Source organism: Scyliorhinus torazame, chromosome 29, assembly GCF_047496885.1.
Source record: "Scyliorhinus torazame isolate Kashiwa2021f chromosome 29, sScyTor2.1, whole genome shotgun sequence".
Taxonomy (NCBI): Eukaryota; Metazoa; Chordata; class Chondrichthyes; order Carcharhiniformes; family Scyliorhinidae; genus Scyliorhinus; species Scyliorhinus torazame.
Genome location: NC_092735.1, coordinates 36,636,158 through 37,101,900, shown reverse-complemented (window position 1 = coordinate 37,101,900; position 465,743 = coordinate 36,636,158). Strand labels below are relative to the sequence as shown.

General features: G+C 52.2%; 1 protein-coding gene and 1 long non-coding RNA gene across 2 annotated transcripts; one reads left to right on the top strand and one right to left on the bottom strand.

The window, feature by feature from the left end:
* Positions 1 to 139,213: 139,213 nt before the first annotated feature.
* On the top strand, positions 139,214 to 399,151 carry cacng2a (calcium channel, voltage-dependent, gamma subunit 2a). Its single transcript, XM_072492427.1, has 4 exons — positions 139,214 to 140,229; positions 356,416 to 356,499; positions 361,054 to 361,194; positions 397,651 to 399,151. Exons 1-4 carry the CDS (start codon positions 140,019 to 140,021, stop codon positions 398,181 to 398,183), a joined length of 969 nt encoding a protein of 322 aa, XP_072348528.1. The 5' UTR covers positions 139,214 to 140,018; the 3' UTR covers positions 398,184 to 399,151.
* A 26,341-nt stretch (positions 399,152 to 425,492) lies between these two features.
* Positions 425,493 to 448,982, bottom strand: LOC140404061 (uncharacterized). The gene is made up of 3 exons (XR_011938450.1): positions 448,888 to 448,982; positions 446,216 to 446,313; positions 425,493 to 425,827 (listed from the first exon to the last, which is right to left on the bottom strand). It is a non-coding gene; the product is annotated as an uncharacterized lncRNA (long non-coding RNA).
* Between the last annotated feature and the right edge of the window lie 16,761 nt (positions 448,983 to 465,743).

The following is a 465,743-nucleotide window of genomic DNA, read 5'->3' as shown; positions in this document are numbered from 1 at the left end:
TGATGGGGTGGGAAGGGGTGATGGGGTGGGAGGGGGTGGTGGGGTGGGAGGGGGTGGGGTGGGGTGATGGGGTGGGAGGGGGTGGGGTGATGGGGTGGGAGGGGGTGGGGTGGGAGGGGTTGTTGGGGTGGGGTGGGGTGGGAGGGGGTGTTGGGGTGGGGTGGGAGGGGGTGTTGGGGTGGGGTGGGAGGGGGTGTTGGGGTGGGGTGGGTGGGGGTGTTGGGGTGGGGTGGGTGGGGGTGTTGGGGTGGGGTGGGTGGGGGTGTTGGGGTGGGGTGGGGTGGGTGTTGGGGTGGGTGTGGGGGTGGGGGTGGGAGGGGGCGGGGCGAGGTGGGAGGGAGCGGGATGTGGTGGGAGGGGGCAGGGTGGTGGGGTGGGTGGGGGTGGGAGGGGGCGGGGTGGGAGGGAGCGGGATGTGGTGGGAGGGGGCAGGGTGGTGGGGTGGGTGGGGGTGGGAGGGGGCGGGGTGGGAGGGAGCGGGATGTGGTGGGAGGGGGCAGGGTGGTGGGGTGGGGTGAGGTGGGTGGGAGGGAGCGGGATGTGGTGGGAGGGGGTGGGGGGTGGGAGGGGGTGGGATGGGAGAGGTTGGGGTGGTTGGGGGGGGTGGGATGGGAGAGGTTGGGGTGGAGGGGGTGGGTGGGGGGGGGTGGGAGGGGGGGGGGGTGGGAGGGGGGGGTGGGAGGGGGTGGGGGGGGGTGGGAGGGGGTGGGGGGGGGGTGGGAGGGGGGGTGGGAGGGGGGGTGGGAGGGGGTGGGTGCGTTGGGGGTGTTTGGGGGCGGAGCGGGGTGGTGGGTGGTCACTGAATATTGTCAAGCCGGAGGTAGATAGATTCTGGTTGGGGATCAGAAGTTATTGGGGTGATCGATGGGAATGTGGAATTCGAAACACAAACAGGTCAGCCACGGACTCATTGAATGGATGGCGGCGCAGGCTCGAGGGGCTGAATGGCCTCCTCCTGCTCCTTTGTTGTACGTTTGTACTTTCAGTGGCAGAGTCTCAGGTCAGCAGTAAGCTGCCTCTGTGCTGAGAAGAACCTCAGTACGCTGAGCAGTGGAATGGTTAACAGATGAATGGAAGATGTCCCAGCCAAACCGATACGGTTCCTGGCCCCCGGCCCAGGAAGGTGAGTTTGGCTCGAAGCATGTCCGGCCATTTGGTAAGACTCCCTGGTTTAGGACGTCCGAAAGTGAGGGATTACAAAAGGGCTTGGCTGTTGGAAATGAGCAAGTTCCTTTTTTAGGAGGAGGTTGCGTTGGATTTTCATACTCCAGTCAATCCTGCCCAAAGATTGCTTTTTCTCTTTGTGTACAAAGGCCTTGTGTAGCACAATCAATCACTCACGAGACGAAGTGAGATGGAGTCAATCGATGGCTTTATTACGCAGACTTGTTCCCCAGCAGCACAGTTACAGAATGCGGCTGCTGGGAGAACCCGGACTCTTATACTCCGCCTGACTGGGTGGAGCCAGTAGGCGGCTGATCCAATCGTGACCCGGCGTCTATCCACCAATAGCCTCTCGGCATCACAGGGTACCGTAATACCCGTAATGTATACCACCACATTCACCTCTTGTTAAAAAAGAACCCGGCGGGGGTAGTGGGCCGTATGGTGGTAGGGGTTTACAGAGTCGATACCTGGGATGCCACTAACACATCGGCTATGCTCCGATATCAAACTACCAGCACTATTTACAATGCCGCTTTTATTGGGCAACTGAATTATTTACAGAGATATTTCTTGCTTTGTTATAAAGATTCGATGAGTCGAATGGGTGCCCTGGTCGTCCTCCCCGATCGTCTCAGCCCCGGCGGTGATGCAGGCGCTGGCTCGGGCACCGTCGTTTCTGGGAGCGTAGCGATGTCTCTTCCTGCTTCCTACCCCAAGGCGGGACCGGGAGAAGGACCGATCCACCCGGGAAAGGGCAGCTGTGGGGTGCGCCGGTGGGAGGGAGGGGGTGATTGGTGTTGGGGGGTGTGTGGAGCTCCGGCGGGCGCCGGGTCCCGCAGGGAGACCGTGTCCTGTCGGCCGTCGGGGTACGCCACGTAGGTGTATTGAGGGTTCGCGTGGAGAAGATGAACCCTCTCGACCAACGGGTCCGATTTGTGCGCCCGCACATGTTTTCGGAGCAGGATGGATCCCGGGGCTGCCAGCCAGGTCGGGAGTGACGTTCCGGAGGAGGACTTCCCAGGGAAGACGAGGAGGCGTTCGTGAGGTGTTTGATTTGTCGTGGTATAAAGCCGTAACCGGATGGAGTGGAGGGCGTCCGGGAGGACTTCCTGCCAACGGGAGACTGGGAGGTTTCTGGACCATAGGGCCAGCAGGGCGGTCTTACAGACCGTTCCATTCTCCCTCTCTACCTGACCGTTTCCCCGGGGGTTGTAACTGGTTGTCCTGCTCGAGGCAATGCCTTTGCTGAGCAAGAATTAATGCAGTTCGTCGCTCATGAAGGAGGACCCCCTATCGCTATGTATGTAGGCGGGGTAACCAAACAGGGTAAAGATGGTGCAGAGGGCTTTAATGACTGTGGCCGCAGTCATGTCGGGGCAGGGGATGGCGAATGGGAACCGGGAGTACCCGTCAACCACGTTCAGGAAGTACGTGTTGCAGTCGGTGGAGGGGAGGGGCCCTTTGAAGCCCAGACTGAGGCGTTCGAAGGGACGGGAAGCCTTTATCAGGTGCGCGTTATCTGGCCTGTAGAAGTGCGGTTTGCACTCCGCGCAGATTTGGCAGTTCCTGGTGGCGGTCCTGACCTCCTCGATGGAGTAGGGCAGGTTGCGGGTCTTTGCGAAGTGATAGAACTGAGTGACCCCCGGGTGGCAGAGGTCCTCGTGGAGGGTTTGGAGACGGTCCACTTGTGCGTTGGCACATGTGCCGCGGGATAGGGCATCGGACGGCTCATTCAGCTTTCCGGGACGATACAAGATCTCATAGTTATAGGTGGAGTGTTCGATCCTCCACCGCAAGATCTTGTCATTCTTGATCTTGCCCCGCTGTGCATTATCGAACATGAAGGCAACCGACCGTTGGTCAGTGAGGAGAGTGAATCTCCTGCTGGCCAGATAATGCCTCCAATGTCGCACAGCTTCCACTATGGCTTGGGCCTCCTTTTCCACTGAGGAGTGGCGGATTTCTGAAGCGTGGAAGGTGCGTGAGAAAAAGGCAACGGGTCTGCCCGCTTGGTTGAGGGTGGCCGCCAGAGCTACGTTGAACGTGTCACTCTCGACTTGGAAGGGGAAGGATTCGTCGATCGCGTGCATCGTGGCCTTTGCGATATCAGCTTTGATGCGGCTGAAGGCCTGGCGGGCCCTGTCGACAGGGGAAAGACAGTGGACTGAATTAGCGGACGGGCCTTGTCCGCGTAGTTAGGGACGCACTGGGCATAATAAGAGAAAATGCCCAGGCAGCGTTTCAGGGCCTTGGAGCAGTGAGGGAGGGGGTATGCGTTCAGGGTCTGCGCCTATAATTCCATTTCGCACTACGTAGCCGAGGATGGCTAGACGGTCTTTGCTAAACACGCATTTCTCCCTGTTGTCTGTGAGATTCAGGGCGTTTGCGGTCTGGAGGAATTTGTGGAGGTTGGCATCGTGGTCCTACTGGTCGTGGCTGCAGATGGTGACGTTATCGAGGTACGGAAACGTGGCCCGCAAACCGTACCGGTCAACCATTCGGTCCATCTCCCGTTGGAAGACCGAGACTCCATTAGTGACGCCGAATGGAACCCTTAAGAAGTGATAGAGCCGCCCATCTGCTTCAAAAGCAGTGTATTTGCGGTCGCTCGGGCGGATGGGGAGCTGGTGATAGGCGGACTTAAGGTCCAACGTGGAAAAGACCTTGTACTGTGCAAACCGATTGACCATGTCGGATATGCGGGGGAGAGGGTACGCATCCAGCTGCGTGTACCTATTGATGGTTTGACTATAGTCTATGACCATCCTCTGCTTCTCCCCGGTATTTACAACTACCACCTGAGCTCTCCAGGGACGATTGCTGGCCTGGATTATGCCTTCCCGCAGCAGCCGCTGGACTTCTGACCGGATAAAGGTTCGGTCCTGGGCGCTGTACCGTCTGCTCCTAGTGGCAACGGGTTTGCAATCCGGGGTGAGGGAAGGCGGGTCGACCTTGAGGGTCGCGAGGCCGCAGATAGTGAGTGGGGGTATAGGGCCGCCGAATTGAAACGTTAAACTCTGGAGGTTGCACTGAAAATCCAACCCCAGGAGTGTGGCAGCGCAGAGGTGGGGGAGGACGTAAAGCCGGTAGTTCTTGAACTCCCTCCGCTGCATCGTGAGGTTCGTGATGCAGAACCCTTTGATCTCTACGGAATGGGATCCTGCTGCCAGGAAAATCTTTTGATTACTCGGGTGGATCGGAACGGAACAGCGTCTTACCGTATCGGGATGTATAAAACTCTCCGTGCTCCCAGAGTCGATCAGGCAGGGCGTCTCGTACCCGTTTATGAATACCGTCGTTGTTGCCGTTTGGAGCGTTCGGGGCCGTGACGTGTCCAGGGTCACCGAAGCCAGTCGCTGTTGCTGCATCGGGCCGTTTTCCTCAGGCCCCGTGGGGCCGTCCATTCCGGGGTCCTTAGCCGTCAGCCAAGATGGCGGCGTCCACGGGTCGCACACGGTCAGGGGTGGACAAGATGGCGCCGCCCATTGATCGCACGTGGCCGGAGGAGCACAAAAATGATGGCGCCCATCCCTCCCGCATGGAGTCCGGGACCCAAGATGGCGGCGCCCGTTGGCTGCACATGGATCGTTGGGGGGGGGCTGAGGTTGGGGTCCTGGTTCTCCCCCGGAGATTGCGGCGACCCCCCGGGCCTGGCATACTGCTACAAAGTGCCCTTTTTTGCCGCGCCCTTTGCAGAGGGCCGAGCGGGCCGGGCAGCGCAGTCGGGGGTGTTTCGCTTGCCCGCAAAAGTAGCAGCGGGGCCCCCCCAGGTGGTCTGGCGCTCTGGCAGCACAGGCCTGCGGGTGGGGTGGGGGGTGCCGGGGGGGTCGGTCGCGGTGGCGGTCCAGGGTGCCCAAGTGGCTGCCGCGCAGTTGGGGGCAAAGGCACGGGCGTTCTATGATGCCACATCGAGCGAGGAGGCGAGGGCCCGTGCCTCCTTGAGGCCTAGTGAGTCTCTCTCCAGCAATCGCTGGCGAATTTGGGACAAAAGCATACCTGCCACGAAAGCATCCCGAATTAGTAGCTCCGTATGTTCATTAGCCGAAACCGGTGGGCAGTTGCAGTTTCTCCCCAGTATTAACAGCGCACTGTAGAATTCGTCCAGCGATTCCCCGGGGATTTGCCATCTCGTCATGGCGTGCGTAGACCTGGTTGACGGGCCGAACGTAGATTCCTCTCAGCGTGGCGAGCGCCGCCTGGAAATCGTCCGCATCCTCTATGAGAGTGTAGATTTCCGGGCTCACCCTGGAATGCAGGACCTGCATTTTCTGGTCTTCTGTAGGAACGCAGGTGGCCGTTCGGAGGTATCCATCAAAACACGCTAATCAGTGTTTAAAAGTGGCCGCTGAGTTTGCCGCGTGGGGGCTGATTCGCACACACTCCGGAGTGATTCGGAGCGCCACGTCCTTTAAAGTTTGCGTAATAAATTGTAGCACAATCAATCACTCACGAGACGAGATGAGATGGAGTCAATCGATGGCTTTATTACGCAGACTTGTTCCCCAGCAGCACAGTTACAGAACGTGGCTGCTGGGAGAACCCGGGCTCTTATACTCCGCCTTATTGGGTGGAGCCAGTAGGCGGCTGATCCAATCGGGGCCCGGCGTCTATCCACCAATAGCCTTTCGGCATCACAGGGTACCGTAATACCCCTAATGCATACCACCACACCTTGCAATCAGTGTGGTTTTTTCACCTGACCCCGCAATTGGTCCACAGGGGAGAATTCCTCTCCTGCTTCTCAGTGTTAAGTGGAGTAACCGACAGCGGCCAATCTTCTGTTTCGCGAGACAACTCCTGACCATTAATTGAAACGAAAAGTCAAGGCGAGTGTGAGAGAGGAGAGTGGTGCAGAGACTATGAATGATTCCTTTCTCCTTGTGTCAGCAGCTCTGTCAGGCTGCAGGCTGTTTGAGGGACAGCTTCTAATTGGGATAGATTGGAATCTTTGAGCTGTGGTGCAGGCGAGCTCATCCCGAAGGAATTGCTATCTTTGATTATGCAGCTGAAGTTTTCCTCGGCTTCAGCTGTTTAAAGGGACCCCCCCTCACTTATATCACCCCCTCACTACCCCACCCCCCACCACCCACCTCCCCTCACCAAACGCTGGGCACACAGCCAGGGGTCTGTGATACGAGGACAATGAGAGGATGTGGACATTACTGGCAGGGCCCACGTTTGCCAGCCAGCCCAGCTGCCCTGCGAGGTGGCCCTCCTGCCAGTTTAACACAAATGAGGGCAGTCAATGTGGGACTGGTCGGCAGGCGGCGGCAGACGTTCCTACTCGAGAATCAACCATCAGAGACCTTCATGGTCACGTTTACAGGTTGCAGGCTTTTATCTCGCCATTATTTAAACTGAATACAAATTCCCAAATTGATGTGGAGGGATTTGGAATACAGGTTCTCTGGATTATTGATCCAGCTAAACTGTCATGGGGAATACACAACAGCCAGATTACACAGCAAGCTCCCACAAACACATCTCATCGTGATCAGATACTTTTGTTTCAGTGATGCTGAATCATTAAATATTGGCCAGGAGACAGGGGGGAGTTGCCCTGATCTTCACAGAGCGCAATGAGAATCGGTACGTCACGCGAGAGCAGTTAGAACCGCAGTTAATCTCCCATCTGAAGGCTGGTAATTCTGACAGGGCAGCACTCCCTCAGTACTGACCCTCTGACAGTGCGGCACTCCCTCAGTGCTGACCCTCTGACAGTGCAGCACTCCCTCAGTACCGACCCTCTGACAGTGCGGCACTCCCTCAGTACTGACCCTCTGACAGTGCAGCACTCCCCCAGTACTGACCCTCTGACAGTGCAGCACTCCCTCAGTACTGACCCTCTGACAGTGCAGCTCTCCCCCAGTACTGACCCTCTGACAGTGCAGCACTCCCCCAGTACTGATCCTCTGACAGTGCAGCACTCCCCCAGTACTGACCCAGTGACAGTGCAGCACTCCCTCAGTACTGACCCTCTGACAGTGCGGCACTCCCTCAGTACTGACCCTCTGACAGTGCGGCACTCCCTCAGTACTGACCCTCTGACAGTGCGGCACTCCCTCAGTACTGACCCTCTGACAGTGCGGCACTCCCTCAGTACTGACCCTCTGACAGTGCGGCACTCCCTCACGACTGATCCTCCGACAGTGCAGCACTCCCCCAGTGCTGACCCACTGACAGTGCGGCACTCCCTCAGTACTGACCCTCTGACAGTGCGGCACTCCCTCAGTACTGACCCTCTGACAGTGCGGCACTCCCTCACGACTGATCCTCCGACAGTGCAGCACTCCCCCAGTGCTGACCCACTGACAGTGCGGCACTCCCTCAGTACTGACCCTCTGACAGTGCGGCACTCCCCCAGTACTGACCCACTGACAGTGCGGCACTCCCCCAGTACTGACCCACTGACAGTGCAGCACTCCCTCAGTACTGACCCTCTGACAGTGCGGCACTCCCTCAGTACTAACCCTCTGACAGTGCGGCACTCCCTCAGTACTGACCCTCTGACAGTGCGGCACTCCCTCAGTACTGACCCTCTGACAGTGCGGCACTCCCTCAGTACTGACCCTCTGACAGTGCAGCACTCCCCCAGTACTGACCCTCTGACAGTGCAGCACACCCCAGTACTGACCTTCTGACAGTGCAGCACTCCCCCAGTACTGACCCTCTGACAGTGCGGCACTCCCTCAGTACTGACCCTCTGACAGTGCAGCACTCCCTCAGTACTGACCCTCTGACAGTGCGGCACTCCCTCAGTACTGACCCTCTGACAGTGCAGCACTCCCCCAGTACTGACCCTCTGACAGTGCAGCACTCCCTCAGTACTGACCCTCTGACAGTGCAGCTCTCCCCCAGTACTGACCCTCTGACAGTGCAGCACTCCCCCAGTACTGACCCTCTGACAGTGCAGCACTCCCCCAGTACTGACCCAGTGACAGTGCAGCACTCCCTCAGTACTGACCCTCTGACAGTGTGGCACTCCCTCAGTACTGACCCTCTGACAGTGCGGCACTCCCTCAGTACTGACCCTCTGACAGTGCGGCACTCCCTCAGTATTGACCCTCTGACAGTGCGGCACGCCCTCACGACTGATCCTCCGACAGTGCAGCACTCCCCCAGTGCTGACCCACTGACAGTGCAGCACTCCCTCAGTACTGACCCTCTGACAGTGCAGCACTCCCTCAGTACTGCACTAACGATTCTGTGCTCCTGAAGCCCGATTAGGAACGTTTAATCTTCTATCACATGCAAGAATGCCTTGGATCTGTTGCACGATCAATTGCGCAAAGACTAATGTTGGGTACAACTGTGGCTTTATTACAGTCAGATGCGAGGCCTCCTGCTGCAGCTGGCGAAATGGCAGGGCACTGGAGGTCATAGAACATAGAACATAGAACGATACAGCGCAGTACAGCCCCTTCGGCCCACGATGTTGCACCAAAACAAAAGCCATCTAACCTACACTATGCCATTATCATCCATATGCTTATCCAATAATCTTTTAAATACCCTCACTGTTGGCGAGTTCACTACTGTAGCAGGTAGGGCATTCCACGGCCTCATCACTCTTTGCGTAAAGAACCTACCTCTGACCTCTGTCCTATATCTATTACCCCTCAGTTTAAGGCTATGTCCCCTCGTGCTAGCCATTTCCATCCGCGGGAGAAGGCTCTCACTGTCCACCCTATCTAACCCCCTGATCATTTTGTATGCCTCTATTAAGTCTCCTCTTAACCTTCTTCTCTCTAACGAAAACAACCTCAAGTCCATCAGCCTTTCCTCATAAGATTTTCCCTCCATACCAGGCAACATCCTGGTAAATCTCCTCTGCACCCGCTCCAAAGCCTCCACGTCCTTCCTATAATGAGGTGACCAGAACTGTACGCAATACTCCAAATGCGGCTGTACCAGAGTTTTGTACAGCTGTAACATGACCTCATGACTCCGGAACTCAATTCCTCTACCAATAAAGGCCAACACTCCATAGGCCTTCTTCACAACCCTATCAACCTGGGTGGCAACTTTCAGGGATCTATGTACATGGACACCGAGATCCCTCTGCTCCTCCACACTTCCAAGAACTTTACCATTAGCCAAATATTCCGCATTCCTGTTATTCCTTCCAAAGTGAATCACCTCACACTTCTCTACATTAAACTCCATTTGCCACCTCTCAGCCCAGCTCTGCAGCTTATCTATGTCCCTCTGTAACCTGCAACATCCTTCCGCACTGTCGACAACACCACCGACTTTAGTGTCGTCTGCAAATTTACTCACCCACCCTTCTGTGCCCTCCTCTAGGTCATTTATAAAAAATGACAAACAGCAACGGCACCAGAACAGATCCTTGTGGTACGCCACTTGTAACTGAACTCCATTCTGAACATTTCCCATCAACCACCACCCTCTGTCTTCTTTCAGCTAGCCAATTTCTGATCCACATCTCTAAATCACCCTCAATCCCCAGCCTCTGTATTTTCTGCAATAGCCTAACGTGGGGAACCTTATCAAACGCTTTACTGAAATCCATATACACCACATCAACTGCTCTACCCTCATCTACCTGTTCAGTCACCTTCTCAAAGAACTCGATAAGGTTTGTGAGGCATGACCTACCCTTCACAAAGCCATGCTGACTATCCCTAATCATATTATTCCCATCTAGATGATTATAAATCTTGTCTCTTATAATCCCCTCCAAGACTTTACCCACAACAGGGGCGTCATTCTCCGACCCCCCGCCGGGTCGGAGAATGGCCGTTGGCCGCCGCAAATCCCGCCCCCGCCCCCGCCGAAGTCTCCGGTACCGGAGATTGGGCGGGGGCGGGAATCGGGCCGCACCGGTTGACGGGACCCCCCGCTCAATTCTCCGGCCCGGATGGGCCGAAGTCCCGCCCAGAAATTGCCTGTCCCGCCGGCGTAAATCAAAGCTGGTATTTACCGGCGGGACCAGGCAGCGTGGGCGGGCTCAGGGGTCTTGGGGGGGGGGAGGGCGCGGGGCGATCTGACCCCGGGGGGTGCCTCCACGGTGGCCTGGCCCGCGATCGGGGCCCACCGATCCGTGGGCGGGCCTGTGCCGTGGGGGCACTCTTTCCCTTCCGCCTCCGCCACGGCCTCCACCATGGCGGAGGAGGAAGAGACTCTCCCCACTGCGCATGCGCGGGAAACTGTCGGCGGCCGCTGACGCTCCCGCGCATGCGCCGCATTTCCGCGCCAGCTGGCGGGGCGGAAATCGCTCCGGCGTCGGCCTAGCCCCTCAATGTTGGGGCTCGGCCCCCAAAGATGCGGAGCATTCCGCACCTTTGGGCCGGCGCGATGCCCATCTGATTTGGGGCAGCACGGTAGCATTGTAGCTAGCACAATTGCTTCACAGCTCCAGGGTCCCAGGTTCGATTCCGGCTTGGGTCACTGTCTGTGCGGAGTCTGCACATTCTCCCTGTGTGTGCGTGGGTTTCCTCCGGGTGCTCCGGTTTCCTCCCACAGTCCAAAGATGTGCTGGTTAGGTGCATTGGCCATGATAAATTGCCCTTAGTGTCCAAAATTGCCCTTAGTGTTGGGTGGGGTTACTGGGTTATGGGGATAGGGTGGCGGTGTTGACCTTGGGTAGGGTGCTCTTTCCAAGAGCCGGTGCAGACTCGATGGGCCGAATGGCCTCCTTCTGCACTGTAAATTCTATGATAATCTATGATTTGGCGCCGTTTTTGGCGCCAGTCGGCGGACATCGCGCCGTTGGGGGAGACTTTCGCCCCTGATGTGAGGCTCACCGGTCTATAGTTGCCGGGGTTGTCTCTACTCCCCTTCTTGAACAAAGGGACCACATTTGCTGTCCCTTCTTTTCTTTTATTCCTGACATACCTATAGAAAGCTTTTGGGTTTTCCTTGATCCAACCTGCCAAATACTTCTCATGTCCCCTCCTTGCTCGTCTTAGCTCTCTCTTTAGATCCTTCCTCGCTACCTTGTAACTATCAAGCGCCCCAACTGAAACTTCACACCTCATCGTCACATAGGCCTCCTTCTTCCTCTTAACAAGAGATTCCACTTCTGTGGTAAACCACGGTTCCCTCGCTCGGCACCTTCCCCCCTGCCTGACCGGTACATACTTATCAAGAACATGCAGTAGCTGTTCCTTGAACAAGCTCCACATATCCTGTGGGGGACAAGATGGCGGTGCCCATGGTGCACACATTGCGGGGTCGGGACAAGACGGCGGCGCCCATGAGGCGCACGTGGCCAAAGGGGGACAAGATGGCGGCACCCATTAGTCGCACATGGACCCGGGAGGACAAGATGGCGGCCCCTATTGTGCTAGCCAGTGAGTAAAGTCTTTCCCGGCGTCGGGCGAGTGCGGATCCAGCTGCAGGCGATCGGGCTTAATTCTGATATCCATTCTGTGGAAAATCTGACTGTAATAAATTGATGCTCGATCAATTGCACAAAGACTAAAGTTGGGTAAAACTGTGGCTTTATTACAGTCAGATGTGTGGCCTCCTGCTGCAGCTGGCGAAATGGCAGCGCACTGGAGGTCATGCATATTTATACCGTTCTCCCTGGGCGGAGCCAGCTGGCAGGAGCTACCGGCGAACCTGTAGTGCAGGTCCTACCTGACATCCCATAATACAGTGGTTCAGCGCAGGATCATCAAGTGCCAATTGGACCTGTGCGAGTCTATGGACTTGTGGTCCCCTTTCTGCTTTACTCTGGGCTCTGATACTCTGAGACCTGTGTGTAAATTTGGGTACGGTTCTGGTGAGGGTATCACCCCTGCTAGCTCCAAGTTTCTTCCATTTAGTGAATTCAAACCGAATTCCTGATCGACAGTTACTGGCCTCAGAGGTATGGAACGTTTAGACTGCACCATTCAACAGAATCCCACGTTTCTCTGTGTCATTGTACCCAGTCCTCGTTATTACCGAGCCAGGAATTCTACCAATAGAGCAGATAAGTACGACACAGACCTTGGGATCAAATCCAGGATTCTTCCTGACTGGCACGATAGTGAAATGGCGGATTTAGGGCAGAGCCAGGGCCCATGGCTACTGAACTCTGGCTAACTTCTCCCGAGCCACTGGATTCTGGTTTGCTGGCGATCGAGTGCTCTGTGCACCCACAGCGTGCTTGGGCAATACTCTGGCACAGAGCTGCGACCTATTCCCTTCCAGCAGAACTAAATACTGGAAGGTGGTCATTCATCTTTTTGCAGAGAAGTGCAAAATAACAGATAATTTATTCTTGTTAACAAATATGTCATAAAAGCGAAAAGCACATAAGCAGAGAACAGAAAGATGCTTTGTTAGGAGAATTGTAATGACACTTTCTACTTATTAACTCTTGATTTGTTTTTTACAGAATTGTTTGCGTGTCACCTGTGTTCTAACTGTTATTCATTACCAGCGTCCCAACCCATCCCTCATATCGCTTCAACTCTCGCCTGCTGATTTCTGAATCTCCTGTGGGGGGAAAGATATTTGTCGCATTTATTCAAAGTATTGACTTGCGATGTTTGGACTTGTCAGCAGACAAGGAGAACCCTCAGTCACAGACGCTTCGCAGAGGCACAACTTTGTTTTGTCCTGGCTTTGGCAAGCCGGGAACAGCCTTGAGCAAAACCCTCAGAATGTCCAAATTACCTAACAAGCACGTCTTTCGGGAGCTTGTGGGAAGAAACCGGAGCACCCGGAGGAAACCCACGCACACACAGGGAGGACGTGCAGACTCCGCACAGACAGGGACCCAAGCCGGGAATCCAACCTGGGACCCTGGAGCTGTGAAGCCACAGTGCTAACCACTGTGCTACCATTTGTAGCCCCTTTCACTACCTCGATACACCCCAAAGTGCCACTAAAGCATTTTCTGAAGTGTAATGTCATCTAGGATGCATGGCAACCCATTCGTACACAGCAAGATCCCACTAACATCTGCTTTTAGGGCTGTTGTTTGCGGGATAAAGTGGGAGCAGAAGATAGCAGGGTTGAACATAGAACATACAGTGCAGAAGGAGGCCCTCACTTCCATCTTTCCCCTGTAACCCAGTAACCCCTCCTAACCTTTTTGGACACTAAGGGCAATTTAGCGTAGCCAATCCACCTAACTCGCACATCTTTGGACTGTGGGAGGAAACCGGAGCGCCTGGAGGAAACCCACGCAGACACGGGGAGAACGTGCAGACTCCGCACAGACAGTGACCCAAGCCGGGAATCGAACGTGGGCCCCTGGAGCTGTGAAGCCACAGTGCTAGCCACTGTGTTACCGTGCTGCCCTACGAGTATTTTCAGGCGCACAGAGACAGATTCTTACTCAGCAAGGGAATCGAGGGTTTACGGGGATAAGGTGAGAACGCGGAGTTGAGGATTATCCCGTCAGATCAGCGATAATCTCATTGAATGGCGGAGTAGGCTTGATGGGCCGAGTGGCCTACTTCTGCTTTTATGGTCTTATAAATGTGTTCCTGGAGACTTCATCACATGACGTAAAAACTCATTACCCGATTGGATGGTGGTTGACTTTCATCCAAACGAACCTTTTTTTCCCGATACTCTTTTATATTTGTCAAAAAGAAATTTTCAAAGAAAATGGACCCCCCCCCCCCCCACCCGGGCCCTCGATCTTTTTACTGTCCCAATGTTCCCCAGGGTCGCTCACAGCACCGTCCTGGAGATTGATCTTTAATTCTTGGAGCCTCCGCCCCAGTCCTGGAAAGGTGGCAACTCTAAAAGAAAGAGTAGCATCAAAAGGCCGCTCGAGCCTGCTCCGTCATTCGATAAGATCACGGATTGTGACCTTAACTCCACTTTTCTGCCTGCCCCCCGCCCCCCCCCCCTCCGTAACTCTTCGATCAAAGCGCTGTCTTGAATATATTCACTCAAGACAGAGTTAAAAAAAAACAAGAACAAAGAACAATACAGCACAAGAACAGGCCCTTCGGCCCTCCAAGCCTGTACCTCCAGCACTTTCTCTGAAAGAAAATTCCAAACACTAACAGCCCTCCAAGAGAGGAAATTCCTCCACATCTCTGTTTCAAATGGGGGACCCCTTATTTTGAGACTACGCCCTTAGTTCCTGATTTCCCCCACTCAGAGAAACTTCCTCCCAGTGTCTACCTTGTCCAGCAATCTTGGAATATTACATGTTTCAATACAATCACCTCAAAAAAGCATTCGGAATGCTTGCCTTCATTGGACGAGGCATGGAGTATAAAAACTGGCAAGTCATGCTGCAGTTGTGTAGAACCTTGGTAAGGCCGCACTTGGAATATTGCGCACAATTCTGGTTGCCACACTATCAGAAGGATGTGGAGGCTTTGGAGAGGGTGCAGAGGAGGTTTACCAGGATGTTTCCTGGCCTGGGGGGGGTTAGCAATGTGGAGAGGCTGAATAGACTCGGACTGTTTTCATTAGAATGACGGAGGTTGAGGAGCGACCTGATAGAGGTCGACAAGATTATGAGAGGCATAGATAGAGTGGATGGGCAGGCACTCTTTCCCAGGGTGGAGGGGCATAGGTTTAAGGTCTGTGGGGCAAAGTTTAGAGGCGATGTGTGAGGCAGGTTTTTTACGCAGAGGATGGCGAGTGCCTGGAATGTGTTACCAGGGGAGGTTGTGGAAACAGATACATTAACGGTGTTCAAAAGGCATCTTGACAAACACATGGATAGGACGGGTATAGAGGGACACGGCACAAGGAAGTGCTGAGGGTTTTGGTCAAGGTTGGTATCATGACCGGTACAGGCTTGGAGGGCCGAAGGGCCTGTTCTTATTCTGTATTGTTCTTTGTTCTTATTTTTTGAACTCTGCCTAGAGTAAAATGTCTCCTGTTCTCTCGTGAAATGGTTCCATAAGACATATGCCATTCAGCCCATCGAGCCTGCTCCACATTCAATCATATAAAAAAAAATTTAGAGCAGGAGGTTTACCCTCGTCACCGACCAACGATCGGTTGCCTTCATGTTTGACAATACGCAGCGGGGCAAGATCACCATGCAGGTTCAGCAAGTAACGAGGAAGACAAAAGGAATGTTGGTCTTTATTGCAAGAGGGACGGAGTGTAAAAGTAGGGAATCTTGCAGCAGCTGTGTCGGGCATTTGTAAAACCAAGGAGTACTGGACAGGTTTACTCTTCGTAAGTAGGGTATTACTTACATTGCCAGCAGTTCAAACAAGGTACACTAAGCTGATTGCTAAGTCTGTCTTGTGAGGAAAGGTTGAAAGGGCCTAATTTAGAGTACCCAATTCATTTTTTTCCAGTTAAGGGGCAATTTAGCGTGACCAATCCACCTACCCTGCACATCTTTGGGTTGTGGGGGCGAAACCCACGCAGACACGGGGAGAATGTGCAAACTCCACACGGACAGTGACCCAGAGCCGGGATCGAACCTGGGACCTTGGCACCATGAGGCAGCAATGCTAACCACTGAGCCATCGTGCTGCCCTACCACATTCAATCATGGCTGATATGTTTCTCATCCCCATTCTCCTGCCTTCTCCCCATAACCCCGATCCTCCTATTACTCAAAAACCTATCTATCTCGGTCTTAAAGACACTCTGATTTGTCCTCAACAGCCTTCTGCGGCAAAGAGTTCCACAGATTCACCACCCTCTGGCTGAAGAAATTCCTCCTCATCTCTGTTTTAAAGGATCGTCCCTTCAGCCTGAGGCTGTGCCCTCGGGTTCTAGTTTTTCTGACTAGTGGAAACATCCTCTCCACGTCCTCTCTATCCAGGCCTCGCAGTATCCTGTAAGTTTCAATAAGATCCCCCCTCATCCTTCCAAACTCTAACGAGTACAGACCCAGAGTCCTCAACCGACAAGCTCTTCATTCCAGGGATCATTCTTGTGAAGCTCCTCGGGACCCTTTCCAAGGCCAGCACATCCTTCCTTAGATACGGGGCCCAAAACTGCTCACAATACTCCAAATGGGGCCTGACCATAGCCTTATACAGCCCCAGCAGTACATCCCTGCGCGTGTATTCTAGTGGGATCTTTTATATCTACCTGGGACTCAGTATAACAACTTTCCTGAAAGACGGCACCTCCAACAGTGTAGCACTCCCTCTAGACTGGCACTGAATTGTTGGCCTGAAGTTTGTGACCCCAATGTCTTCAGGCGATTTTAGTCTCAAAATCCGGTTGACCTCTACATCCACAACCCTTTTGGGAAGAATGTTCTATATTTCTATGAATTCCTCTTGAAAACTTTCACTCATTAGTGGCTGGCTTTTAAAGCTTGAGATTATGACCAGAGGAAATCATTTCTCTCTACCTAGCCCAAAAAATACTTTTCACTTTGTTAAACACCTTGATCAGACTCTTCAAAACTCAATACATGTTTATGCATCGTGTCTTCATAATTTAGCGCCTTTTAGCCCCAGTGTTATTGTGGTGAGGCTGGCCGGTATATGAGGGGCAGTTGCGCAGGGTATGGGAAGTACATTCGCCGAGTGATGATTTGAGTGAGGAGTCGAGAAAGGTAACCTTTAGATCACATTCTCACACGGGATGTGGCCATTTCAGACTCGCCCACATCGCTGTGGGTCTGGAGTCACATGTAGGCCAGACCGGGTAAGGACGGCAGACTTCCTTCCCTAAAGGGACATTAGTGAACCAGATGGGTTTTTAAGACAACCGACAATTTTTATTGAATTCAAATTCCACCAGCCGTGGTGGGACTCGAACCCAACACCCTGGGCCTCTGGATTGCTAGTCCAGTGACAATATCGCTGTCCCGCCAGCCTCCCCGGATTGTTTAAGCATCAGGAGCTACTAGTTGTGTGTGAAGTGTCGCTGTTCTTTTCACAAACACTGCCTGATTAGGTGACAGATATTTCCTCCCTCGTGAGGGAGGGTCGGAGGGAGGGCACGGGTGGGGGGAGTGGGGGGGGGGGGGGGGGGGGGGGGCTGGTGGTAAGGGGTGAGGCTCACTCTTTGGCAGTTTGTTCTGCATACAAATGCCTGACTCAAGATTCATTGACAAAAACCAAAGTGAGGGACGAGCACTGAGTCCTAATGAGCGGGGAAGTGACCTTGAATAAGTTGCACACCCAGAGACTTCCAAGGGATGTGGTGATTGATCTGCCCGACCACTCGCACACGCCTCACACACTTGTGGCAGGAGCTGCAGTGTTCGCTGCTCCAATCAGCAGAACCTCCGGAGGAAGTCATTCCGCCCGGAACTTAAATCAAAGCCGGAGGAAGGAAAAAAGCTTTTATTTCAATAGCACCCGTCACAGCCTCTAAGCATCCCGAAAACGCTCCACAGCCAGTAAATTACTTTTGAAGTGTCGTCATTGTTTATCGTCGGAAACGCAGCCGCCAATTTGTGCATAGCAAGATCCCACAATCAGTAATCTCGCAATGACAAGGGCAGCACGGTAGCCACAGTGGTTAGCACAGTTGCTTCACAGCGCCAGGGTCCCAGTTCGATTCCCGGCTTGGGTCACTGTCTGTGTGGCGTTTGCACGTTCTCCCCGTGTCTGCGTGGGTTTCCTCCGGGTGCTCCGATTTCCCCCCACAGTCCAAAGATGTGCGGGTTAGGTGAATTGGCCATCATAAATTGGCCCTTAGTGTCCAGAAAATGTTAAGTGGGGGTTATGGGGACAGGGTAGATACGTGGGCTTGAGTAGGGTGCTCTTTGTAAGGACCGGTGCAGACACGACGGGCCGAATGGGCTTTTACTGCACTGTAAATTCTATGATTCTATGACCCAATTATTCTGGCCCAGTGATATCGATGGTGCGGAGAATACTGTGGAGAAACCCCAGCTCATCATCGAAATAGCGCCGTGGGGCTTCTTACATCGAAAAGCAGACAGAGCCTCAGTTCATCTCATCTGGAAGACGGAACCTCCAACAGTGCAGCACTCCCTCAGTACTGACCCTCTGACAGTGCAGGACTCCCTCAGTACTGACCCTCTGACAGTGCGGCACTCCCTCAGTACTGACCCTCTGACAGTGCAGCACTCCCTCAGTACTGACCCTCTGACAGTTCAGCACTCCCTCAGTACTGACCCTCTGACAGTGCGGCACTCCCTCAGTACTGACACTCTGACAGTGCAGCACTCCCTCAGTACTGACCCTCTGACAGTGCAGCACTCCCTCAGTACTGACCCTCCGACAGTGCAGCACTCCCTCAATACCGCTCAGTGATGGCCACATCCCATGAGCGAATTAAAAAAAAAAGCACATGTGTGGGACTCGGATATAATGTTCAACCCTCAGGGGTGAGAAATGAAGCGGTAACTTTCTGTTGTATAGTCTGCTCCTCGTGAGTAATGGGTGACATCTGGCACAGTGATTGGGAGCGCACTATTGCATCCTGTACGCAGTGATTGGGAGCGCACTATTGCATCCTGTACACAGTGATTGGGAGCGCACTATTGCAACCTGTACACAGTGATTGGGAGCGCACTATTGCATCCTGTACGCAGTGATTGGGAGCGCACTATTGCATCCTGTACGCAGTGATTGGGAGCGCACTATTGCATCCTGTACTCAGTGATTGGGAGCGCACTATTGCATCCTGTACGCAGTGATTGGGAGCGCACTATTGCATCCTGTACTCAGTGATTGGGAGCGCAATATTGCATCCTTAACACAGTTATTGGGAGCGCACTATTGCTTCCTGTACGCAGTGATTGGGAGCGCACTATTGCATCCTGTACGCAGTGATTGGGAGTGCACTATTGCATCCTGTACACAGTGATTGGGGTGCACGATTGCATCCTGTACGCAGTGATTGGGAGCGCACTATTGCATCCTGTACGCAGTGATTGGGAGCGCACTATTGCATCCTGTACGCAGTGATTGGGAGCGCACTATTGCATCCTGTACACAGTGATTGGGAGCGCACTATTGCAACCTGTACACAGTGATTGGGAGCGCACTATTGCATCCTGTACGCAGTGATTGGGAGCGCACTATTGCATCCTGTACGCAGTGATTGGGAGCGCACTATTGCATCCTGTACTCAGTGATTGGGAGCGCACTATTGCATCCTGTACGCAGTGATTGGGAGCGCACTATTGCATCCTGTACACAGTGATTGGGGTGCACGATTGCATCCTGTACGCAGTGATTGGGAGCGCACTATTGCATCCTGTACGCAGTGATTGGGAGCGCACTATTGCATCCTGTACACAGTGATTGGGAGCGCACTATTGCATCCTGTACACAGTGATTGGGGTGCACGATTGCATCCTGTACGCAGTGATTGGGAGCGCACTATTGCATCCTGTACACAGTGATTGGGAGCACACTATTGCATCCTGTACACAGTGATTGGGGTGCACGATTGCATCCTGTACGCAGTGATTGGGAGCGCACTATTGCATCCTGTACTCAGTGATTGGGAGCGCAGTATTGCATCCTGTACGCAGTGATTGGGAGCGCACTATTGCATCCTGTACGCAGTGATTGGGAGCGCACTATTGCATAATGAACGCAGTGATTGGGAGCGCACTATTGCATCCTGTACGCAGTGATTGGGAGCGCACTATTGCATCCTGTACGCAGTGATTGGGAGCGCACGATTGCATCCTGTACGCAGTGATTGGGAGCGCACTATTGCATCCTGTATGCAGTGATTGGGAGCGCACTATTGCATCCTGTACGCAGTGATTGGGAGCGCACTATTGCATCCTGTACGCAGTGATTGGGAGCGCACTATTGCATCCTGTACGCAGTGATTGGGAGCGCACTATTGCATCCTGTACACAGTGATTGGGAGCGCATTATTGCATAATGAACGCAGTGATTGGGAGCGCACTATTGCATCCTGTACACAGTGATTGGGCGCGCACTATGGCATGGTGTACGCAGTGATTGGGAGCGCACTATTGCATAATGAACGCAGTGATTTGGAGCGCACTATTGCATCCTGTACGCAGTGATTGGGAGCGCACTATTGCATCCTGTACGCAGTGATTGGGAGCGCACTATTGCATAATGAACGCAGTGATTGGGAGCGCACTATTGGATCCTGTACGCAGTGATTGGGAGCGCACTATTGCATCCTGTACACAGTGATTGGGAGCGCACTATTGCATAATGAACGCAGTGATTGGGCGCGCACTATTGCATCCTGTACGCAGTGATTGGGAGCGCACTATTGCATCCTGTACGCAGTGATTGGGAGCGCACTATTGCATCCTGTACGCAGTGATTGGGAGCGCACTATTGCATCCTGTACGCAGTGATTGGGAGTGCACTATTGCATAATGAACGCGGTGATTGGGAGTACACTATTGCATCCTGTACACAGTGATTGGGAGCGCACTATTGCATAATGAACGCAGTGATTTGGAGCGCACTATTGCATCCTGTACGCAGTGATTGGGAGCGCACTATTGCATCCTGTACGCAGTGATTGGGAGCGCACTATCGCATAATGAACGCAGAGATTGGGAGCGCACTATTGCATCCTGTACGCAGTGATTGGGAGCGCACTATTGCATCCTGTACACAGTGATTGGGAGCGCACTATTGCATAATGAACGCAGTGATTGGGAGCGCACTATTGCATCCTGTACGCAGTGATTGGGAGCGCACTATTGCATCCTGTACGCAGTGATTCGGAGCGCACTATTGCATCCTGTACGCAGTGATTGGGAGCGCAGTATTGCAACCTGTACGCAGTGATTGGGAGCGCACTATTGCATCCTGTACGCAGTGATTGGGAGCGCACTATTGCATCCGGTATGCAGTGATTGGGAGCGCACTATTGCATCCTGTACGCAGTGATTGGGAGCGCACTATTGCATCCTGTACGCAGTGATTGGGAGCGCACTATTGCATGCTGTACACAGTGATTGGGAGCGCACTATTGCATCCTGTACGCAGTGATTGGGAGCGCACTATTGCATGCTGTACACAGTGATTGGGAGCGCACTATTGCATCCTGTACGCAGTGATTGGGAGCGCACTATTGCATCCTGTACGCAGTGATTAGGCGTGCACGATTGCATCCTTAATGAACGCAGTGATTGGGAGCGCACTATTGCATCCTGTACGCAGTGATTGGGAGCGCACTATTGCATCCTGTACGCAGTGATTGGGAGCGCACAATTGCATCCTGTACGCAGTGATTGGGAGCGCACTATTGCATCCTGTATGCAGTGATTGGGAGCGCACTATTGCATCCTGTAGGCAGTGATTGGGAGCGCACTATTGCATCCTGTACGCAGTGATTGGGAGCGCACTATTGCATAATGTACGCAGTGATTGGGAGCACACTATTGCATCCTGTACGCAGTGATTGGGAGCGCACTATTGCATCCTGAACGCAGTGATTGGGAGCGCACTATTGCATCCTGTTCACAGTGATTGGGAGCTCACTATTGCATCCTGTACGCAGTGATTGGGAGCGCACTATTGCATAATGAACGCAGTGATTTGGAGCGCACTATTGCATCCTGTACGCAGTGATTGGGAGCGCACTATTGCATCCTGTACGCAGTGATTGGGAGCGCACTATTGCATAATGAACGCAGTGATTGGGAGCGCACTATTGCATCCTGTACGCAGTGATTGGGAGCGCACTATTGCATCCTGTACACAGTGATTGGGAGCGCACTATTGCATAATGAACGCAGTGTTTGGGAGCGCACTATTGCATCCTGTACGCCGTGATTGGGAGCGCACTATTGCATCCTGTATGCAGTGATTGGGAGCGCACTATTGCATCCTGTACGCAGTGATTGGGAGCGCACTATTGCATCCTGTACGCAGTGATTGGGAGCGCACTATTGCATCCTGTACGCAGTGATTGGGAGCGCACTATTGCATAATGAACGCAATGATTGGGAGTGCACTATTGCATCCTGTACACAGTGATTGGGAGCGCACTATTGCATAATGAATGCAGTGATTGGGAGCGCACTATTGCATCCTGTACGCAGGGATTGGGCGCGCACTATGGCATCCTGTACGCAGTGATTGGGAGCGCACTATTGCATAATGAACGCAGTGATTTGGAGCGCACTATTGCATCCTGTACGCAGTGATTGGGAGCGCACTATTGCATCCTGTACGCAGTGATTGGGAGCGCACTATCGCATAATGAACGCAGTGATTGGGAGCGCACTATTGCATCCTGTACGCAGTGATTGGGAGCGCACCATTGCATCCTGTACACAGTGATTGGGAGCGCACTATTGCATAATGAACGCAGTGATTGGGAGCGCACTATTGCATCCTGTACGCAGTGATTGGGAGCGCACTATTGCATCCTGTACGCAGTGATTGGGAGCGCACTATTGCATCCTGTACGCAGTGATTGGGAGCGCAGTATTGCAACCTGTACGCAGTGATTGGGAGCGCACTATTGCATCCTGTACGCAGTGATTGGGAGCGCACTATTACATCCGGTATGCAGTGATTGCGAGCGCACTATTGCATCCTGTACGCAGTGATTGGGAGCGCACTATTGCATTCTGTACGCAGTGATTGGGAGCGCACTATTGCATGCTGTACACAGTGATTGTGAGCGCACTATTGAATCCTGTACGCAGTGATTGGGAGCGCACTATTGCATGCTGTACACAGTGATTGGGAGCGCACGATTGCATCCTTTACGCAGTGATTGGGAGCGCACTATTGCATCCTGTACGCAGTGATTGGGCGTGCACGATTGCATCCTTAATGAACGCAGTGATTGGGAGCGCACTATTGCATCCTGTACGCAGTGATTGGGAGCGCACAATTGCATCCTGTACGCAGTGATTGGGAGCGCACTATTGCATCCTGTATGCAGTGATTGGGAGCGCACTATTGCATCCTGTACGCAGTGATTGGGAGCGCACTATTGCATCCTGTACGCAGTGATTGGGAGCGCACTATTGCATCCTGTAGGCAGTGATTGGGAGCGCACTATTGCATCCTGTACGCAGTGATTGGGAGCGCACTATTGCATAATGTACGCAGGGATTGGGAGCGCACTATTGCATCCTGTACGCAGTGATTGGGAGCGCACTATTGCATCCTGAACGCAGTGATTGGGAGCGCACTATTGCATCCTGTACGCAGTGATTAGGAGCGCATGATTGCATCCTGACAGTGCAGCACTCCCTCAGTACTGACACTCTGACAGTGTGGCACTCCCTCAGTACTGACCCTCTGACTGTGCGGCACTCCCTCAGTACTGACCCTCTGACAGTGCAGCACTCCCTCAGTACTGACCCTCTGACTGTGCGGCACTCGCTCAGTACGGACCCTCTGACAGTGCAGCACTCCCTCAGTACTGACCCTCTGACAGTTCAGCACTCCCTCAGTACTGACCCTCTGACAGTGCGGCACTCCCTCAGTACTGACTCTCTGACAGTGCGGCACTCCCTCAGCACTGACCCTCTGACAGTGCAGCACTCCCTCAGTACTGACTCTCTGACAGTGCAGCACTCCCTCAGTACTGACCCTCTGACAGTGCAGCACTCCCTCAGTACTGACCCTCTGACAGTGCGGCACTCCCTCAGTACTGACCCTCTGACAGTGCGGCACTCCCTCAGTACTGACCCTCTGACAGTGCGGCACTCCCTCAGTACTGACCCTCTGACAGTGTGGCACTCCCTCAGTACTGACCCTCTGACAGTGCGGCACTCCCTCAGTACTGACCCTCTGACAGTGCGGCACTCCCTCAGTACTGACCCTCTGACAGTGTGGCACTAACTCAGTGCTGACCCTCTGACAGTGCGGCACTCCCTCAGTACTGACCCTCTGACAGTGCAGCACTCCCTCAGTACTGACCCTCTGACAGTGCGGCACTCCCTCAGTACTGACCCTCTGACAGTGCGGCACTCCCTCAGTACTGACCCTCTGACAGTGCAGCACTCCCTCAGTACTGACCCTCTGACAGTGCAGCACTCCCTCAATACCGCTCAGTGATGGCCGCATCCCATGAGCGAATTAAAAAAAAATAGCACATGTGTGGGACTCGGATATAATGTTCAACTCTCAGGGGTGAGAAATGAAGCGGTAACTTTCTGTTGTATAGTCTGCTCCTCGTGAGTAATGGGTGACATCTGGCACAGTGATTGGGAGCGCACTATTGCATCCTGTACGCAGTGATTGGGAGCGCACTATTGCAGCCTGTACACAGTGATTGGGAGCGCACGATTGCAACCTGTACTCAGTGATTGGGAGCGCACTATTGCATCCTGTACGCAGTGATTGGGAGCGCACTATTGCATCCTGTACTCAGTGATTGGGAGCGCAATATTGCATCCTTTACACAGTTATTGGGAGCGCACTATTGCTTCCTGTACGCAGTGATTGGGAGCGCACTATTGCATCCTGTACGCAGTGATTGGGAGCGCACTATTGCATCCTGTACACAGTGATTGGGGTGCACGATTGCATCCTGTACGCAGTGATTGGGAGCGCACTATTGCATCCTGTACGCAGTGATTGGGAGCGCACTATTGCATCCTGTACGCAGTGATTGGGAGCGCACTATTGCATTCTGTACACAGTGATTGGGAGCGCACTATTGCAACCTGTACACAGTGATTGGGAGCGCACTATTGCATCCTGTACGCAGTGATTGGGAGCGCACTATTGCATCCTGTACGCAGTGATTGGGAGCGCACTATTGCATCCTGTACTCAGTGATTGGGAGCGCACTATTGCATCCTGTACGCAGTGATTGGGAGCGCACTATTGCATCCTGTACTCAGTGATTGGGAGCGCACTATTGCATCCTGTACACAGTTATTGGGAGCGCACTATTGCTTCCTGTACGCAGTGATTGGGAGCGCACTATTGCATCCTGTACGCAGTGATTGGGAGCGCACTATTGCATCCTGTACACAGTGATTGGGGTGCACGATTGCATCCTGTACGCAGTGATTGGGAGCGCACTATTGCATCCTGTACGCAGTGATTGGGAGCGCACTATTGCATCCTGTACACAGTGATTGGGAGCGCAATATTGCATCCTGTACACAGTGATTGGGGTGCACGATTGCATCCTGTACGCAGTGATTGGGAGCGCACTATTGCATCCTGTACACAGTGATTGGGAGCACACTATTGCATCCTGTACACAGTGATTGGGGTGCACGATTGCATCCTGTACGCAGTGATTGGGAGCGCACTATTGCATCCTGTACGCAGTGATTGGGAGCGCAGTATTGCATCCTGTACGCAGTGATTGGGAGCGCACTATTGCATCCTGTATGCAGTGATTGGGAGCGCACTATTGCATCCTGTACGCAGTGATTGGGAGCGCACTATTGCATCCTGTACGCAGTGATTGGGAGCGCACTATTGCATCCTGTACGCAGTGATTGGGAGCGCACTATTGCATCCTGTACGCAGTGATTGGGAGCGCACTATTGCATAATGAACGCAGTGATTGGGAGCGCACTATTGCATCCTGTACGCAGTGATTGGGAGCGCACTATTGCATCCTGTACGCAGTGATTGGGAGCGCACGATGGCATCCTGTACGCAGTGATTGGGAGCGCACTATTGCATCCTGTATGCAGTGATTGGGAGCGCACTATTGCATCCTGTACGCAGTGATTGGGAGCGCACTATTGCATCCTGTACGCAGTGATTGGGAGCGCACTATTGCATCCTGTACACAGTGATTGGGAGCGCACTATTGCATAATGAACGCAGTGATTGGGAGCGCACTATTGCATCCTGTACGCAGTGATTGGGAGCGCACTATTGCATCCTGTATGCAGTGATTGGGAGCGCACTATTGCAAGCTGTACGCAGTGATTGGGAGCGCACTATTGCATCCTGTACGCAGTGATTGGGAGCGCACTATTGCATCCTGTACGCAGTGATTGGGAGCGCACTATTGCATAATGAACGCAGTGATTGGGAGTGCACTATTGCATCCTGTACACAGTGATTGGGAGCGCACTATTGCATAATGAACGCAGTGATTGGGAGCGCACTATTGCATCCTGTACGCAGTGATTGGGAGCGCACTATTGCATAATGTACGCAGTGATTTGGAGCGCACTATTGCATCCTGTACGCAGTGATTGGGAGCGCACTATTGCATCCTGTACGCAGTGATTGGGAGCGCACTATCGCATAATGAACGCAGTGATTGGGAGAGCACTATTGCATCCTGTACGCAGTGATTGGGAGCGCACTATTGCATCCTGTACACAGTGATTGGGAGCGCACTATTGCATAATGAACGCAGTGATTGGGAGCGCACTATTGCATCCTGTACGCAGTGATTGGGAGCGCACTATTGCATCCTGTACGCAGTGATTGGGAGCGCACTATTGCATCCTGTACGCAGTGATTGGGAGCGCAGTATTGCAACCTGTACGCAGTGATTGGGAGCGCACTATTGCATCCTGTACGCAGTGATTGGGAGCGCACTATTGCATCCGGTATGCAGTGATTGGGAACGCACTATTGCATCCTGTACGCAGTGATTGGGAGCGCACTATTGCATGCTGTACACAGTGATTGGGAGCGCACTATTGCATCCTGTTCGCAGTGATTGGGAGCGCACTATTGCATCCTGTACGCAGTGATTGGGCGTGCACGATTGCATCCTTAATAAACGCAGTGATTGGGAGCGCACTATTGCATCCTGTACGCAGTGATTGGGAGCGCACTATTGCATCGTGTACGCAGTGATTGGGAGCGCACAATTGCATCCTGTACGCAGTGATTGGGAGCGCACTATTGCATCCTGTATGCAGTGATTGGGAGCGCACTATTGCATCCTGTACGCAGTGATTGGGAGCGCACTATTGCATCCTGTACGCAGTGATTGGGAGCGCACTATTGCATCCTGTAGGCAGTGATTGGGAGCGCACTATTGCATCCTGTACGCAGTGATTGGGAGCGCACTATTGCATAATGTACGCAGTGATTGGGAGCGCACTATTGCATCCTGTACGCAGTGATTGGGAGCGCACTATTGCATCCTGAACGCAGTGATTGGGAGCGCACTATTGCATCCCGTTCTCAGTGATTGGGAGCTCACTATTGCATCCTGTACACAGTGATTGGGCGCGCACTATGGCATCCTGTACGCAGTGATTGGGAGCGCACTATTGCATAATGAACGCAGTGATTTGGAGCGCACTATTGCATCCTGTACGCAGTGATTGGGAGCGCACTATTGCATCCTGTACGCAGTGATTGGGAGCGCACTATTGCATAATGAACGCAGTGATTGGGAGCGCACTATTGCATCCTGTAGGCAGTGATTGGGAGCGCACTATTGCATCCTGTACGCAGTGATTGGGAGCGCACTATTGCATCCTGTATGCAGTGATTGGGAGCGCACTATTGCATCCTGTACGCAGTGATTGGGAGCGCACTATTGCATCCTGTACGCAGTGATTGGGAGCGCACTATTGCATCCTGTACGCAGTGATTGGGAGCGCACTATTGCATAATGAACGCAGTGATTGGGAGTGCACTATTGCATCCTGTACACATTGATTGGGAGCGCACTATTGCATAATGAACGCAGTGATTGGGAGCGCACTATTGCATCCTGTACGCAGGGATTGGGCGCGCACTATGGCATCCTGTACGCAGTGATTGGGAGCGCACTATTGCATAATGAACGCAGTGATTTGGAGCGCACTATTGCATCCTGTACGCAGTGATTGGGAGCGCACTATTGCATCCTGTACGCAGTGAGTGGGAGCGCACTATCGCATAATGAACGCAGTGATTGGGAGCGCACTATTGCATCCTGTACGCAGTGATTGGGAGCGCACTATTGCATCCTGTACACAGTGATTGGGAGCGCACTATTGCATAATGAACGCAGTGATTGGGAGCGCACTATTGCATCCTGTACGCAGTGATTGGGAGCGCACTATTGCATCCTGTACGCAGTGATTGGGAGCGCAGTATTGCAACCTGTACGCAGTGATTGGGAGCGCACTATTGCATCCTGTACGCAGTGATTGGGAGCGCACTATTGCATCCGGTATGCAGTGATTGGGAGCGCACTATTGCATCCTGTACGCAGTGATTGGGAGCGCACTATTGCATCCTGTACGCAGTGATTGGGAGCGCACTATTGCATGCTGTACACATTGATTGGGAGCGCACTATTGCATCCTGTACGCAGTGATTGGGAGCGCACTATTGCGTGCTGTACACAGTGATTGGGAGCGCACTATTGCACCCTGTACGCAGTGATTGCGAGCGCACTATTGCATCCTGTACGCAGTGATTGGGCGTGCACGATTGCATCCTAAATGAACGCAGTGATTGGGAGCGCACTATTGCATCCTGTACGCAGTGATTGGGAGCGCACTATTGCATCCTGTACGCAGTGATTGGGAGCGCACAATTGCATCCTGTACGCAGTGATTGGGAGCGCACTATTGCATCCTGTATGCAGTGATTGGGAGCGCACTATTGCATCCTGTACGCAGTGATTGGGAGCGCACTATTGCATCCTGTACGCAGTGATTGGGAGCGCACTATTGCATCCTGTAGGCAGTGATTGGGAGCGCACTATTGCATCCTGTACGCAGTGATTGGGAGCGCACTATTGCATAATGTACGCAGTGATTGGGAGCGCACTATTGCATCCTGTACGCAGTGATTGGGAGCGCACTATTGCATCCTGAACGCAGTGATTGGGAGCGCACTATTGCATCCTGTTCACAGTGATTGGGAGCTCACTATTGCATCCTGTACGCAGTGATTGGGAGCGCACTATTGCATCCTGTACGCAGTGATTGGGAGCGCACTATTGCATAATGAACGCAGTGATTGGGAGCGCACTATTGCATCCTGTACGCAGTGATTGGGAGCGCACTATTGCATCCTGTACGCAGTGATTGGGAGCGCACTATTGCATCCTGTACGCAGTGATTGGGAGCGCACTATTGCATCCTGTACGCAGTGATTGGGAGCGCACTATTGCAAGCTGTACGCAGTGATTCGGAGCGCACGATTGCATCCTGACAGTGCAGCACTCCCTCAGTACTGACACTCTGACAGTGTGGCACTCCCTCAGTACTGACCCTCTGACTGTGCGGCACTCCCTCAGTACTGACCCTCTGACAGTGCGGCACTCCCTCAGTACTGACCCTCTGACAGTGCAGCACTCCCTCAGTACTGACCCTCTGACAGTGCGGCACGCCCTCAGTACTGACCCTCTGACAGTGCCGCACTCCCTCAGTACTGGCCCTCTGACAGTGCCGCACTCTCTCAGTACTGACCCTCTGACAGTGCGGCAGTCCCTCAGTACTGACCCTCTGACAGTGTGGCACTCCCTCAGTACTGACCCTCTGACAGTGGGGCACTCCCTCAGTACTGACCCTCTGACAGTGCGGCACTCCCTCAGTACTGACCCACTGACAGTGCGGCATTCCCTCAGTACTGACCCTCTGACAGTGCAGCACTCCCTCAGTACTTCAGTACTGACCCTCTGACAGTGCGGCACTCCCTCAGTACTGACCCTCTGACAGTGCGGCACTCCCTCAGTACTGACCCTCTGACAGTGCAGCAGTCCCTCAGTACTGACCCTCTGACAGTGCGGCACTCCCTCAGTACTGACCCTCTGACAGTGTGGCACTCCCTCAGTACTGACCCTCTGACAGTGCGGCACGCCCTCAGTGCTGACCCTCTGACAGTGCAGCATTCCCTCAGTCCTGACCCTCTGACAGTGCGGCACTCCCACAGTACTGACCCTCTGACAGTGCAGCACTACCTCAGTACTGACCCTCTGACAGTGCAGCACTCCCTCAAATCTGACCCTCTGACAGTGCAGCACTCCCTCAGTACTGACCCTCTGACAGTGCAGCACTCCCTCAGTACTCGCCCTCTGACAGTGCGGCACTCCCTCAGTACTGACCCTCTGACAGTGCGGCACTCCCTCAGTACTGACCCTCTGACAGTGTGGCACTCCCTCAGTACTGACCCTCTGACAGTGCGGCACTCCCTCAGTGCTGACCCTCTGACAGTGCAGCATTCCCTCAGTACTGACCCTCTGACAGTGCGGCACTCCCACAGTACTGACCCTCTGACAGTGCGGCACTCCCTCAGTACTGACCCTCTGACAGTGCAACACTCCCTCAGTACTGACCTTCTGACAGTGCGGCACTCCCTCAGTACTGACCCTCTGACAGGGCAGCCCTCCCTCAGTACTGACCCTCTGACAGTGCAGCACTCCCTCAGAAGTGACCTGCTGACAGTGCAGCACTCCCTCAGTACTGACCCTCTGACAGTGCAGCACTCCCTCAGTACTGACCCTCTGACAGTGCAGCACTCCCTCAAAACTGACCCTCTGACAGTGCAGCACTCCCTCAGTACTGACCCTCTGACAGTGCAGCACTCCCTCAGTACAGACCCTCTGTCAGTGCAGCACTCCCTCAGTACTGACCGTCAGACAGTGCAGCACTCCCTCAGTACTGTCCCTCTGACAGTGCAGCACTCCCTCTGTACTGACCCTCTGACAGTGCAGCACTCAACTTAGTACTGACCCTCTGACAGTGCGGCAGTCCCTCAGTACTGACCGTCAGACAGTGCAGCACTCCCTCAGTACTGACCCTCTGACAGTGCAGCACTCCCTCAGTACTGAACCTCTGACAGTTCAGCACTCCCTCAATATTGACCCTCTGACAGTGCAGCACTCCCTTAGTACTGACCCTCTGACAGTGCGGCACTCCCTCAGTACTGACCCTCTGACAGTGCAGCACTCCCTCAGTACTGACCCTCTGACAGTGCAGCACTCCCTCAGTACTGACCATCAGAGAGTGCAGCACTCCCTCAGTACTGACCTTCTGACAGTGCAGCACTCCCTCAGTACTGACCCTCCGACAGTGCAGCACTCCCTCAGTACTGACCCTCTGACTGTGCAGCACTCCCTCTGTACTGACCCTCTGACAGTGCAGCACTCCCTCAGTACTGACCCTCTGACAGTGCAGCACTCCCTTAGTACTGACCCTCTGACAGTGCGGCACTCCCTCAGTACTGACCGTCAGACAGTGCAGCACTCCCTCAGTACTGACCTTCTGACAGTGCAGCACTCCCTCAGTACTGACCCTCTGACAGTGCAGCACTCCCTCAGTACTGACCCTCTGACAGTGCAGCGCTCCCTCAGTACTGACCCTCTGACAGTGCAGCACTCCATCAGTACTGACCCTCTGACAGTGCGGCACTCCCTCAGTACTGACCTTCTGACAGTGCGGCACTCCCTCAGTACTGACCCTCCGACAGTGCAGCACTCCCTCAGTACTGACCCTCCGACAGTGCAGCACTCCCTCAGTACTGACCCTCTGACAGTGCAGCACTCCCTCAGTACTGACCCTCCGACAGTGCAGCACTCCCTCAATACCGCTCAGTGATGGCCACATCCCATGAGCGAATTAAAAAAAAATAGCACATGTGTGGGACTCGGGTATAATGTTCAACTCTCAGGGGTGAGAAATGAAGCGGTAACTTTCTGTTGTATAGTCTGCTCCTCGTGAGTAATGGGTGACATCTGACACAGTGATTGGGAGCGCACTATTGCATCCTGTACGCAGTGATTGGGAGCGCACTATTGCATCCTGTACACAGTGATTGGGAGCGCACTATTGCAACTTGTACACAGTGATTGGGAGCGCACTATTGCATCCTGTACGCAGTGATTGGGAGCGCACTATTGCATCCTGTACGCAGTGATTGGGAGCGCACTATTGCATCCTGTACACAGTGATTGGGAGCGCACTATTGCATCCTGTACTCAGAGATTGGGAGCGCACTATTGCATCCTGTACACAGTTATTGCGAGCGCACTATTTCTTCCTGTACGCAGTGATTGGGAGCGCACTATTGCATCCTGTACGCAGTGATTGGGAGCGCACTATTGCATCCTGTACGCAGTGATTGGGAGCGCACTATTGCATCCTTTACACAGTGATTGGGGTGCACGATTGCATCCTGTACGCAGTGATTGGGAGCGCACTATTGCATCCTGTACGCAGTGATTGGGAGCGCACTATTGCATCCTGTACACAGTGATTGGGAGCACACTATTGCATCCGGTACACAGTGACTGGGGTGCACGATTTCATCCTGTACGCAGTGATTGGGAGCGCACTATTGCATCCTGTACACAGTGATTGGGAGCGCACTATTGCATCCTGTACACAGTGATTGGGGTGCACGATTGCATCCTGTACGCAGTGATTGGGAGCGCACTATTGCATCCTGTACGCAGTGATTGGGAGCGCAGTATTGCATCCTGTACGCAGTGATTGGGAGCGCACTATTGCATCCTGTATGTAGTGATTGGGAGCGCACTATTGCATCCTGTACGCAGTGATTGGGAGCGCACTATTGCATAATGAACGCAGTGATTGGGAGCGCACTATTGCATCCTGTACGCAGTGATTGGAAGCGCACGATTGCATCCTGTACGCAGTGATTGGGAGCGCACTATTGCCTCCTGTACGCAGTGATTGGGAGCGCAGCATTGCATCCTGTACGCAGTGATTGGGAGCGCACGATGGCATCCTGTACGCAGTGATTGGGAGCGCACTATTGCATCCTGTACGCAGTGATTGGGAGCGCACTATTGTATCCTGTACGCAGTGATTTGGAGCGCACTATTGCATAATGAACGCAGTGATTGGGAGCGCACTATTGCATCCTGTACACAGTGATTGGGAGCGCACTATTGCATAATGAACGCAGTGATTGGGAGCGCACTATTGCATCCTGTACGCAGTGATTGGGCGCGCACTATGGCATCCTGTACGCAGTGATTGGGAGCGCACTATTGCATCATGAACGCAGTGATTTGGAGCGCACTATTGCATCCTGTACGCAGTGATTGGGAGCGCACTATTGCATCCTGTACGCAGTGATTGGGAGCGCACTATTGCATAATGAATGCAGTGATTGGGAGCGCACTATTGCATCCTGTACGCAGTGATTGGGAGCGCACTATTGCATCCTGTACACAGTGATTGGGAGCGCACTATTGTATAATGAACGCAGTGATTGGGAGCGCACTATTGCATCCTGTACGCAGTGATTGGGAGCGCACTATTGCATCCTGTACGCAGTGATTGGGAGCGCACTATTGCATCCTGTACGCAGTGATTGGGAGCGCAGTATTGCAACCTGTACGCAGTGATTGGGAGCGCACTATTGCATCCGGTATGCAGTGATTGGGAGCGCACTATTGCATCCTGTACGCAGTGATTGGGAGCGCACTATTGCATCCTGTACGCAGTGATTGGGAGCGCACTATTGCATGCTGTACACAGTGATTGGGAGCGCACTATTGCATCCTGTACGCAGTGATTGGGAGCGCACTATTGCATGCTGTACACAGTGATTGGGAGCGCACTATTGCAACCTGTACGCAGTGATTGGGAGCGCACTATTGCATCCTGTACGCAGTGATTGGGAGCGCACTATTGCATCCTGTACGCAGTGATTGGGCGTGCACGATTGCATCCTTAATGAACGCAGTGATTGGGAGCGCACTATTGCATCCTGTACGCAGTGATTGGGAGCGCACTATTGCATCCTGTACGCAGTGATTGGGAGCGCACGATTGCATCCTGTACGCAGTGATTGGGAGCGCACTATTGCATCCTGTATGCAGTGATTGGGAGCGCACTATTGCATCCTGTACGCAGTGATTGGGCGTGCACGATTGCATCCTTAATGAACGCAGTGATTGGGAGCGCACTATTGCATCCTGTACGCAGTGATTGGGCGTGCACGATTGCATCCTTAATGAACGCAGTGATTGGGAGCGCACTATTGCATCCTGTACGCAGTGATTGGGCGTGCACGATTGCATCCTTAATGAACGCAGTGATTGGGAGCGCACTATTGCATCCTGTACGCAGTGATTGGGAGCGCACTATTGCATCATGTACGCAGTGATTGGGAGCGCACGATTGCATCCTGTACGCAGTGATTGGGAGCGCACTATTGCATCCTGTATGCAGTGATTGGGAGCGCACTATTGCATCCTGTACGCAGTGATTGGGAGCGCACTATTGCATCCTGTACGCAGTGATTGGGAACGCACTATTGCATCCTGTACGCAGTGATTGGGAACGCACTATTGCATCCTGTACGCAGTGATTGGGAGCGCACTATTGCATAATGTGCGCAGTGATTGGGAGCGCACTATTGCATCCTGTACGCAGTGATTGGGAGCGCACTATTGCATCCTGAACGCAGTGATTGGGAGCGCACTATTGCATCCTGTTCACAGTGATTGGGAACTCACTATTGCATCCTGTACGCAGTGATTGATCATTGGTGTACACACATCTACACCCAGTTTCAGTTGTTGAGCCTGTACATCATAACTCTTTACATTTCTATATGTGTCTTTACATATCCATATACGGATAGCATCAACCCCTCTGCCCCGGACTCCATCTAGAACTTTCAGGAGAGGCTCTGTCTGTTTACTCCCTCACAAAACACCACGTTATCCAGCTAACTTTACACCTACATTACTTATTCTCGATGAGCCATTTTCCTTGAGTTGACCTTTGCGCCATGCCTGTACTTCAGGAAGCATCAAACGGTGTTTCAAACTCGGTTCAACCCCCTCCACCTGCCTCTGGGACCATTGATCCAATTTCTACAAAATTATGAGGGGCATAGACAGAGTGGATAGTCAGAGACATTTCCCCAGGGTAGAGGGGTCAATTACTAGGGGGCATAGGTTTAAGGTGCGAGGGGCAACGTTTAGAGGAGATGTACGAGGCAAGATTTTACACAGAGGGTAGTGGGTGCCTGGAACTCGCTACCGGAGGAGGTGGTGGAAGCAGGGACGATAGCGACATTTAAGGGGCATCTTGACAAATACATGAATAGGATTGGAATAGAGGGATGCGGACCCGGAAGAGTAGGAGATTTTAGTTTAGTCGGGCAGCATGGTCGGCACGGGCTTGGAGGGCCGAAGGGCCTGTTCCTGTGCTGTACTTTTCTTTGTTCTTTGTTCTTTGCTTTTGGGATATTTGTCCAGCTCTCTGACATCTGCTTCAATAATGTGTGTTAACTGCTCCACCTTGCACACCCACTTCTCCCTCTCTTCCATTTCAGATTTCACTTATATCTTGGGCATTTGCTGCTATTATCTCCCGATTGGCAGGAAAATCCCACAAACAGCAAAGTGGGCCAGAAATCTTCGAAGGTTGGGATTCTCTTTTCCCGCCGACGGGCACTCCCGCCCGCGGGGTTTCCCGGCGGCGTGGGCGGCCTCGATGGGACATCCCATCGACAAGCCGCGGGAGTAAGGAAACCAGCGCAAACGAACGGCACGTCACCAAGAAACACGCGGAAGGCGGAACGGAGGATCCAGCCCGCAATCTGAACCTGATCGTCTGTTTTTTGGGGTGTTAGTCGGAGACGAATATTGGCGCAGGGCTCCTGGGGCGGGGGAGATGTCCCCTCTCCTTCTTTCACCATAGAAGCCGCGGGGATTTCTACATCACCCTGGAAGTCCTCAGTCAAATGCCTTGCCCAGACGCCTCTGACTGTGCAGCGCTCTCCCTCAACATGAGGGACAAATGCCTGACCTGCTCCGTGGTGCCCCCCCCATTCTGTTGGGACGGGTGGCTGTTTAGTCACAAAGCTCCACCCACCGTGCTCTGGAGCAGGATCGATGGCCCAGTTGGGCTGTTTCGATCTGCCGGTGATGTATATTTGTGGGGTGACAGTAGCGTGTGTGCTCACGGTAACAGTGGGGGGAAATATGCACAACGCAGAATTGTACGAGAATTGTCTCTGCTAAACGGAATGATTCAAGGGAGAGCTATTTATTCGTGACTTTGTGATAAGTGCGTCTTTCAATCGGCAGAACATTAGGCTGACAGGAATTGACTGGTCTAATATTTCCGAAGAAACACACACGAGGTGACCATTCCCTGGTAACCAGAGATCGGTGGCAAACAGGCTAATGACCCAGTCGGAAGTGATTGCACTAATACCTCAGCACAAAATCCTGCGAATAAATTCATGATGCCCCAATACTGTGCCAAAATATCAAAGCAATACCTTACTGACTTTCTCAGGTGCCTGACTCTGTTATATAACCTCCTTTCCTGACTCCATTTTGAAGCTCATTAAGGAGACGGTGTGGGTAACGAAATGCATTACCGCCTCGGGATGTCCCCAAATCCCTGGATAGCCAAGATAGTCAATGTGAAAGGCAGCAGCCACTTTGAGCAAGCAGCTGTTGTCACCGGCTGACCCTCGATTCGAAGGTGACATCTACCGAGGATCGTGGTTTTCTGCATCGGCCTTCACCTAGCTGAACAGGCCGATTCCCAGACCCACATGGGGGCAGGACGTTGCACGGGTTAGTGGGATCTGGGAAGCAGGATTTTCCTCCTTTTCCTTCCTCCTCTGCCTCATCGTTAAAGCGTTTGGATTCAGAGCATGGCGCAAGTTGCCTCCATTCTGAATGATTGTTGGCCGGTTCCTCCCAGCCATTAATGTCAAATCTGGTAAGTGACTTTTGTGACTGATTTAGGATTTCTGACTGTTATATTACTTGCTTGAATATGTGGGTATTTTACAATTCCAGAATGGTCTGATGGTTAGATTCTAAAGAAGCACTTCCGGGTGCGGCTATGCAGAGCTAGGTCGCATATTCGGCAGCTCCTGCTTGGAACGGACTTTTGAAGAAGACTCTTTTACAGGGCCCCCACGGCATTTGTTTGACATTTCCCGGTGTGGGAAGAAGGCTGCAATATTCCCCCGACAGTGTCCCCCAGGAAGGGTATGTCTCTTGGTTGCCAGACACACGCAGAAACAGTAAAAGATTTGGCTGCAACTGCAGGATAAACAGGGCCTCTTCCAGCATGCAGGCGGGGGAAGGGCAAGCTTAAAGCTGCAAGCTGACCCGAGGGCCTGTATCAAAGGTGAATTCTAGCAGCAGAGGGAACAACTGTGAAAAGATCTCATCAAGGCCACAGAAGGGACTTCCGGTTGCGGTGATGCCTAGCTAGCCGCACGCTTCGGCGGCTCCAGCTCCGACGGACCTTCGGGCTCTTTTAAGAGCCCCAACGGGGAATTTTTCGACGACGCAACCCGGTGTGGGATGTGTGAGAAGGGAGTCCCCCCCCAAACGAAGGAGGAAAAAACCGGTGGCGGCGGCTGCAGCGCGAGGAATCGTCGACCAAAGGGTCAGAAAGAGAGAAGTACAAGATGGCGGCGGAGAAAGCGCAGGCGACATGGGGGCCTGAGCAGGATGAAATTGTGAGACGGTGCGTGGAGCTGCTGAAGAGGGAGGTGCTGACCCCGTTGCTACAGGCAATTGAGGGGCTCAAGGAGACATTAAAGACCCAGGAGACAGAGCTCCGCGTGGTGGAGCAGAAGGTGACAGATATTGAGGACGAGATCCTGGGCCTGGCGGTTAAGACACAGACGCACGAGGCACTTCATAAAAAGTGTACTGAAAGGATCGAAGCCCTAGAAAATGGAGCGCGAAGGAAGAACCTTTGGATACTGGGTCTCCCTGAGGGTGTGGAAGGAGTGGACTGTGGAGCGTACGCAAGTACGATGCTGAGCTAACTGATGGGTGCTGAGGCCCCTACGGGCCCCTTGGAGGTGGAGTGGGCAAATCAGATTCCAAAAGCGGGAGAACCACCCAGGGCGATAATCGTGCGATTTTACCGCCTTAAGGATAGAGAAGAGGTCCTGAGATGGGCTAAAAAGGTGCGGAGTTGCAGATGGGAGAATGCAGTGGTACGGGTATACCAGGATTGGAGTGCGGAGGTGGCGAGAAGGAGGGCGAGCTTCAACCGAGCCAAAGAGGTGTTGCATAAAAGGAAGGTGAAGTTCGGGATGCTGCAGCCGGCAAGACTATGGGTCACGTATCAGGAGAGACACCATTATTTCGAGATGGCGGAGGAAGCATGGACCTTCATCAAAGAAGAGGAATTGGATCGGAACTGAGGGACTGATGCTGCAGGAAATGTTATTGTTAATGTTATGGTTGAAGTTAATTGAGAAGTAAATTGGGAAGGGGGGAGACATTGGGGAAATGTGGGCGCCGGTGAGGGGGGAAAGACGGGACATAGTTGGAGAATGGGGAAGGGGAGGGGGAGGGGAAAGGGAGCTGCGCCATAAGAGGCGGGTCAGGTAAAGGGATGTTCCCGCGCCAGAAAGAATAAGGCGGGAAGACAGGCTCAAGGCGGATGGGAGTTCCCCACACGGGGGGGTCGAGGAGTGAGCAGGAGTAGCCGAGGTCAGTTGAAGTCAGCTGACTTACGGAAGTAATATGGGGGGAGCAATCATGCTAGAAAGAGATCTAGCGGGGAGGGGGGGGGACAACTGGGTTGCTGCTGCGGAAATCCAAAAGGAAATGGCTAAAGAGTGGGTGGGCGGGAATGGTGTGCGACGCTGGGGGAGCGAGCGGGAGCGCGGAGGCGGGATATGGGACTGGCCTAGAGAAGGTAATGGCTAGTCGACACGGGAGGGGGGCAGGTAGCCCCCTAGTGAGGCTGATCACGTGGAACGTGAGAGGCCTGAACGGACCGATAAAAAGGGCCCGAGTGCTCGCGCATTTGAAAGGACTAAGGGCAGACGTGGTTATGCTCCAAGAGACGCACCTGAAGGTGGCGGACCAAGTTAGGCTAAGGAAAGGATGGGTGGGACAGGTGTTCCACTCAGGACTGGACGCAAAGAATAGAGGGGTGGCCATTTTGGTGGGGAAACGGGTAGCATTTGAAGCAAAGAACATCGTAGCAGATAGCGGAGGTAGATATGTAATGGTGAGTGGCAGGCTGGAGGGAATGGAGGTCGTGTTGGTTAATGTGTATGCCCCAAACTGGGACGATGCGGGATTTATGAGACGGATGCTGGGGCGTATACCGGACCTGGAGGTAGGAAACTTGATTTTAGGAGGGGACTTTAATACGGTGCTGGACCCGGGGCTAGATAGATCCAGCTCAAGGACCGGAAGAAGGCCGGCAGCGGCCAAGGTACTTAAGGGGTTTATGGACCAAATGGGGGGAGTGGATCCATGGCGATTTCTTAGACCTAGGGCTAGGGAGTTTTCCTTCTTCTCCCATGTCCATAAAGTGTACTCCCGGATAGATTTTTTTGTTTTGGGAAGGTCGTTGATCTCTAGGGTGGAAGAAGCTGAGTACTCAGCCATAGCGGTTTCGGATCATGCCCCACATTGGGTGGACCTGGAATTAGGAGAGGAAAGGGAGCAGCGAACACTCTGGCGATTAGATGTGGGACTGATGGCGGATGAGGGAGTGTGTGCAAGAGTGCGGGGGTGTATTGAGAGATACCTGGAGGTCAATGACGACGGCGAGGTCCCTGTGGGAGTGGTATGGGAAGCACTAAAAGCGGTGGTCAGAGGAGAGCTGATCTCCATTGGGGCGCACAAAAGGAAAACAGAGGCCAAGGAAAGGGAAAGATTACTGGGGGAGATTTTAAGGGTGGATAGGGAATTTGCAGAGACCCCGGAGGAGGAATTGTACAGGGAGAGGAGACGACTCCAGACGGAATTTGACCTTCTGACCACCAGAAAGGCGGAGGTACTGTGGAGGAAGGCACAGGGGAGGAGGTATGAATATGGGGAAAAGGCTAGTCGCCTGTTGGCTCATCAATTGCGAAAGAGGGCAGCAGCGAGGGAGATAGGAGGAATTAGAGACGAAAGGGGAGACACGGTGCGAAGGGCAGGAAAGATAAATGAGGTGTTCAAGACCTTCTATGAGGAACTGTATAGGTCTCAACCCCCAGAGGGAGAGGGGGGGATGCGGCAGTTCCTGGACCAATTGAGGTTCCCGAAAGTGGAGGAGCGGGGGGTGGTAGGCCTGGGGGCACCGATTGGGGTGGACGAGGTTATTAAGGGACTGGGAAGCATGCAAGCAGGGAAGGCCCCAGGACCAGACGGGTTCCCGGTGGAGTATTACAGAAAATATGTGGACTTGTTGGCCCCGTTGATGGTGAGGACGTTCAATGAGGCCAGGAAAGGGGGGACTCTACCCCCGACAATGTCGGAGGCGACGATATCGTTAATTTTGAAGAGGGATAAAGATCCGTTGCAGTGCGGGTCCTATAGACCCATTTCATTATTGAACATGGATGCCAAATTGTTGGCAAATGTACTGGCATCGAGGATAGAGGACTGTGTCCCGGGGGTGGTGCACGAAGACCAGACAGGGTTCGTAAAAGGGAGACAACTGAATGTTAACGTGCGACGACTATTAGGGGTGATAATGATGCCCCCAGTGGAGGGGGAGGCAGAGATAGTGGCGGCAATGGACGCAGAGAAGGCATTTGATAGGGTGGAGTGGGAGTATTTATGGGAAGTGTTAAGGAGGTTTGGGTTTGGGAACGGGTTTATTAGCTGGGTTAGACTTCTTTATGGGGCTCCAATGGCAAGCGTAGTTACAGGTCGACATAGATCGGAGTATTTCCGACTATATAAGGGAACAAGACAGGGATGCCCGCTGTCTCCATTGTTGTTCGCGTTGGCAATTGAACCTCTGGCCATGGCATTGAGAGACTCCAGGAAATGGAGAGGGGTGATTAGAGGGGGAGAAGGACACCGAGTCTCGTTATACGCGGATGACCTATTGTTATACGTGTCGGACCCAGCGGGGGGGATGATAGAGGTTATGCGAATTTTGTGGGGGTTCGGGGATTTCTCGGGGTATAGGCTAAACATGGGGAAGAGTGAATTATTTGTGATACATCCAGGGGACCAGAGTAGAGAGATAGAAGGCTTGCCTCTAAGGAAAGTGGAAAGAAACTTCCGATACCTGGGGATTCAGATCGCTAGGAGCTGGGGAACCTTGCACAGACTTAATCTGACACGGTTGGTAGAACAAATGGAGGAGGACTTCAAGATGTGGGACATGCAGCCTCTGTCGCTGGCGGGCAGGGTGCAAGCAATTAAGATGATGGTCCTCCCGAGGTTCTTATTTGTATTTCAATGTCTCCCTATACTAATCACCAAGACCTTTTTTAATAAAATAGACAGGAGCATCACGAGCTTCGTGTGGGCAGGGAAAGTTCCGAGAGTAAGGAGGGGGTTCCTTCAGTGTAGTAGGGACAGAGGAGGATTGGCACTACCGAACTTGGGCGATTACTATTGGGCCGCCAATGTGGCAATGATACGTAAATGGATGATGGAGGGTGAGGGAGCGGCGTGGGAAAGACTGGAGAGAAAGTCCTGTAAAGGGACGAGCTTAGAGGCGCTGGTGATGACGCCGCTACCGATCTCACCTAAAAAGTTTACCATGAACGGTGGTGGCGGCAACATTGAATATCTGGGGACAGTGGAGGCGACAGAGAGGGGTGCGGGGAGCCCTGGTGGGGTCCCCAATCAGGAACAACCATAGGTTCGCCCCAGGAAGAATGGATGGAGGATTTCAGAGCTGGTACCAGTTGGGAATTAGGAGGGTGGGAGATTTATTTATAGATGGGACTTTTGCAAGCTTGGGAGCATTGGAGGAAAAGTATAAGTTGCCCCGGGGAAATTTCTTGAGATATATGCAGGTGAGGACATTTACTAGACAACAGGTGAGGGAATTTCCGTTGCTCCCGACACAGGGGATACAGGACAGGGTGCTTTCAGGGGTGTGGGTCGGAGAGGGCAAGGTGTCAGAGATTTACTGAGAGATGAGGGAAGAGGGGGAGGAGTCGGTGGGCGAACTAAAAGGAAAGTGGGAAGAAGAACTATGGGAGGAGATAGAGGAGGGTATGTGGGCTGATGCCCTAAGCAGGGTAAATTCCTCTTCCTCATGTGCCAGGCTTAGCCTGATTCAATTTAAGGTGCTACATAGAGCACACATAATGGGAGCAAGATTGAGCAGGTTCTTTGGAGTGGAGGACAAATGTGGGAGGTGTGGCGGGAGCCCGGCAAACCATGCACATATGTTTTGGTCGTGCCCGGCACTGGAAGGGTATTGGAAGGGAGTGACGGGAGTGATTTCGCGGGTGGTGAAGGCCCGGGTCAAACCAGGCTGGGGTTAGCTCTATTCGGCGTTGCGGAAGAGCCGGGAGTGCAGGAGGCGAAAGAGGCCGATGTCGTGGCCTTTGTGTCCCTAGTAGCCCGGTGCAGGATCCTACTCATGTGGAAGGAGGCAAACCCCCCCGGACTGGAGGCCTGGGTAAATGATATGGCGGGGTGCATTAAACTGGAGCGGATAAAGTTTGCCCTGAGAGGATCGGCTCAAGGGTTCACCAGGCGGTGGCAGCTATTTCTCGATTACCTAGGGGAACGTTAGAGGGAAGACAGATGACCAGCAGCAGCAACCCAGGGGGAAGGGGGAATGCTGAGACGAAGTTACCTCGAGGGGCACTGTTTTAAATTAAGGATCTCTAATTTAAGATGGAGTTGAGGAAGAATTTCTTCTCTCAGAGGGTCACTAATTCTATGTCCAGTGAGAAGTGGAGGCTGAATCATTGGACATATTCACGGCCGGGTTTGACAGATTGACAAGGGGGCGTAAAGGCCGGAAAGTGGAGTTAAGGCCACCATCAGATCAGCCTTAATCTTATGAATAGTGGAACAGGCTCGATGGGCCAAATGGCTACTCCTACTCCTAATGTTCTTAACTCTCCTACTCTTTGAAATAATCGTGAACCACATGAACCCATAATCCAGGCTGACCCTCCCAGTGCAGTACTGAGGGAGAGCCGCACTCTCATCGGTGCCATCTTTTGGATGAGGCCTTGTTCACCCGAGGCCTTGTCTCGCAGGTGGGTAAAAGGACAGTGGGTGAGTGAGTATTCCTCAGTGTCTTTCCAACATTTATTCCTTAATCACCATCACTAAAACAGATTATCCGGTGTTACGATCCCAGCTGATGTTACTACTGGACGAGGTGAGTGGGCAAAGAAGTGGCAGATGGAATACAATGTGGAAAAGTGTGAGGTTATGCACCTTGGAAGAATGGAGGCATTTTCTAAATGGGGAAAAGGCTTCGGAAATCAGAAGCGCAAAGGGTTAGGAGACCTTGTTCCCAGAGGGTTGCGGAGGCCTCCTCGTTGAGTACACTTGAGGCTGGGATGGTTTTGGGTGTGATGATATGCATAAAGCAGTTATGTACAGAATGTTATGCACCACCTCCGCCCACTAGGTGGCAGTGTTAACCCACCATGTGACTCCGGGGTCTGGGGGGTTGGGAGAAGGTGGTGCTCGGGGACAGACATATTTTGCAGTAGCTCTACAATAGTTAATTGGTGTTAGTAGTTTATTATTTTATTTATCTTAGCAGGTGTTGAATGATAAATTATTTACATTAGATGTTCTGTAGTTCATAATTTATTTCTGCCACTGTACAGAATGTGACAGTGGGGAGTGGGTGGGAACGCAGAGCTAAGCCGTGATAGTATTAAACGACGGAGCAGGCTAGAGGGGCTGAGTGGCCCAACTCCTTCCCCCAATTCTTGTTTTGCCCTTGGCAGGCACCTCTGCCGCTTTGGAAAAACAGGTGCGTGAGTTGGTGGTGGGTAGCGAGTGCAGTGGGAACTCGGCAGCGTGTCCACTCTGACCATTCCCGTCGAGCGGGTTTAAAATCAATGGCGTCGGTGTTGTCAGAGAGCGAAATAAATTGTTTTCTTTGGGGGGGGGGGGGGGGGGGGTGCTTGGCAGGGGTTTTACAGATTGTCGGGATTTTGGATTTTAAATGTACAGCTTCGAACCGCATCCAGCGTGGGAGATGCACTTCAAAAGCAGGCATCGTCTCCCCGGGGAGCAGGCTCCTGATCTGCTGAGTGTCTGGCAAAGTTAATTGAATGCCGAGGAACCTGGCGCTCACTCGTAGCTGTTTAATGAATCGCTGTAGTCTCCCCTCGTTCTCTCGGAAGGGGAATCATTCTCTGTCTGCAGTTCCTTGGCTTGATACCATGGAGAGGGGGGAGCGAGGGCGAGAAAGAAAGAGAGAAAAAAAAAAACCCTATTGGAAAGCAAATTGGAAAGGACAAGCGGAATAAAGATAGAGAGGAATGATATTTAGGGTGACTCAGCCGTGTCAGAATGCAGCTCGCTAACATGTGGAGGACATCAGTCAAGTGTGCAGCTGGGTGAGGAGCGGATTGTGTGCCTCACGTCCCTGACTAGGTGGCAGTAAATTAAACAGAAAATGTCCTCTCTACCTGCGAAAGCAGCGGTGCTCCCACCGTAGCCGTGTGCCAGCGCCTCAGCTTAGAGCCGGAATGCTGTGGGTTCACACCCCCACTCCACAAACTCCAGAAGGAACTCAGGTAGGCGTTCCCTGCGCCCTACTGAGGGAGTGCCGCATGTTTGGAGGTGCTGTCCGTTACATGACGCCAAGTCAAGCCCCCTCTGCCCTTTCATGTCGATGAAAACGTCGGACCAGCCACTAAAAGGGCACGAGATTCTCCTTGTGACCCAAGCCAATAATTATCGGCCAATCAGAATATCCAGTCATTATCGTGATTGTTGTTCTGGGAGCTTTCTCTGCAGACTGCCTGCCATGCTGCCCACCTTAGATCAGCGACCTTCACTTCAACAGCGCTCATTGGCTACAAAGAGCTTTGGAATGTTCTGATGTTGTGAAAGGTGCTATGCAAATGCAAATTTGTTCGTTCTTTTGAGGATATGGTTCCATGCACACCAGAAGACCACAAACCCCCTACCTCCCCAAAGCTGACACTGTGCAGTGCACCCCCCCCCCCCCCCATGGTGCTTTGCCTGGGCAGTGATTGTTGGCGGGCAATTTACAGTGGCCGCTCTGCTCCCTATCCTGATCCCAGTCCGCTGTCGACGTCGCTCGGAGAGGTTTTCAGGCTGAGGTTCTGGAACTGGGATCAGCACGGTTAGCGGTGGGTGAGGGGGGGAGGTGGGGGTGTGGCGGGGTGGAGGGTTTCTGAGATCTGTGACATCAGCCAGGCTGGTATTATTACAGATGAGCAGTTCAGCGGCTTGACTCCAACATCCTCCTGCCCAGGGTCATGTCGCCTAGAAATCCCCTCCCTGATTCCCTCCTCCGGCAATCTCCCCTCTCCCCAACGCTCTCTCGAATTGACTGTGGGGTGAGAGTGAAGGTCAGTGGGGTGAGAGTGGGGGTTGATGTATTGGGTGCTCGGGATCCGTGGAACACATACAGGCACCAACACTTAAAATAGTGCAACACTATTTTATTAAGTCAGAAACTGTTGAACATACTTTCACTGTGGGTTAACAGGATGTTAGATTAAACTAAAGACCTATGCCTGTCCTAACCAGTCTATGCACTCAGCACATGATGAGGATCTGTGCTGTAAGCTGTAAGCTCTGTCCTCCTGAGAGGCTGCATCCCGAATGAGTGGGAACTCTGATGCCCCCTGTCTTTATAGTGCGTGTGCTCTAACTGGTGATTGGCTGCGGTGTTGTGTGTGTTGATTGGTCCCGCTGTGTGTCCATCAGTGTGTGTGTGTCTGCACCATGATATACTGGTGTATATCATGACAGGGGTGAGGGTAAAGTGGTGGTTGGATGGTGGGGCAGGGGGCAAAGTGTGGGGTTGACTAGGTGTAGCCATCTGGGCTGGCCACGTCCCGATTACAAAATGGGCACTTGCAAAGAATGCAGGGAAATCTGAATGCTTCTTAAACCTTGTTGAGGGTTCCTGCCTCCACCATCCTTTCAGGCAGCGAGCTCCAGATTACCCCCACCCTCAACAAGTATTTTCCTACCTATCCTATCTATGCTCCTCATAATTTTGTACACCTCAGTCAGGCCCCTCCTCCACCTTCTCTGCTCCAAGGAGAATACCCCAGCCTAACCAGCCTCGCTCCATGTTAAATCTGTCTCCTCCAGTCTTTGACGCTCCTGACAATTTCTCCCTTGTTTACATTATCAAAGCCCTTCATAATTTCTATCAAATGTCCTCTTAACCTCCTCAATTCCTGTTTGCCCAGGGGGGGTCTGTCCAGGGATCTGAAGTCCCTTATTCCTGGTATTGGTCCGGAAGATTCCCTCTGCATCTTCTCCAAGGCCTTGACATACTTCCCAAAGGATGGGACACAATGGGTGAGGATTTCCAGGCCCTTCCGCCAGTGGGATCGTCCGGTTCTGCTGTGCCGGCTTCCGGGCGGTGGGATGGGCGAGCCAGGCAAAACGGTGGAGACATCGGAGCGACCCGCTGGCCAGCCGGAAAACGCAACATGGCCGCTCAGTTCCCACCCAATATCCCAGCTGTGATGCTTTAGAGTAACTTTCTCACTGAATATAGGCAGGTATGTTAGAATAAGTTGCAAATATAGGGATATCATCGTGGAACAATTTTTTCCTTACCAGTGCGACGTGCACAGCATTGTTCTGGGCCACAGGTGAAAGATTAGAGTTCAAATGATAACAAACTACCTCGTCACAGGCAACGGATTGGGTGACAATATTTAGAATTTAAAAAATTATATTTTCTTTCACGATGCATGGATGTCGCCGGCTCGGCCAGCATTTATTGCCCATTCCTAGTTGCCCTTGAGAAGGTGGCGGTGAGTTGCTTCCGCAAACCGCTGCAGTCCATGTGGTGTAGGTACACCCACTGTGCTGTTAGGGAGGGAGTTCAAGGATTTTGACCCAGCGACAGCGAAGGAACGGCCGATATATTTCCAAGTCAGGGTGGTGAGTTACTTGGAGGGGAACCCCCAGGTGGTGGGGTTCCCAGGTATCTGCTGCCCTTCTAGATGGTAGAGGTCGTGGGTTTGGAAGGTGCTGCCTAAGGAGCCTTGGTGAATTCCTGTAAATGGTACAGACGGCTGTGTGGTACACTGTGCGTCAGTGGTACAGGGAGAAAATGTTGAAGGCAGTGGATGGGGTGCCAATCAAGCGGGGCTGCTTTGTCCTGGATGGTGTTGAGCTTCTTGAGTGTTGTTGGAGCTGCGCTCATCCAGGCAAGTGGAGAGTATTCCATCACACTCCTGACTTGTGCCTCGTAGATGGTGGACAGGCTTTGGGCGGGGGGGGGGGGGGGGGGGGGCGGGGGGGGGGGGGGGGGGGGGGGGTCAGGAGGTGAGTTACTCACCGCAGAATTCCAAGACCCCTAACCCCCCCCGGCCCTGCCAAATCTCTAGCATTTCAATAGCAAAAAAGCCAATGTGTTCAAGGAAAATTAACTGAATTTGGTTTCTTGTTAATGCCCCTGTGACTGTCCTCCTGTAGGTTAACCCTGGATTCCTAGGGCAACACTGGAGTGTGGGGAACACCACTGCCTACATATTTGGTGGGCAGATTGGAGATTCCTGCCTCTGTCAAAGTCGGATGCGATTGTGCTGGGACTTGCCGATCTGAGGCTGTCCGTGTTACTGCAGGGAACAGGAGGGCCCCATATCTAAGGAAGGATGTGCTGGCCTTGGAAAGGGCCTGATGTGTTGGGTGTTCTGGATCACATACAGGTCACCAACACTTGAAATAGTGCAACACTATTTTATTGAATAATTAACTGTTTAAACTTACTTAGACTGTGGGTTAATACGATACTAGCTTTACCTAAAGACCTTTGCCTTGTCCTAACCAGTCGATGCACTCAGCAGATGGTGAATGTCTGTGTTGCAGGCTGTGAGCTCTGTCCTCCTAGCTAGCTGCAACTCGAATGAGCGGGAACTCTGATGCCCCCTGTCTTTATAGTGCGTGTGCTCTCACTGGTGATTGGCTGCGGTGTTGTGTGTTGATTGGTCCCACTGTGTGTCCATTAGTGTGTGTCTGCACCATGATATACTGGTGTATATTATGACATCCCCCCTTTTATAAAAAATGCACCTGCGTGACAATAAATAGTGTGTGGTGAATGTTCCTGACTACGTGTGTGCAAAATATTTACAGGACTATGTACATAAAACTAAGCTATTTACATGGGAAGGTGCCTGGTGCAGAAAAACAGTGTGTCACAAGAATAACGAGATGGACACTATATACAAACCACTTGAACGATTAAACGGAAGAACAGAACAGACCAGAGAGTCCATTAGTGCACAAAGTTCACAAATTAAGTCTCTGAGGTGGGCGACGAATTCTGGTTGGCCGCCTCAAGGGTGGGTCGGGAGCCGCCGGCTGAGGAGCGGGCTGGACTGCGTCAGAGTGAGGAGGATGCAGAGTGACCGGAATCTCTGCATAGTCCAGGTCAGGGACAACAGGAGGGCGTGGCAATGGTGGAGGATCACGTAGCGAGCGCGGAACGAGACGAAGGGCACGTCTATTGCGGCGCAGAATGGAGCCATCCGGTAGAACGAGCGGGGAGCCACCTGCTGAAGAACCACAGCAGTTGCAGACCAGCCACCTTCCGGAAGATGGATGCGGACGTTGTCATCTGGAGCCAGAGCAGGGAGATCAGCTGCACGGGAGTCATGAGCCGCCTTGTGCTGTGCACGAGACAGTTGCATTCGTTGAAGGACCGGAACGTGGTCGAGGTCTGGGACGTGAATGGACGGCACCGTCGTCCTCAGGGTGCGACCCATGAGCAGCTGGGCTGGCGACAGGCCAGTGGACAGTGGGGCCGAGCGATAGGCCAGCAGGGTGAGGTCGAAGTCGGATCCCGGATCGGCAGCCTTGCAGAGGAGCCGTTTGACAATGTGGACGCCCTTCTCCGCTTTGCCGTTGGATTGGGGGTACAGGGGACTGGATGTCACATGCACAAAGTTGTACCTCCTGGCAAAGTTGGACCATTCCTGGCTTGCGAAGCAGGGGCCATTGTCCGACAGCACAGTGAGTGGGATGCCGTGTCGAGCAGAGGTGTCCTTACAGGCTCGGATGACTGCAGATGATGTGATGTCGTGTAAACGTACCACCTCCGGGTAGTTTGAAAAATAGTCTACAATCAGGACATAGTCCCTGCCCAGCGCGTGGAACAGGTCGATGCCGACCTTGGACCAAGGGGATGTGACCAACTCATGGGGCTGTAGGGTCTCACGTGGTTGGGCCGGCTGGAAGCGCTGACAAGTGGGGCAGTTGAGCACTGTGTTGGCGATGTCGTCATTGATGCCGGGCCAGTACACTGCCTCTCGGGCCCATCGGCGGCACTTCTCCACGCCAAGATGGCCCTCGTGTAGCTGTTCCAAGACGAGCTGGCGCATGCTGTGCGGGATGCCAATGCGGTCCAGTTTCAGGAGAACACATCGACTACCGCCAGATCGTCTCTGATGTTGTAGAACTGCGGGCATTGGCCCTTGAGCCACCCGTCTGTTAGATGGCGCATGACACGCTGTAGTAGGGGGTCAGCCGCCGTCTCGCGGCGAATTTGGACGAATTTGGCGTTCATCCGTGGCAGGTAGATTGGAGGCCACGAAGGCCACATGGACGTCAACCTGGCAGACGAATCCCTCTGGGTCACACGGAGTGTTGACTGCCCTGGAGAGAGCGTCGACGATGATTAGGTCTTTGCCCGGGGTGTATACCAGCTGGAAGTCGTATCGCCGGAGTTTGAGCAGAATGCGCTGGAGGCGAGGCGCCATGTCGTTCAAGTCTTTCTGTATTATATTGACCAGCGGGCGATGGTCGGTCTCGATGGTGAATTGGGGGGAGGCCGTACACATAATCATGAAACTTGACGAAACCGTTCAAAAGGCCCAGGCACTCTTTTTCTATCTGCGCGTAGCGCTGTTCCGTGGGGGTCATGCGCGTGACGCATATGCAATGGGGGCCCATGATGAGGCCTCATCGCATTGCAGGAGCACTGCCCCAATGCCGGATTGGCTGGCATCGGTCGAAATTTTTGTCTCTTTCGCTGGATCAAAAAAGGCTAAGACCAGGGCCGTGGTGAGTTTGGTTTTGAGTTCTCTCCATTCGCGCTCGTGGGCAGGAAGCCATTGGAAGTCTGTCGTCTTCCTGACCAGGTTCCTGAGAGCCGTGGTATGAGAGGCGAGGTTAGGGATGAACTTCCCTAGGAAGTTGACCATGCCCAGAAATCGGAGGACCGCCTTCTTGCCCTCTGGCATTTTCATGGCTGTGATGGCAGCCACCTTGTCCGCATCCGGCCGCACACTCAACTGGGAGATGTGGTCCCCTAGGAACTTTCCGTCTGACCAAAGGAGCATTTGGCTCTGTTGAGGCGTAGGCCCTGCTCCCGTATGCGTTTGAACATGCGCTGGAGGCGACTGACATGCTCCTGCAGGGTGGTGGACCAAATTATTATGTTGTCGACATAAACACAAACACTTTCAATGCGTTCCATCATTTGTTCCATGATCCTGTGGAACATTTCTGAAGCCGATATGATCCCAAACGGCATCCTGTTGTAACAATATCTGCCAAAGGGGGTGTTAATTGTACACAGTTTCCTGCTGGATTTGTCGAGCTGTATTTGCCAGAATCCTTTCGAGGTGTCAAGTTTGGTGAAGAGCTTGGCGCGAGCCATCTCGCATGTGATCTTTTCGCGCTTGGGAATTGGATAATGCTCCCTCATGATATTGCGATTCAGATCCTTGGGATCAATACAAATTCTCAGCTCGCCGGAAGGCTTTTTTACGCACACCATGGAACTGACCCAGTCGGTTGGTTCCGTAACTCTGGAGTTCACTCCTTGGTCTTGGATGTCCTGCAGCTGCTGCTTGAGGCGGTCCTGAGGGGTGCTGGGACTCTGCGAGGTGCATGCACCTGTTCTGTGGCGTTCTGTTTGAGTAGGATCTTGTAAGTATATGGGAGCGTGCCCATGCCTTCGAAGACGTTGCGGTGCTGGTCGATGATGGAGTCGAGTTGCGCTCTGAATTCAGCCGCTTGTATATGGGAATACCGACTTGTGGCGTTTTCATGCAAGACACAGGTCCCGATGGCGGTCACTAGGGTGAGTTGCTTTACTTTGAGGAGCTGCTGACGTAGGGGGTCCGAAAATGATCTGGTCGTGTATCATGGAGTCGGAGGTGGGCCCGTAGCTGCAAGATTGCGCAAGGATGCGGAGATGCGTAAGAAAGGATTGGAAAGGTTCATCCTTACCCTGCAAACACTGCTGGAACACGTAGCGTTCAAAACTTTCATTCACCTCTACGCTGCAATGAGTGTCAAACTTGAGGAGGACCGTCTTGAACTTTGTTTTGTCTTCTTCATCTGCAAAGGTGAGAGAGTTGAAAATGTGGATGGCATGGTCCCCGGACGTGGATAGGAGGAGAGCAATCTTCCTGGTATCCGAGGCGCCCTCCCTGTCCGTGGCTTTGAGGAAGAGCTGGAAGCGCTGTTTGAATATCTTCCAGTTGGCCCCGAGGTTGCCGGCGATGCGGAGCGGTGGCGGCGGGCAGATGTTGTCCATGTCACAGGATGACGGAATACTGGTGGAAGGCAGATCACTTGCAGGTAGGTCTAAGAAGTGCTAGTATCCCACCACACCTGGTATCATGATGTGTTGGGTGTTCTGGATCACATACAGGTCACCAACACTTGAAATAGTGCAACACTATTTTATTGAATCATTAACTGTTTAAACTTACTTAGACTGTGGGTTAATACGATACTAGCTTTACCTAAAGACCTTTGCCTTGTCCTAACCAGTCGATGCACTCGGCACATGGTGAATGTCTGTGTTACAGGCTGTGAGCTCTGTCCTCCTAGCTAGCTGCAACTCAAATGAGCGGGAAATCTGATGCCCCCTGTTTTTATAGTACGTGTGCTCTAACTGGTGATTGGCTGCGGTGTTGTGTGTGTTGATTGGTCCCACTGTGTATCCATCAGTGTGTGTCTGCACCATGATATACTGGTGTATATTATGACAGAAGAGTACAAGAATGATCTCTGGAATGAAGAGCTTGTCATATGAGGAGCAGTTGAGGACTCTGGGTCTGTACTTGTTGGAGTATAGAAGGATGAGAGGGGATCTTATTGAAACTTACAGGATACTGCGAGGGCTGGATACAGTGGACATGGAGATGATGTTTCCACTTGTAGGAAAAACTAGAACCAGAGGACATCATCCCAGACTAAAGGGACGATCCTTTTGAACAGCGATGAGGAGGAATTTCTTCAGCCAGAGGGTGGTGAATCTGTGGAACTCCTTGTTACAGAAGGCTGCGGAGGCCAAATCACTGAGTGTCTTTAAGACAGAGATAGGTAGGTTCTTGATTAATAAGGGGATCAGGGGTTATGGGGAGAAGGCAGGAGAATGGGGATGAGAAAATATCAGCCATGATTGAATGGCGGAGCAGATTCGATGGGCCGAGTGGCCTAATTCTGCTCCTAAGTCTTATGGTCTTACGGAAGGTGCCTGTTAGTCCAAGCAGTAGGTGAAGAGGGTTAAAGAGCTTTTTTTGTAGTGACAGGATGTAGGTGTGCCCCTACCCAGAATACTCCCCTCCCCTCCCCCCACTGCAGCCTGCTAGGATTAATGGATAGAGAGCGGTTCATACTGATTGTGATGTAAACCACAGCTTAACCTCTGCAAATTGAAACGCTATTGATTTGTTCGCTCCTTTACTTACGTTAACTTATGCTGCTTTCTGCTAATGCAGTAAAACAAGGCAGGGAATGAAATGCAGAGAGAGAGAGAAATAAACAGTGTTGGCGGAAAGATATAGCGAGGAAGGGAATTGCATACCAAGAGGCCTTTGTCTGTGTCTCTCCAGCGCCTCCTCCAACCCTCCCTACATCGCCTCGCCATGATTACCTCATTGGGATGCCTGTAACCTATTTTTGAAAGTAACTAAAATAGGAAAATGCTTGTGACCACAACACAGACTTTTAATTGCCGACAATCCACGGTTTGATGGCAGCCATTGCTGTGTGGAACCCAATCCATTACTCTACTGGACAACCAACACCTTTCATGGGGCAAGACCTGGGAAGCTACACAGATGGGGAGAGGTTCTTTGTCCCCTTCGCTCTTGTCCGTTTTCAGGATAGCAGCAGCTTCGTACGCCCTCATCGTCACGCCCACATCTTCCCCACCCTCATCTTCACCGCCCTCATCTTCACCGCCCTCATCGTCACGCCCACATCTTCACCGCCCTCATCGTCACGCCCACATCTTCACCGCCCTCATCTTCACGCCCACATCTTCACCGCCCTCATCGTCACGCCCTCATCTTCCCCACCCTCATCGTCACGCCCTCATCTTCCCCACCCTCATCGTCACGCCCACATCTTCACCGCCCTCATCGTCACGCCCACACCTTCACCGCCCTCATCTTCACGCCCACATCTTCACCGCCCTCATCGTCACGCCCTCATCTTCCCCACCCTCATCTTCACGCCCACATCTTCACCGCCCTCATCTTCACCGCCCTCATCTTCACGCCCACATCTTCACCACCCTCATCTTCACCGCCCTCATCTTCACCGCCCTCACCTTCACTGCCCTCACCTTCACCGCCCTCATCTTCACCACCCTCATCGTCACGCCCACATCTTCACCACCCTCATCTTCACCACCCTCATCGTCACGCCCACATCATCATCACCCTCATCTTCACCACCCTCATCGTCACGCCCACATCTTCACCGCCCTCATCGTCACGCCCTCATCTTCACCGCCCTCACCTTCACGCCCACATCTTCACCGCCCCCATGTTCCCCGCCCTCATCTTCACCACCCTCACCTTCACCACCCTCATCTTCACCACACTCACCTTCACCACCCTCATCTTCACCGCCCTCATCATCACGCCCACATCTTCACCGCTCTCATCTTCACGCCCACATCTTCACCGCCCCCATCTTCCCCGCCCTCATCTTCACCACCCTCACCTTCACTGCCCTCATCTTCACCACCCTCATCGTCACGCCCACATCTTCACCGCCCTCATCGTCACACCCACACCTTCACCGCCCTCATCTTCACGCCCACATCTTCACCGCCCTCATCGTCACGCCCTCATCTTCCCCACCCTCATCTTCACGCCCACATCTTCACCGCCCTCATCTTCACCGCCCTCATCTTCACGCCCACATCTTCACCACCCTCATCTTCACCGCCCTCATCTTCACCGCCCTCACCTTCACTGCCCTCACCTTCACCGCCCTCATCTTCACCACCCTCATCGTCACGCCCACATCTTCACCACCCTCATCTTCACCACCCTCATCGTCACGCCCACATCTTCACCACCCTCATCTTCACCGCCCTCATCGTCACGCCCACATCATCACCACCCTCATCTTCACCGCCCTCATCTTCACGCCCACATCTTCACCGCCCTCATCGTCACGCCCTCATCTTCACCGCCCTCATCTTCACGCCCACATCTTCACCGCCCCCATGTTCCCCGCCCTCATCTTCACCACCCTCACCTTCACCACCCTCATCTTCACCGCCCTCATCTTCACCGCCCTCATCTTCACCACCCTCATCTTCACGCCCACATCTTCACCGCCCCCATCTTCCCCGCCCTCATCTTCACCACCCTCACCTTCACCGCCCTCATCTTCACCACCCTCATCTTCACCGCCCTCATCTTCACCACCCTCATCTTCACCGCCCTCACCTTCACCACCCTCACCTTCACCGCCCTCATCTTCACCGCCCTCATCTTCACCGCCCTCACCTTCACCACCCTCATCTTCACCACCCTCATCCTCACTGCCCTCATCTTCACCGCCCTCATCTTCACCTTCCTCATCTTCACCACCCTCATCTTCACCGCCCTCATCTTCACCGCCCTCATCTTCACCGCCCTCATCTTCACCACCCTCATCTTCACCGCCCTCACCTTCACCGCCCTCATCTTCACCGCCCTCATCTTCACCACCCTCATCTTCACCGCCCTCATCTTCACCACCCTCATCCTCACTGCCCTCATCTTCACCACCCTCATCTTCACCACCCTCATCTTCACCATCCTCATCTTCACAGGCCTCATCTTCACCTTCCTCATCTTCACCATCCTCATCTTCACCTTCCTCATCCTCACCGCCCTCATCTTCACACCCTCATCTTCACCGCCCTCATCTTCACCTTTTTCATCGTCACCACCCTCATCTTCACACCCTCATCTTCCCCACCCTCATCTTCACAGGCCTCATCTTCACCTTCCTCATCTTCACCATCCTCATCTTCACCTTCCTCATCCTCACCGCCCTCATCTTCACACCCTCATCTTCACCGCCCTCATCTTCACCATCCTCATCTTCACCACCCTCATCTTCACACCCTCATCTTCCCCACCCTCATCTTCACCGCCCTCATCTTCACCTTTTTCATCTTCACGCACACATCTTCACCGCCCCATCTTCACCACCCTCATCTTCATCGCCCTCATCTTCACCGCCCTCATCTTCACCGCCCTCATCTTCACCTTTTTCATCTTCACCGCCCCCATCTTCACCGCCCTCATCTTCACAGCCCTCATCTTCACCTTTTTCATCTTCACCGCCCCCATCTTCACCGCCCCCATCTTCACCACCCTCATCTTCACCGCCCTCATCCTCACCTTCCTCATCTTCACCTTCCTCATCTTCACCATCCTCTATCCCAGGGCCATCTTCAGAGCTGCTACATTGGTGAAAATACCTCTTGATTAATCCCTTCCTCCCTTCACCTCTGACCCTCTGACAGTGCCCAGGACAGTGGAAAAAAAACCTTTGCTCTTCTACGAAATAATTATGTGGATTTCTTTCAGACCACCTGAGATGGTAGCAAGGGACTCAAATTTCTGATAGAGCTTCAGAAAATTTACTCGCCAGTCAACACAGTCTGTACTGAGGCCTTTACTCCACATCAAACCGCAAACATCTAACATCTCAGCCAAAGGATCAGCACTCCCTCAGTACTGACCCTCAGACAGTGCAGCACTCCTTCAGTACTGACCCTCTGACAGTGCAGCACTCCCTCAGTACTGACCCTCTGACAGTGCAGCGCTCCCTCAGTACTGACCCTCTGACAGTGCGGCACTCCCTCAGTACTGACCCTCTGACAATGCGGCACTCCCTCAGTACTGACCCTCTGGCAGTGCAACACTCCCTCAGTACTGACCCTCTGACAGTGCAGCACTCCCTCAGTACTGACCCTCTGACAGTGCGGCACTCCCTCAGTACTGACCCTCTGACAGTGCCGCACTCCCTCAGTACTGACCCTCTGACAGTGCGGAACTCCCTCAGTACTGACCCTCTGACAGTGCAGCACTCCCTCAGTACTGACCCTCTGACAGTGTAGCATTCCCTCAGTACTGACCCTCTGACAGTGCAGCACTCCCTCAGTACTGACCCTCTGACAGTGCAGCACTCCCTCAGTACTGACCCTCCGACAGTGCGGAACTCCCTCAGTACTGACCCTCTGACAGTGCAGCACTCCCTCAGTACTGACCCTCTGACAGTGTAGAGCTCCCTCGGTACTGACCCTCTGACAGTGCAGCACTCCCTCAGTACTGACCCTCTGACAGTGCAGCACTCCCTCAGTACTGACCCTCTGACAGTGCGGAACTCCCTCAGTACTGACCCTCTGACAGTGCAGCACTCCCTCAGTACTGACCCTCTGACAGTGTAGCGCTCCCTCAGTACTGACCCTCTGACAGTGCAGCACTCCCTCAGTACTGACCCACTGACAGTGCAGCACTCCCTCAGTACTGACCCTCTGACAGTGCGGAACTCCCTCAGTACTGACCCTCTGACAGTGCAGCACTCCCTCAGTACTGACCCTCTGACAGTGCTGCGCTTTTTCTCCGTAGCTCTGGAACTGTCGCCCATGCTGAGCACTTTCATCGACTTTCTTGCAGGAAATGTTGTGTCATAAAAACATAAGAACATAAGAACTAGGAGCAGGAGTCGGCCATCTGGCCCCTCGAGCCTGCTCCGCCATTCAATGAGATCATGGCTGATCTTTTGTGGACTCAGCTCCACTTTCCGGCCCAAACACCTTAACCCTTAATCCCTTTATTCTTCAAAAATCTATCTATCTTTATCTTAAAAACATTTAATGAAGGAGCCTCAACTGCTTCACTGGGCAAGGAATTCCATAGATTCACAACTCTTTAGGTGAAGAAGTTCCTAAATCTACTTCCCCTTATTTTGAGGCTATGCCCCCTAGTTCTGCTTTCACCCGCCAGTGGAAACAACCTTCCCGCGTCTATCCTATCTATTCCCTTCATAATTTTACATATTTCTATAAGATTCCCCCCGCATCTTTCTAAATTCCGAGTACAGTCTCAGTCTACTCAACCTCGCCTTGTAATCCAATCCCTTCAGCTCTGGGATTAACCTAGTGAATCTCCTCTGCACACCCTCCAGCGCCAGTACGTCCTTTCTCAGGTATGTAGACCAAAACTGAACACAATACTTCAGGTGTGGCCTCACTAACACTTTATACAATTGCAGCATAACCTCCCGAGTCTTAAACTCCATCCCTCTAGCAATGAAGGACAAAATTCCATTTGCCTTCTTAATCACCTGTTGCACCTGAAAACCAACTTTTTGCGACTCATGCACTAGCACACCCAGGTCTCTCTGCACAGCAGCATGTTTTAATATTTTATCATTTAAATAATAATCCCTTTTGCTGTTATTCCTACCAAAATGGATAACCTCACATTTGTCAACATTGTATTCCATCTGCCAGACCCTAGCCCATTCACTTAGCCTATCCAAATCCCTCTGCAGACTTCCGGTATCCTCTGCACTTTTTGCTTTACCACTCATCTTAGTGTCGTCTGCAAACTTGGACACATTGCACTTGGTTCCCAACTCCAAATCATCTATGTAAATTGTGAACAACTGCGGGCCCAACACTGATCCCTGAGGGACACCACTAGCTACTGATTGCCAACCAGAGAAACACCCATTAATCCCCACTCTTTACTTTCTATTAATTAACCAATTCCCTATCCATGCTATTACTTTCCCCTTAATGCCATGCGTCTTTATCTTATGCAACAACCTTTTGTGTGGCACCTTGTCAAAGGCTTTCTGGAAATCCAGATATACCACATCCATTGGCTCCCCGATATCTACCGCACTTGTAATGTCCTCAAAAAATTCAACGAAATTAGTGAGGCACGACCTGCCCTTTATGAACCCATGCTGCGTCTGCCCAATGGGACAATTTCCATCCAGATGCCTCGCTATTTCTTCCCTGATGATAGATACGGACGTCGTTGAAGGGTAGGAGGTGTGTGGTGTGGTGTTGGGGAAGATTTTTGTGTGTAGGCATGGGAGGGAATGTCACTCGCATTGCCGTGTGTCAGTCAGCTTTTCAACCTGTGCCCCGCTGACTACAAAAGCCATTAAGGGACCATCTGCTACTTGTAAGAGAGGTGAGGCTCTTGCATCTGACATGGAGCGATCAGGCGAACACAGCGTGCACACGTGTTGCCATGTGTTTGGCTCCCAGCAAAATGGACACAGGGCTACATTTCACTCTCTGCTACGCAGCACCAGCTTTCTGAGAACTCGCGCTATCAGTCGCAAGTGTTGTGCCACCTCCTTGAGAAACCCAGCAGTAACCCTTGCTGGCTCAGGGGGAAAATATGCCGGATGTCTGTCATTCAACTTATCTGAATTACAAACCTCCGGAATACTCAACACGCTTTTAAAATCTACTCTGAACCCAACTCTGGCCTGATTTTCAACACCTTCGCTCTCGTACCGCTGGGCTGTGCGATCTCAGTGTTGGACTTCAATGCTTCATTTACAGCGGAAAGGGTTAAAGAGAAAATAACTCTAATTTTTACAGCACCTTTCGCAACCTCAGGCCATCCCAAACTCTCGGCTGCCATGGAGGTACATTATGAAGTGTAGTCACAGTGCAATGATCAAAATCTAGCATCTAATTTGGTCACAGCTCCCACACAGAGCAATGTGATAATCACCGGAGAATCTATTTTACTGACCTTCATTCAGGTGTAAATATTCCAGCCAGAACATTGGGAAGAACCTCCCCCTCAGATCATCATCAAAATTCCTACCACAAAATCTTTTGTGTCCAGTTGAGAGGCCAAGAGGTGAGTCCGCTTAAATTCTCATCCAATACGCAGCACTTTCATCAGTGCAGCACTCCCTCAGTACTGACCCTCGGATAGTGCAGCCCTCCCTCAGTACTGACCCACTGACAGTGCAGTGCTCCCTCAGTACTGACCCTCTGACAGTGCGGCACTCCCTCAGTACTGACCCTCTGACAGTGCAGCACTCCCTCAGTACTGACCCTCGGATAGTGCAGCACTCCCTCAGTACTGACTCTCTGACAGTGCGGCGCTCCCTCAGTACTGACCCACTGACAGTGCAGTGCTCCCTCAGTACTGACCCTCTGACAGTGCGGCACTCCCTCAGTACTGACCCTCTGACAGTGCAGCACTCCCTCAGCACTGACCCACTGACAGTGCGGCGCTCCCTCAGTACTGACCCTCTGACAGTGCGGCACTCCCTCAGCACTGACCCACTGACAGTGCGGCGCTCCCTCAGTACTGACCCTCTGACAGTGCGGCACTCCCTCAGTACTGACCCTCTGACAGTGCAGCACTCCCTCAGTACTGACCCTCTGACAGTGTGGCACTGCCTCAGTGCTGACCCACTGATAGTGCAGCACTCCCTCAGTACTGACCCACTGACAGTGCAGCACTCACTCAGAACTGACCCACTGACAGTGCAGCACTCCCTCAGTACTGACCCACTGACAGTGCAGCGCTCCCTCAGTACTGACCCTCTGACAGTGCGGCACTCCCTCAGTACTGACCCTCTGACAGTGCAGCACTCCCTCAGTACTGACCCTCTGACAGTGCAGCACTCCCTCAGTACTGACCCTCTGACAGTGCAGCACTCCCTCAGTACTGACCCACTGATAGTGCAGCACTCCCTCAGTACTGACCCTCTGACAGTGCAGCACTCACTCAGAACTGACCCACTGACAGTGCAGCACTCCCTCAGTACTGACCCACTGATAGTGCAGCACTCCCTCAGTACTGACCCTCTGACAGTGTGGCACTGCCTCAGTGCTGACCCACTGATAGTGCAGCACTCCCTCAGTACTGACCCACTGACAGTGCAGCACTCACTCAGAACTGACCCACTGACAGTGCAGCACTCCCTCAGTACTGACCCACTGATAGTGCAGCACTCCCTCAGTACTGACCCTCTGACAGTGCAGCACTCACTCAGAACTGACCCACTGACAGTGCAGCACTCCCTCAGTACTGACCCACTGATAGTGCAGCACTCCCTCAGTACTGACCCTCTGACAGTGTGGCACTGCCTCAGTGCTGACCCACTGATAGTGCAGCACTCCCTCAGTACTGACCCACTGACAGTGCAGCACTCACTCAGAACTGACCCACTGACAGTGCAGCACTCCCTCAGTACTGACCCACTGACAGTGCAGCGCTCCCTCAGTACTGACCCTCTGACAGTGCGGCACTCCCTCAGTACTGACCCTCTGACAGTGCAGCACTCCCTCAGTACTGACCCTCTGACAGTGCAGCACTCCCTCAGTACTGACCCTCTGACAGTGCAGCACTCCCTCAGTACTGACCCTCTGACAGTGCAGCACTCACTCAGAACTGACCCACTGACAGTGCAGCACTCCCTCAGTACTGACCCACTGATAGTGCAGCACTCCCTCAGTACTGACCCACTGACAGTGCAGCACTCACTCAGTACTGACCCACTGACAGTGCAGCGCTCCCTCAGTACTGACCCTCTGACAGTGCGGCACTCCCTCAGTACTGACCCTCTGACAGTGCAGCACTCCCTCAGTACTGACCCTCTGACAGTGCAGCACTCCCTCAGTACTGACCCTTTGACAGTGCCCCTCAGTACTGACCCTCTGACAGTGCGGCACTCCCTCAGTACTGACCCTCTGACAGTGCAGCACTCCCTCAGTACTGACCCTCTGACAGTGCGACACTCCCTCAGTACTGACCCTCTGATAGTGCAGCACTCCCTCTGTACTGACCCTCTGACAGTGCGGCACTCCCTCAGTACTGACCCTCTGTCAGTGCAGCACTCCCTCAGTACTGACCCTCTGACAGTGCGACACTCCCTCAGTACTGACCCTCTGATAGTGCAGCACTCCCTCTGTACTGACCCACTGACAGTGCAGCGCTCCGTCAGTACTGACCCTCTGACAGTGCGACACTCCCTCAGTACTGACCCTCTGCCAGTGCGGCACTCCCTCAGTACTGACCCTCTGACAGTGCAGCGTTCCCTCAGTACTGACCCTCTGACAGTGCGGCACTCCCTCAGTACCGACCCTCTGACAGTGCGGCACTCCCTCAGTACTGACCCTCTGACAGTGCGGCTCTCCCTCAGTACTGTCCCTCTGACAGTGCGGCACTCCCTCAGTACTGACCCTCTGACAGTGCGGCGCTCCCTCAGTACTGACCCTCTGACAGTGTGGCACTCCCTCAGTACTGACCCTCTGACAGTGCGGCGCTCCCTCAGTACTGACCCTCTGACAGTGTGGTACTCCCTCAGTACTGACCCTCTGACAGTGCGGCACTCCCTCTGTACAGACCCTCTGACAGTGCGGCACTCCCTTAGTACTGACCCTCTGACAGTTTGGCACTCCCTCAGTACTGACCCTCTGACAGTGCGGCACTCCCTCAGTACTGACCCTCTGACAGTGCAGCACTCCCTCAGTACTGACCCTCTGACAGTGCGACACTCCCTCAGTACTGACCCTCTGACAGTGTGGCGCTCCCTCAGTACTGACCCTCTGACAGTGCGGCGCTCCCTCAGTACTGACCCTCTGACAGTGCGGCGCTCCCTCAGTACTGACCCTCTGACAGTGCGGCGCTCCCTCAGTACTGACCCTCTGACAGTGTGGCACTCCCTCAGTACTGACCCTCTGACAGTGCGGCGCTCCCTCAGTACTGACCCTCTGACAGTGTGGTACTCCCTCAGTACTGACCCTCTGACAGTGCGGCACTCCCTCTGTACAGACCCTCTGACAGTGCGGCACTCCCTTAGTACTGACCCTCTGACAGTTTGGCACTCCCTCAGTACTGACCCTCTGACAGTGCGGCACTCCCTCAGTACTGACCCTCTGACAGTGCAGCACTCCCTCAGTACTGACCCTCTGACAGTGCGACACTCCCTCAGTACTGACCCTCTGACAGTGCGGCGCTCCCTCAGTACTGACCCTCTGACAGTGCGGCGCTCCCTCAGTACTGACCCTCTGTCAGTGCGGCACTCCCTCAGTACTGTGCTGGGTGTGGCAGCCTTAAGGGCTGCTGTCCATGCCGCTTGGCTCCTTCCCAGAAATAGGGGTTGTACCTCTGATCCATTCTTCATGCCTCACCAGGAGGGAGCGCCCTCAGGGTAGGAGTGGAGGGAAGCAGGAGTAATAAATCCACACCTGACACCGAAAATACAACATTGAACCTGAGTGACAAAAGGGAGAAGAAAAATCAAGTTGGAATTCAAAGATTCTTTGACAAGACCACTAGATGGAGCAACAGCGATTGTCACAGTGGATCTTAAATTGAGAAGACCGGCCTCTCTCTCGCTTGGAATCCATGACATGAATAGGTAGTGTCGTGTTGGGTGTTCTGGTGTACAAACGATCCAACACAGCTGGAGATGGTGGAACTCAATTTTATTTACTACTTAATTATAACAGCATACTGCTAACTTGGTTAAGTGCATTACCAGCTAATCTGTGGACCCTGTCCTATCACTATCTGGGTGAGGCACTCAGCACATGGTGAATGCCTGAGAGGCAGGCTCTGAGCTCGGTGCTCTGAGCTGGCTGCTGCTGGAATCAATGGGAACTACATGTCGTGTCCCCTGTTTTTATAGTGCATGTGCTGTCACTGGTGATTGGCTGCGATGTTGTGTGTGTGTTGGTTGGTCCTACTGCCTGTCCATCAGTGTGTGTGATTGCACCATGATATGCTGATCTAAATATCATGACATCCCCCCTTTTCGCAAAGAATATGTGCCTACATGAGAATAAATAAAGAAGTGTGGTGAGTGCATCTAATCATGTGTGTGCAATATTTACAACAACATGTACATGTGGCTATACTATATACACAGGAAGGTGCCAGGTGCAGAACCTAACTATGTTACACCAAGAACGAAACCAGTGTCATTAACAAACAATAACAAAATCTTAAACAGTTTGGCAAAAAGTCTGAAACAGGATGTCAGAACAAGTCAGTGAGTCCAATATGAAAAGGTTCATAAATTAAGTCTCTGAGGTGGGCGATGAATTCGGGTTGACCGTCAGGGTGGCACACCACTCGTCGTCCGGATCAATGCTGTGCACTGACAACGGCTGGTGCATTCGACTCGGGGACAGCTTGTTCTTGTTGATCACAGCAACGCGGAAGGGCTCCCTGTCCTCAGTGTCATTGGTCTGTGTGACGTCGGGATCGGACTCAGTGAACGTGGGTTGAATTGTCTGAACGTTTCTGCGAGGCTGGTTAAATGGGTATGAGTTGGCAGGGTGAGCTGCTCGACAGCAGGCAGCGTAGTGGCCCAACCTGCCACAGCGTAGGCATTGTCACGCTTTGGCAGGACATTGCCCCTTTAAATGGGCGGAGCCACAGTTGCCGCACGTCGTGACGTCAGTGCGTTCGTTGCGCCACCGCACATACGCAGTGCGGTCTTGCGTAGTGCACTCCTGCACGTTCCTCTGCGTCAGCGTCCCCTCTTTTTGCGCGTACAAGCGCGGGAGTCCTCGGAAAGCGCGTGAAATGGCCGGCCTCGGGAGGTACTCGATCATCTGGACCCGCTCCACCTCTTGGGGACCGTGCCGCGCCGTTTCGGCTGCCTAGATGTGTGAGTACCGGCTGGTGGCGTTCTCATGGAGGACGCAGGTCTCGACGGCAGTCACCAGGGAGAGTTGCTTGACCCGAAGGAGCTGCTGGCGCAGGGTGTCCGACATGACCCCGAAAACTATCTGGTCGCGTATCATGGAGTCAGAGGTGGTCCCATAGCCGCAGGACTGCGCGAGGATGCGGAGGTGTGTTAAATAGGATTGGGAAGGCTCATCCTTACCCTGCAGGGGCTGCTGGAACAGGTACCTCTCGAAGCTCTCGTTTACTTCAACGCTGAAGTGTTCGTCGAACTTCAGGAGCACCGTCTTGTATTTGGTTTCGTCCTCGCCGTCCGCAAATGTAAGGGAGTTAAAGATGTGGATGGCGTGTTGCCCCGCCGTGGAGAGAAGAAGGGCAATCTTCCTGGTGTCCGATGCATTCTCCCTGTCTGTGGCCTCGAGGACGAGCAGGAAGCGCTGTTTAAACAGTTTCCAATTGACCCCGAGATTGCCAGTGATTCGGAGCGGCGGCGGCGGGTTGATGTTCTCCATGGTGCAGGGCGGCGGATTGCTGATACGTTGCAGGTAGGTCTCACAGGCGCTGGTTTGCGTCCACTTCCGGTATCATGTCGTGTTGGGTGTTCTGGTGTACAAACGATCCAACACAGCTGGAGATGGTGTAACTCAATTTTATTTACTACTTAATTATAACAGCACATTGCTAACTTGGGTACGTGCATTACCAGCTTATCTGTGGACCCTGTCCTATTACTATCTGGGTGAGGCACTCAGCACATGGTGAATGTCTGAGTGGCAGGCTCTGATCTCGGTGCTCTGAGCTGGCTGCTGCTGGAATGAGCAGGAACTGTAGTGTCCCCTGTTTTTATAGTGCGTGTGCTCTCACTGGTGATTGGCTGCGATGTTGTGTGTGTGTTGGTTGGTCCAACTGCATGTCCATCATGTGTGTGTGTGATTGCACCATGATATGCTGATCTAAATATCATGACAGGTAGGTTGAAGGAGCAGAGGAGTAGGGTTAGAGATGCCAACTGTGATTAACTATACTCCTGGAGTTTTCATCACATGACACCCCCCTCCCCCACTCTGGCCACACACTCATCCTCGTGATGCACGGCATTCCGACACCAATTGGAAAAGAAAAACACTCCTCACCTGACTGGACGATGCTCCTCTCTCTGCCAGTCTTTATTCCCTATTTTCAATAGTTTTTAATATGGAAAAGTGAAATATTCAAAGAAAATGACAAGAAAGCCCCCAATCTTTTCTGAGGTGTGGATGAATTTCCACCAGGGCTGCTCACACAGCCGCGTCCCGGAGATTGATATTGAACTCCTGGAGATTCCAGGCCAATTCTGGAGAGTTTCAGCAACCCACAGAAGAGGGCAGGCCGGCCTGGGGGTAGAGTAGTGTTTATTGATGATGTTGGTGGGTTTAGCGGAGATAAAGGTGTTGGATCTGATACTGGTATTGGAGTTAGTGATGACAATAGTACTACAGATTTGTCTCATTAAGGGTTGATGCTGGAATTCCTTTGACTCTTGTGGCTGTGCCGGTCCTGCTATTGGGCCTGTGTTTGTATTGGGCCTGTGTTGGTGCGGGGCCTGTCATTAGGCCTGTGTTGGTGTTGGGTCTGGTTTTGGATGTGTTGGTCTTGGGCCTGTGTTGATATTGGGCCTGTGTTGGTGTTGGGGCTGGTATTGGGCCTGTGTTGGTGTTGGGCCTGGTATTGGGCCTGAGCTGGTGTTGGGCCTGGTATTGGGGTTGTGTTGGTGCCGGGCCTGGTATTGGGCCTGTGTGGGTGTTGGGCCTGGTATTGGGCCTGTGCTGGTGTTGGGCCTAGTACTGGGCTTGTGTTGGTGACGGGCCTGGTATTGGGCCTGTGTTGGTGCCGGGCCTGGTATTGGGCCTGTGCTGGTGTTGGGCCTGGTATTGGGCTTGTGTTGGTGTTGGGCCTGTGCTGGTGTTGGGCCTAATATTGGGCTTGTGTTGGTGTTGGGACTGGTATTGGGCCTGTGTTGGTGTTGGGCCTAGTATTGGGCTTGTGTTGGTGTTGGGCCTGGTTTTGGGCCTGTGTTGGTGTTGGGCCTGGTATTGGGCATGTGCTGGTGTTGGGCCTGGTATTGGGCCTCTGCTGGTGTTGGGCCTAGTATTGGGCTTGTGTTGGTGTTGGACCTGGTATTGGGCCTGTGTTGGTGTTGGGCCTGGTATTGGGCCTGTGTTGGTGTTGGGCCTAGTATTGGGCTTGTGTTGGTGTTGGGCCTGGTATTGGGCCTGTGCTGGTGTTGGGGCTAGTATTGGGCTTGTGTTGGTGTTGGGCCTGGTATTGGGCCTGTGCTGGTGTTGGGCCTGGTATTGGAACTGTGTTGGTGCCGGGCCTGGCATTGGGCCTGTGTTGGTGCCGGGCCTGGCATTGGGCCTGTGTTGGTGTTGGTCCTAGCATTGGGCCTGTGTTGGGATTGGGCTTATGTTGGTGTTGGGCCTGGTATTGGGCCTGTGTTGGTGCCGAGACTGGCATTGGGGCTGTGTTTGTGTTGGTCCTAGCATTGAGCCTGTGTTGGTGTTGGTCCTAGCATTGGGCCTGTGTTGGTATTGAGCTTGTGTTGGTGTTGGGCCTGGTATTGGGCCTGTGTTGGTGTTGGTCCTAGCATTGGGCCTGTGTTGGTATTTGGCTTGTGTTGGTGTTGAGCCTGGTATTGGGCCTGTGTTGCTGCCGGGCCAGGTATTAGGCCTGTGTTGATGCCGGGCCTGGTATTGGGCCTGTGTTGGTGCCGGGCCTGGTATTGGGCCTGTGTTGGTGCCGGGCTTGGTATTGGGCCTGTGTTGGTGTTGGGCCTAGTATTGGGTTTGTGATGGTGTTGGGCCTGGTATTGGGCCTGTGTTGGTGTTGGGCCTAGTATTGGGCTTGTGTTGGTGGTGGGCCTGGTATTGGGCCTGTGCTGTTGTTGGGCCTGTGTTGGTGTTGTGTCTGGTATTGGGCTTGTGTTGGTGGTGGGCCTGGTATTGGGCCTGTGCTGTTGTTGGGCCTGGTATTGGGCCTGTGTTGGTGTTGGGCCTGGTATTGGGCCTGTGCTGGTGTTGGGCCTGGTATTGGGCTTGTGTTGGTGCCGGGCCTGGTATTGGGCCTGTGTTGGTGGCGGGCCTGGTATTGGGCCTGTGCTGGTGTTGGGCCTGGTATTGGGCTTGTGTTGATGTTGGGCCTGTGCTGGTGTTGAGCCTAGTATTGGGCTTGTGTTGGTGTTGGGCCTAGTATTGGGCTTGTGTTGGTGTTGGGCCTGGTATTGGGCCTGTGTTGGTGTTGGGCCTGGTATTGGGCCTGTGCTGGTGTTGGGCCTGGTATTGGGCCTATGTTGGTGTTGGGCCTAGTATTGGGCTTGTGTTGGTGTTGTGCCTGGTATTGGGCCTGTGCTGGTGTTGGGCCTAGTATTGGGCTTGTGTTGGTGTTGGGCCTGGTATTGAGACTGTGCTAGTGTTGGGCCTGGCATTGGGCCTGAGTTGGTGCCGGGCCTGGCATTGGGCCTGTGTTGGTGTTGGTCCAAGCATTGGGCCTGTGTTGGGATTGGGCTTATGTTGGTGTTGGGCCTGGTATTGGGCCTATGTTGGTGCCGGGCCTGGTATTGGGCCTGTGCTGGTGTTGGGCCTGGTATTGGGCTTGTGTTGGTGTTGGGCCTGTGCTGGTGTTGGGCCTAGTATTGGGCTTGTGTTGGTGTTGGGCCTGGTATTGGGCTTGTGTTGGTGTTGGGCCTGTGCTGGTGTTGGGCCTAGTATTGGGCCTGTGCTGGTGTTGGGCCTGGTATTGGGCTTGTGTTTGTACCGGGCCTGGTATTGGGCCTGTGTTGGTGCCGGGCCTGGTATTGGGCCTGTGCTGGTGTTGGGCCTGGTATTGGGCTTGTGTTGGTGTTGGACCTGTGCTGGTGTTGGGCCTAGTATTGGGCTTGTGTTGGTGTTGGGCCTGGTATTAGGCCTGTGTTGGTGTTGGGCCTAGTATTGGGCTTGTGTTGGTGTTGGGCCTGGTATTGGGCCTGTGCTGGTGTTGGGCCTGGTATTGGGCTTGTGTTGGTGTTGGACCTGTGCTGGTGTTGGGCCTAGTATTGGGCTTGTGTTGGTGTTGGGCCTGGTATTAGGCCTGTGTTGGTGTTGGGCCTAGTATTGGGCTTGTGTTGGTGTTGGGCCTGGTATTGGGCCTGTGTTGGTGTTGGGCCTGGTATTGGGCCTGTGCTAGTGTTGGGCCTGGTATTGGGCCTGTGTTGGTGTTGGGCCTAGTATTGGGCTTGTGTTGGTGTTGTGCCTGGTATTGGGCCTGTGCTGGTGTTGGGCCTAGTATTGGGCTTGCGTTGGTGTTGGGCCTGGTATTGGGCCTGTGCTGGTGTTGGGCCTGATATTGGGCCTGTGTTGGTGTTGGTCCTAGCATTGGGCCTGTGTTGGGATTGGGCTTATGTGGGTGTTGGGCCTGGTATTGGGCCTGTGATGGTGCCGAGACTGGCATTCGGCCTGTGTTTTTGTTGGTCCTAGCATTGGGCCTGTGTTGGTGTTGGTCCTAGCATTGGGCCTGTGTTGGTATTGGGCTTGTGTTGGTGTTGGGCCAGGTATTGGGCCTGTGTTGCTGCCGGGCCTGGTATTGGGCCTGTGTTGATGCCGGGCCTGGTATTGGGCCTGTGTTGGTGCCGGGCCTGGTATTGGGCCTGTGTTGGTGCCGGGCTTGGTATTCGGCCTGTGTTGATGCCGGGCCTGGTATTGGGCTTGTGTTAGTGTTGGGCCTTGTATTGGGACTGTGCTGGTGCTGGGCCTGGTATTGGGCCTGTGTTGGTGTTGGCCCTAGTATTGGGCTTGTGTTGGTGTTGGGCCTGGTATTGGGCTTGTGTTAGTGTTGGGCCTTGTATTGGGACTGTGCTGGTGCTGGGCCTGGTATTGGGCCTGTGTTGGTGTTGGCCCTAGTATTGGGCTTGGGTTGGTGTTGGGCATGGTATTGGGCCTGTGTTGGTGTTGGGCCTAGTATTGGGCTTGTGTTGGTGTTGGGCCTAGTATTGGGCTTGTGTTGGTGTTGGGCCTGGTATTGGGCTTGTGTTGGTGTTGGCACTAGTATTGGGCTTGTGTTGGTGTTGGGCATGGTATTGGGCCTGTGTTGGTGTTGGTCCTAGTATTGGGCTTGTGTTGGTGTTGGGCCTAGTATTGGGCTTGTGTTGGTGTTGGGTCTGGTTTTGGATGGGTTGGTATTGGGCCTGTGTTGGTATTGGGCCTGTGTTGATGCCGGGCCTGGTATTGAGCCTGTGCTGGTGTTGGGCCTAGTATTGGGCTTGTGTTGGTGTTGGCACTAGTATTGGGCTTGTGTTGGTGTTGGGCATGGTATTGGGCCTGTGTTGGTGTTGGTCCTAGTATTGGGCTTGTGTTGGTGTTGGGCCTAGTATTGGGCTTGTGTTGGTGTTGGGCCTGGTATTGGGCTTGTGTTGGTGTTGGGTCTGGTTTTGGATGTGTTGGTATTGGGCCTGTGTTGGTATTGGGCCTGTGTTGATGCCGGGCCTGGTATTGGGCCTGTGCTGGTGTTGGGCCTGGTATTGGGCCTGTGTTGGTGCCGGGCCTGGCATTGGGCCTGTGTTGGTGCCAGGCCTGGCATTGGCCCTGTGTTGGTGTTGGTCCTAGCATTGGGCCTGTGTTGGTGTTGGTCCTATCATTGGGCCTGTGTTGGTATTGGGCTTGTGTTGGTGTTGGGCCTGGTATTGGGTCTGTGTTGGCGTTGGTGCTAGCATTTGTCCTGTGTTGGTATTTGGCTTGTGTTGTTGTTGCGCCTGGTATTGGGCCTGTGTTGCTGCCGGGCCTGGAAGTGGGCCTGTGTTGGTGCAGGGCCTGGCATTGGGCTTGTGTTGGTGTTGGGCCTCGTATTGGGCTTGTGTTGGTATTGGACCTGTGTTGGTGTTGGGCCTGGTATTGGGCCTGTGTTTGTGCCGGGCCTGGCATTGGGCCTGTGTTGGTGTTAGGTCTGGTATTGGGCTTGTGTTGCTATTGGGCCTGTGTTGGTATTGGGCCTGTGCTGGTGTTGGGCCTGGTATTGGGCCTGTGTTGGTGCCGGGCCTGGCATTGGGCCTGTTTTGGTGCTGGGCCTGGCATTGCGCCTGTGTTGGTGCCGGGCCTGGCATTGGGCCTGTGTTGGTGTTGGTCCTAGCATTGGGCCTGTGTTGGTGTTGGTTCTAGCATTCGGCCTGTGTTGGTATTGGGCTTGTGTTGGTGTTGGTCCTGGTATTGGGCCTGTGTTGGTGGTGGTCCTAACATTGGGCCTGTGTTGGTATTTGGCTTGTGTTGGTGTTGCGCCTGGTATTGGGCCTGTGTTGGTGCCGGGCCTGGCATTGGGCCTGTGTTGGTGCCGGGCCTGGGATTGGGCCTGTGTTGGTGTTGGGCCTGGTATTGGGCTTGTGTTTGTGCCGGGCCTGGTATTGGGCCTGTGTTGGTGTTGGACATGGTATTGGGCCTGTGTTGGTGCTGGGCCTAGTATTGGGCTTGTGTCGGTGTTGGGCCTAGTATTGGGCTTGTGTTGGTGTTGGGCCTGGTATTGGGCTTGTGTTGGTGTTGGGTCTTGTTTTGGATGTGTTGGTATTGGGCCTGTGTTGGTATTGGGCCTGTGTTGGTGTTGGGCCTAGTATTGGGCTTGTGTTGGTGTTGGGCCTAGTATTGGGCTTGTGTTGGTGTTGGGCCTAGTATTGGGCTTGTGTTGGTGTTGGGCCTGGTATTGGGCCTGTGTTGGTGTTGGGCCTGGTATTGGGCCTGTGCTGGTGTTGGGCCTGGTATTGGGCCTATGTTGGTGTTGGGCCTAGTATTGGGCTTGTGTTGGTGTTGTGCCTGGTATTGGGCCTGTGCTGGTGTTGGGCCTAGTATTGGGCTTGTGTTGGTGTTGGGCCTGGTATTGAGACTGTGCTGGTGTTGGGCCTGGTATTGGGCCTGTGTTGGTGCCAGGCCTGGCATTGGGCCTGTGTTGGTGCCGGGCCTGGCATTGGGCCTGTGTTGGTGTTGGTCCAAGCATTGGGCCTATGTTGGGATTGGGCTTATGTTGGTGTTGGGCCTGGTATTGGGCCTGTGTTGGTGCCGGGCCTGGTATTGGGCCTGTGCTGGTGTTGGGCCTGGTATTGGGCTTGTGTTGGTGTTGGGCCTGTGCTGGTGTTGGGCCTAGTATTGGGCTTGTGTTGGTGTTGGGCCTGGTATTGGGCTTGTGTTGGTGTTGGGCCTGTGCTGGTGTTGGGTCTAGTATTGGGCCTGTGCTGGTGTTGGGCCTGGTATTGGGCTTGTGTTTGTACCGGGCCTGGTATTGGGCCTGTGTTGGTGCCGGGCCTGGTATTGGGCCTGTGCTGGTGTTGGGCCTGGTATTGGGCTTGTGTTGGTGTTGGACCTGTGCTGGTGTTGGGCCTAGTATTGGGCTTGTGTTGGTGTTGGGCCTGGTATTAGGCCTGTGTTGGTGTTGGGCCTAGTATTGGGCTTGTGTTGGTGTTGGGCCTGGTATTGGGCCTGTGTTGGTGTTGGGCCTGGTATTGGGCCTGTGCTAGTGTTGGGCCTGGTATTGGGCCTGTGTTGGTGTTGGGCCTAGTATAGGGCTTGTGTTGGTGTTGTGCCTGGTATTGGGCCTGTGCTGGTGTTGGGCCTAGTATTGGGCTTGCGTTGGTGTTGGGCCTGGTATTGGGCCTGTGCTGGTGTTGGGCCTGATATTGGGCCTGTGTTGGTGTTGGTCCTAGCATTGGGCCTGTGTTGGGATTGGGCTTATGTGGGTGTTGGGCCTGGTATTGGGCCTGTGATGGTGCCGAGACTGGCATTCGGCCTGTGGTTTTGTTGGTCCTAGCATTGGGCCTGTGTTGGTGTTGGTCCTAGCATTGGGCCTGTGTTGGTATTGGGCTTGTGTTGGTGTTGGGCCAGGTATTGGGCCTGTGTTGCTGCCAGGCCTGGTATTGGGCCTGTGTTGATGCCGGGCCTGGTATTGGGCCTGTGTTGGTGCCGGGCCTGGTATTGGGCCTGTGTTGGTGCCGGGCTTGGTATTCGGCCTGTGTTGATGCCGGGCCTGGTATTGGGCTTGTGTTAGTGTTGGGCCTTGTATTGGGACTGTGCTGGTGCTGGGCCTGGTATTGGGCCTGTGTTGGTGTTGGCCCTAGTATTGGGCTTGTGTTGGTGTTGGGCCTGTTATTGGGCTTGTGTTAGTGTTGGGCCTTGTATTGGGACTGTGCTGGTGCTGGGCCTGGTATTGGGCCTGTGTTGGTGTTGGCCCTAATATTGGGCTTGGGTTGGTGTTGGGCATGGTATTGGGCCTGTGTTGGTGTTGGGCCTAGTATTGGGCTTGTGTTGGTGTTGGGCCTAGTATTGGGCTTGTGTTGGTGTTGGGCCTGGTATTGGGCTTGTGTTGGTGTTGGCACTAGTATTGGGCTTGTGTTGGTGTTGGGCATGGTATTGGGCCTGTGTTGGTGTTGGTCCTAGTATTGGGCTTGTGTTGGTGTTGGGCCTAGTATTGGGCTTGTGTTGGTGTTGGGTCTGGTTTTGGATATGTTGGTATTGGGCCTGTGTTGGTATTGGGCCTGGCATTGGGCCTGTTTTGGTGCTGGGCCTGGCATTGCGCCTGTGTTGGTGCCGGGCCTGGCATTGGGCCTGTGTTGGTGTTGGTCCTAGCATTGGGCCTGTGTTGGTGTTGGTTCTAGCATTCGGCCTGTGTTGGTATTGGGCTTGTGTTGGTGTTGGTCCTGGTATTGGGCCTGTGTTGGTGGTGGTCCTAACATTGGGCCTGTGTTGGTATTTGGCTTGTGTTGGTGTTGCGCCTGGTATTGGGCCTGTGTTGGTGCCGGGCCTGGCATTGGGCCTGTGTTGGTGCCGGGCCTGGGATTGGGCCTGTGTTGGTGTTGGGCCTGGTATTGGGCTTGTGTTTGTGCCGGGCCTGGTATTGGGCCTGTGTTGGTGTTGGACATGGTATTGGGCCTGTGTTGTTGCTGGGCCTAGTATTGGGCTTGTGTCGGTGTTGGGCCTAGTATTGGGCTTGTGTTGGTGTTGGGCCTGGTATTGGGCTTGTGTTGGTGTTGGGTCTTGTTTTGGATGTGTTGGTATTGGGCCTGTGTTGGTATTGGGCCTGTGTTGGTGTTGGGCCTAGTATTGGGCTTGTGTTGGTGTTGGGCCTAGTATTGGGCTTGTGTTGGTGTTGGGCCTAGTATTGGGCTTGTGTTGGTGTTGGGCCTGGTATTGGGCCTGTGTTGGTGTTGGGCCTGGTATTGGGCCTGTGCTGGTGTTGGGCCTGGTATTGGGCCTATGTTGGTGTTGGGCCTAGTATTGGGCTTGTGTTGGTGTTGTGCCTGGTATTGGGCCTGTGCTGGTGTTGGGCCTAGTATTGGGCTTGTGTTGGTGTTGGGCCTGGTATTGAGACTGTGCTGGTGTTGGGCCTGGTATTGGGCCTGTGTTGGTGCCAGGCCTGGCATTGGGCCTGTGTTGGTGCCGGGCCTGGCATTGGGCCTGTGTTGGTGTTGGTCCAAGCATTGGGCCTATGTTGGGATTGGGCTTATGTTGGTGTTGGGCCTGGTATTGGGCCTGTGTTGGTGCCGGGCCTGGTATTGGGCCTGTGCTGGTGTTGGGCCTGGTATTGGGCTTGTGTTGGTGTTGGGCCTGTGCTGGTGTTGGGCCTAGTATTGGGCTTGTGTTGGTGTTGGGCCTGGTATTGGGCTTGTGTTGGTGTTGGGCCTGTGCTGGTGTTGGGCCTAGTATTGGGCCTGTGCTGGTGTTGGGCCTGGTATTGGGCTTGTGTTTGTACCGGGCCTGGTATTGGGCCTGTGTTGGTGCCGGGCCTGGTATTGGGCCTGTGCTGGTGTTGGGCCTGGTATTGGGCTTGTGTTGGTGTTGGACCTGTGCTGGTGTTGGGCCTAGTATTGGGCTTGTGTTGGTGTTGGGCCTGGTATTAGGCCTGTGTTGGTGTTGGGCCTAGTATTGGGCTTGTGTTGGTGTTGGGCCTGGTATTGGGCCTGTGTTGGTGTTGGGCCTGGTATTGGGCCTGTGCTAGTGTTGGGCCTGGTATTGGGCCTGTGTTGGTGTTGGGCCTAGTATTGGGCTTGTGTTGGTGTTGTGCCTGGTATTGGGCCTGTGCTGGTGTTGGGCCTAGTATTGGGCTTGCGTTGGTGTTGGGCCTGGTATTGGGCCTGTGCTGGTGTTGGGCCTGATATTGGGCCTGTGTTGGTGTTGGTCCTAGCATTGGGCCTGTGTTGGGATTGGGCTTATGTGGGTGTTGGGCCTGGTATTGGGCCTGTGATGGTGCCGAGACTGGCATTCGGCCTGTGGTTTTGTTGGTCCTAGCATTGGGCCTGTGTTGGTGTTGGTCCTAGCATTGGGCCTGTGTTGGTATTGGGCTTGTGTTGGTGTTGGGCCAGGTATTGGGCCTGTGTTGCTGCCAGGCCTGGTATTGGGCCTGTGTTGATGCCGGGCCTGGTATTGGGCCTGTGTTGGTGCCGGGCCTGGTATTGGGCCTGTGTTGGTGCCGGGCTTGGTATTCGGCCTGTGTTGATGCCGGGCCTGGTATTGGGCTTGTGTTAGTGTTGGGCCTTGTATTGGGACTGTGCTGGTGCTGGGCCTGGTATTGGGCCTGTGTTGGTGTTGGCCCTAGTATTGGGCTTGTGTTGGTGTTGGGCCTGTTATTGGGCTTGTGTTAGTGTTGGGCCTTGTATTGGGACTGTGCTGGTGCTGGGCCTGGTATTGGGCCTGTGTTGGTGTTGGCCCTAATATTGGGCTTGGGTTGGTGTTGGGCATGGTATTGGGCCTGTGTTGGTGTTGGGCCTAGTATTGGGCTTGTGTTGGTGTTGGGCCTAGTATTGGGCTTGTGTTGGTGTTGGGCCTGGTATTGGGCTTGTGTTGGTGTTGGCACTAGTATTGGGCTTGTGTTGGTGTTGGGCATGGTATTGGGCCTGTGTTGGTGTTGGTCCTAGTATTGGGCTTGTGTTGGTGTTGGGCCTAGTATTGGGCTTGTGTTGGTGTTGGGTCTGGTTTTGGATATGTTGGTATTGGGCCTGTGTTGGTATTGGGCCGGTGTTGATGCCGGGCCTGGTATTGGGCCTGTGCTGGTGTTGGGCCTGGTATTGGGCCTGTGTTGGTGCCGGGCCTGGCATTGGGCCTGTGTTGGTGCCAGGCCTGGCATTGGCCCTGTGTTGGTGTTGGTCCTAGCATTGGGCCTGTGTTGGTGTTGGTCCTATCATTGGGCCTGTGTTGGTATTGGGCTTGTGTTGGTGTTGGGCCTGGTATTGGGTCTGTGTTGGCGTTGGTCCTAGCATTTGTCCTGTGTTGGTATTTGGCTTGTGTTGTTGTTGCGCCTGGTATTGGGCCTGTGTTGCTGCCGGGCCTGGAAGTGGGCCTGTGTTGGTGCAGGGCCTGGCATTGGGCTTGTGTTGGTGTTGGGCCTCGTATTGGGCTTGTGTTGGTATTGGACCTGTGTTGGTGTTGGGCCTGGTATTGGGCCTGTGTTGGTGCCGGGCCTGGCATTGGGCCTGTGTTGGTGTTAGGTCTGGTATTGGGCTTGTGTTGCTATTGGGCCTGTGTTGGTATTGGGCCTGTGCTGGTGTTGGGCCTGGTATTGGGCCTGTGTTGGTGCCGGGCCTGGCATTGGGCCTGTTTTGGTGATGGGCCTGGCATTGCGCCTGTGTTGGTGCCGGGCCTGGCATTGGGCCTGTGTTGGTGTTGGTCCTAGCATTGGGCCTGTGTTGGTGTTGGTTCTAGCATTCGGCCTGTGTTGGTATTGGGCTTGTGTTGGTGTTGGTCCTGGTATTGGGCCTGTGTTGGTGTTGGTCCTAACATTGGGCCTGTGTTGGTATTTGGCTTGTGTTGGTGTTGCGCCTGGTATTGGGCCTGTGTTGGTGCCGGGCCTGGCATTGGGCCTGTGTTGGTGCCGGGCCTGGGATTGGGCCTGCGTTGGTGTTGGGCCTGGTATTGGGCTTGTGTTTGTGCCGGGCCTGGTATTGGGCCTGTGTTGGTGTTGGGCATGGTATTGGGCCTGTGTTGGTGCTGGGCCTAGTATTGGGCTTGTGTCAGTGTTGGGCCTAGTATTGGGCTTGTGTTGGTGTTGGGCCTGGTATTGGGCTTGTGTTGGTGTTGGGTCTTGTTTTGGATGTGTTGGTATTGGGCCTGTGTTGGTATTGGGCCTGTGTTGGTGTTGGGCCTCGTATTGGGCATGTGTTGGTGTTGGGCTTAGTATTGGGCTTGTGTTGGTGTTGGGCCTGGTCTTGGGCTTGTGTTGGTGTTGGGTCTGATTTTGGATGTATTGGTATTGGGCCTGTGTTGGTATTGGGCCTGTTTTGATGCCGGGCCTGGTATTGGGCCTGTGCTGGTGTTGGGCCTGATATTGGGCCTGTGTTGGTGCCGGGCCTGGCATTGGGCCTGTGTTGGTGCCGGGCCTGGCATTGGGCCTGTGTTGGTGCCAGGCCTGGCATTGGCCCTGTGTTGGTGTTGGTCCTAGCATTGGGCCTGTGTTGGTGTTGGTCCTAGCATTGGGCCTGTGTTGGTATTGGGCTTGTGTTGCTGTTGGGCCTGGTATTGGGTCTGTGTTGGTGTTGGTCCTAGCATTTGTCCTGTGTTGGTATTTGGCTTTTGTTGTTGTTGCGCCTGGTATTGGGCCTGTGTTGGTGCCGGGCCTGGCAGTGGGCCTGTGTTGGTGCGGGGCATGGCATTGGGCTTGTGTTGGTGTTGGGCCTCGTATTGGGCTTGTGTTGGTATTGGACCTGTGTTGGTGTAGGGCCTCTGTTGGTGTTGGGCCTGGTATTGGGCCTGTGTTGGTGCCGGGCTTGGCATTGGGCCTGTGTTGGTGTTAGGCCTGGTATTGGGCTTGTGTTGCTATTGGGCCTGTCTTGGTATTGGGCCTGTGCTGGTGTTGGGCCTGGTATTGAGCCTGTGTTGGTGCCGGGCCTGGCATTGGGCCTGTGTTGGTGCTGGGCCTGGCATTGGGCCTGTGTTGGTGCTGGGCCTGGCATTGGGCCTGTGTTGGTGCCGGGCCTGGCATTGGGCCTGTGTTGGTGTTGGTCCTAGCATTGGGCCTGTGTTGGTGTTTGTCCTAGCATTCGGCCTGTGTTGGCATTGGGCTTGTGTTGGTGTTGGGCCTGGTATTGGGCCTGTGTTGGTGTTGGTCCTAACATTGGGCCTGTGTTGGTATTTGGCTTGTGTTGGTGTTGCGCCTGGTATTGGGCCTGTGTTGGTGCCGGGCCTGGCATTGGGCCTGTGTTGGTGCCGGACCTGGTATTGGGCCTGTGTTGGTGTTGGGCCTGGTATTGGACTTGTGTTTGTGCCGGGCCTGGTATTGGGCCTGTGTTGGTGTTGGGCATGGTATTGGGCCTGTGTTGGTGTTGGGCCTAGTATTGGGCTTGTGTTGGTGTTGGGCCTAGTATTGGGCTAGTGTTGGTGTTGGGCCTGGTATTGGGCTTGTGTTGGTGTTGGGTCTGGTTTTGGATGTGTTGGTATTGGGCCTGTGTTGGTATTGGGCCTGTGTTGATGTCGGGCCTGGTATTGGGCCTGTGCTGGTGTTGGGCCTGGTATTGGGCCTGTGTTGGTGCCGGGCCTGGCATTGGGCCTGTGTTGGCGCCGGGCCTGGCATTGGGCCTGTGTTGGTGCCGGGCCTGGCATTGGGCCTGTGTTGGTGTTGGTCCTAGCATTGGGCCTGTGTTGTTGTTGGTCCTAGCATTGGGCCTGTGTTGGTATTGGGCTTGTGTTGGTGTTGGGCCTGGTATTGGGCCTGTGTTGGTGTTGGTCCTAGCATTTGTCCTGTGTTGGTATTTGGCTTGTGTTGTTGTTGCGCCTGGTATTGGGCCTGTGTTGGTGCCGGGCCTGGCAGTGGGCCTGTGTTGGTGCCGGGCCTGGCATTGGGCTTGTGTTTGTGTTGGGCCTCGTATTGGGCTTGTGTTGGTATTGGGCCTGTGTTGGTGTTGGGCCTGTGTTGGTGTTGGGCCTGGTATTGGGCCTGTGTTGGTGCCGGGCCTGGCATTGGGCCTGTGTTCGTGCTGGGCCTGGCATTGGGCCTGTGTTGGTGCCGGTCCTGGCATTGGGCCTGTGTTGGTGTTGGTCCTAGCATTGGGCCTGTGTTGGTGTTTGTCCTAGCATTGGGCCTCTGTTGGTAATGGGCCTGTGTTGGTGCCGGGCCTGGCATTGGGCCTGTGTTGGTGCCGGGCCTGGTATTGGGCCTGTGTTGGTGTTGGTCCTGGTATTGGGCTTGTGTTTGTGCCGGGCCTGGTATTGGGCCTGTGTTGGTGTTGGGTCTGGTATTGGGCCTGTGTTGGTATTGGGCCTGGTATTGGGCCTGTGCTGGTGTTGGGCCTGGTATTGGGCCTGTGTTGATGCCGGTCCTGGTATTGGGCCTGTGTTGGTGTTGGGCCTGGTATTGGGCCTGTGTTGATGCCGGGCCTGGTATTGGGCCTGTGTTGGTGTTGGGCCTGGTATTGGGCCTGTGTTGGTGTTGGGCCTAGTATTGGGCTTGTGTTGGTGTTGGGCCTGGTATTCGGCCTGTGCTGGTGTTGGGCCTAGTATTGGGCTTGTGTTGGTATTGGGCCTGGTATTGGGCCTGTGCTGGTGTTGAGCCTGGTATTGGGCCTGTGTTGGTGCCAGGCCTGGCATTGGGCCTGTTTTGCTGCCGGGCCTGGCATTGGGCCTCTGTTGGCGTTGGTCCTAGCATTGGGCCTTTGTTGGTATTGGGCTTGTGTTGGTGTTGCGCCTAGTATTGGGCCTGTGTTGGGGCCGGGCCTGGCATTGGGCCTGTGTTGGTGCCGGACCTGGCATTGGACTTGTGTCGGTGTTGGGACTAGTATTGGGCTTGTGTTGGTATTGGGCCTGTGTTGGTATTGGGCCTGTGTTGGTGTTGGGCCTGGTATTGGGCCTGTGCTGGTGTTTCGCCTGGTATTGGGCCTGTGTTGGTGCCGGGCCTGGCATTGGGCCTGTGTTGTTGTTGGTCCTAGCATTGGGCCTGTGTTGGTATTGGGCTTGTGTTGGTGTTGGGCCTGGTATTGGGCCTGTGTTGGTGTTGGTCCTAGCATTTGTCCTGTGTTGGTATTTGGCTTGCGTTGTTGTTGCACCTGGTATTGGGCCTGTGTTGGTGCCGGGCCTGGCAGTGGGCCTGTGTTGGTGCCGGGCCTGGCATTGGGCTTGTGTTTGTGTTGGGCCTTGTATTGGGCTTGTGTTGGTATTGGGCCTGTGTTGGTGTTGGGCCTGTGTTGGTGTTGGGCCTGGTATTGGGCCTGTGTTGGTGCCGGGCCTGGCATTGGGCCTGTGTTCATGCTGGGCCTGGCATTGGGCCTGTGTTGGTGCCGGTCCTGGCATTGGGCCTGTGTTGGTGTTTGTCCTTGCATTGGGCCTGTGTTGGTGTTGGTCCTAGCATTGGGCCTGTGTTGGTATTGGGATTGTGTTGGTGTTGGGCCTGGTATTGGGCCTGTGTTGGTGTTGGTCCTAACATTGGGCCTGTGTTGGTATTTGGCTTGTGTTGGTGTTGCGCCTCGTATTGGGCTTGTGTTTGTGCCGGGCCTGGTATTGGGCCTGTGTTGGTGTTGGGCCTGGTATTGGGCCTGTGTTGGTATTGGGCCTGGTATTGGGCCTGTGCTGGTGTTGGGCCTGGTATTGGGCCTGTGTTGATGCCGGTCCTGGTATTGGGCCTGTGTTGGTGTTGGGCCTGGTATTGGGCCTGTGTTGATGCCAGGCCTGGCATTGGGCCTGTTTTGGTGCCGGGCCTGGCATTGGGCCTGTGTTGGCATTGGTCCTAGCATTGGGCCTGTGTTGGTATTGGGCTTGTGTTGTTGTTGCGCCTAGTATTGGGCCTGTGTTGGTGCCGGGCCTGGCATTGGGCCTGTGTTGGTGCCGGACCTGGCATTGGACTTGTGTCGGTGTTGGGACTGGTATTGGGCTTGTGTTGGTATTGGGCCTGTGTTGGTATTGGGCCTGTGTTGGTGTTGTGCCTGGTATTGGGCCTATGCTGGTGTTTCGCCTGGTATTGGGCCTGTGTTGGTGCCGGGCCTGGCATTGGGCCTGTGTTGGTGCTGGGCCTGGCATTGGGCCTATGTTGGTGCCGGGCCTGGCATTGGGCCTGTGTTGGTGTTGGTCCTAGCATTGGGCCTGTGTTGGTGTTGGTACTAGCATTGGGCCTGTGTTGGTATTGGGCTTGTGTTGGTGTTGGGCCTGGTATTGGGCCTGTGTTGGTGTTGGTCCTAACATTGGGCCTGTGTTGGTATTTGGCTTGTGTTGGTGTTGCGCCTGGTATTGGGCCTGTGTTGGAGCCGGGCCTGGCATTTGGCCTATGTTGGTGCCGGGCCTGGTATTGGGCCTGTGTTGGTGTTGGGCCTGGTATTGGGCTTGTGTTTGTGCCGGGCCTGGTATTGGGCCTGTGTTGGTGTTGGGCCTGGTATTGGACCTGTGTTGGTGTTGGGCCTGGTATTGGGCCTGTGCTGGTGTTGGGCCTGGTATTGTGCCTGTGTTGATGCCGGGCCTGGTATTGGGCCTGTGTTGGTGTTGGGCCTGGTATTGGGCCTATGTTGATGCCGGGACTGGTATTGGGCCTGTGTTGGTGTTGGGCCTGGTATTGGGCCTGTGCTGGTGTTGGGCCTAGTATTGGGCTTGTGTTGGTGTTGGGCCTGGTATTGGGCTTGTGTTGGTGTTGGTCCTGGTATTGGGCCTGTGTTGGTGTTGGGCCTAGTATTGGGCTTGTGTTGGTGTTGGGCCTGATATTCGGCCTCTGCTGGTGTTGGGCCGAGTATTGGGCTTGTGTTGGTGTTGGGCCTGGTATTGGGCCGGTCCTGTTGTCGGGCCTGGTATTGGGCCTGTCTTGGTGCCAGGCCTGGCATTGGGCCTGTGTTGGTGCCGGGCCTGGCATTGGGCATGTGTTGGTGTTGGTCCTAGCATTGGGCCTGTGTTGGTATTGGGCTTGTGTTGGTGTTGGGCCTGGAATTGGGCCTGTGTTGGTGCCGAGACTGGCATTGGGCCTGTGTTGGTGTTGGTCCTAGCATTGGACCTGTGTTGGTATTGGACTTATGTTGGTGTTGGGCCTGGTATTGGGCCTGTGTTGGTGTTGATCCTAGCATTGGGCCTGTGTTGGTATTTGGCTTGTGTTGGTGTTGGGCCTGGCATTGGGCTTGTGTTGGTGTTGGGCCTGGTATTGGGCCTGTGTTGATGCCGGGCCTGGCATTGGGCCTGTGTTGATGCCGTGCCTGATATTGGGCCTGTGTTGGTGCCAGGCTTGGTATTGGGCCAGTGTTGATGCCGAGCCTGGTATTGGGCTTGTGTTGGTGTTGAGCCTGGTATTGGGCCTGTGTTGGTGTTGGGCCTGGTATTGGGCCTGTGCTGGTGTTGGGCCTGGTATTGGGCCTGTGTTGGTGTTGGGCCTAGTATTGGGCTTGTGTTGGTGTTGGGCCTAGTATTGGGCTTGTGTTTGTGTTGGGTCTTGTATTGGGCCTGTGTTGGTGTTGTGTCTGGTATTGGGCTTGTGTTGGTGTTGGGCCTGGTATTGGGCCTGTGCTGGTGTTGGGCCTGTGTAGGTGTTGGGCGTAGTATTGGGCCTGTGCTGGTGTTGGGCCTGGTATTGGGCCTGTGCTGGTGTTGGGCCTAGTATTGGGCTTGTGTTGGTGTTGGGCCTGGTATTGGGCCTGTGTTGGTGTTGGGTCTGGTTTTGGATGTGTTGGTATTGGGCCTGTGTTGGTATTGGGCCTGTGTTGGTGTTGGGCCTGGTATTGGGCCTGTGTTGATGCCGGGCCTGGTATTGGGCCTGTGCTGGTGTTGGGCCTGGTATTGGGCCTGTGTTGGTGCCGGGCCTGGCATTGGGCCTGTGTTGGTTTTGGGCCTGGTTTTGGGCCTGTGTTGGTATTAGAACATAGAACATAGAAAATACAGCACAGAACAGGCCCTTCGGCCCACGATGTTGTGCCGAACCTTTGTCCTAGATTAATCATAGATTATCATAGAATTTACAGTGCAGAAGGAGGCCATCCGGCCCTTTGAGTCTGCACCGGCTCTTGGAAAGAGCACCCTACCCAAACTCAACAACTCCACCCAACACCAAGGGCAATTTGGACATTAAGGGCAATTTATCATTGGCCAATTCACCTAACCCGCACATCTTTGGACTGTGGGAGGAAACCGGAGCACCCGGAGGAAACCCACGCAGACACGGGGAGGACGTGCAGACTCCGCACAGACAATGACCCAATCCGGAATCGAACCTGGGACCATGGAGATGTGAAGCAATTGTGCTATGCACAATGCTACCGTGCTGCCCTTAAGAACAAATAAATCTACACTATATCATTTTACCGTAATCCATGTACCTATCCAATAGCTGCTTGAAGGTCCCTAATGTTTCCGACTCAACTACTTCCACAGGCAGTGCATTCCATGCCCCCACTACTCTCTGGGTAAATAACCTACCTCTGATATCCCTCCTATATCTTCCACCTTTCACCTTAAATTTATGTCCCCTTGTAATGGTGTGTTCCACCCGGGGAAAAAGTCTCTGACTGTCTACTCTATCTATTCCCCTGATCATCTTATAAACCTCTATCAAGTCGCCCCTCATCCTTCTCCGCTCTAATGAGAAAAGGCCTAGCACCCTCAACCTTTCCTCGTAAGACCTACTCTCCATTCCAGGCAACATCCTGGTAAATCTTCTTTGCACCTTTTCCAGAGCTTCCACATCCTTCCTAAAATGAGGCGACCAGAACTGTACACAGTACTCCAAATGTGGCCTTACCAAAGTTTTGTACAGCTGCATCATCACCTCACGGCTCTTAAATTCAATCCCTCGGTTAATGAACGCGAGCACACCATAGGCCTTCTTCACAGCTCTATCCACTTGAGTGGCAACTTTCAAAGATGTATGAACATAGATATTGGGCATGGTATTGGGCCTGTGTTGATGCCGGGCCTGGTATTGGGCTTCTGTTGCTGTTGGGCCTGGTATTGGGCCTGTGTTTGTGCCGGCCCAGGTATTGGGCCTGTGTTGGTGTTAGGCCTGGTTTTGGGCCTGTGTTGCTGCCAGGCCTGATATTGGGCCTGTGTTGGTGTTGGGCCTGTGTTGGTGTTGGGCCTGGTATTGGGCTTGTGTTTGTGCCGGGCCTGGTATTGGGCCTGTGCTGGTGTTGGGCCTAGTATTGGGCCTGTGCTGGTGTTGGGCCTAGTATTGGGCTTGTGTTGGTGTTGGGCCTGGTATTGGGCCTGTGCTGGTGTTGGGCCTAGTATTGGGCTTGTGTTGGTGTTGGGCCTGGTATTGGGCCTGTGATTTTGTTGGGCCTGGTTTTGGGCCTGTGTTGGTGTTGGGCCTGGTATTAGCCGGTGTTGGTGTTGGGCCTGGTGTTGGGCCTGTGTTGGTGTTGGTCCTAGCATTGGGCCTGTGTTGGTATTTGGCTTGTGTTGGTGTTGCGCCTGGTATTGGGCCTGTGTTGGTGCCGGGCCTGGCATTGGGCCTGTGTTGGTGCCGGGCCTGGCATTGCGCTTGTGTTGGTGTTGGGCCTGGTATTGGGCTTGTGTTGTTGCCGGGCCTGGTATTGGGCCTGTGTTGGTGTTGGGCCTGGTATTGGGCCTGTGTTGGTGCCAGACCTGGTATTGGGCCTGTGTTTGTGCCGGGCCTGGTATTGGGCCTGTGTTTGTGCCGGGCCTGGTATTGGGCCTGTGCTGGTGTTGGGCCTGGTATTGGACCTGTGTTGGTGCCAAGCCTGGTATTGAGCTTGTGTTGGTGCCGAGCCTGGTGTTGAGCCTGTGTTTGTGTCGTTCCTGTTATTGGACTTGTGTTGGTGCCGGGCCTGTGTTTGTGCCGGGCCTGGTACCGGACCTGTGTTCGTGCCGGGCCTGGTATTCGGCCTGTGTTGGTGCCAGGCCTGGTATTGGGCCTGTGTTTGTGCCGGGCCTGGTATTGGTCCTATGTTGGTATTGGGCCTGATATTGGGCCTGTGTTGGTGTTGTGCCTGGTATTGGGCCTGTGTTGGTGTTGGGCCTGGTATTGGGCCTGTGTTGGTGTTGGGCCTGGTATTGGGCCTGTGTTGGTGTTGGGCCTGGTATTGGGCCTGTGCTGGTGTTCGGCCTGGCATTGGGCCTGTGTTGGTGCCGGGCCTGGCATTCGGCCTGTGTTGGTGCCGGGCCTGGCATTGGGCCTGTGCTGGTGCCGGGCCTGGCATTGGGCCTGTGTTGGTGTTGGTCCTAGCATTGGACCTGTGTTGGTGTTGGTCCTAGCATTGGGCCTGTGTTGGTATTTGGCTTGTGTTGGTGTTGCGCCTGGTATTGGGCCTGTGTTGGTGCCGGGCCTGGCATTGGGCCTGTGTTGGTGCCGGGCCTGGCATTGCGCTTGTGTTGGTGTTGGGCCTAGTATTGGGCTTGTGTTGATGTTGGGCCTGGTATTGGGCTTCTGTTGGTGTTGGGCCTGGTATTGGGCCTGTGTTTGTGCCGGGCCTGGTATTTGGCTTGTGTTGGTGTTGGGCCTGGTATTGGGCCTGTGTTGCTGCTGGGCCTGGTATTGGGCCTGTGTTGGTGTTGGGCCTGTGTTGGTGTTGGGCCTGGTATTGGGCCTGTGTTGGTGTTGGGCCTGGTAAGTTGCCTGTGTTGGTGTTGGGCCTGTGTTGGTGTTGGGCCTGGTATTGGGCTTGTGTTTGTGCCAGACCTGGTATTGGGCCTGTGCTGGTGTTGGGCCTAGTATTGGGCTTGTGTTGGTGTTGGGCCTAGTATTGGGCCTGTGCTGGTGTTGGGCCTAGTATTGGGCTTGTGTTGGTGTTGGGCCTGGTATTGGGCCTGTGCTGGTGTTGGGCCTGGTTTTGGGCCTGTGTTGGTGTTGGGCCTGGTATTGGGCCTGTGTTGATGTTGGGCCTGGTATTGGGCCTGTGTTGGTGTTGAGCCTGGTATTGGGCCTGTGTTGATGCCGGGCCTGGTATTGGGCCTGTGTTGGTGTTGAGCCTGGTATTGGGCCTGTGTTGATGCCGGGCCTGGTATTGTGCCTGTGTTGGTGTTGGGCCTGGTATTGGGCCTGTGTTGGTGCCGGACCTGGTATTGGGCCTGTGTTTGTACCGGGCCTGGCATTGGGCCTGTGTTTGTGCCGGGCCTGGTATTGGGCCTGTGCTGGTGTTGGGCCTGGTATTGGACCTGTGTTGGTGCCAGGCCTGGTATTGGGTCTGTGCTGGTGTTGGGCCTGGTATTGGGCCTGTGTTGATGTTCCACATCTCTGCTACCTGCACCTCAACTGCTCCATGCATCTTCCCTGTGCTCTCTGACCTACATGGCTTCAAGTTGAGCAATATCTTCTTTTTAAAATCCTCATCCTTGTTTTCAAATCCGTCCACTGCCTCGCCTCTCCCTACCTCTGTATTTCCTGTAATTAACCCTCCGAGATCTCTGTGCTCCTCTGATCCTGGCATCTTGAGGGATCCCAAGTTTAATCACTCCACCATTCTTTCTAATGCATATATGTTGTATGTTATATTATATGTTGGGCACGATTTACCGGCCACGCTCCCCCAGAATCGTGACGGGATGCGGTCAGTAAATCCGACGGGAGTCCTCTTCCGGGATTCCCGATGGTGGTTACGCCTTATGAGATCTAACGAGATCTCGCGAGATGCGCTTTCAGTCTGGGCCCTGAGCTCTGGAATTCCCTCAAGGAACCTCGCCACCCCTCGATTTCTCTTCCATCCTTTAAGATGCCCGTTAAACCCTATCTCTTTGACCAAACCTTTTGTCACCTGTTCTAATATTTCCTTACGTGTCTCAGTGTCACACTTAGTTAAGTGAGTTTTTGAGCCTACTTAACTCTGCACGAATTAAGATCGGGATATCTCGCGGTAAATTGTGCCCAACATATAATGTAACAGACAACATGTATGTGCTAGAAAGAATAAGTTTATAGGTCTCAGGTTAACCATTTTGCACAGTGTCATCGCTGCAGTGTTCACAGATATTTCACAATGAAAAATAAGTCCATATGTTACTAGACTCAAAGGTTACCGAGTACAATAAAGGTTCTAACTATAGAACCTATTAAATTTGTGAATCTGGCAGCTAGTACATCGCACTTTCCCGAAACTAGGTCGTCTCTGCTCAGGGGTACTGGCCGTTTAGTCCTTTCCAGGATGAATTCTTCCTGCTGGATGGTGCTGTAAATTGTGCCACTGTGTGACTGTCACAAGATGGGGATATCTGGGACCAGGAATCGAAGAAGCATTCCTATTGATTCCGTTTGGAAGTGTCCTTGGGAATCAGGAAAGAGACATCTCCTTGCAAGACAGTTCGGGGGCGGGGAAGGGAGTGTCATGATATACACCAGTATATCATGGTGCAGACACACACACACTAATGGACACACAGCGGGACCAATCAACACACACAACACCGCAGCCAATCACCAGTGAGAGCACACGCACTATAAAGGCAGGGGCATCAGAGTTCCCGCTCATTCGAGATGCAGTCTCCTAGTAGGACAGAGCTCACAGCTTACAGCACAGACATTCACCATGTGCTGAGTGCATCGACTGGTTAGGACAAGGCAAAGGTCTTTAGTTTAATCTAACATCGTGTTAGCCCACAGTGAAAGTATGTTCAACAGTTTCTAACTTAATAAAATAGTGTTGCACTATTTTAAGTGTTGGTGACCTGTATGTGTTCCACAGATCCAGAGCACCCAACACATCAGGGAGGAGGGCACAATGAGTGGAAGGATCGCAATGTATGATGGGCCTCAATCCGCTGGTCACGATGCAGGCGGTATGCTAACTTGGCACTGCCCGCTTGTCTCAGTGATTTCAGCATCCAGCAAGCATTACCCACTGGACAGAATAGCAGGCGTCCGTACTGTCAGTGGCTACCACAACCCAAAGCATTGTTCATATTGCTCAAAGCTGGCCTGCAGCTCTAAAAGGGGAGCGCCATTATTACTGGAGCAGGCACTGGTAGTGGTGTAGGGAGTGAATCTGACCAGGGAAACATTGAAGATCAGCCCAACAGGGGAGAGTGCGAGATCTGAGCTTTCCTGAAGTAGCACTGAAATGGAGGAGGTGGAAAGGAACAGAGATGTCCTGTATCTGCCGGAGACATTCTAGCTCAGAGGTCAGTCAGAGTAACTAGCCATGGAGATCAATGCAGGAGCCTAGCCCCTAGCACCACAAGAAGCTCAATTACCTCACACGAGTGGTCAAGGTCAGTAAATGGATCTTCAAATGTTAAATCACATCAGCTGCACATCTCACAGCTTGCACACAGTGCCAACTATTCAACTGTGACAGCCACATTGTCCAAACGGATTGCACCACGTTGACTTGCTCCTGTGGCGCAGGACACTGTGGCACAAAGTCAGGGATAGCGGGAACTTACTAATGTACGCCAGGAGTTTATACATGTCTATTACTGGATCGCCTGCTGCTGAGGACATGACAATAACCCCATACCTAATCCTCACATCCCACCTCCCTCCCGTCCCGCACGCTCTTCTGATTCACAAAAGTGCAACTCTCAGTATTTCCCGACACCAGAACACAACCCAAATCTTGTACCTCTCTCCTTTCAGATATACAAGAGGGACAACCCGGACAGAAGCTGAGGAACTGCAATGATGAAGATTGTACTCGATCTCACACACACACACCAGACACCAGCTCAGATAGTGGCACTGCGTGTAATGTATTGTACAGCATAGAGGAGGCAATGGGCATGAGAGGCCGACAGCCGGGGCAGGGATAACGCTGGTGCCCGTCCACTGGGGCACCGACACAGATCAGAGGACACGGACACTTTGGCAGTGTACGGTAACTCACTGCTGGGAGTTCACAGTGGCTGCATTGGGCTGGAGGCGATGTCGAGGCAGATTCCCCACCGGGTCTTGGTTTAGAGTTAGATGTCATCGTGCGGAGTGCAGTAGTGGCGGCCGGCTCCATGCCCACACTCGAGTACCCAACCATGATGCAGTGTTGGATAACCAATGGTTTCCACAGCAGCACAAGTAGAGGCTGCATACCCCCAGCTCATACCACTGTCAACGGGGCTGTGATTCCCACTGTGCGAAGCCTGTCCTCCAACACTTTGTTAGGATTGCTGAGGTGGACAGCACGGTGGCGCAGTGGCTAGCACTGCTGCCTCACGGCGCCGAGGTCCCAGGTTCGATCCCGGCCCTGGGTCACTGTCCGTGTGGAGTTTGCACATTCTCCCCGTGTCTGCGTGGGTCTCGCCCCCGCAACCCAAAGATGAGCAGGGGAGGCGGATTGGCCACGCTAAATTGCCCCTTAATTGGAAAAAATAAATTGGGTACTCTAAATTAAAAAGGGAGGATTGCTGAGGTGCCGCCCCTGGGGTGCGGTTGTGTGGGGTGGGTGGGGGGGTGGGGGGGGGGGAGTGGCAATGGTTCTGTGAAGCATGAACTTGCTGTCCTCTCAGGATGATCCCATTCATGCTCCCTTTTAAAAAAAATCATTTTTATAGGATGGAGCATCGCTGGTTAGGCCGGCATTTATTGCCCAGCCCTAGTTGCCCCTTGAGAAGGTGGTGGGTGAGCCGCCTTCTTGAACTGCTGCAGTCCCTGAGGTGTAGGTTCACCCACTGTGCTGTTAGGGAGGGAGTTCCAGGATGTTGCCCCAGCGACAGCGAAGGAACGGACGATATATTTCCGAGTCAGGGTGGTGAGTGACTTCCTCCCTTACTCCACCATTGCCCCCGCAGTGGTCTTGTCAGCCAGTCAGCCAACCGGGACACTGCTGTCCATGCTGAGCTGGTGCAGTCTGACCAAAACTGGATAGTTCTAGCCCAGTGTCGCTGGAGGTTGTCCCGTCTGGCCATTTGCAATCTCCCCCTGTGAACATCAATAGTCTTTCACCAGCCATGTTGCAGTCATTGGGGTAACAGTGCAAAGGAGCAGAAAGACAGGGAAAAAGAGAATGATGGAAGGTGACTTCAGTATGTGATACGGCAGAACTTAATATATCTTTCGTCTGGGAAGTTTATTTTGTGGCTGTTTTTACGTTTTGATTGGAATCAATAAGATACTGTGTTGGCTGGAGACAGAGACAAGGGATGAGGTGTGAGTGTTGGCGAATTGGGAACTGGGATTGTGTCCATGGACAACCCAGTCTGAAAGGGATTATCTCGTTTGCTTCCCACCACCTCCTCCCCACATCCTTTTCCTTCACTTCCTCGAGCTCCTTCCCTGGTTTCTCATGGAGTAAATAAGGAGACGCAGTGGCACAGTGCTCGGAAACAAGAGAGCGGAGATCGAAGGTGATTAGCAAAAGAGCTCATTGTTGACTGGGGTTTACTACTGAGATCTGGGATTGGGTCAGCTGGCCTCGAAATGCTAGCTCCTTTCTCTCCCTACGGATGTTGACGGACCTGCTGAGATTTTCAAGCATTTTCTCTTTGAGATCTGGAATGTTCCCTTGTTCAGTTTTTTACCAGGTACCGCACCCGGAGGAGTGTCAGAGAGGACCCGACCTGGGCAAAAATAATCCTCACCAACATCACATAGCCCCTCCCTTCCTATTTATCCAGGTTTTTGAATGGGGATCTTCCTTGTTGGAAAAACAGAATTCGCCTCACAGGCAAGTGAGACAGTGTTTCAAGGAAGAGCATCTTCCTGATACCAGTGGACTGACACTTGTCTGTTTTTCTCACAGGTCATCAGGTCATCCTTACCTGCCCCTGTGAAACCCCCCATGAACTCGCTGCTCCCTATCTCTGTAACCTCCTCCAGTCCCATAGCCGTCCCTGATCTCTCCGTTCCTCTAATTGTAGTCTCTTGTGAATCCCCAATTTTAATCCCTCCACCATTGGCGGCCGTGCCTCCAGCTGCCTGGGCCCCAAGCTCTGGAATTCCCCCCCTCACAGTGGTTAGCACTGTTGCTTCGCAGCGCCAGGGACCCGGGTTCAATTCCCGGCTTGGGTCACAGTCTGTGCGGACTCTGCACATTCTGCCCGTGTCTGCGTGGGTTTCCTCCGGGGGCTCCGGTTTCCTCCCACAAGTCCCGAAAGACGTGCTTGTTAGGTGAATTGGGCATTCCGAATTCTCCCTCAGTGTACCCGAACAGGCGCCGGAGTGTGGCGACTAGGGGATTTTCACAGTAACTTCATTGCAGTGTTAATGTAAGCCTACTTGTGATAAAAAAGATTATGAATAAGTTTCTCCAACTCTCTGTCCTCCTTTAAGATGCTTCCTTGTCTTCAATCAAGATTTTGGGCTGTTGTTCCTAATATCTCCTTTTGTGGCTCAGTCTCAGTTCCTGTTGTATAACATTCTTGTAAACACCTTGGAATGAGTTACCATGTTAAATGTGCTGTATAGATGCAAGTTATTGTTCTTACGACTGTGACTGATAATTTACTGTTAATTAGTACCCTATTATGTGCTGTTTTGTGCTGTCAATTCGCACCCATAAGGAAGTGGGCAGCAAGCTGGTTTGAGAAGTGTACCACACTGGGATTGCAACCCATAACCATCTGTTTAATGACTGGAGCCTGGTGGCAATTTATCAATAAAATGGTTTGTGCAAGTGTGTATTTGTTGGGTTGCTGTACAGTGTTGTCAGATCTAGCAAAGCACGCATTGTTTAATCTTGTTCAATCATTTTACGTTGGGAATGGAAAATCAATAAGCACAAAATCCAGACTGACATCACCGGCGCAGTACTGGGGGAGGGCTGCCGTGTTGGGGGTGCCGTCTTTCAGACGAGATATTAACCCTTCCGATGAGTGACTTCTCTCCCAGTAGAATGTCAATGAACCCATGGCTGAGGAGTCCGCCCCCCCCCCCCCCCAGTGTTTTCACCTCTATTTATCCTTCGACCGAATGTCATTAAAATATCTAGTTATTATCACACTGCTGTAACATGTATAAATTGGCATTTATCTGCCATTTCAGAGACAGCCCACATTGCTATGGATCTGGAGTCAGATGTAAGGATAGCCGATTTCCTGAGTGAGCCAGATGGGTTTTTACGATGATCAACACTAAAGTGATAGATAGAGCAATTTCCCCTCCTAAATCAGTCTGTCTGTGTGTGTATCTCTGTCTAGGCATGTGCACACTCATAGGCATCATTAGACTTTTAAGTCCAGATTTTTATTAAATTTGATTGAATTGAAATTTCCCCATCTGCGGTGGTGGGTTTGGATCCCGGGTCCCCTGGGTCGCCACTCCAGCCTCAGTACCACTGTGTCACCACCTGCCTATCTGCCAGTTTATTTAGTTCGTTTTTCATTGGCTGAAGTGCAGGGGTCCTAGATACATTTTGTGGAAAATAATTGTCTCTCGATTAAAAAGCGGAGAAATGTTTTTTCAGGAGAGCGAGTCCCATAGCCAGGAGTTAGTGTGTGTACTCATATTGCATCTGACATTGTCTAGGAAGTCAACCATTCCTCAGTGAGTTATACCACATTGTGTCAGGGTCAATTAGCTGGAACAAGCATTTGTCTGAGCCGTAGGAAGCAATATAAAGTGATATATACAGTCATTTCACCCCATAAACCAGTCTGTTGGTGTGCATGTGTGTGTGTGTGCCTGGGCATGTGTACATGCATGTCTGTGTATGACAGAATACAGCAGGACACTTTCAGAAGTAGTCCTGGGGGGACAGGCCTAAATATTGAGCACAGGTAAATGAAACAAACTCAACCCAAACACCCAACGTTCTCCTCTCTTCTCATCACAGTGTTCACTGATCAATGCCCCCCCCCTCCCCTACACACACCCTCCCCCTCCCAGGGGTCCCCTCCCTCCCTGTTACAATATGCAATGTTCAATGCGTTTTTGTGCAGTTTTGTAAATCCATTTCTGGATTGAGATCCTGCAGGGATTGTGTTGTTGTGAATCTTGACGTAGAATCTATTCATTCTTTGGGAAATAAATTACCCAATTCCACCCAATCACAGTTGGCGCGAGGTTCTCTGTTTATAGGTTATCAGAAAAAGTTCATACAGGTCCTGACGTGGTCATTGCATAACTTCTGATAAGGGAGGAACATTAAAGGTGGGATTAGACTGGGTGGGATATTAAAGGGTGCGGGGAGTGAGAGGGCGAGTGGGATTAGACTGGGTGGGATATTAAAGGGTGTGGGGAGTGAGGGGGAGAGTGGGATTAGACTGGGTGGGACATTAAAGGGTGCGGGGAGTGAGGGGGAGAGTGGGATTAGACTGGGTGGGATATTAAAGGGTGTGGGGAGTGAGGGGGAGAGTGGGATTAGACTGGGTGGGACATTAAAGGGTGCGGGGAGTGAGGGGGAGAGTGGGATTAGACTGGGTGGGATATTAAAGGGTGCGGGGAGTGAGAGGGAGAGTGGGATTAGACTGGGTGGGATATTAAAGGGTGCGGGGAGTGAGGGGGAGAGTGGGATTAGACTGGGTGGGATATTAAAGGGTGAGAGTAGTAAGGGGAGAGAGAGGGATTAGACTGGGTGGGACATTAAAGGGTGTGGGGAGTGAGGGGGAGAGTGGGATTAGACTGGGTGGGACATTAAAGGGTGCGGGGAGTGAGGGGGAGAGTGGGATTAGACTGGGTGGGATATTAAAGGGTGAGAGTAGTAAGGGGAGAGTGGGATTAGACTGGGTGGGACATTAAAGGATGTGGGGAGTGAGGGGGAGAGTGGGATTAGACTGGGTGGGATATTAAAGGGTGCGGGAAGTGAGGGGGAGAGTGGGATTAGACTGGGTGGGATATTAAAGGGTGCGGGGAGTGAAGGGGCGAGTGGGTTTAGACCGGGTGGGACATTAAAGGGTGTGGGGAGTGAGGGGGAGAGTGGGATTAGACTAGGTGGGACATTAAAGGGTGCGGGGAGTGAGGGGGAGAGTGGGATTAGACTGGGTGGGATATTAAAGGGTGAGAGTAGTAAGGGGAGAGTGGGATTAGACTGGGTGGGACATTAAAGGATGTGGGGAGTGAGGGGGAGAGTGGGATTAGACTGGGTGGGATATTAAAGGGTGTGCGGAGTGAGGGGGAGAGTGGGATTAGACCGGGTGGGACATTAAAGGGTGTGGGGAGTGAGGGGAGAGTGGGATTAGACTGGGTGGGACATTAAAGGGTGCGGGGAGTGAGGGGGAGAGTGGGATTAGACTGGGTGGGATATTAAAGGGTGCGGGGAGTGAGAGGGAGAGTGGGATTAGACTGGGTGGGATATTAAAGGGTGCGGGGAGTGAGTGGGAGAGCGGGATTAGACTGGGTGGGATACGAAGGGTGCGTGGAATGAGGGGGAGAGTGGGATTAGACTGGGTGGGATATTAAAGGGTGCGGGGAGTGAGTGGGAGAGTGGGATTAGACTGGGTGGGATATTAAAGGGTGCGGGGAGTGAGTGGGAGAGCGGGATTTGACTGGGTGGGATATTAAAGGGTGTGCGGAGTGAGTGGGAGAGCGGGATTAGACTGGGTGGGATACGAAGGGTGCGGGGAGTGAGAGGGAGAGTTGCCAAATTTGCCGATAGCACCAGCCGTAGTGGGTCAGATCTCAAACACGATAAATTAGAAACCAGGAGAGAGATAGAGAACCTAGTGGTGTGGTGTAATGTAAACAATCTCTCCCTCAACGTCTGCAAAACTAAAGAGCTAGTCATCGACTTCAGGAAGCGAAGTATCACACACGCCCCTGTCAGCATTGATGTGTTGGGTAGGCTGGATCGATGTGGACTACACTTGATGCAGTGTAGCGAGAGACAGACCTCCAACACTTGATAAGATGCAACACAATTTTATTTAACATCTAAGCTATTATATGTCATAATATACACCAGTATATCATGGTGCAGACACACACTGATGGACACACAGTGGGACCAATCAACATACACAACACCGCAGCCAATCACCAGTTAGAGCACACGCACTATAAAGACAGGGGGCATCAGAGTTCCTGCTCATTCGGGATGCAGCCTCCTAGGAGGACAGAGCTTACAGCTTACAGCACAGATCCTCACCATGTGCTGAGTGCATCGACTGGTTAGGACAGGCATAGGTCTTTAGTTTAATCTAACATCGTGTTAACCCACAGTGAAAGTATGTTCAACAGTTTCTATATTAATAAAATAGTGTTGCACTATTTTAAGTGTTGGTGGCCTGTATGTGTTCCACGGATCGAGAGCACCCAACACATCATTATACATGTTCAACTGTCAGTTGACACTATGCTGACTTGACTGGAGACCTGATACTAGCCTAACAAGACTTACTAGCTACCACATGCTGTTTGCACTGGCCAGCTCACTAACTCTGACTGTCTCAGAGGCTGGGTCCCGAGAGAGCGGGAAAACTGGTGCCCTCTGGCTTTATAGTGGTCGTGTCCTGTCTGGTGTTTGGCTGCTCTGTTCTGTGTGCTTAATGGTCATCCTGTGTGCCAATCACTGCCTGTCTGCACTCCATTGTATACATAGATGTATATTAAGACATCTCCCCCTTTTTTTTCTGTATTGTGTGTGTTGAGATAATAAATATTAAGGTGCATGTGCGTGTGGATGTGTATATGTGCGTGGCTAAATACAGAGTGTGCTAAAATGACCTTATGTACACAGGAAGGTGTCGCTAGTGCAGATATAGGGCAGATGAAACGGTAACAATGATATTTACAGAAGTCAAAACGATAAGGTAACACAGTTGAGCTGGCTGAAATTTCTGACATGTGGGGCAGTTGAGGACCGTGTTGGCAACGTCCTGGCTGATGCCCGGCCAATAGACTGCCTCTCGAGCTCTGCGTCGACATTCTCGACCCCCAGGTGACCCTCATGGAGTTGGCCGAGCACCATAGCTCGCATGCTCTGCGGAATCACAATCCTATCGAGCTTCATGAGGATGCTGTCCACCACCGTCAGGTCGAGCTTGACGTTGTAAAACTGGGGACACTGTCCCTTCTGCCAGCCATTCGTGAGGTGCTGCATCACACACTGTAGCGGAGGATCCTTGGCCGTTTCCTCACGAATTTGGATGACCCTCTCATCAGTGGCCGGAAGGTTGGAGGCACACAATTGCAGCTGCGCATCGATTTGGCAGACAAAGTCAGTTTGTCCACATGGTGTGGTGATAGACCTGAACAGGGCATCTGCAACAATGAGTTCTTTGCCTGGCATGTAGACAAGTTCAAAGTCATAGCGGCGTAGCTTGAGAAGGATTCATTGTAACCGAGGCGTCATGTCATTCAAATTCTTCTGGATTATGTGGACTAAAGGCGTGTGGTCCGTCTCAACCGTGAATTTTGGGAGGCCATACACATAGTCGTGAAATTTGTCGATTCCCGTTCGGAGGCCCAGGCATTCCTTCTCGATCTGAGCGTACCATTGCTCAGTGGGCGTCATGGCTCTGGAGGCATACGCAACTGGGGCCCATGAGGAGGAGTCATCCCGTTGGAGGAGCACCGCCCCAATACCGTCCAGGCTCACGTCAGTGGATATTTTGGTCTCTTTGATAGGGTCGAAGAACGGCAGTACCGGGGCTGTGGTGAATTTTGCCCTCAGCTCACGCCATTCGTTCTCATGAGCGGGCAGCCACTGGAATTCCGTCGACTTTTTGACGAGATGGCGGAGGGCTGTGGTGTGTGCCACCATGTTGGGAATGAACTTCCCGAGGAAGTTGACCATCCCTAGAAAGCGGAACCTTTCTCCAAATCCGAGCTCGACACCATCCGCGTCAGACCAAGCATTCTTCCACCGGCCTGCCAGCGCCTTGACTACAATGGCAATGCCATAGCTGCCAGTGGCTCATACCAACTCGGAGTTTCCAATACGTCATTTAAAGCGACACTGCGATTATAGATCGTGGGACCTGACAGAGCATCCCTGCTCGGTGCTCGGGCCTGCAAACTCCTGAACTTGGTTCAACGAGTCCACACCATGTCATCCTCACAGGCAACGGCCTCACCTGATGAGAACGTCCAGGCTGAAATTGATGACATCATCACGCAGTACAACGCTTTCTTGTCCTCTGGGGTCTTTCATGGCATTGATCGCCGAGACCTTGTCAGCATCTGGCCGCACGCCTTGCTGCGAGATGTGGTCACCAAGGAATTTGATTTCTGATTGACCGGACGAGCACTTGGCTCTGTTGAGTCGGAGGCCATGCTCATGGATTCTGTGGAATACCCGCTTGAGGCGATCGATGTGTTCTTGAGGAGTTGTGGACCAGATTATGACATCGTCAACATACACGCGCACCCCCTCGATACCCTCCATCATCTGTTCCATGATGCGGTGAAATACCTCTGAGGCAGAGATGATGCTAAAAGGCATCCAGTTGTAGCAGCAGCGACCGAACGGGGTATTGAATGTGCACAGCTTGCGACTGGATGCATCCAGCTGTATTTGCCAGAACCCCTTCGAGGCGTCCAGCTTCGTAAAGAGTTTGGCATGAGTCATCTCGCTGGTCAACTCCTCTCCTTTTGGTATCGGGTAATGTTCCCTCGTGATGTTGCGGTTTAAATCCTTGGGGTTGATGCAGATTCGAAGCTCCCCTGACGGCTTCTTGACGCAGACCATGGAGCTGACCCAGTCCGTGGGTTCTGTGACCTTTGATATGATGCCCTGGTCCTGGAGGTCCTGTAACTGCTGCTTGAGGCAGTCCTTGAGGGGTGCCGGCACCCGGCGTGGTGTGTGGATCACAGGGGTGGTGTTTGGTTTGAGCAGGATTTTGTATCGGTATGGGAGTGTGCCCATTCCGTCAAACACGCTGTTGTACTGTGTGATGATGTCATCAATTTCAGCCTGGAAATTCTCATCAGGTGAGGCCGTCGCCTGTGATGATGACATGGTGGGGACTCGCTGAACCAAGTTCAGGAGTTTGCAGGCCCGAGCACCGAGCAGGGACGCTCTGTCAGGTCCCACGATCTCAAATCGCAGTGTCGCTTCAAATGACGTATTGGAAACTCCGAGTTGGCATGAGCCACTGGCAGCTATGGCATTGCCATTGTAGTCAAGGAGCTGGCAGGCCGGTGGAAGAATGCTGGGTCTGACGCGGATGGTGTCGAGCTCGGATTTGGAGATGAGGTTCGCCGATGCGCCGGTGTCCAGTTTGAACCAGATGCGAGGCTTGTTGACTGTGAGGACAGCACACCACTCGTCGTCGGGATCCACGCTGAGGATCGGGAGGTGCTTCGCTGTCTTGGAGAAAGGCAGCGCATGCTTCGTAATGATGCCCACCCGGTATGGAGATCTGAGGCACGCAGCATCAGGTTCTGTTGGGCCGTCGGGGTTGGAGTCTGGCATGGCCTGCTGTATTGAACGGACGCTTCTGCGCCGCGGCTGGGATCGCTGGATGCTGGGCAATGGAGCAGATCTGCAAAGGGCTGCGTAGTGGCCAAGCTTGCCACATTGTAGACACCGTCGTGATTTTGCTGGACACTGCCGCTTTAAATGGGCAGAGCCACAATTCGGACACGTCCTGACGCCAACGTCAGCGCATTCCGTGCGCCATTGCACATGCGCAGTGCGGTCGAATGACGTACGCACCTGCGCGAAGTCCGGTCGTCGGTCTCGCGGTCCCCTCGGTCATGGCGCGCATGCGCAGGGGCCCAGGAAAAGCACGCGAATGGCCACTCTCGTCGATACGTAGGCCGTGCATGTGTGCGATGGCCTGCACCCGTTCCGCCTCGTGGGAGGTTAGCTTTGCCGTTTCTGCCGCCCTGATGTGGGAGTACCGATTGTTAGCATGTTCGTGGAGAACGCACGTTTCGATGGCGATGGTGAGGGTGAGCTGCTTGACTTTCAGGAGCTGCTGGCGAAGGGAGTCGGAGTGGACCCCGAAAACGATCTGATCCTGGATCATGGAATCAGTGGTCGAGTCATAGTTACATGACTGCTTGAGGATGCGGAGATGGGTCAGAAAGGATTGAAAAGGTTCATCCTTACCCTGAAGCTTCTGATGGAAAACATACCGTTCAGAGCTCTCATTCACCTCAATGTCGCAGTGGCTGTCGAACTTCGGTAGGACTGTTTTAAATTTCGTCTTGTCTTCGCCTTCAGCGAATGTAAGGGAGTTGTAGATGTGGATGGTGTGGTTTCCGGCTGTGGAGAGGAATAGTGCGATCTTCCTGGTGTCCGATGCAGCCTTGAGGTCGGTGGCGTCTAGATAGAGTTGGAACTTTTGTTGGAAGATCTTCCAATTTGCACCGAGGTTGCCGGTGATGCGGAGCTGCGGATGAGGACGGACATTTTCGATGTCACCGGGTGGCTGTTTGCTGGTCAACGCTGATTCATTCAAGGTAGGTCCGTCTGTTTGCTGGTCAACGCTGATTCTCAAGGTAGGTCCATCAATTTTCAGCATCACTCACTGGTACCATGATGTGCTGGGTAGGCTGGGTCGATGTGGACTGCACTTGATGCAGTGTAGCGAGAGACAGACCTCCAACACTCGATAAGATGCAACACGATTTTATTTAACATCTAAACTATTATAGATATTCACCTGTGGGTTGACACTATGCTGACTTGACTGGAGACCTGATACTAGCCTAACCAGACTTACTAGCTACCACATGGTGTTTGCACTGGCCAGCTCACTAACTCTGACTGTCTCAGAGGCTGGGTCCGAGAGAGCGGGATAACTGGTGCCCTCTGGCTTTATAGTGGTCGTGTCCTGTCTGGTGTTTGGCTGCTCTGTTATGTGTGCTTACTGGTCATCCTGTGTGTCAATCACTGCCTGTCTGCACTCCATTGTATACATAGATGTATATTATGACAAGCATCAACGGGGCCGAGGTGGAGATGATTGACAGCTTCAAATTCCGAGATGTGAACATCACTAACAATCTGTCCTGGCCCACCCACGTTGACCCTGCGACCAGAAAGCTCAACAGCGCCTATACTTCCACAGGAAACTAATGAAATTCAGGTTGTCCACATTGACTCTTACCAATTTTTACCAATGCACCATAGCGAGCATCCTATCGGGCTGCATCACAGCCTGGTATGGCAACTGCTCAGCCCAGGACCACAAGAAACTTCAGAGAGTCGTGAACACCGCCCAGTCCATCACGCGAACCTGCCTCCCATCCATTGACTCCATCTACACCTCCTGCTGCCTGGGGAAAGCGGGCAGTATAATCAAACCCCTCCCACCCGGGTTATTCTCTCTTCCAACGAACAGTGCAGCACTCGCTCAGTACTGACCCTCTGACAGTGCAGCACTCCCTCAGTACTGACCCTCTGACAGTGCAGCACTCCCTCAGTACTGAGCCTCTGACAGTGCAGCACACCCTCAGTACTGACCCTCTGACAGTGCAGCACTCCCTCAGTACTGACCCTCTGACAGTGCAGCACTCCCTCAGTACTGACCCTCTGACAGTGCAGCACTCCCTCAGTACTGACCCTCTGACAGTGCAGCACTCCCTCAGTACTGACCCTCTGACAGTGCAGCACTCCCTCAGTACTGACCCTCTGACAGTGCGGCACCCCCTCAGTACTGACCCTCTGACAGTGCGGCATTCCCTCAGTACTGACCCTCTGACAGTACGGCACTCCCTCAGTACTGACCCTCTGACAGTGCAGCACTCCTTCAGTACTGACCCTCTGACAGTGCAGCACTCCCTCAGTACTGACCCTCTGACAGTGCAGCACTCCCTCAGTACTGACCCTCTGATAGTGCAGCACTCCCTCAATACTGACCCTCTGACAGTGCGGCACTCCCTCAGTACTGACCCTCTGACAGTGCGGCACTCCCTCAATACTGACCCTCTGACAGTGCAGCACTCCCTCAGTACTGACCCTCTGACAGTGCGGCACTCCCTCAGTAATGCACTGGGTGAAAATTTGTGTTCTTGTGTCACGAGCAGGGGTTCGAACCACAACCTTGTACCTCAGGGATGAGGTAACCACTGAGCTAGAAATAAATCTTTCCCCAAAGGGGTCCCGGCAGCAGGAATCTGACACTATTGCTTTACCCCGTGGCCGTGCTGAGGTAAATGGCAATTAATTATCAGGGTTGTTAACAATGGTGAACAGTAAATCTACCCAGAAGAATAATTCATCCTGAATCTGGACTGTGCTATTACTGAGAATAATGTTACGAATTTACCTGGGACTGGGAGGGGAAAGGTTATCTCAGCCTATACATGTGGCTATCGGAAGGGGGATTGTGGGGATTTTTCAGGCCTCTGGTTGACCAGTTGAACCCCTGGAGCAACTCCTTCACTGCAAAGATGATTCTGGATAGGAGCGAAAGCAACAGGGTAGTTTTTATAGGGGACTTTAACTTTCCAAATATTGACTGGGAAAGCTTAATTCGAGTACTTTAGATGGGTCCGTTTTTTGTCCAATGTGTGCAGGAGGGTTTCCTGACACAGTATGTAGATAGGCCAACGAGAGGCGAGGCCGTATTGGATTTGGTACTGGGTAATGAACCAGGACAGGTGTTAGATTTGGAGGTAGGTGAGCACTTTGGTGGTAGTGACCACAATTCGATTACGTTTACTTTAGTGATGGAAAGGGATAGGTTTATACCGCAGGGCAAGAGTTATATCTGGGGGAAAGGCAATTATGATGCGATGAGGCAAGACTTAGGATGCATCGGATGGAGAGGAAAACTGCAGGGGATGGGCACAATGGAAATGTGGAGCTTGTTCAAGGAACAGCTACTGCGTGTCCTTGATAAGTATGTACCTGTCAGGCAGGAAGGAAGTGATCGAGCGAGGGAACCGTGGTTTACTAAGGCAGTCGAAACACTTGTCAAGAGGAAGAAGGAGGCTTATGTAAAGGTGAGACATGAAGGTTCAGTTAGGGCGCTCGAGAGTTACAAGTTAGCTAGGAAGGACCTAAAAAGAGAGCTAAGAAGAGCCAGGAGGGGACATGAGAAGTCTTTGGCAGGTAGGATTAAGGATAACCCTAAAGCTTTCTATAGATATGTCAGGAATGAAAGAATGACTAGGGTAAGAGTAGGGCCAGTCAAGGACAGTAGTGGGAAGTTGTGCTTGGAGTCCGGGGAGATAGGAGAGGTGCTAAATGAATATTTTTTGTCAGTATTCACACAGGAAAAAGACAATGTTGTCGAGGAGAATACTGAGATTCAGGCTACTAGACTAGAAGGGCTTGAGGTTCATAAGGAGGAGGTGTTAACATTTCTGGAAAGTGTGAAAATAGATAAGTCCGCTGGGTCTGATGGGATTTATCCTAGGATTCTCTGGGAAGCTAGGGAGGAGATTGCTGAGCCTTTGGCTTTGATCTTTAAGTCATCTTTGTCTACAGGAATAGTGCCAGAAGACTGGAGGATAGCAAATGTTGTCCCCTTGTTCAAGAAGGGGAGTAGAGACAACCCCAGTAACTGTAGACCAGTGATCCTTACTTCTGTTGTGGGCAAAGTCTTGGAAAGGTTTATAAGAGATAGGATGTATAATCATCTGGAAAGGAATAATTTGATTAGAGATAATCAACACGGTTTTGTGAAGGGTAGGTTGTGCCTCACAAACCTTATTGAGTTCTTTGAGAAGGTAACCAAACAGGTGGATGAGGGTAAAGCAGTTGATGTGGTGTATATGGATTTCAGTAAAGCGTTTGATAAGGTTCCCCACGGTAGGCTACTGCAGAAAATACGGAAGCATGGGATTCAGGGAGATTTAGCAGTTTGGATCAGAAATTGGCTAGCTGGAAGAACACAAAGGGTGGTGGTTGATGGGAAATGTTCAGACTGGAGTCCAGTTACTAGTGGTGTGCCACAAGGATCTGTTTTGGGGCCAATGCTGTTTGTCATTTTTATAAATGACCTGGAGGAGGGCGTAGAAGGATGGGTGAGTAAATTTGTAGATGACACTAAAGTCGGTGGCATTGTGGACAGTGCAGAAGGATGTTACAAGTTACAGGGGGACATTGGTAAGCTGCAGTGCTGGGCTGAGAGGTGGCAAATGGAGTTTAATGCAGAAAAGTGTGAGGTAATTTATTTTGGAAGGAATAACAGGAAGACAGAGTACTGGGCTAATGGTAAGATTCTTGGCAGTGTGGATGAGCAGAGAGATCTCGGTGTCCATGTACATAGATCCCTGAAAGTTGCCACTCAGGTTGAGAGGGTTGTTAAGAAGGCGTACGGTGTGTTACCTTTTATTGGTAGAGGGATTGAGTTTCAGAGCCATGAGGTCATGTTGCAGCTGTACAAAACTCTGGTGCAGCCGCATTTGGAGTATTGCGTGCAATTCTGGTCGCCGCATTATAGGAAGGATGTGGAAGCATTGGAAAGGGTGCAGAGGAGATTTACTAGAAAGTTGCCAGGTATGGAGGGAAGATCTTATGAGGAAAGGCTGAGGGACATGAGGCTGTTTTCGTCCAGAGAGAAGAAAGTTAAGAGGTGACTTAATTGAGGCATACAAGATGATCAGAGGATTGGATAGGGTGGACAGGGAGAACCTTTTTCCTCGGATGGTGATGTCTCTCACGAGGGGACATAGCTTTAAATTGAGGGGAGATCGATATAAGACAGATGTCAGAGGTAGGTTCTTTACTCAGAGAGTAGTAAGGGTGTGGAATGCCCTGCCTGCAACAGTAGTGGACTCGCTAACACTAGGGTATTCAAATGGTCATTAGATAGACATATGGACGATAAGGGAATAGTGTAGATGGGCTTTAGAGTGGTTTCACAGGTCGGCGCAACATCGAGGGCCGAAGGGCCTGTACTGCGCTGTAATGTTCTATGTTCTATGTCGCAGGGTCAAAATCCTGGAATTCCTCACTAACAGCACGGAGGGTGTACCTACACCACAGGGACTGCAGCGGTTCAAGAAGGCAGCTCACCACCACCTTCTCAAGGGCAACTAGGGATGGGCAATAAATGCCGGCCGAGCCAGTGAGGCCCACGCCCTGTGCAAGAAGCAAATAAAAATGCCCAATGTGGTTGTTTTGCTTTTCCGCGGGAAGCATTAACCGGAGCCTGCGGTATTCATTCTTACACAGACTGGCTGACGATGGTTCCGATCGTCGCTGCCTCTTCGGAAACTACGGCTCTTCAAGTTGTATTCCCCGGAACCGCTCTCCAGTCACAGGAAGGTGAAGGGAAAGCGGGGGAGAGAGAAATGACCATCTGGCAGGTGCGATGCTGGTTCTCTGCCGAGATTACCGTGGGGGCCAGCAGCCCTCATTTGCGAAGACCTTTGCGCGCAGGGTTGAAACTTGAAAAATGATGTCAAACTGCAGCTAATTGCAGGACAGGAGGTGGGTGAGCAGGACCCTGAGTCCGCTGTCAGGATAAGGACAAGGCTCGGAATAAATAATTCAGCTTTACTCTGCGTCCAGAGATTTTATTTTCGGTCCCTCCCGTGACGTGGGCCTTACTGGGAAGGTGGACTGCGACGCTCCTGTCTGATTGGCCCGAGAAGGTGGTGTTGGTCTTGGGCCATCTCGAAAGAACGTGCATTCCTGAAGCAAATCCCCAGGGTGGCCAAAGTGTTTTACCGCCAACGAAATACTTTAAAAAGAAATATAGTCGCCGTTTTAATTTTGGAAACGCAGCAGCTAATCTTTGCACAGTAAGATCTCACAGACAGCACTATAATAATGGCAAGATAATCTCTTTTGGTGACGTTCGTCGAGGAATAAATATCGGACAGGGATCCGGGGAGATCGCCCCCGGCTCTTATTCCAATAGGACAGTGGGATCCACTCGAGAGGGCAGGCACTGCATCACGATTGAAGGATGGCATCCTCGACAGTGCAGCACCCCCACACTCCACCGAAAGTCTCAGCCCAGATTAACCATTCAAGTTGCTGGTATTGGATTTGCACCCACGATCCAGGGCTGTTGGCGTTACTCACTAGCCCACAACTGATACCTGTAGCGTTACTCCGGAGCAGTGAGTTAACTCTGGTGTGGGAGATGTATCAGATTGCTCATTCCAAGCCAGAGTCACCAGCCAGATTTGCAGAGCGAGGGACATTTGCAGTACGAAGCAGACTGTTCAGCCCATCATGACTGTGACCAATGAGGAAAAATCCAGCCTCTTCACTTTCCACCTCTTGGTCTGTAGCCCTGTAGAACTTCATCTGCACGTCCAAGAAGTTTTAAAATGTGATCAGGGGTTGAGATTCCACCGGCCTTTCAGGCAGTGAGTTCCAGACCCCCAGATACCCGGTGGGTAAAGCTAATTCCCTTCAAATCCCCTTGAAATCTTGACTGCTTACCCTAAATCTACGGACTCCTCAACCGAGGACTGTCCTGCCCACTCTACCCAGACCCGTCATTATTTTACAGTCTTCATTTATATCTCCCTTCAGTTGCAAAGCAAACAAGCCCAGCCCATCCAATTTATCCTCATAACCCAATTTCTCCAGTCCAGGTAACATCCTCATGAATCTTCTCTGTATCCTCATCTTTCCTACAGCATTCGCCGCCCAATCAGGTACTCGGGATGGACTCTCAGCGTTCTGGGTTCGCTGTGATTGGACTCAGTGTTGATGCTGTGTTTGGAATTCTCGATTACCTGCTACCACATTCTTGGATTGCTCTTTCAGCCATAACCTTGGGACCAGCGATACGCAGCAGACAGGACAAGCGTTACTCCATGGTCACGTAATCAGGCACTAACTGGCTGGCAAAAGCACGCACATCCTTTGGGATATGCCCAACCCAAACACTAGAACTAGCATTTTGTACAATATCACAGCTCCTTCCCTGCTATCCCCTGACCTTGGTGAAAATGCAGGAAACATCTAGAAGCCGCCGGTGTAAGGGAGCACCATTGAATTTCTTCCAAGTCGCACATCTTTCTCACAGAATCACAGACTAACACTGTGCAGAAGAGGCCCTTCAGCCTATCGAGTCTGCACTGAAGCATGAAAGACATCTGACCTGTCTACCGAATCCCATTTGCCCGCACTTGGCCCGTGGCCTTGAATGTTAAGACGTGCCAAATGCTCATCCAGGTACTTTTTAAAGGATGTGAGGCAACCCGCCTCTCCCACCCTCCCAGGCCGTGCGTTCCGTGTGTACCATCTACAAGATGCACTGAAGGACCTCACCAAGGCTCCTTGGACAGCACCTTCCATAGTGACCTCTGCAACCTCGAAGGACAAGAGCAGCAAGTACCTGGGAACCCCACCACCTGGAGGTTCCCCTCCAAGTCACTCACCACCCTGACTTGGAAATATATCGGCCGTTCCTTCAGTGTCGCTGGGTCAAAATCCTGGAACTCCCTCCTTATTAGCTCAGTGGGTGCACCTACATCTCAAGGACTGCAGCGGTTCAAGAAGGGAGCTCACCACCACCTTCTCAAGGGCAAATTAGGGATGGGCAGTAAATGTGGGCCTGGCCAGTGAGGCCCACATCCTGTGAAATAATTTTTAAAACCTCTCCATCTTGTTTCCTCCTTCAGGACACTTTTTAAAACGACACCTCTTTGACCAAACATTTGGTCAGCTGACCTAATAGGACCTCATGTGTTGGTGTTCTTTTAAAACCTCGAGTACCCAATTCATTGTTTTCCAATTAAGGAACAATTTAGCGTGGCCAATCCATCTACCCTGCACACCTTTGGGTTGTGGGGGCGAGACCCACGCAGACACGGGGAGAATGTGCAAACTCCACACGGACAGTGACCCAGGGCCAGGATCGAACCCGGGTCCTCGGTGCCGTGAGGCAGCAGTGCTAACCACTGCGCCGCTGTGCTGCCCCGTCATACTCTCTTTCATAACACTCCTCTGAAGCATATTACGATGTTTTATTATGGTTAAGGTGCTATACAAATACAAGTTGTCGTTGTTATGTGTTGTTGGGAGGTGCTGCCTATAAGGGCGGAGGAGGCAGATTAGTAGGAACTTTCAAAAGGAGATTGGAAAAATACTTTAACGGGTAAAATCTGCCCATCGGTGAGTAAAGGGCGGGGTGGGGTGGGTGGGATAACTCTTTCTAACTCAGACACAATAACCTGAATGGCCTCCTTCTGCTCTGTGTCACTTAATGAAATCTATGAGAAGTTGGACTGCTCTGCTTCACAATGAGGCGACTGAGAGGTGACCTTGTTGAGTTATCTAAGATAGCAAATGGGATAAAAAAGGTAAATGTGGGACACTGCTTCAAACTAAACGGCGACAGTAACACAGGGTCACGATTCTCCACAGCTCGCAATGGCTACTGAGTGGGTATTGGAGTTTCATGAAAAATCTAGCATGCTGCTTACCCGGTGCAATCCGAATTCAGCCACTCTGAGCAAGACAGAGCAACTCCAAATCCAAGCTCTCAGGAGAGACCGAGACCTTCAGGTAAAATCGGGAATTAAAGGGCACAGTGGCAATAAGTAATTGTGCCGACGAACGTGAAATATATTGCTTTCAGAATTTTTACAATTTTGTTGAAATCCTCATTTTGAACATTGGAAATTTCAGTTCCTGAGAAAAAAAAAATTGCAGCGGGAGAAGTAATTTCAGGAAGCATTTTGAGACATCTGTGCAGATCTTGTGGGCCACAAGGTCCAATGACAGGGTGCAATGCCCTTCACTTTAAAATAGCACCTATTGTGTGTCACACAGTGTGACATTGATGACATGTTGCAGGAGGGAGGGGGGGGGTGCAGGTGGAAATCAGATCACAGTGCCTCCTGCAAGAGTAGCAGGTAGTGCAGGTATTTTGATGCCGTTAACAATGAAATGTACAGCTCAGGTAGAAATGCAGGGACGCTACAATTAACCCCAGCATCCTCCAGCCAGAGAGAGCAATCTCTGCCAGGGGTTTCTGCTTGCAGTTGTTATCAGGTCACAAAGTATATAAACTTGCGTGAACTTCAGAGAGAGAACAGGATGGCGCTCCGCAGCTAGCCCGCCCCCACGGTCACACACTGAGCTCGCTTTGCTTAACCCTGACAACGGGGAGAGGAGGAGAGAGGACCTCATTGGTAGAACCTGGATCGAAGAACTCAGTGGCAATTGTTATCCGGATGGAAATCTCCTGGGAATGAGCAGTTTTTTGTTGCTGTAAGAAGCCTTTAATGAATGGGGGACAATCGATGCTGTAGAGTCTCGTGTAATTAAATGTTATGCAATTAAGTGGGAGTTACTGATTGTATTGAAATGGAGCTGCTTTCATATATAATTAAAGAATAACTGATGCCTGGATACACAGCTTTGCTGAACTAAACATTAATTGGACGCTTTAAGGATGATTACGTGGGTCAGATTTATTTATTTTAATATAATTTTCTGAGGCGCTTCTTTCTTTATTTTCCTCTTTTGCTCTCTGAGTGAAGCTCACTGGATGTTCGACAAGGAAAAGACTCTTGTCCTCAATCTTTCTCTCTCTCTCTCTGCCCCCGTCACTATCCTGTCTTTCTTCACCATGTTGAATTGATTGACCTTTGCTGCCCCAGGTTCCTTCACAGGGTTTGATATCCGAGTCGATGACCACTCTCGTGACGGAACAGGGCTGGAGGCTGGGGCGGGTGGGGGAGGGGGCGCATTCCGGCGCCTGTCCGGGTTCACAGAGGGAGAATTCAGAATGTCCAATTCACCTAACAGCACGTCTTTTGGGAGGAAACCGGAGCACCCGGAGGAAACCCACGCAGACACGGGGAGAATGTGCAGACTCCACACAGACAGTCACCCAAGCCGGGAATCGAACCTGGGACCCTGGCGCTGTGAAGCAACTGTGCCAACTATTGACTGACTGTCTCCAATTGTCCCGACCCCCTCTCTCCTACCATTGGTTGGCAGAATCATAGAATCCCTACGGTGCAGAAAGAGGCTGTTCGGCTCATCGAGTCTGCACCGACCCTCTGAACGAGCACTCTGCCCTGGCCCCCTCCTCCGCCCTATCCCTGTAGCTCCATCTAAACGTTGGTTAACTGAGGGGCGATTAAGCACGGCCAATCCACCTGACCTGCACACCTTTGGACTGTGGGAGGAAACCGGAGCACCCGGAGGAAACCCACGCACACACGGGGAGGACGTGCCGACTCCGCTCAGATATTTACCCAAGGCCGGAATTGGACCCGGGTCCCTGGAGCTGTGAGGCTCTCACGCTAACCACATCGCCACCGTGCCGCGCGTGTCATACACGCCCACCCCTGCAGCAGCCCGTCTTCCCAGATCCTTTATCTTCAAAGTTCATTCTTTCCATCCTCAATATTCTTTCAGGACTGTTGAAGGGCAATAGAGGCAGACATTTTGTTTTTCTCCTGGGTGTCGCTGGGAGCAGCACTCTGAAGATTAACCTCCAATATGTGGAGCATCCGGAACATTCCTGGAGGGTTGACAACCTTGCGGAGATCTTCACCAGGAAATGTGGGGGGGGGGGGGGGGGGGGGGGTTGGAATTGGAGGAGTGCAGATACCTCAGTGAGGTCAGGGGGCAGGAGAAAGTTGCAGAGATAGGGAGGGGGCTGGTGAGTCCATGGGGAGAGTGGAAAACCAGGCGGAGGTGCTGGGAGCTCAGGAGCAGAGAATGCGGCGAAGGAGACGGGGAAACATCCTTGCTCGGCTCCAGTGCGGTTGGGAATTGGTGAGGTTGAGGGGAGCAGACTGATGTGTTGGGTGTTCTGGATCACATACAGGTCACCAACACTTGAAATAGGGCAACATTATTTTATTAAAAGGTTAACTATTTAAACATACTTGAACTGTGGGTAAATACGATACCAGCTTTAATTAAAGACCTTTGCCTTGTCCTAACCAGTTGATGCACTCAGCACATGGTGAATGTCTGTGTTGCAGGCTGTGAGCTCTGTGCTCCTAGCTAGCTGCTACTCGAATGAGCGGGAAATCTAATGCCCCCTGTCTTTATAGTGCGTGTGCTCTCATTGGTGATTGGCTGCGGTGTTGTGTATGTTGATTGGTCCCACTGTGTGTCCATCAGTGTGTGTCTGCACCATGATATACTGGTGTATATTATGACATCCCCCCTTTTATATAAAAAAATGTGCCTGCGTGACAATAAATAGTGTGTGGTGAATGTTCCTGACTACGTGTGTGCGAAATATTTACAGGACTATGTACATAAAAATTAAGCTATTTACATGGGAAGGTGCCTGGTGCAGAAAAAACAGTGTGTCACAAGAATAACGAGATGGACACTATATACAAACCACTTGAACGATTAAACAGAAGAACAGAACAGACCAGAGAGTCCATTAGTGCAAAGTTCACAAATTAAGTCTCTGAGGTGGGTGACGAATTCTGGTTGACTGCCTCAAGGGTGGGTCGGGAGCCGCCGGCTGAGGAGCGGGCTGGACTGCGTCAGAGTGAGGAGGATGCAGAGTGACCGGGATCTCTGCATAGTCCAGGTCAGGGTCAGCAGGAGGGCGTGGCACTGGCGGAGGATCACGTGGCGAGCGCGGAACAAGACGAAGGGCACGCCGATTACGGCGCAGAATGGAGCCATCCGGTAGAACGAGTGGGGAGCCAGCTGCCGAAGAACCACAGCAGTTGCAGACCAGCCACCATCCGGAAGATGGATGTGGACGTTGTCATCTGGAGCCAGAGCAGGGAGATCAGCTGCACGGGAGTCATGAGCCGCCTAGTGCTGTGCACGAGACAGTTGCATTCGTTGAAGGACCGGAACGAGGCCGAGGTCTGGGACGTGAATGGACGGCACCGTCGTCCTCAGGGTGCGACCCATGAGCAGCTGGGCTGGCGATAGGCCAGTGGACAGTGGGGCTGAGCAATAGGCCAGCAGGGCGAGGTAGAAATCGGACCCAGTATCGGCAGCCTTGCAGAGGAGCCGTTTGACTATGTGGACGCCCCTCTCCGCTTTGCCGTTGGATTGGGGGTACAGGGGACTGGATGTCACATGCACAAAGTTGTACCTCCTGGCAAAGTTGGACCATTCCTGGCTTGCGAAGCAGGGGCCATTGTCCGACAGCACAGTGAGTGGGATGCCGTGTCGAGCAGAGGTGTCAGAGACACGGATGACTGCAGACGATGTGATGTCGTGCAAACGTACCACCTCCGGGTAGTTTGAAAAATAGTCTACAATCAGAACATAGTCCCTACCCAGCGCGTGGAACAGGTCGATGCCGACCTTGGACCAAGGGGACGTGACCAACTCATGGGGCTGCAGGGTCTCACGTGGTTGGGCCGGCTGGAAGCGCTGACAAGTGGGGCAGTTGAGCACTGTGTTGGCGATGTCGTCATTGATGCCGGGCCAGTACACTGCCTCTCGGGCCCGTCGGCGGCACTTCTCCACGCCAAGATGGCCCTCGTATAGTTGTTCCAAGACGAGCTGGCGCATGCTGTGTGGGATGACAATGCGGTCCAGCTTCAGGAGGACACCATCGACTACCACCAGATCGTCTCTGATGTTGTAGAACTGCGGGCATTGGCCCTTGAGCCACCCGTCTGTTAGATGGCGCATGACACGCTGTAGCTGGGGGTCAGCTGCCGTCTCGCGGCGAATTTGGGCGAGGCGTTCACCCGTGGCCGGTAGATTGGAGGCCACGAAGGTCACATGGGCGTCAACCTGGCAGACGAATCCCGCTGGGTCACACGGGGTGTTGACTGCCCTGGAGAGAGGGTCGGCTATGATCAGGTCTTTGCCCGGGGTGTATACGAGCTGGAAGTCGTATCGCCGGAGTTTGAGCAGAATGCGCTGGAGGCGAGGCGTCATGTCGTTCAAGTCTTTCTGTATTATATTGACCAGCGGGCAATGGTCGGTCTTGACGGTGAATTGGGGAAGGCCGTGCACATAATCGTGAAAATTAACCACACCGGTCAACAGGCCCAGGCACTCCTTTTCTATCTGCACGTAGCGCTGTTCCATGGGGGTCATGGCGCGTGACGCATATGCAATGTGGGCCCATGATGAGGCCTCATCGCGTTGCAGGAGCACTGCCCCAATGCCAGATTGGCTGGCATCGGTCAAAATTTTTGTCTTTTCCGCTGGATCAAAAAAGGCCAATACCAGGGCCGTGGTGAGTTTGGTTTTAAGTTCTGTCCATTCGCGCTCGTGGGCAGGAAGCCATTGAAAGTTCTGTCGTCTTCCTGACCAGGTCCCTGAGAGCCGTGGTATGAGAGGCGAGGTGAGGGATGAACTTCCCTAGGAAGTTGACCATGCCCAGAAATCAGAGGACCGCCTTCTTGTCCTCTGGCGTTTTCATGGCTGTGATGGCAGCCACCTTGTCCGCATCCGGCCGCTCACCCAACTGGGAGATGTGGTCCCCTAGGAACTTGAGTTCCGTCTGGCCGAAGGAGCATTTGGCTCTGTTGAGGCGTAGGCCCTGCTCCCGTATGCGTTTGAACACGCGCTGGAGGCAACTGACATGCTCCTGTGGGGTGGTGGCCCAAATGATTATGTCTTCGACAGAGACGCGAACACCTTCAATGCCTTCCATCATTTGTTCCATGATCCTGTGGAATACTTCTGACGCCGATATGATCCCAAACGGCATCCTGTTGTAACAATATCTGCCAAAAGGGGTGTTAAAGATACACAGTTTCCTGCTGGATCTGTCTAGTTGAATTTGCCAGAATCGTTTCGAGGCGTCAAGTTTGGTGAAGAGCTTGGCCCGAGCCATCTCGCATGTGATCTCTTTGCGCTTGGGGATTGGGTAATGCTCCCTCATTATGTTGCGATTCAGATCCTTTGGATCAATGCAGATTCTGAGCTCGCCGGAAGGCTTTTTTACACACACCATGGAACTGACCCAGTCGGTTGGTTCCGTAACTCTGGAGCTCACTCCTTGGTCTTGGAGGTCCTGCAGCTGCTGCTTGAGGCGGTCCTTGAGGGGTGCTGGGACTCCGCGAGGTGCATGCACCACAGGTGTGGCGTTTTGTTTGAGTAGGATCTTGTAAGTATATGGGAGCATGCCCATGCCTTCGAAGACGTTGCGTTGCTGGTCGATGATGGCGTTGAGTTGCGCCCTGAAGTCAGCATCCTGGAAGGCAGACATGTCATCAGGAGGGAGAGAGTGAACTCTTTGAACGAGGTTTCGCAGCTTGCACACTTGTGCGCCAAGCAGAGAGTCCTTCGAGGAGCCTACGATCTCAAAAGGAAGGACGGCTTTTCATGACTTGTGCGTCACTTTGAGTTGGCATGAGCCGGTAGCAGGAATGATGTTGCCATTGTAGTCCAATAGCTGGCAGGCCGATGGAAGAATGGTTGGTTTGACACGAAGGCTTTGGAAAGCAGACCACGCCATGAGATTGGCGGAGGCACCAGTGTCCAGGCGGAATCGTATTTGGGACCGGTTGACCGTCAGGGTGGCACACCACTCATCGTTTGGATCAATGCTGTATACCGACAGCGGCTGGTGTCTTTGATTCGGGGACAGCCTGTTTTTCGTTACGACACCGACTCGAAAAGGCGTCTTCGGGTCCTCGGTGTCACTGCTGTGTGGGAGGTCCGCATCGGACTCGGTGACCGTGGGTTGAATTACCCGAACCTTTCTGCGAGGCTGGCTGAAGCGATATGAGTTGGCAGGCTGAGCTGCTCGACAGAAGGCAGCATAGTGGCCAACTCTGCCACATCGTAAGCATTGTTGAGATTCGGCAGGGCATTGCCGCTTTAAATGGGCGGAGCCACAGTTGCCGCACGTCGTCCCGTCAGCACGTTCGCTGCACCACCGCGAATGCGCGGTGCGGTCATGCGTGGTGCGCGCCTGCGCATTACGTTCCTCCACGTCGCCGTCCCCTCGTTTGGTGCGTACAAGTGCGGGAGTCTGCGAAAAGCGCGCGAAATGGCCGTCCTCATCCAGGCTGAGGCCCTGGAGGTGCTCAATCACTTGGACCCGTTCAGCCTTGTGGGGACCTTGCCGCGCCGTTTCAGCCACTTGTATACAGGAGTACCGACTGGTGGCATTTTCATGTAGGACACAGGTCTCGATGGCGGTCGCTAGGGTGAGTTGCTTAACTTTGAGGAGCTGCTGACGTAGGGGGTCCGACTGAACAGCGAAAACGATCTGGTCGCGTATCATGGAGTCGGAGGTGGGCCCGTAGCTGCAAGATTGCGCAAGGATGCGGAGGTGTGTTAGAAAGGACTGGAAAGGCTCGTCCTCACTCTGCAAACACTGCTGGAACACGTAGCGCTCGAAACTTTCATTCACCTCTACGCTGCAATGAGTGTCAAATTTGAGGAGAACCGTCTTGAACTTCGTCTTGTCTTCACCATCTGCAAAGGTGAGAGAGTTGAAAATGTGGATGGCATGGTCCCCGGCCGTGGAGAGGAGAAGAGCAATCTTCCTGGTATCCGAGGCGTTCTCCCTGTCCGTGGCTTCGAGGAAGAGCAGGAAGCGCTGTTTGAAAATCTTCCAGTTGGCCCCGAGGTTGCCGGCGATGCGGAGCGGCGGCGGCGGGCTGAAGTTGTCCATGTTGCAGGATGACGGAATGCTGGCGGGAGGCAGATCACTTGCAGGTAGGTCTAAGAAGTGCTAGTATGCACCCACTCCTGGTATCATGATGTGTTGGGTGTTCTGGATCACATACAGGTCACCAATCAGTGTTGGTGTAATAGAGTAGTGCAACACTATTTTTTTAAAAAGTTAACTATTTAAACATACTTGAACTGTGGGTAAATACGATACTAGCTTTAACTAAAGACCTTTGCCTAGTCCTAACGAGTTGATGCACTCAGCACATGGTGAATGTCTGTGTTGCAGGCTGTGAGCTCTGTGCTCCTTGCTGGCTGCTACTCGAATGAGCGGGAACTCTGATGCCCCCTGTCTTTATAGTGCGTGTGCTCTCACTGGTGATTGGCTGCGGTTCTGTGTGTGTTGATTGGTCCCACTGTGTGTCCATCAGTGTGTGTGACTGCACCATGATACACTGGTGTATATTATGACACAGACCTTATTGTTGCTGCCACTTGTGCAGCCGAGACCCGGGCGGACAAACGGCGAAGGAAGCCACATTCTCTCTCTCTGCTTTTCACTTGAACTCAGACCTTGAAGCTTTTTTTGTACTGAGTGGGTTTAAAGACTGAGACATCTGTCAGAGGAATGTGACACCGTGGTCCACAGCATTAAGATCACCAATGAACCTCTGGTCTCAGTTAGCTGCTGTTTGTCACTCCCATCGTCAAGGTGACTGCCGACGAGCGCCGAACGGTCAGCGTTTCGCAAAAAACCCACCCACTCCACTCGAGCAGAGCTTGGGAAAAATCACCATTGAAGCGCCAGGACTCCAGCCAGTCACAGGTTGACCGTATAACCATGGCAACAATGACACTAGGCCATCGAATGTCTGAGACATTCACTCGCGGAAAGGAGCCTTTGAGCCACAACGACAGAAAGAACTGCATTTATATAGCACCGTCCCGGGGCCTCAGGACACGCCGCAGCGATGCCCAACCACTGCGGCACTTTTTAAAGACAGTCACTGGTGGATGCTGGGAAACACGGTAACCACATTGTGCACAGCCAGCACCCACAAAAAATAATGATCAAATAATCTGTTTCGTGATGTTGGTTGTGGGATGAATGCTTCCCAAGACACTGAGGGCAAACACCGACCCCACGCACATACTCGCCCCACAGGCACCCCTCTTCTCAATAACAGCAATAAGATGACAGTCAGGGACTTAGTTTAAAATCTGATCTGAATGACGGCAATTCCAACAGTGCGAGACTCCCTCAGTACTGACCCTCTGACAGTGGAGCACTCCCTCAGTGCTGACCCTCTGACAGTGCGGCACTCCCTCAGTGCTGACCCTCTGACAGTGCGGCACTCCCTCAGTACTGACCCTCTGACAGTGCAGCACTCCCTCAGTACTGACCCTCTGACAGGGCGGCACTCCCTCAGTACTGACCCTCTGACAGTGCAGCACTCCCTCAGTACTGACCCTCTGACAGTGCGGCACTCCCTCAGTACTGACCCTCTGACAGTGCGGCACTCCCTCAGTACTGACCCTCTGACAGTGCAGCACTTCCTCAGTACTGACCCTCTGACAGTGCAGCACTCTCTCAGTACTGACCCTCTGACAGTGCAGCACTCCCTCAGTACTGACCCTCTGACAGTGCAGCACTCCCTCAGTACTGACCCTCTGACAGTGCGGCACTCCCTCAGTACTGACCCTCTGACAGTGCAGCACTCCCTCAGTACTGACCCTCTGATAGTGCAGCACTCCCTCAGCACTGACCCTCTGACAGAGCAGCACTCCCTCAGTACTGACCCTCTGACAGTGCGGCACTCCCTCAGTACTGACCCTCTGATAGTGCAGCACTCCCTCAGCACTGACCCTCTGACAATGCAGCACTCCCTCAGTACTGACCCTCTGACAGTGCGGCACTCCCTCAGTACTGACCCTCTGACAGTGCAGCACTCCCTCAGTACTGACCCTCTGACAGTGCAGCACTCTCTCAGTACTGACCCTCTGACAGTGCAGCACTCCCTCAGTACTGACCCTCTGACAGTGCAGCACTCCCTCAGTACTGACCCTCTGACAGTGCGGCACTCCCTCAGTACTGACCCTCTGACAGTGCAGCACTCCCTCAGTACTGACCCTCTGATAGTGCAGCACTCCCTCAGCACTGACCCTCTGACAGAGCAGCACTCCCTCAGTACTGACCCTCTGACAGTGCGGCACTCCCTCAGTACTGACCCTCTGATAGTGCAGCACTCCCTCAGCACTGACCCTCTGACAATGCAGCACTCCCTCAGTACTGACCCTCTGACAGTGCGGCACTCCCTCAGTACTGACCCTCTGACAGTGCGGTGAGTGTGTGTAGGTGGAGCTCTTAAAAACAGCTCCAGCTGTCAGACTCTTTGGTGCTAACTCTGGCCCAGCGGTTAGAATGCCGCTGGGCCAGGGTGGCTCGGAATTCGGAATTTGCGGCAGCAGAGTGCTGACCCGTAGCATGTCCTGTTTACCGCATATTTCCCGCAACGAGAATGTGAATCACACGCAATTCAGTCTGGGCATCAACATTTAAATCGCAAATGGAGAATTTTGCCTTAACAGCTGCTATCAAACCATCTTTTAATCTATTAATTTGATATTTCCCCTTTCCATGTCAGGAAATAGGGGTAGTTTGTGAGTAGCTTTAAGTAAGTTTAATTTTGTGTTTCTGTGTTTTGAAAGATTAATAACTTCAGTTTGGTTCAGATGCCTGCATTGTAATGAGGGTTTATGACATTAAATCAAACATGGTTTAAAGGAAAACTAGGCTGTTGTTTAGCAACCAGAGGGCCACATTGAGATGACCAAATCACTTGAAGTAGTTGTAAGGTAGTGCCAGGAGAGACTGGAGACAAGGCAGGGAACTGCAAGGCACAGATTCCTCAACGGAACGTCCTAGAAACCAGGGAATGGACCAAAAGAGAGTTCCGTGAAGACTGTGACGTCAGAAGGGAAACATTGGAATTTGAACAGGGTTCTGATGAAGAGAATGAAAGTAAAAAGCAGAGAAAGGGCTATGAATGAAAGAGGGACGTACAGAGTGGTGCAGGATCCAGATTTAAAGTCAACGATGCGAATTGCCAGAGGTGATCATAGAATCATACAATCATAGAATTTACAGTGCAGAAGTAGGCCATTCGGCCCATTGAGTCTGCACCGACCCTTGGAAAGAGCACCCTACCTAAGCCCATACCTCCCCCCTGACCCCACACCTCCACCCTATCCCCGAAACCCACATAACCTTTTTTGGACACTAAGGGCAATTTAGAATAGCTAATCCATCTAACCTGTACACCTTTGGACTGTGGGAGGAAACCGGAGCACCCGGAGGAAACCCACGCAGACACGGGGAGAACGTCCGCACAGACAGTGACCCAAGTGGGACTCGAACCTGGGACTCTGAAGCGGCGAAGCAACTGTGCTAACCACTGTGCTACCGTGCTGATCGAAAGGTTGGAACACTCTGTGAAGCAGCGGTGCCTTGTCGGCATGGCCAGGTCCCTGAGAGGTTGTGTGGAAGCTTGAATGCGCATGGTGTGTGAGGGCAGAGGACTACTGAAAGGAGAGGTTGAAATCCTGGAAGTGGATCCTTGGTGAAGACATCCAAAGAAAGTATTGTTTGGGACAAGATTCAAAAGTGTGTTCTTCGAGAGTGGAGGTTGGAACCCCTCATGTGGAATTCATAGTTCCAGTGAGATCAGTTAGTTCACAGTGTGACACTTGTCTGCAGGAAGTTAATGAGAAATTCATAGACGTTGTATTAAGTGGCATCTGTCACTTGGTTTCAGAGGGTGGGGTGTGTCTGACCACATTTCACCTATTGGTTTTGATGGACTGTGGACTTACTGGGAACATTAGAGTGCAAGATAAATTTTGTAATTTTGTTTATTCTTACATAGCTGTATATATATGTAAAGGTATAGCTGGGGCGAAGGAGTATTGTGTTATATATAATCTTTTCCTGTTTAATAAATGTTTTATTCTTTTGTCGCAATTTCATCGGCAGTCCTGGAAATGGGTTACTTCCGAGCTGATAAATTTGATGTAACTCAGTGAGCGGGGCTGTGGGATCTTTCACATTCAGCTGAGTTCAACATCCCATCCAATAGGCAGCATCCTCAACAACTGATATTACGCGCTCACCTCCTGAACTCGAGATCCAACACAAAGCCGGCTCTTTCGGCAGGGAACCAACCTGGCTGACCCATGAAATTCCCTGAGGATAACTATAGCTCCTGAGGTCCCGAATGTCTTGCCATTATTCCTGTTCATGAATTGTTCCAGCTGTTACTGCCCAAACTATTGGAGAAACAGGAAATGGGATTACAATCCTTCGCTTTATAGATCACATTTGATGAAAGTCCAGGAATAATTTATTGCTTTAATGAGTAAAATAATATAAACTCAGCAATTTGCAGAATATGCACCTGATTCTTTTAAGAAAAGCAATTCTGAAGACATAACTCAATGGTGTGATGGCTGTAAAATAGTGAGAATTTCACTCCCGCTCATCGATCTGATCTCATTTCCAGCTCACAGTTTCCAACAGAATTCAGCGGTGTGTAATCAGCACATTATTTTAATGTCAGACACCCCAGAGAACATTAGAACCAACAAAATACCTCTGAAGTGTGCAGTCACTGTTGTGATGTAGGATACACAGCAGCCAATTTGCACGCAGGAATTTACTGACCCATCAGACCTGCGGCTCACAAAGCCCTCTATTCGCAGGAGAAGATAGCCCATAATAAGCGGGAAAGGGCCAAGATGGGGGGGGGGGGGGGGGGGGGGGGGGGGGAGTACCAGAGATCTGAGTACTCACCCCGCTATGAGGAACGGACCCTGGAGATGGCGGGGTTGCCCGAGGAGGGAGCAGTCACCGACAGTGAAGTTAGCCTGCATCGCAGAGCTGATCATCCATTGCCCCCACTTACCCAAGAGTCCACCTCGGAAGAGAGGAGACCACCATCGAGCCATCACAGCTGACACCCCACTTCCACTTCCCTGCGCAGAGATGGCTTCTGGTGAGTGCCACACAGTTGCTGATGCACATCAATGGAGGCAGGAACATCCAGCGGAGTCAGCAGTCGGGAATCTGCCGGATCCCACGACTCAGCTGGGTCCCAGACAGAGGCTGAGCCTCGGGACAAGGTTCTCCCAGAGCTGATGCAGATGCTAGGACATGGAAATTAGATTCAGGGAGGGGATGCTAGCGAGATTCCAGCAAGTGCATAGCTGATTGGAAGAGTCCCAAAGGCTACGTGGGCAGCAGATGATGCCGACAAGGCCCTGAGGCCAACACTGCGAGGGTGGCGACCGCATTGGAAAGCCTGGAGCACGAGGTCAGCTTCTTGAGTGGTGGTGTCCAAGGCGTGGCTCAGGCCATGATGACCATGGCTGAGGGCCTCGTCATCATGTCCCAGTCGATGAGGGACATGCCCCAGACACAGGTGGACATTGCCAGGGCACTGCAGAGCGTGGCTCAGTCACCGAGGATCATCACTGAATGCGTCACCACCATGGTCTCCGCCTCGGTCTCTGTCCCCCGCACTGACGTCTGCAGTGAGGACATGGTACGGTCCAGCACCGTTTCTTTGTTGAGGCAGAGTCTCCTGCGGCACACGCTGTCCATCACCTCCTCGAAAGACCAATGGTGCCTGCACACCTTGGGACATCGCTGGCATCCTCCCTCTGGGTTCCTCATCGGCCTGATGGGTCTTCAAGGTGTGTGGCGGCCCCCTGCACATGGGGTGCCGCCTTCCGCCTGCATCACGCTGCTGCCTTCTCTGGCGTCTGGCTGCCTGGGCTGCCATCAGTACCGAGAGGACACCCTCTGCGGGATCGGTATCACCATCCATTTGGGTATTTTTAAGGAATTGGAGAATGAGCGAGACGGACAATCAGTTCGGGCTTCCACCCCGGGACCCTCAAATCCCCTAGGCCTCCCCCACCCTTACGTGTCCCGCCTTCTCTCAGAAAACCATCCACCGAGCCTCGGGCGTGCTGGAGAACCTTGTTCTGCCCACTCACCCCCGGCCACAAGAGGAGCCCCCAGACCCCACACCCTAGCCGGGAACATTAGGGAGACCACGCTCAGGTGCCCTCCCCTGATCCGCACACTCACCCTTTGGTCATGAGGATACCCGCAGTGCTGAAGACCAGCTCTGGAGCGTTTGATTGTTGACTGCCAGCTCTGTGGTGCTGAAGCTTCTAGAGCTCAGGTAAACTATTCAGGCTTCAATGTTTGATTGAAATGCTGGGCAATGATCATCATCTGAGACATGGCCCATGTACCCACAAGAATCCATTTGAGTGATATTTTTATTAGCAAAAACGGTCAACATTAACAAAGTATTGAGAATCACTGATATAATATTCCATGTATCACACTAACCATCAATTAACAAGGCAATGTCACCGTTCCATATTGGTACTAATACGAAGCAATATCAGCTCATTTTCACAAAAAAACCCCACACGGTATCACCCCTCACACGTTCCTCAACAGAAATGGAGGTTAAGCCTGAGAATTGATATTAGGGCAAGAGCTTTGTCGTACAAATGATCTGTCCATCAATATGTGACTTGTTCCCGGTACCAGAGCCATTCTCCGTCCAGAAGCCGCTGTGCAGGCCCCTCCCACACGGCCCAATCTCACCGGAACCAAATCCTGCCATCCACATATTCCACCTGCGCTCAAGGTGCAGTTGAACATCTGAGACTTCCAGCGTGTTTAACCCGCGGTGACGTGCCAGTCACACGCAGCACTCACCACACCAGAAACGAAAACACATGCAATCTGCGGAAGCATTTCTTCAACGGCACCATCAGGTGGCCCATTTGGATCAATGTCGCGCACCAGGACTCGTGCCGTCTTCTTGCTTCAAATCGGATTGTCTTCCGGACTCGGCCGTCTCCTGAACCCTGTGTTCCAGGACCCAGACACCTTAGAAAAAATTGTCCTACTTTCCGGCTACAGAAAAGGAAGGAGACAGCAACAGCAGCCTCCAGGCATCTGCAGCCACCAGCAGGAGCAAGCAGCAAACACAACCTGCAGCTGCGAAGTGCTCTCACAACTAACAAGGCCAGTTCATTATTAGCAATAGCCATCAGCTGTGAAGCCAGGTGGAGTTAATGTGGCAGTCAGGATATAACAAGAACAGGGCTCTGTCCTGGAAGTTTTTGGTAGGACATCAAGCAGCAGCTGTAGTTGCCCCTGTTGTGGGTGTCCACAATATTTAAAGGTGGCTTGAAGGCCTCACAGATGAAAAGCCCCCAACTTCCCCCACCCCACGCCCCTGGGCCCAGGGCGACCCCCAACGTGGGACGCTTCAGCCCCCCAACCAAGCCCAACCCCCTGAGGGGTCTCCCACCCATCCGAGCACTGGGGCAGCAGTTCCAGTTCCCTTGAGCTGCGTGCTGGAAAATGGAAATAGCGACTCACCTCCTCAGATTCCCCTCAGCAGCCATCGCGCCAGCTTCATATTTGTCAAAAGGAGTATTGAGCGGCGCCCGCGTGATTTCCCGCTGGGGATCCAGTTAATTCCTGGGAGGCCGTTACAACATCACTAATGAGATTGAAATTAATGCAAATTGGCGTTAATGATCTGCTCGCCGTTATGGAGCCAGATCCAGAACTTGCTATCGAGTGCGCGGCGGTTAGATGGCAAACTGATTTGCTCCTGGCACGAATCTCGATTTTGCCTTTCCCACTATTTAACCAGCGCGCCAAGATCGGCACCGGGCGCAACACGGTGGTTAAATCATGCCCATGATTTCTAAGCTTGGAGCTGACACAAACTTCCACAGCCCAAAGATGTGCAGGTTAGGTGGATTGGGCGTGATAAAATTGCCTCTCAGTGTCCAAAGTTCATGTGCGGTTCCAGGTTCCGGGGAAAGGGCGTGAGTGGACATGGGTAATGTGCTCTTTTGGAGGGATGGTGCTGACTTGATGGGCTGAATGGCTCCTTCAGCACTGTAGGGATTATATGATTCTATGAGTAAATAACTTAACAGGACAATTCAGTTTGGTGCTGCATTTTCCCATGCCTTGAGTGACCCGAATGACCCTTGACCTCACCTGACCTGGTTTGGCCCGATCTACCTGACCCAAATCATCAGCCTTACTCACGGTAGCACAGTGGTTAGCACTGTTGCTTCACAGCGCCACGGTCCCAGGTTCGATTCCCGGCTACGGTGACTGTCTGTGCGGAGTCAGCACGTTCTCTCCGTGTCTGCGTGGGTTTCCTCCGGGTGCTCCGGTTTCCTCCCACAAGTCCCAAAAGACGTGCTGTTAGGTGAATTGGACATTCTGAATTCTCCCTCTGTGTACCCGAACAGGCGCCGGAATGTGGCGACGAGGGGATTGTCACAGTAACTTCATTGCGGTGTTAATGTAACCCTAACTTGTGACAATAATAAAGAATATTTTATTATTTAGCTTATTTCGCTCAGTTAGGTCAGTTGGCTGGACAGCTGGTTCAGGACGTGGAGCCACGCCAATAACACCTCCACTGGCTGAGGTTACCCACCCTTCTCAACCTCGCCCCTCGCCTGAGGTGTGGTGTCCCACAGGTTAAATCACCACCAGTCAGCTCGCTCTCAAAGCGGGGAGCAGCCTACGGTCATCTGAGACTGTGGTGATTTTCATTATTTTTAAACTTTATTTCTTCACTATTATGTATTCTTTTTTGAACTTTAATGAAAAGAAACTTATTCACTTGATTTTATGCCCCTCGTATTATTTGGGATGCAGGTCAGAGGCTGGGAATCCTGCGGTGAGTAACTCACCTCCTAACCCACCAAACTCTGTCCACCATCTACAAGGCACAAGTCAGGAGTGTGATGGAATACTCTCCACTTGCCTGGATGAGCCCAGCTCCAACAACACTCAAGAAGCTCGACACCATCCAGGACAAAGCAGCCCCGCTTGATTGCTCCCCCTTCCACAAACATTCAAACCCTCCACCACCGACGCACAGTGGCAGCCGTGTGTACCATCCACAAGATGCACTGCAGTAACTCACCAAGGCTCCTTAGTCAGCACCTTCCAAACCCACGGCCACTACCATCTAGAAGGACAAGAGCAGCAGATACCTGGGAACCCCTCCACCTGGAGGTTCCCTCCAGTCACTCACCGCCCTGATTTGGAAATATATCGGCCGTTCCTTCAATGTCGCTGGGTCAAAATCCTGGAACTCCCTCTCTAACAGCACAGTGGGTGTACCTACAACTCATGGACAAATCTACCAACATAGAATTTACAGTGCAGAAGGAGGCCATTCGGCCCATCGGGTCTGTATGGCCCTTGGAAAGAGCACTTATTTAAACCCACACCTCCACCCTATCCCCTAACCTTTTTGGACACTATGGGCAATTTTTGCAGGGGCAATCCACCTAACCTGCACAAAGAACAAAGAAAATTACAGCACAGGAACAGGCCCTTCGGCCCTCCCAGCCTGCGCCGATCCAGATCCTTTATCTAAACCTGTCTTCTATTTTCCAAGGATCTATTTCCCTCTGTTCCCCGCCCGTTCATATATCTGTCTAGATGCATCTTAAATGATGCTATCGTGCCCGCCTCTACCACCTCCGCTGGCAAAGCGTTCCAGGCACCCACCACCCTCTGCGTAAAAAACTTTCCACGCACATCTCCCTTAAACTTTCTGCCTCTCACCTTGAAATTGTGACCCCCTTGTAATTGACACCCCCACTCTTGGAAAAAGCTTGTTGCTATCCACCCTGTCCATACCTCTCATAATTTTGTAGACCTCAATGAGGTCCGCCCTCAACCTCCGTCTTTCCACCAAAAACAATCCTAATCTACTCAACCTTTCTTCATAGCTAGCACCCTCCATACCAGGCAACATCCCGGTGAACCTCCTCTGCACCCTCTCTGAAGCATCCACATCCTTCTGGTAATGTGGCGACCAGAACCGCACGCAGTATTCCAAATGTAGCCTAACCAAAGTCTTATACAATTGGAACATGACCTGCCAACTCTTGTACTCAATACCCCGTCCGATGAAGGCAAGCATGCTGTATGCCTTTTTGACCACTCTATCGACCTGCGTTGCCACCTTCAGGGTACAATGGACCTGAACTCCCAGATCTCTCTGCACATCAATTTTCCCCAGGACTCTTCCATTGACCGTATAGTCCGCTCTTGAATTAGATCTTCCAAAATGCATCTCCTCGCATTTTCCTGGATTGAACTCCATCTGCCATTTCTCTGCCCAACTTTCCAATCTTCCTATATTTTGCTGTATTCTCTGACAGTCCTCCTCGCTATCTGCAACTCCACCAATCTTAGTACCATCTGCAAACTTGCTAATCAGACCACCTATACCTTCGTCCAGATCATTTATGTATATCACAAACAACAGTGGTCCGAGCACGGATCCCTGTGGAACACCGCTAGTCACCTTTCTCCATTTTGAAATGAAATGAAAATCGCTTATTGTCACAAGTAGGCTTCAATGAAGTTACTGTGAAAAGCCCCGAGTTGCCACATTCCAGCGCCTGTTCGGGGAGGCTGGTACGGGAATTGAACCGTGCTGCTGGCCTGCCTTGGTCTGCTTTCAAAGCCAGCGATTTAGCCCAGTGTGATACACTCCCTTCCACCACTACTCTCTGTCTCCTGTTGTCCAGCCAATTCTTTATCCATCTAACTAGTACACCCTGAACCCCATACGACTTCACTTTTTCCATCAACCTGCCATGGGAAACTTTATCAAACGCCTTACTGAGGTCCATGTATATGACATCTACAGCCCTTCCCTCATCAATTAACTTTGTCACTTCCTCAAAGAATTCTATTAGGTTTGTAAGACATGACCTTCCCTGCACAAAACCATGCTGCCTATCACTGATAAGTCTATTTTCTTCCAAATGTGAATTGATCCTATCCCTCAGTATCTTCTCCAACAGTTTTGCCTACCACTGACGTCAAGCTCACAGGTCTATAATTCCCTGGATTATCCCTGCTACCCTTCTTAAACAAAGGGACAACATTAGCAATTCTCCAGTCCTCCGCGACCTCATCCGTGCTCAAGGATGCTGCAAAGATATCTGTTAAAGCCCCAGCTATTTCGTCCCTCGCTTCCCTCAGTAACCTGGGATAGATCCCATCCGGACCTGGGGCCTTGTCCACCTTAATGCCTTTTAGAATACCCAAAACTTCCCCCTTCCTTATGCCGACTTGACCTAGAGTATTTAAACATCCATCCCTAGCCTCAACATCCGTCATGTCCCTCTCCTTGGCGAATACCGATGCAAAGTACTCATTAAGAATCTCACCTATTTCCTCTGACTCCACGCATAAATTCCCTCTTTTGTCTTTGAGTGGGCCAATCCTTTCTCCAGTTACCCTCTTGCTCCTTATATATGAATAAAAGGTTTTTGGATTTTCCTTAACCCTGTTAGCCAAAGATATTTCATGACCCTTTTTAGCCCTATTTATTGCGCGTTTGAGATTTGTCCTACTTTCCCGATATTCCTCCAAAGCTTCATCAGTTTTAAGTCGCCTAGATCTTATGTATGCTTCCTTTTTCATCTTAGCTAGTCTCATAATTCCACCCGTCATCCATGGTTCCCTAATCTTGCCATTTCTATCCCTCATTTTCACAGGGACATGTCTGTCCTGCACTCTAATCAACCTTTCCTTAAAAGACTCCCACATTTCAAATGTGGATTTGCCTTTAAACAGTTGCTCCCAATCCACATTCCCTAGCTCCTGCCGAATTTTGTTATACTTGGCCTTTCCCCAATTTAGCACTCTTCCTTTAGGACCACCCTCGTCTTTGTCCATGAGTATTCTAAAACTTACGGAACTGTGATCACTATTCCCAAAGTAATCACCGACTGAAACATCAACCACCAGGCCGGGATCATTCCCCAATACCAGGTCCAGTATGGCCCCTTCCCGAGTTGGACTATTTACATACTGCTCTAAAAAACTCTCCTGGATGCTCCTTACAAATTCTGCTCCATCTACGCCTCCAACATGAGTCCCATTCAATGTTGGGGAAGTTACAAATCTCCCATCACGACCACCCTATTGCTCCTATGTTTTTCTATAATCTGTCTACATATTTGTACCTCTACTTCATGCTCGCTTTTGGGAGGCCTGTAGTAAAGTCCCAACAATATTACTGCACCCTTCCTATTTCTTAGCCCTACCCATATTGCCTCAGTGCTCGAATCCTCCATCGTGCCCTCCTTAATCATAGCTGTGATATCATCTCTGACCAGTAATGCAACTCCTCCACCCCTTTTATCTCCCTCTCTATCCCTCCTGAAGCATCTATACCCTGGGATATTTAGTTGCCAGTCTTGCCCTTCCCTCAACCAAGTCTCAGTAATACCAGTAACATCATATTCCCAGGTACTAATCCAAGCCCTAAATTCATCTGCCTTACCTGCTACACTTCTCGCACTGAAACAAATGCACCTCAGACCACCTGTCCCTTTGCGTTCATCATCTCTTCCCTATCTACTCTTCCCCTTAGTCACATTGAGTTTATTATCTAGTACCTTACTGGCTTTAGTTGCTGCCTCTTTACTGACCTCTAACTTCCTAATCTGGTTCCCATCACATGCACATCTTTGGACTGTGGGAGGAAACCGGAGCACCCGGAGGAAACCGACGCAGACGCGGGGACAACGTGCAGACTCCACACAGACAGTGACCCAAGTCGGGAATCGAACCTGGGACCCTGGAGCTGTGAAGCAACAGTGCTAACCACTGTGTTCCCGTGCCACACATACGAAGGTCGGACCAATGAAGGTGGGGAGGGTGCTAAGAAGGACTATTTGGTCAGAAAAGTGAGTCTTGCATTCCTATAGCACCTTTTGTGTCCTTAGGACATCCCCAGGGTGCTTTGCAGCCAATGAAGAGGGTGTTGCAGTCACTATTGTCATGCAGGAAATGCGGCAGCCGGTTTGCGCACAGCAAGCTCCCACAATCAGCACTGTGATAAAGACCAGATCATCACTTTTTGTGATAATAATTGAGGAATAAATATTCTCCAGGGCACTGAGGAGAACTCCCCCTGCTCTTGTTCAGAGCAATGGCTGTGGGATCCTTTACACCCACCTGAGGGGGCCGGATGGGTCTTTGTTGTAAGATCTCATCTGGAAGGTGGCACTTCCGAAAGTGCCACTGCTTCACCACCCAGTGCCTGTTGAGCCTTGTGCCCAAGACACAGGAATCGGACAGTAAACCTTCGAACTCCAAGGTTCCCCAGACTCCCACTGAGGCACAGAAGCCCAGAGTGCAGGAAGTGTGACACTGACATTGCGATGCCCATTGAAGGGCCAGTCCCTTTGTACGATTTTATTGCTATTTTTACATTTGTACAGAAAGCCAATAAAATGTAATTAACGAAAGATTCAGCTTGCAGCCCCTTCTGTAACAACCCAGCTTGATTAGGGCATGCTGTTAGATATCTTCAAGATTTTAACATTTTTTTCTTTGTTCTGCTTTCTCACCTCTCTTTTTTAAAATACATTTTAAAAGGCAGCTCACCACCACCTTCTCAAAGAGCAAAGGGCTGGTTTAGCACAGGGATAAAAAACTGGCTTTGAAAGCAGACCAAGGCAGGCCAGCAACACGGTTCAATTCCCATACCAGCCTCCCTGAACAGGCGCCGGAATGTGGCGACTAGGGGCTTTTCACAGTAACTTCATTTGAAGCCTACTTGTGACAATAAGCGACTTTCATTTTCACTTCATTTTTTATTTCATTTTCATTAGGGATGGGTAATAAATGCTGGGTCTAAACAGTGATGTTCTTTAGATGTCTCTGTGTATGTCTGTATATGTGTTTGTGCATGGGTGTGTGTTTGTGTATGGATGTGTACTTGTGTATGTGTGTGTGTTTATATACAGGTGTGTGTTTATGTGCAGGTGTGTGTTTCTGTATGGGTGCATGTTTGTGTATGGGGGCACGTTTGTGTCTGGGTGCATGTTTTGTGTATGGGTGTGTATTTGTGTATGGGTGAGTGTTTGTGTATGGGTGTGTATTTGTGTATTTCTGTGTTTGTGTATGGGAGCATATTTGTGTATGGGTACATGTTTCTGTATGGGTCTGCATTTGTGTATGGGTGTGTGTGGGTGAATGGGTGCATGTTTGTATATGGGTGCATGTTGGTGTATGGGTGCGAGTTTGTATATGGATATGTGTTGGAGTATGGGTGCATGTTTGGATGCGGGTGTGTGTTTGTATATGGGTCTGTGTTTGTATATGGGTGTGTGTTTGTATATGGGTGCATGTTTGTATTTGGGTGAGTGTTGGTGTATGGGTACGAGTTTGTATATGGATGTGTGTTAGTGTATGGGTACGAGTTTGTATACGGGTGTGTGTTGGTGTATGGATGTGCATTTGTATATGGTTGTGTGTTGGTGTATGGGGTGTGTGTTGGTGTATGGGTGCATGTTTGTATATGGGTTTGTGTTGGTGTATAGGTGTGTGTTTGTATATGGTTGTGTGTTGGTGTATGGGTGCATGTTTGTATATATAGTTTGTGTTGGTGTATGGGTGTGTGTTTGTATATGGGTGCGTTTGTATATGGGTGTATATGTGTGTGTTTAAGATGTGCGTTAAATTTCCAATGTAGTAAATTTGAAATTGTGCAGTCAAGAGATTCACCCATAGACATGGTAGTTTTGTGTTGATGTCCTTGAAGGATCCATTAGCCTTGGTTCCTAAAACTGCTTTTTAAAAAATACAGGCAATTTTCATATTCTGCTTCTGATCGTGAAGTGCAACATTTTAATCACTCTCTACTTTGCCCTGCTTCTATCCTCTCTTTCATCTCTCACTCTCTCCATTCCTGCCACCCACAGAATATTTACATAAGAACTTGTCGAAAAAGGCTCGGGGTGGTTGGGTGAGTGGAGGGGGCCGGGGGTGGGGGGGGTGGGGGGAGGGGGGGGGTTGGGGGGGGGGGGGGGATCGCGTTTTGTTGTTTCTTGTCACCCCCCTGCCTCTCCCAGGAGTTGCCCAGGTGACAAATGAAGGTAGAAACATCCAGAATCCTGACTGACGAGTTTTTAATCAGGACACGGGGACACCACAGATGTCAAAGAACACCCTCAATCCACACCGGGTGTATCAGGGGAAGATTCTCTGTGGCTGGAGTTTTGGACTATTACAGCAGAGAAGGAGACTATTCGTGCCGTTGTGCTGTGCCAGCCCTTTGAAAGAGACATCCAACAAATGGTTGGATGATGCACTGGGGTTTGTGTTTGGCTGGACGTGACGCAGTTATCCCAGCCCCACTTGTCAACTGCCAGCCAAGCCCGTTGATTGGTCACCATCAATCAAGGGCGGGTGGCGCGGTGGCGCAGTGGTTAGCACTGGGACTGCGCCGCCGAGGACCCGGGTTCGAATCCCGGCCCTGGGTCACTGTCCGAGTGGAGTTTGCACATTCTCCCCGTGACTACGTGGGTTTCGCCCCCACAGACCAAAAGTTGTGCAGGGTAGGTGGATTGGCCACGCTAAATCGCCCCTTAATTGGAAAAAAAAATAATTGGGTACTCTAAATTTCTAAAAAAAAAAATCATTAATCAATGGCCATTTTTGCCGATGTTGCAGTGAAAAGCTGCTTGTAAAACCCTGACCACCTCGGCTATTGGGCTGGGAGTTTCTGATTTGATAATAATAAATAAAATGGAGCTCAGGTTTTTGATAAAGGAGGAATTACTTTTCCGTGGCACCTTGCATGACCTCACAGCCCAAAGTCAAGTCACCACAGCCCCGGGTGATCATTGGCTGCTTTCCCCTATGAAGGCGGAGCCGTCACGGAGAACCTCAACCGGTACAGGAATTGAACCCACGCTGCTGGCCTCGCTCTGCATCACCAACCAGCTGTCCAGCCAACTGACAGTGCAGCACTCCCTCAGTACTGACCCTCTGACAGTGCAGCACTCCCTCAGTACTGACCCTCTGACAGTGCAGCACTCCCTCAGTACTGACCCTCTGACAGTGCAGCACTCCCTCAGTACTGTCCCTCTGTCAGTGCAGCACTCCCTCAGTACTGACCCTCTGACAGTGCGGCACTCCCTTAGTACTGACCCTCTGACAGTGCGGCACTCCCTCAGTACTGACCCTCTGACAGTGCGGCACTCCCACAGTACTGACCCTCTGACAGTGCGGCGCTCCCTCAGTACTGACCCTCTGACAGTGCGGCACTCCCTCAGCACTGACCCTCTGACAGTGCAGCACTCCCTCAATACTGACCCTCTGACAGTGCAGCGCTCCCTCAGTACTGACCGTCTGACAGTGCAGCACTCCATCAGTACTGACGCTCTGACAGTGCAGCACTCCCTCAGTACTGACCCTCTGACAGTGCAGCACTCCCTCAGTACTGACCCTCTGACAGTGCGGCACTCCCTCTGTACTGACCCTCTGACAGTGCAGCACTCCCTCAGTACTAACCATCTGACAGTGCAGCACTCCCTCAGTACTGACCCTCTGACAGTGCGGCACTCTCTCAGTACTGACCCTCTGACAGTGCGGCACTCCCACAGTACTGACCCTCTGACAGTGCAGCACTCCCTCAGTCCTGACCCTCTGACAGTGCAGCGCTCCCTCAGTCCTGACCCTCTGACAGTGCAGCACTCCCTCAGTCCTGACCCTCTGACAGTGCAGCGCTCCCTCAGTACTGACCGTCTGACAGTGCAGCACTCCCTCAGGACTGACCCTCTGACAGTGCGGCATTCCCTCTGTACTGACCCTCTGACAGTGCGGCACTCCCTCAGTACTGACCATCTGACAGTGCAGCACTCCCTCAGTACTGACCCTCTGACAGTGCGGCACTCCCTCAGTACTGACCCTCTGACAGTGCAGCACTCCCTCAGTCCTGACCCTCTGACAGTGCAGCACTCCCTCAGTACTGACCCTCTGACAGTGCGGCGCTCCCTCAGTACTGACCCTCTGACAGTGCGGCACTCCCTCAGCACTGACCCTCTGACAGTGCAGCACTCCCTCAATACTGACCCTCTGACAGTGCAGCGCTCCCTCAGTACTGACCGTCTGACAGTGTAGCACTCCATCAGTACTGACCCTCTGACAGTGCGGCACTCCCTCAGTACTGACCATCTGACAGTGCAGCACTCCCTCAGTACTGACCCTCTGACAGTGCGGCACTCCCTCAGTACTGACCCTCTGACAGTGCGGCACTCCCACAGTACTGACCCTCTGACAGTGCAGCACTCCCTCAGTCCTGACCCTCTGACAGTGCAGCGCTCCCTCAGTCCTGACCCTCTGACAGTGCAGCACTCCCTCAAAACTGACCCTCTGACAGTGCAGCACTCCCTCAGTACTGACCCTCTGACTGTGCAGCACTCCCTCAGTCCTGACCCTCTGACAGTGCAGCGCTCCCTCAGTACTGACCGTCTGACAGTGCAGCACTCTCTCAGGACTGACCCTCTGACAGTGCGGCACTCCCTCTGTACTGACCCTCTGACAGTGCGGCACTCCCTCAGTACTGACCATCTGACAGTGCAGCACTCCCTCAGTACTGACCCTCTGACAGTGCGGCACTCCCTCAGTACTGACCCTCTGACAGTGCAGCACTCCCTCAGTCCTGACCCTCTGACAGTGCAGCACTCCCTCAGTACTGATCATCTGACAGTGCGGCACTCCCTCAGTACTGACCCTCTGACAGTGCAGCACTCCCTCAGTACTGACCCTCTGACAGTGCAGCACTCCCTCAGTACTGACCCTCTGACAGTGCAGCACTCCCTCAGTGCTAACCCTCTGACAGTGCAGCACTCCCTCAGTACTGACCCTCTGACAGTGCAGCACTCCCTCAGTACTGACCCTCTGACAGTGCGGCACTCCCTCAGTACTGACCCTCTGACAGTGCAGCACTCCCTCAGTACTGACCCTATGACAGTGCAGCACTCCTCAGTACTGACCCTCTGACAGTGCAGCACTCCCTCAGTACTGACCCTCTGACAGTGCAGCACTCCCTCAGTACTGACCCTCTGACAGTGCAGCACTCCCTCAGTACTGACCCTCTGACAGTGCAGCACTCCCTCAGTACTGACCCTCTGACAGTGCGGCACTCCCTCAGTACTGACCCTCTGACAGTGCGGCGCTCCCTCAGTACTGACCCTCTGACAGTGCAGCACTCCCTCAGTACTGACCCTCTGACAGTGCGGCACTCCCTCAGTACTGACCCTCTGACAGTGCAGCACTCCCTCAGTACTGACCCTCTGACAGTGTGGCACTCCCTCAGTACTGGCCCTCTGACAGTATCAACCTACATGATGTGTTCAAATGTGCAGTGGGGATCTGAACTTATGGTCCTCTGACTCAGAGAACTGTGCTCTCTCGTGGGCCTGGGCCCAGGCTGGTTGGGTTTCATGTGTCCAATGAAGCTGCTGATAAGACCACAGCAAATCGATTAAAATGTTTGCCCCAAGAGTGGCATCAAGAAGATACCAGACTGTAACATCTACCGAATGTGGCCCTGGGGAATGACCCTCAGGAGAGACGGGTGTTGGGGTGGCATGTGGCGCAGTGGGTTAGCATTGCTGCCTCCGGCGCTGAGGACCCGGGTTTGAATCCCGGCCTTGGGTCACTGTCCGTGTGGAGTTTGCACATTCTCCCCGTGTCCGCGTGGGTCTCACCCCCACAACCCAAAGATGTGCAGATTAGGTGGATTGGCCGCGCTGAATTGGCCCCTTAATTGGGAAAAAAAATAATTGGGTACTCTAAACTTATTTAAAAAAAGGAGGGATGAATGTTGATTTCCGCGTGTTCCACCGGGCACTCCTTGCGTTTGTATTCCATTCCACTGTATACGAGCCTGGTAATCCATTTGCTTTTTAATATCCTTGCCACCATTAGAATGGGAATCTGGAAACCAGGGCGTCTGCACAGGAGCATTGGAAAGAGAGCCATTGACAGTGTCGTCTGTTTTACTCTTTTGAAACTGCATCACTTCACTCTCCTCCGCATTGAGCCCCATCTATCATGTTGCTGAATGGTTCACTGTCCTGACCACATTATTCTGAAGCTTGCAAATATCTTCATCGCCATTTATTACTTTGCCAGCTTACCATCATCTGCAAGATTTATAACGCTGTTCTCTGCACCCGAGTCGATGTTGTTTATAAAAAATTGAGAAGCGTGTATACTATGTGTAGTAGTTATGCTGTGTAATATTTACACTATTCCCAATGTGTTGCGTTACTCACTAGATTTTCACAGTGACACAAAAGGCTGAGGAACTGTTACAGCTGATGTGTAAGGTGCAACCATCTACCTGGCCATGCTCTGTGTTTTGCTGCGTTTACTGTGCTGTGTAGGTCTGTTTTTTTAATAAAGATCTCTCAGTTCCTGTTCATTTCAACCAAGTAGGATCCTGGCTGCCAAGGAGGGGGGGGATGTGCAGAGGAGGGGGGAGAGAGGGGGGAATGTTGGAGGTGGGGGGGGGGGGTTGCTACTGCTTCATAGGGTGATCTGATGTCCCACCGTTGCCATTGGCCCATCCGGAACAGCAACAAAAACCCAGCAAGAGGCAATTTAGTACCCAGCAGAGAGCACCTTAGGGTGCTCCGTGGTGACTCCTGTAGCCCCCCCCTCCCCCGCCCTCCTTCCATGCACCAGTATCTGTGCCCCAATCCAGAAGGGGGGATTCACTAATTGCTACTTGAGCCCGGCTGGTGTTGGTCTTGATCCCGCCATCTATTTAAATACACGGATCTCTTGACCGTCAAACACCCGTTTCGATAGCAAGACCCCCCTCTCCCTGCACCCATCACCAGGTTCAGGCCCACCCAACGTGGCTTGTATTCCATAGAGGGTGAAGGGTGAGGGGTGATCTGATCAAGTGTTTACGACGGCGGAGGGGTTTGATGCAATGGAAATGGAGAAACTATGTCTTCTGGTACGACTACTGCTACTAATAATACTCGCTTATTGTCACGAGTAGGCTTCAATTAAGTTACGGTGAAAAGCCCCTAGTCGCCACATTCCGGCGCCTGTTCGGGGAGGCTGGTACGGGAATTGAACCCGCGCTGCTGCCTTGTTCTGCATTACAAGCCAGCTGTTTAGCCCACTGTGCTAACCCATACTAGAATGAAGAACAAGGGAGCACGACCTTAAAATTAGAGGCTAAGTTTCAGAATTGAATCAGTGAGAATCTGTAACCCTCCCTCCCAAAAACGCTGCGCTTGTTGTGGGTCAATTGGAGCTTTAAAGGTTCCGATGGATTGACTTTTTTTGGTGAGGGTAGAGAGGAAAATGGGGGCAAAGACGGGTAGATGGAGCTGTAACAGAGCAGACACAATCTAACTGAATGGGGGAGAGCGAGCGTTGAAGGGATTGAAAGGTCCCCTCTGGTTCCTGATTCTCTATTATGTTGCCTATCAGTTATTGCTGCCGCTAAGTTTGCCTAATTGGGTGAAGGTTGGAGAGCATCACAGGCATCTCCAGAGCAAGGCAAGAGTGAGAAGGAGTTGTTAATGAAAAGTGATTGAAGTGAGAAGGGGACTGTGATGTGTATTGATCACTTAAGATAACAAAGAGAACACATTCACAACCTGAAACATGAACAGTAAGGGAGGTCAGACAGCGTGAGGACACCAGCGCGAGGACACCATCGCGAGGACACCAGCGTGGAACTGAACCAACAGTTCAGAGGCTGCGTGTTCAAATCCCACTAACAGCAATTTGATATGCTCCCCAACCTAATCTCCCTCGCTCCCCACACCCTTTCACATTCCACCCACTGCAGTACCACTGTCCCCATCGACATCTATACAGAAACAGAACCATTGGTCTTCAATTTTGGGATCTAGTTGAACATTTTCAGCTTCTGATGTTGAGAGGTCGTTTCCCCTTGTGGGAGAATCGAGGACCAGAGGGAAAAGGTCACCCATTTCAGACAGAGATGAGGGGAATCTCTTCTCTCGGAGGGTAGTAAATCTGTGGAATTCTTTATCGCAGAGAACTGCAGAGGCTAAAAGCAAATTTTGGGTCGTTAAGTATATTCCAGGCTGAGATCAACAGATTTTTAATCAGTGAGAGAATGAAGGGTCATGGGGATAAGATGGGAAAATGGAGTTGAGAAGTATACCTGACCAGCCGCGATCTATCTCATTGACTGTCAGAGCAGATTCGATGTGTCCTACTCCTGCTCCAACATCTTGTGGTCTTCTCGCTGTGCCAGTTTTTGATGTAAAACAGCTTCCGAATGGGGTTGGCCAGCATTCTGAAGATGTTATCCTGACACATTTTGTAGAGATGCCTTTGCCTGAGTTAATGAGCTCAGAGGACGGTACAGCGGATTCTCACTAATGCTCCAGAGAGGATGACACCAAATGGAGGCGACTATCAAGAAACGCTGACCCGGCAGAGGTCTTCAAAACGATGAGGAATTTGATGGGGCAGAGGGAGAGAAGATGTTCACTGGGGAACCCAAAACTGTGGGCTCTATGTGTGAAATAGATGGATCCAATCGGGAATTCAGGAGAAACCTACGTCTCCCAGAGAGTGGGAAGAATGCGGAACTTGCGACCACAGCGAGTGTTTTATGCAAATAACGTGGATACATTTAAGGATAAACACGTGAGAGACAAAGGAATAGAAGGATTTGCTGATGAAGTGGGAGGAACGGGGGATGGAAGAGGTTCCAGGTGGAACAGAAACCCCAGTATGCATCAGTTGGGTATCATCGAATCATAGAATTTACAGTGCAGAAGGAGGCCATTCGACCCATCTGGTCTGCACCGGCCCTTGGAAAGAGCACCCTGCTTAAGCCCACATCTCCATCCTATGCCCTTAACCCAGTAACCCCACCTAACCTTTTTTGGACAACAAGGGCAATTTATCACGGACAATCCACCTAACCCGCACATCTTTGTACTGTGGGAGGAAAGCGGAGCACCCGGAAGAAACCCACGTAGACACAGGGAGAACGTGCAGACTCCGCACAGACAGTGACCCAAGCTGGGAATCGAACCGGTAGAATGGTCCATTTCTGTGTTACAGGGGATGTGACTCATTTCCCACCTGCAACATTGTGTAGCGTTGTAAGCTTGCCACTCAGCGGACTTGTCCAGGGAATCGCTCCCAAACATCCTTCCCTCAGGGAGACGGCTGAGAACAAGAACTCAGCAAAGTTAGGAGTTACTAAACACTCCGCTGCTTTTGGCCGGTTGTAATTGTGCTCCCAGTGTTGTTTCCTGAATTTATTTCCCAAGCACCTCACACGGCCTGCTTGAAGCAGAGATACATGTCACCTCGATGATTCTTGGAAATAAGAATGTTGTAATTTAATCGGAGGATCCGGAAGACTGAGTACGTCTGAAGGAGGCTGTTAAAGTCACTTGAACCCCAGGATTGAATTGCAAGTCTAATTGCTTCCTTTCCACCAGCCGTTTCTCCCTCTTGGATGTATCACAACTTCTGCAAACAATACTAATCATAACAACCAGCTCCTTGGGGAGATTGAAATTTAATCCCTGTAGCATTTGGGCAGCTTCAGTATCGAGATTAAACTCTCCAGTTGAGGAGAACTGGGTTGTAATGCAGGAATTTCTCTTATTGCTGATCTGATTTTAGATCAGTTTGATGGGGTGAATGTTTTTGTTCCCTCAGGCAGAGGTTGTAAAGCCCCTATCCGGATGTAAGCGGGCTTTTTACCCAGAGTCTGAAGCCTAACCGACTGAGCCAAACACAATTTGGCCTAAACTGGCAACTAAGAAAGATAGGGCTGCACGGTGGCACGGTGGTTAGCCACGGCTGCCTCACGAGGCCAGGGACCCGGGTTCAATTCCTGCCTCGGGTGACAGTCTGTTTGGAGTTTGCATGTCCTCCTCGTGTCTGCGTGGGTTTCCTCCGGGTGCTCCGTTTCCTCCCCCAGACCAAAGATGTGCAGGTTAGGTGGATTGGACAGGCTAAATTGCCATCAGTGTCCAAATATGTGGTTAGTGGGGTTACAGGGATAGGGCAGGGGAGTGGTCCTCGGTAGGATGCTCTTTCAAGGGGTTGGTCGAGACTCGATGGGCCGAATGACCTCCTTCTGAACTGTAGGGATTCTATAATTAACAACAGCTGGTGGGATCATGGGGGGAAATGTCACAGCATCACACAACAGCTGATCCGAGTGTGGGGTTCAGGTCCAGTAGAACTTTATCTTCTGTTATACATGATCCTGGAGAGCTTATGCGTCATAGAAAACGAGACAAAACACTGCCTACAACCTTTACCTGAACTGGAACATCACACATGCTGTATCTGTCCTGGGAGTGTTTGATGGGGACAGTGTAGAGGGAGCTTTACTCTGTATCTAACCCTGTGCTGTACCTGTCCTGGGAGTGTTCGATGGGGACAGTGTAGAGGGAGCTTTACTCTGTATCTAACCCTGTGCTGTACCTGTCCTGGGAGTGTTTGATGGGGACAGTGCAGAGGGAGCTTTACTCTGTATCTAACCCCGTGCTGTACCTGTCCTGGGAGTGTTGGATGGGGACAGTGTAGAGGGAGCTTTCCTCTGTATCTAACCCCGTGCTGTACCTGTCCTGGGAGTGTTTGATGGGGACAGTGCAGAGGGAGCTTTACTCTGTATCTAACCCCGTGCTGTACCTGTCCTAGGGGTGTTTGAAGGGGACAATGTAGAGGGAGCTTTACTCTGTATCTAACTCCGTGCTGTAACTGTCCTGGGAGTGTTTGGTGGGGACAGTGTAGAGGGAGCTTTACTCTGTATCTAGCAGGGCCTGGTTTAGCACAAGGCTAAACAGCTGGCTTTAAAAGATGATCAAGGCAGGCCAGCAGCACGGTTCAATTCCCGTACAAGCCCCTCCAAAGAGGCACCGGAATGTGGTGACTAGGGGCTTTTCGCAGTAACTTCATTTGAAGCCTACTTGTGACAATAAGCAATTTCCATTTTTTATTTCATTTCAACCCTGTGCTGTACCTGAGCTGGGAGAGTTTGATGGGGACAGTGTAGAGGGAGCTTTACTCTGTATCTAACCCCGTGCTGTACCTGTCCTGGGAGTGTTTGGTGGGGACAGTGTAGAGGGAGCTTTACTCTGTATCTAACCCCGTGCTGTACCTGTTCTGTGAGTGTTTGATGGGGACAGTGTAGAGGGAGCTTTACTCTGTATCTAATCCCGTGCTGTACCTGTCCTGGGAGTGTTTGGTGGGGACAGTGTAGAGGGAGCTTTACTCTGTATCTAACCCTGTGCTGTACCTGTCCTGGGAGTGTTTGATGGGGACAGGGTAGAGAGAGCTTTACTCTGTATCTAACCCTGTGCTGTACCTGTCCTGAGAGTGTTTGATGGGGACAGTGTAGAGGGAGCTTTAATCTGTATCTAACCCCGTGCTGTACCTGTCCTGGGAGTTTCTGATACTAATGATAAAATTCGAATACTATTCCCATCTGATGGAAAAATGGAACTGATAAACTCTGGAGTTTCATAGAATCATAGAATTTACAGTGCAGAAGGGGACCATTTGGCCCATCGAGTCTGCACCGGCCCTTACAAAGAGCACCCTACTCAAGCCCACATATCTACCCTATGCCTGAAACCCAGTAACCCACACTTAACCTTTTTGGACACTAAGGGCAATTTAGCATGGCCAATCCACCTAACCCGCACATCTTTGGACTGTGGGGGGAAACCCACGCAGACACGGGAAAAATGTTCAGACTCCACACAGACAGTGACCCAAGTGGGAATTAAACCTGGGATCGTGGCGCTGTGAAGCAACAGTGCTAACCACTGTGCTACCATGCCACCCATGTAGAATTACATATTATTCATTTGTGAAAAATGCATTCTGGGTGGTGGGCCTCATTCCCTATTACCCATCTCCAGTTACTCCTCCAAATGGTTTGCAAGACCAATTCAGAGGGACATGATGTGTCACCCACATTGGGGTGGGACCTACCCAGGCTGGGTAGATTTCCTCCCTCAGTGAACCAGTTGGGGTTTTAGGACAATCCCACTGCTTCATATTCACCTTTACTGATCCCATAGGAACATAGGAACTGGAGTGGGCCATTCAGCCCCTCGAGTCTGTCCTGCCATTTAATGAGATCATGGCTGACCTGTGACCTAACTCCGTACACCTGCCTTTGGCCCATATCCGTTAATATCGTTGTTTAACAAACAGTTTTTTTTCTGGAGCTTTCAAGCTCCAGATTTAAAACAATAACAAGTTCAAGGTTCTCAAACTGCCATTGGTGGATTAGAACTCATATTTACTGAATGATTGGCCACTTGGCTAATGTGTAAAAGGGAATGGGCAGGAAATGAGGTTGAGAGGAGATGAGCTATGACCATGTTGAATGGCGGAGCGAGCTCGAGGGGCTGAATGGCCTCGTCCTGCTCCTAGTCCTTATTAAAAAGTTACGAATGCGTCAGAATTTCAACCTAAAGGGGTATGGACAGAACAGAGAAAGTTGAGTCAGGTGGTTTGAACAGAAGTATATTACCAGGGCGGCACGTGGCCCAGTGGTTAGCACCTCTGCCTCACAGCACCGAGGTCCCAGGTTCGATCCCGGCTCCGGGTCACTGTCCATGTGGAGTTTGCACATTCTCCCCGTGTCTGCGTGGGTCTCACCCCCACAACCCAAAGATGCAGAGGGGACATAACTTTAAACTGAGGGGTAATAGATATAGGACAGAGGTCAGAGGTAGGTTCTTTACGCAAAGAGTAGTGAGGCCGTGGAATGCCCTACCTGCTACAGTGGTGAACTCGCCAACATTGAGGGCATTTAAAAGTTTATTGGATAAACATATGGATGATAATGGCATAGTGTAGGTTGGATGGCTTTTGTTTCGGTGCAACATCGTGGGCCGAAGGGCCTGTACTGCGCTGTATTGTTCTATGTTCTATGTTCTATGCGCAGGGTAGGTGGATTGGCCGCGCTAAATGACCCCTTAATTGGAAATAAATAATTGACTACTCTAAATTTAAAAAAAGGAATATATTACACAGAATTTACAGCATAGAAACTGGTGTTTATTTCGTAAACAATCCTCCTCCCAGTTATTTCATCTCACCCTATCACCAGAGCCGTCTAGTCCATTCTCCCGGTGTGTTTATCTAACTTTCTCTGAGATGTATCGATGCTATACGCCAGGAACACGCCTTGTGGTGTGAATTCCACATTCTAACCCCTTTTAGATTGATCAGATATCCCTGCCTTGGTGACCCCCCGCCCCCCAGTTTTGGCCCAATCTCGCTTTCGAGTTCTTGCAACTGGGCAAAACTTATGTTCTAACTTTTAAAAAATAATCCCTTCCACGTGCTGATATTTGCTTGTGTTTTTTTCCAGAACCATGCGATTTTCCCCCTTCTCTCTCTCGGTGAGCCGGGCTAATTGCGATGTGAGGGCTGCATTGGGATATGTGGGCACGTACAGCTAGAGTGACGAGGAGGGCTTAGCCAGCGCTAAGCTACGCCTCTTTTGTGCTCCGGAGCCTGGGAGCTGTCCTTTTCAGTTACCGGGAGGAATCGAGAGAGAGATCGGGGAAAAGAAGGAGAGGGAGAGGGAAACAGAGAGGGAAATAAGTGCGAGAGAGATGCGTCTCAGGAGCGAGCCCTCTGAATAACATGATCTAAAGGGAGCTGTCCATTTCAGCACCCGCGGCTGAAAAACCAAATGTCTTCAACAAACATGAACTGCATGGCTTCCAACCTTTCTCCTCTTCAAATCTCAGCTTGACTCAAATAAGGATTGTCTCAGTACAGACACGACCCTCTGCTTCTCTGAGATCAAGAGTGCTGAAAGGATTTCATGGCGTTGGAAGCAACCCTAAACAAGAAGGCTGAAGGCGGCTGCATCGAACCTGACTCCATCTGCCCAGACCCTGATGAGGAGATGCTACACGGATGTTGTTACTCTTCACCATCTTTCTTTTGAAGCCTTCCAAAAAATAGCCATCACTTATGGAAACTGGCGATCAGAATTTTAGAAAAAAGGATTAACTTATCTATTTTTGGGGGCTTTCCTTTGGTTTTTTTTATCAAAAAAGAAAATAAATATATATATATATAACATATATATTGATTGGAACTGGAAGCCGTCCCAACTGTCCCTCTTTTGATCTGTTTCCCCCCCCCCCTTTTTTTCGTTTTCTAAAGGGGGATATTTTCTCACCTACCTGGGAGAGAGAGAGAAAGAGAGAGGGAGAGAGAGAGAAGTGTGTGTTGTGGCTGGGTCCGAATATAATGAAGAATTATGGGGCTGTTTGATCGCGGTGTACAGATGCTCCTGACTACAGTGGGTGCATTCGCTGCCTTCAGCCTGATGACCATTGCTGTAGGAACAGACTATTGGCTCTATTCCAGGGGGGTTTGCAAAAGCAAGACTAACAGTGACAATGAGACCAGCAAAAAGAACGAAGAAGTGATGACACACTCCGGGTTATGGAGGACCTGCTGTCTTGAAGGTATTCTACCCTACCCTCCCTCCCCCCCTCCCTCAGATATACCATTTCCCCCCCATTCCCTCCATCCCCCATTCCCCATGTTTATTGTGTATGGCAGAACATGGGATGAATAGCAAAATGATTCCCGTCCACGGTGCTGTTTGACGCATTCTGCATTTTTCTCCCTTTCCAGCATCCACAGCCCCGTTAACATATTCTGCAGTAGGGTAACTTGCTGAATACTATATGTTTTTCCACACCACCACCTCCCTCCCTCCAAATCAATAGCACGAATTAATCAGGGGCATTTTAGTAAACGGAAAAGAGATCATTGGAGGAGCATGTCGTTATTCACACAACAGCATCTTCGGGTGAGGAGCCAGTCTGATGATTAATGGCATGTTAATTTCACATTTTAAAGGTGGATTCTGTTTTTTTCTTTGCAGGGCTGGTTTTATAAGCTTCTTTTTATTACAAAGCGGAAGGAAACAGCCATTTTGGGCGTGTCAGAATTAATGTTTATCAAAGACAAAATGGGACATGTTTTCTTTCTGGGTTGTGTCAGTTTCTTTGCAACAAAGAAGAAAAAAATCAAAACTCCACCCTTCTCTGCCCAACACCAACACCCTTCCTGGAAAAAAAAACCCAACCAACCCTCCCCCCCCCCCCATAAAACAAAACATTCCCAGGACAGAAAGGACGATTGCAACCTGGACGAGTGGTGTAACTCCAGAAGATAGGACAATGTGGGGACTGAAGAATCAGGAGGAGGGGATATTTAAGGGCAATAAAAGGTGGGGACGTTCTCTGGGCTGTTTCCCTGTGAAGGGTTTGGCGATATAAAGGGTGCATTTTGCGAATTGAGACCAGTGGAAGGGAAGTGGGGGGGGGGGGCACTGGGGAAGAATTTGGGTTCCACAATCTCAACACGTTCACAGTAACACTTGATCAGGAGATCAGAATGGAAGGTTTTGTGCCTTGGTCTGAATTATAATTGCACATTCTCGGGTTTACGGGACATTTGTCTTATTAAAAAAAAATAATAATAATACACATTAATTTAATTGTTGAAAGCGATCAGATGAATCGGGGTTTTGATGGGGCGGTTGCATTGCTGAAGCAGGGTGGCGCAATTTCCCCAATTACAGGTTGGTTGCAGTGAGGTGGGTGGGTTCGATTTGTCTCCTGGGGTGGGGGGGGGAGAGAGAGACTTACTGCAATAAATTGACTATCCGGGAAAATTGAGAATGGGAAGTAACACTTTGTTATTAAACATGGGCGAGCGAATCCCTCCCACCTCCTAGATCAGAGATTTTTTTTGAAAAGAGACATATTATATAGAATTCAACCTTAAAATATAAGGCTAAAAAAAAGTCCTGACGTCACCGGACTTGTCATTTGAAAGCCCAACCTGACTCATGTTGGTTGTAAACTAAACAATTTTTGCAAAAAATAATCCTGCTGGTCTATTTAAAAATGTCAAAACTTCATCCACAGTTGGGTTGGGTTTTGTTGCAATGTTAACCTGTTCTATTTGTGTGTGTCCCTGTAGATATTTCAAATATTTTTTTTTACAGACCTGGGTATTTAACCTTTTATTTTGTGAAAAGCAAATCACTGCGGATGATGGAATGTGAAATAAAAGCAGATAACACTGGACCATCACAGCAGGTCTGTGCAGAAAGAGACAGAGAGAGAGACAGAGAGAGACAGACAGAGACAGAGAGACAGACACAGAGACAGACAGAGAGAGACAGACAGAGAGAGACAGACAGAGACAGAGAGAGAGACACGGAGACAGACAGAGAGAGAGACAGAGAGAGACAGAGAAAGACAGAGAGAGAGACACAGAGACAGACAGAGAGAGAGACACAGAGAGACAGAGCGAGACGGAGAGAGACAGAGTGAGAGACAGACAAAGAGAGACAGAGAGAGTCAGAGAGAGAGACACAGAGAGAAACAGAGAGAGAGACAGAGAGAGACGGTGAGAGAGACGGTGAGAGAGAAAGAGAGAGAGACAGAGAGAGAGACAGAGAGATAGAGAGAGAGACAGAGAGAGACAGAGAGAGAAACAGATAGAGAGAGAGAGACAGAGAGAGATTCAGAGAGAGAAACAGAGAGAGCGACAGCGCCATAGAGAGACAGACAGAGAGAGAGACAGAGAGAGACAGAGAGAGACAAAGAGCGAGACAGAGAGAGAGACAGAGAGAGACAGACAGAGAGAGAGAGACAGACAGGCAGAGAGAGACAGAGGGAGAGAGAGACAGAGAGACAGAGAGAGACAGAGAGAGAGACAGAGAGAGAGACAGAGAGACAGAGAGAGAGACAGAAAGAGAGACACAGAGAGAGACACAGAGAGACAGAGAGAGAGAGACAGAGAGACACAGAGAGAGATGGAGAGAGACAGAGAAAGAGACAGAGAGACAGTGCTAAGGCTGTTCGCCTGAGCTCCAGTATTTTCTGTTTTTTTTTGTTTGTTCTGTTGTTGGCCAACCTAAGTTTTGCTTCCAGGAAGGTACGAGGGGACCGAAGCCAGCTGGGATCTGTGGAAGATTTAAACTGGACACTCCAACCCCCCCCCCCCCCCCCCCCCCCCCCCCCCACCCCACCCCACCACCAAAGTCCTGGTTTCCAACATTCACTCAGGGTTTGAGAAAAAAAAGCCATTTCGCCTGAAGTGCTGAGGTGCGCCTTGTACTTAAAAACGAAATGACATTTAGCATCAGTGTTGAGCAAGGTTTGCAGAGGGGGAGGTGGGAGCTGCCCCCTTAGACAGGAAAGCGAGGGTGCAGAGCTCAGCTGCCCCGACTCTGTCCATGTTCAGTGTTCTCAAAAGCAGAGTGGTGGCTTTAAAGCCTTGTTGTTGTTTACGAAGAAGCCCCCCCCCCCCCCACCACACACACAATGTTCTGCTAATTAGTGCCGACAAACAATTGGGTTTGTGTGAACACTGTCAGGATCCTGATGTTAAATTTCACTTGGATTGGAATACCTCTGATCTTCTCTGCTTGCCATCTTACAGAAAGTGGAATGAACCTGGGCCAACTTGTACCCTTTCTACCCTCTCTGGGCAAAATGTTATCACCATTGATCTTAAACCCTTTGTTGCAATTGACAAACAAAAAATGATGAGTTCCTTTGTGTTAAATAAACAATGTGGGCCCTGTTCTGGCAGATCAAACGCCTGTAACTGCCCACCACTGATACAGATCCATCCGACATCTCTCTGCGTGTGAAATATTCACTCCAGTTTTGCCCTGACGGTGATGTTTTTCCTGTTGAATGTTGTAAATGACCCATTGAGGGGTCTCACTGACTAACTCTGCAGTGAACAACATTGCCTATCCTTTCCGAATTGAAACTGGACAAAGTCATGCTTGAGTTGTAATCATTTGGCTGAATGTTCAGTTTTGCAAAGATGTTTGGTGGATTCCAGTATCCCCCCCAGCCCCCGCAGCCACCCCAGACAATCCAGCTCATGGTCTGTCCTGCCTTGTATTGTACCAGTTCTGCAAATCCACTTTATGCATTGTCCCTGTTGTTCAACTCTGCCAAGTGGAGACTTGACGGGACAAATCTTTTGATAGTGCTTTGTGCCATAATGCAAAAAATAAATTGGAGCTGAATATTCCTCCACAGGCGCCGTCTACTCGGTGCCAATCCCAACATCACTGCCCGCAATACACACGTCTCATTTTGTTCACAAACACCGCTTAATTGTCAGTGAGATCGCAGAATGGCTGCTGCTGGGAAGAGAAAACAGTCAGAGGGGCATTTGTGTGAGGTTGAAACAGTTTGCTTCAATGTAGAGTATAGTAAGGAGCTTTACTCTGTATCTCACCCCATGCTGTACCTGTCCTGGGAGTGTTTGATGGGGACAGTGTAGAGGGAGCTTCACTCTGTATCTAACCCCGTGCTGTACCTGTCCTGGGAGTGATTGATGGGGACAGTGTAGAGGGAGCTTTACTTTGTATCTAATCCCATGCTGTACCTGTCCTGGGAGTGTTTGATGGGGACAGTGTAGAGGGAGCTTTACTCTGTATCTAACTCCGTGCTGTACCTGTCCTGGGAGTGTTTAATGGGGACAGTGTAGGGGGAGCTTTAATCTGTATCTAACCCCGTGCTGTACCTGTCCTGGGAGTGTTTAATGGGGACAGTGTAGAGGGAGCTTTAATCTGTATCTAACCCCGTGCTGTACTTGTCCTGGGAGTGTTTGATGGGGACAGTGTAGAGGGAGCTTTAATCTGTATCTAACCTCCGTGCTGTACCTGTCCTGGGAGTGTTTGATGGGAACAGTGAAGAGGGAGCTTTACTCAGTATCCAACCCCGTACTGTACCTGTCCTGGGAGTGTTTGATGGGGACAGTTTAGAGAGAGCTTTACTCTGTATTTAACCCCGTGCTGTACCTGTCCTGGGGTGTTTGATGGGGACAGTGCAGAGGGAGCTTTACTCTGTATCTAACCCCGTGCTGTACCTGTCCTGGGAGTGTTTGATGGGGACAGTGTAGAGGGAGCTTTACTCTGTATCTAACACCGTGCTGTACCTGTCCTGGGAGTGTTTGATGGGGACAGTGTAGAGGGAGCTTTACTCTGTATCTAACCCCGTGCTGTACCTGTCCCAGGAGTGTTTGTTGGGGACAGTGTAGAGGGAGCTTTACTCTGTATCTAACCCCGTGCTGTACCTGTCCTGGGAGTGTTCGATGGGGACCATGTAGAGGGAGCTTTACTCTGTATCTAACCCCGTGCTGTACCTGTCCTGGGAGTGTTTGATGGGGACAGTGTAGAGGGAGCTTCACTCTGTATCTAACCCCGTGCTGTACCTGTCCTGGGAGTGATTGATGGGGACAGTGTAGAGGGAGCTTTACTTTGTATCTAATCCCATGCTGTACCTGTCCTGGGAGTGTTTGATGGGGACAGTGTAGAGGGAGCTTTACTCTGTATCTAACTCCGTGCTGTACCTGTCCTGGGAGTGTTTAATGGGGACAGTGTAGGGGGAGCTTTAATCTGTATCTAACCCCGTGCTGTACCTGTCCTGGGAGTGTTTAATGGGGACAGTGTAGAGGGAGCTTTAATCTGTATCTAACCCCGTGCTGTACTTGTCCTGGGAGTGTTTGATGGGGACAGTGTAGAGGGAGCTTTAATCTGTATCTAACCTCCGTGCTGTACCTGTCCTGGGAGTGTTTGATGGGAACAGTGAAGAGGGAGCTTTACTCTGTATCCAGCCCCGTACTGTACCTGTCCTGGGAGTGTTTGATGGGGACAGTTTAGAGAGAGCTTTACTCTGTATTTAACCCCGTGCTGTACCTGTCCTGGGGTGTTTGATGGGGACAGTGCAGAGGGGGCTTTACTCTGTATCTAACCCCGTGCTGTACCTGTCCTGGGCATGTTTGATGGGGACAGTGTAGAGGGAGCTTTACTCTGTATCTAACACCGTGCTGTACCTGTCCTGGGCATGTTTGATGGGGACAGTGTAGAGGGAGGTTTACTCTGTATCTAACCCCATGCTATACCTGTCCTGGGAGTGTTTGATGGGGACAGTGTAGAGGGAGCTTTACTCTGTTTCTAATCCCGTGCTGTACCTGTCCTGGGAGTGTTTGATGGGGACAGTGTAGAGGGAGCTTTATTCTGTATCTAACCCCGTGCTGTACCTGTCCTGGGAGTGTTTGATGGGGACAGTGTAGAGGGTGCTTTACTGTATCTGACCCTGTGAGGTACCTGTCCTGGGAATGATTGATTGGGACTTTGTAGAGGGAGCTTTACTCTGTATCCAACCCCATGCCCTATCTGTCCTGCAAGTGTTGTTTGGGGTAATGTAGGGGTCACAGATGATTGAAAGTTGGGTAGGAGGTTGAGCTGTGAGGAGGATGCAGAGATGCTTCAGTCGGATTTGGTCAGACTGAGTGAATGCATGGCACATGCAGTATAATGTGAACAAATGGTGAGGTTATCCGCTTCGGTAGCAAAAATAGGAAGCAGATTATTATTTGAATTGATGTAAATTGGGAGAGGTGGATACTCAGCGAGACCTTGGTGTCCTCGTGCATCAGTCACTGAAAGTAAGTGAGCAGGTAAGCAGGCAGTAAAGAAGGCAAATTATAGGATAGCCTTCATAGCGAGAGAATTTGAGTGTAGGAATAGGGATGTTTTTCTGCTATTGTACAGGGCATTGGTGAGGCCACACCCGGAGTATTGTGGGCAGTTTTGGTGTCCTTATCCGAGGAAGGATGTTCTTGCTCTCGAGGGAGCGCAGTGAAGGTTTACCAGGCTGATTCCTGGGATGGCGGGACTGTCATACAAGGCTAAGTCAGTTAGGATTATATTAATTAGAAGAGTGAGAGGGGATCTCATAGAAACTTATAAAATTCTAACAGGATTAGACAGGGTAGATTCAGAAAGAATGTTCCGGATGGTGGTGGAGCCCAGAACTAGGGGTCACAGTTCGAGGATAAGGGGTAAACCTTTTAGGACTGAGGTGAGGAGAAATGTCTTCACCCAGAGAGCGGTGAATCTGTGGAATTCACTCCCACAGAAAGTAGTTGAGGCCAAAACGTCGTGTAATTTCAAGAAGGAATTAGATACAGCTCTTGGTGCTAAAGAGATCGAGGGATGTGGGGGAGGCGGGATCAGGGTATTGGACTTGATGATCAGCCATGATCATAATGAATGTGGAGCAGGCTCGAGGGGCCGAATTAACCACAACACAGCAACAAGTGACGATTAAACGCGCCAGCGTATGGTGCAGTCTATTTGTCACTGGGCTGCACTGGGCTGGCAATCAGAGGCCCAGGCTAATGGTCTGGCGACATGGGATCAAATCTTCCCACGGCAACTGGTGGAATTTAAATTCAATTCATAAACCTGGAATATAAAGCCACTCTCAGTCACGCTGACGTGAAACTGCAGGATTGTTGTAAATTTCACCTGGTTCACTAATCCCCTTTAGGGAAGGGAATCTGCCGTCCTCACCCGGTCTGGCCTACACGTGACTCCAGACCCTCAGCAATATGGCTGACTCTTAAACGCCCTCCGAAATGGCCCAGCAAGATTCAATTAGGGATGGGCAACAAATGCCGGCCTTTCCAGTGATCAGACAATTTTGAAATTGTAACATTTAGGATTATCTCAAAGTTTTGTTGAAGTGCTGCTTCCTTTGATGCAGAAACTCGAAGCCATCCTGAAAAGGAGGCTAACTGAGTCCGAGGCTGAGAAATTGGCCACTTCTTTCCCAGCTTAGGAGACCTTCATTTTTTTAAATGTATTTTATTACAGACATGTATCAAAACAGGTTACAACCCATAAACACCCCGGAAAACATACTTCCCAACAATCAACTATACAGTCTGTACAAATTTCCCCCCCCCCCGTTTTCACCCCCCCTTCCCGCACCCCCCTGCGACGAACAGCTCCTCAAACACGGTCGCCTTTTCTCAAACCCCCCTGTGGAGCCCCTTAACACATACTTTATCTTCTCCGACCGCAAGAAGTTGTACAGGTCACCCAATCAAGCCGCGATCCCCGGTGGTGATGCCGACCGCCACTTTAGTAGAATTCACCGCCGTGCAATCAGAGAGGGGAAGGCCATGGCATCAGCCTTCCTCCTCTCCATGAGCTCCGGCTTCTCTGAAACCCCAAATATCGCCACCAAAGGTCCACCTCCTCCACTATCCTGGCTAAGACCGCGAACACTCCCGCCCAGGATCTTCCCAATGTTTTGCAACCCCAAAACATGTGCCCGTGGTTCGCTGGCCCCCACCCACACCTCTCACACTCATCTGCTACCCCCTGAAAGAACCCACTCATTCTCGCCCGAGTCATATGCACCCTGTGCACCACCTTAAACTGTATCAGGCTCATCCTTAGGAGACCTTCATTGCTCCCTCATCACTCCTGGGGTACAGTTTAAGGGGGTACAGCAGTAAAGTGGTTATGTTTCTGGACAGAGGCCTGGATTGATGGTCCTCCTGAGATTTGAGTTCAAATCCAACCATGGCAACTGAGGAATTTAAATCCAGTTAATTGAATCTGGGCTAACAAAGCTGGTCTCAGTAAGGGTAGCTATGAAATACCAGATTGTTGTAAAAACCCACTTGGCTTACCACTGTCTTTTAGGGAAGGAAATCTGCTGTCTTTGCTGTGAATTATTCTGTTGTATGCTGGTCTGGCTAACAATGCTCATATTCCAGGAATTAATTTTAAAAACTACTCCAGGCAAATGTGGGCTTTTCATTCACCTCATTTGCCCATTGTGAAGCCTTTTGCTGGCTATAAAAAATTTCAGTCACCAGGTTTTCTTTGACTTTGCAGTATTCCCTCTTGCTGGCATTATTGTGCTTATTATTTTTATCCCTGTGATCTTCTCAATTTTTGCCCTCTCAGATATTTGCCCCTCCACTTGGTGACTGACACACCTCTGCCCTTCCCCCCAAACCCACTTGTTCCATCAGAGGGGTGGGGTGGGGCGGTGCCTGGACAACACTTAGCGACCAGTCCCATATTTGTCTGAGCAGTGACCCCTCCCCCAGTTTAAGATATGGTCACCCTGGAGCTTGTTTGATCACATTGTTGGGTGAGGCAGGAACTTTAACATTTTTTGTTCCCATACAATCTCCTGAGATATTTTCCATTTTTTTTTGCCTACCCTGGGAGATGATGGCAAGGAGGGGTAGCAGGATAGTGAGGGCTCGGGTGGAGCCACACAGAGGGGGCACTATCCCAAGACAGGCAAGGTACACCTGTTCTGAAAGAAAGGAGCTCCATTTCTAAAGCGACCCTCACAATCTCAGGACATCCCAAAGTGCTTTACAGCCGATCAAGTAATGAAGTAATGCAGTAAATGTGGGAGCCAATTTACATGCAGAAAGCTCCCCCAGTCATTTGACAATGTTTTTTTTTAGTTTTTCCAATTAAGTGGCAATTTAGCGTGGCCAATCCATCTACCCCGCACATCTTTGGGTTGTGGGGGTGAGACCCATGCAGACATGGGGAGGGAAAGTCAGGGAACCAAGAGGTGAAGTAATCAGTGGGAAGCGTAGCTGCTTAGGAATACAAAAAAGCACGAAAAAACAAAACTCTGGAGAGGTTAAGATAGTCCCAATCCCACAAAATATGACACAGTGTATGGAAAGGCTCAGTAAACCAAGGTCCACCACACTAAGAAAACAAAAAGGGACGGTCAATAGAGAATTAAAGGTGCTATATTTAAATGCGCGCAGTGTATGGAACAAGGCAGATGAGCTTGTGGCCCAGATTGTGACTGGCAGGTATGATGTGATAGGCATCACAGAGACGTGGTTGCAGGGGGTTCAGGACTGGCATTTAAACATCCAGGGATTCACAACCTATCGAAAAGACAGAGAGGTGGGCAGAAGGGGCGGGGTTGCCTTGTTAATTAGGAATGAAATTAAATCAATAGCACTAAACGACATAGGGTCAGATGATGTGGAGTCTGTGTGGGTAGAGTTGAGGAGCCACAAAGGCAAAAAACCCATAATGAGAGTTATGTACAGGCCTCCTAACAGTGGTCAGGACCAGGGGCACAAAATGCACCACAAAATAGAAAGGGCATGTCAGAAAGGCAAGGTCACAGTGATCATGGGGGACTTCAATTTGCAGGTGGACTGGGTAAATAATGCTGCCAGTGGACCCAAGGAAAGGGAATTCATTGAATGTTTACAGGAGGGCTTTTTGGAACAGCTTGTGATGGAGCCCACGAGGGAACAGGCCATTCTGGATTAGTGTTATTTAATGAGCCAGACTTGATTAAAGATCTTAAAGTAAGGGAAGACTTGGGAGGCAGTGATCATAATATGGTAGAATTCAATCTCCAATTTGAAAGAAAGAAGGTAGAATCAGATGTAAAGGTGTTACAGTTAAATAAAGGTAACTACAGGGGCATGAGGGAGGAACTGACGAAAATCGACTGGGAGCAGAGCCTAGTGGGAAAGACAGTAGAACAGCAATGGCAGGAGTTTCTGGGAGTAATTGAGGACACAGTACAGAGGTTCATCCCAAAGAAAAGAAAGGTTATCAGAGGGGGGATTAGGCAGCCATGGCTGACAAAGGAAGTTAGGGAATGCATCAAAGCAAAAGAGAAAGCCTATAATGTGGCAAAGAGTAGTGGGAAGTCAGAAGATTGGGAAGTCTACAAAAACAAAAAGAGGATAACAAATAGAGAAATAAGGAAAGAGAGGATCAAATATGAAGGTAGGCTAGCCAGTAACATTAGGAATGATAGCAAAAGTTTCTTTAAATACATTAAAAACAAACGGGAGGCAAAAGCAGACATTGGGCCGCTCCAAAATGACGCTGGTAATCTAGTGATGGGAGACAAGGAAATAGCTGAGGAACTAAATAAGTACTTTGCGTCAGTCTTCACAGTAGAAGACATGAGTAATATCCCAACAATTCAGGAGAGTCAGGGGACAGAATTGAATATGGTAGCCATCACAAAGGAGAAAGTGCTAGAGAAACTAAGAGGTCTAAAAATTGATAAAACTCCAGGCCCAGATGGGCTACATCCTAGAGTTCTAAAGGAGATAGCTGAAGAAATAGTGGAGGCGTTAGTTATGATCTTTCAAAAGTCACTGGAGTCAGGGAAAGTCCCAGAGGATTGGAAAATCGCTGTTGTAACCCCCCTGTTCAAGAAGGGAACAAGGAAAAAGATGGAAAATTATAGGCCAATTAGCCTAACCTCGGTTGTTGGCAAGATTCTAGAATCCATTGTTAAGGATGAGATTTCGAAATTCTTGGAAGTGCAGGGTCGGATTAGGACAAGTCAGCATGGATTTAGTAAGGGGAGGTCGTGCCTGACAAACCTGTTAGAGTTCTTTGAAGAGATAACAAATAGGTTAGACCAAGGAGAGCCAATGGATGTTATCTATCTTGACTTCCAAAAGGCCTTTGATAAGGTGCCTCACGGGAGACTGCTGAGTAAAATAAGGGCCCATGGTATTCGAGGCAAGGTACTAACATGGATTGACGATTGGCTGTCAGGCAGAAGGCAGAGAGTTGGGATAAAAGGTTCTTTTTCGGAATGGCAACCGGTGATGAGTGGTGTCCCGCAGGGTTCAGTGTTGGGGCCACAGCTGTTCTCTTTATATATTAACGATCTAGATGATGGGACTGGGGGCATTCTGGCTAAGTTTGCCGATGATACAAAGATAGGTGGAGGGGCAGGTAGTATGAAGGAGGTGGGGAGGCTGCAGAAAGATTTAGACAGTTTAGGAGAGTGGTCCAAGAAATGGCTGATGAAATTCAACGTGGGCAAGTGCGAGGTCTTGCACTTTGGAAAAAAGAATAGAGGCATGGACTATTTTCTAAACGGTGACAAAATTCATAATGCTGAAGTGCAAAGGGACTTGGGAGTCCTAGTCCAGGATTCTCTAAAGGTAAACTTGCAGGTTGAGTCCATAATTAAGAAAGCAAATGCAATGTTTTCATTTATCTCAAGAGGCTTGGAATATAAAAGCAGGGGTGTACTTCTGAAGCTTTATAAAGCATTAGTTAGGCTCCATTTAGTATACTGTGAGCAATTTTTGGCCCCACACCTCAGGAAGGACATACTGGCACTGGAGCGGGTCCAGCGGAGATTCACACAGATGATCCCAGGAATGGTAGGCCTAACATACGATGAACGTCTGAGGATCCTGGGATTATATTCATTGGAGTTTAGGAGGTTGAGGGGAGATCTAATAGAAACTGACAAGATAATGGATGGCTTAGATAGGGTGGACGTAGGGAAGTTGTTTCCATTAGCAGGGGAGACTAGGACCCGGGGGCACAGCCTTAGAATAAAAGGGAGTCACTTTAGAACAGAGATGAGGAGAAATTTCTTTAGCCAGAGAGTGGTGGGTCTGTGGAATTCATTGCCACAGAGGGCGGTGGAGGCCGGGACGTTGAGTGTCTTTGTGATAGAAGTTGATAAATTCTTGAATTCTCGAGGAATTAAGGGCTATGGAGAGAGAGCGGGTAAATGGAGTTGAAATCAGCCATGATTGAATGGTGGAGTGGACTCGATGGGCCGAATGGCCTTACTTCTGCTCCTATGTCTTATGGTCTTAATGTGCAAACTCCACACGGACAGTGACCTGGGACCAGGATCGAAACCGGGTCCTCGGTGCCGTGAGGCAGCAGTGCTAACCAATGCGTCGACGTGCTGCCCACCAGTCATATGATAACGACCAGATATTGTGTTTTGGTGATGTTGGTTGAAGGATAAATGTTCAGGACACTGGGAACAACTTCCCTGTCTCTGCAACGTAGCGCCAAAGGATTTTTTACATTCACCTGAGAGGGTAGATGCGACCTCAGTTCAACATCTCATTTAGAAGAGGCACCCTCCAACAGTGCAGCACTCCCTCAGGACCACACCGGGAGCAACAGCCTAAATTCTTATGTTCAAGTCTCTGGGCTGAGACGTGAACCCACAATTTTCTGAATCAGAGATGAGAATTCAACTCGCTGAGCCAAACAAAGTCAATGCTTTAAATTTCCTAATTGGCTGTAGTCACTGTGTGATGTCTGAAATTATGAAAGATATTTTATAAATGAAAGCTCTTTTCTTTACCTGCTCTTTTTCATTCATATATCTCTCATGTAAAATATGACCAGTGGCTGTGGTTCCTGAGAGCAATTAATCCCACGGACGTCTACAAAACGAGAGAGTAAATACTCGTAGCTGCTTTCTTAGAGGTGAACCTGGAAGGCTGAATTTGCTATATGACAAACAAATGAATTAGGAGCAGGAGCAGGCCACTCGGCCCCTCGAGTCTACCCTGCCATCCAGTAAGATCACAGCCGATTTCATTGTAACCGCAACTCTACATTCCTGCCTAAACCCCGATAACCTTTCACTCTCTCGTTAATCAACAGTCTATCTCGCACTGCCTTAAACATATTTAATGACTCTGCTCCAGAGAAATGAAAATCACATCATCTCCATCTTAAATGGGTGCCCCTCATTTTTAAAAAGTGACTCCCTGGTTCTAGATTCTCCCACAAGAGGAAACATCCTCTCCACATCCACCCCGTCGATACGCCTCAGGATCTGATATGTTTCAATTGAGTCACCTCTTACTCTTCTAAACCAGCCTCGTCTGTTTAACCTTTCCAACTGTGGTGTGGGACATAGATGCACACTCAATTGCCAAGGGCTGAAACCTCACTGATGAACTCGATAATAGAATTTTTACAGTGCAGAAGGAGGCCATTCAGCCCATCGAGTCTGCACCAGCTCTTGGAAAGAGCACCCTACCCAAGGTCAACACCTCCACCCTATCCCCATAACCCAGTAACCCCACCCAACACTAAGGGCAATTTTGGTCACTAAGGGCAATTTATCATGGCCAATCCACCTAACCTGCACATCTTTGGACTGTGGGAGGAAACCGGAGCACCCGGAGGAAACCCACGCACACACGGGGAGGATGTGCAAACTCCGTACAGACAGTGACCCAAGCCGGAATCGAACCTGGGACCCTGGAGCTGTGAAGCAATTTTGCTATCCACAATGCTACCGTGCATTGATGTAGCAACTTTCACATAATAAATTATCCCAAGGGGCTTTGCAGAAGCATTATCGGACAAAATGTGAACAAAAGTTGCATAAGGAGATATACTTCTGAGGCTGTATAAGGCCCTGGTCAGACTCCATTTGGAATATTGTGAGCAGTTTTGGGTCCCGTATCTAAGGAAGGATGTGCTGGCCTTGGAAAGGGTCCAGAGGAGGTTCACAAGAATGATCCCCGGAATGAAGAACTTGTCGTATGAGGAACGTTTGAGGACTCGGGGTCTGTACTCGTTGGAGTTTAGAAGGATGAGAGGGGATCGTATTGAAACTTACAGGATACTGCGAGGCCTGGATAGAGTGGGTGTGGAGAGGATGTTTCCACTTGTAGGAAAAACTAGAACCTGAGGACACCATCTCAGACTAAAGAGACGGTCCTTTAAAACAGAGATGAGGAGGAATTTCTTCAGCCAGAGGGTGGCGAATCTGTGAAACTCTGCCGCAGAAGGCTGTGGAGGCCAATTCACTGAGTATCTTTAAGAGAGAGATAGATAGGTTCATGATTAATAAAGGGATCAGGGGTTATGGGGAGAAGGCAGGAGAATGGGGATGGGAAAATATCAGCCATGATTGAATGGCGAAGCAGACTCGATGGGCCGAGTGGCCTAATTCTGCTCCTATGTTTTATGGTCTTATGGTATTGGGACAGGTGCCAAAATCTTGGTCAAAGAGGAAGGGTCAAGTAGCATCTCGAAAGAGGACAGGGAAGCCAGGAAATTTACGGAGTGAATTCCCGGGATTGGGGCCCAGTCCCTGCCAAAGGTGAAGGAATTAAAATCGCAGAAACACAAAAGACCAGAAGTGGACGAGGGCAGGGATCATGGAGGAATGTAGGATTGGAGGAGATTGCAGCGAGACGATGGAGGGGATTTGAAAACAAGGACGAGAATTTTAAAATTGTGACTTGACTGGACTGGGAGCTTGGGTGGATCAGAAAGCAGAGGGTGAACAAGATTGGGTATGTGTTCAGTTACAGGGAGCGGAACTTTGGATGAGGTCAAGTGAGAGAGTGAAACAACCTTTTCAATTGTTGCGGTAAAACCTCAGGATCGATTCTTGTACAGGCTGACTGTTTGGTAATGAGAAAACAGGGCACTCACACCATCAACAGCTGCATCTTATTCATTTTGTATCAAAAAAAAGATGGAACCAAAACCGAACGCTCATATTCCTGTGAAGCTCATTTCGTGATTGAATACTGAGTCCTTGGGTTTACAGTAAGCTGGGTGGTCAGGTTACTACACTTGGCTGGTAAGAGGTGCATTTCAGAGTTTCTCCTCATTCAATACATTTAAGGCTAAGGTGGTGGTGTCATGATCACACATTTGTTAAACTGTTCACAATTTGCTTTTTTAAAGCGTATTTATTAGTGTCCATGTGCTGTGCAGGCTACTTGATCAAAACAATTTTATTGATGCCAAAAATGGTCCAATATTCAAACCTGATGAGTGAGGTCACCTTAGCTTATTTTGTAAATCAGTCCAATGCATCTGAGCCACGGATACAATTGTTCAGAGATTGACTGGAGTGAGGCACGTCTTTTTAAATATCAACCAATTTTCTCATGTATTTGTGAATGTTTCATATTATTCACTTTGATATTAACCTTGCTCATTGCTTTGGTACTATGTATATACCAGGAATAAATATTGTGTAATGCAAAACTTACTGTTATTGTAAATAAAACATACAGCTAGATTTCAACAAGTCTGTAGCTTGTTTAAGAATAAATATTCTCCTCAACTCAGGGTTAGACCTAGATCAAGATTGCTGTGGTTCCTGCTCATTTTAATTGTTACACCCTTCCGAATAAAATAACACTTTTCATGATCATGCTATCCTCCACAGGAGATTATTCTTTGTATATGAAAGTTGACTGATCTGATTTGGAGCCAGCAGTAAAGGAGAGAGCATTGTATAATAATAATCTTAGTGTCACAAGTAGGCTTACATTGACACTGCAATGAAGTTACTGTGAAAACCCCCTCGTCGCCACACTCCGGCGCCTGTTCAGGTACACAGAGGGAGAATTCAGAATGTCCAATTCATCTAACAAGCACGTCTTTCGGGACTTGTGGGATGAAACCGGAGCAGCCGGAGGAAACCCACGCAGACACGGGGAGAACGTGCAGACTCCTGTGTTTCCTGTGTCTGGGAAAATGGAGTCCCCTCCCCATCCCAACTCTGATGTATAATTAACACTGGTTGATAATTAAGGAACCCAAAAGTTGACCAACTCTTGCACACCACCTCCATGCTGAGAATGTGGATATTACAAATAATTGTAAAGACTTTTTCTTCAGCAGCAAGAAGGACTTTAATTTGCTCCTGGCCCACCAATGCCACCTCGAATTTAAAGTCCGCATCCTTGCCCATCCAGATCCTCATCCCCTCACCATCTCTGCAACCTTCTCTAACTCTACATACCTGGGAGATCTCTATACTCCTCCAATTTTGACCCATGGAAAATTTTCCCAACAGACTTCACTCCATAAAAGCAAATTACTGCGGATGCTGGAATCTAAAACGAAAGAGAAAATTCTGGAAAATCTCAGCAAGTCTGGCAGCATCTGTAGGGAGAGAAAAGAGCAAACGTTTCGAGTCCGATGACTCTTTGTCAATTGCAAGGTCCCAACAAAGCTTTGACAATCGGACTCGAAACGTTAGCTCTTTTCTCTCCCTACAGATGCTTGCTGAGATTTTCCAGCATTTTCTCTTACCCTTCACTCCGTCATTGGGCTGTTCCTTCAGCCGTCTACTTTGGAATCCCATCCCTAAACCTCTCCGTCCCCCCTCCCCTGTCCCTTTTCAGGTGCTCCAGAAAACCTACTTCTTTGCTGGAATGATGAGTATTGGTCAGGACACTGGGACAAACTCATTGCTCATCTTAGTGGCCCTCCGATCATTTCGACCACCCAGCAGAGCAGACAGTGTCTCGGTTCAATGTCCCCTCCAAAGGGAGGGCATCTTGGACAGTTCAGCAGTCCCTCAGCCAGGACTGGGAGCGTCAGCATTATGGACCTCAAGTCTCTGGAACTGACCATCAGGGTCAAAACATTCCCATTTGGGCTGTGCTTTACCTCAGTTGGGAATTCCGAGAAAGGTGTCCTCCATTTGCTCCAAGCCTAGCGATAACCAAACTGATTCAGCAGCTTGACTGAAGCCCCAGGAACCATTCGATTTTTGCAACCACCAACCCCCCGCTTCATTAACTCTCTTTTGAGGCAAGATATCCTAGTTAAGAAATATCTATTGGAAACGGATAGTGGATTTTTCCAAAATTAAGGGATTGTCCTTGAGATAAGTGGGATCTACCCAGCTCGCAAAGCCTCACGGGATCTAACGCGATCGCGCGAGATGTTGCGATGTAAATCCCGCCCATTGTGGGCAGGATTTATATTTAGCAACCTGCATGTTAGAGCGAGACAGCTAGCATCACTGTAATGTGCAGATATTCCCGAGGCACCCGAGGCGTTGGGATCTATCCCCCTGTCCCCTTCGCCTCGGAGACCTCGGGCGCGCCCTGTTCAGCGCTGGTCTCCACAAACGGGAACTGGATGGAACGGCACTTGTGGAGGTCCCCCAGGGATCGGAGGCCCCCAGGCGGTCCCCTTTGGGTGGGATGGCACCCTGGCACTGCTGGTGGCACCTGGGCACTCTGGCACTGCCAGCCTGGCATTCTGGCAGAGCCACCTGGGGGCAAGCCTGGAACTGCCTGGGTACCATGTTGGGACAGCCAACGTGCCAAGCTGGCATTTTCAGCACAGTGATGATTGGGCAATGGGCTGCCCTGAGTGAGTGTTGGGTGGGGGTTTACGGGGACCATCTCATAGTGAGTTGGGGGGGTTGGGGGTCGCCATTTAAAAATGGCGTCCTGATCTCTCGCTAAACTGAGGAGTTCTGGCGAGGGGCTATGTGCAGCCTTGTCCGTGCATTCCCCGCCGAGGCCTCCTATTTAACCCAAGTGCCCAGCGTTGGGTTTCTCAGCGCTCTGAACGCCGGGAACCACGGGAATGCGCCCGCTGTGGGACTTGGTTCCCATTGAGTTAAATTGCGGCCTTAGAATTATTTTCATCACTGGGGAGCTGGGCTCGCTGACCAGACCCGCTCCTCAGAGATTGGGCCGCCATTTTGAAAGGGTGCCGCTAATCTCCAAGTGGGCTTGTGGATCCCCAACCTCCCCCTCCCATGGGCAATGTCACCTCCCACACATGGGCATTACCCCATCACACCCGAGTGATGACACCCCGCTATGGCGTCACTGAGAGCCCCCTCTTTAAAACCTCCCCACTTACCCTTTTTGGTTCGCCCTTAAAGAGCCTCCACCCTTCACCCCCCCAAACCTTCATCCCCCTGTACCCCCACCGCCCCCAACCTTCACATCCCCCTCCACAGCTTCCCTCAGGCCCTGACCCTTCGCAGTGTCATCCTGATACCAGGCCACCCTGGCACTGGCACCCTGCCAGTGCTCCTCCCGACTTTACAGGGCCACCCGAGCATCTTGGCAGTGCCAAGGTGACAGCCTGGCAGTACGAAGGTGCCCACGTTCCAGGGGAGAGCCAAGGGGCCACCCTGCCATACCCCTGACCAGCCAAGAGCCTTTGATGGCCCAGGAGATATTCCGCCACCACCCCACTCACCACTCACACATTCTAACCCACCCCTCACACATCCCAACCCATCCTTCACACATCCTAACCGATCCCTCACACATCCTAACCCACCCCTCACACATCCTAACCCACCCCTCACACATCCTAACCCATCCTTCACACATCCTAACCCACCCCTCACACATCCTAACCCACCCCTCACACATCCTAACCCATCCCTCACACATCCTAACCCACCCCTCACACATCCTAACCCACCCCTCACACATCCTAACCCACCCCTCACACAGCCTAACCCACCCCTCACACATCCTAACCCACCCCTCACACATCCTAACCCATCCTTGACACATCCTAACCCACCCCTCACACATCCTAACCCACCCCTCACACATCCGAACCCACCCCTCACAAATCCGAACCCACCCCACACACATCCTAACCCACCCCTCACACATCCTAACCCATCCTTCACACATCCTACCCCACCCCTCACACATCCTAACCCACCCCTCACACATCCTAACCCACCCCTCACACATCCTAACCCACCCCTCACACATCCTAACCCACCCCTCACACATCCTAACCCACCCCTCACACATCCTAACCCACCCCTCACACATCCTAACCCACCCCTCACACATCCTAACCCATCCTTGACACATCCTAACCCACCCCTCACACATCCTAACCCACCCCTCACACATCCGAACCCACCCCTCACACATCCGAACCCACCCCACACACATCCTAACCCATCCCTCACACATCCTAACCCATCCTTCACACATCCTACCCCACCCCTCACACATCCTAACCCACCCCTCACACATCCTAACCCACCCCTCACACATCCTAACCCATCCTTGACACATCCTAACCCACCCCTCACACATCCTAACCCATCCTTCACACATCCTACCCCACCCCTCACACATCCTAACCCATCCTTGACACATCCTAACCCACCCCTCACACATCCTAACCCACCCCTCACACATCCTAACCCATCCTTCACACATCCTAACCCACCCCTCACACATCCTAACCCACCCCTCACACATCCTAACCCATCCCTCACACATCCTAACCCACCCCTCACACATCCTAACCCACCCCTCACACATCCTAACCCATCCTTCACACATCCTACCCCACCCCTCACACATCCTAACCCACCCCTCACACATCCTAACCCACCAATCACACATCCTAACCCATCCTTGACACATCCTAACCCACCCCTCACACATCCTAACCCATCCTTCACACATCCTACCCCACCCTCACACATCCTAACCCATCCTTGACACATCCTAACCCACCCCTCACACAACCTACCCCACCCCTCACACATCCTAACCCATCCTTGACACATCCTAGCCCACCCCTCACACATCCTAACCCATCCTTCACACATCCTAACTCACCCCTCACACATCCAAACCCACCCCTCACACATCCTCACCCACCCCTCACACATCTTAAACCACCCCTCACACATCCTAACCCATCCTTCACACATCCGAACCCATCCCTCACACATCCTAACCCACCCCTCACACATCCTAACCCATCCTTCACACATCCTGACCCACCCCTCACACATCCTAACCCACCACTCACACATCCAAACCCACCCCTCACACATCCAAACCCACCCCTCACACATCTTAACCCACCCCTCACACATCCTAACCCACCCCTCACACATCCTAACCCAACCCTCACACATCCTAACCCACCCCTCACACATCCTAACCCATCCTTGACACATCCTAACCCACCCCTCACACATCCTAACCCATCCTTGACACATCCTAACCCACCCCTCACACATCCTAACCCATCCTTCACACATCCTACCCCACCCCTCACACATCCTAACCCATCCTTGACACATCCTAACCCACCCCTCACACATCCTAACCCACCCCTCACACATCCTAACCCATCCTTCACACATCCTAACCCACCCCTCACACATCCTAACCCACCCCTCACACATCCTAACCCATCCCTCACACATCCTAACCCACCCCTCACACATCCTAACCCACCCCTCACACATCCTAACCCATCCTTCACACATCCTACCCCACCCCTCACACATCCTAACCCACCCCTCACACATCCTAACCCATCCTTCACACATCCTAACTCACCCCTCACACATCCAAACCCACCCCTCACACATCCTCACCAACCCCTCACACATCTTAACCCACCCCTCACACATCCTAACCCATCCTTCACACATCCTAACCCACCCCTCACACATCCTAACCCACCTCTCACACATCCGAACCCATCCCTCACACATCCTAACCCACCCCTCACACATCCTAACCCATCCTTGACACATCCTAACCCACCCCTCACACATCCTAACCCACCCCTCACACATCCTAATCCATTCTTGACACATCCTAACCCACCCCTCACACATCCTAACCCACCCCTCACACATCCTAACCCACCCCTCACACATCCTAACCCACCCCTCACACATCCTAACCCATCCTTCACACATCCTGCCCCACCCCTCACACATCCGAACCCACCCCTCACACATCCTAACCCACCCCTCACACATCCTAACCCACCCCTCACACATCCAAACCCACCCCTCACACATCCTAACCCACCCCTCACACATCCTGACCCAACCCTCACACATCCTAACCCACCCCTCACACATCCTAACCCACCCCTCACACATCCTGACCCAACCCTCACACATCCTGACCCATCCTTCACACATCCTAACCCACCCCTCACACATCCTAACCCATCCTTGACACATCCTAACCCACCCCTCACACATCCTAACCCATCCTTCACACATCCTAACCCACCCCTCACACATCCTAACCCACCCCTCACACATCCGAACCCACCCCTCACACATCCTAACCCACCCCTCACACATCCTAACCCACCCCTCACACATCCTAACCCACCCCTCACACATCCTAACCCACCCCTCACACATCCTAACCCACCCCTCACACATCCTAACCCACCCCTCACACATCCTAACCCACCCCTCACACATCCTAACCCATCCCTCACACATCCTAACCCACCCCTCACACATCCTAACCCACCCCTCACACATCCTAACCCACCCCTCACACATCCTAACCCATCCTTCACACATCCTAACCCACCCCTCACACATCCTAACCCACCCCTCACACATCCGAACCCACCCCTCACACATCCTAACCCACCCCTCACACATCCTAACCCACCACTCACACATCCTAACCCATCCTTCACACATCCTACCCCACCCCTCACACATCCTAACCCATCCTTGACACATCCTAACCCACCCCTCACACATCCTAACCCATCCTTCACACATCCTAACTCACCCCTCACACATCCAAACCCACCCCTCACACATCCTAACCCACCCCTCACACATCCTCACCCATCCCACACACATCCTAACCCACCCCTCACACATCCTAACCCACCTCTCACACATCCAAACCCATCCCTCACACATCCTAACCCACCCCTCACACATCCTAACCCACCACTCACACATCCAAACCCACCCCTCACACATCCTCACCCACCCCTCACACATCTTAACCCACCCCTCACACATCCTAACCCACCCCTCACACATCCTAACCCAACCCTCACACATCCTAACCCACCCCTCACACATCCTAACCCATCCTTGACACATCCTAACCCACCCCTCACACATCCTAACCCATCCTTGACACATCCTAACCCACCCCTCACACATCCTAACCCATCCTTCACACATCCTACCCCACCCCTCACACATCCTAACCCATCCTTCACACATCCTAACCCACCCCTCACACATCCTAACCCACCCCTCACACATCCTAACCCATCCTTGACACATCCTAACCCACCCCTCACACATCCTAACCCACCCCTCACACATCCTAACCCACCCCTCACACATCCTAACCCACCCCTCACACATCCTAACCCATCCTTCACACATCCTACCCCACCCCTCACACATCCTAACCCACCCCTCACACATCCTAACCCACCCCTCACACATCCTAACCCATCCTTGACACATCCTAACCCACCCCTCACACATCCTAACCCATCCTTCACACATCCTACCCCACCCCTCACACATCCTAACCCATCCTTGACACATCCTAACCCACCCCTCACACATCCTACCCCACCCCTCACACATCCTAACCCATCCTTGACACATCCTAACCCACCCCTCACACATCCTAACCCATCCTTCACACATCCTAACTCACCCCTCACACATCCAAACCCACCCCTCACACATCCTCACCCACCCCTCACACATCCTAACCCATCCTTCACACATCCGAACCCATCCCTCACACATCCTAACCCACCCCTCACACATCCTAACCCATCCTTGACACATCCTAACCCACCCCTCACACATCCTAACCCACCCCTCACACATCCGAACCCATCCTTCACACATCCTAACCCACCCCTCACACATCCAAACTCACCCCTCACACATCCTAACCCATCCTTCACACATCCTACCCCACCCCTCACACATCCTAACCCACCCCTCACACATCCTAACCCACCCCTCACACATCCTAACCCACCCCTCACACATCCTAACCCACCCCTCACACATCCTAACCCATCCTTCACACATCCTGACCCACCCCTCACACATCCGAACCCACCCCTCACACATCCTAACCCACCACTCACACATCCAAACCCACCCCTCACACATCCTAAACCACCCCTCACACATCCTAACCCATCCTTCACACATCCTAACCCACCCCTCACACATCCGAACCCACCCCTCACACATCCTAACCCACCCCTCACACATCCTAACCCACCCCTCACACATCCAAACCCACCCCTCACACATCCTAACCCACCCCTCACACATCCTGACCCAACCCTCACACATCCTAACCCACCCCTCACACATCCGAACCCACCCCTCACACATCCGAACCCACCCTTCACACATCCTAACCCACCCCTCACACATCCTAACCCATCCCTCACACATCCTAACCCACCCCTCACACATCCTAACCCACCCCTCACACATCCTAACCCATCCTTGACACATCCTAACCCACCCCTCACACATCCTAACCCACCCCTCACACATCCGAACCCACCCCTCACACATCCTAACCCACCCCTCACACATCCTAACCCACCCCTCACACATCCTAACCCACCCCTCACACATCCTAACCCACCCCTCACACATCCTAACCCACCCCTCACACATCCTAACCCACCCCTAACACATCCTAACCCATCCCTCACACATCCTAACCCACCCCTCACACATCCTAACCCACCCCTCACACATCCTAACCCACCCCTCACACATCCTACCCCACCCCTCACACATCCTAACCCATCCTTGACACATCCTAACCCACCCCTCACACATCCTAACCCATCCTTCACACATCCTAACTCACCCCTCACACATCCAAACCCACCCCTCACACATCCTAACCCACCCCTCACACATCCTCACCCATCCCTCACACATCCTAACCCACCCCTTACACATCCTAACCCACCTCTCACACATCCGAACCCATCCCTCACACATCCTAACCCACCCCTCACACATCCTAACCCATCCTTGACACATCCTAACCCACCCCTCACACATCCTAACCCACCCCTCACACATCCGAACCCACCCCTCACACATCCTAACCCACCCCTCACACATCCTAACCCATCCTTCACACATCCTAACCCACCCCTCACACATCCAAACTCACCCCTCACACATCCTAACCCACCCCTCACACATCCTAACCCACCCCTCACACATCCTAACCCACCCCTCACACATCCTAACCCATCCTTGGCACATCCTAACCCACCCCTCACACATCCTAACCCATCCTTCACACATCCTGACCCACCCCTCACACATCCTAACCCACCCCTCACACATCCGAACCCACCCCTCACACATCCTAACCCACCCCTCACACATCCAAACCCACCCCTCACACATCCTAACCCACCCCTCACACATCCTAACCCACCCCTCACACATCCTAACCCATCCTTCACACATCCTAACCCATCCTTCACACATCCTAACCCACCCCTCACACATCCTAACCCACCCCTCACACATCCTAAACCACCCCTCACACATCCTAACCCACCCCTCACACATCCTAACCCACCCCTCACACATCCTAACCCACCCCTCACACATCCTAACCCATCCTTGGCACATCCTAACCCACCCCTCACACATCCTAACCCATCCTTCACACATCCTGACCCACCCCTCACACATCCTAACCCACCCCTCACACATCCAAACCCACCCCTCACACATCCTAACCCACACCTCACACATCCAAACCCACCCCTCACACATCCTAACCCACCCCTCACACATCCTAACCCACCCCTCACACATCCTAAACAATCCTTCACACATCCTAACCCATCCTTCACACATCCTAACCCATCCTTCACACATCCTAACCCACCCCTCACACATCCTAACCCACCCCTCACACATCCTAACCCACCCCTCACACATCCTAACCCATCCTAACCCAACGCCGTAGGTAGGAAAAGGGGTGTGGAGGTAATAAACGAGTTTAGGGAGTTAGGCTGGAAGTTAAAAGCCAGGACAGACAGAGTTGTCATCTCTGGTTTGTTGCCGGTGCCACGTGATAGCGAGGCTAGGAATAGGGAGAGAGTGCAGCTGAACACGTGGCTGCAGGAATGGTGTAGGAGGGAGGGCTTCAGGTATTTGGAAAATTGGAGCGCATTCTGGGGAAGGTGGTACCTGTACAAGCAGGACGGGTTGCATCTGAACCAGAGGGGCACCAATATCCTGTGAGGGAGGTTTTCTAGTACTCTTCGGGCGGGTTTAAACTAATTTGGCAGGGGAATGGGAACCGGATTTGTAGTCCAGCAACTAAGGTAGCCGATATTCAGGACGTCAAAGCATGTAATGAGGCAGTGGGGAAGGGAACACTGACAAAGGAGAGTACTTGCAGGCACGGAGATGGGTTGAAGTGTGTATACTTCAACGCAAGAAGCATCAGGAATAAGGTGGCTGAACTTAAGGCATGGATTGGTACTTGGGACTACGATGTGGTGGCCATCACGGAAACTTGGATAGAAGAGGGGCAGAAATGGTTGTTGGAGGTCCCTGGTTATAGATGTTTCAATAAGATTAGGGAGGGTGGTAAAAGAGGTGGTTGGGTGGCATTGTTAATTAGAGATGGTATAACAGCTGCAGAAAGGCAGTTCGAGGAGTATCAGCCTACTGAGGTAGTATGGGTTGAAGTCAGAAATAGGAAAGGAGCAGTCACCTTGTTAGGAGTTTTCTATAGGCCCCCCCCAATAGTAGCAGAGATGTGGAGGAACAGATTGGGGAACAGATTTTGGAAAGGTGCAGAAGTCACAGGGTAGTAGTCATGGGTGACTTTAACTTCCCAAACATTGAGTGGAAACTCTTTAGATCAAATAGCTTGGATGGGGTGGTGTTTGTGCAGTGTGTCCAGGAAGCTTTTCTAACACAGCATGTAGATTGTCCGACCAGAGGAGGGGCAATATTAGATTTAGTACTTGGTAATGAAGTAGGGCAAGTGATAGATTTGTTAGTGGGGGAGCATTTTGGAGATAGTGACCACAATTCTGTGACTTTCACTTTAGTAATGGAGAGGGATAGGTACGTGCAACAGGGCAAGGTTTACAATTGGGAGAAGGGTAAATACAATGTTGTCAGACAAGAATTGAAGTGCATAAGTTGGGAACATAGGTTGTCAGGGAAGGACAGAAGTGAAATGTGGAACTTGTTCAAGGAACAGGTAGTACGTGTCCTTGATATGTATGTCCCTGTCAGACAGGGAAGAGATGGCCGAGTGAAGGAACCATGGTTGACAAGAGAGGTTGAATGTCTTGTTAAGAGGAAAAAGGAGACTTATGTAAGGCTGAGGAAACAAGGTTCAGACAGGGCTTTGGAGGGATACAAGATAGCCAGGAGGGAACTGAAGAAAGGGATTAGGAGAGCTAAGAAAGGGCATGAACAATCTTTGGCTGGTAGGATCAAGGAAAACCCCAAGGCCTTTTACACATATGTGAGAAATATGAGAATGACTAGAGCGAGGGTAGGTCCGATCAAGGACAGTAGCGGGAGATTGTGTATTGAGTCTGAAGAGATAGAAGAGGTCTTGAACAAGTACCTTTCTTCTGTATTTACAAATGAGAGGGGCCATATTGTTGGAGAGGACAGTGTGAAACAGATTGGTAAGCTCGAGGAAATACTTGTTAGGAAGGAAGATGTGTTGGGCATTTTGAAAAACTTGAGGATAGACAAGTCCCCCGGGCCTGTCGGGATATATCCAAGGATTCTATGGGAAGCAAGAGATGAAATTGCAGAGCCGTTGGCAATGATCTTTTCGTCCTCACTGTCAACAGGGGTGGTACCAGGGGATTGGAGAGTGGCGAATGTCGTGCCCCTGTTCAAAAAAGGGACTAGGGATAACCCTGGGAATTACAGGCCAGTTTGTCTTACTTCGGTGGTAGGCAAAGTAATGGAAAGGGTACTGAAGGATAGGATTTCTGAGCATCTGGAAAGACACTGCTTGATTAGGGATAGTCAGCATGGATTTGTGAGGGGTAGGTCTTGCCTTACAAGTCTTATTGAATTCTTTGAGGAGGTGACCAAGCATGTGGATGAAGGTAAAGCAGTGGATGTAGTGTACATGGATTTTAGTAAGGCATTTGATACAGTTCCCCATGGTAGGCTTCTGCAGAAAGTAAGGAGGCATGGGATAGTGGGAAATTTGGCCAGTTGGATAACAAACTGGCTAACCGATAGAAGTCAGAGAGTGGTGATGGATGGCAAATATTTAGCCTGGATCCCAGTTACCAGTGGCGTACCGCAGGGATCAGTTCTGGGTCCTCTGCTGTTTGTGATTTTCATTAATGACTTAGATGAGGGAGTTGAAGGGTGGGTCAGTAAATTTGCAGACGATACGAAGATTGGTGGAGTTGTGGATAGTGAGGAGGGCTGTTATCGGCTGCAAAGAGACATAGGATGCAGAGCTGGGCTGAGAAGTGGCAGATGGAGGTTAACCCTGAAAAGTGTGAGGTTGTCCATTTTGGAAGGACAAATATGAATGCGGAATACAGGGTTAACGGTAGAGTTCTTGGCAATGTAGAGGAGCAGAGAGATCTTGGGGTCTATGTTCATACATCTTTGAAAGTTGCCACTCAAGTGGATAGAGCTGTGAAGAAGGCCTATGGTGTGCTAGCGTTCATTAACAGAGGAATTGAATTTAAGAGCCGTGAGGTGATGATGAGCTGTACAAAACTTTGGTAAGGCCACATTTGGAGTACTGTGTACAGTTCTGATCGCCTCATTTTAGGAAGGATGTGGAAGCTTTGGAAAAGGTGCAAAGGAGATTTACCAGGATGTTGCCTGGAATGGAGAGTAGGTCTTACGAGGAAAGGTTGAGGGTGCTAGGCCTTTTCTCATTAGAAGGGAGAAGGATGAGGGGCGACTTGATAGCGGTTTATAAGATGATCAGGGGAATAGATAGAGTAGACAGTCAGAGACTTTTTCCCCGGGTGGAACAAACCATTACAAGGGGACATAAATTTAAGGTGAATGGTGGAAGATATAGGGGGGATGTCAGAGGTAGGTTCTTTACCCAGAGAGTAGTGGGGGCATGGAATGCACTGCCTGTGGAAGTAGTTGAGTCGGAAACATTAGGGACCTTCAAGCAGCCATTGGATAGGTACATGGATTACTGTAAAATGATATAGTGTAGATTTATTTGTTCTTAAGGGCAGCACAGTAGCATTGTGGATAGCACAATTGCTTCACAGCTCCAGGGTCCCAGGTTCGATTCCGGCTTGGGTCACTGTCTGTGCGGAGTCTGCACATCCTCCCCGTGTGTGCGTGGGTTTCCTCCGGGTGCTCCGGTTTCCTCCCACAGTCCAAAGATGTGCAGGTTAGGTGGATTGGCCATGATAAATTGCCCTTAGTGTCCAAAATTGCCCTTAGTGTTGGGTGGGGTTACTGAGTTATGGGGATAGGGTGGAGATGTTGACTTTGGGTAGGGTGCTCGTTCCAAGAGCCGGTGCAGACTCAATGGGCCGAATGGCCTCCTTCTGCACTGTAAATTCAATGATAATCTGTGATTAATCTAGGACAAAGGTTCGGCACAACATCGTGGGCCGAAGGGCCCCTTCTGTGCTGTATTTTTTGATGTTCTATCCTTCACACATACTGCAAATTTCTTTCTGGAGGTTGGGGCAGAGTTGGTGGATGATATGATGATGCCCCCCCCCCTCCCCCCCCTCTCGGGTGTTGCTGAGATACCCGTCATTCTTCTCAAGAGGTGCTTAGACCATAAGACATAGGAGCAGAATTAGGCCACTCGGTCCATCGAGTCTGCTCCGCCATTCAATCATGACTGATATTTTCTCATCCCCCATTCTCCTGCCTTCTCCCCATGGCCCCTGATCCCCTTATTAATCAAGAAAATATCTATCTCTGTCTTAAAGACACTCAGTGATTTGGCCTCCATAGCCTTCTGCGGCAAAGAGTTCCACAGATTCACCATCCTCTGGCTGAAGAAATTCCTCCTCATCTCTGTTTTGAAGGATCGTCCCTTTAGTCTGAGGCTGTTTCCTCTGCTTCTAGTTTTTCCTACAAGTGGAAACATTCTCTCCACGTCCACTCTATCCAGGCCTCACAGTATCCTGTAAGTTTCAATAAGATCCTCCCTAACCCTTTTAAACTCCAATGAGTACAGACCCAGAGTCCTCAACCGTTCCTCATACGCAAAGCTCTTCATTCCAGGGATTATTCTGGGAACCTCCTCTGGACCCTTTCCAAGGCCAGCACACCCTTCCTTGGGGCTCAGAACTGCTCACAATACTCCAAATGGGGTCTGACCAGAGCCTTATACACCCTCAGAAGTACATGCCTGGTCTTGTATTCTAGCCCTCGCAACATGAATGCTAACATTGCATTTGCCTTCTGAACTGCCGACTGAACCTGCACGTTAACCTTAAGAGAATCGTGAACAAGGACTCCCAAGTCCCTTTGTGCTTCTGATTTCCGAAGCATCTCCCCATTTAGTAAATAGTCTATGCCTAAATTCCTCCTTCCAAAGTGCATAACCTCACACTTTTCCACTTTGTATTCCATCTGTCACTTCATTGCCCACTCTCCGAGCCTGTCCAAGTCCTTCTGCAGCCCCCTTGCTTCCTCAATACTACCTCCCACTCGACAGATCTTTGTATCATCTGCAAACTTAGCAACAGTGCCTTCAGTACCTTCTTCCAGATCATTAATGTATATTGATCACTAAGGCCTTTTTTAAGAGAGTAGGCAGGAGTATTATGGGGTTTGTGTGGGCGAATAAGACCCCGAGAGTAAGGAGAGGGTTCCTGGAATGCAGTAGGGACCGAGGAGGGTTGGCGCTGCCAACCCTGGGGAGCTACTACTGGGCAGCAAATGTGGCGATGATCCGCAAGTGGGTTATGGAGGGAGAGGGGGCGGCATGGAAGAGGATGGAGATGGCGTCCTGTAAAGGAACGAGCCTGGGGGCGTTGGTGACGGCACCGCTGCCGCTCTCGCCGACAAAGTATACCACGAGCCCGGTGGTGGTGGCAACGCTAAGGATCTGGGGCCAGTGGAGACGGCACCGGGGTGCAATGGGAGCATCGGTGTGGTCCCCGATCAGGGGTAACCACCGGTTTGTCCCGGGGAAGATGGACGGGCGGTTCCAGAGCTGGCATCGGGCGGGGATTGGAAGAATGGGGGACCTGTTCATCGACGGGACGTTTGCGAGCCTAGGGGCAGTGGAGGAGAAGTTCGAGTTACCCCCGGGAAATGCCTTTAGATATATGCAGGTGAGGGCTTTTGTGAGGCGACAGGTGAGGGAATTCCCGTTGCTCCCGGCACAAGAAGTTTAAGATAGGGTGATCTCGGTGTGTATGGTTCGGGGAGGGCAAGGTGTCGGAAATACACCAGGAGTTGAAAGAAGAGGGGAAACGCTGGTAGAAGAGTTGAAGGGTAAATGGGAGGAGGAGCTGGGGGAGGAGATCGAGGAAGGTCTGTGGGCTGATGCCCTAGGTAGGGTTAATTCCTCCTCCTCGTGTGCCAGGCTCAGCCTGATACAATTTAAGGTGGTCCACAGAGCGCACTTGAGGGGGGGCGAGGTTGAGTAGGTTCTTTGGGGTGGAGGACAGATGTGGAAGGTGCTCAGGGAGCCCGGCGAACCATGTCCATATGTTTTGGTCATGCCTGGCACTGGAGGGGTTCTGGAGAGGAGTGGCGGGAGCAATATCTCAGGTGGTGAAAGTCCGGGTCAAGCCAAGCTGGGGGCTAGCAATATTCGGAGTAGTGGACGAACCGGGAGTGCAAGAGGCGAAAGAGGCCGGCATTCTGGCCTTTGCGTCCCTAGTAGTCCGGCGAAGGATCTTGCTAATGTGGAAGGAGGTGAAGCCCCCCAGCCTGGAGGCCTGGATAAATGATATGGCTGGGTTCATAAAGTTGGAGAGGATTAAGTTCGCCTTGAGAGGGTCTGCGCAGGGGTTCTACAGGCGGTGGCAACCGTTCCTAGACTATCTCGCGGAGCTTTAGAGGAAGGTCGGTCAGCAGCAGCAACCTTGGGGGGGGGGGGGGACGTCCGGGGAGGGCATGGGGGAAAGGGGAGACTCCCTGTGAGGGTGGATGAGCAAGAGATAACATGAAGGGTTGGGGAAACTGGCACGTACGGGTGAGGGCCAGTGTACAAAGCTGTGTAAATATATCATTTTGCCATGTATATATCTTGCTCTGCGCGATTTCTCGTTTTTTTTTTGTTACGAGGGGGGGGGGGTTATTGTTTGTAAGGGAGAAAAATTGTGTTAAAAAACTTTAATAAATATATTTTAAAAAATTAAAAAAATTAATGTATATTGTGAAAAGTTGTGGTCCCAGCACAGACCCCTGAGGCACACCACTAATCACCGGCTGCCATCCTGAAAAAGACCCCTTTATCCCCACTCTCTGCCTTCTGCCAGTCAGCCAATCCTCTATCCATGCCAGGATCTTACCCTGAACACCATGGGCTCTTAACTTATTTAACAGTCTCCTATGCGGCACCTTGTCAAAGGCCTTCTGTAAATCTAAATAAATCATGTCCACTGGTTCTCCTTTGTCTAACTTCCTTGTTACTTCCTCAAAGAACTCTCACAGATTTGTCAGACACAACCTCCCTTTGACAAAGCCGAGTTGACTCAGTCCTATTTTGCCATGCACTTCCAAGTGCTTCACAATCTCATCTTTAATAACAGACTCTAAAATCTTACCAATGACCGAAGTCAGGCTAACCGGCCTATATTTTCCCATCTTCTACCTCCCTCCCTTCTTAAACAGTGGTGTTACATTCGCCACTTTCCAGTCCTCTGGGATCCTTCCTGCCTCCAGTGATTCCTGAAAGATCTTCACCAACGCCTCCACAATCTCCTCAGCTATCTCGTGGGATTTGTGGAAGGAAACTGGAGCACCCGGAGGAAACCCACGCAGACACGGGGAGAACGTGCAGACTCCGCACAGACAGTCACCCAAGCCGGAATCGAACCCGGGTACCTGGCGCTGCGAGGCAACAGTGCTGACCACTGTGCTACTGTGCTGCCCCACTTCCCCCGGAGTGTCCCCCCTCTTAGCCCCTCCCTGGCCTTGACATGAGTGCCCCTCAGCCGATGATGTGAAGTCAAAATCTTCAGCCATTCATCCTTTCCCTCTGGAACCCTGGGCGCGATTCTCCGCTCCCGTGCCGGTTTGGAGAATCAGCTGCCGCACCATTTTTCCCCGCGACGCCGGTCCGACGCCCTCCCGCGATGCACCCAAGCGGCGAGAACGGCCCCGTCGAGTGCTGCGCGGCGCAGGCCGGAGAATCGCCCGGGACACCCAAAATGGCGATTCTCCGCTACACCCGCTATTCTCCGGCCCGGATGGGCCGAGCGGCCTGCCCAAAACGCCGGCTTCCCGCCGGCTCCATCCACACCTGGGCGCTGCCGGCGGGAGCAGCGCGGGAACGCTGGGGGGGGGGGGGGGGGGGGCAGCCTGTGGGGGGGCGAGGGGGGTTCTTTCACCGGGGTTGCACGTAAAAGGGGTCTGGCCTGCGATCGGTGCCCACCTATTGGCGGGCCGGCCTCTCTGAAGGAGGACATCCTTTCCTCCGCCGCCCCGCAAGATCCACCCGACATCTTCTTGCGGGGCGGCCTCGGGGAGGACGGCAACCACGCATGCGCGGGTGATGCAAGTTAGGCGACGGATGATGCGGCACTGCTTTTATGCGGCGCCAATGCCCGGCGCGCGCTGATGACGCTGCTTTAGCGACACGCCCCCCCGAGTTTCTCACGGCCCCGATCCTAGCCCATTTTCGGGCCCTGAATCGGTCGAGATCGGGGCCGTTTCGGGCCGTCGTGAACCTCGACGGGGTCGCCACTTAGTCGCGGGAGCGGAGAATCGCGCCCCCTGTTTCTGGTGCATTTCCCCCACTAATACTCCAAAATGCTACTTTCGCATTGACATTTCTGCAGGCTTGAATGTGCTGGGATCGTCCTCGGCTGTTCCTCGGTCCCGGGTTCAATTCCAGCCCTTGGCTCACTGTCTGTGCGGAGTCTGCATGTCCTCCCCGTGTCTGCTTGGGTTTCCTCCGGGTGCTCCGGTTTACCCTCACAGTCCAAAGATGCATAGCTTAGGTGAGGTTACGGGGATAAGGTGAGGGACTAGGTAAGATGCTCTTTCAGAGGGTCGGTGCAGACTTGATGGGCCGAATGGGCTCCTTCTGCACAGGAGGGATTCCATTCTATTGTTAATGTCGCATCTGGCAGACAGCACCACCGGCAGTCCAGTACTGCGTCAGAGTGACAGCCTAGATTTTGTACTCGAGCGTCTGGAGTGGGGCATGAACCCACGACTTTCCAACCAGGATGCGTGAGGCTGCTACCCACTGAGCCACGGCGGACACCTTAGGGAAATTGGGTAGATAATTACAGGAGAACAGTATGTATAATGTGTCCAATGCCGGGTGAAGGACAAAGAAAGAAGCAGTGAGGAGCCACATGGGCTCTGGAGACAGTGCAATCCAGACGGTATCAACGTCAAATATTTAATTTGTCCTGAATACCATTTAGATGCTTTGTCGCCTCCCATGGCTGATACAGCAAACCCAGAACCGGACTAGCCAGTGAAACCAGAACCGGACTAGCCAGTGAACCCAGAACAGGACTAGCCAGTGAACCCAGAACAGGACTAGCCAGTGAACCCAGAAACGGACTAGCCTGTGAACCCAGAACCGGACTAGCCAGTGAACCCAGAACCGGACTAGCCAGTGAACCCAGAACAGGACTAGCCAGTGAACCCAGAACAGGACTAGCCAGTGAACCCTGAAACGGACTAGCCAGTGAAACCAGAACCGGACTAGCCAGTGAACCCAGAACCGGACTAGCCAGTGAACCCAGAACAGGACTAGCCAGTGAACCCAGAACCGGACGAGGCAGTGAACCCACAACAGGACTAGCCAGTGAACCCAGAACCGGACTAGCGAGTGTACCCAGGACCGGACTAGCCAGTGAAACCAGAATCGGATTAGCCAGTGAACCCAGAACCGGAGTAGCCAGTGAAACCAGAGCTGGGTTGGCCAGTGAACCCTGAACCGGATTAGTCAGTGAACCGAGAACTGGGTTGGCCAGTGAACGCGGATCCGGATTAGCCTGTGAACCCAAAACCAAATTAGCCAGTGAATCCAGAACCGAACTAGCCAGTGAACCCAAAACAGGACTAGCCAGTGAACCCAGAACCGGACCAGCCAGTGAACCCAGAATCGGACTAGCCAGTGAACCCGGAAACGGACGAGCCAGTGAACCCAGAAACGGGTTAGCCAGTGAACCCAGAATTGGATTAGCCAGTGAACCCAGAATTGGATTAGCCAGTGAACCCAGAACCAGACTAGTCAGTGAACCCAGAACCAGAGTAGCCAGTGAACCCAGAACCGGAATAGCCAGTGAACCCAGAACTGGACTAGCCAGTGAATCCCGAACCGGACTAGCTGGTGAACCCACAACCGGACTAGCCAGTGAACCCAGAACCGGACTAGCCAGAGAACCCAGAACCGGATTAGCCAGTGAACCCAGAATCGGACCAGCCAGTGAACCAAGAACCGGAATAGCCAGTGAACCCAGAACCGGAATAGCCAGTGAGCCCAGAAATGGACTAGCCAGTGAACCCAAAACCGGATTAGCCAGTGAACCCAGAACCGGACTAGCCAGTGAACCCAGAACCGGAATAGCCAGTGAGCCCGGAAATGGACTAGTCAGTGAACCCAGAACAGGACAAGCCAGTGAACCCAAAACCGGATTAGACTGTGAACGCAGAACAGGACTAGGCAATGAACCCAGAATCGGACTAGCCAGTGAAACCAGAACCGGACTAGCCAGTGAACCCAGAACCGGACTAGCTAAAAAACCCAGAACGGGTTAGGCAGTGAACTCAGATCCAGACAAGCCAGTGAACCCAGAACCGGATTAGGCAGTGAACTCAGAACCAGACTAGCCAGTGAACCCAGAATGGGATTAGCCAGTGAACCCAGAATTGGATTAGCGAGTGAAATCAGAACCAGACTAGTCAGTGAACCCAGAACCGGAGTAGCCAGTGAACCCAGAAACGGAATAGCCAGTGAACCCAGAACTGGGTTGGCCAGTGAACGAGGATCCAGATTAGCCAGTGAACCCAAAACCAAATTAGCCAGTGAATCCAGAACCGAACTAGCCAGTGAACCCAAACCAGGACTAGCCAGTGAACCCAGAACCAGACCAGCCAGTGAACCCAGAATCGGACTAGCCAGTGAACCCAATACTGGATTAGCCAGTGAACCCAGAACCGGATAAGCCAGTGAACCCAGAATTGGATTAGCCAGTGAACCCAGAACTGGACTAGCCAGTGAACCCAGAACCGGACTAGCATGTGAACCCATAACCGGACTAGCCAGAGAACCCAGAACCGGATTAGCCAGTGAACCCAGAACTGGACTAGCCAGTGAATCCAGAACTGGACTAGCCAGTGAACCCAGAACCGGACTAGCATGTGAACCCATAACCGGACTAGCCAGAGAACCCAGAACCGGATTAGCCAGTGAACCCAGAATCGGACCAGCCAGTAAACGCAGAACCGGAATACCAGTGAGCCCAGAAATGGACTAGTCAGTGAGCCCAGAACAGGACAAGCCAGTGAACCCAAAACCGGATTAGACAGTGAACCCAGAACTGGACTAGCCAGTGAACCCAGAACCAGATTAGACTGTGAACGCAGAACAGGACTAGCCAGTGAACCCAGAACCGGACTAGCCATTGAACCCAGAACCGGAGTATCCAGTGAACCCAGAACCAGGGTAGCCAATGTACCCGGAACCGGACTAGCCAGTGAACCCAGAACCGGATTAGGCAGTGAACCCAGAACCGGGCTAGACAGTGAACCCAGTACCGGACTAGCCAGTGAACCCAGAACTGGACTAGCCAGTGAACACAGAACCGGACTAGCCAGTGAACCCAGATCCGGACTTGCCAGTGAACCCAGAACCGGACTAGCCAGTAAACCCAGAACCGGATTAGGCAGTGAACCCAGAACCAGACTAGCCAGTGAACCCAGAACCGGAATAGCCAGTGAACCCAGAACCGATCTTGCCAGTGAACCCGGAACCGGATTAGGCAGTGAACTCAGAACCAGACTAGCCAGTGAACCCAGAACCGGATTAGCCAGTGAACCCAGAACTGGTCTAGCCAGTGAACCCGGAACCGGATTAGGCAGTGAACTCAGAACCGGGCTAGCCAGTGAACCCAGTACCGGACTAGCCAGTGAACCCAGAACCGGAGTAGCCAGTGAACCCAGAACCGGACTAGCCAGTGAGCCGAGAACCGGACTAGCCAGTGAACCCAGAACCGGACTAGCCAGTGAACCCAGTACCGGACTAGCCAGTGAACCCTGAACCCGGTTAGCCAGTAAACCCAGAACCAGATTAGGCAGTGAACTCAGAACCAGACTAGCCAGTAAACCCAGAACCAGATTAGGCAGTGAACTCAGAACCAGACTAGCCAGAGAACCCGGAACCGGATCAGCCAGTGAACCCAGAACCGGATTAGGCAGTGAACTCAGAACCGGGCTAGCCAGTGAACCCAGTACCGGACTAGCCAGTGAACCCAGAACAGGACTAGCCAGTGAACCCAGAACCGGACTAGCCAGTAAACCCAGAACCGGATTAGGCAGTGAACTCAGAACCAGACTAGCCAGTGAACCCAGAACCGGATTAGGCAGTGAACTTAGAACCAGAGTAGACAGTGAACCCGGAACCGGTCTAGCCAGTGAACCCGGAACCGGACTAGCCAGTGAACCCAGAACCGGATCAGCCAGTGAACCCAGAACCGGATTAGGCAGTGAACTCAGAACCGGGCTAGCCAGTGAACCCAGTACCGGACTAGCCAGTGAACCCAGAACCGGACTAGCCAGTGAACCCAGAACCGGACTAGCTAGTGAACCCAGAACAGGACTAGCCAGTGAACCCAGAACCAGACTAGCCAGTAAACCCAGAACCGGATTAGGCAGTGAACTCAGAACCAGACTAGCCAGTGAACCCAGAACCGGATTAGCCAGTGAACCCGGAACCGGACTAGCCAGTGAACCCAGAATTGGATTAGCCAGTGAACCCAGAACCAGACTAGTCAGTGAACCCAGAACCGGAGTAGCCAGTGAACCCAGAACCGGAGTAGCCAGTGAACCCAGAACCGGACAAGCCAGTGAACCCAAAACCGGATTAGCCAGTGAACCCTGAACTGGAATAGCCAGTGAACCCAGAACCGGAGTAGCCAGTGAACCCAGAACCGGTCTAGCCAGTGAACCCAGAACCGGAGTAGCCAGTGAACCCAGAACCGGAGTAGCCAGTGAACCCAGAACCGGACTAGCCAGTGAACCCAGAACCGGATTAGGCAGTGAACTCAGAACCGAGCTAGCCAGTGAACCCAGTACCGGACTAGCCAGTGAACCCAGAACCGGACTAGCCAGTGAACCCAGAACCGGACTAGCCAGTGAATCCAGAACCGGGGTAGCCAGTGAACCCAGAACCGGTCTAGCCAGTGAACCCAGAACCGGACTAGCCAGTGAACCCAGAACCGGATTAGGCAGTGAACTCAGAACCGAGCTAGCCAGTGAACCCAGTACCGGACTAGCCAGTGAACCCAGAACCGGACTAGCCAGTGAACCCAGAACCGGACTAGCCAGTGAATCCAGAACCGGACTAGCCAGTAAAACCAGAACCGGATTAGGCAGTGAACCCAGAACCGGATTAGCAAGTGAACCCAGAACCGGATCAGCCAATGAACCCAGAACCGGATTAGGCATTGATCCCAGAACTGGATTAGCCAGTGAACCCAGTACCGGACTAGCCAGTGAACCCAGAACCAGACTAGCCAGTGAACCCAGAACCAGACTAGCCAGTGAACCCAGAAACGGACAAGTCAGTGAACCCAAAACCGGATTAGCCAGTGAACCCAGAACCAGTCTAGCCAGTGAACCCGGAACCGGACTAGCCAGTGGACCCAGAACCAGTCTAGCCAGTGAACCCGGAACCGGACTAGCCAGTGGACCCAGAATCGGATTAGGCAGTGAACTGAGAACCGGGCTAGCCAGTGAACCCTGAACCGGATTAGCCAGTGAACCCAGAACCAGTCTAGCCAGTGAACCCGGAACCGGAGTAGCCAGTGAACCCAGAACCAGCGTACCAGTGAACCCGGAACCGGACTAGCCAGTGGACCCAGAATCGGATTAGGCAGTGAACTGAGAACCGGGCTAGCCAGTGAACCCTGAACCGGATTAGCCAGTGAACCCAGAACCAGTCTAGCCAGTGAACCCGGAACCGGACTAGCCAGTGAACCCAGAACCGGACTAGCCAGTGAACCCAGTACCGGACAAGCCAGTGAACCCAGAACAGGACTAGCCAGTGAACCCAGAACCGGATTAAGCAGTGAACCCAGAACCGGTCTAGCCAGTGAACCCGGAACCGGACTAGCCAGTGAACCCAGTACCGGACTAGCCAGTGAACCCAGAACCGGATCAGCCAGTGAACACAGAACCGGATCAGCCAGTGAACCCAGAACCGGACTAGCCAGTGAAACCCGAACCAGACTAGCCAGTGAACCCAGAACCGGACTAGCCAGTGAACCCAGTACCGGACTAGCCAGTGAACCCAGAACCGGATCAGCCAGTGAACACAGAACCGGACAAGCCAGTGAACCCAAAACCGGATTAGCCAGTGAACCCTGAACCAGATTAGACTGTGAACGCAGAACAGGACTAGCCAGTGAACCCAGAACCAGACTAGCCAGTGAACCCAGAACCAGATTAGACTGTGAACGCAGAACAGGACTAGCCAGTGAACCCAGAACCGGACTAGCCAGTGAACCCAGAACCGCACTAGACAGTGAACCCAGAACCGGATTAGCCAGTGAACCCAGAACCGGTCTAGCCAGTGAACCCAGAACCGGACTAGCCAGTGAACCCAGTACCGGACTAGCCAGTGAACCCAGAACCGGACTAGCCAGTGAACCAAGAACCGGACTAGCCAGTGAACCCAGAACCGGACTAGCCAGTGAACCCAGTACCGGACTAGCCAGTGAACCCAGAACCGGACTAGCCAGTGAACCCAGAACCGGACTAGCCAGTGAACCCAGAACCGGACTAGCCAGTGAACCCAGAACCGGACTAGCCAGTAAACCCAGAACCGGTCTAGCCAGTGAACCCGGAACCGGACTAGCCCGTCAACCCAGAACTGGATTAGCCAGTGAACCCAGAACCGGTCTAGCCAGTGAACCCGGAACCGGATCAGCCAATGAACCCCGAACCGGATTAGGCATTGAACACAGAACTGGGCTAGCCAGTGAACACAGTACCGGACTAGCCAGTGAACCCAGAATCGGACTAGCCAGTGAACCCAGAACCGGACTAACCAGTGAACGCAGAAGAGGACTAGCCAGTGAACCCAGAACCGGACTAGCCAGTAAACCCAAATCCGGATTAGGCAGTGAACTCAGAACCAGACTAGCCAGTGAACCCAGAACTGGATTAGCCAGTGAACCCAGAACGGGAGCAGCCAGTGAACCCAGAAGCGGACAAGCCAGTGAACCAGAACAGGACAAGCCAGTGAACCCAGAACCAGGTTAGACTGTGAACGCAGTACAGGACTAGCCAGTGAACCCAGAACCAGACTAGCCAGTGAACCCGGAACCGGACTCGCCAGTGAACCCAGAACCGGGCTAGCCAGTGAACCCAGTACCGGACTAGCCAGTGAACCCAGAACCAGATTAGCCAGTGAACCCAGAACCGGACTAGCCAGTGAACCCAGAACCGGACTAGCCAGTGAACCCAGAACCAGACTAGTCAGTGAACCCAGAACCGGACAAGTCAGTGAACCCAAAACCGGGCTAGCCAGTGAACCCAAAACCGGACTAGCCAGTGAACCCAAAACCGGATTAGCCAGTGAACCCAGAACCGGATTAGGCAGTGAACTCAGAACCAGAGTAGCCAGTGAACCCAGAACCGGATTAGCCAGTGAACCCAGAACCGGTCTAGCCAGTGAACCCGGAACCGGACTAGCCAGTCAACCCAGAACCGGATTAGCCAGTGAACCCAGAACCGGATTAGGCAGTGAACTCAGAACCGGGCTAGCCAGTGAATCCAGTACCGGACTAGCCAGTGAACCCAGAACCGGACTAGCCAGTGAACCCAGAACCGGATTAGGCAGTGAACTCAGAACCAGACTAGCCATTGAACCCAGAACCGGATTAGGCAGTGAACTCAGAACCAGAGTAGCCAGTGAACCCAGAACCAGATTAGCCAGTGAACACAGAACCGGTCTAGCCAGTGAACCCGGAACAGGACTAGCCAGTCAACCCAGAACCGGATTAGCCAGTGAACCCAGAACCCGTCTAGCCAGTGAACACGGAACCGGACTAGCCAGTGAGCCCAGAACCGGATCAGCCAGTGAACCCAGAACCGGATTAGGCAGTGAACTCAGAACCGGGCTAGCCAGTGAACCCAGTACCGGACTAGCCAGTGAACCCAGATCCGGACTAGCCAGTGAACCCAGAACCGGAGTAGACAGTGAACCCAGAACCGGACTAGCCAATGAACCCAGAACAGGACTAGCCAGTGAACCCCGAACTGGACTAGCCAGTAAACCCAGAACCGGATTAGGCAGTGAACTCAGAACCAGACTAGCCAGTGAACCCAGAACCGGATTAGCCAGTGAACCCAGAACCGGTCTAGCCAGTGAACCCGGAACCGGACTAGCCAGTGAACCCAGAACCGGATTAGCCAGTGAACCCAGAATTGGATTAGCCAGTGAACCCCGAACCAGACTAGTCAGTGAACCAGAACCGGAGTAGCCAGTGAACCCAGAACCGGGCAAGCCAGTGAACCCAAAACCGGTTTAGCCAGTGAATCCTGAACCGGACTAGCCAGTGAACACAGAACCGGAATAGCCAATGAGCCCAGAAATGGACTAGTCCATGAACCCAGAACAGGACAAGCCAGTGATCCCAGAACCAGATTAGACTGTGAACGCAGAACAGGACTAGCCAGTGAAACCAGAACCAGACTAGCCAGTGAACCCAGAATCGGATTAGACAGTGACCCCAGAACCGGATTAGACAGTGAACCCAGAACCGGAAATAGTCAGTTAACCCAGAACCAGAGTAGCCAGTGAACCCAGAACAGGACAAGGTAGTGAACTCAGAATCGGACTAGCCAGTGAACCCAGAACCAGATTCGCCAGTGAACCCAGAACCGGACTAGCCAGTGAACCCAGAACCAGGTTGGCCAGAGAACCCGGGACCGGGTTAGCCAGTGAACCCAGAATTGGATTAGCCAGTGAACCCCGAACCAGACTAGTCAGTGAACCAGAACCGGAGTAGCCAGTGAACCCAGAACCGGGCAAGCCAGTGAACCCAAAACCGGTTTAGCCAGTGAATCCTGAACCGGACTAGCCAGTGAACACAGAACCGGAATAGCCAATGAGCCCAGAAATGGACTAGTCCATGAACCCAGAACAGGACAAGCCAGTGATCCCAGAACCAGATTAGACTGTGAACGCAGAACAGGACTAGCCAGTGAAACCAGAACCAGACTAGCCAGTGAACCCAGAATCGGATTAGACAGTGACCCCAGAACCAGACTAGTCAGTGAACCCAGAACCGGAGTAGCCAGTGAACCCAGAACCGGAGTAGCCAGTGAACCCAGAACCGGACAAGCCAGTGAACCCAAAACCGGATTAGCCAGTGAACCCTGAACTGGAATAGCCAGTGAACCCAGAACCGGAGTAGCCAGTGAACCCAGAACCGGTCTAGCCAGTGAACCCAGAACCGGAGTAGCCAGTGAACCCAGAACCGGAGTAGCCAGTGAACCCAGAACCGGACTAGCCAGTGAACCCAGAACCGGATTAGGCAGTGAACTCAGAACCGAGCTAGCCAGTGAACCCAGTACCGGACTAGCCAGTGAACCCAGAACCGGACTAGCCAGTGAACCCAGAACCGGACTAGCCAGTGAATCCAGAACCGGGGTAGCCAGTGAACCCAGAACCGGTCTAGCCAGTGAACCCAGAACCGGACTAGCCAGTGAACCCAGAACCGGATTAGGCAGTGAACTCAGAACCGAGCTAGCCAGTGAACCCAGTACCGGACTAGCCAGTGAACCCAGAACCGGACTAGCCAGTGAACCCAGAACCGGACTAGCCAGTGAATCCAGAACCGGACTAGCCAGTAAAACCAGAACCGGATTAGGCAGTGAACCCAGAACCGGATTAGCAAGTGAACCCAGAACCGGATCAGCCAATGAACCCAGAACCGGATTAGGCATTGATCCCAGAACTGGATTAGCCAGTGAACCCAGTACCGGACTAGCCAGTGAACCCAGAACCAGACTAGCCAGTGAACCCAGAACCAGACTAGCCAGTGAACCCAGAAACGGACAAGTCAGTGAACCCAAAACCGGATTAGCCAGTGAACCCAGAACCAGTCTAGCCAGTGAACCCGGAACCGGACTAGCCAGTGGACCCAGAACCAGTCTAGCCAGTGAACCCGGAACCGGACTAGCCAGTGGACCCAGAATCGGATTAGGCAGTGAACTGAGAACCGGGCTAGCCAGTGAACCCTGAACCGGATTAGCCAGTGAACCCAGAACCAGTCTAGCCAGTGAACCCGGAACCGGAGTAGCCAGTGAACCCAGAACCAGCGTACCAGTGAACCCGGAACCGGACTAGCCAGTGGACCCAGAATCGGATTAGGCAGTGAACTGAGAACCGGGCTAGCCAGTGAACCCTGAACCGGATTAGCCAGTGAACCCAGAACCAGTCTAGCCAGTGAACCCGGAACCGGACTAGCCAGTGAACCCAGAACCGGACTAGCCAGTGAACCCAGTACCGGACAAGCCAGTGAACCCAGAACAGGACTAGCCAGTGAACCCAGAACCGGATTAAGCAGTGAACCCAGAACCGGTCTAGCCAGTGAACCCGGAACCGGACTAGCCAGTGAACCCAGTACCGGACTAGCCAGTGAACCCAGAACCGGATCAGCCAGTGAACACAGAACCGGATCAGCCAGTGAACCCAGAACCGGACTAGCCAGTGAAACCCGAACCAGACTAGCCAGTGAACCCAGAACCGGACTAGCCAGTGAACCCAGTACCGGACTAGCCAGTGAACCCAGAACCGGATCAGCCAGTGAACACAGAACCGGACAAGCCAGTGAACCCAAAACCGGATTAGCCAGTGAACCCTGAACCAGATTAGACTGTGAACGCAGAACAGGACTAGCCAGTGAACCCAGAACCAGACTAGCCAGTGAACCCAGAACCAGATTAGACTGTGAACGCAGAACAGGACTAGCCAGTGAACCCAGAACCGGACTAGCCAGTGAACCCAGAACCGCACTAGACAGTGAACCCAGAACCGGATTAGCCAGTGAACCCAGAACCGGTCTAGCCAGTGAACCCAGAACCGGACTAGCCAGTGAACCCAGTACCGGACTAGCCAGTGAACCCAGAACCGGACTAGCCAGTGAACCAAGAACCGGACTAGCCAGTGAACCCAGAACCGGACTAGCCAGTGAACCCAGTACCGGACTAGCCAGTGAACCCAGAACCGGACTAGCCAGTGAACCCAGAACCGGACTAGCCAGTGAACCCAGAACCGGACTAGCCAGTGAACCCAGAACCGGACTAGCCAGTAAACCCAGAACCGGTCTAGCCAGTGAACCCGGAACCGGACTAGCCCGTCAACCCAGAACTGGATTAGCCAGTGAACCCAGAACCGGTCTAGCCAGTGAACCCGGAACCGGATCAGCCAATGAACCCCGAACCGGATTAGGCATTGAACACAGAACTGGGCTAGCCAGTGAACACAGTACCGGACTAGCCAGTGAACCCAGAATCGGACTAGCCAGTGAACCCAGAACCGGACTAACCAGTGAACGCAGAAGAGGACTAGCCAGTGAACCCAGAACCGGACTAGCCAGTAAACCCAAATCCGGATTAGGCAGTGAACTCAGAACCAGACTAGCCAGTGAACCCAGAACTGGATTAGCCAGTGAACCCAGAACGGGAGCAGCCAGTGAACCCAGAAGCGGACAAGCCAGTGAACCAGAACAGGACAAGCCAGTGAACCCAGAACCAGGTTAGACTGTGAACGCAGTACAGGACTAGCCAGTGAACCCAGAACCAGACTAGCCAGTGAACCCGGAACCGGACTCGCCAGTGAACCCAGAACCGGGCTAGCCAGTGAACCCAGTACCGGACTAGCCAGTGAACCCAGAACCAGATTAGCCAGTGAACCCAGAACCGGACTAGCCAGTGAACCCAGAACCGGACTAGCCAGTGAACCCAGAACCAGACTAGTCAGTGAACCCAGAACCGGACAAGTCAGTGAACCCAAAACCGGGCTAGCCAGTGAACCCAAAACCGGACTAGCCAGTGAACCCAAAACCGGATTAGCCAGTGAACCCAGAACCGGATTAGGCAGTGAACTCAGAACCAGAGTAGCCAGTGAACCCAGAACCGGATTAGCCAGTGAACCCAGAACCGGTCTAGCCAGTGAACCCGGAACCGGACTAGCCAGTCAACCCAGAACCGGATTAGCCAGTGAACCCAGAACCGGATTAGGCAGTGAACTCAGAACCGGGCTAGCCAGTGAATCCAGTACCGGACTAGCCAGTGAACCCAGAACCGGACTAGCCAGTGAACCCAGAACCGGATTAGGCAGTGAACTCAGAACCAGACTAGCCATTGAACCCAGAACCGGATTAGGCAGTGAACTCAGAACCAGAGTAGCCAGTGAACCCAGAACCAGATTAGCCAGTGAACACAGAACCGGTCTAGCCAGTGAACCCGGAACAGGACTAGCCAGTCAACCCAGAACCGGATTAGCCAGTGAACCCAGAACCCGTCTAGCCAGTGAACACGGAACCGGACTAGCCAGTGAGCCCAGAACCGGATCAGCCAGTGAACCCAGAACCGGATTAGGCAGTGAACTCAGAACCGGGCTAGCCAGTGAACCCAGTACCGGACTAGCCAGTGAACCCAGATCCGGACTAGCCAGTGAACCCAGAACCGGAGTAGACAGTGAACCCAGAACCGGACTAGCCAATGAACCCAGAACAGGACTAGCCAGTGAACCCCGAACTGGACTAGCCAGTAAACCCAGAACCGGATTAGGCAGTGAACTCAGAACCAGACTAGCCAGTGAACCCAGAACCGGATTAGCCAGTGAACCCAGAACCGGTCTAGCCAGTGAACCCGGAACCGGACTAGCCAGTGAACCCAGAACCGGATTAGCCAGTGAACCCAGAATTGGATTAGCCAGTGAACCCCGAACCAGACTAGTCAGTGAACCAGAACCGGAGTAGCCAGTGAACCCAGAACCGGGCAAGCCAGTGAACCCAAAACCGGTTTAGCCAGTGAATCCTGAACCGGACTAGCCAGTGAACACAGAACCGGAATAGCCAATGAGCCCAGAAATGGACTAGTCCATGAACCCAGAACAGGACAAGCCAGTGATCCCAGAACCAGATTAGACTGTGAACGCAGAACAGGACTAGCCAGTGAAACCAGAACCAGACTAGCCAGTGAACCCAGAATCGGATTAGACAGTGACCCCAGAACCGGATTAGACAGTGAACCCAGAACCGGAAATAGTCAGTTAACCCAGAACCAGAGTAGCCAGTGAACCCAGAACAGGACAAGGTAGTGAACTCAGAATCGGACTAGCCAGTGAACCCAGAACCAGATTCGCCAGTGAACCCAGAACCGGACTAGCCAGTGAACCCAGAACCAGGTTGGCCAGAGAACCCGGGACCGGGTTAGCCAGTGAACCCAGAATTGGATTAGCCAGTGAACCCCGAACCAGACTAGTCAGTGAACCAGAACCGGAGTAGCCAGTGAACCCAGAACCGGGCAAGCCAGTGAACCCAAAACCGGTTTAGCCAGTGAATCCTGAACCGGACTAGCCAGTGAACACAGAACCGGAATAGCCAATGAGCCCAGAAATGGACTAGTCCATGAACCCAGAACAGGACAAGCCAGTGATCCCAGAACCAGATTAGACTGTGAACGCAGAACAGGACTAGCCAGTGAAACCAGAACCAGACTAGCCAGTGAACCCAGAATCGGATTAGACAGTGACCCCAGAACCGGATTAGACAGTGAACCCAGAACCGGAAATAGTCAGTTAACCCAGAACCAGAGTAGCCAGTGAACCCAAAACAGGACAAGGTAGTGAACTCAGAATCGGACTAGCCAGTGAACCCAGAACCAGATTCGCCAGTGAACCCAGAACCGGACTAGCCAGTGAACCCAGAACCAGGTTGGCCAGAGAACCCGGGACCGGGTTAGCCAGTGAACCCAGAACCGGAGTGGCCAGTGAACCCAGAACCGGACTAGCCAATGAACCCAGAAACGGATTAGCCAGAGAACCCAGAACCGGATTAGCCAGAGAACCCTGAACCGGACTAGCCAGTGAACCCAGAACCGGTCTAGCCAGTGAACCCGGAACCGGACTAGCCAGTGAACCCAGAACCGGATTAGCCAGTGAACCCAGAATTGGATTAGCCAGTGAACCCAGAACCAGACTAGTCAGTGAACCCAGAACCGGAGTAGCCAGTGAACCCAGAACCGAACAAGCCAGTGAACCCAAAACCGGATTAGCCAGTGAACCCAGAACCGGACCAGCCAGTGAACCCAGAAACGGAATAGCCAATGAGCCCAGAAATGGACTAGTCAGTGAACCCAGAACAGGACAAGCCAGTGAACCCAGAACCAGATTAGACTGTGAACGCAGAACAGGACTAGCCAGTGAACCCAGAACCCGACTAGCCAGTGAACCCAGAACTGCAGTAGACAATGAACCCGGAATCGGAATAGCCAGTGAACCCAGAACAGGACTAGCCAGTGAACCCAGAACCGGAGTAGACGGTGAACCCAGTACCGGACTAGCCAGTGAACCCAGAACCGGAATAGCCAGTGAGCCCAGAGATGGACTAGTCAGTGAACCCAGAACAGGACATGAGAGTGAACCCAAAACTGGATTAGCCAGTGAACCCAGAACCGGACTAGCCAGTGAACCCAGAACCAGAATAGCCAATGAGCCCAGAACAGGACATGAGAGTGAACCCAAAACTGGATTAGCCAGTGAACCCAGAACCGGACTAGCCAGTGAACCCAGAACCAGAATAGCCAATGAGCCCAGAACAGGACTAGCAAGTGAACCCAGAACCGATTAGACTGTGAACGCAGAACAGGATTAGCCAGTGAACCCAGAACCGCACTAGAGAGTGAACCCGGAATCGGAATAGCCACTGAACACAGAACAGGACTAGCCAGTGAACCCAGAACCGGAGTAGCCAGTGAACCAAGAACCGGAATAGCCAGTGAACATGGAACCGGACTAGCCAGTGAATCCAGAACGGGACTAGCCAGTGAACCCAGAACCGGATTAGGCAGTGAACTCAGAACTGGGGTAGCCAGTGAACCCAGTACCGGACTAGCCAGTGAACCCAGTACCGGACTAGCAAGTGAACCCGGAACCGGACTAGCCAGTGAATCCAGAACGGGACTAGCCAGTTTACCCAGAACCAGGTTAGGAAGTGAACTCAGAACTGGGTTAGCCAGTGAACCCAGAACCGGAATAGCCAGTGAACCCAGAACCGGATTAGGCAGTGAACTCAGAACAAGGCTAGCCAGTGAACCCAGAACCGGACTAGCCAGTGAACCCAGAACCGGATTAGACAGTGAACCCTGAACCGGAATAGCCAGTTAACCCAGAACCAGAGTGGCCAGTGAACCCAGAACTGGACTAGGTAGTGAACTCAGAACCGGACTAGCCAGTGAACCCAGAACCGGACTAGCCAGTGAACCCAGAACCGGACTAGCCAGTGAACCCAGAACCGGACTAGCCAGTGAACCCAGAACCGGACCAGCCAGTGAACCCAGAATCAGGTTGGCCAGAGAACCCGGGACTGGGTTAGCCAGTAAACCCAGAACCGGAGTGGCCAGTGAACCCAGAACCGGACTAGCCAATGAACCCAGAAACGGATTAGCCAGTGAACCCAGAACCGGACCAGCCAGTGAACCCAGAACTGGACTAGCCAGTGAACCCAGAACTGGATTAGCCAGTGAACCTAGAACCGGGCTGACCACTGAACCCTGAACCGGATTAGCCAGTGAACCCAGAACCGGACTAGCCAGTGAACCCAGAACCGGATTAGACAGTGAACCCAGAACCGGACTAGCCAGTTAACCCAGAACCGGACTAGCCAGTGAACCCTGAACCGGATTAGCCAGTGAACCCAGAACCGGACTAGCCAGTGAACCCAGAACCGGATTAGACAGTGAAGCCAGAACCGGGTTGGCCAGTGAACGTGGAACCGGACTTGCCAGTGAACCCGGAACCAGACTAGCCAGTGAACCCAGAACCGGACTAGCCAGTGAAGCCAAAACTGCGTTGGCCAGTGAACGCTGATCTGGATTAGCCAGTGAAACCATAGCCGGGTTGGCCAGTGAACCCAGAACCGGATGAGCCAGTGAACCGAGAACTGGGTTGGCCAGTGAACGCGGATCCGGATTAGCCAGTGAACCCAAAACCAAATTAGCCAGTGAATCCAGAACCGAACTAGCCAGTGAACCTAAAGCAGGACTAGCCAGTGAACCCAGAACCGGACCAGCCAGTGAACCCAGAACCGGACTAGCCAGTGAACCCAAAACCGGATTAGCCAGTGAACCCAGAACCCGTCTAGCCAGTGAACCCAGAACCGGACTAGCCAGTGAACCCAGAATTGGATTAGCCAGTGAACCCAGAACCAGAGTAGCCACTGAACCCAGAACCGGAATAGCCAGTGAACCCAGAACTGGACTAGCCAGTCAACCCAGAACTGGACTAGCCAGTGAACCCAGAACCCGACTAGCCAGTGAACCCAGAACTGCAGTAGACAATGAACCCGGAATCGGAATAGCCAGTGAACCCAGAACAGGACTAGCCAGTGAACCCAGAACCGGAGTAGACGGTGAACCCAGTACCGGACTAGCCAGTGAACCCAGAACCGGAATAGCCAGTGAGCCCAGAGATGGACTAGTCAGTGAACCCAGAACAGGACATGAGAGTGAACCCAAAACTGGATTAGCCAGTGAACCCAGAACCAGAATAGCCAATGAGCCCAGAACAGGACTAGCAAGTGAACCCAGAACCGGATTAGACTGTGAACGCAGAACAGGATTAGCCAGTGAACCCAGAACCGCACTAGAGAGTGAACCCGGAATCGGAATAGCCACTGAACACAGAACAGGACTAGCCAGTGAACCCAGAACAGGAGTAGCCAGTGAACCAAGAACCGGAATAGCCAGTGAACATGGAACCGGACTAGCCAGTGAATCCAGAACGGGACTAGCCAGTGAACCCAGAACCGGATTAGGCAGTGAACTCAGAAATGGGGTAGCCAGTGAACCCAGTACCGGACTAGCCAGTGAACCCAGTACCGGACTAGCAAGTGAACCCGGAACCGGACTAGCCAGTGAACCCAGAACCGGACTAGCCAGTGAACCCAGAACCGGATTAGGCAGTGAACTCAGAACAAGGCTAGTCAGTGAACCCAGAACCGGATTAGACAGTGAACCCAGAACCGGAATAGCCAGTTAACCCAGAACCAGAGTGGCCAGTGAACCCAGAACTGGACTAGGTAGTGAACTCAGAACCGGACTAGCCAGTGAACCCAGAACCGGACTAGCCAGTGAACCCAGAACCGGACTAGCCAGTGAACCCAGAACCGGACTAGCCAGTGAACCCAGAACCGGACCAGCCAGTGAACCCAGAATCAGGTTGGCCAGAGAACCCGGGACTGGGTTAGCCAGTAAACCCAGAACCGGAGTGGCCAGTGAACCCAGAACCGGACTAGCCAATGAACCCAGAAACGGATTAGCCAGTGAACCCAGAACCGGAGTAGCCAATGAACCCAGAAATGGATTAGCCAGTGAACCCAGAACCGGACTAGCCAATGAACCCAGAAACGGATTAGCCAGTGAACCCAGAACCGGACTAGCCAGTGAACCCAGAACCGGACCAGCCAGTGAACCCAGAACTGGACTAGCCAGTGAACCCAGAACTGGATTAGCCAGTGAACCTAGAACCGGGCTGACCACTGAACCCTGAACCGGATTAGCCAGTGAACCCAGAACCGGACTAGCCAGTGAACCCAGAACCGGATTAGACAGTGAACCCAGAACCGGACTAGCCAGTTAACCCAGAACCGGACTAGCCAGTGAACCCTGAACCGGATTAGCCAGTGAACCCAGAACCGGACTAGCCAGTGAACCCAGAACCGGATTAGACAGTGAAGCCAGAACCGGGTTGGCCAGTGAACGCGGAACCGGACTTGCCAGTGAACCCAGAACCGGACTAGCCAGTGAAGCCAAAACTGCGTTGGCCAGTGAACGCTGATCTGGATTAGCCAGTGAAACCATAGCCGGGTTGGCCAGTGAACCCAGAACCGGATGAGCCAGTGAACCGAGAACTGGGTTGGCCAGTGAACGCGGATCCGGATTAGCCAGTGAACCCAAAACCAAATTAGCCAGTGAATCCAGAACCGAACTAGCCAGTGAACCTAAAGCAGGACTAGCCAGTGAACCCAGAACCGGACCAGCCAGTGAACCCAGAACCGGACTAGCCAGTGAACCCAAAACCGGATTAGCCAGTGAACCCAGAACCCGTCTAGCCAGTGAACCCAGAACCGGACTAGCCAGTGAACCCAGAATTGGATTAGCCAGTGAACCCAGAACCAGACTAGTCAGTGAACCCAGAACCAGAGTAGCCACTGAACCCAGAACCGGAATAGCCAGTGAACCCAGAACTGGACTAGCCAGTCAACCCAGAACCGGACTAGCCAGAGAAGCCAGAACCAGATTAGCCAGTGAATCCAGAACCGGAGTAGCCAGTGAACCCAGAACCGGGGTAGCCAGTGAACCCGGAACCGGACTAACCAGTGAACCCAGAACAGGACTAGACAGTGAACCCAGAACCGGACAAGCCAGTGAAACCAGGACCAGAGAAGCCAGTGAACACAGAACCGGATTAGCCAGTGAACCCAGAACCGGACTAGCTAGTGAACCCAGAACCGGATTAGCCAGTGAACCCAGAACCGGACTAGCCAGTGAACCCAGAACCGGACAAGCCAGTGAACCCAGAACCAGACTAGCCAGGGAACCCAGAACCGTATTAGGCAGTGAACTCAGAACCAGAGTAGCCAGTGAACCCAGAACCGGATTAGGCAGTGAACTCAGAACCAGAGTAGCCAGTGAAACCAGAACCGGATTAGCCAGTGAACCCAGAACCGGTCTAGCCAGTGAAACCGGAACCGGACTAGCCAGTGAACCCAGAACCGGACAAGCCAGTGAACCCAGAACCGGATTAGCCAGTGAACCCAGAACCGGTCTAGCCAGTGAACCCGGAACTGGGCTAGCCAGTGAACCCAGTACCGGACTAGCCAGTTAACCCAGAACCGGACTCGCCAGGAAACCCAGAACCGGACTAGCCAGTGAACCCACAAAAGGACTAGCCAGTGAACCCAGAACCGGACTAGCCAGTGAACCCAGAACCAGATTAGGCAGTGAACTCAGAACCAGACTAGCCAGTGAACCCAGAACCGGATTAGCCAGTGAACCCAGAACCGGTCTAGCCAGTGAACCCGGAACCGGACTAGCCAGTGAACCCAGAACCGGAGTAGCCAGTGAACCCAGAATTGGATTAGCCAGTGAACCCCGAACCAGACTAGTCAGTGAACCCAGAACCGGAGTAGCCAGTGAACCCAGAACCGGACAAGCCAGTGAACCCAAAACCGGATTAGCCAGTGAACCCTGAACCAGACTAACCAGTGAACACAGAACCGGAATAGCCAATGAGCCCAGAAATGGACTAGTCCGTGAACCCAGAACAGGACAAGCCAGTGATCCCAGAACCAGATTAGACTGTGAACGCAGAACAGGACGAGCCAGTGAAACCAGAACCAGACTAGCCAGTGAACCCAGAACCGGATTAGACAGTGACCCCAGAACCGGATTAGACAGTGAACCCAGAACCGGATCAGACAGTGAACCCAGAACCGGAAATAGTCAGTTAACCCAGAACCAGAGTAGCCAGTGAACCCAGAACAGGACTAGCCAGTGAACCCAGAACCGGATCAGCCAGTGAACCCAGAACCGGATTAGGCAGTGAACTCAGAACCAGATTAGCCAGTGAACCCAGAACCGGACTAGCCAGTGAACCCAGAACCGGACTAGCCAGTGAACCCAGAACCGGACCAGCCAGTGAACCCAGAACCAGGTTGGCCAGAGAACCCGGGACCGGGTTAGCAAGTGAACCCAGAACCGGAGTGGCCAGTGAACCCAGAACCGGACTAGCCAATGAACCCAGAAACGGATTATCCAGAGAACCCAGAACCGGATTAGCCAATGAACCCTGAACCGGACTGGCCAGTGAACCCAGAACCGGTCCAGCCAGTGAACCCGGAACCGGACTCGCCAGTGAACCCAGAACCGGATTAGCCAGTGAACCCAGAATTGGATTAGCCAGTGAACCCAGAACCAGACTAGTCAGTGAACCCAGAACCGGAGTAGCCAGTGAAACCAGAACCGAACAAGCCAATGAACCCAAAACCGGATTAGCCAGTGAACCCAGAACCGGACTAGCCAGTGAACCCAGAAACGGAATAGCCAATGAGCCCAGAAATGGACTAGTCAGTGAACCCAGAACAGGACAAGCCAGTGAACCCAGAACCAGATTAGACTGTGAACGCAGAACAGGACTAGCCAGTGAACCCAGAACCCGACTAGCCAGTGAACCCAGAACTGCAGTAGACAATGAACCCGGAATCGGAATAGCCAGTGAACCCAGAACAGGACTAGCCAGTGAACCCAGAACCGGAGTAGACGGTGAACCCAGTACCGGACTAGCCAGTGAACCCAGAACCGGAATAGCCAGTGAGCCCAGAGATGGACTAGTCAGTGAACCCAGAACAGGACTTGACAGTGAACCCAAAACTGGATTAGCCAGTGAACCCAGAACCGGACTAGCCAGTGAACCCAGAACCAGAATAGCCAATGAGCCCAGAAATGGACTAGTCAGTGAACCCAGAACAGGACTAGCCAGTGAACCCAAAACCGGAGTGGCCAGTGAACCCAGAACCGGACTAGCCAATGGACCCAGAAACGGATTAGCCAGAGAACCCAGAACCGGATTAGCCAATGAACCCTGAACCGGACTAGCCAGTGAACCCAGAACCGGTCTAGCCAGTGAACCCGGAACCGGACTCGCCAGTGAACCCAGAACCGGATTAGCCTGTGAACCCAGAATTGGATTCGCCAGTGAACCCAGAACCAAACTAGTCAGTGAACCCAGAACCGGAGTAGCCAGTGAAACCAGAACCGAACAAGCCAGTGAACCCAGAACCGGACTAGCCAGTGAACCCAGAACCGGATCAGCCAGTGAACCCAGAACCGGATTAGGCAGTGAACTCAGAACCGGGCTAGCCAGTGAACCCAGTACCGGACTAGCCAGTGAACCCAGAACCGGACTAGCCAGTGAACCCAGAACCGGACTAGCCAGTGAACCCAGAACAGGACTAGCCAGTGAACCCAGAACCGGACTAGCCAGTAAACCCTGAACCGGATTAGCCAGTGAACCCAGAACCAGTCTAGCCAGTGAACCCGGAACCGGAGTAGCCAGTGAACCCAGAACCAGCGTACCAGTGAACCCGGAACCGGACTAGCCAGTGGACCCAGAATCGGATTAGGCAGTGAACTGAGAACCGGGCTAGCCAGTGAACCCTGAACCGGATTAGCCAGTGAACCCAGAACCAGTCTAGCCAGTGAACCCGGAACCGGACTAGCCAGTGAACCCAGAACCGGACTAGCCAGTGAACCCAGTACCGGACAAGCCAGTGAACCCAGAACAGGACTAGCCAGTGAACCCAGAACCGGATTAAGCAGTGAACCCAGAACCGGTCTAGCCAGTGAACCCGGAACCGGACTAGCCAGTGAACCCAGTACCGGACTAGCCAGTGAACCCAGAACCGGATCAGCCAGTGAACACAGAACCGGATCAGCCAGTGAACCCAGAACCGGACTAGCCAGTGAAACCCGAACCAGACTAGCCAGTGAACCCAGAACCGGACTAGCCAGTGAACCCAGTACCGGACTAGCCAGTGAACCCAGAACCGGATCAGCCAGTGAACACAGAACCGGACAAGCCAGTGAACCCAAAACCGGATTAGCCAGTGAACCCTGAACCAGATTAGACTGTGAACGCAGAACAGGACTAGCCAGTGAACCCAGAACCAGACTAGCCAGTGAACCCAGAACCAGATTAGACTGTGAACGCAGAACAGGACTAGCCAGTGAACCCAGAACCGGACTAGCCAGTGAACCCAGAACCGCACTAGACAGTGAACCCAGAACCGGATTAGCCAGTGAACCCAGAACCGGTCTAGCCAGTGAACCCAGAACCGGACTAGCCAGTGAACCCAGTACCGGACTAGCCAGTGAACCCAGAACCGGACTAGCCAGTGAACCCAGAACCGGACTAACCAGTGAACCCAGAACCGGACTAGCCAGTGAACCCAGTACCGGACTAGCCAGTGAACCCAGAATCGGACTAGCCAGTGAACCCAGAACCGGACTAGCCAGTGAACCCAGAACCGGACTAGCCAGTGAACCCAGAACCGGACTAGCCAGTAAACCCAGAACCGGTCTAGCCAGTGAACCCGGAACCGGACTAGCCCGTCAACCCAGAACTGGATTAGCCAGTGAACCCAGAACCGGTCTAGCCAGTGAACCCGGAACCGGATCAGCCAATGAACCCCGAACCGGATTAGGCATTGAACACAGAACTGGGCTAGCCAGTGAACACAGTACCGGACTAGCCAGTGAACCCAGAATCGGACTAGCCAGTGAACCCAGAACCGGACTAACCAGTGAACACAGAAGAGGACTAGCCAGTGAACCCAGAACCGGACTAGCCAGTAAACCCAAATCCGGATTAGGCAGTGAACTCAGAACCAGACTAGCCAGTGAACCCAGAACTGGATTAGCCAGTGAACCCAGAACGGGAGCAGCCAGTGAACCCAGAAGCGGACAAGCCAGTGAACCAGAACAGGACAAGCCAGTGAACCCAGAACCAGGTTAGACTGTGAACGCAGTACAGGACTAGCCAGTGAACCCAGAACCAGACTAGCCAGTGAACCCGGAACCGGACTCGCCAGTGAACCCAGAACCGGGCTAGCCAGTGAACCCAGTACCGGACTAGCCAGTGAACCCAGAACCGGATTAGCCAGTGAACCCAGAACCGGACTAGCCAGTGAACCCAGAACCGGACTAGCCAGTGAACCCAGAACCAGACTAGTCAGTGAACCCAGAACCGGACAAGTCAGTGAACCCAAAACCGGGCTAGCCAGTGAACCCAAAACCGGACTAGCCAGTGAACCCAAAACCGGATTAGCCAGTGAACCCAGAACCGGATTAGGCAGTGAACTCAGAACCAGAGTAGCCAGTGAACCCAGAACCGGATTAGCCAGTGAACCCAGAACCGGTCTAGCCAGTGAACCCGGAACCGGACTAGCCAGTCAACCCAGAACCGGATTAGCCAGTGAACCCAGAACCGGATTAGGCAGTGAACTCAGAACCGGGCTAGCCAGTGAATCCAGTACCGGACTAGCCAGTGAACCCAGAACCAGACTAGCCAGTGAACCCAGAACCGGATTAGGCAGTGAACTCAGAACCAGACTAGCCATTGAACCCAGAACCGGATTAGGCAGTGAACTCAGAACCAGAGTAGCCAGTGAACCCAGAACCAGATTAGCCAGTGAACACAGAACCGGTCTAGCCAGTGAACCCGGAACAGGACTAGCCAGTCAACCCAGAACCGGATTAGCCAGTGAACCCAGAACCCGTCTAGCCAGTGAACACGGAACCGGACTAGCCAGTGAGCCCAGAACCGGATCAGCCAGTGAACCCAGAACCGGATTAGGCAGTGAACTCAGAACCGGGATAGCCAGTGAACCCAGTACCGGACTAGCCAGTGAACCCAGAACCGGACTAGCCAGTGAACCCAGAACCGGAGTAGACAGTGAACCCAGAACCGGACTAGCCAATGAACCCAGAACAGGACTAGCCAGTGAACCCCGAACTGGACTAGCCAGTAAACCCAGAACCGGATTAGGCAGTGAACTCAGAACCAGACTAGCCAGTGAACCCAGAACCGGATTAGCCAGTGAACCCAGAACCGGTCTAGCCAGTGAACCCGGAACCGGACTAGCCAGTGAACCCAGAACCGGATTAGCCAGTGAACCCAGAATTGGATTAGCCAGTGAACCCCGAACCAGACTAGTCAGTGAACCAGAACCGGAGTAGCCAGTGAACCCAGAACCGGGCAAGCCAGTGAACCCAAAACCGGTTTAGCCAGTGAATCCTGAACCGGACTAGCCAGTGAACACAGAACCGGAATAGCCAATGAGCCCAGAAATGGACTAGTCCATGAACCCAGAACAGGACAAGCCAGTGATCCCAGAACCAGATTAGACTGTGAACGCAGAACAGGACTAGCCAGTGAAACCAGAACCAGACTAGCCAGTGAACCCAGAATCGGATTAGACAGTGACCCCAGAACCGGATTAGACAGTGAACCCAGAACCGGAAATAGTCAGTTAACCCAGAACCAGAGTAGCCAGTGAACCCAGAACAGGACAAGGTAGTGAACTCAGAATCGGACTAGCCAGTGAACCCAGAACCAGATTCGCCAGTGAACCCAGAACCGGACTAGCCAGTGAACCCAGAACCAGGTTGGCCAGAGAACCCGGGACCGGGTTAGCCAGTGAACCCAGAATTGGATTAGCCAGTGAACCCCGAACCAGACTAGTCAGTGAACCAGAACCGGAGTAGCCAGTGAACCCAGAACCGGGCAAGCCAGTGAACCCAAAACCGGTTTAGCCAGTGAATCCTGAACCGGACTAGCAAGTGAACACAGAACCGGAATAGCCAATGAGCCCAGAAATGGACTAGTCCATGAACCCAGAACAGGACAAGCCAGTGATCCCAGAACCAGATTAGACTGTGAACGCAGAACAGGACTAGCCAGTGAAACCAGAACCAGACTAGCCAGTGAACCCAGAATCGGATTAGACAGTGACCCCAGAACCGGATTAGACAGTGAACCCAGAACCGGAAATAGTCAGTTAACCCAGAACCAGAGTAGCCAGTGAACCCAGAACAGGATAAGGTAGTGAACTCAGAATCGGACTAGCCAGTGAACCCAGAACCAGATTCGCCAGTGAACCCAGAACCGGACTAGCCAGTGAACCCAGAACCAGGTTGGCCAGAGAACCCGGGACCGGGTTAGCCAGTGAACCCAGAACCCGACTAGCCAGTGAACCCAGAACTGCAGTAGACAATGAACCCGGAATCGGAATAGCCAGTGAACCCAGAACAGGACTAGACAGTGAACCCAGAACCGGAGTAGACGGTGAACCCAGTACCGGACTAGCCAGTGAACCCAGAACCGGAATAGCCAGTGAGCCCAGAGATGGACTAGTCAGTGAACCCAGAACAGGACATGAGAGTGAACCCAAAACTGGATTAGCCAGTGAACCCAGAACCAGAATAGCCAATGAGCCCAGAACAGGACTAGCAAGTGAACCCAGAACCGGATTAGACTGTGAACGCAGAACAGGATTAGCCAGTGAACCCAGAACCGCACTAGAGAGTGAACCCGGAATCGGAATAGCCACTGAACACAGAACAGGACTAGCCAGTGAACCCAGAACAGGAGTAGCCAGTGAACCAAGAACCGGAATAGCCAGTGAACATGGAACCGGACTAGCCAGTGAATCCAGAACGGGACTAGCCAGTGAACCCAGAACCGGATTAGGCAGTGAACTCAGAACTGGGGTAGCCAGTGAACCCAGTACCGGACTAGCCAGTGAACCCAGTACCGGACTAGCAAGTGAACCCGGAACCGGACTAGCCAGTGAACCCAGAACCGGACTAGCCAGTGAACCCAGAACCGGATTAGGCAGTGAACTCAGAACAAGGCTAGTCAGTGAACCCAGAACCGGATTAGACAGTGAACCCAGAACCGGAATAGCCAGTTAACCCAGAACCAGAGTGGCCAGTGAACCCAGAACTGGACTAGGTAGTGAACTCAGAACCGGACTAGCCAGTGAACCCAGAACCGGACTAGCCAGTGAACCCAGAACCGGACTAGCCAGTGAACCCAGAACCGGACTAGCCAGTGAACCCAGAACCGGACCAGCCAGTGAACCCAGAATCAGGTTGGCCAGAGAACCCGGGACTGGGTTAGCCAGTAAACCCAGAACCGGAGTGGCCAGTGAACCCAGAACCGGACTAGCCAATGAACCCAGAAACGGATTAGCCAGTGAACCCAGAACCGGAGTAGCCAATGAACCCAGAAACGGATTAGCCAGTGAACCCAGAACCGGACTAGCCAATGAACCCAGAAACGGATTAGCCAGTGAACCCAGAACCGGACTAGCCAGTGAACCCAGAACCGGACCAGCCAGTGAACCCAGAACTGGACTAGCCAGTGAACCCAGAACTGGATTAGCCAGTGAACCTAGAACCGGGCTGACCACTGAACCCTGAACCGGATTAGCCAGTGAACCCAGAACCGGACTAGCCAGTGAACCCAGAACCGGATTAGACAGTGAACCCAGAACCGGACTAGCCAGTTAACCCAGAACCGGACTAGCCAGTGAACCCTGAACCGGATTAGCCAGTGAACCCAGAACCGGACTAGCCAGTGAACCCAGAACCGGATTAGACAGTGAAGCCAGAACCGGGTTGGCCAGTGAACGCGGAACCGGACTTGCCAGTGAACCCAGAACCGGACTAGCCAGTGAAGCCAAAACTGCGTTGGCCAGTGAACGCTGATCTGGATTAGCCAGTGAAACCATAGCCGGGTTGGCCAGTGAACCCAGAACCGGATGAGCCAGTGAACCGAGAACTGGGTTGGCCAGTGAACGCGGATCCGGATTAGCCAGTGAACCCAAAACCAAATTAGCCAGTGAATCCAGAACCGAACTAGCCAGTGAACCTAAAGCAGGACTAGCCAGTGAACCCAGAACCGGACCAGCCAGTGAACCCAGAACCGGACTAGCCAGTGAACCCAAAACCGGATTAGCCAGTGAACCCAGAACCCGTCTAGCCAGTGAACCCAGAACCGGACTAGCCAGTGAACCCAGAATTGGATTAGCCAGTGAACCCAGAACCAGACTAGTCAGTGAACCCAGAACCAGAGTAGCCACTGAACCCAGAACCGGAATAGCCAGTGAACCCAGAACTGGACTAGCCAGTCAACCCAGAACCGGACTAGCCAGAGAAGCCTGAACCAGATTAGCCAGTGAATCCAGAACCGGAGTAGCCAGTGAACCCAGAACCGGGGTAGCCAGTGAACCCGGAACCGGACTAACCAGTGAACCCAGAACAGGACTAGACAGTGAACCCAGAACCGGACAAGCCAGTGAAACCAGGACCAGAGAAGCCAGTGAACACAGAACCGGATTAGCCAGTGAACCCAGAACCGGACTAGCTAGTGAACCCAGAACCGGATTAGCCAGTGAACCCAGAACCGGACTAGCCAGTGAACCCAGAACCGGACAAGCCAGTGAACCCAGAACCAGACTAGCCAGGGAACCCAGAACCGTATTAGGCAGTGAACTCAGAACCAGAGTAGCCAGTGAACCCAGAACCGGATTAGGCAGTGAACTCAGAACCAGAGTAGCCAGTGAAACCAGAACCGGATTAGCCAGTGAACCCAGAACCGGTCTAGCCAGTGAAACCGGAACCGGACTAGCCAGTGAACCCAGAACCGGACAAGCCAGTGAACCCAGAACCGGATTAGCCAGTGAACCCAGAACCGGTCTAGCCAGTGAACCCGGAACTGGGCTAGCCAGTGAACCCAGTACCGGACTAGCCAGTGAACCCAGAACCGGAGTAGCCAATGAACCCAGAAACGGATTAGCCAGTGAACCCAGAACCGGACTAGCCAATGAACCCAGAAACGGATTAGCCAGTGAACCCAGAACCGGACTAGCCAGTGAACCCAGAACCGGACCAGCCAGTGAACCCAGAACTGGACTAGCCAGTGAACCCAGAACTGGATTAGCCAGTGAACCTAGAACCGGGCTGACCACTGAACCCTGAACCGGATTAGCCAGTGAACCCAGAACCGGACTAGCCAGTGAACCCAGAACCGGATTAGACAGTGAACCCAGAACCGGACTAGCCAGTTAACCCAGAACCGGACTAGCCAGTGAACCCTGAACCGGATTAGCCAGTGAACCCAGAACCGGACTAGCCAGTGAACCCAGAACCGGATTAGACAGTGAAGCCAGAACCGGGTTGGCCAGTGAACGCGGAACCGGACTTGCCAGTGAACCCAGAACCGGACTAGCCAGTGAAGCCAAAACTGCGTTGGCCAGTGAACGCTGATCTGGATTAGCCAGTGAAACCATAGCCGGGTTGGCCAGTGAACCCAGAACCGGATGAGCCAGTGAACCGAGAACTGGGTTGGCCAGTGAACGCGGATCCGGATTAGCCAGTGAACCCAAAACCAAATTAGCCAGTGAATCCAGAACCGAACTAGCCAGTGAACCTAAAGCAGGACTAGCCAGTGAACCCAGAACCGGACCAGCCAGTGAACCCAGAACCGGACTAGCCAGTGAACCCAAAACCGGATTAGCCAGTGAACCCAGAACCCGTCTAGCCAGTGAACCCAGAACCGGACTAGCCAGTGAACCCAGAATTGGATTAGCCAGTGAACCCAGAACCAGACTAGTCAGTGAACCCAGAACCAGAGTAGCCACTGAACCCAGAACCGGAATAGCCAGTGAACCCAGAACTGGACTAGCCAGTCAACCCAGAACCGGACTAGCCAGAGAAGCCTGAACCAGATTAGCCAGTGAATCCAGAACCGGAGTAGCCAGTGAACCCAGAACCGGGGTAGCCAGTGAACCCGGAACCGGACTAACCAGTGAACCCAGAACAGGACTAGACAGTGAACCCAGAACCGGACAAGCCAGTGAAACCAGGACCAGAGAAGCCAGTGAACACAGAACCGGATTAGCCAGTGAACCCAGAACCGGACTAGCTAGTGAACCCAGAACCGGATTAGCCAGTGAACCCAGAACCGGACTAGCCAGTGAACCCAGAACCGGACAAGCCAGTGAACCCAGAACCAGACTAGCCAGGGAACCCAGAACCGTATTAGGCAGTGAACTCAGAACCAGAGTAGCCAGTGAACCCAGAACCGGATTAGGCAGTGAACTCAGAACCAGAGTAGCCAGTGAAACCAGAACCGGATTAGCCAGTGAACCCAGAACCGGTCTAGCCAGTGAAACCGGAACCGGACTAGCCAGTGAACCCAGAACCGGACAAGCCAGTGAACCCAGAACCGGATTAGCCAGTGAACCCAGAACCGGTCTAGCCAGTGAACCCGGAACTGGGCTAGCCAGTGAACCCAGTACCGGACTAGCCAGTTAACCCAGAACCGGACTCGCCAGTGAACCCAGAACCGGACTAGCCAGTGAACCCACAAAAGGACTAGCCAGTGAACCCAGAACCGGACTAGCCAGTGAACCCAGAACCAGATTAGGCAGTGAACTCAGAACCAGACTAGCCAGTGAACCCAGAACCGGATTAGCCAGTGAACCCAGAACCGGTCTAGCCAGTGAACCCGGAACCGGACTAGCCAGTGAACCCAGAACCGGAGTAGCCAGTGAACCCAGAATTGGATTAGCCAGTGAACCCCGAACCAGACTAGTCAGTGAACCCAGAACCGGAGTAGCCAGTGAACCCAGAACCGGACAAGCCAGTGAACCCAAAACCGGATTAGCCAGTGAACCCTGAACCAGACTAACCAGTGAACACAGAACCGGAATAGCCAATGAGCCCAGAAATGGACTAGTCCGTGAACCCAGAACAGGACAAGCCAGTGATCCCAGAACCAGATTAGACTGTGAACGCAGAACAGGACGAGCCAGTGAAACCAGAACCAGACTAGCCAGTGAACCCAGAACCGGATTAGACAGTGACCCCAGAACCGGATTAGACAGTGAACCCAGAACCGGATCAGACAGTGAACCCAGAACCGGAAATAGTCAGTTAACCCAGAACCAGAGTAGCCAGTGAACCCAGAACAGGACTAGCCAGTGAACCCAGAACCGGATCAGCCAGTGAACCCAGAACCGGATTAGGCAGTGAACTCAGAACCAGATTAGCCAGTGAACCCAGAACCGGACTAGCCAGTGAACCCAGAACCGGACTAGCCAGTGAACCCAGAACCGGACCAGCCAGTGAACCCAGAACCAGGTTGGCCAGAGAACCCGGGACCGGGTTAGCAAGTGAACCCAGAACCGGAGTGGCCAGTGAACCCAGAACCGGACTAGCCAATGAACCCAGAAACGGATTATCCAGAGAACCCAGAACCGGATTAGCCAATGAACCCTGAACCGGACTGGCCAGTGAACCCAGAACCGGTCCAGCCAGTGAACCCGGAACCGGACTCGCCAGTGAACCCAGAACCGGATTAGCCAGTGAACCCAGAATTGGATTAGCCAGTGAACCCAGAACCAGACTAGTCAGTGAACCCAGAACCGGAGTAGCCAGTGAAACCAGAACCGAACAAGCCAATGAACCCAAAACCGGATTAGCCAGTGAACCCAGAACCGGACTAGCCAGTGAACCCAGAAACGGAATAGCCAATGAGCCCAGAAATGGACTAGTCAGTGAACCCAGAACAGGACAAGCCAGTGAACCCAGAACCAGATTAGACTGTGAACGCAGAACAGGACTAGCCAGTGAACCCAGAACCCGACTAGCCAGTGAACCCAGAACTGCAGTAGACAATGAACCCGGAATCGGAATAGCCAGTGAACCCAGAACAGGACTAGCCAGTGAACCCAGAACCGGAGTAGACGGTGAACCCAGTACCGGACTAGCCAGTGAACCCAGAACCGGAATAGCCAGTGAGCCCAGAGATGGACTAGTCAGTGAACCCAGAACAGGACTTGACAGTGAACCCAAAACTGGATTAGCCAGTGAACCCAGAACCGGACTAGCCAGTGAACCCAGAACCAGAATAGCCAATGAGCCCAGAAATGGACTAGTCAGTGAACCCAGAACAGGACTAGCCAGTGAACCCAAAACCGGAGTGGCCAGTGAACCCAGAACCGGACTAGCCAATGAACCCAGAAACGGATTAGCCAGAGAACCCAGAAGCGGATTAGCCAATGAACCCTGAACCGGACTAGCCAGTGAACCCAGAACCGGTCTAGCCAGTGAACCCGGAACCGGACTCGCCAGTGAACCCAGAACCGGATTAGCCTGTGAACCCAGAATTGGATTCGCCAGTGAACCCAGAACCAAACTAGTCAGTGAACCCAGAACCGGAGTAGCCAGTGAAACCAGAACCGAACAAGCCAGTGAACCCAGAACCGGACTAGCCAGTGAACCCAGAACCGGATCAGCCAGTGAACCCAGAACCGGATTAGGCAGTGAACTCAGAACCGGGCTAGCCAGTGAACCCAGTACCGGACTAGCCAGTGAACCCAGAACCGGACTAGCCAGTGAACCCAGAACCGGACTAGCCAGTGAACCCAGAACAGGACTAGCCAGTGAACCCAGAACCGGACTAGCCAGTAAACCCTGAACCGGATTAGCCAGTGAACCCAGAACCAGTCTAGCCAGTGAACCCGGAACCGGAGTAGCCAGTGAACCCAGAACCAGCGTACCAGTGAACCCGGAACCGGACTAGCCAGTGGACCCAGAATCGGATTAGGCAGTGAACTGAGAACCGGGCTAGCCAGTGAACCCTGAACCGGATTAGCAAGTGAACCCAGAACCAGTCTAGCCAGTGAACCCGGAACCGGACTAGCCAGTGAACCCAGAACCGGACTAGCCAGTGAACCCAGTACCGGACAAGCCAGTGAACCCAGAACAGGACTAGCCAGTGAACCCAGAACCGGATTAAGCAGTGAACCCAGAACCGGTCTAGCCAGTGAACCCGGAACCGGACTAGCCAGTGAACCCAGTACCGGACTAGCCAGTGAACCCAGAACCGGATCAGCCAGTGAACACAGAACCGGATCAGCCAGTGAACCCAGAACCGGACTAGCCAGTGAAACCCGAACCAGACTAGCCAGTGAACCCAGAACCGGACTAGCCAGTGAACCCAGTACCGGACTAGCCAGTGAACCCAGAACCGGATCAGCCAGTGAACACAGAACCGGACAAGCCAGTGAACCCAAAACCGGATTAGCCAGTGAACCCTGAACCAGATTAGACTGTGAACGCAGAACAGGACTAGCCAGTGAACCCAGAACCAGACTAGCCAGTGAACCCAGAACCAGATTAGACTGTGAACGCAGAACAGGACTAGCCAGTGAACCCAGAACCGGACTAGCCAGTGATCCCAGAACCGCACTAGACAGTGAACCCAGAACCGGATTAGCCAGTGAACCCAGAACCGGTCTAGCCAGTGAACCCAGTACCGGTCTAGCCAGTGAACCCAGTACCGGACTAGCCAGTGAACCCAGAACCGGACTAGCCAGTGAACCCAGAACCGGACTAGCCAGTGAACCCAGAACCGGACTAGCCAGTGAACCCAGTACCGGACTAGCCAGTGAACCCAGAATCGGACTAGCCAGTGAACCCAGAACCGGACTAGCCAGTGAACCCAGAACCGGACTAGCCAGTGAACCCAGAACCGGACTAGCCAGTAAACCCAGAACCGGTCTAGCCAGTGAACCCGGAACCGGACTAGCCCGTCAACCCAGAACTGGATTAGCCAGTGAACCCAGAACCGGTCTAGCCAGTGAACCCGGAACCGGATCAGCCAATGAACCCCGAACCGGATTAGGCATTGAACACAGAACTGGGCTAGCCAGTGAACACAGTACCGGACTAGCCAGTGAACCCAGAATCGGACTAGCCAGTGAACCCAGAACCGGACTAACCAGTGAACGCAGAAGAGGACTAGCCAGTGAACCCAGAACCGGACTAGCCAGTAAACCCAAATCCGGATTAGGCAGTGAACTCAGAACCAGACTAGCCAGTGAACCCAGAACTGGATTAGCCAGTGAACCCAGAACGGGAGCAGCCAGTGAACCCAGAAGCGGACAAGCCAGTGAACCAGAACAGGACAAGCCAGTGAACCCAGAACCAGGTTAGACTGTGAACGCAGTACAGGACTAGCCAGTGAACCCAGAACCAGACTAGCCAGTGAACCCGGAACCGGACTCGCCAGTGAACCCAGAACCGGGCTAGCCAGTGAACCCAGTACCGGACTAGCCAGTGAACCCAGAACCGGATTAGCCAGTGAACCCAGAACCGGACTAGCCAGTGAACCCAGAACCGGACTAGCCAGTGAACCCAGAACCAGACTAGTCAGTGAACCCAGAACCGGACAAGTCAGTGAACCCAAAACCGGGCTAGCCAGTGAACCCAAAACCGGACTAGCCAGTGAACCCAAAACCGGATTAGCCAGTGAACCCAGAACCGGATTAGGCAGTGAACTCAGAACCAGAGTAGCCAGTGAACCCAGAACCGGATTAGCCAGTGAACCCAGAACCGGTCTAGCCAGTGAACCCGGAACCGGACTAGCCAGTCAACCCAGAACCGGATTAGCCAGTGAACCCAGAACCGGATTAGGCAGTGAACTCAGAACCGGGCTAGCCAGTGAATCCAGTACCGGACTAGCCAGTGAACCCAGAACCGGACTAGCCAGTGAACCCAGAACCGGATTAGGCAGTGAACTCAGAACCAGACTAGCCATTGAACCCAGAACCGGATTAGGCAGTGAACTCAGAACCAGAGTAGCCAGTGAACCCAGAACCAGATTAGCCAGTGAACACAGAACCGGTCTAGCCAGTGAACCCGGAACAGGACTAGCCAGTCAACCCAGAACCGGATTAGCCAGTGAACCCAGAACCCGTCTAGCCAGTGAACACGGAACCGGACTAGCCAGTGAGCCCAGAACCGGATCAGCCAGTGAACCCAGAACCGGATTAGGCAGTGAACTCAGAACCGGGCTAGCCAGTGAACCCAGTACCGGACTAGCCAGTGAACCCAGAACCGGACTAGCCAGTGAACCCAGAACCGGAGTAGACAGTGAACCCAGAACCGGACTAGCCAATGAACCCAGAACAGGACTAGCCAGTGAACCCCGAACTGGACTAGCCAGTAAACCCAGAACCGGATTAGGCAGTGAACTCAGAACCAGACTAGCCAGTGAACCCAGAACCGGATTAGCCAGTGAACCCAGAACCGGTCTAGCCAGTGAACCCGGAACCGGACTAGCCAGTGAACCCAGAACCGGATTAGCCAGTGAACCCAGAATTGGATTAGCCAGTGAACCCCGAACCAGACTAGTCAGTGAACCAGAACCGGAGTAGCCAGTGAACCCAGAACCGGGCAAGCCAGTGAACCCAAAACCGGTTTAGCCAGTGAATCCTGAACCGGACTAGCCAGTGAACACAGAACCGGAATAGCCAATGAGCCCAGAAATGGACTAGTCCATGAACCCAGAACAGGACAAGCCAGTGATCCCAGAACCAGATTAGACTGTGAACGCAGAACAGGACTAGCCAGTGATTCCAGAACCAGACCAGCCAGTGAACCCAGAATCGGATTAGACAGTGACCCCAGAACCGGATTAGACAGTGAACCCAGAACCGGAAATAGTCAGTTAACCCAGAACCAGAGTAGCCAGTGAACCCAGAACAGGACAAGGTAGTGAACTCAGAATCGGACTAGCCAGTGAACCCAGAACCAGATTCGCCAGTGAACCCAGAACCGGACTAGCCAGTGAACCCAGAACCAGGTTGGCCAGAGAACCCGGGACCGGGTTAGCCAGTGAACCCAGAATTGGATTAGCCAGTGAACCCCGAACCAGACTAGTCAGTGAACCAGAACCGGAGTAGCCAGTGAACCCAGAACCGGGCAAGCCAGTGAACCCAAAACCGGTTTAGCCAGTGAATCCTGAACCGGACTAGCCAGTGAACACAGAACCGGAATAGCCAATGAGCCCAGAAATGGACTAGTCCATGAACCCAGAACAGGACAAGCCAGTGATCCCAGAACCAGATTAGACTGTGAACGCAGAACAGGACTAGCCAGTGAAACCAGAACCAGACTAGCCAGTGAACCCAGAATCGGATTAGACAGTGACCCCAGAACGGGATTAGACAGTGAACCCAGAACCGGAAATAGTCAGTTAACCCAGAACCAGAGTAGCCAGTGAACCCAGAACAGGACAAGGTAGTGAACTCAGAATCGGACTAGCCAGTGAACCCAGAACCAGATTCGCCAGTGAACCCAGAACCGGACTAGCCAGTGAACCCAGAACCAGGTTGGCCAGAGAACCCGGGACCGGGTTAGCCAGTGAACCCAGAACCGGAGTGGCCAGTGAACCCAGAACCGGACTAGCCAATGAACCCAGAAACGGATTAGCCAGAGAACCCAGAACCGGATTAGCCAGAGAACCCTGAACCGGACTAGCCAGTGAACCCAGAACCGGTCTAGCCAGTGAACCCGGAACCGGACTAGCCAGTGAACCCAGAACCGGATTAGCCAGTGAACCCAGAATTGGATTAGCCAGTGAACCCAGAACCAGACTAGTCAGTGAACCCAGAACCGGAGTAGCCAGTGAACCCAGAACCGAACAAGCCAGTGAACCCAAAACCGGATTAGCCAGTGAACCCAGAACCGGACCAGCCAGTGAACCCAGAAACGGAATAGCCAATGAGCCCAGAAATGGACTAGTCAGTGAACCCAGAACAGGACAAGCCAGTGAACCCAGAACCAGATTAGACTGTGAACGCAGAACAGGACTAGCCAGTGAACCCAGAACCCGACTAGCCAGTGAACCCAGAACTGCAGTAGACAATGAACCCGGAATCGGAATAGCCAGTGAACCCAGAACAGGACTAGCCAGTGAACCCAGAACCGGAGTAGACGGTGAACCCAGTACCGGACTAGCCAGTGAACCCAGAACCGGAATAGCCAGTGAGCCCAGAGATGGACTAGTCAGTGAACCCAGAACAGGACATGAGAGTGAACCCAAAACTGGATTAGCCAGTGAACCCAGAACCGGACTAGCCAGTGAACCCAGAACCAGAATAGCCAATGAGCCCAGAACAGGACTAGCAAGTGAACCCAGAACCGATTAGACTGTGAACGCAGAACAGGATTAGCCAGTGAACCCAGAACCGCACTAGAGAGTGAACCCGGAATCGGAATAGCCACTGAACACAGAACAGGACTAGCCAGTGAACCCAGAACCGGAGTGGCCAGTGAACCCAGAACCGGACTAGCCAATGAACCCGGAATCGGAATAGCCACTGAACACAGAACAGGACTAGCCAGTGAACCCAGAACCGGAGTAGCCAGTGAACCAAGAACCGGAATAGCCAGTGAACATGGAACCGGACTAGCCAGTGAATCCAGAACGGGACTAGCCAGTGAACCCAGAACCGGATTAGGCAGTGAACTCAGAACTGGGGTAGCCAGTGAACCCAGTACCGGACTAGCCAGTGAACCCAGTACCGGACTAGCAAGTGAACCCGGAACCGGACTAGCCAGTGAATCTAGAACGGGACTAGCCAGTTTACCCAGAACCAGGTTAGGAAGTGAACTCAGAACTGGGTTAGCCAGTGAACCCAGAACCGGAATAGCCAGTGAACCCAGAACCGGATTAGGCAGTGAACTCAGAACAAGGCTAGCCAGTGAACCCAGAACCGGACTAGCCAGTGAACCCAGAACCGGATTAGACAGTGAACCCAGAACCGGAATAGCCAGTTAACCCAGAACCAGAGTGGCCAGTGAACCCAGAACTGGACTAGGTAGTGAACTCAGAACCGGACTAGCCAGTGAACCCAGAACCGGACTAGCCAGTGAACCCAGAACCGGACTAGCCAGTGAACCCAGAACCGGACTAGCCAGTGAACCCAGAACCGGACCAGCCAGTGAACCCAGAATCAGGTTGGCCAGAGAACCCGGGACTGGGTTAGCCAGTAAACCCAGAACCGGAGTGGCCAGTGAACCCAGAACCGGACTAGCCAATGAACCCAGAAACGGATTAGCCAGTGAACCCAGAACCGGACCAGCCAGTGAACCCAGAACTGGACTAGCCAGTGAACCCAGAACTGGATTAGCCAGTGAACCTAGAACCGGGCTGACCACTGAACCCTGAACCGGATTAGCCAGTGAACCCAGAACCGGACTAGCCAGTGAACCCAGAACCGGATTAGACAGTGAACCCAGAACCGGACTAGCCAGTTAACCCAGAACCGGACTAGCCAGTGAACCCTGAACCGGATTAGCCAGTGAACCCAGAACCGGACTAGCCAGTGAACCCAGAACCGGATTAGACAGTGAAGCCAGAACCGGGTTGGCCAGTGAACGTGGAACCGGACTTGCCAGTGAACCCGGAACCAGACTAGCCAGTGAACCCAGAACCGGACTAGCCAGTGAAGCCAAAACTGCGTTGGCCAGTGAACGCTGATCTGGATTAGCCAGTGAAACCATAGCCGGGTTGGCCAGTGAACCCAGAACCGGATGAGCCAGTGAACCGAGAACTGGGTTGGCCAGTGAACGCGGATCCGGATTAGCCAGTGAACCCAAAACCAAATTAGCCAGTGAATCCAGAACCGAACTAGCCAGTGAACCTAAAGCAGGACTAGCCAGTGAACCCAGAACCGGACCAGCCAGTGAACCCAGAACCGGACTAGCCAGTGAACCCAAAACCGGATTAGCCAGTGAACCCAGAACCCGTCTAGCCAGTGAACCCAGAACCGGACTAGCCAGTGAACCCAGAATTGGATTAGCCAGTGAACCCAGAACCAGAGTAGCCACTGAACCCAGAACCGGAATAGCCAGTGAACCCAGAACTGGACTAGCCAGTCAACCCAGAACTGGACTAGCCAGTGAACCCAGAACCCGACTAGCCAGTGAACCCAGAACTGCAGTAGACAATGAACCCGGAATCGGAATAGCCAGTGAACCCAGAACAGGACTAGCCAGTGAACCCAGAACCGGAGTAGACGGTGAACCCAGTACCGGACTAGCCAGTGAACCCAGAACCGGAATAGCCAGTGAGCCCAGAGATGGACTAGTCAGTGAACCCAGAACAGGACATGAGAGTGAACCCAAAACTGGATTAGCCAGTGAACCCAGAACCAGAATAGCCAATGAGCCCAGAACAGGACTAGCAAGTGAACCCAGAACCGGATTAGACTGTGAACGCAGAACAGGATTAGCCAGTGAACCCAGAACTGCACTAGAGAGTGAACCCGGAATCGGAATAGCCACTGAACACAGAACAGGACTAGCCAGTGAACCCAGAACAGGAGTAGCCAGTGAACCAAGAACCGGAATAGCCAGTGAACATGGAACCGGACTAGCCAGTGAATCCAGAACGGGACTAGCCAGTGAACCCAGAACCGGATTAGGCAGTGAACTCAGAACTGGGGTAGCCAGTGAACCCAGTACCGGACTAGCCAGTGAACCCAGTACCGGACTAGCAAGTGAACCCGGAACCGGACTAGCCAGTGAACCCAGAACCGGACTAGCCAGTGAACCCAGAACCGGATTAGGCAGTGAACTCAGAACAAGGCTAGTCAGTGAACCCAGAACCGGATTAGACAGTGAACCCAGAACCGGAATAGCCAGTTAACCCAGAACCAGAGTGGCCAGTGAACCCAGAACTGGACTAGGTAGTGAACTCAGAACCGGACTAGCCAGTGAACCCAGAACCGGACTAGCCAGTGAACCCAGAACCGGACTAGCCAGTGAACCCAGAACCGGACTAGCCAGTGAACCCAGAACCGGACCAGCCAGTGAACCCAGAATCAGGTTGGCCAGAGAACCCGGGACTGGGTTAGCCAGTAAACCCAGAACCGGAGTGGCCAGTGAACCCAGAACCGGACTAGCCAATGAACCCAGAAACGGATTAGCCAGTGAACCCAGAACCGGAGTAGCCAATGAACCCAGAAACGGATTAGCCAGTGAACCCAGAACCGGACTAGCCAATGAACCCAGAAACGGATTAGCCAGTGAACCCAGAACCGGACTAGCCAGTGAACCCAGAACCGGACCAGCCAGTGAACCCAGAACTGGACTAGCCAGTGAACCCAGAACTGGATTAGCCAGTGAACCTAGAACCGGGCTGACCACTGAACCCTGAACCGGATTAGCCAGTGAACCCAGAACCGGACTAGCCAGTGAACCCAGAACCGGATTAGACAGTGAACCCAGAACCGGACTAGCCAGTTAACCCAGAACCGGACTAGCCAGTGAACCCTGAACCGGATTAGCCAGTGAACCCAGAACCGGACTAGCCAGTGAACCCAGAACCGGATTAGACAGTGAAGCCAGAACCGGGTTGGCCAGTGAATGCGGAACCGGACTTGCCAGTGAACCCAGAACCGGACTAGCCAGTGAAGCCAAAACTGCGTTGGCCAGTGAACGCTGATCTGGATTAGCCAGTGAAACCATAGCCGGGTTGGCCAGTGAACCCAGAACCGGATGAGCCAGTGAACCGAGAACTGGGTTGGCCAGTGAACGCGGATCCGGATTAGCCAGTGAACCCAAAACCGGATTAGCCAGTGAACCCAGAACCCGTCTAGCCAGTGAACCCAGAACCGGACTAGCCAGTGAACCCAGAACTGGACTAGCCAGTCAACCCAGAACCGGACTAGCCAGAGAAGCCAGAACCAGATTAGCCAGTGAATCCAGAACCGGAGTAGCCAGTGAACCCAGAACCGGGGTAGCCAGTGAACCCGGAACCGGACTAACCAGTGAACCCAGAACAGGACTAGACAGTGAACCCAGAACCGGACAAGCCAGTGAAACCAGGACCAGAGAAGCCAGTGAACACAGAACCGGATTAGCCAGTGAACCCAGAACCGGACTAGCTAGTGAACCCAGAACCGGATTAGCCAGTGAACCCAGAACCGGACTAGCCAGTGAACCCAGAACCGGACAAGCCAGTGAACCCAGAACCAGACTAGCCAGGGAACCCAGAACCGTATTAGGCAGTGAACTCAGAACCAGAGTAGCCAGTGAACCCAGAACCGGATTAGGCAGTGAACTCAGAACCAGAGTAGCCAGTGAAACCAGAACCGGATTAGCCAGTGAACCCAGAACCGGTCTAGCCAGTGAAACCGGAACCGGACTAGCCAGTGAACCCAGAACCGGACAAGCCAGTGAACCCAGAACCGGATTAGCCAGTGAACCCAGAACCGGTCTAGCCAGTGAACCCGGAACTGGGCTAGCCAGTGAACCCAGTACCGGACTAGCCAGTTAACCCAGAACCGGACTCGCCAGTGAACCCAGAACCGGACTAGCCAGTGAACCCACAAAAGGACTAGCCAGTGAACCCAGAACCGGACTAGCCAGTGAACCCAGAACCAGATTAGGCAGTGAACTCAGAAACAGACTAGCCAGTGAACCCAGAACCGGATTAGCCAGTGAACCCAGAACCGGTCTAGCCAGTGAACCCGGAACCGGACTAGCCAGTGAACCCAGAACCGGAGTAGCCAGTGAACCCAGAATTGGATTAGCCAGTGAACCCCGAACCAGACTAGTCAGTGAACCCAGAACCGGAGTAGCCAGTGAACCCAGAACCGGACAAGCCAGTGAACCCAAAACCGGATTAGCCAGTGAACCCTGAACCAGACTAACCAGTGAACACAGAACCGGAATAGCCAATGAGCCCAGAAATGGACTAGTCCGTGAACCCAGAACAGGACAAGCCAGTGATCCCAGAACCAGATTAGACTGTGAACGCAGAACAGGACGAGCCAGTGAAACCAGAACCAGACTAGCCAGTGAACCCAGAACCGGATTAGACAGTGACCCCAGAACCGGATTAGACAGTGAACCCAGAACCGGATCAGACAGTGAACCCAGAACCGGAAATAGTCAGTTAACCCAGAACCAGAGTAGCCAGTGAACCCAGAACAGGACTAGCCAGTGAACCCAGAACCGGATCAGCCAGTGAACCCAGAACCGGATTAGGCAGTGAACTCAGAACCAGATTAGCCAGTGAACCCAGAACCGGACTAGCCAGTGAACCCAGAACCGGACTAGCCAGTGAACCCAGAACCGGACCAGCCAGTGAACCCAGAACCAGGTTGGCCAGAGAACCCGGGACCGGGTTAGCAAGTGAACCCAGAACCGGAGTGGCCAGTGAACCCAGAACCGGACTAGCCAATGAACCCAGAAGCGGATTATCCAGAGAACCCAGAACCGGATTAGCCAATGAACCCTGAACCGGACTGGCCAGTGAACCCAGAACCGGTCCAGCCAGTGAACCCGGAACCGGACTCGCCAGTGAACCCAGAACCGGATTAGCCAGTGAACCCAGAATTGGATTAGCCAGTGAACCCAGAACCAGACTAGTCAGTGAACCCAGAACCGGAGTAGCCAGTGAAACCAGAACCGAACAAGCCAATGAACCCAAAACCGGATTAGCCAGTGAACCCAGAACCGGACTAGCCAGTGAACCCAGAAACGGAATAGCCAATGAGCCCAGAAATGGACTAGTCAGTGAACCCAGAACAGGACAAGCCAGTGAACCCAGAACCAGATTAGACTGTGAACGCAGAACAGGACTAGCCAGTGAACCCAGAACCCGACTAGCCAGTGAACCCAGAACTGCAGTAGACAATGAACCCGGAATCGGAATAGCCAGTGAACCCAGAACAGGACTAGCCAGTGAACCCAGAACCGGAGTAGACGGTGAACCCAGTACCGGACTAGCCAGTGAACCCAGAACCGGAATAGCCAGTGAGCCCAGAGATGGACTAGTCAGTGAACCCAGAACAGGACTTGACAGTGAACCCAAAACTGGATTAGCCAGTGAACCCAGAACCGGACTAGCCAGTGAACCCAGAACCAGAATAGCCAATGAGCCCAGAAATGGACTAGTCAGTGAACCCAGAACAGGACTAGCCAGTGAACCCAAAACCGGAGTGGCCAGTGAACCCAGAACCGGACTAGCCAATGAACCCAGAAACGGATTAGCCAGAGAACCCAGAAGCGGATTAGCCAATGAACCCTGAACCGGACTAGCCAGTGAACCCAGAACCGGTCTAGCCAGTGAACCCGGAACCGGACTCGCCAGTGAACCCAGAACCGGATTAGCCTGTGAACCCAGAATTGGATTCGCCAGTGAACCCAGAATCAAACTAGTCAGTGAACCCAGAACCGGAGTAGCCAGTGAAACCAGAACCGAACAAGCCAGTGAACCCAGAACCGGACTAGCCAGTGAACCCAGAACCGGATCAGCCAGTGAACCCAGAACCGGATTAGGCAGTGAACTCAGAACCGGGCTAGCCAGTGAACCCAGTACCGGACTAGCCAGTGAACCCAGAACCGGACTAGCCAGTGAACCCAGAACCGGACTAGCCAGTGAACCCAGAACAGGACTAGCCAGTGAACCCAGAACCGGACTAGCCAGTAAACCCAGAACCGGATTAGGCAGTGAACTCAGAACCAGACTAGCCAGTGAACCCAGAACCGGATTAGCCAGTGAAACCAGAACCGGTCTAGCCAGTGAACCCGGAACCGGACTAGCCAGTGAACCCAGAACCGGATTAGCCAGTGAACCCAGAATTGGATTAGCCAGTGAACCCAGAACCAGACTAGTCAGTGAACCCAGAACCGGAGTATCCAGTGAAACCAGAACCGAACAAGCCAATGAACGCAAAACCGGATTAGCCAGTGAACCCAGAACCGGACCAGCCATTGAACCCAGAAACGGAATAGCCAATGAGCCCAGAAATGGACTAGTCCGTGAACGCAGAACAGGACTAGCCAGTGAACCCAGAACCAGACTAGCCAGTGAGCCCAGAACCGGATTAGACAGTGAACCCAGAACCGGAAATAGTCAATTAACCCAGAACCAGAGTAGCCAGTGAACCCAGAACAGGACTAGGTAGTGAACTCAGAATCGGACTAGCCAGTGAACCCAGAACCGGATTAGCCAGAGAACCCGGAACCGGTCTAGCCAGTGAACCCAGAACCGGATTAGCCAGTGAACCCAGAATTGGATTAGCCAGTGGACCCAGAACCAGACCAGCCAGTGAACCCAGAACCAGGTTGGCCAGAGAACCCAGAACCGGATTAGCCAGTGAACCCTGAACCGGACTCGCCAGTGAACCCAGAACCGGTCTAGCCAGTGAACCCGGAACCGGATTAGCCAGTGAACCCAGAATTGGATTAGCCAGTGAACCCAGAACCGGACTAGTCAGTGAACCCAGAACTGGAGTAGCCAGTGAATCCAGAACCGGACAAGCCAGTGAACCCAAAACCGGATTAGCCAGTGAACCCAGAACCGGATTAGCCAGTGAACCCAGAAACGGAATAGCCAATGAGCCCAGAAATGGACTAGTCAGTGAACCCAAAACCGGAGTAGCCAGTGAACCCAGAACCGGACTAGTCAGTGAACCCAGAACCGGATTAGCCAGTGAACCCAGAACCGGACAAGCCAGTGAACCCAAAACCGGATTAGCCAGTGAACCCAGAACAGGACAAGCCAGTGAACCCAGAACCAGATTAGACTGTGAACGCAGAACAGGACTAGCCAGTGAACCCAGAACTGCAGTAGACAGTGAACCCGGAATCGGAATAGCCAGTGAACCCAGAACAGGACTAGCCAGTGAACCCAAAACCAGATTAGACAGTGAACCCAGAACAGGATTAGCCAGTGAACCCAGAACCGCACTAGAGAGTGAACCCGGAAGCGGAATAGCCACTGAACACAGAACAGGAGTAGCCAGTGAACCCAGAACAGGAGTAGCCAGTGAACCAAGAACCGGGATAGCCAGTGAACATGGAACCGGACTAGCCAGTGAAGCCAGAACTGGATTAGGCAGTGAACTCAGAACAAGGCTAGTCAGTGAACCCAGAACAGGACTAGCCAGTGAACCCAGAACCGGATTAGACTGTGAACGCAGAACAGGATTAGCCAGTGAACACAGAACCGCACTAGAGAGTGAACCCGGAATCGGAATAACCACTGAACCCAGAACCAGACAAGCCAGTGAACCCAGAACCGGATTAGGCAGTGAACTCAGAACTGGGGTAGCCAGTGAACCCAGAACAGGAGTAGCCAGTGAACATGGAACCGGACTAGCCAGTGAACCCAGAACGGGACTAGCCAGTGAACCCAGAACCGGATTAGGCAGTGAACTCAGAACTGGGGTAGCCAGTGAACCCAGAACGGGACTAGCCAGTGAACCCAGAACCGGATTAGGCAGTGAACTCAGAACAAGGCTAGTCAGTGAACCCAGAACAGGACTAGCCAGTGAACCCAGAACCGGACTAGCCAGTGAACCCAGTACCGCACTAGCCAGTGAACCCAGAACCGGAATAGCCAGTGAACCCAGTACCGGACTAGCCAGTAAACCCAGTACCGGACTAGCAAGTGAACCCGGAACCGGACTAGCCAGTGAAGCCAGAACTGGATTAGGCAGTGAACTCAGAACAAGGCTAGTCAGTGAACCCAGAACCGGACTAGCCAGTGAACCCAGAACCGGACCAGCCAGTGAACCCAGAACCGGACCAGCCAGTGAACCCAGAACCAGTCTAGCCAGTGAACCCAGAACCGGACTAGCCAGTGAACCCAGAACCGGACTAGCCAATGAACCCAGAAACGGATTAGCCAGTGAACCCTGAACCAGACCAGCCAGTGAACCCAGAACTGGACTAGCCAGTGAACCCAGAACTGGATTAGACAGTGAACCCAGAACCAGACTAGCCAGTGAACCCAGAACCGGATTAGACAGTGAACCCAGAACCGGACTAGCCAGTTAACCCAGAACCGGACTAGCCAGTGAACCCTGAACCGGATTAGCCAGTGAACCCAGAACCGGACTAGCCAGTGAACCCAGAACCGGATTAGACAGTGAAGCCAGAACCGGGTTGGCCAGTGAACGCGGAACCAGACTAGCCAGTGAACCCAGAACCGGACTAGCCAGTGAAGCCAGAACTGCGTTGGCCAGTGAACGCGGATCCGGATGAGCCAGTGAACCCAAAACCAAATTAGCCAGTGAATCCAGAACCGAACTAGCCAGTGAACCTAAAGCAGGACTAGCCAGTGAACCCAGAACCGGACCAGCCAGTGAACCCAGAACCGGACTAGCCAGTGAACCCAAAACCGGATTAGCCAGTGAACCCAGAACCCGTCTAGCCAGTGAACCCGGAACCGGACTAGCCAGTGAACCCAGAATTGGATTAGCCAGTGAACCCAGAACCAGACTAGTCAGTGAACCCAGAACCACAGTAGCCACTGAACCCAGAACCGGAATAGCCAGTGAACCCAGAACTGGACTAGCCAGTGAATCCAGAACCGGAGTAGCCAGTGAACCCAGAACCGGGGTAGCCAGTGAACACAGAACCGGACTAACCAGTGAACCCAGAACAGAACGAGACAGTGAACCCAGAACCGGACAAGCCAGTGAAACCAGGACCAGAGAAGCCAGTGAACCCAGAACCGGATTAGGCAGTGAACTCAGAACCGGGCTAGCCAGTGAACCCAGTACCGGACTAGCCATTGAACCCAGAACCGGACTACCCAGTGAATCCAGAACCGGACTAGCCAGTGAACCCAGAACCGGACTAGCCAGGGAACCCAGAACCGGAGTAAACAGTGAATCCGGAACCAGTCAGCCAGAGAACCCAGAACAGGACTAGCCAGTGTAACCCAGAACCGGATTAGCCAGTGAACCCAGAACTGGACTAGCCAGGGAACCCAGAACCAGAGTAGCCAGTGAACCCAGAACTGGACTAGGTAGTGAACCCAGAACCGGACTAGCCAGTGAACCCAGAACCGGACTAGCCAGTGAACCTAGAACCGGATTAGCCAGTGAACCCAGAACCAGACTAGCCAGTGAACCCTGAACCGGATTAGCCAGTGAACCCAGAACCGGATTAGGCAGTGAACCCAGAACTGGAATAGCCAATGAACCCTGAACCGGACTAGTCAGTGAACCCAGAACAGGACAAGCCAGTGAACCCAGAACCAGATTAGACTGTGAACGCAGAACAGGACTAGCCAGTGAACCCAGAACCCGACTAGCCAGTGAACCCAGAACTGCAGTAGACAGTGAACCCGGAATCGGAATAGCCAGTGAACCCAGAACTGGATTAGCCAGTGAACCCATAACCGGACTAGCCAGTGAACCCTGAACCAGAATAGCCAATGAGCCCAGAAATGGACTAGTCAGTGAACCCAGAACAGGACTAGCCAGTGAACCCAGAACCAGATTAGACTGTGAACGCAGAACAGGATTAGCCAGTGAACCCAGAACCAGATTAGACTGTGAACGCAGAACAGGATTAGCCAGTGAACACAGAACCGCACTAGAGAGTGAACCCAGAATCGGAATAACCACTGAACACAGAACAGGACTAGCCAGTGAACCCAGAACAGGAGTAGCCAGTGAACCAAGAACCGGGATAGCCAGTGAACATGGAACCGGACTAGCCAGTGAATCCAGAACGGGACTAGCCAGTGAACCCAGAACCGGATTAGGCAGTGAACTCAGAACTGGGGTAGCCAGTGAACCCAGTACCGGACTAGCCAGTAAACCCAGTACCGGACTAGCAAGTGAACCCGGAACCGGACTAGCCAGTGAAGCCAGAACTGGATTAGGCAGTGAACTCAGAACAAGGCTAGTCAGTGAACCCAGAACCGGACTAGCCAGTGAACCCAGAACCGGACTAGCCAGTGAACCCAGTACCGCACTAGCCAGTGAAGCCAGAACTGGATTAGGCAGTGAACTCAGAACAAGGCTAGTCAGTGAACCCAGAACCGGACTAGCCAGTGAACCCAGAACCGGACCAGCCAGTGAACCCAGAACCGGACTCGCCAGTGAACCCAGAACCGGACTAGCCAATGAACCCAGAAACGGATTAGCCAGTGAACCCAGAACCGGACCAGCCAGTGAACCCAGAACTGGACTAGCCAGTGAACCCAGAACTGGATTAGACAGTGAACCCAGAACCAGACTAGCCAGTGAACCCAGAACCGGATTAGACAGTGAACCCAGAACCGGACTAGCCAGTTAACCCAGAACCGGACTAGCCAGTGAACCCTGAACCGGATTAGCCAGTGAACCCAGAACCGGACTAGCCAGTGAACCCAGAACCGGATTAGACAGTGAAGCCAGAACCGGGTTGGCCAGTGAACGCGGAACCAGACTAGCCAGTGAAGCCAGAACCGGACTAGTCAGTGAACCCAGAACTGGAGTAGCCAGTGAATCCAGAACCGGACAAGCCAGTGAACCCAAAACCGGATTAGCCAGTGAACCCAGAACCGGATTAGCCAGTGAACCCAGAAACGGAATAGCCAATGAGCCCAGAAATGGACTAGTCAGTGAACCCAAAACCGGAGTAGCCAGTGAACCCAGAACCGGACTAGTCAGTGAACCCAGAACCGGATTAGCCAGTGAACCCAGAACCGGACAAGCCAGTGAACCCAAAACCGGATTAGCCAGTGAACCCAGAACAGGACAAGCCAGTGAACCCAGAACCAGATTAGACTGTGAACGCAGAACAGGACTAGCCAGTGAACCCAGAACTGCAGTAGACAGTGAACCCGGAATCGGAATAGCCAGTGAACCCAGAACAGGACTAGCCAGTGAACCCAAAACCAGATTAGACAGTGAACCCAGAACAGGATTAGCCAGTGAACCCAGAACCGCACTAGAGAGTGAACCCGGAAGCGGAATAGCCACTGAACACAGAACAGGAGTAGCCAGTGAACCCAGAACAGGAGTAGCCAGTGAACCAAGAACCGGGATAGCCAGTGAACATGGAACCGGACTAGCCAGTGAAGCCAGAACTGGATTAGGCAGTGAACTCAGAACAAGGCTAGTCAGTGAACCCAGAACAGGACTAGCCAGTGAACCCAGAACCGGATTAGACTGTGAACGCAGAACAGGATTAGCCAGTGAACACAGAACCGCACTAGAGAGTGAACCCGGAATCGGAATAACCACTGAACCCAGAACCAGACAAGCCAGTGAACCCAGAACCGGATTAGGCAGTGAACTCAGAACTGGGGTAGCCAGTGAACCCAGAACAGGAGTAGCCAGTGAACATGGAACCGGACTAGCCAGTGAACCCAGAACGGGACTAGCCAGTGAACCCAGAACCGGATTAGGCAGTGAACTCAGAACTGGGGTAGCCAGTGAACCCAGAACGGGACTAGCCAGTGAACCCAGAACCGGATTAGGCAGTGAACTCAGAACAAGGCTAGTCAGTGAACCCAGAACAGGACTAGCCAGTGAACCCAGAACCGGACTAGCCAGTGAACCCAGTACCGCACTAGCCAGTGAACCCAGAACCGGAATAGCCAGTGAACCCAGTACCGGACTAGCCAGTAAACCCAGTACCGGACTAGCAAGTGAACCCGGAACCGGACTAGCCAGTGAAGCCAGAACTGGATTAGGCAGTGAACTCAGAACAAGGCTAGTCAGTGAACCCAGAACCGGACTAGCCAGTGAACCCAGAACCGGACCAGCCAGTGAACCCAGAACCGGACCAGCCAGTGAACCCAGAACCAGTCTAGCCAGTGAACCCAGAACCGGACTAGCCAGTGAACCCAGAACCGGACTAGCCAATGAACCCAGAAACGGATTAGCCAGTGAACCCTGAACCAGACCAGCCAGTGAACCCAGAACTGGACTAGCCAGTGAACCCAGAACTGGATTAGACAGTGAACCCAGAACCAGACTAGCCAGTGAACCCAGAACCGGATTAGACAGTGAACCCAGAACCGGACTAGCCAGTTAACCCAGAACCGGACTAGCCAGTGAACCCTGAACCGGATTAGCCAGTGAACCCAGAACCGGACTAGCCAGTGAACCCAGAACCGGATTAGACAGTGAAGCCAGAACCGGGTTGGCCAGTGAACGCGGAACCAGACTAGCCAGTGAACCCAGAACCGGACTAGCCAGTGAAGCCAGAACTGCGTTGGCCAGTGAACGCGGATCCGGATGAGCCAGTGAACCCAAAACCAAATTAGCCAGTGAATCCAGAACCGAACTAGCCAGTGAACCTAAAGCAGGACTAGCCAGTGAACCCAGAACCGGACCAGCCAGTGAACCCAGAACCGGACTAGCCAGTGAACCCAAAACCGGATTAGCCAGTGAACCCAGAACCCGTCTAGCCAGTGAACCCGGAACCGGACTAGCCAGTGAACCCAGAATTGGATTAGCCAGTGAACCCAGAACCAGACTAGTCAGTGAACCCAGAACCACAGTAGCCACTGAACCCAGAACCGGAATAGCCAGTGAACCCAGAACTGGACTAGCCAGTGAATCCAGAACCGGAGTAGCCAGTGAACCCAGAACCGGGGTAGCCAGTGAACACAGAACCGGACTAACCAGTGAACCCAGAACAGAACGAGACAGTGAACCCAGAACCGGACAAGCCAGTGAAACCAGGACCAGAGAAGCCAGTGAACCCAGAACCGGATTAGGCAGTGAACTCAGAACCGGGCTAGCCAGTGAACCCAGTACCGGACTAGCCATTGAACCCAGAACCGGACTACCCAGTGAATCCAGAACCGGACTAGCCAGTGAACCCAGAACCGGACTAGCCAGGGAACCCAGAACCGGAGTAAACAGTGAATCCGGAACCAGTCAGCCAGAGAACCCAGAACAGGACTAGCCAGTGTAACCCAGAACCGGATTAGCCAGTGAACCCAGAACTGGACTAGCCAGGGAACCCAGAACCAGAGTAGCCAGTGAACCCAGAACTGGACTAGGTAGTGAACCCAGAACCGGACTAGCCAGTGAACCCAGAACCGGACTAGCCAGTGAACCTAGAACCGGATTAGCCAGTGAACCCAGAACCAGACTAGCCAGTGAACCCTGAACCGGATTAGCCAGTGAACCCAGAACCGGATTAGGCAGTGAACCCAGAACTGGAATAGCCAATGAACCCTGAACCGGACTAGTCAGTGAACCCAGAACAGGACAAGCCAGTGAACCCAGAACCAGATTAGACTGTGAACGCAGAACAGGACTAGCCAGTGAACCCAGAACCCGACTAGCCAGTGAACCCAGAACTGCAGTAGACAGTGAACCCGGAATCGGAATAGCCAGTGAACCCAGAACTGGATTAGCCAGTGAACCCATAACCGGACTAGCCAGTGAACCCTGAACCAGAATAGCCAATGAGCCCAGAAATGGACTAGTCAGTGAACCCAGAACAGGACTAGCCAGTGAACCCAGAACCAGATTAGACTGTGAACGCAGAACAGGATTAGCCAGTGAACCCAGAACCAGATTAGACTGTGAACGCAGAACAGGATTAGCCAGTGAACACAGAACCGCACTAGAGAGTGAACCCAGAATCGGAATAACCACTGAACACAGAACAGGACTAGCCAGTGAACCCAGAACAGGAGTAGCCAGTGAACCAAGAACCGGGATAGCCAGTGAACATGGAACCGGACTAGCCAGTGAATCCAGAACGGGACTAGCCAGTGAACCCAGAACCGGATTAGGCAGTGAACTCAGAACTGGGGTAGCCAGTGAACCCAGTACCGGACTAGCCAGTAAACCCAGTACCGGACTAGCAAGTGAACCCGGAACCGGACTAGCCAGTGAAGCCAGAACTGGATTAGGCAGTGAACTCAGAACAAGGCTAGTCAGTGAACCCAGAACCGGACTAGCCAGTGAACCCAGAACCGGACTAGCCAGTGAACCCAGTACCGCACTAGCCAGTGAAGCCAGAACTGGATTAGGCAGTGAACTCAGAACAAGGCTAGTCAGTGAACCCAGAACCGGACTAGCCAGTGAACCCAGAACCGGACCAGCCAGTGAACCCAGAACCGGACTCGCCAGTGAACCCAGAACCGGACTAGCCAATGAACCCAGAAACGGATTAGCCAGTGAACCCAGAACCGGACCAGCCAGTGAACCCAGAACTGGACTAGCCAGTGAACCCAGAACTGGATTAGACAGTGAACCCAGAACCAGACTAGCCAGTGAACCCAGAACCGGATTAGACAGTGAACCCAGAACCGGACTAGCCAGTTAACCCAGAACCGGACTAGCCAGTGAACCCTGAACCGGATTAGCCAGTGAACCCAGAACCGGACTAGCCAGTGAACCCAGAACCGGATTAGACAGTGAAGCCAGAACCGGGTTGGCCAGTGAACGCGGAACCAGACTAGCCAGTGAAGCCAGAACCGGACTAGCCAGTGAAGCCAGAACTGCGTTGGCCAGTGAACGCGGATCCGGATGAGCCAGTGAACCCAAAACCAAATTAGCCAGTGAATCCAGAACCGAACTAGCCAGTGAACCTAAAGCAGGACTAGCCAGTGAACCCAGAACCGGACCAGCCAGTGAACCCAGAACCGGACTAGCCAGTGAACCCAAAACCGGATTAGCCAGTGAACCCAGAACCCGTCTAGCCAGTGAACCCGGAACCGGACTAGCCAGTGAACCCAGAATTGGATTAGCCAGTGAACCCAGAACCAGACTAGTCAGTGAACCCAGAACCACAGTAGCCACTGAACCCAGAACCGGAATAGCCAGTGAACCCAGAACTGGACTAGCCAGTGAATCCAGAACCGGAGTAGCCAGTGAACCCAGAACCGGGGTAGCCAGTGAACACAGAACCGGACTAACCAGTGAACCCAGAACAGAACTAGACAGTGAACCCAGAACCGGACAAGCCAGTGAAACCAGGACCAGAGAAGCCAGTGAACCCAGAACCGGATTAGGCAGTGAACTCAGAACCGGGCTAGCCAGTGAACCCAGTACCGGACTAGCCATTGAACCCAGAACCGGACTACCCAGTAAATCCAGAACCGGACTAGCCAGTGAACCCAGAACCGGACTAGCCAATGAACCCAGAACCGGACTAGCCAGGGAACCCAGAACCGGAGTAAACAGTGAATCCGGAACCAGTCAGCCAGAGAACCCAGAACCGGATTAGCCAGTGAACCCAGAACTGGACTAGCCAGTGAACCCAGAACCGGGCTAGCCAGTGAACCCAGTACCGGACTAGCCATTGAACCCAGAACCGGACTACCCAGTGAATCCAGAACCGGACTAGCCAGTGAACCCAGAACCGGACTAGCCAATGAACCCAGAACCGGACTAGCCAGGGAACCCAGAACCGGAGTAAACAGTGAATCCGGAACCAGTCAGCCAGAGAACCCAGAACCGGATTAGCCAGTGAACCCAGAACTGGACTAGCCAGTGAACCCAGAACCGGATTAGCCAGTGAACCCAGAACTGGACTAGCCAGTGAACCCAGAACCAGAGTAGCCAGTGAACCCAGAACTGGACTAGGTAGTGAACCCAGAACCGGACTAGCCAGTGAACCCAGAACCGGACTAGCCAGTGAACCTAGAACCGGATTAGCCAGTGAACCCAGAACCAGACTAGCCAGTGAACCCTGAACCGGACTAGCCAGTGAACCCAGAACCGGATTAGACTGTGAACGCAGAACAGGATTAGCCAGTGAACCCAGAACCGGATTAGACTGTGAACGCAGAACAGGATTAGCCAGTGAACACAGAACCGCACTAGAGAGTGAACCCAGAATCGGAATAGCCACTGAACACAGAACAGGACTAGCCAGTGAACCCAGAACAGGAGTAGCCAGTGAACCAAGAACCGGGATAGCCAGTGAACATGGAACCGGACTAGCCAGTGAATCCAGAACGGGACTAGCCAGTGAACCCAGAACCGGATTAGGCAGAGAACTCAGAACTGGGGTAGCCAGTGAACCCAGTACCGGACTAGCCAGTAAACCCAGTACCGGACTAGCAAGTGAACCCGGAACCGGACTAGCCAGTGAAGCCAGAACTGGATTAGGCAGTGAACTCAGAACAAGGCTAGTCAGTGAACCCAGAACCGGACTAGCCAGTGAACCCAGAACCGGACTAGCCAGTGAACCCAGTACCGCACTAGCCAGTGAACACAGAACCGGACTAACCAGTGAACCCAGAACAGAACTAGACAGTGAACCCAGAACCGGACAAGCCAGTGAAACCAGGACCAGAGAAGCCAGTGAACCCAGAACCGGATTAGGCAGTGAACTCAGAACCGGGCTAGCCAGTGAACCCAGTACCGGACTAGCCATTGAACCCAGAACCGGACTACCCAGTAAATCCAGAACCGGACTAGCCAGTGAACCCAGAACCGGACTAGCCAATGAACCCAGAACCGGACTAGCCAGGGAACCCAGAACCGGAGTAAACAGTGAATCCGGAACCAGTCAGCCAGAGAACCCAGAACCGGATTAGCCAGTGAACCCAGAACTGGACTAGCCAGTGAACCCAGAACCGGGCTAGCCAGTGAACCCAGTACCGGACTAGCCATTGAACCCAGAACCGGACTACCCAGTGAATCCAGAACCGGACTAGCCAGTGAACCCAGAACCGGACTAGCCAATGAACCCAGAACCGGACTAGCCAGGGAACCCAGAACCGGAGTAAACAGTGAATCCGGAACCAGTCAGCCAGAGAACCCAGAACCGGATTAGCCAGTGAACCCAGAACTGGACTAGCCAGTGAACCCAGAACCGGATTAGCCAGTGAACCCAGAACTGGACTAGCCAGTGAACCCAGAACCAGAGTAGCCAGTGAACCCAGAACTGGACTAGGTAGTGAACCCAGAACCGGACTAGCCAGTGAACCCAGAACCGGACTAGCCAGTGAACCTAGAACCGGATTAGCCAGTGAACCCAGAACCAGACTAGCCAGTGAACCCTGAACCGGACTAGCCAGTGAACCCAGAACCGGATTAGACTGTGAACGCAGAACAGGATTAGCCAGTGAACCCAGAACCGGATTAGACTGTGAACGCAGAACAGGATTAGCCAGTGAACACAGAACCGCACTAGAGAGTGAACCCAGAATCGGAATAGCCACTGAACACAGAACAGGACTAGCCAGTGAACCCAGAACAGGAGTAGCCAGTGAACCAAGAACCGGGATAGCCAGTGAACATGGAACCGGACTAGCCAGTGAATCCAGAACGGGACTAGCCAGTGAACCCAGAACCGGATTAGGCAGAGAACTCAGAACTGGGGTAGCCAGTGAACCCAGTACCGGACTAGCCAGTAAACCCAGTACCGGACTAGCAAGTGAACCCGGAACCGGACTAGCCAGTGAAGCCAGAACTGGATTAGGCAGTGAACTCAGAACAAGGCTAGTCAGTGAACCCAGAACCGGACTAGCCAGTGAACCCAGAACCGGACTAGCCAGTGAACCCAGTACCGCACTAGCCAGTGAAGCCAGAACTGGATTAGGCAGTGAACTCAGAACAAGGCTAGTCAGTGAACCCAGAACCGGACTAGCCAGTGAACCCAGAACCGGACCAGCCAGTGAACCCAGAACCGGACCAGCCAGTGAACCCAGAACCAGTCTAGCCAGTGAACCCAGAACCGGACTCGCCAGTGAACCCAGAACCGGACTAGCCAATGAACCCAGAAACGGATTAGCCAGTGAACCCAGAACCGGACCAGCCAGTGAACCCAGAACTGGACTAGCCAGTGAACCCAGAACTGGATTAGACAGTGAACCCAGAACCAGACTAGCCAGTGAACCCAGAACCGGATTAGACAGTGAACCCAGAACCGGACTAGCCAGTTAACCCAGAACCGGACTAGCCAGTGAACCCTGAACCGGATTAGCCAGTGAACCCAGAACCGGACTAGCCAGTGAACCCAGAACCGGATTAGACAGTGAAGCCAGAACCGGGTTGGCCAGTGAACGCGGAACCAGACTAGCCAGTGAACCCAGAACCGGACTAGCCAGTGAAGCCAGAACTGCGTTGGCCAGTGAACGCGGATCCGGATGAGCCAGTGAACCCAAAACCAAATTAGCCAGTGAATCCAGAACCAAACTAGCCAGTGAACCTAAAGCAGGACTAGCCAGTGAACCCAGAACCGGACCAGCCAGTGAACCCAGAACCGGACTAGCCAGTGAACCCAAAACCGGATTAGCCAGTGAACCCAGAACCCGTCTAGCCAGTGAACCCGGAACCGGACTAGCCAGTGAACCCAGAATTGGATTAGCCAGTGAACCCAGAACCAGACTAGTCAGTGAACCCAGAACCACAGTAGCCACTGAACCCAGAACCGGAATAGCCAGTGAACCCAGAACTGGACTAGCCAGTGAATCCAGAACCGGAGTAGCCAGTGAACCCAGAACCGGGGTAGCCAGTGAACACAAAACCGGACTAACCAGTGAACCCAGAACAGAACTAGACAGTGAACCCAGAACCGGACAAGCCAGTGAAACCAGGACCAGAGAAGCCAGTGAACCCAGAACCGGATTAGGCAGTGAACTCAGAACCGGGCTAGCCAGTGAACCCAGTACCGGACTAGCCATTGAACCCAGAACCGGACTACCCAGTGAATCCAGAACCGGACTAGCCAGTGAACCCAGAACCGGACTAGCCAATGAACCCAGAACCGGACTAGCCAGGGAACCCAGAACCGGAGTAAACAGTGAATCCGGAACCAGTCAGCCAGAGAACCCAGAACCGGATTAGCCAGTGAACCCAGAACTGGACTAGCCAGTGAAACCAGAACCGGGCTAGCCAGTGAACCCAGTACCGGACTAGCCATTGAACCCAGAACCGGACTACCCAGTGAATCCAGAACCGGACTAGCCAGTGAACCCAGAACCGGACTAGCCAATGAACCCAGAACCGGACTAGCCAGGGAACCCAGAACCGGAGTAAACAGTGAATCCGGAACCAGTCAGCCAGAGAACCCAGAACCGGATTAGCCAGTGAACCCAGAACTGGACTAGCCAGTGAACCCAGAACCGGATTAGCCAGTGAACCCAGAACTGGACTAGCCAGTGAACCCAGAACCAGAGTAGCCAGTGAACCCAGAACTGGACTAGGTAGTGAACCCAGAACCGGACTAGCCAGTGAACCCAGAACCGGACTAGCCAGTGAACCTAGAACCGGATTAGCCAGTGAACCCAGAACCAGACTAGCCAGTGAACCCTGAACCGGATTAGCCAGTGAACCCAGAACCGGACTAGCCAGTGAACCCAGAACCGGATTAGACAGTGAAGCCAGAACCGGCTTGGCCAGTGAATGCGGAACCGGACTAGCCAGTGAACCCGGAACCAGACTAGCCAGTGAACCCTGAACCTGGGTTGCCAGTGAACCCAGAACCGGATTAGCCAGAGAACCCTGAACCGGACTAGCCAATGAAGCCAGAACCGGACTAGCCAATGAACCCAGAACCGGACTACCCAGTGAACCCAGAACCGGACTACCCAGTGAACCCTGAACCGGAATAGCCAGTGAACCCAGAACCAGACAAGCCACTGAACCCAAAATCGTATTAGCCAGTGATCACTGAACCGGAGTAGCCAGTGAACCCAGAACCGGACTAGCCAGTGAACCCAGAAGAGGACTAGCCAGTGAACCCAGAACCGGACCAGCCAGTGAACCCAGAACCCGACTAGCCAGTGAACCCAGAACTGTAATAACCAGTGAACACTGAACTGGAGTAGCCAGTGAACCCAAAAGCGGAATAGCCAGTGATTCCTGAACCGGATCAGCCAGTGAACCCAGAACCGGACTAGCCAGTGAAACCAGAACAGGACTAGCCAGTGAACCCAGAACCGGAATAGCCAGTGAACCCAGAACCGGACTAGCCAGTGAAGCCAGAACCAGATTAGGCAGTGAACTCAGAACAAGGCTAGCCAGTGAACCCAGAACCGGACTAGCCAGTGAACCCAGAACCGGATTAGACAGTGAAGCCAGAACCGGGTTGGCCAGTGAACGCGGAACCGGACTTGCCAGTGAACCCGGAACCTGACTAGCCAGTGAACTCAGAACCGGACTAGCCAGTGAACCTAAAGCAGGACTAGCCAGTGATCCGAGAACCGGACCAGCCAGTAAACCCAGAAGCGGACTAGCCAGTGAACCCAGAACCGGTCTAGCCAGTGAACCCGGAACCAGACGAGCCAGTGAACCCAGAACCGGATTAGCCAGTGAACCCAGAAATGGATTAGCCAGTGAACCCAGAACCAGACTAGTCAGTGAACCCAGAACCGGAGTAGCCAGTGAACCCAGAACCGTAATAGCCAGTGAACCCAGAACTGGACTAGCCAGTGAACCCAGAACCGGACTAGCCAGAGAAGCCAGAACCAGATTAGCCAGTGAACTCAGAACCGGGCTAGCCAGTGAACGCAGGACCGGACTAGCCAGTGGACCCAGAACCGGACTAGCCAATGAACCCAGAACCGGACTAGCCAGTGAACCCAGAACCGGACAAGCCAGTGAAACCAGGACCAGAGAGGCCAGTGAACCCAGAAGCGGATTAGGCAGTGAACTTAGAACCAGACTAGCCAGTGAACCCAGAACTGGACTAGCCAGTGAACCCAGAACCGGACTACCCAGTGAATCCAGAACCGGATTAGGCAGTGAACTCAGAACCGGGCTAGCCAGTGAACCCAGAACCGGACTAGCCAGTGAACCCAGAACCGGACTAGCCAGGGAACCCAGAACCGGAGTAAACAGTGAACCCAGAGCCAGTCAGCCAGAGAACCCAGAACAGGACTAGCCAGTGAACCCAGAACCGGATTAGACAGTGAACCCAGAACTGGACTAGCCAGTGCACCCAGAACCAGAGTAGCCAGTGAACCCAGAACTGGACTAGGTAGTGAACCCAGAACCGGACTAGCCAGTGAACCCAGAACCGGACTAGCCAGTGAACCTAGAACCGGATTAGCCAGTGAACCCAGAACCAGACTAGCCAGTGAACCCTGAACCGGATTAGCCAGTGAACCCAGAACCGGACTAGCCAGTGAACCCAGAACAGAACTAGACAGTGAACCCAGAACCGGACAAGCCAGTGAAACCAGGACCAGAGAAGCCAGTGAACCCAGAACCGGATTAGGCAGTGAACTCAGAACCGGGCTAGCCAGTGAACCCAGTACCGGACTAGCCATTGAACCCAGAACCGGACTACCCAGTGAATCCAGAACCGGACTAGCCAGTAAACCCAGAACCGGACTAGCCAATGAACCCAGAACCGGACTAGCCAGGGAACCCAGAACCGGAGTAAACAGTGAATCCGGAACCAGTCAGCCAGAGAACCCAGAACAGGACTAGCCAGTGAACCCAGAACCGGATTAGCCAGTGAACCCAGAACTGGACTAGCCAGTGAACCCAGAACCAAAGTAGCCAGTGAACCCAGAACTGGACTAGGTAGTGAACCCAGAACCGGACTAGCCAGTGAACCCAGAACCGGACTAGCCAGTGAACCCAGAACCGGATTAGACAGTGAAGCCAGAACAGGCTTGGCCAGTGAATGCGGAACCGGACTAGCCAGTGAACCCGGAACCAGACTAGCCAGTGAACCCTGAACCTGGGTTGCCAGTGAACCCAGAACCGGATTAGCCAGAGAACCCTGAAACGGACTAGCCAATGAAGCCAGAACCGGACGAGCCAATGAACCCAGAACCGGACTACCCAGTGAACCCAGAACCGGACTACCCAGTGAACCCTGAACCGGAATAGCCAGTGAACCCAGAACCAGACAAGCCACTGAACCCAAAATCGAATTAGCCAGTGATCACTGAACCGGAGTAGCCAGTGAACCCAGAACCGGACTAGCCAGTGAACCCAGAAGAGGACTAGCCAGTGAACCCAGAACCGGACCAGCCAGTGAACCCAGAACCCGACTAGCCAGTGAACCCAGAACTGTAATAACCAGTGAACACTGAACTGGAGTAGCCAGTGAACCCAAAAGCGGAATAGCCAGTGATTCCTGAACCGGATCAGCCAGTGAACCCAGAACCGGACTAGCCAGTGAAACCAGAACAGGACTAGCCAGTGAACCCAGAACCGGAATAGCCAGTGAACCCAGAACCGGACTAGCCAGTGAAGCCAGAACCAGATTAGGCAGTGAACTCAGAACAAGGCGAGCCAGTGAACCCAGAACCGGACTAGCCAGTGAACCCAGAACCGCATTAGACAGTGAACCCAGAACCGGATTAGACCGTGAACCCAGAACCGGAATAGCCAGTTAACCCAGAACAAGAGTAGCCAGTGAACCCAGAACTGGACTAGGTAGTGAACTCAGAACCGGACTAGCCAGTTAACCCAGAACCGGACTAGCCAGTGAACCCAGAACCGGACTAGCCAGTGAACCCGGAACCAGAGTAGCCAGTGAACCCAGAAACGGACTAGCCAGTGAACCCAGAACCGGACTAGCCAGTGAACCCAGAACCGGACCAGCCAGTGAACCCAGAACCAGGTCGGCCAGAGAACCCAGAACCGGAGTGGCCAGTGAACCCAGAACTGGAATAGCCAATGAACCCTGAACCGGACTAGCCAGTGAACCCAGAACTTGACTAGCCGGTGAACCCAGAACTGGATTAGCCAGTGAACCCAGAACCGGATTAGACAGTGAAGCCAGAACCGGGTTGGCCAGTGAACGCGGAACCGGATAAGCCAGTGAACCCAGAACCGGACTAGCCAGTGAACCCAGAACCGGATTAGACAGTGAAGCCAGAACCGGGTTGGCCAGTGAACGCGGAACCGGACTTGCCAGTGAACCCGGAACCTGACTAGCCAGTGAACTCAGAACCGGACTAGCCAGTGAACCTAAAGCAGGACTAGCCAGTGATCCGAGAACCGGACCAGCCAGTGAACCCGGAAGCAGACGAGCCAGTGAACCCAGAACCGGATTAGCCAGTGAACCCAGAAATGGATTAGCCAGTGAACCCAGAACCAGACTAGTCAGTGAACCCAGAACCGGAGTAGCCAGTGAACCCAGAACCGTAATAGCCAGTGAACCCAGAACTGGACTAGCCAGTGAACCCAGAACCGGACTAGCCAGAGAAGCCAGAACCAGATTAGCCAGTGAACTCAGAACCGGGCTAGCCAGTGAACGCAGGACCGGACTAGCCAGTGGACCCAGAACCGGACTAGCCAATGAACCCAGAACCGGACTAGCCAGTGAACCCAGAACCGGACAAGCCAGTGAAACCAGGACCAGAGAGGCCAGTGAACCCAGAAGCGGATTAGGCAGTGAACTTAGAACCAGACTAGCCAGTGAACCCAGAACTGGACTAGCCAGTGAACCCAGAACCGGACTACCCAGTGAATCCAGAACCGGATTAGGCAGTGAACTCAGAACCGGGCTAGCCAGTGAACCCAGAACCGGAGTAGCCAGTGAACCCAGAACCGTAATAGCCAGTGAACCCAGAACTGGACTAGCCAGTGAACCCAGAACCGGACTAGCCAGAGAAGCCAGAACCAGATTAGCCAGTGAACTCAGAACCGGGCTAGCCAGTGAACGCAGGACCGGACTAGCCAGTGGACCCAGAACCGGACTAGCCAATGAACCCAGAACCGGACTAGCCAGTGAACCCAGAACCGGACAAGCCAGTGAAACCAGGACCAGAGAGGCCAGTGAACCCAGAAGCGGATTAGGCAGTGAACTTAGAACCAGACTAGCCAGTGAACCCAGAACTGGACTAGCCAGTGAACCCAGAACCGGACTACCCAGTGAATCCAGAACCGGATTAGGCAGTGAACTCAGAACCGGGCTAGCCAGTGAACCCAGAACCGGACTAGCCAGTGAACCCAGAACCGGACTAGCCAGGGAACCCAGAACCGGAGTAAACAGTGAACCCAGAGCCAGTCAGCCAGAGAACCCAGAACAGGACTAGCCAGTGAACCCAGAACCGGATTAGACAGTGAACCCAGAACTGGACTAGCCAGTGCACCCAGAACCAGAGTAGCCAGTGAACCCAGAACTGGACTAGGTAGTGAACCCAGAACCGGACTAGCCAGTGAACCCAGAACCGGACTAGCCAGTGAACCTAGAACCGGATTAGCCAGTGAACCCAGAACCAGACTAGCCAGTGAACCCTGAACCGGATTAGCCAGTGAACCCAGAACCGGACTAGCCAGTGAACCCAGAACAGAACTAGACAGTGAACCCAGAACCGGACAAGCCAGTGAAACCAGGACCAGAGAAGCCAGTGAACCCAGAACCGGATTAGGCAGTGAACTCAGAACCGGGCTAGCCAGTGAACCCAGTACCGGACTAGCCATTGAACCCAGAACCGGACTACCCAGTGAATCCAGAACCGGACTAGCCAGTAAACCCAGAACCGGACTAGCCAATGAACCCAGAACCGGACTAGCCAGGGAACCCAGAACCGGAGTAAACAGTGAATCCGGAACCAGTCAGCCAGAGAACCCAGAACAGGACTAGCCAGTGAACCCAGAACCGGATTAGCCAGTGAACCCAGAACTGGACTAGCCAGTGAACCCAGAACCAAAGTAGCCAGTGAACCCAGAACTGGACTAGGTAGTGAACCCAGAACCGGACTAGCCAGTGAACCCAGAACCGGACTAGCCAGTGAACCCAGAACCGGATTAGACAGTGAAGCCAGAACAGGCTTGGCCAGTGAATGCGGAACCGGACTAGCCAGTGAACCCGGAACCAGACTAGCCAGTGAACCCTGAACCTGGGTTGCCAGTGAACCCAGAACCGGATTAGCCAGAGAACCCTGAAACGGACTAGCCAATGAAGCCAGAACCGGACGAGCCAATGAACCCAGAACCGGACTACCCAGTGAACCCAGAACCGGACTACCCAGTGAACCCTGAACCGGAATAGCCAGTGAACCCAGAACCAGACAAGCCACTGAACCCAAAATCGAATTAGCCAGTGATCACTGAACCGGAGTAGCCAGTGAACCCAGAACCGGACTAGCCAGTGAACCCAGAAGAGGACTAGCCAGTGAACCCAGAACCGGACCAGCCAGTGAACCCAGAACCCGACTAGCCAGTGAACCCAGAACTGTAATAACCAGTGAACACTGAACTGGAGTAGCCAGTGAACCCAAAAGCGGAATAGCCAGTGATTCCTGAACCGGATCAGCCAGTGAACCCAGAACCGGACTAGCCAGTGAAACCAGAACAGGACTAGCCAGTGAACCCAGAACCGGAATAGCCAGTGAACCCAGAACCGGACTAGCCAGTGAAGCCAGAACCAGATTAGGCAGTGAACTCAGAACAAGGCGAGCCAGTGAACCCAGAACCGGACTAGCCAGTGAACCCAGAACCGCATTAGACAGTGAACCCAGAACCGGATTAGACCGTGAACCCAGAACCGGAATAGCCAGTTAACCCAGAACAAGAGTAGCCAGTGAACCCAGAACTGGACTAGGTAGTGAACTCAGAACCGGACTAGCCAGTTAACCCAGAACCGGACTAGCCAGTGAACCCAGAACCGGACTAGCCAGTGAACCCGGAACCAGAGTAGCCAGTGAACCCAGAAACGGACTAGCCAGTGAACCCAGAACCGGACTAGCCAGTGAACCCAGAACCGGACCAGCCAGTGAACCCAGAACCAGGTCGGCCAGAGAACCCAGAACCGGAGTGGCCAGTGAACCCAGAACTGGAATAGCCAATGAACCCTGAACCGGACTAGCCAGTGAACCCAGAACTTGACTAGCCGGTGAACCCAGAACTGGATTAGCCAGTGAACCCAGAACCGGATTAGACAGTGAAGCCAGAACCGGGTTGGCCAGTGAACGCGGAACCGGATAAGCCAGTGAACCCAGAACCGGACTAGCCAGTGAACCCAGAACCGGATTAGACAGTGAAGCCAGAACCGGGTTGGCCAGTGAACGCGGAACCGGACTTGCCAGTGAACCCGGAACCTGACTAGCCAGTGAACTCAGAACCGGACTAGCCAGTGAACCTAAAGCAGGACTAGCCAGTGATCCGAGAACCGGACCAGCCAGTGAACCCGGAACCAGACGAGCCAGTGAACCCAGAACCGGATTAGCCAGTGAACCCAGAAATGGATTAGCCAGTGAACCCAGAACCAGACTAGTCAGTGAACCCAGAACCGGAGTAGCCAGTGAACCCAGAACCGTAATAGCCAGTGAACCCAGAACTGGACTAGCCAGTGAACCCAGAACCGGACTAGCCAGAGAAGCCAGAACCAGATTAGCCAGTGAACTCAGAACCGGGCTAGCCAGTGAACGCAGGACCGGACTAGCCAGTGAACCCAGAACCGGACTAGCCAATGAACCCAGAACCGGACTAGCCAGTGAACCCAGAACCGGACAAGCCAGTGAAACCAGGACCAGAGAGGCCAGTGAACCCAGAAGCGGATTAGGCAGTGAACTTAGAACCAGACTAGCCAGTGAACCCAGAACTGGACTAGCCAGTGAACCCAGAACCGGACTACCCAGTGAATCCAGAACCGGATTAGGCAGTGAACTCAGAACCGGGCTAGCCAGTGAACCCAGAACCGGACTAGCCAGTGAACCCAGAACCGGACTAGCCAGGGAACCCAGAACCGGAGTAAACAGTGAACCCAGAACCAGTCAGCCAGAGAACCCAGAACAGGACTAGCCAGTGAACCCAGAACCGGATTAGACAGTGAACCCAGAACTGGACTAGCCAGTGCACCCAGAACCAGAGTAGCCAGTGAACCCAGAACTGGACTAGGTAGTGAACCCAGAACCGGACTAGCCAGTGAACCCAGAACCGGACTAGCCAGTGAACCTAGAACCGGATTAGCCAGTGAACCCAGAATCAGACTAGCCAGTGAACCCTGAACCGGATTAGCCAGTGAACCCAGAACCGGACTAGCCAGTGAACCCAGAACCGGATTAGACAGTGAAGCCAGAACCGGGTTGGCCAGTGAACGCGGAACCGGACTAGCCAGTGAACCCCGAACCAGACTAGCCAGTGAACCCAGAACCGGACTCGTCAGTGAAGCCAGAACTGCGTTGGCCAGTGAACGCTGATCCGGATTAGCCAGCGAAACCAGAGCCGGGTTGGCCAGTGAACCCAGAACCGGATGAGCCAGTGAACCGAGAACTGGGTTGGCCAGTGAACGCGGATCCGGATTAGCCTGTGATCCCCAAACCAAATTAGCCAGTGATTCCATAACTGAACTAGCCAGTGAACCTAAAGCAGGACTAGCCAGTGATCCCAGAACTGGACCAGCCAGTGAACCCAGAACCGGACTAGCCAGTGAACCCAAAACCGGATTAGCCAGTGAACCCAGAACCGGTCTAGCCAGTGAACCCGGAACCAGACTAGCCAGTGAACCCAGAACCGGATTAGCCAGTGAACCCAGAATTGGATTAGCCAGTGAACCCAGAACCAGACTAGTCAGTGAACCCAAAACTGGACTAGCCAGTGAACCCAGAACCGGACTAGCCAGAGAAGCCAGAACCAGATTAGCCAGTGAATCCAGAACCGGAGTAGCCAGTGAACCCAAAACCGGGGTAGCCAGTGAACCCGGAACCGGACTAGCCAGTGAACCCAGAACAGGACTAGACAGTGAACCCAGAACCGGACAAGCCAGTGAAACCAGGACCAGAGAAGCCAGTGAACCCAGAACCGGATTAGGCAGTGAACTCAGAACCGGGCTAGCCAGTGAACCCAGTACCGGACTAGCCAGTGAACCCAGAACCGGTCTAGCCAGTGAACCCAGAACCGGACTAGCCAGTGAACCCAGAACCGGACTAGCCAGTGAACCCAGAACCGGACAAGCCAGTGAATCCAGGACCAGAGAGGCCAGTGAACCCAGAAGCGGATTAGGCAGTGAACTTAGAACCAGACTAGGAAGTGAACCCAGAACCGGACTAGCCAGTGAACCCAGAACCGGACTACCCAGTGAATCCAGAACCGGATTAGGCAGTGAACTCAGAACCGGGCTAGCCAGTGAACCCAGAACCGGACTAGCCAGTGAACCCAGAACCGGACTAGCCAGGGAACCCAGAACCGGAGTAAACAGTGAATCCAGACCCAGTCAGCCAGAGAACCCAGAACAGGACTAGCCAGTGAACCCAGAACCGGATTAGACAGTGAACCCAGAACTGGACTAGCCAGTGAACCCAGAACCAGAGTAGCCAGTGAACCCAGAACTGGAGTAGGTTGTGAACCCAGAACCAGACTAGCCAGTGAACCCAGAACCGGACTAGCCAGTGAACCTAGAACCAGATTAGCCAGTGAACCCAGAACCAGACTAGCCAGTGAACCCTGAACCGGATTAGCCAGTGAACCCAGAACCGGACTAGCCAGTGAACCCAGAACCGGATTAGACAGTGAAGCCAGAACCGGGTTGGCCAGTGAACGCGGAACCGGACTAGCCAGTGAACCAGGAACCAGACTAGCCAGTGAACCCTGAACCGGGGTAGCCAGTGAACCCAGAACCGGATTAGCCTGTGAACCCAGAACCGGACTAGCCAATGAAGCCAGAACCGGACTAGCCAATGAACCCAGAACCGGACTACACAGTGAACCCAGAACCAGACTAGCCAGTGAAACCTGAACCGGAGTAGCCAGTGAACCCAGAACCAGACAAGCCACCGAACCCAAAATCGAATTAGCCAGTGATCACTGAACCGGAGTAGCCAGTGAACCCAGAACCGGATTAGCCAGTGAACCCAGAAGAGGACTAGCCAGTGAACCCAGAACCGGACCAGCCAGTGAACCCAGAACCCAACTAGCCAGTGAACCCAAAAGCGGAATAGCCAGTGATTCCTGAACCGGATCAACCAGTGAACCCAGAGCCGGACTAGCCAGTGAACCCAGAACAGGACTAGCCAGTGAACCCAGAACCGGAATAGCCAGTGAACCCAGAACCGGACTAGCCAGTGAAGCCAGTACCAAATTAGGCAGTGAACTCAGAACAAGGCTAGCCAGTTAACCCAGAACCGGACTAGCCAGTGAACCCAGAACCGGACTAGCCAGTGAACCCAGAACCAGAGTAGCCAGTGAACCCAGAACCGGACTAGCCAGTGAACCCAGAACCGGACTAGCCAGTGAACCCAGAACCTGACCAGCCAGTGAACGCAGAACCAGGTTGGCCACAGAACCCGGGACCGGGTTAGCCAGTGAACCCAGATCCGGAGTGGCCAGTGAACCCAGAACTGGACTAGCCAATGAACCCAGAAATGGATTAGCCAGAGAACCCAGAACCGGATTAGCCAATGAACCCTGAACCGGACTAGCCAGTGAACCCAGAACTGGACTAGCCAGTGAACCCAGAACTGGATTAGCCAGTGAACCTAGAACTGGGCTGACCACTGAACCCTTAACCGGATTAGCCAGTGAACCCAGAACCGGACTAGCCAGTGAACCCAGAACCGGATTAGACAGTGAAGCCAGAACAGGGTTGGCCAGTGAACGCGGATCCGGATTAGCCAGTGAAACCAGAGCCGGGTTGGCCAGTGAACCCAGAACCGGATGAGCCAGTGAACCGAGTACTGGGTTGGCCAGTGAACGCGGATAAGGATTAGCCTGTGAACCCCATACCAAATTAGCCAGTGAATCCAGAACCGAACTAGCCAGTGAACCTAAAGCAGGACTAGCCAATGATCCCAGAACCGGACCAGCCAGTGATCCCAGAACCAGACCAGCCAGTGAACCCAGAACGGGACTAGCCAGTGAACCCAAAACTGGATTAGCCAGTGAACCCAGATCCGGTCTAGCCAGTGAACCCGGAACCAGTCTAGCCAGTGAACCCAGAACCGGATTAGCCAGTGAACCCAGAATTGGATTAGCCAGTGAACCCAGAACCAGACTAGTCAGTGAACCCAGAACCGGAATGGCCAGTGAACCCAGAACTGGACTAGCCACTGAACCCAGAACCGGGCTAGCCAGAGAAGCCAGAACCAGATTAGCCAGTGAATCCAGAACCGGAGTAGCCAGTGAACCCAGAACCGGGGTAGCCAGTGAACCCCGAACCGGACTAGCCAGTGAACCCAGAAGCGGATTAGGCAGTGAACTCAGAACCGGGCTAGCCAGTGAACCCAGTACCGGACTAGCCAGTGAACTCAGAACCGGACTAGACAGTGAACCCAGAACCGGATTAGCCAGTGAACCCAGAACCGGACAAGCCAGTGAAACCAGGACCAGAGAAGCCAGTGAACCCAGAAGAGGATTAGGCAGTGAACTTAGAACCAGACTAGCCAGTAAAGCCAGAACCAGACTAGCCAGTGAACCCAGAAGCGGACTACCCAGTGAACCCAGAACCGGATTAGGCAGTGAACTCAGAACCGGGCCAGCCAGTGAACCCAGAACCGGCCAGCCAGAGAACCCAGAACAGGACTAGCCAGTGAACCCAGAACCGGATTAGACAGTGATCCCAGAACTGGACTAGCCAGTGAACCCAGAACCAGAGTAGACAGTGAACCCAGAACTGGACTAGGTAGTGAACCCAGAACCAGACTAGCCAGTGAACCCAGAACCAGACAAGCCACTGAACCCAAAATCGAATTAGCCAGTGATCACTGAACCGGAGTAGCCAGTGAACCCAGAACCGGACTAGCCAGTGAACCCAGAAGAGGATTAGCCAGTGAACCCAGAACCGGACCAGCCAGTGAACCCAGAACCCGACTAGCCAGTGAACCCAGAACTGTAATAACCAGTGAACACTGAACCGGAGTAGCCAGTGAACCCAAAAGCGGAATAGCCAGTGATTCCTGAACCGGATCAGCCAGTGAATCCCGAACCGGACTAGCCAGTGAACCCAGAACAGGACTAGCCAGTGAAGTTAGAACCAGACTAGCCAGTGAACCGAGAACCGGACAAGCCAGTGAACCCAGAACCGGACAAGCCAGTGAACCCAGAACCGGACTAGCCGGTGAACACTGAACCACGTTGGCCAGAGAACCTGGGACCGGGTGAGCCAGTGAATCCAGAAACGGAGTAGTCAGTGAACCCAGAACCAGACTAGCCAGTGAAACCAGAATTGGACTATCCAGTGAACCCAAAACCGGATTAGCCGGAGAACCCAGAACCGGATTAGCCAGTGAACCCAGAAGCGGACTACCCAGTGAACCCAGAACCGGATTAGCAGTGAACTCAGAACCGGGCCAGCCAGTGAACCCAGAACCGGACTAGCCAGTGAACCCAGAACCGGAGTAGACAGTGAACCCAGAACCGGTCAGCCAGTGAACCCAGAACTGGACTAGGTAGTGAACCCAGTGCCGGACTAGCCAGTGAACCCAGAACCAGAAAAGCCACTGAACCCAAAATCGAATTAGCCAATGATCACTGAACCGGAGTAGCCAGTGAACCCAGAACCGGACTAGCCAGTGAACCCAGAACCGGACCAGCCAGTGAACCCAGAACCGGACAAGCCAGTGAACCCAGAACCGGACTAGACAGTGAACCCAGAACCGGATTAGACCGTGAACCCAGAACCGGAATAGCCAGTTAACCCAGAACCAGAGTAGCCAGTGAAACCAGAACTGGACTAGGTAGTGAACTCAGAACCGGACTAGCCAGTTAACCCAGAACCGGACTAGCCAGTGAACCCAGAACCGGACTAGCCAGTGAACCCGGAACCAGAGTAGCCAGTGAACCCAGAACCGGACTAGCCAGTGAACCCAGAACCAGACTAGCCAGTGAACCCAGAACCGGACCAGCCAGTGAACGCAGAACCAGGTTGGCCACAGAACCCGGGATTGGGTTAGCCATTGAACCCAGAACCGGAGTGGCCAGTGAACCCAGAACTGGACTAGCCAATGAACCCAGAAACGGACTAGCCAGAGAACCCAGAACCGGATTAGCCAATGAACCCTGAACCGGACTAGCCAGTGAACCCAGAAATGGACTAGCCAGTGAACCCAGAACTGGATTAGCCAGTGAACCTAGAACCGGGCTGACCACTGAACCCTGAACCGGATTAGCCAGTGAACCCGGAACCGGAGTAGCCAGTGAACCCAGAACCGGACTAGCCAGTGAACCCAGAAGCGGACCAGCCAGTGAACCCAGAACCCAACTAGCCAGTGAACCCAGAACTGTAATAACCAGTGAACACTGAACTGGAGTAGCCAGTGAACCCAAAAGCGGAATAGCCAGTGATTCCTGAACCGGATCAGATAGTGAACCCAGAACCGGACTAGCCAGTGAACCCAGAACCGGACTAGCCAGTGAACCCAGAACCGGAATAGCCAGTTAACCCAGAACCAGAGTAGCCAGTTAAACCAGAACTGGACTAGGTAGTGAACTCAGAACCGGACTAGCCAGTTAACCCAGAACCGGACTAGCCAGTGAACCCAGAACCGGACTAGCCAGTGAACCCGGAACCAGAGTAGCCAGTGAACCCAGAACTGGACTAGCCAGTGAACCCAGAACCGGACTAGCCAGTGAACCCAGAACCGGACCAGCCAGTGAACGCAGAACCAGGTTGGCCACAGAACCCGGGACCGGGTTAGCCAGAGAACCCAGAACCGGAGTGGCCAGTGAACCCAGAACTGGACTAGCCAATGAACCCAGAAACAGATTAGCCAGAGAACCCAGAACCGGATTAGCCAATGAACCCTGAACCGGACTAGCCAGTGAACCCAGAACTGGACTAGCCAGTGAACCCAGAACTGGATTAGCCAGTGAACCCAGAACCGGATTAGACAGTGAAGCCAGAACCGGACTAGCCAGTGAATCCAGAACCGGATTAGACAGTGAAGCCAGAACCGGGTTGGCCAGTGAACGCGGAACCGGACTAGCCAGTGATCCCGGATCCAGACTAGCCAGTGAACCCAGAACCGGACTCGCCAGTGAAGCCAGAACTGCGTTGGCCAGTGAACCCGGATCCAGACTAGCCAGTGAACCCAGAACAGGACTAGACAGTGAACCCAGAACCGGATTAGGCAGTGAACTCAGAACCGGGCTAGCTAGTGAACCCAGTACCGGACAAGCCAGTGAAACCAGGACCAGAGAAGCCAGTGAACCCAGAACCGGACTAGCCAGTGAACCCAGAACCGGAGTAGACAGTGAACCCAGAACCGGCCAGCCAGAGAACCCAGAACAGGACTAGCCAGTGAACCCAGAACCGGATTAGACAGTGAACCCAGAACTGGACGAGCCAGTGAACCCAGAACCAGAGTAGACAGTGAACCCAGAACTGGACTAGATAGTGAACACAGAACAGGACTAGCCAGTGAACCCAGAACCAGACAAGCCACTGAACCCAAAATCGAATTAGCCAGTGATCACTGAACCGGAGTAGCCAGTGAACCCAGAACCGGACTAGCCAGTGAACCCAGAAGAGGATTAGCCAGTGAACCCAGAACCGGACCAGCCAGTGAACCCAGAACCCGACTACCCAGTGAACCCAGAACTGTAATAACCAGTGAACACTGAACCGGAGTAGGCAGTGAACCCAAAAGCGGAATAGCCAGTGATTCCTGAACCGGGTCAGCCAGTGAATCCCGAACCGGACTAGCCAGTGAACCCAGAACAGGACTAGCCAGTGAAGTTAGAACCAGACTAGCCAGTGAACCCAGAACCGGACAAGCCAGTGAACCCAGAACCGGACTAGCCGGTGAACACTGAACCACGTTGGCCAGAGAACCCGGGACCGGGTGAGCCAGTGAATCCAGAACCTGAGTAGTCAGTGAACCCAGAACCAGACTAGCCAGTGAAACCAGAATTGGACTATCCAGTGAACCCAAAACCGGATTAGCCGGAGAACCCAGAACCGGATTAGCCAGTGAACCCAGAAGCGGACTACCCAGTGAACCCAGAACCGGATTAGGCAGTGAACTCAGAACCGGGCCAGCCAGTGAACCCAGAACCGGACTAGCCAGTGATCCCAGAACCGGAGTAGACAGTGAACTCAGAACCGGTCAGCCAGTGAACCCAGAACTGGAATAGCCAGTGAACCCAGAACCAGAAAAGCCACTGAACCCAAAATCGAATTAGCCAATGATCACTGAACCGGAGTAGCCAGTGAACCCAGAACCGGACTAGCCAGTGAACCCAGAACCGGACCAGCCAGTGAACCCAGAACCGGACTAGCCAGTGAACCCAGAACCGGACTAGACAGTGAACCCAGAACCGGATTAGACCGTGAACCCAGAACCGGAATAGCCAGTTAACCCAGAACCAGAGTAGCCAGTGAAACCAGAACTGGACTAGGTAGTGAACTCAGAACCGGACTAGCCAGTTAACCCAGAACCGGACTAGCCAGTGAACCCAGAACCGGACTAACCAGTGAACCCGGAACCAGAGTAGCCAGTGAACCCAGAACCGGACTAGCCAGTGAACCCAGAACCAGACTAGCCAGTGAACCCAGAACCGGACCAGCCAGTGAACGCAGAACCAGAAAAGCCACTGAACCCAAAATCGAATTAGCCAATGATCACTGAACCGGAGTAGCCAGTGAACCCAGAACCGGACTAGCCAGTGAACCCAGAACCGGACCAGCCTGTGAACCCAGAACCGGACTAGCCAGTGAACCCAGAACCGGACTAGACAGTGAACCCAGAACCGGATTAGACCGTGAACCCAGAACCGGAATAGCCAGTTAACCCAGAACCAGAGTAGCCAGTGAAACCAGAACTGGACTAGGTAGTGAACTCAGAACCGGACGAGCCAGTTAACCCAGAACCGGACTAGCCAGTGAACCCAGAACCGGACTAACCAGTGAACCCGGAACCAGAGTAGCCAGTGAACCCAGAACCGGACTAGCCAGTGAACCCAGAACCAGACTAGCCAGTGAACCCAGAACCGGACCAGCCAGTGAACGCAGAACCAGGTTGGCCACAGAACCCGGGACCGGGTTAGCCAGTGAACCCAGAACCGGAGTGGCCAGTGAACCCAGAACTGGACTAGCCAATGAATCCAGAAACGGATTAGCCAGAGAACCCAGAACCGGATTAGCCAATGAACCCTGAACCGGACTAGCCAGTGAACCTAGAACTGGATTAGCCAGTGAACCCAGAACCGGAGTAGCCAGTGAACCCAGAACCGGACTAGCCAGTGAACCCAGAAGAGGACTAGCCAGTGAACCCAGAAGCGGACCAGCCAGTGAACCCAGAACCCAACTAGCCAGTGAACCCAGAACTGTAATAACCAGTGAACACTGAACTGGAGTAGCCAGTGAACCCAAAAGCGGAATAGCCAGTGATTCCTGAACCGGATCAGCCAGTGAACCCAGAACCGGACTAGCCAGTGAACCCAGAACCGGATTAGACAGTGAACCCAGAACCGGATTAGACCGTGAACCCAGAACCGGAATAGCCAGTTAACCCAGAACCAGAGTAGCCAGTGAAACCAGAACTGGACTAGGTAGTGAACTCAGAACCGGACTAGCCAGTTAACCCAGAACCGGACTAGCCAGTGAACCCAGAACCGGACTAGCCAGTGAACCCGGAACCAGAGTAGCCAGTGAACCCAGAACCGGACTAGCCAGTGAACCCAGAACCGGACTCGCCAGTGAACCCAGAACCGGACCAGCCAGTGAACGCAGAACCAGGTTAGCCAGTGAACCCAGAACCGGATTAGCCAGTGAACCCAGAACCGGATTAGACAGTGAAGCCAGAACCGGGTTGGCCAGTGAACGCGGAACCGGACTAGCCAGTGAACCCGGATCCAGACTAGCCAGTGAACCCAGAACCGGACACGCCAGTGAAGCCAGAACTGCGTTGGCCAGTGAACCCGGATCCAGACTAGCCAGTGAACCCAGAACCGGAATAGCCAGTTAACCCAGAACCAGAGTAGCCAGTGAAACCAGAACTGGACTAGGTAGTAAACTCAGAACCGGACTAGCCAGTTAACCCAGAACCGGACTAGCCAGTGAACCCAGAACCGGACTAACCAGTGAACCCGGAACCAGAGTAGCCAGTGAACCCAGAACCGGACTAGCCAGTGAATCCAGAACCAGACTAGCCAGTGAACCCAGAACCGGACCAGCCAGTGAACGCAGAACCAGGTTGGCCACAGAACCCGGGACCGGGTTAGCCAGTGAACCCAGAACCGGAGTGGCCAGTGAACCCAGAACTGGACTAGCCAATGAATCCAGAAACGGATTAGCCAGAGAACCCAGAACCGGATTAGCCAATGAACCCTGAACCGGACTAGCCAGTGAACCTAGAACTGGATTAGCCAGTGAACCCAGAACCGGAGTAGCCAGTGAACCCAGAACCGGACTAGCCAGTGAACCCAGAAGAGGACTAGCCAGTGAACCCAGAAGCGGACCAGCCAGTGAACCCAGAACCCAACTAGCCAGTGAACCCAGAACTGTAATAACCAGTGAACACTGAACTGGAGTAGCCAGTGAACCCAAAAGCGGAATAGCCAGTGATTCCTGAACCGGATCAGCCAGTGAACCCAGAACCGGACTAGCCAGTGAACCCAGAACCGGATTAGACAGTGAACCCAGAACCGGATTAGACCGTGAACCCAGAACCGGAATAGCCAGTTAACCCAGAACCAGAGTAGCCAGTGAAACCAGAACTGGACTAGGTAGTGAACTCAGAACCGGACTAGCCAGTTAACCCAGAACCGGACTAGCCAGTGAACCCAGAACCGGACTAGCCAGTGAACCCGGAACCAGAGTAGCCAGTGAACCCAGAACCGGACTAGCCAATGAACCCAGAACCGGACTCGCCAGTGAACCCAGAACCGGACCAGCCAGTGAACGCAGAACCAGGTTAGCCAGTGAACCCAGAACCGGACTAGCCAGTGAACCCAGAACCGGATTAGACAGTGAAGCCAGAACCGGGTTGGCCAGTGAACGCGGAACCGGACTAGCCAGTGAACCCGGATCCAGACTAGCCAGTGAACCCAGAACCGGACACGCCAGTGAAGCCAGAACTGCGTTGGCCAGTGAACCCGGATCCAGACTAGCCAGTGAACCCCGAACCGGACTAGCCAGTGAACCCAGAACAGGACTAGACAGTGAACCCAGAACGGGATTAGGCAGTGAACTCAGAACCGGGCTAGCCAGTGAACCCAGTACCGGACTAGCCAGTGAACCCAGGACCGGACTAGACAGTGAACCCAGAACCGGATTAGCCAGTGAACTCAGAACCGGACAAGCCAGTGAAACCAGGACCAGAGAAGCCAGTGAACCCAGAAGCGGATTAGGCAGTGAACTTAGAACCAGACTAGCCAGTAAAACAGAACCGGACTAGCCAGTGAACCCAGAAGTGGACTACCCAGTGAACCCAGAACCGGATTAGGCAGTGAACTCAGAACCGGGCCAGCCAGTGAACCCAGAACCGGACTAGCCAGTGAACCCAGAACCGGACTAGCCAGTGAACCCAGAACCGGAGTAGACAGTGAACCCAGAACCGGCCAGCCAGAGAACCCAGAACAGGACTAGCCAGTGAACATAGAACCGGATTAGACAGTGAACCCAGAACTGGACTAGCCAGTGAACCCAGAACCAGAGTAGCCAGTGAACCCAGAACTGGACTAGGTAGTGAACCCAGAACCGGACTAGCCAGTGAACCCAGAACCAGACAAGCCACTGAACCCAAAATCGAATTAGCCAGTGATCACTGAACCGGAGTAGCCAGTGAACCCAGAACCGGACTAGCCAGTGAACGCAGAAGAGGATAAGCCAGTGAACCCAGAACCGGACCAGCCAGTGAACCCAGAACCCGACTAGCCAGTGAACCCAGAACTGTAATAACCAGTGAACACGGAACCCGAGTAGCCAGTGAACCCAAAAGCGGAATAGCCAGTGATTCCTGAACCGGATCAGACAGTGAATCCAGAACCGGACTAGCCAGTGAACCCAGAACAGGACTAGCCAGTGAAGTTAGAACCAGACTCGCCAGTGAACCCAGAACCGGACAAGCCAGTGAACCCAGAACAGGACTAGCCAGTGAACCCAGAACCGGACTAGCCAGTGAACCCAGAACCACGTTGGCCAGAGAACCCGGGACCGGGTGAGCCAGTGAATCCAGAACCGGAGTAGCCAGTGAACCCAGAACCAGACTAGCCAGTGAAACCAGAATTGGACTATCCAGTGAACCCAAAACCGGATAGCCAGAGAACCCAGAACCGGATCAGCCAGTGAACCCAGAAGCGGACTACCCAGTGAACCCAGAACCGGAGTGGCCAGTGAACCCAGAACTGGACTAGCCAATGAACCCAGAAACGGATTCGCCAGTGAACCCAGAACCGGATTAGCCAATGAACCCTGAACCAGACAAGCCAGTGAACCCAGAACTGGACTAGCCAGTGAACCCAGAACTGGATTAGACAGTGAAGCCAGAACCGGATTAGACAGTGAAGCCAGAACCGGGTTGGCCAGTGAACCCGGATCCAGACTAGCCAGTGAACCCAGAACCGGACTCGCCAGTGAAGCCAATATTGCGTTGGCCAGTGAACGCGGATCCGGATTAGCCAGTGAAACCAGAGCCGGGTTGGCCAGTGAACCCAGAACCGGATGAGCCAGTGAACCGAGAACTGGGTTGGCCAGTGAACGCGGATCCGGATTAGCCTGTGATCCCCAAACCAAATTAGCCAGTGAATACAGAACCGAACTAGCCAGTGAACCTAAAGCAGGACTAGCCAGTGATCCCAGAACTGGACCAGCCAGTGAACCCAAAACTGGATTAGCCAGTGAACCCAGAACCGGTCTAGCCAGTGAACCCGGAACCAGACTAGCCAGTGAACCCAGAACCGGATTAGCCAGTGAACCTAGAATTGGATTCGCCATTGAACCCAGAACCAGACTAGTCAGTGAACCCAGAAGCAGAGTAGCCAGTTAACCCAGAACCGGAATAGCCAGTGAACCCAGAACTGGACTAGCCAGAGAACCCAGAACCGGACTAGCCAGAGAAGCCAGAACAAGATTAGCCAGTGAATCCAGAACTGGAGTAGCCAGTGAACCCCGAACCAGACTAGCCAGTGAACCCAGAACAGGACTAGACAGTGAACCCAGAACCGGATTAGGCAGTGAACTCAGAACAGGGCTAGCCAGTGAACCCCGAACCGGACTAGCCAGTGAACCCAGTACCGGACTAGCCAGTGAACCCAGAACCGGACTAGACAGTGAACCCAGAATCGGACAAGCCAGTGAAACCAGGACCAGAGAAGCCAGTGAACCCAGAAGCAGATTAGGCAGTGAACTTAGAACCAGTCTAGCCAGTAAAGCCAGAACCGGACTAGCCAGTGAACCCAGAAGCGGACTACCCAGTGAACCCAGAACCGGATTAGGCAGTGAACTCAGAACCGGGCCAGCCAGTGAACCCAGAACCGGACTAGCCAGTGAACCCAGAACCGGAGTAGACAGTGAACCCAGAACCGGCCAGCCAGAGAACCCAGAACAGGACTAGCATGTGAACCCAGAACCGGATGAGACAGTGAACCCAGAACTGGACTAGTCAGTGAACCCAGAACCAGAGTAGCCAGTGAACCCAGAACTAGACTAGGTAGTGAACCCAGAACTGGACTAGCCAGTGAACCCAGAACCAGACAGGCCACTGAACCCAAAATCGAATTAGCCAGTGATCACTGAACCGGAGTAGCCAGTGAACCCAGAACCGGACTAGCCAGTGAACCCAGAAGAGGATTAGCCAGTGAACCCAGAACCGGACCAGCCAGTGAACCCAGAACCCGACTAGCCAGTGAACCCAGAACTGTAATAACCAGTGAACACTGAACCGGAGTAGCCAGTGAGCCCAAAAGCGGAATAGCCAGTGATTCCTGAACCGGATCAGCCAGTGAATCCAGAACCGGACTAGCCAGTGAATCCAGAACAGGACTAGCCAGTGAAGTTAGAACCAGACTAACCAGTGAACCCAGAACCAGAATATCCAGTGAATCCGGAACCGGACTAGCCAGTGAACCCGGAACCAGACTAGCCAGTGAACCGAGAACCAGACTAGCCAGTGAACCCAGAACAGGACTAGCCAGTGAACCCAGAACCGGACTAGCCAGTGAACCCAGAACCACGTTGGCCAGAGAACCCGGGACCGGGTGAGCCAGTGAATCCAGAACCGGAGTAGCCAGTGAACCCAGAACCAGACTAGCCAGTGAAACCAGAATTGGACTATCCAGTGAACCCAAAACCGGATTAGCCAGAGAACCCAGAACCGGATTAGCCAGTGAACCCAGAAGCGGCTACCCAGTGAACCCAGATCCGGATTAGGCAGTGAACTCAGAACAGGGCCAGCCAGTGAACCCAGAACCGGACTAGCCAGTGAACCCAGAACCGGAGTAGACAGTGAACCCAGAACCAGTCAGCCAGTGAACCCAGAACTGGACTAGGTAGTGAACCCAGAACCGGACTAGCCAGTGAACCCAGAACCAGACAAGCCACTGAACCCAAAATCGAATTAGCCAGTGATCACTGAACCGGAGTAGCCAGTGAACCCAGAACCGGATTAGCCAGTGAACCCAGAAGAGGACTAGCCAGTGAACCCAGAACCGGACCAGCCAGTGAACCCAGAACCCGACTAGCCAGTGAACCCAGAACTGTAATAACCAGTGAACACTGAACCGGAGTAGCCAGTGAACCCAAAAGCGGAATAGCCAGTGATTCCTGAACCGGATCAACCAGTGAATCCAGAACCGGACAAGCCAGTGAACCCAGAACAGGACTAGCCAGTGAACCCAGAACCGGACCAGCCAGTGAAGTTAGAACCAGACTAGCCAGTGAACCCAGAACCAGAATATCCAGTGAATCTGGTACCGGACTAGCCAGTGAACCCGGAACCAGACTAGCCAGTGAACCGAGAACCAGACTAGCCAGTGAATCCAGAACAGGACTAGCCGGTGAACACTGAACCACGTTGGCCAGAGAACCCGGGACCGGGTTAGCCAGTGAATTCAGAACCGGAGTAGCCAGTGAACCCAGAACCAGACTAGCCAGTGAAACCAGAATTGGACTATCCAGTGAAACCATAACCGGATTAGCCAGAGAACCCAGAACCGGATTAGCCAGTGAAACCTGAACCGGATTAGACAGTGAACCCAGAACGGACTAGCGAGTGGACACAGAACCGGACTAGCCAGTGAACCCAGCACCAGGTTGGCCAGAGAACCCAGAACAGGACTAGCGAGTGAACCCAGAACCGGACTAGCCAGTGAAACCAGAATCAGATTAGCCAGTGAACCCAGAACCGGAGTAGCCAGTGAACCCAAACCGGACTAGCCAGTGAAACCAGAGCTGGGTTGGCCAGTGAACCCAGAACCGGAGTAGCCAGTGAAACCAGAATTGGACTATCCAGTGAACCCAAAACCGGATTAGCCAGAGAACCCAGAACCGGATTAGCCAGTGAACCCAGAAGCGGCTACCCAGTGAACCCAGATCCGGATTAGGCAGTGAACTCAGAACAGGGCCAGCCAGTGAACCCAGAACCGGACTAGCCAGTGAACCCAGAACCGGAGTAGACAGTGAACCCAGAACCAGTCAGCCAGTGAACCCAGAACTGGACTAGGTAGTGAACCCAGAACCGGACTAGCCAGTGAACCCAGAACCAGACAAGCCACTGAACCCAAAATCGAATTAGCCAGTGATCACTGAACCAGAGTAGCCAGTTAACCCAGAACCGGATTAGCCAGTGAACCCAGAAGAGGACTAGCCAGTGAACCCAGAACCGGACCAGCCAGTGAACCCAGAACCCGACTAGCCAGTGAACCCAGAACTGTAATAACCAGTGAACACTGAACCGGAGTAGCCAGTGAACCCAAAAGCGGAATAGCCAGTGATTCCTGAACCGGATCAGCCAGTGAATCCAGAACCGGACAAGCCAGTGAACCCAGAACAGGACTAGCCAGTGAACCCAGAACCGGACCAGCCAGTGAAGTTAGAACCAGACTAGCCAGTGAACCCAGAACCAGAATATCCAGTGAATCTGGTACCGGACTAGCCAGTGAACCCGGAACCAGACTAGCCAGTGAACCGAGAACCAGACTAGCCAGTGAATCCAGAACAGGACTAGCCGGTGAACACTGAACCACGTTGGCCAGAGAACCCGGGACCGGGTTAGCCAGTGAATTCAGAACCGGAGTAGCCAGTGAACCCAGAACCAGACTAGCCAGTGAAACCAGAATTGGACTATCCAGTGAAACCATAACCGGATTAGCCAGAGAACCCAGAACCGGATTAGCCAGTGAAACCTGAACCGGATTAGACAGTGAACCCAGAACGGACTAGCGAGTGGACACAGAACCGGACTAGCCAGTGAACCCAGCACCAGGTTGGCCAGAGAACCCAGAACAGGACTAGCGAGTGAACCCAGAACCGGACTAGCCAGTGAAACCAGAATCAGATTAGCCAGTGAACCCAGAACCGGAGTAGCCAGTGAACCCAAACCGGACTAGCCAGTGAAACCAGAGCTGGGTTGGCCAGTGAACCCAGAACCGGAGTAGCCAGTGAACCGAGAACTGGGTTGGCCAGTGGACGCGGATCAGGATTAGCCAGTGAACCCAGAACCTGACAAGCCACGGAACCCAGAACCGGAATATAGAGTGAACCTGGAACCGGACTAGCCAGTGAACCCGGAATCTGACTAGCCAGAGAACCCAGAACAGGAATATCCAGTGAACCCGGAACCGGGGTAGCCAGTGAACCCAGAACCGGATTAGCCAGTGAACCCAGAACCGGACTAGCCAATGAAGCCAGAACCGGACTAGCCAATGAACCCAGAACCGGACTAGCCAGTGAACCCTGAACCGGAGTAGCCAGTGAACCCAGAACCAGACAAGCCACTGAACTCAAAATCGAATTAGCCAGTGATCACTGAACCGGAGTAGCCAGTGAACCCAGAACCGGACTAGCCAATGAACCCCGAACCAGACTACCCAGTGAACCCAGAACCGGAGTAGCCAGTGAACCCAGAACCGGACTAACCAGTGAACCCAGAACCAGACTAGCCAGTGAACCCAGAACCGGAATATCCAGTGCACCCAGAACCGGACTAACCAGTGAACCCAGAACCAGACTAGCCAGTGAACCCAGAACTGGACTAGCCAGTGAACCCAGAACCGGACTAGTCTGTGAACCCAGAAGCAGAGACGTCAGTGAACCCAGAACCGGATTAGCCAGTGAACCCTGAACTGGAATATCCAGTGTACCTGGAACCGGACTAGTCTGTGAACCCAGAACCGGATTAGCCAGTGAACCCAGAACTGGAATATCAAGTGAACCTGGAACCGGACTAGCCACTGAACCCAGAACTGGATTAGCCAGTGAACCCAGAACTGGATTAGCCAGTGAACCAAGAACCGGACTAGCCAGTAAACCCGGAACAGGAATATCCAGTGAACCCGGAACCGGACTAGCCAGTGAACTCGGAAACAGATTAGCCAGTGAACCCCAAACCGGACTAGCCAGTGAACCCAGAGCCGGAGTAGCCAGTGAACCCAGAGCCGGACTAGCCAGTGTACCCAGAACCAGAATATCCAGTGAACCCAGTACTGGAGTAGCTAGTGAACCCAGAGCCAGACTAGCCAGTGAACGCGAAACCGGTCCAGCCAGTGAATGCGGAACCGGGGTAGCCAGTGAACCCAGAACCAGATTAGCCAGTGAACCCAGAACAGGAATATGCAGTGAACCCAGAACCAGACTAGCCAGTGAACCGAGAACCGGATTAGCCAGAGAACCCAGAACAGGATTAGGCAGTGAACCCTGAACCGGACTAGACAGAGAATCCAGAACTCGACTGGCCAGTGAACCCAGAACCGGACTAGCCAGTGAACACAGAACCGGATTAGACAGTGAAGCCAGAACCGGGTTGGCCAGTGAACGCGGAACCGGACTGCCCAGTGAACCCGGATCCAGACTAGCCAGTTAACCCAGAACCGGACTCGCCAGTGAAGCCAGAACTGCGTTGGCCAGTGAACGCGGATCCGGATTAGCCAGTGAAACCAGAGCCGGGTTGGCCAGTGAACCCAGAACCGGATGAGCCAGTGAACCGAGAACTGGGTTGGCCAGTGAACGCGGATCCGGATTAGCCTTTGATCCCCAAACCAAATTAGCCAGTGATTCCATAACCGAACTAGCCAGTGAACCTAAAGCAGGACTAGCCAGTGAACCCAGAACTGGACCAGCCAGTGATCCCAGAACCGGACCAGCCAGTGAACCCAGAACCGGACTAGCCAGTGAACCCAAAACTGGATTAGCCAGTGAACCCAGAACCGGTCTAGCCAGTGAACCCGGAACCAGACTAGCCAGTGAACCCAGAACCGGATTAGCCAGTGAACCTAGAATTGGATTAGCCATTGAACCCAGAACCAGACTAGTCAGTGAACCCAGAAGCGGAGTAGCCAGTGAACCCAGAACCGGAATAGCCAGTGAACCCAGAACTGGACTAGCCAGAGAACCCAGAATCGGACTAGCCAGAGAAGCCAGAACAAGATTAGCCAGTGAATCCAGAACTGGAGTAGCCAGTGAACCCAGAACCGGGGTAGCCAGTGAACCCCGAACCGGACTAGCCAGTGAACCCAGAACAGGACGAGACAGTGAACCCAGAACCGGATTAGGCAGTGAACTCAGAACCGGGCTAGCCAGTGAACCCAGTACCGGACTAGCCAGTGAACCCAGAACCGGACAAGACAGTGAACCCAGAACCGGATTAGCCAGTGAACCCAGAACCGGACAAGCCAGTGAAACCAGGACCAGAGAAGCCAGTGAACCCAGAAGCGGATTAGGCAGTGAACTTAGAACCAGTCTAGCCAGTAAAGCCAGAACCGGACGAGCCAGTGAACCCAGAAGCGGACTACCCAGTGAACCCAGAAACGGATTAGGCAGTGAACTCAGAACCGGGCCAGCCAGTGAACCCAGAACCGGACTAGCCAGTGAACCCAGAACCGGAGTAGACAGTGAACCCAGAACCAGAGTAGCCAGTGAAACCAGAATTGGACTATCCAGTGAAACCAAAACCGGATTAGCCAGAGTACCCAGAACCGGATTAGCCAGTGAAACCTGAACCGGATTAGACAGTGAACCCAGAACCGGACTAGCCAGTGAACACAGAACCGGACTAGCCAGTGAACCCAGCACCAGGTTGGCCAGAGAACCCAGAACAGGACTAGCGAGTGAACCCAGAACCGGACTAGCCAGTGAAACCAGAATCAGATTAGCCAGTGAACCCAGAACCGGAGTAGCCAGTGAACCCAAACCGGACTAGCCAGTGAAACCAGAGCTGGGTTGGCCAGTGAACCCAGAACCGGAGTAGCCAGTGAACCGAGAATTGGGTTGGCCAGTGGACGCGGATCAGGATTAGCCAGTGAACCCAGAACCGGACAAGCCACGGAACCCAGAACCGGAATATCCAGTGAACCTGGAACCGGACTAGCCAGTGAACCCGGAATCTGACTAGCCAGAGAACCCAGAACAGGAATATCCAGTGAACCCGGAACCGGGGTAGCCAGTGAACACAACCGTATTTGCCAGTGAACCCAGAACCGGACTAGCCAATGAACCCAGAACCGGACTAGCCAATGAACCCAGAACCGGACTAGCCAGTAAACCCTGAACCGGAGTAGCCAGTGAACCCAGAACCAGACAAGCCACTGAACCCAAAATCGAATTAGCCAGTGATCACTGAACCGGAGTAGCCAGTGAACCCAGAACCGGACTAGCCAATGAACCCCGAACCAGACTACCCAGTGAACCCAGAACCGGAGTAGCCAGTGAACCCAGAACCGGACTAGCCCGTGAACCCAGAACCGGAATATCCAGTGAACCCAGAACAGGACTAACCAGTGAACCCAGAACCAGACTAGCCAGTGAACCCAGAACCGGAATATCCAGTGAACCCAGAACCGGACTAACCAGTGAACCCAGAACCAGACTAGCCAGTGAACCCAGAACTGGACTAGCCAGTGAACCCAGAACCGGACTAGCCTGTGAACCCAGAAGCGGAGACGTCAGTGAACCCAGAACCGGATTAGCCAGTGAACCCTGAACTGGAATATCCAGTGTACCTGGAACCGGACTAGTCTGTGAACCCAGAACCGGATTAGCCAGTGAACCCAGAACTGGAATAGCAAGTGAACCTGGAACCGGACTAGCCACTGAACCCAGAACCAGACTAGCCAGTGAACCCAGAACTGGATTAGCCAGTGAACCCAGAACCGGACTAGCCAGTAAACCCGGAACAGGAATATCCAGTGAACCCGGAACCGGACTAGACAGTGAACTCGGAAACAGATTAGCCAGTGAACCCCGAACCGGACTAGCCAGTGAACCCAGAGCCGGAGTAGCCAGTGAACCCAGAGCCGGACTAGCCAGTGTACCCAGAACCGGAATATCCAGTGAACCCAGTACTGGAGTAGCTAGTGAACCCAGAGCCAGACTAGCCAGTGAACGCGAAACCGGTCCAGCCAGTGAACGCGGAACCGGGGTAGCCAGTGAACCCAGAACCAGACTAGCCAGTGAACCCAGAACAGGAATATGCAGTGAACCCAGAACCAGACTAGCCAGTGAACCCAGAACCGGATTAGCCAGAGAACCCAGAACAGGATTAGGCAGTGAACCCTGAACCGGACTAGACAGTGAATCCAGAACTGGACTATCCAGTGAACCCAGAACCGGATTAGCCAGTGAACTGAGAACCGGGTTGGCCAGTGAACCTTGAACCGGATTAGCCAGTGAGCCCAGAACCGGATTAGCCAGTGGACCCAGAACTGGAATATCCAGTGAACCTGGAATCGGACTAGCCATTGAACCCAGAACCGGACTAGCCAGTGAACTCAGAACCGGAATATCCAGTGAACCCGGAACCAGACTAGCCAGTGAACCCAGAACTGGAATATTCACTGAACCCAGAACCAGAGTAGCCAGTGAACCCAGAACCGGAATATCCAGTGAACCCAGGACCAGACTAACCAATGAACCCAGAACCAGACTAGCCAGTGAACCCAGAATCGGAATACACAGTAAACCCAGAACGAGACTAGCCAGTGAACCCAGCACCGGCATATCCAGTGAACCCGGAACCGGACTAACCAGTGAACCCAGATCCGGACTAGCCATTGGACCCAGAACTGGAGTAGCCAGTGAACCCAGAACTGGACTAGCCAGTGAACGCAGAAACGGAATATGCAGTGAACCCAGAACTGGACTAGCCAGTGAACCCAGAATCGGACTTGCCAGTGAACCCAGAACCGGAATAGCCAGTTAACTCAGAACCGGACTATCCAGTGAATACCGGAACCGGACAAGCCAGTGAACCCAGAACCGGACTAGCCAGTGAACCCAGAACTGGACAAGACAGTGAACCCAGAACTGGATTAGCCAGTGAACCCAGAAACGGACTAGCCAGTGAACCCAGAATCGAAGTAGCCAGTGAATGCAGAACCGGACTTACAAGTGAACCCAGAACCGGAATATCCAGTGAACACAGAACCAGAATAGCCAGTGAAGCCAGAACCGGAATATCCAGTGAACCCGGAACCGGACTAGCCAGTGAACCCAGAACCAGACTTGCCAGTGAACCCAGAACCAGACTAGCCAGTGAACCCAGAACCGGAATATCCAGTGAACCCGGAACAGGACGAACCCGTGAACCCAGAACCGGACTAGACAGTGAACCCAGAACCGGACGAGCCAGTGAACCCAGAACCGGAATCTCCAGTGAACCCGGAACCGGACGAACCAGTGAACCCAGAACCAGACTAGCCAGTGAACCCAGAACCGGAATATCCAGTGAACCCAGAACCGGACTAACCAGTGAACCCAGAACCAGACTAGCCAGTGAACCCAGAACTGGACTAGCCAGTGAACCCAGAACCGGACTAGCCTGTGAACCCAGAACCGGAGTCGTCAGTGAACCCAGGACCGGATTAGGCAGTGAACCCAGAACTGGAATATTCACTGAACCCAGAACCAGAGTAGCCAGTGAACCCAGAACCGGAATATCCAGTGAACCCAGGACCAGACTAGCCAATGAACCCAGAACCAGACTAGCCAGTGAACCCAGAATCGGAATACACAGTAAACCCAGAACGAGACTAGCCAGTGAACCCAGCACCGGCATATCCAGTGAACCCGGAACCGGACTAACCAGTGAACCCAGATCCGGACTAGCCAGTGGACCCAGAACTGGAGTAGCCAGTGAACCCAGAACTGGACTAGCCAGTGAACGCAGAAACGGAATATGCAGTGAACCCAGAACTGGACTAGCCAGTGAACCCAGAATCGGACTTGCCAGTGAACCCAGAACCGGAATAGCCAGTTAACTCAGAACCGGACTATCCAGTGAATACCGGAACCGGACAAGCCAGTGAACCCAGAACCGGACTAGCCAGTGAACCCAGAACTGGACAAGACAGTGAACCCAGAACTGGATTAGCCAGTGAACCCAGAAACGGACTAGCCAGTGAACCCAGAATCGAAGTAGCCAGTGAATGCAGAACCGGACTTACAAGTGAACCCAGAACCGGAATATCCAGTGAACACAGAACCAGAATAGCCAGTGAAGCCAGAACCGGAATATCCAGTGAACCCGGAACCGGACTAGCCAGTGAACCCAGAACCAGACTTGCCAGTGAACCCAGAACCAGACTAGCCAGTGAACCCAGAACCGGAATATCCAGTGAACCCGGAACAGGACGAACCCGTGAACCCAGAACCGGACTAGACAGTGAACCCAGAACCGGACGAGCCAGTGAACCCAGAACCGGAATCTCCAGTGAACCCGGAACCGGACGAACGAGTGAACCCAGAACCAGACTAGCCAGTGAACCCAGAACCGGAATATCCAGTGAACCCAGAACCGGACTAACCAGTGAACCCAGAACCAGACTAGCCAGTGAACCCAGAACTGGACTAGCCAGTGAACCCAGAACCGGACTAGCCTGTGAACCCAGAACCGGAGTCGTCAGTGAACCCAGAACCGGATTAGGCAGTGAACCCAGAACTGGAATATCAAGTGAACCTGGAACCGGACTAGCCAGTAAATCCAGAACCGGAATAGCCAGTGAACTCAGAACCAGACTAGCCAGTGAACCCAGATACGGAATATCCAGTGAACCCGGAACCGGACTAGCCAGTGAACCCAGAACCAGACTAGCCAGTGAACCCAGTACCGGACTAGACAGTGAACCCGGAACAGGAATTTCCAGTGAATCCAGAACCGGACTGGCCAGTGAACCCGGAACCAGATTAGCCAGTGAACCCCGAACCGGACTAGCTAGTGAACCCAGAGCCGGACTAGCCAGTGAACCCAGAACCGGACGAGCCAGTAACCCAGAACCGGACTAGTCAGTGAACCCAGAACCGGAGTAGCCAGTGAACCTGGAACCAGACTAGCCAGTGAACCCAGAACCGGAGTAGCAAGTGATCCCAGAACCGGATTAGCCAGTGAACCCAGAACCGGAATATCCAGTGAACCTGGAACCAGACTAGCCTGTGAACCCCGTACCGGACTAGCCAGTGAACACAGATCCGGAATATCCAGTGAACCCGGAACCAGTCTAGCCAGTGAACCCAGAACTGGACTAGCCAGTGAACCCAGAACCGGACTAGCCATTGAACCCAGAACCAGACTAGCCAGTGAACCCAGAACAGGAATATACAGTGAACCCAGAACCAGACTAGCCAGTGAACCCAGAACCGGATTAGCCAGAGAACCCAGAACAGGACTAGGCAGTGAACCCTGAACCGGACTAGCCAGTGAACCCAGAACTGGACTAGCCAGTGAACCCAGAACCGGATTAGCCAGAGAACCCAGAACAGGACTAGGCAGTGAACCCTGAACCGGACTAGCCAGTGAGCCCAGAACTGGACTAGCCAGTGAACCCAGAACCGGACTAGCCAGTGAAACATGAACCGGATTAGCCAGTGAGCCCATTACCGGATTAGCTAGTGGACCCAGAACTGGAATATCCAGTGAACCTGGAATCGGACTAGCCATTGAACCCAGAACCGTACAAGCCAGTGAACTCAGAACCGGAATATCCAGTGAACCCGGAACCAGACTAGCCAGTGAACCCAGAATCGGACTTGCCAGTGAACCCAGAACCGGACTTGCCAGTGAACCCAGAACCGGACTAGCCAGTTAACTCAGAACCGGAATATCCAGTGAATACCGGAACTGGACAAGCCAGTGAACCCAGAACCGGACTATCCAGTGAACCCAGAACTGGACAAGACAGTGAACCCAGAACTGGATTAGCCAGTGAACCCAGAAACGGACTAGCCAGTGAACCCAGAACCGAATTAGCCAGTGAACGCAGAACCGGACTTACCAGTGAACCCAGAACCGGAATATCCAGTGAACACAGAACCAGAATAGCCAGTGAACCCAGAACCAGACTAGCCAGTGAACCCAGAACCAGACTAGCCAGTGAACCCAGAACCGGAATATCCAGTGAACCCGGAACAGGACTAACCCGTGAACCCAGAAGCGGACTAGACAGTGAACCCAGAATCGGACTAGCCAGTGAACCCAGAACCGGAATATCCAGTGAACCCGGAACCGGACTGACCAGTGAACCCAGAACCAGACTAGCCAGTGAACCGAGAACCGGAATATCCAGTGAACCCAGAACCGGACTAGCCTGTGAACCCAGAACCGGAGTCGTCAGTGAACCCAGAACCGGATTAGGCAGTGAACCCAGAACTGGAATATCAAGTGAACCTGGAACCGGACTAGCCAGTAAATCCAGAACCGGAATAGCCAGTGAACCCAGAACCGGACTAGCCAGTGAAACATGAACCGGATTAGCCAGTGAGCCCAGAACCGGATTAGCTAGTGGACCCAGAACTGGAATATCCAGTGAACCTGGAATCGGACTAGCCATTGAACCCAGAACCGGACTAGCCAGTGAACTCAGAACCGGAATATCCAGTGAACCCGGAACCAGACTAGCCAGTGAACCCAGAATCGGACTTGCCAGTGAACCCAGAACCGGACTAGCCAGTTAACTCAGAACCGGAATATCCAGTGAATACCAGAACCGGACAAGCCAGTGAACCCAGAACCGGACTAGCCAGTGAACCCAGAACTGGACAAGACAGTGAACCCAGAACTGGATTAGCCAGTGAACCCAGAAACGGACTAGCCAGTGAACCCAGAACCGAATTAGCCAGTGAACGCAGAACCGGACTTACCAGTGAACCCAGAACCGGAATATCCAGTGAACACAGAACCAGAATAGCCAGTGAACCCAGAACCAGACTAGCCAGTGAACCCAGAACCAGACTAGCCAGTGAACCCAGAACCGGAATATCCAGTGAACCCGGAACAGGACTAACCCGTGAACCCAGAAGCGGACTAGACAGTGAACCCAGAACCGGACTAGCCAGTGAAACCAGAACCAGAATATCCAGTGAACCCGGAATCGGACTGACCAGTGAACCCAGAACCGGACTAGCCAGTGAACCCAGAGCCGGAGTAGCCAGTGAACCCAGAGCCGGACTAGCCAGTGTACCCAGAACCAGAATATACAGTGAACCCAGAACCGGACTAACCAGTGAACCCAGAACCAGACTAGCCAGTGAACCCAGAACTGGACTAGCCAGTGAACCCAGAACCGGACTAGCCTGTGAACCCAGAACCGGAGTCGTCAGTGAACCCAGAACCGGATTAGGCAGTGAACCCAGAACTGGAATATCAAGTGAACCTGGAACCGGACTAGCCAGTAAATCCAGAACCGGAATAGCCAGTGAACCCAGAACCAGACTAGCCAGTGAACCCAGATACGGAATATCCAGTGAACCCGGAACCGGACTAGCCAGTGAACCCAGAACCAGACTAGCCAGTGAACCCAGAACCGGACTAGACAGTGAACCCGGAACAGGAATATCCAGTGAACCCGGAACCGGACTGGCCAGTGAACCCGGAACCAGATTAGCCAGTGAACCCCGAACCGGACTAGCCAGTGAACCCAGAGCCGGAGTAGCCAGTGAACCCAGAGCTGGCCTAGCCAGTGTACCCAGAACCAGAATATCCAGTGAACCCAGAACCGGAGTAGCCAGTGAACCCGGAACCAGACTAGCCAGTGAACCCAGAACCGGAGTAGCCAGTGATCCCAGAACCGGATTAGCCAGTGAACCCAGAACCGGAATATCCAGTGAACCTGGAACCAGACTAGCCTGTGAACCCCGTAACGGACTAGCCAGTGAACACAGATTCGGAATATCCAGTGAACCCGGAACCGGTCTAGCCAGTGAACCCAGAACTGGACTAGCCAGTGAACCCAGAACCGGACTAGCCATTGAACCCAGAACCACACTAGCCAGTGAACCCAGAACCGGACTATTCAGTGAACGCGAAACCGGTCCAGCCAGTGAACGCGGAACCGGGGTAGCCACTGAACCCAAAACCAGACAAGCCAGTGAACCCAGAACCGGATTAGCCAGAGAACCCAGAACAGGATTAGGCAGTGAACCCTGAACCGGACTAGCCAGTGAACACAGAACTGGGCTAGCCAGTGAACCCAGAACCGGACTAGCCAGTGAACCTTGAACCGGATTAGCCAGTGAGCCCAGAACCGGATTTGCCAATGGACCCAGAACTGGAATATCCAGTGAACCTGGAATCGGACTAGCCATTGAACCCAGAACCAGACTAGCCAGTGAACTCAGAACCGGAATATCCAGTGAACCCGGAACCAGACTAGCCAGTGAACCCAGAACTGGAATATTCACTGAACCCAGAACCAGAGTAGCCAGTGAACCCAGAATCGGAATACACAGTGAACCCAGAACGAGACTAGCCAGTGAACCCAGCACCGGAATATCCAGTGAACCCGGAACCGGACTAACCAGTGAACCCAGAACCGGACTAGCCAGTGGACCCAGAACTGGAGTAGCCAGTGAACCCAGAACTGGATTAGCCAGTGAACGCAGAAACGGAATATGTAGTGAACCCAGAACCGGACTAGCCAGTGAACCCAGAATCGGACTTGCCAGTGAACCCAGAACCGGACTAGCCAGTTAACTCAGAACCGGAATATCAAGTGAATACCGGAACCGGACAAGCCAGTGAACCCAGAACCGGACTAGCCAGTGAACCCAGAACTGGACAAGACAGTGAACCCAGAACTGGTTTAGCCAGTGAACCCAGAAACGGACTAGCCAGTGAACCCAGACCCGGAATATCCCGTGAACACAGAACCAGACTAGCCAGTGAACCCAGAACCGGAATACCCAGTGAACCCAGAACAGGACTAACCCGTGAACCCAGAACCGGACTAGACAGTGAACCCAGATCCGGACTAGTCAGTGAACCCAGAACCGGAATATCCAGTGAACCCAGAACCGGACTAGCCAGTGAACCCAGAACCATACTAGCCAGTGAAGCGAGAACCGGAATATCCAGTGAACCCGGAACAGGACTAACCAGTGAACCAAGAACCTGACTAGACAGTGAACTCGGACCAGTCTAGCCAGTGAACCCAGAACCGGATGAGACAGTGAGCCCGGAACCGGAATATCCAGTGAACCCGGAACCTGACTAGCCAGTGAACTTGGAACCAAACTAGCAAGTGAAACCCGAACCGGACTAGCCAGTGAACCCAGAAACGGACTTGCCCGTGAACCCAGAACCACACTAGCCAGTGAACCCAGAACCGGAATATCCAGTGAACCCAGAACCGGACTAACCAGTGAACCCAGAACCAGACTAGCCAGTGTACCCAGAACTGGACTAGCCAGTGAACCCAGAACCGGACTAGCCAGTGAACCCAGAACCGGAGTGGCCAGTGAACCCAGAACCGGATTAGCCAGTGAACCCTGAACTGGAATATCCAGTGTACCTGGAACCGGACTAGTCTGTGAACCCAGAACCGGATTAGCCAGTGAACCCAGAACTGGAATATCAAGTGAACCTGGAACCGGACTAGACAGTGAACCCAAAACTGGATAAGCCAGTGAACCCAGAACTGGAATATAAAGTGAACCTGGAACCGGACTAGCCAGTGAACCCAGAAACTGACCAGCCAGTGAACCCAGAACCGGACTAGGCAGTGAACCCAGAATTGCAATAACCAGTGAACCCAGAACCGGATTAGCCAATGAAGCCAGAACCGGACTAGCCAGTGAACCCAGAACCGGACTAGCCAGTGAACCCTGAACCGGACTAGCCAGTGAACCCAGAACCGGACCAGCCAGTGAACCCAGAACCGGACTCAGCAGTGAACCCAGAACCGGACTAGCCACTGAACCCAGAACCGGAGTTGCCAGTGAACCCAGCACTGGACTAGCCAGTGAACGCAGAAATGGAATATGCAGTGGACCCAGAACCGGACTAGCCAGTGAACCCAGAACCAGACTAGCCAGTGAACCCAGAACCGGAATATCCAGTGAACCCGGAACCGGACTAGCCAGTGAACCCAGAATCGGACTTGCCAGTGAACTCAGAACCGGACTAGCCAGTTAACTCAGAACTGGAATATCCAGTGAATACTGGAACCGGACAAGCCAGTGAACCCAGAACTGGACAAGACAGTGAACCCAGAACTGGATTAGCCAGTGAACACAGAAACGGACTAGCCAGTGAACCCAGAACCGAATTAGCCAGTGAACGCAGAACCGGACTTACCAGTGAACCCAGAACCGGAATATCCAGTGAACTCAGAACCAGAATCGCCAGTGAAGCCAGAACCGGAATATCCAGTGAACCTGGAACAGGACTAACCAGTGAACCCAGAACCGGACTAGACAGTGAACCCAGAACCGGACTAGCCACTGAACCCAGAAGCGGAATATCCAGTGAACCCAGAACCGGACTAGCCAGTGAACCCAGAACCGGACTAGCCAGTGAACCCAGAACCGGACTAGCCAGTGAACCCAGAACCGGACTAGCCAGTGAACCCAGAACCGGACTAGCCAGTGAACCCAGAACCGGAGTAGCCAGTGAACCCAGAACAGGACTAGCCTGTGAACCCAGAACCGGAATATCCAGTGAACCCAGAACCGGACTAACCAGTGAACCCAGAACCAGACTAGCCAGTGTACCCAGAACTGGACTAGCCAGTGAACCCAGAACCGGACTAGCCAGTGAACCCAGAACCGGAGTGGCCAGTGAACCCAGAACCGGATTAGCCAGTGAACCCTGAACTGGAATATCCAGTGTACCTGGAACCGGACTAGTCTGTGAACCCAGAACCGGATTAGCCAGTGAACCCAGAACTGGAATATCAAGTGAACCTGGAACCGGACTAGACAGTGAACCCAAAACTGGATAAGCCAGTGAACCCAGAACTGGAATATAAAGTGAACCTGGAACCGGACTAGCCAGTGAACCCAGAAACTGACCAGCCAGTGAACCCAGAACCGGACTAGGCAGTGAACCCAGAATTGCAATAACCAGTGAACCCAGAACCGGATTAGCCAATGAAGCCAGAACCGGACTAGCCAGTGAACCCAGAACCGGACTAGCCAGTGAACCCTGAACCGGACTAGCCAGTGAACCCAGAACCGGACCAGCCAGTGAACCCAGAACCGGACTCAGCAGTGAACCCAGAACCGGACTAGCCACTGAACCCAGAACCGGAGTTGCCAGTGAACCCAGCACTGGACTAGCCAGTGAACGCAGAAATGGAATATGCAGTGGACCCAGAACCGGACTAGCCAGTGAACCCAGAACCAGACTAGCCAGTGAACCCAGAACCGGAATATCCAGTGAACCCGGAACCGGACTAGCCAGTGAACCCAGAATCGGACTTGCCAGTGAACTCAGAACCGGACTAGCCAGTTAACTCAGAACTGGAATATCCAGTGAATACTGGAACCGGACAAGCCAGTGAACCCAGAACTGGACAAGACAGTGAACCCAGAACTGGATTAGCCAGTGAACACAGAAACGGACTAGCCAGTGAACCCAGAACCGAATTAGCCAGTGAACGCAGAACCGGACTTACCAGTGAACCCAGAACCGGAATATCCAGTGAACTCAGAACCAGAATCGCCAGTGAAGCCAGAACCGGAATATCCAGTGAACCTGGAACAGGACTAACCAGTGAACCCAGAACCGGACTAGACAGTGAACCCAGAACCGGACTAGCCACTGAACCCAGAAGCGGAATATCCAGTGAACCCAGAACCGGACTAGCCAGTGAACCCAGAACCGGACTAGCCAGTGAACCCAGAACCGGACTAGCCAGTGAACCCAGAACCGGACTAGCCAGTGAACCCAGAACCGGACTAGCCAGTGAACCCAGAACCGGAGTAGCCAGTGAACCCAGAACAGGACTAGCCTGTGAACCCAGACCCGGACTAGCCAGTGAACCCAGAACCGGAATAGCCAGTGAACCCAGAACCAGACTAGCCAGTGAACCCAGAAATGGACTAGCCAGTGAACCCAGAACCGGATTAGCCAGTGAACCCAGAACCGGAGTCGCCAGTGAACCCAGAACCGGATTAGCCAGTGAAACCTGAACTGGAATATCCAGCGTACCTGGAACCGGACTTGTCTGTGAATCCAGAACCGGATTAGCCAGTGAACCCAGAACTGGAATATCAAGTGAACCTGGAACCGGACTAGCCACTGAACCCAAAACTGGATTAGCCAGTGAACCCAGAACCGGACCAGCCAGTGAACCCAGAACCGGACTAGCCAATGAAGCCAGAACCGGACTAGCCAGTGAACCCAGTATCGGATTAGCCACAGAACTGGATTAGCCAGTGAACACAGAAACGGACTAGCCAGTGAACCCAGAACCGGAATATCCAGTGAACTCAGAACCAGAATCGCCAGTGAACCCAGAAGCGGAATATCCAGTGAACCCAGAACAGGACTAACCAGTGAACCCAGAACCGGACTAGCCAGTGAACCCAGAACCGGACTAGCCAGTGAACCCAGAACCGGACTAGCCAGTGAACCCAGAACCGGAGTAGCCAGTGAACCCAGAACAGGACTAGCCCGTGAACCCAGACCCGGACTAGCCAGTGAACCCAGAACCGGAGTAGCCAGTGAACCCAGAACCAGACTAGCCAGTGAACCCAGAAATGGACTAGCCAGTGAACCCAGAACTGGAATAGCCAGTGAACCCCGAACCGGAGTCGCCAGTGAACCCAGAACCGGATTAGCCAGTGAACCCTGAACTGGAATATCAAGTGAACCTGGAACCGGACTAGCCACTGAACCCAAAACTGGATTAGCCAGTGAACCCAGAACCGGACCAGCCAGTGAACCCAGAACCGGACTAGGCAGTGAACCCAGAACTGCAATAACCAGTGAACCCAGAACCAGACTAGCCAATGAAGCCAGATCCGGACTAGCCAGTGAACCCAGTATTGGATTAGCCACTGAACCAAAAACTGAATTAGCCAGTGAACCCAGAACCGGACCAGCCAGTGAACCCAGAACCGGAATAGGCAGTGAACCCAGAACTGCAATAACCAGTGAACACTGAACTGGAGTAGCCAGTGAACCCAAAACCGGAATAGGCAGTGATTCCTGAAACGGAACAGCCAGTGAACCCAGAAACGGTCTAGCCAGTGAACCCAGAAGAGGACTAGCCAGTGAACCCAGAACTGGGCCAGCCAGTGAACCCAGAACCGGACTAGCCAGTGAACCCAGAACCAGAATATCCAGTGAACCCGGAACCGGACTAGCCAGTGAACCCGGAACCAGACTAGCCAGTGAACCCAGAACCAGACGAGCCAGTAAACCCAGAACCGGATTAGCCAGTGAACCCAGAATTGGACTAACCAGTGAACCCAGAAGAGGGCTAGCCAGTGAACCCAGAACTGGATTAGCCAGTGAACCCAGAACCGGGTTAGCCAGTGAACCCAGAACCAGACTAGCCAGTGAGCCTAGAACCGGATTAGACAGTGAAGCCAGAACCGGACTAGCCAGTGAGCCCAGAACCGGACTAGCCAGTGAACCCAGAACCTGGTTAGCCAGTGAACACAGAACCGGATTAGACAGTGAACCCAGAACCGGACTAGCCAGTGAACCCAGAAACGGACTAGCCAGTGAACCCAGAAACGGACTAGCCAGTGATTTCAGAGTCGGATTAGCCAGTGAACCCAGAACCGGGTTAGCCAGTGAACCCAGAACCGGATTAGACAGTGAATCCAGAACCGGACTAGCCAGTTAACCCAGAACCGGACTTGCCAGTTAACCCAGAACCGGACTAGCCAGTGAACCCAGAAACGGACTAGCCAGTGAACCCAGAGTCCGATTAGCCAGTGAACCCAGAACCGGATTAGACAGTGAACCCAGAACAGGACTAGCCAGTGAACCCAGATCCGGACTAGCCAGTGAACGCAGAACCGGATTAGCCAGTGAACCCAGAACAGGACTAGCCATTGAACCCAGAACCAGACTAGCCAGTGAACCCAGAACAGGAATATACAGTGAATCCAGAACCAGACTAGCAAGTGAACCCAGAACCGGATTAGCCAGAGAACCCAGAACAGGATTAGGCAGTGAACCCTGAACCGGACTAGCCAGTGAACCCAGAACGAGACCAGCCAGTGAACCCAGAACTGGACTAGCCAGTGAACCCAGAACCGGACTAGCCAGTGAACCCAGAACCGGAGTCGCCAGTGAACCCAGAACCGGATTAGCCAGTGAACCCTGAACTGGAATATCCAGTGTACCTGGAACCGGACTAGTCTGTGAACCCGGAACCAGATTAGCCAGTGAACCCAGAACTGGAATATCAAGTGAACCTGGAACCGGACTAGCCACTGAACTGGATTAGCCAGTGAACCCAGAACCGGAACAGCCAGTGAATCCAGAACCGGACTAGCAACTGAACCCAAAACTGGAATAGCCAGTGAACCCAGAACCGGACCAGCCAGTGAACCCAGAACCAGACTAGGCAGTGAACCCAGAACTGCAATAACCAGTGAACCCAGAACCGGACTAGCCACTGAACCCAAAACTGGATTAGCCAGTGAACCCAGAACCGGACCAGCCAGTGAACCCAGAACCGGACTAGCCACTGAACCCAAAACTGGATTAGCCAGTGAACCCGGAACCGGACTAGCCAGTCAACCCAGAATCGGACTTGCCAGTGAACCCAGAACCGGACTGGCCAGTTAACTCAGAACCGGAATATCCAGTGAATACCGGAACTGGACAAGCCAGTGAACCCAGAACCGGACTAGCCAGTGAACCCAGAACTGGACAAGACAGTGAACCCAGAACTGGATTAGCCAGTGAACCCAGAAACGGACTAGCCAGTGAACCCAGAACCAAATTAGCCAGTGAACGCAGAACCGGACTTACCAGTGAACCCAGAACCGGAATATCCAGTGAACTCAGAACCAGAATAGCCAGTGAAGCCAGAACCGGAATATCCAGTGAACCCGGAACCGGACTAGCCAGTGAACCCAGAACCGGACTAGCCAGTGAACCCAGAACCAGACTAGCCAGTGAACCCAGAACCGGACTAGCCAGTGAACCCAGAACCGGACTAGCCAGTGAACCCAGAACCAGACTAGCCAGTGAACCCAGAACCAGACTAGCCAGTGAACCCAGAACCGGACTAGCCAGTGAACCCAGAACCAGACCAACCAGTGAACCCAGAACCGGAATATCCAGTGAACCCGGAACAGGACTAACCAGTGAAACCAGAACCGGACTAGACAGTGAACGCAGAACCGGACTAGCCAGTGAACCCAGAACCTGGAATATCCAGTGAACCCGGAACAGGACTAAACAGTGAACCAAGAACCTGACTAGACAGTGAACTCGGACAAGTCTAACCAGTGAACCCAGAACCGGAGTCGCCAGTGAACCTGGAACCGGGCTAGCCAGTGAACCCAGAACCGGATTAGCCAGTGAACCCAGAATTGGACTAGCCAGTGAACCCAGAAGAGGGCTAGCCAGTGAACCCAGAACTGGATTAGCCAGTGAACCCATAACCGGGTTAGCCAGTGAACCCAGAACCAGACTAGCCAGTGAGCCTAGAACCGGATTAGACAGTGAAGCCAGAACCGGACTAGCCAGTGAGCCCAGAACCGGACTAGCCAGTGAACCCAGAACCTGGTTAGCCAGTGAACACAGAACCGGATTAGACAGTGAACCCAGAACCGGACTAGCCAGTGAACCCAGAAACGGACTAGCCAGTGAACCCAGAAACGGACTAGCCAGTGATTTCAGAGTCAGATTAGCCAGTGAACCCAGAACCGGGTTAGCCAGTGAACCCAGAACCGGAGTAGACAGTGAATCCAGAACCGGACTAGCCAGTTAACCCAGAACCGGACTAGCCAGTTAACCCAGAACCGGACTAGCCAGTCAACCCAGAACTGGACTGGCCAGTGAACCCAGAACCGGACTAGCCAGTGAACCCAGAACCGGACTAGCCAGTGAACCCAGGACTGGACTGGCCAGTGAACCCAGAACCGGACTAGCCAGTGAACCCAGAACAGGACTAGCCAGTGAACCCAGAACCGGATTAGCCAGTGAACCCAGAACCGGACTAACCAGTGAACCCAGAACCAGACTAGCCAGTGAACCCAGAACTGGACTAGCCAGTGAACCCAGAACCGGTCTAGCCAGTGAACCCAGAACCGGAGTCGCCAGTGAACCCAGAACCGGATTAGCCAGTGAACCCTGAACTGGAATATCCAGTGCACCTGGAACTGGACTAGTCTGTGAACCCAGAACCGGATTAGCCAGTGAACCCAGAACTGGAATATCCAGTGAACCTGGAACCGGACTAGCCATTGAACCCAGAACCGGACTAGCCAGTGAACCCAGAACCAGACTAGCCAGTGAACTCAGAACCGGAATATCCAGTGAACCCGGAACCAGACTAGCCAGTGAACCGTGAACTGGAATATTCACTGAACCCAGAAACAGACTAGCCAGTGAACCCAGAACCGGACTAGCCAATGAAGCCAGAACCGGACTAGCCAGTGAACCCAGAACCGGACTAGCCACTGAACCCAAAACTGGATTCGCCAGTGAACACAGAACCGGAATATCCAGTGAACCCAGAACCGTTCTCACCAGTGAACCCAGAACCAGACTAACCAGTGAACCCAGAACTGGACTAGCCAGTGAACCCAGAACCGGACTAGCCAGTGAACCCAGAGCCGGTGTCGCCAGTGAACTCAGAACCGGATTAGCCAGTGAACCCTGAACTGGAATATCCAGTGTACCTGGAACCGGACTAGCCTGTGAACCCAGAACCGGATTGGCCAGTGAACCCAGAACTGGAATATCATGTGAACCTGGAACCGGACTAGACAGTGAACCCAAAACTGGATTAGCCAGTGAACGCAGAACCGGACCAGCCAGTGAACCCAGAACCGGACTAGGCAGTGAACCCAGAACTGCAATAACCAGTGTACCCAGAACCGGACTAGCCACTGAACACAAAACTGGATTAGCCACTGAACCCAGAACCGGACTAGCCACTGAACCCAAAACTGGATTAGCCAGTGAACCCAGAACCGGACCAGCCAGTGAACCCAGAACCGGACTAGCCACTGAACCCAAAACTGCAATAACCAGTGAACACTGCACTGGAGTAGCCAGTGAACCCAAAACCGGAATAGCCAGTGATTCCTGAAACGGATCAGCCAGTGAACCCATAAACGGTCTAGCCAGTGAACCCAGAAGAGGACTAGCCAGTGAACCCAGAACCGGACTAGCCAGTGAACCCAGAACCAGAATATCCAGTGAACCCGGAACCGGACTAGCCAGTGAACCCGGAACCAGACTAGCCAGTGAACCCAGAACCAGACCAGCCAGTGAACCCAGAACCAGACGAGCCAGTAAACCTTGAACCGGATTAGCCAGTGATCCCAGAATCGGACTCGCCAGTGAACCCAGAAGTGGGCTAGCCAGTGAACCCAGAACCGGAGTAGCCAGTGAACCCAGAACCGGACTAGCCAGTTAACCCAGAACCGGACTAGCCAGTTAACCCAGAACTGGACTAGCCAGTTAACCCAGAACCGGACTACCCAGTGAACCCAGAAACGGACTAGCCAGTGAACACAGAGTCGGATTAGCCAGTGAACCCAGAACCGGATTAGACAGTGAACCCAGAACAGGACTCGCCAGTGAACCCAGATCCGGACTAGTCAGTGAACTCAGAACCGGATTAGCCAGTGAACCCAGAACAGGACTAGCGAGTGAACCCAAAACCGGTCTAGCCAGTGAACCCAGAACTGGACTAGCCAGTGAACCCAGAACCGGACTAGCCATTGAACCCAGAACCAGACTAGCCAGTGAACCCAGAACCGGACTATTCAGTGAACGCGAAACCGGTCCAGCCAGTGAACGCGGAACCGGGGTAGCCAGCGAACCCAGAACCAGACTAGCCAGTGAACCCAGAACAGGAATACACAGTGAACCCAGAACCAGACTAGCCAGTGAACCCAGAACCGTATTAGCCAGTGAACTGAGAACCGGGTTGGCCAGTGAACCCTGAACCGGATTAGCCAGTGAACCCAGAACCGGACTAGCAAGTGAACCCAGAACTGGAGTAGCCAGTGAGCCCAGAACCAGATTAGCCAGTAGACCCAGAACTGGAATATCCAGTGAACCTGGAACCGGACTAGCCATTGAGCCCAGAACCGGACTAGCCTGTGAACCCAGAACGGGACTAGCCAGTGAACTCAGAACCGGAATATCCAGTGAACCCGGCACCCGACTAGCCAGTGAACCCAGAACTGGAATATTCACTGAACCCAGAACCAGACTAGCCAGTGAACCCAGAACCGGAATATCCAGTGAACCCAGAACCAGACTAGGCAGTGAACCCAGAACCGGACTAGCCAGTGAACCCTGAATCGGAATATCCAGTGAACCCAGAACCAGACTAGCCAGTGAATCCAGAACCAGAATATCCAGTGAACCCAGAACCAGACTAGCCAGTGAACCCAGAACCGGACTAGCCAGTGAACCCAGCACCGGAATATCCAGTGAACCCGGAACCGGATTAACCAGTGAACCAAGAACCGGACTAGACAGTGAAACCGGAACCAGACTAGCCAGTGAACACTGAACCGAACTAGCCAGTGGACCCAGAACCGGAGTAGCCAGTGAACCCAGAACCGGATTAGCCAGTGAACGCAGAAACGGAATATGCAGTGAACCCAGAACCGGACTAGCCAGTGAACCCAGAACCGGAATATCCAGTGAACCCAGAAGCGGACTCGCAAGTGAACCCAGAACCAGACTAGCCAGTGAACCCAGAATCGGACTTGCCAGTGAACCCAGAACCGGACAAGCCAGTTAACTCAGAACCGGAATATCCAGTGAATACCGGAACTGGACTAGTCAGTGAACCCAGAACCGGACTAGCCAGTGAACCCAGAACCGGGCAAGCCAGTGAACACAGAACCGGATTAGCCAGTGAACCCAGAACAGGACTAGCCAGTGAACCCAGAACCGAATTAGCTAGTGAATGCAGAACCGACTTGCCAGTGAACCCAGAACCGGAATATCTAATGAACCCAGAACCAGAATAGCCAGTGAAGCCAGAACCGGAATATCCAATGAACCCAGAACCAGAATAGCCAGTGAACCCAGAACCGGACTAGCCAGTGAACCAAGAACCGGAATATCCAGTGAACCCGGAACCGGCCTTGCCAGTGAACCCAGAACCATACTAGCCAGTGAAGCGAGACCCAGAATATCCAGTGAACACGGAACAGGAATAACCAGTGAACCAAGAACCTGACTAGACAGTGAACTCTGAACTAGTCTAGCCAGTGAACCCAGAACCGGACTAGACAGTGAACCCGGAACCAGAATATCCAGTGAACCTGGAACCAGACTAGCCAGTGAACCCAGAACCGGACTAGCCAATGAACCCACAACCGGTCTAGCCAGTGAACGCTGAAACGGAATATCTAGTGAACCCAGAACCAGACTAGCCAGTGAACACAGATCCGGAATATCCAGTGAACCCGGAACCGGAATATCCAGTGAACCTGGAACCAGACTAGCCTGTGAACCCCGAACCGGACTAGCCAGTGAACCCAGAACCGGTCTAGCCAGTGAACGCTGAAACGGAATATCTAGTGAACCCAGAACCAGACTGGCCAGTGAACACAGATCCGGAATATCCAGTGAACCCAGAACCGGAATATCCAGTGAACCCAGAACCGGGTTAGCCAGTGAACCCAGAGCCGGACTAGCCAGTGTACCCAGAACCGGAATATCCAGTGAACCCAGAACTGGAGTAGCTAGTGAACCCAGAGCCAGACTAGCCAGTGAATCCAGAACCAGACTAGCCAGTGAACCCAGAACCGGACTAGTCAGTGAACCCAGAACCGGAGTAGCCAGTGAAACCGGAACCAGACTAGCCAGTGAACCCAGAACCGGAGTAGCCAGTGATCACAGAACCGGATTAGCCAGTGAACCCAGAACCGGAATATCCAGTGAACCTGGAACCAGACTAGCCAGTGAATCCAGAACCAGACTAGCCAGTGAACCCAGAACCGGACTAGTCAGTGAACCCAGAACCGGAGTAGCCAGTGAAACCGGAACCAGACTAGCCAGTGAACCCAGAACCGGAGTAGCCAGTGATCACAGAACCGGATTAGCCAGTGAACCCAGAACCGGAATATCCAGTGAACCTGGAACCAGACTAGCCAGTGAATCCAGAACCAGACTAGCCAGTGAACCCAGAACCGGACTAGCCAGTGAACGCTGAAACGGAATATCTAGTGAACCCAGAACCAGACTGGCCAGTGAACACAGATCCGGAATATCCAGTGAACCCAGAACCGGACTAGCCAGTGAACCCAGAAACAGACTAGCCGGTGAACGCAGAACCGGAATATCCAGTGAACCGGAACAGGACTAACCAGTGAACCAAGAACCGGATTAGAGAGTGAAACCAGAATCGGACCAGCCAGTGAACCCAGAACCGGAGTAGGCAGTGAGCCCAGAACCGGATTAGCCAGTGAACTGAGAACCGGGTTGGCCAGTGAACCATGAACCGGATTAGCCAGTGAACCCAGAACCGGACTAGCAAGTGAACCCAGAACTGGAGTAGCCAGTGAGCCCAGAACCAGATTAGCCAGTAGACCCAGAACTGGAATATCCAGTGAACCTGGAACGGGACTAGCCATTGAACCCAGAACAGGACTAGCCAGTGAACCCAGAACCAGACTCGCCAGTGAACTCAGAACCGGAATATCCAGTGAACCCGGAACCAGACTAGCCAGTGAACCCAGAACTGGAATATTCACTGAACCCAGAACCAGACAAGCCAGTGAACCCAGAACCGGAATATCCAGTGAACCCAGAACCAGACTAGCCAGTGAACCCAGAACCGGACTAGCCAGTGAACCCTGAATCGGAATACACAGTGAACCCAGAACGAGACTAGCCAGTGAACCCAGAACCGGAATATCCAGTGAACCCAGAACCAGACTAGCCAGTGAACCCAGAACCGGAATATCCAGTGAACCCAGAACCAGACTAGCCAGTGAACCCAGAACCGGACTAGCCAGTGAACCCAGCACCGGAACATCCAGTGAACCCGGAACCGGATTAACCAGTGAACCCAGAACCGGACTAGACAGTGAAACCGTAACCAGACTAGCCAGTGAACCTAGAACCGGATTAGCCAGTGGACCCAGAACCGGAGTAGCCAGTGAACCCAGAACTGGACTAGCCAGTGAACGCAGAAACAGGATATGCAGTGAACCCAGAACAGGACTAGCCAGTGAACCCAAAACCGGTCCAGCCAGTGAACGTGGAACCGGGGTAGCCAGCGAACCCAGAACAGGAATACACAGTGAACCCAGAACCAGACTAGCCAGTGAACCCAGAACCGGATTAGCCAGAGAACCCAGAACAGGATTAGGCAGTGAACCCTGAACCGGACTAGCCAGTGAACCCAGAACTGGACTAGCCAGTGAACCCAGAACCGGATTAGCCAGTGAACTGAGAACTGGGTTGGCCAGTGAACCCTGAACCGGATTAGCCAGTGAACCCAGAACCGGACTAGCAAGTGAACCCAGAACTGGAGTAGCCAGTGAACCCAGAACCAGGGTAGCCAGTGAACCCAGAACCGGACTAGCCAGTTAACCCAGAACCGGACTAGCCAGTTAACCCAGAACCGGACTAGCCAGTGAACCCAGAAATGGACTAGCCAGTGAACACAGAGTCGGATTAGCCAGTGAACCCAGAACCGGATTAGACAGTGAACCCAGTACAGGACTAGCCAGTGAACCCAGATCCGGACTAGCCAGTGAACCCAGAACCGGATTAGCCAGTGAACCCAGAACAGGACTAGCCAGTGAACCCAAAACCGGTCTAGCCAGTGAACCCAGAACCAGACTAGCCATTAAACCCAGAACCAGACTAGCCAGTGAACCCAGAACCGGACTATTCAGTGAACGCGAAACCGGTCCAGCCAGTGAACGCGGAACCGGGGTAGCCAGCGAACCCAGAACCAGACTAGCCAGTGAACCCAGAACAGGAATACACAGTGAACCCTGAACCAGACTAGCCAGTGAACCCAGAACCGGATTAGCCAGAGAACCCAGAACAGTATTAGGCAGTGAACCCTGAACCGGACTAGCCAGTGAACCCAGAACTGGACTAGCCAGTTAACCCAGAACCGGATTAGCCAGTGAACTGAGAACCGGGTTGGCCAGTGAACCCTGAACCGGATTAGCCAGTGAACCCAGAACCGGAGTAGCCAGTGAGCCCAGAACCAGATTAGCCAGTAGACCTAGAACTGGACTAGCGAGTGAACCCTGAATCGGAATATCCAGTGAACCCAGAACCAGACGAGCCAGTGAACCCAGAACTAGAATATCCAGTGAACCCAGAACCAGACTAGCCAGTGAGCCCAGAACCGGACTAGCCAGTGAACCCAGCACCGGAATATCCAGTGAACCCGGAACCGGATTAACCAGTGAACCCAGAACCGGACTGGACAGTGAAACCGGAACCAGACTAGCCAGCGAACACAGAACCGGACTAGCCAGTGGACCCAGAATCGGAGTACCCAGTGAACCCAGAACCGGACTAGCCAGTGAAAGCAGAAACGGAATATGCAGTGAACCCAAAACCAGACTAGCCAGTGAACCCAGAACCGGAATATCCAGTGAACCCGGAACCGGACTAGCAAGTGAACCCAGAACCAGACTAGCCAGTGAACCCAGAATCGGACTTGCCAGTGAACCCAGAACCGGACTAGCCAGTTAACTCAGAACCGGAATTTCCAGTGAATACCGGAACCGGACTAGTCAGTGAACCCAGAACCGGACTAGCCAGTGAACCCAGAACCGGGCAAGCCAGTGAACACAGAACCGGATTAGCCAGTGAACCCAGAACCGGACTATCCAGTGAACCCAGAACCGACTTGCCAGTGAACCCAGAACTGGAATATCCAATGAACCCAGAACCAGAATAGCCAGTGAAGCCTGAACCGGAATATCCAGTGAACCCTGAACCGGAGTAGCCAGTGAACCCTGAGCCGGACTAGCCAGTGAACCCAGAACCGGGTTAGCCAGTGAACCCAGAGCCGGACTAGCCAGTGTACCCAGAACCGGAATATCCAGTGAACCCAGAACTGGAGTAGCTAGTGAACCCAGAGCCAGACTCGCCAGTGAACCCAGAACCGGACTAGCCAGTGAACCCAGAACCGGACTAGTCAGTGAACCCAGAACCGGAGTAGCCAGTGAAACCGGAACCAGACTAGCCAGTGAACCCAGAACCGGAGTAGCCAGTGATCACAGAACCGGATTAGCCAGTGAACCCAGAACCGGAATATCCAGTGAACCTGGAACCAGACTAGCCAGTGAACCCAGAACCGGTCTAGCCAGTGAACGCTGAAACGGAATATCTAGTGAACCCAGAACCAGACTGGCCAGTGAACACAGATCCGGAATATCCAGTGAACCCAGAACCGGACTAGCCAGTGAACCCAGAAACAGACTATCCAGTGAACGCAGAACCGGAATATCCAGTGAACCCGGAACAGGACTAACCAGTGAACCAAGAACCGGATTAGACAGTGAACCCAGAACCGGAGTAGGCAGTGAGCCCAGAACCGGATTAGCCAGTGAACTGCGAACCGGGTTGGCCAGTGAACCATGAACCGGATTAGCCAGTGAACCCAGAACCGGACTAGCAAGTGAACCCAGAACTGGAGTAGCCAGTGAGCCCAGAACCAGATTAGCCAGTAGACCCAGAACTGGAATATCCAGTGACACTGGAACGGGACTAGCCATTGAACCCAGAACAGGACTAGCCAGTGAACCCAGAACCAGACTAGTCAGTGAACTCAGAACCGGAATATCCAGTGAACCCGGAACCAGAGTAGCCAGTGAACCCAGAACTGGAATATTCACTGAACCCAGAACCAGACAAGGCAGTGAACCCAGAACCGGAATATCCAGTGTACCCAGAACCAGACTAGCCAGTGAACCCAGAACCGGACTAGCCAGTGAACCCTGAATCGGAATACACAGTGAACCCAGAACGAGACTAGCCAGTGAACCCAGAACCGGAATATCCAATGAACCCAGAACCAGACTAGCCAGTGAACCCAGAACCGGAATATCCAGTGAACCCAGAACCAGACTAGCCAGTGAACCCAGAACAGGATTAGCCAGAGAACCCAGAACAGGATAAGGCAGTGAACCCTGAACCGGACTAGCCAGTGAACCCAGAACTGGACTAGCCAGTAAACCCAGAACCGGATTAGCCAGTGAACTGAGAACCGGGTTGGCCAGTGAACCCAGAACCGGATTAGCCAGTGAACCCAAAACTGGAGTAGCCAGTGAGCCCAGAACCAGATTAGCCAGTAGACCTAGAACTGGACTAGCCAGTGAACCCTGAATCGGAATATCCAGTGAACCCAGAACCAGACTAGCCAGTGAACCCAGAACCAGAATATCCAGTGAACCCAGAACCAGACTAGCCAGTGAACCCAGAACCGGACTAGCCAGTGAACCCAGCACCGGAATATCCAGTGAACCCGGAACCGAATTAACCAGTGAACCCAGAACCGGACTAGACAGTGAAACCGGAACCAGACTAGCCAGTGAACACAGAACCGGACTAGCCAGTGGACCCAGAACCTGTGTAGCCAGTGAACCCAGAACCGGACTAGCCAGTGAACGCAGAAACGGAATATGCAGTGAACCCAGAACCGGACTAGCCAGTGAACCCAGAACCAGACTAGCCAGTGAACCCAGAAACGGAATATCCAGTGAACCCGGAACCGGACTAGCAAGTGAACCCAGAACCAGACTAGCCAGTGAACACAGAATCGGACTTGCCAGTGAACCCAGAACCGGACTAGCCAGTTAACTCAGAACCGGAATATCCAGTGAATACCGGAACCGGACTAGTCAGTGAACCCAGAACCGGACTAGCCAGTGAACCCAGAACCGGAATATCCAGTGAATACCGGAACCGGACTAGTCAGTGAACACAGAAACGGATTAGCCAGTGAACCCAGAAGAGGACTAGCCAGTTAACCCAGAACCGGATTAGAAAGTGAACCCAGAACCGGAATATCCAATGAACCCAGAACCAGAATAGCCAGTGAAGCCAGAACCGGAATATCCAGTGAACCCTGAACCGGAGTAGCCAGTGAACCCAGAACCGGACTATCCAGTGAACCCAGAACCGGACTAGACAGTGAACCCAGAACCGGACTAGCCAGTGAACCAAGAACCGGAATATCCAGTGAACCCGGAACCGGCCTTGCCAGTGAACCCAGAACCATACTAGCCAGTGAAGCGAGACCCAGAATATCCAATGAACACGGAACAGGAATAACCAGTGAACCAAGAACCTGACCAGACAGTGAACTCGGAACTAGTCTAGCCAGTGAACCCAGAACCGGACTAGACAGTGAACCCGGAACCAGAATATCCAGTGAACCTGGAACCAGACTAGCCAATGAACCCAGAACCGGTCTAGCCAGTGAACCCGGAACCGGACTAGCCAGTGAGCTCGGAACCAGACTAGCCAGTGAACCCTGAACCGGACTAGCCAGTGAACCCAGAACCGGGTTCGCCAGTGAACCCAGAGCCGGACTAGCCAGTGAACCCAGAACTGGACTAGCCAGTGAACCCAGAACCGGGTTCGCCAGTGAACCCAGAACCGGAATATCCAGTGAACCCAGAACTGGAGTAGCTAGTGAACCCAGAGCCTGACTAGCCAGTGAACCCAGAACCGGACTAGCCACTGAACCCAGAACCGGACTAGTCAGTGAACCCAGAACCGGAGTAGCCAGTGAAACCGGAACCAGACTAGCCAGTGAACCCAGAACTGGAGTAGCCAGTGATCAAAGAACCGGATTAGCCAGTGAACCCAGAACCGGAATATCCAGTGAACCCCGAACCAGACTAGCCAATGAACCCAGAACCAGACTAGCCAGTGAACCCAGAACCAGACTAGCCAGTGAACCCAGAACCGGTCTAGCCAGTGAACGCTGAAACGGAATATCCAGTGAACACGGAACAGGACTAACCAGTGAACCAAGTACCGGATTAGACAGTGAAACCAGAATCGGACTAGCCAGTGAACCCAGAACCAGAGTAGGCAGTGAGCCCAGAACCGGATTAGCCAGTGAACTGAGAACCGGGTTGGCCAGTGAACCCTGAACCGGATTAGCCAGTGAACCCAGAACCGGACTAGCAAGTGAACCCAGAACTGGAGTAGCCAGTGAGCCCAGAACCAGATTAGCCAGTAGACCCAGAATTGGAATATCCAGTGAACCTGGAACGGGACTAGCCAGTGAACCCAGAACCAGACTAGCCAGTGAACTCAGAACTGGAATATCCAGTGAACCCGGAACCAGACTAGCCAGTGAACCCAGAACTGGAATATTCACTGAACCCAGAACCAGACAAGCCAGTGAAACCAGAACCGGAATATCCAGTGAATCCAGAACCAGACTAGCCAGTGAACCCAGAACCGGACTAGCCAGTGAACCATGAATCGGAATACACAGTGAACCCAGAACGAGACTAGCCAGTGAACCCAGAACCGGAATATCCAGTGAACCCAGAACCAGACTAGCCAGTGAACCCAGAACCGGAATATCCAGTGAACCCAGAACCAGACGAGCCAGTGAACCCAGAACCGGACTAGCCAGTGAATCCAGCACCGGAATATCCAGTGAAACCGGAACCGGATTAACCAGTGAACCCAGAACCGGACTAGACAGTGAAACCGGAACCAGACTAGCCAGTGAACCTAGAACCGGATTAGCCAGTGGACCCAGAACCGGAGTAGCCAGTGAACCCAGAACCGGACTAGCCAGTGAACGCAGAAACGGAATATGCAGTGAACCCAGAACCGGACGAGCCAGTGAACCCAGAACCAGACGAGCCAGTGAACCCAGAAACGGAATATCCAGTGAACCGGAACCGGATTAGCAAGTGAACCCAGAACCAGACTAGCCAGTGAACACAGATCCGGAATATCCAGTGAACCCGGAACCGGACTAGCCAGTGAACCCAGAAACAGACTAGCCAGTGAACGCAGAACCGGAATATCCAGTGAACCCGGAACAGGACTAACCAGTGAACCAAGAACCGGATTAGACAGTGAAACCAGAATCGGACTAGCCAGTGAACCCAGAACCGGAGTAGGCAGTGAGCCCAGAAACGGATTAGCCAGTGAACTGAGAACCGGGTTGGCCAGTGAACCCTGAACCGGATTAGCCAGTGAACCCAGAACCGGACTAGCAAGTGAACCCAGAACTGGAGTAGCCAGTGAGCCCAGAACCAGATTAGCCAGTAGACCCAGAACTGGAATATCCAGTGAACCTGGAACCGGACTAGCCATTGAACCCAGAACCGGACTAGCCAGTGAACCCAGAACCAGACTAGCCAGTGAACTCAGAACCGGAATATCCAGTGAACCCGGAACCAGACTAGCCAGTGAACCGTGAACTGGAATATTCACTGAACCCAGAAACAGACTAGCCAGTGAACCCAGAACCGGAATATCCAGTGAACCCAGAACCAGACTAGCCAGTGAACCCAGAACCGGACTAGCCAGTGAACCCTGAATCGGAAAACACAGTGAACCCAGAACGAGACTCGCCAGTGGACGCAGAACCGGAACATCCAGTGAACCCAGAACAAGACTAGCCAGTGAAGCCAGAACCGGAATATCCAGTGAACCCAGCACCGGAATATCCAGTGAACCCGGAACCGGATTAACCAGCGAACCCAGAACCGGACCAGACAGTGAAACCGGAACCAGACTAGCCAGTGAACCTTGAACCGGATTAGCCGGTGGACCCAGAACGGGAGTAGCCAGTGAACCCAGAACCGGACTAGCCAGTGAACGCAGAAATGGAATATGCAGTGAACCCAGAACCGGACTAGCCAGTGAACCCAGAACCAGACTAGCCAGTGAACCCAGAACCGGAATATCCAGTGAACCCGGAACCGGACTAGCAAGTGAACCCAGAACCAGACTAGCCAGTGAACACAGAATCGGACTTGCCAGTGAACCCAGAACCGGACTAGCCAGTTAACTCAGAACCGGAATATCCAGTGAATACCGGAACCGGACTAGCCAGTGAACCCAGAACTGGACTAGCCAGTGAACCCAGAACCGGGCAAGCCTGTGAACACAGAACCGGATTAGCCAGTGAACCCAGAACCAGACTTGCCAGTTAACCCAGAACCGAATTAGCGAATGAACGCAGAACCGGACTTGCCAGTGAACCCAGGACCGGAATATCCAGTGAACCCAGAACCAGAATAGCCAGTGAAGCCAGAACCGGAATATCCAGTGAACCCGGAACCGGACTAACCAGTGAACCCAGAAACGGACTTGACAGTGAAACCGCAACCAGACTAGCCAGTGAACCCAGAACGGAACTAGCCAGTGAACCCTGAACCGGAGTAGCCAGTGAACCCAGAACCGGACTAGCCAGTGAACCCAGAACTTGACTAGACAGTGAACTCAGAACCGGACTAGCCAGTGAACCCAGAACCGGAATATCCAGTGAACCCAGAACCGGCCTTGCCAGTGAACCCAGAACAGTACTAGCCAGTGATGCGAGACCCAGAATATCCAGTGAACACGGAACAGGAATAACCAGTGAACCAAGAACCTGACTAGACAGTGAACTCGGAACCAGTCTAGCCAGTGAACCCAGAACCGGACTAGACAGTGAACCCGGAACCGGAATATCCAGTGAAACCGGAACCAGACTAGCCAGTGAACTTGGAACCAGACTAGCCAGTGAACCCCGAACTGGACTAGCCAGTGAACCCAGAACCGGGGTAGCCAGTGAACCCAGAACCGGTCCAGCCAGTGAACGCTGAAACGGAATATCTAGTGAACGCAGAACCGGAATATCCAGTGAAACCAGAATCGGACTAGCCAGTGAACCCAGAACCAGAGTAGGCAGTGAGCCCAGAACCGGATTAGCCAGTGAACTGAGAACCGGGTGGGCCAGTGAACCCTGAACCGGATTAGCCAGTGAACCCAGAACCGGACTAGCAAGTGAACCCAGAACTGGAGTAGCCAGTGAACCCAGAACCAGATTAGCCAGTAGACCCAGAACTGGAATATCCAGTGAACCTGGAACGGGACTAGCCATTGAACCCAGAACAGGACTAGCCAGTGAACCCAGAACCAGACTAGCCAGTGAACTCAGAACTGGAATATCCAGTGAACCCGGAACCAGACTAGCCAGTGAACCCAGAACTGGAATATTCACTGAACCCAGAACCAGACAAGCCAGTGAACCCAGAACCGGAATATCCAGTGAATCCAGAACCAGACTAGCCAGTGAACCCAGAACCGGACTAGCCAGTGAACCATGAATCGGAATACACAGTGAACCCAGAACGAGACTAGCCAGTGAACCCAGAACCGGAATATCCAGTGAACCCAGAACCAGACTAGCCAGTGAACCCAGAACCGGAATATCCAGTGAACCCAGAACCAGACTAGCCAGTGAACCCAGAACCGGACTAGCCAGTGAACCCAGCACCAGAATATCCAGTGAAACCGGAACCGGATTAACCAGTGAACCCAGAACCGGACTAGACAGTGAAACCGGAACCAGACTAGCCAGTGAACCTAGAACCGGATTAGCCAGTGGACCCAGAACCGGAGTAGCCAGTGAACCCAGAACCGGACTAGCCAGTGAACGCAGAAACGGAATATGCAGTGAACCCAGAACCGGACTAGCCAGTGAACCCAGAACCAGACTATCCAGTGAACCCAGAACCGGAATATCCAGTGAACCGGAACCGGATTAGCAAGTGAACCCAGAACCAGACTAGCCAGTGAACACAGATCCGGAATATCCAGTGAACCCGGAACAGGACTAGCCAGTGAACCCAGAAACAGACTAGCCAGTGAACGCAGAACCGGAATATCCAGTGAACCCGGAACAGGACTAACCAGTGAACCAAGAACCGGATTAGACAGTGAAACCAGAATCGGACTAGCCAGTGAACCCAGAGCCGGAGTAGGCAGTGAGCCCAGAAACGGATTAGCCAGTGAACTGAGAACCGGGTTGGCCAGTGAACCCTGAACCGGATTAGCCAGTGAACCCAGAACCGGTCTTGCAAGTGAACCCAGAACTGGAGTAGCCAGTGAGCCCAGAACCAGATTAGCCAGTAGACCCAGAACTGGAATATCCCGTGAACCTGGAACCGGACTAGCCATTGAACCCAGAACCGGACTAGCCAGTGAACTCAGAACCGGAATATCCAGTGAACCCGGAACCAGACTAGCCAGTGAACCCAGAACTGGAATATTCACTGAACCCAGAAACAGACTAGCCAGTGAACCCAGAACCGGAATATCCAGGGGACCCAGAACCAGACTAGCCAGTGAACCCAGAACCGGACTAGCCAGTGAACCCTGAATCGGAAAACACAGTGAACCCAGAACGAGACTTGCCAGTGGACCCAGAACCGGAATATCCAGTGAACCCAGAACAAGACTAGCCAGTGAACCCAGAACCAGAATATCCAGTGAACCCGGAACCGGATTAACCAGTGAACCCAGAACCGGACTAGACAGTGAAACCGGAACCAGACTAGCCAGTGAACCTTGAACCGGATTAGCCGGTGGACCCAGAACGGGAGTAGCCAGTGAACCCAGAACCGGACTAGCCAGTGAACGCAGAAACGGAATATGCAGTGAACCCAGAACCGGACTACCAGTGAACCCAGAACCAGACTAGCCAGTGAACCCAGAACCGGAATATCCAGTGAACCCGGAACCGGACTAGCAAGTGAACCCAGAACCAGACTAGCCAGTGAACACAGAATCGGACTTGCCAGTGAACCCAGAACCGGACTAGCCAGTTAACTCAGAACCGGAATATCCAGTGATTACCGGAACCGGACTAGCCAGTGAACCCAGAACTGGACTAGCCAGTGAACCCAGAACCGGGCAAGCCAGTGAACACAGAACCGGATTAGCCAGTGAACCCAGAACCAGACTTGCCAGTGAACCCTGAACCGAATTAGCGAATGAACGCAGAACCGGACTTGCCAGTGAACCCAGAACCGGAATATCCAGTGAACCCAGAACCAGAATAGCCAGTGAAGCCAGAACCGGAATATCCAGTGAACCCGGAACCGGACTAGCCAGTGAACCAAGAGCCAGACTAGCCAGTGAACCCAGAAACGGAATATCCAGTTAACCCGGAATAGGACTAACCAGTGAACCCAGAACCGGACTAGACAGTGAAACCGCAACCAGACTAGCCATTGAACCCAGAACGGAACTAGCCAGTGAACCCTGAACCGGACTAGCCAGTGAACCCAGAACTTGACTAGACAGTGATCTCAGAACCGGACTAGCCAGTGAACCCAGTACCGGACTAGCCAGTGAACCCAGAACTTGACTAGACAGTGATCTCAGAACCGGACTAGCCAGTGAACCCAGAACCGGAATATCCAGTGAACCCGGAACCGGCCTTGCCAGTGAACCCAGAACAATACTAGCCAATGATGCGAGACACAGAATATCCAGTGAACACGGAACAGGAATAACCAGTGAACCAAGAACCTGACTAGACAGTGAACTCGGAACCAGTCTAGCCAGTGAACCCAGAACCGGACTAGACAGTGAACCCCGAATTGGACTAGCCAGTGAACCCAGAACCGGGGTAGCCAGTGAACCCAGAACCGGACTAGCCCGTGAACCCAGAACCGGAAAATCCAGTGAATCCAGAACCGGATTAACCAGTGAACCCAGAACCAGACTAGCCAGTGAACCCAGAACTGGACGAGCCAGTGAACGCAGAACCGGACTAGCCAGTGAACCCAGAACCGGACTAGCCAGTGAACCCAGAACCGGACTAGCCAGTGAACCCAGAACCGGAGAAGGCAGTGAGCCCAGAACCGCATTAGCCAGTGAACTGAGAACCGGGTTGGCCAGTGAACCCTGAACCAGACTAGCCAGTGAACCCAGAATCGGAATATCCAGTGAATACCGGAACCGGACTAGCCAGTGAACCCAGAACTGGACTAGCCAGTGAACCCAGAACCGGGCAAGCCAGTGAACACAGAACCGGATTAGCCAGTGAACCCAGAACCAGACTAGCCAGTGAACCCAGAACCAGACTAGCCAGTGAACGCAGAACCGGACTTGCCAGTGAACCCAGAACCGGAATATCCAGTGAACCCAGAACCAGAATAGCCAGTGAAGCCAGAACCGGAATATCCAGTGTACCCGGAACCGGACTAGCCACTGAACCAAGAGCCAGACTAGCCAGTGAACCCAGAACCGGAATATCCAGTTAACCCGGAATAGGACTAACCAGTGAACCCAGAACCGGACTAGACAGTGAAACCGCAACCAGACTAGCCAGTGAACCCAGAACGGGACTAGCCAGTGAACCCTGAACCGGAGTAGCCAGTGAACCCAGAACCGGACTAGCCAGTGAACCCAGAACTGGACTAGACAGTGAACTGAGAACCGGACTAGCCAGTGAACCCAGAACCGGAATATCCAGTGAACCCGGAACCGGCCTTGCCAGTGAACCCAGAACCATACTAGCCAGTGATACGAGACCCAGAATATCCAGTGAACACGGAACAGGAATAACCAGTGAACCAAGAACCTGACTAGACAGTGAACTCGGAACCAGTCTAGCCAGTGAACCCTGAAAAGGACTAGACAGTGAACCCGGAACCAGAATATCCAGTGAAACCGGAACCAGACTAGCCAGTGAACTTGGAACCAGACTAGCCAGTGAACCCCGAACTGGACTAGCCAGTGAACCCAGAACCGGGGTAGCCAGTGAACCCAGAACCGGACTAGCCCGTGAACCCAGAACCGGAATATCCAGTGAATCCAGAACCGGATTAACCAGTGAACCCAGAACCAGACTAGCCAATGAACCCAGAACTGGACTAGCCAGTGAACGCAGAACCGGACTAGCCAGTGAACCCAGAACCGGACTAGCCAGTGAACCCAGAACCGGACTAGCCAGTGAACCCAGAACCGGAGTAGGCAGTGAGCCCAGAACAGGATTAGCCAGTGAACTGAGAACCGGGTTGGCCAGTGAACCCTGAACCGCATTAGCCAGTGAACCCAGAACCGGACTAGCCAGTGAACCCAGAACCAGGCTAGCCAGTGAATTTTGAAACGGAATATCCAGTGAACCCGGAACCAGACTAGCCAGTGAACCCAGAACTGGAATATTCACTGAACCCAGAACCGGACTAGCCAGTGAACCCAGAACCGGAATATCCAGTGAACCCAGAACCAGACTAGCCAGTGAACCCAGAACCGGACTAGCCAGTGAACCCAGCACCGGAATATTCAGTGAACCCGGAACCGGATTAACCAGTGAACCCAGAACCGGACTAGACAGTGAAACCGGAACCAGACTAGCCAGTGAACCTAGAACCGGATTAGCCAGTGGACCCAGAACCGGAGTAGCCAGTGAACCCAGAACCGGACTAGCCAGTGAACGCAGAAACGGAATATGCAGTGAACCCAGAACCAGACTAGCCAGTGAACCCAGAATCGGACTTGCCAGTGAACCCAGAACCGGACTAGCCAGTGAACACAGATCCGGAATATCCAGTGAACCCGGAACCGGACTAGCCAGTGAACCCAGAAACAGACTAGCCAGTGAACGCAGAACCGGAATATCCAGTGAACCCGGAACAGGACTAACCAGTGAACCAAGAACCGGATTAGAAAGTGAAACCAGAATCGGACTAGCCAGTGAACCCAGAACCGGAGTAGGCAGTGAGCCCAGAACCAGATTAGCCAGTGAACTGAGAATCGGGTTGGCCAGTGAACCCTGAACCGGATTAGCCAGTGAGCCCAGAACCGGACTAGCAAGTGAACCCAGAATTGGAATATCCAGTGAACCTGGAACCGGACTAGCCATTGAACCCAGAACCGGACTAGCCAGTGAACCCAGAACCAGACTAGCCAGTGAACTCAGAACCGGAATATCCAGTGAACCCGGAACCAGGCTAGCCAGTGAACCCAGAAACGGAATATCCAGTGAACCCAGAACCAGACTAGCCAGTGAACCCAGAACCGGACCAGCCAGTGAACCCTGAATCGGAATACACAGTGAACCCAGAACGAGACTAGCCAGTGAACCCAGAACCGGAATATTCAGTGAACCCAGAACCAGACTAGCCAGTGAACCCAGAACCAGAATATCCAGTGAACCCAGAACCAGACTATCCAGTGAACCCAGAACCGGACTAGCCAGTGAATCCAGCACCGGAATATCTAGTGAACCCGGAACCGGATTAACCAGTGAACCCAGAACCGGACTAGACAGTGAAACCGGAACCAGACTAGCCAGTGAACCTAGAACCGGATTAGCCAGTGGACCCAGAACCGGAGTAGCCAGTGAACCCAGAACCTGACTAGCCAGTGAACGCAGAAACGGAATATGCAGTGAACCCAGAACCGGACTAGCCAGTGAACCTAGAACCAGACTAGCCAGTGAACCCAGAACCGGAATATCCAGTGAACCTGGAACCGGACTAGCAAGTGAACCCAGAACCAGACTAGCCAGTGAACCCAGAATCGGAATATCCAGTGATTACCGGAACCGGACTAGCCAGTGAACCCAGAACTGGACTAGCCAGTGAACCCAGAACTGGGCAAGCCAGTGAACACAGAACCGGATTAGCCAGTGAACCCAGAACCAGACTAGCTAGTGAACTCAGAACCGAATTAGCCAGTGAACGCAGAACCGGACTTGCCAGTGAACCCAGAACCGGAATATCCAGTGAACCCGGAATAGGACTAACCAGTGAACCCAGAACCGGACTAGACAGTGAAACCGCAACCAGACTAGCCAGTGAACCCAGAACCGGACTAGCCAGTGAACCCTGAACCGGAGTAGCCGGTGAACCCTGAATCGGACTAGCCAGTGAACCCAGAACCGGACTAGACAGTGAACTCAGAACCGGACTAGCCAGTGAACCCAGAACCGGAATATCCAGTGAACCCGGAACCGGCCTTGCCAGTGAACCCAGAACCATACTAGCCAGTGATGGGAGACCCAGAATATCCAGTGAACACGGAACAGGAATAACCAGTGAACCAAGAACCTGACTAGACAGTGAACTCGGAACCAGTCTAGCCAGTGAACCCAGAACCGGACATGACAGTGAACCCGGAACCGGAATATCCAGTGAAACCGGAACCTGACTAGCCAGTGAACTTGGAACCAGACTAGCCAGTGAACCCCGAACCGGACTAGCCCGTGAACCCAGAACCGGAATATCCAGTGAATCCAGAACCGGATTAACCAGTGAACCCAGAACCAGTCTAGACAGTGAACCCAGAACCGGAATATCCAGTGAACCCAGAACCAGACTAGCCAGTGAACCCAGAACCGGACTAGCCACTGAACCCAGAACCGGAATATCCAGTGAACCCAGAACCGGATTAACCAGTGAACCTGAACCGGACTAGACAGTGAAACCGGAACCAGACTAGCCAGTGAACCTAGAACCGGATTAGCCAGTGGACCCAGAACCGGAGTAGCCAGTGAACCCAGAACTGGAATATTCACTGAACCCAGAACCAGACTAGCCAGTGAACCCAGAACCGGAATATCCAGTGAACCCAGAACCAGACTAGCCAGTGAACCCAGAACCGGAATATCCAGTGAACCCAGAACCAGACTCGCCAGTGAACCCAGAACCGGACTAGCCAGTGAACCCTGAATCGGAATACACAGTGAACCCAGAACGAGACTAGCCAGTGAACCCAGAACCGGAATATCCAGTGAACCCAGAACCAGACTAGCCAGTGAACCCAGAACCAGAATATCCAGTGAACCCAGAACCAGACTAGCCAGTGAACCTAGAACCGCACTAGCCAGTGAACCCAGCACCGGAATATCCAGTGAACCCGGAACTGGATTAACCAGTGAACCCAGAACCGGACTAGACAGTGAAACCGGAACCAGACTAGCCAGTGAACCTAGAACCGGATTAGCCAGTGGACCCAGAACCAGAGTAGCCAGTGAACCCAGAACCTGACTAGCCAGTGAACGCAGAAACGGAATATGCAGTGAACCCAGAACCGGACTAGCCAGTGAACCCAGAACCAGACTAGCCAGTGAACCCAGAACCGGAATATCCAGTGAACCCGGAACCGGACTAGCAAGTGAACCCAGAACCAGACTAGCCAGTGAACCCAGAATCGGAATATCCACTGAATACCGGAACCGGACTAGCAAGTGAACCCTGAACCAGGCTAGCCAGTGAACCCAGAATCGGACTTGCCAGTGAACCCAGAACCGGACTAGCCAGTGAACACAGATCCGGAATATCCAGTGAACCCGGAACCGGACTAGCCAGTGAACCCAGAAACAGACTAGCCAGTGAACGCAGAACCGGAATATCCAGTGAACCCGGAACAGGACTAACCAGTGAACCAAGAACCGGATTAGACAGTGAAACCAGAATCAGACTAGCCAGTGAATCCAGAACCGGAGTAGACAGTGAGCCCAGAACCGGATTAGCCAGTGAACCCTGAACCGGAGTAGCCAGTGAACCCAGAACCGGACTAGCCAGTGAACCCAGAACCGGACTAGACAGTGAACTCAGAACCGGACCAGCCAGTGAACCCAGAACCGGAATATCCAGTGAACCCGGAACCGGCCTTGCCAGTGAACCCAGAACCATACTAGCCAGTGATGCGAGACCCAGAATATCCAGTGAACACGGAACAGGAATAACCAGTGAACCCAGAACCGGACTAGACAGTGAACCCGGAACCGGAATATCCAGTGAAACCGGAACCTGACTAGCCAGTGAACTTGGAACCAGACTAGCCAGTGAACCCCGAACCGGACTAGCCAGTGAACCCAGAACCGGGGTAGCCAGTGAACCCAGAACCGGATTAACCAGTGAACCCAGAACCAGTCTAGCCAGTGAACCCAGAACTGGACTAGCCAGTGAACCCAGAACCGGACTAGCCAGAGAAGCCAGAACCGGACTAGCCAGTGAACCCAGAACCGGACTAGCCAGTGAACCCAGAACCGGACTAGCCAGTGAATCCAGAACCGGACTAGCCAGTGAACCCAGAACCGGACTAGCCAGTGAACCCAGACCGGACTAGCCAGTGAACCCAAAACCGGGCTAGCCAGTGAACCCAGAACTGGACTAGCCAGTGAACCCAGAACTGGACTAGCCAGTGAACCCAGAACAGGACTAGCCCGTGAACCCAGAACCGGACTAGCCAGTGAACCCAGAACCGGGCTAGCCAGTAAACCCAGAACCGGTCTAGCCAGTGAACCCAGAACAGGACTAGCCAGTGGACCCAGAGCTCGACTAGCCAGTGAACCCGCAACCGGGTTGGCCAGCATTCACTATTGGACGACTGTGACGACACCCATGGCTGAAAGTAGCGTGGGGACAAAGGGGTGAACATTACATCAATGTTTTTAAAAGCCCGTTATGGGTTGTGGGCATTGCTGCCTGAGCTGATATTTATTGCCCATCCCAGAGGTTCTGCCAGTTTTCCAATTGCTGGGCACGTTATTCCAATAATATTGCCAACAGCAATGGCTAAGATTTAGAAAATCATAGAATCATAGAATTTACAGTGCAGAAGGAGGCCATTCGGCCCATCGAGTCTGCACCAGCCCTTGGCACGAGCACACTACCCAAACCACACCTCCACCCTACCTCCGTAACCCAGTAACCCCACCTAACCTTTTTGGTCACTAAGAGCAATGTATCATGGCCAATCCACCTAACCTGCACATCTTTGGACTGTGGGAGGAAACCGGAGCACCCGGAGGAAACCCACGCAGACACGGGGAGAACGTGCAGACTCAGCACAGACTGTGACCCAAGCCGGGAATCGAACCTGGGACCCTGGAGCCGCGAAGCCACTGTGCTAACCATTGTGCTACTGTGCCACCCTATGCTAAAATTCTCACATTCGTTTTTAATCCCCTCCGCATCTCTGTCACCTCCTCCAGCTCCACAACCCTCCGAGGTCTCTGCACTCCTCCAATTCTGGCCTCTTGTGCACCACTGATTTTCACCAGTCCACGAGCGGTGGCCCTGCCTTCGGCTGCCTGGCCGGCAAACTCTGGAAATCTCTCCCTAAACCTCTCCGGCGCTCTCTCCCCCATCAAGCTGCTCCTCAAAACCTTCCCTTTTGACGGAGCCTTTGGTCTCCACCTGTGTCTCAGTGAGAAATTCTGTTTGACTGTGAAGCAGCATGGGATGTTTCATTTTGTTGAAGGCGTCGTGCAAACGTGTGGCAGTTTTAATCTCGAGTCTAGTCCATTCTAATCGGTTAAAAAGGGGCCTGAGTGACCCTGATTTAAAATCCCAACCTCACTCCGTCCAATGGGAATAGTGCGTGGGAAACATTACAATTTAAAACTTCTGTCACTGGACTCTGAAGTATCAACTTCCCAGCTATGTAAATTTTTAAAAATCCCAAAATCAGGCTCCTGCCAAAAGACATTCAAAGCCCCACATCATCGGCATTGATATACAATCGGCTTGTTTTTAGGAAATTTATTTATGGGATGTGGGCGTCGCTAGATAGACCAGCATTTGTTACCCATCCCTAATCGCCCCTTGAGAAGGTGGGGGTGAGGCCTTTTATGAAGAGCTGTACAGATCCCAGCCCCCAGCGGGGGAAGAGGGGATGAGACGATTCCTAGATCAGCTGAGATTCCCGAGGGTGGAGGAGCAAGAGGTGGCTGGTTTGGGGGCACCAATTGGGTTGGAGGAGCTGAGCAAGGGTTTGGGGAGCATGCAGGCGGGGAAGGCCCCGGGACCGGACGGATTCCCGGTGGAGCTCTACAGGAATTACGCAGACCTGTTGGCCCCACTACTGGTGAGGACCTTTAATGAGGCAAGAGAGGAGGGGACCCTGCCCCCGACAATGTCGGAAGTGACAATTTCTTTGATCCTAAAGCGGGACAAGGACCCACTGCAATGTGGATCGTACAGGCTGATCTCGCTCCTCAATGTGGATGCAAAGTTGCTGGCAAAAGTGCTGGCCACGAGGATCGAGGACTGTGTCCCGGGGGTAATCCATGAGGACCAGACGGGATTTGTAAAGGGCAGGCAACTAAACACCAATGTGCGGAGGCTCTTAAACGTGATAATGATGCCATCGGAGGAGGGAGAGGCGGAGATAGTGGCATCAATGGGCGCGGAGAAGGCCTTTGACCGAGTAGAGTGGGAGGACCTCTGGGAGGTGCTGCGCAGGTTTGGGTTCGGGGTAGGGTTTATCAATTGGGTTAAGCTCCTTTACAGAGCCCCGATGGCAAGTGTAGTGACGAACCGGCGGAGGTAGGAGTACTTTTGACTGTACCGAGGGACGAGGCAGGGGTGCCCCCTGTCCCCCTTGTTGTTCGCATTGGCGATCGAACCATTGGCCATGTCATTGAGGGAGTCTAATAAATGGAAGGGGGTGGTCCGAGGGGGAGAAGAGCATCGGGTGTCGCTATATGCGGATGACCTGTTGCTGTATGTGGCGGATCCAATGGAGGGGATGGTGGATTTCATGCAGACTCTAAGGGAGTTTGGGGAGTTTTCGGGCTATAAGCTCAATGTAGGGAAGAGTGAGCTCTTTGTATTACAGGTGGGGGACCAAGAAAGAGGGATAAGGGACCTACCGCTGAGGAGGGCGGAGGGGAGCTTTCGGTATCTGGGGATCCATGTTGGGGGACCCTACATAAACTGAATCTGACAAGTATGGTGGAGCAAATGGAGGAGGATTTCAAAAGATGGGACATGTTACCGCTCTCGCTGGCGGGTAGAGTGCAGTCGGTCAAAATGGTGGTCCTTCCGAGGTTTCTGTTTGTGTTTCAGTGCCTTCCCATCATGATCACTAAGGCCTTTTTTAAGAGAGTAGGCAGGAGTATTATGGGGTTTGTGTGGGCGAATAAGACCCCGAGAGTAAGGAGAGGGTTCCTGGAATGCAGTAGGGACCGAGGAGGGTTGGCGTTGCCAAACCTGAGGAGCTACTACTGGGCAGCAAATGTGGCGATGATCCACAAGTGGGTTATGGAGGGAGAGGCGGCGGCATGGAAGAGGATGGAGATGGCGTCCTGTAAAGGAACGAGCCTGGGGGCGTTGGTGACGGCACCGCTGCCGCTCTCGCCGACAAAGTATACCACGAGCCCGGTGGTGGCGGCAACACTAAGGATCTGGGGCCAGTGGAGATGGCACCGGGGTGCAATGGGAGCATCGGTGTGGTCCCCGATCAGGGGTAACCACCGTTTGTCCCGGGGAAGATGGACGGGCGGTTCCAGAGCTGGCATCGGGCGGGGATTGGGAGAATGGGGGACCTGTTCATCGACGGGACGTTTGCGAGCCTAGGGGCACTGGAGGAGAAGTTCGAGTTACCCCCACGAAATGCCTTTAGATATATGCAGGTGAGGGCTTTTGTGAGGCGACAGGTGAGGGAATTCCCGTTGCTCCCGGCACAAGAAGTTTAAGATAGGGTGATCTCGGGTGTGGGTCGGGGAGGGCAAGGTGTCGGAAATACACCAGGAGTTGAAAGAAGAGGGGGAAGCACTGGTAGAAGAGTTGAAGGGAGTTGAATGGGAGGAGAAGCTGAGGGAGGAGATCGAGGAAGGTCTGTGGGCTGATGCCCTAGGTAGGGTTAATTCCTCCTCCTCGTGTGCCAGGCTCAGCCTGATACAATTTAAGGTGGTCCACAGAGCGCACTGAGTAGGTTCTTTGGGGTAGAGGACAGATGTGGAAGGTGTTCAGGGAGCCCGGCGAACCATGTCCATATGTTTTGGTCATGCCCGGCACTGGAGGGGTTCTGGAGAGGAGTGGCGGAAGCAATATCTCAGGTGGTGAAAGTCCGGGTCAAGCCAAGCTGGGGGCTAGCAATATTTGGAGTAGTGGACGAGCCGGGAGTGCAGGAGGCGAAAGAGGCCGGCATTCTGGCCTTTGCATCCCTAGTAGCCCGGCGAAGGATCTTGCTAATGTGGAAGGAGGCAAAGCCCCCCAGCCTGGAGGCCTGGATAAATGATATGGCTGGGTTCATAAAGTTGGAGAGGATTAAGTTTGCCTTGAGAGGGTCTGCGCAGGGGTTCTACAGGCGGTGGCAACCGTTCCTAGACTATCTCGTGGAGCGTTAGAGGAAGGTCGGTCAGCAGCAGCAGCAACCTTGTGGGGGGGGGGGGGAACGTCCTGGGAGGGGGGGGGGGAGAGGGGGGACTGCCTGGGAGGGTGGATGAGCAAGAGATAACATGAAGGGTTGGGGAAACTGGCACGTAAGGGTGAGGGCCAGTGTACAAAGCTGTGTAAATATATCATTTTGCCATGTATATATCTTGCTCTGCGCGATTTCTCGGGTTTTTTTTGTTACGGGGGGGGGCTTATTGTTTGTAAGGGAGAAAAATTGTGTTAAAAAACTTTAATAAATATATTTTCTTTAAAAAAAAGAGAAGGTGGGGGTGAGCTGCCTTCTTGAACCACTGCAGTCCGTATGGTGTAGGTACACCCACTGTGCTGTTAGGGAGGGAGCTCCAAGAATTTGACGCAGCGACAGTGAAGGAGCGGCCGATATATTTCCAAGTGAGGGTGGTGAGTGACTTGGAGGGGAACCTCCAGGCAGTGGGGTTCCCAGGTATCTGCTGCCTTTGTCTTTCTGGATGGCAATGGTCACGGGTTTGGAAGGTGCTGTCGAAGGAGCTTTGGTGAGTTGTTGCAGTGAATCTTGCAGATGGTACACATGGCTGTCACTGTACGTCATTGGTGGAGGGAGTGAATGTGTAAGAGGGTGGATGAGGTGCGAATAAAGTGGGCTTCTTTGACTCGAATGGTGTAGAATCTCTTGTTGTCAGAGCCTTCTTCATCCAGGCAAGCAGAGAGTATTCCAACTCATTGCTGACTTGTGCCTTGTAGATGGTGGACAGGCTTTGGGGAGTCAGGAGGTGAGTTACTTGCCGCAGGATTCCCAGTCTCTGATCCACTCTCAAAGCTCTGGAGCTGGATTCTCTGCCCCGCCGCTCCACATTTCTGCCCCGACCCGCCGGCGGGATTCTCCACTACGCTGGCCAGTCGATGGGTTTCCCAGTGTGGGGCAGCCCCACACTGTCGGGAAACCCCTGGGCGCCCGCAAAATGGAGAATCCCCCGGCGGAGAATCCCGCCCATGGTATTTATGTGACTGGGTCGAGTTCAGTTTCTGGTCAATGGTAACCCCCAGGATGTTGATAGTGGGGGATTCAGTGATGGTAATGCCATTGGATGTCATGGGGAGATGCCTGTTGTTGGAGATGGTCACTGCCTGGTACTTATGTGGCGCCAATGTAACTTGCCACTTATCAGCCCAAGCCTGGATATTGTCCAGGTCTTGCTGCATTTGCACGTGGACTGTTTCAGTGTCTGAGGAGTCGCGAATGGTGTTGAACATTGTGCAATCATCAGCGAACATCCCCACATCTGACCTGATGAAGGGAAGGTCATTGATGAAGCAACTGACGATGGTTGGGCCCAGGACACTACCCTGCGGGAACCTTTGCAGTGATGTCCTGGGACAGAGATGATTGATGATTGGGACAGTTCTGAGCCAATGGCTGCCCAGTAACAGTTTCAAGGTGGGAGATGCCAGATGACCCTGATAATTTTAAAGATCGGTGGGCGGCACAGTGGTTAGCACTGCTGCCTCACGGCGCCGAGGTCCCGGGTTCTATCCCGGCTCTGGGTCACTGTCCGTGTGGAGTTTGCACATTCTCCCTGTGTCTGCGTGGGTCTCGCCCCCACAACCCAAAGATGTGCAGGTTAGGTGGTTGGTCACGCTAAATTGCCCCTTAATTGGAAAAAATGGATTGGGCACTCTAAATTTATAATAAATAAATAATTTTAAAGATCTTCTCCTTATGGGCTAGGTGTGAACCACTCTCTCCACACCAAACATCCCCCAACCCTCACCTGATCTCCCAGGAACCCCGGAACCACTGCACTTTCCCTTGATTTACTCCTGGGGGGGGGGGGGGGGGGCCATTCTCCCTTGGGAGCAGTCGCAAGTTCCCAGGCCCGCAGACGGGCCAGGAATTCATTCTGGTGTTGCCAATGAAACCATCATGGTTTCATTGAAGTGAGGCCCTGTTTTTTTAGGTTGGCAATGCCACTATGTCCCTGGCTTTGTTACCTGTTACCTGGGCTCTTGGTCACCTATGGAGGGGGAGTCCGAGGAGATCTCGCCCAGGGGCTGAGACTCCCCATCAAGATCCAGTGCTCATGAAGTCTGCTCCAAGGAGAAATCAGTGCGACAAGGGACAGGAATCGGTGCCACGGTTGAAAGGGAGGCACTGGTGAGGCTGGGAAGGTTTTGTTTCTCCGGAGCCGAGCTTTTGCAAGTGTTTATGTGCCCCATGCCGAATCCAATCTGCTTCACACCTCACTGTTCTGGCTCAATAAACACAGATGTGTGCATGAGATTTTCAGCTCCGTGTCAATAGACTAGGTGCAGGAATTAACAGTTGGCTTCGAGTGTATCACTACAACGTCACATTTCAGATAACTGCAGAAAACAAATCGGAAGTGCACATTTTGAAAATCACCCAACCCTGTGGAATGTGCTGTGAATTCACGGAGAACTGGTCGACATCTGAAGGAGGTTCTTGTCAGAACTGGGCACGCGGACTCGGAACTCACTAAACTGTGACCGCTCCAAGAGATTAACCTGCTTCCAACAACTTGCATTGAGACAGAAAGGCCCTTCACAGGAGCACATTCGGCCAAACTTGAGCCCGAGTCACAAAGGGGGGTACTTGCACCTTCAAAGTGGTTTAGGTTTGCAGGAGTGTCCTCAAGGAGGGGAGAGAGGTGGAGGGGTTTAGGAAAGGAGTTCCAGGCCTCACAGCCAAAGGAATCGGAGGAGGGCAAAGGTCTCTCCAGGGCTCTCGGGCTGGAGGAGATTACTGAGCTATCGGGCGAGCAAGACCAGCAATTACTGGGTGACGGGTGAAAAGGACTTGGTGCCCGTTACAATCTGGCGGGGGAGGGTTTTGGACAGGGTGAAGTTTACATATGGTGGGAAATGGGAGGTCACCCAGGAAAGAGGTGGAATAGTCAATTCTGGGAATAACAAAGGCAAAGTTGAGGGTTACAGTAACCTTGGAGCTGTTAAAAAATATTTGTTCAAAGAATATGAGCCTCGCTGGCAAGGCCAGCAATTGATGCCCACCCCTAATTGCCCTCGAGAAGGTGGTGTTGTGCCACCTTGTGAACCGCTGAAGTTCATGTGGTGTAGGTACACCCACTGTGCTGTTAGAGAGGGAGTTCCCGGATTGTGACCCAGCGACAGTGAAGGAGCGGCCGATATATTTCCGAGTCAGGGTGGTGAGTGACTTGGAGGGGAACCTCCAGGTGGTGGGGTTCCCCATGTGTCTACTGCCCTTGTCCTTCTAGATGGCAGTGATCGTGGGTTTGGAAGGTGCTGCCTGACGAACCTTGGTCAGATCCTGCAGTGCATGGTGTAGATGGTACACACGGCTGCCACTGTGCGTTGGTGGTGGAGGGAGTGAATGTTTGTGGAAGGGGGAGCAATCAAGCGGGATGCTTTGTCCTGGATGGTGTTGAGCTTCTTGAGAGTTGTTGGAGCTGCGCTCACCCAGGCAAGTGGAGAGTATTCCATCACACTCCTGACTTGTGCCTTGTAGATGGTGAACTGGCTTTGGGGGTCAAGGGGTTACTTGCTGGCCTCTGACCTGCTCTTGTAGCCACAGTATTTATATGGCAGGGTCCACTTCAGTTTCTGGTCAATGGTAACCCCCGGGATGGTGATAGTGAGGCAGGGATGGTGAGAAATGTGGACAAACCTGCTGTGTATTTCCAGAATTCTCTGGTTCCTCACAAAGAGATATTTAAGGACAGATTATCAAAGATATTGACAGAAGCTTTCCCTTGTCCTTGAACTAAACCAATGAGGGAACGTCTTCAAAAACATTTGTAATTTTGAACCACAATACACGTTATTCAATAAACACAGCACCAAACTCAGGCCATTTGGCCAATCCTGCCTGTACTGACCCCTTGAGAGAGCTATCCAATTAGCCCCAATAGCCAGATTCCAGAGTCCCTCACTAGGCCAAAGATGTGCAGGTTAGGTGGATTGACTTTGCAAAATTGTCTCTTAGACTGCAGGGGTCTGGGGTCATGGGGGTAGGGCAGTGGTTTGGGTCCAGGGCGGGTGCTTTTTCAGGGGTTCGGTGCAGGATCGATGGGCCGAATGGCCTCCTTCAGTGCTGTCGGGAATCTAACCTGCTCCACAGCCCAGAGAACCTCCACCTCTTCGAGTATTTATCCAATTTCCTTTTGAAAGTCACAACAGAATCTCTTTCCACTGCACTTGAAGTGGAACTCTTTGCCGCAGAAGGCTGTGGAGGCCAATTCACCGAGTGTCTTTAAGACAGAGATTGATAGGGTTTTGATCAATAAGGGGATCAGGGGTTATGGGGAGAAGGCAGGAGAATGGGGATGAGAAAAAATATCAGCCATGATTGATTGGCGGAGCAGACTCGATGGGCCGAGTGGCCTAATTCAGCTCCTATGTCTTCTGGTCTAAGGCAGTGCGCTCCCTTCATAACTCACGGTGTGAAATGCAAAAACAATCCCTTTGTTTCTCCTCTGGCTCATTCGCTTATTATCTTCAATCTGAGAGCCTCTGCTCACCGGACCTCCTGTCTCTCTCTGTTCACTCTGTCAGAGGCCGTCATGATTCTCAACGCCTCTGTACTAAGCAGAGCAATCCATTAAATGGCGGCTGTTCCTTAGCAGCCAGGTGCCCCAATCCCAAGGCGGAGACAATTGGCGACATTGACAAAGTACCCATTCCGCGCATCGCAGCAATGCAACATGGAGCACGTTGATTTCTTGCCCGTTATCGGACTGAACAACACGGTTGCTGATTTGTACTGGTGCAGCTTCGCCTAGTGCGTCAGTGAGGTTGGAGCACTCATTGGTTATCGGAGCTCTGTCAAGCGTTGGGGAGGATGGGACGGGGGGGTGGGGAGGAGGGAGAGAAAAATACATGAAATGTTTCACTGTAAATCAGACAGCGACCGTGGCGTCTGGGCCTGATTGATGAGTTACTGCTGCTGTCCGTGGTTGAAATATGGAATCTGCAGAGCGACTTAACTTGATTAGATTTGGCCGGTGGTGATTGGTGTTCCTTGGTTTGACTGATCTGCGGTGGTTCCGTGGGCAGTGTTCCGGCACCTGGGACTGGGAAGGTTGCGCGTTCATGTTCCAATCCAGTGATTTGAGAACCTCATCCAGATTGAGACTGAGGTAGTGCCGCTCTGTCTGAGCTGGAGCTGGCCTGGCTCTCCTGGGGCCAATCAACCAGCATCACATGACCATTATCACATTGCTGTGTGTGGGATCTTGCTGTGCGCATTTTGGCTGCTGTGTTTCGTCCATTACGACGGTGACTACGCTTCAAACAACAGTACTGAATTGGCTGTAAATGTATTTGGGGTATCTGGGGCTCCTGAGTGACATTAGCGACGAGGGAGCAATCACATTGAGCGCTCAGGGTGGGGAGGGGGTTGGGGGGGAGGGGTTGGGGGGGGGGGGAGGGGGTGGAAGGGAGGATCCAATGTGCGGTCAGTTTCCGAATATAGGTGAATGATAGAGATGTTCAGTCACCAGCATCAGAGACAGGGGCCCGTGGGCTAGCTGCGTTGGCTTTGAAACAAACTGTGAACCAGATTCTGAACTGCTGGCTGGACCTGGGATGGGTGTAGCGAATGGGGCTGTAGAGGTTAGGGATTGTAGGGGGTGAGGGATGTAGGGGCCAGGAGGTGTAGGGGTGGGGGGTATAGGGGGTTGGGGGTTGTAGAGGGTGGGAGTGTACTGGGGAGGGATGTAGGGGGAAGGGAGTGTAGGGGATGTGAGGGTGCAGATGTAGGGGGTGAGGAGTTGTACGAATAGGGGGTTGTAGGGGTGGGGTGCAGGGGGGTGGCGGGTATGTGGGGTTGGCGGTTGAAGGGGTGGAGGGCATAGGGGGACGGGAGTGTAAGGGGTGTGGGTGTGTAGGGGGTATTGCAAGGGATGTGGGCATCGGGGTGTGGAGATTGGGGGGGTGTAGGGGTGTATGGGAAATTCTCTAAGGCTCGTTAACCCCAATATAAATGCCAGCTCCTCAGGGAGGGGGTACATTGGCCTTGGTGGGGGGGGGGGGGGGGGGCAGCGCAGATTCACCAGAATAACAGTGGCATTCAGAGATTGAAATATGAAGCCAGGTTGTAGAGACCAGGTTTGTATTCCATCAAGTTTACAAAGTGAATGTGTGGTCTAATTTAGGATTAAAAAGATTAAAAGATTTGATAGGATAGCGAGAGAGAGAGAAACTATTACCTGAGGGTGTGTGTGGGGGGGGGGGGGGCAGAATAAGGGGGCATGAATTTAAAACTAGAGCCAAGCTGTTGAGGAAACATATGGTCACAGTGGTTAGCACTGTTGCTTCACTGTTGTGCCAGGGACCCGGGTTCGATTCCCCACTGGGTGACTGTCTGTGCGGAGTCTGTGCGTTCTCCCCGTGTCTGCGTGGGTTTCCTCCGGGTGCTCCGGTTTCCTCCCACAAACCCCGAAAGACGTGCTGTTAGGTAAATTGAACAATCTGAATTCTCCCTCTGTGACCCGAACAGGCGCCGGAATGTGGCGACTCGGGGATTTTCACAGTAACTTCATTGCAGTTTTAATGTAAGCCGACTTGTGACACTAAAGATTGTTTAAAAAAATCTGGAGCTCTCGCCCCTAAAAAGAAGGTGGATGCTGAGGGGCAGTTCAAAATGTCAAAAACTGAGGTTGACAGTTTTTTGTTGGGTAAAATAAAGATCAACCCTGATCTAATTGAATGATTGAACATGTTGCAGGGGCTGAATGTTCTCTTCCTGGTCCTACATTCTGACAAAGATCAGTCAGCCCTTTGCATCAGTATGATTCCTAAATCCTTCCGTCTGGTCCCATGTCCCTGCTCTTATTTGCTTCCCTTGTGGTGATCCAGTCACTTTTCCTGCGCCCAACCCCGTGGTGAGGAATTCTGGGACCATTTAGCTTCCTGTTGGTAAGGAATCATGCACCCTGACATCGGCAGGCTGCCGTCTCCTGTTGGTGTACCATGGAACCCATCGCTTGCCCGTGTGGATCGATGCCAATCTTGGCAAGGGCCGCCAACATCTGGCGCTGGGTCTCAGTGAAGGTGGAGATGGGGCCGCCCTTCGAATGCAGTGTGCGGGGGAGACGAGAGATGCAGAAATGAATAATTTGGACATTTACTCAGACAGGGGGAGAGGGGCTGGGAAAAGACTGCAGAGGGGGAAACACGTTGTTCTCTTTAGAACAAAGAAGGTTAAGGGGAGGTTTATTCGAGGTGGACAAAATCATGAAAGCTTTTGCTAGATTGAATAGGGAGAAATACTGACCACTGGCAGATGGGCTGGTGACCAGACGGCAGAGATTCAAGATAATTGGCAGCAGTACCGACTACAATGTGTGTTTAATCTTATAAAACAGCCCAATAGTGTTTCACCGGAATGTGGATTTGACTCTGGCCAGAGGGGCGATGAGAACCTCTGATACGCAGCCAGTTGCCTGATGGGGTGGAGGAAGCAGTTTCAACAGGAACTTCCAAATCGCACGACTGTGCGGGGAGAGCAGCCGGCAGTCGGACTAATCGGATGGGAATGTCAAAGAGCTAGCACAAATGTGACGATGGGCCGAGTGGCCTCTTTCTGGGGTGGATATTTCTGGGGCAGAGTGGTGTGACTCTGCGCGCTCTTTTCTTTGTTCATCGCCGCCACACAATGGTTCGAGTTCGTAACGCTAAAAAGGAGAATGACGGGTATTCGCGAGGGCTGTCCTCTGCTTGTCAAAAGCAATGAAAGGCGACCGGCTGATCGCTGAACATTCATAAGATGGCTGGTGTTAGAAGTAATGTCAATCTGGAAATATAGTATGCAGAAGGTTTTCTAACCTGTAACGTGCAAAAATCCCATTAGTGAATTGTCCTTCAGAAACCTCTTCCTCTGTGCCTGCTAATAAAACTGAAGAGGTTTATTTCAGTCCCTCCAATCAAGACATGCAGCCGCTGCCAAGTGTTGATACTTCATCAGCTTCTCCTCTGCTTTCTCCAGAGATGAGTTTCCGTCGCCATAACAACAGACCACCTCCACACTTCCTCTCTGTAGAACAAACAGAAGGTTGGCTTCCAGAACATTTCCAGAAGGAGCTGTCAAGGTTCCCAGTCACATCCAGGAGCCTTGTGACCAGTTTCCACAAGGACACTGTGAAGGAAGGAAGAACTTGCATTTCTATAGCACCTTTCCTGGCCTCTGGATGCCAATGAAGTACTTTTTGAAGAGTAGGGCGGGATTTACCGGCAGCACTGTTGCTTCACAGCTCCAGGGACCCAGGTTCGATTCCCGGCTTGGGTCACTGTCTGTGCGGAGTCTGCACATTCTCCCCGTGTCTGCGTGGGTTTCCCCCGGGTGCTCCGGTTTCTTCCCACAGTCCAAAGATGTGCAGGTTAGGTGGATCGGCCATGATAAATTGCCCCTTAGTGTCCAAAAAGGTTGGGTGGGGTTACCGGGTTACAGTGATAGGGTGGAGGTGTGGGCTTGGGTGGGGTGCTCTTTCCAAGGGCCGGTGCAGACTCGATGGGCCAAAAGGCCTCCTTCTGCACTGTAAATTCAATGATTTACGCCGGTGAGGAATTCTGGTCCCACTCCGGTGCACGGAGTTCCCGGCGATGCAGAGTGCTGTCAACAGGAAGTCCCATTGACAACGCGGGTAACAGACAACAAGCTCTCCCCCATAGTAATGTGATAAATGAAGAGATAGTCTTTCCGGTGTTGGTTGAGGGGTAAATATTGGCCAGGACATTATGGAATGCTTCCTTACTCTTTTTCAACATAGTGGCCGGGGGGCCCTTTATTACTTCCACCCGAGGGGGCAGAGCAGCAGCTAAAAGATAGCATGTCCAACTGTACAGCACTCCCTCAGTACTGCACTGGGAGCATCAGCCAACGTCATGTGCCCAAGTGTCTGGAGTTGGTCTTAAATCCGAGTCCTTCTGATTTCAGTGCGACAGCTGCCCACTGACACATGGTTGACTGTTGCAACACCTCATCCCGGTATCCTTTACAAACCAGCTGGAATCTCCAACGTTCTTTCTAATGCCACCTCACATCCGCGTAACCTTCTTCGAGAGTTAATGCATGAGTGAATGTTTCTTTCTTGCCAGGAGGTGTCGGGGAACGGGCTGGTGTTCCGCGCCCATCTCCTAACCAGGAAGGTGGCGGTGGCCCTCCCTTTCGAAACACTATAGACCTTGTGGTGAGGATGGTAGTGGTCTGATAGAACGTTAGACCGCTTCCGAAGCTGGCTGAAGGTCACCCGTATTATTGTGGAATTGGAACCAAACACAAGCTGAGCCCGGGATGGGCCAGCAGACGGATTCTTTCCCCACAGGAAACCTGCTTTTCAATAAAAAATGAATGCAAATTCTCCGACTGACACGGCCAGAAGTGAATTCACACGTTCTGGATTATGGTTTAGCTCAGTGGGCTAGACAGCTGGTTTGTGATGCAGGACAAGGCCAGCAGTGTGGGTTCAGTTCCTGTACCAGCTGAGAATTCTGAATTCTCCCTCTGTGTACCCGAACAGGCACCGGAATGGGGCGACTAGGGGCTTTTCACAGTAACTTCATTGCGGTGTTAATGTACGCCTACTTGTGACAATAAAAAGATTATTATTATAATCCCGTAAGTATAATCACTACAGGCATGTGCTACAGTCAGGAAAGTAATTGAGACTGCTGAAACTGTCATTCTGCAAAAAGCCTTTCACAAAGTGCCCACTCATCATTCTTCTCAGGACAAAGGGAGAGGGAGCCCCCCATCGTAACCTGAGGCTGCTTTTGGAATGGATTTGATCGAGGTGTTTCGAATCATGAATGGTTTTGGTAGGCACGAATAAAGAACAATCAATAGCTGAAGCAGCGATAGTCAGAGGTGATATTAGGAAAAATGATTTTAAAGAACAAGTGGTTGGGTTTTGGAACGCACTATCTTATAGGATGGGGGATACAGATTCAGCGATCACCTTCAAAACAGAAGCGGATAAATACTTGAAGAGTGAAGAATTGCAGCGATACTTGGAAAGAGCGGGGGCGTGGGTCTAACTGGATTGCTCTTTGAAAGAGTCACTGGAGGTTGCGATGAGTGACCATCTCTTGTCCTCTACTATTCCATTCAAGTTGGGTTTTTTAAATTTAGGGTACCCAATTCATTTTTTTTCCCAATTAAGGGGTAATTTAGCGTGGCCAATCCACCTACCCTTACCCTGCACATATTTGGGTTGTGGGGGTGAGACCCACACAGACACGGGGAGAATGTGCAAACTCCACACGGACAGTGACCCAGGGCCAGGATCGAACCTGGGACCTCGGCACCATGATGCGGCCGTGCTAACCACTGCGCCACCGTGCTGCCCACTATTCCATGAAAGTTTTGACATAAGATTACTGCCCACATTGTCATAACTTTTAGCAGTTTTGGTATTCCTTAGAAAGTTCCTCCCTTGCATTGACTTCCCAGGGAATTCAGTCTGCTTGATCTTCAGTCTCCCTCGATCTTTTGATTTGATTCCACAACTCAGTTGCAACTAAATAACGTCTTCGAAAAACATGCTGTGAGTTTTCAGGTCGTTGGCAGTGTGAATTTGAGCCTGTAGTTGGGGTGGAAAGAATCCCTGACTGGTCCTTAATATCACGTGGTGGGTAAAGATATCACTTTAGTAGCTATTTTAACCTTCCATGTCTAAGTTTATTTGGATATTCTGCGACGCTTCAGTGAGAATGAAATAAGAATAAGATCTTGGAATGACAGATGTTTTGAATGGTTTGACCTTCAGCGTTGGTTTCACAGAAGCCGTTTCCAAATCTTTCCAATTTCCCCTCCATCAATCCGCCTGCCCTTTTCCAAACCCCTCCACACCTGTGGCAAAGCTAATTTGTATCATTGGAAATGTCCCTTCCACCAAAGCTCAACGTAGACCAAGGACAACTCCCACTTTTAATTTTGCTCCAATTCAACGAGCACCCATTTATCCAAATTCACTGTTAAATCTCTTATTTGTCAACCAATTTACAGTCAGGGATTCTACATTTCCCCATTCAGCAGACATCTCCAGCCAGTGATTAGTGAGCCACCCTCTCAAGCACCTCCTAAAGATACAATCTTCTCTATCTACAGTATTGATTTCACCCTCACCTCTTCAAAGAGGTTATTTTCTGATGATTCGTTCAGGGGACGTGGGCATCACTGGCAAGACCGGAATTTGTTGCCCATCGCTAATTGCCCTCGAGGGCAGTTCGGAGTCAGCCACAGTGCTGTGAGGGTCTGGAGTCACATGGAGGCCAGACTGAGTAAGGACGGCAGATTTCCTTCCCTGAAGGACATTAATGAACCAGATGGGATCCAATGACAATCCGTGATGATCTCACGGCCACCATTACTGAGATTAGCTTTCAATGCCAGAGTTTTCTTTTTACAATTGAAAGACGGTCTCAGTATTAGTGACCAGGGGATCATCTCCATCATCATTTGCTGGGAAAAACATATCTGGTTCACTAATGTCCTTTAGGGAAGGAAATCTGCCGTCCTTACCCGGTCTGGCCTAGATGTCATCATATTGAATTGACTTCTTCACTAGCCTGCAGCTAAACATTTTCAATTCTTTCATTACCTGAGGAACTGTGTGTCTTCAATGATGGTTAAGTCCACTCAACTTGACTGAATGCTTCTATCGGCTGTCTAATGATCCTGGTATACATATTCATCATGGTTGGACCACACTTGGAGCACGCTGACAGTTCTGGTCTCCATATTGTTCTAAAGGACATAGAGACACTAGAGGAAGTGTAACAAAAACAATAGCAACAGTGAGAATGGAAATGAGAGATCGCCCAATCAGGAAATTTTGAAAAGGCTGAGCATTTACCTCAGACCTTTAAAGTGATGAGTTTGACATCGAGAAGGTATGTTACCACTTGTGGGCAAGACAAGGAATAGGGGCCATACTCACGAATTACTCTATGAGGGAATTCAGGAGAAACTTCTTGAGTGGCGAGAATGACAGGAAGTGGCGAAGGCAAATTGATGCATTATGGCTCAGAAGTTAGATAAGGACACGAGGGAGAAAAGAGTTGAACGATGTACTCATGGGGTTAAATAAAGAAGGGTAGGAGGTAATTCATGTGGATCATAACCCATTGCGTGCTGAATGCCCTGTTCCCGTGCTTCGAATATTATGGGCCGCAGAGTCTACCCAGCTCCTCTCAAACCGGGCCTAAAGTCCCAGAGAATCAGCCAGCATCGACCCTCACCCCACCCCCATGGTTACCGATGCTCTGCTCCCCGGATTTGTTCCATCCCACTGGAACAAAGATCATGTGGTCCGGTGCTGTGTTTACCGAGGGGAGGGTCGTGAAATGACCTGACTCGAGCTACCCTCCTCCGAAGCGAAGATTGGGCCTGTTATAGCCTGCCTGCTTACCATTGGCTGGGGACTAATGACAATCCCACAATCCTGTGGGAGTATGAGCTTCCCCAATGAGGGGGGGGGGGCGGAGAAACCATTAGTAAACTCCAAGTATAAATAAAGCTGGCCAGTTTGGAGCCAGCAGGAAGGAGTGTGCAGCAAGGGAAGTTGCTGCTGCTGTTATATATATATATTATTGTAAATAAATGTTATTACTTTGTATCCTTAAAACCCGTGCTGGATTCTTCGTGGCCCTTACAAAACTGACAACGAAGGTTAAAGTGAATAGCTGTCTACACTGCTGAAGCCACCTCCCTGGATTTTTGTTGGATACAGGTTGGAAGTTGTTTTCTATTATACCATGCCTCTGTACGGACGTTTGGATGTTTTTGATGCTGCGCTGGAGAGTTGGAACCAGTACACACAACGGATGCGTTACTATTTCCGGGCAAACAATATCACCGAAAACGAGCGCCAGGTGGTCATATTGCTCACCGCCTGTGGCCCGCATACGTTTGGGGTGATTAGGAGCCTTACGTACCCAGCTGCGCCGGACACCAAAACGTTTGATGAACTTGTGAATATAGTGGGGCAACATTTTAACCCAACCCCGTCCACGATAGTCCAGTGTGACCGGTTTAATATCGCTGAGAGGACCCCAGGAGAATCCCTTGTCAACTTTCTATCCAGGCTACACAGGATTGCGGAGTCCTGTGACTATGGTGAGACCTTGTCAGAAATATTACGCGACCGTTTGGTTTGCGGTATTAACAATGCGGCCACCCAGAGAAAGTTGTTAGCTGAGCCAACATTGACTTTTCAACAGGCCATTCAAATAGTATTGTCCCGAGAGAGCGCAGAACGAGGAGTGCAGGAGCTACAGGGAATGGAGGTGCATGCCTTGGGGCGCAACCCCTTCCATCTGAAAACGCCCCCCCGCACTCCTGCGGTACTTTGGGCGAGGCAACGTCCGGATCGACGCCAGTGGCCGTCGGACATTCCTCCCCGAAGGGAGCCTTCTCCAGAACCAATGGATGAGGAGCCATGTCCGTGTCAGACTTGTAGTCCCTGACCCCGTCGCGGACGCCGGTCCTGGGGGCGCCAGAGGCGCCGTTGTTCTGACCGAAACTGGGACCAGCCCAGGGGCCATAACTGGGACCAGCCCAGGGGCCGTACCTTCCATGTGGATGAACCTGCGGCGGCTACTCCTGAGGACGTGGAGACGGAGGACGACTGCCTGCAGCTGCATTGTGTGGCAGCTCCGTGTGGCCCCCATTAAGGTGACAGTACAGATCAATGGTCACCCGCTTGAGATGGAGTTGGACACTGGCGCAGCGGTCTCCGTGATCACCCAGAGGACATTCGACCGCATCAAGCAGGGTATACAGACCCTTACATTAACCGACTCACAGGCCAGGTTGGCCACCTACACGGGGGAACCACTGGACATTGCAGGAACTACAATGACCCCTGTTGTTTATGGATGCCAGGAGGGGTGTTTCCCACTTATCGTGGTGCGCGGCCATGGGCCCAGCCTGTTGGGTCGGGACTGGTTGCGCCATTTGTGGTTGCAATGGCAGCACATCCTCCAAACAGTTTATGGAGGGTTGACTGAGGTGCTAGGACGATACACAGATGTATTCCAGCCCGGTTTGGGGAAAAGGGGCCGTAGCCCGTATACAAGGCGAACCAGGAGCCACGCCGCGCTATTTCCGGGTGCGCCCGGTGCCTTACACCTTGCTCGAGAAGGTAGAAGGGGAGCTCACTCATTTGGAGAGTTTGGGTATTATCAGGCCCGCCGTTTCGCTGACTGGGCAGCACCAATTGTACCTGTAATGAAGCCAGATGCCACAGTTCGCTTGTGTGGCGACTATAAACTTACAGTGAATACGGCTTCCCGACTCGACTGATATCCAATGCCTTGCATAGAGGATCTCTACGCGAAGCTTGCAGGCGGACTCTCATTCACAAAATTAGATATGAGTCACGCCTACCTGCAGTTGGAGCTGGACCCTGCCTCCCAACCATATGTAACGATTAGTACACACCGGGGCCTGTATGAATATACACGGTTGCCCTTTGGAGTATCCTCTGCCTGCTCAATTTTTCAACGTGTTATGGAGGGAATTTTGAGAGGTTTACCACGTGTTGCTGTCTACTTAGATGATGTTTTGATTACAGGGACGTTGGAGCAGGAACATTTGGAAAATCTGGAGGCTGTCCTTAGACGCTTTTCGGAGGCTGGAGTCCGTTTACGTCGCACAAAGTGCGTATTTCAGGCAAAGGAAGTAGTCTACCTGGGTTATCGGGTGGACCGCGAAGGTTTGCACCCCGTCGCAGAGAAAGTGCGTGCAATTCAACAGGCCCCCGCCCCGACTGACACTTCGCATCTTCGTTCTTTTCTCGGTCTCGTAAACTATTACGGGAAGTTCCTCCCGAATCTGGCAACTACGCTGGCCCCGTTGCACCTTCTGCGAAAGAAAAATCACACTTGGGTTTGGGGTCAGCCGCAAGAAACCGCTTTCCGGCGGGTAAAGCAACAATTGTCGTCGTCTGGGTTACTAACCCACTATGATCCTGGAAAGCCTTTGCTCGTCACATGTGATGCATCCCCGTATGGTATTGGGGCCGTCCTGTCCCACAAGATGGAGAACAGGGCCAAGCGGCCGATAGCTTTCGCCTCCCGCACATTGACTGCAGCGGAGAAAAAGTATGCGCAGATCGAGAAGGAGGGCCTGGCAGAGGTTTTTGCGGTGAAACGCTTCCACCAGTACGTGTATGGCCGCCATTTCACTATCGTGACTGATCATAAGCCTCTGCTGGGACGTTTCAGAGAGGATAAGCCAATACCGCCCATTGCTTCTGCACGGATCCAGCGCTGGGCTTTGTTGCTTGCTGCATACGAGTATTCTCTGGAGCACAAACCGGGAACACAGATAGCGAATGCCGACGCACTGAGCCGATTGCCTTTATCGACCGGCCCCATGTCGACCCCCACGACCGGTGAGGTGGTTGCAACCCTAAATTTTATGGACACCTTGCCTGTCACGGCATCACAGGTCCATGAGTGGACCCAGACGGAGCCAGTCCTGTCAAAGGTTCGGCACATAGTCCTGTATGGTGGGCAGCATAGACAGCTCCCAGGCGAGTTGCAGGCATTTTCCTCCAAGCTTTCAGAATTCAGCGTGGAAGACGGCATTCTCTTGTGGGGGACGCGTGTAATTGTCCCGGAAAAAGGACAGGAGCTGATACTAAGAGACTTGCACAATGGGCATCCAGGTGTGACCAAAATGAAAATGTTGGCCCGGAGTTATGTCTGGTGGCCAGGCCTCGACACCGACATTGAGAAGGTGGCCCAAAACTGCTCCATTTGCCAGGAGCATCAGAAGCTTCCGCCGGCCACGCCCCTACATCACTGGGAATGGCCAGGGCGGCCTTGGGCACGCTTGCATGCAGATTTCTCAGGCCCTTTTCAAGGATCCATGTTCCTTCTATTAATCGACGCCCAGTCTAAATGGCTCGAGGTGCATAAGATGCTGGGCACAACGTCCTGCGCAACAATTGAGAAGATGCGTTTGTCTTTTAGTACGCATGGCCTCCCCGAGGTGCTGGTCACGGATAACGGCACTCCATTCACGAGTGAGGAGTTTGCGAGGTTCATGAAGATGGACGGCATACGCCATATCCGCACTGCCCCTTACCACCCGGCTTCAAATGGGTTGGCAGAGCGCGCAGTGCAGACATTCAAACGACGCCTAAAGAAGCAGTCTTCTGGATCAATGGACACAAGACTGGCTCACTTTTTGTTTTCGTATAGGACCACCCCCCATGCAGTGACTGGGGTAGCTCCCGCAGAACTCCTAATGGGCCGGAGACTTCGCACCCGCCTTAGTATGGTTTTCCCGGACATTGGCGCAAAAGTACGCCGCACACAAGAACGGCAGGGACAGGGATTTTCTCGGCATCGGCCGATTCGGCAGTTTGCGCCCGGTGACCCAGTGTTCGTTCGGAATTTTGCTGGTGGTGCCCAGTGGGTTCCTGGCGTAATCTTTCACCAAACGGGCCCTGTATCTTACTAGGTGCAAGCCCAGGGTCATCTCCAGCGTAAACATGTAGTCCACGTTCGGTCCAGAAGACTATCCCCTCCAAAGATTCCCCGCCCCCGGAGCTCATTGCTGCAGCAACAGAGACCAGAGACAATGGAAGGTAGTCCTCACAATCTTCCTCTGGTGCCTCACTCAAAGCCTGCGCAGGTCGTTACAGAACCGCGCGGAGATAGAGACGCTGAGATGACAGAGGCAGCAGACTCTGACTCCGAGATGGAGACACAGGACGCATCAAAGGGGAAATCCTCGGGCCCATGGGCCGTGGATGTACAACCGTTGCGCCGTTCATCCCGGAAGCGCCGGTCTCCGTCTCGTTACACGCCGCCTGATCCAGCGCCGCGTGCAAATGGTGTCCGGCCTGCGGCAAAACGAGTCCGACGCCCTCCTTCGCCAGGGTCTTCGGTGGATTCCTTGGATTTTGGGGGGGGAGGGATGTTATAACCTGCCTGCTTACCATTGGCTGGGGACTAATGACAATCCCACAATCCTGTGGGAGTATGAGCTTCCCCAATGAGGGGGGCGGAGAAACCATTAGTAAACTCCTAGTATAAATAAAGCTGGCCAGTTTGGAACCAGCAGGAAGGAGTGAGCAGCAAGGGAAGTTGCTGCTGCTGTTTCTATATATGTTATTGTAAATAAATGTTATTACTTTGTATCCTTAAAACCCATGCTGGATTCTTCGTGGCCCTCACAAAAGGGCCCAACCAGATTCGGCACAAATAATAGTTTTCACTCATTTAATCTGGGCTGAATTTCTGCCCAGTTTCAAAGTCCCTGTCTCCTTCTGTGCAGCTCCATCGGACCCGATGGCGGCTCTGCTCACCCATACCCGCCCATCCCCACCATCCACCACCACCCACAGCATTGCCCCCCCCCCCCCCCCCCCTCACCCGCAGCACACCATCCCCTCCCCCAACACCCCCACATTCTCCTCTGGATGTGTATCCTCTGTATTTATCACATGTTATTTTATGAAGGCATGATGTGGAGATGCCGGCGTTGGACTGGGGTGAGCACAGTAAGAAGTCTTACAACACCAGGTTAAAGTCCAACAGGTTTGTTTCGATGTCACTAGCTTTCAGAGCGCTGCTCCTTCCTCAGGTGAATGAAGAGGTATGTTCCAGAAACATATATATAGACAGATTCAAAGATGCCAGACAATGCTTGGAATGCGAGCATTAGCAGGTGATTAAACCTTTACAGATCCAGAGATGGGGTAACCCCAGGTTAAAGAGGTGTGAATTACATCAAGCCAGGACAGTTGGTAGGATTTCGCAGGCCAGATGGTGGGGGATGAATGTAATGCAACATGAATCCCAGGTCCCGGTTGAGGCCGCACTCATGTGTGCGGAACTTGGCGATAAGTTTCTGCTCGGCGATTCTGCGTTGTCGCGCGTCCTGAAGGCCGCCTTGGAGAACGCTTACCCGGAGATCAGAGGCTGAATGCCCTTGACTGCTGAAGTGTTCCCCGACTGGAAGGGAACATTCCTGCCTGGTGATTGTTGCGCGATGTCCGTTCATTCGTTGTCGCAGCGTCTGCATGGTCTCGCCAATGTACCACGCTTCGGGACATCCTTTCCTGCAGCGTATGAGGTAGACAACGTTGGCCGAGTCGCACGAGTATGTACCGCGTACCTGGTGGGTGGTGTTCTCACGTGTAATGGTGGTATCCATGTCGATGATCTGGCACGTCTTGCAGAGATTCCCATGGCAGGGTTGTGTGGTGTCGTGGTCACTGTTCTGAAGGCTGGGTAGTTTGCTGCAAACAATGGTTTGTTTGAGGTTGCGCGGTTGTTTGAAGGCAAGTAGTGGGGGTGTGGGGTTGACCTTGGCAAGCTGTTCATCTTCATTGATGATGTGTTGAAGGCTGCGAAGAAGATGTCGTAGTTTCTCCGCTCCGGGAAAGTACTGGACGACGAAGGGTATTCTGTCGGTTGTGTCCCGTGTTTGTCTTCTGAGGAGGTCGGTGCGTTTTTTTGCTGTGGCGCGTTGGAATTGTCGATCGATGAGTCTGGCACCATATCCCGTTCGTACGAGGGCATCTTTCAGCGTCTGTAGATGTCTGTTACGCTCCTCCTCGTCTGAGCAGATCCTGTGTATACGGAGGGCTTGTCCATAGGGGATGGCTTCTTTAATGTGTTTAGGGTGGAAGCTGGAGAAGTGGAGCATCATGAGGTTATCTGTGGGTTTGCGGTAAAGCGAAGTGCTGAGGTGACCGTCCTTGATGGAGACGAGTGTGTCCAAGAATGCAAGTGATTTTGGAGAGTAGTCCATGGTGAGTCTGATGGTTGGATGGAACTTATTGATGTCATCGTGTAGTCGTTTCAGTGATTCTTCGCCGTGGGTCCAAAGGAAAAAAATGTCATCGATGTATCTGGTGTATAACGTCGGTTGAAGGTCCCGTGCGGTGAGTAGGTCTTGTTCAAACTTGTGCATGAAGATGTTGGCGTATTGGGGTGCGAGTTTGGTCCCCATGGCTGTTCCGTGCGTCTGGATGAAGAACTTGTTGTCGAAGGTGAAGACGTTGTGATCCAGAATGAAGCGGATGAGTTGCAGAATTGTGTCTGGAGATTGGCAGTTGTCGGTGTTGAGTACTGAGGCTGTTGCAACAATGCCGTCGTCATGGGGGATGCTGGTATAGAGTGCCGAGATGTCCATTGTGACGAGGAATGGTCCTGGTTCAACTGGTCCATGGGTGCTGAGTTTCTGTAGGAAGTCTGTCGTGTCGCGACAGAAGCTGGGCGTACCTTGTACGATGGGTTTCAAGATGCCCTCGATGTAGCCAGAGAGTTTCTCACACAGGGTCCCATTGCCTGAAACGATAGGACGGCCTGGTGTGTTGGCCTTGTGTATTTTCGGGAGGCAGTAGAGGTCTCCAATGCGGGAAGTATGTGGGATGAGAGCACGTAGGGTGCTCTGAAGGTCTGGATCCAAGGTCTTGATCAGTCTGTTGAGTTGGCGGATGTGTTCCTTGGTCAGATCTGTGGGTAACTGTCTGTCGTGTTCCTGGTTGTTGAGTTGTCGGATGTCCCGAAGCGTGGTACATTGGCGAGACCATGCAGACGCTGCGACAACGAATGAACGGGCATCGCATGACAATCATCAGGCAGGAATGTTCCCTTCCAGTCGGGGAACACTTCAGCAGTCAAGGGCATTCAGCCTCTGATCTCCGGGTAAGCGTTCTCCAAGGCGGCCGTCAGGACGCGCGACAACGCAGAATCGCCGAGCAGAAACTTATAGCCAAGTTCCGCACACATGAGTGCGGCCTCAACCGGGACCTGGGATTCATGTTGCATTACATTCATCCCCCACCATCTGGCCTGCGAAATCCTACCAACTGTCCTGGCTTGGTGCAATTCACACCTCTTTAACCTGGGGTTACCCCATCTCTGGATCTGTAAACGCTTAATTAACTGCAAATGCTTGCATTCTAAACATTGTCTTGCATCTTTGAATTTGTCTATATATATGTTTCTGGAACATACCTCTTCATTCACCTGAGGAAGGAGCAGCGCTCCGAAAGCTAGTGATATTGAAACAAACCTGTTGGACTTTATAGATCATAGACTTTACAGTGGAGAAGGAGGCCATTCGGCCCATCGAGTCCGCATCGGCTCTTGGAAAGAGCACCCTACCCAAGGTCAACGCCTCCACCCTATCCCCATAACCCAGTAACCCCACCCAACACTAAGGGCAATTTTGGACACTAAGGGCAATTTATCATGGCCAATCCACCTAACCTGCACATCTTTGGACTGTGGGAGGAAACCGGAGCACCCGGAGGAAACCCACGCACACACGGGGAGGATGTGCAGACTCCGCACAGACAGTGACCCAAGCCGGAATCGAACCTGGGGCCCTGGACCCTGGAGACTTTAACCTGGTGTTGTAAGACTTCTTACCATTTTATGAAGTGTACACACATCTCTGTCCACTATCACTTTCTTAATTGATAGTTTCTGTTTTCTCTACTTTAACACAGCCCTCATGCATTCTCGATCCCAAAATATAGCAAATTATGTGGGGTTGGTTAGAATCCTTTATTAATATGACCTTTTTACTTAAGCATATCTTACTTAGCTCTTTATATAGTGTCCTAATCAAAGAACAAAGAACAAAGAAATGTACAGCACAGGAACAGGCCCTTCGGCCCTCCAAGCCCATGCCGACCATGCTGCCCGACTAAACTACAATCTTCTACACTTCCTGGGTCCGTATCCCGCTATTCCCATCGTCTATGTTTTTTTTTAACCCTGGGTTTCAATTACAAAACTCTTCGAGTCATTTAGGTGGGCAAATGGAGTGTGGGGGTGTACGGTGTAATAAAATGGTGGGACAGGCTTGAGAGGCTGATTAAGCTAACCCTGTTCCTATCTCTGCTCCATTATCTCTTACTCTTCTTCCAGGTGAGCAGCTCGTGAGAGAACCCCAGTTGGTTTATCCCCTCTGCCTTCCAGGTCCCTCTCCCTAACCGCTCCCTCCAACTCGCAGCGCAGCTAACCAATGCTCGCCTTACATGGCCACCCGCAAAATAAAGCAAGTAAACAGCGAGTCCTTCCCTCAAAGTCCGAGACCGCCTGCCAATCATTGGTAACATGTTGGCATGGACGAGGGAAATTTGCTTCTTCTCCGGCTGAATCCCTGGAACGGAGCCAGGATTTCTCCTACATCCCTCTTGACATTGATTTCTGGAATAAATTGAGATTATTTTTTTGGGCAGGGGGGGGGATTCGGCTTCAGGCTCTCTGGGCTGGCGTTGGCTTTCTGAGGAGAGGTTGGGTTGGAGTCTCTGTTGAGTCACTTAACAAATCCCTGAAAGGTTGAAGAGCTAGACAGCGAATGAAAGCAAAGGCAGCAGCGGATCTTTCTTCAAAAAGAAAAACTGATCGTGGCAACTTTTAAATTCAAATTAGTCAACCAGGTGCTTTGGGAAATGACGAACTCCCAATGTGTGAAATCTATAAGTTTTAATAAATTTATGTATAATTTCAGCCGGTGATACAAGCTGAAATTCAGATGCAGAATTCGTACTGGTTACTGAGCGAGAAAAGTAGAAGTGGGCAGCACGGTAGCACAGTGGTTAGCACAGTTGCTTCACAGCGCAAGGGTCCCAGGTTCGATTACGGCTTGGGTCGCTGTCTGTGCGGAGTCTGCACGTTCTCCCCGTGTCTGCGTGGGTTTCCTCCGGGTGCTCCGGTTTCATCCCACAGTCCAAAGATGTGCTGGTTAGGTGGATTGGACATGATAAATTGTCCTTAGTGTCCAAAAACTTCGGGTGGGGTTACTGGATTACGGGGATAGGGTAGAAGGCTTAAGTAGGATGCTATTTCCAGGGCCGATGCAGACTCGATGGGCCGAATGGCCTCCTTCTGCGCTGTAAATCTGTAAATTCTATGAAGTTGCTATTTATTGAGAAACCGAATGGTCAATGTAATGGGTTTGAAAAAAAGAGCTCTGCGGAAGGGGCGTACGGTCTTGAAACAAAACTCTCCACATCACTGTCAGACCTGCCGGGTTTTTCCAGCATTTCCCTTTTTATTTCCGATTTCCAGCATCCGCAGTATTTTGTCTTTATGTTCAAACAAGGAACTTGAAGTGCCTTCACACATCCCGACAGTGGGGTCCTGACGTGGCTACCAAACAGCACGCCATGAAATCACCGTGAAGGCATCCTGCAAGATTCCACAAACAGGCAAGACGTAAACGAGCAGCGAGCCGGTGTTTCCTTCATCACGGGATCGGGGAAGAATGTTGATCAGAGCACCAGGAAAAATCCGCACCCTTCACTGAATAGTGAGGTTGGGGGAGACAGTGGCCTGGTGGTAAAACCTCAGAGTGCTTCGGTGCAGAGGGATCTGGGTGTACTTGTACATGAATCTCAGAAAACTAGCATGCAGGTACAGCGGGTAATAAGGAAGGCGAATGGAATTTTGGCCTTTTGAGCTAAAGAAATAGAGTAATAATAATAATAAACACTTATTGTCACAAGTAGGCTTCAATGAAGTTACTGCGAAAAGTCCCTAGTCGCCACATTCCGCCGCCTGTTCGGGGAGGCCGGTACGGGAACTGAACCCGCGCTGCTGGCCTTGTTCTGCATTACAAGCCAGTTGTTTAGCCCACTGTGCTAAACCAGCCCCAGTTAATATAAAAGTATGAAAAGTAGGGAAGTGTTGCTGTAACTGTACAAGGCAATGGTGAGACCGCACCTGGAGTACATGCACAGTTTTGGTCCCCTTATTTGGGGAGAGATGTAGTGGCATTGGAGGCAGATCAGAGGAGGGTCACTAGATTGATTCCAGCAATGAGGGGTTTGTCGTATGAGGAGAGGTTGAGCAGTTTAGGCCGATATTCTCTTGGGTTTAGAAGAATGAGGGGAGACCTAATTGAGGTGTATAAGATGATAAAGGGGATTGACAAGTCATTATAGAGCTGATGCCTCCTCTTGTGGGCAATCCAGAACGAGAGGTCAAAGTTTTAGGATAAGGGATAGCAGAGTTAAAACAGAGATGAGGAGAAATTACTTCTCCCAAAGGGTCGTGAATCTGTGGAATTCACTCCCCCAGAGTGCAATGAATGCTGGGACATTGAGTCAATTTAAGGAGGGGATGGACAGATAGTTGATTAGTAATGAGTTAAAAGGTTATGGGCAGGAAAGTGGAATTGAGGCCGAGAAGAGATCAGCCATGATCGTACAGTAAGAAGTCTTACAACACCAGGTTAAAGTCCAACAGGTACGCGGTACATAATCGTGCGACTCGGCCAACGTTGTCTACCTCATACGCTGCAGGAAAGGATGTCCCGTGGTAAATTGACGAGACCATGCAGACGCTGCAACAACGAATGAACGGACATTGCGCGACAATCGGCAGGCAGAAATGTTCCCTTCCCGTCGGGGAACACTTCAGCAGTCAAGGGCATTCAGCCTCTGATCTCCGGGTAAGCGTTCTCCAAGGCGGCCTTCAGGACGCGCGACAACGCAGCATCGCCGAGCAGAAACTTATAGCCAAGTTCCGCACACGAGTGCGGCCTCAACCGGGACCTGGGATTCATGTCACATTACATTCATCCCCCACCATCTGGCCCGGGGTTGCGAAATCCTACCAACTGTCCTGGTTTGACACAATTCACACCTCTTTAACCTGGGGTTACTCCTATCTCTGGATCTGTAAACACTTAATTACCTGCAAATGCTCGCATTCAAAGTATCGTCTTGCATCTTTGACTTTGTCTATATATATGTTTCTGGAACCTACCTCTTCATTCACCTGAGGAAGGAGCTGCGCTCCGAAAGCTAGTGATTTGAAACAAACCTGTTGGACTTTAACCTGGTGTAAGACTTCTCACTGAGCTCACCCCAGTCCAACGCCAGCTTCTCTTGTATTGAATGGCGGAGTGGGATCGAGGGGCAGAATGGCCAACGCCTACGTTCTTAATGTCACTGGGATAGTAATCCAGAAACCCAGACTAATGTTCTGGAGACAGAGTTCAAATGAGTTCAAATCCCACCACGGCAGCTGATGGAATTTAAACTTAATCAAAAAAATCTGATGTTATAATGCTCGCCTCAGTAATGGAGACCATAACAATGATCATTGATTGCTGTAAAAATCCGTCTGGTTCACTAATGCCCTTTAGGGAAGGAAATCTGCCGCCCTTACCCGGTCCAGGTTCTGACATGTAGACCCCCCCAGAAAACGTGATTGACTCTTAATTGCCCTCTGAAATGGCCTCACAAACTATTTAGCTCCGAGGACAGGTTAGGGATGGTGGCCTTGCCAGCGACATGCATGTCCAGTGAATCAGTTTTTTAAGAGGTCCACCTGGAATGCAATAACAGGCAAACAATGGCTGATGGAAGGATCGCGCCTCTGACAATGCAGCACCTACTTCAGTTCTGCACTGAAGCCTGTCGAGATTAGCTGCTCAACTCTCAGGGTGGAAGAAAGTTGACGCATTTTTTTCTGCCCTTGAACGAGCCGCAGAGCTTTTTCCCGGAGATTTATGAGAAAGGATTGTTAAAGTTCCAGCACAGCGGTAAAATTCAGCTTGCAGTTTCCCTGTCTTCAAACCTCCAATTAATTTGAGTACAATCAGGTTTTAATGGTTCAGGTAATTTTGCTAACTTGCACACTCAATCTGATACGTAATGGACGGGATTTTCTGGCCGTGTTTATCGGCGCCGGGAGACAGTGGGATCTTCTGTTCCCACCCCCCGCTGCCAATGGGATTTTCCGTTGAATTCACCCAATGTTGCTGGGAAGCTCGTGGGGGGCCTTGATTGGGGGGGGGGGGGGGGGGGGGTAGTACACCATCGCCGGGACCAGCCCGACGATCTCGGCCAACATTTTATTTATTTATTTACTTCTTTATTTATATTTTTATTTTTACAATTTAGGGGCAATTTAGCATGACCAATCCACTTATCCTGCACATCTTTGGATTGTGGGAGGGCAGCATGGTGGCGCAGTGGTTAGCACTGCTGCCTCACGGCGCCGAGGTCCCAGGTTCAATCCCAGCTCTGGGTCACTGTCCATGTGGAGTTTGCACATTCTCCCCGTGTCTGCGTGGGTTTCGCCCCCACAACCCAAAGATGTGCAGGGGAGGTGGATTGGCCACACTAAATTGCCCCTCAATTGGAAAAAATGAATTGGGCGCTCCAAACTTATTTTTTAAATAAATAAATCTTTGGGTTGTGGGGGCGAAACCCACGCAAACACGGGGCGAATGTGCAAACTCCACCCGGACAGTGACCCGGATCGAACCAGGTCCTTCAGCGATGTGAGGCAGAAGTGCTAACCGCTGCGCCACCGTGCTGCCGTAGGTTATTACAGAGGGCATGTAGACTAACCCCCCCTCCCCCCCCAGCAAAAGTGGTTGACTTGTAACTGCTCTCCGAAATGGCCTCCGAAACCACACCGTTTCAAAGGCAGCTAGGGATGGGCAACAAGTGCTGCCCTATCAGACTCGGACACGCCCTGAAGGGACATAGAGGCCTGATTGAGTTAGAGTAGAAGACGTTTGTGGGCTGCATGGCGGTGCAGTGCTTAGCACTGCTGCCTCACAGCGCCATGAACACAACGCAAAGATGTGCAGGGTAGGTGGATTGGCCACACTAAATTGCCCCTTAAATAAAATAATAAAACTTAACAAATAGATTTTTATTCCAGATTTATTTAATAAATTGCTTTTGAATTCCAAACTTGCCCTTGCAGGATTTGAACCCACATCTTTAGTCCAGGCCGCTAGATTACTCCTACAGTCACATAACCACAAAGCTCCTGTACCCCTGATAGTGACAACCACTGGAGTTAAGGGATATCTTCAAATGCTTGTGCAGATTTTACTATGAAAGTGAGGCCAGTTTACGTTTTGGATGGCTGGAGAGCTTGGGAAGATTAAGTGTGGAGTGCCACAATACCAACCTTGCGGGAAAGAGTTAGAATTAGACAGTATCTCTGGAACCTCCTCCAGCCTTTCAACCTGCCGAGGTCGTGACTTCCCTCCAGGCCTAGCCTCTTCTGCGTTTGCAACCTCCACTGTCCCTGCGCCAGGTCCCGATCATTGAATTTCGTAGCTTCATCCACTTAACCCCGCACTCTGGGAATTCCTCCCCAAACCTCTCTACTTCTCCCCTTAATCCCCTACCATCAAAACATTGATTAAAACCTACCCCTCTGTCCTAATATCTCCTCCTTTGACTTGGTGCATCGCGCCCTTGTCAAGTGCCTTGGTAATGTTTTAATATGTCAACGGCTCAGCAAAAATACAAGTTATTGATGGTGCAATGATCAGTCTTAATTCCAGCACAGAAAGTTTTCTGGAACGGGGTGAGCGGGACAGGTGCAGTTCAGAAAGAGAGGGAGGTGAAAGCTTGCGCAGACAGCGACGGTAATAATATATTTTAAAATCATCTTGCATTAGTGTCTTTAACATAGTAAACCATCCCAAGCCAAACAGGAGCATAATCGGAGTAAAATTAACACTGAACCACGCTAACAGGTGATCAAAAGCTTACTCGAAGAAGTAGGTTTAAGGTGACCTGGGCATATCAAGTTTGGGATTGATTGAATATAAAGAGGATGAGACGATATGGGGATGGTGCTGGAAGGTAGAGAAGATCAGTTATTATTCAACACCGAAGCAGATTCGAAGGACTGACTCCCCCTCCTATTGTCATCTTGCTCCAGATTAAAGATGATTGAACCTCGCCAGTGATATTTTGTGCAATGACCGACCACCGGCAATCTGCACCGTTTGTCACTACGCTTTGTGCTTTGAGGTTGCTGATGAGAGACAGACATTTTATGCACAGTTGTTGTCTGCGATACCGTCAATGGAAGCAGTAATGGTGTAGCCAGTCCCAGCTGAGGTGAATTTGGTTCAGAATGGATTCTCTCAGGTTGCCTCTGGCCAGCTGTGCGCTGCATCAGCAGAGGTTCTGTGACTTTGACAAATGGCTTCCTCTGTAATATTAAGGATTGTGCGGCAATTCAGTCAAATGTACTTTGAACTTAAGTTGCCACAGGCTACAGTTTATCTGTTGTGTGTGCATGTGTGTGTGCCTAAGGCACTCTATGTAATATCTCACCTTCGCACAAGTGTTAAGGCAACAGATGGAGAACGTTGAATTTGATTTTTTTGGAATATTTCAGCCAAAACGCATGTCGTGTTTTCTTAGACTAATATTTTTTTTAAAATAAATTTAGAGTACCCAATTCATTTTTCCAATTAAGGAGCAATTTAGCGTGGCCAATCCACCTAGCCTGCACATCTTTGGGTTGTGGGGGTGAAACCCACGCAGACACGGGGAGAATGTGCAAACTCCACACCGCCAGTGACCCAGAGCCGGGACCGAACCTGGGACCTCGGTGCCGTGAGACAGCAGTGCTAACCACTGTGCCTCCGTGCTGCCCCCTTTGACTAATATTTGATCATATGAGAGCTCATGAAACTGGGGACTAATTAATGAGGGAATAATACATCTTGTTATTTCAGAATTAAAGAAACCGAGTATGATTTCCATACAGAATAATGGATACTCAAAAAGGATTTATTATAGAGAATAATAGTTACCTGGGAGAGATTTATTTACGGAATAATTGATACATATAGGGAAAAATGGAAAACCATGAGTGAATTCTATAGGAAATTACAGATCCCCAAGAGGGATTTGTTACAGAGAATGATAGCCACTACAGAGACGTGAGCACGCGATCCAGACTGACACACCCAGTGTAGTATTGAGGGAGTGCTGCACTCTCAGGGGTGGCTTCTTTCAGATGAGGTGTTGAGCCCGCCTTTGAAGATGGACACAAAAGGTTCCATGGACACTATTTCAGAAAAGGCGTGTTCCCCCCAGGTATCCTGGTCAATATTAATCCCCCAATCACCGTCACCGGGAAAAGACAGATTATCCGTTTAACATTCCGCTTTGTGGAATTTAAAAAAAATTTGTTGATGGAATGCGGGAGTCACTGGTTGGGCCAACATTTATTGCCCATGTTGCTGTGGGTCTGGAGTCACATATAGGCCAGACCAGGTAAGGACGGCAGATTTCCTTCCCTGAAGGGTATTATTCAACCAGATGGTTTTTTAATGACAATCGACAATGGTCATCATTAGGCTTTTAAAAAAATTTTAGAGTACCCAATTCATTTTTTCAATTAAGGGGCAGTTTAGCGCGGCCAATCCACCTACCCTGCACATCTTTGGGTTGTGGGGGCGAAACCCACGCAGACACGGGGAGAATGTGCAAACTCCACACGGACAATGACCCGGGGCCGGGATCGAACCCGGGACCTCGGCGCCGTGAGACTGCAGTGCTAACCAGTGCGCCACCGTTCTGCCCTGTCATCATTAGACTTTTAATTGCATTTTTTTTTTTAGTAAACAATTTTATTGAGGTATTTTTGGCATGTAAAACAATGACATTGTATAGTACTGTAGAAAAAGAAAAGCAAATAACGCATCATACAAACCACAACTCCATTCGCGCAAGGAAATTGCAGATTTCTATTGAACTTAAATGTTAACCATCTGCCCTGGTGGGATTCGCACCTGGGTCCCAGGAGCATTATTACACTGGTTCTCTGGGTTACTAGTCCAGCTACAATACCACTACACCACCACACAATTTGGCTCCCAAGTGTCCTACATAACAAAAATGATTGCGTTTGAAAAGTGTTTCGTTGGTCTTTAAGCACTTTGGGAGATCCTGATGTGATGAAAGGCGCCATAGAAACGCAAGTCTCTCTTTCACATCGCAAACCGATTAAATATTCCATCCCTGTTATTCCCAAGGGGAAAGACAGCTTTCAGAACGCATCGACGATTTCCGCAAATTCCAAGCTGGATGTCCTGATCCATTGGAAACGTCCCAGAAATATGACCATCTTTCGTCCGCGAACAGTATGTTTGAGGTGGTCTTAGTGTACGCTGATTTATCACCTCTGGAATGTGGCCTACCCCTTTCCATTGTTGGTGCAGGGGCTGTATCTGAGCGAGGGTTTGAGCCTAGTTCCTGTGCGGCTGTGCACAGTGCAGGCCCAGCTCCAGGCTATGATCAATGATTACCTTAATGGCTTTAATTTTGGTCTTTCACACATAATCATAATTACCTTAAATGCTGAATAGAAAAGCTTTACTTTCAATCATATGTGCTTTGAACAGTCTCTCCACGCTGTATAATGACAGTGTTTACACATTATGTACTAAGTGAGGTTAACTCTGCTGCAGCAATAACACAACTAATCACCGAGGCACTAACTGCCAAATATAGCAACAGGAAAAGACTATTGCGCCCAACAAGATGAATCCTATCTATGGGTAACACTGTGGCACAGTGGGACCCGGGTTCGATTCCGGCCTCAGGTGACTGTGTGGAGTCTGCACGTTCTCCCCGTGTCTGCATGGGTTTCCTCCGGGTGCTCCGATTTCCTCCCACAGTCCAAAGATGTGCAGGTTAGGTGGATTGGCCATGCTAACTTGCCTCTTAGTGTCTCAGGATGTGCAGGTTAGGAGGGGTTACAGGGATAGCGCTGGGGCATGGGCCTCCGTAGAATGCTCTTTCAGAGGGTCGGTGCAGAGTGGATGTGCCGAGTGGCCTCTTTCGGCGGTATAGGAATTCTATGGTTCCATAATTCTATGGTTCTCTTACCATCTCCGTGCGTGCAAAACTACCTCCGCTGCAAAGGCATCATCAGCAGGTCTCTCACCATCAGGCCTCTCTTGATAAGGTAACAGTTACTGATGACTATTGCTGCCTATTGTTCTGTTACCCGATGCTGCTGCCTTTATTGTTTAAGCAGCGAGCTGTGATGTGTCACTGGGATAGTCACCTTTGCAATGTTGCTGACCCCAGTGAGGTGTGGAATTTGGATAAAAGCGATCCTTGTCTTTGACTCATCCATGGCTTTCTGAGTCAACTTAGCTCTGCTCTCTACAATTAACAGCGTCATCACATCTTACAGGGAAGGTGGTGGGGCAGTGGCATTGCCACTGGTCTAGCGACCCAGGGACCCGCAGGGTAAAGCCCCGGGTTCAAATCCCACCGCGGCAGCTGTTGAAATTTGAATTCAATAAAGAAAATCTGGAATTAAAAGTCGAATGATGACCATGAAAACATTGTCGGTTGTCTTAAAAAAAACCCATCTGGTTCAGTAACCTTACCCGGTCTGGTCTACACGTGAGTCCAGACCCACAGCAATGTGGTTGAAGCTGAAGTGGCCTAGGACTGCTCTCCACAGGGGGTAGCACGGTAGCACAAGTGGCTAGCACTGTGGCTTCACAGCGCACAGGTTCGATTCCCTGCTGGGTCACTGTCTGTGCGGACTCTGCACGTTCTCCCCGTGTCTGTGTGAGTTTCCTCCGGGTGCTCCGGTTTCCTCCCACAGTCGAAAGACGTGCAGGTTAGGTGGATTGGCCATGATAAATTGTCCTTAGTGTCCAAAAAAAAAGATTAGGAGGGGTTATTGGTTTCTGGGGATAGGGTGGAAGTGAGGGCTTTAAGTGGGTCGGTGCAGACTCGATGGGCTGAATGGCCTCCTTCTGCACTGTATGGTCTATGTTCTTTTATTTTAATAAACATTTTATTGAGGTATTTTTGCTATTGGAACAGCAACAAAATAAACAATGACATGAACCTATAAACATAGTGCAAAAGCCGTCTCCCTCCCTTACAGGTCCCACCTTTCTTCACCCCCTACTCTAAGCTAAACTAACCCCCCCCCCCCCCCCCCTTCTGCTGATGATTAATTTTCCGCGAAGAAGTCGACGAACGGTTGCCACCTCCGGGTGAACCCTAACAGTGACCCTCTCAAGGCGAACTTGATTTTCTCCAAACAGAGAAAGCTAGCCATGTCCGATAGCCAGGTCTCCGACTTCGGGGGCTTTGAGTCCCTCCAAGCTAATAGTATCCGTCTCCGGGCTACCGGGGAAGCAAAGTCTGCCTCTTTCTCCTCCTGGAATCCCGGATCCTGCGACACCCCGAAAATCGCCACCTCTGGACTCAGTGCCACCCTTGTTTTTAACACCGTGGACATGACATCTGCAAACCCCTGCCAAAATCCCCTCAGCTTCGGACATGCCCAGAACATGTGGACATGGTTCACCGGTCCTCCCGCACATTTTGGACACCTGTTTTCCACCCCAAAGAATCTGCTGATCTGGGCCACTGTCATGTGAGCCCGGTGAACGACCTTGAATTGTATCAGGCTGAGCCTGGCACATGTTGCGGACGCATTGATTCTACTCAACGCGTCCGCCCATAGACCATCCTCTATCTCTCCTCCCAGCTCCTCCTCCCACTTGCGTTTCAGCTCCTCGGTCTGCGTCTCCTCTGACCCCATAAGCTCCTTGTAAATGTCAGAGACGCTCCCTTCTCCTACCCACCCTCTGGAAACTACCCTGTCCTAAATCCCCCTCAGCAGTAGGAGCGGGAAGGTTGACACTTGTTTACGTAGGAAGTCCCGTACCTGCAGATACCTGAATTTGTTTCCCCTTCGCCAACCCAAACATCTTCTCCAGCACCCTCATATTCGGAAAGCTCCTCTATAAACAAATCCCCCATCCTCTCAATCCCTGCTCTCCGCCATATCCGGAACCCCCCATCCATACTTCCCGGGGCAAACCGGTGATTATTACAGATTGGGGACCAGACCGATGCTCCCACATGTCTCCTCCATTGCCCCCAGACTCCCAGGGCGTCACCACCACGGGGCTGGTGGAGTACCGTGCCGGCGGGAACGGCAGAGGCGTCGTTATCAATGCCCCTAGACTGGTGCCCTTGCATGAAGCCGCCTCCATGCGCTCCCTTGACGACCCCTCCCCACCACCCACTTCCTGATCATGGCTATATTTGCAACCCAGTAATAGTAACTAAATTTTGGCAGCGCCAGCCCACCCTCTCCCCGACTGCTCAAGCATTACCTTCCTTACTCGTGGGGTCTTACCCACCCAAACAAAGCCAGAGATCACTTTGTTGACCTGTTTAAAAAAGGACCGCGGAATAAAGATGGGGAGACACTGCAATACAAACCGGAATCTCGGGAGGACCATCATCTTCACCGTCTGCACCGTCCCAGCCAGTGACAACGGAAGCGCGTCCCACCTCCGAAAATCGTCCTTCATTTGGTCTACTAGTCGGGCCAGATTTAGTTTATGCAGCCGGTCCCATTTCCGCGCCACTTGAATGCCTAGGTACCTAAAGTTTCCCCCTACTAATCTAAACGGCAGCTCCCCCAATCACCTCTCCTGTCCCCTCGCCTGGACCGCAAACATCTCACTTTTCCCCATATTTAGCTTATACCCCGAAAACCGGCCAAATTCCCCTAGAATCCTCATGATTTCTTCCATCCCCTCTATTGGTCCAATACGTACAGAAGCAGGTCATCTGCATAGAGCGAGACTCTGTGCTCCACCCCCTCCTGGACCAGCCCCTTCCAGCCCCTTGAGGCTCTCAGAGCAATGGCCAACGGCTCTATAGCTAGCGCGAACAACAGTGGGGAGAGGGGGCATCCCTGTCTTGTCCCCCGGTGCAGTCTAAAATAGTCTGATGTTGTCCTATTCGTCCGTACGCTTGCCACAGGAGCCTGACACAGCAACCTGACCCAGTCAATAAAGCCCCGCCCAAATCCGAACTGTCCCAGTACCTCCCACAGATAATCCCATTCTACCCGATCAAAAGCCTGTTCTGCATCCATTGCGACCCTGGCTTGGACCGATCACTACCTCCACCTCCCTACCTTCCGGGGGCATCATTATCACGTTTAAAAACCTTCTTACATTGGCCACCAACTGCCTACCCTTAACAAACCCCATCTGGTTTAGGGAGTTAGGCTGGAAGTTAAAAGCCAGGACAGACAGAGTTGTCATCTCTGGTTTGTTGCCGGTGCCACGTGATAGCGAGGCTAGGAATAGGGAGAGAGTGCAGTTGAACACGTGGCTGCAGGAATGGTGTAGGAGGGAGGGCTTCAGGTATTTGGATAATTGGAGCGCATTCTGGGGAAGGTGGGACCTGTACAAGCAGGACGGGTTGCATCTGAACCAGAGGGGCACCAATATCCTGGGAGGGAGGTTTTCTAGTACTCTTCGGGAGGGTTTAAACTAATTTGGCAGGGGAATGGGAACCGGATTTGTAGTCCAGCAACTAAGGTAGCCGATATTCAGGACGCCAAAGCGTGTAATGAGGCAGTGGGGAAGGGAACACTGACAAAGGAGAGTACTTGCAGGCACGGAAAGGGGTTGAAGTGTGTATACTTCAACGCAAGAAGCGTCAGGAATAAGGTGGGTGAACTTAAGGCATGGATCGGTACTCGGGACTACGATGTGGTGGCCATCACGGAAACTTGGATAGAAGAGAGGCAGAAATGGTTGTTGGAGGTCCCTGGTTATAGATGTTTCAATAAGATTAGGGAGGGTGGTAAAAGAGGTGGGGGGGATGGCATTATTAATTAGAGATAGTATAACAGCTGCAGAAAGGCAGTTCGAGGAGTATCAGCCTACTGAGGTAGTATGGGTTGAAGTCAGAATTAGGAAAGGAGCAGTCACCTTGTTAGGAGTTTTCTATAGGCCCCCTAATAGTAGCAGAGATGTGGAGGAACAGATTGGGAAACAGATTTTGGAAAGGTGCAGAAGTCATAGGGTAGTAGTCATGGGCGACTTTAACTTCCCAAATATTGAGTGGAAACTCTTTAGATCAAATAGTTTGGATGGGGTGGTGTTTGTGCAGTGTGTCCAGGAAGCTTTTCTAACGCAGTATGTAGATTGTCCGACCAGAGGAGGGGCAATATTGGATTTAGTACTGGGTAATGAGCCAGGGCAAGTGATAGATTTGTTAGTGGGGGAGCATTTTGGAGATAGTGACCACAATTCTGTGACTTTCACTTTAGTAATGGAGAGGGATAGGTACGTGCAACAGGGCAAGGTTTACAATTGGGGGAAGGGTAAATACGATGTTGTCAGACAAGAATTGAAGTGCATAAGTTGGGAACATAGGCTGGCAGGGAAGGACACAAGTGAAATGTGGAACTTGTTCAAGGAACAGGTGCTACGTGTCCTTGATATGTATGTCCCTGTCAGGCAGGGAAGAGATGGTCGAGTGAGGGAACCATGGTTGACAAGAGAGGTTGAATGTCTTGTTAAGAGGAAAAAGGTGACTTATGTAAGGCTGAGGAAACAAGGTTCAGACAGGGCATTGGAGGGATACAAGATAGCCAGGAGGGAACTGAAGAAAGGGATTAGGAGAGCTAAGAGAGGGCATGAACAATCTTTGGCGGGTAGGATCAAGGAAAACCCCAAGGCCTTTTACACATATGTGAGAAATATGAGAATGACTAGAGCGAGGGTAGGTCCGATCAAGGACAGTAGCGGGAGATTGTGTATTGAGTCTGAAGAGATAGGAGAGGTCTTGAACGAGTACTTTTCTTCTGTATTTACAAATGAGAGGGGCGATATTGTTGGAGAGGACAGTGTGAAACAGATTGGTAAGCTCGAGGAAATACTTGTTAGGAAGGAAGATGTGTTGGGCATTTTGAAAAACTTGAGGATAGACAAGTCCCCCGGGCCTGACGGGATATATCCAAGGATTCTATGGGAAGCAAGAGATGAAATTGCAGAGCAGTTGGCAATGATCTTTTCGTCCTCACTGTCAACAGGGGTGGTACCAGGGGATTGGAGAGTGGCGAATGTCGTGCCCCTGTTCAAAAAAGGGACTAGGGATAACCCTGGGAATTACAGGCCAGTTAGTCTTACTTCGGTGGTAGGCAAAGTAATGGAAAGGGCACTGAAGGATAGGATTTCTGAGCATCTGGAAAGACACTGCTTGATTAGGGATAGTCAGCACGGATTTGTGAGGGGTAGGTCTTGCCTTACAAATCTTATTGAATTCTTTGAGGAGGTGACCAAGCATGTGGATGAAGGTAAAGCAGTGGATGTAGTGTACATGGATTTTAGTAAGGCATTTGATAAAGTTCCCCATGGTAGGCTTATGCAGAAAGTAAGGAGGCATGGGATAGTGGGAAATTTGGCCAGTTGGATAACGAACTGGCTAACCGATAGAAGTCAGAGAGTGGTGGTGGATGGCAAATATTCAGCCTGGATCCCAGTTACCAGTGGCGTACCGCAGGGATCAGTTCTGGGTCCTCTGCTGTTTGTGATTTTCATTAATGACTTGGATGAGGGAGTTGAAGGGTGGGTCAGTAAATTTGCAGACGATACGAAGATTGGTGGAGTTGTGGATAGTAAGGAGGGCTGTTGTCGGCTGCAAAGAGACATAGATAGGATGCAGAGCTGGGCTGAGAAGTGGCAGATGGAGTTTAACCCTGAAAAGTGTGAGGTTGTCCATTTTGGAAGGACAAATATGAATGCGGAATACAGGGTTAACGGTAGAGTTCTTGGCAATGTGGAGGAGCAGAGAGATCTTGGGGTCTATGTTCATACATCTTTGAAAGTTGCCACTCAAGTGGATAGAGCTGTGAAGAAGGCCTATGGTGTGCTCGCGTTCATTAACAGAGGGATTGAATTTAAGAGCCGTGAGGTGATGATGCAGCTGTACAAAACTTTGGTAAGGCCACATTTGGAGTACTGTGTACAGTTCTGGTCGCCTCATTTTAGGAAGGATGTGGAAGCTTTGGAAAAGGTGCAAAGAAGATTTACCAGGATGTTGCCTGGAATGGAGAGTAGGTCTTACGAGGAAAGGTTGAGGGTGCTAGGCATTTTCTCATTAGAACGGAGAAGGATGAGGGGCGACTTGATAGAGGTTTATAAGATGATCAGGGGAATAGATAGAGTAGACAGTCAGAGACTTTTTCCCCGGGTGGAACAAACCATTACAAGGGGACATAAATTTAAGGTGAAAGGTGGAAGATATAGGAGGGATATCAGAGGTAGGTTCTTTACCCAGAGAGTAGTGGGGGCATGGAATGCACTGCCTGTGGAAGTAGTTGAGTCGGAAACATGAGGGACCTTCAAGCAGCTATTGGATAGGTACATGGATTACGGTTAAATGATATAGTGTAGATTTATTTGTTCTCAAGGACAGCACGGTAGCATTGTGGATAGCACAATTGCTTCACAGCTCCAGGGTCCCAGGTTCGATTCCGGCTTGGGTCACTGTCTGTGCGGAGTCTGCACATCCTCCCCGTGTCTGCGTGGGTTTCCTCCGGGTGCTCCGGTTTCCTCCCACAATCCAAAGATGTGCGGGTTAGGTGAATTGGCCAATGATAAATTGCCCTTAATGTCCAAATTGCCCTTGGTGTTGGGTGGAGGTGTTGAGTTTGGGTGGGGTGCTCTTTCCGGGGGCCGGTGCAGACTCGGGGGGCCGAATGGCCTCCTTCTGCACTGTAAATTCAATGATAATCTATGATTAATCTAGGACAAAGTTCGGCACAACATCGTGGGCCGAAGGGCCTGTTCTGTGCTGTATTTTCTATGTTCTATGGTCCTCCCCAATAGCATCCGGAACACAATCCTCAATCTTGGAGGACAAAATGTTGGCCTGCAACTTGGCATCCACATTCAACAGGGATATCAGCCTGTAAGACCCAGCTCCGGGTTCTTGTCCCGCTTCAGAATCAGCGAAATCGTGGCCTGTGACAGCCCCTCCAAGAAGTGCCTCATCCCCTCCGGCCCCATAGGGGGTTCCGACCTGTACAGCCTACTGTAGAAATCCCTAAACGCCTTATTCACCCCTACTGAATCTCCAACCAGGTTCCCTATCTCTGCCTCTCTCTTTCTAAGCTGCTGTGCAAGCATTCTGCTGGCCTTCTCTCCGTGCTCATAGATCGCCCCCCTCGCCTCTCTCAGCTGCTCCACCGCCCTCCCTGTGGTTAACAAGCCGAACTCCGCCTGTAACCTCCGCCGTTCCCTTAAAAGCCCTGCCTCTGGGGTCTCCGCATACCTCCTATCGATCTGTAGTATCTCCTTTACCAGTCGGTCCGTCACTGCCCTGTCCACCTTCTCCTTATGGGCCCGTATTGAGATCAGCTCCCCTCTGACCACCGCCTTCAGTGCTTCCCAGACCACCGCTGCCGAAGTTCCCCCGTGTCGTTGACCTGCAGGTAGTCCTGAATACATTTCCTCAGCCGCTCGCACACCCCCTCGTCAGCCAAAAGTCCCACATCCAACCTCCAGTGCGGGCTTTACTAACCTGTAGGTCAACCCAGTGTGGAGCATGGTCTGAGATTGTGATTGCACCGACCTCCCACATCCAAGACTATTCTACCCGCTTCAAACATCACCCGCTTATTGATCAGGATCGCGACCCCTCTAGTCTTTGAGTCTGGTCCCGAGTGAAAGACCTGACTGACCCAGCCTTTCCTCAATCTAATCTGGTCAGTTACTCGAAGGTGCGTCTCCTGCAACATTACCACGTCCGCCTTCAGTCCCCCAAGATGTGCGAACACACGTGCCCTCTTGACCAGCCCATTTAACCCTCGAACATTCCAGGTGATCAGCCTAGTTGGGGGGCTCATTGCCCCCCCCTTCGCCGATCAGCCATCCCCTTTTTTGGGCCCGCCTCCAGCCCATGCTCCGCACCTCCACCGGTCCGCCCCCAGGCAGCCTCCGCCCCCAACCTCCTCTCTGTCCCTTAGCTCAAGTCCCTCCCTTGTCAGCAGAACATTTACCCCCCCCTCCCCCCAGTAACAACACTCTGTAACCCAACCCCTTTAATAAACCAAACATATGCACCCCCCCACCCCCCACTGCGCTTCCGTGAGCTAGCCTGCCCAGCTAGCTTGGTGGCCCCCATCCCTGGCACCGGATAGTCTCCCACCTATTGTTCTCCCCCCCCACCCAACATTCTCCAACATCAAACAATCCCACACAATAGCCCGTCAGAAAAACACCGAGATCTAAACAAGCACACCTCCATCCCCCAACAGTGTAAATGAAAACCTTAACTCATTCAGCTCTACCGCTGGTCCCAAATCAATGCAAAAGGCATTACAAACAGCTTCCACAAAACGAAAAACGAGAAACTTTTTTAAAAAAAGAACAGAAAAACCAAAAAAACCAAAACAAGAATGTTGCAGCAAAGTTCAAAAGTTCTCGGTCCACCACCGGTCCTTTCCTTTTCGCGAAGTCCAGCGCGTCCTCAGGCGACTCAAAATAAAAGTGCTGTTCCTCGTGCATGACCCAGAGACGGGCCGGATACAACAGTCCGAACTTCACCTTTTTCTTCAAAAGGACCGACCTTATCTGGTTGAAGCCTGCTCTTCTCCTGGCCACCTCCACACTCAGGTCTTGGTAAACCCGCAGGATACTCTTGTCCCACTTACAGCTCCGTGTCTGCTTGGCCCACTGTAGAATGCGCTCCTTATCCAAGTACCTGTGGAATCTCACCACCATTGCCCTCGGGAGGTCTCCCATTCGCAGCTTCCTCACGAGTGCTCTGTGAGCCCTGTCCACCTCCAAGAGTCGGGAGAATGTCCCCTCCCCCAGCAGCTTCTCAAACATTTCTGCAATGTATGCCCCAGCGTCCGCTCCTTCGGACCCCTCCGGGAGCTCAACGATTCTCAAGTTCTGCCGGTGGGACCTATTCTCTAGGTCCTCCACCTTCTCCAGGAGCTTCTTCTGCTGATCTCTCAGCGTCCCCACCTCCAACTCCACCGCAGTTTGATGTTCCTCCTGCTCAGCCAGCGCCTTCTCTACTTTCTGGATCGCCCGATCTTGGGCGTCCAATCAAAGCTCCAGCCACTCAATTGACTCTTTTATCGGGTCCAAGCAGTCCCGTTTCTGCTTAGCAAAGCCTTCCTGAATAACTTGCCATGATGTGGAGATGCCGGCGTTGGACTGGGGTGAGCACAGTACGAAGTCTTACAACACCAGGTTAAAGTCCAACAGGTTTGTTTCGAATCACTAGCTTTCGGAGCGCTGCTCCTTCCTCAGGTGAATGAAGAGGTACGTTCCAGAAACATATATATAGACAAATTCAAAGATGCCAGACAATGCTTGGAATGCGAGCATTAGCAGGTGATTAAATCTTTACAGATCCAGAGATGGGGTAACCCCAGGTTAAAGAGGTGTGAATTGTACCAAGCCAGGACAGTTGGTAGGATTTCGCAGGCCAGATGGTGGGGGATGAATGTAATGCGACATGAATCCCAGGTCCCGGTTGAGGCCGCACTCATGTGTGCGGAACTTGGCTATAAGTTTCTGCTCGGCGATTCTGCGTTGTCGCGGGTCCTGAAGGCCGCCTTGGAGAACGCTTACCCGCAGATCAGAGGCTGAATGCCCTTGACTGCTGAAGTGTTCTCCGACGGGAAGGGAACATTCCTGCCTGGTGATTGTTGCGCGATGTCCGTTCATTCGTTGTCGCAGCGTCTGCATGGTCTCGCCAATGTACCACGCTTCGGGACATCCTTTCCTGCAGCGTATGAGGTAGACAACGTTGGCCGAGTCGCACGGGTATGTACCGTGTACCTGGTGGGTGGGTGAATAACTTGCATCAGCTGCTCCGTTGACCGCTGGGTCGACAAGCCAGAGGTCCGGTCCTCCGCCATGCTGTCTCCTGCTGCAGCTTCAGCCCAAGCCTTCTCTGTCTTTCTGTTTCTGCCTTTTACGAGCACTTCTAGTCCTTCTCTCCTTGCACCGATGTGGGAATTCAGTACACAATTGCCTCTGTCATCAGTTTTACATGCCGGCGTTGGACTGGGGTGAGCACAGTAAGAAGTCTTACAACACCAGGTTAAAGTCCAACAGGTTTGTTTCGATGTCACTAGCTTTCGGAGCGCTGCTCCTTCCTCACCTGAGTTGCTGAGTTGTTGGACTTTAACCTGGTGTTGTAAGACTTCTTACTGATCAGTTTTACAATTCAAGTCCGGTAGAAAATCGGGGGAAAAGGGCCAAAAGTCCAACCAGAGTGAGAGCCACCAAATGTGCGACCTACTCCTTCATAGCCACCACTGGAAGTCGTATGTTCTATGTTCTAAGCATTCGGTTCAAGGGCAATTAGGGATGGGCAATAAATACGGCCCAGCCATGAATGATTTTTAAAAAATCTATTGTTGCAACACAAGCTCTTTGAATAAGCTAAACAATTATTCTCTTTCTCTAGAACCCTGCAATTTTCTCCCCTTTAAGTCCGATTGATTGATATTTATTGTCACATGTACCGAAGTTCAGTGAAAAGTATTTTTCTGCGGCCAAGGGAACGTACACAGTAGACAAACGAATAATCAACAGTCTTTAACCAATTCTCTGTTGCAAGTGGCGATCGAAGCTGTTTCCGCCAACCTTTCAGGCAACACCTTCCAGATCACAGCAACTCGCTGAGTTTCAAGTGTAAATTCTCAACTCCCTCTGGCTGGTTTGACAAATATCTTAAATCTGTGTCCCTCTCGTTACTGAATCTCCTCCCAGTGGAAACACCTTCTTCATTACTCTATCAAAAGGTCTCATGATTTTGAACAGAATTATCAAACCTCCTATTAATCTTCTCTGAAATAAATCCCAAGTTTCTTATTCCTCAACTGAAAAAGTAACATTTGAGCCTCAGAAGTGCCAGGCATTGACTGTCTCCAAAGGGAAAGAATTTAACCATCACCCCTTAACATTCAACGGCGTTACCATCTCTGACCCGCCACCCCCCCACCCCCAACGCCCCCACCCCCCCCCCACCCCCCACGATCACCATCCCGGGGGGTTATCGTCGACCAGAAACTGAACTGGACTAGCTGCATAAATACTGTGGCTACAAGAGCAGGTCAGAGGCTGGGAATCCTACAACGAGTAACTCACCCCCTGACTCCCCAGAGCCTGTCCACCACAAGGCACAAGTCAGGAGTGTGATGGAATACTCTCCACTTGCCTGGGTGAGTGCAGCTCCAACAACACTCAAGAAGCTCAACACCATCCAGGACAAAGCAGCCCCGCTTGATTGCTCCCCTTCCACGAACATTCACTCCCTCCACCGCTGACGCACAGTGGCAGCCGTGTGTACATCTACAAGATACATACATCATAGATCATAGAATTTACAGTGCAGAAGGAGGCCATTCGGCCCATCGAGTCTGCGCCGGCTTTGGAAAGAGCAACCTACCCAAGGTCCACACCTACACCCTATCCCCATAACCCCACCCAACACTATGGGCAATTTTGGACACTAAGGGCAATTTAGCATGGCCAATCCACCTAACCTGCACATCTTTGGACTGTGGGAGGAAACCGGAGCACCCGGAAGAAACCCACGCACACACGGGGAGGACGTGCAGACTCCGCACAGACAGTGACCCAAGCGGGGAATCGAACCTGGGACCCTGGAGCTGTGAAGCAATTGTGCTTTCCACAATGCTGCCGTGCTGCCCTTACACTGCAGTAACTCACCAAGGTTCCTTCGACAGCGCCTTCCAAACTCACATCTCTACTACCTAGAAGGACAAGAGCAGCAGATACCTGGGAACATCACCACCTGGAGGTTCCCCTCCGAGTCACTCACCACCCTGACTTGGAAACATATCCTTCACTGTCGCTGGGCCAAAATCCTGGAACTCCCTCCCTAACAGCACTGCAGGTGTACCTACACCACACAGAATGCAGCGGTTCAAGAAGGCAGCTCACCGCCACATTCCCGAGGACAATTAGGGATGGGCAACAAATGCTGGCCTGGCCGGCCATGCCTGCATCCTGCAAAAGGACAAATAAAAAAACAATTTCCTGGATGAAATGAGATGGGCCGAATGGCCTCCCTCACCTAATTTCGCCGTGAGAAAGTGAGGGATCACTTGGTTGTGTGAAATTCTACAGTGAGGACAATATTAGTTTATCTCTGAAGAAAAGACTCCCCTTCTGTAATTCAGCAGTGGAGATGTGACTAAATTCTCCATTCAGTCAGGGTTTTGTACAGAGTTAAAAAAATATTACCATTGAAAGGCCCTTGGTATAAATTAATTAAATTCCGGAGTAGCTCATTTCTAAATATTGCACAGTTCAACACCCCCTCAAAAATCACCTACCCCCAAACCAACCTCATCCTACTCAACCCTCTGAACCGTTTGCGCTCTGCAGCGTCAATCAGTTCCCTGGCAGAGGGAATAAGCTCCAGATGTTTCAATTCAACCTTCCCGAGCCCCACTTTCAGCTTCAAAACCTTTCATCTCAACCGACCTTTTCAATGAGCCATCTATCTGCTATAGGATCCCATGGCCACTATTGGAAGAGGGGCAGGGGAGGTTTCCCCACTGCCATGACATCAATAGTCATCCTTGAACCAACATCACTGAAAATAGATTGACCGCCGCATTCGCGGTGCTGTTTGTGGGGTCTTGCTGTGCACTAAGATGGCTGCCACGTTTCAACAGTGACTACAGGTCAAAACTGCTTCACAGGCTGGAAAGCATTTTGGGACATCCTGAATTCATAAACAGGCAAATCTTTACCTCCTGCTTTTCTCATCTCTTTTGATGAGGACCTCTTTTTTTAAAAGAAATTTAGTGTGGCCGATTCATTAATTTTTTCCAATAAAGGGACAATTTCGCGCGGCCAATCCACCTGCCCTGCACATCTTTGGGTTGTGGGTGTGAAACCCATGCAAACACGGGGAGAATGTGCAAACTCCACACGGACAGTGACCCAGGGCCGGGATCGAACCTGGGACCTCGGCGCCGTGAGGCAGCAGGGCTAACCCACTGCGCCACCGTGCTGCCCTTTGACGAGGTTCTCTGTGGTCTTTCCCAAGTCCTCTGTCTGCATGGAAGCCTCTTGTGATGATTTCTGTGACGGGGAAGCAATGATTCAGTCCAGGCTGGAGCTGCCATGTCCCTGAGTTGGAGATGGTGGGAAACAAACAGCTGAGCTCCCAATCGGGATTTAAATAACATCCGTTCTGAGGATATGGGTGTGGTTGGTGGTTTGACACCCGCTTCTGGTTGCCCCTTGAGCAAGTGCTGGGGAGCAGCTTTCTTGAAGCAAGTCTTTATGTTTAAGCCGCTTCCACAGTGCTGTTAGGTCGGAAGGTCCAGGAGCTTTTGTTCAACGCATCATATCCACTATACCTCTGCCGTTGCCCAGGGGAACCACTGAAAATGGGCACATTAGGCCATCGAAACTTTCTTACCTAATGGCCCTGCTTTAGATTGTCAAATAGTGAGTTTTGGGAGCCCTGGGCCTGTCTCCTGCCACTGTCTCGCTCGGGTTAGTTTTGAGGAGCAGTAATGGTAGAGGTGGCTCTGCGCTCCCCTGTGGCATGTGACCACGGGTCAAGTGGTCTCTGGCAGAGTCCTGCCAGAGCCCGGGAAGGGGCAGTTACAGAAATGACTGGACAACATCATTGTCCATTTTGTTCCCCATCTCCCACCCTGGTAGTCACATGATACGATAGTAATAGAGTTATTGGGTGGGATTCTCTGATTCCGGCGCCAAAATCAGGAACGCGCTTGGGGAATGGCTTCCGACGGCGAAATCGTGGCAGGCGGCGGTTAGACGCCGGGCCGCGATGCTCCACCCCCCCAGCCGCCATCGAGACGCGCGCCGCACGCAGCCACAACCCCACTTGAATAGAATTATCTGGCCCACCCACGATGCTCTGCCTCCGACGGGGCGAGCTCCCAACGGCGTGGGCCACGTGTGGCCTGGTGTGGCGGCTGCGGAGATAGAGAGGGCGTGCGGACAGTGTCCAGCACCGGCACTCTCTGCCGACAGGGTGGGGGGAGTAGTGGGGGGAGGACGGGAGATGGGCTGTAGGGTCGGCTGGATGGGTGCGCGATCCAGCACCACCGGCACCACCTTTTCTGGCACGGTCGGTGCGTGTGTGGGGGGTGTAGGCGTACGCGTGGCTGCAGCTTGTCAGCCCCGTGCATGTCCAGCCCAGACCTGCTGATTCTCCCACGTGTTCCGCGGGTGTTTCACGCGGCGCCGGTGGTTGTCCCTCACCGGTAGTTGAATCCGTGCGGGTGTGGCCCCGATTTTTCCGTCGTTAAGTACCAAGTATCCTCCGGTGGCATCAGCAGGAATGGAGAATCAAGCCCATTGACTAAGCCCAGTGATCAGCCTCTATTAATGAGTCTACAAGAGACCAGGCATGAGATGAGGAAAATGCCCCAGTGTTGGAGAACGTTGGGAACCACAGGTCCAAACTCCCCTCCCAAGCTTCACTCCCCACTCGGCATTTCCCAAAATATTCAGATCCTGGACCCCCCAAATCATACTTTTGGCAATAAATCTCCCAAATTTGCATTTGAATGAATCGGTGCTGACTTCTCCCACTGTGTCCATCCCCAGGGAGCCAATTCCACAGACCGGTCACTCACACACCGGAATATTAGTTCTATCCGTCAGTTTGTGAATTTACTCCATTCGAATCAGGCTGTGTCCTCTGGACTGATTGCTCTGGACGAGGTGGAACAGCTCGTCACTGCCCACATTACCCACTCCCTCCAGGATTCTGAAAAAACAAACAAGCAGCCTCCACTGCCCACCCAGGGCCATTCCTCCCCTTTCCACTGCCTGCCTTGGGGCAGCGGCAATGCCAAGCACCAGATTCCTCCGTCTGTTTTTTCAATAAATTTCCCATTCCCTGTTCCAGCCTCTCCATCTTTGTAGAATCAAACACACTCGGTTGAAGTGCAGAGAGATGTCAATGCCCTTCACAGCCTGCTGAAGCCAGCTGAAATCCCTCCATCTGATATAGTGCTGAGGACCTGCTCAGCATGTCCTATCTATCCGATAGTATTTTGCCCTCTACTGCGCGATGCATCGATCTCCCGTTGCGTGCAGTATCATGCATCACAGAATGCAATCAATGGGTTAGCCACAGGCTGCTTTATGATTTTGTTCCCTAACTCTGTCTTCACCCCCCTCCCCAGGAACCGGTCTGCAACTCAGTCCTGGGCTCCACAGCTCAGGGAGGCTTTCATCGGCCTCGCAGGGAGACTGCGTCATCATGGGTTCACCAGAGTGAGAGCGGCGCTCCAAAGGTTAAATTAGAACATAGAACGTAGAACAGTACAGCACAGGACAGGCCCTCGATGTTGTGCCGAGCATTGTCCGAAACCAAGATCAAGCTCTCCCACTCCCTGTCATTCTGGTGTGCCCCATGTGCCTATTCAATAACCGCTTGAAAGTTCCTGAAGTGTCCGACTCCACTATCACAGCAGGCAGTCCATTCCACACCCTAACCACTGTCGGCCTATCCACATATTGTGTCAGGAAACCCTCCTGCACACACTGTACAAAAACCGCCCCATCAGAACTGTTCCAATCAATATTTGGAAAGTTAAAGTCACCAATGACAATTCCCCTGAGACCTCCACACCTATCCATAATCTGTTTTGCAATTTCTTCCTCCACATCTCTATTACTATTTGGGGGCCTATAGAAAACTCCTAACAATGTGACCGCTCCTTTCCTATTTCTAACTTCGGCCCATGTTACCTCAGTAGGCAGATCCCCTTCGAAATGCCTTTCTGCAGCCGTTAAACTATCCTTGATTAATAATGCTACTCCTCCACCTCTTTTACCACCTTTCCTACTCTTACTGAAACATCTATACCTCGGAACTTCCAATAACCATTCCTGTCCCTGTTCTAACCATGTCTCTGTAACGGCCAAAACATCGTAGTCCCAAGTACCAATCCACGCTCCAAGTTCACCTACCTTATTCCGGATGCTCCTTGCATTGAAGTAGGCACACTTCAACCCACCTTTTTGTCTGCCGGTACATTAGCAGGAGAGATCGGACTTCTTGCAACTCACAATGTTAAAGGGGCGATTTGATCGAAGCTTGGCTAGACGGACGTAATCTATTTCCGCTACGATTCAGGGCAGAGTGCAAAAAACCACAGGCAGATTTTTGGAGAGTGAATTTGGGAAACACATTCTGCACACGTGGTAGAAATAAGAAACTTTGTTTTGTAAATGGCAATGGATGTTGCTTGAATTGTTAATGTTGAGACTGAGATTGCTAGATTTTTGTGGGGACTATGAAAAGATATGGGGGGTTTGGGAAGATAAGAAAGTGGATTTAGATCACTGGTCAGCTCTGATCTATGGTCTGCCAGCTCTCCAAATGAACATTATAACTTAGTGCCATTCTCCTGCCTTCTCCTGTACCTTTGAGGGGCCGAATGGCTTCCTTCTGTTCCCATAGTCTAATCTCCCTGAGTTCATGGTAACCATTCCTTTTTTTTCATAAATTTAGAATACCCAATTAATTTTTTCCAATTAAGGGGCAGTTTAGCGGGGCCAATCCACCTACCCTGCACATCTTTGGGTTGTGGGGGCGAAACCCACGCAAACACGGGGAGAATGTGCAAACTCCACACGGACAGTGACCCAGAGCCGGGATCGAACCTGTGACCTTGACGCCTTGAGACAGCAGTGCTAATGGTAACCATTCCTAACACACTCCCATGAGATGGAGATGCTGGCACACACACACACACTCGCATACATGCACAAACACCCCAAACACATACACACACATGCACAAAAAATACCCCACACATGCACACACAACACACACACACAAAACAGACACACAACACACGCACACAACACACGCGCACAAAAAACAGGCACACATGCACACGCACGCACACACACACACACACACACACACACAGGCACACATGTTCCGAACACGCTCCCAGTGAGTGGAGACCGAAGCTCCGGCTCGGAATCCAGTCGGAATCCCACATTGGATGTGTCTGCTCCCTTGTAGTGGGATTTCTGACCAATCACTTTTTGTGAAGGGCGGGGGGGAGGAAATTGGACCTCAAGACCCCCTTTGTGATAAAAGTTTTAAAGATTTTGGTCTTATTTCTGCTTTTTTTTTAAAACGGATTTGCTTAGAGACAGACTGGGATGGGGGGGAGGGGAGGGCACACAGACACACACAGTCATGCACATCTGCCCCAGCTGACTGCCTTTAAACAATCTATATTTATTGGCTGGGAAGGCAGGAATCCCAGGTGACATATTATGCTCCATTCAGTCTTTGCTGTTCCTGCGCAGCGTGGGAGCAGGTAAAGCCTTTGTGTCCTGTGGTTGTTATTTGTACCACAGCGGGGTCTGTCTCTTCATTCAGTGTTGTTGTTTGCTCCTGAATCTCATTACCGGACTTCTGAAGAAGCAATGAGTCTAATTGTTTCTCCTTTCTCGTTATTGAAGTGAAAAAATGAAATGAAAATCGCTTATTGTCACAAGTAGGCTTCAAATGAAGTTACTGTGAAAAGCCCCTAGTCGCCACATTCCGGCGCCTGTTCAGGGAGGCTGGTATGAGAATTGAACCGTGCTGCTGGCCTGCCTTGGTCTGCTTTCAAAGCCAGCAATTTAGCCCTGTGCTAAACCAGCCCCTCGATAGAATAACAGAAACAAACTCAAGGATAAATTAAAAGGGGCCGCTCCTGTCCAAAAATAACAACGAGCGCCCAAAACTTGTCAAACATCAAATCAAAATGTGATGAGAGGTTGATAAAGCCATCCTGCCCACTGGTTATGGGAGGCCTGGAGGGTGCCCATGGACACCGCATGTTCCCTTTCCCCCAATAGGGGGGGGGGGGGGCAATTGTTAGCTTTGCAGCTGTACAAATAGAGCTAGCCAGCATGGTATTGGTTAGAGATGGACCCAGTAGTGAACTAATGGGGCTATGTAATTATTGTTGTAAATAAAGTCACTTTCGTGTTGGATTCTTCGTGGCCCTGACAAAAGATAGTGGGCTGGATTCTCCAATTTTGAGGCTATGTCCCGACATCGGCATGGGAACGGTGGCGTTTTACGACTGGAAATTCGGTGGAAAACGGCCACCGATCCTCCGTTTGGCTGGGGAATAGCAGCCGACCAACATAGAGCACCCGGCACTCGGAGAACTGCCGGGTACATGGCCTTGTATGTGCGCGGCGGCAGCCTGCAGCGGCCGCGCGCGGACCCGGCGCGCAAAGTAGTGCCCCCCCCCCTTTGGCCGGCTCGCGGCCCTGGACCGCCCTCCCCAACAGTGCCCCCAGCCCCTGACAAAGTCTCCCCTCCCGCGGGTCGGCCCTCCCCCCGACTGCGGCGGCGCTGGGCTGAGTCCGTACTGCCACACCGAGTTCCCGACGGGGTGAGACCACACACGACCGACGCCGTCGGGAACTTGGCTGGTTTGGGCGGAGCATTGGGGGCAATGTCCTGAGGCCGTCGATACGACGTGTGGCGTACTCCTAGAGGATGCTGATTTGGAGGGGGGGGGAGGGGAGCATCGCGAAAGCGGCGCCGCCCTCGATTTCGTCGGAAACGGGTATTCTCCAGCCGAACACGATTCCGGCGACAGACCGGACAATCCCGTCCAGTATCTCCTTATTTACTCCGTTTCCACCAGCAGGAGTTTCACTAACCAGGGTGACGCCAAATTAAAACAATTGGCAAAAGACACATGGGGGAGATGAGATTTGTTTTACCCAGCGAGCTGTTGGGACAAGGAAGGCGTTGCCTGAAAGGGCGATGGGAGCAGGAATGCTCAACAGAGAACTGGATAAATACTGCAAAGAAAAAACAGCAAGGGCTAAAGAGGCCAAATGGCCTCATGCACTGCTGAGAGATTCTAGCATTCTATTTATATCTACATTGTGGCTAAGGAGGTATCACAATTCATATTCCTATTATAACCCAGAACCTCTGCAGTGAATGTCAAATCATTGCCATGTTTTAACTTTGCTCTGTTGAAGAACGCATGAAACTATTGTGGGACAATGAATCATTGCAGGTCTGCAGAATGGAGCAATTTTCCCAGATCAAGTTTGATCCCATTCTTCGGAAGAGTTTGAGTACGATGTTTTTTTCCCTCCAGAGAAACCCAATCAAAGATGACTATCACAGTTGGGAATTCTGTGGCGAGTAACTCACCTCCTCATCTCTCAAAACCTTCCGTCCATCTACAAGGCACAAGTCAAGAGTGTGATGGAATACCCCCCACTTGCCTGGATGAGTGCAGCTCCGACAATGTTGACACCATCGAGGACAAAGCAGTCCGTCCCCTTAAACATTCACTCCCAACTACCAGCGGTTCACCATGGCAACCGTGTGTACCATCTACAAGATGCACTGTAGAAACTCACCAAGAGTCCTTCAAGAGCACCTTCCAAACCCACGACCACTACCACCTAGAAGGACCAGGGCAGCAGACACATGGGGAACTCCACCACCTGGAGGTTCCCCTCCAAGTCACTCACCATCCTGACTTGGAAATATATCGGCCGTTCCTTCGCTGTCGCTGGGGCAACATCCTGGAACTCCCTCCCTAAGAGCACTGTGGGTGTACCTACACCACGTGGACTGCAGCGGTTCAAGAAGGCTGCTCACCACCACCTTCTCAAGGGCAATTAGGGATGGGCAGTAAATGCTGGCCTAGCCAGTGAGGCCCACCCTCCTGATCCGCACAGAAGGTGACAGTAGGGCAGGCACAGGTTTGTTGTCAACACCCTTTGGGCTTGGCAAGCGGAGAGACAGCCGGTGTTCCTGCACCACTCGGGGTTAGGGACTGGTTTCCAAATCAGTCCAGACTGAAGTCCAACGATGTGCAGGTTAGGTGGAGTTATGGGGATAGGATGGAGGAGCGGGCCTAAGTAGGATGCTCTTTCAGAGGGTTGCCGCAGACTCGACGGGCCAAATGGCCTCTTTCTGCACTGTAGGGAGTCTATGATATTGGAAAGCCATTGGCTGATGCCATTTGTCCTGGATGGTGCCAAGCCTCTTGAATATTGTTGGTGGTCTCCTCAACTGGGCAAGTATTCCAACGTGGTCCTGACTTGTGATTTGACAGTGCACAGGCCTGGAGGAGTCAGGGTGTGAGTTAAACAACACAGAAAGCCTCTGACTTACTCTTGCAGTCAGAGTATTTAATATGGCTACACCAGGTAAGGTCTTGGGTCAATGGTAACGCCCAGGGTGGTGGAAGGTGGGTGGTACAGTGACAAAAGTGCCATTGAATGTCAAGGAGGAGATGGTTGGAGTGTGTCTTGTTGGAGGTGCTCATGGCACGGCAGAGTCCAGCTCTCTTCCAGGTGGATCGCTGGCTGGTCATTGTTGGGCAGAATAAAAAGGGGAGAGGGACTCCCTAGTGATCACTGGAACCCACACTGGAGACTGCGGTGGGCTGAATTTCAACTGCGTGACGGCTGACGGAATGGAATGAAAAATGATCCACTTAATAATGCGACTGCAAAATATTCACCGTGCTGACTCCCCCCCTCGAGGTGCATCCTTCGGGCTAATGTGTGGGCATAGAAAATGCAAAGTGGCCACTTCACAATAATGTGATTTCTGATCAACAACCTGCTCAGCAATCAGCAGAACGACATTAATGCTGGGACGGAGCAGAACCCACCGTGGTCAGTGTGCAAGAAACATGTTTCAGTGAATGATACAGTTCACCGGCGCAACCACCTTGTCGCAAAATCCATCTTCTCTGAGAAAAAATAAAGTCAACGACTTTGGGCATTTTGTTTTTCATCTCCTGCCACACAGATTCTCTAAGGGTGAGGACATGTTAGGCTTCACCCTTTGAGGAGGAGGAGGATTTTTTTTTTCTGTCCCAGGGGTTGCGTGACTCTGGAACCTTCTGCCTCAGGTGGGGGTGGGGGTGGAACCCCTGAATATCTTTAAGGCTGAGCTAGGTTCTTGTCGGGCGAGGGGGTGAAAGGGTATTGAGGACACATGAGAATGTGGAATTTGAAATGAAGGGGCGGCACGGCGGTTAACACTGCTGCCTCTCAGCTCCAGGGACTCGGGTTCAATTCCCCCCTCGAGTGACTGTCTGTGCGGAGTCTGCACATTCTCCCCGTGTCTGCGTGGGTTTCCTCCGGGTGCTCCGGTTTCCTCCCACAAAGATGTGCAGGTTAGGTGGATTGGCCGTGCTAAATTGCCCTCAGTGTCAAAAGGTACCAGCCTCCCCGAACAGGCGCCGGAATGTGGCGACTAGGGGCTTTTCACAGTCACTTCATTGCAGCCTACTCGTGACAATAAGCGATTTTAATTTTCATTTTCATTTTCAAAAGGTTCGGTAGGGTTACAGCGCTGGAGGGTGGGCCTCAGTTGGGTACGCTTTCAGAGGGTCGGGCATGCGCGATGGGCCGAATGGCCTCCTTCTGCCCTGTAGGGATTCTATGAATTTCTATGGAAAAAAACGATTCGCCGTGATCTTATTAAATCCGCTCCTAATTCATATTTTCAGATAAAAGGATTATAGGAGAGCCTTGAAGAAAATATAGCCCATAATGTCTGAACTCCAGGGGATCGTACCAACATCCCCAACATTCCCAAAATGTGCTGGGGACCTCCCTCCGGATGTCCCCACCTCGGGAAGTTCAAACATCCATGGGGCAATCACCCTGCATTGGGAACTATACAATATTCCAAGGGTTTAGATTGTTCCAACTGTTCGACAGGAATAGTTACCCAGGAAAAGGGAGAAGAATTAAAACCACTTCCTCACTGACCACCCAGCCACCTGACCAACTTCCCCCACCCCCACACAACTGATCACCCTCCCTCTCCCCGACCCACTGACCTCCACCCCGGGCTCTAAGAGCTCAGACCTCCCTGCTTTACGGCATTAATGCTGGCCCATGGCTTCCTTACCCTCGACTCTCCGACACTCAACTGAATTGCGCACAATTCTGGTCGCCACACTATCAGAAGGATGTGGAGGCTTTGGAGAGGGTGCAGAGGAGGTTTACCAGGATGTCTCCTGGCCTGGCTCGGGGGTTCTGATGCCATTGGCACATTGTGGTTACACGCGGGGAGGTCGGTCCTGAAAATCCCCGTCAACCATGGATCAAATTGTCTCCGGGTAATTGGAATTCTCTCAATGAGACATAGGACAATGTGGACTTTCTTCTGCTAGACCTGACCGGGGAGGGGTTTAATCTGTTGCATATTGTACAATGGAAACAGATACTCAACGGAGTGAGAATGAATGGGCCAGGTTTAGCCAATTTGGACACAAGGGCAGCAAAACAGGAGGAGGGGTAAGTCCTCCAGTCTCTTGGGTCATCTCCGCCACTCAATAAGCTCAAGGCTGAAATGTCTTATCATAGATCATATCATAAAATTTACAGTGCAGAAGGAGGCCATTTGGCCCATCGAGTCTGCACAGGCCCTTTGGAAAGAGTACCCTGCTTAAGCCCACACCTCTACCCCACCCCCTAATCCAGTAATCCCATCTAACCTTTTTGGACACGAAAGGAAATTTATCTTGGCCAATCCACCTCACCTAATAATAATAATAATCGCTTATTGTCACAAGTAGGCTTCAAATGAAGTTACTGTGAAAAGCCCCTAGTTGCCACACTCCGACGCCTGTTCGGGGAGGCCAGTACGGGAATTGAACTTGCGCAGCTGGCATTGTTCTGCATTACAAGCCAGCTGTTTAGCCCACTGCGCGAAACCAGCCCCTAACCTGCACATCTTTGGACTGTGGGAGGAAACCGGAGCACCCGGAGGAAACCCACGCAGACACGGGGAGAACGTGCAGACTCCGCACAGACAGTGACCCAGCGGGGAATCGAACCTGGGACCCTGGAGCTGTGAATGAAGCAACTGTGCTAACCACTGGCCCCATCGCCACCACATTCCTTGGTTTTTTTAGTGTCCAGAAGTCTCTTGACCTCAATTTTAACTGGAGAGCCACAGCTCTTTGGGAGAGGGAGTTCCAAAACTCTACCTGAAAGGTATCTGCGTTAATGTGAAGACCATAAGACATAGGAGCGGAAGTAAGGCCATTCGGCCCATCGAGTCCACTCCACCATTCAATCATGGCTGATTTCAACTCCATTTACCCGCTCTCTCTCCATAGCCCTTAATTCCTCGAGAAATCAAGAATTTATCAACTTCTGTCTTAAAGACACTCAACGTCCCGGCCTCCACCGCCCTCTGTGGCAATGAATTCCACAGACCCACCACTCTCTGGCTGAAGAAATTTCTGCTCATCTCTGTTCTAAAATTACTCCCTTTTATTCTCAGGCTGTGCCCCCGGGTCCTAGTCTCCCCTGCTAATGGAAACAACTTCCCTACGTCCACCCTATCTAAGCCATCCATTATCTTGTAAGTTTCTATGAGATCTCCCCTCAACCTCCTAAACTCCAATGAATATAATCCCAGGATCCTCAGAGGTTCATCGTATGTTAGGCCGACCATTCCTGGGATCATCCCTGTGAATCTCCGCTGGACCCACTCCAGTGCCAATATGTCCTTCCTGAGGCGTGGGGCCCAAAATTGCTCACAGTATTCTAAATGGGGTCTAACTAGTGCTTTATAAAGCTTCAGAAGTACATCCCTGCTTTTATATTCCAGGCCTCTTGAGATAAATGACAACATTGCATTTTCTTTCTTAATTACGGACACAACCTGCAAGTTTACCTTTCGAGAATCCTGGACTAGGACTCCCAAGTCCCTTTGCACTTCAGCATTATGAATTTTGTCACCGTTTAGAAAATAGTCCATGCCTCTATTCTTTTTTCCAAAGTGCAAGAGCTCACACCTGCCCACGTTGAATTTCATCAGCCATTTCTTGGACCACTCTCCTAAACTGTCTAAATCTTTCTGCAGCCTCCCCACTTCCTCAATACTACCTGCCCCTCCACCTATCTTTGTATCATCGGCAAACTTAGCCAGAATGCCCCCAATCCCGTCATCTAGATCGTTAATATATAAAGAGAACAGCTGTGGCCCCAACACTGAACCCTGCGGGACACCACTCGTCACCGGTTGCCATTCCGAAAAAGAACCTTTTATCCCAACTCTCTGCCTTCTGCCTGACAGCCAATCGTCAATCCATGTTAGTACCTTCCCTCGAATACCATGGGCCCTTATTTTACAAAGAACAAAGAACAAAGAAATGTACAGCACAGGAACAGGCCCTTCGGCCCTCCAAGCCCGTGCCGACCATACTGCCCGACAGCAGTCTCCCGTGAGGCACCTTATCAAAGGCCTTTTGGAAGTCAAGATAGATAACATCCATTGGCTCTCCTTGGTCTAACCAATTTGTTATCTCTTCAAAGAACTCTAACAGGTTTGTCAGGCACGACCTCCCCTTACTAAATCCATGCTGACTTGTCCTAATCCGACCCTGCACTTCCAAGAATTTAGAAATCTCATCCTTAACGATGGATTCTAGGATCTTGCCAACAACCGAGGTTAGGCTAATTGGCCTATAATTTTCCATCTTTTTTCTTGTTCCCTTCTTGAACAGGGGGGTTACAACAGCGATTTTCCAATCCTCTGGGACTTTCCCTGACTCCAGTGACTTTTGAAAGATCATAACTAACACCTCCACTATTTCTTCAGCTATCTCCTTTAGTACTCTAGGATGTAGCCCATCTGGTCCCGGAGATTTATCCATTTTTAGACCTCTTAGTTTCTCTAGCACTTCCTCCTTTGTGATGGCTACCATATTCAACTCTGTCCCCTGACTGTCCTGAATTGTTGGGATATTACTCATGTCTTCTACTGTGAAGACTGACGCAAAGTACTTATTTAGTTCCTCAGCTATTTCCTTGTCTCCCATCACTAGATTACCAGCGTCATTTTGGAGTGGCCCAATGTCTACTTTTGCCTCCCGTTTGTTTTTAATGTATTGAAAGAAACTTTTACTATCATTCCTAATGTTACTGGCTAGCCTACCTTCATATTTGATCCTCTCTTTCCTTATTTCTCTCTTTGTTATCCTCTGTTTGTTTTTGTAGCCTTCCCAATCTTCTGACTTCCCACTACTCTTTGCCACATTAGAGGCTTTCTCTTTTGCTTTGATGCATTCCCTGACTTCCTTTCTCAGCCATGGCTGCCTAATCCCCCCTCTGATAACCTTTCTTTTCTTTGGGATGAACCTCTGTACTGTGTCCTCAATTACTCCCAGAAACTCCTGCCATTGCTGTTCTACTGTCTTTCCCACTAGGCTCTGCTCCCAGTCGATTTTCGTCGGTTCCTCCCTCATGCCCCTGTAGTTACCTTTATTTAACTGTAACACCTTTACATCTGATTCTACCTTCTTTCTTTCAAATTGCAGACTGAATTCTACCATATTATGATCACTGCCTCCTAAGTGTTCCCTTACTTTAAGATCTTTAATCAAGTCTGGCTCATTACATAACACTAAGTCCAGAATGGCCTGTTCCCTCGTGGGCTCCATCACAAGCTGTTCCAAAAAGCCCTCCTGTAAACATTCAATGAATTCCCTTTCCTTGGGTCCACTGGCAGCATTATTTACCCAGTCCACCTGCATATTGAAGTCTCCCATGATCACTGTGACCTTGCCTTTCTGACATGCCCTTTCTATTTCGTGGTGTATTTTGTGCCCCTGGTCCTGACCACTGTTAGGAGGTCTGAACATAACTCCCATTATGTTTTTTTTGCCTTTGTGGTTCCTCAACTCCACCCACACAGACTCCACATCATCTGACCCTATGCCGTTTAGTGCTATTGATTTAATTTCATTCCTAATTAACAAGGTAACCCCGCCCCCTCTGCCCACCTCTCTGTCTTTTCGATAGGTTGTGAATCCCTGGATGTTTAAATGCCAGTCCTGAACCCCCTGCAACCATGTCTCTGTGATGCCTACCACATCATACCTGCCAGTCACAATCTGGGCCACAAGCTCATCTACCTTGTTCCGTACACTGCGCGCGTTTAAATATAGCACCTTTAATTCTCTATTGACCATCCCTTTTTGTTTTCTTAGTGTGGTGGACCTTGGTTTACTGAGCCTTTCCATACACTGTGTCATATTTTGTGAGATGGGGACTATCGTAACCTCTCCTGAGTTGTCTTTTCGTGCTTTTTTGTATTCCTAAGCAGCTACGCTTCCCACTGATTACTTCACCTCTTGGTTCCCTGACTTTCCCTTCCCCCCAACCTCTAGTTTAAAGTCCTATTGACCACCCTATTTACTCTTTTCGCCAGAACACTGGTCCCAGCTCGGTTCAGGTGGAGACCATCCCAACGGTATAGGCCCCCCCCTGTCCTAAAACTGATGCCAGTGTCCCATGAAAAGGAACCCCTCTTTCCCACACCATTCTTCCAGCCACGTGTTAACTTCCCTTATTCTTGCCTCCCTATGCCAATTTGCACGTGTCTCGGGCAGTAATCCGGAGATTATGACCCTTGAGGACCTGTTTTTTAATTTGAATCCTAGCTCTTTATAATCTCTAAACAGGTCCTCTTTCCTAGACTTGCCTATGTTGTTGGTACCGACATGGACCACAACAACTGGATCCTCCCCCTCCCTCTCCAGTATCCTTTCAAGCCGGTCAGAGATGTCCCGCACCCTAGAACCGGACAGGCAACATACCATGCGGGACTCTTTATCCTGCTCACAAAGGATACTATCTATCCCCCTGATAATAGAATCCCCTACAACTACAACTTGCCTATTTACTCCCTCCCCTTGAATGGCCTGCTGAACCATGGTGCCTTGGTCAGCTGACTCATCCTTCCTGCAGCCCTGTTCGCCATCCACACAGGGAGCAAGTGCCTCATACCTGTTGGACAGCGTCAAGGGCTGAGGCTCCTGAGTTCCTGACTGCTGGTTCCCTTTACCTGCCTGACTTGCAGTCACACCCTGCTGTCCCTGGCCACTGGCAGGATTTAAACTACTTACTCTGACAGGTGTGACTGCCTCCTGAAACACAGTGTCCAGGTAAGTCTCCCCCTCCCGGAAGTGCCTCAGTGTTTGAAGCTCAGACTTCAGCTCATCAACTCTGAGCCGGAGCTCTTCGAGCAGCCAACACTTACTGCAGATGTGGTCGCTGCAGCTTGCAATGGGATCTGCCAGCTCCCACATCAAGCAGCTCAAGCACGTCACCTGACCAGCCATCTCTAATTAATTAATTTGTTTAATTTAAGTTTACGAGATTAGCTGTGTGTTTTTTTTAAATTTGGGGCAGATTTGCTATCAACCAATCAGATCACAGCTTCCCTCTGACGTCACTTTTGAAAAAAAAAAGTGGAAAACAGGAAGTTACCGTTAGGTTTTTATACTCACACAGACTGCTCCTCCTCCTCCGAACGGCCCCCGAAACTAGGCCACGATCCCCGGGTTAAAGTAGGTTTTTATACTCACACAGAGACTGCTCCTCCTCCTCCGAACGGCTCCCGAAACTAGGCCGCGATCCCCGGGTTAAAGTAGGTTTTTATACTCACACAGAGACTGCTCCTCCTCCTCCGAACGGCTCCCGAAACTAGGCCACGATCCCCGGGTTAAAGTAGGTTTTTATACTCATACATAGACTGCTCCTCCTCCTCCGAACAGCTCCCGATACTGTTGAGTGGTGGGATGTGTCTTACGTTTGACTAAAACAGTAAAATAAGCCTTACTTTAAGGAGACCACTCTTTCCTGCTGGAATTTTATCCCATCGTGATTGGAGACACTCCAACAAATTATTAATTATAGAAGTTTATTTTTTTCTATTATCATATGTCCCAATATCATCCTTCTAAACATACTTGCGGTAGCTTTTCTAAGTGGTTTACATATTGCTTTGTCACGGGGTAGGTAGACAGAAACTACCCCCTTTGCTGGGGAGTTCAGAACAAGGGGCGATAAGCTTACAATTAGATCTCGGCTGTTCCAATGTGATGTCTTCACACAAAGGGTTGTGGATATCTGGTACGTTCTCCCCCAAAAGGGTGTTGAGGTTGGGGGTCAATTGTAAAATTCAAATCCGATGCATAGATTTCTGTTAGGCAAGGGGTTTAAGGGTCGCAGGATTAAGGCAGGTAGACTGAGTTACGGTGTAGATTGGCCATGATCTCATTGAAGGGTGGAATGGGCTTGAGGGGCTGAATGTCCTCCATCTATTCCTATGAGTGTTGTAGGCATGGTTAATCCTTCACTCTCCAAATCGAACCAACAGCAATTTTATTGGTGACGATCTTTGTCAAGTGGAGATCATGGGTGTGATTCAGTCGCCCCTTCGCGCCCGACTGTGTGTGGGGACGAGGCCGTTCAATCTTGCGAGATGCCTGCATCGAGATTCGCGACGCTTGAAATGTCCCGTGAGATTCAACGGAATCTCGCCCAGTGGGAGCGAGATTCAGACGGGTATACTTAAATGATCCATTAGGCTCATTTAAATATGCATTCACCCGGGACCCGGGATTTATCTGCCTTGCCAGCGAGACCTCAACCAGGCGCTGTTTGGTATTGGTTCACAACCAGTTGTGATGGCACCTCGGGGGTCTTGCTGGGGATTTGAGGCCCCCCGGTAGTCGGGGACTTGGAACCGTGGTACCATGGCACTCCCCTGGCACCTAGGCACTGCCCCGCAGGCACCCAGGCTTTGCCAACCTGGCACTGTTAGGGTGCTGGGCTGGCAGTGTCAAAATGCCCCAGTGCCGGGTTGGCCGTGCCAGGGGTCGGGCCCGGGGGGGGCCTTGTCCATAAGAGGTAAGAGGTGGGGCATGGGGGGGATCGTGGACCCCAGAGGAGGTAAAGTGGGTGAAATTGGGGGTCCTGAAGCCCGGCAGAAGGAGAGTCGAAAGATCGGGGCTGCCTTTAAAAATGGCGCCCCGATCTCCGAGGAGTCTTCCTGCACTACCGAGGCTAAAAATACGGCAAAGTGCCATTGAATAGCAAGGTCTTTCCTGGCACTGCAGAGGGCGAGAAACACCCGGCCAAACGTGCCCTTTAGCGAACTTTAACTTGAGTCCAATGAATCAAGCCCCATGTCTTACAAATTTGATTGATTTTTTATGAGGAGGTGGCCTGGTGTGTAGATGAGGGTAATGCAGTTGATGTAGTTTACATGGACTTCAGTGAGGCTTTTGACACCTTGCTTGGGAGATTGATCAGGAAGGTCAGAGCCCCTGGGATCCAGGGCAATTTGTCAAATTGGATCCAAAATTGGCTCAGTGGCAGGAGGCAGAGGGTGATGGTTAAAGTTGTTTTTCTGACTGGAAGCCGGTGTCCAATGGTGTTCCGCAGGGGTTGGTGCTGCGTCCTTGCTGTACGGTAATGACCATGGGCGGGATTCTCCCCTCCCCAGCGGGGCGGGGGGTCCCGGCGGGATGGAGTGGCAGGAACCACTCCGGCGTCGGGCCGCCCCAAAGGTGCGGATTTCTCTGCACCTTTAGGGGCCAAGCCCTCAGCGTGAGGGGCTAGGCCCGCGCCGGAGTGGTTTCCGCTCCGCCAGCTGGCGGGAAAGGCCTTTGGCGCCACGCCAGCCGGGGCCGAAACGGTTTCGCCGGCCTGCGTAAGTCCACGCATGCGCGGGCACGTGCAGGGGAGGGGGTCTCTTCCGCCTCCGCCATGGTGAAGACCATGGCGAAGGCGGAAGAAAAAAAGTGCCCCCACGGCACAGGCCCGTCTGCGGATCGGTGGGCCCCAATCACGGGCCAGGCCACCGTGGCGGCACCCCCCGGGGCCAGATCGCCCCGCGCCCCCCCCCCAAGGACCCCGGAGCCCACCCGCACAGCCTGCTCCCGCCGGGTAGGCCCGCCGACCGGCACGGCGCGATTCCCGCCCCCGCCGAATCTCTGGTGGCGGAGAATTCGGGACACGGCAGGGGCGGGATTCACGCCAGCCCCCGGCGATTCTCCGACCCGGCGGGGGGTCGGAGAATTCCGCCCCTGGACGTGAATGTAGAAGGTAAGATCAGTACATTTGCAGATTACGCAATAATTAATGTCGTGGTGAATAGTGAGGAGGAAAGTCTTAGATTACAGGACGATATAGACGGCCTGGTCAGGTGGCAGAACAGCTGCAAATGGAATTTAACCCTGAAAAGTTGTGAGGTGATGCATTTTGGGAGGGCGAACAGGGCAAGGGAATACACAATAAATGGTAGGCCCCCCCCAGCAAGTACAGATAATCAGAGGGACCTTGGGTGCATGTCCATCGATCCCTGAAGGCAGCAGGACCAATAGATAAGATGGTTAAGGAGGCCTATGGGATACCTGCCTTTATTAACCGAGGCAGTGAATGTCAGAGCAGGGAGGTTGTGACGGAGCTGTATAAAACGCTGGTTAGGTCACAGCTGGAGCACTGGGTGCAGTTCTGGTCACCTCACTACAGGAAGGATGTGATTGCACTGGAGAGGGTGCAGAGGAGATTCACCAGGACGTTGTCTGGGCTGGAGCGTTTCAGCTACGAAGAGAGGCTGGTTAGACAGGAGCTGTTTTCCTTCGAGCAGCGAAGGCTGAGGGGGACCTGATTGAGGTGCACAAAATGATGAGGGACATCGATGGGGTGGATAGGAAGGAACTTTTCCCCTTAGTGGAGGGGGCATAGATTTACGGTAAGGGGCAGGAGGCTTAGAGGAGATGTGAGGAAATAAAAATCTCCCAGAGGGTGATGGGAATCTGGAACTCGCTGCCTGAAAGGGTGGTCGAGGAGGAAACCCTCACAACATTTAAGAAGTATTTAGATGAGCACTTGAAACATTATAGCATACACAGCTATAGACCAAGTGCTGGAAAATGAAGTAAATAGGTGCTGGATGACGGCATGGACACAATGGGCAGAAGGGCCTCTTTCCGTGCGGTAAAACCCTCTGACTCTTTAACTCGATGACCATGTTGCTGAACCACCCTCTCGTCATGCCCAATGTGGACTTGTGACCAACTCTGAACCTCTGCACCAGTTCCTATTATTAAAGCCATGATGTGGAGATGCCGGCATTGGACTGGGGTGAGCACAGTACGAAGTCTTACAACACCAGGTTAAAGTCCAACAGGTTTGTTTCGATGTCACTAGCTTTCGGAGCGCTGCTCCTTCCTCAGGTGAATGAAGAGGTCTGTTCCAGAAACACATATATAGACAAATTCAAAGATGCCAAACAATGCTTGGATCGACATGGATACCACTATTACACGTGAGAACACCACCCACCAGGTACGCGGTACATACTCGTGCGACTCGGCCAACATTGTCTACCTCATACGCTGCAGGAAAGGATGTCCCGAAGCGTGGTACATTGGCGAGACCATGCAGACGCTGCGACAACGAATGAACGGACATCGCGCAACAATCACCAGGCAGGAATGTTCCCTTCCAGTCGGGGAACACTTCAGCAGTCAAGGGCATTCAGCCTCTGATCTCCGGGTAAGCGTTCTCCAAGGCGGCCTTCAGGACCCGCGACAACGCAGAATCGCCGAGCAGAAACTTATAGCCAAGTTCCGCACACATGAGTGCGGCCTCAACCGGGACCTGGGATTCATGTCACATTACATTCATCCCCCACCATCTGGCCTGCAAAACCCTACCAACTGTCCTGGCTTGAGACAATTCACACCTCTTTAACCTGGGGTTACCCCATCTCTGGATCTGTAAAGATTTAATCACCTGCTAATGCTCGCATTCCAAGCATTGTTTGGCATCTTTGAATTTGTCTATATATATGTTTCTGGAACATACCTCTTCATTCACCTGAGGAAGGAGCAGTGCTCCGAAAGCTAGTGACATCGAAACAAACCTGTTGGACTTTAACCTGGTGTTGTAAGACTTCGTACTATTATTAAAGATCTAAGCGATTCTAGAATAGAGGACAGAATTCTCTGCCTGTTGCAATTTCCCCGTGGTCAGCGCATCCTAGCCCTCGGGTTTCCCGGCGACGTTTGGTGGCTTCAATGGGAATCCCATTGACAGAATCCTGCCCCCAGCGGATGGCACGTCGAGGCTGGGGAAAGTGGAGAATTCGGCCCAGTATCTCAGGATAAGGAAGCAACCATTTAGGTCTGAAATGGGAAGCATTGTCTTTACTCAGAGACTTGTAAATCTTTAGAACTCTCAACCCCAGAGTGTTGTGGATGCTCCTTCATTGGGCAATAGGGTGGGAGGGTGGAGTTTACCTAGAATTCAGCGGTGATCTCGTTGAATCCCAGAGCAGGCTTGATGGGCAGGGTGGCTGAGTCCAGCTCTGGTTTCTCTGGGTTGACGCCGCCCTAGGTGGGGAAGCGAGTTGAATGTACGAGCGACAGTGCTCAGCTACTCAGCGTGAATCAAAACAGGGCTGGAGGTTCATCTCCCCCTTCTCGACCTGTGCAGGTATCTGAATTCCATTCCCCCCCCTATGACCCCGTTCTGCCCGCAAGGGTCACCTTGTCTAGAGATTGGGAATGATGGAAACCACTGTAATTAACTGTTCTGCTCTACACACTGTTCACCCAGGGACAGGTAACTTACTTCTTTCTCTCTCTCTCTCTATGTCTTCCCTGAAACAGGAAATTTTAAAGGTTTATGTAAACAGATTGACCACTTCCCAGAAGACACGGATTATGAAGCAGATGCAGCCGAATACTTCTTACGTAAGCTTCCTCTCTTTCCCACCTCTGACCATCATGATCCAAACATGTTTCAAATACTGTTGAGGAGTTTGGCAACAAGGCAGCAGGAAGTGGATGGGTTGCTTGTTTTTTGGGGAAGTGTTAACTGCCAGCCATTCATCCCATAAATGTTGGCCGATTACATTTGTAAATGTGCCAGGGGGAGGGGGGGGGGGGTGGTGGTAACCTTTTGAAAGTTCCTGTTTAATCTGCTTCCATCGCCCTTTTGGGCTACGCCTTCCAGATCACAAGTTGCGATTACTGGTTTGGTACAAGGGTGTGTGGCGTTTAAATAGGGAGGTGTTGTAACCCCAATGGAGGTCCCGGGACCAGGCCAATACGATTTCCCATGACCTCCCCGGAATATGAACTTCCCCTTTAAGGGCGGGGACTTCCCCTTTAATGGGGCGGTGCTTCCCGTAATTTCTACTGTCGCCTATGTGTTCTACTTATCGTGGATTCGACAGGCAGTTAATAGTTAACCACATTATTGTGGACCTGGAGTCATATACCAGCCAGACTGAGTAAGAAAGACACATTTCCATCCACCTAAAACCCGAATGAAGAATGTTTCTGGACAAAATTACTCAGACTGGTTCAACTAGGCCCCTTCATCAAGAATGTTTGACGCTCCAATCCCTCGGAAGGTGAGACGGGCCTTTACCTCATTGGTGGTCCTCCTACCTCAGGGCCAAAGGTCTCATGTTCAGACCCCATTCCAGACACTCCCAGCGATTGGAGACTGGGCTGTCAGCTTGTAATTCTGAGTTGACACCCAGTATCCTCCTCTTACTCCAGTACCAGCTGGGATAAAGATATTCACCAGCTCATTGAAGGAATATTCAAGCCGTGGCCTGTCAGAGTGTTAATCACTCTGGGATATCCATCCACTACTTGGAAAATAGACTTCAGGAGCGAGATCAGGAAGCTTCACTAAAAGGCGAGCAGAAATCTGGAACTCTCTCCCCAAAGAGCTGGGGGTGCCGGGGGATAATTTGCGCCCTCAACACAACCCACAGATTGTTGGGTGAAGGTTTTGAGGAATTGCGGAGGAAGGGCTGGAAAATTGGGCTGTGATACAGATCAGCCAACCTGAGAGAGAAAGCGCGCGAGAGGGGCGATGGCCTCCTCCCATTCTTGTGTGGGGAGGGTTGCAGACAAAGCTCAGGAGGAAGCTGCTCCATCTTTGGAAAGAGCCAGGAGTGCAGAGCGGGGGGAATAAAACCCAACACTTGACTGAATAATAGATGACAATGCTTGAGTTTTAAACCAGTTACACAATCAAGGGGCTTAGGTTACATGTCAGACCACAAGGAATCTGTTGGGCCAATTGCTCCTAATGAGTCTGGTTGTCTCTCGGCCAGTCATTGCTGTTTATTTGTCCTGGGCTACTTGACAACAGAAGGATTCAATGTGACCCATTTGCCAACTGGCCCTGTCCCACATCACATCGAGATGGAATGCAGAACCAAAGCGTTAACTGCCCAATTTCTAACCTAACCAATTTAGCCTCCCGTTCTTTCCCTCCTCCCATTCCTTCTCCCCGTGGCACTGCAAATATTTATCTTTTTCCGCTATCTGTTCAATTCTCGCCTGAAATTTGCTGTTGAATCTGCTTCTGCCCGCTCTTCAGGAGGATGTATTCCAAACGATGACCGCTTAGCCGGGTAAAATGCCGCCTTTAACGTCCGCGGTAATAGGGCAGCATGGCAGCACAAGTGGATGGTACTGTGGCTTCCAGGGTCCCAGGTTCGATTCCCAGCTGGGTCACTGTCTGTGCGGAGTCTGCACGTTCTCCCCGTGTCTGCGTGGGTTTCCTCCGGGTGCTCCGGTTTCCTCCCACAGTCCAAAGACGTGCAGGTTAGGTGGATTGGCCATGCTAAATTGCCCCTTAGTGTCCAAAAAGGTTAGGAGAGGTTATTGGGTTACGGGGGTAGGGTGGAAGTGAGGGTTTAAGTGAGTTGGTGCAGACTCGATGGGCTGAATGGCCTCCTTCTGCACTGTATGTTCTATGTTCTAATGACGTGGCGGTGCGTTAACCGCCAGAGGCACAGAGCATCAGCTACATCCACGGTGTTGACGCCCGTCCTCAGAGGCAACGGGAGTCTCACGTCACCACACAAAGGTCCCACACGTAGGCCCCGGCTCAAAATCAGCAGCATCGACCACTCTACGGAGCAGCGGCATCCTTTAGAACTCCCAGCTGCATCGTGGAGCGAGGCGGTTTGTAAATCCATTGGATAATAGGCGGGATTGCCGAATTTGATCGAACGCATTCCTGCTCCTTTCATCACATGACTTGGCTCCCGCGCTCCGGCCATTTGTTGGCCAACCTGCTAATGTCATAAAAATAAAATACTGCGGACGCTGGAAATCTGAAATAAAAACAGAAAATGCTGGAGATACGGGGTCTGGGAGCGTCTGTGGGCAAATGCCAGAGTTAATGTTGAGTCCAATATGTTCCTTCTTCAGAACCATCCTTCTGTCTTCCCGCACCAACTGGGCAGCAGAAAGACTAATTACCCAATTGGATGATGCTTGACTATCAGCCTTTCCCCCCGCCCACCATTTTCTATATTTTTATATCGTGTAAAGAGAAATGTTTAAAAAATATTTTTTTGTAAAGTCCTGATGGTTTTTCTCCAGGGTCGCATACAGGAGTGTCCTAGAGACGATCTTCAATTCCTGAAGACTCCAGGCCAATCCATAGAATCCCTACAGTGCAGAAGGTGGCCATTTGGCCCATCGGCTCTGCACCGACCCTCTGAAAGAGCACCCTACCTAGACCCGCTCCCCTGCCCCCTTAACCCCGTGCATTGATCGTGGCCAATCCACCTAAATTGTACACCTTGGGACTGTGGGAGGAAACCGGAGCACCCGGAGGAAACCCAGGGGGAAAATGTGCAAACTCCACACAGGCCGGAATCGAGCCCCCGTCCCTGGTGCTGTGAAGCGGCTGTGCTAAACACTGTGCTGCCCACTTCTGAAGAATTCTAGTCTACGCTCTTGTTCTGGACTCACCCCAACTGATGGAATAGTTCTTCCATCGCAACATTACCTAATCCTTTTAACATTTTATATACATCGTTAGGTTGGATCTGCTACATTCCAGGAAATATAACCCCAGGTCAATGCAACATGTCCTCACAACCATTTAGGCCCTGGTCTATCATAGTATTCCTAATTTCCATCCATCTTAAACCAGGATCAGTCTTATGGACTCTCCTCTCAGTAACATTGCAGGATTGAGAGCAGTTCCTGGTACTGACGATCATCTTCTTTGCCGAATCCCTGGTTCAACACTCACCGCTATCCAATTTGGGTGAAGAAGAAAGAATGGACAAAATCCCCTTTGCTGGCCCTGTACATGTGTACGTGTGGACTTTGCACCATAGCCTTGGCACACATTAATTGTAAACATCAAGAGGATTTTATTGGGAATTCTAGTGCGGACGTTAGTTCATCCTAAAGGGTGTTCCATCCATAGATTTTAGATGAATTCCTGATAAGTGACCCTGCTGTGTGGTGCTCCGTGTTGGGGGTGTGGATTTGTAAAGGCCCACCCTTAGCGTATTGGGCGGAAATCACCCTCACGTTGCCACTCTTCAATTCTGGCCGACTGTCCTCCTCCTGTTACAGATGGACAATTGTGGGCAGCTGGCGTCCTCACACTTTTGTCTAAGTTGTAACGCAGGATCAATCCTGAGATCGGGTGCAATGCCTGTTCTTGTCAGCTAGGACCTGGCATGTCTCTCGTGAGGAGCATGAATTGAATTCAATTTGAATTTGGATTGGTTTTTGGAGCCAGCAAGGAGATGGATTAAGGTTTCGCCCCCGCACATTGTCCACCCTGCACATTGGCCTTGGAACTCTGAGAAAGGAATGAACTATTTTTAAAAGTTGTTGCCCCCATGGCCAATGCTTTTCATTCCGCCTCGAACACAGGTGGTGTTTGCTGTTGTGACCAAATTTGATCTCACCTGAAAAATCTATTGAGATGAAACAAGAGGCCGATAGGATAGATTGGAAACAAAATATGGGAAACTGTTAAAAGTTCTCGTATAAAACAACAAGATATAAATCTCAATACTGCGTTGGAACCTGCTTAATCTAATCTAATGTTTCAAGGTGATCTAGGATCGAATCAATGTAGGCGGCATGGTGGTGCAGTGGTTAGCACTGCTGCCTCACGGCGCCAAAGACCCGGGTTCGATCCCGGCCCCGGGTCACTGTCCGTGTGGAGTTTGCACATTCTCCCCGTGTCTGCGTGGGTCTCGCCCCCACAACCAAAAGATGTGCCGGGTGGGTGGATTGGCCACGCTAAATTGCCCCTTAATTGTGAAAAAAATAATTGGGCACTCTAAATTTATTTTAAAAAGGATTGAATCAGTGCACTTGTGCTTGTAAAAGGAAAATAAATGATCTCATTGCTTCTTTATTTCTCTTTTATCTTTCCGTTTATCATCCCCTCTCTCTTTCTCGTACTATCTTGCCCCCTATTTATTACCCGATTCAACCCTTCCTTTCACCTCCCAGGTGCGGTTCGGGCATCCAGTATCTTCCCCATCCTCAGCGTGATCCTGCTCTTTATGGGTGGCCTCTGTATCGCAGCTAGTGAGTTCTACAAAACTCGACACAACATCATTCTCAGTGCCGGCATCTTCTTCGTATCTGCAGGTGAGTGAGCTTTCCTAATCTCATGTCTGTCTGAGTTGTTCACCTTCCGTTTGTGGCCAGATTTGAAGCGAGACAGGAGGGGGTGGGTTGGCGGGGGAGGAGTGGGTGGGGACGCAGGGTGACAGAGAATAGGGACCGAGAGAAAGATGAGATTGGAGTTTCACATGTGTATGTTTCTATGTGTGTGTGAACTTGTGTGCATTTGTGTGTGCGTGTTTGTGTGTTTATATGTGTGTTTGTGTGTGTGCATTCATGTGTGATTGTGTGTGTGTTTGTGTGTGTGTTTGTGCATGTGAGTGTTTGTGTGTGTGTACGCGTGTTTTGTGCGTGTGTGCGCGTTTATATGTGTGTTTGTGTGTGCATTCATGTGTGATTGTGTGTGTGTTTGTGTGTGCATGTGAGTGTTTGTGTGTGTACGCGTGTTTGTGCGCATGCGTGTGTATGTGTGTGTGTGTGTGTGTGTGAGATGGAAGGATTGAAGTTCTCACTTTTGGAAATGCTTTTCAGAATTTCCAGCTGCACCATCCCAGAATCAGACCAACCCCTTCATAGCAAAACAGACAAGTTTAACACTTTGAGCTTCAGACCAGAAGGGTGTGTCTGTTATATTATGATTGCTAACAAGAATTATAAAGGAGAGTTACTACATTGAGGGTGACAGTGAGTAATGATGAGGTGATGTTATGTGTCAGTGTACGAATGTGTTGTCCCAGAAAGTGATGGAATGTGGATACAGGGGCACACAGGGGGGGTGTAACGGTGCAGCAGTCTCAATGTGAGACAATCGATTCATCAAAGCTTCAATTAGCCGACACTTTGGACAGACTGATGACGCCTTTCAGTCTGTGAGGAGGAATTCATGAGCAGGTGGTGGAGGGCACAAGCTTCCTTGAAGATCAAGCTTTTTCCAACCATCACAGCTCTCACTGAGTTCCCTGCCCCCTCTTTGTTATTCAATGCTGAGCTACTAGCCAAACAATTGCAGAATAAAAGAAGGTGTCAGTGTTGCTGGATGAGAAATGAGAGGTGCAGACACAGTGAGTACCTGGCACAGAGAGAGTCTTGTGGAGATTTGCTTTGCCAGTCATTCACAGGGTCTACACACACGGCACGGGCAAGGCAGCATTTATTACCCGCCACTAACTGTTACAAGTGAGTGGCTTGTTCGGTTATTTCAGAGGGGGGTAGTTAAGAGTCGGCCCATTGCTGTGGATCTGGAGTCACACGTAGGCCAGGCCGGGTAAGGACAGCAGATTTCCTTCCCTAAAGGACATTAGTCAACCAGATGGGTTTTTACAACAATCTAATAATTTCATAGTCACCGTCCAGGATTTGTTGTCAGCTGCCACGGTGGGACTCTCATTACTGGCGTCTGGGCTACTAGGCCAGAAACATAACTTCTTACCGAGTGTGGTGATATGTATCACTGTATATACACAAGGGGTTAATGTAAATACCCTACAACTAAGTAAACACTAGAGGGAGCACCGGAGATGTCATGATATGCAAACATGCAGCTAATGGACACTTAAAATAGGACACGACCAATGGGCAGTCAAGACACCGAGAGGTGGCATTACCACAAGGGGGCATTACACAACCCATATAGCACGGTAGCATTGTGGATAGCACAATTGCTTCACAGCTCCAGGGTCCCAGGTTCGATTCCCGGCTTGGGTCACTGTCTGTGCGGAGTCTGCACATTCTCCCCGTGTGTGCATGGGTTTCCTCCGGGTGCTCCGGTTTCCTCCCACAGTCCAAAGATGTGCGGGTTAGGTGGATTGGCCATGCTAAATTGCCCATAGTGTCCAAAATTGCCCTTAGTGTAGGGTGGGTTACTGGGTTATGGGGTTACCGGGTTATGGGGATAGGGTGGAGGTTTGGACCTTGGGTAGGGTGCTCTTTCCAAGAGCCGGTGCAGACTCGATGGGCCGAATGGCCTCCTTCTGCACTGTAAATTCTATGTCTATGTCTATATATAAGGACAGGGCACACATGCTCTGTCTCTTTCCACAGGCGACACTTAGAGAGTAGGACAGGGGCAGATCAGAAGCATCCCACCCAGCACGTGGCTTAGAGCAGACTGGTTAGTTAGACTGAGTTACTATAGCAAGACCAGCAGGAGAGTCAAACTCATAGAGAACTGTGCTAATGGTTCAATAAATCACATTGAACTTACTTCAAAGTCTGGAGTATCTTTTGGTCAAGGCTGCATCGAGTTGCAGCCTGTGTTATCCCAGAGTACATAACACAACACCGAGCATAAGCCCAAGTTGGACATTGTGGCCACCTCAGCGAATGGAAATGTAGCAGTTAAAAAAAATGTGAATACATCCACTTTCCTTCATGTTATTGGGTGAGAACCAACCAACTTTGTGCAGAGAGAGTGTGGGGGAGAGTGAAGGAGGGAGCGGGAGAGAGTGAGGGAGGGAGAGGGAGATAATAATAAGATAATAATCGCTTATTGTCACAAGTAGGCTTCAATGAAGTTGCTGTGAAAAGCCCCTAGTCGCCACATTCCGGCGCCTGTTCATGGAGGCTGGTACGGGAATTGAACCCGTGCTGCTGGCCTTGTTCTGCATTACAAGCCAGCTGTTTAGCCCATGGTGCTAAACCAGATATGCAAATTCTGGTTGAGGAGTTGATACTGGGCGGATTTATGTAGAAATTTGAAAGCGCGTGCAATCTGAAATTGCCAATTATGAAACTGTGCATGTATTCAGAGGTAATGCCGATTGACATAAAACTGCATTAAGAATTTCCACCAGGACTTGTAAGTGTGGTGAACCGATATTCATGGGTAATCTAACGGGATCGCGTGAGATGTCGCGATCTGGATCCTGCCCATTGTGGGCCGGATCCAGATCTGTCTAATCTGCATATTAGAGTACTGCAGTAAGCAGCACTTTGGTATGAACTTGCCAGAGTTACCCATGGCCTGGGATCTAATCCCCACGTCTCGGAGAACTCGAGTGAGTGCTGGTTAGTACTGGTCTTCACCAACGGGGACCAGGCGTACCGGCACTTGGGGGGGGAGGTCTCCCAGTGGATTGGGGACCACTGGGTGGCCATGTGCTGGGAAGGCAGGTACTGTGGCATCCCTGGGCACCCTGGCTGTGCCACCTGACTGCCAGCATGCCAGGCTGACAGTGTCAAGGTGCCTGGGTTGGCATTTTGTCTGGGCTGGGGTTGGGCCCAGGGGTGCCCTGCCCTTATTAGGTGGGGTGTTTGACACAATGACACATTTATAGATGGGTTGGGGGGTACGGAGGCAGTGGGGGGCAGTCTGGAGATCGGGGCCCCATTTAAAAATGGTACGCCGATCTCTGGCGAGCGGAGTTCCTCAGAGCAGGAAATGGGACTGAGTACGGCGCGAAACGGGTCTCTGTTTCATTTCTGTTAAACCACGCCCTGTAACTCTAATGTCCGGTTGTGCGGCAGAATGAAATGGGCGAGCTTAAAAGGCTGGAAATCAGGGCAGCACGGTGGCACGGAGGACCCGGGTTCGATCCCGGCCCCGGGTCACTGTCCGTGTGGAGTTTGCACATTCTCCCCGTGTCTGCGTGGGTCTCACTCCCACAACCCAAAAAGATGTGCAGGGTAGATGCATCCTGGCCACACTAAATTGCCGCTGAAGTGGAAAAATGAATTGGGATCTCTAAATTTATAAAAAAACAAAGGCTAGAAATCCGATAAAGAAAGCAGAAAATATTGGGGGTTTTTTGTATTGGATTAAGAGCCTTTGATGAGCAAAAACATTGGAAACCTTTTCTCTAACCAGATGCTAATGGATCGACTGTACATTTACAGCTTTATTTCCCAGCAAGTTGTTTTGCACGATGTGGAACTCTGCTCTGGTGCACCATGTTCCATTGGTAAAGGGGTAGGGTTGAAAATCAAGGAGGTTATGGTTCAAGCACGCTTGGAGCACTGGGAGCAGTTCTGAGCTGTTTCTCCATATTGTTGAAAGGATATTGAGGCACTGGAAAGGTTTATCAGAATGGCATCAGAACTGAGGGGTTCTCTTGATCAGGAAATGTTGGAGATACGTTCTCTAGAAAATAGAAGGCTGGAGGGTGACCTGATAGAGGTCTTTGAAATTGGGAGGCTTTGATAAGGTAGATGCAGGGAGGGGGACCAGAACTAAGAACCATAAATATAAAACAATCACTAATAAATCCAATCGGGAATTCAGGGGAAACGTGGGGATAACAGGGTGTGTTTAAGGGGAAGTTGGATAAATACAGGAAGGAGAAAGGAACAGAATGATATGGGGATGGGGTGAGATGAAGCTCATGTGCAGCATGGACACCACCATGCATTATGGGAGGCACGGTAACAGTGGTTAGCACTATGCCTTCACAGTGCCAGGGTCCCAGGTTCGATTCCTGGCTTGGGTCCCTGTCTGTGCGGAGTCTGCACGTTCTCCCCGTGTCTGCGTGGGTTTCCTCCGGGTGCTCCGGTTTCCTCCCACAAGTCCCGAAAGACATGCTTGTTGGGTGAATTGGACATTCTGAATTCTCCCTCTGTGTACCCGAACAGGAGCCGGAATGTGGCGACTCGGGGGTTTTCACAGTAACTTCATTGCAGTGTTAATGTAAGTCTACTTGTGACACTAATAAAGATAATTATTATTATTAGTTGGGCACGGTTCTGTGCTGTACGGCCAATCTAAGACAAGCTGAAGGTGATTTACAATCTAGTCGAGGAGGTCTGATAGTTCATGCTTAGGACGATGGATACAGCACACACCCTGGAATCAAATCGGGTGGTTGGAATGAATCCTCTGTGAATTAAAGGGTATCTTGGAGAGTTTTTACAGATCAGAATCTCACCCCTCCCTTTCTCATTACCCTCCTCCAGCCCTGCAACCCTTTTGAGATACCTGCATTCTTCCGCTATTGCATTCCGGATTTCAATCACTCCATCGCCGTGGTCACATCTTCAGATAACTGGGCCCAAGGCTCTTCAATTCCCTCCCTAAATCTCTCCACCTCCCACCGCTCTTTTTGGGGGTCCTCGAAAATGCCCCAACTTTTGGCCACCTTTCCGAATGTCTCCTGTCGCGTTATTGAATCTTGTTTTCCCGCGCCCCTGTGAATCATTTCAGGACCTTTAATGTTTATATCAATGCCAGTTGATGTTGTTGGGTCAGTCTGTGAACTTGTTTGAATGGCTCTAGAGGAGTTAATACTTTGGGAATACCACTGTACGCGCCCAGCCCCCTTGCACACGCACACCCGGTGAATTGCTGTAACCTTTCAATCTTCAATTCACCTATCGCGACCACCGGAGCCAGAAACGCCACTGTCGTGGAATCCAGGGAATATTTTCAGATTAGGAGAAATAAGAAAGGAAAATCCCGGGTAGTAATAACCAAGATCATATCAATCAGATGTAGAGAGATGAATGTCACCACCAGAATAAGTGGTGCGAAAGTTTTACATAATCTTGGTCCATTTGGAGTAACTGAGTTCCATTCTGGGATTATCTCAAGAATGATATATTGTAGAAGTTTGCAGCGTAGATTGACCAGGCCTGGCCAGGACTGGGATGATATGTAGTTGTCCAGGGTCCAGAACCAGGTACAGGCAGGGGCTCCAGTGTCGTGGAGGACTGGTGAGGCCCGAGGGAGGTGGGGAGAGGGGAGAGGTGCTTTTGGGGTCTTGGTGAAGAGGTCAGGGTGGGAAGCGAACACCAAGAAGGGGCAAACCTTTGGAGGGGAGAAGTGGCCGGGGTGGGGGGAGGAAACGAACCCGATGTGGAAAGGGGCACCTCAAGGGAGGTTCCTCTGCCTTCCCGCCCGAGGCCCGTGCAGGGTGACCTCTTCGGCCTTCCCCAATCCCGAGATTCCTCCTACTGGCCTCAAGATTGAGGCTGAATGGGAGGCGGACCTTGATTAGCCAATTGGGGTTGGTCAGCTTAGGCCTAACCTGCACCTCATAAAGTTTCAAGACAGGATGAGGGAAGGTTAGCGGGTCAACCAGGGAATCTCACAGGACCCTCCCTGGCACCAAACCACCTGCAAACCCGCTCATGGTCTTGAAATGAGAACCTGGGCCCCTGGTTGGTTGTACATTTCAGAGATAAAATTTCTCCAACCCACAGGGAGTACAGAACCAGCACCTAAATATCCGTTAATATTATGTCACAATTAGAAAAGGAAGGAGTCCCAAAGGGATCAATTTATTTTCTCTCTCTTTTATTTTTGTGTGTGTAACTACATTTGGGTAACGGTGATTACTGTGTTTATCAGCCTCTTAAGAATAGGTGATGCTAATTTGGTGTTTGCATCTTGTTGGGCCCTTTACCGTACAGTTTCACTATTAAATTTAGGTGGGCAGCACGGTGGCGCAGTGGTTAGCACTGCTGCCTCACAGCGCGGAGGACCCGGGTTCGATCCCGGCTCTGGGTCACTGTCCGTGTGGAGTTTGCACATTCTCCCCGTGTCTGCGTGGGTCTCACCCCCACAACGCAAAAAGATGTGCAGGCTAGGTGGATTGGCCACGATAAATTGCTCCTTAATTGGGAAAAAAGAATTGGATACTCTAAATTTATTTTTTTTAAAACATTTAGATGTGTTTGATGTAATCTGGGGGAGTTTTGTTGGTGTATTGTGGGTGGGTTTGGCATTTTGTGGATATTCTCAGACGTACTTATTAGTGTATCTGGGGCATGGAGTTTGAGTGAGTTTGGTGTAAATTCGATGGGATAATTGAGATGGGACGTCTGGGAAGTGCAGTATTTTGGGTGGGTTTACATAGAGTAATTTACATAGAATTTACAGTGCAGAAGGAGGCCATTCGGCCCATCGAGTCTGCGCGCCCTACCCAAGGTCAACACCTCCACCCTTTCCCCATAACCCATTAACCCCACCCAACACTAAAGGCAATTTTGGACACTAAGGGCAATTTATCACGGTCAATCCACCTAACCCGCACATCTTTGGACTGTGGGAGGAAACCGGAGCACCCGGAGGAAACCCACGCAGACACAGGGAGGATGTGCAGACTCCGCACAGACAGTGACCCAAGTCGGACTTGAACCTGGGACCCTGGAGCTGTGAAGCAATTGGGCTTTCCACAATGCTACCGTGCTGCCCTAATGTATATTTGGGGCTGACTTGTAAATCTTTGACGGTTTTAGAGACACACCTGAGTGGACATTGGTACGTTTGTGGCAGGTCAGAGGAACATGAGAAATAGGAGTTGAAGTTGGCCATTCGGCCCTTCGAGTGTGCCCCGCCACTCAGCAAGATCACCGTCAATCTAGATTTGCTAAAATATATGCAGCGGGATTCTCCTTGGGCGGGATCCTCCGCACCCATTCCCGCGCATTTCCCGACGGCGTGGGGTGGCCCACAATGGGAAATCCCATTGGCCGGCTGCGGGGAGTGAGACCGCGCCGGAAAACGTGGCTGGCGGGATGGAGAATTCCTCCTGTGAATTGTGGGTTTTCTTTATTTGTATTGGGTGAGTCACGTGCCACATCGATGGTGACTTTGTTTATAGACTCATTTGGATCTGTTTTCAGTGGATTTGGGCACTTTCTATCGCCATATCTGAACGTGTTTGCGAATGTGCTCAGATATGGGTTTCCAGGTATATTTATACCTGGCTCAATCAGATTCCTAAAACAAATCTTATCAAAGTCACAAATATGACTGTGATGAAGGTAAAATATTCCGCCTCCTCCTTGAGCTGCTGACCACATCACCCTCCTCCAGGTCCTCTCCACTGACTCTGAGCTGGTGGGGCTGCTTTCATCCAATTCCATTCCATTTACCTGTCTAACTGTAGCCAGAAAATCACTTGAAGTAGCTCCTCTTCCCACTCCTCCTTCATTATCTCTGGTGTCGACCAAGGATCTACCTTTGACCTCCTCCTATTTCTCACCAACATGCTTCCTCTTGACGTCATCATCTGAAAAGTATTCTTTACCGCGTGTAAACTCATCACGACCTCCTCTCTCGACCTTTCCATTGTCTCCAAATGATCACACTGCTGATCCCACATCCAACACCGGACAGGCAGAAATTCCCTCCAATTAATCATTGGGAAGACTGAAGCCATTGTCTTCAGCCCCCATTGCAAAGTGAGCTCCTCAGCCACTGGCTCCACTCTGTCCGTGGTAACTGTCTAAGGCTGTTCATAATCTGGGGATCATATTTGATCCCAAAATTAATTTCCCACCACGTATTGACACCATTGCTAAGATCCCCTCTTCCCACCTCTGTAACATCTCCTACTTCTGCCTTTGTCTCAGCTCGTCTTCTGCCGAAACCATATGAAGACCGAATTAGGCACAGGAGAGGGCCACTCAGCCCCTCGAGCCTGCTCCGCCATTCAATGATATCATGGCCGATCTGATTGTATCCTCAACCCCACATTCCATCCACCTGCTATACCTTTAAATTCTTAATCAGCCTGGGAGTCAATCTACCTCTGCCCTGAAAAGATTAAAATAAAACAGCCTCCAGTGCTGTCTGGGGAAGAGAGTTCCGCAGATTCATGACCCTCATCCATGCATTTGATAAATTTTGACTTGACTATCCCAACTCATTCCCGCTGGTCGCTGACATTCTCCCCTCTCTAAACTTGAGGTCATCCAAAACTCTGCTGCCCACGTCTTAAATTGCCCCAAGTCCTGTCCACCCATCAACCTCGTGCCCAATGCCCGACAATTCAGCAATGCTTCAATTGGAATAGTCTCGGTTTTCAACTAATTCCATAGCCTCTCTTCTTCCGACCTCTGCAGCCTCCTCCCGACTCGCAGCCCTCAGGTTCTCTGCACTCCTCCAATTCTGGCCTTTGAGGCGTCCCTGACGTGAGTCACTCCACCGCTGGCGGCCGTCCTGTCAGCTGCCTGGGCGAAAAGCTCTGGAATTCCACCCCTCCCTCCCCCTGAAACCATATTCTGCCCTGTCCTCCTTTGAGTCTCTTCTAAATCATGGACATCCAGAATGTTCCCAGTTTGATGCCCCGGCAGTATCAGGGTGGGTGAGGTATGCCAAGGTGACTAGTTATGTCGGCCAGAGTAGACCACGTCCCAACTGGGGCTGGTTTAGCACAGTGGGCTAAACAGCTGGCTTGTAATGCAGAACAAGGCCAGCAGCGCGGGTTCAATTCCCCGAACAGGTGCCGGAATGTGGCAACTAGGGGCTTTTCATAGTAGCTTCATTTGAAGCCTACTTGTGACAATAAGCGATTATTATTATTAGTTTTGGTGTCCCTTTTCTGAGGGAGGATGTTCTTGCTCTCGAGGGAGTGCAGCGAAGGTTTACCAGACTGATTCCTGGGATGGCGGGACTGTCACATGAGGAGAGATTGACTCGGTTGGGATTGTTCTCGCTGGAGTTCAGAAGAATGAGGGGGATCTCATAGAGACGTATAAAATTCTAACAGGACTGGACAGGGTAGATGCAGGGAAGATGTTACCAATGATGGGTGTGTCCAGAACCAGGGGTCACAGCCTGAGGATTCTGGGTAAACCATTTCGGACAGAGATAAGGAGATATTTCTTCACAGAGAGAGTGGTGAGCCTGTGGAATTCATTACCACAGGAAGTAGTTGATGCTAAAACTGAATATATTCAAGAGGCGGCTAGATATATGGGATCAAGGGCTATGGGGAGAAAGCAGGATGAGGCTATTGAGTTGGATAATCAGCCATGACCATGGTGAAAGGCGGAGCAGGCTCGAAGGGCCAACAGGCCTCCTCCTGCTCCTATCTTCTATGTTTCGATGTACAATTGCCCTCTGAGACCCCATTGTCTAGGGGATGCCATAAAAGTGATCAAATCACTGTTGAAATGGAGGCGATGTGGTTGTCAACTGCACATCGCCAGTCCCCACAAACAGCAAGGTGTTAATCAGCAGAACATCTATCTCAGTAACACGGGCTGGGGGATAAATATTGGCCAGGCCTCGGGGGAAGAATTCTGCTCCATCGAAATCGGTGTCCAATTGGGACACACATTTGACACAAAGACTCAGAGCACACAGCTCCTATCGCTGTTCCTGGAACGTCGATCTCGTGGAGAAATTTTATTCAGCAGCTTTGGCTCCCACAGTGAAAATAGGTGTTAAACAGCAGAGTTTCAGTCCACCTCCACTAATTGCTGCTGGTGTGACTCACAAATAAACATGACACAGGTGGATGAGGAGCAGTGATAGCCAGAGTGATATCCTCAATCTGACAACATGTCTGCCAACTGAATCAGAGGTTTCCTCATTCAATTTTTTTGGCAAATTTATTTACTCCCCTCTCGGCTCACTCCAAAAGATCTAAATTTCCAAACTGACCCGGGGAGTGTGTCAGTATTTACAGGGGGTCCCCGGGGAGTGTGTCAGTATTTACAGGGGGTCCCGGGGAGTGTGTCAGTATTTACAGGGGGTCCCCGGGGAGTGTGTCAGTATTTACAGGGGGTCCCGGGGAGTGTGTCAGTATTTACAGGGGGTCCCCGGGGAGCGTGTCAGTATTTACAGGGGGTCCCGGGGAGTGTGTCAGTATTTACAGGGGGTCCCCGGGGAATGTGTCAGTATTTACAGGGGGTCCCCGGGGAATGTGTCAGTATTTACAGGGGGTCCCCGGGGAATGTGTCAGTATTTACAGGGGGTCCCAGGGGAGTGTGTCAGTATTTGCAGGTGGTCCCGGGGAATGTGTCAGTATTTACAGGGGGTCCCCGGGGAATGTGTCAGTATTTACAGGGGGTCCCCGGGGAGTGTGTCAGTATTTGCAGGGGGTCCCCGGGGAGTGTGTCAGTATTTGCAGGGGGTCCCCGGGGAGTGTGTCAGTATTTGCAGGGGGTCCCCGGGGAGTGTGTCAGTATTTGCAGGGGGTCCCCGGGGAGTGTGTCAGTATTTACAGTGGGTCCCCGGGGGAGTGTGTCAGTATTTGCAGGTGGTCCCGGGGAATGTGTCAGTATTTACAGGGCGTCCCCGGGGAGTGTGTCAGTATTTGCAGGGGGTCCCGGGGAGTGTGTCAGTATTTACAGGGGGTCCCCGGGGAATGTGTCAGTATTTACAGGGGGTCCCCGGGGAGTGTGTCAGTATTTGCAGGGGGTCCCCGGGGAGTGTGTCAGTATTTGCAGGGGGTCCCCGGGAAGTGTGTCAGTATTTACAGGGGGTCCCCGGGGAGTGTGTCAGTATTTGCAGGGGGTCCCCGGGGAGTGTGTCAGTATTTGCAGGGGGTCCCCGGGGAGTGTGTCAGTATTTGCAGGGGGTCCCCGGGGAGTGTGTCAGTATTTGCAGGGGGTCCCCGGGGAGTGTGTCAGTATTTACAGTGGGTCCCCGGGGGAGTGTGTCAGTATTTGCAGGTGGTCCCGGGGAATGTGTCAGTATTTACAGGGGGTCCCCGGGGAGTGTGTCAGTATTTAAAGGGGGTCCCCGGGGAGTGTGTCAGTATTTGCAGGGGGTCCCCGGGGAGTGTGTCAGTATTTGCAGGGGGTCCCCGGGGGAGTGTGTCAGTATTTACAGGGGGTCCCCGGGGAGTGTGTCAGTATTTACAGGGGGTCCCGGGGAGTGTGTCAGTATTTACAGGGGGTCCCCGGGGAGCGTGTCAGTATTTACAGGGGGTCACGGGGAGTGTGTCAGTATTTACAGGGGGTCCCCGGGGAATGTGTCAGTATTTACAGGGGGTCCCCGGGGAATGTGTCAGTATTTACAGGGGGTCCCCGGGGAGTGGGTCAGTATTTGCAGGGGGTCCCCGGGGAGTGTGTCAGTATTTGCAGGGGGTCCCCGGGAAGTGTGTCAGTATTTACAGGGGGTCCCCGGGGAGTGTGTCAGTATTTGCAGGTGGTCCCGGGGAATGTGTCAGTATTTACAGGGGGTCCCCGGGGAATGTGTCAGTATTTACAGGGGGTCCCCGGGGAGTGTGTCAGTATTTGCAGGGGGTCCCCGGGGAGTGTGTCAGTATTTGCAGGGGGTCCCCGGGGAGTGTGTCAGTATTTGCAGGGGGTCCCCGGGGAGTGTGTCAGTATTTGCAGGGGGTCCCCGGGGAGTGTGTCAGTATTTACAGTGGGTCCCCGGGGGAGTGTGTCAGTATTTGCAGGTGGTCCCGGGGAATGTGTCAGTATTTACAGGGGGTCCCCGGGGAGTGTGTCAGTATTTGCAGGGGGTCCCGGGGAGTGTGTCAGTATTTACAGGGGGTCCCCGGGGAATGTGTCAGTATTTACAGGGGGTCCCCGGGGAGTGTGTCAGTATTTGCAGGGGGTCCCCGGGGAGTGTGTCAGTATTTGCAGGGGGTCCCCGGGAAGTGTGTCAGTATTTACAGGGGGTCCCCGGGGAGTGTGTCAGTATTTGCAGGGGGTCCCCGGGGAGTGTGTCAGTATTTGCAGGGGGTCCCCGGGGAGTGTGTCAGTATTTGCAGGGGGTCCCCGGGGAGTGTGTCAGTATTTGCAGGGGGTCCCCGGGGAGTGTGTCAGTATTTACAGTGGGTCCCCGGGGGAGTGTGTCAGTATTTGCAGGTGGTCCCGGGGAATGTGTCAGTATTTACAGGGGGTCCCCGGGGAGTGTGTCAGTATTTAAAGGGGGTCCCCGGGGAGTGTGTCAGTATTTGCAGGGGGTCCCCGGGGAGTGTTTCAGTATTTGCAGGGGGTCCCCGGGGAATGTGTCAGTATTTACAGGGGGTCCCCGGGGAGTGTGTCAGTATTTACAGGGGGTCCCCGGGGAGTGTGTCAGTATTTGCAGGGGGTCCCCGGGGAGTGTGTCAGTATTTGCAGGGGGTCCCCGGGAAGTGTGTCAGTATTTACAGGGGGTCCCCGGGGAGTGTGTCAGTATTTGCAGGGGGTCCCCGGGGAGTGTGTCAGTATTTGCAGGGGGTCCCCGGGGAGTGTGTCAGTATTTGCAGGGGGTCCCCGGGGAGTGTGTCAGTATTTGCAGGGGTTCCCCGGAGAGTGTGTCAGTATTTGCAGGGGGTCCCCGGGGAGCGTGTCAGTATTTACAGGGGGTCCCCGGGGGAGTGTGACAATATTTACAGGGGGTCCCCGGGGAGTGTGTCAGTATTAACAGGGGGTCCCCGGGGAGTGTGTCAGTATTTGCAGGGGTTCCCCGGAGAGTGTGTCAGTATTTGCAGGGGGTCCCCGGGGAGTGTGTCAGTATTTGCAGGAGGTCCCCGGGGAGTGTGTCAGTATTTGCAGGGGGTCCCCGGGGAGTGTGTCAGTATTTGCAGGAGGTCCCCGGGGAGTGTGTCAGTATTTGCAGGGGGTCCCCGGGGAGTGTGTCAGTATTACAGGGGGTCCCCGGGGGAGTGTATCAGTATTTACAGGGGGTCCCCGGGGAGTGTGTCAGTATTTGCAGGAGGTCGCCGGGGAGTGTGTCAGTATTTACAGGGGGTCCCCGGGGAGTGTGTCAGTATTTACAGGGGTTCCCCGGGGGAGTGTGTCAGTATTTGCAGGGGGTCCCCGAAGAGTGGGTCAGTATTTGCGGGAGGTCCAGGGGAGTGTGTCAGTATTTACAGGGAGTCCTGGGGGAGTGTGTCAGTATTTACAGGGGGTCCCGGGGAATGTGTCAGTATTTACGGGGGTCCCCGGGGAGTGTGTCTGTATTTGCAGGGGGTCCCCGGGGAGTGTGTCAGTATTTGCAGGTGGTCCCCGGGGAGTGTGTCAGTATTTACAGGGGGTCCCCGGTGGAGTGTGTCAGTATTTACAGGAGGTCCTGGGGAGTGTGTCAGTATTTACAGGGGGTCCCCGGGGGAGTGTGTCAGTATTTACAGGGGTTCCCCGGGGAGTGTGTCAGTATTTGCAGGGGGTCCCCGAAGAGTGTGTCAGTATTTGCGGGAGGTCCAGGGGAGTGTGTCAGTATTTACAGGGGGTCCCAGGGGAGTGTGTCAGTATTTGCAGGGGGTCCCCGGGGAGTGTGTCAGTATTTGCAGGGGGTCCCCGGGGAGTGTGTCAGTATTTACAGGGGGTCCCCGGGGGAGTGTGTCAGTATTTGCAGGTGGTCCCGGGGAATGTGTCAGTATTTACAGGGGGTCCCCGGGGAGTGTGTCAATATTTACAGGGGGTCCCCGGGGAGTGTGTCAGTATTTACAGGGGGTCCCCGGGGAGTGTGTCAGTAGTTACAGGGGGTCCCCGGGGGAGTGTGACAGTATTTACAGGGGGTCCCCGGGGAGTGTGTCAGTATTAACAGGGGGTCCCCGGGGAGTGTGTCAGTATTTGCAGGGGTTCCCCGGAGAGTGTGTCAGTATTTGCAGGGGGTCCCCGGGGAGCGTGTCAGTATTTACAGGGGGTCCCGGGGAGTGTGTCAGTATTTACAGGGGGTCCCGCCCGGGGAGTGTGTCAGTATTTACAGGGGGACACCGGGGAGTGTGTCAGTATTTACAGGGGGCACCGGGGAGTGTGACAGTATTTACAGGGGGTCCCCGGGGAGTGTGTCAGTATTTACAGGGGGTCCCGCCCGGGGAGTGTGTCAGTATTTACAGGGGGTCCCCGGGGTGTGTGTCAGTATTTACAGGGGGTCCCCGGGGAGTGTGTCAGTATTTGCAGGGGGTCCCCGGGGAGTGTGTCAGTATTTACAGGGGGTCCCCGGGGGAGTGTATCAGTATTTACAGGGGGTCCCCGGGGAGTGTGTCAGTATTTGCAGGAGGTCCCCGGGGAGTGTGTCAGTATTTGCAGGGGGTCGCCGGGGAGTGTGTCAGTATTACAGGGGGTCCCCGGGGGAGTGTATCAGTATTTACAGGGGGTCCCCGGGGAGTGTGTCAGTATTTGAAGAAGGTCGCCGGGGAGTGTGTCAGTATTTACAGGGGGTCCCCGGGGAGTGTGTCAGTATTTACAGGGGTTCCCCGGGGGAGTGTGTCAGTATTTGCAGGGGGTCCCCGAAGAGTGTGTCAGTATTTGCGGGAGGTCCAGGGGAGTGTGTCAGTATTTACAGGGGGTCCCGGGGGAGTGTGTCAGTATTTACAGGGGGTCCCGGGGAATGTGTCAGTATTTACAGGGGGTCCCCGGGGAGTGTGTCAGTATTTGCAGGGGGTCCCAGGGGAGTGTGTCAGTATTTGCAGGGGGTCCCCGGGGAGTGTGTCAGTATTTACAGGGGGTCCCCGGTGGAGTGTGTCAGTATTTACAGGGGGTCCTGGGGAGTGTGTCAGTATTTACAGGGGTTCCCCGGGGGAGTGTGTCAGTATTTACAGGGGTTCCCCGGGGAGTGTGTCAGTATTTGCAGGGGGTCCCCGAAGAGTGTGTCAGTATTTGCGGGAGGTCCAGGGGAGTGTGTCAGTATTTACAGGGGGTCCCCGGGGATTGTGTCAGTATTTAAAGGGGGTCCCCGGGGAGTGTGTCAGTATTTGCAGGGGGTCCCTGGGGAGTGTGTCAGTATTTACAGGGGGTCCCCGGTGGAGTGTGTCAGTATTTACAGGGGGTCCTGGGGAGTGTGTCAGTATTTACAGGGGTTTCCCGGGGGAGTGTGTCAGTATTTACAGGGGGTCCCGGGGAGTGTGTCAGTATTTACAGGGGGTCCTGGTGAGAGTGTCAGTATTTACAGGAGGTCCCGGAGAGTGTGTCAGTATTTACAGTAGGTCCCGGGGGAGTGTGTCAGTATTTACAGGGGTTCCCCGGGGGAGTGGGTCAGTATTTACAGGGGGTCCCCGGTGGAGTGTGTCAGTATTTACAGGGGGTCCTGGGGATTGTGTCAGTATTTACAGGGGTTCCCCGGGGGAGTGTGTCAGTATTTACAGGGGGTCCCGGGGAGTGTGTCAGTATTTGCAAGGGGTCCCCGGGGAGTGTGTCGGTATTTACAGGGGGTCCCCGGTGGAGTGTGTCAGTATTTACAGGGGGTCCTGGGGAGTGTGTCAGTATTTACAGGGGTTCCCCGGGGGAGTGTGTCAGTATTTACAGGGGGTCCCGGGGAGTGTGTCAGTATTTGCAAGGGGTCCCCGGGGAGTGTGTCAGTATCTACAGGGGGTCCCCGGTGGAGTGTGTCAGTATTTACAGGGGGTCCTGGGGAGTGTGTCAGTGTTTACAGGGGTTCCCCGGGGGAGTGTGTCAGTAATTACAGGGGGTCCCCGAGGAGTGTGTCAGTATCTACAGGGGGTCCCGGGGAGTGTGTCAGTATTTACAGGGGGGTCCCGGAGAGTGTGTCAGTATTTACAGGGGGTCCCCGGGGAGTGTGTCAGTATTTACAGGGGGTCCCGGGGAGTGTGTCAGTATTTGCAAGGGGTCCCGGGGAGTGAGTCAGTATTTACAGGGGTTCCCCGGGGAGTGTGTCAGTATTTGCAGGGGGTCCCCGGGGACTGTGTCAGTATTTACAGGGGTTCCCCGGAGAGTGTGTCAGTATTTGCAGGGGGTCCCCGGGGACTGTGTCAGTACTTACAGGGGGTCCCTGGGGAGTGTGTCAGTATTTACAGGGGTTCCCCGGGGAGTGTGTCAGTATTTGCAGTGGGTCCCCGGAGAGTGTGTCAGTATTTGCAGGTGGTCCCGGGGAGTGTGTCAGTATTTACAGGGGGTCCCGGGGAGTGTGTCAGTATTTGCAAGGGGTCCCTGGGGAGTGTGTCAGTATTTACATTGGGTCCCCGGGGAGTGTGTCAGTATTTACAGGGGGTCCCCGGGGAGTGTGTCAGTATTTGCAGGAGGTCCCGGGGAGTGTGTCAGTATTTACAGGGAGTCCCCGGGGAGTGTCAGTATTTGCAGGGGGTCCCCGGGGAGTGTGTCAGTATTTGCAGGGGGTCCCGGGGAGTGTGTCAGTATTTACAGGGGGTCCCGGGGAGTGTGTCAGTATTTACAGGGGTTCCCCGGGGGAGTGTGTCAGTATTTGCAAGGGGTCCCGGGGAATGTGTCAGTATTTGCAGGGGGTCCCCGGGGAGTGTGTCAGTATTTGCAAGGGGTCCCGGGGAATGTGTCAGTATTTGCAGGGGGTCCCCGGGGAGTGTGTCAGTATTTACAGGGTGTCCCCGGTTAGTGTGTCAGTATTTGCAGGAAGTCCCGGGGAGTGTGTCAGTATTTACAGGGGGTCCCCGGGGACTGTGTCAGTATTTACAGGGGGTCCCGGGGAGTGTGTCAGTATTTACAGGGGGTCCCGGGGAGTGTGTCAGTATTTACAGGGGGTCCCCGGGGAGTGTGTCAGTATTTACAGGGGGTCCCGGGGAGTGTGTCAGTATTTACAGGGGGTCCCCGGGGAGAGTGTCAGTATTTACAGGGGGTCCCCGGGGGAGTGTGTCAGTATTTGCAGGGGGTCCCCCGAGAGTGTGTCAGTATTTGCAGGGGGTCCCCGGAGAGTGTGTCAGTATTTACAAGGGTCCCCGGAGAGTGTGTTAGTGTTTACAGGGGTTCCGCGGGGAGTGTGTCAGTATTTGCAGGGTGTCCCCGGAGAGTGTGTCAGTATTTACAGGGGGTCCTTGGAGTGTGTCAGTATTTACAGGGGGTCCCGGCGAGTGTGTCAGTATTTACAGGGGTTCCCCGGGGGAGTGTGTCAGTATTTGCAAGGGGTCCCGGGGAATGTGTCAGTATTTACAGGGGGTCCCCGGGGAGTGTGTCAGTATTTACAGGGGGTCCCCGGGGAGTGTGTCAGTATTTACAGGGAGGCCCCGGGGAGTGTGTCAGTATTTACAGGGGGTCCCCGGGGAGTGTGTCAGTATTTACAGGGGTTCCCCGGGGAGCGTGACGGTATTTGCAGGGGGTTCCCGGAGAGTGTGTCAGTATTTGCAGGGGGTCCCGGAGAGTGTGTTAGTATTTACAGTGGGTCCCCGGGGAGTTTGTCAGTATTTACAGGGGTTCCGCGGGGAGTGTGTCAGTATTTACAGGGGGTCCCCGGAGAGTGTGTCAGTATTTACAGGGGGTCCCCGGGAGTGTGTCAGTAATTACAGGGGTTCCCCGGGGGAGTGTGTCAGTATTTGCAAGGGGTCCTGGGGAGTGTGTCAGTATTCACAGTGGGTCCCCGGGGAGTGTCAGTATTTGCAGGGGGTCCCCGGGGAGTGTGTCAGTATTTGCAGGGGGTCCCGGGGAGTGTGTCAGTATTTACATGGGTTCCCCGGGGGAGTGTGTCAGTATTTGCAAGGGGTCCCGGGGAGTGTGTCAGTATTTACAGGGGGTCCCGGGGAGTGTGTCAGTATTTGCAGGGGGTCCCGGGGAGTGTGTCAGTATTTACAGGGGGTCCCCGGGGGAGTGTGTCAGTATTTGCAAGGGGTCCCGGGGAGTGTTTCAGTATTTACAGGGGGTCCCCGGGGGAGTGTGTCAGTATTTGCAAGGGGTCCCGGGAAGTGTGTCAGTATTTACAGGGGGTCCCCGGGGGAGTGTGTCAGTATTTGCAAGGGGTCCCAGGGAGTGTTTCAGTATTTACAGGGGGTCCCCGGGGGAGTGTGTCAGTATTTGCAAGGGGGTCCTGTGGAGTGTGTCAGTATTTACAGGGGGTCCCTGGGGAGTGTGTCAGTATTTGCAGGAAGTCCCGGGGAGTGTGTCAGTATTTACAGGGGGTCCCCGGGGAGTGTGTCAGTATTTACAGGGGGTCCCCGGGGGAGTGTGTCAGTATTTGCAGGGGGTCCCCGGAGAGTGTGTCAGTATTTACAGGGAGGCCCCGGGGAGTGTGTCAGTATTTACAGGGGGTCCCCGGGGAGTGTGTCAGTATTTACAGGGGTTCCCCGGGGAGCGTGACGGTATTTGCAGGGGGTTCCCGGAGAGTGTGTCAGTATTTGCAGGGGGTCCCGGAGAGTGTGTTAGTATTTACAGTGGGTCCCCGGGGAGTTTGTCAGTATTTACAGGGGTTCCGCGGGGAGTGTGTCAGTATTTACAGGGGGTCCCCGGAGAGTGTGTCAGTATTTACAGGGGGTCCCCGGGAGTGTGTCAGTAATTACAGGGGTTCCCCGGGGGAGTGTGTCAGTATTTGCAAGGGGTCCTGGGGAGTGTGTCAGTATTCACAGTGGGTCCCCGGGGAGTGTCAGTATTTGCAGGGGGTCCCCGGGGAGTGTGTCAGTATTTGCAGGGGGTCCCGGGGAGTGTGTCAGTATTTACATGGGTTCCCCGGGGGAGTGTGTCAGTATTTGCAAGGGGTCCCGGGGAGTGTGTCAGTATTTACAGGGGGTCCCGGGGAGTGTGTCAGTATTTGCAGGGGGTCCCGGGGAGTGTGTCAGTATTTACAGGGGGTCCCCGGGGGAGTGTGTCAGTATTTGCAAGGGGTCCCGGGGAGTGTTTCAGTATTTACAGGGGGTCCCCGGGGGAGTGTGTCAGTATTTGCAAGGGGTCCCGGGAAGTGTGTCAGTATTTACAGGGGGTCCCCGGGGGAGTGTGTCAGTATTTGCAAGGGGTCCCAGGGAGTGTTTCAGTATTTACAGGGGGTCCCCGGGGGAGTGTGTCAGTATTTGCAAGGGGGTCCTGTGGAGTGTGTCAGTATTTACAGGGGGTCCCTGGGGAGTGTGTCAGTATTTGCAGGAAGTCCCGGGGAGTGTGTCAGTATTTACAGGGGGTCCCCGGGGAGTGTGTCAGTATTTACAGGGGGTCCCCGGGGGAGTGTGTCAGTATTTGCAGGGGGTCCCCGGAGAGTGTGTCAGTATTTGCAGGGGGTCCCCGAAGAGTGTGTCAGTATTTGCGGGAGGTCCAGGGGAGTGTGTCAGTATTTACAGGGGGTCCCCGGGGAGTGTGTCAGTATTTGCAGGGGGTCCCCGGGGAGTGTGTCAGTATTTGCAGGGGGTCCCTGGGGAGTGTGTCAGTATTTACAAGGGGTCCCCGGTGGAGTGTGTCAGTATTTACAGGGGGTCCTGGGGAGTGTGTCAGTATTTACAGGGGTTCCCCGGGGGAGTGTGTCAGTATTTACAGGGGGTCCCGGGGAGTGTGTCAGTATTTACAGGGGGTCCCGGTGAGAGTGTCAGTATTCACAGGAGGTCCCGGAGAGTGTGTCAGTATTTACAGGAGGTCTCGGGGGAGTGTGTCAGTATTTACAGGGGTTCCCCGGGGGAGTGTGTCAGTATTTACAGGGGGTCCCCGGTGGAGTGTGTCAGTATTTACAGGGGGTCCTGGGGAGTGTGTCAGTATTTACAGGGGTTCCCCGGGGGAGTGTGTCAGTATTTACAGGGGGTCCCGGGGAGTGTGTCAGTATTTGCAAGGGGTCCCCGGGGAGTGTGTCAGTATTTACAGGGGGTCCCCGGTGGAGTGTGTCAGTATTTACAGGGGGTCCTGGGGAGTGTGTCAGTATTTACAGGGGTTCCCCGGGGGAGTGTGTCAGTATTTACAGGGGGGCCCGGGGATGTGTCAGTATTTGCAAGGGGTGCCCGGGGAGTGTGTCAGTATTTACAGGGGGTCCCCGGTGGAGTGTGTCAGTATTTACAGGGGGTCCTGGGGAGTGTGTCAGTATTTACAGGGGTTCCCCGGGGGAGTGTGTCAGTAATTACAGGGGGTCCCCGAGGAGTGTGTCAGTATCTACAGGGGGTCCCGGGGAGTGTGTCAGTATTTACAGGGGGGTCCCGGAGAGTGTGTCAGTATTTACAGGGGGTCCCCGGGGAGTGTGTCAGAATTTACAGGGGGTCCCGGGGAGTGTGTCAGTATTTGCAAGGGGTCCCGGGGAGTGTGTCAGTATTTACAGGGGTTCCCCGGGGAGTGTGTCAGTATTTGCAGGGGGTCCCCGGGGACTGTGTCAGTATTTACAGGGGTTCCCCGGAGAGTGTGTCAGTATTTGCAGGGGGTCCCCGGGGACTGTGTCAGTACTTACAGGGGGTCCCTGGGGAGTGTGTCAGTATTTACAGGGGTTCCCCGGGGAGTGTGTCAGTATTTGCAGTGGGTCCCCGGAGAGTGTGTCAGTATTTGCAGGTGGTCCCGGGGAGTGTGTCAGTATTTACAGGGGGTCCCGGGGAGTGTGTCAGTATTTACAGGGGGTCCCCGGGGGAGTGTGTCAGTATTTGCAGGGGGTCCCCGGAGAGTGTGTCAGTATTTGCAGGGGGTCCCCGGAGAGTGTGTCAGTATTTACAAGGGTCCCCGGAGAGTGTGTTAGTGTTTACAGGGGTTCCGCGGGGAGTGTGTCAGTATTTGCAGGGTGTCCCCGGAGAGTGTGTCAGTATTTACAGGGGGTCCTTGGAGTGTGTCAGTATTTACAGGGGGTCCCGGCGAGTGTGTCAGTATTTACAGGGGTTCCCCGGGGGAGTGTGTCAGTATTTGCAAGGGGTCCCGGGGAATGTGTCAGTATTTACAGGGGGTCCCCGGGGAGTGTGTCAGTATTTACAGGGGGTCCCCGGGGAGTGTGTCAGTATTTACAGGGAGGCCCCGGGGAGTGTGTCAGTATTTACAGGGGGTCCCCGGGGAGTGTGTCAGTATTTACAGGGGTTCCCCGGGGAGCGTGACGGTATTTGCAGGGGGTTCCCGGAGAGTGTTTCAGTATTTGCAGGGGGTCCCGGAGAGTGTGTTAGTATTTACAGTGGGTCCCCGGGGAGTTTGTCAGTATTTACAGGGGTTCCGCGGGGAGTGTGTCAGTATTTACAGGGGGTCCCCGGAGAGTGTGTCAGTATTTACAGGGGGTCCCCGGGAGTGTGTCAGTAATTACAGGGGTTCCCCGGGGGAGTGTGTCAGTATTTGCAAGGGATCCTGGGGAGTGTGTCAGTATTCACAGAGGGTCCCCGGGGAGTGTCAGTATTTGCAGGGGGTCCCCGGGGAGTGTGTCAGTATTTGCAGGGGGTCCCGGGGAGTGTGTCAGTATTTACATGGGTTCCCCGGGGGAGTGTGTCAGTATTTGCAAGGGGTCCCGGGGAGTGTGTCAGTATTTACAGGGGGTCCCGGGGAGTGTGTCAGTATTTGCAGGGGGTCCCGGGGAGTGTGTCAGTATTTACAGGGGGTCCCCGGGGGAGTGTGTCAGTATTTGCAAGGGGTCCCGGGGAGTGTTTCAGTATTTACAGGGGGTCCCCGGGGGAGTGTGTCAGTATTTGCAAGGGGTCCCGGGAAGTGTGTCAGTATTTACAGGGGGTCCCCGGGGGAGTGTGTCAGTATTTGCAAGGGGTCCCGGGGAGTGTTTCAGTATTTACAGGGGGTCCCCGGGGGAGTGTGTCAGTATTTGCAAGGGGGTCCTGTGGAGTGTGTCAGTATTTACAGGGGGTCCCTGGGGAGTGTGTCAGTATTTGCAGGAAGTCCCGGGGAGTGTGTCAGTATTTACAGGGGGTCCCCTGGGAGTGTGTCAGTATTTACAGGGGGTCCCCGGGGGAGTGTGTCAGTATTTGCAGGGGGTCCCCGGAGAGTGTGTCAGTATTTGCAGGGGGTCCCCGAAGAGTGTGTCAGTATTTGCGGGAGGTCCAGGGGAGTGTGTCAGTATTTACAGGGGGTCCCCGGGGAGTGTGTCAATATTTGCAGGGGGTCCCCGGGGAGTGTGTCAGTATTTGCAGGGGGTCCCTGGGGAGTGTGTCAGTATTTACAGGGGGACCCCGGTGGAGTGTGTCAGTATTTACAGGGGGTCCTGGGGAGTGTGTCAGTTTTTACAGGGGTTCCCCGGGGGAGTGTGTCAGTATTTACAGGGGGTCCCGGGGAGTGTGTCAGTATTTACAGGGGGTCCCGGTGAGAGTGTCAGTATTTACAGGAGGTCCCGGAGAGTGTGTCAGTATTTACAGCAGGTCTCGGGGGAGTGTGTCAGTATTTACAGGGGTTCCCCGGGGGAGTGTGTCAGTATTTACAGGGGGTCCCCGGTGGAGTGTGTCAGTATTTACAGGGGGTCCTGGGGAGTGTGTCAGTATTTACAGGGGTTCCCCGGGGGAGTGTGTCAGTATTTACAGGGGGTCCCGGGGAGTGTGTCAGTATTTGCAAGGGGTCCCCGGGGAGTGTGTCAGTATTTACAGGGGGTCCCCGGTGGAGTGTGTCAGTATTTACAGGGGGACCTGGGGAGTGTGTCAGTATTTACAGGGGTTCCCCGGGGGAGTGTGTCAGTATTTACAGGGGGGCCCGGGGAGTGTGTCAGTATTTGCAAGGGGTGCCCGGGGAGTGTGTCAGTATTTACAGGGGGTCCCCGGTGGAGTGTGTCAGTATTTACAGGGGGTCCTGGGGAGTGTGTCAGTATTTACAGGGGTTCCCCGGGGGAGTGTGTCAGTAATTACAGGGGGTCCCCGAGGAGTGTGTCAGTATCTACAGGGGGTCCCGGGGAGTGTGTCAGTATTTACAGGGGGGTCCCGGAGAGTGTGTCAGTATTTACAGGGGGTCCCCGGGGAGTGTGTCAGTATTTACAGGGGGTCCCGGGGACTGTGTCAGTATTTGCAAGGGGTCCCGGGGAGTGTGTCAGTATTTACAGGGGTTCCCCGGGGAGTGTGTCAGTATTTGCAGGGGGTCCCCGGGGACTGTGTCAGTATTTACAGGGGTTCCCCGGAGAGTGTGTCAGTATTTGCAGGGGGTCCCCGGGGACTGTGTCAGTACTTACAGGGGGTCCCTGGGGAGTGTGTCAGTATTTACAGGGGTTCCCCGGGGAGTGTGTCAGTATTTGCAGTGGGTCCCCGGAGAGTGTGTCAGTATTTGCAGGTGGTCCCGGGGAGTGTGTCAGTATTTACAGGGGGTCCGGGGAGTGTGTCAGTATTTGCAAGGGGTCCCTAGGGTGTGTGTCAGTATTTACATTGGGTCCCCGGGGAGTGTGTCAGTATTTACAGGGGGTCCCCGGGGAGTGTGTCAGTATTTGCAGGAGGTCCCGGGGAGTGTGTCTGTATTTACAGGGGGTCCCCGGGGAGTGTCAGTATTTGCAGGGGGTCCCCGGGGAGTGTGTCAGTATTTGCAGGGGGTCCCGGGGAGTGTGTCAGTATTTACAGGGGGTCCCGGGGAGTGTGTCAGTATTTACAGGGGTTCCCCGGGGGAGTGTGTCAGTATTTGCAAGGGGTCCCGGGGAATGTGTCAGTATTTGCAGGGGGTCCCCGGGAAGTGTGTCAGTATTTGCAAGGGGTCCCGGGGAATGTGTCAGTATTTGCAGGGGGTCCCCGGGGAGTGTGTCAGTATTTACAGGGCGTCCCCGGTTAGTGTGTCAGTATTTGCAGGAAGTCCCGGGGAGTGTGTCAGTATTTACAGCGGGTCCCCGGGGAGTGTGTCAGTATTTACAGGGGGTCCCGGGGAGTGTGTCAGTATTTACAGGGGTTCCCCGGGGAGTGTGTCAGTATTTACAGGGGGTCCCGGGGAGTGTGTCAGTATTTACAGGGGGTCCCCGGGGAGTGTGTCAGTATTTACAGGGGGTCCCCGGGGGAGTGTGTCAGTATTTGCAGGGGGTCCCTGGAGAGTGTGTCAGTATTTGCAGGGGGTCCCCGGCGAGTGTGTCAGTATTTACAAGGGTCCCCGGAGAGTGTGTTAGTATTTACAGGGGTTCCGCGGGGAGTGTGTCAGTATTTGCAGGGTGTCCCCGGAGAGTGTGTCAGTATTTACAGGGGGTCCTTGGAGTGTGTCAGTATTTACAGGGGGTCCCGGCGAGTGTGTCAGTATTTACAGGGGTTCCCCGGGGGAGTGTGTCAGTATTTGCAAGGGGTCCCGGGGAATGTGTCAGTATTTACAGGGGGTCCCCGGGGAGTGTGTCAGTATTTACAGGGGGTCCCCGGGAGTGTGTCAGTATTTACAGGGAGGCCCCGGGGAGTGTGTCAGTATTTACAGGGGGTCCCCGGGGAGTGTGTCAGTATTTACAGGGGTTCCCCGGGGAGCGTGACGGTATTTGCAGGGGGTTCCCGGAGAGTGTGTCAGTATTTGCAGGGGGTCCCGGAGAGTGTGTTAGTATTTACAGTGGGTCCCCGGGGAGTTTGTCAGTATTTACAGGGGTTCCGCGGGGAGTGTGTCAGTATTTACAGTGGGTCCCCGGAGAGTGTGTCAGTATTTACAGGGGGTCCCCGGGGAGTGTGTCAGTAATTACAGGGGTTCCCCGGGGGAGTGTGTCAGTATTTGCAAGGGGTCCTGGGGAGTGTGTCAGTATTTACAGTGGGTCCCCGGGGAGTGTCAGTATTTGCAGGGGGTCCCCTGGGAGTGTGTCAGTATTTGCAGGGGGTCCCGGGGAGTGTGTCAGTATTTACATGGGTTCCCCGGGGGAATGTGTCAGTATTTGCAAGGGGTCCCGGGGAGTGTGTCAGTATTTACAGGGGGTCCCGGGGAGTGTGTCAGTATTTGTAGGGGGTCCCGGGGAGTGTGTCAGTATTTACAGGGGGTCCCCGGGGGAGTGTGTCAGTATTTGCAAGGGGTCCCGGGGAGTGTTTCTGTATTTACAGGGGGTCCCCGGGGGAGTGTGTCAGTATTTGCAAGGTGTCCCGGGAAGTGTGTCAGTATTTACAGGGGGTCCCCGGGGGAGTGTGTCAGTATTTGCAAGGGGTCCCGGGGAGTGTTTCAGTATTTACAGGGGGTCCCCGGGGGAGTGTGTCAGTATTTGCAAGGGGTCCCGGGGAATGTGTCAGTATTTGCAGGGGGTCCCCGGGGAGTGTGTCAGTATTTACAGGGCGTCCCCGGTTAGTGTGTCAGTATTTGCAGGAAGTCCCGGGGAGTGTGTCAGTATTTACAGGGGGTCCCCGGGGAGTGTGTCAGTATTTACAGGGGGTCCCCGGGGAGTGTGTCAGTATTTACAGGGGGTCCCGGGGAGTGTGTCAGTATTTACAGGGGGTCCCCGGGGAGTGTGTCAGTATTTACAAGGGTCCCCGGAGAGTGTGTTAGTATTTACAGGGGTTCCGCGGGGAGTGTGTCAGTATTTGCAGGGTGTCCCCGGAGAGTGTGTCAGTATTTACAGGGGGTCCTTGGAGTGTGTCAGTATTTACAGGGGGTCCCGGCGAGTGTGTCAGTATTTACAGGGGTTCCCCGGGGGAGTGTGTCAGTATTTGCAAGGGGTCCCGGGGAATGTGTCAGTATTTGCAGTGGGTCCCCGGAGAGTGTGTCAGTATTTGCAGGTGGTCCCGGGGAGTGTGTCAGTATTTACAGGGGGTCCCGGGGAGTGTGTCAGTATTTACAGGGGGTCCCCGGGGGAGTGTGTCAGTATTTGCAGGGGGTCCCCGGAGAGTGTGTCAGTATTTGCAGGGGGTCCCCGGAGAGTGTGTCAGTATTTACAAGGGTCCCCGGAGAGTGTGTTAGTGTTTACAGGGGTTCCGCGGGGAGTGTGTCAGTATTTGCAGGGTGTCCCCGGAGAGTGTGTCAGTATTTACAGGGGGTCCTTGGAGTGTGTCAGTATTTACAGGGGGTCCCGGCGAGTGTGTCAGTATTTACAGGGGTTCCCCGGGGGAGTGTGTCAGTATTTGCAAGGGGTCCCGGGGAATGTGTCAGTATTTACAGGGGGTCCCCGGGGAGTGTGTCAGTATTTACAGGGGGTCCCCGGGGAGTGTGTCAGTATTTACAGGGAGGCCCCGGGGAGTGTGTCAGTATTTACAGGGGGTCCCCGGGGAGTGTGTCAGTATTTACAGGGGTTCCCCGGGGAGCGTGACGGTATTTGCAGGGGGTTCCCGGAGAGTGTGTCAGTATTTGCAGGGGGTCCCGGAGAGTGTGTTAGTATTTACAGTGGGTCCCCGGGGAGTTTGTCAGTATTTACAGGGGTTCCGCGGGGAGTGTGTCAGTATTTACAGGGGGTCCCCGGAGAGTGTGTCAGTATTTACAGGGGGTCCCCGGGGAGTGTGTCAGTAATTACAGGGGTTCCCCGGGGGAGTGTGTCAGTATTTGCAAGGGGTCCTGGGGAGTGTGTCAATATTTACAGTGGGACCCCGGGGAGTGTCAGTATTTGCAGGGGGTCCCCGGGGAGTGTGTCAGTATTTGCAGCGGGTCCCGGGGAGTGTGTCAGTATTTACATGGGTTCCCCGGGGGAATGTGTCAGTATTTGCAAGGGGTCCCGGGGAGTGTGTCAGTATTTTCAGGGGGTCCCGGGGAGTGTGTCAGTATTTGCAGGGGGTCCCGGGGAGTGTGTCAGTATTTACAGGGGGTCCCCGGGGGAGTGTGTCAGTATTTGCAAGGGGTCCCGGGGAGTGTTTCTGTATTTACAGGGGGTCCCCGGGGGAGTGTGTCAGTATTTGCAAGGGGTCCCGGGAAGTGTGTCAGTATTTACAGGGGGTCCCCGGGGGAGTGTGTCAGTATTTGCAAGGGGTCCCGGGGAGTGTTTCAGTATTTACAGGGGGTCCCCGGGGGAGTGTGTCAGTATTTGCAAGGGGGTCCTGTGGAGTGTGTCAGTATTTACAGGGGGTCCCTGGGGAGTGTGTCAGTATTTGCAGGAAGTCCCGGGGAGTGTGTCAGTATTTACAGGGGGTCCCCGGGGAGTGTGTCAGTATTTACAGGGGGTCCCCGGGGGAGTGTGTCAGTATTTGCAGGGGGTCCCCGGAGAGTGTGTCAGTATTTGCAGGGGGTCCCCGGAGAGAGTGTCAGTATTTACAAGGGTCCCCGGAGAGTGTGTTAGTATTTACAGGGGGTCCCCGGGGAGTTTCTCAGGATTTACAGGGGTTCCGCGGGAAGTGTGTCAGTATTTACAGGGGGTCCCCGGAGAGTGTGTCAGTATTTACAGGGGGTCCCGGGGAGTGTGTCAGTATTTACAGGGGTTCCCCGGGGCAGTGTGTCAGTATTTACAGGGGTTCCCCGGGGAGTGTGACGGTATTTGCAAGGGGTCCCGGGGAGTGTGTCAGTATTTACAGGGCGTCCCCGGGGAGTGTGTCAGTATTTACAGGGGGTCCCCGGGGAGTGTGTCAGTATTTACAGGGGGTCCCCGGGGAGTGTGTCAGTATTTACAGGGGGTCCCCGGCGGAGTGTGTCAGTAGTGGCAGGGGGTTTCCGGAGAGCGTGTCATTATTTGCAGGGGGTCCCCGGAGAGTGTGTCAGTATTTACAAGGGTCCCCGGAGAGTGTGGTAGTATTTACAGGGGGTCCCCGTGGAGTTTGTCAGTATTTACAGGGGTTCCGCGGGGAGTGTGTCAGTATTTACAGTGGGTCCCAGGAAAGTGTGTCAGTATTTACAGGGGTTCCCCGGGGGAGTGTGTCAGTATTTGCAAGGGGTCCTGGGGAGGGTGTCAGTATTTACAGTGGGTCCCCGGGGAGTGTCAGTATTTGCAGGGGGTCCCCGGGGAGTGTGTCAGTATTTGCAGGGTGTCCCGGATAGTGTGTCAGTATTTACAGGGGGTCCCCGGGGAGTGTGTTAGTATTTACAGGGGGTCCCCGGGGAGTGTGTCAGTATTTACAGGGGTTCCCCGGGGGAGTGTGTCAGTATTTACAGGGGGTCCCCGGGGAGTGTGTTAGTATTTACATGGGGTCCCCGGGGAGTGTGTCAGTATTTACAGGGGGTCCCCGGGGAGTGTGTCAGTATTTGCAGGGGGTCCCCGGGGAGTGTGTTAGTATTTACAGGGAGTCTCCGGGGAGTGTGTCAGTATTTACAGGGGTACCCCGGGGAGTGTGTCAGTATTTACAGGGGGTCCCGGGTAGTGTGTCAGTATTTACAGGGGGTCCTGGGGAGTGTGTCAGTATTTACAGTGGGTCCCCGGGGAGTGTCATTATTTGCAGGGGGTCCCGGGTAGTGTGTCAGTATTTACAGGGGGTCCCCGGGGAGTGTGTTAGTATTTACAGGGAGTCTCCGGGGAGTGTGTCAGTATTTACAGGGGTTCCCCGGGGAGTGTGTCAGTATTTACAGGGGGTCCCGGGTAGTGTGTCAGTATTTACAGGGAGTCTCCGGAGAGTGTGTCAGTATTTACAGGGGGTCCCCGGGGAGTGTGTCAGTATTTACAGGGGGTCCCCGGCGGAGTGTGTCAGTATTTACAGGGGGTCCCCGGGGAGTGTGTCAGTATTTACAGGGGGTCCCCGGGGAGTGTGTCAGTATTTACAGGGAGTCTCCGGGGAGTGTGTCAGTATTTACAGGAAGTCCCGGGGAGTGTGTCAGTATTTACAGGGAGTCTCCGGAGAGTGTGTCAGTATTTACAGGGGGTCCCCGGGGAGTGTGTCAGTATATACAGGGGGTCCCCGGGGAGTGTGTCAGTATTTACAGGGGGTCCCCGGGGAGTGTGTTAGTATTTACAGGGAGTCTCCGGGGAGTGTGTCAGTATTTACAGGGGGTCCCCGGGGGAGTGTGTCAGTATTTACAGGGGGTCCCGGGGTGTGTGTCAGTATTTACAGGGGGTCCCGGGTAGTGTGTCAGTATTTACCGGGGGTCCCCGGGGAGTGTGTCAGTATTTACAGGGGGTCCCCGGGGAGTGTGTCAGTATTTACAGGGGGTCCCCGGGGTGTGTGTCAGTATTTACAGGGGGTCCCGGGTAGTGTGTCAGTATTTACAGGGGGTCCCCGGGGAGTGTGTCAGTATTTACAGGGGGTCCCCGGGGAGTGTGTCAGTATTTACAGGGGGTCCCCGGCGAGTGTGTCAGTATTTACAGGGGGTCCCCGGAGAGTGTGTTAGTATTTACAGGGAGTCTCCGGAGAGTGTGTCAGTATTTACAGGGGGTCCCCGGGGAGTGTGTTAGTATTTACAGGGGGTCCCCGGCGGAATGTGTCAGTATTTACAGGGGGTCCCCGGGGGAGTGTGTCAGTATTTACAGGGGGTCCCCGGGGAGTGTGTCAGTATTTACAGGGGGTCCCCGGGGGAGTGTGTTAGTATTTACAGGAAGTCCCGGGAGTGTGTCAGTATTTACAGGGAGTCCCCGGGGAGTGTGTCAGTATTTGCAGGGGGTCCCGGGTAGTGTGTCAGTATTTACAGGGGGTCCCCGGGGAGTGTGTCAGTATTTACAGGGAGTCCCCGGGGAGTGTGTCAGTATTTGCAGGGGGTCCCGGGTAGTGTGTCAGTATTTACAGGGGGTCCCGGGGAGTGTGTCAGTATTTACAGGGGGTCCCCGGGGAGTGTGTTAGTATTTACAGGGAGTCTCCGGAGAGTGTGTCAGTATTTACAGGGGGTCCCCGGAGAGTGTGTCAGTATTTACAGGGGGTCCCCGGGGAGTGTGTCAGTATTTGCAGGGGGTCCCGGGTAGTGTGTCAGTATTTACAGGGGGTCCCCGGGGAGTGTGTCAGTATTTACAGGGAGTCTCCGGAGAGTGTGTCAGTATTTACAGGGGGTCCCCGGGGAGTGTGTCAGTATTTGCAGGGGGTCCCGGGTAGTGTGTCAGTATTTACAGGGGGTCCCCGGGGAGTGTGTTAGTATTTACAGGGAGTCTCCGGAGAGTGTGTTAGTATTTACAGGGAGTCTCCGGAGAGTGTGTCAGTATTTACAGGGGGTCCCCGGGGAGTGTGTCAGTATTTGCAGGGGGTCCCCGGAGAGTGTGTCAGTATTTGCAGGGGGTCCTGGGGAGTGTGTTAGTATTTACAGGGAGTCTCCGGAGAGTGTGTCAGTATTTACAGGGGGTCCCCGGAGAGTGTGTTAGTATTTACAGGGAGTCTCCGGAGAGTGTGTCAGTATTTACAGGGGGTCCCCGGGGAGTGTGTCAGTATTTACAGGGGGTCCCCGGAGAGTGTGTCAGTATTTGCAGGGGGTCCTGGGGAGTGTGTTAGTATTTACAGGGAGTCTCCGGAGAGTGTGTCAGTATTTACAGGGGGTCCCCGGAGAGTGTGTTAGTATTTACAGGGAGTCTCCGGAGAGTGTGTCAGTATTTACAGGGGGTCCCCGGGGAGTGTGTCAGTATTTACAGGAAGTCCCGGGAGTTTGTCAGTATTTACAGGTGGTCCCCGGGGAGTGTGTCAGTATAGACAGGGGGTCCCCGGGGGAGTGTGTCAGTATTTGCAGGGGGGCCCCGGGGAGTGTGTCAGTATTTGCAGGGCGTCCCGGAGAGTGTGTCAGTATTTACAGGGGGTCCCAGGGAGTGTGTCAGTATTTACAGGGGGCCCCGGGGAGTGTGTCAGTATTTACAGGGGGCCCTGGGGAGTGTGTCAGTATTTACAGGGGGTCCCCGGTGAGTGTGTCAGTATTTACAGGGGGTCCCGGAGAGTGTGTCAGTATTTGCAGGGGGTCCCAGGGAGTGTGTCAGTATTTACAGGGGGTCCCCAGGGAGTGTGTCAGTATTTGCAGGGGGTCCCCGGGGGAGTGTGTCAGTATTTGCAGGGGGTCCCGGGGAGTAAGTATTTACAGGGGTTCCCCGGGGGAGTGTGTCAGTATTTACACGGTGGTCCCCGGGGAGTGTCTCAGTATTTACAGGAGTTCCCCGGGGGAGTGTGTCAGTATTTACAGGGGGTCCCAGGGAGTGTGTCAGTATTTACAGGGGGTCCCGGGGGAGTGTGTCAGTATTTACAGGGGTTCCCCGGAGAGTCTGTCAGTATTTGCAGGGTGTCCCCGTGGAGTGTCTCAGTATTTACAGGGGTTCCCCGCGGGACTGTGTCAGTATTTACAGGGGGTCCCAGGGGAGTGTGTTAGTATTTACAGGGTTCCCCGGGGAGTTTCTCAGTATTTACAGGGGTTCCGCGGGGAGTGTGTCAGTATTTACAGGGTGTCCCCAGAGAGTGTGTCAGTATTTACAGGGGGTCCCCGGGGAGTGTGTCAGTATTTACAGGGGTTCCCCGGGGGAGTGTGTCAGTATTTGCAAGGGGTCCTGGGGCGTGTGTTTGTATTTACAGTGGGTCCCCTGGGAGTGTCAGTATTTGCAGGGGGTCCCCGGGGAGTGTGTCAGTATTTGCAGGGTGTCCCGGGGAGTGTGTCAGTATTTACAGGGGTTCCCCGGGGGAGTGTGTCAGTATTTGCAAGGGATCCTGGGGAGTGTGTCAGTATTTACAGTGGGTCCCCGGGGAGTGTCAGTATTTGAAGGGGGTCCCCGGGGAGTGTGTCAGTATTTGCAGGGGGTCCCGGGGAGTGTGTCAGTATTTGCAAGGGGTCCCGGGGAGTGTGTCAGTATTTACAGGGGGTCCCTGGGAGTGTGTCAGTATTTACAGGGGTTCCCCGGGGGAGTGTGTCAGTATTTGCAAGGGGTCCTGGGGAGTGTGTCAGTATTTACAGTGGGTCCCCGGGGAGTGTCAGTATTTGCAGGTGGTCCCCGGGGAGTGTGTCAGTATTTGCAGGGGGTCCCGGGGAGTGTGTCAGTATTTACAGGGGTTCCCCGGGGGAGTGTGTCAGTATTTGCAAGGGGTCCCGGGGAATGTGTCAGTATTTGCAGGGGGTCCCGGGGAGTGTGTCAGTATTTACAGGGGTTCCCCGGGGGAGTGTGTCAGTATTTGCAAGGGGTCCCGGGGAATGTGTCAGTTTTTACAGGGGGCCCTGGGGAGTGTGTCAGTATTTAAAGGGGGTCCCCGGGGAGTGTGTCAGTATTTGCAGGGGGTCCCGGAGAGTGTGTCAGTATTTGCAGGGGGTCCCAGGGAGTGTGTCAGTATTTACAGGGGGTCCCCGGGGAGTGTGTCAGTATTTACAGGGGGTCCCCGGGGAGTGTGTCAGTATTTACAGGGGGTCCCGGAGAGTGTGTCAGTATTTACAGGGGGTCCTGGGGAGTGTGTTAGTATTTGCAGGGGGTCCCAGGTAGTGTGTCAGTATTTACAGGGGGTCCCCGGGGAGTGTGTCAGTATTTGCAGGGGGTCCCCGGGGGAGTGTGTCACTATTTGCAGGGGGTCCCGGGGAGTGTGTCAGTATTTACAGGGGTTCCCCGGGGGAGTGTGTCAGTATTTACAGGGTTGTCCCAGGGGAGTGTGTCAGTATTTACAGGGGGTCCCCGGGGAGTCTCTCAGTATTTACAGGGGTTCCCCGGGGGAGTGTGTCAGTATTTACAGGGGGTCCCAGGGGAGTGTGTCAGTATTTACAGGGGGTCCCGGGGGAGTGTGTCAGTCTTTACAGGTGTTCCCCGGAGAGTGTGTCAGTATTTACAGGGGGTCCCCGGTGGAGTGTGTCAGTATTTACAGGGGGTCCCAGGGGAGTGTGTCAGTATTTACAGGGAGTCTCCGGGGAGTGTGTCAGTATTTACCGGGGTACCCCGGGGGAGTGTGTCAGTATTTACAGGGGGTCCCAGGGGAGTGTGTCAGTATTTACAGGGGGTCCCCGGTGGAGTGTGTCAGTATTTACAGGGGGTCCCAGGGGAGTGTGTCAGTATTTACAGGGAGTCTCCGGGGAGTGTGTCAGTATTTACAGGGGTTCCCCGGGGGAGTGTGTCAGTATTTACAGGGGGTCCCAGGGGAGTTTGTCAGTATTTACAAGGGGTCCCCGGTGGAGTGTGTCAGTATTTACAGGGGGTCCCAGGGGAGTGTGTCAGTATTTACAGGGAGTCTCCGGGGAGTGTGTCAGTATTTACTGGGGTTCCCCGGGGGAGTGTGTCAGTATTTACAGGGGGTCCCAGGGGAGTGTGTCAGTATTTACAGGGGGCCCCCGGTGGAGTGTGTCAGTATTTACAGGGGGTCGCAGGGGAGTGTGTCAGTATTTACAGGGAGTCTCCGGGGAGTGTGTCAGTATTTACAGGGGGTCCCAGGGGAGTGTGTAAGTATTTACAGTGAGTACCCCGGGAGTTTGTCAGTATATACAGGGGGCTGGTTTAGCACACTGGGATAAATCGCTGGCTTTTAAAGCAGATCAAGCAGGCTAACTGCATGGTTCAATTCCCGTAACAGCCTCCCCGAACAGGCGCCGGAATGTGGCGACTTGGGACTTTTCACAGTAGCTTCATTGAAGCCTGCTTGTGACATTAAGCGATTTTAATTTCATTTACAGGGGGTCCCGAGGAGTGAGTCAGTATTTACAGGGGCTCCCGGGGAGTGTGTCAGTATTTCCAGGAGGTCCACGGGGAGTTTGTCAGTTGTTACATGGGATCGCCGGGATGTTTGTCTGTAGTTACAGGGGGTGTCCGGGGAGTTTGTCAGTAGTTACAGGGGGTGTCTGGGGAGTTTGTCAGTAGTTACAGGGGGTGTCTGGGGAGGGTGTCAGTAGTTACAGGGGGTCCCCGGTGAGTTTGTCAGTAGTTACAGGGGGTGTCCGGGGAGTGTGCCAATTTTACTGCGGGTCCCCGGGGGAGTGTGTCAGTATTTACAGGGTGGTCCCAGGGGAGTGTGTCAGTATTTGCAGGGGGTCCCCGGGGCGTGTGTCAGTATTTACAGGGGGTCCCCGGGGAGTGTGTCAGTATTTACAGGGGATTATAGAAAATCCCTGGGGTGTTGTCAGCATTGACACTGGGGGGCAGTGTTCTCGGGTATTGGACACTATTTATAGGTGGTCTCTGTGAATGCCAATATTCTCGACCCTTTCCAGCTGAAGTGTGCAGTGTGGCAGGCTGCCGTTGGAATATTGCTCTGCTTTTCGCACATGTGTCTGAGATAATGGACGACGCGGTGGCATAGTGGTTAGCACTGCTGCCCACAGCTCCAGGGAGCCGGGTTCAATTCCGGTTTCGGGTGACCGCCTGTGTGGAGTTTGAACTTCCTCCCCAAGTCTGCGTGGGTTTCCTCCGGATGCTCCGGTTTCCTTCCACAGTCCAAAGATGTGCGGATGAGGTGGATTGGTCATGATAAATTGCCCCTTCGTGTCCATAAAGTTAGGTGGGGTTACGGGGATAGGGTGGAGGTGTGGGCTTAAGTAGGGTGCTCTTTCCACCCCCTCGGTCCTGCACCAGGAACATCAAGAGTTTGTAATCGTGCTCTGGGGTGAATCCTTGAGTTTCTGACTTAGAGTTGAGAGAGATAGCCACCAGGGCACGGAGTGAAGGAAACATTTGCCTCGTCCTCTCCTCCAGCTTCTGTGGAGCAAAAACAAATTCTTGGCGTCATAAACTGATATGCCACCAAAGGAGGGTCATTTGGCCCTGTGTCGCTATGCTCCCCCTTTGAAAGAAGGCAGCACGGTAGCATAGTGGTTAGCACTGTTGCTTCACAGCGCCAGGGTCCCAGGTTCGATTCCCGGCTTGGGTCACTGTCTGTGCGGAGTCTGCACGTTCTCCCCGTGTCTGCGTGGGTTTCCTCCCGGCGTTCCGGTTTCCTCCCACAAGTCCAGAAAGACGTGCTTGTTCAGTGGATTGGACATTCTGAATTCTCCCTGAATACCCGAACAGGCACCGGAATGTGGCGACTAGGGGCTTTTCATAGTAACTTCATTGCAGTGTTAATGTAAGCCTACTTGTGACACTAATAAAGATTATTTATTATTTATTATTACTTAATTAGTCCCATGGGTAAGGATCTTCCTGTTTAAACCCCGTCTGTTCCCTGTTTTCCCCTTTCTATTATTTTGCTATTAACATTTTAAATTTTGATCCATGGAGGATTGATGGAACTGTGCCTTTAATTCGAGCATGGAGATTGACCTGTGACTTTAAGAAAACCGTCTGAATGAAGCAGCCTTTAATTCAAACAAGCAGATTCCAGAACGATTTCATAGAACCCATACAGTGCAGAAGGAGGCTATTTGACCCATCGAGATTGCACCGGCCCTTGGAAAGACCACCCTGCCCAAGCCCACACCTCCACCCTATCCCCGCAACCCCAGAACCCAGTAACACCACCCAACCTTTTTTGGTCACTAAGGGGCAATTTAGCGTGGCCAATCAACCTAACCTGCACATCTTTGGACTGTGGGAGGAAACCGGAGCACCCGGAGGAAACCCACGCAGACACGGGGAGAACGTGCAGACTCCACACAGACAGGGACCCAAGCCGGGAATCGAACCTGGGACCCTGGAGCTGTGAAGCAACAGTGCTAACCACTGTGCTACTGTGTCCCCCAGATTTGACTCACTTGGCTGGCGGCTCAAAGAGCTGGGCTTTGACGATAGTCCGTGGTGATTAGTTCCAATTTATCCGGAGTGTCTCTCTGTCCCTGGGTTGTAGTTTCACTTTCAGTTTTGAAGCTGGAAGCAGCGTCTCTGATATTGTCTCTCTGATATGATTAAACCTCTCTGCAAAATCCAATGTAAGAACACTTTCTTCCCCAGTAAGGCTGGATGTCGGTTTAGTGAAACGCCGAAGGATTGAGATTAAAAACACGGGGTGGAAGCTGGGTTTGAACAAGAGCAAGAGTCTTATGAGAGAGGTATGCTCAAAGGGGGACCTTTTAGTGGAAGGCCCAGTTTGATAAAGGCTAAAGCGTCTGCACAGGCGTAATCCTACTGCCTGTGAGTACTGAATAAATGTTCCTGCTAGAAGACCATCACCAATGGTACACCAATGGCTTTGACCACTCAGCACAATGGGAAGACAGCCTACTGCAAAGAATGCAACATCGGCAGCAAGGACTTTTATCTTTCTTTTGACCTCACTCCCTATTATTTTTACACCTTTCCACACCTCTGTGTTTGTCCGTGCCGTGTGCGTGGGAACAGGGTGGGACAGTAAAAGGGGGGGTGGGTAGTAGGTTAGCTTGCCGTTCTTCTGTTGTAATTACTGCATATTTCTTCTTTATTTCTGCAACAAATAAACAGTAATTGTGTTTCTCTTACAAACCCAGTCACTGTAATTATTGGGCAGCCAGGAGCCAAAGATTTCAGCAGTTTTGTACAAATTATTGGCTAATTCACGTGTTGGGGCTCTGGAGCCTGTGGGGCTGGAATTGACCGTGCACGAACCCAGGGTGAGGTGACAAGGCCATTTGGCCCAGTGTAGCTGTGCTGGCCCTTTGAAAGAGCTATCTAATTGTTCCCACCCCCCCCCCCCCCCAGCTCTTCCCCCATGGCCTTGGATCCCACCCCCCCTCAATGTTCCCTTTTGAATGTAAATGACTTGTACTGTTTTTTTTTATTTTCCCGTTCTGCTCCAGGTTTGAGTAACATCATCGGGATCATAGTGTACATATCTGCCAATGCTGGAGACCCGGCAAAGAGCGATTCAAAAAAGAACAGTTATTCCTACGGATGGTCTTTTTATTTTGGAGCCCTCTCCTTTATCATCGCCGAGATGGTGGGAGTGTTAGCGGTCCACATGTTCATTGACAGACACAAACAGATACGGGCGGGGGCCAGATCGACAGATTACCTGCAGTCCTCCGCCATCACCCGCATCCCCAGCTACCGGTATCGATACCGGCGGCGCAGCCGGTCGAGCTCCCGCTCCACCGAGCCCTCGCACTCCAGAGACGCCTCGCCTGTCGGCCTCAAAGGCTTCAACACGCTGCCCTCGACCGAGATCTCCATGTACACCCTCACCAGAGACCCCCTGAAGACCACCACCTCGACTGCCACCTACAACTCTGAGCGCGATCACAACTTCCTCCAAGTTCACAACTGCATCCAGAAAGACCTCAAGGATTCATTACACACCAACACAGCCAACCGAAGAACGACCCCTGTATAAACACTGGGCACGACAGGAAGAGGGGGGAAAGAGAGAGAAAAAAATAAATTATTAACGATTTACAAAAATAACGGAGAATATTAAAAGTTATTGCATGAAACCCAAATTCCATTGCAAAAAAAAATGCAAAAGTTACTTTGTCAAAAAAAAAAAGAGATTTTAAAATCGAAAACCGTGAAGAAAAGTGTGGGGGTGGGGGGTGGGGGGTTGTGGAATGAGGTGAAAGCCGGAAGATCGCCAAGGACTAAATTTCTATCAGGGAATGGATTGAGGAGCGAGTGGGAGGGACACTGAGGAAAAAGGGAATTTTTGTCCATTCCTCAAATGAATTCAAACGCCATTTATCGTTGAGGTTTTTTTCCGTGTTACTTTTTCCCTGCCTTACACTTCACCGAGAGGAACAAGGGTGGAGGGCGATGGTTTTCATTGAGGTGGATGAGCTTGCTGAAGAGTTTAAAATCGAAAAAATAAAAAGGACACAGAGATACATTCCTTGCTCCCGCTGCAACACACAGAGAGCAGAACAGAAGAAAAGCCAGGACCACAGAGACAGCTCAACTGTTGAACAAAGTGATCCGTTTATCAAAGGAAATTGAAAAAAAAAGAAACAATATATATATTCTTTTAAAAGACGTTCTACAGGAGTGTGGCGAGCTGGGGGTTTGAGAAATTTGCATGTGATGGATGGGTAATAACTCCCCTCTTCTGACCAAAAGTTCAAATCAAGAATTCAAAACCAAAACATTTTTTTAAACAATTTCAATTATTATTTGAAGTTAAAAGGTTAAAAAATGGAACGGACTGCCGGGCGGTGGAATTATCAGCGGAGAGGGCAAAGGGCTTGGGGGAAATGCTACTGCTTTATTTCCAAAAAAAAAATAAAAATTTCCTCATTTGTTTTCTCCAACGCTAAGAGTGGCCTTTCCGGTTTCTGGAAGGATGGCGTGAGAGGGGGAAGGAGCGATGGATGGGAGGGTGGGGGGTGGGGAGGGTTGCTGCAAGGTGTGGAGGGTGGCGGGGAGGGGAGGGTGGCGGCGGAGGAGCGAGGTGGCATGGAGTGACCTCTCTAAATCAGGAAACTCTATTGTGCGAGTGTGGTGCTGTGGTGTTTAATTCATTTCACGCCAAATTTAAAAAAAAATAAAAAAAGTTCAAAAAAATTAAATAAAATTTACCAAAAAAAAGCTTTCATATATTTTATTTTCAAAAATAAAAAAAAAAGACATTTTCTATGGTTTGAACAGGAAATTAAAAACTAAAATCAATTCAAAAATCTGATAAAAATGTCCACGATTGAATATTTCAAATATAGTTCAAAAATTGAAGAAAAATAACACCCCTCGTGGGTTCCAATAGAAATGTTTATGAGAATTGAAAAATTGATTTTAAGCTGAGATGATTGTTCAACTGGAGGGGCTTTTTGACATAAAAATTCTCAGTGGGCTAAAGAAATTCAACTTGCCAAAACTATCAAACAAAATGTCTTTTCCCCCAAAATGATTTCTAGAAACAAACCTGACTGAGTCGTGGGGAAAGAGAACGGGATTTGCTTATCTTGTAATTAATGATTCACTTCATAGGAAGAACTAAAAACCCATTAATTTATCTCATTTGTTACAATTATTTTGTTTTTTTGTTTGCAGACTGTTAAAAAAAACCTGAGACATTCAAATAAAAACTTTTATAAGAAGTTAGTGATTTGTTTGTCTTTTTTTCACTGGAACGACGGAGGTTGAGGGGCGACCTGACAGAGGTCTCCAAAATTATGAGGGGCATAGACAGAGTGGATAGTCAGAGACTTTTTCCCAGGGTAGAGGGGTCAATTACTAGGGGGCATAAGTTTAAGGTGAGAGGGGCAAGGTTTAGAGGAGATGTACGAGGCAAGTTTTTTACAAAGAGGGTAGTGGAACTCGCGGAGGAGGTGGTGGAAGCAGGGATGATAATGATGTTTAAGGGGCATCTTGACAAAGACATGAATAGGATGGGATTAGAAGGATACAGACCCTGGAAGTGTAGAAGATTTTAATTTAGACTGACAGCATGGTCGGTGCAGACTTGGAGGGCCGAAGGGCCTGTTCCTGTGCCGTACTTTTCTTTGCTCTTTTGTTCTTTGTTCTTTTTAAAAACAAATTTATATTCCTAATCTGTTCATAGGTGCCATCCAGGTTGGAATCATCCGCATCCAGCCAACTAGGGTAGGTAGGATCTGTACACCATGATGGGCGAGTAGGCCGTGTCGGATCAATTCACTTTTGATTCGGCCTGAATTGTTTGCCGGTCAACTTATGAGCTGTCTTGGAAAAATAAATAAAAAACACAAGAAGAAAAAGAAGTGACGCAGAAAAAGGTTTGTCACAGGGGAGGGAGGTGCCAAACCACCCCCACGTCTAAGTGGTGCAGAGAGCTCACAGTCACGGGAGTCGAAAGGACAGAAGAGGAAGAGGTCAAACATTTGACGGTTCGGCATTCGCAGGAAGCTCATAGATTTTTCTTCCAAAATAAAATACCCAATTAATTTATTTTCCAATTAAGGGGCAATTTAGCGTGGCCAATCCACCTACACTGCACATCTTTGGGTTGTGGGGGCGAGACCCACGCAGACACGGGGAGAATGTGCAAACTCCACACGGACAGTGACCCGGGGCCGGGATCAAACCTGGGACCTCGGCGCCGTGAGGCAGCAGTGCTAACCACTGCGCCGCCTTGCCACCCTTTTCTGCGCCACTTCAGGTAAGAGTCAACCATGTTGGTGTAGGATTGGAGACACTTACCCGGCCTGACTGGGTAAGGAGAGCAGATCCCCTTCCTTAACGGGATAGTAGTGAACTGGATGGGTTTTAATGGTCACTTCATGCTGATATTATCGATAACATTTTCTTCCTCTGTCCTTCACTTTTGTCCATCTCCACTCTTTCAACTCAAACTATCTTCACCCCTCCAACGTGCCTTTATCCTCCTCGCTTCCACCTCTTTCCTCTTCTCCTTTCCTCATCTCGGTTTCTTCATTCAGCCTCTTCACCTCCCTCCACACTTCTTTCTCCTCATTTATCTGTCGCTCCATCAATTCTGTTGCTCTGGTTGCTAGCTCTTGTAGTCTCGTAAGCACCAGTGCAACTAGGGATGGGCAATAAATGTCAGGATACAGGAGGGGTTGTGCTACTGGTCTAATAATCCACAGAACATGAATTCAACCCCAACCAATTGGAGGAAAACCACTGCAATTAGTACAAGTGACTGTGAAGTTACTGGGTTGTCAGAAGAACCCAAATGATCGCGTATGTCCTTTAGGTTAGGAAATCCTTCCCCAGTCTGGGCCAGAAGCGAGCCGCGTAATCACATGAACAGCAATGTGATATCAGCCAGATAATTCGTTCTTTTGTGAAGTTGGTGGGGTGATAAATGCTCCTCTTCAAAATAGCGGCATGGTATCTTCTATATCCACCTGAGAGACAGAGAGAGCAGGTAGAGTCCTGCCTCCTCCGACGGAGGCCCCTGACAGTGCAGCACTCCCTCTGTATTGCACTGTGATTGTCAGCCTAGGTTCCGTGCTCTGGCGTGGGACTTGAACCCATGATTTGGAAGAGAGTGTGTTTGCCGCTGAGCAACTCGACAATAAACCTTTGGGTTCGACCGTAAGATGTAGGAGCAGAAGCAGGCCATTCGGCCCAGCGAGTCTGCCCCAATGACAACATGACTGATCTGATGTGACGATCCTCAACTCCACTTTCCGCCTTACCCCCATCACCCTCGATTCCCTCACTGATTAAAAATCTCTCTCAGCCTTGAACATACTTGACGACCCAGCCTCTACAGCTCTCTGTGGTAAAGAATTCCACCCCCCTCAGAGAAAAGAGATTCCTCCTCAGCTCTGTCTGAAATGGGTGAACCCCTTGCTCTGAGATTATTGCCTCTGGTCCTGGACTCTCCCACAAAGGGGGAAAATCTCTGAGCACCTATCTTATCAAACCCCCTTGCACAATGTCAAAATCTAGTGAAGCAGCAGCCGACCCGCCCTCATTGGTGCTCCAGCTGAACGTTCCCGATGGATTTTTACCTCCAATCTCTCTCGGTCAGGAAATGGAAGATGGATTTTTCTAAACTGGAATCTTGAAGTGATGAGTTTCTAGTTGCCGTGGAGACCAGGTGATTAATGCAAGGGGATGTGAGAGGTGGGCGAGTGCGGGGCAGGCGGTGAGGAGGAGGAGGGAAGCGAAGAATGAGGCTTCCTCAGAGAAAGAAGACAAGGAATGAATCCTGGGACACAACACCGTACTGTGCGACCAGGGAGAAATGGGGATCATAAAGACCTCCCCTAATCTGAAAATAAATAAATTTGATCTGTGGTGTGGAGTGGCCAAACACTTCAATTGTGTTTTGAAGGCAGGCCCAGCGCATAGGACCAGAGGGAGGCCATTCAGCCCCTTCGGCCTGTTCCTCAACTCAGTTTGATCATGGCGGATCTGTATTTTAACTCCATTTATCCATCTACACTGATTCCATAGAATTTAATTTCCTCGCCTAACAAAAAAAACCTAACCATCTCAGTTTTTAAATTTTCAATAAACCTCCAGCCTTCGACAGCATTCTTTGGGGGAGGGGGGAGAGATTTTCTCTATCGTTTGCGTGAAAAATGTTTTCTGACATCACTCCCTCAACAACTTTAAATTTAAGGTTTTGCCCCCCCCCCGAACCTTCCCCCCCGTGCCCACCAACAGAAAATGTTTCTCACTAAATACTCTGCCTTAATTATTTTAATCGCCTCTGTAACAGGGACTCGCAACAATAAAGGTTTATTGATACTGCTGCCCGTGTCCAGGGGAGAACGCCCTTGCTCCCGATAGTGTGACCCCCTTCGTCATCCCAGCGACCATGTGACCACCCGGTCTACAACCCCGATTAGTTCTTCCGCTAATCTCCTACTCAAGGGAGTACGTTAAAAACTGTCCTCAGTACAACCATTTTGGACCCAGTCCCATCATTCCTGGGAATCTGCGCTGCCTCCTCTCTACGGCCAATCTACCCTTCGTCAGGCTGCCTAGAACGGAACCCAGTTAGTCCAGATAGGGTAGAGTGTAAATGTCAACCCAGTCCCCATAGGCTGCTTTCCCCTTTGAGGGGGGGTGGGGGGGGGGGGGGGGGGGAGCGGACTGGTGGTCATCACACCTCAGGCGAGGGGCGAGGATGAGAGGGCGGGGCCTTCCCGAATAACCTCAGCCGGTAAGGGGATTGAACCCACGCTGCTGGCCTCGCTCTGCATCACGGACCAGCTGTCCAGCCCACTGAGCTAAACCGGCCCCACTGAAGTAAGGTCGGGGACGGTGTGGCAGTGGGATTGGTGGGGAGGGGGTGGTTGTTGGTGACAATAAGGCATAGGTCAGAGTGATGGTGGTGAGGAGGGCGGGCACGTTGTGTGTTAAAGGGGAGGGCTGGGCTGTTCCTAATGTTCCCAAGGGTGGGGGGTGGGAGGAAGGGTTGGCAGTGGCTTAAGCCACCAAAGCCTATCACATATCTTGCAGAGTCACAACAATGTCACCTCTGCTGGCCCAATTACAAACTTACCGTCCCGCTTGAATCACTCAATGGAGACTCCCATCTCCCACAGGTTGTCCTATGGAGAAAATGGAGTCCCTTCGAGGATGGGGGGTGGGGGGGGGGGGGGGGGGGGGTGGAGTTCATAATCAGGGATAATCCTTAAAATAAGGGACAAATGAGACAGCCAGATTCCCACGCCTATTTCCTCTGGAAGCCTCTTTCCGCTCCCCCTCCCCACCCTTTGCCACCTCCCACATTGCTTACCCCATGTGGACCCCTTGCCCCCTCCCCACCCTGCTGCAACTTGAGAGACGCAGTAAATTCATGGCAATTAATTAAAAAAATATACATACATTTTTTTATTGAAAATCTTGTGGGTAAAAATAAACCGTGAGGTGGACAGTATCTAGGTTTCTAGCACAGCAAGGTCCCTGAAGGGTCGGGCATTCATATTAACTGCAGTTTCTACCACGTTAATCCTTAACTGTGCTGTGACCTGGAGGATAGACAAGCAGATAAAGGAGACTGTCCATCGCAGGGAGTGTGAGATCACACCAGCAAAGATTGTCGGTGACACGAAACCAGCTCCTGCAACGACATCGGACCAGAAATTAAGGCAGCTTCCCTCCTGAGGAAGAGGTGCTGATTTGTCACACTGATGTTCATGGCCTCCTGCTGTGCGCAAACTGGCTGTCACATCGCAGCAGTGACTACACTTCAAAAACAAACATTCCATTGCCTGGCAGGCACTCTGGGTTTTTCATCATGAGCTCTCAGAATGTCCCATCGAACTTTACATCTTTCCGTTGTGGAAATGCCAATCCTGTCTAAAACACGGAGGGGAGCGAAGTCTATAAGATGATCAGGGGAATAGATAGAGTAGACAGTCAGAGACTTTTTCCCCGGGTGGAACACACCATTACAAGGGGACATAAATTTAAGGTGAAAGGTGGAAGATATAGGAGGGATATCAGAGGTAGGTTCTTTACCCAGAGAGTAGTGGGGGCATGGAATGCACTGCCTGTGGAAGTAGTTGAGTCGGAAACATTAGGGACCTTCAAGCAGCTATTGGATAGGTACATGGATGACGGTAAAATGATATAGTGTAGATTTATTTGTTCTTAAGGGCAGCACGGTAGCATTGTGGATAGCACAATTGCTTCACAGCTCCATGGTCCCAGGTTCGATTCCGGCTTGAGTCATTGTCTGTGCGGAGTCTGCACTTCCTCCCCGTGTGTGCGTGGGTTTCCTCCGGGTGCTCCGGTTTCCTCCCACCGTCCAAAGATGTGCGGGTTAGGTGAATTGGCCAATGATAAATTGCCCTTAATGTCCAAATTGCCCTTGGTGTTGGGTGGAGGTGTTGAGTTTGGGTATGGTGCTCTTTCCAAGAGCCGGTGCAGACTCAAAGGGCCGAATGGCCTCCTTCTGCACTGTAAATTCAATGATAATCTATGATTAATCTAGGACAAAGGTTCGGCACAACATCGTGGGCCGAAGGGCCTGTTCTGTGCTGTATTTTCTATGTTCTATGTTCTATGTTCTATTCGGCCTCTGGAACGACCCCACATCTCTAAATACCCACCCGCATTCCAGAAACCATTAACACCCTTTGGGAGTGTGCAGGGTAGGTGGATTGGCCACGCTAAACTGTCCCTTAATTGGAAAAGAATGAATGGGGTACTCTAAATTTATATTTTTTAAAAATTCTTTTAATTTGGGAGCAAAGCAAAAATCTATCATGCTCAGTTTCAAAATTTCTATGTGACCCCTTCTCCCTCCGCTGCACTCCCCTCCCCCAGCCTCAACAGCTTTTTGGGGAAGAGATTTCCAGGGTTTTCAGTCCCATTTGCGTGACAGGTGCTTGCTGACGCTGTCCGAGTGACCCGGCTCGCGTGTTAAGGTAAAACACGCTTGTTCCGAATTCCCCCCCACCTTGGGAAATTACTTCCTTCCATCCATCCTAGCAACTCCTCTAATCATCTTAAACACCTCCATTAAATCACCCCTGAATCCTCTAGATTCGAGGGGGTAGGACCCCGAACCCCCATTGCGAATCCCGCTATCGAGCAGCCATTTTGAGCAGGTGGCCCAATTGCGAGGTTTGGGGGTGACCCCCACAACAAAATTCCGCCCCCACCCCCCCCGCATGGGATTGGCTGGGTCACCCCTACCCACAGTATGAGGGTAAATTGACCCACCAACCCCCCTACCAGAGACCCCCCCATAGCAGTGCCTCCCACCAAAGAATCTCTTCTTTCCGAGAGCCATTAGTCTCGGGAATTCTCTCCCCGGGAGGGGGGGTTCTAGCGCACCCGGTGCACTCTGATGACATAAAGCAGAGCATCTCATTGAACACTGGACTGGATGAGGTGCAGAATTCCCCGTTAACAGCCAGATAACAGGAATCTGGATTCAACATTCCATGGAAATGGAGTTGGTGATTCACGCTGTGACATAGATGCAGAAAACAATGGGTTAATAACTCGTGTTATTCACTTGTAGCTCACAGACAGACACACACACACTCACACACACACTTACTGAAACACGCACACACTCACACACACACTCACACTCATACACACACACACACAGTCACACACACTCAGACACACTCAGACACACTCACACTCAGACACACACTTACTGAAACACGCACACACTCATACGCACACACAGACACAGTCACACACAGTCACACTCTCACACTCACACACTCACACACTCACACACACACACACAGACACCCACACACACACATACACACACACATACATATACACACATATACACACCCACATACACACAACTCACAGACACATAGACCCACACACACATGCAGACACACATAAACACACACATTCACACACACACACTCACACATAGACACACATTCACACACAGACACACATATACTCACACAGACACATACACACACACACACTCACACATAGGCACACACACACACATACACACACACATTCACACACACACACTTACACACAGACACACACACAGACACACATTCACACACAGACACACACACATTCACACACACACACACTTACACACAGACACACACACAGACACATACACACACATTCACACACACTTACACACAGACGCTCACACATTCACACACAGACACATACACACACACATTCACACACAAAGACACAGACACACATTCACACACACATAGATACACATATACTCACACAGACACATACACTTACACACACAGACACACACACACAATCTCAGCCCTTCTTGTACATTCAGTCAGTCCAGCAGTGTAAGGGTTACATTGGAAAATGGATCAGGCGAGTTTGCTGCTCTCGGTGACTATGATGAATGGCACTGTCTATATTTGTATTACTGCAGCCGTCTTCCCCTCTACGGCTACATGGTGTCAATACACAGGCAGAGACTAAATCCCTCCATTGGTAAAGCACTTTGAAACAAGGGCAGAGGGAATTTGATCTGCCGTTTGTTGGTCACTAGCGTTACAGAAACCGAGGGTGGTAGGGCTGTGGGTGAAGGGTGATGGTCTGTCTTTGGAATGCAGAGTGGACCCTCATATTCAAGTCTCCGCTCCTGAGTGTTTTCACACTTTGTTTGCAATAATGCAGTGGTGAAGGCCATTCAGCCCTCCACATCTGTGCTGTCCCCTGAAAGAGCTATCCTCGGAATAGACACATAGACCCACACACACATGCAGACACACATAAACACACACATTCACACACACACACTCACACATAGACACACATTCACACACAGACACACATATACTCACACAGACACATACACACACACACACTCACACATAGGCACACACACACACATACACACACACATTCACACACACACACTTACACACAGACACACACACAGACACACATTCACACACAGACACACACACATTCACACACACACACACTTACACACAGACACACACACAGACACATACACACACATTCACACACACTTACACACAGACGCTCACACATTCACACACAGACACATACACACACACATTCACACACAAAGACACAGACACACATTCACACACACATAGATACACATATACTCTGCATACTTTTCATTTAATGTTTTCCTTTTTCATGCCTTTGTAAAATAGTGGATGAGGGATTTCCCTTGGATTGATCAATTATCCGGAGATAAATATCCAAGGACCAAATATCAAGGTGCAAAATAGAAAGAGAAAATCTGGACAGTTTGCTCCAAGGGGATGTGGAGATCCTTGAGGTAATTCCTCAAGGTGGGAAACTGGTGAAACAGAACGTGCCGGAGGGGTCGTCTCGCCTCCATTTTATGTGAGGTTGGTTGGGGGGGGGGGGGGGGTGCAGAGGGGACAGTTGGGGGAGAATGGATCCACCTCTCAATCGAAATTAGAAGGGTGGACGGTGAACGATGTATTCGTCAGTCCAACCCACCTACGTCAGTCGGGGAACATCGCAGATGGAAACCCATGCATGGGGAGGCGGTGGTGCAGTGGTATTGCCACTGGGTTAGTAATCCAGAGATCCAGGGCAATGTTCCGGGGACCCGGTTCGAATCCCAACACAGCAGATGGTGAAGTTTTAACTCAATAAAATATCTGCAATCAAAAGTCAAATGATGACCATGAAACCATTGCCGATTGTTGTAAAAACCCATCTGGTTCACTAATGTCCTTCAGGGAGGGAAATCTGCCGTCCTTACCCGGTCTGGCCGACATGTGACTCCAGACCCCCAGCAATGTGGGTGACTCTTAACTGCCCCTCTGTAACGGTCTAATGAGCCACTTAGTTGATGGGTAATAAATGCTGGCCCAGCCAGCAGTGCCCACTTCCCATGAATGAATCTTTCAAAAGTGGGCAACCCTTCACTCTGTGCTCCATCGAGTTTCTGGGCAGCCCAGTGAAGGGGCACAACGTTGGCCAGGGCTGCAATCTGAAAGACAAACAGAAAATACCGGACAGTCTCAGCCGGTCTGACAGCGTCTGTGGAGGTAGAGAACGGAGCTAACGTTCCGAGTCTGGCTGCTCTTTGTCAGAGCTGGAGAGAACTGGAAATAGGACGGGGTTTACACTGTTGTGGTGGTGGTGGTGGTGCAGTGGGGCTGGACAGAGGGCCAGGGAGAGGTGGAGGCTGGGGATAGTTGACAGAGGTGTGTTGGACAAAACGACAAAGGGAGTGTAAATGGTGCTGATCGCGGCCCATTAAGAGATCAGAATGTGCTCATGGCAGAACGGGGGTAAGCAGTGTGTCAAAGGACAACTTGGAATAGGGAACAGATGCCCCAAGTGGGGTGGGGTAGTGGGGGGATGGCAGGAAGGGACCAGGTGTTAAGTGTAATTTGGAATGAGAGGGCAAACGAGAGGAATGAGCCCCACGTGTTCAGGTGACCTTCATCTTGGGGACTCGTATTCCAACTTGTCCAAATGGTTCTCATTCTCACGGGGTACCATTTATAAATTGAAGGGTTCACTTCTGCGAGGAATTTGTGCTGAATGTTTCGATTCCCTCTACAGAGCTGGGAATCCAGCTGGGAATGGTTGAGAGTGTGATCATTGCCAGGTAGTCAGTGAGGGTCATATTCTCACTTCACTCAGGTGAGGACGTTTGCGTAGACTGGGTGGAGGAGGGGAGCAGATGCACAAAATGGCTTCACCACCTCCACTACAAGCATCAAACTTGTTAAATTAGAAATGAGACAATAGGAACTCAGAGCAGGAGTCGCCATTCAGCCCCTCGATCCCGCTCCGCCATTCGGTACGATCGTGGCTGATCTCCTCTCGGCCTCAATTCCACTTTCCTGCCCGCTCCCCATAATCCTTCATCCCGCTACTAATAAAGACCTAGCTCTCTCCTCCTTAAATGTGTTTAGTGTCCCGCTGTACACTGCCCTCTGGGGTGGAGAATTCCACAGATTCACGACCCTTTGAGAGAAGTAATTCCTCCCCATTTCTGTTTTAAATCTTCTACTCCTTATCCTAAAACTATGACCTTCAATCTAGAATGCCCAACAAGGGAAACATCTGCTCTCCATCTATGCATCAATCCCCTTTGGCATCTTATATGAGAAATATAAAGGTTGCTGGATTTTAAAGGATTGAAATCTATCAAATTCAACTTCTCCCATCCTTTTTTAAAATAAATTTAGAGTACCCAACTATTTTTTTTCCAATTAAGGGACAGTTTGGCGTGGCCAATCCACCTACCCTGCACATCTTTGGGTTGTGGGGGTGCGACCCACGCAGACACTGGGGGAATGTGCAAACTCCACAGGGACAGTGACCCAGGGCCGGGATTTGAACCCGGGTCCTCAGCGCCGCAGGTCCAGTGCTAACCACTGCGCCACATGCCACCCCCAACTTATTTCTACCAACCTCACGGCGCCACGGACCTGGGTTCAAATCCGGCCTCGGGTCACTGTCTGTGCGGAGTCTGCACGTTCTCCCCGTGTCTGCGTGGGTTTCCTCCGGGTGCTCCGGTTTCCTCTCACAGTCCAAAGATGTGCAGGTTAGGTGGGGTTATGGGATGGGGTGGGGTGGGCAGGCGCGTTGTCCTGGGTAGGGTGCTCATTCAGAGGGTCGGTGCAGACTTGATTGGCCAAATGGCCTCCTTCTGCTCTGCAGGGATTCTACGGATTCTATGGATAGTCAATGATGAACTGAACAATGGTGGAGTCATTCTGTGGCAACCTTCCATCTCATAGGATGATGGTTTGCACCCTGGTACTCAACTCTGTGTTAAGAGTTGCCCGGGCTTGCTCAACAGTCCCACTCTGGAATGACCATACCTGATTCCGAGGAAGACGATAGATTGAAAAGGTGCATGATGGGGTCCATGAATGGACATAGATGCCTCGTTTAAAAATTCACATCCTTGATTTCAAAGCCGTCGTCCCCCGCTGCCCACAAGCCCGCCTCCTGTACCAGCTTTGAAAGAGGTCGCCATGACCCTAAATTTTTCAGAGACTTTGCCGGTGTCCGCAAGCAAGTTAATGCCTGGACGCAAAAAGATCCAACTCTGTCTAAACTATAGTACATGATCCTGGGTGGAGGATTCCGAGCAAAACGCAATCTGACTAAGAAAGATGAGTTCAGTGTTGAGGACAGGACGGTGTCGTTCTCTGCGGGTTCCGAGTGGTTGTCCCTCGCCCAGAGCGGAGTCCGATACTTATGGAATTATGGAATACTTATGCATAAACGCCACCCTGGAGTATTGAAAATGAAAATGTTCACCAGGATCTACATCTTGTGGCCCGACCTCGACATCATGGACTTGGTGAGATGGTGTGATCTGTGGCAGGAGAATCAACCCACCCTCCCTACATCCATGGGAATGGCCTGGCAGGCCATAGGTGCGAGAGCACGGGAACTTGGCCAGGCCGTCATGGGCTCCATGTTTTTGACCCTGGTAAATGTACACTCCAAATGGCCGGAGATACACAGCATGGGTCCCCGACCTCCCACTCCACACTCGAGAAATTCCGACAGAGTTTCTGTACGCACTGTAATTGGGTACTCTAAATTTATTTTAAAAAAGGATGGGAGAAGTTGAATTTGATAGATTTCAATCCTTTAAAATCCAGCAACCTTTATATTTCTCATATAAGAAGCCAAAGGGGATTGATGGATAGATGGAGAGCAGATGTTTCCCTTGTTGGGCATTCTAGATTGAAGGTCATAGTTTTAGGCTAAGGAGTAGAAGATTTAAAACAGAAATGGGGAGGAATTACTTCTGGAATACCAGAAGTCCTGGTTTCCGATAATGGCACCTCCTTCACAAGTATTGAGTTCCAAAGCTTCACGCAATCCAATGGTACCAAACACATCAGAACTGAACCTTATCGCCCATTGTCAAATGGGTTGGCGGAGGACAGCACGGTGGCACAGTGGTTATCACGGCGCCGAGGGCACGGGTTCGAGGTTATTCCAGCTGGTTTAGTTGGGGCTGTTGGGAATTAGTAGCCATTGCCATACCCTTCCTTGGGAGGGCAAGCGGGGTTAGCCAGTAAAGATCACAGCAACGGGAATGAGAAGGAAGAAACCTCAGAACTCTGGAGCCTTTAATAAGAGGCGTGTGAGCTTCAGCAGAGCAAGCGGGAGGCAGCAGCAAACACAGCATTCACTCCCTGCTTCCTGTCTTGCCGTAATGTTGTACAGCCTCATGTTTATTGGTCCAGACCACTGTGCTTCCATCAGCATGTAACTCAACCTGTTCAGGCATTCAATTAGACAGACACGGGCAACAAGGGTCCTTAGAGATTCCAGCAAATCACATCTAGCTAGCCATGTCTCTCTCTCTCTGTCTGTCTCTTATTTCTCTACCTCAGCCTATATTTCGCATTCCCCTTGTCTCTCATCTGTCAATAATTATTTTCTCTCTGTCTCTCTCGTCGTGTCGACCGTCCTTCCTGGATTGCCTCGCCTCCGCTCTCCTCCTTCGAGACAACCTGGGGTGGGGCGGCTGAAGAGGGATCTTGGGAGGGGGGGGGGGGGGAGGGGGGGGGAGGGTTGGGTGGAAGAGGGGGTGAGAGGATGATCGTGATTACCTCACTCTGTGTTGGTTTGTCACCAGAGTTTGTCATTGGGCTACTCGTCCCTGAGAAGAGGGCGGTGTGGCGGCGCAGTGGTTAGCACTGCTGCCCCACGGCGCTGAGGTCCCGGTTCAATCCCGGCCCTGGGTCACTGCCCGTGTGGAGTTTGCACATTCTCCCCGTGTCTGCGTGGGTCTCACGCCCACAACCCAAAGATGTGCAGGGTGGATGGATTGGCCACGCTAAATTGTTCCTTAATTGGGAAAAAAAAGAATTGGGTACTCTAAATTTATTTAAATAAAATATTCGTCCTTGAGGCGAATCACAGCCAAAGTGTAACATTGCCAGCGATGGCCGGTGGGGGAATAACAGCAACAGGTACAAAGGCCGTTTCCCCTCCCCTGTCCGAAGACCCCAGACCCCGAGGCCACATGTTGATTTCAGTTAAAAATCTGCTCACTCAGACCCTGCAATCTACATTTATACCCCATTCCTACGTCATATCTTATCCTGAACCATGGCATTATCACTGCGAGCGGTAACCCTCCGACCCGACACATTCATTCAAAGTAATACTGCCTCTCTTTTTCCATTGCTCTTTCCTCTCTGTTACACCGACATTCCCTTTCCCCATTCTTTCAGCTGTTTCTCAGTGAAGTGAGCGACATTCTCTTGTCTCTGAGCCAGATTAAAAACACCCACCTCCAGAGTGCTGCACTGTCAGAGGGTCAGTACTGAGGGAGTGCTGCACTGTCAGAGAGTCAGTACTGAGGGAGTGCCGCACTGTCAGAGGGTCAGTACTGAGGGAGTGCTGCACTGTCAGAGGGTCAGTACTGAGGGAGTGCTGCACTGTCAGAGGGTCAGTACTGAGGGAGTGCCGCACTGTCAGAGGGTCAGTACTGAGGGAGTGCTGCACTGTCAGAGGGTCAGTACAGGGGAGTGCCGCACTGTCAGAGGGTCAGTACTGAAGGAGTGCCGCACTGTCAGAGGGTCAGTACTGAAAGAGTGCTGCACTGTCAGAGGGTCAGTACTGAGGGAGTGCCGCACTGTCAGAGGGTCAGTACTGAGGGAGTGCCGCACTGTCAGAGGGTCAGTATTGGGGGAGTGCTGCACTATCAGAGGGTCAGTACTGAGGGAGTGTTGCACTGTCAGAGGGTCAGTACTGAGGGAATGCTGCACTGTCAGAGGGTCAGTACTGAGGGAGTGCTGCACTGTCAGAGGGTCAGTACTGAGGGACTGCCGCACTGTCAGAGGGTCAGTACTGAGGGAGTGCTGCACTGTCAGAGGGTCAGTACTGAGGGAGTGCTGCACTGTCAGAGGGTCAGTACTGAGGGAGTGCCGCACTGTCAGAGGGTCAGTACTGAGGGAGTGCCGCACTGTCAGAGGGTCAGTATTGAGGGAATGCTGCACTATCAGAGGGTCAGTACTGAGGCAGTGCAGCACTGTCAGAGGGTCAGTACTGAGGGTCTGCTGCACTGTCAGAGGGTCAGTACTGAGGGTCTGCTGCACTGTCAGAGGGTCAGTACTGAGGGAGTGCTGCACTGAGCCGCCATCTTGAACCCTCTGCAGTCTGTGTGGTGTAGGTACACCCACAGTGCTGTTAGGGAGGGAATTCCAGGATTTTGACCCAGCGACAGTGAAGGAACGGCCCACATATTTCCAAGACAGGGCAGCACGGCTGCACAGTGGTTAGCACTGTGGCTTCACAGCGCCAGGGTCCCAGGATCGATTCCCGGCTTGGGTCACTGCCTGTGCGGAGTCTGCACGTTTTCTCCCCGTGTGTGCGTGGGTTTCCTCCGGGTGCTCCGGTTTCCTCCCACAATCCAAAGATGTGCAGGTTAGGTGGATTGGCCATGATAAATTGCCCTTAGTGTCCAAAATTGCCCTAAGTGTTGGGCAGGATTACTGGGGTATGGGGATAGGGTGGAGGTGTGGACTTGGGTAGGGTGCTCTTTCCAAGAGCCGGTGCAGACTCGATGGGCCGAATGGTCTCCTTCTGCACTGTAAATTCTATGAAACCTATGACAGTCAGGGTGGTGAGTGGTTTGGGGGGAGGGCGAACCGCCAGGTGGTGGTGTCCCCATGTGTCTGCCGCCCTTGTCCCCCCAGATGGTTGTGGTTGTGGGTTCGGAAGAGTCTGTCGAGAGTGATTTTGGGGATTAAATATTACTTAGCTGAGGCACAGCTGGAGTACTGTTTGCAGCTCTGGGCACCACATTGGAGGAAGGATGTGAGCACACTCGGGTTACAGAGGGGATTTATCCAGAATTTTTCAGGGGCTGGAGAAATTGTTCTCCTTGGGATAGAGGAGGCCGAGGGGAGAGTTAATGGAGGTGTATAAAATTGTGAGAGGTCTAGATAGAGTGAATGGGAAGGATCTATTTCCCTTAATAGCAGAGAGGTCAATAACAATGGGCCATAGATTTAAAGTAATTGGGGGGCGTATTGGAGGGAAGTTGCAGAGTAAATTTATTTTCCCCCAGAGGGTGCTGGGGATCTGGGACTCACTACCTGAAAGGGTGGTAAATGCAGAAACACGCCACATATTTATAAACTACTAGGTTATACACTTGAGGTGCTGTCATCCACAGGGTGCAGATTAAGAGCTGGAAGCAGGGATTGGAATGGACAGCTCTATTTCAACCAGCATAGTTGATGGGCTGAATGGTCTCCTTTCTACGAGTATGCAGGACAGTGGAGCAAAGCCAGGAAAAATATCAGAGGGGCAATTTGTCACACGTTCTAAACCCCCGCTCCCCTCAGTGGGACTATTTCGCAGAAGACTGTGGAGGCCAAGTCACTGAGTGCCTTTAACAAAGGGATAGATAGGTTTTTGATTAATAAGGGGATCAGGGGTTATGGGGATGAGAAACTTATCGGCCATGTTTGAATGGCGGATCAGACGCGATGGGCCGAATGGCCTAAATCTGCTCCTATGTCTAATGGTCTTATGGGTGTAAAAAATCCTAATATCATTTTTGGAAGAATATTTATTCCTTGAACCCCATTATTAAAAACATTATTCGGGTCATTGCCTCTTTGCTGTTTTGGGATCCTGCTGTGCGCAAATCTGCTGCTGTCTTTCTTATATCATAGTAAGAAGTCTTACACCACCAGGTTAAAGTCCAACAGGTTTGTTTCGAATCACTAGCTTTCGGAGCACTGCTCCGTCCTCAGGTGAATCGAAGGAGCTGTGCTCCGAAAGCTAGTGATTCGAAACAAACCTGTTGGACTCTAACCTGGCATTACACTTCTTACTGTGCTCACCCCTGTCCAACGCAGGTATCTCCACATCATTCTCATATCATGACAGTGACTACACTTTAACAGTACTTCTATGGCTGTAAAGCACATTGGGACTTTTTGAGTCCATGGAAGTTGTTATATAAATGCAAGTTCATCTTGGGGTCTATGTTCATAGATCTTTGAAAGTTGCCACTCAAATGGATAGAGCTGTGGAGAAGGCCTTTGGTGTGCTAGCATTCATTAGCAGAGAGATTGAATTTAAGAGCCGTGAGGTGATGATGCAGCTGTACAAAACCTTGGTAAGGCCACATTTGGAGTACTGTGTGCAGTTCTGGTCGCCTCATTTTAGAAGGATGTGGAAGCTTTGGAAAAGGTGCAAAGGAGATTTACCAGGATGTTGCCTGGAATGGAGAGTAGGTCTTAGGAGAAAAGGTTCACTGTGCTAGGCCTTTTCTTATTAGAACGGAGAAGGATGGGCGGCGACTTAATAGAGGTTTATAAGATGATCAGGGGAATAGATAGACAATCAGAGACTTTTTCCGGGTAGAACAAACCATTACAAGGGGATATAAATTTAAGGTGAATGGTGGAAGATATAGGGGGGATGTCAGAGGTAGGTTCTTTACCCAGAGAGTAGTGGGGGCATGGAATGCACTGCCTGTGGAAGTAGTTGAGTCGGAAACATTAGGGACCTTCAAGAGGGCTATTGGATAGGTACATGGATTACGGTAGAATGATGGAGTGTAGATTAATTTGTTCTTAATCTAGGACAAAAGTTTGGCACAACATCGTGGGCTGAAGGGCCTGTTCTGTGCTGTATTTTTCTATGTTCTATGTTCTAAGTTCCTCCCTAAATATCCTTTATGTATAACCTACATAGAGGTTTATAAGATAATGAGGGGGATAGATAGAGTGGACGTTCAGAGACTATTTCCTTGGGTGGATGTAGCTGTTACAAGGGGGCATAACTATAAGATTCAGGGTGGGAGATATAGGAGAGATGTCCAAGGTAGGTTCTTTCCTCAGAGACTGGTTAGGGTGTGCAATGGGCTGCCTGCTGTGATAGTGGAGTCGGACACTTCAGGAACTTTCAAGCGGTTATTGGATAGGCACATGGAGCACACCAGAACGACAGGGAGTGGATAGCTTGATCTTGGTTTTGGACAATGCTCGGCACAACATCGAGGGCCGAAGGGCCTGTTCTGTGCTGTACTGTTCTACGTTCTACTCCTGCTCGACAAGATCTCTCTGCTTCTACAATTCAAGCCTCTTGCACATTCCCAGCTGCGCTTTCTGTTTACTGGACTCTGGATTTTCCTCCCTGTCTCTGTCTCTATCTTACCCTTTAAGATGCTCTTTAAAAGCCACCTCAGTGATTAAGCTTTTGCCTCTCTGTCCTAATGTCTCCTTATGTTATTCAGTGTCAAATTTTGTTTGATGTGCTCCTAGCTGCAGGCGCTATATAAACGTAAGTTCTGTTGCTTTTAGGTCTGGGTGGAGAGACAGGCTCTGTAAAGGTGCTGTCTGGGCTAATTGTAACTCACACTGTCCCATTGAGCACACTGTCCATCATCATCATGCTGCCAGCTGGATCCGCAACCCCCCCCCCCCCCCCCCCGCCCCCCTCACTCAAGGCGGGTAAACCTCTGCCGCCTCTGCAGCACAGATGAGAGATCGATCAGTTTATTAAAGGAGAGTGTCGGATGACACGACAACACGGCTGGCGTGCCCGCAGATCACACTGAGCGAACTCAAAGCTCCCCTCCTCATTAAGGAGCTGCGTCTGCGGAACGCGGATCCAGTTCCAAAAGGGTTGACCACAACCTGGCTGGCACAAGACACAGGGGTGGAATTTCAGCCCAGCAATTCTCTCCAACTGCAGCTTGCCAGGAACGCCCAGCTTCGGCATGTGGGCCCCCCACCCCCCCCCCCCCACCCTGCCCTGACCCGGTTAATAAGAGAATGACACTAGCCGCAGGACTGGACGCTGCTCACTGATGCCTTGCACCTGCACCACGAGTCGTTTAAAAACATTTTCACATATTTTTCATTGATTCTTTTGTCCATTATTTTCACAAAGGTTGTACCCATTGAGTGGCTGGGGATTTAATCTAATGAGTGGTGACGGACTGATGAGCGATGGATGAGGGACTGAATCAGTAACTGGACAGGAAATTAGTCTGTCAGTAACATAGAAACGTAGGAAATAGGAGCAGGAGGAGGCCATTCGGCCCTTCGAGCCCGCTCCGCCATTCATTATGATCCGGCTGATCATCCAACTCAACAGCCTAATCCCGCCTTCCCCCATATCCTTTGATTACCCCTCGCCCAAGTGCTATATCAAACTGCTTCTAGAAAACATACAATGTTTTGGCCTCAATTGCTTCCTGTGGTAACGAATTCCACAGGCTCACCACTCTCTGGGTGAAGACATTTCTCCCCATCTCTGTCCTAAATGGTCTATTGCATATCCTCAGACTGTGACCCCTGGTTCTGGACACCCCCCACCCCCCCCCCCACCACCAACGGGAACATCCTTCCTGCATCTACCCTGTCCGTCCGGTTAGAATTTTATAGGTTTTTAGAGATCCCCCTCATTCTTCTGAAAACCATGGAATACACAATCCTAACCTAGTCAATCTCTCCTCATATGACAGTCCCGCCATCCCAGGAATCAGTCTGGTAAACCTTCACTGCACTCCCTCGAGAGTAAGAACATCCTTCCTCAGATAAAGAGACCAAAACTGCCCACAATATCCCAGGTGTGACCTCACCAAGGCCCTGTGTAATTGCAGCAAGACATCCCTGCTCCTGTACTCGAATCCTCTCGCTATGAAGGCCAACATACCATTAGCCTTCTTTACCGCCTGCTGCACCTGCACGCTTACCTTCAGCGACTGGTGTATGAGGACACCCAGGTCCCGCTGCACATTCCCCTCTCCTCATTTATGATCATTCAGATAATAATCTGCCTTCTCGTTTTTGCTACCGAAGTGGATAATCTCGCATTTCTCCAAATTATATTGCATCTGCCATTCATTTACCCACTCACTCAACTTGTCCAAATCAGACTGAAGCATCTCTGCATCCTCCTCACAGCTCACCCTCCCACACAACTTGGTGTCATCTGCAAATTTAGAGATATCATTTAGTTCACTCATCTAAATCATTAATATATATTGTGAATGGCTGGGGTCCCAGCACCAATCCCTGCGGGACCCCACTAGTCACTGCTGGGGTCCCAGCACCAATCCCTGCGGTACCCCACTAGTCACTGCAGGAGTCCCGGCACCGATCCCTGTGGGACCCCACTAGTCACTGCTGGGGTCCCAGCACCGATCCCTGCGGTACCCCACTAGTCACTGCTGGGGACCCAGCACCGATCCCTGCGGGACCCCACTAGTCACTGCTGGGGTCCCAGCACCGATCCCTGCGGTACCCCACTAGTCACTGCAGGGGTCCCAGCACCGATCCCTGCGGTACCCCACTAGTCACTGCTGGGGTCCCAGCACCGATCCCTGCGGTACCCCACTAGTCACTGCTGGGGTCCCAGCACCAATCCCTGCAGTATCCCACTAGTCACTGCAGGAGTCCCGGCACCAATCCCTGCGGTACCCCACTAGTCACTGCAGGAGTCCCGGCACCGATCCCTGTGGGACCCCACTAGTCACTGCTGGGGTCCCGGCACCAATCCCTGCGGGACCCCACTAGTCACTGCAGGAGTCCCGGCACCGATCCCTGCGGTACCCCACCAGTCACTGCTGGGGCCCCAGCACCAATCCCTGCGGTACCCCACCAGTCACTGCTGGGGTCCCAGCACCAATCCCTGCAGTACCCCACCAGTCACTGCTGGGGCCCCAGCACCAATCCCTGCAGTACCCCACCAGTCACTGCTGGGGTCCCAGCACCGATCCCTGCGGTACCCCACCAGTCACTGCTGGGGCCCCAGCACCGATCCCTGCGGTACCCCACTAGTCACTGCTGGGGTCCCAGCACCAATCCCTGCAGTACCCCACCAGTCACTGCTGGGGCCCCAGCACCAATCCCTGCGGTACCCCACCAGTCACTGCTGGGGCCCCAGCACCAATCCCTGCGGGACCCCACTAGTCACTGCTGGGGCCCCAGCACCAATCCCTGCGGGACCCCACTAGTCACTGCTGGGGCCCCAGCACCAATCCCTGCGGTACCCCACCAGTCACTGCTGGGGCCCCAGCACCAATCCCTGCAGTACCCCACTAGTCACTGCTGGGGTCCCAACACCGATCCCTGCGGTACCCCACTAGTCACTGCTGGGGTCCCAACACCGATCCCTGCAGTACCCCACTAGTCACTGCTGGGGTCCCAACACCGATCCCTGCGGTACCCCACTAGTCACTGCTGGGGTCCCAACACCGACCCCTGCGGGACCCCACTAGTCACTGCTGGGGTCCCAGCACCGACCCCTGCGGGACCCCACTAGTCACTGCTGGGGTCCCAGCACCAATCCCTGCAGTACCCCACTAGTCACTGCTGGGGTCCCAACACCGATCCCTGCGGTACCCCACTAGTCACTGCTGGGGTCCCAACACCGACCCCTGCGGGACCCCACTAGTCACTGCAGGAGTCCCGGCACCGGCCCTGCGGGACCCCACTAGTCACTGCTGGGGTCCCAGCACCGACCCCTGCGGGACCCCACTAGTCACTGCTGGGGTGCCAGCACCGACCCCTGCGGGACCCCACTAGTCACTGCTGGGGTCCCAGCACCAACCCCTGCGGTACCCCACTAGTCACTGCCGGGGTGCCAGCACCGACCCCTGCGGGACCCCACTAGTCACTGCTGGGGTCCCAGCACCGACCCCTGCGGTACCCCACTAGTCACTGCTGGGGTCCCAACACCGACCCCTGCGGTACCCCACTAGTCACTGCTGGGGTGCCAGCACCGACCCCTGCGGGACCCCACTAGTCACTACTGGGGTGCCAGCACCGACCCCTGCGGGACCCCACTAGTCACTGCTGGGGTTCCAGCACCGACCCCTGAGGTACCCCACTAGTCACTGCTGGGGTCCCAACACCGATCCCTGTGGGACCCCACTAGTCACTGCTGGGGTCCCAACACCGACCCCTGCGGTACCCCACTAGTCACTGCTGGGGTGCCAGCACCGACCCCTGCGGGACCCCACTAGTCACTACTGGGGTGCCAGCACCGACCCCTGCGGGACCCCACTAGTCACTGCTGGGGTTCCAGCACCGACCCCTGAGGTACCCCACTAGTCACTGCTGGGGTCCCAACACCGATCCCTGCGGGACCCCACTAGTCACTGCTGGGGTTCCAGCACCGACCCCTGCGGGACCCCACTAGTCACTGCCTGTCATTTGGAAAAAGACCCGTTAATTCCTACTCTTTGATTCTTGTCTGCCAGCCAGCTTTCTATCCATTTCAATACTCAGTCCTTAATTCCGTGCATTTTATTTTTACACGGACTTTGTCGAAAGCCTTCTGGAAGTCCAAATAAACCACATCCACTGGCACCCCCTCATCAGCCCTACCAGTTACATCCTCGAAGAATTCCAGTCGATTTGTCAAGCATGATTTTCCTTTCGTAAATCCCTGCTGACTCTGTCCGATCCTGCCACTGTTTTCTAAGTGCTCAGCTATTAAATCTTTGATAATGGATTCTAGAATTTTGCCCACTACCTCCGACAGGCTGACTGGTCTACAATTCCCTGTTTTCTCTCTACCTCCTTTTTAAAAAATGTGCGGTTAAATTAGCAACCCTCCGAACTATAGTAACTGTCCCAGAGTCTATTTAACCAGCTCGTGACCAGGAACTTAACTCCTGTCCCTAACTGTGTGCCAGGGGCTGGCAGAGAGCGAGCTGCCTGATTTCCCACTAACCAGGGGCTGATTCCCTTCACCAGCTGGTGAGGAGGTAACGCCTGTGACCTGACTGTGCTGTGCGTCAATGGGTGGCGAATCCTGGAGATTTCAATACATGACCGTTCTCCTTGGAGACATGAAGGCTAAGGGGAGATTTGATAGAGATGTTGAAAATCCTGACGGGGCGGGACAGAGTAGACGTAATGTAATGTGAGAAAAAACGTTTTCACACAGTGAGGGGGCAGAACGGTGGCACAGTGGTTAGCACTGCTGCCTCACAGCGCCAGGGAACCAGGTTCAATTCCAGCCTCGGTTAACTGTCTGTGCGGAGTCCGCAAGTTTTACCCCCGTGCCTGCGTGGGTTTCCTTCGGGTGTTCCAGTTTCCTCCCACAGTCCAAAGAAGATGGATTGGCCATGATAAATTGCCCCTTAGTGTCTAAAGGTGTGCAGGTTAGGTGGAGTTATGGGGTTATGGGGATAGGGAGGGGGGAGTGGGCCTAGGTAGGGTGCTCTTTCAGAGGGGCAGTGCAGGCTATTAAATGGGCTGAATGGCCTCCTTCTGCGCCGGAACAATTGTGTGATTCTGTGACGTCCAACAGCTTTCAGTGGAGATGGGTGGGTTGGGATTGTCAGGCAGGGTGACTGGCGATGGAGACTATTTAACTATCATCCAATCAGGTAGAAATTCTGTTTTTTTTTTTGTTGGCTGTGGGAAGGCAGGACGCCATGGGGATGGACATGTCTTGCAACCAATGGTGGGATTGTGGGGATGGGGCATTTGGAATAGGGGTGGTGATGGGATGACCTTGTGGTAGGCTATATTAGAGGTATCGCGGTACCTAGGTGGGATGTACCTTATACTGTAGTATGAGTGGTGGAACCTGCCTGCTGGTTCCGCCCAGCAGGTGGAGCATAAGAGTCTGTGTTTCACCCACAGCAGTCATTCTGTACCGGAGCTGCTGGGGTAACTACTTGTTCATTAAAGCCTTCAATTGGACTACAATCTCGCTTAAGTAGTGATTGATCGTGCATCAGACCCCTCCAGGATCACGTCGCAGGAGAGCTGGTAACTGTTGGCGGAGGTAAGGATTGTATTAACACACCGCAGCCAATGACATCATCCGGGCAGCATATTAGTGCTGATGTCAGGTGATGGATGAGGCTTGGTTTGGTTTGTAGATGGGGGTTCTGCCAGGATATTTCCATTGTTATGGACTTGGCAGCAGGCGTGGAGGATGTAATGAAATTTACCGATGGGTTCACTAGCTCTGACGTTTCCCCGAACACAGAGATCAGTCCATCAAGAAATTGCTTTCCACTGCTCCATGAGCTAAAGGCCACATTTTATCAACCCATAAATCTGATCTATGACATTTATATCCCTTAAGGATAGTGCAATTAGATTAGTGCTAGAATTGTCTCTCTCTCCTTCAATCCGCTTCTATTACTCCATATTTTTCTTTTCCTGTCATCTCTATCTTTATCTTTCCTTTGCTGTTTTTACTCATCTTACACTCTCCCTCCCTCAATCTTTATCCCTTCATCTTTCTCCACTCTCTTGGCCGCCCTTACTTCCTTCTTCTCGATCTCTTCTGTCTCAGTCTGCACTCTCAGGAGGTCTGTGTGCAACTGGGGGCCACTATTTTTGCAGAGTCATCGGACTCGAAACGTTCGCTCTTTTCTCTCCCTACAGATGCTGCCAGACTTGCTGAGATTTTCCAGCAATTTCTCTTTCGTCCCTACTCCTGTATTCAATAAACCAATAACCTTGTGATTCTTTGGAAAGAATGCTAGCCACTGCGGCTGCTATCCGTACACCGCAGGGCCAATTTTGTGAATGGGTGTGCTGAAAGATGGTACCTCCAGCAGTGTGACAGATTGCCATATTATCATCGACCTGGAGGTATTCTCACTGTCCAATGTGTGTGACACACCATAATGCACTCGGCCTGTGCCATGCATGCTTGGAGCAGGCGGCATGTGTAGGGCAGCACGGTAGCATTGTGGATAGCACAATTGCTTCACAGCTCCAGGGTCCCAGGTTCGATTCCGGCTTGGGTCACTGTCTGTGCGGAGTCTGCAAATCCTCCCCGTGTGTGCGTGGGTTTCCTCCGGGTGCTCCGGTTCCTCCCACAGTCCAAAGATGTGCAGGTTAGGTGGATTGGCCATGATAAATTGCCCTTAGTGTCCAAAATTGCCCTTAGTGTTGGGTGGGGTTTCTTGGGTTATGGAGATAGGGTGGAGGTGTTGACCTTGGGTAGGGTGCTCTTTCCAAGAGCCGGTGCAAACTCGATGGGCCGAATGGCCTCCTTCTGCACTGTAAATTCTATGATGATCTTGCAAATCTAATTAATTAAGAGATCCATCACATGTACAGCCAGCCGATCCGATCAGCGCTCCATGCACACTGAGCATTAATAAAACAGGCATTGCTGGGGGAAACGCCTGTTCCGTTTGGCCGAATCCTCGTTGTGAAAGACACGTTACTGTATCACTAAGCAACCAATTTTCTCTCCTTGTTCTAGACTCACTGTGAAAAATTAGAGAAAAATACTGAAACTCGTTGGGTTCTTTATTTAAAGCTGCACTAATCTCAGTGACTGCCCATCTGCCCCGCTCCGGACATTCCCATGGTCGTACCATTCTGCTTGGAGGAGACAGCTGAGATGGTTCAAGTGCATCATTCGGGGATGTCCGTCCAATGATATTAATGCGCACATGGTCTGCATCTCCTGTGTACAAACCTGCAACCTATAGGTACATTTACACCAGGAGTAGGCCATTCAGCCCCTCTAGATTGCTGCAACACAGACCAGATCATCTGTTCAGCTCCATTTACCCTCCTCAGTGCCATGACCCGTTAAAAATCTAACTCTCTCCACCCTGAAAGCACTGACTGAGCTCCATCAACAGCCTCTGTGAGGAGAGAGTTCTCCATTCATGCCAACCTGTGAATGGAAACGTTTTTTCTGGATTCACTCCGAAACAATCTAGATCTAATTTTAAGATGGTACGGCCTTGTTCTTGATTTTCCCACAGGAGGAAATACCTTCTCTGTATCTACCCTCTCCAATCTGTTTCCTGTCTTAAACTCCTTAATTTGATCACTCTGCAAACTTCTGCAACTCTAGGGCGGGTATGGTGGCGCAGTGGTTAGCACTGCTGCCTCACAGTGCCAAGGGCCCGGGGGTTCGCTCCCGGCCCCGGGTCACTGTCCGTGTGGAGTTTGCACATTCTCCCCGTGTCTGCGAGGGTCTCACCCCCACAATCCAAAAAGATGTGCAGAGTAGGTGGATTGTCACGCTAAATTGCCCCTTAATTGGAAAAATAAAACTTTTTTTAATCTTCTGCACTCCAGCGAACACACGCCATGTTTGCAAAACCTGTTCTGACTGAAGACATGATATGATTATGATGAATTTATGTTACAACCTGCTCTGGGCTAATATTCCCTTCCTGGAGAAATGCAGCCACCATTTGGGGGTAGTTTGCAGTGATTCCATTTTTACATAATAATATTCATAATAATCTTTACTATTGTCACAAGTAGGCCTATATTAACACTGCAATGAAGTTAATGTGAAAAGACCCTAGTCGCCACATTCCGGCGCCTGTTCGGGTCACAGAGGGAGAATTCAGAATGTCCAATTCACCTGACAGCACGTCTTTCGGGACTTGTGGGAGGAAACCGGAGCACCCGGAGGAAACCCACGCAGAAACGGGGGAGAACGTGCAGACTCCACTCAGACAGTGACCCAAGCCGGGAATCGAACCTGGGACCCTGGAGCTGTGAAGCGTCAGTGCTAACCACTGTGTTACCATGCTGCCCATGAAAGTTCCAGTCCCGTATCAATGCTTTTAAGTGAGGGAATAAGTGAAATGAGCTGCTTTCTCCCCCTTTGGGTCAATTAATTTTACGCGATCTAAATAACACGCCTGGCCTGGTCTCCCTTGAGACCATGAGGAATTCTGAGATTGGGGGCTTTGAGATTGGTGATCTATCTGATCCTGGCTCCAATGCATTAACCATCCCCTGAGGACACATATGGCTGATACTGAAACGAGGGCTGACAGAATCAATATAGAAATATCTTTAAGCATCTGTGAGAGGCAGAATTAATGTTTAATGCCTTTGGTTAAAAATGAAAACTCTGGAGATTCAGGCTTACGTCTCGGAGATCTGTCACTGAACACAAAGTTTTGCAGTCTCCAATTTACCGACTGGATTGCACAAACCCTTTGGGTTGTGGTGATTCAGGTTCAATTATCTTTCAAGGACTGGGAGAACAGCTACTTGGAAAACATGGATCTCATCTTCCAGCTCTCTCTCTCTCTCTCTGTGTCTGTGTCAGTGGGAAAAATAAAATTCTGAATTTGAAACTTTGCGTTTTGGTTTTCATTCTGTCGTCAGCTCGGAGCAATGATCTGTTTACCTTAGTCTGTGCGTACATGACCTAGAAAGGAGAATGGTAGAGAAAGGGTTAATTTCTTAAGGAAAGAAAGGAGAGTCTTACGTTTCTCTGCCACTGTTGAAATGTAGGGAACACATCAGCTGATCTCCGCACAGAAAGATCCCACAAACAGCCATGTGGCAACGACCACAGAATCTGCTTCAGTGATTCTGATTAAGGGATACATTTTGGCCCCAGGACAGCTGGGGAGGACCCCCCCCCCCCGCCACACTTGCCTCGGAATCAATGCGTCTTGGGTTCAAGCTCCCACTCCAGTGACCATAGCTCTTAATGCCGGCTGAAATGCCCAGTGCAGTACTGAGGGGGTGCTGCACTGTCAGAGGTGCCACCTTTCGTACGGGACATTGAACCTCGTCTTGCCCTCTTAGGCTCATGACCACTCTTTGGGAGGAGAGCACAGGTGAGGCTGATGGCAGCAGACTCGGTCGGGGCGTCCAAAAGGCAGTTGGTTAATTATCTGAAAGAGCACAGGGCTCCGGGGAGAAGGCAGAGGTGTGGAACGAGCTGAGTGGTTGCTGCAGGGAGATAGCACAGACACAGCAGGCTGAATGGCCTCCTTCTGTGTTGTAGCCATTCTATGAGATCCCCTGGATCAGTGTGGAGATGTTTTCAAGTGGTTCAGTAACCCTTGGAGTGTTTTACACAATGCCTGTGAAAGACCTGTGCTTATTAGCAGTGAGGAATCTGTCAGCTGTTTGATTGTCTGACGAGGTACACAACATCTGCTGAGTGAACGATTGCTGAATGAGTGCCCAAGCGCGCGTTAATCCAAGTGTACACGATAAACTGATTACATCATTACTTTAATCCACAAATCCCATTATGTTATAAACCCAAGATGCTGGCTGCAATTACAACCCCGCCCCCCCCCCCCTCCACCCCACACACACACAGGTACACACACACAGACAGAGACACACACAGACACACAGAGAAATAGACACACACACGCAGACAGACTCACACACAAACACACATAGACGGACACACACAGACAGAAATAGACACAAACACAGACAGGCACACACAGACAGACACACACAGACACACACAGAAATAGGCACACAGGCACACACACACAGATACATGCACACACAGACAGACACACACACAGACACACACAGCCACACACACAGACACACACAGCCACACACACACACACAGATACACGCACACTCAGACAGACACACACACATACACACACAGACACACAGAGAAATAGACACACACACACAGACACACACAGAAATACGCACACACAGACACACACAGTCACACACACAGACACACACACAGTCACACACACAGACACACACACAGATACCCGCACACACAGACACACACACACACACAGACACACACACAGACACACACACAGACACACACAGTCACACACACACAGAGATACACGCACACACAGGCACACACACACACAGACACACACACAGACACACACACAGACACACACAGTCACACACACAGACACACACACACAGACACACACACACACACAGATACACGCACACACAGACACACACACAGACACACACAGACACACGCACACACAGACACACACACAGACACACAGACACACACACACACAGACACACACACAGACACACACAGTCACACACACAGACACACACACAGAGATACACGCACACACAGACACACACACACACACACACACACAGACACACACACATACACACACAGTCACACACACAGACACACACACACACACACACACACACAGATACACGCACACACACACACAGACACACACACATACACACACAGACACACACAGTCACACACACAGACACACACACAGACACATACACACAGACAGACACACACTCATACACACACACAGACATAAACACATATGCAAACACGCACACACACAGACACACACACATGGACAGACAGACACACACATAAACATGCACAGACACACACACAGGCACACACATATAGACAGACACACACACACCCAGGCACAGGGCATGCACACACAGCCACACACACAAACATGCACAGACACACACACAGGCACACACACACACATAGACAGACACGCACACACACACGCGCACAGGCACACACACACACACATATCTGTGATGTAGCATTGTGTAGCCCAGGAGAAGATGATTCTTCTTTCCCAGGCTGCCTCTCTGTAAGGGTTTTAAATCACATTGACCTGTCCTTGCCCAGGCAATCCTGTACGGTTTTACTCTCAATAGGTTGATCGTTTGATTTGGCTTCTAAAGACGGCCAGGTAACCACGCGCAGAGTTCTTAATTACACCGTTATGCCCTGATTTGCATCTGTGGCTGAGGTACTGCCGTATTCCTGACCAGTGCACCTGCTGTCTGAGTTAAAGCGCTGGCTGACGGGAATGGAGCTCCAAGCTTATTTGCACCATTTTAATGCAAGGCCCCACCCAGGGCATGTCCAAACATTGGTCATGACAGGATTCAGCCTGACCGGGATTGGACCTCGAACCGCACCATGTGAGCGCGGAGATAGAACAGACCTCTTCACCTTCTTGCACATTCTCCCCGTGTCTGCGTGGGTTTCCTCCGGGTGCTCCGGTTGCCTCACACAGTCCAAAGATGTGCAGGTTAGGTGGATTGGGCACGCTGAATTGCCCCTTAGTGTCCAAAGAGGTTAGGTGGGGTTACTGGGTTACGGGGATGAGATGGAGGTGTGGGCTTCGATGGGGTGCTCTTTCCAAGAGCCGGTGCAGACTCGATGGGCCGAATGGCCTCCTTCTGCACTGTAAATTCTACGATTCTGCGGTTCATTTCAAAGGGTGAAGTTCATGGCACCCGATAATGTGCGAGTGGCAGATTGAGGCCTACTCGGAAGTGAGGCCTCGATTGACTTTGACTAGTGAGAGTGCAAGAGCTTGGTTAGGCCGGAGCAATTCTCCTGAAACAGTGGATGAACAGAGTGCGGAGCCAAGGGGGAGATATTGGCGGCGTAATGATTCGCTGTACAATGGCCTGGCTTTTAACCACAGGCAGATAGAAGAAATGGTAGCAGAGCCAGGGAAGATCGGAACCGCACAGAATCAATTGGCTCCCAACAGAGAGTCTTCTCCTAGTTGTTTGTGGCTTTGTTGACCGTGGAAACCACGTTACCCCCTCCAGACTGGAATTACTGACTGAGATGGGGCAGATTGCTGGGTCCATCCTCCATGCATACTACCTGCTCATAGCCAGCCCAGAAAGGGGACAAACCGCTTCAAGACTCAATTGGATTAATCTTGACTTTATTCCCAATCTCATAACCAGTGAACGAAACGAAAGTTGAAAAAAATGAGAAAGTGAAACATACTTGGTTTGCTTATTGCCCCGATCATTTTTATCCTCAGGTTTTGTCCTGGGGATTAATTTTAAATCTTTGACAATACTGCAGAGTTGGCAACTCTAAGAAGGGGCAGCACGGTGGTGTGGTGGTTAGCACCGCTGCCTCACAGCGCCAGGGACCCAGGTTCAATTGTGGCCTCGGGTGACTGTGTGGAGTTTGCACATCCCCCCGCCCCCCCGTGTCTGTGTGGGTTTCCTTCGAGTGCTCCGGTTTCCTCCTGCAGCCCAAAGATGTGCAGGTTAGAGAGGTTGGCCGTGCTAACATTGCCCCTTAGTGTCCAAAGATGTGCAGATTGGATGGGGTTACGGGGTGGACGCCTGGGTAGGATGCTCTTTCACAGGATCGGCGCAGACTCGATGGGCCAAATGGCCTTCTTCTGCACTGTAGGGATTCTATAAGGAAGCCATTCGGCCCATCACACCCATCTTTGAAAAAACAATTATTCAATTAGCCCTCTGCTAATGATTTATCTGTTGGGCATTTTTCTGTATTCAGGTGGTGGGTATTTACCTGAGCGCCTTTATTTCAGAGCAGACTGAAACTGTAATTGTTGGAGCTTGAGATACATGATATGCAATGTGTGCCTCTGTAAATAAAAGACTAGGATCCAGTTCTACACTTCACTGCCTGGCGATCTGAAGTATAACACCCCACCCCTATAGCCTTTCCAGCCCCCCCACCCATCTTGTTACTTCATTTTGTCCCCTCATCTCCGTATCCACTATCGTTCCCGCGACTCTAATCCCCCCTCCTCCCCCCCGTCACTTCATCCCTCCTCGTTCCTCCACATTCAGGGAGATCGACTCGCTAACCTGGGCCCCGGTGTGGGCTCAGAATCGGACCCCACGGCGGTCTGGCCCCCACTCAGCCCTCCGTTGCTGTCATCCGAGTTCCTCTCTCTCTCTCTCTCTCTCATGCAGCCCTCGCCCAGAGTGAGGCTGATGTAATGAGCGGGTTGCAATGACAGATTGAGATAATGAGAGGTTTTTTAAATCCTGCCTTAGACTGCAACACAGAAACTCACAGCGTGAGACTTCAAACCATGAAACACTTTCAAAAATCAAATCAAAAAATACATTTGAGGGATTTTTTTTTTTTTAATTAGCAAAATCCACCCTTAACATCTTTGTAATCAAACCCATGTGTGGCACGCACGGTCTTAATTTGTTTAGTCCATCTGACTGGATTATCAGACTTTATTCTGCAGCCTTCCGTATTTATTTTCCAATGTATTCCTGTACTTGGGCTAATTCCGTTCCGTTTTGGACCCTGGACACAGTGTCCAGTTGGAAAGGTGACCTACATTTCGGGGCAGCTCTGGATTCAAATGTCAGGAGACGCGTGGCGGCCATCCAATTTTCACTCTGCTCACCAATTTCCATTCCCAGGCCGGGGGAAGAATACGAGTCTTCCCATGTTGTTTTATCGTTAGCTGTGACTCAGCGGGTTACACTCTCAACATCCCCCCCCCTCACCCCCAGTCAGAGGTTGTGGGTTCATGTCCCCACTCCAAAGACGTGAGCACAAAATCCAGGCTGACACCCCCAATCCAATATTCAGGGTGTGTTGCAGTGGGAGCTGCTGACTTTCGGATGATGGAATCTGCATTTATGTGACGCCTTTGATGACCTGAAGTCCCCCCAAAGTGCTTCACAACCAATGAATCACTTGTTGAAGTCGTCACTGCGGTAATGTAGAAACATGTAGGCCCGTTTCCGCACAGCAAGATCCCACACGCAGCAATAATCAGGATGATTCCATTTGAGTGACGTTGGATTTGAGGGTCAGCATTGCTCGTGGTCATCACCGGTGGCAGGACCAAGAGCCAGAGTCAGTCACGTGACGTACTGCTCCCCTCCCCTCGCCCCCCCCCCACCCACTCGCCCATAGTTACTGCGCTAAGGTGGCACATGTTTTGTCGGCAGGGCTTCCCTCTTGCCCAGGGGCTGAGTTTAACACTGATAAAGAGAAACAGAATGGGGCAGTTGCTTTAAACACGAGAATACTGTTTAACACAGAGCCGCAGACACAGCCTCCCTGCTGCACAGCAGATGCTTCACTAAGCTTTGTTCCGCACAAGGCAGAAGAACAAAAAAGCCAATAAAAAAAGAATCTCTGACCTTGCCCTGGATTTATTTATAATCTAACTCTCCATTCGGTATTTTTTCTTTCAATTTATGTCTGAAAGTGGGTGGTTTCAACACGCATATCCGGAAGTTTGCTTTATTTTTCTTGCTCTATCCCAAGTTGTTCAGAATAGTATTGAGGGATCGATGCTATCTTCCTCGACTGCGCAAGAGATGTGCGTGTAGTATGGCTTTCTCAAAGACAACTATGCCCTTCTCCTCTGCCCTGGTCTTAACTGGCATCAAAATACACTCCCCAACATCAGGAGTCAGAATCCTGGCTACATTTTTCCTCCACTCAGGTTTAGTGGCACTGAGGCTAACTGGTGTTATGATTGCTGGCCAGTTACAGTAGGTAACTCAGCAAGGACCAGCGGACAGTCAGTGGCGCCGTGGGATTGTCACTGATCCAGTTATCCAGAGGAGCCGGCTTCAAATCCCGGTAGAATTGGAATTAAAGTTTTTGATGACCAATTAAACCATTGTCGGTTGTCGTTGAAAATGATCTGGCTGGGCGGCATGGTGGGGCAATGGTTAGCACTGCTGCCTCACGGCGCCGAGACCCCGGGTCGCTGTCCGTGTGGAGTTTGCACATTCTCCCCCGTGTCAGCGAAGGGTCTCACCCCCACAACCCAAAAAATGTGCCGGTTAGGTGGATTGGCCACGCAAAAAGTGCCCCTTAATTGGGAAAAGAAAAATTGGATACTCTAAATTTATTTTAAAAAAGAAAAAAATCTGGTTCCCGAATGTTCTTTTGGGAAGGAAATTCACTGGGCATTGAAGACAAGGAGGAGACACAGGAGAGGAGGGGCGAAGGTCTCTCTTCGTGTCCGGCCCGAGGCACTGGGTCCGATGACGGATACCGCGCCGGGGACCATAGTTTTCTCCTGGAACGCTGCAGTAGGAAATGAAATGAAATGAAATGAAAATTGCTTATTGTCACAAGTAGGCTTCAAATGAAGTTACTGCGAAAAGCCCCTAGTCGCCACATTCCGGCGCCTGTTCGGGGAGGCTGGTACGGGAATTGAACCGTGCTGCTGGCCTGCCTGGGTCTGCTTTAAAAGCCAGCTGTTTAGCCCACTGTGCTAAACCAGCCCCAGGACATTGGTCGCTCTCTGCCATCCGGCATCTGATGTCCCAAAACAGCCCCAATTCCATAAGGGGACGCCTCGCAGGTGACAACTACAGGTGTGTCTGAGCCATGGTTCGTTAACACACAGGAGGATGACGCCCTTCTCTTGATGCGCTGGGAAGCCGCCTCCTGGGTCGCAGCCCAGACCCAGTGCTGGTGCTTCTTTAGGAGCAGATACGGAGAGGTCCGTACGGCCGCAAAGTTCGGGACAAACTTCCCGTAATCGTTCACCAAGCCGAGAAACGAGCAGAGTTCCGTTGTATTCATCGGAGCGGGGACCAGCTCCATGGCACGTACCGTCTCTGTCACTGGGTGCAACCCACCGTGGTTCACGCGATAGCATAAGAAGATCACCACCTTGGCATAAAACACAAACTTCGCCTGACGCAGGCAGACGCCAAACTCTGGAAATCACCTTGGCTCTGTCTCCAGGTTCCTCAAATGGTCCTGGTCGGTAGCTCCCGTGACCAGGACATCGCCGAGGTATAACGCGGCCCGCGGCAAGCCTCACAGGATATTCTCCATGGAGCGCTGAAAGATTGCACACGCTGACAAAACCCCAAAAGGGAACCGGACATATTCGCAGAGGCCCCGCTGTGTATTAATCGTGACATATTAGCGAGAGGACAAGTCTAGTTCGAGCTGTAAATATCCATTGCTCATGTCCAGCTTGGTGAAGGAGTGCCCACCAGCCAGCTTGGCGAACAGGTCCTCTATGTGAGGCATGGGGGAGCGGTCCAGGCTCGAGTTGGTAGTGACCGTCAGCTTGTAGCCCCCGCAGAGGTGGACCGTCCTGTCCGGTGTCAGGGCAGGGATCACGGCTCCGCCCAGTCGGCAAAGCGCACGAGACAAAAGATGCCGACTCTCCAGTCGGTTGAGTTTGGCGTCCACCGTATCCACCATGGCATAGGAACGGGATGCAGCCAGAAATAACATCAGCTGAGCTGCCGGGTCTACCTGAGATTTAGCCACGGCACCTCTGATGGTCCCCAGCCCAGGCTGGGAACCTCTGGGAACCTCCTGAGCACCTTGCACAAGCTAGTGACTCTACCTGCATAATGCATTGCCAATCCAGGCGCAAGCGGCGCAACCAATGTCCCCCAGTAGGCTGTGTCTGTCCCCACCAACCACAATAATGGCCAGAAACAACAGGGGCCAACGCCACCCCCACGATCTGCAGTTGCTCTCCTGTGAATGTAACCAAACGAGCTGCTGTGTCCATTAAAGCCAACGTCTGGATGCCCATCGTGTGTGGCTGAAATGCTTCTGGGCCACCACAGACATCGCCGCTCTAGTGTCCAACTCCATTCACAGCATGTTCCCACTCACCCGGGAACAAGAATAGGGGCCACGCGGAGCATCACCAGGCAATGCAATTGCAGCCATGTCTCTTCTTCTGGATCATCCAAGTGAAAGTTACTATCTCTAGGCAGATGTCTACCCCGGGCAAGGCGCCTGGACCACTGGGGCCCTCGTCGTTGGTGCGTCGATGCCGGTGGCCACACGTCTCGCATGCAGGTGAATCGCCCTTGCCCGACACCGGGGAGGACACCCATCGCGGTGGCCCCGCTGTCCGTCAGACCAGGTGGGGGACGGGCACCACATGAGGGACCGCCTCCCAGGGTGTTTACCTCCATACCCTGTATCTCCTGAACTCCACGCTCTGCATTCTCCTGAGACAAGGAAATCTGCAGCCCCTGTTGGAGGTTCAGGGAAGGCCAAGAGCCTGCGTTGCGTCTCCACATCACCGATGACGCAGACAAGGCGACCGTGCAACATCTTGCACAGCAAATTCCCATATTTACCAAACTTGGGTTTTGAACTTTGCTCCCGACTCACCTGGGGCTCGCTCGGCCGTGTTAAAGCGATACCGCTGGACGGCTACAGACGATGGTGAGCTAAAACGCTGACCGACGAGCTCCACAAGCTGATCAAAGGCGTCCAGTGCCGCGGGTATGTGAGGTTCCAGATAACCCCATAATATAGGCCGCACATGGGGTTAGCAGGATCACCGCTTGCCGCTCATCCTCCGCGATACTGTTGCCGCGAAAAAAATAACACACTCCCGGTGTATACTGGGCCCAATCCTCGGCCCTGGTGTCAAAGGTGCCCACCCGGTCGAATAGCGGCATGGCGAAGAAACGTGGGCTCCGACCTGCAACGTGAATGCCAGGAGGCGGCTGAGCTGTGAGGCCTCAGCGTTGCTATGTGGCCAAGTTCACTCCTTGTCGCCAGATTGTATTTGCTAGCAGGGGACCCTGCATCGAGTTGAGTGAAATAATTAACGTTTCAGGAACTCTAGATACACAGCACTCAGCCATTCCCAACCGGGAGTGCTCGAGGCACCCCGCCCCCACAGCAGGGGAAGCTCGTGGCCCCCGAAGGGTTCTGCGAAAACGAGATCCCCGCCGCCCTAAGTCCCGTATGGATATAGGTTACGACAGGTACATTGAGCAAGACGCAGATCGATGGGGAAGTGCATTTAAATTTAATATACAACACCTGAAGTTGCAAGGCAGATCCTAAAGTAGGTCAACGAAACAACAAAAAAAACGTGGACATTCCTGACCTAGATTATGTGCTCAACGACACAGAAAACTGCAGCAGAATATTTTGACCTGGAATTGATACATAGAATCTACTCTCTGACCAGGCAGTGGCTATACACGCCAGGAGCAGCGAAAACTCAGGAGAAGGTTTGTTCCTGTTTGTCACTTGACGAATTCAGGGGCCCTGTTTCTACCCCGTTTGATAGAAAAGGGGCTGTGGAATATGGGAGCAATATAGATGTCCACGTCCGAGATTAATGGGGCTGGATTCTCTGTCGGCAAGATCCTTCGTTTCGCCGGCAGCGGGCTCACGTCCGCGGATTTCCCGAAGACGTGGGGGTGCCCGCAATGGGAAACCCCATTGGCCGGCTGCCGGGACGGAGAATCCCGCTGAAGGCAGAGGTGCACCACCCCAGAATACGGATGCAGCGGGACGGAGAGTCCTGTCCAGGGTGTTTGGTTTGGTAAAGAATGTGGGACAGAGTGGGCTGAATGGAGTTGAGGTACAGATCAGCCTTCGTCTGATTGGAGGGCAGCACAGGCTGGTGAAAGGTTACGGCAGGGAATGAGTTGATCGTTTCTGCCGCAACCACCGCTTCGGGCGGCGAATGCCACCCCTCTGGGTGAGAAGGTTTGAATCCCCCCCAACACACTCGACAGATGCGTCTGGACTCAATGAGGTTTTTGAATTTACTATACAGAGAGCAACCTTTGCCATTTCAGGGTAGGGGGTAGCCAGATTGGAAGCCCACCACAGAATAATGACAGCCTATTGCTATAGTGCTCGAGAGAGAGAGAGGATCCACACCCGGGTCATCAATCAACATCAGAGGATTGAGGGAAATGCCAGTTGATGTAATTAGAATCATACGTCGAGATCTTGCGGCCTGCTCCGGCCTGTTTTCCTGTGGGCGATCCATTTAAATTCACATTGACTTTGGCAGGACTGGAAGGTCCCACTAGAGAACCACAGAATCCCTAAAGCGCAGAAGGAGGCCATTTGGCCCATCGAGTCTGCAATGACCCTCCGAAAGAGCACCCTTCCTAGATCCACTCCCTTGCCCCATCCCTGCAACCCCACTCATTGATCATGGCCAACCCACCTCACCCGCACATCTTTGGGAGGAAACCGGAGCCCCCGGAGGAAACCCACGCTGACACGGGGAGAACGTGCAGGCTCCGCACAGACAGTGACCCAAGGATGGAATCGAACCCGGGTCCCTGACTCCGTGAGGCAGCAGCGCTAACCGCTCTGCCACCGTGCCACCTGATAAAGTCTGGTTGGACTCCAGTTCAGATTAACATAACTCTTAATCCCAGCTGAGCAGAGGAAACTGATCCAGTCCTGAGAGACACACAACAGCGAGATATGGTCCACTGGCGTCCTCAGTGACACTTAACCAGCGGGCGGGGGCTGGAACCCCACCCCTAGACTCATAGAATAATAGCGCATCGGAGGAAGCCATCCAGCCCTACGGCTCTGCATTGGTTTTCCAAAGAGAATTCCAGCTGGTCCCACTCCCCCAGTTTTCCCTAAATCACTGCAATTATTTCTCCTTCAGGGTTTATCCAGTTCTCTTTTGAAGGTGACCACTGGACCTATATTCACCGCCCTACCAGGCTCTGCGTTCCAAATCCTAACCTTTCATTCCGTGAAAACGTTGCCCCTGATTCCTGTACCACTTTATTATCCTCGACCTTATTATTACATGATTGTCGCTGCAGCAACAACGGAGGGGGAGCTGCCAGAAAAGCGAGTCAGACCTCCAATGTTTGTGCCAGGAGCACAGAAGTTTCTATAGCTACGCCTCAATGTGAAAGCTGGCAGGAATCAGTAGCAGTAAAACTTCACACATCTCCACTAGTGCCTTCTGTCTGTTTTGGGGGTAACATTGGGATGTGTGGTGTAAATAAGGCAGAAGGCGGCATTCTGCGCTTTACAGGAGAGAACTGAACCCATTGTGCCTCCCCCGACAAGGTCTGATCCCAGTCCAAATTCAGGTTCTCCGAGGGAAATGGATTCAGAGGAATTAGATTCCGGTCTTGATCCCAGTTGAGCAGAGGAAACCGATCCAATTCTCCGAGGGATGAAAGCAGTGAGATATGGTTCAGTGACGTCCTCAGTGATACTGAGCCAAACAATTACAGTCAATAGATTAATCATGGAAAAAGATAATTTTGCAAGTTAAAATATTAAGCTCTTCCACACAGAGCGTGAGAAGAGTCAACAAAGTGTTAATACTAGGCGGCACAGTAGCACAGTGGTTAGCAATGTTGCTTCACAGCACCACGGACCGACTTGGGTCACTTTCTGTGCGGAGTCTGCACATTTTCCCTGTGTCTGCGTGGGTTTCCTCCAGGTGCCCTGGTTTCCTCGCACAAAGATGTGCAGGTTAGGTGGATTGGCCATTCTAAAATTGCCCCTTAGTGTCCCAAAAAGGTTAGGTGGGGTTACTGGGATAGGGTAGAAGTGTGGGTTTAAGTAGGGAGCTCTTTCCAATGACCGGTGCAGACCCAATGGGCCAAATTGCCTCCTTCTGCACTGTAAATATTATGATTCTACTTTGATGAACAGCACCAGAGATCTGTACCTTTAAGTACCTAATTCCTTTTTTTCCAATTAAGGGGCAGTTTAGCGTGGCCAATCCACCTACCCTGCACATCTTTGGGTTGTGAGGGTGAGACCCACGCAGACACGGGGAGAATGTGCAAACACCCCACGGACAGTGACCCGGAGACAGGATCAAACCCGGGTCCTCGGCGCCGTGAGGCAGCAGTGCTAACCCACTGCGCCACCGTGCCACCCGTGAGAGCTGTACCTTTTTCAGGCTTTCTTGTCCAGTGATGCCAAATTAAGGCAGAAGAAAGCGGGTGGACGTAGACAGGTTAGGAAAGTGGACAGGTGGGTGGTGCATATGGTTCAATAAATGAGAATTGTGAAGCAGTATATTTTTAGCACAAAAACGGGAAAAGAGAGCTCAGTGAAATGCAGCTGCACAGCTCAATAAAGGTGATCAAATGAAAGCAAATATGATTCTGGTTTTATATATAGGGCATTGACCATGGAAGCAAGGCTGAATTTCTGCAAGGTGTTGGTTAGGTCACGGTTAGGTTAGGATAAAGCAGCTGGCTTGATTGGTGCCCCATCCACAACCTTAAACATTTACTCCCTTGGCCACCAATGCATAGCCTGTCGTGTTGGATGTTCTGGTTCACAAACAAGCCAACAATGCTGGGAGTGGTGTAACGCTATTTTATTAACTGTTCAACTATGCTAACATACTGTAAACGTGGGTATAAGCAATACCAGCTTAACTGTGGACCCTTTCCTATCACTAGCTATGGTGAGGCACTCAGCACATGGTGAATGTCTGTGATGCAGGCTGTGAGCTCTGTGCTCTGAGCTGGCTGCTGCTAGAATGAGCGGGAACTCTCCTGTCCCCTGTCTTTATAGTGCGTGTGCTCTCACTGGTGATTGGCTGCGGTGTTATGTATGCTGGTTGGTCCTACTGCATGTCCATCAGTGTGTGTATCTGACAGCACCATAATGTACTGATGTATATTATGACATCCCCCTTTTTTACAAAGAACATGAGCCGATGTGAGAATAAATAACGTGTAATGAGTGTATCTGACCATGTGTGTGCAGTATTTACATAACTGTGTACATGAGGCTAGTCTATATACACGGGAAGGTGCCTGGTGCAGAGAAAAGAAAACAAGGTGTTACACCAACAACAAAACTAATAACGAATGCTATAAACAAACTAGAGAAATGCTGAAACTGGATGAAAGAACAAAGCATTGAGTCCAACATTGTAAGGCTCATAAATCAAGTCTCTGAGGTGGGCGACGAATTTGGGTTGACCGTCAGGGTGGCACACCACTCGTCGTCCGGATCAATGCTGTGCACCAACAGCGGCTGGTGCTTTCGATTCGGGGACAGCCTGTTCTTGGTTATGACAGCGACTGGAAAAGGCTCCCTGTCCTCGGTGTCACTGGTCTGCATGAAGTCAGGATCGGACTCGGTGAAGGTGGGTTGGATTGCCCGAACATTCCTGCGAGTCTGGTTAAATCGTTGCGAGTTGGCAGGCTGGGCTGCTCGACAGCAGGCAGCATCGTGGCCAAGCCTGCCACAGCGTAGGCACTGTCGCGATTTTGCAGGGCATTGCCGCTTTAAGTGGGCGGAGCCACAGTTGCCACACGTCGTGACGTCAGTGCGTTTGTTGCGCCACCGCGCATGCGTGGTACGGTCTTGCGTGGTGCGGGCCTGCGCATTGCGTTCCTCCACCTCACCGTCCCCTCGTTTGGCGCGTACAAACGCAGGAGGCCTTGGAAAGCGCGCGAAATGGCCGCCCTCCTCCAGACTGCGGCCCGGGAGGTGTTCAATCGTTAGGACCCGTTCCGCCTCATGGGGCCCTTGCCGCGCCGTTTCAGCTGCCTGTATGTAGGAGTACCGGCTGGTGGCATTCTCATGCAGGACACAGGTTTCGATGGCCATCGCTAGGGTTAGTTGTTTAACTTTACGGAGCTGCTGATGCAGGGTGTCCGACATGACCATAAAAACAATCTGGTCACGTATCATGGAGTCGGAGGTGGGCCCGTAGCCGCAGGATTGCGCGAGGATGCGGAGGTGTGTTGAATAGGATTGGAAAGGCTCGTCCTTACCCTGCAAGCGCTGCTGGAACAGGTATCTTTCGAAGCTTTCGTTGACTTCAACACTGAAGTGTGTGTCGAATTTGAGGAGCACCGTCTTGTACTTGGTCTTGTCCTCGTCGTCCGCGAATGTCAGGGAGTTAAAGATGTGGATGGCATGTTGCCCAGCCGTGGAGAGAAGAAGGGCTATCTTCCTGGTGTCCGATGCATTCTCCCTGTCCGTGGCCTCGAGGAAGCACTGTTTAAATATCTTCCAATTTACCCCGAGATTGCCGGCGATGCGGAGCGGCGGCGGCGGGCCGATGTTCTCCATGCTGTAGGATGCCGGAATGCTGAGAAGTTGCAGGTAGGTCTCACATGTGCCAGATTGTGGCCACTCCTTGTACTATGTCGTGTTGGATGTTCTGGTTCACAAACAAGCCAACAATGCTGCAAATGGTGTAACGCTATTTTATTAACTGTTCAACTATGCTAACATACTGTAAACGTGGGTATAAGCAATACCAGCTTAACTGTGGACCCTTTCCTATCACTAGCTATGGTGAGGCACTCAGCACATGGTGAGTGTCTGTGATGCAGGCTGTGAGCTCTGTGCTCTGAGCTGGCTGCTGCTAGAATGAGCGGGAACTCTCATTCCATCAGTGTGTGTATGTGATTGAACCATAATGTACTGATGCATATTATGACACAGCCTACATGGTGCAAGGAACCAACTTGCCAAGTCTCCTTCAACAGGATTTTGTAACCCCTGGCCCCTACCACTCACCATCCTGACATGGAAATAAATCGGCCGTTCTTCCACTGTGGCTGGGTCAAAACCCCGGAACCTCTTTCCTAACAGCGGTGTGGGTGTACCTACACCTCAGGGGCTGCAGCGGCTCAAGAAGGCGGCTCACCACCACCTCCTCAAAGGGCAATTAGGGACGGGCAACAAATGCTGGCCAAGCCAGCGACACCCACATCCCAAGAACGAATAAGTTGGATTCTTGTATGCAGCTCTGAGCTTTCCTACTGTTAAGATAGGAAGTCAGACGACAGAATGAGGATTTATCAGCACAGTGGCAGCTGTTGATGCAAATATGGGGGGAGAAAAAAGCCCAAGAGGAGTTGGCACTTTTTCATTCGAACATTGAATGTTAAAATGGGGCAGTTGGCAAGAGTGGAAAAGACTTTGGGCAATAACAGAGGAGGATTTCTTCATCCCTTGATACAACAGTAATGAGCAAGAACACTGACGATTACCACCAGAAGCACAAGAGAAAATAGACAGAGCGAATGTTTTTACCCAGTGTTATTAATTAGAAAAGGGAATTGTCTCCTATAAGAGGTTAGTGAGACAGGGACTGGAACATTGTATAAAAAATAGATAATGGTTTGCAAAGGGAGAACGTAGGTAAATGGACAAGGAATGGGATGAAAGTAGATTGATCCAACATAGGAGTTAGCACAAGCTAAATGTGCTGAATGGCCCCTTTCTGTACTGCACTGATTTAACCATTTACATAAAATAATCACCAACTAGCGCGCACCGATATAAATCCAGTCACTCAATCGTTCAATGCAGTCGATGGACGTTTCGTGTTTGATAGGAACAATCTGTCCCTCCTATATTTATCCCCGTAAGTTCGTGGCCGCACTGAGTCACCGCGCAATTCTTTAAAGGATCTGTCTCTTACTGTCGAGTCATTTAAAGAAACAGTGCATCACTACATTCCGAGTGTAGCCAAGTCTGTATGCCCTCATTAACACGGCAGCAAGAGAACCATTACTCATAGACGGAGCGTCTGAGAGAGAGAGAGAGAGAGCTGTGGGGGTTCATGGTGGAATATTCCTGCAATCAGAATCTTGGTCGGAGATTGACCATTGAATTCTGCATCGCCGGTAGCTGAACACTACACCTCTTGTGATCTGATACGGACGTACACCTTTCAGTGCCCCGCGCACTCCCTCTTCAGGACACCCACCTCACAAGGTTTGAACAAAGTCAAAACAATGTACGGCTGCCTCACACGATTCAACTGCTGATTAAATTCCAGGAGCGATGGAAGATGGGATGAATGCACAGGGGCTTGCGATGCTGTCTTATTTACCTGCCATATTTGCGGCATCATCGAAGCTCTGCCCCTGACAATTTCTGATTTCCAAACCTAAATTTGAAATTGTATCCAAAACCATTGTCTCCAGGCACTCCGGAGAAATTGTATCCAAAACCATTGTCTCCAGGCACTCCGGAGGTGCGGGATTGTTCCCGGCTCTGGGTCACTGTCCGTGTGGAGTTTGCACATTCTCCCAGTGTCTGCGTGGGTCTCGCCCCCACAATCCAAAGATATGCAGGGTAGGTGGATTGGCCACACTAAATTGCCCCTCAATTAGAAATAAAAGAATTGGGTACGTTAGAATTTTTTTTACATGTGTGGGGTTGTAGCTGGACAAAACAGAGAAATCGCTCGACAACGTCACCATTGATGGTCACGTATCTTAAAATTAATGTTAATTGGTTCACATGACTCACATCTGGTAGTGAATCAACTATTAGGGAACAGTATTTGCCATCTTTTTCTCCATCAGTTAATTGGTTCCTGAGCTGCTCCTGCCTTCGAATGATGAAGTCGTTGTTGGTCCTGAGCATTAAAAAGTTGATCTTCCCTGAGCCACAGTATTGATAACTTTTCAAATGCTCTTTGAGAAGCTCGTCAAATTCACTGACATTCAAGGCAGCTAAAAAAATCACCTCTTCAATTGCCACTAATGACTCATCATGTCCTCTTAGAGGTAGACCCAAGAAAGACAGCAGTTTATGGTAACAACACGATTCAGCACTTTCCTCCAATAAGAGCGCTCCGTTTCAAACTGAGCCGTTAACGCAGAATCAATTCTTACAGATAATTTGCATCTTTGAACGAACACACACAGCTTTAATGTGACTTTTGGAAGTTTCATGATCAGCAATATGTCTTCCAACATTTCAGCAGAAATAAATCTTACCACACTCGGTTAAAGTCCAACAGGTTTATTTGGAATCACTAGCTTTCGGAGCTCAGCTCCTTCCTCAGGTGAGTGAAGAGGTCATCTCAGGAAGGAGCTGTGCTCCGAAAGCTCGTGATTCCAAACAAACCTGTTGGACTTTAACCTGGTGTGGTAAGACCTCCTTCTGTGCTCATCCCAGTCCAATGCCGGCCCCTCCACAGCGTAACATTTCTCCAGTTAGAGGGTCAGTCGATGAACGCTAGTTCCCCTTTACCCGGGTCAGGGAATAATTTGCAAACGTAACAGTCGATTGCCTTAGAGGTTTCCAAAAAGGTCAACCAATTTCTCCCCTCCCTCAGACCATCTCTCTTCACCCTCAGAAACTGGGATTCATGAAGAGTTCTGAACTCCTTTCAGCCTTGAGCCTCAAACTCCTTTCTCAAATGTTTCCAATATTTTCTGGTCTATTGATAATGAAATATTTGATCATATTCTCCTACCCTGCACATCTTTGTGTTGTGGGGGCGAAATCCACGCAGACACGGGGAGAATGTGCAAACTCCACACGGACAGTGGCCCAGGGCCGGGATTCAAACTCTCGGTGTCCTGTTCTCTCGCTATATTGAGGAGATTCGGCGAGCGGAGCTCCTGAGTGCAACCTCGGCCACGCATTCCCCACTGAGGCCCCCGATCTGACGAGGGTGGCGTTTTATAGCCTTGTGTTTTAGGGCGCTGCGAGCACTGGGAAACACATGGCAAAACACGCTCCCTATGAGACTTTGTTCCCTTTTGGTAAAATCGTGCCCAGAAACTTCAGATCTACAATATACTGGAGGGTTAACTTTAACCCCAACCACCCCCAGGGGAAACTGGGTTGGGTCAGTGTGGCTGAGGGGGCCCAGTGGGGGACAATGTGGGAGAGCAGTGGGGGACAAGGCATAGAAGGAGGTGGTACGGCCGAGGAAGGTGGCTGTGGGAGTCGAGGGTGGGGCCAGCGGGAGGCTGTGGGGGCCAAGGGAGGGGAAGTTAAAGTCACTCAAGGAGGGAAATGACTATCTTTACAATAGGAACGGAGGAAAAGATTGAGGCCATTTAGCCCCTCGAACCTGTCCCACTATTCAATTAAATTAGGGCTGATCAAATGGCAATCGTGGGCGTGATTTGGCGGTCTCGTCCCGCCCAACTTGGTAACATGGCAAGGCCATTGAATCTGCAAGAGGCCTCTCATGAGATTCACGATGCTTGAGACGTCTCGCAAAATTCAACCGAACCTCGTGAGCAGTCGCGATCTGGATCTCGGCCAAGCTGGGCAAGGTCCAGATCCGCCTACTTAATGACTCATTTAAATATGAATGTGCCAGCTTCTCCCGCTGCCTGGGAACTAATGGTCTCCACAGCGAGGCCTGGACCAGGCGCCATTATTACTGGTCCACACAAATGTGGATGAGGTGTAACGGCACCTTGGGGTCTCCCAGGACACTGGAGATACCTGGTCGGGGACAGGGCAGTGTGGCCTCCTGGCTCTCCCTCTGGCAGCTGGGCACCTTGGCAGTGTGCCTGGGTGGCAGTGTCGGGGTGTCTGGGTGGCACTGCCAAGTGTCTGGACCTGAAGGGGCCATGCCCATGGAAGGGGGAGGGGGTGGTACGGAAGTTTGGGGGGGGGGCGAAGGGTGTGTTTGAAGGGCCACAAAAAGATTGGAGGTGAGGGCAGCACGGTTGCGCAGAGGGTTAGCCCTGCTGCCTCACGGCGCCGAGGTCCCAGGTTCAATCCCGGCCCCGGGTCACTGTCTGTGTGGAGTTTGCACATTCTCCCCGTGTCTGTGTGGGTTTCGCCCCCACAACCCAAAGATGTGCAGGGTAGGTGTATTGGCCACACTAAATTGCCTCTTAATTGGAAAAAATGAATTGGGTACTCTAAATTAATTTTTTTTTAAAGATTGGAGGTGGGTAAGGGTGGGGGTCCTGAAAGGGGGGCCTGAAAGGGGGGATGGGGAGTGTGGTGATATGCATCACTGTAAATACACAAGGGGTTAATGTAAATACACTACGACTAAGTAAACACTAGAGGGAGCATCAGAGACGTCATGACATGCAGACATACAGCTAATGAACACATAGAATAGGACACGACCAATGGGCAGTCAAGACACCCAGAGGTGACACTACCACAAGGGGGCATTACACAACCCATATATAAGGACAGGGCACACATGCTCTGTCTCTTTCCACAGGCGACACTTAGAGAGTAGGACAGGGGCAGATCAGAAGTATCACACCCACCACGTGGCTTAGAGCAGACTGGTTAGTTAGATTGAGTTACTATCGCAAGATTAGCAGGAGAGTCGAACTCATAGAGAACTGTGCTAATGGTTCAATAAATCACACTGAACTTACTTCAAAGTCTGGAGTATCTTTTGGTCAAAGCTGCATTGAGTTGCAGCCTGTGTTATCCCAGAATACATAACACATCAGGGAGGCCTGAAAAGAAGGGTTCTCAGCGACCCACAGTGGGGTGTCCTGACTTGGGGGGGGGGGGTATGGGGTGATGGCATGTGTGCAGGGTGGGTGACATTTCCCATGGGTGGGGTGTGTGGGGGACTCTCAGGCTCACTCAGAGATTGGGTCACGCTTTCAAAATGGCAGCCCGATCTCTGAGGTGCCGATCTCACCAACGAGTTCAGCTCCCCAGTGATGAACAAATTCCTAAGTCAGGGCTTGACCAGGGAGAAACTCCCCAAGGCCCAAATAAGTGACGAAGTATGGTTGAATAGCGGTGTGGAACGCACCCAAAAAGCCGGAGAGAAACTCCCCACCAAACCCGCCCAAAGTGGCAAAACCGTTTGGTTGGAGTCCGCCTGATCGTTCTAGCTGATTAGACAACTTGATGAACCGCTGTCCTGTGTGAAAGGAGGCTCCAGAAGCTGCAGGGAACATGTTCAAATCCCCTGGTTCTTCTGAGTTCGATAATGGAGACCATCAAATGATCACTGGATAGCGGGGTCAGAGGACAACCCATACCTGGACCATTGCCCCGCAGGTGGGAATTGGCCCCTTGGCAAGAAGAGGGAGAGAGAAAAATGGCCTCAATTCTCAAGAGAAGCAGCCAGCAAGCCCCGTGAGAACTGAAGAGGTGGCCCTTCAGCCCACCGTGTCTGTACCTAGTCGGCCGCCGCTGTTAACATTTTGGACTGAGTGATTACCATGTTATCCACGGCCAGGGCAGCTCAATCCCTTTACAGACTAGCTGGACGTCTTTATAGAGCTGCACAGTACAACAATCTCACCCTTCCTCTCAGCATTATTCATTGTCCTAACATGAAATTTATCAACCTTTAGGACTTTATGAGTGTGCTTAGATTTATAAACTAGCCCATTAAGACAGCAGTAACCTTTTTATACGCCGATGTTAAAACCTGGGTGATTCATTTTTTCAGGAAAATGTTTGGATAAGGGCGAGAAGTCAGAATAATGGGAGGAAAGATGACGGCAGGTTATGGAAGGCGGGCTATACAAGATTCACTGCAGCTGCGAACACCATCGATTAACCACAAACACTTACCTTCGACGTGACACATGTCCCAAGTGCATCACTGGGGATGACAAAATTTGAACTAAAAACAGAAAGATGTTGGAAATGCTCAGGATGTGAGGCAGCATCTGTGGAGAGAGGAACGGTTAATGAAATACAAAAACAGGAAAACTCTTATTTACAGTTATGGGCACACAAAAGGATTAAAGTGAAGGAACTTTAAAATAAAGTTTGTAAGGTAATTCTATCAGACGCTTCCTAACTCTTGCCGAAGGTGTAAACCACTGACTCTTCCAGATTTAGAGTATCGAAGTCTCCAGCATTAGCAGGCGGCTCTGTAAAGTTCCCAATGGGGGTTGTGCTGATGACCACAGCTCCCTCGGTGGCCCTTGATGAATCCCCGTGAGAAGATCTGGGGTCTAACACCACCATCTCGGCGCATGGTTTGCAGGAAACTGGGATTGGGTCCACCTTCCCCTTTTTGGAGATTTAGGATTCTCTTCTCCTCAGATGATCAACGCGTCTTCCAGCTTCATGGCTCTGCAGGTCTACGACAGAGTAGTTCAAACTTTTTTTTCCCGGGACCCACTTTTACCAACTGGCCGACCCTCGTGACCCACGCCGGCTGACCTTCGCGACCCGCGCCAGCTGACCTTCGTGACCCACGCCAGCTGACCTTCACGACCCACGCCGGCCGACATTCGCCACCCACGCCGGCCGACATTCGCCACCCACGGCAGCCGACCTTCGCGACCCTCCCCAGCCGGCCTTTGCGACCAAAGCCAGCTGACTTTTGCGACCCACGCCGGCTGACCTCCGCAACCCACGCCTGCTGACCTCGCGACCCGCGCCAGAATTTTTCACCCATTATTCCTTCAAATTCTGACACATCTCTCATTTGCTGCTCTTTCCCAACACGTACAAAGCGCTTGACATCAGGTGTACGTGCTGGGTGCGTGACCTGCTCTCTGCTGCCGGATGAATCTACACAGACTCATTTATTTTAACTATCTCAATGCAAAAGTCAGGACTGGCTATTGGGGGCTTCTTCTGGAATGGTGCGACCGAACCCTCAGTACTGACCCTCTGACAGTGCGGCACTCCCTCAGTACTGACCCTCTGACAGTGCGACCGAACCCTCAGTACTGACCCTCTGACAGTGCAGCACTCCCTCAGTACTGACCCTCTGACAGTGCGGCACTCCCTCAGTACTGACCCTCTGACAGTGCGGCACTCCCTCAGTACTGACCCTCTGACAGTGCAGCACTCCCTCAGTACTGACCCTCTGACAGTGCGGCACTCCCTCAGTACTGACCCTCTGACAGTGCAGCACTCCCTCAGTACTGACCCTCTGACAGTGCGGCACTCCCTCAGTACTGACGCTCTGACAGTGCGGCACTCCCTCAGTACTGACCCTCTGACAGTGCGGCACTCCCTCAGTACTGACCCTCTGACAGTGCGGCACTCCCTCAGTACTGACCCTCTGACAGTGCGGCACTCCCTCAGTACTGACCCTCTGACAGTGCAGCACTCCCTCAGTACTGACCCTCTGACAGTGCGGCACTCCCTCAGTACTGACCCTCTGACAGTGCAGCACTCCCTCAGTACTGACCCTCTGACAGTGCGGCACTCCCTCAGTACTGACGCTCTGACAGTGCGGCACTCCCTCAGTACTGACCCTCTGACAGTGCGGCACTCCCTCAGTACTGACCCTCTGACAGTGCAGCACTCCCTCAGTACTGTCCCTCTGACAGTGCAGCACTCCCTCAGTACTGACCCTCTGACAGTGCGGCACTCCCTCAGTACTGACCCTCTGACTGTGCGACACTCCCTCAGTACTGACCCTCTGACAGTGCAGCACTCCCTCAGTACTGACCCTCTGACAGTGCAGCACTCCCTCAATACTGACCCTCTGACAGTGCGGCACTCCCTCAGTACTGACCCTCTGACAGTGCAGCACTCCTTCAATACTGACCCTCTGACTGTGCGACACTCCCTCAGTACTGACCCTCTGACAGTGCAGCACTCCCTCAGTACTGACCCTCTGACAGTGCAGCACTCCCTCAGTACTGACCCTCTGACAGTGCAGCACTCCCTCAGTACTGACCCTCTGACAGTGCAGCACTCCCTCAATACTGACCCTCTGACAGTGCGGCACACCCTCAGTACTGACCCTCTGACAGTGCAGCACTCCCTCAGTACTGACCCTCTGACAGTGCGGCACTCCCTCAGTACTGACCCTCTGACAGTGCGGCACTCCCTCAGTACTGACCCTCTGACAGTGTGGCACTCCCTCAGTACTGACCCTCTGACAGTGCAGCACTCCTCAGTACCGACCCTCTGACAGGGCAGCACTCCCTCAATACTGACCCTCTGACAGGGCAGCACTCTCTCAGTACTGCTCCAGTCGTGTCAATCTAAGATTGTGTGCTGTCATCTCTAGAGTGATTTAAATCCACAACCTCCCTGACACAGATAGTGTGCTGCCTATCTGAGCCAAAAATAATGAAAGGAGCTGGACCTGTTTGCAGTTTTATTTTAAGCACATCTTCACACTTGTTTGTCCCCTTTGGGGAAACTGATTTTCCGCTCTCTGAACCGGGTTACAAATACTCCTTCCATGGCCAACACTTCCTGGCGTTGGACTTGAACCTCTGGATCAGAGGAAGGGACACTACCACAGCACCACAAGATGCACTCACCGCGCTGACCTGCCTGCCACGTGCTTCCTCCCGTACAGCCGGCTCCACTGTATGAGTGAATGCTGAAGATCCTCTGCTGACCTGCACATCTGTTGATCCTCTTCAAACTGCTGGCTTGCTCCTCCTGTCGACTGGAATGTTCCCGAACCCGAACCCGAAGCCAGTTAAATACGGAGTCAGTGCAAATTGTGGTTTAAGTCACGGATCAGTCTGCCCAGTGCAGACCAAGATTGTTTCCCAGTCGCAACTTGTTTCCCTCAGGCGGGGTAACTGTGTGTCGCATCATTTCCAAGTGCCCTAGACGGAGTGCAACGAAGATTCCCTGGACCAGTTCCTGGAACGAGGGGACTGTCCGGTGAGGAGGGGTTGAGTAGACCAGGCATACAAACCCTGGGAGTTTGGAAGGGTGATCGCACTGAAATGTAGAATCCTCTTCAGGGGTCTGACAAGGCAGGTGCTGAGAAACTGCTGTCCTCGGCTGGAGCAGACTGGATGGGCCGAATGGTCTACCTCTGCTCCTGCGTCTTATGGTCTTCTAACCAGTCAGGGATTGGGGTATGGTGGGAAAGTGGAGTTGAGGATTATCAGATCAGGTCCGCCATGATCTCATTGAATTGGTGGAGCAGACTCGATGGGCTGAATGGCCCGCTTCAGCTCCGTCGCCTTATGGCCGTAATTTTCCCCAAACAGCAGAGATACGGATTGGGTGGGAAAAGCAGTGTAAAATTCACCAACTTCACAGACACCTTTTCGCGCCTGTTAAACATTGACCCCCCCTCCTCCTCACATAAGGGGAACCCCCCCAATCAGGCTCCCCAGAGTGGCCGTCCCTAGCACTGTCACCATGGCAAGACCAGGTTGGCAATGCCAGGGTGCCATGGGGGCAGTATGTCCCGCACTACCCAGGAGCTATAGCTTACAGAGCCCCCCTGGCGTGGCCATCATCAGTGGCTTTCATTTTTGAAAACCAGTAGTGATTCACGTCGGGGTGACATCACCCCAGGCGGGTGGGAGGATAAAGCGTGGTCGGACATTACGGCGTCATGCCGGTGAGTATATGTCAATTTATTAAAATTTATGGAAATGGGCAGCACGATGGCCCAGTGGTTAGCACTGCTGCCTCACGGCACTGAGGTCCCGGGTTTGATCCCGGGTCTGGGTCACTGCCTGTGTGCAATTTGCACATTTTCCCCGTGCCTGCGTGGGTTTCACCCCCACAACCCAAAAAAGATCTGCAGGGCAGATGGATTGGCCACGCTAAATTGCCCCTGAATTGGAAAAAATGAATTGGGTACTCTAAATTTATTTTTTTTTAATTATAGGAATGAGGTTCATGCCCTTTTTGGGTGAGGGGGAGTGGCGGGGAAGATCTCAGACTGAGATCTCGCTGGCGCAAATCCCATTTTTGGCCGCTTGTGACATTTAGCGCATGCGGCTAATGGAGCTGCTAGATCATAGCTTTGTCTTTAACGCGGGGGGGGGCGGGGGCGTTGGCCAAGACGGTTGTGAATCTTTGGAACCCCCTCCCCCGGAGAGCTGTGGATTCTCCATTGCGGAATATCGTTAAGGTAGAGCTCAATAGACGTTTGGGCGTTGAGGGAATTAAGGGATATGGGGATGGAATTGGGAGAAGGAATTGAGGTGGAAAGTCAGTTATGCCTCTTAGTGGATGGTTAAGCACCTTTGAAGGGCTGAACGGTCGACTCCTGCTCCTGTTTCTTACGTTCTGGTGTTGGTATGAAATGAGCTGCGGTTTAGTTGCCGGCTGCTGTCCATCCAATTGTTGGAATGTGTGTGCGTGGATACAAATTATTTTTAACTGGGCTCAGTCCCATGCCCAGTTCCGTCAGATCATTAGCTGGGGGAAGGTGTGTGACTGTGCAGGGCACACATGGCCTTTGGAAGTAACAGTCTTGTGGGAGTCAGAATGGAGGCATAATAGTGATATTCCATTAAAGCATTATTGTACATACATATCCCTGCACGCACATACATGCTCACATATATACATGTGGGTGCACAGACTTGTATCTGACCATGGGCATGAGTTCACGCATGCACACGCACACACATACCCGTCAAACACGACTCCAGCAATAGTTCCAGGTGGGATAGGTTCTGGGTGATGGGGAGGGGCTGGGGAATGTGATTGACAGGAACAGGGGGTGATCTGGGGCAGGAGCAGCTGCTTCAGTATGACCAGATCAGTAGCCTGTGAGTACTGTACTGAACGGTGACCTTTCAAAAAGAAATAAACCCTGATCTTCTTTTCAAGCCCAGTGATGCAATGTTATGGTAGTTGTAATATTCAGTGAACATCGCGTTGAAATAACTGGATACATCATGTGGCAAGGTGGTGATCTATTTAGCCCAGGAAGATGTCACGTGGCATTGCAATATACTTTAATTGAAGGCGTATTCAGGACTGTTACAACTGGCTCATACCCATGAGTGAGGAAAGAGAAAATTGGACAATTTTCCCCCCATTCCTGTTCACGAGTCAATGGCCCCACTGGAAAAGAAACACAAGTGTTTGTCCACGGGCTGAGGTCTGAATCGGATTCCCCTAATGAGGCTTTGTCCTGTTTGGACAAGTCAAGAAGATGTTCGATGGCTGAGGTGACATATGGAAACAGCCTTATTTGGCAAGGTGCCGGAGTTGAGGAAGCATTGCAGAAAGTAACCGAGAAGAGGTCGAATAGAAATGGTCACCTGTTGCAGAGAGAGAGAGAACAAGAAAGATGGTGAAGGGAGAGGTGGAGATGGGACTACCTGGAAGCAGAGGAAGAGGAAGACTGAAGATCAGATAGAAAGGTGCGTTGGCGAAAGGCTTGAATGCAGCCGGTATGGATAGGAATGGGTGACTGGCCGCAGCGGGTGGAGGAGGGTGATCAACCAGCAATGGACTGACACCAGGAAAAATGGACAATTTGATAGAAGGAGACGGAGATGAGATTTCGGAGATCCAGGAATCTCTGTTAAAGTGTGACCCAGTATGAGGAAGCACCTTTAGTTTGCAGAACAGAAAAATGGAGGGGAAGAAAATACCCTTCTCAAGGGCAATTAGGGATGGGCTATAAATGCTGGCCTTGCCAAGGACACAAATAAATGAAAAAGACTTGTGGACAGAACTTGGTGCATTTTTGTAACGGCCACTCAGTGTGGGATCTTGAAACCAGGTGGTAGACTGCACATTGCTTCCTCAAGATCTTCCAGGTTTGTATCAAAGTCTTGGGACTGCAGTGCGGCCCTTGTAGAAGCACAGTCAATGGATTGACAGCCCTTGTCATTCCATCACTTTGAGCTGCGTTCAATTTCAGTATCGGGTCTCACTCCACAAAAACACTACACTTGCACAAGGAAAGGGAAACGCAAGAGATGCCAAGTGCAAAGGAGACGCGAAAAGATTAGAGAACCTTAATCTTTACAAATGAGGAAGGTGAACAGGATCCTCAACAATTATCTTATATTCTTGTTTTATCTTGTCCAAACCCCCTTGATACAGCAAAGGAGCGGATGAGGGCAGCACCATAGTGCGTGAAGGAAATTAGAGTCATAGAGATCGATAGTCAGAAAAGACCCTTCGGCCCATTGCATTTACGCCAGTCATAAACAACCACCTGACTATTCCAATCCCATTTGCCAGCACTTGGTCCAGAGTCTTGGCTGCCCTGGGATCGCAAGTGCACATCTAAATGTTCATAGATTATCATAGAATTTACAGTGCAGAAGGAGGCCATTCGGCCCATCGAGTCTGCACCGGCTCTTGGAAAGAGCACCCTACCCAAGGTCAACACCTCCACCCTATCCCCATAACCCAGTAACCTCACCCAATACTAAGGGCAATTTTGGACACTAAGGGCAATTTATCATGGCCAATCCACCTAACCTGCACATCTTTGTTCTGAGGGTCTCTGCCTCCACCACCCTTTCAGGCAGCGGGTTCCAGGCTCCCACCCCACTCTGGGTGAAAAGGTTTTTCCTCACATCCCCTTGAAACCTCCTGCCACTCACCTTAAATCTCTGCCCCCTGGTCATTGATCCCTCCACCAAGGGGAAAGGATTCTGTCTACTCTATCTCTGTCTCTCATAAGGAGCTGTGCTCCGAAAGCTAGTGACTCAAAAAAAACCTGTTGGACACTACCCTTGTGTTGTAAAGCTGTGCCCTTGCCAATGCTTTTACATCCCTCCTATAATGTGGATTCCAGAATTGCACACAATACTCTTGCTGTCGCATAACCAACGTTTTGTACAGTTTGGTGAAAGATAGATTGATGGGCAGCACGGCGGCGCAGTGGTTAGCACTGCTGCCTCACGGCGCCGAGGTCCCAGGTTCGGTCCCGGCCCTGGGACACTGTCCCCGTGGAGTTTGCACATTCTCCCCGTGTCTGCGTGGGTTTCACCCCCACAACCCAAAGATGTGCAGGGTAGGTGGATTGGCCACGCTAAATTGCCCTTTAATTGGAAAAATTGAATTGGGCACACTAAATTTAAAAAAAAAGATAGATTGATGACATATGTATTGGGAAAAGCTTTTTGCTCAAGAGAGCTAAACATTCGAAATAATGAGATGTCAAAATAATGACTTGCATAAGGGGGAAGGGGGATATGGGGGAAGGGGGGAAATGGGGGAAGGGGGGATATGGGGAAGGGGGGATATGGGGAAGGGGGATATGGTGGAAGGGGGAATGGGGATATGGGGGAAGGGGGATATGGGGGAAGGGGATATGGGGGAAGGGGGATATGGGGAAAGGGGATATGGGGGAAGGGGGGATATGGGGGAAGGAGATATGGGGGAAGGGGGATGGGAAGGGGGATATGGGGGAAGGGGGATATGGGGAAGGGGATATGGGGAAGGGGGGATATGGAGAAGGGGATATGGGGGATATGGGGAAGGGGGGATATGGGGGAAGGAGATATGGGGGATATGGGGAAGGGGATATGGTGAAGGGGGGATATGGGGAAGGGGATATGGGGAAGGGGGGATATGGAGAAGGGGGTATGGGGGATATGGGGAATGGGGGATATGGGGAAGGGGATATGGGGGAAGGGAATATGGGGAAAGCAAGATATGGGGGAAGGGGATGTGGGTGAAGGGGATGGGGAAGGCGGGATATGGGGGAAGGGGGATAGGGGGAAGAGGGGTATGGGGGAAGGGATATGGGGAAGGGCATAGGGGGGAAGGGGGATATGAGGGTTGGGGGAGAGGGAATATGGGGAAGGGGATATGGAGAAGGGAGATATGGGGAAGGGGGATGGGGAAGGGGGGATATGAGGGAAGGAGATATGGGGGATATGGGGAAGGGGGGTGGGGAAAGGGGTTATGGGGAAGGGGATATGGGGGAAGGGAATATGGGGGAAGGGGGGATATGGGGGAAGGAGATATGGGGAAGGGGAATATGGGGAAGGGGATATGGGCAAGGGGATATGGGGGAAGGGGGATATGGGGAAGGGGGATATGAGGGAAGGGGATATGGGTAAGGGGGATATAGGGAAGGGGGATATGGGGGATGGGAGGATATGGGGTAAGGGGGATATGGGGGAAGGGGATATGGGGAAGGGGGGATGGGGAAGGGGGATATGTGGGAAGGAGATATGAAGAAGGGGGATATGGGGGAAGAGGGGATATGGGGAAGGGGATATGGGGGAAGGGGGATATGGGGGAAGGGGGGATATTTGGGATGGGGGATATGGGGGAAGGGGGATATGGGGGAAGGGGATATGGGAGGAGGATATGGGGAAGGGTGGATAAGGGGGTTGGGGGAGAGGGAATATGGGGAAGGGGATATGGGTGAAGGGGGATATGGGGAAGGAGGGATAGGGGGAAGGGGGGATATGGGGAAGGGGATACGGGTGGAGGGGGATATGGGATATGGGGGAAGGGGGGATATGTGGAAGGGGAATATGGAGGAACAGGGATATGGGGGATATGGGGGTTGGGGGAATATGGGGGAAGGGGGGATCTGGGGGAAGGGGATATGGAGGGGTGGGGATATAGGGGAAGGGGGGATATGGGGAAAGGTGGTTATGGGAAATGGGGGTATGGGGGAACGGGGATATGGGGAAGTGGATGGGGGAATATGGGGGAGGTGCATATGAGGAAGGGGGGATATGGGGAGGGGGATATGAGAGAAGGGGTATATGGGGGAATGGGGATATGGGGAAGGGGGATATGGGGAAGGGGGTTATGGGGGAACAGGGATATGGGGGAAGAGGGGTATGGGGATGGGGAGATATGAGGGAAGGTGGGATATGGGTGAAGGGGGAATATGGGGGATATGGGGGAAGGGTAGAAAGGGATGTGGAGGAAGGGGGATAGGGGGAAGGGGATATGAGGGAAGGGGGTAGGGATAGGGGGAAGGGGGATATGGGGAAGGGGATACGGGTGGAGGGGGATATGGGGATGGGGATATGGGGAAGGGGGGATATGTGGAAGGGGGATATGGGGGAACAGGGATATGGGGGTTGGGGGAAGGGGGGATATGGCGGAAGGGGATATGGGGATGGGGATATAGGGGAGTGGGGGATATGGGGGAAGGGGGTTATGGGGGAAGGGGATATGGGGAAGGAGATGGGGGAACATGGGGGAGGTGCATATGGGGAAGGGGGGACATGGGGAGGGGGATATGATGGAAGGGGTATATGGGGGAATGTGAATATGGGGGAAGGGGGGATATGGGGGAACAGGGATATGGGGAAGAGGGATATGGGGAAGGGGGGATATTGGGGAAGATGGGATATGGGTGAAGGGGGAATATGGGGGAAGGGAGATATGGGGGAAGGGTGGAAGGGGATGTGGAGGAAGGGGGATATGGGGAATGTGGGGATATGGGGAAGGGGATATGGGGGTAGGGGGGATATGGGGAAGGAGGATATGGGGGTAGGGGGGATATGGGGAAGGAGGATATGGGGGAAGGGGGGATATGGGGGAAGGGGGAAGATGGAAAGGGGGCAGGCAGTGTTTTGCGGGCGGCCATTTTGCCAGGTCTCCGTGGTGGGGGGGGGGCTAGCTTTTGTGCAGCGACGCCACACGGCATCACTGACGCTGCGCGGTGTCACTGACGGCGCCCGCGTCCGTGATGGGTGATGCCGTCGTGAATGGCGTCACGCCGCTACTAGCCCATTCCTGGCCGGGGAATTTGCGACGTTTCGGAGGGGCCCGACGCTGGAGTGATTCGCACCGTTTTTGGCGCCGGGTTCGGGCCATCGCGCCGATACACGGAGAATCCCGCCCCATAATGGAAGAGTTACGGTGCCCGAGACATGAAGAGGAATTGCTGGAAATATTCAGCAAGGCAGGCGGCATCTGAGGAGAGAACAGGATTAACATGTGACCTTTCATCGGAACAGAGGAATGTTGTAACAGCTCTGGAGCTAGATGGGAGAGGGAGGGGGTGGAAGGAGCAAGAAAGGGAGGGTCTGTCATAGGGCGGAGGGCAGAAGAGATTAAAATACAAAAGGCTTCATGGTACAAAAGCCAAAGGAAGTGGTAATGGAACAAAAGCAAAGAAACAAAAAGGTGTTTGTTTTGAAAGAATGTTTTTGAATTTTGACTTGAAACACTGAACTCCGTTTCTCTCTCCACAGATGCTGCCTGACCTGTTTATCCAGCGTTTCTCTTTCTATTTCACATTTCTGGAATCTGCAGTTATTTTGAATTTTATTAACAAAGGATGTGCCTCGATGACCAGCTGGAGAGCAGCTTCCTGAATGCGAAGTAAAGGGATTAAGAAAGAAACAGAACAAAAACTGAACTGGTCAAAAAGAACGCACACAAAGCAAAATGTGGCCAGAGATAGTGATCTAAAAGAAATTTGAACCCAATGTTCTTCCCTTTTGAACCATGAAATATGTTGAGTATTTCCAGCATTTTCTATTTTTATTTCAGTTTACCAGCATCTGCGCTATTTTGTAGGGTATCAGAGGGATCTACTTCAATTAAAAAGACACGCATTTCTATAGCGCCTTTGATTATCTCTGGACGTCACAAAGTACTTTGTAGCCAATGTATTGCTGTAACCTGGGAAACACACCAGCCAACTTGCACAAGCTCCCACAGACAGCAATGCGACGTTGACCAGATATTGATTGAAGGATAAACATTCCCCCCCCCCCCACCCTCCGAGCACTGCGGGGGGCGGGGGGGGGGGGGGGGGGGGGCTCCTCTATTTTTCTTTTTTAAAATAAATTTAGAGTTCCCAATTATTTCTTTTCCAATTAAGGGGCAATTTAGCGTGGCCAATCCACCCACCCTGCACATCTTTGGGTTGTGGGGGTGAGACCCACGCAGACACAGGGAGAATGTGCAAACTCCACACGGACAGTGACCCGGGGCCTGGATCGAACCTGGGCCCTTGGTGCCGTGAGGCGGCAGTGCGCCACAATTTTATCTTTATAAGCCAACCCTAACACGACAGCCAAGAGTTTCCCATGGTTGCCAGGCAGGCAGATGTACCAAGGTCGCCTTGTGCTTTTCTAGCTTAACCCCCACCCCCCCCGAGACACTGGGAATTGTTTACTGGTGGATCCTAACCTGCATCCGTCCCCTCCTCTCAGCAACCTGACTAAATTGCTGTGATGTTCTACGGTGTTGGCAATATGATAATGAGACAGACTGGAAGCCCCAGAGATACAATAGGCTCAATCTAACTCTTGTCAATGGACAGCGGAGAGTCAATAAACTTCAAAATGTTTAGCAGTTCGGCAAAGCAATCTTTATTCTCTGCACACAGAATCAATACAAAGAAAATAAACCTGGGCCAATTTAAGGAGGAACCTACATAGGGAAGTATCTTTCAATACTCTGGGAGGCTGCAGTTAATGATATCCGATCAAATGCGAAAGTACTTTGTGCACACTTTGTCTAAATTGCTTGATGCGGACTCCAAGGTGCCACCTCCCTGTTCCCTAGTCTGGACTGATCTAACTAACTTCAGCTTCTTTCTGATAGGGGTAGGGACAAGAATCAGCCTGTTGCTGATGACCCGTCTCTACCTACCCTACTGGTAACTCCCTCTCCAACTGGAAGGTCTCTCTGTGCGAAAGTGCGAGTCGGGTTAGGGATAGGTTTTCCCACTCATGAACATTCTAATGGAACTCACCGTGTTAGCTCACAAATAAAGAGCGGTTCGCTTAGCCAAGGGAACATGGGGAGAAGGGTTGGGGTTAGGGTTAGTGCAGCAGGATGGACAAAATGCTTCACCGAAAGGACTTTTGAAAAGGGTGGGGGGGGGGGGGGGGGAGAACTTGTGCGTTCGGTCACAGGTTTGGGCCTACATATAGAGGGATTTGTAAACCATTTTGAAGTTGGTGTGCTGGGGGATAGGGAGCCAATGGAGGTCAGTGAGGAACACGACTTCAGGGAAAGATGGGAGGCAACTGCAAGGTTTGGGATAAGTTGTATTTTTGCAGAGCAAATGGCTACCAGCAAGAGCTTGCCGGTCGTTGAACCTTGACGCGGTGAGATGAGAGCGAAGTAAGGTGTCCGATGGCTCGGAGGTAGAGCTGGATGGTCTGGCAGATGGAATGGATGTGGGATTTGAAGCCTAGCTCATGGTAAAACAGGGCAGCCAGGCTGCTGCAGATAATGTTTTGGAGCAGCAGCCACTCAATGATAACTGAAAATAATGACTTTCATGACCACCGGAGATATCAAAGTGCTTTACAGCGAATGAAGTACTCGGTGAAGCAGAGGTACAGTTGTAGGACGTATGACAGCTGATTGGCGTTCAATGAACCCCCACAATCAGCAATGCGATTTGAACAGATAATTTGTTTTCTATGGTTTTGATTGCGTGGTAAAGATTGGCCAGTGCACTGGGGAGAAGGTTGCATATTGCAAGATCTGAGCATTTTTGTTATCTTACCCTCTCTCTGCTGCCCTCTCTGTTGGGATGGCGTAAATGAAATTAGAAGAATGGCTGTTTACAATGAATCCGTGGTGAGTTTTTCTCAGTGCAACACACAGCAGGAAGGCGGTCACGAAATTGGGAAAGAATTCTATTCCACATTTCATTTGAGAAATTAAGGTCTGAACTACATTATGACTGAACTCAAGTTTTTTCTGTCGGATATTTGAGTGATGTGCTCTTTGTGTATGTCGTGTTCAGGTGCACAGTGAGTCAGCACGGTATGTGTGGTGTTCTTTGGATGGTTGGCGTAGTGTTCACAAAGACCACAAAGTAGCTTGAACTTGAACAAAGCTATAAATTTATTAACACTACAAATTTGGATTCAACACGTACTCCTAAATAATACAGTTGATTATTAGCAAAAACTCTACACTCATCTGCAACTAATCTCTGTATATTATAAACTATGATCTGCTCTCACTCACACTACCTATACCTCAGTCTATCTCTAGCTTGTCATGATATTCAAACACACATCACAACACACACATCATGATAGACAGACCAACAGACCAATCAGCACACATAACACGACAGACAAGAGCAGACACAGTATAAGACAAGAAACACGACACCTGTTGGCCAGTCCATCTGGAGACAGGACAAGACCAGGACCTCTTTAACAAGACACTTACACAGTCACCACATGCTGAGTACCAAGTCAGATGTGTAAATAACTAGTTGGAATAAAACTGCGTTGTACCAATCGCAACCGTGTTGGTTCGTCTGTACCTCAGAGCACCCAACACCACATGGTACCAGTGAGTGAATCGATACTTACCGGCAAATCTGCAATCCTGAGCCATGGACACCCACAACAAACCGCAGCCGTTGCAAGTCGCTGGGAACCTGGGCACCAATTGGAAGCTCTTCAAGCAGCGATTCGAACTGTTCATGCGAGCCAACGAAAAACAGGGCGCCTCGGATGAAACAAAGATTGCCATGCTCCTCACTACCGCAGGTCAGCACGCCATCGATGTATTCAACTCCTTGGTGTTCGCGGAAGGCGAGAACAAATCTAAATATGACATGGTCCTCCTCAAGCTCGACCAGCACTTCAACGTTGAGGTCAATGAAAGCTTTGAGAGGTATATCTTTCAGCAGCGCCTACAAGGTAAGGATGAGCTCTTTCAGCCCTTCCTGACGCACCTCCGCATACTCGCGCAGTCCTGCGGTTACGGCACCACCTCAGAGTCCATGGTCCGGGACCAGATAGTTTTTGGCGTTGCCTCCAGTGGCCTACGCCAGCAGCTTCTAAAAATTAAAGGCCTGACCTTAGCATCTGCAGTTGAAGCCTGTGTCCTGCATGAAAATGCGACCAGCCGCTATGCCCAATTTCAGGCGACCGAATCGGCACGGAGGGGGTCCCAAGCGATCGAATCGGCAAGCCAGGCCGCCCACGAGGCCGAATGCGTCCAGGCAATCGAGTTTCTCCCGGCCCGCGGCCCGGACGAGGGCGGCCGTTTCGCGCGCTTTTTGAGGCCTCCCGCGTTTGTGCGCGCCAAAACCTACGGCAACACTGAGGGACATGCTGCGCAGGCGCGCCCGACGCAAGACCGAACTGCGCATGCGCAGTGGCGTAACGAACGCCATGACGTCATGACGAGCGGCAACTGTGGAGCTGCACATTTAAAAGGGCAATGTCCTGCAAAAACCCGACAATGCCTACGCTGTGGCAAGATGGGCCACTACGCTGTCTACTGTCGACCGGCTCAACCTGTGGATCTTCCACATCTCCGACAACCTCGCAGACACGTGCGGACCATCCAGCCTCCACATCACGACATCCAAACCAACGACACAGATGACCAAGATGCCTTCCGGGTTGCGGTCATTGATGTGAACCGGGTCAACACCATCAATCCGGGCGATGAATGGAGTGCCACCCTGACGGTCAACCGATCGCTGATCACTTTCCACCTGGACACTGGCGCCTCCGCCAACCTCATAGCATGGTCAGCATTCTATGCCATGAAGGTCAGACCACCAATCCAGCCATCCCGGTGCAAAATGGTCGACTACAACGGGAACGTTATCCCAGCCATGGGATCCTGCCAGCTCCAGGTGACACACAAAACACACACAGCCACACTCTCGTTCAAGATAGTTGGCTCATCGAAGGACTCCCTGCTGGGCGCACAGGCATGCAAGGCTCTCCACCTTGTGCAACAAATTCTCTCTCTCTCTCCAGACGGCACGTCTAACTTCCTGGATGCAGAGTTCAACGCACAGCTCCAATCGCTCCTCGCCCACAACCAGGAGGCATTCGAAGGCATGGGAACACTGCCATACACCTACCGAATTCGCCTCAAACCGGACGCCATCCCGGTCGTTCACGCACCTCGCAGGGTTCCTGCGCCACTTAAAGACCGCCTCAAGCTGCAGCTGCAGGATCTCCAGGACCAAGGGGTCCTATCCAGGGTCACGGAGCCCACGCCATGGGTCAGCTCCATGGTGTGTGTCAAGAAGCCCTTTGGCGAGCTCCGCATCTGTATAGACCCCAAAGACCTCAATAATAACATTATGCGGGAACATTATCCCATACCCAAACGGGAGGAAATCACCAGTGAAATGGCCCAAGCGAAGATATTCACGAAACTGGATGCTTCTAAAGGATTTTGGCAGATCCAACTGGACCCGTCCAGCCGAAAGCTATGTACCTTCAACACCCCTTTCGGCAGATTCTGCTACAACCGGATGCCATTTGGCATCATCTCGGCATCCGAGGTCTTCCACAGAATCATGGAGCAGATGATGGAAGGCATCGAAGGGGTGCGCGTATATGTGGACGATGTCATCATCTGGTCCACCGCACCGCAGGAGCACATATATCGTCTTCAACGCGTTTTTGCCCGCATACGGGAAAGCGGCCTGCGCCTCAACCGAGCCAAGTGCTCCTTAGGCCAGACCGAATTGAAGTTCCTGGGGGACCATATCTCCCGGTCAGGGGTCCGTCCGGATGCAGACAAGGTGAGCGCCATCACAGCCATGCCGCAGCCGGCCGACAAGAAGGCTGTCCTACGCTTCCTTGGCATGGTCAACTTCCTGGGGAAGTTCATTCCCAACCTTGCCTCCCACACGACGACTCTGCGCCACCTCGTCAGAAAATCCACAGAGTTCCAGTGGCAACACACACACCAGCTGGAATGGGAGGAGCTCAAACTCAAGCTCACCACTGCCCCGGTATTGGTGTTCTTTGACACGTCTCGCGCCACCAAAATCTCAACTGACGCCAGCCAATCCGGCATTGGAGCAGTGCTCCTGCAGAGGGATGACACGTCGTCATGGGCCCCGGATGCCTATGCGTCGCGGGCCATGACCCCCACAGAGCAGCGCTACGCGCAAATCGAAAAAGAATGCCTGGGCTTGCTAACTGGTTTAGACAAGTTCCACGATTACGTCTATGGTCTTCCACGGTTCACGGTCGAAACTGACCACCGCCCCCTGGTCAGCATAATAAACAAGGACCTGAATGAGATGACCCCTCGCCTCCAGTGCATCCTACTTAAACTCAGGAGGTATGACTTCCAACTGGTCTACACTCCAGGGAAGGACCTCATCGTGGCAGATGCCCTATCCAGAGCAGTGAGCACGCCGCCAGATGCGGAGGGGTTCGTATGTCAGGTCGAGGCGCAGGTGGCCTTCACATCGGCAAATCTGCCAGCTGACGACTCCAGTCTGGCCCGCATCCGCCGAGAGACAGCGGCCGACCCCCTTTTACAGCGAGTGATGCGCCACATGACGGGAGGATGGCTCAAAGGGCAGTGCCCGCAGTTCTATAATGTACGAGACGACCTAGCCATCATTGATGGGATCCTTCTGAAGCTGGACCGGATTGTGATTCCGCACAGTATGCGCCAGCTGGTTCTCGATCAAATACTCGAAGGCCACTTGGGGGTCGGGAAGTGCAGACGGAGGGCCCGAGAGGCGGTATACTGGCCGGGCATCAGTGACGATATTGTCAACTGTACAACCTGCCAAAGGTTTCAGCTGGCGCAACCTCCGGAGATGCTTCTGCCCCATGAGCTGGTGACGTCCCCCTGGGTGAAGGTGGGTGTCGACCTATTTCACGCGCTTGGCATGGACTATGTTATCATAGTGGACTACTTCTCCAATTACCCAGAAGTCATACGCCTGCACGATCTGACGTCGTCTGCTGTCATTAGGGCCTGCAAAGACACCTTTGCTCGCCACGGCATTCCGATGACTGTCATGTCGGACAATGGGCCCTGTTTCGCCAGCCATGAATGGTCGTCCTTTGCGGCCTCGTATGGCTTCACACACGTGACGTCCAGCCCTCTGCATCCCCAGTCCAATGGAAAGGCGGAGAAGGGCGTTCACATTGCCAAGCGGCTCCTCTGCAAGGCTGCTGCTGCCGGATCGGACTTCTACCTCGCCCTGCTGGCCTATCGCTCGGCCCCACTAGCCACAGGTCTCTCGCCAGCACAGCTGCTGATGGGTCGCGCCCTCAGAACCACTGTGCCTTCCATCCTGGCACCAACAATAGACCATGCTCCGGTACTGCATAGGATGCAACTGCAGCGCGATCGCCAGAAGAGATCGTACGACACAAGGGCAACTGATCTTCCCTCCCTGGCCCCTGGAGACAACGTCCGCATCCACCTACCAGGCGGTGGCTGGTCAGCACCTGCCGAAGTTCTCCGACGCGTGGCTCCCCGCTCGTTCCTGGTACACATGCCGGATGGATCCGTGCGTAGGCGCAATCGCCGAGCCCTTCGCTTCCTTCCACGCTCGCAACGGGACCCTACACAGACGCCGTGTCCTCCACTGGTTCCTGATAGCGACTTCGTGGAGCTGCCATATACCATGCCCCTTCTGTCGCCGCCCGTGGCCAGGCTCGCACCTCAGCCGGTGGTTCTCGACCCACCCTTGAGGCGGTCAACCCGAATTCGTCGCCCACCTACTAGACTGGACTTCTGAGACTGTTCACACGTCACATTTTAGCAACTACTGTATTGTAACATGTCACTGTTTTATCGTTCCAGGCCTCGTTTGATCGGTCCAAATTTCAACGTTCTTCTTCTTTTGTTATGGTACAACCTCGTTATTATGTCACACCTGACACCGCCCCATGTATATAGTTACGCCACATGTACATGCTGTAAATATCACGCACACACACCTTTAGCTGCACTCAGGACACATTTATATTTATAACCACGTAGGCACATAATCTTGTAAAAAAGGGGGGATGTCATGATATTCAAACACACATCACAATACACACATCATGATAGACAGACCAACAGACCAATCAGCACACATAACACGACAGCCAATCACAGACAAGAGCAGACAGTATAAGACAAGAAACACGACACCTGCTGGCCAGTCCACCTGGAGACAGGACAAGGCCAGGACCTCATTAACAAGACACTCACACAGTCACCACGTGCTGAGTACCAAGTCAGATGTGTAAATAACTAGTTGGAATAAAACTGCGTTGTACCAATCGCAACCGTGTTGGTTCGCCTGTACCTCAGAGCACCCAACACCACATAGCTAACTCCTTCACTTCTCTCTCCCACAAGGCTTAGCATCAATGTCTTATATACTTGTAACTCTAGCTCCCTCTGGTGGCTATTCTAGACATTTCATTAACCCTTGCAGTTGTTACATTTATGATAATACCACAGTATGTTATTGAGAAAATGGCATATTTGAGGGCAATGGGGCAATTCAACCGCAACAAAGAGGGTTGGTGTAATTAAGAATGAAGGTTGTGCATTTGGCTGAAAGTGATAAAATAGGAGATGATGATAGGGTGAATGCTTTCCTCACCATGCTGGGGCCAGATACTTTTGAACTGGTATCTAACCAACATTGCCCATGAAAGCCCATGTCACCCCTTTGACGAGTGGTGCTGCAGAAAGAAGTGTACAAATTGTGAGGAGACCTTTGCAGAAGTATTTGCTAGGGGACAAGCTATGTGGCGATTCCCATGTATCGTTTCTATCATGAATCGGCCTGGAGACAGCATAGACAGTATTCAAAAGGCCTCAAGTGGTCTGCGTCTCTCCAGGTCACGATCTTAGAACAGCAGTTAAGATAATAGGGGCTGGTTTAGCACACTGGGCTAAATCACTGGCTTTTAAAGCAGACCAAGCAGGCCAGCAGCACGGTTCAATTCCCGTACCAGCCTCCCCGAACAGGCGCCGGAATGTGGCGACTAGGGGCTTTTCACAGTAACTTCATGGAAGCCTATTTGTGACAATAAGCAATTTTCATTTTCATAATAATCAAGTGTGAATAGTAACGGAGGTGAAACAGATTATAGATGATTGGGAAAGTCCCTGGGATGAACATATATTAATGTGTAGTCAAGGAAGCTGATGGATGCAGACAGCCGAATACACATAAGATATAATCAAAGATATAAACAAAGGTATAACTGGCCAGACCTTGAGAAGGAAGGGAGGCCGTTACCATCTAGCAGTCCCAGAAAGCTGACAAGCCAGTTTCCAGCCACAATGCCTGAAGGCCGAGTTTACAGCAAACAAGCTTCTAAGCTTTAGAACCAGGGCAGTGCAGAAAACCTTCGTAACAGCAGTTTTAAAATATATTCGCTGGACCAGGAAACAGACGGTTCCCAGGTTTGAGTATCATCCCGGTATTATGGGTGGTACGGAAGCACAGTGCTTATCAATGTTGCTTCACACCGCCAGGGTCCCAGGTTCGATTCCTGCTTGGGTCACTGTCTGTGCGGAGTCTGCACAATCTCCTTGTGTCTGCTCCGGGTTCCGCCCACAAGTCCCGAAAGACTTGCTTGTTTGGTGAATTGGACATTCTGAATTCTCCCTCAGTTTTCTCGAACAGGCACCGGAGTGTGGCGACTAGGGGATTTTCACAGTATCTTCAGTGCAGTGTTAATGTAAGCCTACTTGTGACAATAATAAAGATTATTATTATTGTTTTGTGTGGAAA

What these genes read in the sequence shown, in the direction of transcription:
- cacng2a (XM_072492427.1), top strand. Translation starts at nt 140,019, where the DNA reads ATGGGGCTGTTTGATCGCGGTGTACAGATGCTCCTGACTACAGTGGGT. An exon ending in GAGGACCTGCTGTCTTGAAG is followed by an intron (nt 140,230 to 356,415) that starts GTATTCTACCCT and finishes TCCCTGAAACAG; the next exon opens with GAAATTTTAAAGGTTTATGT. An exon ending in TGCAGCCGAATACTTCTTAC is followed by an intron (nt 356,500 to 361,053) that starts GTAAGCTTCCTC and finishes TTCACCTCCCAG; the next exon opens with GTGCGGTTCGGGCATCCAGT.